This window comes from Panthera leo, chromosome B3 (genome assembly GCF_018350215.1).
Source record: "Panthera leo isolate Ple1 chromosome B3, P.leo_Ple1_pat1.1, whole genome shotgun sequence".
Classification (NCBI taxonomy): domain Eukaryota; kingdom Metazoa; phylum Chordata; class Mammalia; order Carnivora; family Felidae; genus Panthera; species Panthera leo.
Genome location: NC_056684.1, coordinates 17,343,306 through 17,920,021, shown reverse-complemented (window position 1 = coordinate 17,920,021; position 576,716 = coordinate 17,343,306). Strand labels below are relative to the sequence as shown.

The window sequence follows — 576,716 nt, the reverse complement described above, 5'->3', positions numbered from 1 at the left end:
CAGAAATATCACTGATGGGTTGACTCCAGAAGTAAAGAAAAGTGTAGGTTTCCTTTACAGCTTGCCTCTGCTCATGTTGACTCTAGAACTTGGCAGTGCAAAGGGGCAAGTGCTCTTTCCCTACCTCAGGTGTATCAGTAGGATAAATAACCCCAGGAATGTACTCTCTTATGGCCTGCATGTGCAGTTTTTATGATCCAAACCATAAATTATCTCTTGAGGTATTTTAAACACCAATTCAAGTTTAGCATATAAAATTTACGCACAAAAGTCTGTTGAGTTAGGTCTACAAGGATGTCCATTCCAGCATTATTTATAAATGGCAAGAATCTAAAAATAAGAAAAGAATCCAGGAGAAACTTTATATAAACCATATCCCAGTCATTCTACAGAATGTTCTGCTACTGTTAAGAAATGAAGTCTATCCATACATGTTGATGGGAGATGATCTGTAAGATATATCACTTGAAAAAAGCAAGTTTCAAAACAGTAGATATAACGGGCTCCTTTCTGTGTGAGTTACAAAAAAAGAATATCTTTTAAATTCTATCTTGGCATATGCACATTTCACTTTCTGGGAAGAATAGTAAGAAACTCTCAACAGTAGTTAAGTCCCTCTTTGGGGAAAGGGTTGAGAAGAGGGAGCTGGTGAAGTGTCACAGGCAACTTTCACTTGGCATTTTGTACCCCCACACACTGTTTAAATGTTCTGACTGTGTATGCATGCATGCATTCTTCTACATTTTTCAACAGAGGTTATCAGGATGGTAAGAGCATGGGCTATCTAAAATGTTTTTCTTAGTATTACTTTTTATTTATAGAAATGTACACAGCATATAAATACTATAAAAGTAAATTTAGAAAACAGCAGAATGTAAAAGAGATAAGAGACAATGGAATTAAAGAAACAATTGAATTAAAACTATTTAAAAAAAAGTATAGCCAAGTCAATTTACAGTAAAAGGGCACATATATGAGCCTTCAGAAGTGAATGATGCCATTGAACAAGTATAAATAGAACATGTCTTCTTCTTATAATAATATTTTCATTATTATTATAGTTACCATTGTCCCTTAATCTGTTAGTATTTTTAAGTGCCTACTATATGCAAAAAGCATTGTGGTTCATTCTACAAAGGAAGTAACGTTGGTATAGACATGGGCACACACCTATATGTCCCTTGAGTTACTTGTCAGCTAAGATGATAGATTTATAATGCATTATGTCTTCAAACTAGCTAACCAGGGTGAGGGACTCAGGCAGCTCCCTAGCAAAAATCAGGTGCATGAATTGAACCAGTCTGGTTTGAGGACTAATGGCCACAAAACCTCTCCCATGTATATGGACCAAGGTCTGAAATCTCCACCATTACACTGAGTCCCAGAATTGGCAAAAGAGGCTGATTTCAGATAAAATGCTCACAATTAAAACACACTCAAGCAAGTACACATTTCCTAAATCATGTAATCCAGTGTCTAAAGATATCTTTAAAAACTTCTCCTATTAGCAGATAATGTAAGTCTTAGCCAATTGGGGGCAAAGTGGATTATTTACAGTTGAATTTCATCTAATTCAAGAACCACAGGCCCCTGCCCCCACCTACTTTCTCCCTCAGATCGACCTATATTGGGATTAGGGTGGGAAAAGGGAGATGCTGGTTCCTGGCCATTCTCTGCAATCAGTTGGCATATCACAACATCCACAGTCCACTCTGGTTCTTAAATACTGTGTTGTCTGTCAAGGCTGGGATGCAGTGTCCCTCACCCTGCTGTGAGGCTCTTCCAAGTGCTCTATTGGTCATAAAATGCACGTAGGACCCTATGGGACAAAGATCCAGAAATCAGATTATCCAGGTTTTCATTCCAGTTTTGTGGTTTTCAACTCTGGCTGTACATTGGAATCAACGGGGGATCTTTTAAAAAGGTCTGAGCCCTGCCCTTCCCACAGATCTAATTCAACTGGCCTGAGGGGACAGCCTCAGCATCAGGGTTTATTTATTTATTTTTTTAAGTCTCCAGGTGATTTTATTACTTAAAAAAATTGTGTTAAGTTTATTTATTTTGAGAGAGAGAGAGAGAGAGAACCAGCAGGGGAGGGGCAGAGAGAGAGGGGGACAGAGGATCTGAAGTGGGCTCTGTGCTGACAGCAGAGAGCCCATTGCGGGGCTCAGACTCATGAACCAGGAGAGCATGACCTGAGTCAAAGTCAGATGCTTAACTGACTGACCCACCCAGGTGTCTTGATTTTATTATTTTTTAAGATTTATTTATTTTTGAGAGAGAGAGAGTGCTTGCACACACACGATCAGGGTAGGGGCAGAGAAAGAGGGAGAGAGGATCCAAATCGGGCTTTGCACTGACAACAGAGAGCCCTGTGTGGGGCTTGAGCTCAGGAACCACTCAAACTCACAACCATGAGCTCATGCCCTGAGCAGAAGTTGGACACTTACTTGACTGAGCCACCCAGGTGCCTCAAAAGTCTCCAGGTGATTTTAATATGTAGCCCTGGCTGAACGCCCTGCCCTAGCTGGGGCTGAACACCCTGCCCGGACAATCCACTTAGTTCTCTGAGGTTTCAGTTGAAGAACTGGGTCCCCATGTGGCCCCCTGATCCATCAGATTTTACCCCTTCTTCACCCTCTGACATGACCTATCACTGTGCTAGTTAGTGCAGGCACAGCTTTGGTAATAAAGATGCCCAAATGTGTGATTGCTCAACATGAACTTCCTGCTCAATCCAGGGAGTCCCAGGTGGTGGTGGTGGTGGTGGTGTGTGTGGTAGCAGACTGTTCTGCTTTAAGCAGATCTCTAGAACACAAGGTGATTGTAATTCTGCCATCCTCAATGGCAGCTTCCAAGTTTCCTCTAGAGTCACCAAAACAGTCAGCTTAATGGAGACAAGAACATGGAAACACATTTACGGAAGGTTTTGATGGCCAGGCTTGAAAGTGGCCCTTAGATCTTTTGTTCCCATTCCATTGGCTAGAACCAGGCATATGGTCACATCTAACTGCAAAAGACTCTTGGAAATACATTCTAACCATGTTCCCAAGAAGAAGAAGAAAATGGATTTTGATGAACCCTTAATAGTCTCCACTGCAATCACTATACAGTTGACTTTGAACAATATAGGGGTTGGGGCACTGATCCCATTCCCCACACAGTTGAAAATCCAAGTGTAACTTTTGACTCCCCCCAAACTTGACTATAAAAAGCCTACTGCTGACCAGGAGCCTTACTGATAACATAAACAGTTGATCAGCACATATTTAGTATGTTATATGCATTATATACTGTACTCTTACAATAAAGTAAGCAAAAAAAAATGTTATGAAGAAAATCGTAAGGAAGAGAAAATACATCTACAGTATGTACTGTATGTATTTTTAAAATTGGGTACGGTTCAAACACAGTTCAAACACATGATGTTCAAGGTTCAACTGTGGTTACTGCAATTCTCTGTTCTCTTGCCCCTCTTTGCCTTCATCATAATTAGCTGTCAACACTCTAACTTGTGATGAGCTCATCATCTGCCCTCTTATTGACTGCACATGGCTAAACACGGTTTCACATTTAGTTCATGATTTTAAACCTCAAATGGGCACCCAACACTGTGGCAGTCCTACGTTTCCTTAGTAAGCTTACCCTCCTGCTGCCCAGTATGACCATTTTATACCTCAGTCTTAGTATATTGCAAATTGAGCTTGAGAAACCCAAACTTGGTCCTCCCCCAAGCTTCCCCATCTTGGGAAACAGCACCATCAAGCAAGTTGCGCAACCCAGAGACTTGGCCATGACCCGGATTCTCCTCATCATCTCCCCCTCAACCAACTCATCCTCAAGTCTCACCAACTTTGCCCCTAAAGCATATCCTGATTCTACACTCTCCCACCTCTCGGGGACAAATCACCATTATCTCTCACTTGGCAAGTGGTCCACTGGCTCTTGCCTCACTCACTTCTTGCTCTCTATAGGTGGGCCTGGAATGGGTATTCCCGAAATAGAAGCACTAGAATGTCACTCCCCTCCTTAACCCCCTAGAGTGACTTTCACTGCACCTGTAGAGCTCAACCTGGTTACTGTGGCTTACATGGTACCCACTGCAGAATTCCTACCCCTCCTGTCCCATCCAGCACCCCTCCTTTCCTAGACCTCAAGCCCTCAAGTCTCTCCTTCTGCAGGATCTTCATACTTGCTGTTCTCTCTCACTAGAATGCTTTTTCTCTTGTCTTTTTAGGGCTAGATGCTAAACATCTTTACGTCTCTGTTTAAACCCCAGTGGATAGGACTTTCCTGACCACACTTCCAAGCAGGTCCTCATTACCTCTATCATTTTGCTCTGCTTTCCTCATGGCACTCATTACTATTTGTAATTAATTGTGTGTGTTTACCTGTTTGTTACTCCATCCTGTAAGAGTCTTTAGCTACACCACATGGTAGGGAAAGGTCAGCTTTGTTACTGGCTGTCCCTGGTTGCCTGATACATTCTATCTACATTGGTTGAATGTAATATAAATCACTGAATGCAATGCAATAGGTCAGTGGTTCTTAATGTTTATTTACATATTTTTTTTTAGGTTAAGGATGCTTTGAGAACCTGATGAAAGCACTTGGGCTTTCTCTCCTGAAAAATCATGCACATGTAACATCGCGTTCAGTTGTGAGTAATCCCTGGGCCTCCATAAACCTATCCTCTCAGAAATTAGATGGATAATTCTAGAACAAAATGGTACTTTTAGCTCTAATATTCTTATAGTAACACATTTTATTATATCAACTATTCTGTTACCAATAGAAGTGCCAACAAAGAAAACAATAGAGCCTTAATAAAAAGGCACCCAGGAAAGGTAAGCTTTTACGGGACAGTGAGAAGAAGCAGGGAATACTAGGAATATAGTCTGTTGCTTTTGAAAAACAACTGGAGAAAGACACACCCAAATGTAATCTCAGGGTAGCCAGGAACCGTGAGTACTTGAGTAGGGTCCCTTGGAGGCAGGTTCTGGGCCAGGTGACCACCCCCCAGAAAACCTGATACATGGCATAGCTTACAAGGAGCGGGGCCGGGCGGCGGGGGGCGGGGCGGGGGGAGAGTCCACGTGCAAGGTCATCATTGTGAGTTCCCCAAAAGGCCCTTCAGAGGTGTTGGAGCACCCATATTTTATCTTCTTGGCAGCTGTGACTGATAGGGGTGGGGGATGGTAGAACAAGTTCAAAGCACTCTTTCAAAGTTGAGTTGTGACAGCCCTTGTGGTACATCTTCCCTTGTCTGGATTCCTTCAGCACTTCCACATTTCTGTGTGCCGCAGGCATTGTATCTCACCTCCTGGACAGCAGGGTCCACAGTAGCTACTGAAGGGTTTGTACGTGGAGCTTCCTAGAAATTCTTGTCTGAGCAATGAATAGGTGTCATGCTGCTACCCAGGCATTCACAAGCCCCAGGGGAGTCTCGCTAGGGACTGGAGGCAGGGACCACATCCAAGGAGCCCCTCCAGAGAGGTGAGAATCCATGTTATACAGGGAACTTTAGGACCAGAACAACTCATCATCTCTAATTTCATGTGACACGTGACAGCCCAGTTCTCAACCAAACAGGTGCTGTGGCACCTGTCAGCATAGCTGTTACGAATTCTTGTGAATGTCACAAAAAGAGCCCAGGGTCATCAATCTGAAGGTAAGAAGGGGTTTGAGTAACCACAGGGGCTTCACCTACAGGTCACAGCTGTCCCTAGCCTCAGGCAAACAGGCCAGTAGCCACTAGCAGGTGTCGCCCATAACTGCTGTAGCCCAGAAGTTGATACCTTGATCATTCAGCTGTTGGGACATTCTGTGAAGCATGTGTTGTCGGTTGCTGTGGTGGATGATGCTAGCGCTTAAAATTCTGAGAGCAGCTTATAGATGGGCTATGGTCCCAGTAATTATTTATACAGAAAGGTTTCTGTGTAAGACAGAAACTATCCTGTATGTAATCAGTGCCCCTTGACCCTATTACATGTCCTATCAATGGACATTTTCTTGTTTCAAAAGGGTTTTTTTTTTCCCTTTGCTTATTAAAGACATTTTGGAAAAGGTCATCATTGGGACTGTATATTATTTCAACTTTCAATTAGTACATTAAAATTAAGTTGGGACTCTATATTGTTTGATAGACACATTTAGTATAAAAGCAGGGGTGGTATATACTAACCTCAGGAGAGTAAAACCCTCTGGCATGGGAAGGAAAAGGGAAGGAAAGAGGAATCAAGGGGAGGGACTCTTTAGTTACTTCTGTTTACTTAAATAAATAAAAAAAAACCACAAAGAGCTAAAGCAAATATAGCAAAATACCAACATCTGTTCAATATGGGAGGTTGAAGCTTTCTGGATGTGTGTAATATTATTTTTTGTACTTTTTTTTGTAACTTTGAAGCATTTATAATCAAAATAAACATTTTTTTTAATGAAGGGATGTAGAAGGAATTAGACTTTATGGAACTTATGTGTATATTGGGATATTTTAAAGTTCTCCGTGTGATTATTTTTCCTTGGAGATGGGAGAAGGGAGATAAATGTCACATTTGGATAGGTAAGGCATAATAATAATTAGAGCAAACACCTACACATGTGCTTAGCATGTGCTAGCCGCAATTCTAAGCATACTACTCATGAGTCAGATACCAATACAAACCTCCATCGGGGACAAGATAACATGACAAAAAATAGTTTCATTGCTGGGGTTTCCAGCTCAGACTCAGTGAAATGATGCAGGGAAGCATGGAGCCAGAAAAGATTATGTTCCTGTTTCTCAGTGTGTGGGTCTCAGAAGTAAGTGAGCCAGGGACAAATAGACCTCTCTACCTCTGATGTCACATCTTGGTGGGAGACGGACCTATGGAAAACACGCCCCAGTTCCAGGGACCAAATGCTGTAAAGGGTCAAGACTTGCTGGGATGACCGCCATTCCCAGTTACTCTCCCTTCCCCTGAAGGTAACCATTATCCCCCCCCCCACCCCCCACTAACCCCATCCATGACTCTTGCTTACTTGTGACTTATATAAATGGAATCATTTGAGGGATATTCTTATGTCTTGCTTTTTTACTTAACATTGTATTTGTGAGTTTTAGTTATGTGATTGCGTGTACCAATAGTTCACTCATTTTCATTGCTTTAGAGTTTTCCATCATATGAATATGTAATAATTTATCATTCCATGATGCTATTGATGGACATTTGGGGGGTTTCCAGTTGATGCTATTATGAATGGTGCTGTGCTGAATGTTCTTGTGTTCTGTCTTTTGATTCAAATATATATGTGCATTTCTGTTGCATATATCCCTAGGGTATACATATGGTCAGCTTTTGTATACACGTCAGATGATTTTCCAAAGTGGTCATACCAATTTCCACTCCCTCAAGGAATGTGTGAGAGTTCAAGTTGCCCTATAATATCATCAAAACTCAAATTTGTCTGGTTGTTGTTTTCAGTGAATACCTCATCTATGCCTCTTTGTATTCGTATTTAATATTTTTCTAGGAAAGAGATTTCTGGTGGGGTAAGAGCCTCCTCTCGCATTGTTTTTCTTTTTCAAAAAGTTTCATGGTTTTTTTTTTCTCATTTTTTTTCTTATTTTCTTTTCTAGGTGAGTCTTTGAACAAATTTATTAAGTTCTGTTAAAATGTTAGTAATTGCTAGCTTAACGTCATGCACATTTTTGATGGATCTTTTCATATTTTCTAGATCTGCGCTGCCCAATAAAATACCACTAGCCATATTTGCCTATTTAAATTGAAATTAATTTAATTAAGTAAAATTTAGAATTCAGTCCCTCAGTCATACCGGGCACATTTCAAGTGCTCAATTGCACATGCGGCTAAAGGCTATCCTGTCAGGTAGCACAGGGAGAACATTTCCATCATTGCAGAAAGTTCTATTAGACAGCATTGGTCTAAATAGTAATACTTGTCCTGTATTTATATCAAAATATTTTCTCTCAGTCCATCCTTATAGTTAAACTTTTGAGTACTTTCCTTTGAGGTACAGAAAGAATACATTTTTATGTGGCCAAATATATTCATCATTTTTTACATAGATCTTGCTTAAGAAAAATCTTCAGAGGTTATGAACACATTTCCCCGTGTTTTCTTCTAATTATTTACAAGATTTGTTTTGTTACTTCATCTAAAAATTATTTTTTATCATAGTGTGGAATGGGAGCCCTACTGAATTTTTCACAGTCTTTCTGGTACCATGTATTGTGCTTGAAAAGAAAAAAAAACAGAAAATTTAGTGAATAGTATTAATAACTACTACTACCTTTAATCAAGGTAATGAAAATTTCCTTCTGATTTAGTTTGCTAAGCAGTTTTTGGAAGAACAAATATTAAGTTTGTGTAGAACAGTGAGAGCCACTGCTCTTTCTGTGGCTCTCAAGGGGATCTTTTTTTTCCCCTCCTTGAACTGGGACAAATCCTACCCTTAGTTGGAGATAATATATTGTTTTTTAATTCACTAATGGATTTGATGTGGTAATATTGTATTTAGAAATTTAATATCTTTGTATTGGTGTTTTGCTAATTCATTTTTTAAAAAAGCTATTAATCTTTGAATGGCTTGGATTTTCCTGAACTAAGAGTTTTCTGGCAGGGGACAGTATGGGAAGGAGGAATCGGGCCAGTATTGCCTTCCAAACTCCATAACTCAAGAGAATGAGTCCTTCTCTACCACCACAGAGACAGACTGCTTCCTGTAAACATGGCTCAGCTTTGTGATCCCTTGAGTGGCTCTACTCTAAAGTATCTTCTTTGAATCAGATAAGGTTCAAGAGTGTGTCTGCGGCTGCCAGTCTTGCTTACTATACTTCTTGATATTATTACTGAACGTGGGAGATAAAAATGTAGACTTCAAGTAGAGCCTCTTATTTATTTTTATTGACACTTCCTGATCTGCCCCTGGACCTCAGGCTACCTGGCCACTTGCTGAGCCTTTTTCTGCAAGTTCTTCTTGTAGCTTTGCTTAATATCAGCTGTTTTGACATTACTTGCACATAGTTTGGAGTCTGCATATAATGTCTGACTGTCTTAGCTTCACTGAAAATGGGTTAAGTTTTTTTTTCCCTTCTCTTTTCTGCTTTTGCAGGATTTCCTGGAGGGCCAGGGGAAAGATGTTGATTTACTCAACCATGTTCTTATTTGAAGTCTGACCCTGTTCTTTGACCTTGAAGTCAAAACATCCTGTTGCTGCTGCTCTTGCAAATTCTGAAAAAATGAATTCTTACCTAAGTTTTCAATATTTCAATTACATAATTTTTATTGATTTGATTTTTATTTTATAAGATAAAAGAATGAGAAGGTACTAGCAAAGTAGTGAAATACACACCAGTTGGGGTATTTCTTCTTACGGGTGGTTCCTTCTTGTGGAATTGGCACCAATATTTAAGGAGAGGCCTTATCCATGTCCCTCTGACCACAACTCTTTGGTACAGTAATATACATAATCAGTAGGAAATATCATATCCAATAATACAAAAATATCATAATCACTAATTTGAAAATTTGTATCTCCCCACTTTCTCTGCTTTACTTTCTTCTGGATCTATATCTTAGGATATATCTTAGGGTAGATAACTGCTATCATTACCCTCATTTTACAGATGATGGTACAAAGCTCAAACAGGTTCAGATGCACAGATAGGATTTGAATCAAAGACCACCAAACTATGAAGTCCACATTCATTTTATTATACTATATACTATATACTATCTATACTATACTATACTCCCATTTGATACTACACTATACACTATATTATCTATACTATGTGCCATGCTATACTCTATACTATCTGTACTTTGTGCCATACTCTTCTATACCATACTGTGCTATGCGGTTTCCTAACTTTCTGAGGTGAGTTTGCACTTCGTGAAAATATACATACTATAAAGACCAATAAACTAAATAGCCACTATTGAGTTTAAGGACAGGTACATTAGTTAAGTCGTTAGGTTTCTAGTAATGACTATTTTTCTTTTTTAAAAAAATATTTATATCGTGTTGGGGCGCCTGGGTGGCTCAGTCGGTTAAGCGGCCGACTTCGGCTCAGGTCATGACCTCGTGGTCCGTGAGTTCGAGCCCCGTGTCGGGCTCTGTGCTGACAGCTCAGAGCCTGGAGCCTGTTTCAGATTCTGTGTCTCCGTCTCTCTGATCCTCCCCCGTTCATGCTCTGTCTCTCTCTGTCTCAAAAATAAATAAATGTTAAAAAAATAATAAAAATAAAAATAATAAAAAAATATATCGTGTTAATTTTAATTTTTTTGTTGTCTCAACCTTTATGTCCAATCTTATTTTTTTAATTTAATTCCAATATAGTAACATACAGTGCTATATTAGTATATTAGTTGTATAATATAGTGATTGAACAATTCCATACATCACAGTGCTTATCTCAACAAGTGCAGTTCTTAATCCCCATCACCTAGTTCCCTGTCCCCACACCCACCTCCCCTCAGTTCATTCTCTATAGTTAAAAGTCTGCTTCTTGATAAAAGACCTAAACATAAGATAAGAAGCTGTCAAAATCCTTGAGGAGAAAACAGGCAACCACCTCTTTGACCTTAGCCACAGCAACATCTTACTTAATACGTCTCCAGAGGCAAGGGAAACAAAAGCAAAAATGAACTATTGGGACCTCATCAAGATAAAAAGCTTCTGCACAGTGAAGGGAACAATCAGCAGAACTAAAAGGCAACCAATGGAATGGGAGAATATATTCGCAAATTACATATCAACCCTTTGAATAAAGGGTTAGTATCCAAAATCTACAGAGGACTTACCAAACTCAACACCCAAAAAACACATAATCCAGTGAAGAAATGGGCAAAAGACATAAATACACACTTTTCCAAAGAAGACATCCAGATGGCTAACAGACACGTGAAAAGATGTTCAACATCACTTATCATCATGGAAATACAAATCAAAACCATGATGAGATACCAACTCACAACTGTCAGAATGCCTAAAATTAACAACTCAGGCAACAACAGATGTTGGTGAGGATATGGAGAAAGAGGAACCCTTTCGCACCGCTGGTGGTAATGCAAACTGGTACAGCTACCCTGGAAAACAGTATGGAGATTCCTCCAAAGGTTAAAAATAGAACTACTCTACAACCCAACAATTGCACTAGTAGGTATTTATCCAAAGGATACAGGAGTGCTGATTCGAAGGGGCACATGCACCACATTGTTTATAGTGGCATCGTTGACAATAGCCAAAGTATGGAAAGAGCCCAAATGTCCATTGACTGATGAATGGATAAAGAAGATGAGGTATGTATATACAATGGAATATTACTCAGCAATCAGAAAGAATGAAATCTTGCCATTTGCAACAATGTGGATGGAACTAGGGCATATTATGCTAAGTGAAATAAGTCAGTCAGAGAAAGACAAATATATGATTTCACTCATATGTGGAATTTAAGAAACAAAACAGAAGAACATAGGGGAAAGGAAACAAAAATAAAATAAAAACAGAGAGGGAGACAAACTGTAAGAGACTCTTAAATACAGAGAACAAACCAAGGGTTGCTGGCAGGGTGTTGGGTGAGGGGATGGGCTAAATGGCTGATGGACATTGAGGAGGCACTTGCTGAGATGAACACTGGATGTTATATGTAAGTGATGAATCACTAAATTCTATTCCTGAAATCTTTATTACACTATATGTTAACTAAATAGGATTTAAATTTTAAAAAATAAGTAAAAAATGAATTTGGAAAAAAAAGAGTCTGTTTCTTGATTTAATGACTATTTTTCTTTTATTTTTTAATTTCCGAATAATAATCAAAAATAAACCTTGCATGGGAAAAAGCTTTTCCCCCTCAAATGTTAAAGTTTCTTACAGGGAATAAATTTTTTTAAATTCTTGTTTTGATGTTTTGTTTTATAGTTGAGAGAGAGAGAGCAGGGGAGGTACAGACAGAGACAAAGCTGTCAGCACAGAGCCCAACACGGGGCTCGAACTCACAAAGAGTGAGATCATGACCTAAACTGAAGTCAGATGCTTAACTGACTGAGCCACCCGGTGCCCCTTACAGGGAATGACTTTAAAGAAATTAGATAGTTTCTTAACTCAAGATCTAAAGGCAGAGGAAAATTTCCTATTTGGGAAGTCCAGGAACTCCACTACATTTCCTCCGGATCAAGAGGCAGAGAGAAGCCAGAGACCTTTCAGCTCTTGTCTGAAGGTAAGCACAGACAGAAGATGAACACAGACATGGACAAGTCAGGAGGCAGCAGGATACCAGGACAAAAATCCAGGGTTCCATTCCTGACTCTGTGGCATATGAGCCTTGGGCAAATTACTTATCCTCCTGGGATATCAGTTTTCTCATTTTTAGAAAGAGTATGTTGGACTAGATATCTTATGTAACATCTCCTTTAGGGCAAAAAGTGATATAATTTCATATTTTTAAAAATGGGGACTGTGTGAGTTATACTGGTACAGTTGGAAAAAAACCACAGCTTACCAAAGTATTCTATACATTATAATCCAAATAGCACCTTACAGGAAATGCAACACATGAAAAGAAAATCTGTATCTCTGGGTGGTAGAATTCTCTTCTGTGTGTTTTTCTGCCTTTTTCAATCTCTGTACAATGAATATGTATTATTTTTGTATTTGAAAAAAAAGTATTTTGTTTTTTTTAACACATTGGAAACTGCAAGAGAACCAAAAATAGAATAAAACAACCCAAATTTTAATGTAACCAGGATACCAGACGAAAGGCCCAACATCCCACATATTATGGAATGTTTTAAGATGTCAGGGGGTCAGGATCTCATCTGACAGATGCACTCACCAGCAACCCGGTCCCTCTCAGCAGCATCTGGGGACAGTGTTTCCACAATGACTCATAGGGACTGTGCCAGCCAGCCAGATCACAGCCTTTTCCATTTCCAGCTCCAGAGTTGTGACGGCCTGACACTGTGGTTCTCATGGAATTCTGAAACAGGCCTGGCTTCATCATAATGACTGCCTATTCAAGGCAGAAATGGGAAGGAGGATATGACTAATGACATTTGGAGGGAGTATGGGAACAAAACCAAAAATTACAGTGACTTTCTGGTTGGGACACACTGGATAGGAACAGAACTCTGTATTCACAAATCCAAGAATGTGTGGCCTGGCCAAAAGACCAGAGGCAAAAATAAACAGCAGACCTGCCCAATTTGTCAGTTATGAGTGATGGGACTTGAGATTCAGAATGGGAGTTGGACTAGAAGCCATTTGACAGGTAGACTCCTCACCACTGGGGATGAAATTCCTTGGTCTGGGAATTGTAGAAAGAAGACCCGTTTTGGCATAAAGGACTCTCTTGGTTGTTCTGTGAACATGGCTTCCACCCTTCTACCCCCGAACTATCCCCATGGTACCTCACCATGCTCATGGTAGATTCAAATGAAATCATTGCCATTTCATAAGTCTAAGCAATTGTGTAAGACCTACAACTTCCAGGCCCTCCAGTTTCCATGTATTAAAATAAGTATTCTTACTCTGGATCTATAGACCTCCAAGGGGTCTATGGAGAGAATTCAGGGGTCCTTCAACTTAATGAGAGCAAGTGCATGTTTCTTTTTGCTAGCTTTTGACTGAAGTTAGCATTTCCTTTCATAATGCATTTGGCAACAAACAACATTAATATTAACAGTATATTGACATGGCCGCCAATAGGGAGTACGGATATATTCAAACAACATTACAATTGTTTCACATATCTCAGAATATTGTTTATGCTTATTACTACTTGAAAATTATAGAAATTATTAGACACATTGATAGATCTGTCACTTAATGTATTAATTAAGAAGTACATCTGCTACTATAGGACATCACAGAAAAATATTCTAATAACTATATTCACTATAATCTTTTCTTTTTGGTACTTGTCTGTGCTTTGTGCATTTGAAAACACCATTCTGAGAAGCTGTCTATAGGTTTCGAAGATGTCCAGAGGGTCCATGGTACAAAAATAATTTTCAATGTCTGCAATGAACTATGTGCTGCTCTCTTTTTTACCCACATTCAATATGAGGCTAAATCCTTGGCATTTCATTACCTCTGAAGATTTCTGCTTCCAGATAAGATCTAATGGCAGGAGCTGGATTTACTCTCCACTAATATAGTTTAAAAATTGTGAAAAATATATGAAAAAAACACTTTCAAGACGCTGGACATCAGGCAACAAAGGATAGTGATTCTGAGAAATGGGAAATGAACAAGGTGAACCCTATAATCCCCAGGCATACTGCCAGATGAGAATTTTCAGGCATCAATGCAGGGAGGGGCAAACACAGGTGGAGTCTGACAATCTCCCTAGGTTGAGGAGCTAGAAGTCAGGCCAAAGTGGCTATAGTTTGCAGAGCAGGGTATCAGAGAAGAGAGAGTTACATGGAGAAAGGATTCTGGAGATCTTCAAGGAATGCCCTCACATCTTCATTTGAGGCTAGATCAGCACAGCTGTGAGAGAAAATGACCCACAGCTGAAGAAAGAAGCACCTTAAAGGATTAGAAGAAACAATCCCCAGAGCTCTGCTGAGCAGGAAAGAGTTTATAATTTGTTGGCATTGGTTTTGCCTCAGTAGTGGGGGGCAAAAATTAGCCCTAAACTACCACTCTGGCTCTCCTATCAAAGCTTGAAAGTAGGATCTGAAGAAATCAAACTGATCCCAAGTAACTTAACTTAATTTCAGAACAAAACTCGAGAGTATCGGGGTGCTTGGGTGGCTCAGTGGGTTCAGTGGCCTGCTCTTGATTTTGGCTAAGGTCATAATCTCACAGTTTGTGAGTTTGAGCCCCACGCTGGGCTCTGCACTCACTGTGTGGAGCCTGCTTCTGATCCTCTGTCTCCCTCTTTCTGCCCCTGCCCCCATCCTGTCTCAAAAATAAATAAACATTAAAAAATTTTTAAAAAGAAACCTCAAGAATACTAATAGGATTAGGAATACCAAAATGCTCAGTGAATGCAACAAGATAAAATTCACAATGCTGGTCTCCAATAAAAAGTACCTACCATGCAAAGAAACAGGAAAATATGAATCATAATGAGAAAAAAATCAATAGAAACTAACCCTAAAATGATATAATTAGTAGCCAATAAAGACAGTTAATTATAACTGTATTTCATGCATTAAAGAAAATAGATAAAGATTAAGCATGTGAAGTAGATACATCATAGATTATATATAGAGAGAGAAAGAGAGAGAGAATTTGGTTTGAGATAGCACTGTAGGAAGATCTGAACTCATTTTCTCCCATGGATACAAGTATACAACTACATATGGAATAATTCCCTCTGAAAAAGACCAGAAAACTACACGAATAGACTTCCACAACAAAAGACAAAAAGGACAACATCAAGATGGGTAGGAAAGGCAGAGACACTATCTCAACAGAAATAACTCACCTTGGGGCATCTGGGTGGCTCAGTCGTCTAAGTGTCCAACTTCAGCTCCAGTCATGATCTCACAGTTTGTGGGTTCAAGCCCCACATCAGGCTCTGTGCTGACAGTTCAGAGCCTGGAGCCTGCTTCAGATTCTGTGTCTCCCTCTCTCTCTGCCCCTCCCCCACTCATGTACTGTCTCTCAAAAATAAATAAACAATTAAAATATTTTTTTTTTAAAAAAAGAAAGCAATATCCCACCTCAAGCACAGTGATACATAATCAGGAGGGATCTCAAAGGCACCGAACTTTGCCCTACAGAGCAAGGGGTCTACGCTCCATATCAGGCATCCCAACTCTTAGATTCTCTATGAGAGAGATGAGCCCCCAGAATGCCCAGCTCTGAAAGCCAATGTGGATTACATCCAGGAAAACCATAGAACTATAGGGAATGGAGATTCTGCCTCTAAAAATCTTGTGCACAGATTCACTTACCCCACAGGGCCCAGTGCACAAACACCCGTTGGAAAAGCATCCGGACTATATGTGACTTACTAATTTTAAAGTTTCTTCTAGGGGCTCCTGGGTGACTCAGGTGGTTAAGCGGCCGACTTCGGCTCAGTTCATGATTTCGCGGTCCGTGAGTTCGAGTCCCGCATCGGGCTCTGTGCTGACAGCTCAGAGCCTGGAGCCTGTTTCAGATTCTGTGTCTCCTTCTCTCTGACCCTCCCCTGTTCATGCTCTGTCTCTCTCTGTCTCAAAAATGAATAAACGTTAAAAAAAATTAAATAAATAAATAAATAAATAAATAAATAAATAAAGTTTCTTCTAGCAAGTCAGAAAACCACTAGGACTTTTTCCAAAGATAAGGACATTGGCAGATGCCATATTTGCAACCTCATTCTACCTTGCTAAGGTCAAGCACCAGTGGGTGCCATTTGGAATTATCCCTCTAACCTGTTGGAGCTGGTGGGCATGTCCAGCTGAGAACCTCATCCACACCTCCAATGCAGCCACACATCCCAGCCAGGCCAGGGACAGACTTGCTTACATCTGCATCCCAGTGAGTCTGCTAGTTGCCACCAGGATGGCCATTAGCTCCATCCAACACTGCAGGGCAGCTGCGTGTCACAGCTAGGCTGGCACCAGCTACTTCCCCTCCCACTGCAGACATGACCCTACCACAGAGATGGACATGTGCAGGCCACACAGGAGATGCCCCTTAAATACTTAACTCCAGGGGTCAGAGAGGAGTACTCTTCTGGTCTCCACATGGCATCTCCTATACAAGGCCACTCCTTCAAGACTGGGGCAAGTGGTTGATTCACCTAATATCTAGAAGCAAAGACACAGAGTCAGACAAAATGAGGAGACAGAGGAATACATTCCCAAAAAATAATAAGACAAAACATTTTTAAAAATTAATGACATTAATGAAATGGATATAAGTAGTCTATCTGATAAAGGGTTCAAAATAATGATCATGAACATGCTCACTGAACCAGGGAGAAAAATGGATGAACATAATGAGATCCTCAAAAAAGAAAGAAAAAATTTAGAAGTTCCATACAGAAGTTACAGAGCTAAAGAATACAATAACTGAACTGAAAAATCCACTAGACTAGATGAAGCTGAGTATCAGATCAGTGAGCTGGAAGACAAGAGAAAAACAACTTATTATATACAAGGGGAAACCTCATAAGGCTATCAGTGGACTTTTAAGCAGAAAATTTTCAAGCCAATAGAGAATGGCATGGTATATTCAAAATGCTATGAGGAAAAGCCTTCCAACCAGGAACTCTTTACCTGGCAAGGTTATCATTCAGAATTGAAGAAGAGATTAAGAATTTTTTCATATAAGCAAAAGCTAAAGGAATGCATCACCACTAAACAAGAAATGTTAAAGAGACTTCTTTAAACTGAAAGGGAATGGCACTAGTTAATAACAAGAGAACATGCAAAAGTAAAAATCTCACTGAAAAAGCACTTATAAAGCAACTACGAAGGTTAAAAATAGTGAAACTAACTAAAACTACAATAATTAGTTAAGGAATACATAAAATAAAAAATGTAAAATATGACATCAAAAATATAAAATGTAGTGAGACAGGAGTGTAAAGTTTTGGAATGTGTTCAAATTTAAGTTGGTATGAACTCAAAACAGACTGTTATATACATAGGAAGTTACATGTGAACCCAGGGTAATCACAAATCAAAAGCTTTTACAAAGAAAGTGAGAAAGGAATCTAAATATAACACCAAAGAAAGCCATTGAACCATGAGGGAAGAGAGAAATAGAAAATGAAAGGAACAGAGAGTAACTATGAAAATAACTGGAAAATAATAAACAAAATGTCAATAAGTACATACCTACCAATAATTAATTTAAATGTAAATTGAAAGACAAATATCATATGACTTCACTCATATGAGAACTTTAAGACACAGAACAGATGAACCTAAGGGAAAGGAAGCAAAAATAACAAAAACAGGGAGAGGGACAAAACATGAGGACTCTTAAATATGGAGAACAAACAGGGTTACTGGAGGGATTGCGGGAGGGGGGATGGGCTAAATGGGTAAATGTAAATTGACTAAACTCTCCAATTAAAAGACATGGAGAGACTGAATGCATGAAAAAAAAAGCCCAATCTATATGCTGCCTATGAGATTCACTTCAGAAGTAAAGATATACATAGGGTGAAAGAGAAGAGATAGAGAAAGATATTCCATGCAAATGGAAACAAAAAGAAAGCTGGTATAGCTATACTCATAGCAGACAAAATAGACTTTAAAACAAAGCCAATAATAATAGGCACTACATAACGATGAAGGAGGAAATCCAACAAGAAAACATAACATTTATAAATATACATGCACCCAACATAGAAACACCAAAATATGTAAAACAAATATTAATGGACCTAAAAAGAGAAACTGACAACAATACAATAATAGCAAGAGACTTTAACACCTCACTTACATCAATGGATAGATCATGCAAAAGAGAACTAATAAGAAAACATTGGCCTTAAACAACACATCATACCAGATAGATTTAATAGATATATACCGTAAGTATATTTTCTCTTTCTTATGAATTTCCTAACAACATTTTCTTTTCTCTAGCTTACCTTATTATAGAATACAGTATATAATACATACAACATATAAAATATATGTTAATTAACTGTTTATGTTCTCAGTAAGGCTACTGATCAATGTAGGATATTAGCAGTTAAGTTTGGAGGGAGTAAAAAGTTATACATAGATTTTTGACTGTGTTGGGGAGTTGGCACCTCTCTTGTTTTTCAGGAGTCAATTGCAAATGAAATAGAGACTAAAAATCGATATAAAAGATCAATGAAACTAAGAGCTGGTTATTTGAAAAGATAAACAAAATTGACAAAACTTTAGCTAGACCAACCAAGAAAAATAGATAGGGTTCTAACAAACATCATCAGAAATGAAAGAAGAGAAGTTACAACTGATACCATGGAAATACAAAGAATTATGAGACTATTATGAACAATTATACACCAATAAATTGGCCAATCTAGAAGAAATTGATAGATTCCTTAAAATATGAAGTCTTCCAAGACTGATTTGTGAATAAATAGAAAAGCTAAATAGATTGAATACCACTAAGGAGATTAAGTCAATAATCAGAAACCACCAAACAAAAGTTAAGAACCAGACAGCTTCACTGATAAATTCTAACAAAAAATCAAAGAAGATTCAATGCCTTTTTAAAGCTCTTTTGAAAATTTAACAAGGAAGAAACACTTCCAAACTCATATCATGAGGCCAGCATTGCCCTGATTCCAAAGCCAGACAAGGGAACACACAAAAAAGAAAATTACAGGCCAATATCATTGATGAATGTTGATGCAAAAATCCTCAGCAAAATATTAGAAAATGGAATTCAACAATACCTTAAAAAGATCACACATGATCAAGAGGGATTTATTCCAAGGATGTAAGAATGGTTCAACATCTGCAAATCAATTATTGTGCTAAACCACATTAACAAAAAGAATAAAAATCACAATGATCATCTCAATTGATGTAGAAAAAGCATTTGACAAAATTCAATATCAATTTATGATAAAACTCAACTAAGTGGGTGAAGAGAGAACATGCTTAAACATAAGGCCATATATGACAAACCCACAGCTAACATCATATTATGTTGTTATATTATATTTCAATGGTGAAAAGCTACAAGCTTTTCTACTAAGATCTGGAACAAGACAAGGATGAGCACTCTTGCCACTTTTATACAACATAGTACTGAAAGTCCTTCCCAGAACAGTTAGACAAGAAATAAAAGTCACCCAACTTGAAAGGGAAAAAGTAAGACTGTCATTATTTGCAGATGGCATATGATATATAGAAAACCCAAAAGACTCCACCAAAAAAAAATTTTTTTTGAAACTAATAAATGCATCCAGTAAAGTAGCAAGATACAAAATCACATATAAAAAATTGTGGCATTTCTACACTAAAAATGAATTATCAGAAAGAGAAATTAAGGAAACAATTCCATTTACAATTGCATCAAAAAGAATAAAACACCTAGGAATAAATTTAACCAAAAAGGTGAAAGATTTGTACACTAAAAACTATAACAGAGGTGCCTGGGTGGCTCAGTTGGTTAACTGTCCAACTCTTGATTTCAGCTCAGGTCATGATCTCATGGTTCATGAGATTGAGCCCCACATTGAGCTCTTTGCTGACAGTGTGGAGCCTGTTTGAGATTCTCTCATTTTTCAAAATAAATAAATAAAACTTTAAAAACCCTATAAGATGCTGATGAAAGAAACTGAAAATGACACACAAAAATGAAAAGATACACCATGTTCATGGATTAGAAGAATTAATATTGTTAAAATGTCCATTCTGCCTAAAGCATTCTACAGATTCATTGCAACCCCTATCAAAATTCCAATAACATTTATCACAGAGCTAATATAAATAATTGTAAAATTTGTATAGAACCACAAAAGATCCTGAATAACAATCTTGAGGAAGAACAAAGTCAGAGGTATTATGCTCTCTGATTTCAAACTACACTACAAAGCTAAAGTAATCCAAACAGTGTGGTATTGGCATAAAAGCAGACACACAAATCAATGGAACAGAATAGAAAGCCCAGAATTACACCCATACATATATGGACAATTAATTTACAACAAAGGAGTCAATAACATACAGTGGAAAAAGCACAAACTCTTCAATAAATGGTGTTGGGAAAACTGGAAAGCCACATGCAAAAGAATGAGACTGGACCACTATCTTACACCACACATAAAATTAACTCAAAATGGATTAAAGATTTGGATGTAAGACCTGAAACCATAAAATTCCTAGAATAAAACATAGATGGTAAGCTCCTCAACATTGGTCTTAGGAATATTTTTGTGGCTCTGACTCCAGAGGCAAGGGAAACAAAAGCAAAATAAACAAATGGGATTATAGCAAACCAAACAGTTTCTACACAGCAAAAGAAACTATCATCAAAATGAAAAGACAACCTACTAAATGGAAGACTTCTGTGAATCATATATCTGACAAGGAATTAATATACAAAATATATAAAGAACTCATACAACTCAATAACAACAGCAACAATAAAACACAAACAATTCAATTAAAAATGGGCAAAGGATATGAATCAAAATTTTCCAAATCAAATCAAAATCAAAATTAAAATCAAAATTTTCAAAAGAAGACATGCAGATGATCAACAGGCATATTAAAAGATGTTCAACATCACTAATTATTAGGGAAATGTAAACCAAACTACAATGAGATTCCACCTCACACTGGTGAAATTGGCCATTGTCAGAAAGACAAGAAATAACAAGTGTTGGCAAAGATGTGGAGAAAAAGGAACCCTAGTATACTATTAATGGGAATGTAAATTGATTCAGACAATTTGGAATTTACAATATGGAAAACAGTATGGAAATTCCTCAAAAAAATAAGAATACAACTACCATATGATCTAGCTATTCCACTTCTGGGTATTTATCTGAAGAATATAAAAATACTGGTTTAAAAAATGTATGCACCCTTATTTCATTGTAACATTATTTTCAATAGACAAGAAATGGTAACAACTTCTATGTCCATAGATGGATATCCATAAATGGCTAATGAAGAATTAGTGTGTGTGTGTGTGTGTGTGTGTGTGTGTGTGTGTATAAAATCAGAATACTACTAAGCATAAAAAAATGAAATTCTGCCATTTGCAACAACACAGATAGGCCTTGAAAGTATTATGCTAAGTGAAATACGTCAGAAGGAGAAAGACAAATATTATGAGTTTACTCATTCCTGGAATCTAGACAAATAAACAAACAAACAAACAAGAAAACAAAAACAAGCTCATAGATACATAGAACGGATTGGTGGTTATGGGTTGGGGGAGTGTGGGAAAAATGGGTGAAGGGGGTCAATTTTATTGTGATAGATGGTAACTAGATTTTTAGTGATGATCACTTTGCAGTGCATACAGATGTCAAATTACAAAGTTGTAACTTGAAACTTATATGTTATATACCAATTTTGTCTCAACAAAATATATACACATATTACCTATATAGCTTTTTGTTTTGTAAGTTTATTTATTTTTGGAGAGAGAGAGAGAGAGCATGAGTGAGGGCCAGAAAGAGAGGGAGAGAGAGAGAGAACCCTAAGCAGGCTCGACACTGTCAACACAGAGCCCCATGTGGGGCTTGGACTCACAAACCATGAAATTATGACCCAAGCAGAAACCAAGAGTCAGATGCTTAACCAACTGAGCCACCCAGGCACCCCTATATATACATATTATATAATTGTTGTACATTTATATATACATATACAATATATACAGATAAATACATATATATACACACACACATAAAATATATATGCATTTCAGAATTAAAGGGATGAGAATTACCATGTCTGGGATAAAAAAATACACTGGATAGGGTTAATGTTGCAGATGATGGGATATATTAGATTCTGTAGAACAAAAGTTCAGTGAACTTGAAGACCAAGCAATAGAAACTATCCAAAATGAAACACCAAGAGAAAAAAAGATAATGAAAAACAATGAACAGAGAATCTGTACACTGTGGAACAACTTTAAGTGGCCCTAATACATGTGTAATTGGAATGTGTGTAGAAAGAAAAGGTTGAAAAAATATTTTAAGATGTAATGCCCCCAATTAAAAAAAATTTGATGAAAACCATAAACTGTGATCTAAACTCAAAAAGCTGAATGAAACCCAAGCCCAAGAAACATGGAGAAAACCAAAATACATTATACTCAAATTAATTAAAATCAGTGATAAAGAGAAACCCTTACAATATCCAGAGGGGAAAAAAAAAACACTTTATAGAGGAACAAAGATAAAGATGAGAGCATATTTGTCATCTGAAACAATGGAGATGGGAAGATGGTGGAGCAGTATCCTTAAATACACACGCACACACAGACACAAACCTCAGGCCCCAGATAGCTTCACTGATTGTTCTACAAACATTTGAGGAATAAATTCACATCAAATTTACAAACTACTCCAGAAAACTGAAGAGGAGGAATAGTTCTCAACCCGTTCTATGAGTTCTGCCTCACCCAGATACCAAAACCAAAGACATTACAATAAAAGACACTACAGACTCAAATCCTTCATGCATGTAGATGCAAAAATCTTAAGAAATATTTGCAAATCAAAGCAATTCCTCTGGATAATCTAAAGTTCCCCAAATAGCCTCATATTGTTAATTCTTTATTAAGGAATTATCAGTTTAGTCTTTGTTAATTGAATCTTCTCTGATGCCAGTCTGTCTGTGTGTGGATGGATGGGTAGATTGTTAGATAGATACTAGATAGATAGATGATAGATAGATAGATAGATAGATCGATGATAGATGATAGACAGATACTAGATAGATAGATAGATAGATAGATAATAAGATAGCCCCCAGCAATGGTTTGACTTTCAGGTTTTCAATTTTACAATGAGGTGAAAGTGATCGGCATTCAGTAGAAACCATTCTTTGAATTTGGAATTCTGATCTTTTCCTGAGCTAGTGATATGTGGTACAATACTGTCCTAGTGATGCTGGACAGTGGTAGCAGTGAGCTACAACTCCCAGTCAGCCATACAATCATAAGAATAAATAACTGATACACTTACGACCATTCTGTTTTTCACTTTCAGTACAGTATTCTGTAAGTTACATTCGGTATTAAACATTTTATTAGAAAATAGGCTTTGTGTTAGATGATTTTGCTCAACTTTAGGCTAATGAAGGTGTTCTGAGCACATTTAAGGTAGACTAGGCTACGCTATAATATCTGGTAGATTAGGTGCATTAAATGCATTTTTGATTTAAAATATTTTCACCTTAACCATGGGTTTATTGGAACATAACTCTGTCATAACTCAAAGAAGATCTGTGTGTGCATGTGTGTGTGTATGTGTATATGTATAATGAAAACTCTTGAAGGTGGATATTATTGATCACATTATATAGATGAAGAAAATGAAACTCAGAGAGGTTAAGTTCTCAAGATTCCATAACTGCTGAGTGGATTTGAATCCAGGTCTCCTATGATGCTCCTCTGCTTGCTAAGGAACATTAAACCTCTTCCTTAAGGAACAGTCCAGCTTTACCTTCAGTCTGAAATGCTATCCCCAATTTTCTTTTCTTCTTCTTTTTTTTTTTTTAGTATTTTTATTTTTTAGAGAAAGAGTGCAAGCAGGGGGAGGTGCGGGGAGAGAGGGGGACAGAGGATCCAAAATGGGCTCTGCGCCGACAGCAGAGAGCTGGATGTGGGGCTCAGACTCACAAATGGCGAGATCATGACCTAAGCCGAAGTCAGACACTCAACCAACTGACCCACCTGGGTGCCCCTATTGCCCCTAGTTTTCAGCTCCCATCAAAACACACATTGGTTTCTGTTAAAAACCACTTTTTTTTTTTTTAATGAAACTTTGCCCAACCCATTCCCTCTCCCTTAATCTTCTACCAGGATAAAAGGGCCTTTGGTGGTAGATTGTCAAAGCAGTTTTGCCCACTTGGATTTTCTCTAACACTTCTTACCACTTGCATGTTAGCTGCTTGTGTGTTATTTCTCCTTAGCAGATTAAGAGCAGGGTGCAGTCTTATTTCTAAATCTCCTAACACCTCACAGAGGGTTTTATACATAGTAGACGATCAACACGCAAATGTGGAATGAACTAGAATGAAAATAAGAACCGACACAAAGTAAATGGCAAAGCTTTTAGAAGAAGCTAGAAGGACTAATATGTCTTCTTAGCACTAAGATTTATTTCCATAGTTACAAGTAAAGTAAGGAAAACCTGAAAGAGTCCAAATTTTGGGAAGTGATGTTGATATAAAAAGATTCTTATCTGAAATTGGAAATAGGAGGGAAACAGAACTTTTCATGCCATATTCATTTATGAACATGGCTTTGCTATGGAACCTGATTTCTGAAAATGAAACTGGAGAAGGGGAAAAAGTGCTTCTCAGATAAAAATTAACATTTGCATTTTATTTCACTTTTACCGGCTAGCTTTTCCAAATAATTTCCTACCCAATTAGTTTGGGCAAGGATGTTTTAGACCTCACCACAAGAATAGAGTGTATAGTAATACACCCACCTGCCATAGTGTGGTATCAGGGTTTTATAATTTACATAAGCACAACGTTTAAATGGAACATATAAAATAAAGACTGGAGTGTAGCAGTTTCAGCGGTGGCTAAGGAACAAATGTCACTGTGGCAAAAATTTTAATTGGGTCAAAATGTAAGAAAATAGAAACTCTAGGTCTCTAAACCCCACTGCCCTTCCTATGTTTTGCTTCCCACACTATGGCAGGGAAGGACATGACTGTCTTTTACACCCACGGGAAAAATTTTAAATACATTCAAACACTTTCAGGTAGCCACAAGTCTATGGAAAGTAAGGAAGCTGTGTGCCCCAATTTTTCATGCATAGAATGATCATTATTATTAAAGTAATCTATACTAAACATGTAGTTCTGCTTTTAGACATGATAATATAACTGATAATGTGTTTATTCTTGTACCTAACCACCTAGAAAGCCAGACAAATATATATAAAACAATGGTTTGGAGAGATTGACAATAGGCAGCACGGGGCTATGATTATCAAGAGAGAGGAAACAAAGCAGATGAGCCCTGTGATTGCCTGGCTTACAGCCTGGAAGCAGGTTTCAGGCTGCAGTGTAGGGATGGGGAACCTGTATAGAGCCAGTGGTCTAAATGACCACCCAGTGGTCTTACTGACTTAAAGAGTCACAGTTTTGAGAAGTCAGCACAGCTAGAATTTCCAGAACAGAATACTAGAGAGGAGAGAGATACACACAAAAAGATACTGGTGATATACAAAGGGGTACCCTTGAATCTTTGGCTGAGTACTCATTTGCACATGCATGGGGGAAAAAAAACTATCTAAGACCGGAGAAAGAATCACTAGGAAGCAGTTGTTATGCATTGAATGTTTGTGTTCCCTCCAAATTCATATGTTGAAGCCCTAACTATCAGTGTAGTTATATTTAGAGTAAGGAAGTAATTAAGGTTAAATGAGGTCATAAGGATGCGACCCTGACTTGATGGGATTAGTGTCCTTATAAGTACAGACACCAGAGCATCCACTCTTTCTTTCTTTTCTTTCTTTCTTTCTTTCTTTCTTTCTTTCTTTCTTTCTTTCTCATTCTTTCTTCCCTGTAAAACCCTCTTTCCGCCCCTTGCATACACTGAAAAAGGCCATGTGAAAACACAAAGGTACTGATCTTCAAGCCAGGAAGAGAGCTATCACCAGAAACTAAACTCTGTCAGACTTTGATCTGGGATTTTTAGACTTCTGAACTGTGAGAAATAAATTTCTGTTATTTAAGCCACCCAGCCTGTGGCATTTTGTTATGGCAGTCTGAGCAGACTAATATACTAGTAGACTAAACAATTCTTAGAGCTAATACAGTACTGGGACTAACTCATGGTCCCATTAGCCAGCATGGAAAGACCATTTAACACACAAGGCATTGGGTAACAGTGGGGCTAAATCACCCTAAGACTAAAAAATGGTCTGCACTCACAATAACAAACCTTAAAAGCAAACCTCAAAACGATCAAACTGATCCCAAGAAACTTAAGCATGTCAGAACAATGGTTAACACTATTTCAAAAATATAGTAGGACCCAGCACCAAGCATCATAAAATTTGCAATGTCTAGCATGAAAACATTTATGGAAAGAAGTAGGAAAATATGTTCTATAACTAGAAAAAAAACCTAGTCAATAGACACAAAAAGTTGTTGTAGATGATGAAAGTATTACAAAAGTATTTGATGAAAACTATAAACCCATAATAGAAGAAACACAACAAACCCCAAGCAAAGTAATGTAAAGAAAACAACATAAAGGCACATAATAATCAAATTGCTAAAAATCAATAACAAAGAGAAAACTCTTAAAAGCAGCTAGAGGGGAAAAAAGGCAGAGAACATATCACATACAGAGGAACAGTGGTAAGAATTAATAACAGCAAATTTTTAGTCACAAACTATGCAAGCCACTAGAAAATAGGGTAACAGAATTAAACTACTAAATGAAAATAGCTGTCAACGCAGAATTATACACCCAGCAAAAAGATTTTTCAAAACATAGAAGTAAAAAATGACAAATAAAAGGTAAAAGAATTTCTTCCCGATAGACATGCATCACAAGAAAGGTTAAAAGAAGTTCTTCATGAAAAAGGAAAATGATATCAGATGAAGATATGTGTCTACACAAAGTAAGAAGTACAGGAAGTAGCAAATCTGTGCTCAAATAGAAAAATCTTTTCAATGCAGTATAGCCATGCATCTGTTCATCCCCCTGTAGCAGGTGGGAGAGATTCATGGCTACTTATGGTAGCTTGTGTGCTGGTACCAAAAGGAGATCTGCCAGGAGCCAGCTTTGGGTTTTGAGAGTTTGCTTCAAAGTCAAGTGCAGTGGCTTTAATTGTAAATACAACCGAAAAGCTACAAGCCATTCATAGTGGAAGATCTGCTGTGTGTTCCTGACTTTCCCAAGGATGCTTTAATCTACAGCACTAATGGAAAGTGATGTGAGTGTTTATTGCCACAGAATGAGAAGAGTAGGCTGTAGAGACATGTAAGGTGTGTTTCACTGTGCCTGATCCTACGGTGGGTACCTCATACACCTCCTTCTATTTAATCTTCACAATAGTATTCTCCCCATTTTACAAATGAAAAAACTCAAAGATTAAATAACTGCTGAAAAACCAATATGCAGAGCAGTTATATAGTAAACTACCTTTTCTGGAAGAAAGAAGGGGGGATAAGAAAAAATACATGTGTATATTCTCACATTCATATTTGCTGATTTTTGCAAATAGAAACACAGAAACTAATAAAAGTGGTAACAGACAGGTGGTGGGAGAGGGAGACAGGAGTGTGATAAGGAGAATGTGTACATTTTTCATAGTTTTGGGTTTTGACTGGTATAAAAGTTTTACATGTTCAAAAAATAACATTGAATTGGAAAGAATGGAAAAGAGCAAACATTAGGGCTGAACACAAAGTAATGAACACTGTCTCAAATTGATAACGTATTCAGGGAAAACAATTATTTCAAGGAACTTAAACTCACAGCACTCCGACTATATCCTTAGAGGTGAGTTTATAACGTATTATGTTGTAAAATAAAGGAAAGCAATAAGATGATACCACAATAGTAAGGAGAATGGAAAGGCTCCTGGACAGAAGTCCTGTGCCTATTCCATATTTTCCTTTGTGGGCAAAGAGCTTCCTCTACAACTTTCAATATCCTGTGTAAATAAAAAGGGTGGAACTTCATAATAAAAAGATATAAAGTATCCTTTTGACAGTCATTCCCTCAATACAGAACATATAGTAGCATGGTGCCTATGAAAATATTGAAAGGATAATTTAATTGAAGAGTTCATAGGCACAGTTTAGAGAAAGATGTGACAATATACCTGCTGCTGTAGTTAGTACATAAGAACTTGAGCTGCTTAAAAATTCTTTAATTTCTTGCCTTGAAACTAGAATTTTCAGAGAAACCAGTAAAAGATGAAGGTCCAGGGTGCAGTGTTGGATATTTGTAGTATGTGGGTCATAATTTGGAGCATCTGAGGGACATGATGGTACTGGTTTGGTAAACAAAAGTTTCGAAAGCAATTGAAAAAACTTTTCTGTAGGAAAGAAATGTTCATGTGCTACATACTTGCCACAATCTCTGTAAATATTTGGTGGATGAAAAAAAGAGGGTTGGGTGTGTATTAAATAATGTCTATCGAGTACTCACCATTTACCATGGATGTTGCTCAATTAACTGATGGAGGATTTATTTATACCTAAATCGAAATGACTACCAGTTTCTGAACTTTGGTTTTTGGTATTTTTGGCTTTGGTATTTGCTATTGTCACATATTAATATCTTATTTTCCAGAATTTTTAAGTTAATTATTATAGCAAAAAGGAACATTCTCTATTTTTCTTTCTTTCTTTCTTTTTCAAAATTATTTATTTATTTGAGAGAGAGAGAGAGAGCAAGTGGGAAAGAGGGGCAGAGGAGCACGGGGGGAGAGAGAGCATCCTAAGCAGGCTCCATGCTCAGCACAGAGCCTGACACGGGGTTCCAACCCATGACTCTGGGATCATGACCTGAGCCAAAATCAAGAGTCAGATGCCTAACCAACTGAGCCACTCAGGCACCCTGAAACGTCCCATATTTTTAATGTCCTTAAAATATAGTGGTTTTTTAGAGCAAAATAATAATCTTCTCTGAGTTTTCTTAACATATATAGAAGTCTTGAGGGTAGAAATGGAACTATACTGTTGGAAGATTACTACATCATATAGGTTATACAATATTATTTGAAATAATATTAAAATAATTTTATATATGAGTTATATGGTTGTTATAATTTATTAATTTACTATTATGTATAATTTATATATAAATTATCTTATTCTTATTTCAAATGTATATATATACTGTGTACTCTCTCTATATAACATATACACATTAGTACTAGTATATATTACTAGTATTACTATATATGTTTGTATTAGTATATATATTACTATTAGTATATTAGTATATACTAATATATAGGTATTAGTATATATATATTAGTATATATATTAGTATTGGTATATATATTAATATACATATTAGTATTAGTATATATATTAGCAACCACTAAAAAGTAAAACCAAGAGGTATAGCTGATACGCTGCTAGTGGATATACAATGGGACCATAAATAAAATTCAATTAATTCCAAAGAAAGCCGGAAAAGAGGAGAAAAAGGAAAAAACATCAAATAGAACAAATAGTAAAAATATAGCAAGATAGGTTTAAACCAGCCATATTGATAGTTACATTACATGTGAAAGATATAAACATTTCTATTAAAAGGCAAGGAATGTCATATTAGATTTAAAAAAGCAAGATCCAAATATATGGTGCTTACAAGAAAGCCATTTAAAATACAAAGTCACATAGAGTAAAAAAAATGAAACAATAGAAACAATATACCATGTGTGAAGAAAAGAGTTGATATAGAAGGCCTGAGACTGCTATCCTTAGACAGGTCTTCTTGAATGGTTGGCCTTTGGTTGGTGTTTGAGACTTCGGATTTTGGGGGGTTATTATCATTTCCAGAACTGATAATAGAGGCTTGTTGTGCCTAAACTATTTGTATAAACAATGTGGCTTATGGTGAACAACTGCTTATCTTTATTTGGCAAGGACGTATCATATAAAATTAATATAAAAATAATTAAGTATATTTACAAATAAAAACTGGCAGTTAAAATGGTAGTACCTATTATAATAACACTAGAAATATGAAATAAAGATATATTTACAAATAGTGCAAGAGCTGTAGACTAAAATCTCCAAATCATTGCTAATGGAAATTTTAAGAGACATAAATAAATGGAGAGAGATACCATATTAATGAATAAGAACATTGTTACAATATTAACAATTTCCAAATCAATACATAGATTCAATGATATTAATTAAAATCCCAGCAGGCTTTGTTTTTGGTGAATGTGATCATAGAGGTTGACAACGTGATTTTAAAACATGGAAATTCAAAGGACCCACAATAGCCAAACTTGGGAAAGCACAGAGTTTGAGCCTTCATACTATCTGCGTTTAAAGCTTAGTTAAAAAAAAACTACAATAATCAAGATAGCATGCTATTGATTTAAAGATAGAAATATATTTCAATGGAACAGCATGGAGAGTCCACAAGGTGACCTAGTAGTATATGGTCAATTAAATTTCAGCAAAGGTGCCAGGTAATCCAATAAGGAAAGGATTGATGTTTCAATAAATGCTGTGGGAACAATTGGCTATTCGTATACAAAAAACAAACCTAGATCCCTTATATCACATCATATGAAAAAATTATGTACAGATGGATCACAGACCTAAATATAAGATCTAATATGTTAGATCAAAGCTCCGCGGGTAAGAGGTGGAGATAAGAGGTGTGATTCCCAAGAGGTTCTGGATGCAGCCGGAGCAGGCTGGCAAGGGGGCTGCCCATCAGCTGTTGTGAGACTGAGAAGCCAGCCTGACCTACGAGTATAGTCAGCTGGGATGTGATGGACTTTTCAAGATGCTTCTCCCACATTAATCCTCAATTTCTACTTGTACTCTGTTGGGTTTGTTTTTTTTAAGTTTATTTATTTATTTTGAGAGAGAGAGAGAGAGAGAGATGGCATGAGTGGGGGAGGGACAGAGAGAGAGGGAGAGAGGGAGAATCCCAAGGAGGCTACACCCTGTCAGTGCAGGGAGCGATGCGGGGCTCAAACTCATGAAACTGTGAGATTATGACCTGAGCTGAAACCAAGAGTCAGACGTTTTAACCAACTGAGCTACCCAGTTGCCCCTCAACATCTCTTTTATGGGGAGAAGACACAATTCAACTCAAAATGGAGCCATAACTCTGAGAAGAGGTGAGTCAATGAATCAGTACTTGAAGATTGCCCTACCACTGGATTTCTTAGTTATCGGAGTTACTAAATATCAAATTTTACTTTAGATTGTTTGGGTCGAATTTTCTGTTTGCCTCTGAAAGACTCTTAATTATTATAGACAGGCAACTAGGGAAGCATTTCAGAAATTTTTTTTTGAACAATGGAAAGACTATATTAGACTACAACCAAGACTCTTGAAGAGCTGTCCCTAGACCAGGAACATCAGCATCAACTGGGAACTGAGCAGAAACACAAATTCTCAGGCCTCACCTCAGATCTACTGAATCCGAAAATTTGGGTGTGAAACACCCTGCGTGTTTACAAACCAGGCAGATGATTCTGATGCCCGCTGGAGTTTGTGAACCACTGGACTATAAAATGGACTGTGGTTTGATAGGCACAAGCTAGAAATACTTTGTTATTCATGGCACAACCACAAAGGACATCATTTGTGGGGCAAATGAGCTGAGGCAGGAAACTATTTCACTGCCCACTATGTTTCTTTCCTTCTCCTCTGTGAGTGTGTTTTTTGTTTTTTCTTGATTGTGATAAAATATACATAACATAAAATATACCATTTTAATCTATTTCAAGCACATTCACAATGTTGTACAATTATGACCACTGTCCATCTCCCAGAATGAAACACGGTACCCATTAAACAATTTCCCATTTCCTCCCCTTTTCCATCCCTGGTCACCTCTATTCTGCTTTCTGCCTCCGTGAATTTGTCTATTCTAAATACTTCATGTAGCTGAAATCATACAAAGTTTGCTCTTTGTGTCTGGCTTATTTCACTTAGCATAACGCTTTCAAGCCTTATCCTTGGTTTTTGTAAATGCCAAATCAAATGCCCTCCATCAGTTTTGGCTGGTAACTCTCAAGTTTAATCCTGTAGGACAATCATTACTTTCTTTGCCTAATATGCTGACTAGATTAACTTTTCCAGAGATAATGTGCCACCCACAGTTTTGAAGATATCTTATCTGATCATTTTTAAACATTTAAGAGTGAAGCACTTGGGTGACTGGGTGGCTCAGTCAGTTGAGCATCTGACTCTTGATCTCGGCTCAGGTCATGATCCCAGGGCATGGGATTGAGCCTCACATTGGGCTCCATACTGGATGTGAAGCCTGCCTAAGATTCTCTCTCTCTCTCTCTCTCTCTCTCTCTCTCGATCTTTCTCTATCTTGCCCTCTGCCCCTCTCTCCCACTTGCTCTCTCTCTCTCTCTCAAGTAGTAGTAGTAATAATAATAATAAAGCATGAAGAACCAGTTACCAGGAGACTTAGGCATCCATAACACCTCAACACAGGTTCAGGAAACTTTCTGTTCTTAGTACTCTCTAAATACTTTGGATTTCATCTAAGACTTCAACCTTCAATTGTGTTGAGCCTATGGATCATAATGAAAATCTGGAATTTACTCTCAAAGAAGGAACCATTTCAAGTTTTCATTGTGACAGCAACTCAGAAATGTTCACGGTGTGGGGTGACAAACATTGTACCCCCACAACAATTGCAGAGCTATGGAAAAGGTACCTTCCTTATAGCCCAGTTTCAAAAAACACGTGAAATAATTTTGCAGAAAATGCTGCATACAGATAATGTATGCATTACAACCAAAACAGATTCCAACCTTTAAGCTCCAAAACAAAATTCGCTTTTAGTACTACCCTATTAACACACTTATTTTTACTTTTTATTAGAGAAAATTTCCAGCACAGGCAAATGTGAATCTCATGTACGCTTCATCATTCATCCACATTTTGGCAGACATGTTTAACGTATTCACCCCCACAACCTGCATTTTATTTATTTATTTATTTGTTTGTTGGAGTGTTTCAATTAAAAACCCCAACATTATCTAATTTCACCGGTGTATTCTTAAATATGTATCTTTTATGGATAAGCACTACTCTGCACATCCATAATACCATTCTCATGCCTAGTGAAATTACTCCAATGTCATCAAATACCCAGGCCATTATCAAATGTCTCCCATTGCTTCAAATATGGCTCCTTTTAATCACTTGTTTGAATCAAAGACTGAGAAAGGACTACAGATTGAATTTAGTTATGTCTCTCCATCTCTTTTTCTTTTTTTAAAAATTTTTTAAATGTTTATTTATTTTTGAGAGAGAGACAGAGAGAGAGAGAGAGAATGCATGCATGTGTGCGTGTGTGTTTGTGTGTGTGCACAAGTTGGGGAGAGCCAGAGAGAGAAGGGGACAGAGGAACGGAAGAGCCCTGACAGTCCATGCAGGGGCTAGAGCTCACGAACCGTGAGGTCATGACCTGAGCCAAAGTTGGACACTTAACCAACTGAGCCACCCAAGCGCCCCTCTCCATCTCTTTTAATCCATAAGAATTCCCTCTTTCTTTTGTTTTATGTCATTTGTTGGAGAAAAAAAAACACTGAATTATTTATATTGAAGTATACTTTCTCAGATTCTGTGTTTATTTCCTTGTGTTATTGCTTAATTTATTCCTTTACCCCTTGTATGTCCTGTCAACTGGGGTTAGATCCTAGAAGCTTGATAGATTTCTGTTCAATTCTTTGGCTTGTTTGTTTGTTTGTTTTTACTTTCGGCAAGAATATTTCATACGAGGGGCTGTGTACTCTCTGCTGCATCAAATCAAGGGGTGAACCTAATGTTTAGCTGTCACATTTTTAGCGATTTTAGGGTTGATCAGTATATTTAGGTGTTTTCTGCCTGATTCATCTTTCATAAAGTTCTTCATCAATGCTTCATCTAGTGACTTTAGCAGCCATGGACAATCATTTCAGGAAGTATCAAAAATGGGTCCAAATACTATTTATAGAAATGTATACTAAGAGGGAATAGTATTATATGTAGCAGAACTTTAGAAATAAGATGTTTGTTGAAGCATTATTTGAGTAGCAAAAAGAAAAAAGAAAAAGAAAAGAGAAAAGGAAAAGAAAGATGAAGGAAGGAAGGAAGGAAAGGAATCTGATAATCCAAAAAAATAGAGACATGGTTTACAAATGACTATAAATCCCATAGTGGAATAAAATAGGTATAGGATTATGAGTGCTTTTTTGATTCTTTGTCCTTTCTCATAATTTCCAATTTTCAAAATAAATGTATGCATTACGTTTATCCTTTTAAAAAAGTTATAACAAAAAGTTCTTAGCCAGATGGTATGGTACAGCAAAAATCTGGCTATTTGAGAGTAAAAGAGACAAGAAAAAAATATTTCTCAGATCATTTCTGGATCTAAAATTCCACGATTTTCCGTTCCCTCTGGTTAGCTACAACTCAGAGTAAATGAAAAGCAGCTTCTGTCACTCTGTACAGGCCACCATTACTGAATCCTGATGACCTTGCCCCAAGACAAACCACTCTGACTTTCTCCAACCCAAATCTCCATCGTGGGTAATGATCCAGTCAATTACTTGGTTATTTCAGTAGTTGTCCCTTGTCCCTGACCCGACAATGTTTATGGACTCTAGACCATTATCTTTCTGGTGTCCCGGGTTGGTATTTTTTAAAAATTAGGGGGACATATTCTTAACACACTAAAACCATAAAGAATAGAATTATTATATATAACATTACATATGTAACATTATGTATATTATATATAATATTATACAGAATTATCTGGATCAGACATCTTGAGTCTTCTTTCCAGATATCTTTAAAAATAAAAAAGTAATATAACTTTTTCATATGCTGTTCCTTCTGTCAGGAATCTTATTTTCCCCTTTACCCAGCTGACTTCATTTCATCCCTCAAAATTCAGCTGGGCCATCGGTACCTCATGAGAGTCTTTCTGGACATCTCAGACTAGATCTGGTTCAGTTTTGTGTTCCTACAGCTCCTGGTTCTTTTCTGAATTGCAGGATGCAGCTGTACACATATAACTAGATAATTTCTAGCTGTGCTTCTAGAATGTATATTCTCTGGGGGCAGGGATTGTATCTGATTGCTCATGTGGCCATTCCCACTTTTTTACTCAGTGCTTGATACATACCAGGAATTCAATACATATTTGTTGAATGAATGCATGAATTTTCCATCAAAACCAATAAGTTGGGGGCATCTGGGTGGTTCAGTCCGTTAAGCGTCTGACTCTTGATTTCAGCTCAGGTCATGATCCCAGAGTTGTGAGATGGAGCCTTACATGGATTTCCACCCTGAGTGTGGAGCCTGCTTGGAATTCTGTCTCTCCCTCTGCCCCTCTCCCCTGCTCTCTTGCTCTCTTTCAAAATTAAATAAAAAACAAAACCAAAAAACCCAATGGAGTTGGCTTCAACTAATGTTTCTACTAGTAAGATTGAATTGACCACAACACAACATATGTGCTTGACTCAGTTAAGAGATCTTTGTAATATCTTTCTTTATATTCATGCTAGTCCCAGATCCATAACCACTGACAACACTGTAAGTACCCCATCTTCCCCAAGTTCATCCTTTCCATATGAATTCTTTTCTTTGTTAAACGTCTTCAATTTCTCTGGATAAATTGAACTGTATCCACTTAATACTTGTACTAAGTGTTCTGAGGCTGTCTGAAGTTTTTGTCTCCTAAACTCAGTCAATGGTTCCTTGAACCAGAGAACGTTTTTGTTTCTTCAGAAAACCCGCAAAGGATGCAACACAATAGATAGTGGTTGAATCTTGGTCGCTGATTACCACTAACTTATCTAACATACTTCTTAAGTATCTGCAAAGCAAAAACTAACTTGCTCATCTGATAATTGCATTAAAAGCAATGAAGTGATTTTGCCTAAGGTGGTTACTTCTAACTTTTGGAGATTGCAGTCCCCTTTCAGGATGATGCAAGCTAAGGAGTTGGAAAAAATGCTTGTCTACAAACTTCAGTTTCAGTAACCTTGCACTAAGGTTTATATTAAGCAGCATGCTTAGAATGTAGTGTAAAAATATATTTGTTGAATTGAAGCCAGTGATGTCTTAACGTGTTAATCATTTTATGAGTTCATGTTCATGATATGCTACATAGAACCTGTGTCTTTGGATGGCAATTATTTTAGTAATCTGGGAGATTTGAAGATGAAGAAATAAATTAACATTACCTACCCACCACGTAACTGCACTGGGCTGGGCCCCATGTATGCATGATCTCATTTCATGACACAGCAACTCTGGAGAGAATTGTCAGTGCCTCCATTCTATGGCTGAGGAAATTGAGGCTCAGAGAATTAAACATCGAGTCTGAGATAATGCCATTACTAAAGAATGGATTCAGGATTTGAACCCAGATCTGTCCAGTGTAGGGGCTCTAGAACTCTCTTGTATACTACATGCCTCTCAAACACCGGCCAGACTTGTATAATTATAACTGCACAAACCTCACTTTGGGTGAGTATATAGAAATTTTACTCACAAGTCCTGTAATGCACTTTTTTCTTTTAAGTATCAGCACTTGGAGTGCACAAAATATAAAAAGTGTCCCTGGGTATGGGTGAAGGAGCATTTTGGCAATAAGAATGAGAAAGTAAGAGTTAAAAAAATTTTTTTTTACATTTATTTATTTTTGAGAGACAGACAGAGCACAAGCGGGGGAGGGACAGAGAGAGAAGGCGACACAGAATCCAAAAAGCAGGCTCCAGGCTCTGAGCTGTCAGCACAGAGCCTGACACAGGGCTCAAACCCACAAACCGTGAGATCATGACCTGAGCCGAAGTCCAGCGCTCAATGGACTGAGCCACCCAGGCGCCCCTAGAAAGTAAGAGTTTAGAATAAAAGCAAGAAACATCTTATTTCTCCTGCCATTCACCTCAGACAAAGCTGTAAAATCCCATTATTACTATTACTACTATTATTATTAGAAAGAGAGCATTGAATACAGCAGTTCTAATCTGTGTTAGACTCACTGCTTTCCTTTAAAACAAAAATTTAGTTTCTCTTAAGATCCTGCAATAAAATTCATGGATAACCTACCTACATACACAATTTCAAAATGATTAACATGCTGTAAATATAAATATAAGAAGAAAGAAAGAAGACATTAATTTATAACAAAATACGTATTTCAATATGCAGATACTCAGGCATGTCCAGACTAGAAGGACATAATGAACTAATCAGTTTTTTGCACCAATATGAAGAATCACACTTTCAAATACAGCCTGAGCCTAACGTGTTATATTGAGGGTTCGTATAACATAAGCAGTGTTGCTAATGGAGAAATGATCTTCTGAAAAGGTGAACAATCCTCAATGGAGTATCAAACAAAATGAAACACAGTCTTTTCTAAATTTATGTGATAGTTGCATTCCTGGAAAATTCAGTGCATATTAAAATGTGCAAATGTTACTTTCTGTTTATATGCAAAAGAGAGTATTATAAATGCAGATAATTACAGGCAGATTTCCCCCCTACATCAACGTCTGGTGGGCTATTCTAAAGTTGTGTGGGATGTGAGACAGTTCTTGGCATCGGATGGTTGCCCCATAAGCATAGTCTAGTATTCTTGGCCCCTGCCCTCTAAATGCCAATAGTGTCTTCCCAATTATTGTGGTAACCACAAACATTCCCCACCACCCCTGACCACATTTCCAAAATTTCCCAGTGTGAACGACTGATCTAATATGTGCTAGGCACTCTGCTAAATTCCCTATGAATGTCATTAGTAATTTATTAATTTTTTTCTTATTCAACAAACATCACATACCCTCTTACAGGCTAGATGCTGTGCTATGCTGTGGATATACAGTTGTGAATATTTGTGAATATTTGAACCATAGTTGATGGTTCCTGACTGCAAAAAGTGAATGATCTAGTAGAAAAACTTACAAACAAATGAATATGTAATTACAGATTGTGTCAAGTGCTATGAAGGAAAGAATTGTATACTGTGAAACAGAGTGACACTTGCACCCATTTTAAAGAAGAGTATCAGGAAAACCTCTGTGAGTCAACAATTTAAGCCAAGACCCAGAGGATGCCGAAGCTCCAGAAATGAGAAGTTATTCTGTGCTCCTTGTGGAGGAAGAAAATGAAGCCTGAGAGGTACTCAAACCAAAGTTACAATGCTCCAAAATTGTTGAACATAGTTCCAAAGGCCGTTAACTTTTTAGATAAAAAATAGATGGGTAATTCCTCAAAAGAGTATACACAAATGGCCAACAAGCACATGGGAAGATGATTAACATCATTAGTCGTTGGGGAAATGCAAGTCAAAACCATAATGAAATACCACTTCATATGAGAATGGCTGTAGTAAAAAAAAAAAACTGAAAAATCAAAAGTACTGGTGAGAATGTGGAGAAATTGAAACTCTTTTGCTCTCCTGTTAGGACTGTAGAATGGTTCATCCATGGTGGAAAATAGTATGGAGGTTCCTCAAAAAGTGACGCATAGGATTACCACATGACCCAGCAATTTCACTCTTGGGTATGTGCCCCTAAACATTGAAAATGGGTTTTCAAACAAAACCTTGTACATGACTGACCATGCAGCACTCTTCCCAATGGTCAAAAGGTAGAATAAAACCCAAATGTCCATCAGTGGGTGAATGGATGAACAAATTATGGTACACACATGCAACACAATTTTATTCAGCCATAAAACGGATTGAAGTTTTGAGATATGCTACAGTGTGAAAGAATCTTGAAAACATTATCCTAAGAAGCCAGACACTAAAGATCACATGTTGTATGATTTCATTTATATGAAATATAAAGAATGGGTAGTAAATCTGTAGAAACAGAAAGAAGGTTGGTGGCTACTGAGGGCTGGGAGAGGAAAGAGTGAGGGATGACAGGGTTTTACTTCGGAATGATGGAAATGTTTTGGAATTTGTAAAGAGGTGGTTGTACAACATTGTGAGTGCACTGAGTGCCACTGAACTGTTCACTTTAAAATGGTTGATTTTGAGGTGCCTGGGTGGCTCAGTTGGTTAGGTGTCCGGCTCTTGATTTCGGCTCAGGTCATGACCTCATGGTTCAGTTTGTGGGTTCGAGCCCTGAGTCGGGCCCTGCGCTGGCTTGGCTCCCTCTCTTTCTGCCCCTTCCCCGTGCACATGTGCTTGCTCTCTCTCTCAAAATAAATCAATAAAAATTTTAAAAAGGAATATTAGTTTAATAAAATTAAATAAAATTGTTGATTTGATTTTATGCTTTGTGAATTTCACCTCAATCCAGTTTTGTTTTAAATGACTGAATACATTCTCTTGCCTTTTTAGATTATAGCTCTCTGTTTTAGGAAAGACCTGCCTTGCTTATGTATTTTCTTCCAATGTAAAGTTACATGGCCAGGTAGAGAATTTTCTGGTGAGAAAAGCAGTCAGAGTAATAGAAAAACTCTACTTCTGAAGCTCTGGGCCTTCCTGAGCTTCCTTGACCGAGAGGTAAAGCAGGGGCAGGGGATATGGTTGGTGTCAACAGGGTCCTAGCCCTCTTGGGTCTGGTGGACAGATGACAGAAGTTGTGGGGACATCCTTGGGGAGAAGAGCACTACTGAGGGGAGGAGAAATAAGAGGGGCTGTGTGGTGGGAAGAAACCACAAAACAATGAGGGCCAGCATTTGGGGGGGAGGGGAAGTGCTCTATGGTATATGCCAAGAGAGCTCAGAGAACCACCCACTAGAAACACTGAAAGCTCTACCCTGTTTGTGAAGATTTCTGGCGATGGATTAGGGTTCTTTTAGAACATGGAGGAACGTGTGAGTTCATAAAATTCATTTGGTTGCAGGTAAAAATTAAAAGTTTTCCCAATTTTCTCGGTGAAGGTAGAGACCATGACATTAGCTGACAAGGAAGAGGACCAGGCCACTGGAGGGATTTGGCAGAGGGCAACCAGTCCCAACTAGTGAGGATACAGCCAGGACTGGGATCCAAATTTTCACAGTCCCGAGCTGCTTACTTTCTAAGTCAGGAGTCACTCACTCATAGACAACCGAAACCACATTACTTATGTTGAGCAGAAAGGAATTAAACATTTTTTTTTCAATGTTTATTTTTGAGAGAGAGAGACAGAGACAGAGACAGAGTGCAAGTGGGGAAGGGGCAGAGAGGGGGAGACACAGAATTGAAGCAGGCTCTGAGCTGTCAGCCCATAGCCCAACATGGGGTTCACATTCACGAACCGACCATGAGATCATGACCTGAGCCGAAGTCGGATGCTTAACTGACTGAGCCACCCAGACGCCCAAGCAGAAAGGAATTTAATACAAGGAACTGTGTGCCTAGCAATTCATTGGAAGGGTCCAGGATGGGCCATGAGGAATAACTTCCAGCACATCAAGGCATGGTAGAGGGCTCTCACAAGCATGAGGAATGGGCCTCCAGAAGCTGTCCTAGACATGGTGCCACCAGTTGGTCACAATCCCACTTGCAGTCCCTTAGTTGCAATGCAGTGCTCAGAAAGTTACTGAAAAATACAGGCTCTCAAGTCAAGTCATGACTCATGACCTCTGCACTTGGCCTCTGGAGGTCAAGATCGAAAGTAGATGGGGCTTATGCTGAAGCCCAATCTAACACATCTTTTGTGGCATTTGTCAGCAGAAGCAACAAAGATACGGTCTCCATGTTACTTGTGCCTCCTGAACTTCATGCAAAGGTACTCAAAAGGCCAAAACAAAGTCATATCCAAAAGTTAAGCTGTAAGGGATCCTAGAAAAGGCAGTTGTTAGACCTCCAGGCTTGAGGGATAAAAAGGGCCCACGAGGGGGGCCAAATAGAACCACAGTATTTGTCACACCTTAGCCTCCCTTTAGATTACTTCTTAATCCTAATAAAGTCACAGCAGATCAAGGTTTGTATAGAAATCTAGAAGCTCTAACTGTTGTCCTCAGGCTCCTGTAGATTGCAAATCCTAAGGGAAGGGGCTTTGTGAGGTATTGGTTTCTTTACCGAACTTCATCAGACCTAAGAGAATCTGAGAATTTGGGAGTAAAAAGGGATGTAATTTTATCCTCATACTAAAGATAAAGAATGAAAAAATAGAGAAATTGAAACCCCCGATGCTCGTAGTCAAAATTGCGGCATGCAGACACGAAATACCCCCGAGGAGAAAGTAGTTGCTATTCTAGAAGGAAGCTCCTACAATCATATTTTCATAGGTTTTGAAAGAGTTCATGGACCATAATGTTAGATGGGGAACTGAGCAGTCTTTTTATGGCTGGAGCAAGTTCCAACTGCCCCTCCAATTTGCCCCCCTAATTTGCCAAACCATGGAAAAACAAACCTGCAATTAGAGTTGTATTTTTAAATCGTCTTAAGTTTTATGTGGCACTTTTTTCTCCTATACACAGTCTCACCAAAATGCTGTTATTTTCACAGAGGAAATACAAAGAGTGGGTTTAAAATTACAAGTCACATTCTAAGTCAGAAAAAGGAAGTGGGTTCTCTGGGGCAACCTCCAGGCTGGGCTCTATGCTGTTTTCCCAACCTCATGATGCCACACATCCAGCACCTGGGACAGCCGTGGCCTGTCCCTCAAATGTGAAGACTCCTGCCTCCAATTTTTCTTCACAGATTCATGGCACCTTATTGGCCACTAGATGTGTGTGCGTACATGCATGCTTTTGGTTGAGGCTGATAAGGAGGAAGTTTGGTCCCTTGGCTTCACATCACTTAAATGTCAGAAATGTTCTCATTGCCTCCGTTGGCGAAATGTCCCTGACCCATACCCCACTGAAGCTCATGACATTTTCTCTGTTCTAGAAATGACAGAAGACAGGTCCCTCTGGGATTCACGCGCCTCTGCTGGGATTTTCACACCATTTGCCATGTTAACATGAAGCAACAGCTGGGTTGAAGAGAGCTGATAAAAATAGCAACATCACCCTGCAAGCAAGCTGCATGGAAAAGAGGGGAATCAAGTATTTGATTTTTTTTTTCTGAGTCCAGAGCTGTGTTTCTTGGAACATCTACTCTTTCAGAAAGAGCAAAGCAGGTTTATTTTCCATCAAAGTGGTGTCTGGGAGGATGTGGAGAGGGGCAGACTATTCCCGCTCTTCCCCGCTCCCCATTTGTGGGCATCTGGTACCCTGGATTGTTAACTGGGAGATCACATAACCTGACAGCGGAGCCCCTGACCGGTGGAGCTCAACGTTGGGGACTTGGTTTTCAAGGTCGCTGTGTGTTGCTGCAGAAACTTCCTGCTGTTACCCTATCTTTCCATTCATTAAAGCGTAGCTTGCAATTGAACATTCTGACATAACATAGCTGAGATTTTTTGGCAGCAACGGTAACCATATTCAAGAGTTTCCTTCAGACGACATTAAATTTTCATATCCTCATGAATGCTTGCCACCTTCTTTTAATAACTTGAAAAAACAAGCTTCTCTCAGGAACTTCATTGTTCCAATATTTTCCCAGCACACATTTCCTTCTTTTAGAAGTATGTTAGGTGTGTGTGTATTTATAGAGTCAGGGTGTACCTAGGTGGGTTTGAATTCGACATTTGACTTATAAAAAGTCCACAATATGAATGGATCTCAGAGAAAAGTTATTAGAAATCTAGTATTTTCTTCACAAGGTCTTATTTTTCTCCTTCTAAGCCACTTGGTCATATCGCCACAAAATTATATTTTGTAAAAAAAAAAAAAAAAGGGTATATTCACTAACTCTAAGCCCTGGGGTTTGAAAATAGGCTTTTAGAAAAATGTACTAAAAGAAGTTACAAAGGAGAGGTGGTAAAGTGAGGCTTTCCTTCCCTTCCTCCATAGTGAAAACTTCAGTCTTACTATTTACAGTTAACTTAGGAGACGTTTTTTTCAAACATTTATTTATTATTTTTGAGAGAAAGAGAGAGATGGAGAGTGAGCAGGGGAGGGGCAGAGAGAGAGAGAGAGAGAGAGAGAGAGGGAGGGAGACAGAATCCCAAGCAGGTTCCATAATGTCAGCACAGAGCCCAATGGGGGGCTCCAACCCGTGAACCTTGAGATCATGACCTGAGCCAAAACCAAGGGTGGGATGCTTAACTGACTGAGCCACCCAGGCTCCCCAGGAGACCTTTTTGTTTTTTTTAATGGAAAGTTAGTTGGTTTAAAGTTCTAGCTACTTAGACAATTGGAAAATTTTAAAACCCATCCTTATTAAGATGCAAAGAAAGAGAGTGCCAAATGCAGTGGAAAGCCCAAATGAATTCGTAATTTGTAAGTGCCCACACAAATGGGAAGTTTGTACTCCTCTTGGAAGGCAAGCCGTTTAGAAAGTTCTCTAATTCCCTATTTCAAATGTGGTGGTTGTTTGCAGGCTGAACGATGGCAGCAGAGTTACTGTTCCCCAAAACTGTACAAAGCATTATGTAATATAACACAATGTGGTTAACTGAGATTTTCACTCAAGTTGTGACATTATTGAACCCAGCAAGCTCCATTTCAGTTTGGAAATTCAGATCTGGTTCTGCTTCTGTGTCCCTGATCTGCCCCTCAGCCCTACTACATGAGGCATAAGCAAGCCTAGGGCCATAATAACTATGGTGTCAGTGGTTTACTTCATCTTGAATTCACACAGCAAACTTTTGTAGCCATTGTTTCGCAGATGAAGAAAATGATGCTTAGAGAAGTTAAGGAACTTGTCTGAGCTAATATAACTGAATGGGATTTGAAACCCCAGGCTCACTGACAGCAAGGTTAATAATACAACCACTCACCTGCATTTGCATTGGTTACCTGTACCTTTGATATCGTGTTGGTATCTCTTATCTTTAGGTGAATCAATTTTTTTTAATTTTTAAAATATGTTTATTTATTTTTGAGAGAGAGAGAGAGACAACGTGAGCAGGGGAGGAACAGAGGGAGAGGGAGACGCAGAACCTGATACAGGCTCTGTCAGCACAGAGCCCGAGGTCGGGTTTGAACCCACAAACCCTGAGATCATGACCTGAGTGGAAGCCAGAGGCTTAACTGACTAAGCCAGCCAGGCACCCCTGAATTTAAATTAAATTAATTTATCCACTTTTATGGCTTTTATCTGCTTTTTCTCCCAAACATGTGTAACACCAAACAGAAAATAAAAGATCACAGATGGGATTCTAGAATATAATTTCTCCAACAAATGATTTTATAAATATATCAGGCCCAACTTGCTTGGTTAGCCAGATGCTAAAATTGTATCACAGAAGTTCGGGCAGCTTCTGAGGAAACGGGGCTGCTTCCTGTGTGCATTTGTCTAGCTTGCTGTGGCGGCAGCCTCCCCCACCAAGGCACATCAGGCCAGAGTGTGTTTTGGGTGGATCAGCAGGGTCCAGCCCAGCCAGCAGCCCCACAGTGCAGAGCTGGCAGGCAGGGGGGGGGGGGGGGCTCAGAGAGCACCAAGGAGCAGGGGCACATGGATGCCCTTATTTCCCAGAGGAATAAAATACTATGGGAAGTAGGAGCCAACAGCCAAAAAGTCCATAGCAGCCAAAGGCTTGGGTCAATAAAAGTCTGCAGTGAAAAGGAACAGAATTGGGGGAGATATGGGGGTGGAAAGAGAGCAACTGTGATATCTAAGGAGATGTGTGAAAAGGCCGAGGAAGAAAACCATGTATGTACAGGAAAGGGTCAGTGCAAATTAACTGGCATTCAGAGACCATTGCCTCAATGCCCAGGGATACTCTGGAACCCTGGCCAACACTTCTGGTTTTAGTCTGGCCACTCTTGCTTGGGAGTGCAGAAAGAACCTTAAGTGAACAGTTTCTAGTTACTTTAAGAGAAACGTACTGCCTCCAGCAGCCAAACTGTGGAGGCCAATGGAGCCAGGACCCAGGGGAGAGTACACTGCTCCCCAACACTCCCTCTACCTCTCACCTTGGCCTCTCTGTGTGAGTGGGCTTCCCTGACTCAGACCACCCCTCCTTGAGGCAGCAGATGTGCTGCTTGGGCTTAAGGTTCTCCTCTGCTTCAGCTTCTAGACCAGAGAGAGAAGCCTCTCCATTTCCTCACCCTTTTCCCACTCCCACCCCTTCCTACTTCTCCCCACCCCTCTACCAGCCCACCTCTAACACCTCCCTTTCACCTCTCCCCCACAGTTTCCATTTGCAAAGTCCTAGGAGGGTTATGTCATAGGCTCACCCCCTGGGCCAGTCCCTGCAGCCAGAGCAGGCGAGGCACTAATGATTGGCCCAGATTTGGTTATGTGCCCACCCCTTGGGCCAATCCCCGCAGCCAAGGGAAGGTGAGGCACTATGATTGGCCCAGATTTGGTTATATGCCCACTTCCTGGGCCAATCCCTGCAGCCAGGGGCAGGTGAGGCACTATGATTGGCCTGGCTTTGGCCATGTGTCCATCTGTGGGTGAGAAAAGGCAAAGCTTATTACGCGGGACAGGGCAGACAGGCTTGCTAGGGAGATGATAACAGCGTGGGTCTGTTGTACTGTCCACATCTTTTCATCATGTTCTGACAATGGCTTAATCTATCAAAACTCTGCCGAGAGCAGCCAACTTGTCCTTATTGAGGGTCATATCAGGATCCCCTGGGGTAGAGTCAGTTTGCACAAAGCCTATTAAATTATGTAATTCATTTGATTTGCTTTGAATCTCAGTGTTGAATATTATTGGAAATCTCCAATAATATTGAAGGGCATTCATGTTTACATTTATCAAAATGGGGCATGGATTAAAAAGTGTTTGAGAAACAGCCTTTTAAGAGGGAGAGACTCCAACAGTCTCACCAGCCATAGAAGCCATTCCCGTCTGTACGGAGGCTGGCTTGATCTCTCTAGTTCTCTGTGGGGTGAATGGAGGGTGGGACATAAAATGGTCAGCCACATTCGAGGGTGCCGGGGAGGAACCACTCAGGTACTGAGCGCCTACTGTGTGTCAGGCACACTGTGTGCACTTTCCCCAAAGCGGCCCCATTTCATCCTCCTGGCATCCCGGCAAGGTGCTGCCTTTCTGGCTATTTGTCACAGATGCACCCGCCAGAAGACTAGCATCTTGGCAACTCGCTTGGACTCTCTTTCAAGGTGCTCGCAAGTTTACCGCATGGCTAACAGTCCATCGTGCCTGCGTCAAAGCTCAGAGAGGATTGATGAGATGGTGTTGGCAAAGCTGAGCATGATAAAGACACTCCTTTCTGTTCTGAAACCTTATTAGGATAACCGAGAGTTCTTTCAATCCAGAATCCGCTAGGGAAAACTGGTTATGCCTTGAAAAAAATGACCAGCCTCTTTCCATTTCCTGCCCAGAGCTGGCTCTCAGCAGAAAGCGAAGGGGAGAGGTGGCGGGGAGGGGAGCGAAGGGCTGGGTGACCACAGGCAAAACACCTCTGGGGCCACACTGACTTCACCGTGCAATGGTCCTGACGATGCTGACCTGCAGGGGTTGCAGTGAGGGACAGAGGATGACTATAGTTTCTGGCAAGGTGCCTGGCACATAGGATGTGCTGAATGCGAGCAGCTAGTGTTGCAAAGGGAAGCGTAAACATCTGCCAACTTATTTTTGTTTTATTTATTTATTTATTTATACCCTTAGCTTGGAGGCTTAGCTTTGCTCAGCTTTTTGGATGCCAGCCAGGCTAAATTAACACTCTTATCTTCTGGCCCCTGCAGCTGGTAGCCTCTATACAGGTCCCTGAGGCATTCACTGTAGGTTCAGCCATGTCCTGGGCCATCCCAGCCTGTCTCTGCCAGGGGCCCCTTTGCTCTCTTGCAGGTGAGACCACCCTGGGCTCTGTTTCTGGGGCCAGCGGGGCTCATGATCCTGTGCAAGGAAAAGGAAAGGAAGTTAATAGGGAGGCCCCGGGCCGTGTATGCCGTGGAAACACACACACCTTGCCATGATTGTGAAGAACCAGGCACAAGTATTCAAAAGAATTCAAAAGAATTCTGCCGGGCAGAAGTTCGCCCAATTTTGCCTGAGTTAGATGTATTTGATCCATCAAGTAATAGCTACACCACGGAACGCTGCCCCGGGGTTTTCTTAGGCTCTGCTTCTCAAACTCTGATTTGCATTCTCATCCCCTAGGGACTTGGTTAAAAATGCAGGTTCTGATTGAGTAAGTCTGGGGTGGGGCCCGAAATGCTGCAGTTTTAACAAGCTTCTAGGCGATGCCTGGGATGTTGTCTGATGACCACGTTCTGAGGAGGTGGGCTCCAAGACATTACTTAGCAGACTTTCATCATGGTTTTTGCCACATGCCATCTTTATTATTAATATTAATATTAAGCTAATACTTTTCTTTAAACTGACCCCGCCTTGGGGTGCCTCGGTGGCTCGGTTGGTTAAGCGTCCAACTCTTGATTTTGGCTCAAGTCATGATCTCATGTAAGATCAGGACGCTGTGGGGCTCCATGCCGGGCATGGAGCCTGCTTAAGATTCTCTCTCTGCTCCTTCCCTGCTCACGCTTGTGCGCGCGCTCTCTCTCTCTCAAAAAAAAAACCAAAAAACAAAAAAACCAAGATTTAAACTGACCTACATTTTAACTTCAATATATGTATATTACCATGAAATCACAGCTTTAAGGAGTTAACTTTGTTTTAATATGCCTTAAAATGAATGCATAGCTGTTAAGAAATATATGTGTGCAGGGGCGCCTGGGTGGCTCAGTCAGTTGAGCGTCCGACTTCGGCTCAGGTTATGATCTCACAGTCAGTGAGTTCGAGCCCCGCGTCAGGCTCTGTGCTGACAGCTCGGAGCCTGGAGCCTGCTTCAGATTCTGTGTCTCCCTCTCTCTCTGCCCCTCCCCCACTCATCTGTCTCTCTTAGAAACAAATAAACATTAAAAAAATTCTTTTTAATTAAAAAAAAAAGAAATATATGTCTGCAATCATTTTATGTTCCACCAAGGGTATGGCATAGCACCATGTTCTAAGAAACCTGCCAACAGGAGTTCTGGAAGAAATTATAGTCTGGACTGCCTAGAACTTGTTCTTTGGACCCTTTAATTTCAGCAGGGTCAATATTTCTGCAGAAGCACGGGGGATTCTGGAAGGAAGTCGAGGTGATTTTTGAACAAGGTATTAACTTGTTCAAAGCAGAGAGCACCTTCCTGTGCCCAGCGGGCTGTGTGGGAGCAGATCCCTCCTGTCAAAAGCAGGAGCACGTAAAAGGATGGCTGGCAGCAGTGGCCTCTCATCTGAAGCCGTATCCAAATCACTTTTTCTGCTCAGCCACAATTTTGTGAAAATCTGTGGAGAGATTAGAGAATACAGGAAAAAAATTAAAAAAAACAAACAAAAAAACCCCACACACAAACTCCCTTTTGACTCAGGTGCTTGTTTACAAAGTAAAAAGTCCCTGGCGAACCATTTCATTTATAATTAAATCTAATAATAAGCCATTGTGGCTAAATTAATTTTGAGCTAATTCCACGGGAGCCCCATGTCCTCTATCACTTCTGAACAAAAGAGCTTGGTGGCATATAATCTGACTCATTCTGAGGCCAGGTCTCCAGGGACGAGCTCCAGGAGGGCAGGGCATAACTACTGCATTAAGAGGGCTAACACTCAGGACCCACGGAAGCAAGAGACACCGGCAGGATGGGTCCTGGAGGCTCCTGGAGGCTGCGTAAGGTTGCTCAACAGAGATTGGTTTTCTGCTCAGGGCATCAACCTCTGAACAGCCCTTGACTGACACAGAACTTTCCACCAGAACTTGATCCACTCGGGCCACAGCCTGGAGGAGCAGGTATCCAGGCCACAAGTGGCTCCGTACAGGTACTTCTGCCCTGGGAACACCGTGATGTGCCAAACACCCTCACAAACAGGATCCTACATCACCCCCAGCCTGAGAGGTCTGTAGGTTTCTCCCTTTTGTTGGTGCAGTAAGGAAGCTTAGAATCACCCCAAGTGATCAGCCCAAGGCCGACTACGAAGGAAGGTTCGGAAGTGGCGTTTCCAATCAGACCCAATGAGTCCGGCCGCTCCGTTGCATCATGGAAATGGTGACAATTAAGAACACTTTCTGCGTGCAGTTCCCCCCAGTCTCCCAGTAAAGATCCTTGAAGCTTGGTGGGATTCCTTTACCCTTGGAAGATATGGCCATCCTCAGTCTTTCTCATGCTGGATTGTCTTTTCTCAGATTGCTGCACTTCTGGCTTTGATTTACTTGTGTAACCAAGTTTCAACATCTTCCCAATTTGTCTGCAAATCTCTCTTGGGTTGTGTGCATGATTTCACTTACTCGGTTTGCCATCCAGTGATTGCTTCCAGTAAAAGACACGGTGTTATGATGCCCATGGAAAGACAGACCTATAAACATTCCACCATCTCTGGGATTAAGACTCCAAAGACATGTGAGTCTTAACTTTAATGAGCTATAAACACCTGCCTGTGGGTGTTTTCAGCCATATTAGATTAGCATTTTTTCCTGGTCATGCCAGTGGTTTGATTTATTAAGATGACCTTTGAAAGAATTCACAGAGCAGGTCCTTTATAGGGTTTCTGAAGTGAGGCATTTCCATTTGGATTGGTTTCACAAACAAAAAGATTAGGTCAATGATAGTGCTCCTGTGTTTCCTGTTGGCTTGGCCTTCTTAACTGAGACAGGTTGTGTCTGAAGGCAAGCACAGGGCCATTGGTCAGGAAATTTGGAGTCCTGGGGAACCGGCGCTGTGAGACGGTTTGCCTGTGTTGGGGCCTGGGGAGCGTGACATTTATGTTCCTGAGCAGGATGTAATTTCCAGCTGAATAGCCCGGGCACTTACCCAGCTTTTACTTTGGCCCCAACTGTGTATTAAGTGCAACCGACATCTCTTTTAAAAGCTCCTAACGGCAACCTGAATTGATGTGGTTGTTTTGTTTCTAACCAAAGGAAGCCAGCGGCATCAGCAAGGAAGGCCATCCCCGGCACACGGTGATTGTAAGAGCTGGACAAAGGGGCAGGAGCCACCTCCACCAGCGATCGGTATCCTCCCATGGGGGGAGGAACGGCCAGAGCAGTGCCCTGAAATGTTCCTTTCTCTTCTGGCCACGTTTCTTCTTTGCCTCCTGAGGGCTTGCCCTCTGACCTTCCCGACAGGCTGCAAAATAGCAGTGCTTGTCTCCTGGGGGAGGTGAACTTTTGGTGGAAATACCATCCTTGTGGACAAGAGGCCACAGGCAAAAGGTCACCATGTGAAATAAAAGGGAGCTGCCTTGTGTCCCCACCTGGAGCCATTACCGTCCCTCAGCCTTGGAGCTCCTGCCCCTTCCCTGTCTTCTCCTGGGTGGATGGGAGGTAGTCGCTGATGCTCACATCCAAAAGTTGAGGTCTTTGCCTCATCCTGCTAACCCTGCCCTAATTTCAGCAGAACCTGCTTTCACCTGACGAGTTGGAGGGAGGGCTGGTGAAGCCTATTATTAAATATCTTTACTCTTGGCCAGTCAAGCACTCCTGGGCACAATGGTGTTTCCTTCAGGTTAGTGGTATCCTCCAGCCTTAACCCGTCCTCAGAGGAGGGGCTCCTCAGCAGGTGAGGTCTTCCGTTGTCGTTCTCATCTCTCATACTACTCCCCGTGCCCTTGACCCTTGTCACACCTCACCACCCCCTCGCCCCCTGAGACCAAATGTCTTTGTGCCCTCAGCCTCCCACCCGCTGGCTGGTTCCCATCCTTGGATGCCACACCTGAGATTGCCGGAGAACCTTCTTGGCCCACCTCTTGTGTTGTTCTCCTGTGCAAAGAGGACCCTGGTCATTTGTTTTGCTTCCCTGTATCTTTCTTTGGAGAATTGCCAATTGTATGAACCTGTGAGGAGCAAAACCACCTCGCCCATAGGTACCGTGACAATCAGATACTTCTTTTCCCAGCCTGCCTTGCAACTGGGGCTCAAAGCAGGGGCCTCACCACTACCAGGCCAATGCACCAGCACAGCGACTCAGGAGGCAAGAGCCAGCGGTGGCCACAGTAGCCGTGGCAGCCGAGCACAGCTCCTGGGACAGACGATGGGTGATGCACAACGGCCTCCCCATCAGCCCTGCTCTGTGTGTGGCTTGACTCGTTGACTTCAAGGATCAGCACTGAACTTTTTCTCTGGCTGTCTCCATGATTCTGTGAGCTGTTGTATATTCTCTTAACAGACACTTTTCCTTATAATTTAGCCAGAATTGGTCGCTGGTGCGTGCTACTAAGAACTTTGTTGTACAGAGTATCTGTTTCCCTCCGCCTTAGAACACATCACAACCCCTGTCACTGGGATTACTTTTCTCTATCCTTTTTTCCTATTTATCCTTATTTTCCTTGTTGCCTGCATCCCCTACACAATTCGAATTTCTTAATGGGCTTTTAATTTTTAATGTTTATTTATTTAATTTACTTCCTTATTTACTGAGAGAGAGAGCGCAGGCAGGGGAGGGGCTGAGAGACAGGGGGACAGAGGATCTGAAGCGGGCTCTGCCTTGGCAGCAGAGAGCCTGATGTGGGGCTCAAACGCATGACTCGAGCCGAAGTCGGATGCTCAACCGACTGAGCCACCCAGATGCCCCTTAACGGATTAAAAAAATTTTTTTTATCACGTTTCTTTATTTTTGAGAGGCAGAGAGAGACAGAGCATGAGTGGGGGAGGGGCAGAGAGGAAGACACAGAATCCGAAGCAGGCTTCAGGCTCTGAGCTGTTAGCCCAGAGCCCAATGCGGGGCTCGAACCCATGAACCGTGAGATCATGACCTGAGCTGAAGTCAGACACTCAACCGACTGAGCCACCCAGGCGCCCTGCCCCTTAATGGGTTTTTTTAAAAAAAAAAAGCAGTGACAGTACTCTTGAAAAGCCATTGCTTTGGTTACTTCAACAAATAGATTGAAGAGTTGGTGGGGAGAGGGAGAGAGCGGAAATTTCTCTCTCTCGGAGAAACCCATGTGCTCATGACACCAGAATAGGAACAGCCACAGCATGGAGGGACCTCAGCAGACAGGCCACAGATTGGCCTCCCAGAGCCTCCAGCACCAATGGTGGGGCAGCCAATGTTTCTGTGCCACGGAGGGCATGTAGGTGTGCCCAAGAGCAAGCTGGGAAGCTTTTGTGGTGGGATAAAGAGGACATGGAGGGACCGGCTTGGATCTGGCAACTGGAGACTGGAGGGGCCACAGATGCAGGTGTAGTACAGTAGATGCCAATGTCCTGAGGCCAATGAACATCGGACATCTTGGTCACAGCTCCATGGTGCCTCCCAATTCATAATGCATCCTCCTCAATCTTAACACCTGGAGAGAAGGAAGGGAAAGAAGAATCGGAAAGAAATCCCTAACTGATTCAGTTTTTACCCCTTGTGGTAACTGAACATAAACAAGGGTGTGGGAGCTAAGTTAAGTTTGATCATAGGGGGGAAAAAAGTAAGTTATTTGCCTGTATAAGTCTGCAAAATTTGTACCCTCTTTACCTCCTGTGGATACCCTAGCCTTGGTGCATGTTAGGCTCTGGAAGAGGGTGGGGTTTGGGGATAGAGACCCATCCTTCCTCCAACTCAGCTTTGTCTTTCTCTTTAAGAATTCCAAGCTTTCTGAGTTTGATGTGGTCACATTTCTGAACTTGTTGGCAAGATACATATGATTACAAATTGGCCTTGAAAAGTAATGCCTACAGACAGATCATCTAGAAGGGCCAGGACCCTTATTCTGGGAAATTGTTGGCTTTCCTGGGAAGAAAATGCTTCAGTGAATGAAAACGAGGTGAAACAAAACCAAGGGAATCAATATGCTTCCATCCGCCTTCGCCACGTCAGCCTCTGCTTTTGGAAGCTCAGACTCAGAGGTTGTGGAGAGCCCGCTGAGGAAGTTTTTATTTTTACAAGATCAGCATCCTCGGGTTATCGGGGCTAGCCCTGGAGCCCCAGTTTCCATTGCAGGGTCCCTCCTCTGTGCCCTCCAGCCTTACGTTGCTCTAGAAACATCCCCTCTGATCAGGGCGCCTGGGTGGCTCAGTCAGTTAAGCGTCCGACTTTGGCTCAGGTCATGATCATATGGTTCGTAAGTTTGAGCCCCACATGGGGCTCTGTGTTGACAGCTCAGAGCCTGGAGCCTGGAGCCTGTTTCGGATTCTGTGTCTCCCTCTCTCTCTGTCCCTCCCCCCACCTCTCAAAAATAAACATTAAAAAAAAATTAGAAACATCTCCTCTGATCAAGTATGAGTGGACAGATTGACCTCACCAAGCCTCCTTAATAGCACCTTTCTTTAGACTCCACAACGCTTGGGCTGATGACACACATCCTCCTTTGTGTGTGTGCTGTTTTACACCCCCTACCTTCGAAGACAGACACCCTGCCTGTTGTGAACTCAAGGCAGGGGTTTCGACAGGTGTCCTGGGCAGCCTTGGCACACTCCTTCAGGAGCCTCGCTTCCTACCATATTCAAGGAACACTGTCACGTGACACCAGCCTTCCACTGCAGTGGAAAACTTGTTCATTTCCAGAAAAGCCACACATTTTTTCATCTGTGCCTTAGCCATGTTGTCTCCTCAACCTAGACGTCCATCACCCCCTGCCCACATTCCCAGCCTACTGCAAGAAGATGTCCTGTGTTCTCCTAATGACAAAAGCTCAGTAGGACAGAGAGGCCAGGGCACAGGAAACATGAAATGGTGAGGTCTGAGAAACATTGTGAGCTTAAGATCAATCAGTTTATCTAAAATGGGACTACGAGGGGCGACTGGGGGGCTTAGTCGGTTGTGTCTGACTCTTTTTTTTTAAATTTTTTTTTTTTTTCAACGTTTTTTATTTATTTTTGGGACAGAGAGAGACAGAGCATGAACGGGGGAGGGGCAGAGAGAGGGGGAGACACAGAATCGGAAACAGGCTCCAGGCTCTGAGCCATCAGCCCAGAGCCCGACGCGGGGCTCGAACTCACGGACCGCGAGATCGTGACCTGGCTGAAGTCGGACGCTTAACCGACTGCGCCACCCAGGCGCCCCGGTTGTGTCTGACTCTTGATTTGGGCTCCAGGTCATGATCTCATGGGTTGTGGGCTCGAACCCCGCATAGGGCTCTGCTCTGGTGGTGCAGAGCTGGCTTGGGATACTCTCCCTGCACCACCCCCACCCCCCAACCGTCCCCTGTTTGGGCGTTCTCTCTCTTGAAATAAATAAACATTAAAAAAATGAAAAGAAAATAAAATGGGACTATGAGTCAAGGTGTGGCTTAGGCACTGACCAGATGTGTGATGTTGATGGGTTATCCGGCCTCTCTAGGCTTCTGCTTTGTCTTCTATGAGCTGACAGGGCTGGACGGATAAGCCCTGTCCACCATATTAGCCTGCCACTGTGATTCTGGGCTTGCTTTCAAAATGCCCCACTCACGTGGCTTTTGAAAGGAGGCCCCAGTTCCTTGCCATGTAGACTTTTCCACAAGGCTACTTTAGTGTCCTCACAACGTGGCAGCTGGCTTCCTCCAGAATGAGTGACCCGAGAGAGATGAGCAGAAACCACAGTGTTTTTCTAACCTAGCCTCAGAAATGATATACCACCACGGTGTCTTATTTCATCAGTCACACAAGCCAACCTTGATCATTGTGGGAGGGGTACAAAAGCTAGACTCTTGGAGGTGTGGGCCACTGCTGGCCATGTCAGGGGTTGGCGGTCACAGTGCTCCCAGTTAAGCTCAATTGCAGTATCAAGAAATCTGTTTGGGGACTTCTCAGTGGTATGTTCCCTCAGTGTTTGTGACCTGCTGCTTTGTTGCTCAGGAATGGATGGATCCCATGGAGCAGGATACAAGAGAAAATCCTTGCATGACATGGAACAAAGCTGGGTACAGAGTTAACAGATGAACAGGAGTCAAGAGAGGGACTTAAGGGGCGCCTGCATGACTCAGTCGGTTAAGGATCTGACTCTTGATTTTGGCTAAGGTCATGATCTTATGGTTCATGAGTTCAAACCCCACGTCAGGCTCTGCACTGACAGCACAGAGCCTGCTTGGGATTCTCTGTCTCTTCCTCTCTCTCTGTCCCTCCCCCACTCACACTCACTCTCTTTCTCCCTCAAAAATATAAACTTAAAAAAAAAAAAGTAGTAGGGGTGTGCCAGGGAGGCTTAGTCAGTTAAGAGTCTGACTCTTGATTTCAGCTCAAGTTCATCTCATGGTTCATGAGTTTGAGCCCCACATCAGGCTCTGCAATGCAGGTGTGGAGCCTGCTTGGGATTCTCTCTCTCTCTCCCATTCCTTCACTCACACTGTCTTTCTCTCTCCCTCTGTCTCAAAATAAATAAATAAGCTTTAAAAAAAAAAAAAAGAAGGGGATTTGAGGACCTAAGGCCTTGGAATATCTAGAGGCACATCCCAAGTAGGAGGACCCAGTGTGGAAAGTACAGTTGGAGCTAAATACACAAATTCATGATTTTCTTTTTGAAGGAGGGAATAAGTCCTTCCTAGTTACCACTGAAATAAGTGTGTTAAAATCAATGCCTTGAATTATATTAATGTGCTTTCTTTTTTCACTTCCTCTTTGTGATTTTCCCTTATTTAGCCACAGTTTCCATTGCTTTCACGAGTAGTAGGTGGAATGAAGGAGAGAGGAGTGTCTGGAACGAAGAACAAATGTCCAGCTTTAGATATCCAAACAAACTCAGAAACAATAGGATTGAAAGCCAAGTTTTCAACTGCAAGATCAGGCCATCGAGAGAGGAAAGGTTTTCATAAATGCAAATGGATTTCTTTTATTTGTTTTACTCTTTTTCTTTCTTTTTTTTTTTTAATTTTAGAGAGAGAGTGCACAAGCAGAGGAGAGGCACAGAGGGAGAAGGAGAGAGAATCCCGAGCAAGCTCCATGTGCAGCATGGAGCCTGATGTAGGGCTTGATCACACAACCCTAGGATCATGACCTGAGCCAAAGTCAAGAGCCAGACACTCAACCAACTGAGCCACCCAGGCGCCCCTAGATTTCTTTTAAATATAGCAGTCTTGGAACATGATGAACATGAACATGGAATTTTTACCACGTATCATAGAGTAGGGAAGGACGGGCAATGTGACCTAAGAAAAGTTCACAATCTCACAGGTAAGGGAACGGCCCTTTCTGGGTGGGGATGTGGTGGGGCAGAGACTAGAGACATGTTTAGTCAATAAAATTAGATTAAGACACTATTCTTAGGGTTCAGGGTGAGACTGTGGGTATGGCAGATGGTCTGAGGAAGTCTCCAAAAGTTTGTGCTCCATTTGCATTTAGAATTCCAGGCAGAGAGCACCTTGCTGGGTGACCCACATCCACATGGGGTGATTTCAGAAGAGAAGTGCTAATGTGGCACATTTAGGCAGAGAAGGAGCCTGAGACCCCATAGACCAGGTTCCCTGGATGCAGCGTGTTGCTTGCATGGCATCCAGAAATTTCTGTGAAGATTGGGAATAGGGAGCAGTAGTTCTCCTAAGTCTGGTAGGACACAAGACTCTACAAGTGGAGGCCAAGGCAGGATGGTGGTCAATAGTAGCATCAGTCCAGTTTGGAGCTGCCTCCAGAGACACTGGCCAACCTCAAGTGCCTCCCATACAATCCAACTTGAAATTGGAGGACAGAGAACAGACCAGGTATGTCTATGTTGTGGCCATCAAGAGTGTAAGTCACTTCCTGATCATCCTTTGTGGGGACAGGAAGATTTTTGAGAGGATAGAGATCTAAAAGGGACCTTAAACTTTGTTCAGCTAAGTTAAATCCTGAATCGCCTGAGTAATTCTACAAAAAAAGATTGTCTTTAAATGGGAGGGAATTTACCTTCAAGTAGTAAGATTAGTTGTTTTATTTGCTCATTTGTTTTGTTTTCTGCTTTCAGTAGAAAGTAGAACCTCATGAGGCAGTTTGAGTTAGATTAAGTAGAATTTAGCATTTCTGCCATTGGGGTCACAAAGCGTGCATTTTAAGCTCAGTACATCGCCCAAAGTGATATGATATGAAGTAGGATGAAGGAGTGACAGGTATTCAGCTTATGGGACAGGGGTAGCATGACTAGTAGCTACTGATCTACAAATCTTCCTTTGGAGGGTCTAGAATATGTAAAGAATGCCTACAAATCAACAACACCAAAAAGATGTTGATTTTCAGCCTAATTTTCTAAGTGGACAAAGGAGTTCAACAGACATCTCATGAAGAAGATCCACGACTCATCAATAAACACATGAAAAGGTGCTCAACATCATTAGTCATTAGGGAAATGCAAATTAAAACCACATTGAGATGCCATTTCACCTTTATGAGAATGGCTAAAATAAAATACAATGAATGTTGGGGTGTGGAGCAACTGGAACTCATAACCCAGTGGATGAAGAACTGGTTAGCAGTCTCTTATAGTGGTGAACATGTATCTACACATGACCCAGAAATTCTACTCTTAGGTATTAACTCAAAAGAAATGAAAACATAGGTCGACACAGAGACTTGTACACAAATGTTTACAGTAATTGTGTTCATAAGAATCAAAAACTGGAAACCACCCAAATGCCCATCAACTGAACAGATAAAAGAATGTGATCTAGCCCTTTAATGGAATATTGCTCAGCAATAAAAAGAACCATTTAGTGTTAAACCTACAATGTGGATGAATCTCAGAAAACATTTTGCTGAGTGAAAAAATCCAGACACAAAAAAGTACATACTATACAATTCCATTTATACGAGTTTCTAGAACAGGCAGGATTGATCTATGTTGATACAAATCAAAAAGCAGTCAGGGGCATGTGGGAACATTCTAGATGATGCATATGTTCTATATGTTGGTTTTGGTGGCAGTTGTTCAAACTTCATCAGACTGAACACCTTATACTTTAATTAAAGAAAAAAAAAGAGGGGTGCCCAAGTAGCGGTTAAGTGTCCGACTCTTGATTTTGGCTCAGGTCATGATTTCACAGTTTGCAAGATGGAGCCCCATGTCAGGCTCTGCATTGACAGCATGGAGTTTGCTTGGGATTCTCTCTCACCCTCTTCCTCTCTCCACCCCTCCCTGCTCTCTCTCTCTCTCTCAAAAAATAAACTAAAAAAAATTTTTTTTAATGTTAAAAGAAAAAAAGAATATTAAAGACTCTTTTCTCAGAGTTTTGGCCCAAACTCTTACAGCAAATTAGCCAGGCAAACAGAATTAACCCAGAAGTCCCAGAAGGGGCTGAGTCTTGGGGGGGTGCAACTTCCCACCCTCTGTCCGTTGGTCCATTTCAAGGGTATGTACACACACACTCACACGCACTCACACGCACTCACACACGTACTTCTGTAGATGCCGCAAGTCCCCCCACAGCATGCCCCCCTCCTCGCAGGGAGCCTGAAGGATCCTCCCCCTCCCCCATTACCACTCTGTCCCCCTGCCAGCCCTGCCCACACCCTCGGCCCCCATCCTCGGTCTCCAACTGCACTAGAGTCATCTCCGGTTCAAAACCTCAGCACAACCTAAATCATAGTTTGCGTGTGTTTTTTTCAGCGAAATACGGATGCCTTTGAAACCACTTTCTCCTCTAAAGGCCTCCTCCTTCCTTGTCGACTCCGGGCTCAGCCGTTTCATAAATAATGCAGCTCCCTTTCTCATCTCAATTACAAATGTGGACGTCTCCTTGTTTTGAAGGATCGGACCGGCCTCTTTTGGGTTACTTTCTTGGGTCTCAAGTCCCGCCAGCAGCCACCCTCACCCGGCCCCTGGGGAGGAAGGCTGCACGGACCCTCTGTGCAGCAAGCTTGATGTTGGGGCTCCGTCACTTTGTTAAAAGTGCAGATTCCCTCCCCCTCCCCCCCCACCCCCCACCCGCCTCCCTTTGCCAGAAGCACAACTTGGCAGCTGGGCTCTCTCTGCCTCTAGCCTGTGGGTCTGTGTGGGAGGTTCCAGTGTGTAAACGGTTCCCGGGGGAGTGGACCTTTCCACAGGATCGGTGCTCGCCATGTCACCAGCCCCGAGGGACAAACATGTCTGACGTCAGTGTCCAGATCTCAATGGCTCTGAGCCCCTGTCTGCTTTACCGTAGGAATTCTGAGGCTCAGGCTCTCCCAAATATTTACCAATTCAGCATCTGAGCGTTGTTCACCATCCCAGCTAGTAAACCTGGACGTCCCTAAAGCCAAGCCCCACCCTCATTGTCCACCTCTGCTGGTGGCCTGGGTGAGTCTGGATCCGACTAGGGCTAGAAGCTGGGTGCTCCCCATCCTTGCTGTAGATGGTAGCTGGGCCCCATTTAGGAAATGAAGAGCATCCTTGGTCCATCTGCCGGGTGTTGGGCCAGGCTCTTCCTTGCTGGGATCCAGTTCACCTTAGAGTTTCTAACCTTTCTGTTGTTCACCCAGGGTTGCTAGGTCCTTGATGAGGGGCATCCCACACCTGACCTGGCCGCATCTGCTGATGGCAGCAGCGAGACCCCACTCCTGAGAAGAAGCTGGCCTTCCTGGAAGTGGTGAAGGAGGCCAGTGGGTAGAGCACCCACACTGAGATAATGGCTCAGCCGCTGACCTGAAAATGGGCTCCCCAGAAATCAGCCCGGGGACATAAGGCCTTATCAGTGCCATGAACACATGACCTTCACAGTGCTGCAGTGGTAGAGGGAGAGGCCACAGGAGAACAATGCCATAGCTCAGTGGTGGCCCCACAGGGCCAGGGGCAGCTCTGAGTGAGCCACTGTGGCCAATTCTCAGTGGCAAAGCACTCCTCAGGGAGGTGGGACATCTCTGCACCTGAGGACCTGTGGCACCTCCACCTACAGGGTGAGGCACACCTGGGTTGGTGGTGCCATCTGCTCAGGTCCAGCACAAGGTCCTGATTGCTGTTGCTCAGGAAAAGCTAACAATCTGATGTGGCAAACAACATTATCATCAAAATTCCCCCTCATTTCTATAGTTTCCATTCTCGAATTAAAAAAAAAATCGGTTTCCCAGGTTCCCCTGTACTTCAGGTGCTGGCAGGGGGAGGGGTGGGTCTGTTTCATCTTCTCTGGGGTAGTGGGGAGCACAGCCTCACCCACGGGCACCTATGAGGCCGTAACAAATGCTGCAGTGATAATGGCGAGAGCCTCCAAGGATGGAGCCTCCAAGGATGATGTTGGCTGACTTTTCTTTCTTTTTTTTTTTTTTTTAAGATTTTTTTAAATGTTTATTTATTTCTGAGACAGAGTGAGAGAGAGTGAGTGGAGGAGGGACAGAGAGAGAGGGAGACACAGAATCCAAAGCAGGCTCCAGGCTCTGAGCTGTCAACACAGATCCTGATGTGGGGCTCGAACTCATGAACTGCAAGATCATGACCTGAGCCAAAGTCAGATGTTTAGCCTACTGAGCCATCCAACCACCCCTAGGCTGACTTTTCAACAGAAATTATAAGTGGCAGTCAGATAATGGCCCTTCAAAGACATCCATTCTCTAATCATCGAACTTATAAATATGTTACCTTACATGGCAAAGGGAGATTGCAGGTATGATTAAGTTAAGCATTCTAAGATGAGGAAAGTATCCTTGATAACCCAGGTGGGCCCAATGTCATCAAAAGTGTCCTTATAAGAGGGAGGCAGGAAGTCAGAGAGGATGATATAATGATGGAAGCAGAAGTCAGAGTCATGTGCTTGCTGGAAAGGGGCCAGGAGGCAAAGAGTGTGGGCAGCCTTTAGGGGCTGGAAAAGCCAAGGAAACAGATTCTCGCCTGGACCTTCCATTAGGAACACCTTGATTTTAGCCCAGTGAGACCTCCAGAACTGTGAGATAATAAATTTGTTTCTTTTAAGCCCTGAAGTTTGTGGTAATTTTTTACAGCAGCAAAAGCAAACTAATACTGTAGGAGTTGGCTGACTTTGAAATGGTATCTTCCTGGCACTGAATGAAATGTAGGGCAAAGTGCTGTCGGTTCCTAAATACAGTGAAACCTTGGATTGTGAGTAACTTGTTCTGTGAGCATCCACAAGATGAGCAAACATTTCTAATAAATTTTAACTTGATAAACTAGAGAAGTTTGCAATATGAGTAGTACGTGAAGTTGAATGTCCCATGATCACAACTGAGCCAATGGTTCTTGAAATTTGCTTTGATATACAAGTGCTTTGGATTATAAGCATGTTTCTGGAGTGAATTATACTCGCAAACCAAGGTTTACCAGACCTCTTACTTCTCTCTTCCTTCTTAAAGCTCAGGGATCCTGTCCGCTGACCACAATAAGACCCTGTAAAACAAATTCTGATACCTCAACCGGTCTTAGAGACAGACTAAATTCAAATTTCTTGACCAACTTTAGTACCTCTAAGACTTGGTTCATGAAAATAAGAGGTAACATGTAAAACTAATTTTTGCCCACTTCTTTGTTAGTGACCTCCTTCCTGGTTTAGCAAGAGGGGATTTGGGTGATTTATAGTTGGATTAGAAAGGAAAAGAGACCCGGGCGCCTGGGTGGCTCAGTCTGTTAAGTGTCCAACTCTCGGTTTTGGTTCAGGTTGTGATCTCACAGTTTCGTGAGTTTAAGCCCCCCATCCGGCTCTGCACTATTAGCATGGAGCTTGCTTGGGATTCTCACTCTCTCTCTGTCTCTCTGCCCCTCCCCCACTCACACTGTCTCTCTCTCTCTCTCAAATTAATAAATAAACTTAAAAAAAAGTTTTTTTAAAAGGGAAAGAGACAGTGTTCATTTCTTGACATGAAAGCTAGGTTCTTGAAAGCCCATTCCAAGAAACAAGAGTAAGACTTTTCAACTCTAAGAGCCAGGTACTTAAGAGAAAAAAGTCTTCTAAATTCCACAAGACTTGGTGACATATCAAGAACCAAAGCCAGAAAGTGGCGCCTGGTGACTCAGTCAGTTAAGCATCGGACTCTTGGTTTCGGCTCAGGTCATGATCTCGCGGTTCATGAGTTCAAGCCCCACCTAGGGCTCTTTGCTGACAGCATGGATCCTGCCTGGGATCCTCTCTCTCCCTCTCTTTCTCTCTGCCCTTTCTCCACTTTCTCTGTCTCTTAAAATAATATTTTTTTTAGTTTAAATAATAAAGAAAACAAAGCCAGAAAGACTAAAAACATGGAGTTTTGTTTTATTGTGGGAACGTATACATAACAAAATGTACCGTCTTAATATGTTTCGGGACATTTCACAACGTTGGGCAACTCTCCCCACCATCCATCTTCAGAACTTTATCTTCTTCTGGAACTGAAACCTTGAGACAATTTAACAATTTCTCCTCATCCCATCCCTCTCGTTGCTGGCAACCACCATTCTACTTTCTGCCTCTCTACGGACAGTTTTGGTTTTAAGCTATAAACAGGGAAAGGAGCAGGGTATTACATACGGGCAACTTCCTGCCACACAGGAATGCAAATCCCATTTTCTTGAGCTGGAGGAAGAGTCTGGAGAGAGAGGGAAAGTAAGAGCATTGAGGCTTGGGTGTGTGGCCTCTGTACCCACTGTCCCTGGAGGGAGGAAGGACAAGGGCCCCCAGCAGACTTGGGAATCCCAGAATGGAGGGAGCTTGCCTTGCACCTCCTAACAAAAGGAGGCCTGCACGCCAACCAGAGGCCCAGCCCCTCTGACAAGACTGCACATGGAAGTCCCCATGCTCCATGTGCCTACAGGAAAGACGGATATTTTTTCTTCCCAGAGACCGAGTTCACCGTACTAACTCAGTGTCGCCGTGTTCTCCTGGAGGGATGAGGTGAACCTTCTCACTACTGAGTAGAAACGGAACTGTTAACAGAGTTCTACTGGAGAAAATAAGGAAAGTTACTTTATTTCCTGTAAGTTTCATACCTGCTACAAATACCCTGGCCCAAGAGATTCCTTCATCTCCCCTGAGGGGTTTGAGGCTAGCTTCCCTTGGCTTCCCTGGCTGTTTGGCTCTGAGCTGGGTGGGGCCGGCACGCAGGAGCAGGAGCTCCACGTAGAAAGCTGTTTCAGATTTCTCCCCTGGGCAGGATGCCACACGCACACGCTGCCTGTGCTGCTGACAGCTATGTCCAACATGCAGGCAAGCCCCTCACCTCCTCCACTGCTCAGATCACTTGCAAATGCCCTCCCCTGTCCCACCCTCTCTCTCTCTTCCCCTGTTCCCCACCCCCCACCGCCCCAACTCTCTCTCCAGCTCCAGGAAAAATATTTGGGTATTCCACGTCCCTCCTGCAACGAAATACACACAGGCAGAGGAAAGAGGATGAAGGCGGGGTCCATAGGAGCCCAAGCGACCTTAGAGCAGTTGGCTCCTGCGGCCAGTGCTTGGGGACGTGGGCCGCATGCACGCTCCCAGCCTGGGGAAACTGGCCCACGGAGCACAGTGAAGGAGGGTGGCTGGGTCCTTCCCTTCCAGGGACTGGAGGTCTTGGAGAATGTAGGATTCATGTCTGTGGCTCTCACCTCCAGCAGACAAGCTCCGTGAAGGCAGAGCCGGGCTTGGTTACTTGGTGGCCCTTCATCTCCTGTGTCCTTCCCTCCCCTCCAGCACTGGAATATCTAAACCTGCCACCTCTCCCTGCAAAACTGCAAAACTTACTGAAACACAGGCAGGCAAAGCTGGCAAAATGAGAGGCCCAGGGTGCATTCGGGGACCCACTTGGCTGAATTTCAACAAGAGCGGCTGGCCTTTTTTTCTCCAAAGGAGAAAGGAAAACAAGGTATGCAGTTTAAAAGCAGTCTGTGCTCTGTCTCCCCAGGGAGGAGAGATCTGTTCCTTTTCCTAAAACATCCCTTTCTTTGCATGACCTTTATGTCCCCGACCCCCGGCTGCCTGCTCACCGCACCACACACTGCCCGGGCCCCTACCCAAGCATGTTCAGCAACAATCTCCCCTGTGGCCTCAGAGGCCAACATGAACACTCTGAGTCCCCAGGAGCTTCAGGAAGTTCACCTAGAGGTTGTGGGACACAGTGAGGGTCAGAAGTCTCTGAGCATCAGAGAGAAGTGCATTCCCCTTTGTCACTCAGAAGGGGACAGGAAGCTGTCAAGTGACCCAAGGAGAAGAAATGGCTGTCGTCTGCTTTTCAGGTTTGCCGTGGTGCTGTGGGTTTTTGTTTGTTTGTTTGTTTTCCCTTTTTTTTTTTTGGTCTATTTTTTATCTCTGCCCACTGAAGTTGTGGCGTAAGAGAAAGCCTGGCCCCTCTTCCAGCAGCTTTGAGTGTGTGTTCTGGGCAACATTTCTCCTCCAATTAACTTCATCTTTTAACTCTTTCCAGATAGGAGCACCCTCCAGGCCAACCCTTGAACACCAAAGCCAAATAACAAGCATTTTCTTTCTTCTTCCTGAGCCTCAAACAGATACCCCCACATCGTGAGTGTGCCCGAGTGCTGTAGGTACTCACAGAAAGCTACTCCCTAGGTCTGGGTGGACCCCAGAGACCCTCACCCAGCAAGGACCCTGAGTCCTCCCATGCCTGGGGACACTGCCGGGCCCTTCTGTGCCTTGATTCCTCACCTGTGAGGCAGGTCTTACATTGCCTCCTTCAGACAGGCCCTTGGGTGTCTATAGAAACTTCAAAGGCTTAACAATGATAGCTGAACTTACTTTAGTTTTTCCTGTGTGCCAGGCACTGTTCTAATTAATTTAGCCTTTACAACCACCTCGTTAGGTCAGTACTATTGTTGTCTCCCATTTTACAGGTGGGAAAGCTAGAGCCCTAAAGATAAGGGACTTGTCCAAAGTCAGACAATGAAGAAGAAGCAGAGGCAAGGCTTGAACTCAGGCCATCTTCAGAGTCTTGCCATGCTCAGCTAGGCCAACCACAGGCAGTTGTTACCATGCATGAGAGCACCTCCGTGTTGTCAGATACTCATGTGTTTCAAGAGAAGCCAAGAATCTGGATACGTGAAATTTCATAAATGAAAAATGGCATTAAGTAATTCAAACTTTTAAAAATCTTATGTAAGACTCTCTCTCTTTCTCTCTCTCTGCCTCTCTCCCCCTCCACTTGCTCTCTTTCTCTCTCTCAAATAAAATAAAAAATAAAATAAAAGGCTGGCTCAGTTGGTTGAGCATCTGACTCTTGATTTCAGCTCAGGTCACGATCCCAGGGTCGAGAGATAAAGCACTGTGTTGGGCTCCACATGGGAGCATGGAACCTGCTTGTGATTCAATCTCTGTCTCTCTTTCTCTCTCTCTCTCCCTCCCTCACTCTCAGGTGCACACACACACACACTCTCTCTCTCTCTAATAAAATAAAAATAAAAAATAAAAATAAAAGTCTTATGTGAGAAAAAAACCACTATCATGGTTGGATGGATATCTCCATCCATATCCAGCTCATCTCCTTGCCTGCCTGTTTGTGGCCTCTGGCTCAGGCCAAGGAAGGCAGATTGATTTATTCTCCCAAGACAACAATCCATTGGTAGCAGCTACATGGAGTGCAATGTTGAGAAGGATTCTCAGTGTGAGTCTGGCCTCGAGAGAGAGTGCTGCAATCCATTAGTAATGTCTGCCGTGGGCGCAGCCTGGAAGCATGGCAGCCTCTATGCAATGAGTCTGCCATGACTGGGCTAGACACTACAGAGAATGGACTGATGTTCAGTTCCTGTTCCTCTAGAACCTGTTTAAGTCCCCCCACTTCCCACTCCACCTCACCGTGGCCCAGAGCACCTTCAGATTAAGCAAGTGTTTGGCAGTCAAATGTTGCAGGCACTAAATGCTTACATTATTAACCCTCCCACCAATCTTGTGGGGGAGGTGTAGTCATGTGCATTTGACTCTGTGTCAGCTCCACTTTCACCAGGAACTAGAAGTCCTGCATCTTTTGCCATTACCACAAGAATTCCAACCTCTCCGGACACTTTGTGACCTCCTTAAAAGGGTCTGCGTCACTCAGTACAGAGCAGTGCGTACGCACACATTGTTTTCAGTTGAAAAAGCCTCAGAAGACAAAAGTCTTCTCTAGAGTGCCTTCTCCTTCACCCCGCTGTGAGGTTTATTCTACCTCTGGCACACCCCTCCCCTCTCCTTTCAGGGTCTGACCCTAGTGGCCTTTGCCTTGTGAGGTTTTCCTCCTGGAAATTCCCAACACTTCCTCCCTTTCTGGAGCAGTCACTGCAGCTTTGAGCACACTCTTTAGAATCACTCTTTGTCCTATTTTGCTTAAAAACATACTTTTCCCAAAAAAGTGAGCCTCTCCTTAGGAGTTCTCCTAGCAGCTACTAACAGAAAATGGAACTCCCAGGCATCATGATTTCGATACAGTCACACAGAGGCCACCCTTGACACAGATGTGTGGCATTTACGATAACCAGACAGCCTGACCCGCGTACTGACTTTTTTCTCTTCACCGTATCCATGTTTGCCTACAGTTTCTTTTGTCGGGTTTAGCTCTCCTATTTTCCCTCTTCATGAAATTGGTTTTCTCAGCCAAATGATAAGGAACCTGAGAGTAGATCCTATTTCTCTTACTTCATTCGTTCATTTGACAAATATCATTTGAGCGCCAGACTCAAATTGGCCAGACTCTGTTCTAAGGCCCAGGGATACAGAACTGAGCAGAACAGAGTATCTATGCTCTTGGAGCCTCCTTTCTCTTTCTTTGACTCATGAAGCAATGGCTGCCCATAAACACATTAGCCTTGAGGATTCTTGAGGTTTCCTTGGGCACAGTACACGCTTAGATCTTGCCTCAGCTTGCACTGGCTCCATGCATTTGATTTTACTTTCTCCTTGTGGAAGCTTCTTTTTCTAGCTGTGTTGACACATATGCTGAAGAAAGACCACCCTCTCCAGGCCCAGGCATTGTCCCTTGATCCCAGACAAGGCACTTGAACTTCCTAAGCCCCTTTCCTTACTTGTTAGAGACAGCTAATTTCCACATGTCTGGCTCTGGTGAGTTGTAAGTGGAGTCAGCATGATGCAAATGTTCTTTATTGCTGCACAGTCATGTTTAGAGACAAAAAAAATCAGTGTCCTCCTTCCACCTCTCCTCACCATCACCATTTTCTTATTGCCCTGATTCTTCCACACATCTCCTTTCCCTGGGAAAGAGAAGGTACAATAGAATACAAATACCCAGGAATCGAATTCTTGGCTATGAAATTTCAAAATCAACTTTTAAACCTTATAAAATAGAAAATAATCTTGTGAATCTGGCTATGCAAGAGTGTTGATTAGTCAGCATTCTCCTGAGAAAGAAATAGAACCTGTAGGAGATATATACATACATATACATCTATCAAGATTTACAAGGAATCAACTCATGTGATTATGGAGGCTGAAAAGCCCCAAGATCTATAGTTGGCAGGATGGAGACTCAAGAGAGCCAATGATGTAATTCTAGCCTGAGTCTAAAAGCATGAGAACCAGGAAAACCAGTGCTGAAAGTTCCAGTCTAAAGAATGAACGAGACTGATGATGGTCCAGTTCAATAATCAGGCTGGAAGGGTTCCTTCTTTGTCAGTCTTTTTGTTTTATATTCAGACCTTCAACTGATTGGATGAGGCCCACCTACATTAGGGAAGGCAATCTGCTTTATTCAGTCTACTGATTCAAATGTTAATTTCATCCAGACCATCCTCATAGACACACCCAAAGCAATGTTTGACCAAGTGTCAGGACATCCCATGGCCCAGTCAAGTTAACACATAAAAGGGACCTTTACAAAGAGTGAGCCTTTTTGGAAAAAAAACAAAAAACAAAAAAGGTTTGCTGAGTTTCAAAGAGAAACTAAAGAAGTTTAAGAAACTGCGGCATAAAGTTTATTCCCCAAAGAGTAGAATGGGAAAAGGACAGAGGAAGCCAAATAAGCCCCCCTGCCATGTGGGCCAGATTCAAGTTCCCAAGGCCAAGCATGGAGGAGCTACAAGGGAGAAGCCTGCAATTCTCTCTGTCCTACCAACACGGCTCAGGCTCAGGGGAAGATAAAGAACCCCCTAGATGAATTTGGGGAAATATTGCATCAGCTTCCTAGTAGGAGAGCAGTCGAGGAGAGATGGGTGTGGGGACATTTGAGTGAGAGCCTGGGTTGGGTTTCCTGCAGCCCCACAGATACTGGGAGAGCAGCAAAACCCTGCATACCCCCAAGATGCATATGACGGTAAGCAGACAGTGGTAGTTGGTGGCCCCAAAGATGCTGGGTGTGTGACAAGAAGACTCAGTCATCAGTGGCAGATTCAGCCATGCAAACCAGAGGCAAGATGGGGATGTGTTCAATCCCATGGACATTGACATGAGGAAGTGCTGGTTAGCAGTGGAAATCAATGTTGACAGTTAACATTGAACAGTGTGTATCTCAGTGGAGGCAGGTTTAGGATACTCTTTTCTTATTCAGGCTAGACTAGACTATAGTGACAAACTATAGTTTGTTAGTACAAACAAGTACCCAGAGAAACTTGGTACATAAAAGTTTGCTTCTCTTTCATCTGAGTCTGATCCATTGAAGCTCCTCCTGAGTAGCTCCCTTCTAAGTGACAACTCAGGGGTCCAACATGCTGTATTTTAGTTATGACTTCTGGGGTGTCCTCAGCAGGGGAAGAGCAAACTGGCAAGTCACATAGGGGGTTTTGCATCCCCTTAGCAAAGAAATGACATATGCTATCTCCCTCATAGCCCCTCGGCCAACACTAATTGCATGACCCCAACCTAATTACGAGGGAGGCTGGGAAATGCAGTCTTCCTTTGTGCCAAGGAGAAGGGAAACAAAACAGGAATTAGGAAAATCTAATGTCATCTCTATCACCATCATGAACCAGGCATATCCGGGACAAGAAGATCCATAAATCCCCTGTGGAAAGGAAATGTCATCCCAGGGAGGAAACCCTAAATTGCAACGAGCTTTAACCTAAATTGAGAAATCACTGAATTCTACTGGGTTTTTATGAAAATGACTAGGTTACAATTCTTGTCATCAGGGAGAAATAGGGATTGAAGACAGGAAATAGATTCAGGTGTAGAAAAATAAATGAAGTTGAATCTTTGCCCACATGAGAACATGGATCATTATGTTATTACATGGGTTGTTACATTATTCTGGGTTATATATTATTACAGCTGGAAAAAGCTTACAGATGGTAGATCAGAAGCGGGGTAGCATAGAGGCTCAGTGCATTGGAGCATGGGTTAAAGTCTTGAGTTCTGCCCTTTGCTGGCTGGTATGAGGCTTACATGGAATCAGATGGGAAAATGCTCAGCTCTGTGCTGGATACATCATAAGCCCATAATAGAAGTTAGCAGCTGTAAACATCCACAAATGAAATGAAGATCCAGGGGTTTTGATTTCTGATCTGGTTGCTTTTCCATTACCCTATCCCCCAAAGCTTTTGTCATGATGTTTCCGCCACTAAGATCAATGAGGACGAGGACAAAGAGGAGGAGGAAGAAGAGGAGGAGGAGGGTGGGGGGAAGGAGAGAAACTACCACTGACTGAGCTCCTACAATTGTGCAGGCGTTTTATATAACTTACCTCATTCAATCCTTGAAACAACTCTATGAATTGGGTATTAATATCACCATTTTGCAGATGTGACAATCAAGGCTTACAGAGGTCGAGTAACTTGCGCAAGGACACTGGGGGAGTTTTAAAACATATCCACAGTGACCTCCAACACTGGCCCTGCATCCAGTGACTGACCTTGAGCAAGATGCCTCACGGCTGTACGATTTGTTTCCTCTGCCTATAAAAGGGGAATAGAAATAATACTTGTTGCAAAAAAAAAAAAACAAAAAACAAAAAAAAAAAAACCCGTCCACAAATTCTTTGACCTTCATCCCACCAAGAGGTGGGATCTCTATTCCCTCCCCTTAAATCTGAGCTGAACTTGCTTGTGACCAGTAGCATGAAGTTCAATTTCCAAGGCTACTCAGAAAAAACCATGTGGGTTTTTGCCTGGTTCCCTTGGGAACACTTGCCTTTGGAGCCCTGAGTTGTTGTTATGGGTTGAATTTCTCCTACCCCCCAGATTCACATGTTGGAGTGCTATCCCTCGTTACCTCTGGGTAGTTATATAGGATATTTTCAGAGGCAATCAAGTTAAAATGAAGTCAGTAGAGTGGGCCCAAATCCAATTTGACTGTTTCCCTATAAAAGGGGAGAATTTAGACCCAGAGACATACATAAAGAGAAGATGATGTGAAGACAGGAGGGGAGAGGGCCATCTACAAGCCAAGGAGAGGCCTGGAGCAGATTATTCCCCTCATGACTCTCAGAAGGATCCCTACTGACACCTTGACCTTGGACTTCTAGCCTCCAGAGTTGTGAGACAATACATTTTTGTTGTACTAAGCCACTCAGTTTGTGGCACTTTGGTATGGCAGTTTTTGCAAACGACTACAGTTTTTTTTTTTTAATTTTTAAATGTTTATTTATTTTTGAGAGAGAGACAGAGGGTAAGCGGGGGAGGGGCAGAGAGAGAGAGAGGGAGACACAGACTCTGAAGCAGGCTCCAGGCTCTGAGCTGTCAGCACAGAGCCTGACACGGGGCTCGAACTCATGGACCGTGAGATCATGACCTGAGCCGAAGTCGGATGCTTAACTGACTGAGCCACCCAGGCGCCCCACAAACGAATACAGTTTTTATTTAAGAGCTCTGACTCCCCTGAGGCCACCATGCTGTCAGGAAGCCCAGGCCATGTGAGGAGTCCACATTTCTGTGTTCTAGTGACAGTCCCAGCTGCAGTCCCAGCTAATAGCCAGTATGTGACACATGTGAGCAGACATTCAGCAAAGACGTGTGAGCAAAGACGTCTCCAGACGATCCCAGCCCCCAGCTATCTATAGCATTACTAGTTAGCTCCTGTCCACCCATGTCCTGATGAGGCCCCAGATATTACCAAGCAAATGGATCATTCTGTATTCCTAACTGAATTCTCAACCCAGAGAAACTGTGAGCATAATAAAAAAAAAGGTTTCTTCTGCCTCCAAGGTTTGAGGCTTTACACAGCAAGGGTAATGGAAATAGTCTCGCAGCTAGTGAGGGCCGGAACTGGGGCTCTGTGACTCTGGAATGCAGGCCTTTTCTCTGCTCCCCGATGTCAGCTCAGCAGCTTTGCTGTCTCAGAGGGTGTCTGGGGAGGAAGATCTTTGCTGAGTCTTGTCTCTCCCAGGAAGCAGGCGGGCCCATGTGGGCTAGACTCTGGTTAAGCTGTGAGGACTGTGTGGCCCCTGAGGGAGCCAGCTCCCCTCAGCCTCCTTCAGCTTGAGGTCAGGCTAGGCTCCCAAAGGGGGACCTCAAGTCTGGTCTTTTTGAGGTCTGATCACTTGGTTGAGGGCTCAAACTATAGGTGTTGCTTGTACCTGTTCCCATGGTCATTTTGCTCGTGGGTTTGTATGCTAGGAGAGCTGCTGAGAGGCAGGCTGTAATCTGGGCATCTGATTTAAATTCTGGCTGTGCAACTTCTTAGCTACATGGTCCTGAGTAAGTTATATCACCAACCTGAGGCTATGTCTTCATCTGCAAAATGCAAAAACAATAGCATTTACCTCGTAGGGATTCCCGTGAGGCTCTGTCAGGACATTCTCATGGGAAGCATCGAGCTGGGGCCTAGCACATAGTCAGCCCACAGTGTATGTGAGCTACCCCCACTATTCATCAACACCAACTGTTTGCGTGTCAGAATTTGTTCTCTTCCAAGCAAACTAGTGTTGTTCCTGGGAGCTTCCCTGCAAAGAGGAGAAGCTAGCTTAAAATAACCCCCAAATGGTTGAGCTCTTTCAAAAGTTAACCGAAAAGAAAAAAAGATTCCAGACAAACCTAGGGTAGCATTGTTATGACTGGTTTTATTATTCCGAACAGCCTCGAAAAACTCCTAGCTCTGAAGCTACAAAAGGTAGCAATTAGGCTTCTCATCAAAGTCAGCCCTGCGGTAAAGCGTGGCCGTGGGGCACAGGGCCTCACTTCCTTCCCCATTTGTGGCCACCATATCTGCCCGTGTCCCGGGAGTGGTGGGAGGGCCACGTAGACTCATTACCTGCCACTGTGATGACTCCTGGGGAGAGAAGGCGGATGGGGTGACTCAAAGTGTACCGTCTTCTCCCTCCTCCCACGCCCCCCCATCCCGCACACTGCCAAGCTGATGAGCCCCCTCTCCTAAGGGTGAGAGTGAATCAGGGCTCACGGCCCTGGGATGCTCATGGGCCCCTTTTTCCCGCACTGTTCCGACTGTAGGGTGCTTTTCTGGATCAGAGCACATTCTCTCCTAAGCAGCGGCCTGCCCCATGGCGGCACTTTGTCAGAAATGATCTCTGGGCAGGCCGCTGGCAGGCTGCTTGCTGGCTGCGAAGTCTCCCTCCTGCTCCACGCGGGGCAAGGCTTGTCCAAATATTTGGCTTGATCCTGCTTTCTGATTCATCATGTGCAGGAACCTCTGTAATTTCATCTACTGCGTGACTCAGACCAGAGCTGAGCGCGAGTGCCTTGCACCGGAGGCCAGGCCTGCAGCCAGCGCCCGCTGCTCCCTGCTCGGTGAGAGATGCGGGCACTCTCTAGACCGACTTGCCTCAGATTAAATCTCTTTTGTCTGCGATGATTAATGAAGCCCCAAACACGCCTCAGCACAAGGGTGTGAGGTGCGAGGTGCACTTTGTACCTTTTCCAAGTGTTTTTTTTTTTTTTAATGCTAAATCCATTTGCATCTCATAAATTATATCGGCTCCAAGATGAAATGTTCATGACAGCAGCAGGCAGGGTGTGGGCTCTACTAAAACATTTTCCCCCATGGTCCCCTCTCTCATGTTGAGACCCTAGGAGAAATCCTGCTTGTCTTCCAGAGGAGGAAAGGAGACAGCAGAATGACCTAGATTCCCAATCTGCAAGACAGGTACAGCTGTCTTGCCTGTCTTCAAAAGGCTGCCAATGCACAGGGTTCCAGGGTTTTGGAAGGAGCCGGCGGGAGAAGGCTCTCTCCTGTTCCTGCCTGGGCCCGCCCTGCTTATGGGTGACTTGGTCATTTTCTTCTTCAGCAGCTTTTGTCTGCTGGGGAAAGGCCACCAGTTGGGCTGGTGGGGCCCCTCAGCCTATAGGGGTGTCCCTGAGTGATGCTACCCGAGTAGGGAGCAGGAGAGAGGGTGTCATCAATAGCTTCCCCTGTGGAGGTGTGTGGAGCAAGGGAAGGGGGCCTCTGAATGGCAGAGAGGAGTGGGGACGACGCCTCAGACACTGGGGTCTCCAGGACTCAGAGACCATGGAGTTTAAGCTCACCTTCCACCACCTTCCAGCTCTGTCTGTGGCATTAGACAAGTTACGCACCCTCTCTGAGCCTCTGTTTCCTCATCCATTCATTCATCTAATGTCTATTTTCTGAGTATTCCCTCCCAGTCAGGCCTAGCCCGCCCCTTTGGCACTTATATTCTAGACATGTATAAATAAATGCAACCACGTGCATTTGTCGCAAGTCAGGTGGTGGAAAGTACCAAGCAGGAGAGAGAGTGGGGTGGGGGCCGGAGAGCCGCGGGACCCTCAGTGAGCCCTTGGGCGGGCTGTGCTGTGTTGGACTACAGCTATGAGGTGAGGGGGTCCAGCCGGGGAGAAGTTGCCATCAGTGAGGCAGGAGGGACCTGGGGACGGTGACCATGAGGAGGGAGAAGTCCTGTGCAGCCCACAGTGCGAGCTAAGTAAATGTCTTTGCTACTGTTATTGTTATTATTTGCCCGTGGCAATACACTTGGGGGTGGAGGGAAGGAAGAAGGAGGCCTGGGAGCCATGAGGGAGCCTGCGGCAAGCTGAGGACAAAGTGCAGGTGCTTGGGTGGGCTACCCAAAACAGGACAGGGCAAAAAACAAAGAGTCTCCACCAGTTTACAAGAAAAAGCCAATCCCATCAATGGCCTAAAGTCCAGGAACTCCTTACTGTCTTAATGTTAATGCTTTGCTGGAGGGAAAAACAACCTTAGCTTGACAATAGCTCGGCCTCTGGTCAGTCTTTAGCCTGTGAAAGTCTTTTTGGATACTCCCTCTTGACTTTGTGTCCCCCAACTCCATAAAACATCACCCCCCACACTTGCAGTGCAGCTCTTCCTGCCCATGGGTCCTGTCCCCGTGCTTTAATAAAATCACCTTTTTTGCACCAAAGACGTCTTCAAGAATTCTTTGCTGAGCGTCAGCTCTGAACCCCACGAACCCCACCAATCACCCCAAAACTTCATCAGGAGGAAGATGGCTTAAAAGGCCAAAGGTGAAGGGCACACGGCCACACAGTGTCGGGTGGGGAGGGGCGTGGTTTCCCGCCACTGCTCACTGCCTCCATCCCAGGCCTCCATGGCACAGCCAGGCTTCGCTTCACACCCTGCCCAAAAGGTCAGCTGGCTAGGGTTTCACAAGCGGGCGTTCCAGGTCTGGGGCCCACACAGGGAGCACCCTGCTCGTGGTCAGGCCTCCAAGTTCCCGTCCAGGGCCAGCTGCCGGAACTTTGGCCCATCCCAGTTGGCCTCAGCTGTTGCCAGGCAGGGGTGGGGTGGGGGAAGCGAGGAGAGAAGCAGGCCCCAGGGCAGGTGTCCTCCTGTAAGAACCTGAGTCACGCCCCAGCCGGGGAGCCAAGCTCAGGAGCACCCCAAACTCTGCAGGAGGCGGAGTGCAGTGCGTGCATGTGTGTGTGTGTGTGTGTGTGTGTGTGTGTGTGTGTATGGATATGAATGCTTATACACATATATGTGAGTTATTGTATGTATTGCTTATTTAATTTCCCATTTGTAACTTCATAATAATTTATAATTAATTTAATAAGTATATATATAATGTAATAATCTCCATTAATTTCCCAATAATAATTTTAATTATTGTATGTATTTCTTATTTGACTTAATTTTCCAAGATCTGGGCAGTGGCTATAGTTTATCCCCATCTTACAAGCAGAGAGAAATGAGACTCGAGGAGATCCAAAGGGACTAAGCCCATTAAGTAGATGGCAGAACAGAACAAAAGTTCAAACCCTGTATTGTGTCCTGTTTGCCTTCAAGCAATGGCCACGAAACAGGAGGACACGTGTAGTGTTGGTTGGGCCCCTTTTGTGATCGCAGATCTCCTGATGCTCTACTGATAGAAACAAAGGAAAGTGTTGTGTCTCCTGTCTTTAAGGTCCAAGGAGAGTCAACAGAAGGGAATGGAATCTAAACCAGGGCCCCCAAAGCGTCTCCACCCGAGTGGGTGATGCCAGCACAGTGGCCCTGTCCCCCCCCCGCTGTCCCCGCACCCTGGGCTCCTGCAGGAGCTTTGCAGGTGGTGGGTGGGCTCCATCAGAAGCCCACACTCAGCGCTTTCCACCGCCTCTCCTTTCCCCTTCCCCTTTCACTTCCGGACACTATTTGGGTCTTTGCCTGCCTCCTACGAGGGCACAGATTGCTGTGTTCATCTTGGCGTCCTTGGTGCCTAGCAAAGTGAATTGCCATGGGAGGGGGGGGCAAGGCGCTCCCTCTCATTTTTCACCTTTATTTCCACAAGGGAGATGAGAATGCCCTGCAAACCAGGCCAGGGCACAGCCCGGACGACCTGTCGGCAATGTTGGAGACTCAGCTGAGAAACACAATCCTACCCAGGCTTTCTGCGCCTGCAGCCAAGAAGACTGCCAAATGACAGGACAAAAAACCCACCTCGGCTTTGGCTGCTGCCTGCCAGCCTGCAACAGAACGATTCCTCCAAGTGGGACCAGGCCCTCAGAGAGTGGCCACGAAGGGGGGTGGCACTGCCTTTCTGTTGGGGGCGGGGGGATGGAGGAGCTTTCCAGAAATAAATGAAAGTAGCCCTTACATCTTGGGGAAGTTTAAAAGACACCCAGAGAATAAAATCTTAGATTTTTTTTTTTCCTTCCTGAAAGGCTGAAGCTGGGCATAATTCCTTGCTTTTGTTCCCCTCCTTTGTTGAGTAAATGTTCCTGGCCATACTGTACCTGTGGTTTTATTGTCATCCGTTTCGGAAATGGGCAGGGTATAAATCAGTCCGTGAAATTTAAAAATGTAAGCTCTTTGGTCTAGCATCGAAGTAGACAAAGAAGAAACAGGCACTTAATAAATGGCTTTGGAGGCTTGGGATTTGCATGGGGCTTCCAATAAAAGGCAAAGGCTTTGCTTTGAGGTTACACAAACTGGACCCAGGGTGGTCTTCAAGCCTCTGGTCACAGCATGAGCAGTGCTGGTGCCTTGATCTACAACCCTGGCAAACGCAGCTGCTGGGGACCATCTGTGCCATAGCCACCTCTGGGACCTAGCAGGAAAAGGGGAAGGCTCCTTGCTGCAGGCAGCAGTGGATATGCCCCCTTGGTCACTCCTCTGGAAAAGTGGTAGGGAGAGAGTGACACAGAACAGCCCTGTGCATCCTCTGCACTCTCCCTCTCCTACTCTATTTTGCCACCACTGGCTTCCCCAGGTCTTCCTTCAATTCTCAGCTGAGATCTGACAATACAGGGGAGTCAGAGCCCGGGGAGGGCCCCCACCCCATGAAATGAGGAGAAGGCTGGTTTGCCTGTCTATGTGTCGTTGAGCACAGAAATGGCTGGGTCTTGGGGAGTCAGTGACAGAAGAAAAGTGCAATGTGTCACTGTCACAGTGGAGGGCTCAGCAGAGCCAGCACCAGGGACCATGGATTCCCTGAATTGGGGGAAAGATCCAAGGAAGGATTGTGGGATAATGGGGAAAAGATAAAACAGAATGCTTTACAAACTTAAGTTGTAACGGGGAAAAAAAGTGTTATGACAAGCCACTCACCTGAAATCCCTGCTTTTTATTTGCAAGGGCAGCGATGAGGAAAACCTTCAAGTGAAGTCAAGGTCAACATGAAGTCCTGAGTCATTAGCCATACATAGATTAGTAGGTTAATACAGAACAGTCTCGACAGATGAATTACACCCAGAAGCTGTGTATAAGTCCTTGGAGTTGACATTGAAAGGTTCAGTTATCATAGGGAGAGTGATGCCTGCTTAATTTTGATAGGGCTTAATTATTGTGATAAATGTCCTTGGAGCTTAACTGTTTCACTTCACCTGGTGTCAGGATGAGGCGTTCAACCACAACTGGGTGTAAGAGGGCTGGTTCCCTCTCTCCCCAGCTTCTCTGGGATTCTTGGGGAGAATCCCTGAAGAGCAGAAGTCTAGTGTGTCAAAAGGATACATCCTCCTCACCTGGGACTGACAGGACACTTTGGGTCAAAAATGACAGAATCCCACTTCAAACAAACCCATGAAATGTATTAGAAGGAAATTGGGTGCTTCCTTGGAATCGAATGTGAAATCAGACAGGCTGGGCCTCGGAGAAGTAGGAACTGGCCTAGAAAAGTGCCAAGGATGCAGGAAGCTACTTCCTGTCTGTCTCAGTCACGGGCCACACCTCTTCTTGCCTCTACTTCTTCCCACCAACCCATCTTCTGCATTGCCTGCCATAGGTGGAAGATGGTCATTGCACAGCACTTGCATTTATATTCCCTCTCTTCAAAAGACCAGCCATTTTCAGCCAAGCACTAATTGGTCCAGACTGGTTTAAGTGTTCACACTTGATCCAGGCCTCTGGGGCCCTGAGGCAGGCTTGTGTGTGTAGATGTGGCTGCCAGAACCCTTACCTGGAAGGTGGGAGGATACAAAGGTTCAGCACTTGGAGAGCAGACACTGTGAGCAGGTCAGACACTCTGAAATAGGGTATAACCTGGTCCTGAGATCGAAATGCACTCCCAGGATTTCCTGATGCCGGGAAAAGCTTGATGGAACCCTGGCAGTCGGAGGCCTCTCTTAATCTCCCATGCTCAGGCTTTCTCCCCTCCTCTTTTTTTATCTTTTAATGTTTATTTATTTTTGAGAGAGAGAGAGAGAGAGACAGAGCGTAAGTGGGGGAGGGGCAGAGAGAGAGAGGGAGACACAGAATCTAGAAGCTCAAGCCAACCAGGCGTCCCTCCCCTCCTCTTCATTGCAATTGCTTTAGTAAGGCATCTGGGAGTAGCTTTCTTCAGCATGATCATTTTCTTGTACAATGCAAAGCTTGATCCTCCTAGATGTGCTTTAGACATCCACACCTGGGCTGGGCAACAGGATTTGGAACACTGAGATTGCCTTTTCTCCTCTCGAATCCTCCCTTCACTGGGGGTCTATGTGGTAGGTAGAGAGTACATCATTTGATATCAGACTCCCTGGATTCTTACCTATACCCAGCCACTTAGCTCATGTCTGACCTCTCTGAACCTTGGTTTTCTTGTCTGTAAAATAAGATAGCAAGGGACCTGTCTCCCTCGGGGTTGTTGTGAGAACTTAAGATCATGTATGTGAGACGCTTAGTTCACATAGCTTTGTTCCAGGTACAGAGAAGGTGTTCAACACACTCCAGCCCTCTTAAATTCCCTCCCTACCAGAGGTCTTCCAAGGGCAAGATTGTTGTTCTTCTTGTCTCTTCCCCACCAGGGCAACTTTTAGCCCAAGACGTAGGCATTACCACTCAGGTATGCTCAGGTACTTGGGATAATTGGCTGTCATAAATATTTAAACAGGCTTATTCATTTGTAGTCAAGTAGGCCATCTTGACCCAGTGCCTCAGAGAGTGGAATGGATACAATATTCCCTTGAAACCACCAACAGAGACATAGTCTGAGAGGTTGGGCCATGGCAACTCTTTAATTTTTGAGTTATGTGCATTGAGTGAATGAGTCATCATTAATAGATGATTCAAACCTAGAAGAAATCAGACCACATAGAAAGAATGAAGAAAGAAGCCCACAAGACCCAAGAGAATTTCTGAAGAATCTTCTTAGGGCAGTTAGAATGGAAAAAAAAAAGGGGGGGGATTCCATCTTGTCTCCCACATGGCCATAGCCCACCCACCACCACCAAAAAAAAAAAAAAAGACCCTTTGGAAGGGGCTGCATAGAAAAGGAAGGTTCTGGACTTGAAGGAAAGACTGGAGATGCAGACTCATAACTCTGCAGTAGTGGGAGGAGGGGCACAGATTTCACCATTTCCATTCACATCTGCCTCCCCCTCTCAAGAGTCAAAGTCTCATGGCCTGAGGTAAAGTTGGCGGAGCCTGGGTTGTGGCAGGGCCTCTTGACTGAGGACCTCTCCAACATGTCACCAAAGGAAATCATGGCTCTATGAGCAGAGATGGGGGCTTGACTGCTGGGTCACCAAAGATCAACACAGATTCCCCACACCAAGTCCTGTTCGTTCTGCCGACAAAGAATTTTTCAGATATATTTCAAATATATTTCTTAAAAAAAATCATTCCTGCCCTTCTGGTTCCCTGGCTTCCACGTTATCACAGGGTGCCTTCACTGCTGCAGCACAGGCCTTCCAAACTTCCTGGGCCTCTTCCCCTTTCCTTCCACCCGGCTGCCAGACTCACTTCCAGAAACACACACTGACCTTGTGACCCTCCTGAGCACAAACCTCTGATGGTTCCCAACTGCCTGCAGAAGAAGAGAATGTCAACATGGGCCCCCAAGCTTGCTGCTGGTGGCATGCCTCCACTTCTGGTTTCAGCCACAGGTTACCCTCTGCCTCCATGCCTTGGTCCATGCCCTTCCTTTCACTTGGAAAATCACTCCTTTCCCACTCAACCCAGCTCACTCTTATTCATCCTTTTTCAGGGACCCAGCCTCCTCTCTGAGGCTCCCCGGGGCCTCCAGCAGCTGTGATTTCAGGATCTCATGGCACCCTGGTGACTGGACTGCCATGGCTCTCCTGCCTGGTTGGTGAGACCCTGGAGAGCAGGGGACTCTGGCTGCCCAGCACCCTGTGCAGAGCCTAACACAGTGGCTGGCGGTTTCTGAAATCCACACTCCTGGCCCGCCTGCCCTTCTACTGGGTTCCTGGTGCTGTCTGCATCAGGAGACTGGGAAAACCCCAGCTGGCGCCATTTCCTGTCCACCACATCCGTGCCGATCTTCTTTGTCCCAGGCTCTTCCTCTCCGGAGAGCTCCTTATCTGAGGACGGTCCAGTGCACAGCAGCACGCCTGAAGGAGCCAGCCTGCCGATTTCCTGCCTTAGCCTCTCTGGATTTGAGTCAGAAGGTCTGAGTTTAGAGCCAAGCTCTGAACCTCTTTCCAGCTCGGTGACCTTGGCCACTGCTTTTACCTTTGCTAAACCTCAGTTTCTTAATCTATAAAATAAAGTGTTTTCTTTGTTGGTTTGTTTAGCACAAGTTTGTTGTTAAAAGTAAAAGTGTGATCCCCAACCAACTCGTTTCTCACTGTGAACACTTTACAGCGTACCTGCCCAGACCTTTTCTATGTATTTGCAAAATATGTAAATTTTATCATCTTTTGTCAAAAAAGAATCACACGTACATAGGCTTCTATGCCTTGCTGTTTTCACCCAACTGATTTGATGCTCCGTCACATAGATCCCTCTTTTTCTTTGTATCAGCGGCTTACCTCGCAGCATATGAATGATGCAAAGTCCATATCTCTGGGCTCTTCACAAAAGATACTTTAACTGTTTCCTTAAAAAAAATTGCTTGTTATTAAAGTTTTTATTTTGTGATAATTGTAGATTCACATGCGTGTGTAGAAATACTACAGAGAAATCCCATGGACCCTCTACCCACTCTCTCTCCAGTGGTGACATCTTTCGAAACTGAGTACATCCCCACCAGGGTATTGACACTGGCCACAACAGTCAAAATGGAGAACATTTTCATCTCCACAAGGGGCCTTCCCGTTGTCCTCTTTCAGCCACACCTACTTCCCTCCCATCCCCACCCCCGGCTCCCCGCATCCCTGGTCCTTTAGCTCTGGCAATCACTGACCTAACTTCTATTTCTACAATTTTGTCATTTCAGGAACTCTATATAAATGACAGCACACCAGCACACAGAATATAACCTTTGGGATTGGTTTTTTTTTTTTTTCCACTTAGCATAATTCCCTGAACATGCATGCAGGCTGTCGGATGTATCAGTATTTTGTTTCTTTTTATTGCTGAGTACTGTTGCATGGGACAGATCTGCCACAATTTGCTTAATCATTCACCATTGAAGGACATCCAGTTGCTTGGGGATATTACCAATAAAGCTGCTATATGGGTGCCTGGGTGGCTCAGTCAGTTGAGCGACTGATTCCTGATTTTGGCTCAGGTCATGATCCTGGGGTTGTGGGACTGATCCCCAAGTGGGGCCCTGCACTAAGTGTGGAGCCTGCTTGGGATATTCTCTCTCTCTCTCTCTCTCTCTCTCTCTCTCTCTCTCTCTTCCCATGCCCCCACCCTTCCCCTACTCGAGCATACATGCACACACACACACTCTCTGAAAGTAAAAAAAAAAAAAAAATCAAAAAGTTGCTATAAACATTTGTGTACAGGATTTTATGGAAATATAAATTTGATTTCTCTAGGATAAATGCCCAGAAGTGCAAATATGAGGTTGTATAGCAGTTACATGTTTTGTTTTATAAGGAACTGCCAAACTGATTTCCAGGGTGACTGTACCATTTCCCATTGCTGCCAGCGACGTATAGGTGATCCAGTTTCTCTATTAACATTCAGTGTTGTTCCTATTTTTTATTTCAGTCATCCTAACAGGTATGTAGTGATATCTCATTGTGGTTTTAATTTGCACTTCCCTGATGCCTAATGATGTTGAGCATCATTGGTGCAATGTCTCTTCATGCCATTTTCGAACCAGCTTTTGTTTTGCTTTGTTTTACTGTTGAGTTTTTTGAGAGTTCTTTATATATTATCCTAGATACCAATTCTCAGTCAGATATGTGGGTTGCAAATATTTTCTCCCAGTCTCTAGCTGGTCTTTTCATTTTCCTACCAGGGTCCTTTATAGAGCAAAAATTTCAATTTTGACAAAGTCCAATTTATCAGGTTTTTTTTCTTTTCTTTTCCCTTTTTGAAAGACAGAGAAAGCTTGAGCAGGGGAGGGGTAGAGGGGAAAGAGAGAATCTTAAGCAGGCTCCACGCCCAATGGGGAGTCCAATGCGGGGCTCAGTGAGATCATGACCTGAGCCGAAATCAAGAGTTGAACGCGCCTCACCAGTTTTTTTCTTTTATAGATTAGGCTTTTGGTGTCAAGTTTAGGAACGCTTTGCTTCACCCTAAATCCTGAAGATTTCTTCCTGTGTTTTTTTCCTAAAAGATTTAGGGCTTTACATTTTACATGAAGTCCATGATCTGTTTCGAATTAGGTGTGAAGTTTGGTTCCAAGTTCCGTTTTTGCCTATAGATGTTCAACTGCCCCAGCACCGTTTGTTGAAAAGGTTACCCTTCCTTCATTGAATTGCTTTCACATCTTTGTCAAAAATCAGTTGGACATTTTTGTGTGAGTCTATTTCTGGGTTCTCTGTTCTATTCTGTTGATCTATTTGTCTAATTCTCTGCCAGTACTGCACAGTTTTGGTTACTCTTCTTTTTCATAATTTGCTCTTTTCTTTTCAAAATTGTTTTAGCTATTCTAGTTCATTTGCCTTTCATATAAATTTTGGGATAACTTTGTCAATATCCACAAAAAATATTTGTAAGGGGTTTGGATAGGAACTGTATTAAATCCATGTATCAAACTGGGGAGAACTGACATCTTTACTATGTTGAGTTTTCCAACCCATAAATCTGGTCTGTGTGTCCATTTTTTTAGATCTTTGATTTCTTCAACAGAGTTTTGTAGTTTTCAGAATGTAAGTTTTTCAGTCTTGTTAAATTTGCATGTAAGGATTTCATTTTTTGAGCAATTGTAAATTGTGTTGTATTTTTAAATACTAGTGATCATTGTTAGTATGTAGAAATACAATTGATGTTTGCACAATTATCTTCGATCCTGTACCCTATCTGAACTCACTTATTAGTTCTATTTTTTTTTTTTTTTTGTAGACTCCTTGGGATTTTCTATGTCATTTGTAAATAAGTGCATTTTTTATTTTTTGTGTGCAATTAAGATGTGTCACTTTTATTTAATATTCTTCCATTTGGGACACTCTTATTTCTTCCTTTACAAATTGTATCCATTTTATTTCCTTTTCTTGCTTTACTGCTGTGGATAGAACGTCCAGTATTATGCTGCATAAGAGTGGTGAGAGTGCACATTCTTACTTTGTTTCCAGCCATTGGTAGAAAAGTATTCAGTCTCTCATGGGTAAGTATAATACTAGCTGTAGGTTTTCTGTAGGTGCTTTTTATGAAACTGAGGGAGTTAGCTCTATTCCTAGTTTGCTGAGAGGTTTTGTTTTGTTTTGCTTTTAACTGTGTATTGTATTTTGTCTAATGCTTTTTCCTCTGTCCATTGATATAATCATATGGTTTTTTGTCTTTAGCCTATGACATGGTGGATTTCATTGATTGATACTTGAATATTGAACCAGCCTTGCATATCTTGGATAAATCCCATTTGATCATGGTGTATAATTCTCTTCCTAAATTGCCAAATCCTATATGCTAAAATTTTGCAACTATATTCGGTGAGTGACATTAGTATGTAGTTTTATTTTTTTTTATACTGTTTTTGTCTGGTTTTGGTATTGGGGTAATACTAGCTTCATAAAATGAATTGAGAAGTATGTCCTCTTCTTTTATTTTCTGGAAGAGATTATGTAAAACTGGTGTCAATTCCTTAAAGCTTTGCTAGAATTCTGTGGTGAAACTATTTGGGTCTGGAGATCCCTTTTATGGATACTTTAAAATTAAGAATCCATTTTCTAAATAGCTACAGGTCTATTCAAACGACCTATTTCATATTGGATGAGTTATAATTTTTGCTTTTCAGGAAACTGGTCCATTTCATCTAAGTTGTCAAATTTACATCTTTGGAATTGTTCATGCTATCCTATTATTATCCTTTTGATGTCTGCAGTGTTTGTAATGATATTTTCTTCTCAATATTAATCATTTGTGTGTGTCTTTTCTTTTTTCTTTTTCTAGTCAGTCTTGCTAGAAAGTTGTTAATTTTATTGATCATTTCAAAGAATCAGCTTTTTGGTTTCGTTGAATTTCTCTTGTTTTTCTGTTTTCAATGCCATTGATTTATGCTCATAACCTAATAATTTCCTTCTGCTTACTTTGATTTATTTTTGCTATTCTTTGTATTTGTTTTTGAGATAGGAGCTTAGGTTATTGACTTGAGACTTATCCTTTTATTTACTATAGCATTTAATGCTATAAATTTTCCTCTCAGCACTGCCTTAGCCGTACCTCACAAATTGATATATTGTAGTTTCATTTTTATTTAGTTCAATATGTTTTAAAATTTTTCCTTGAGATTTCTTATTTGACCCAAGATTATTTAAGAGTGTGTGTTTAATTTTTGAGTATTTGGAGACTTTCATGTTATCTTTCTTTTATCAAATTGTTAATTCATAGTTTGATCCCATTGTGGTTAGAATGTAATTCTATATATCAACATGATTTATTGTTATTTTAGAAAAATGTTTATTTATTTTGGGAGAGAGAGGAGTGGAGAAGGGACAGAGAGAGAGAGGGTGAGAGAGAATCCCAAGCAGGTTCCCCGCTGTCAGCACAGAGCCAGTCACGGGGCTCGATCCCATGAATCATGAGATCATGACCTGAGCCAAAATCAACAATTGGACACTCACCTGACTGAGCCACCCAGGAGTCCTGATTTATCATTGATGTTAACCTTGACCACTTGGCTGAGATCATGTTTGTCAAGTTTCTTTATTACAAAGCTACTCTACCCCCACTTCACTCCTTTCCACACTGTCCTCTTTGAGAAGGAAATTACTATGCACAGCACATGCCTAAGAAATGGAGAGTTATGTTCCAGCTCTTTGAGGGCAGAGTGTCTACATAAATTATTTAGATTTCTTCTGCATGGAACATTTGCCTATATTCTCTGTTTGCTTATGTATTCAGTCACTTTTATATTTTATGGACTCAAGGATATTTATTTTACATTCTAGGTTATAATACAATACTAATTTATTTTCTTGCTCAAATTGTTCCAGCTTTCCATCTTGGGAGTCCTTTCAGTTGTCTCTTGTGTCCCTTAACATACTTCTATCATTGTGTACTATTTTGTGTCAGCTTGGTGTTGAGTACTTTACTTTCTAGTGTTACAAGATGCTCAAAGATCATCTAGTATGCCCGGTTGTAGAATTCGCCATTTCTCTGGGGATCTCTGCTTCCTTTTACTGGATAATGGTATTAGAAACCAAGATCTGGGCACTAGGTGTGCTCGTGGGATGTCAATACTTCTAGGTCCTCTTGACTGAGAGGGCAGGGAAATCCATGTGTGTATACTAACCTGTGTTTTTTTTTACTGAAGTATAGTTGATATACAATGTTGTATTCACTTCACGTGTACAACATAGTGAATTGACAATTCAAAACAATATGCAATACTCACCACAATAAGTGTAGTTACCATCTTTCACCATACAACTTTATGACAATATTATTGACTATAGTCCCTGTGCTCTGTGACATATTTATACTAATCTGTGTGTGTGCACATATCTATAAATATTTCTATATGTGTACATCTATATTTATATTAGGTTAAACACAAGTTCACACTGATACTTCCAACTCTAATACATGGCCCCATGGATCATTCTAGCCTCCTCCCTTCATAATGTTCCATTCCAACAGTGAGAAACTTGACTTCCAACATCCACCCAGCCATTCATTTAATTATTCAATTCCAGTATACATGCATATTTGTTTCAGAGTTTTTAACCCATACCTCCATGGGAAACAACTTGATCAATGAGAGTACAGTGCTGGTATACAGTTCTTATCGCCTTTGGTTGTATGATTTCCATTCATTCCCAAAATTTCTTAGGTCAGCACCTTTCCCCCACCCCCTTCAGGGATGTTATTTCATGCATTTGTAATACAATTATATTGTTTTGTCATAGTATGCATTCCATCCTGGGATGTCTTGACCTCCTAAATAATTTTCAATAATTTGCATACATTAAAGATCACTCTGTGCTATAAAGTTCAATGGATTTTGACACATGCACAGTGTCAGCAATCCACCATTATAGTCTCATACAGAATACTTTCTCAGCCTTAAAAATAATCCCCTGTCTTTCACCTATTCAACTCTCTTCCTTCTCAAAACCCCAGCAATCAGCGTTCTGTTTGCTGTATCTATAATTTTGCAATTTCCAGAAGTCATATAAATGGAATTATGCAGTTTTTCACATTGGCTTATTTCAATTAGCAATGTGCATTTAGGATTCATCCATTTTTGTGGCTTGACAACAAAATTTGTGTTTTGTTTTTGTTTTTTTTTTTATCACAGACTAGTACTCCATTGTCTGGATGTACCATGGTTTGTTTATTTACCTATTGAAGACTTCATGGTTGCTTCGAGTTTTTGCCAATTCTGAATAAAACTGCTGGCAACACCCACATGCATGCTTTTGTGTAGACATTAAGTTTCAAATTTGATGGGTAAATAACTAGAAGCATGATTATGGACTGTACAGTAAAACCATGTTTAGCTTTGTAAGAAACTGTGTGTCTTCCAAACTGGCTCTACCATTTTGCATCCTCGCCAACAATGAACGAGAGTTCCTGTTATTTATAATGTACCCAGCAGTTGGTATTAGTTTTTACTTCTGCTTTCTTTTAAGTGATATTTGCACAACATATGCTTTTCTGTCCTTTTACTTTCAACCTACTTACATCTTTATATTTGAAGCGAGTTTCTGGTAGACAGCATATAGTCTGGTCAAACTGTTAAATCCACTCTTCCAGTCTCTGTTTTGTAATTGGTGCATTTACAACATTTACATTTTACGTAATTATTGACCTTTGTGGGCTTGTCTGCCATTTTAATTTTGTTTTCTATTCATTCTCTCTTTTATTTCTCTATTTTTCCCCCATTTTCCTGTGGGTACTTGAACATTTTTTCGAGTCCCATTTGATTTATCTGTAGTATTTTTGTGGATCTCTTTGTGCAGTTTTTTTAGTGGTTGTTTTAGTTGTTACATTGTGTCTATCTAACTTATCATAGTCTACTGGTGACATTTTACCAGCTCAGATGAAATTTTAAAACCTTAATTACTTCTACATCCTTTACCTTTCCATGTTTATAATACAATTGTCTTAAATATTTTCTCTACATACATGTAGAACCACATCAGACAGTGCTATAATTTTTGCTTAAACTGTCAAACACAGGGGCGCCTGGGTGGCTCAGTCAGTTAAGCTTCCAACTTTGGCTCAGGTCATGATCTCACCGTTTGTGAGTTTGAGCCCCACATCAGGCTCTGTGCTGACAGCTCAGACCCTGGAGCCTGCTTCAGATTCTGTGTCTCCCTTTCTCTGCCCCTCGCCTTCTCTCTCTCTTTCTCTCTGTCTCTCTCAAAAATAAATAAAACATTAAAAATTAAAAAAAAAAACCTGTCAAACACAATTTAGAATACTCAAGAGGGAAAGAAAAATGTATTATATCTGCCCATGTTTTATATATTTCCATCGTTCTTTCTTTGTTCTTAATGTTCCAAGATTCCTTCTTTTATCATTTCCTTTCTGTTTAGGGAAATTCCTCTAGCTATTCTTTTAGGTCTCTAGTGACAAATTCTTAGTTTTCCTTCACCTAAGAATGTCTTGATTTCCGTTTAATCCCTGAAGGATACTTTTGTTGCACATAGAGTTCTGGGTTGTGACTTTTTTTCTTTTTAGCACTTGGAAAATGTTGTGACACTTCTTTTTGGTGACCTTTGTTTTGTGTGTGTGTGTTTTTATCTTAGATAAGAAATCTGCTGTCATTGAATTTTCTCCTATAAGTAGGTGTAATTTCTCTCTAGCTGCTTCCAAGATTTTTCCTTATTTTTTAGTTTTCAGAAGTATCACTGTAACATGTCTATACCAATATTTCTTTGAGTTTATCCTTTTTAGGATTTGATCAGTTTCTTGAACCTATATATTTATGTCTTTTGCCAAATTTGGGAAGTTTTCAGCTATTTTTTACTCAAGCACTTTTTAAGTGCAGCCTGCTTTCTCCTCTCCTTCTGTGACTTCAGTGACATAATGTGAAATTCTGTTGTTGTTGTTGTTGTTGTTGTTGTTGTTATGATCCCACAGATCCCAGAGGCTCTGCACAGTTTTGTTTTTTTTTTTTAATCTCAGTCCATGCTCCCTTTGTTGTTCAGACTGGGTCATTTCTCTCATTCTACCCTCGAATTCACTGGTTCTTTCTTCTGCCCCCTCCATTCTGCATTCTCCATTGAGTTTCCTATTTTAGTTATTGGATTTTTTGGTGTTAACATTTCCATGTGGCACTTCTTTATGTCTTTGCTCAGATTTTCTATTTTTCATTTGTTTCAAGTGTGCTTATAATTTGCTCACGGAAGCATTTTTAATGATTGCTGCTTTAAAATCCCTGTCAGACAATTTCAACAGATCTATCATCTCAGTATTGGCATGTGTTGAACGTCTTCTTTTCTTTGAGTTAAAAGTCTTCCTGGTTCTTGGTATAATAAGTGACTTCCAATTGAAACCTGGACATTTTAGGTATTCTGTGGTGAGATCCTGGATCCTATTTAGGCCTTTGATTTTAGCTGGCTTCTTCTGAAATTGAGCCAGCAGCAAAAGTGGGGATATTACCTCACTACTGCTTCTATCTTTATGATAGAAGTCTAGGTTCCCCCACTTGGCCTCCATTAACACTTGAGGGAAGGGGGTACCATGTGACTGCTGGTCCAGGGTGAGAATTCGAGTTTCTCATTTAGCTTCCACTGGTACTACCCCATGGGGAGGGGGAGGGATACCTCATTACTGCTGAGGAGGGGCAGAAGTCTAGTTTCTTCCTATATTTTCCACTGACAATGCAGAAGGCAGGGAGCTAAGTTGATTTCCTTTTTTAAAAAAATGCTGTCATAAACAAAGCTGTGCTACACATTTGTGCTCCAGTAGGAGGCTCTAGACTCTTGGAGGTAGGACTGAAGGTGAGAGAGAATGTTCATGGCACTTTGAGAGCAATGCTTTCAAACTGAGGAGTCCATGGGATGTTAGAGACTTCATAGGGCAACATAGGGAACTGTATGGGGTGTCAGGAGGGTGGGGCTTTGGGTTCTCCACCCCGATTCAATGGAAACTGCTCCCCACTCCCCTGTCCTATTTGCTCAGCTTCTCAGAAGGATTTTATTTGAAGAGGCAACTCCATGGCTAAAAGGGTTGGGAGGTGGCATTTGGAAACCACAGTGAGAATGTCTGTGATGGTGCGAATCATAAAATGTCCCAGCCATGTTTCCCAGGCTGCTTTCCGGAGAGGAGGCATGAACTTGAGTATAACGGGTTCTGAGAGTCTTTGAAAATAGTTTGTTGTAGAATTATCTTAAAATGTCAAACCATCTTGGTGCACTTAAAACTGCCTTTGATTTATAGCAAAGCTAATTAACACAGAATTCTTTAGACACACATTGGTTATGTGAAAAAGGTGAACCTGGACCAAAATTCCCAGGCTCATGATGTGGATAGGCCCTCAGAGAGCACTGAAGGTTCAAAAGGAGGGACAGGCCAGGAGGTTGCCAGGGGAGAAAGATAGATGCAACATGGTTCCCAACTGTAAAAGAAAGGTCCCTTCCTAACAGAAGTTTCCCACCCGCCCCCACGCGCCCCCTCCCCCCGAACATCTATCTCTCCTCCTGACCTCCCATCCACCATTCCCACCCTGCCTGGGGGTCTCACTTCTAGAGGCAGCTGCCTCACATTCGGCTCCTGACACCTTCAGAAACTCTGCTAATAAATGCATATCGGAAAAGCGTTCTGCCCATGGGACCAATTTCTTTTTCCATCACCCGTGGCTTCTCAACATGAAATTAAAGGTGGCAGCAACTAATTGCAGCTGGTGGCAGCTCCAAAACTTCAGCAGCTGCCAGGGAACCCGGTCCGTGTGCCTCCTCCCTTTCTGACACTCTCACCTCCCATTCTGGGATCGAGCAAAATGTGGGACTCGTCTTTAACGAGACCGACATCATTCTGTCAGCACCTGGCTAGGCTCAGGCTGGTCAGCCGAGGGCTCCTGGGCTGCCCCGCATCGGCTTTGCCCGGCCCAGGGCACTGTGGAGGCTGGCCTCCAAGGTCAACCACAGGTGGTCCTCTTGGCCAGACCACAGCAACTGAAGCAGTCATTCGCGCAAAGTCTCCAGAGGTGGCCCACTCAGGGGGCTTCTTTAGGCCTTGCCCCGAGTACTGGCCTTGAAGAGAGATGTTACCAGCTCTCTCTTCCCCCTCAGGACCATGAGTGTCCCCAGGGGCTGCCTCTGCCTTGTGACTGCAGGCTCTTGTCTCTGTCTTCAGGGAGAAGGTGAAAGAGAGGGAGAGCTTCTCATGGCACCTTTGCAGCCCCAGCCAGGGTCACTGGTGACATTTCACAGTCACATAGTCAGACTCAGGTGTGCAGAAAAAAGGCAGGTAGAGTTTGTGGAAGCTTTGGATATAAGCAGTAAGAGAGATAGGGGAGTCCAGAATGTCATTGTGGCTTTCGGCCTGAGCTAAGAAAGGACAGAGCCGCTGAGGAATTAGGGGGAGTAGCTTTGGGGGGTAGAGACCAGGGGTGCTGGTCTGGGGAGGAGACAGTTGGATTTATAAGCCCAGAGTTCAGGGGAGAGGGCCGGGCTGGAGATAGAAATGTGGGAGGCATCAGCTGGTTTGGACATTCTTTCCCCGACTACTTCATACCTGGCAAAGGCCCTGCTCCCCCCCCCGGTGTGTTAGATGCTCACCCCCTTGGGTGCCCTGCCCACCTGCCCTCTCTCCCTGTGGAGAAGCAAGTCGGTAGGCAGCATGTCGCCGGGGCCAGCAAGCCCTCCCTGTGTTTGGGCCCCAAACAGAACATCCTCTGATAAGATCCCCCGGCCCACTCCTGGCAACCCACCCACACCGGCCAAGTGTCATGGAAGGAATGCAGTGGCAGCTGGGCCCTAATCACAAGACAGCAACACCCAGGACACGTATATCAGGCCGGGAAGTGCCTCATGAAAGGGAGAAGCCCAAACAGGCCACAGGGTGTGGGGGTGGGATGGGGGTGAGGGTGGGGGCGGGCTCAGAGGAAACCAACACTGGTGACTCAGCCTGCCGTCTGTGGGATGCTGCGTTGTTGTCAGAGAAAACAAATTCCTCAAGCAGGTTTATCTCCTTGTGGAGGAGGGATAATCAGCAGCATGAAGTGGCAGAGGAGGGAGGTCATGTGCTCCGGCCCCAGCCGGGCAGCCTGTGCCAGGGTCAGCCAGGCGAAGCAGACAGGGTTCTGGGAGAACCTGGTTCTAGATGGAGGCATCTAATGGCCTCATGTAGGGGAGAGGCCCCCGCCCCACACGCGCCAGCTGAGTCCCAGCCCAAGTCGTCCCGGGGTTGGTACACACAGGGCGCTGAAGCTCCTGCAGAAATGGGGAGGGGCTGAGGGAAGACAAGTTAAAGCAAATGTAGGCACAAAATTTCCAAGGCACTGTGTGGAAATCTCCATGGTGACACTCTGAGCTTTCAACAGGAAGCCTGTCAGGCTTGACAATACTGGGAGGCATAGCTCACACCAACATGCATGGTGGCCCCTGGATTTGTGTAGTGTACAACCTGCCCAGCCATCTCTGGGAGTCCTGGATGTAGGTCCCAATTCTCCACGTATATGGCTGTAATTATGTTAGAAGAGACAGGTTCCCATCCTCAGCAGGTGGATTTTGGAGAACCCATCCCTGGGGAGCCACATGTAACACTTAGGAAAATAAGACAGGTGGGTCCCGCTCAGTAGAGCAAGTCATAGCTTAATGGCCAAATGGAACCTTTCTTAGCTTTACCTCTGCCCCTTTCTTCTTCTACTCTAGTGGGTCCCAGAGTGTGGTGCCCAGTCCGGTAGCAGGAGCACCTGAGAAGTTGAAAATATAAATTCTTGGGCTCTCCCAAGACCTGCTGAATTAGAAACTCTGTGGGTGGAGCCTGGCCATCTGTGTTTAGCAGCTTTCCAGGGGATACTGATGCCTCTGCTAATTTGCGAGGGACCCACACAGTGTGGGGACAGCTGGTTCTCAGCCTTGGAATCACCTGAGGAACTTTAAAAATTGCTGATGCCTGGATCCCCCCATAGAGACTTGGTTTTTGTTGGTCTGAAGTTCAGCCTGGCCATCAGAATTTTCACTCCTTCCCCAGTGGGAACCTCCATTTCTTGAAGGGCTTGGCTGAGAGTCATCAACTGGAACCAGAGGGTGGAGGCTTCAACTGATAACCTTGCAGATCTGACCTTCACACTGGGGAGGTCCTTGAACTTTGGGGTGCACCAGAAACGTGCCAGGGCTGTGGGGGATGCTTAGGGATGCAGATTCCCTGGGTACCTCCCCTCCCCCCCAGATCCTAATTCAATGGGTCTGGAGTGAAACCTGGAATTTGCTTGGTGAGGCAGTGCCCAGCAATTTGGATGTGGGCTCAGGGAACCCTCCTTTGAGAACCACAGGTCGGGAACACCTGTGGTTCTGGTTCCACCATTCACCAGTCACACGTCCCCAGCAAGTCACTTCATCAACTGTTGCCTCATCGATGCCTTGGGAGGAGCAAACAGCAGCCTCCAGTCACCTAGGGCTGTCCTGAGATCACACAGCGACGGTCGAGTCTGACCACTGAGGAGGGCAGGGCAGAGGTAAAGATTTGCTGGACTGTCCCCCTGTCTGCCTGGGATTGAGTTCTTATGGAAGACTTTCATAAAGGTGCCTGGCAGCTTTATGGGGTGGAGAGAACTGTGGCTGAACAGGCAGAACTAGAGTGGGTGGGCACGGCTCACAGCTCCTGGCAGCGAAAGGGAGGGGGTGAGGGCCAGAACCAGGCTTTGGGACGTGCGGTGGAGAAAGGGGCAGGCGCAAGGTTCTGAGAGCCAGATTCGAGACAGAGAGGCCGTGGGTAACCAGGGGACCCCTCCTTTCTGATGGGCGCCACGGCCTTTGGGACTTGGGATTCTGTTCAGCTGCCCCTGAACACAGCTGATCACAGCCACTTAGCCTGATGGGAGTTGCGTTTTCTCACAGAACCAGTCCAGAAGCAGACACGGCTGGCGGTGCTGGGAAGGTGCTGGGAGGGGCACCAGGGTCCCAGACTCCTGTGGGTTCTGGGCCTTGCCATCCCCAGTCACCGCACGGCCACCCCAGGCCGGATTTCGCTTCTGCACTCAGGCAGGAAGAGCAGGAAGCAGCTGGGAGACAGGGCGGTGACTGTCTGGAACCAGCTCTTCCCCAGCACCCCAGAACCCTATCATGGGCAACTCACTGGCAACCTCAGTCACAGTGGTGACCTCGAACACACCCAGGTCCCAGCTATTAGGGAAGCTGGAAGTGTAGTAGCTGCCTGAAGCAAAATCCAGGTAGGGAGGCAGGAGGTGGAGGTGGAGTCGGCTCTTGGCCGGTCAAGGTCAACTCTGATACCTGCTAGGTCTGCCTCTGCTTGGCTACTCCACAGTGGGGTCCCTCAGACCATCATGGGCCCAGAACAGAGCATCTAGAGAGACTGTGCCATAGGGAGAAAGACTCTGGGGAAAGCTCACTTAGGTCACCAAGGATGAGCCGAGTGTTCTGGGACACAGTCCTGTGCCCAGGAGCCTTGGTTTCCATGATATTCCCATTCTGTCCACGGTTGCTTCTAAGCATCAAATGAGGATCGTGGGAATGATGGGAGGGTTGAGGGTCTGGTGAAAGTGCCAGGCATTAAACCCTGACTCAACCACTCCCTGCCCTTCTTATTCTCAGAACCTCTCAATTCAGACCCTCCCCTCTCTGCTCGGTAGGATTTGCATTCACGTCCTACTCTCTTCTGAGCTTCCAGCGGTGCTGGTGTCTCTGGACAGCCTGCTCCCCCAGGCCGGGGTCCCAGCCCCTGCACGCCCACCCCAGCTCCCCGCTCAGTGTCCATGGCTGCGCCCAGTCTGACCTTGGCCAGCATGGGGCCTTCCACGGTCAGCACTTCTTCACCTGTCAAGGGGAGATAATAACGTTACCCCGACTCAGGCGGGGGCAGGGAGACAAAGGCAGACAAAAGACCCAGCACTTGGCAAACCTAGACAGCCCTGGAAATGCTTCATAATCAGAATGCTTTCTCCCCCTTTTGAAAACAGAAACGGAGGGAGAATATAAAGGATGGAGACAGGGGAACAAGGTCACAGGGTTGGTGGGCAGAGAGGAGAGGGAGAGAGGAGGGAAAGAGTGCATCTGCTGAAGGCACATGGTGGGGGTGCTGGGAACAGCATCTGAGGGGACAGGGTGGCCGAGGGGACTCTGCCACTCCACTCGGCAGGTGTGTTAGTGATCTGCAGTGTGTCCTTTTTGGGGCTCTGACTCACAAGGGTGCTGGAAGGGAGGGGGCTGCGGGAGTGACTCGATCCCACTTATTTAGGAGGGAGACGGGCAGCGAGCACCCACAACCTCTCTGAGCAGGGAATCTGGGTCACTGCCGCTGGCACCTCATCCTGGGGGCCACCTGGGGGCTGTCTCAGGGACCCTGGTTTCACTGTCGCAGCAGGGAGGTTCCAAACGGCATTCATCACACAGAGCAAGGCTTCTGAAGGAGGACCCCGTCTTCCTCATTAAACGTGGCTTTACTGAGGAAGCTCCTTCCCAGTGTAAGAATTCACTGTTGGTTTTACAGCCAAGAGTCTATGGGCGCACAGGCTCCTGGGAATCAGGCTGAGTTTTCCAGCTTGTCATGGTGAAGTTGTCACCTTTCCACAGGGACAGGTGTCAACCATTCCTTTTTTTTTTTTTTTTTTTGCCTTTCTCTATCTTGAGGGGGAAGGGTGGGGACACCGATCCCATGGTTTGGGATTACATGACCCCAAAGGGGCTGCTCTAACAGTGATGGGATTTGGAGCTTTGAATTTAAAAGTCTCCAGGGATGGGGTCCCCTTGCTCCTTGTCTCCAGCAGGACGGTGGGAGATTTATTTCGAATGGGGCTCGGCCCCATTGGGGGACGGAGTGTGCTGATGAAGGCAGGAGACTGAGTTTAGACGCTGGCAGTGAGCGGTTTCCTGACCAACAAGGTGAAAATCAGTCGCTGGCGTGGGTTGTAGAGGAGAGACGCAGGCCAGCACTCGTCCTGGGCCAGGGATTACTTTTATAAATTATTTATTTAAAGAATTATAAAACCAGAACCCCACATGGCACCAAAGTTCATGACAGCAGTGGTTCTCAAATGTGGTCCCTGGAAACCTGTTGGAAATGCACATCCAGACCTGCTGACTCAGACATGTTAGGGGCATTCCAACAAGACCCTCTAGGGGCTCCCCATGCACCCAAGAGCCTGAGAGCCCTACAGAACACAGAGAGGGAAGGGCATAGTGCAGGTGAGCTTCTCCCAGCGGGGCTCCTCCCCTGAGGGAGCCTTTCCCCTTCATGTTCTCACACTGATGGGAGGCGGCTTCCCCACATGGCTGCACTCCACCTTTTCACTTAATATAAATATATCCTGGATGGGGCGTCTGGGTGGCTCACTCGTTAAGTCTCTGACTCTTGATTTCAGCTCAGGTCATGATCTCACGGTTTGTGGGATCAAGCCCTGTGTGGGCTCTGTGCTGACAGTGTGGAGCCTGCTTGGGATCCTCTCTCTCTCTCTCTCTCTCTCTCTCTGCCCCTGCCCTGCTTGTGCTCTCTCTCTGTCCCAAAATAAATAAAGTGTGTATATAAAGTTTATACAGAATATATATATTTATATGATATATATATACTTTACACAGGATATATACAGGATATATATATATATATGTATATATATATATACACATATATACACATATATATCCTGGATTACCACCAACTCCCATACCTATGCCAGAATTTCTGAATTGACCTCGGTCCCTTTAAAATTTAAAAAAAAAATTTTTTTTTTTTTTTTTGAGAGAAAGAGAGACAGGGCATGAGCGAGAAGGGTCAGAGAGAGAGGGAGACTCAGAATCCAAAGCAGGCTCCAGGCTCTGAGCTGTCAGCACAGAGCCCGATATGGGGCTCAAACCCATAGACCGCGAGATCATGACCTGAGCCGAAGTCGGACAGTTAGCCGACTGAACCACCCTGGTGCCCTGACCTTGGTCCCTTTAACACCTGAGTGGAATTACATTTCAGCGAGCGAAAGATATAATTCATCCGGTCATTGCCCTATCAGTGCATTGAGGCTGTTTCTAGATTTTTTTTACTATTCCAAAGGCTAGTGCAATGAGCATTCTTAAGAATCTGTGGGCAGATACAGGTTTCCCCCACTATCCGAAATCAGAGTTTTTCCTGATTGCAGGTTCCTGTGAAACCTTCCATAAGCCAAAACAGTGTAAAGCAAAGAAGCAATGAACATTAATTTATATGGAAAATTGTTGGAGGGCTCCCAACCCCCCCCCCACCCAAACCTTTCTTTTTGGATACCTTTGGACATATCATGCTGATGGACGCACAAAATAAATTGAGATAAGAAACAGATGCTCACAGAAAAGTTCAAGGCTCTGGCGGCTTGTTGCTGAGATGCTGACTGTATGTAGTTCCCAGGGAGGGGGGATTGTGGGGCCATCCTGGCTGCTTGGCGTGAGCACTGCCTCTGTAAGGGCTTTCTGCAAAACAAACACTGAATATTGTTTGTGGTTTTTGAGTAGAAGCAAAAATCCTTTCATATTTCTTTTGGTTTTCAAAAACAGTTCCAATGCAGTTCTTTTGTAAAAGAGAAGCGGTGTGACACAAACTTTCAAAAAGCAGGGGATACCTGTACCTCGTGGCAGCATTGCTGAGGGGAATGGTATTTATAAAGCCAGTTTTGTTTGGATTCTGCCAGATCCTAGATACCTCCTAACAGGTTCCATCAACTTATAATCCCTCCCCAAATACAGAATAATTTCCCTTTCCCACCCTCTCATCAATACTGGAATCGTAAACCTTTTTATTTTGCCCCCCAACAGGTGAAAAAGGAGACTCAGTGATTTCCATTTCTTTATTTGTTTGTTTTGCTTTTGTTTTTAACCATGTTATTTATTTTTTTAAATTTGCACGCAAGGTATTTAGCATACAGTTCAACAGTGATTTTACCAGTAGATTCCTTAATGCCCCTTACCCATTTAGCCCATCCCCCTTCCCACACCCCCTCCAGTAACCCTCTGTTTGTTCTCCATATTTCAGAGTCTCTTGTTTTGTCCCCCTCCCTGTTTTTATATTATTTTTACTTCCTTCCCTTATGTTCATTTGTTTTGTATCTGAAATTCTTCATATGAGCGAAGTCATATGATATTTGTCTTTCTCTGACAAATTTCGCTTAGCATAATACCCTCCAGTTCCATCCACGTAGTTGCAAATGGCAAGAGTTCATTCTTTTTCATCACTGAGTAGTATTCCATCGTATATATACACCACGTCTTCTTTAAGTGATTTCCATTTCTTTAACTGTGAGGGCTCTTGGGTTGATCCTTCGCATGTTAGTAGCTACTTATATTTCTTCTGTGAATTTCCTGTTCGTAGATTTTCTTTCTTTCTTCCCTCCCTGGCCCCCATCTTTCTTTAGGGTTGTTGGGCTTTTTCTTATTGATTTGGAAGAGCTCATTATACATTAAGGAAAGTGGTAATTGCTACATTTTACATGTGTTTTTCCCTGGCCCTTAAAGAACTTTACTGGATAATTAAATTTATCAGTCTTTTCCTTAAATACATCTAGGTTTCTGTCATGCTTTAAAAAGCCTATCCCACCTTGAGATTTTTAAGAAATTTCCTACGTTTTCTTCAAATTCTTGGGTAGGACTCTGAGCACCAGGATGAGCCAGGCTGGGTCCAGGCCCTAGCTCTCCCACTTCCAGGATAAATCTGTGCCTCACGTTGCTACTCGGGAAAGTAGGAGTAAGGGCACCTGCTTCATAAAGTCAGGTTGTGTGTGTGCTTCTCACCTCACACTTTCGACCCAAAGAAGGTTAAAGGCTCCGGATTCACCAGAAAGATTAACTGGTGGCCCACCGGAGCAGGAGGCTAGATGAGGTGGATCCAGGATCTTTCAACTTCAAGAATGAGTGGTTTTCCTTGAGTCTGGTTCCATGCTTGTTTCCTTCATCATTGATTGTCGACCTCCCAGGAAAAGGACCAGTTGTGTTCTGAGGGCCATCAAGCCCCAGAGAAATAGCAAGTCCCTGGGAGCCTGTTAGGGGCTCAGTTGTGCCCCTCTTCAAAAGCCATATGGTAAAGTCCTAACTCCCAGGACCTCTGAACATAATGCTATTTGGAGATAGTGTCTTCAAAGTGGTAATTCAATTTAAATGAGGTCATTAGGTGGGCCCTAATCCAATATGACTGGTGTCCTTATAAGAAGAGGACATTTGGACACAGACATGGACAAAAGGAAGATCATGTGAAGACACAGCAGAAGACAGCCCTTGACAAGCCAGGGAGAGAGACCAGGAACAAATTCTTCCCTCAGGGTTCTCAGAAGAAACCAGACCTGCTGACACCTTGATCTTGAACTTCCAGCCTCCAGAATGGTGAGAAAACAGCCTTCTGCCATCTAAGCCTCCTTGTCTGTGGTTATTTTGTTGGAGCAACCCAAGCAGATGGGCACAGGTGCTCAGAAGGGATGTGCTCTGGACGGTGCAATTCTGACCTCTGACTTTCTGGGCAAGTGGGGGTGAGGGTTATCTGGGGGTACCCCTTCCCTGATGCTGAAGACTATGACCCAGATGTAGAAAACGATTTTGCCTGCTTTCTCCTTCTCCCTCACAGTTGCCCTCCCGGATAAACAGTATGTGAAGCTTTGGGTTTGGACCGAGATAAAAGCTGGAGGACAGGTGCTCAACCACAGCGTGAGGACCCTCCCTTCACCGGGTGTGGACAAGGACATCCACGTGGACCTCCTGAAAGCTGCTTCCCCCACCGCAGACCCCTGGAGGCCCACTGACAGCTGTGGCAAGAACAGGTGTGGGGACACAGGAAGCTGGCAGCCCCCACAGCCCCGGGATGGGTGGGCAGCACACAAGGGTGGACAGAGGTTAACGCGGGGGAGGGGCGATGGAGACGAGACAGTGTGGACCCTGTTGTGAGATTTCCGGTCCTCCCTCCCAGCTTGCCAGGGCCTCCTGTGGGTGCTGGTCATGTCCCCAGAGCTGCCAGAATGCTCCTGTGCCCGTCCCTCTTCCTCTGACCCCTACATGCTATCTTCCTGGATCCCAGACTGGGAGCGAACCAAACCAAGGGCAAGAAAGGGACCGTCAAGGAAATCCGGGAAAGCTGGACTGTGGTTTCAGGGATGGCGATTAGGGTCCACAGGCTGGGGCAGCAACGTGTCTGAGTGGAGGACAAGCCTCCTGGCCAAGTTCATGCTTGAGAGACTGTTGGTGCATCCCTTTACTATTCCTGCGGGCTCTGATGAGGTTCCTCGCACGGGACAGGGTAGGGGGCCTTCCGCAAGATGAAGACCCTGACCGTCCAGTACACTTGGGCCTCTGTATGGGTAGGGATTTTTCCCCAGCCTTGAGGGCCTGCAGGTCCTCTACTTGCTACCCAGAGCTTAGCCAGGTTGGGAGTGGCATGGTGGGGGGATGTGCCATTCACACTGTGATTTGGCCCCAAGGCCCAGACAGGCCTGGGCGCTATCCCCCACCCATCTCTGCCCACCACGCAGGCCATGTCTGCTAATGAGCCAGCTGCTGAGGAGTGGCTCCCAGCAGCTGCCCTGGCCCAGCCAGGTGTGTGTGGCCTGAGGCGGGCAAATAGCCGGGCAGGCCGGGCACCACTTGTAAAGCGTAATAACCCAGTACAGCAGGATAATCGCCCCTTCCCGAGAGGCAGACGTGATCTCATTAGCAATCATACCGAAGGTTGGAATAAGTCTCCATGCTCTCTGGGGTGGGGGAGGCACTCAAAGCCAGGGAAACTGCACTGTCTGCTCCAGGTGCAAATGGGACCAAGCTCCAAGTTTGGAGAAACAGTAGAGTGATAGGCAGGGAGACTGGGCGTGCTTAACCAAGATGGAGAAAAAGACTCGGGGCTCAGGCCTGGCAGGCCACGCTCCCACCTGGGAGACTGCTCTGCGTCTTCACCCAGAATGCCCTCCTTGGACCAAATAAGCCCTCCTCTGCTGGGAAGAGCTCTTATCCAGGCCATCCTGTTACCCTCTCTCCTGTGAACTCACCTGGTACTCTCACCTGCACCTGCACGGAGTTGGAAGGAAAGAATGGCCAACACCTCACTGCACAAGGGAGGCTCTATAGTTTGTCCTGGGTTATGTGGTCACCAGTGTCCCCTGCTTGGCCAACTTCTGTTCTCCTAATATCTTTCCTCTATGCAGGGGGTTATGACCCTTTTTTGGGATGCATGGCCACTTGTGAGAACCTGGTGGAAACTACCAAAGTCTTCCCAGATGAGCACATGTAAAAATAAAATGCCGTATCTTATATCTAGGAGTTAGTGGATTCTCTGAATCACTTCGTGCATGGATATTCAAGCCAGTGATTTCCATAGTGTACATCAGGATGATCTGGGGCTTGTCAAATCTAAGGATGTCCAGGCCTCACCAGCTGGACTGGGGTATGACCAGCAATCTTCACTTTGGCCAGGTCCCAGCTTGTTTGGAAACAGGGTCCAGAACTGCACTTTGAGAAACACCACTGGATGAGGCCGTGAGGAACAAGTGAAGATTCTGCTTCAAACCCATCTCCGTTTGTCATCTATTCAGATGTTCGGATCTTGACATCCCAAAGGAAGTTGCAAGCTCCCCAACAAAAGGGACGTCATCTTAAATCTTTCTGTATCCAAGACCTCAACAATTAAGGTCTCATTAAGTGTCAAAACTCCTTAAGATTCCTGGAGGAGGAGTCCCAGGAAAATCTACAACCCAACCAACACGGGGAGACTTTGTTTCTTCTATTACCAACCGTGTCAGGCAACGTTGCCTTGTGATACAATAGGATTCCTTCCCTTCTCCTCTATTCATCTACCATTGGGGGCACTTAGCAACTGGGGCCCATGTCTGGGAGAAGCATCTTTGCACAGGTAGAAATAGTCACCAGGGATCCTGGCTTTCCCACCCCCAGGCTCCAGTGGCTGTGTGCAAGCTGCCAATTGAAAGGCGATACGTGCGTCTTGGCATTGTTACACCCCTGGGTTAGCTGGTTTGAATTTGGAATTCTAATCTGATTGACTAAGTAACTTTCACTCTAATGAGAACAGTAGGGTTTGGTCTTAATCTGCAACCATTTAATCTTCCGTCTCATTAATTGTACAAAGGTCTTTATGAATATGTAGATTGGGAAGGGAATAAAAGATTATTTGACCTTGAAGAAACACGTATAAAATAGGTGAACACTCTCCCGGTCTCCCGTTTCCTTTTATTAGGCAGATGCAAAAATTGGTCCAGCTCCAAATCAGGCTATTGTGGGTTATCGGCAATCTTGCAGCCAATTACGATACAGCATTCTGATGAGCCATAGAAGTATAATAATTAGAATAGTATTCACATGCGAGCTGCTTGCTGCGAATTTGCATGTAAATAAAAATGTGGCTATCAAAACCAGGCAGAAACGGCCCACTGATGAAAAAAACTTCAAAAGGGTCAAACGTGAAAAAGAAAAAGGCCTGTGAAGGAAAAGGTTAAGTGTCATGGGCATGATGTTGAGTCCTTTATGAAGAACTCGTTTTAGGGTAGATGGCCTTCAGAATATACCTCCCTTCTTCCCTTTTAGATAATTGGTAAACTGTCCTCTTTGAACTAGTTAGCTGGCTCAACATCCTGGCCCCTCCATCAATAAGCCAGGACCTCCTTGAGTCTCAATGTCCTTGTCTATAAAATGGGGACATTCCCACCTTCCCACAAGCCTGTGAAGCTTAAGTTAAATGAGATTGAACATGGAGCTCCTGGGACACAAAGACGGCCCATAAAATGTCCATTTTTAAATTTCCTTTCTTCCTTCTGACAACATACATGGAAGGTTAGGGAGGAAATATTTTCTTAGCAGCTGAATCGATCCACAGGGAGAAAGCTGTTCTTGCCTCCAAGTAGAATGGGGGAAATAGCAAACCAATTTAGCAAACCACTGGCTTTTGTGGCACCACGTGGGGTGTATAAGTCAGAGCCCAGGAGACGGAAGTTCATGGTTTGCTGGGTTTGGACCTGGTGTGGTTGCTAAAAGCCCCCCCTTTCACTTCCAGAGCACCCTGGTTTGAATCATAAATTATAAAGCTGCTGGTGTCAGAGCAGAATTACTCAGGACCACTAGGAAGGTCTTCGGAGGCTGTGTGGGAGAAAAGGACAATGCATGAGGCCACTGAGGGTAGAGGAGCGGGCATGGTTCCTGCAGAACTATGCTTCGCTGAACACTGGGTGACAATCTCTCCCGGATCCCCTAATGTCTTCAGTATATTACCTCCTTTTTATTAACCTGCTATGGAGTTGAACCATTGAGCGAGACATAGGATTGCTGAGGATGGCCCCAGAGAAGGTGCATAGAAAGAAGGTAAGGGCCACCTATGGGAGCCCATGCTTTTGGTTACACCTGGGACTAGTGTCCAGCCACTACCCCCAGCGATGGGTATTGGGTATTGGATATTAACCCAGCCACCCTTCCAGATCATGGCCCCATAACGGCTGCTGGTACTCCCACTGTTAGTTGCCCCAGTCCTTTTCCAGGGCCCCTCCCAGGTGCCCACATCTAAAGCATTAACACCTGTTGCCCCTCCCCCCACCTCCAGGCCACGGGCTCCACGATCCAACACCAGCTCACTCACTGCTATGTCTTCTGATTGGGTGTTGCCTCTCCAGCTCCAGTGTTAAGGGCTGTGACATCCCATCTCCTGTTGCCTACGTCTGCACCAAGCTCAAGATTCTTTTTTTCATAACTTTTATTTTTTTTAATGTTTATTTATTTTTGATAGAAAGAGACAGCAACAGACAAAGCCCCAGCTGGGGAGGGGCACAGAGAGAGGGAGACACAGAATCCGAACAGGCTCCAGGCTCTGAGCTATCAGCACAGAGCCTGACTCGGGGCTCGAACCCACGAGCTATGAGATCGTGACCTGAGCTGAAGTCGGATGCTTAAACGACTGAGCCACCCAGGCGCCCCAGAGATTCATTCTTAAATAAAATGTCCAAAGGCAATCTTTCCTGAAGATTCTGCCTCATCGTCCTCTAAGGGGGAACCATATACTCTCTTTTCCAACTTGGTCCAGTAAGTATTTAAGCAAGCTTCATGAAGGGGAAGAGTTAGCTTCCAAAACACCCACTGTCCTGCTCAGTGATTTCTTATCAGGCACCGGTGGTGTTGGGTCTGGTGGGGAGAGGGCAGGGCCTGGAGAGGAGAGTGTTTTCCTGGCTAGTGTGCGGTGTGAGTTTTGGCTCCTGTCCTCTGACATAGTTTGCTAATCCTTTCCACGCCAAGGGCCTGCGAGGAAGGGCATGTGTGACGAAGATGGAATGGGCTGGGCTGTTTCTCTGCTTGCCATTTTCTGATGCAGAAGAGGGGGCTACATGACTGTTATTACGTTTAATCTTTACATGTAGAGCAAAGGAGAGCTGAGCCATTTTAATAGTTAATCAGTTTTCAGATGACATATTTCACATTCCTTTTTGTATTCAAACACCAGTGAGAAAACTCCTGGCAATAATATCCACTCCATAGATGCTTGAGTGATGGAAAAAAGTCGTGACACAGTTTTTCCATTGCAAATCAAAAAGATATGATCTTATGTTAGTACAAGGAAATGTTTATGAGGGGGGCAAAACAAAAGTTGGCGTGTATACACTAATTAAAAGTGTGTAGAAACAGCTCTAAGTACACCAACAAAGATCAGATGGAATCTTAACGCTATGCTTTGGGTTGGACTCTCTTCTGAATGCAAAGTTAAGTTTTAAATTATTGTTGTAAATATGAATTAGTGATCTGGATCAATAGTTCCAGGAAGAAGACGGCATTCCCAGGGCCCATCCGAGTGTTTCACAGACGTCTGATGCCAGGCCCTCTCCCAGGACAGACACTGAGGCCACCTTCCCTGCTGCCTTGGATGACACACATCAAGGATGACTTCAGGTGGGGGGTGGGGCACAGCGATGGAATGCTCTCCAAGATAGGAGGGTGAGGGAAGGAAGCAGAAGAGTGCCCACTGTAAGCAACAGCCTTGGGGCACCTGGGTGGCTCAGTCAGTTAAGCATCCAACTTCGGCTCAGGTCATGATCTCAGTTAGTGGGTTCGAGCCCCGTGTCAGGCTCTGTGCTGACAGCTCAGAGCCTGAAGCCTGCTTCAGATTCTGTGTCTCTCTTTCTGTCTGCCCCTCCCCTGCTCATGCTCTGTCTCTCTCTCTCAAAAGTAATAAATAAATGTTAAAAAAAAAATCATAAGCTACAGCCTGTGTACAATACACACCCAAGCACAAAGAAGCAAATGTGCCCGAGGGTGCTTGATCTGTGTCTGGCTGGACAAGAGACCCTGGCTCTTATGTTGGCCTCCAGAGAATAAACAAAGAGCTTGGAGATGGGGTAGGAGAGAGGTTTCACTAAATTCCACTTTGTACTGTTTGGAGTAAAAAAATGCCATGCAAGCATTTCCTATTCCAAAAGGAACTTATTAATTACTTTAAATGTTTAAATGGACCTCACCCATGCACACAGCCAGACTCCAAACCAGAAGTCCTTAAGACATGTAAAGCTGGTCCATCCCCTTGGGTTGCCAGTCCAACTCCCTCCCTTCCCATTCCCCCACTGCACCTGACAGTAATGGCAGCTTTGGCTGTTGGTTCGTTGGCTGGTTGTGCAGAGAGACCGTGGTTCAAAAGATTCATCCCTGAACTGCCTCTTTCCTCAAGTCCTCACATCCAACCTTTTCCCTTGTGGCCAGTCAGAGGTGGCCACACCCTGATTATTTTCAGGAGTAATAGAAATACTGTCAGTTATAGAGGGAATGAAAGCAGCAAAACACGGGCAATGTGTTTAACAGCAACATCAAAAATCCAAGACAGCTTTTTGCAAATCCAAAAGGAAGCCCAAGATAAGCATAGAGTCTGTGTCTTAGTAGTGTCAAAGCAAAAGACAGAACATCCTCTTCCTGGAACTGAGGAGGGGCACATGGGCTTGGGGAGGGGCAGGAGCAGGGTGGGGGAGGAGCACTGGGGCCAGGCTTCCTGGAGGTTGGTGGGCTGGGGGCAGAGACCCCAAGGGAGCATGGGATCTGCTGTAGGGTGTTGCCAGATAAAATACAGGATTCTGGTTAAAACAATTTCAGATAAACAATGCTTTCAAAGTGTATGTCTTAAATATTGCATGGTGTTTCTGTAGATGAGGAAGTTTCCACATGGGTTTGGGATGGGACCCTCTGAGGTAAACCCTCCTCTCCCACCAGCCACAGTGATATTACAGACCCTCGACCACAGGAGATGGGCATCTCCCTGCCATGAGAAGCCATCATCCCAATATTCTCTTTTTTTTTTTTTTTTTTTTTTTCAGTAAAAACCTGAGACTCAGAGAGTTTGAATGAATTACCCAGTCTTTGTAGTTGCCCACCTGGTGAGAAGCAGGTCTGGATTCCCACTGAAGCTGGGGGCTCCTGTCACATGCCTTGAGTGTGGGGGGAGGCAGTATGCTGAAGGCTAGGAGAGGCAGCCGTGTCTGCCTGCCCCTGACTCCAGATCAGGTCCTCAGGCTCCTCAATGCTTAGATGAAGAATCTCAGGCATCACTGGACACCTGCCCTGCCCTGCCTGGTAGATCACACGTGTTGTGTTCCTCTTCATTCTTTCACCTTTGGAACTATCACCACTGGGGACATTCAGACCTCTGCTGGAACTAAGGTTGGCATCAGTGCCTATGCCTTGTCAACCTGACCATGACTGTGAGCGTCCGTATTCACAAACCCACTCACTCAGGGGGTTGAAGCTCCAAGTCAAAATGCCACCTGCCTGGGACAGATGTCTCTATCCCTTGTGGACCTGCTTCCAAATTGGGTCTCAAAAGAAGCAGAGAAATGGAAGGCCAACCAACGCTGGGAGTTGGCGCTAGGAATAACCATTTTACCCATGAGAAAAATGAAGTGTGGAGACGTTAAGTACCCTGCCTGTGATCACTCAGATCTTCAGCAGAAGAGCCAAGAGTTCCCCAGCTGCTAGGTGGCTATGGATGACACAATTCTCTGCAGCAGCGTTATGGAGAAATCCTCCAGTCCCCAGGCCTCGCCACTCCAATTGGTGGCATTCGAGGACAAAGCTATGCACCCTTCCACCTTCTCAGATCTGGAAGGAGCCTTCTGAACCAAGCAGATGTAGTGGTATGGCAGGAAAGATGGGGAAATTCAGGGCAACAGTAAGCTACTAAGATGCATCGCTGAGACTATGTATAGTGACGGAAAAGTAGGCTTCAAGCACACTTAAGGAAAGGAAAAAAAAAAAGAAATTGATTTCCATAATACACTTCTGTGCAGTGGGGACAATTTCAACCTCTCTTTTATAGATGAGAGCACGGAGGGAGAATGTGGTGGAAACGCTTGCCCAGGCTCACACAGCAGATGACAGAGCTGGAACAGAACCCAGACAGCTCGGTGCTCTAACCATGGCCGACCACAGTGACACCGCCTAGGAGCCTGTTAGAAATGTTGAGCCTCAGGACCCTCTTCAGCTCCTGATCAGATTCTGCTCCTGCGTCTAACAAGGTCCCACGTGATATGTCTGCACGTTCCCGTTTGAGAAGTTCACCCCAGAGAACAGTCAGATGTTCTGTCTGGGTTTATTGGACCACGTAGCCAATGTCTACAAGCATGGCTGGCAGGAAATATTTTTTAATTTTTTAAATGTTTATTTATTTTTGAGAGAGAGCGAGAGACAGAGCATGAGCCGGGGTGGGGGTGGGGGGTGGGCAGTGGCAAGCAGAGAGAGAGGGAGACACAGAATCCGAAGCAGGCTCCAGGCTCTGAGCTATCAGCACAGAGCCGGATGTGGGGTTCGAACCTATGGACCTTGAGATAGTGACCTGAGCCAAAGTTAGACACTTAACCAACTGAGCCACCCAGGCAGCCCAGGATTTTTGTTTGTTTGTTTGTTTACTGCTATATGTCCAGCCCCTAGAACAATGCCTGCCATATAGCAGATATTCAATAAATGTTTACTGAGTGAAGGAATAAATGAATGAGTGAACTGAATTTGGGTATGTCTTCTTAGGCTCCAGGCTCAGAAAACTAAGACGGTCCCCTGTATCACCATGGGGTTTCTGCCAGGGTGGGGACCACTCCTCCCCAGCCATCTTGTTGGAAGGCAGGAAAGGGGCGAGCCTCCGACATGGGGATACCTCATTGTTTGGACGATGTGTTTCCCTCATTAATGGAGGTAATCAGTGGTGGCCAGCAACATTGACCCGATGTTGGATCAAATCATAAAAACCCCTGAAATCCCCCAAGAAGCAGGCTGTCTCCCAGCCATGTTCCTCATTTCTACCGTTTGTTCATCAAATCTTCTCCACCTTGGCACAGGGACTGCTGTCCTGCCGCTCACACATCTCGGCCGATTTCATATACCTGGGAGTTATTTCAGCAATATTCCTCCAGTGTCTGCAAAGGGTTTTATTTTTGTTCGGTGAAAAGCCTTCAAAGCCCTCTCTCTGAGCTTTGAGTTTGGCGTGGACGATCTGAAACATTTAATGGGAATTGTTATGTTTTTTTTTTTTTTTCAAGAAGGAATTATTCTCAGCAAAGTCTGGGACCGGCCCGAAGGAGACAGCCAGACATCTCCAGGTAGAACGAGCTTCCTGCTGTTCTTGGGGTAAATCAAAGAGAAGCTGGCAGCTCCCGCCCCCCAACATGCCTGGCCTGACCCCAGCCTTTCATGCACGGCTGCCACAGAGAAGAGAGAAAGCACAAAACCAGAACAAACCCCCAAAGTAAAGGCTTAAAATGAAACCATTTCACAAGGACAATACTCTGTTCTTTAAACTCTACCTAAGAACAAATGGAAGTCTTTTTTCAGTGGAAAGACTGGATTCAGGCTTTTATCCTCAGAGGCCTTTATTTTGGGTACCTCCCCCCCCTTACCTCCTTTCATTATTTCAAAACTTCTTAGAGACCAGGGTGGGGGCAGGGAGGACAGGAGCCTGGGTCTGAGGACGCTCGGTCTTGGGCCAGCTCAGGTTTGGGGGACAATGAAGGGTCTGCTTTTATCTGAGCAGTCTGGAATAAAGTAAGTCCAGGGGAATAAATAATGTCGCAGGTACCTCCCCCCCTCATTCCCCAAATCGGGGTGGGCGGGGGGAGCTGCCCTGCCACGTCCTTTGCAACATGCATTCACACACAGGGTCATCACGCAGTTTGGTGCAACTGGGTGGGAATCTGGATGTTAAAATAGATCGTTGTCATGCAGCCCACTTAGCAGTGTGACTCTGCCTTCCTGCACCAGGCGTGGAGCAGACAGATGCAGCAGGAAGGTGACAGGGAAGGGCTGTGTTAGCCACACCGCCATTCCAGGCAGCCCAGGATGACTCAGGAAAAGTCTCAGGGCTGCAGGGTTAGATGCTGCTAATCGCACTAGCTGGGGAAAAGCACTTAGATTTGGCTAAAGGTGCTCCAAGAGGCAACCCCGGGTTTGGAGTAGAGCAGTGCCCCTTCATCTGTGAGGGGTCCATTCCAAGACCCCCAGTGGGTCCCTGAAAGCATGGATTTCCAGTTCATACATAACTATGTACATTTTTTCCAATACATACGTACCTATGATAAAGTTCAATTTATCAATCAGGCAAAGTAGGAGATTAACAACAGTAACTAATAATAAAACAGAACAGTGATGTAGATGTGGTCTCTCTCTCTCTCGCTCTCAAGTATCTTACTGTGTTGTACTCACCCTTCTTGTGGTGATGGGAGATGATAACCTACCTACGTGACGAGGTAGAGGGAGGTGAATGCCGTAGGCACTGTGACGTTGTGTTAAGCTACTACTGTCCGATGATGTCAGAAGAAGGATCATCTGCTTCCAGACCACGGTTGACCACGGATAACTGAAACCATGGAAAGTGAATCCACAGATGAGGGGGGGGCCATTGTACAAGATCACTGTTGCCTTGGGAATGAGCCTTTACAACCAGGGATGGTTACCCAGGCTCCTGGCCTCAGTGACCCAGTGCTGAACCCACTCCACGAACCCACTCCACACCTCTGGACGCCAGACATTGGGGTACCTTCCACGTGGAAAGTCATTCCAAATGAAGGAGGCAGGGAAGCCCAGTGCATGGTGAGAGCCCAGGCCTCGGGCTCCGGGCTGGCTGCGTTCCCTGCCTCGCCAGCATGGAGCAGATGGCAGCTGTTCCCCGTGGCCAGAGGGGGCCACGGGGTAGGGGGAGCAGGAAGCAGTGAGTGGAGCGGGTACATGGGGAGGATCCCGGGAGGCAGGGGTGAGGGGGAGAGCCCCCAGAGAGCCTTGCATGCATCCCAGCCACTGGCACCGAGGACACTGGCTGCCTTGCATCTTGGGGTTTTGTGCAGCTGATCATATCTCCCTTCCTGGTCACCCGGGCTGGGGCTGAGGGGCTCCCCCGGAAATGGTGGGTCTGCTGTCTTCACCCAGCTCTGCTGTTCTCCCATGGGCAGTGGTCTCACCTTGCTGCACAAAGCCCAGGCCCCACGCCAGATGGGTTCAGATCCAAGCACTGGCATGAGGCTGGGCACACAAAGTGGGCAACATGGAAAAGCCAGTGGCTATATCTCTCCCAACCAGGCGGGCAGCCTTCTTGGGAAGATGCAGAAACAGGTATACAGAGGGGTCAGGGAGGAAGAGCCAAGCCAGGGGGCAATGAGACTTGGCTCAGGCCACACAGGTCTCCCAGAAGGACTCTCATATGTACCCATGCTGTATGGAAAAGGGGTGTGACTGGGACAGCAGACTCCTGGAACCACACTTGGGGAGCAGAAGACAGTCCCCAAAGGCAGACATGCTGAACTGGCCCACCTGCCAGCGTCCCCACATGGCCTATGACTTAACAACCTCGATGACAGTGGCCCTGGAGGGAGGCCATCAGGCCACAGAGGCCCAGATGGGGTCACTGAGAGATCTTCTGGTACTTTCTATTTTACAGCCAAGGACAGGGGGACCCAGAGGAATTACATGTCTCCCCAGGGTCACACTCAAACTAGTCTCAGAGGCTCATCCTACAGCAGCTCAACACAACAGAGGGCCTACTGGGTGCCCCCAGGCACACGACAGAGGGAGTTTGCTGAGTGTGGGGACAGGCAGAATGGGACCCTCCTCATGGGAGGGGCAGCTGTCCTGGGAGCTCAATGCAGGCGGTGGCCTGTGGCTGGGGGCACAGGGAGGCCCCTGAAAGCAGTGGGCTTTGCCTTGAAACAGGAAGGATGAAGCGGATTGTATCGACCTGGGATGGCAGAGAGGCCGCAGGTTGGGGGCAGACCACTGGGACATGTGGCAGCCTGAGCAGCAGACGATTAACCCCCCTCTGACCCCAACTGGTTCCATTTTCCTTGGATGTGCTGATCACAGGTGAAATCAAATCCACTTTTGTTTCCTGTCTGGGTCCCTTGTGGCATTCTAAGCCCCAAGAGGGGCGGCCCAGGGTGGGGGGCGGGGGGGCAGCTTGGTGTCTTCACCCAGTATGGTACTTATCCCCGACAATGATTGGCAGTGGATGGAGCAAAGCTGGGCCGAGAGAGCCAGAAGAGACTGGAAGGACCTCCAACCTCTGTGAGCCTTTGGGGGAATTAACTATCCTGATACTTAGCCTCCTCGTCTTCTTTTAGGCAACGAAAATGAAGACTTCGGTAATCTCCCCGGGGAGACAATTGTGGGGTTACCCTCTCTGCAGCTGTGAAGTGGAGGAAGGAAGACGGAACTTACCTCTTACCAAGTCACTTCGGGCATGCCACTTACCTCTGATCTGTGAAAGGAGACAGTATACGGGATTAACACATTCTCCTTCTCTCTCTTCTTTTAAAAGTAGCGAGAAAAACAGGGCACCTGAGTGGCTCAGTTGGTTGAGCATCCGACTTCAGCTCAGGTCATGATCCCTTGTTTGGTGGGTTTGAGGCCTGCATTGGGTTCTGTGCTGACAGCTCAGAACCTGGAGCCTGCTTGGATTCTGTGCCTCCCTCTCTCCTCCCATCCCCCGCTCCCTCCACCCCCTCTCTCTGTCTCTCAAAAATAAATAAACATTTAAAAAAATTTTTTTAACTAAAAAAAAAATAAAAGTAGCACCTGGGTGGCTTGGTCAGGTAAGCGTCCAACTCAATTTGGGCTCAGGTCATGATCTTCCAGTTTCTGAGTTCGAGCCCCAGTCAGGAGCTCCACATCAGGACCTGCGTTGACAGCACGGAGCCTACCTTGGATTCTCTCCCTCACTCTCTGCCCCTCCCCCACTCGCGCATATGCGCACTCTCAAAATAAATACATTTTTTAACATCTTAAGAGAAAAAGTAGTGAGAACTTATTTCTGAAGAGATGCCTCATTCAGAATTCCAATAATATAAAACAGATAAGAGCAGAGCTGCCTGATTGAAGGTGGGATGTGCCCACCAAGGTGGCCTCCTTGCCCTGGTGGTTGCCTCCACACCCCTCCATGGAACCCCCTAGGGAGCTGGAGCCCCCATGTGAATATCACTCTGAAGGCTTAGAACTCTCTGGAACCAATTCAGAGGGAGCAAACAGAGCCTCCAGCTGGAAGCCTGACCCTCCAGCTACCAAGAAGCCCAGTGCAGGTCTCTGCAGGTACCGGGGGTAGGCTCCTTGAGTGTCATTCGCTGAGGGGGAGGGCAGCAGGGGGGGGGGCAGTGGCAAGGGGGGAGGGGGGCGGTCCAGCTTCGAAGAGACAAAAGCCCAGCAGGTTGGGCGGCTCGCAGACGTGGGGGAGGGCTGGGTGCGGGCCCAGGGAGGCCCCTGAGCTGCTGGGTTCACACATTCTCCTGCATCTCTGTCACCCCGCTCCTCCCCTGCCATCCCCATGGGTGCTCACCCCGACAGACGCTCACGCAGAGGCGGCTGCCTCCTCCCCCTACACGTCCCCGCCACCGGCACACCCTGCAATTAGCCTGCTGCCCTTCCCTGGCTCTCTGGCTCCCTGCTCCCTGCCTCAGCTCCCTGCTCCCCGTGGCTAATTGCCAGGTTTGCCCTTCACCGTTTCCGCCTGCGGTAACGCTGAGGCTCATCCCTCTCGGCTGAGGGCACTGTTTTAGTAGCTGCAGAGGAAAAAAGAAATCAGGATGGTTTCAGCGAAGCATTTCCCTCAGCCGGAGAGAAGAGGGCATTTGTGGGCAGGCCACCGGGGCTTCTCAAACTGAAATGTGCACTCGTATGGACCCAGGGACTTGGTTAAAACGCAGACTCTGGTCTCATGGGTCCAGGGTGGAGCTGGAGTTTCGCCACCTGCCAGGGGATGGTCGGGGGTGGGGGGTGGGGTGAGGAAGTGCACCTGCCGGACAGCTTGGAGCAGGTCCCCCCACCCACCTGGGGGGTCGAGGCCCAGGGCCTCCCAAGTTGCAAACAGGATGGGGAAAGGGGTGCACTCGATTCTAGCCCATGACAGGAGCTGCCAAGAGGGGCCCTGTGGCAGGGACCCCAAGGTCCTTCTTCCCCAACCTGCTGAGACAGCAGCGTCACCTCTTCTGAGCAAGGGATCCTTTGATTCCCTCCAGAAATACTGATTGAGCACTTAGGGCATGCCAGGCACAGTTTAGCTTCTGAGGATACGGAGTAAACCGAGCAGACTTCGCCATGCCCCCAGGGAGCTTCTATTCTACTGGGAGCCGGGATAGGGGAAGAGATACTAATAAGATGGATAAGCAAAATGCACAGTGTGTTTTGGGGGCAATGGATGCTATGGGGGAAAATAAAGCAGCAGAGAGAGAGGTGAATCCAGGCAGATGGCAGTGGGGTGGGGGTGCTATTTGAAATAGGGTGGCCATGAGGCTCTCCAGGGATCCCAGGCTGACTTTTAGAAAGTAGATTTCTTTTTTTTTTTTTAATTTCTTTTAATGTTCATTTACTTTTGAGAGAGACAGAGACAGAATGCGAGTGGGTTAGGGGCAGAGAGAGAGGGAGACACAGAAGCAGAAGCAGGCTCCAGGCTCCGAGCTGTCAGCCCTGAGCCTGATGCGGGGCTCGAACTCACGAGCTGTGAGATCATGACCTGAGCTGAAGTCTTACGCTAAACCAACTGAGCCACCCAGGCGCCCCTAGAAAGTAGATTTCTTATCAGAGGCAAAGGTATAAGCTCTTGGGGCGCCTGGGTGGCTCAGTTGGTTGGGCGTCCGACTTTGTCTCAGGTCATGATCTCACAGCTCGTGTGTTCGAGCCCCGTGTCGGGCTCGGTGCTGACAGCCCGGAGCCTGGAGCCTGCTTCTGCTTCTGTGTCTCCCTCTCTCTCTGCCGCTCCCAAGCTCATGCTCTGTCTCTCTTTGTCTCTCAAAAATAAATAAATGTAAAAAAAAAAAAAAAAAGGTATAAGCTCTTGTGAGAAAACGAATAAAAGAAATTTCTGAATGTGTGATGAAAACATGAACCCTTCATGTCAGGTCTTGTTCTTCCCATGCTTGGCCAGCAGGGTCTGCAAGGTGGCTGCTGTGAGGTATAGTGGGAGGTAGGGGCAGGCTGTCCCAGGGATGGTCGACTGTCCATCGGGACGCGTCAGGTGGCAGGGGCTGGTTACTTTGAGTCTCTGGTGTCATTTAATGACCCCCACAGCTTGTCCCCTTGGCAATGAGGCACCTTCTGGTCCTTCACCTCACTCTAGAGGAAATAAAATGGAGGCTGTCACAGGCTTTTGTGGCCCCTCCAACCAGTTCAGTGGCTGTACATGGCCATCTGCCCCTATAGCTCTTTGGGGGCCCTGCCACGGGAGAAGTTACTAGAAACCCCCAGAGCCCAGGGAAGAGCCAAAGGGAGCTCCAGCAGGAGAGGCGGATTGAGTCACAGTTGTTCTGATTTTTCCATTTTCCCTGGAATCCCGGGAGTTAAATCTGGCCTTCACCTGGTGAAGGAGCCTCTTGATGCCCCCATGCTGTTCCACCAGGGGGCCCAGGGCCCACCCTGCACGTTCCTCTTGGGGCCTCTGTTCCCATCAGCTCAGGTCTAACCCAGGATGACAGGGGTGGGGATGGAGGGAGGGGAACCAAGCCAGGAAGCTGCAGAAATAGCTGTGAGGGGTGGAAGGGCGTGGTGCCTGCTGAAGGCCGAACACCCACGCTGGGCGTTGTTCCCAGCGGCTGGGCCGGGTGGATGCCTCAGCTCCGAGGCCGCCTTCCCCAGGAGTCAAGACCTGCATTCAGCGAGGTCCTCGCCCTGCCATTCCAGCCTCTGGTTCCTCTTACTGTTCTCCACCTAACAGCAGGGAGGGGGCAGCAGGGTCCTGCGGGCAGTGGCCCCCGAGAAGGGGAAGTGACCAGAGTGTGCCTGTACACGGCACACCTGGGTCCCTGGCCAGCACCTAGGCTCTGTCTGACCCCCTCCCCCCCACCATCACGCAGCACAGACCAGCCCCAGGCATGAGTGTGGCTGAGGTGACACCTGTCTTCCTTGTCTCGATGGCCTTTTCACATCCTCAGCTCACCCCTGGAGGCCACCCCTGCCCCACATAGGACTCCGTATGAATTGAGGCTTTGCGACATGCGGGGTGCTCATCTTGGGGCAACTGGGAGGGGATCCCCCAGCAAATGGACAGCAGCCAGCCCCTGTGAGGCACTCAGGACTTGGAGAAGCTGTGAGCTCTCAGCCAGGGCCCAGAGTGAGTGCTGAACAGGCAGAGGCAAAGCCCAGGAACGGGCCTGAGAGGCAGCCGCCTGGGTGTGCGAGGTGGTCACTGCTGCATGGATGGGTGCCCTGCCTCCCTCGGGTGGGCCAACAGGCCTCACTCATGCCCTGTTATCTGCTTGCCATTCAGTCTTCCATTGGCAGCTTCTGCCCACTCCCGAACCCCACAGGAAGTCCAGCCTAAGTCTCCACAAGGCTGTGGCCACAGCCGGCCACAGCCTTCTTGCGCTGCTCCCAATCAGGGAACGAGGTGGGGGAGGGGATAATAAAGGTCAAAGGCAAACTGGCATGGGGCATGAACACTGGGAGAAGTGGTGTCCCAGGTAAAGGGGGTGGGTCTCAGCAGCACATGTCTGAGCTGTCAGTTACTGAGCCATCCTCAGAGCTGAGCACCGTGTTAAGTGCTTTCTCTTATCCGATGCCACCAGCTGTGCGACCTCCATTCTGTTACTTTACCTCCTTGTGCCTCAGTATCCTCATCTGACAGAACAGGAGTGGATAAGAATCGCACCCAGGTGGGGGGGGGTGCTGGGTGAGGAGGTAAGATGCTCCTGTATGTCAGCCACTGAGAAAGTCCCCTGTAGGCTTTCAGTGTGTGTCACGGCCAGATGACAGGGATGTGGGACCAACTGAGAGCCAGGGTGAGGTGATTTGCCCAAGGTCACACAGCCAGCAAGGAGCTGGTCACACTGCCAAGAGCCCACAGGAAATAGATGGGGACAAAAGAACGTTGGTTTCTAGCCTCCCTCCATGGCAGAGTGAGCTGAAGTTGACCTCACCGCACAGAAATCGATAAGCAGGAGGCTGTTAAAAACCACCTCCCCATCAAGCTTGCCGGGGTTGGGAGCTGAGGGATGCTCGTTTTGTGGGCTGCCTGGCCCGAGGGCACTTAGGGCTGCTCCACACAAGGTATGCAGAGCATGCCCATGGGTTTCAGACAGACCAGGAGACGGGGCTGAACCTGCAAGGTTATTCACGCACATCTCAGCCCCTTGCTTAACCCTGAGCATTCCAGGGAGAGAGATTTCTCCCTGCTGCCTTCATATCCAGGGGAGACACCATCAGCTTTCAGCAAAAAAACAAGGCAAGTGTGAAAACAGATTTTTCTGCCAATTGGGGCCCGAACTTCCAGGAGACACCTTCCCTGGAGGTCACCCAATCACCGCAATTCCTCAGCCTGGCTTGAAATCACAGCCCCCCGGGGCAACAACTGTTACAGATGGGGCCAGACCCCAGAATGAGTGGTTGAGGGCTTTCTGAGTGAGGGGTGGTGGTGGAGGCGTTGAAACAATCCAGGGATTGGCCAGGAAAACTAGGTCAGACACACCAAGAACCTGAGATCCAGCACATTCTGGCCATGACCAGAAGGAAAGTCAGGCGATTTTTCTGGGATTATTGAGAATATTTGGACCTCAAACCTGCCAGGACAAGCTAGGTTATGCTGCCGTCACAAACAACCCCCAAATCGTGGTGACTAATAGCAACAAAGGTTTCTTTCTTGCTCGTGGCACATGCCAATAATGGTTGATAGGGAGATTACTGACCTTTGTTTTCCCTCTAAGACCAGGTTGATGGGGCGGCCACCATCTTGAACTTTGCCAGCTTCTATTTCAGAGGAAAGAGACCTCTGGAAGATCTCATACCAGCATACAGATGCATAAGGTTGAAAGTGTCACAGGTCACTTTTGATCATTGGCCAGAACTGGTCCCATGGTCCCGCCCGGACATTGGGGGGCCAGGAAGTCAGCCCCACTGGGTGTCCAATCCTGGGTGGTTGACACCACTAATGGACACCATTGGCCTGGTCCAAATTACACTCATCTACCTCAGGGGGTTTTCGGCTCAGCCCCTCCTGCCATCACAAAGCCACACAACAGCCACATCAGGATATGTTTATAGAGCTCAGAGCCAAGCTCACTCCAAGCCCCCTGGCTGGGCCACCACTGTGAGCTTCCTGTTCCAGACATTCACTTTTGAGCTTCTGAAAGTGTTCTCAGATATCCAGGGCTTAATGCACTTTGTTTCTTATTCTAACAAAAGTTATATATGTATATGTGTGTGTGTGTGTGTGTACATAGTATATACATGTATATACAAGGTCTGCAAAGACCTCAAACTTTATAGGTATGTAAAAATATCATGGCAGCTTCCCTTTGGGGCTGGCTTGCAGCTCTTGAGAAAACCTGGGGCCCAAGTACCTTCAACGCTGTGGCCCATGAAACCCAGGGGTCAGTCAGTGGGCAGCAAAGTTGCCCTGGAAACCATCTTGCTCCAGTCTAGACCTCATCAGGCAGATGATCAGAAAATAAAAGTGGAGCCAGGAGGTAAAAGTTGTCTGGTATTCCCACTCTTTCCAGGGGGATTTGGGACCCTGCAAAGTGACATCTAATGCATTGTCTGCGGTATCCATTCACACTATGGTCCCACTGGGATTGCTGTGTCCTGCCTCAGTTTGACCCAGATCCACCCTGCCCCAGACTATATATTACTACCTGGGACCGTGAGTGCCCTGGCCACTCAGTCAACTTACTTACCTGCCACTCACAATCCAGAGAACCCAGGAGGGGACAGGTGAAGCAGCCAACAGGACCATTTCCCCACCTGTCTTCAATTCAAGAGACATTTTCAGTTGATTTTCTGCCTAGCAGAGCCCTTATACATTTACACCCATTCCTCCATGCATCCATGTATCCACACATTCATCCATCCATCCATCCATCCATCTGTCCATCCACCCATCTATCCATCCATGCAGATGTCCATTCAAGAAACATTTTCCTCTTCTTCTTCTAGCTTACTGAACACCTACTATTTGCAAGCTGCTATGTTCATCAACTGAAGATACCATGATGACCAAGCTGAGACGTTGGCCCTAAAGGGGAATAAATGATTGCTCTCTGATCCTTGCAGGGAGCGGATTTTGATCAGAAGAAGGGAACCCAGTGGTAAGAGGAGCCATGGAGTGGAGTGGCCCAGAACAAGGAAGCCGAGGCTGCCGAAAGTCTTTGCTTTGTTCACAATTCACAGAGCGAAACTGACCATCAGCCAATACCCGAGCCAGAGAGGAGTCTGGGAGTCCTCAGGACAGCCTACAGGGGCAGGTGTGGGGCTGCCTCATCGCTCAGTGCAGGGTAGGGGTGAGTGGGGTCCTGCCAGTCCTTCTGACCGAGAACACGCGGTGAGGAGCTGCCACTTGAGAGGGTCAAGTTGTTCTCCACAGGAGGAGGAAGGGAAAAGAGTTGAGGCCTGCAGGGACCTTCACTGTGCAGGACGGTTATGGCGACTACAAGTAAAACATGCCACGCTTGTTACCGAATTGTCTGGTTGCCTCCACATTTTCAAATGCAATTTCTAGGCCCTTATCACCTTCCATATGGTCAAAGTGGTCCTTGTAAGTGGCATCTTTCCCCTCTGCCACACCCCTAGGCTACTCTGGCCCAGGCACATACAGGGGCCCATCTCCCAGATCAACGTTGTCTGTCGCTCAGGCCACACTCCTTGGCCTCAACCACAGTCCAGCCTGATCAGCTGCAGGGTGTGGCCCTCTGGCTCGTCTGTGCCCTGTGTGTGTGGACTGTCCTGCCCCTGCCGTCCCCTTACAGCGGCTCAGTGGGCCACTCTCCTCTAGGCTGTACGTACTGCTCCTCTCCCCACCGTCCTGTGACAGGGACCCTTCCCAACAAGGTCCTCCAGAAGGCCCATGGTTATGATTATGCTTGGATGGTTATTGGCCAGCTTCAGTGGCTCAGGAGAGGTCTCAGCTGGGACCACCTTGTCTCCCAAATCAGGAATAAGCTCCTTGAAAAAAGAAAGCCCACTCAGTGTCATGGAGAAGACAATGGCTCAAAACAGCTCGGTTCTGATTCTACAACCACGTGACCTCATGCAAGCTTCCCTTTCCTCATCTGGAAGATGGGAGATTTCATAGACTTGTGTACCCAGAGGTGGCCACAAGGATCAAAAGAATGGGTGATAAACTGCAAACATCTTTCAGCTGCCAGTGCTGTGACCAAAAGGCCTGACGCTTGCGTCTGTTCCATTTCATGGTACACAATAGGCACTTAATCAATGCAGGAGACCGTGGAGCAGGGCTGAGGCCAGTGGAGGGTAGGCAGGTCAGGGTCTGCTGAGGTGCTAAGAGGCAACCACCACGGGAAAGGCCAAGGGAGTTACAGGGACAGGATAGGTGGCCCTGCTTTGGGGGATGCTGACTCAGAGCCAGTGCCCCTCTTTGCCTGCTCCTTAGTCGGGGAGCCAGGAGCTTCAGGTGGCCTATGCACCCCACCTGCAGACATTTGGAGGACCAGGAGGCCACTGGGATCCTGGCAGGTTCTGAACTCAGTGCTCAGCCTCCCACTGGCCACAGATGTGGCTGGAGTAGTGTGCCTTAGTGTGACATACTCAGATAAGCAGCCTGGGCTGGGTCTGGGGCTGAGACCCCGGACAACACACATCTGGGGCCACAGACGTTTGCCAGGTTCCTGAAGGAATGTGGGGCAGATGAGGGACAGAGCTTTCATTTGTTGACTGCCAACACATGAGCTAACTTTCTAGAGTTCCTTCTTCCAGGGGGAGGAGGCTGGGGGCAGAGCTGAGCGCCCCCCATGGACAGCTCCTCCCCCTCCTCGAAGTACATGTGGGACACAGATGTCAAGAAAATGGTTTAGAGAGAGCCCAAGTGATGAGCTGCCCCTCTGGGGTGATGGATGGAGACCTGGGCAGTGGGCTCCAAGACAGAGCAGCAATGGGTCCTGGGGGTGTGCAGCTAACATGCCCCAGCCAGGAAGATTGCAAAGGGCTTCCTGTGGGCCTTGCTCCATTAACCCCAGGCCAGGAAACCTCTTTCCTCCCGGCTCTGTGGTGGGCCAGCTGCATTCTTCCTGCCCGAGAGGGGCCTCCACCTTCCCCTGTTGGCTAAGGAAGAGCAAGGCCCAGGCTGGGGGCCAGACTCTCGTGCCAATTTGGCATTTGGCCTGAGCTACAGAATCCCAGCTCCACTGCAAGCTGGGAGGGCACTGCTAGAGCATCCTGGACTCAGATGGGGGCAAGGGAACCACCCACTGCCCTCCCCTCTATTCCCCGCCATCCACCCAAGCCCCATTGTGGGTGTCAGTGACTCAGAGGAGGTTCTGGTTTCTGTTGGATTCTTGAGGCTCAGGCAACCTGATCTTGAAACAATGACAAGCCTTGGAACAATCCTTCCCGGCTCCCAGAGAAGTATTTCAGGCCTGGCCAAAAAACGCAGCAGAATGGAAAATGATGTTGGGAGGGAAAGGTCAGGTGCTGGGCCTCCCATGGCCGGAAGCAGGTGGCTGCTCAGGCCAGAGGGCCGAGTGACGTGGCCTGCGGGCACAGGTGGGTGGCGGTGACTCTGCAGATCAGTCTGCTGAGGTCCCGGCTGCTGACACCAAACAGACAGTGTGTCCATTGGCATTCTCCCGCCACCCCCGTTCTGGGACATCTCAGCACAGGGCCCGGCCACAGGCCGCCAGCAGGTGCAGGAGGAGGGAGTGGAGCGTGGGTGGCGAGAGAGAAACCAGAACCCAGAGTCACACACAGCGGCCATCCTGCAGCAGACGCATGCCGCCACTCACAGAGCCAGCACTCGTCGGAGCCCCTAATTTAGGCCAGGGAGTACATTTATTATTACTCTCGCCAGCCCCATTTTACAGACAAGGAAATTGAGGCTTTCCTGATTGAGCATAGAGCAGAAACTGTGATGCCTGTCCAGCTTTCCCACTGGGCAGGAGACACCTACTGGAAACTTCTCTTTTCTCCTCTGCCATCTTGGGAAGTTGCTCCCCCACTGCAGGCACCGCCCAGAAGTGCCAGGGGGAGATTCGTGCTCTCAGTGGCCTCTCCTCATCCCATGGGGATGGGGGCTTGCGGACAAAGGCACCATGGAGGCAGTTGCCATATCTCTCTAAGGGCCCAGTGGGTTGAGCCCATTGAGGGCCTTGGAAACACGTCAGGGGCCCCACACCATCCCTCCTTCATCTCCCTTCTCCAGCTCCAAAATCAATCACCCACAACCAAGTCCTTGTTGTGGGGTCTGCTTTGGGGGACCCCCAAATGAAGACAGGGAGAAGTATGGTGCCCTCTGCCAAGTGTGCCATGGGTGGGGGTGGGGAGAGCCTGAGCATCAGTGTTCAATTCAGAATCACACCAGAACAAGGGAATCTGCTATAAGGATGCACACAGTTTAAAGGTAACTTTTCATCAGGTTAAAGGGGGAACAGAAGTTGGATAGAACCATAGTAGTCAAAGTGCATTTGGCTGCAAGTAACAGGAAATTGAGGTCAAACTGGTTTCAGAAATTCTCTGGCTGGTATTACTGGGGGTCAGAGGTGAGGGGCTCCAGGGTGGGCTTCACTGTGGCTCTTGCTCTGTCCCTGTGTTTCCTCTGAGTGCCCCCCCACGCCCAGCCCAAGAGTGGCCCATTGTTCCTACCTACTCACGATGATGTCCAGGGAGCTATGCCTCCTGGGGCTCACCCTGGGCCTTCTACCAAGAGAGAGGATGGGGGTCACCCTAAGAAACAATCTGAGTTCTTGAGATAGAAGAAGGGAGTAGTGGAAGCTGAGTGAGTAACCAGTGTCTACTAGAATAATTTTTCCTGGTTTAAGTTTCTCCTGCTGGGTTATCCTTAAACCTTCAGAGACTGTGAGCAGTGACTTCCTTGCAGGCAAATGAGAGCGGATGACAAAGGCAATGAACAAGTAGGCAATTAATCCTTACAGAAAAGCTCAGAAATGGCCAATCGTTTTGCAACATCCCTGTATATGGTGAACCCATGGGCTCTGGTTTTAACTGTGTGTAAACATAATGAAGTCATATTGTGCAAGTAAATATGTTCCTGATTTGAGGGGTGGATTTAAATGTACGAGTGTTCTGAGGTCTTCTCTGATGAGCTGGGCGTCCCTCGGTGTCCCGCCATTGACCTGGCCACTTGCCTGCCTCCGTGGGCAGCCAAGCTGTGGCCAGTGCTGGGGCAGCCATTTTGGACAGCCCTGAAGTGCTGCGGTGTATAGTGGGCAGGGACTCCATTATATCCCTTCCCAAATCCCAGCCACGGATTTCAAAACCCCAGCACGTCCTTTAAATAATTCCCGGCTCCGCGTCCTCACAGACCGAACACAATGCTCCCAAATGTGGGAGCAACTTGACCCTGGAGTTCCAAGTCCCCACCGTCCCTGGAGGAATGAGAGATGGTGTCTCCTTCTGGCAGGCAGCACAGCGCAGCAGGGGAGGAGTGGGGCGGTGGGTGTGGCCTGCAACTGCAGGGGCCAGGAGCAAGGGTTCACCCTGTGAACCACCAGGCCCACTTGAGAACCAGTGAAATGCTCACACCTGCCTCGCAGGGCTCCCGGGAGCATGATGTCGGAGCTTGAGGGAGGCCCCGGGCACAGGGCAGTTCTCCAAGCATGCTGACCACTGGCCCCCTCCTCCTCCTCGCTGTGTCACTCAGGGCACAGCTCGGGGTAGAAACTCCACCAGCTCTTTGAACAGAGAAAGTTTACCACAAAGAATTGCCAAGTTGGTTGGTGAAAAGGCAAAAAGGGGAAACTGAGGCATCACAGTGAAGCAAGTGCAAGAAGAGGGCTGGGAACAAAGAGGCTAGGGAGGAGTGATTAAAACCCAGGACCAAAGGACCCCATGAGGCGAGGAACCAGATTTATGAGGAGGTGGGCATGGCTGATTGCTGCTGCCTTCCACTAGTGAGGGGGAGGGGGAAGAAATGATGGAGTGGGCTCTGCAATGTCCCCGTGCATTTATTCCCAAAGGCGCTGGGACTTTTCCAGCTCCCTGGCCTTCACTAGGCTTTGTTCCCACTTCTTAGCTGGACCCCAGTGATCCCACCTCTTGGTATTCCCATGTTTGGGCAATTCTCCCCGCTTACCTGTGGGCTAGAACTAATGAGTCACTTCTACTAAGCAGGATATAGCAAAGGTGATGGGATGTCCAAGATCATTAGACAATCAGATGACTGCCACCTCCATCAAACCTTTCTTCTCTCACTTTCAGAGCCCTTGCTCTGGAAGAGGCTAGCTGCTGAGTTGTGAGCAGCCCCATATGGAGGCCCACGTGGCAAAGAACTGATTGATATCAGTTCAACCAACAACCAGCTGGTGGCCCTATAAGACAACTTGGAAACTGATTCTCCAGCCCCAAATGGGCCTGAGAGCCTGCCCCACACTTTGCAGCTTTGTGAGGCTCTGAGTTAAGCTGCACTTAACTCACAGAAATTCTTGACACAGAAACCGAGATAAATGTTTGTTGTTTTAAGCTCCTACATTTTGGAGTGATTTGTTATGCAGCTAGAGCTAACTAATACACCCGTGCACCTCTGTCTTGTCTACTCATTCCTCCAACAACACAGATACTGAACTTCCACCTGCACTGGGTGCTGATATTGCAGAGATGACAGGAAAAAGCCATGGTGCGCTGGGTCACAGCCCTCGCAGAAACAGTGTGGCCTGTGTTGGGTTGGAGAAGGATGTGACCATGCCTGGTATTGTGCAGTTTCATCCTCAGAACTCTGTGAGCATTTTTATGGACATTTACCATCTGCTCCAGTGGGACAGTGGGACAGCATCTTGCCTTCACTTGGACACCTACAGTCTTGGTGTTTCTCCTCCACAGAGTACTGTGTAGTTGCTAAGACACCACATGCTAAGATAAGTCTTATACTGCCACGATACATACACCGTTCATGGCTACACCATGAGGTCCTGTAGCAGGCTCGGCCAGCATCCCTCTAGTGCCCAGCCTAGTACCTGGTGCTAGTAGGTATCCAGAGATGGAATTAGAGTTGGTGTGTCTAAAATTTGTCTCTTCTACTACAGAGTAGGTCTCTGAAGCTCAGCATCTGAACTTGTGGCTCCCTAGGCACAGGCAAGCCACCAAGGACCTCAGAGAACTTCCCCAGGGTCCCCTTCCTACCCTCTGTCTTAGTCTCTTTGGGAGGCTGTCACAAAATACGACAGACTGGGTGCCTTAGAAACAGCAGACACTTATTCGTCCCAGTTCTAGAGGCTGGAAGCCCAAGATCAAGGTGCCAGCTGATTTGGTTCCTGGTTCCCAGACGGCTGTCTTCTCCCTGTGACCTCACATGTTGGAAGAGAAGAGGGAGCTCTGTCTGGCCTCTTCCGTGACAGCACTAATCCCATCATGAGGGCTCTACCCTCATGAAACTAATCGCCTGCCAAAGGCCACACCTCCTAACACTGTCACGTCGGCAGTTAGGATTATATACATCTGAATTATGGGGGACGAAAACATTCAGTCTACAGCACCTTCCATTCCAGACCTACTTTCTCTGATGTGATAGCCCTTACATCAGTCCTATTATGGTATCAGGGCAGCTGACATACACTCCCCTCGGGGGGGCAAAGATTAGATAGATTATTTATTTCCTGTAACTGTTAGCAAAGACAAACGTCTCACCCCTGGGAGGGAGAGAGCTGAAGTGAGGTGGGTCTGTCCCGAAGCTGGGATTCTGCCGGCAAACCGTGCTGAGCCCTTGTGACCTCAGGCCTCTTCTCCTGTGGCCCCATCAGTGTCCATCTGCCTACACTGCAGGTTTGGTCCACCTCATTCCCTGCAGGTGCTGTCCTGAGACATTCCTGGGAAGACGTGAGATTGCAGGCTCCTCCCTAACTCTGCGGGGACTAAAAGGGTGACGAAAACAGACACTGAGTCCCTCCTGCCACCAGAAACCTCCTGCAGTTGGATTCCCAGGGAAGCTGCCTGTGAGGTGGAGCCTGGCCTACAGGAAGGTTGTCAGGGTATCCTCTGGGGGTCTTCCCGGTGGAAGGAAGGGAAGGTGACTGAGCAGGACGGGGCAGAGGGAGGAGGTGAGCTGTGACATAGTCTTCAGGTGGTCGGGTGCTGGGGTTGTCCCAAGCTGGGGTGAGGGGACCGAGGCTTATATCAGTCACTAGATATGGTCTGCCCTTGGGAAGGGCTGTGCCCTTGGGCGAGGCAGCTCCCTTCAGCCTGAAGGGCTGGCAGCTCTGAAACAAAGACCTTGAGGTTCTAGGCTATTCCTTCTCTGAGCTGTAAGCCCCGTGGCTCAGCCATGGAGGTGGAGGGCAGCAAGGGAACAGGGTCACCGTCTGTGGGGACAGAGGAGGGAAGGAAAGGGAGTGGACACTGTCTAGTGAACTCTCATGGTGAACCCAGAACCTCAGGGAGCCGAGCTCCAGCAGCAGGGCCTGGATCTGAACCATCTCTGAAGGTCCGTGGGCCCTAGACCAAGCACTGCCGTTGGTGACCAGCAAAGCTGCTGGTGTTTGTGCCTTTGCCTCCTCATTTTTTGCCACTTTCTGTGCACCTCAGGAATGACTGCTTGTGAGGATCGGCCCTGGGTGGTGCCTGGAGACCCTTATTTGAAGCGCCACCTGCTTCCTGGCCCCCCACACTGGCTGTCTCTAGCCTCTAGCTCCTCTCTGGTAAGGTTAGTCCCCCTCATGGTACTGACAGGCGCCCCACCTGGCTGGCGATATCACTTGCTATTCTGCAATTATGCTCTGCGACAGATCACCCCAAAACTCAGTGGCATAGAGCATTTATTTACCTCAAAAGTCTTCAGGCTGGTGACTTAGGCTCTGGACTGTCATGTGTCTGGAGATCCACTGGCTGTTGACTGGTCTTGGATGGAGGGCGGGGAGCTCAGCTGGAGCAACTGGGGACACTAGTTCTGTCCACGTGTCTTGGCAATAAGCAGGCCAGTTAGGCATGTTCTAATGGCCGTGGCAGAGAAGCGGAATGAGCAAGCCCCATTTGCCAGCACTTTCCAAGGCCCTACTTGCATCACACTTGCTAATAGCCCCTTGGCCAAAGCAAAGTCACGTGATTGCCTCTGGGTCAAAGAGGGAGGGCCCTACAAGGGGACTGAAGACTGACAGACTGTCTGGGAAGTGCATCAGGGAGGGCAAGGGCTGCCCGCTGACAGGAGAGGGAAGGCCAATCAAAGAGGCCCCAAGATCCAGCCAGTTCTGATATTAGAGCCAATGGCCAGGCCCCTGAGGACTTCCATGGGCTGGAGCAGAGCAGCCGTGACAGCATTGCCATGAGGCCCCTGGAGTCCAGAGCAAGCAAAATGCCAAAGGACACTCAGCCCTGAATGGCGGTAGCTTCCTGGGAGCCTGGCACTGGTGGGCTGAGGCCCACGGGTCCGCTCTGGCTGACGTGTGGCTGGCGCCTGTTTGCAATTAGAGCCGCCTGGGCTGGCCTGGCCTCGTGGCTGGGGAGGCGGGAGGGGCACAGGTGGAGTGAGGAGGAGAGGGCCAGGCAGCCTTCCTGGGCCTTCTCTGAGAGGATGCTTGGGCGCGAGGTGGTACAGTATGTGGAGACATATCAGACTGAGGCAGACAACCCAGTTCCCTCCATGGCGACTCCTTGTTACCTTTCCCTGTGCGATGTCCCCACTTGCCTTCCCCGGTGTGCCTCTGTAGGTCTCCTCTCCAGGACTAATTCTCCTCACCTTTGTGCTGGAATGAGCTGAGACTCCACACAAGGTGTATCTCCAGAGGGGATTCGGAACACAGAACAAACCCAGGCACTCAGGCCATTCAAGGCCGCCATGATTGTTGATGGTGTGATTTGTTCACAGGTGCTGGGTGGAATGGGTGGAAGGGATCTTCATTTCTTTAGTTTGTATTGATCAGTTTACCTTGGGCTCCAGGCATGCTGGGCTCCATGCATGCTGGGCTGCAGGGAATTTGATCGCAGTCATCTGGGGACCTCTGCTTCAGGAAGAGCAGAGGTCCCCAGCTCTCTGTCATTGGTGTGTCCCGGGTGTAGTGAGATATCGGCCCCCAACCTGCCCTACCCTTCATGTCTGCGCTTCGTGAGCATGAGAATCTTGACAAGTCTAGGAATTCTGGAAGCCTCATACCTCTGAGTACAGCCAGGAGACGTCAGATGTGCACTGCCTGGGTCCTTCAGACACTTCTCCCCAGGGAGGAAAGCAAACTAGTATCACAAAAAATATATATAAAATAAGAAACCCACTCAACTGAGCTTCCATTCCTACAAGTAGTAAGCACTAAATGTGATTGCCTGCTTACTATGTTTCTAGCATTGTTCTATGTTTCTTACAAAAAATTAACTCATTTGATTCTGTGGCCAGAATGACTCCCATTTTACAGGCGAGGAAACTGAGGCACAGAGACACAGTTATTTGTCCGAGGGCAAATAGCTAACAAGAGTCAGAGCTAGGATTTGAATCAAGGTAGCCTGGCACACTTGACCTGCTCTCCAGCCTCTCTAAAGAGAGACACAGCCTGCCATTGTCAAGTGGCGAATCTGGGCTCCCTCCCTAGGAGCAGAGAGCTCACTTGGATACCACCAAGACCAGCCTCCAGTCCTTCTGCTGAGGGTCTTCACAGGGACCAGAGAGGAGCATTGGGAAAGAGATCCAGGATGGGCAAAGCCAAGGCCAAAGATAACTTTGATGCAACTGTTTATTCGAGCTTATCAGTCCACGGCATCAATGTGCAACAGTGATCCCTGAGTCACCTGGACTAGTCTCAGAGAAGGTAAGTTTGCCAGAAAGTGAATTTATGTGTGTAGGTGTATCAGGGGTGGGGGTGCCCGGAGGAGGCCCCCAGACTTTGCTTACCTACATGCAAAGGAAACTACCTCCATGAAGATACCAAACCACGGGAAAGTCTGTTCTCACATAAGGAGATGCTAGTGTTAGGTGGGCTTCAGGGCTGGCTTGATCAGGGGATTCTGGCCCCATCTGTGATTCTCTCTGCTTTCCTTCCCTAACTGTATGAGCCTCATCCTCAGTCTGGCTTCCTTCACGGTGGCAAAATGGTGGTGGCAGTCCCATGCCTCATAGCCACATGCCCTGATGTCCAGAGAAAGGAAAGACATTTCTTTCCCTACTTGGTGTTAAGAGGGAGGAGCTGTTTTCACATCTCACTCTCTCCATCTGGGTCACATACCCCCACCCAACCATTTGAAAACCAGTTCTGGGGCCCAGGGTAATGCTGTGTGCTGATTGGCTTAGGCCTCAATCCCTCAATCAATCACGGTGCCCAAGATGATGAGCTGACCCTAGGGCCAATTGGTCTGAGCGCTAGGGCAGGGATGCTTGGGACAGGCCTGGGGACGGGTTAGGGGAAGGACAGAAGCAAGGGGTAAATAGACCCCCAGTCTAAAAAGAGAGGAAACTGGTCAAAAAGGAGGCAAACCCCAGAAAATCAAACTCTTCAGCTCAGACTGGTTCTTTGCTTCAGAGTCTCGGCAAGAGGCTGGCTTGTGTCCTGGCTTGCATCCTGACAGAGACAGAGAGAGAGAAACAGAGAGCCAGAGAATGGCATTGGGTGCGTCTCACAGAATCCTAGGGCAGGAACTGAGGACCCCCTGCCGATATCCCCCTGCTTGGAGGGGAGTTTACCACACATAGAGCCCTTCTAGAAGGATTCCCTGTTCAGTGGGGCCCTGGGTATCAGGGGGTTGATGGGAAGGAACCCCTGCTGTCTGCCAGACCAGTGCTCTTGGTGATGCTTTTGACAGGTACGGATTAAAGGTGTGTCTAAACAAGGCAGTGGCTGGGGAGGCGGGTGAAGCAGGTAAAGCATCAGGCCCCAGCCTGGCCTGGGCTCCGGAGCTCCCTCTGCTCCTTGCCAGGACTAGGTGCTCTTCAGGGTGCCAGGGCTGTCACCAGATCTGGAAACTGTCATTTAGGTGTCCCCTGGCCCTGAGGGTCTTTTGCAACCCTCAAGCGGCACGCAGAACCCCCTCTCAACGTAAAATTGGGCCAACACAACTTGCTTTTCATTTCTTTAAGTGACATTATCACTGCAATGATCATGTTGTGGTGTGGAAGGAGCCACAGAGCTCCTTGGCCAGACTCACAGCCTCAGAGTCAGCAAATGCAAGTCCTTTCTGGGGGTGCGGGCGGTGGCCAGGAGCTCAGGAGAACCCCATACAAAATGGATTGATGGGCTCCGTCTCAGCAGAGCAAAGCAAGTGAAGAAAAATGGTTGAAGAAGTGACATTATCCCCATAGTGCCCACAAAACTACACCATATCGCGCGCGGCACTTTTCTGTCCGTAAACACATGACAAAGAAGCAAAACTCCAGACCGCGTTCACAAGACAGGCTGCCTCTGTTGAAGGGGCCAGAGTCTTGGGAGGGCGCAGCATTAATACCGCCACTAATATTTTATTCTTTCAAAGTCGTTCCTGGGGTTGGCGGGAGTGGAGGCCTGGCTGCACGGGGAGATGTGGTTTGCTGTGTGACCTTGTTTGGGGTTTGAAGGCGTCCAAGTAATTCATGTCAGCAGGAGAAGTGTGTCAGGCCAAGTGTCTCCGAAGTATGAAGCGTGAGGAGAGGGAAGGCGGCCCTGGGTTCCGTGGGAGCGTGAACTGAGTGGAGGCAAACTTGTGCCCATATCACAGGCCACGCACATGGGCTTCAGGAGGGCTTCGCATCTACCCACAGGCCTCTCAGTCTGACCTGAGACTCTGTTGAAGGATTATTGAGAAAAACAGAATGATCAAAGAGTTGTTACTTAATAGGAGCAGGTTTCCAGGGGCACCTGGGGGGTTCGGTCGGTTAAGCATCTGACTTCGGCTTAGGTCATGATCTCACAGTTCGTGAGTTCGAGCCCCGCGTCGGTTCTGTGCTGACAGCTCACAGCCTTGAACCTGCTTCAGATTCTGTGTCTCCCTCTCTCTCTCTGCCCCTCCCCCACTCACACTCTGTCTCTCTCTCAAAAGCAAGTAAACATTAAAAAAAAATAAAAACAACAACAAAAAATAAGAGCAGGTTTCCAAGGCACTCTGGGCCCTGTGTGCCTGTAATGAATCTTTTGGGCCCATAGGGACCAGGTGGGGTCTTGGCAGACAGACGTCAAAGGGTCTCTCTGAGCCCTCCTTGGCCAGCGGCCCCACACATCCTGCTCTCTAGCTGCCTGCCATCATCCCTCATGCCGCCCGAGGTTCCAGCCAGGCAGGGTATGTGCACAGGCTGGACTTCCATACGGACCCGTTGACTGGCTAGTGCTTAAGCTGAGAGGTGTGTGAATGGGGCAGGATGGGGAGGCCCCAGATAGCATTGCTTGACTGGATGAGAAGGAAGAAGGTGCTGGGTCTGTGCCCCCCCCCCCACCCGCCCACCCAATCCCGGTGCTTCTGACTGTGTGTGTGTCCACCTGGATGGGCTGAAAGCTTCCTCAGATCAACACGCAGCACCGTGCTGGATGGAGGTGGGGACATGCCCAGTTTGAGGCTGGGGTGGGGGTGGGGGTTAAGAAGGACAACTGAGCCTCTGGAAGGAACCATCCAGTTACCTAGCTTGGGTCTGGGTAAACATCAGGACTCTTTTTCTTTTTTTTTTTTAATTTAGAGAATCTGCTCTTTTCCTCTTTCTTGTCTGCAGAAATATCACCGAGTCTGCCCTAGCTTTCATTTGGAAGGAGTCTTTATTTTTAAGACGCTAACCCTGGCACATCCAAGACAGAGCGGTAGCTGGCAGGGAGCCTGGGGAGACCTGAGAGGGCTGTTCAGCGCACCTGGAAAGTCGCCACTGCTTTCAGAGCAAGGATGAAAATTCTTGTCACAAACCTCTGGCCCTGTAAGGCCCACTAACTGCCTCAGAACAAAGCAAAAGTTTTGTGACTGAAGCATTTTTTGGTGCAAGAGTTATTTTTCTGAGACAGAAGGTGTTGATGCCACCATTTTACGTCTACGAGGATCACTTACAAGTCATTGCATCGGGAGCTGCATGTTGCTCAGTCTGACCATATCATGTCTATATTCTCTCACTTCCCAGTAATGAACACAGGTGCCCTTTGTCCCTTGACCACGCCATGACCAATTCCTCCAGCCACAGCCTGCCCAGGTGCCCAGTGTGCCTCGGCTGGAAATGGCACTGTTTGCCAAAGAACAGAGAAGAAGTTTCTTGGGGACCCTCCCCCATCTCCTGGGGCTGGCCCATCTTCTTACTTTGTGGGGGAGCAATGCTGTGGGACAATGAGAGCGTGGTGATCTAGAAGCCCAAGCCCACGCATGGGCATGGCACATACCATTTTATTTCAGGGGACTTACTTTCTCATTCATTCCTCCATTTAGAAGACACTGTTTGGCCTTTGCAACCAGCCCGGACCATAAGGGTCCCCCAGAGGAGTGGCAACTGGGCTTCCCTCTGTCATGGCCAAAAGCCGCACTCCCTACCCCCCATCTCTGTCTTAGAAAGAAGGATGCGAGGACCCCAGAGATTCTCATGGAGGACTCTCTTCCTCCCCAAGTAAACTGCTTTCTCCAATCCAACAGCACAGGGCAGTATTGAGGGGACTTCAAGAGGCCCATAGGACAGGACCTTGTCCTTGCTGAGCTTGAGGGGGACCTTCCTGGGGAGGACTGCTATGGCCAGCACCTGGACTCCCTAGCTTAGCCACCATGTCACGATGTCCTGGCCGGGAATACACAGTGGATTTGAACAGAGTGACATTTATTCTTATCTGATTGTAAATGCTGCTTCCTTCCTCTGTCTGTCTCCCTTTTCTACTGATGTCCTTTCACTGCAAGGGCTATAAGTGAGTATATTACGAACTTCTCAAAGGTATGGACCACGTCCCCTATGTACGAGTGTCTGCGGGAGCTAGAATAGTATCTTGACCATCACAAATGTTCAGTAAATATTTCGGCCACGATAGGACGCTGTGTGGGAAGCTCTGCTGTGGGAGGAATGGAAAGAAGGAAGCGATCTATAGCATTAGAGAGCTATGGATAAAATGTTATGAGTCAGGGAAAGGAGAGCTCACTGCTGACCAGCGGTGGTGAGCAGGGCCACTTGCCCTGAAGAGGGGGCATGAGGAAGTCCAAAGCCATCTGACCCAGAGAGCAAAGAATAGCAGCATGGGTCCCAGGGCTCTGGTGGGGCTTCACACGGTTACTGTCACCAGCTTGCTTAAGGAACAGGCCATACCAGCCGGGGTCAGCAAGCTAGAGGGGAAGAATGACCCTATCCTCCTGCATTCCCCAGAGAGCAGGGCGGGGCCTGGCAGGCGGGTGTTCTGGTGGAGGCTCCCTACTTCTATTACTCTCCCTTTTTATAGGGCCCACGTGGGCCTTGTTATAGGGGAATACCCAGGCCGCTTGGTGCCAGGAAGTCTGGTTTGTAAGTGCCAGCTGTTTGTAGCAGTCGGCTGGGAGCGCCAGCTGCTTAGCAACTGGAGACCCTGGGCCCAGGAAAGGTGCAGAAAACCACCTGTCCCCAGGGAGGCTGAGCCCAGGGGCAGCCCCTCTTGTTGGAAGAAGCAGGGGGGGCGAGGGGGGGCAGGTCCCTGCTGGCGCCACATCCAAGCAGGACAGCGTGAGTGTTTGCGGACTGCCCTGCTCCTTCACTGTAAAGACACGGTGAGCGAATCAGCTGCTCACATCTAGATAGAATGAGTAATTTTGCATTCGAGAAAATAGAAGAAGGCATTCTGCGTAAGAAATGCAGGAAAACAAAGAGCGGAACAAGTCGATACAAGAATGACTTAGTATCAGGATAAGTAACAGCAGACCGGATTTCCCTGTATGGAAGAGAGTGGCTAGGACGTTCTAAAGTCCTGGAGGACAGGGGGACCATTTGACGTGTGAAGCTCTCTGGCCTCTCTTCCCCACCCACAGATGCCCAGTGCCTTAGATCCATACGACAACCCAAAGCACGCTTCCAAAGGGGCAGGTGCTCCTAGGTGGCCGTGCCCATGCTACCAACCACTGACTGGAGAGCCCTAGAAGGGCACTGTGGAGTCATGGTGGGGGCTCAGCAAGGGTGGTGATGGGGGCTGACCTGGATTTGAGAAATACTGGTGGGTGAGAGTTGGCTGACTGGCAACTTGCTAGACTTGGGGAGTTACTCAGAGGGAGGAGTCAAGGGTGATTCATGTCTGAGGCCAGAGGTGGCTCCCTGGTGACAATGGCATGCATATGGAAGTTTGGAATGGGGGCCAGGGCTGGGTGCTGTTGGACTTTTCCCTTTGTTTCCTAAAGCTTCACTGAAGTATAATTTACGTACCATAAAACTCGTGCATTTTCAGTGCAGAATTCAGCGGTTATTACTGCTGCCATCACCACAACCTTGTTTTAATGAGCCCTGGAGTTTTCTTGAGGCCGAGGAGGCAGGCCCGCCCTGGAGGCCTGGTCAGGCTAGGCCTGGGGACGTGGTCTGGCCTGCCTTGGAGGCGTGGTCAGCTGGGCCTGGGGGCGTGGTCAGGTCAGGCCTCAGGGACATGATCAGGCCTGGATGAAGTTGAGAAGGCAGTTTTTTTAAGGCGAAGGTGGAAGCTCTTGGCAGTGGTGGATGCAGAGTGGTCGGGACAAGAATGCTGAGCAGACCTTAGTCCAACACCTTGGGGCCTGTGTTAACTTAGTGAGTGGAAGGAGAAGGAGGAGCCAAAGACAGAGACAGGTAGGAGGAGGAGCCTGTCGGGCCAGAGATCAAGGGTGAAGTTCCTAGTACCTTCTGTTTGCCTTCCTAACACTTGCCATTCTTTGTTACTATCCATTTGGGTATATTTTTGTTTACTGTCTATTTTCTTTTACTAGAATATCCGCTCCCTGGAGGCAGGCCCCAGCCCTGGACTGTTCACTTTTGAATCCCCAGAGCCTAGCACGCACCTGCCACTTTGAAGTGTGTCCTGTGACGGAGAAACCTTAGCTATACCTCAACGTTTTCCTTGGAGAGGCTTGGTTTTCTTCTGATCTTCGGGCTGCTCATCTTGGACACTTGGTCCCGTGCAGATCCCCACACCAGGTTGTGCCCCGCACCACTTGGCACCTGGCCTGAAACCCAGGGTGGGTTATTAGCGTCTTAGTCAAGTCCTGCGTCTGAGGGGCACGTGTTGTCCCCAGACCGTGTCTCCCAAGGGCTCAGCCTTTGAATCTACTTAAAGCCATTCCCAGCCCTGCCTATGGGTTCCTTTCCCAGACCCGCAAACAACATGTTTCTTGACTGTTTTGTGTGGCCTTTCGGCAGGTTGGATTTTCTCATTTATGATGTTTGGAGAGGGAATCAGTTTTCTCTCCTCACCCTGCTACTCTCTGCTCCCTCTGTGGGTTCTGGGACATGTTGCCAATCTGTAAATGATGTTTTAGTTCTTTCTTTGTTGTTGTTTTGGATCTGGGCACACTGCTGTTAACACCAGGTGCTGAAAAATTAAAACTTATCATCAATTGCCATCATCAAAGCAAGGTGGGGTAGGGTGGTTTCAACTAGTCCCAAATTTCTTGAAGGAATTTGGCGTCTTGTCAATTCTGCTCTCCTGAGGCTGATGTTACTAGTAGAACAAAGTTCTCTTCAGCTGCCCAGCACAGTCTGGGTTTACTCAATTAAAATCCCATGCAATGATCTCAGTGCTAAGCACAAGAAAGGAACCATTTCTGGACTGATAACACATTAGTTGTTCTTTGCAATTGGACTGGGGGACTCTAAGAATAGTATAGTTTTTTTCTGGAAGCAGAGTTTTAACAACCTAGAAAGCTTAATTAAGCTTTCCTGCTGCACTTTTTTTTAATTGAGTTAGTAGCAGGAGAGTATTTTTAGAACTGAAGTGATTATTTCGTGTAACAGATACACATCTGAATATTCTTAAGCCTCTATATAGGGCAAAACATAGCTAAAGAATTGACTTCACAAGTCTAAAAGTATGACCAGTTGTTTTTACACACGTCATCCCCGTCATATCTATTTATTCTATTCATTCATTATTTATACCCTGCATTCTTTCTTCCTAAGTACAAGACAGGGTGGGGTTGGGAGGAGAATTATTTTTAATGCTTTACAAACTTGGTGGACATTGAATTTTTTTCCTCCCCAATTCCCTCTGAGTTTGCCGGTCTGGGTGAGCTCCCTTTCTAGATTTCAGTCCCATTTGGATTTTTTTCCTTTTATCAAGAGGAACCAGGATGTCACTTAGAGGTGAATGCTTTGTATGTTACTTCAAATAGTAAAAATACCATTAAAAAGTGTTAGTATGAGGAAGATGCTGGTTAAAAAAGAAAGGAGCCACTTAACTAAAACTAAAAAGTATGCAGTGTCTCAGCAACTTGGGGTGATAAGGTGCCAGATGGCACGTTTTCAGATGAAGGCTCGAGCGAGATTGGCTCTTTTAGATGCTAGTGAAAGACATGACGTAGAAGTGGTCCAAAATAAACTTTCAGATACTTCTAGAAGGCTCCTTGAATACGAGTAGAGTAGAGGTGATTGTAAAATTGATAATGTGGACAATGCAGTTTTGCAGATTATGGCTACTACAACTCACTAAAATATTTATGTACAGATAATGTGAATCATCTCACAGAAACAGAGGAACTGATCTGAAGTAGAAATTACCCACATTTGCACACGTCACCTACAAGTTTGGCAAAGGGGCTGAGAAGAACCCTGAGAAAACCTGAGGGTGAGGTGGGGTGGGGCGTGATGAAGTCTATTTAAGGAATTTTCCACATTCTCTGAAATGAGGTTGCCAGTTCAGATCCATCGGTGAGATCCATGCAAAGATAGGGGACTGGGCAGGACTGTCCCAAAGGAAGGTGGCATGTGAAGACAGCTCCTTCAGGTAGTCACAGGCACAGGCAAAACTCAAGTCATTTCTTGTTCTTTCTGATATTTGTAGGTATCAGATAATCTTCCTCCTCAATGTCACATTTCCATGCTTGACTTTTTTTTTTTAAGGCCAATTTATTATTTTTTTTTAATTTGAGAGAGAGAGAAGGAGAAGGAGAGGGGGCAGTGGGAGGGAGGGGGAGAGAGAATCCCATGCGGGCTCCACACTCTGCGCAGAGGCCAACATGGGGCTCGATCCCAGGATCATGACCTGGGCTGAAATCAGAGTAGGTCGCCAGTCGCCCCTTGAGGGAGCCACCCGGGCATCCCTCCATGCTTGTCTTTAGAGTGAGTTTCAGAATTTCCGCACGCTTCTTCCTCTGCCAAGCCCTGCACATCCAGGGCTCTTTTGGAAAGGATCATGCACCATTTCTTCTGAAATCGTGGATCTCATTCAATTAGGGCTTGTTTAACGACCTGCAAAACTTCAGGGCTTATCTTCACCTTCGAATATCCACCCTCCCCACCCCCCAACCTTAGCCTCCTACAGGGTAAACAGAGATTGGCTCCCTCGTGTTCTGTCTAGGCTTCCTGAATGCCCTGAGCACCGAATGCAAGAGCTCCAGGGGAGCCGCCACCGCAGAGCCAGCAAGACCTCCTCCAGGCCACCCACCCCCAGCGGAGAAGCAGGCTCAGCCTCAGGGGGTGAGCACCTGGCGCCAGCAAAACCGGGGCCCTTGGAATCATAGCAGCACCACCACCGCGGTGGGCCAGAGGCAGGGGAGAATACCCAAGGCACCAAATTCGACGTCCTTCCTTAAGTTTCCATTCTGTTTCACTCAACCGGGGTACATAATGTTAAAGCAAAAGAGGATGAGAAGGAAACATGGGTACAGCTAAAATTATGCACGCTTTTGTTTTAAGTAAATGCCTTCCTCCGGAACAGTGGTATTTGCCATCATCTCTCCCCCCACCCCCACCCCCGTCCCCGCCCCCTGCCCCGCTTGCTTTTCTCCTTAGTCTAATGTCTTTGCTCTTCACACTTCCTAAGTCTCCAGAATTCCTGTTACTTGGACGTGAGCCGGGAAACTCCCCCAAAGGGTGCGGTTTGCCTCTGCAGCTGACTCACGTCCCTCCTGCTGCTACCTCGTCTTTTCGATGCCATTTTCTCCTTGCCATGAATGCGGCTCTGTCTGTGAGCTGCTTCTCTTAAGGCTGGATCCCGGATCTTATTTTTGCAGTGACCCCAGATTATTAGGCTAACTCTAAATATCTTGGTGGTGAATCGGCTGTGAATGCTATCAATTTAATATTAAACAACAAGTTAATCAAATTCCAGGTCATGTTTTTATTGCTGTTCTAAATATAAACATAAATATAAATATATAAAGCAAATGTATCTATATATGGAAATGTTTGGGGGGAAAACTCTTTCCTGGAAACTTCAACTGGTGGTGGCAGCCTAGACAGTGACACAAATAAAAGTACCTTTTGAATTACATCCTAGTTCAGGTCTCTAGTCCCAGAGAATTTGATGTTAAATAAAAGGGTGAAGTTTCCCAAGATTGCTCTGGTTGAAGAGAGTGAAGCTGGTGATGTGTGCTTAGGAAATTAGTAGTGCACTACTCTACTGGCTTCAAGAAGCATCCCTCTCCCACATGCTTTCCCAAATGAGTTGGTCCTAAAGAAATGGGGGAATTTTTTTTATTTTCAACTACATTAGAAACAAAAATATATTTTTGTCTGGCAGTATATTAAATATATATAATATGTTACATAATATTGGTAGAAATGTAATTCTATGCAGTGATTACATATATCTATACTTATTGATGTGAATTTTTATAATACATCATGTGAAGAAAGCAGGTTATAAAATAGTAGGTATACTAAGATGCCATCCAGGTAAATCCACTTGTGTGTGTAGGATTCATAGAAAATTCTGAGTGGAAAGATAGACAAACACTCATCCAAAGATTGGTGGGGGCGGGGGGGGGCAGGAGGAAGGGGGGAGGAGGGTGTTACTAGGATGGGAAGGTTTTCTTCATTGTTTTCCTCTAGCCTGCAGTGTTGCTTCTTTTTTTTCAAGTTTATTTATTTATTTTTGAGAGAGAGAGAGAGAGAGAGAGAGAGTGTGAGGGGTAGGAGGGGAAGAGAGAGGGAGAGAGAGAATCTCATGCAGGCTCTGCACCATCAGCACAGAGCCCAATGCGGGGCTTGAACTCACGAAACCGTGAGATCATGACCTGAGCCGAAATCAAGAGTTGGATGCTTAACTGAGTCACCCAGGCACCCTGCTTTTGTAATCAGAAAAAGGCTACTTTCATATGAATTATGAAACCTTGAAAAAATTACCTGGATAGAGAATACTTGCAGGAAGTCTTAGATTAAGGTATATTCCTCTGGTAAATTAAAAAGAACAGGTTTTTCCTTTTAGGATGGTCTACCAACTGCTTTTATGCATGATTTAATTATATAATCAATGTACAGAACTCAGTAGTAATAGCTCAAAAAATAATTTACCTGCATTATTTCAAATGGGAAGATAAAACTAACAATATTACAATTGGATTTTCCATTTTTTTCTCTTTAAATTCTTTACCAGTCCAGGGGCGCCTGGGTGGCGCAGTCGGTTAAGCGTCCGACTTCAGCCAGGTCACGATCTCGCGGTCCGTGAGTTTGAGCCCCGCGTCAGGCTCTGGGCTGATGGCTCGGAGCCTGGAGCCTGTTTCCGATTCTGTGTCTCCCTCTCTCTCTGCCCCTCCCCCGTTCATGCTCTGTCTCTCTCTGTCCCAAAAATAAAAAAATAAAAAAAAAAAAAAAAAAAAAAAAAATTCTTTACCAGTCCAATCAACTAAAAATAAAGAGCATATACCTGAATAGAGCCAGATATAACTACTGTTTCTTACATACAATTTAAAAATCCCTACATTTTATTTAAAATCTAGACATAGTTTTGGTTTACTAAATTAGGCTGACTATCCTCAAACAGGGTGTAGTTATTTGGCCAATATATCTAATAGTGACTTTTATCAGTTTCAGAGAATTCTGAACAGCCTTGGATTAATGTGTTTTTGGAATACCTGATAAAATAAACACAAATATTTAATAATTATGCTTAAAAGATAGGACCTGTAGTAAAGAACACCTCCCTTTACATTTTTGTTCCAGGTAAAAATGGTGCCAAGACATGGGATTGCAAACTAGAAAAAAAAGCAAATATGGCTTCCTAGTACTTTACAGAATTTTCCACTTGATTGTATTTTCAAGAATTTTTTTAAATTAATTTATTTTTAAAATCTTTTATTGCTTAATTTACATCCAAATTAGCATATGGTGCAACAATGATTTCAGGAATGGATTCCTTAATGCCCCTTACCCATTTAGCCCATCCCGCCTCCCACAACCCCTCCAGTAACTCTCAGTTTGTTCTCTATACTTGAGTCTTTTGTCCCCCTCCCTGTTTTTATATTATTTTTGTTTCCCTTCCCTTATGTTCACCTGCTTTGTATCTTAAATTCCTCATATGAGTGAAGTCATATGATATATGTCTTCTTCTGAGTAATTTCACTTAGCTTAATACCCTCCAGTTCCAACCACGTAGTGGCAAATGGCAAGATTTCATTCTTTTTGATTGACTGCTAATACTCCATCGTATATATATACCACATCTTCTTTATCTATTCATCCATCAGTGAACATTTGGGCTCTTTCCATACTTTGGCTATTGTCGATAGTGCTGCTATAAACATTGGGGTGCATGTGCCCCTTCAAAACAGCACACCTGTGTCCCTTGGATAAATACCTAGTAGTGCAATTGCTGGGACATAGGGTAGTTCTATTTTTAATTTTTTGAGGAACCTCCACACTGTTTTCCACAGTGGCTGCACCAGTTTGCATTCCCACCAGCAGTGCAAAAGAGACCTTCTTTCTCTGCATCCTTGCCAACATCTGTTGTTGCCTGAGTTGTTAATGTGAGTCATTCTGACAGGTGTGAGGTGGTATCTCATTGTGGTTTTGATTTGTATTTCCCTGATTATGAGTGATGTTGAGCATTTTTTCATGTGTTGGTTGGTCATCTGGATGTCTTCTTGGGAGAGGTGTCTATTCATATCTTTTGCCCATTTCTTCACTGGATTATTTGTTTTTTGGGTGTTGAATTTGGTAAGTTCTTTATGGATTTTGGATACTAACCCTTTATCTGATATGTCATTTACAAATATCTTCTCCCATTCTGTTAGTTGCCTTTTAGTTTTCCTGATTGTTTCCTAAGCTGTGCAAAAGCTTTTTATTTTGATGAGGTCCCAATGGTTCATTTTTGCTTTTGTTTCCCTTGCCTCCAGAGACGTGTTGAGTAAGAAGTTGCCGTGGCCGAGGTCAAAGAGGTTTTTGCCTGCTTTCTCCTCAAGGATTTTGATGGCTTCCTGTCTTAAATTTAGGTCTTTCATCCATTTTGAGTTTATTTTTGTGTATGGTGTAAGAAAGTGGTCCAGGTTCATTTTTCTGCATGTCGCTGTCCAGTTTCCCCAGCACCATTTGCTGAGGAGACTGTCTTTATTCCATTGGATATTCTTTCCTGCTTCGTCAAAGATTAGTTGGCCACATGTTTGTGGGTCCATTTCTGGGTTCTCTATTCTGTTCCATTGATCTGTTTTTGTGCCACAAAATATTTTCTTTAATGTTTATTTTTGAGAGAGACAGAGCATGAGTGGGGGAGGGGCAGAGAGAGTGGGAGACACAGAATCCGAAGCAGGCTCTAGGCTCTCAGCTGTCAGCACAGAGCCCAATGTGGGGCTCAAACTCACAAACCGTGAGATCATGACCTAAGCTGAAGTTGGACACTTAACCGACTTAAACATCCAGGCGCCCCTCTATTTTCAAACACATTAATTTCATGGTGTCTTACTTTCAGTGGGCTTTGGTTTGAGAGGCCCACACTGGGATGGTGACTGATCAATGGATTAAGTGAGTTGGAGAACTCACCAAGTGGAATTTTTAAACTACTGCAGAATTGGCTTGATGCTGGTGTTAACCAGTGAGGACAGACTCTGAAACTAGATACGTTGTTAACACTGAGTTTTCATCCATTTCACAGCCATAGAGATGGGCAGCTCCATTCGTGGCTTTTGGAAAGATTGTTGGTCTATCCAAAATTAGTTCATTAACAGATATGTAAATTTGCATCACTGTCTTTGATTTTAAGATTGAGATATAATTCACATAAAATTCATATTATTCACATAAAATTCACCCAAACTCACTGAAACTGTGAGATTCAGTTGTTTTTAGTATATTCACAAGGTTGTGCAACCGTCACCACTAACTCCAGATCATTTTCATCACCCCAAAAAGAAAGTTCACACCCATAAGCAGTCAGTCCCCATTTCCCCCTCCCCCTAGCCCCTGGCAACCCTTAATCTACTTTGTTTCTATGAATTGGCTTATTCTGAACATTTCACATAGATGGAAGCATACAATATGTGGCCTTTTGTGCCTGTTTTTTGTCATGTTTTCAAGGTTTATTCACGTTGTAGCATGTGTGAGTACTTCATTCCTTCTCATGGCTGGTAATATTTCATCATATGAATACACCATATTGTATTCATCCATTCATTCATCGATGGGCATTTGAATTCTTTCTACTTTTTGACTGTTATGAATATAAACATTTGTGTACACACTTGTGTGTGGACATAAATTTTGAATTTTCTTAGGTACTTAGGTGTCACATTCTGGCTCATAGGGTAACTCAGGTTTAACCTTTTGAGGAACTGCCAATCTGTTTTCCAAAACAGATGAGTCATCATTGTACAGTTCATAATCTCCACCAACAATTACGTTTCAGTTATTCCATGTCCTTGGCAACCCTTGTCATTGTCCATCTTTTTGTTTATAGCCACCCTAGTGGATGTGAAGTGGTATCTCATTGTGATTTTGATTTGCACTTCCCTAATGACTAATGATGTTGACTATACTTTCATGTGCTTATTGGACATTTAGATATCTTCTTTAGAGAAATGTTATTCTAATCCTTTACCTAATTAAAAAGATTTTTTTTAATATTTATTTTTGAGAGAGTGCACACAAACATGTGCACACACAGGGAGGAGTGGCAGAAAGAGGGAGACAGAGGTTCCAAAATGGGCTCCACACAGCAGAGAGCTTGATGTGGGGCTCAAACTCACGAACCAGGAGATCATGACCTGCACTGAAGTCTGACGCTCAAATGACTGAGCTACCGATGTGCCTCATCCTGTACCTAATTTTTGTCTGGAGTTCTTTTCTTTTAATTGTTGAGTTGTTAGACTTCTTTATATATACTGAATACTAGGCCCTTATCGGATATACAGTTGGAAATAATTGTTCCCATTCTGTGGGATTTTTTTTCACTTTTGTGATAGTGTCCTATGAGGAACAAAAGTTATTAATCTTGATGAAGTATAACTTGTTTATTTTTTCTTTGTTTGCTTGTGCTTTTGGTTCATATCTAAGAAATTTGATTTGTCCAACATCATGAAGATTTATACTTGTTTTTTTCTAAGAGACTTTTTAAGTTTATTTTGAGAGAAAGAGAGAGAAAGGGAGAAAGAGAGAGGGAGAGAGAGGGAGAGAGAGAGAGAGATAGCACAGGCAGGGGAAGGGCAGAGAGAGAGAGAGAGAGAGAAAGAGAATCCCAGGCAGGCTGTGGACTGTCAGCACAGAGCCCAATGTGAGGCTCAAACTCATTAACCATGAGATCATGACCTAAGCTGAAATCAAGTGTGGGACACTCAAGTGATTGAGCCACCCAGGTGCCCCTAAGAGTTTTTTATCTTAGTTATTACATTTAGGTCTTTAATCCCTTTGAGCTAATTTTTGCAGGTGGTATGAAGTAATGGTCCAGTTTAATTCTGTTGCATGTGGTTATCCAGTTGTTCTAGCACCATTTGTTAAAAAGATTATTCATTCCCTCATTACGTTGTCTTGGCACTCTTGTCAAAAATAAATTGACCATAAATGTAATAGTTTATTTGGATTCTCAATTTTATTCCATTGATGTACATGTCTATCTTTATGCCAGGATCACACAGTCTTAATTAATGTAGCTGTGTAGGAGGTTTTGAAATTGGGAAGTGTGTGTCCTACAAGTTTGTTCCTCTTTTCAATATTATTTTGGCTATTCTGGGTCTCTTGCATTTCCATATGAATTTTAGGATCAGCCTGTTCATTTCTGCAACAAATGCAGCTGGTATTTTGATAGGGATTTGCACTGAATCTGTAGATTAATTTGGGGAATATTGCAGTCTTAACAATATGGCGGTCTCCCAATCCATGAGCATAGCATTTCTTTACATTTATTCAGGTTTTTAATTTTTTCAGTGATGTTTTGCAGTTTTCAGTGGGTAAGTCTTGTGCTTCTTTTGTTAATTTGTTCTTAAGTATTTTATTCTTTTTAATGCTGTTGTAAATATAATTTAATTCCCTTTTTGGATTATTCATTGCATATGTATAAAAATTAATTAACTTTCATATATTAATTCTGTATCCTGCAACCTTGTTGAACCTTTATTAGCTCTAATTGTGTGTGTGTGTGTGTGTATTCCTTATGATTTTCTATACACAAGATCATGTTATCTGAAAATATAGTTTTAATCCTTTGTTTCCAAACTGATGTTTTATATTTCTTCTTCTTGCCTATTGCCTGGGCTACAACCTCCGATACAAATTTGAATAGAGGTGGTAAGAGGGACATCTTTGTCTTGTTCCTGATATTAGGCTGAAAACTTACATTTTGCCACCAATATGATGTTAGCTATAGGTTTTTCATAGATGTCATTGATCAGGTTGAGGAAGTTCCCTTCTAGTTTTACTTTGTTAAACATCTTAAAGCATTTGTCAAATATTAAACTTTTTCTGCATCTACTGAGATAATTATGTTGTTTTTGTCCTTCATTCTAACCATGTAGTGCATTACATTATTTTCTTACAAGAGTTTATGAATAAATTGGTGTTAATTATCCTTCAAATATTTTATAGAATTCACCAGTGAAGATATATTCATTCTTAGACTTTTCTTTGTACAATCCTTTTTGGTTCCTAATTAGATCTCTTTTTTAGATAAATTTAATCTTTTTTTATTCTTGAGTCAGTTTGGGGGTTTGTGTCTTTTTACAAATTTCTTCATTTCATCTAAGTTCTCTAACTTGTTGGCATCTAAATTCCCTTACAATTCTTTTATTTTTAAAAGATTGGCAGTAACATTTCATTCCTGATTTTAGTAATTTGAGTCTTCTTTATTTTTTTCCTGGTGTAGCTAAGGGCATTTCTGTTTTGTGGATTTTTTTCTAAGAACCAACTTTTGTTCTTTTTATTCACTCATGTATTGAAGTTTTGGTTTCAATTTTTTTTATTATTTTTCCTGTTCTTTATTTCATTTATTTTGACTAAAATCTGTATTATTCCTTTAGGTTTAATTTTTTTTTCTAGTTCCTTGAGGTTGCAAGTTAGGTAATTGATCTCAGACCTTTATTTTGTAAACACAGACATTTATACCTATATATTACCCTTTAAGTACTGCTTTAGCTGAATCCCATATGTTTTGATATGTTGTGTCTTCATTTTCATTAATCTTAAGGAATTTTCTAATTTCCTTTGTAATTCCTTCTCTGATTCATCGGCTACATTAGGAATGTATTATTTAATATTCATGTATTTGTGAATTTCCCAAATTTCCTTCTGCTATTTATTTCTAATTACATTCCACTGTGGTCAGAGAACATGCTTTGTATGATTTGAAATCCTATTAAAAATATTAAGACTTGTTTAATGACCTAACATATGATTTACCCCAGGGAATGTTCCATGTGCACTTTAAAAGAATGTGCATTTTGCTGTTATTGAGTATAATGTTCTATGGATGTCTGTGAGGTCTACCTGGCTTAAAGTATTGTTGAAGCCTTCTATTTGTTGACTTTCTGTCTAGTTATTCTATCCATTACTGCAAGTGAGGCACTAAAGTCTCCAAATGTTATTATTGAATTGTCCATTTCTCCCTTCAATTCTATCAGTTCTTTATGTATTTGAAGCCCTGTTGTTAGGTATACATATGTGCATAATTACTTCTTGATGGATTGATCCTTTATCATTATGTAATTGTATTGGTCTCTAGTAACAATTTTTGCCTCAAAGTCTATTTTTTTTAATTAGAGATTTAATTTTTTTAATGTTCTTTTTAGAGAGAGAGAGAGAGGGGAGTGACAGAGAGAGAGAGAGCATGTGCAAGAGGGGAGGGGCAGAGAGAGAGGGAGACACAGAATCTGAAGCAGGCTTCAGGCTCTGAGCTGTCAGCACAGAGCCCAACACAGGGCTTGAACTCATGAGCCATGAGATGGTGATCTGAGCCAAAATCAAGAGTCAGAAACTTAACCAACTGACCCACTCAGGCACCCCTCAAAGTGTATTTTGTCTGATATTAATATACCCACTCCAGCTTTTAGTTTGCACAGATCCTTTTCTATCCTTTTAATTTCAACCTAGTTGTGTCATTGACTGAAGTATGTCTCCTGTAGGCAGCATATAATTGGATCATGATTTTTACCCATTCTGCCATCTCTGCTTTTTAACTGGAGTGCTTGATCCATTTACATCTCATGTAATTACTGATAATAGGATTTAATATGCCACTCTATTTGTTTTCTATATGTCTTATGTCTTTTTGTTCCTCTATTCCTCCATTACTTCATTGCCTTCTATTGTGTTATTTTCTAGCGTACTATTTTAACTCTCTTGTTGTATCTTTTGCTATATATTCTTTAGTTATTTTCTTAGTGATTTCCCTGAGGATTATAACTAACATCTTAATGTATAACAATCTAGTTTGGATTAATACCAACTTAATTTCAGTAGTATATAAAAATTTTGTTCCTGTGTAGGTTTGTTCCCTCCCCCTTCCTTTGTACTTGTAGTATCATATAAATTTTGTGTTTTTTCACTTTATGCCCATCAACAGATATATCTATATATGTATATTTGCAGAGATAGACATTTTTATATATTTGCAGTTGCCTCAAATCAGGTAAGATAAGGGACACCTGGGTGGCTCGGTTAAGCATCCAACTCTTGGTTTTGGCTCAGGTCATGATCTCACAGTCATGGGACTGAGCCCCATATCTACACCCAGCATGGAGTCTGCTTGGGATTCTCTTTCTCCCTCTTTCTGCTCCTCCCCTGCTCTCACACACTTTCTCTCTCTCTCAAAAAAAAAAAAAAAAAAGAGAGAGAGAGAAAGAAAAAATCAGATAAGAGGAAAAGAGTTACAAACAAAAACTGCATTTTTGCTATATTTTATATTTACCCATGTAATTACCTTTATTCATGCTCTTTATTTCTTCATGTGGATTTGAGTTATTTTCTATTATCCTTTCATTTCAGCCAGAAGGGCCCTGTTTATTTATTTATTTCTTTTTGTAGAGCAGGCTTGCTAATGATGAATTCTTTTTGTTTATCTGGAAATGTCCTACTTTATCCTTCATTTCTTAAAGATAGTTTTGTTGGATATAGAATTGTTTAACAGTCATTTACTTTAGCACTTTATGTCATCCCACTGCCTTCTGGCCTCCGTGATTTCTGATGAGAATCCCATACACACAAGTAGCTTCTCTCTTGCTGCTTTTGAGATTCTTTCTTTGTCTTTATCTTTTGACAGTGTGATTGTATGTCCAGGCATGGACCTCTTTATGAAAAAAAAAACTTATGTTTATTTTTGAAAGAGAAAGAGACAAGAGGGTGAGCAGAGAGGAAGGCACAGAATCTAATGCACACTTCAGGTTCTGAGCTGTCAGCACAGAGCCCAACATGGGGCTCTAACTCATGAACTAGAAGTCATGACCTGAGCCAAAGTGGGACACTTAACAAACTGAGTCATCCAGGTGTCCCAGGAATGGGTGTCTTGAGTTTATCCTACTTGGCATTCACTGTTTCTTGGGTATGTAAATTAATGTTTTTCACCCAATTTTGAAGTCTTTAGTCATTATTCTTTCAAATATTCTTTATCTTTCTCTTCTCCCCTAATAGGACTCCCTAAATTATACATGTTGGCACATTTGATGGTATCCCATGGGCCTCTGAGATTCTCTCATTTTTCATTTTTTCTTCTGTTCCTCACACTGGATAATCTCAACTGACCTATATTCAAGTATGCTGATTCTTTCCTCTGCCTGCTCAAATCTGATGCTGAGCACCTTTCAGGGATTTTTCATTTCACTTATTGTATCTCAATGCCAGAATTTATACGTGGTTCTATTTTATAATTTCTTTTTATTGATAATTTGCATTTGGTGAGACATTTCCATACTTGAGCTACTTAAACATATTTAAAATAGCTGGCTTAAAGTTTTTGTTTACAAAACCCAATGTCTGGACTTCCTCAGGTATAGTTTATTCACTTTTTCTCCTGTGTATGAGACATGCTTTCTTGTTTCTTTGCATGTCTCATAGTTTTTTGAGGAAAACTCTATATTTTAAATAATAATGGGGGAACTCTGAAAATTAGATTTGCTTACCCTTTGCCAAAGGTTTGATGTAGTTGCTGGGTTTTGTTTGTATAGGGACTCATTTCTGTAAGGTCTCTACTCTTTGTAATGATGGTCACTTACGTTTCACTCAGGTGGTTTTGTGGTAAGCTAATGATTGGAACCTGAAACCAATAATTCTCCTAATGTCTGTTGAGGGCTTCCTGTGCATGTTGGGACACACTTCAACATTAAACGAGGAACTCTGACTTAGGCTTCACCTTCCACTTGTGCAGGCCCTCAGTCAACCTAAGGTGAGAATTTAGGATGTTTTTGGGGTCTTTCCTGAGGCTTAAAATCCTTGGCGTGTGTAAAGCCCCATGCGTGAGCATTACCATCCAAATTCCCAGGAATATCAGAGCTTCTCAAAAGTGCTACAAATACCTCATTCTTCAGCTTTTCCTTTTAAGTTTTTGGTGAGCCTATTGTTTGCTCCAATGGTTATCCATTGCTTCAGGCAGCCACAACTGGCTCTGATTTTTTTTTTTTTTTTTTAATAAATGTCCCTGTGGAAAAGGCTTTTCACACCCAGCAAGCTCTGATCAGGCAAAATAAAGACAATCTTGCAAATGAGATCTTCCAGGGAATCACCAGACAAGTTAAATAATGACAATTCTCTAGGAATATGGCTTTGAAGGAGTTCCAACCCCATTCTGCCCCCTCCAGTGGCTTCTACACAAGTGCTTCTACCTTGATTGTAGATTGTTGGTTTTCCAGTTGGGGTGGGGGATGGGGATAGAAATAGGGCAAACTAGAATGCTACAAAGCTTACTGTTATTTCTGATATTCAGCTTTTTCTCTTGAATAAATATGCCTTGGATGGCTGTAAACCTTTGGTTAATATCCAGAGTTCTGAAAAAAAGTTGGTTCTGATATGTTTTGACAATTTTCTTCTTGCTTTTATGGAGGGGAGAATTTTTGGAGGTCCTTACTCCATCATTTTTGCTGGCTCAAAGTATTTAATGCTCTTTTATTTTTAACAAAATGAATCTGGCTAAAACAATGAAGCTACCATCATCAACATTTCTAGGCATCTGCATGATTGAAGCTCAACTATTCTATAAACAGAAATAGCTATAAGAACAACCAAACTGGATACAATATAAGTTTTAGAAAATGTCCACTGTCCAAGTGAATGTTGCCATAGTTTTTCAGTAGACAGACTCAGAGTTTTAAAAAATCTTTTCATTATACAAAAAAAAAAAAAAAAAGGAGGGAAGGAAAATAGATCGATTGATTGATCAAGGATTTCTAGTCTCAAGAACATTTTGAGAAACAAAACCTGGTAACTCTTGAACACAGGTAGAAAGGATAATCCACTCTCTACTGTAAGGTGAATGGAAAAAAAGCTTGCCAACCCTTCCAAGTCTCTTAATCACATATAGAAATGATCTTCACACGCTCTACCTTCTGCCCAGCCACCACACTGGGCAACCAGTACTTTTCTGTCTCCAAACAACAAGGAACCATATAGTCATGCTTCAAAGAGAACATCTTAGCCTGTGAAGCAATCTCTTTTCCTGACCAAGGATAACAGTCACTGACCAATGATCAATCCCATTTTTAGAGACACTTGTGTTTCATCCAGGTCTATTAGCTGATGACACGGGGAGGTACTTTCTGGGTAGGGGCAGTGAGACTTGGATGATTTGTACACAGACACAGAGCTAATTTCCAAAAATATGCATTTATAAAAAAAAATCTCCCCTGTTTAGGAGAAGGCAAAATATTCACTGAATTCCTGGTAAAAATGTAGGAGAGCCTCATTAGGAGGAAGCAGGAGTCAGTGGAAACCACAAAAATAAAGACGTAGTAAAATGGCCAGGGTTATGTAAGGATACATTTTAAAATAAGATTCCTAAAAAGAGAGTGTTTACAAGTCTGTGAAATGAATTTACATTTCAATATTTAATTACATCAGGTTGCATTAGTGTTGGCCCAGTTAGGAATCCATGTTCATAAATCATCTGAATGAAAATGTTTTGATTTCTGAAGTAATGCATCATGTTTAAGCTTTCTGCAGTAAAGATAAAAAAAGGCCCGATTTTTCAATCCAGGAAACAGAAACCTAATTTCACTATTAATAATCTTTTAAATTGGCTTTGAAAGTTCCCAGAGATTATTCAATAGGTATATATTTCAGGGAAAGCTATGTGCAATGCCTCAGTAAGCCAAGTGATGCTGAAGGCTTTTTTCGTAACTGTAAACAATTGTAATCTGTTCTGTTAAATATGGAAGAGAAGTGAGATGTACACTGAACTAGTGAGACAAGTCAGTTGTGAAAGGTTTTAGTGATCGTGAAGTGCGTGGACCAAGATATTTAATGTATACCTCACTTTTCTGGAAGAGAAGGGCTAGGTAACAAAAGAGGTCATCTTTCTTCTCTGTTCATTGGAGTACATTCTGCAGCAGCCAGGGCTCTTTTGTGTACTGATCATTTTTGAAAGTTTTAAAATGCGCTCAAAATATAGATTTTATTCACTGAAGATGCAATATTTTGTCTGTGCAATGTTATATAAGCAAGGATTTTGGTATGGTCACAATTAGGCATTTTGAAGAACACTGATAGGATAAGCCACTTAAAATGGACTCCCTTTGCACTAGGTCATAAGAAGGCCTCTGCCCAACAGGGTACCCTAGATTTAAAAATTTACCATTAACCACATATCAGATTGCTGAGGTAAACTTCCCTGAACAGACTGCATTTTTCAAGGAAGTCACTTTTCTTTTTTGCATTATTATAATTGTATCAAGTATCTACCTAGTATAACTATTGCTTAAGAAAACACATATACTGTAGAATAACTGTAGAATTTTCTGCAAAGCTCTGGACTCAATTCAAATACATAGCATATGGGCAAATTTTCTCCAGTCTGCAACATTCCTTTATAGTATCAAAGGGTTAAGAATGACATCAGTGAATCCAGCACAAAAATTTTCATGATGAAAAGCACCATGGAGGCCAGATTGTAAATTCCATTGCTCATCAATTAAACTAGGTGCTGCACCGGGGATTAAGATTGAGACTGCCCTAGAAGGTTGTCTGCCTAGCCTACTGCTGCTATTGAAAGCACACCGTTCACAATGGCAACAGAGAGGAGGCTTAGATTGTAAGTGTCTTTGTCAAATTTCAAACAACTTAAGACAAAGGTATTACATATCCTTAACTCAACAAGAATCCTGAATATCAGGTTAGCACATTTCCCGGCTCCATTTGAAGGCACAGGATTATAGAGGGTGACACCGAAAGATGCTGCAATGTATTTACCGTCGCTTACATGATAGAGGCAGCAGCCACTTAGGCCTGAATCACATTTGTGAAGTTTCATGCCACATTTTTTAGCTGCCAACTTATGTACATGTAGGGGTTACGCTAAAGCTTCAATTATTCCAGAGGATGAAAGAAGTGTTATATTTTGATACAGATCTTCAGTTCCTATTATACTAAAAGCCTTTGAAATGTGAAGGCTGAACAGGCCAACTTATGAAAGGGACAAGAGGAAGTAGGAACAGTGGAAATGCAGTTGGAACGCACGGGAATGTTCTGTCTTCACCATTCTACGTGGATAGTCTGCTTTCCGGGCAGCAGGTGGTGTGACTGTGAAAAGATCACACATTCGTCAGGAACCGTGTAGGATTTTTAGCACTGTTAGAGCCTAGCATTACAGATTTAGGGCAGCTAATAAGATTCCAAAAACCAAGTTTTTGACAAGTCTGAAATTTTTTGAAAATAATTTTCCTACCAAGGAAATCTTGGTTGTTCCCCTTTTAGTTCTGTGTTAGAGAAGACTCTGTATAATTAAAATTAAAAAAGAATCGCTTCGCAGCAACCAGATGAACATCTGGCAGCAAAGCAACATAAAAATGCTATCCTTTCAAAGGAAGAGCAAGTATGTGGCTCCTCCATTAAGAGCATTTCTTCTGTCAGAATATAATCTCACAGACTTGCCATGTATGGTCTTTTTTTTTAAAAGTCCAAGGCTGAATTTGGACTTGCTTTTCCTGTATTTTCTCAGTGGTATCTGGACAATAGCCTGTTAAGTACAGAAGAAATCTAGGGTCAAAATGAAGATAATCTAATGCACCAGGTACTTAAACAAATGTGAACAGGTTGTGCTTAGAATCACTTTGCTAAAAACCGGGAGTAGGAATTTTCCACATGTAACGAAAGTATTTCAAAGTCAATATAAATTTAATCCTAAACCCATCTAACAAGTAACCGCGGAGGACCTATTTTGATGTGTTTTATCTCCCCGTTTCTCATTAGCCAGGAAATGTTTACGTCTAGAAAGAAGAGAACATCTTTTGAAGCCTCAATTATTCCTCAGACTCTTCTCATATTAAAAAAAAACAAAAAACCAAAAAACTTCTTAGGAAATAAAAAATTTCAAAAATCATTTTTCTCTAAATAGTCTTTCAAAATACGAGGGTATTTCATTTATGATGTACATTTTTAGGTTTAAAAACCCTCACAAAAGTCTCTTAATGTGTTGCAAGACTTATAAACAGGGTTGTAACTTTCCAGAGGGTGTATGCTGGGACCCTGGCAGGGCCTTCACTGGAGTCTAAACTTCGCTGCCAACTCAGGCACTTCCCCCTCCACCCCCAGCCTCCCCAGTCTCCCCCACCCCCCACCCCCTCCGCCGCCCGATATTCAATATTCTGGAGGCCATTGGAGTTTGCTGGACTCCGGTAAAGACCTGGGAGAATAATCTGTGGGGAAATAATCCTCTGGGTAAAGAAAGAGAGGAGATTAAAAGTATCCTTGAAGGTATATGTGTTCAAAAGTTAATTTGGCTGTATTATCAAATCAGAGAGTTCTTCAGGGAACTGAAACTTGCTTTGAGGATTTGGGGAGGCACATCACACTACATAGTTTGCTTATGAGACATACTCACATAAAAAGAAAAACACAGAAGACAAGGGGTCCTTAATTTGGGGGAGGATCTATTCCAACTTGGGGTGGGGGAAGGGTGAAGGCATTTCAGCTCTGAGCTCAATCGGGACATTTCCAGAGAGTCCTTGCAGTCCCCCGCATTTGACAGGACAGGATGTAAGGGCCTGTTCCGCCAGGCTGGACCGTCCCGTCCCTCTGCCATACAAACAGTGTGCGATACACAGGCAACTGCAGTGTCAAGCTGGCAAAACTCCTGAGGCTCTCGAGTGTTTATCAACTCAGTAGGTCAAATGTCTGCAGACACTGGGCGGAGCAGCAGTAAGCCACAAAACTAACTGTTGTCCTCCTGGAAGGGGAAAAAAGGGAGAGAACACTGTGAGTTCCAGATGAAAGTCTCAGGATTCTTTCCATGAGAGGCAGTCTTTTTCTTGGTTAAAGTAAAGGATTAGGCACGGCCCCCCAAAAGTACACAACAGAAATGTAAATTTCCTTTTAAAACTGAGCACTGGAATCAGGTGAGGTATGCGCGTGCTCATTCTTTTACCAGTTTTCGAATGACATAATATCCCCCAACTTAGCAGCTGAGGGAAAAGAAGCTTTTTCCATGTTACGGTCTGAATTCCGCTTCTGAGGGCCAACAAAACAGTAACAGAATTTGAAAGGCGTTATTAAAAATCACGTAACAGAAAACATCACCAAATTTAGCTAGAACACTTAATATTGAAGAACTTGTAAGAATGTGATTTTAAGGACTTTATCCCACAAATATTCACACAGATTGTTTGTAGAGGTAATTTCAGAATCTGAGTAAGAGAGTTTGGGGGTCTTCTTCCCACAAAGCAGAGGAATCCCATCTCAAACTCCCATCGGCACCTTTCCACACGGAGTCACGAGCCCTCTGACCCACTCTGGACCTCTCCAGCTATGAGAGGTCTGCTTTTCCCATCAGAAGTGCTATCCTCCTGTGAGGAGAGAATAATTTACTGTTGTTTCCACAGGATCCCCTGTGTTGACTGTCTTCTGGGTCTCTACCCTTTAATCCAGGCTTTGCCTTTCTCTGTAGCCCATGAAGGCCATATCTCCAGACCTTGTCACCAAAGCTGCCTGATGGCTGGTTTTTTACTAGATTAGGCCAGTGGAGGCATAGCAGGAGGATTTAGGGCAGTTGAATATTTCTTTCTTTACTTCTTTTTAAAAGCCCTGTTAATTGAGGTATATTAACAAACATATAATAAAATTTACCTGTTTTAAGTATACAGTTGAATGAGATTTGAAAACTAAACAACTAGTTAACCAACACCAAAATCAAGATATATTTATCTCCGGAAATTCCTTGTCTTCATTTGCAGCTGAGAGCCACCCCCCTCCTCAACCTGCTCCCCACCAAGTCTCTGGCAACCACCGGTCATTTTGTTTCTCTGTGGGTTTTTGATTCATTTTCCCCTGGGCTCTGACAGTCTTCCAAAAGAAGCTTTGCTACCATTTCATCTTCATTGATTAATGCCTCCAAGGCAAAGCTAGACCCACCTCTGTAGATTCTTTTGTCTTATATTTCTGGATCAATCCTGGATTCCCTTACCAACTGGCTGCCAGCTAGGTTTGGCTGATGGGAGGATAGAGCTCCCCTTCTTGTATGGCTCCGGTAACACTTCAACACTCTGCCGGGTAGCACCAACTCTGCCTCAGCTTTCACTTCCTGCTTGCAAGGAGCCTCAAAATCAGCCAGAGGGGAGAGCTCAGGGCCTTCCTGGGTCTCTCCTGAGCATGTTCACATCCCTATGCATGCATGTGGCCATACAGACTTCCAGGAATTTGTTAGTGCTTTTTAAATAAAGCCCCCACAGAAACCTTATTCCCTCGACTTCCCTTTTTCACTTTGTGGTTAGTCTATCATTGGCCCCATACTGCCTCAGGCAGCTGTGACGGTTAAGCAGTTGCCTGTAATTGGTTTGACAGCTTTTGATAAACACTCTCAGAGAAGAGGCTGTTTGCATTGGTGGGCTCTGACATCAAATAAAGATAGCCTGGCAAGTGGGGTCTATCAGTGAACCACCAAGTAGGACAGTGACAATGCTCTGGCATTGGACCTTTGAAGAAGCTCCTTGTACCCCTTTCCAGTTGCTGCTAGAATGCTGGTTTTACCTATGATTGCAGATTCTTGATTTTCAAGGTTATAAATTACAAGATAGGGTTATGATGGGTTATTATATTGCAAAGGTCTATGTTCTTACTGAGCATCAGTTGCTTTTCTTAAGTAAATAATCATCAGATGTAAGCCTTTTGTTAATTTCCAGAGTTCTGAAAATTTTGATTGTGACCATTTTTGCCAGTTACCTTTTTGCTTTTGTGGAAAGGTTGGGTATTTGTACCCCACTCCATCTACCTGACTAGAGCTTCTATTGGGCAGCCCCTCTGTTGGCTTCGGTTCTCAGCAGCCTCTAGATCCCCTAGTCCTTCAGGCCGAAGGATAAGATGGCAAAGCTTCCTGCTGTTCTAAGTTTCCAGGTGCTTTATCATCCTTCTGGGTGCTCTGAACCCTGCTTTAGCTCCTGCAAATGGGCCTTCTCCATTCACTTCTCTCCAAACTCCCAGCTAATGTGTGTGTTCTAGCCAGTTCCCCAACCGATTTAGTAAGTGTTACAAGGAGGGGTGTAAGGAAATAGTCCATCCAGGTGGAATTCTGGAATTGAGTTGGTAAGTGCATGTAGGGCGTTCTTGCTAGGGACAAATGGGGTACTGCTAAAGTGCAGTATGGTTTGACATCATGAGTACTCAAAGTATCACTTAAACAGACTGCCAAGGGAGGGTAAGGCACTGGGAAGTCAATGGCTGAGGCCCTTGATTGCTATGGCATCACAGTGAATTCAGAGATTGTGGAGCAAGATGGCTTCTTCCAACTGCTAAAGAGATTATCACTCACAGGCCCTCATCTCCATTCCTACCCCCAATTAAGCTTCGTGCCTTGAAGTCTCCACTCAAGGCATAGGGGGAGAATCTACATTTCTGCAGTGGTCCTAAAGGAGTTCTTATTCCATGAGACTATAGGAGGGGCACGTCTGAAGCCTGAATGTACAGGTTGCAAAGTCACATGCCAGGTACAAGTACATTTATGTGGAGTCTCTTAAGGTAAAGGTACTGGCTGGGAAGGGGTAGGACCCTGACACTTGAAATGGAAACCTCTGTAGAGACACAAAGCTAAGAACCTTGAACCTCTGATATCTCTAAACATTTCTTCACATCAGAAATAGCCTTTTTTACCTTCTAAGACAATGAGCATTTCCTTCCATTAAAAATATGGCACTGACTTCATCTGGGGTAGTTACCTAAAAAGGAAGCACCTATTCTCTTCAGGACCCACTACCATCAATGGTCACTGTCTTTAGGGCCATAAGGGGTGTCAAATCCCAGCACGATCCGGAAAATTAATTGCAAGGCCTGCTACTGGGAAAGAGAACATACATGAAGAAGTTGCAGGATCTTGCCAAAGTTTATGAGCAGGAACCTGGACAGCAAGCATGTAAATGGATTCTAAGTAAATCAGCCAGCAGGACTAAATCTAAGGTTGGATCAGGCCAATGAGGGTGTTCACATATGCCTCAGGATTTAACGTGTTAGCCTGAGCCCCTGTAATGGGTGACAAAAGTTCTGAGTCACTACTTGATTTCGGCTCACGTCATGGTGTCGTGGTTCATGGGTTCGAGCCCTGCATTGGCTCCACACTGACAGGGTGTCTCTCCATCTCTCTCTGCCCCTGCCCAGCTGATGCTCGCACTCTCTCTCAAAAATAAATAAACCTTAAAAAAAAAAAAAAGTTCTGAGTCAGTAATGCCTATAGTCAAGGAGACAGGGTGGAAACCCACTGCACAGTCTGGAGGGAAGAGATCATAGGTTTAGAGAAACGGGAACTCTAAAGTGGATCCCATATGGTGCCCCTTGCTCAGCCACCTCCTGAAAACCTGTGGGAGCGCCAGAAGGCATTCCTTTCACCAAGACATTACAGTTTGTATTGATGAGGGGAATACAAACTGGAAGTAGCAAGCACACGTGATACTTAATATGACACATGTACTAGAGGTGAGACAGAAATCCTCCAGGAGGTCAGGTGTCTACTGCATTGGTAGTTTCAGAAGACTTACATCTGGAACCACACTATGAAGTAATAGATACTCCCTGTGGGTCCCTTTGGATTTTAGTGACAAAATATATTTGGTTGGGGACTTTTGGTTCTGCCAAGATAGAACAGTCCAGTCCTTCTGGATCCATCCTCTTACAATTAAAGCACAACAAACTGTCCATAACACAACAAACAAGCATAGGAAGACTCTAAAAGATAGATTGAAGGTAGACAGTCTATGGACCTTGGGACTTGAGGGGCAACATGGCAGCAGTGGGTTTCCTAGGTTTTCTTACTGCTTCCCATATAGCTAGATAGGATGCTCGTAGAAACCCAGAACCACCAACAGGCATCGGTGTTAAAAAAAAAAAATTGCCAAGAAAAGCTTGTTCCCCCTAGCCAAAGAACTGGGGCAGAGAAATCTACAGAGGAAGAAAGTAAGTGGTTGCTTCATGCTGGGTATGGGGGAGTACAGAGGTGACAGCCGAAAGGTACAAGGTTTCTTGTAGGATAAGAAAAATGTTCTAAAACTGACTGTGGTGCTAGCTGCACATATCCATGAATATAGTAAAATCCACACTGAATTGTACACTTTAAACAGGCGAATTGTATGATATGTGAATCATCTCATTAGTCTTAAAAATAACAGCATTGAAAGGAGAAATAGACAAATCCACAATTAGAGGGGATACTTCACCATCTTGCTTTCAGCAAATGACAGAGCTACTAGGCAGACAATCAGCAAAAGTACAGAAAAACCAAATAACTCAATTGACCAAAGAATCTAATTGAGGTATATAGAACATTCCACCCAAAAACAGAATACTCTCCCCTTCCACCACCAAATGTCCGTGGATAGACAGTATCCTTCACTATAAAACACACCTCAACAAATTTGAAAATAACTGTAATGTACAGAGGACACATGTAGTTTCATCTCTGGTAAGTAGCCTAGAAGTCATCACTCCTAGGCATACAAGAACAAGCTGAATAAACTGAAAACCAACAACTTTTCTTCCGGCCACTAGGGGACTGAGGGTGTAGGGTAAAGAGCAACCTCAGAGTCTGGAGAGATGGATGAATCTGGAGAGTCACACCTGGGATTTGCTCGCCTGGACAGAAGACATTAGAACTTCTGGAGGCTGAGCGCAGGCTAGCCTGAGAATCATATAATGCTGGGGCCGCAGTCTTAGGATTGTCACACATATTCTTGGGTTTTACCTACAGAAATCCTATAGGCTGTCATAGTAAAAATTAAAAAAAAATCCCCTTGTAACTCAGTCAAGAGCAGGAAAGAAGTAGTTTTCATGTGTCACACCCAGAACATCGTCCAGAAGAAAGGACTGCTTTCCAGAGGAAAAGAGTTTACCAGAACCTTATCCTAGCTTGGGAAGGGCACTGTTGCCATTCCAGCCCCCTCTAGCCTGCCCATACCACCTCAGTGGAAAAAACAAGCTATGAGACATAAGAAAAACTTGTTAAAGTCATAGCCTAGAAACACAGGCCCACTATAATACTTAGATATAATCATAAAACTTCAGAACACGTTCCTCTCTCACACCATACCACCAGAGTAACTGGTTTCCAGCATAAGAATAGGGGCCCTGGGTGGCTTAGTTGGTTGAGCATCTGACTCTTGACTTCAGCTCAGGTCATGATCCCAGGGTCGTGGGATTGAGCCCTGTGTCAGAGCTGAGCTCCATGCTCAGTGTGGAGCCTGCTTGAGATTCTTGCTCTCTCCCTCTGCCCCTCTCCCTGAATCATACTTGCTCTCTCAAATAAATTAAAAAAAAAAAAAATTAAAAAGAACAGTGGATTACAGATAAAACAGCTGCAAGATGCTGACTCTCTTTAAGAGTACACAGGGAAGTCCAATGTCAACTTAGGAGACTAAAACAAGGAAACTATGAATTTGAATTTGAAGCCTCTGACGCCTACAACCATAGCAAATATTAGACACAGCCCAACTCCCAGCCAGATTAACACAAAATCTCACGCTAAATGCCTACTTACCTCAGTTCTTTTTTACCTAATACAATATGTCTGACAAAAAATTAGAAGACATAAGGCAAGAAAAAGCACATGTTGAAGAGACAAACAGAACGTCAGAACCAGAGCCAGATATGACAAAGATGTTGGAATTTTCAGACAGAGAATTTTAAAAAATAGAAAAGAAAATCTAAGATCTGTGGGACAATTTCTAAAGGTGCAACGTATGCATAATTAGAATACCAGAAGGAGAAGGAGAGAAAGGTAAAGAAATATTTGAAGTGATAATGGTTAAGAAGTTTACAAAATTAGTAACAGATCCAGTAGTGTAAGAGCACCAAGCAGGATAAATATCAAAAACAGAACAAAACAACCCCCAAAAGACACACAGGCATATCATACTCAAACTAGAAAAAAAGAATAAGAAAATTTTCAAAAGAGCCAGAGTGGGAAAACACTCTTACCTACAGAAGAACAAGCATATGAACTACAGTGGACATATTAGAAAGCATGCAAGCAAGAAAAGAGCGGAGGAAAATATTTAGTGTGCTCAAAGAAAAAAAAAATCACTGACTTAGAATTCTATACCCAGTAAAATTATCCTTCAAAAGTAAAGGAGAATAAAGATTTTTTCAGACAAACTGATAACTGAGGAAAATTCATTGCCAGGAGGAAAACAACAGAACTCAGATCTAAATAAAAACAGGAAGGCTGCTGGAGAAGGCATGAATAAAGGTAAAGTAAAATAGTTTTCTAATTTTCAATTGAACTAAAGTATAACTTGCTTAAAGTAATGAGGGTAGCAATGTAGTGTGTGACTACAACAGATGGATGTTGACACGAAGGGCAGCAATTCTGTAAGGGATGACAGGGAGGAATGTGGGATATTCAGTCACAAGACACCTTTATTACACATTGAGTAATATAGAGTCATTTAAAGATGGACTTAAATTAGTGAAAAAAATACATATTGTAAACTCTAAGGAAACCATTACACATTTTGAAAAAGGGCTATAATGGGTATGCTAATAGAGGAGATAAAATAGAATCATGTAAAATGCTCAGTTAAAACCAGAGCAGGCAGAAAAAGAGGGAGGAAAAGAAATAAGAATGTAAAAAATAGAAAATAATTATAGACACAGTAGATATTAATCTAACTAAATCAATAGTCACTTTAAATTTAAATCACCTAAATATACCAATTAAAAGAGACTCTATAAGCAGATGAAAAAACTAGGCCCAAATATATAATGTGTACAAAAAACCCACTTTAAACATACAGAGGCAGACAGGTTAAGGGTAAAGGGATGGGAAAAGACAGAACATGTTAATACCTATATCAATTTCAGATGACGTGGACTTCAATTCAGGACAAAGAAAAGTGTCAGACATAAGGAGGGGCATGACATCATGATACAGGTGTTAATTCTCCAAAAAGACATAACAATGTAAAATGTGTATGAACCTAATAACAGCATCAAAACATGTAAGGCACAAAATGATAGAAGTGTAAGAAACAGACAAATCCACTATTAGAGCTCTTTAAGTAGTTGATAGATCCAGAAAACAGAACATCAGAGAGAATACAGTTGTTAGTTATCATTAATCAACTGGACCTAATTGACACTTACAGATACTCCATCCAACAACAGAAAAATACACATTCATACACACTCATCTCAAGCTCATGTGTAATATTATTCAAGACAAACCACATTCTAGGACATAAAACTGCACCATAAAAAAATTTAAAGGAAGAGAAATCAAACAAACTTTGGTCTCAGACCACAACTGGAAATTAAACTAGAAATCAGTAACAGAAAGACAGATGGAAAATCCCCAAATATTTGAAATTTTAAAAATTAAATTCTAAATAATACATGGGTGGAAGAACAGGTCTCTAAAGAAATTAAAATATTTTGTAGTGGGGGAGCATGGGTGGCTCAGTAGGTTAAACGTGTGACTTGATTTTGGCTCAGGTTATGGCTTGTGGGTTTGAGACCCATGTCAGAATTCTCTCTCCCTCTCTCTGCCCCTCCTCTGCTTGCTCACGTGCGCTCTCTCTCAAAATAAATAAACCTAAAAAAATATTTTGAACTGAGTGAAAATGAAATACAACTTATCAAAAAATTGTGGGAAGCAGCAGAAGCAGTATTAAAGGGAAGTTCACAGCACACTAAACACATGTATTAGAAAAGAAGAAAGCTCTAAAATCAATAACCTGAGCTTCCATCAGGAAGTCATAGAATGAAGAACAATTTATTGAGGAAGATATAAAGAAATGGAAAAACATTCTGTGCTCATGGATTGGAAGAATAAATATTGTTAAAATGTCAATACTACCCAAAGCTATCTACACATTCAATGCAACCCCAATCAAAATTGCACCAGCATTCTTCTCAAAGCTAGAACAAGCAATCCTAAAATTTGTATGGAACCACAAAAGACCCTGAATAGCCAAAGTAATATTGAAGAAGAAGAAGACCAAAGCGGGAGGCATCACAATCCCAGACTTTAGCTTCTACTACAAAGCTGCAGTCATCAAGACAGCATGGTATTGGCACAAAAACAGACACATAGACCAATGGAATAGAATAGAGGCTCCAGAATTGGACCCACAAAAGTATGACCAACTAATTAATCTTTGACAAAGCAGGAAAGAGTATCCAATGGAAAAAAGACAGTCTTTTTAACAAATGGTTCAGGGAGAACTGGACAGCAACATGCAGAAGAATGAAACTAGACCTCTTTCTTACACCATTCATAAAAATAAACTCAAAATGGAAAAAGGACCTGAATGCGAGACAGGAAACCATCAAAACCCTAGAGGAGAAAGAAGGAAAAAACCTCTCTGACCTCAGCCGCAGCAATTTCTTACTTGACACATCTCCAAAGGCAAGGGAATTAAAAGCAAAAATGAACTATTGGGACCTCATGAAGATAAAAAGCTTCTGCACTGCAAAGGAAACAATCAACAAAACTAAAAGGCAACCGACGGAATGGGAAAAGATATTTGCAAATGATATATCGGACAAAGGGCTAGTATCCAAATTCTATAAAGAACTCACCAAACTCCACACCCAAAAAACAAATAATCCAGTGAAGAAATGAGCAGAAAACATGAATAGACACTTCTCTAAAGAAGACATCCAGATGGCCAACAGGCACATGAAAAGATGCTCAACGTCACTCCTCATCAGGGAAATACAAATCAAAACCACATTGAGATATCACCTCACGCCAGTCAGAGTGGCTAAAATGAACAAATCAGGAGACTATAGATGCTGGTGAGGATGTGGAGAAACGGGAACCCTCTTGCACTGTTGGTGGGAATGCAAACTGGTGCAGCCGCTCTGGAAAACAGTGTGGAGGTTCCTCAAAAAATTAAAAATAGATCTACCCTATGACCCAGTAATAGCACTGCTAGGAATTTCCCCAAGGGATACAGGAGTGCTGATGCGTAGGGGCACTTGTACCCCAATGTTTACAGCAGCACTTTCAACAATAGCCAAATTATGGAAAGAGCCTAAATGTCCATCAACTGATGAATGAAGAAATTGTGGTTTATGTACACAATTGAATATTACGTGGCAATGAGAAACAATGAAATGTGGCCTTTTGTAGCAACGTGGATGGAACTGGAGAGTGTTATACTAAGTGAAATAAGTCATACAGAGAAAGACAGATACCATATGTTTTCACTCATATGTGGATCCTGAGAAACTTAACAGAAAACCATGGGGGAGGGGAAGGGGAAAAAAAAAAGGTTAGAGAGGGAGGGAGCCAAACCATAAGAGACTCTTAAAAACTGAGAATAAACTGAGGGTTGATGGGGGGTGGGAGGGAGAGGAGGGTGGGTGATGGGTATTGAGGAGGGCACCTGTTGGGATGAGCACTGGGTGTTGTATAGAAACCAATTTGACAATAAATTTCATATTAAAAAAATAAAATAAAAATCCTAAAAAAAGAACAATTTATGAAGAACAATCTAAAGTAAGTAAAAATCACAGAGCATGTTCTCTATCCAAATGGAATCAAATTAGAAATCCATAACGGAAAGACAACAGGAAGATTTCCAAATGTGGATATAAAAGAACACAGTTCTTTGACCTTCCTTGACCTATGGGTCAAATGACTACTTTCCCATGGATTAAAGAGGCAATCTCAAATAGAAACTTACATGAACTGAATGAAAATGAAAAGACAACATATCAAAAATTTTGAGGCATGGGAAAGCAGTGCTGAGAGAGAAATGTATGGTACGTAATGCTTATGTTAAAAAGGAAAGTTCTCAAATCAATGATCTGAGATCCCATCCCCCAAAGGCAAAGTAAACCCAAAGCAAGCAGAATGAAGGAATAATAAATCAGTGAAATCAACAATTTCACTAGGATTAAGAAGGTCAATAAAATTGATACATCTATAGCAAGACTAACAAAGATAAAGAGACAGAAGGCTCTCTTAATATAAGAAATGAAACAGGTGTTATCAGTACAAATCCTGAAACCATTAAAAAGATGAGAATATTATGAACCATTTCATAGTCATAAATTTGTAAGCTGAGAGTAGATGATTCCTTGAAAACTACAAACTACCAACACTCAACCAAGATGAAATAGCCAACCTGAAAAGTACTGTAATTATTAAAAATTGACTTCGTAATTAAAAAAAGAAAAGAAATCTCCAGGTCCAGACAATTTCACTGGAGAATTCTATCAAACATTTAAAGAAGAGCTAAGAGGAATTTTTACAGTCTCTTGCAGAAAAAACAGAAAAGGAAGAACACTTCCCAACTAATTTTATAAGGCCAGTAATTACTCTGACTCTAAAGCCAGAGAGTTTAAAACCAGAAAACGATAGACCATCTCTCTCATGAATACAGATAGAAAAATCTTCAACAAAGTATTAAACTAATACAGAAAAGTATAAAAAGAGCTATACACCATTGTCAGGTGGGGGTTATTCTGGGTATGTAAGGTTGGTTTAATATTTGAAAATCAATTTCATTGATCATGTCAGCAGGTGAATGAAAAAAAAATTGTATGATATCAATGGACTCAGAAAAAAGCACTTGAAAAATCTCCACTAATGATAAAAAGCCTCAGCAAACAGGAATAGAGGGGATCTTTCTCAATCTGATAATTAGAATCTACAAAAACCTACTGCTAACTTCATACTCTATAAGGGATGTGTACTTTCAACACCTTAATCAACACAGTACTTGAAGTTTTAACCACTGCAGTAAGGCAAGAAAAAGAAATAAAAGGCATAGAGAATGGAAGGTGGAGAAATAAAACTATTTCTACTTTCAGATGACATGATTGTCTACATAGAAAACACCAAAGCATCTACAAAATGTACTCCTAGACCTTTAAGCAAGTTCAGCAATGCTGCAGGCACATAAGACTGAAATACAAAAATGAATCACATTTCCACATACTAACAATGAACACATGGAAAGTGGAATTTAAAAGTATAATATCATTTATAGTCACATAAAGAAAGTGGGACACTTGGGTATAAATTTAACAAAACATTTAAGGACTTCTATGCTGCAAGTTATTAAATATTGATGAAAGAAATAAAAGACTACTTAAAAAAATGGAAAGACACAGTATTCACACACCGGAAGACTCAACATCGCAAAGATGTTAATTCTCTCCAAGGTTGATCTATAGATTGAATGCAATTCTTTTCGAAATCCAGCACAAGGGTTTTTTTGGTTTTTTTTTTGAGACAAAGATAAGCTTCTTCTAAAATTTATATGGAAATGCAGAGGCCCTAGAAGAATTAACAGAATTCTGAAAAAGAATAAGTAGAAGTATCACTTCTACTTATAAAGAAGTATCACTTTATCTGATATTAAGGGCTAATATATAACTACAGAATCAACACAGTTTGGCATTGACTGAGAGACAGACACAGATCAATGGAAAAGAGAACATCCTTATGACCCTGGGGTAGGTAAAGATTTCTTAGGACATAAAAAGCACTAACTATAAAATTAAAATGGATAAATTTGACTCCATCAAAATCAAAACCTTCTACTTTGCAAATTACACTCATATGAAAATGAAAGGCAAGCATCACTTTCGAGATTTTCTTAATTCAGGAAACTATATAAATTTTAAGTCATTGGATACTTTGTATTACCTTAACTAAAAAAAATTAAAGTTGGTTAGAACCCTACTTCAGATAATTTGCTTCACACACACCAGCATGTATACATGTGTATAAATCACAATTGAAATGAAACTCAGACACAAAATGATCTTAAGTATGATAAGTGGATTTTTGAGGATCAGCTAACTAAACTTAACTCTCCTGGCTTTAAAAAAAAATAATTATGCTACATGAAAATCATTCATAGAAACAGTACATTTCATGCCGCTGGATTTTTAAAAATAAAGGCTCTAAGCAAAAAAATCCAACTCCATAAAAATGTGTTTTGTTGTTGTTTTTTACTTACTGAAGCATAATGCCCACTGATCATTATTAACTCCTTATGATGCTCAAAGGTGGGGTGGGTAACCTGGAGGTGCCATAGTTGTGCTACAAAAAATCCAACTGTGTGGACTTATGACTTGTGGGAGATTCTAACAACATATTGTATCTGCTTGTTGCATTAATGATCTAAGTTGTTACAAGTACACCAAATCTACTGCCTTACGAATGGATTTGTACTGGTTTGATCCTTTAAAATTCCTAAGCTGTGGCACCAGGGATGTGACAGTTTTAAGGGAGAAATTCTGAGCTAAGCAATAAACTCTATAGTTAGGAAAAGGAGGTTAGTACATTCTACAAAGAACATCAGACATGACATTTGTTGCTTTAGAATCTCTTATTTATAGGCAAGACAGGAGAAAGAGCATTTCAGCTTAGTTTTAAAATACAGAAATATACTACTCTTAAAAAAAAATCACAATGTGGTTGGCACATTCTGGAGCCCCCAAAAAAACATAAGAAATATGGTATCTTCTTTGCAAACGTGTTTCCTGACTAGAAACAAAAAGCAAAAAGCATATCCTTGACTCATACAGAAATTCAAGCCAGAAGAAAAACAATATTTATTAGACGGAGTTGATCAGATGACATCCCAAACCCGTACACAAATTAAGGGAGAATTATCTCATAACATATCGTATCTGCTTGTTCCACTTATGTTAATGGTGACGGTTTCTCATGGGAAGATCCTACGTGCAGACCTAGAGGCTTAAATATGACATACTGGTTTCTCTATTTGATCAGTCCATCCCCTAGGACGTCAGGGTGAAATATATGTATGGGAAAAGAAGTTATCAGGTGGTGTGGTCAGGGCTGAATCCCCGGTACCTAATACAGAGTTTGGCACATCGCAGAGGTCAACGCACAATAACTGAGTGATACGAGTAGGAAAAAACAGTGAAGAACAATTTACTTAATTTGTTGAAGAGTATTTTACCTGCGCAAAGAGGGTGCCGGTCAATGAATAGGCTTTGGCTAAAAGAAAAAAAAAAATCCCAAATACAAGTAAGCAAATAATGTCAGTATTACTGATGTTAACTGGTTTCATAGAAGAAAGTAATAGCCATAAAAAGCAAGGATAAGGTAATGAGAAACATTTCGTAAGTGATTTAACCATATAAGAATTAGGAGAGATTATTTAGAGATAAACTACAGTGAGTGAAATTACAGTGAGTGGAGAAGAGAGTATTAAGTTGTCCTGAAAGATGAGAGAAGCCATAAGACAATGAGTTCCGCGTGCCTCTCACAGGCCTCTATCCCAAGGCACATCCGTCACCAGGACATCTGGCCTCTCATGTAATCGCTCTGGCCTAAAAGACCAAGGAGAATTCCTGAAGAAAACCAAACTCTACATCAGAGCTTTGAAAGCAGCTGACTGAAGCCAGGGTGTCATTACCTCCCACAGTGCTCTGCTTGCGGGGAATGCTCACTGCATATCTGCTAACTGGACACATTAATTAATGAGTGGATGAGTTACTCTGAGCTATTTGGAACTAACTCCAATAGCATTTTTAACAAGAAGAGAAAAAAAATTCCTAAAACTCACCTGGAGCCAACAAAACATCCCACAGAGCCAAGAAAATCTTGAGAAAGAACAAAGCTCGAGGCGTCCCATTATCTTGACTGCAAAATGTTTTACAAAGCTACAGTAATCAGAACAGTATGGTATTGGCATAAAGACAGGTACACAGACAAATGGAACAGAACACAGGGCCTAGAAACAGACCCACACAAAACTGTTAACTGATCTTCCGCAAGGAAGCCAAGAATATACAATGGGAAAAAGAGTCTCTTCAAAAAATGGTGCTGGGATATTGGATATCCACATGCAAAAGGAATGAAACTGAGAGTAGAAAGCTTATCTTACACCATACATAAAAAGATCAACTCAAAATAGATTAAAGACTTATATGTAAGACCTGAGACTATAAAACTAGAAGAAAACATTGGGAGAAAGCTTCTTAATTAACATTGGTCTTGACAATGAATTCTTTTTTTTTTTTTTTTTTAAAGTTCATTCATTTATTTTTGAGAGACACAGAGACAGCATGAATGGGGAAGGGGGAGAGTGGGAGGGAGAGAGAAAATCCCAAGCAGGCTCTGTGCTGTCGGCACACAGCCCAATGTGAGGCTCAAACTCAGAAAATCATGAGATCATGACCTGAGCTGAAACCAAGAGTTGGCTAAACTGACTGAGCCACCCAGGCACCCCTACAATGAATTCTTGAACATGACACGAGTAGCACAGCAACAAAAGCAAAAACAGGTGAGTAGGACTACTTCAAACTAAAAAGCTTCCGCAAAGCAGAAGGAAACAAAAGGAAAAAGCAACTTATAAAATGGGAAAAAAATATTTGAGAATCCCACTACTTGATGATGGGTTAATATCCAAAATATATAAGGAATTCCTATAACTCAATAGCAATAAACAAATAATCTGATTTAGAAATGGGCAAAGGACTTACACAGACATCTCTCCAAAGACATACAAGTGGCCAACAGGCCCATGAAAAGGTTCTCAACATTATTAATCATCAAGGAAATACACATCAAACCACAGTGAGGCATCACCTCATACCTATTAGGATCGCTATTGTAAAAACAACAAATGAAACAACCAAACAAAAAATAATGTGTTGGCAAAGATACAGAGAAATGGGAATCCTTGTATACTTTTGGTGGGAATGTAAAATGCTGCAGCTGTTATGGAAAATAGTACGGCAGCTCCTCAAAAAATTTAAAATATAACTGTCATATGATCCAGAAATCCCACTCTGAGTATGTAACCAAAAGAAATCAGAGTCTCAAGGAAATACCTGCACTCCATGTTCATGACGGCATTATTCACAATATCCTAGATCTGAAAACAACCTTAATGTCTGCTGATGGGTGAACAGATAAAGACAATCTGGTAGAAATATGCGATGAATTTTTTTTAAGTAATTTATTTTTAATATTTTATTTATTTATTTTGAGAGAGAGCATTCGCAAGCGGGGAAGGGCAGAGAGAGAGAGGGAGAGAGAGAATCACAAGCAGGTTCTGCGCTGTCAGCGCAGAGCCCGACGTGGGGCTCGATCCCATGAACCATGAGATCAAGAGTCGGATGCTCAACTGACTGTGCCACCCAGGCGTCCTATAAGGATGGAATATCACTTAGACTAAAAAAAAGAAGGATGTCCTGGCATATGCAATGACACAAACAAACCTGGAAGACATTATGCTACGTGAAATAAGCCAGCCCCAGGAGGACAGGATTTCACTTACACGAGGTATCTAAAAAAGTAAACTCATAGAAGCAGAGAGTAGAATGGTGGTTGCCAGAAGCTGGAGAAGGGGAGGAAGAAACGCGAGTTGTTGTCAGCTTCAGTTATGCAAACTGAACAAATTCTAGAGTGCTGCTGCTGAATGTGGTGCCTGTAGTTAATATTATCGTACTATGCACTTGAAAATTTGTTAAGAAGGTAGATCTCATGTTTAAATGTTCTTAATACAATTTTTAAAAAAAGGATATAAAGAGCACCAATAATCTGATTCAATGGATCCTTGGTTGAGAAGTCAATTTAGAGAGGGGTGCCCGGGTGACTCAGTCAGTTAAGCATCTGACACTTGATTTTGGCTCAGGTCATGATGTCACAGTTTGTGGGATCGAACCCTGCCTCAGGCTCTGTGCTGACAACGCAGAACCTTCTTGGGATCCTCTCTTTCTTCCTTTCTCTCTGTCTCTCCCCTGCTTGTGTGAACATGTTCTCTCTGTCCCTCTCTCACAAAAGTAAATAAATAAACTTTAAAAAAAAGTCAATTTAGAGAGATTCTACTTTAACCTATTACCAATGGTCATTTCTGGTTGAAGTTCTTCTGTTTGAGATAGTCTCCTTTTGCAGAATTGTAAAAAATTTTTTTAACGTTTATTTATTTTTGAAACAGAGAGAGACAGAGCATGAACGGGGGAGGGTCAGAGAGAGAGAGGGGGACACAGAATTCGAAACAGGCTCCAGGCTCGAGCTGTCAGCACAGAGCCCGACGCAGGGCTCAAACTCATGGACCGCGAGATCATGACCTGAGCCGAAGTTGGACGCTTAACCGACTGAGCCACCCAAGTGCCCCCAGAATTGTGTTTTCTAATTTTGCTTCTATGATCATGTGTGAATTGAATAGACATACTTTGTCCCCCATCAAAATAAAAATAAATAACTGGTCTAACAATTTTTTTTTTAATTTCTTTTATGTTTTTATTTTTGAGAGAGGACACACACACGGTGAGAGTGGGGAGGGGCAGTGAAAGAGGGAGACACAGAATTCAGAGAAGGCTCCAGGCTCCAGGCTCCAAGCTGTCAGCACAGAGCCCGATGAGGGGCTCAAACTCACAGACTGTAAGTTCATGACCTGAGTTGAAGTCGGATGCCCAACCAACTGAGCCACCCAGGCGCCCCTGGTCTACTAATGTTTTAATAATTAAACATATTTTTATATGGTTTTTATATGGTATAACTGGAGAGGAGTCCTGCCCCAGGAAGAATTATACCCAAGTTTTATCCTTACCTGATTTAGATATTTAAAAGGAGATTTTGAACTGGGGCATCTGAACAATCAAGTAAGTGTCCAACTTCGGCTCAGGTCATGATCTCATGGTTTGTAGAATCGAGCCACTGACAGCTTAGAGCCTGCTTGGAATTCTCTATCTCCCTCTCTCTGCCCTTCCCCCACTTCTCTCTCTCTCTCTCTCTCTCAAAAATAAATAAAACATTTTAAAAAAAAGATGAGATTTTTTTTAACTTACAAGTTGATGTTGGAATGGGTTAGGATTTGGGGGGTGTTGGGATAGGGTGAATTTATTTTGCATGTGAGAAGAACATGAATTTTTGGAACGGACTGTTATGGGTTGAAGTATGTCCTCCCAAATTCATGTGATGAAGCCCTGACCTCTAATGTGATGGGTATTTGCAGTTAGGCCCTTCTGGAGATAGTAGGTTTAGATGAGGTCATGAGGATGGGGCACTCATAATGGGATTAGCACCCTTATAAAAAGAAGAGACACCAGTGAGCCTGTGTGCATGTGCTCACAAGCTCTCTGCCATGTGAGGCAGCAAAAAAGTGGCCATCTGCAAACCAAGAAAAAAACTCTCCCCTACAACCTGACTATGTGCACCCTGATTTCAGACTTCCAGCCTAAGAACTGTGAGGAAATAAATTTCTGTTGTTCAAGTCAGTGAGTTATGGTATTTTGTTATGGCGGCCTGAGCAGAGTAATGCAGTGACATTATTTGGAAACAGGATCACTTCAGGTATAATTAGTTAAGGGAGGATTAAAGCCCACCTGAGTGGGCCCTAATGCAATATCACTGGGGTCCTTACAAAAAGGGGAAGTTTAGACACAGAGCGAGACAGACATAGAGAGAAGATGATGTAAAGACACAGGGAGAAGACAGCCATCTATCTCCAAGCCAAGGAGAGACGCCTGGAACAGACCCTTCCCTCACAGCCGTCACAAGGAACGACTCCGCCAACATGCCGATTTCAGACTTCCAGCCTCCAGAGCTGTGAGACAACGGATATCCTATTATTTAAGTCACCCGGTTTTGTGGCATTTTAAATGTTGTGGCATTCCTAGCAAATTAATATATAGCCCTGAAAAACCTTGGGTGACCTGATTTCCTATTGGAAAATACAGAACTTGTATAAATCACGCATGCATGGGGAAAAGCCAGACACGTTGTTGTAATAATAAATAACCCTCTATGCTGATGTTCTCCATTTTAATAAGTGAACAGTAAGTTTTAGGAAAGAAAATGTGCTATAAGGATTCAAAATCATGAATATGCTAGCCATTCTTCTGTTTTATTGATATTTGAAGGTTTGGGAATCTATTGTTTATTAAAAATACTATAATTTCTTTTTGCTTCACTCTGTATTAAATTTAGGTTGAAACTAACACTTGTATGGGACTTGGTATTTTAGAAGAATATCCAATATGTTCTTTTAAAATGATGCCAGATGTCCACAATGATTTAGGTATTGGCTGATACAATGTATTATTTACAACAAGCAAAGCCAACTGAACTGAATATATTATAAAACTTAAAAATAATATTATCAAGACCTTGTAGTTAGTTTATGATATTAAAAATATTGATTTTATTTTCAGCAGTAAGCTACTGAGATTCAAGTAGTTGGTTTTCAGTTACAAAAGAAAGTACTTTAAAGACTATGATAGAAACTGAAGTCAATGCTTTTAATACAATCTCCATAGCAACATGGGAAGGAGCAAAGTCTGGTGGACCGAATGAAAGCCACAAACTCTCAATTTCAACCCTAGCATTAACTCACCACAGAAAGCCATGTTTATGTCTTGGCATTTCATCTTTGCTATAAACACAGGCACTTCTGGCTTTGCTCAACAAACGGGCACTGCTTAAGTCCTATGTACTGGATATATTCATTTTATGAAACTAATACTATTATATTTTATGTCCCGAAACAATATAAGATTATTCACACTGACATTCTAGGTTGTAGCAGACAAATAAGTAACAGTCAATAAAACATTCAAATGCTGAATAAATTCCCCAAATCTCCTATAAAGATAACACACACAAAAAATGTCTCCTTTTGAAGGATCTAATTTACTTTCACAAATTAATTGCCATGATAAAAAGAAAGTTTATCTTTTTGAAAAAGGTATTCAGAATTTTATCAGCTACTGACAGGGTATCCTGACCATACAGAATTGTTTTCATTTTCATATTTTCAATAAGAAAATGTCTTCTATAAAAAAAAAACAACAAAACACTGTACTATGCATAAGGATTTTATGATAGTTTAATGAATTCGTTAAGATTATCCTATGATGATATCTTACTAACATGAAAAGCATTTGCTAGAAACACACACATACGAGAAATTTTTACAAGTCTCTGCGCTAAAAAAAAATAGATTAAAATAGTTACCATTTACTTAGTATTTATTACATGCCTGGGCTCTTTCCATGAATGATCTCATTTATCCTCACAATGACCTTATTAAATAGATATTAATATTATGCTCATCTTATTAATGAAAAGTTGAAGCTTAGAGATTTTACGTCCTCTGCTCAAGGTCTCTGGGCGGAGGAGCTGGAGTCAGGGCCCGGGCACCTGCCCCTATGCAACTATGGCTCTCCTCCACTGTGTCTATTTCATTTGTTAATTTTATTCGTGTAGGAAGTAATACACGCAGACTCTGACTCAGTCCTTTTAACTCCAATCTAAACGGAATCCCACTAAATTTGGTGATGTGATCACTTCGGATTTTAAGTAGCAAACTTAGAAAGGTTTGGAGGAAGCCTTCTTGTGGGCAGGCACAACGAAGCAAAAAACGTTAAAAATACAGAAAGTGGAAACAGCAACCGGAAGTATAACAAAACAGGGTTATTCGGGGTAAGAGAAAGAGAAGTGCAGTTGTGCGAGGGAGTGGGTACACCGCTGGTAAAGGTAACTACCACTTGTTGAAGAGCCTTTACCTTCATCATCTGCTCATCCTCATGATAGCCCCACCCAGCACGATGTTCTCTCCCCAGTCTGAGGCTCAGAGAGTTTCAGCACCCCGCCCAGGCTCGCTCTCTTTCTACAGAAATGCTTACAAAGTAAATGCTTCTTGGCACTCAATAGGGGGTAACAAGTTCTCTGAAAAACTTACTAACCCAAAATACCACTGGATGGATAAATGAGGCGTTCTAGTACTTTCTCTTTTTTTTTAACTTTGAAAAAAGTGAATTTAGAAAATCCTAAATTTAGAATATCTATATGCTAAGGTTGTGTTAATGGGGGATTTTTCATTTGATGTCCTAATTTTAATTGTCTGGTTTTCTTTTTTTAAACCACCAGTTTAGGGGTTTTTGCTTGGTGAACATTCTTAGCAAATTCAAGGCACTGCGCCAATAAATATAGAGTGGCAAGAGAATGGCATTTGGAAGTGTTAGAAATTCAAAACAGAAACACATACACACACACACGCACACACACAATGTTCAGCCATGTACTTTCAGTTAGCAACGCCAATTAAATAGAAGGGCTGGGCTGGTCCCATTATATAACAAATATTTTGTTCTGACATTCCTTATTGCCTAAAGACTATTGTGAATAGCGGAATAGCAGGAAAACGCTCCTGGCAAAGAATGAGCTACTCTAAAGAACATATGCAACAAAACTCTTCTGTACACGGCCAAAAAAGTAATAGAGGGAAGTCCAGTTTTCTTGTGATGCTGAGAATGTGCTTTTGTTTCCTTCAGCTGTATCTCAGGAAGCACTCTGGGCACCTTGAGAGCTGCTGACTTAACAATACTTCCCTGCATGGCCTCCACCCCTCTCCCAGGTGTAAGCCCTGGTGCCCACTTAGGCATGATTACCCCTGGTGCAGGCCTGCCATCGGCGTCTCTCTCAAGGGGAAGAGCTTGGGGTAGACAATTGTAAACATGGGCTCACTACACCGGTGACAGTGTCCCAGGGGGCAGTGCAGCAGCTCCAGGAGACTTCTGGGTAACGAGATCGGAGACAGAAAGTTCAAATCTGGAACACAAGAGAAAATCAGGCATGAATACAAAAAAATCAGATTTCCTTACACGGGGCTTGAAATACGTTTCTTTGTTACTCAGTCCACTTGGTTAGTTAAAAAGTATTGCGTGTTGAAAATAACTGTTATCTGATAGGCACTGCATTATTTGGAAATGAAAGATTTTTTTAACTTTTTTTGATACTAAGAGGAAGCCTAAATTTGCTCTTTTAAGAGCAAACAAAAGCTGGCCTGAGGCAGAGGCAAGGAAAGAATAACACCAAATATTCTTTAAGAACAAAGATTAAAAAAAAGGCATTAATTTACCCAGAGAGGGTTTACAAAATGTTCTGTGAGAGACCAAGAAGAAAAAAGGGCTGGCACCAAAGACTAACACTGACTTCCATTAAGTTCTTCCCAAAATCGACTGGGCATTTAGCACTACTCAAGCTAAATTGTATTTACTGAAAGGAATGAAAGCGGGAAGCAAATCAAAGAAAGAAAAATAATGAAACCAAGCTTTTCCCTGTTTCATTAATAAAGCTGTCATTAATAAAGAGGGGGCCTCCTTCTCAGCTGAGCCTGAGTGATACAAAAGCAACGCTGAAAGCAAAACATCCCAGTGGCTCAGACAATCGTGAGCACAAGTGCACACTGATTCCCACCGATGGCAAACATCCAGAAGAAAGAGAAGTGGTCACAATGAGGCAAAACCTAAAAATTACACACTCGTCTTTGGGAAGGAAATACAAATGATCTTATCATCCTTTAGATCTATCTGGACTTACCAATAACCATTTATAAAAATGGAACTTACCCATAGGTGAATAATTATCAGTTTTCTGTCTAGTATTAAAAACCAACTCAACTTTGTATTAGACATTTCTAGAAGGCTGACTGATGTTAGATGCTTTCGTATGGATTTTTTTTTGAAGCAAAGACAAAACATTTAGCAGTTTAAAAAACTTGAAATGTAGCTTATTTAACATGGCCTACTGCTTTTTCAAAGCGTCTCTGAGACCCACATCACAACACCTCTGAAATCTATGTACCGCCAAATCCTTTCCAAACCAAGAGTTAACATGCTGTGGTGGTAGTGCCGAAGATTCCTGATATTTCTTCCCCTTCAGGTGTATAATTTCTCAGATGTAAGCAGACTGCATGGCAAAAACCCACTCTGCTGGAAGGTACCCAACTTTGCTTTGAGGATAAGACCTTTCATTTTTTTTTTTTTCCCCCACAAAAGAAAAGTGTCTCTGCCAGGCTTTTCACTTCCACCAGATACATGTTCCCAAATACCAATTTCCTTCATTTAAACCACATGGTTTACATTAAATTTTCTTTAATCTTTATTTATTTTTGAGAGAGAGAGAGAGAGACAGAGTGTGAGCTGGGGGAGGGGCAGAGAAAGAGGGAGACACAGAATCTGAAGCAGGCCCCAGGCTCCGAGCTGTCAGCACAGAGCCCGACACAGGGCTCGAACTCACAAACTGTGAGATCATGACCTGCGCCGAAGTCAGCCGCTTAACCAACTGAGCCACCCAGGTGCCCCTAAACCTCATAGTTTAACTTTTAACTTCTGTCCTTTATGACTGAAGACCATATTTTAGCAAATGCTCCTGTGTCAGTAGGGGGTACTGAAGGGATCACCATTGATAAAATTACAACTTTTTTTTAATTAAAAAAAAGTCCCATTGCACAACAATGTGAATGTATTTCATGTCACTGTACTGGGCATTTAAAACTGGTTAAAACAGTAAATTTGGATCCACCCATAAAAAAAAAATGGACACCAAAGTAGGCAGCATAAAACATAATTTCCAAGTTCACTGAGTAAGAGGCAGAAAAAGAGAAAAGCCCCGCCGTGTACCTTTAAGGAAAGTATGGTATGTGTGATGTAGACTCCTCATGGCCAGCTCTTGCAGAGGCAGGACGCGATCATTCTCTGTCCCTATGGCCTTCACCTCAGCAGGGAGGAAGACGGTTAGTTGCCCCGATGAAAAGGAAAGCAGCTTCACCTCAGAAACTTGAATAGGAGCACCACAGCTGCAGAAAGACACATTCACAGTAGTATTAGCAAAAAAGGAAAAGAATATATATGCCAATAAAAATGTGTTAATCAAAATATACATTTAAAATCTTAAGACGCTGCTGAATTGCCAGAATTCTTTTCAAAGTGAACAGATGCTATCCTGGGTTCCTTAATAAAGCCTGGCACAGAAATGTAAACTCATCAGTTGGAACTCAGCTATAGCACTGCTGAGGGCCAGTTACTTCCAGCAAGGACAAACTTTGAAGGAACTTCCCTTCCCAAGACCGCCACAATTTTCTCTGGAAGCTCCATTTATCCTCATTTGATTACCCTTTCCAAGTGCATGTTCATTGAAATTTTCAAAATTAAAAGGAAAAAAGAGTACTCTGTTGAGTTATCGTATTTTGGTTTCACAGCATTTTTGTGTGGGAGAAGAAACCCTACAAAGCAGATTGATTTCTGATGGATCCTTCCATAAACTTGTGGGGGAAAATATTCACAGCGAAGCCTCGTGAATACATGAAGTTATGCCTTATCCCCTGTAGCCACCAGAAGGCAGAGGTGGCTTTGTTCCTGTGGTTGCCAGGTTGCCAAATCTAAGGAGTCTGACCTTATCTGACCTCCAGGTTACCTAAGTCTCAAGTCTTTTCATTGTCAAGACTAATGACAAACAGGTACCAACAAATCTTGGCTCTCCAGATACAACAGGAGATAGTATCTCTGTCCTCAACTAGAAACAGGCAATGGGAAGGCACAGGCATGGGCTGCAGAAGCCCGTGGCTCATATGTTTGAAGTTCCTGCACTTGCTCATTCCTCCCACCAGAAGACGTCTCCAGAGCATCAGTTCTACACCAAAGATACTCAAAACAACAAAAACCAAACCAACCAAACCAAACCAAGATGACTCCTTCCCTTGGAAAACGTAATATAATTACAGTATAATTGTTCTAATGTTTGTTCAGAGAAGACAGAATGACCACCTGTTCAGGGAATTAGGGAAGATTTTACAGAGGAGACAATATCGGACTCAACTGATTTCACTCAACCAATTTCTCCACCTGGCTCAAGGAAAGAACCTCAGAAGGCCACTCTGGGAACCCCTGACTGGGAAAAACCCATATCCTAAATGGAACCGGTATTTCAAATTCGAACATTATTGTTTGGTTTTGCCTATTTGAACAGACACCTTCTGTGTCTGGCTCCATTTGTCAACATTCTATTTCTGGGATTCATCCATGTTGTCGCATGAACTATAGTTTATTCATTTTCACTGCTGTGTAGTAATGATAAACATTTGGACTGTTTCCAATGATGGGCTATTATGAACATTTTTGTGGATATTTGATACATATGAGCATGAAATCCAGTTAGGTACACATGTAAGATCAGAAGTGGGCCTTACTATCGTGAGCAGAGACAGACAGTGAGAAGGTAAATCTATAATAAAACAGAGCGAGAGGGGAGTGAGAGCTGTATTAATCAAAATAAGTCTTTCTGAGGAGGTGACACTTGAGCACAGACCTGACTGAAGAGAACAGTTTAATCAGGGAAGAGGAAATCAGTCACAGGATGGCAGGCACCTTAAAATTGAGGACAAGGAACTAAGAGTTCAGGGAGTCCAAAGCAGCTAGAGTTTGCAGGACAGAGAACCTCAGAGGAGAGAGATGCACAAAGAGGGAGTTCTGGAGATCTGCAGAAGGCCCCCATAAGTATTCAGATGAGTAATGATCAGCCCAGGCATGTGAGGAAACTATCCGACGCTGGAGAAAGAACCAGCTGAAGATATTAAAGGTAACAGTGCCCACCGCTCATACAGGGTTGAAAACAGTGTTTGTTCTTATCAGACTTGAACCTCATAATTCATGATGCATTAGGTAGAGTGCATGTAAGGGTCTTATCTCAGTAGTGCAGAATAACTAACACTAGACGGAACATTATTCCATTCCCATCTAACAAATCCTAAAAGCCATATCTGAAAAGATAAAACTGTTTCCAATTAACTTAGTTGTGTCATATACCAAGAATAGTTGTATGAATACAAAAATACCCAGCACTCAATGTGGTAAAATTCACACTGTCCAGCATCCAGTAAAATATTACCAGGCTTTCCAGTAAGTGAGAAAACATGACCTATAATGAGAAAAATCATGTAAGTGAAATCAACCAAGAACTGACAGATGTTAGAATTGGCAGCAAAGGTTATTATAATAACAATTATAATTACTGCCTGGAATAACATGTTACACACAGAGCTCTCACCCAAGAAACTGGAAATAAAAGAGCAAATGAAACCTTAACAGAAAAAAGAAATAATAAAGAGCATCAAGAAAATCAATGACATAGAGAATGGGATGATAATAAAGAAAAATCAATTAAAGGCTAGAACTTCGAAAAGATTAATAAAATTGAAAAATTTCTAACTAGACTAACCAGAGAGAAGACACAAATTACCAATATCAGGAATGAGAAAGGAGACATTGCCCAACTTCTACAGATAATAAAAAGGCAATAAGCAACTTTATGCTAATACAAAGTCCTTGAAGGATAAAAATTAGAAAGCTCACTCAAGAAATAGGTAAGTTGAACAGCCCTATATTTAAAGAAGTTGAATTTTAGTTAAAAGGTTGGAATACTTCTCAACTCATTCTATGAAGCCAGCATTATCCTGATACAAAAACCAGACAAACACACTTCAAGAGAAAAAAACAAAACAAAACCAAACAAAACAAAACCCAGCATCACTCTTGAACATAGTTGGAAAAAGTCTAGACAAGATTTTAGCAAAGTGAATTCAACAATGTATCAAGCTACTATGACCAAATGAGGTTTATCTTACTAATTAAGATTGCACTAATATGAGAAAATCAATGTAAATCACTATACTAAAACTTAAAAGAAAAATAACCATAAAGTCATTTCAATAGATACAGAAAAATTGTCTAACAAAATCCAACACCCATTCCAGGGAGAAAAGAAAAAAAAAAAACCCTCTTAGCAAATTAGGAATAGAAGGGAGTTTATTCATCTGATAAAAGCTATCTATGACAAAACAACAATTAATATTATACTTGGTGAAAGACTGTTTTCCCAATAAGTTCAGCAAGACAAACATATTTGTTCTCTACTTCTATTTAACATTGTACAGCGCTTACAGCCAGTGTAATAAAGCAAGAAAAAGAAATAAAGGGCAACTAGATTCTTTTTAAGGAAGAAGTAAAACTGCCTTTCCTCCCCAAAGACATTACTGTGTATGTAGAAAGTCCAAAAGAACCTACACACACCAAAACAACAACAACAACAAAAACCAAAAAAAACCACCAAAAAACAAAACAACAACAATAACAACAAAACTACTGGAACTATGAAGTGAGCTTAGCAAGTTTGGAGGATACAAGATCAATATACAAAATTATTTGTACTCTATATGGTAGCAATAATCACTGGAAATTGAAAAAGATTTAAATATCATACATGATAGAATGAAAAATATGAAATATTTAGGGATAAATTTGACAAAAGATATCCATGACCTGTACACTGAAAAGTACAAAATACTGCTGAGAAATGAAGATATTTATTGTGATCATAGTTTTAAAGGCTCAAAACTGCTAAGATATTAATTCTCCTCAAATTGATCTATAATTTAATACAATCAAAATCACAGCAGGTTTTCTTTTTAAATATATGTTGAAATTCTGGTTCTAAAATTTATGTAGAAATGCTGAACAATTAGAATAATCTAACAATTTGGAAGATAAATTTGGAGGACTAACACTACCTAATTTTAAGACTTACAGTAAAATTATGGTAATCAAGACAATATGGTGTTGTTGTCAAACAGACTAATAGATCAATGGAGCAAGGAGAGTTTCTAAAAATAGACCCATACATATAAGGACAACTAATTTTCAACAAAGGTACAGTGGAGAAAGGAAAGTACTTTTAACAGATGGTGTGGGAATAACTGTATATCCACATGCAAAAAAAAAAAAAAAAAAAAAAAGGAACTTTAGCCATACTTGTACCATATACAAAAATTAATTCAAAATGAATCACAGACCAAAATGTAAACATAAACCTTAAAAATTCCAGGAGACAATCGAGGAGAAAACCGTTGTGATCTGGGTTACACCAAAAGCAAGATCCACAAAGGGACACATTGATACAATGGACTACATCAAAATAAAAAATGTCTGCTCTTTAAAAGGCCTCGTTAAGACAATGAAGAGACAAGCCATGGACTGGGAGAAAATATTTGCAAAGTATACAGAAGATAAAAGATTTGTATCCAGAATCTATAAAGAACTTTCAAAACTCAATGAAAACACAAATATCCAAAAAAACAATGGGGAAAAGATGTACATAGACACTATGTCAAAGCAGATATAAGAATGGCAAATAACACAAGCAAAGATGTACACTCTTACTGGAAAAATGCAATTTAAAAATATAATGAAATATCACTGCAGAACAATTAGGGTGGATAAATTTAAAAGGCTGACTATTCCCAAAGTGGCAAAAATAGGGAAGAACTGAAAATCTCTTATATTGCAGGTGGGAATGTAAAATGGCGCAGTTATTTTTTGAAAGTTTGTCAGTTCCCTAAAAAATTAAGGATATATATGGTCCAGGCTCTCCTCTCCTAGATATTTATCCAAGTAAATTTAAGTCTAGGACCATTAAAAGGCAGTTAACATATGTCCATAGCAGCTTTATTTGTAAAAAAGTCAAACACTAGAACCAACACATATGCGCATTAACAAGTAAACAGAAACAATCTGTGGTATATCCATAGAATGGAATTCTATACAACAATAAAACAGAATGAACTACTGATACACACTACATCATGAATAAATCTCCAAATCCTTATGCTGAGTGAAAGGAGCCAGACCAAAACAGAGTGTACACTATTTAACTCATTCATATAAAACTCTAGAAAATACAAATTAGTGTATAATAACAGAACACAGATCAGTGGTTGTCTGGAGACAGGATGAGGGCAGGAAGGAATGACTATCAAGGGGCATGAGAAAACTTAGGGATGGATATGTTTATGATCTTAATTGTACAGATGGTTTCAGGAGATGTGTGTGTGTGTGTGTGTGTGTGTGTGTGAGATATACAGACTAGGAGAAGCAAAGCAAAATAAATACAAAGTATGGATAGGATACTGAAAAACATAAGAACTGAAATTGATCAAAAGGAAACAAAACATAGAAAGTATAAATAAAAACAAAACCTGGTTCTTTCAAATAAAAAATGTACCTGGCATGTATTGATCAAAGGAAAAAGACAGCAGAGAAATTTGCTGGCGAGTGTGGGTTTCAGCTGGACAGTGAAGGCTGCTGAGGTGTTACTGGGCATCCTTTTGCTGGTTGCTGCACAGAAAACAGCACCCTGGAAGCGGGAAGGAAACCCCTGTTCTGACCTTGCACTATCTCTCTAGGGCCCTCTATTGAGAAAGCCTCATATAAACCAACGACAAAGGAAAAAATTCTACAAGGGTCAGTCCCAAGGAAAAGGGTAGATCTGGAACTGAGAAGCAATAAACTGATAAAAAGCACACGTACTTGAGTCCTCTCCACAGGGAGATAATGCAATTTGAGGCCTAGCATAATGTCACAGTTCCTTATATACTGCATCTGGCAGGCACTCAAAACTAACTAGGTACAATATAGATAAAACTGTCTAAAATAAAATCAAGAGAAACATTTAAAAAAAGAATTTTAAAAAAGATGTAAGGTTATGGAATTATCACATACAAACTTTACAGTAACCATATTCTTAATATGTCTAAGGAGCGCCCTAAGATTGAGAATTTCAATGGGAGCTATAACACATGTGGTGTTAGACTATGAAGAAATCTGGGGCACCTGGATGGCTACATTGGTTGAGTGTCCAACTCTTGATTTTGGCTCAGGTCATGATCTCACAGTTTGTGAGATCGAGTCCCGTGTGGAGTTCTGTGCCAACAGCATGGAGCCTACTTGGGATTCTCCCTCTCTCTCTCTCTGCTCCTCCTCCGCTTGCATCCTTTCTCTCTCATAAAATAAATAAACATGAAAAAAAATCTCTCTCTCAAAATAAATAAATAAACATGAAAAAAAAAAAGAAATCTGAGAGAACAGTATTCCAGATAGAGGAAAAACAGGTGCAAAGAGGCAGGAGTCTGGTGTGCTCAAGAGAAAGGGAGGAGCAAAAATGGCTAAGTGGACGTTAGAAGGGAGAGAGTGATAGGAGAGGAATTCACAGGTGTAACCTAGAAGACAAGTCACATACATGTTCACAGGTCACTTCCAAGGCTCTGGCTTTTATGCTAAGTATAAGGAATGCCAAGAGTGATGACTGAGTACAGCCAAAACGGGATCTGTGTTTTGACTTGGCTAGGATCACCAGACACTATGTAGAGAATAGACTAATGGAGGCTGAGACAGAAGTAGGAAGGCTACTGTTATAATCCAGGTGGGAGATGATGGTAATTTAGGTCAAAGTGACAGAAAGAAGTAGTAAGAAGTGACAAGAGCCTGAATATATTTTTGAATGTACAACCAACAGGCTATGTGATGAGTTGGTTGTGGGATGTGAGAGAAAGCGAAATCAAAGACCCCAAAGCTTTTGGGCAGAGTAACTGGAGGAATGAAGTTTCTATCGACTGAGATGTAGCAGACTGTGGAAGACTGAGTTGAGAGATAAGGGAATTAGGAGTTTGATTATAGATACGTTAACATTTAATTGTACACATCTACGCGGAAATGCCAACTGGATGCTGTTGGATATAAGAGTCAGGCAAGTGGTCCAGGCTGAATGAAGCCTTCTTTATTTGGGAATCATGCATGAATAATATTTAAAGCATAATTGTGATGGCATGAAATAACTGGCAATGCTTCTTATTGGGAGTGCTTTTAGCACTTAGTGGGGGCACAAGTTCTTAACTGTTTAGAACTTTCGTGTGCATTGCAAGACATTTAGCATCCTAACACATGTCAGTAGGGACCCCAGGCTTAAAGCCGACTCCCTCCCCAACTTACACACATTTCCAAACACCCTGGAGTGGAGCATTACTGTTCCTGATTGAGAATCACTGACCTAGAGAATAGGTACAGATGGAGGAGATTTTGAGTCCTGATCTCAGTATATAGTGAACAGGGGAATACATTTTAGTCTTTACTAAAAATGCACCACGGCCACTCCTGCCTACAGGCCACACCGGGCCTGAAAATTTCCACATCCTGTCACTCCAAATACAAATCTTACTCATCATCCCAAATCCAATTCCTTTATAAACTCTTCTCTGATATCCTCTCTTGCCAATGATCTACCACAATGTTTGAAGTTTCTATTACACATTTTCTAACTGTATTATAGGTGTTCTGCTGCTGTTCATTCGTGTTCAAGGTTTCTCTTCTATCTAGCAGTTTCCATACTGATAGCTAAGCAGTTCCAAATACAGATCCGTTGTTTTGAGTCATCACACATAGATAAAGAAGTCTGAAAGAGAAAAGATAAAAAGGAAATGGGAAAAAGAACACTGAGTCATCCATATGGTGCGAGAAAAATAACTTGGGGGTGCTCACCGGGGTCCATCACAAGTCTCAGGGTCAGGAGATGTGCTAGCAACCTAATAAGCATTAGAAATATCTGTATTTGGTTACCCAGCAGGATGGCCACATTTAGGGAAATGAATATACAGGAAAATGACAGTAATCTGTCAAACGGGATTTTGGAAAAGGTCTTATTTATGGATTAAATTAAATGTATCTTGAGTCGTGTGTGTTGGGGGCAGGGGTGGGTACTATGAGGTGCTACAACATATACCAGTTAATTCTGTTAAAACAACCGACAAGCCACAGACTGGTGGGAAATATGTGCAAATCACATATTTGATGAAAGACATGTATTCAGAATATATAAAGAACTCTCAAGAAAGTCAATAATTTAAAACAATCCAATTTTTTAAAAATGACTGAAAGATTGGAACATGCTTTACCAAAGAAGATATATGGACAGAAATAAGCATATGAAAAGATGTTCAACCTCAGTAGTCACTAGGGAAATACAAATTAAAATGAGGTATCATTACTTATTAGCATGTCTGAAAGGGGAAAAACAAACCGACAAGAACTCTTATAAGTTGCTCACGGAAGTACAAAATGGCACAGCCATTTTGGAAAACAGTTCAGTTTTTTATAAAGTTAAACATACACTTAACCATATGACCCAGCAAATGCATTCTCAGGTATCCTACCCAAGTGAAATGAAAATTTACGTTCACACAAAACCCTATATATGAATGTTTATAAAAGCTTATATTATTCCATTTGCATGACATTCTGGAAAGGGTAAAGTATAGGGACGCAAAACAGACCATGGTTTCCAGGGGCTGGAGTGGGCAGGCAGAGGTTCATTTCCAAGGGACACAGGAAGACATTTTTGAGGTGAATGAACTATTCTGTATCCTGATTATAGTTGTGGCTTTATGACTGCATGTATTTGTTAAAAGTCACAGGAATGTACACTAAAAGGTGACTGTTACTGTATGCAAATTATACCTTATTAAAACAAACAAAACCCAAACGGTCTTATGCTGGTGAAGCATGGTCCTGGAGCCCTGTGCTCTGTTAGTCATTAGCCTTTTGTTGTGGATTATGAGATCTCAGGGGAGAAGCAGACCTGGCAGCTGGGGAATTCAGGGAACTTCACCCAATAGCTCTTCACCAACTTGGGTAGAAATACTGCAATACCGTCAATAATTTCACAGCTGGTATGGGTGCACTCATGCAAACCAGCTATACACTCGCCTGTCAAATAGTGTCAGAGTTTATATGAAAGTTTTCGCAAGATCTGCCTTTGCTATTTACTTTGCCTTTATCCCTCTGGCTTTCAAAAACCTCTGTTCACCCCATGTGATCACATAAGCACCAGATTCTGTAGCAACACCTGTGGGTTGGTAGGAGAATTTCGCGGGTTAGAAAGATATTACCCTGATGAAGCATTCTGTGAAGTTGAGGACATGAATCTAAAGTTTATTTTATAATCATTACTTCTTTCCTAATACAGACAAAATTAACATGAGAAGACCATATCCAAAATGCTATTATGCAGTATGGCCACTAAGTCTGGAAGCACAGGCAAACCCACAATAAATGATTCTTTTGATGATATACTACATGTAGCGTGATGATTAAATTTTTTGTATTAAGTTGGCTAGGCCATGGTAGCCAGATATTTGCTCCAACACTAGACCAGATGTTTCTGTGAAGGTATTTTTTGGATGAGATGAACATTTAAATCGGTAGACTTGGAATAAAGCTGATCACTCTCCGTGATGTGGGTGGGCCTCATCTAATCAGCTGCAGGCCTTAGGAGAGAAAGACTGAGGTCCCCTTCCAGACTGCCGTCAGACTCAAGCTGTCACATCAACTCCTCCTTGGGTGTCCAGCCAGCCCTGGAGCTTTCTGACTTGCCAGCCCCCACAATCATATGAGCCAATTCCTCAAAACAAATCAATCTCCCTCTCCCCTTCACCCCCACACACTTCCTATTGGTTCTGTTGCTGTGGAGAACCCTGGCTAATACACAAGGTAAAATAATATGATTTGCTTCCAAACTTTACAGCTACACTGTAGTATGAGAACCCTGGGCAGAACCATAAAACAATGCAAATGCAGAGTAAAAAACAAGCAAGTCATTTGTGAATTATTTACTTCACGCTCTTATTGCCTTAACAGCTGCTGCTTCTTAATACAATTGTTCATGAGCTATACATGGACACTGCCCAAAGAATTTAACGATACAGAGTAACAAATAAAGGTGTAGAAAACTGAAAGCCAGATTTTTCCTAATGCTTTCCTCATCTCCCATAATTAAAAAGACAAGTATCTGAATGAAACTGCTGAAAAGGCTCACATTAACAAGTAAGTGGATCCTCATTTTATATGGAATCTAATTTCCCTTGGACAATTCTTTTAGCAGAAGTTCCTACTCTTCACCACTGGATATAAAAAGCTAATTAAATTCATTTTATGACACGTCTATTAAATGCCTTCTCTGCTTCATGCTGGAGACAAGCTGCCGCTATGAAGAATGCAGGCAGGGGTGCCTGGGTGGCTCAGTTGGTTAAGCATCACACTCTTGATTTTGGCTCAGGTCATGATGTCACGGGTTCATGAGTTCGAACCCCGCGTCATGCTCTGTGCTGACAGCACAAAAACTGCTTGGGAATTCTCTGCCTCCCCCTCTCTCTACCTCTACCTCACTCGTGCACACATGCACTCTAAGAAAATAAATAAACATAAAACATTAAAAAAAAACAATGCAAGCTATAAGGGATGAGATTACATGAGTTAGGGGACCTTTCTGCTGGGGATGGCCAACCTCCCTTGATCTCATCAGATATGAAATATCCTACACCCCTATTACATGAAATGATGCAGGAACAAGAAAGGTATTTTCCGTCTCTGCTCTCAAGGAGCTAGCAGAGGGGCTTAAACATACAGAGGTGACTCTAGACCAAAGTTGGAGGCAGTGTGCACAGTGCAGAGGTTACGAGTATGGACAATGAAGCAGATGATAACTCTATACCACCTGGCTTTGTGACCTGGGGCAGTTTACTTAATCTCTCTGAGCTCCAGTTTCTTCATTTCTAAAATGGGGCAAACATTGCAAGGGATGCTGGGAAGATGATGTGCAAGACGCAGATAAAATCAGCGAGCACACTTCCTTGGCACACAAAACAGGTAAAGCAATGTTTATAGCTGTTCTTGTTTCCTATTCTTACAATAAGTGATTCTTTTGGTAGCATACCACAATACACAGTGCGATGGTAGAATTTCTGAATCAAAACATCAGTCTAGATGTTGCTGTGAAGGAATCTATTGTTCCAAATTAATATTAGCACCATGATATTCCAGGGAAAGGGAACAGGGATTCAGCTCTGTGAATGTGCAGGGCGCACAGGGTTAAACACACAGTTCCCTCCGGCCAGAATGTCTGGCCCATGGAAGAGAATGGCAAGTGGGAGAGCAGGCTGGAAAGCTAGTGTTGCACATCTCAATAAGAAGTGGTTACGGAGGCACCTGGGTGGCTCAGTCAGCTGAGTGTCCAACTCTTGGTTTGGGTTCAGATCACGATCTCACGATTCATGGGACTGAGCTCCATGGTGGGTTCTGCGCTGACAGCGCGGAGCCTGCTTGGGATTCTTTCTCATCCACTCTCTCTGCCCCTTCTCTGCTTTCTCTCTCGCAAAACAAATAAATACACTTAAAAAAAAAAAAGGAGGTGATTATGAAATGAATTGCCAGTAAGGAGGGACGGGAGCCCCATATATGTCTCAGTTTACAATGAAATAATTATTAGCTGGCAATTATGAAGCCTTGGCATCTTTGATTTCCAACTCAGTAGTTTTTATCACTTTAGATGAAATACCAAGGCGGTTACCAAAAAAAAAAAAAAATTATGTATCTGAATCCTTAAGTGAGTTATAAAAATGAGTTAAAATCTGTCACAAATGTTAGTACTTTTGGCTTAATTATACAGATAGTTTACAGCAATTATCACACAATTTTCTTTCAACTCAATGTTTTCGGAGCTGCCGTTCAACATTTAACCCTAAATAAGCTATGTGAATGGTGACATCTTTGTGCCACTAAGATTATGTTCCAGAACATGTATGTCATTTAGCACATTAACTTGTGTGCATTGTCACACTTATTTCACCTAACATGTTAAAATAATAAAATTCTCTTACCAAAAGCACCTAAATGATGATCTTGGAATTCCTTAGATAGTACATGATGTCATTTGCATGTTCATTATTGTGGGAACAGCTACTAGATTTACCCTCCCTTTAGCAAAAAAGTTTTTTTTCCCAGCTTAAATTACAGGGAAAGGAAAGGAGAAGTGGAAGGAGAAGGACACACACTGCAACCCAGAGAAAATGGGCCTTGGTCTGAATACAGTCTGCCATTTTGTCAGGGCCTCATTTAAGGCTTAGCTTCGTTCGGTCTGAGAATGCATTTATTATGCTTTTATTCTTGAGAAGTATTTTTGTGCTGGCTGCTAGGCTGACTGTTTTTTTGCTGTTGTCGTTTAGCACTTTTAAAATGTTGTTCTCCTGTTTCCTGGCCTTCGCGGTTTCTGATGAGAAGGTAACATTCTTCTGAATGATTCCTTTGTACGTAATTTGTCATTTTTCTCTGGTTGCTTTCAAGATCTTTTTATCTTTGATTTTTTTTTAATTTAAATTTTAGTTAGTTAACATACAGTCAAATATTGGTTTCAGGAGGAGAATTCAGTGATTCATCACTTATATACAACACCCAGTGCTCATAATAACAAGTGCCTTCCTTAGGATTCATCACCCATCTAGCCCATCTCCCACTTACCTTCCTCTAACAACCTGCAGTTTGTTCCTTATCATTAAGAGTCTCTTGTGGTTTGTTTCCCTCCCTCTTCTCTTCCCATCCCTTTCCATGTGTTCATTTGTTTCATTTCTTAAATTCCACATGTGAGTGAAATCATATGCTATTTGTCTTTCTCTGACTTACTTCACTTAGCATAATACATTCTAGCTCAATACACCTCATTGCAAACGGCAAGATTTAATTCTTTTCGATGGCTGAGTAATATTCCATTGTATATACATACCACTTCTTCTTTATACATTCATCAGTAGATGGATATTTGGGCTCTCTCCATAGTTTGGCTATTGTTGATAATGCTGCTTTGAGCAATGAGGTACATGAACCCCTTGGAATCTGTATCCTTTGGGTAAATACCTAACAGTGCAATTGCTGGATTATAGGATAGTTCTATTTTTAGTTTCTTTTTTTTTTTTTAATGTTCATTTATTTTTGAGAGAGAGAGAAAGAGAGAGAGAGACAATGTGAGCAGGGGAGGGTCAGAGAGAAAGGGAGACACAGAATTTGAAGCAGGCTCCAGGCTCCGAGCTGTCAGCACAGAGCCCTACACAGGGCTAAAACCCACAAACTGTGAGATCATGACTTGAGCCTAAGTCGGATGCCCCACTGATTGAGCCACCCAGACACCCCTTGTTTTTAGTTTCTCGGCGACCTCCACACTGTTCTCCAGAGCGGCTGCACCAGTTTACATTCCTACTGACAGCAGAAGAGAGCTCCCCCTTCTCCACATCCTTGCCAACAACACCTGTTGTTTCTTGTGTTGTTAATTTTAGCCATTCTGACAGGTGTGAGGTGTTACCTCATTGTATCTTTGGTTTGCAGTAGCTTTGCCTAGGCATTGTTTTCTTCATAATTTATACTGCTTAGGGTTCGCTGAGCCCATTGAAAATGTGAACTTAGGTCTTGCATCATATTTAGGAAATTTTCAGATGTGATTTCTTCAAACATTTTTGAGGCATTTCTCTTAGTTAAGAGAAAAATGAGGAAAAAATTGTGCCTTCTGGGACACCAATTATACCTCTATCAGGCTTTTCTACATTGTCTGGCAGATCCCTGATGCTGTGTGTTCATTTTTGTTTTCAATCTTTCTTCTCTGTTCCTCACACTGAATGATTTCTATTGTTCTACCTCCCAGCTCACTGCCTCTTCCTCTGTTACACCCATTCTACTCTTAAGCCCATCAAGTTTTTATTTCAGATATTGTATTTCAACTCTAGAATTTCCATTTGTTTCTTTTGTATAGTTTCTTTTTTTCCCTGGTCTTTTATTCACTGCAAACTTATTTTTCTTTACTTCATTGAGGATAGTTCTTTTAAAATCCTCATCGGCCAACATTTTGGGTCCTCTCAAGCAGGTTGGTCTCTGCTGATTTTCTTTTCCCTTGAGAATAGGTCACATTTTTCCTTAATTATTCAAATGTAATTTTGGGTTGTGTCCTGGACACTGTGAAAGTTATACTGTGAAGATGCTGGATTCTGTTATATTCCTCTAAAACTAGAAAGGAGTGTTAACGTTTTTGTTTTCATAAACAATTAATTACTTTGTTGGAACCAAACTGAAAAGTCTCTCTTTGGTATTTTTATCTGTAGCTACACTGTTTTGTGCTTGCCCCAAAGTGTGGTTCAGGTATCTAATATTGCTTGTTATTAGATGGGGAGCAGCCACTACATAAAAATAGACTGTAATATAAAGGCTATTTTTCTAGACTGCTGGGTTAACTCGGAACTCAGAATGCATTTCTCATATAAACAATTCTGTTACCTTAAGTGGTTCTATTAATCAAGTCATTTAACCAACCTGCACCCCAATCCAGCTGTTTTTACAAAAGGAAAAGCAAAGCAGTGGCTCAGTTTTCTTTTCCACATATGATCAGACAACTGAAAAAAATAACTGGTATAGGATAACTTTTACCATTAAGTTCTCTCAAGTAGGCAAATGTGCCAATTACCATTCTCTAAAATTCTAATGGGAGGGACTTCTCTTTGTAGGTAAAATACAGAAGAACTGAAGACATTTACTCCTATAGTAACAATCAGAAAGACCCAGACAAAATAAAAACCATACTTTTCCATGAAACTAGCAAAGAGCAGTGGATGCAAGGAAGCTGTGATGGCCAGTCTCCAAGATGGCGCCCACGACCTCCCCTCCTAGTATCCGCTCCCTTAAGAAGTCTCCTCCCCCAGTGAGTAGGAGTTACCTGTGTAATCAATAGGATAAAACAGAAATGACCATGTGTAACTTCAAGGCTAGGTCACAAGATATTCCCGTGCTCTACACTATCTATCACTCTACCTCTCTTAAGGTATTTATTTTTTGTATTACAGTCATTTTATGTATTAGGATTAACATCTAAGTTATCTTTGTTTTTTCCACAATTCTTAGCACAGGGCTGACTTGCTAGTTACTGATGAATAATTATATGACAAATAAATGAACATCTTATAAGGAGGTGCTAACTTTATTTCCACCAAAGATAACTGTGTGAGACTTCTGAGGTTTCTTGAAACTGTACGACATTTGTTATTTGCTGTATTTATATCTGTTTATAATTTTATATCTGATTCTGTATTTTCCTTCTGCGATATGAATTTTACACATACTAGATTTTTTTTATATTGTGCCACAAGTCCCCAAAGCTGTGTTCATTCTGCTCTGTTGCTCTAATTCTCTTAGACTCTCTCTCCGTCGGAAGAGGGAATGTAATTGTTTCAGAGATGGTGCGGTACAGCAGAAGCCACTGTGCCCTTCTATTTCCAGGCCTGTATCTAAGAAGCAACATGTGAGAGCAGTGGAGAACCAAGCATGTTGAACCTTAGGTTCTCTGCTTGACTATCATCTCCTTAAAGAGAATTAGCACCAAGTCTGATCAATTATTTATTGTTTATTTGGATCCCTGGTTAGATTATATGGTTTTACTCATCACTGTATGGCCATTGTCTGACATATGACCACAGCAGTTGCTCAATAAATATTCACTGAATGAACTAAGTGAACTAACATCCTTGTTCAGAATCAAGAAGCACACTTTCTAGGCCTCAAAAACCCTTTTGCTCTTTGTATTAGGTTCACCTCAGATCCTTGTTCTACTCTTTGCCCTTCCTTCTCCCAGCGCCCCCCCCGCCACTTTGACTTGGAATAGGGGAGTCCCTTTGCATATATTCAACAAGACAGAGAAAGTGAAGGGGGTCCCTTAATTCTGTTGCCAAACCTGCAGTAACCACCATCTATTAGAATTCTGAGTACAGGGTTGCCTGGGTGGTTCAGGTGACTGAGTATCTGACTTCATTCAGCTCACGTCATGATCTCATGGTTCGTGAGTCTGAGCCCCACATGGAGCTCTCTGCTGTCAGCGTGGAGCCTGCTTCAGATCCGCTGTCCCCCTCTCTCTCTGCATTTCCCCTTACACACTCTCTCTCAAAAATAAACATTAAAAAAAAAAAAAAGAATTCTGAGTACATTTTGCCATAAAATATCATGGAATTTTGGGGGGGTGTAAAATGGGGTTAAATGACTTTTTAATAAGTTGGCTAGGAATATAACCACCTGAATTGATCGTAGTGAGAAATGCATTCTGAGTAAAACCACAGACTAAATATGCCTTTTGGATCACAGTTCATCTGTAAGTGGGACTACCTATACGCCAAAAACTACTAAGATTACAAAACCGATTGTCTGATACTGTCCTCTGAATATTTTTCTTACCACTACTTCCACAGGAAGGTGTTAATAGTAATAATAAAGGTAGACTACTGGCTAATAATTTGCATATTTTGCCCTATTATTTATATTCTCAAAGATTTGGAGCTCTTATAAAATTCACTACTTCTGCTACCAGATACCAAGGTAAACATGAAAAAGTGTCTCCGTATTCAGCACAGTCAATAACATCCATATCTATACACCAAAGTAGAAGGCTCTTTATCTTAAGTAAAAGCTGTTCCTTAATTGTGGTAGAGACTTCTGTGCAGTCTCTGAAGGCTTAGGTGGGGGGAAAACTGCCTTCAGCCTTGGAGCCTGCTTGCATCATTCTGTGTATCTTGGTAAGGGAGGGCATTTTACTTACCACTTGGAAGAATTAGGCTGTATTACAGATCATTTAAGAACTCATTAGGATTAATGACTGAGTAGTATCACAGCTGTCACATAATCAGCTGTCGAAAAATCACCGAGCTAAAAACTCCACCACACATTCTATTATCTCTGCTTCACAGAAGGTTCTGAACTACATCTCTGGGCTTGTATTTCATCAGCCTACGTGCGCACTTCGAAGCATCATCAAAGGCTCTTCCAAGATACCAAGTGTATAATTTTTCCTAAGGGAAGGCTGTTATTCCTAGGAATGCCCTCTCTGGGGCCATCACTGCTCAGAGCCCATCCTCTGGAGCCAGGCCAACAGGGGAGTGGCTGTTCTCTGTGTACAAGCTTATTGTCATCGTTCTTGCCAGAACTACATATAGTATGAACCAGGTTACGCAGGGTGTCAGGATTACAAGGACAGAGTGAAATATATGGGCTAAGTAGCCTCAAAGATCTCCCAAATATTCTTTGGCTGTTTATGTGAGGAAAGTTAGGCCAGTTAAAAGCAGGTTCTGGTAGCCAAGTTGTCCTATATTAATCCCATACCACTCTAGGAAACATCTTAAGGTGGTTCTGTCTCACTCTTATAGAAGAAGAAGTTGAAGGGCGCCTGTGTGGCTCAGTTGGTTAAGCATCCAACTTTGGCTCAGGTCATGATCTCACGGCTCATGAGTTCAAGTCCCACGTTGGGACTCAGAGCCCCAACAGCTCAGAGCTTGGAGCTGCTTCAGATTCTGTGTTTCCCTCTCTCTCTCTCTCTCTGACCCTCCCTCACTCACGCTCTGTCTCTCTCTCTTTCTCTCTCTCTCAAAAATAAGTAAAACAAAATAAAGGAAAATAAAAAGCTGAAACTGCTTTTCTAAAAGCCTGACTGAGAAGGAAAGATTATTGCTGCTCTGAAAATAAAAGCCTATCACTTTCCTTGAACTGAAACATCTGTTTTGGTTGCCAGAATCATGATTCGTATTAAGGGACTATTTCAAATGTTGCATTCTAAATATTTCGAAATGGTCAAGTTCTAGATACTAGGGCTATTCCTGGAGTAAAACTGTCACTGCGGTGGAATGCAGAAGCTTTTAAGTTCATGCTGATTCCTCCAGTTTCAGTGACTGATACTACTGAGTTTTTAATAGTATACATGGATTCGTTTTTGACTGGAAAATAATAAACAACTTGCTTACTAACTGAACTTGAAGTATAATACTGCAAATTGACTGCCCGATATTCTTAGTTTCAAAAGGTGTTTGGTTTAGCATATTAAGGCCAAAGACAAAATCAAACATGATTATCCAAAGTTCACCTATTTCTAAGTTACATCAGGACCAAAAAATGAAATAGAAATGAGCGTGGAAAAGAGTTTAGCTATAGTATAAAATATGAAATCAGCCTTACCCACTGCACCCGACGACTTTATTGTACAGATAGGATGGCAAGCCTTTCAGGTGAATGTTGTTATCCACGTATACGTATTGTAGTTCTCGAGATCGACCTAAATCTGGATTAGAAAGAGAAGAACTGTAATTCCCATAACTATATACTAGCACAATGTGAAATGTAAAATGTAATCCATAATATCAGAATAATTCAAAGTTTCTATTCTGGAAGACAAACTGTTATAGATTTCATTGAACTCTGCATATGAAACCAAGCTCACATAGTAGATTATTGTACATCAGAAAACGTGACTGTATGGGGCACCTGGGTGGCTCAGTTGGTTGAGTGTCTGAATTTGGCTCCAGTCATGATCTCACGGTTCATGAGTTCAAGCCCCCATATTTGGGCTTGCTGCTGTCAGAACAGAGCCTGCTTCAGATCCTGTCTCCCTCTCTCTCTGCCTCTCCCCTGCTCATGCTCTCTCTTTATCAAAAATAAATAAACATTAAAAAAAAAAAAAAAAAAGAAAACGTGACTGTAGAAAAATTACCTAACCCACCTGGACCTTGATTTCTTGAACTGTAAGATGAGATAAATGGGAATTGAATATTATTAAATTTCCTTCCCACACAGAACTATGACTTTTTATAAACAATTTTAATTGAAGAATAATGTTTGTTGTAGATCTTCATTCAGTTTCATCTTCCTCCAATGGAAAGTTGGCAGATCAGCCTAGACCAGCTTAGTTCTACCCCTGTAATAACCAGTGTCTCACCTGCCCCGGGCAGAGAGATGGGAACAGCAGAAGTGGGGCAGGGCGAGGGATCAGGCCCTGGCTGGGCTGAAGTCTCTGGAGGTAGGCTGATGTAGGAAAGGAACAAGTGTCCAATGCTGCAGGGAGAGGAAGAAGAAAAGGGAACTCTAAATCTCAGTCCCCTAGTGCGGTATGAAAGCATGGTGGACAAGGCCAGTAAGGACGGGAATGGGCCTTGTTAAAAAGAAAACCACAGGCCCAGAATGGAGTCACTTATGCTCGGCCACGTCACCAAACAGGGGCTTGATACCTAACCTAATTGCAGTTTCAATCCCCCCACCCCCACCCCGGAATGTACCCTTTAACCAGTCAACATGGAATTTCCTGGTCAGCACCAGGAAATTTACTGATAGACCCCATCCGTTCCCCTTAGCGGGGCAATCTTGCCTGAAACAATGCTTTCCTAATAATTTCCTTTTTACTGCTCCCTCTCTGCCTTTAAAGATTTTTTCTTTTCTACAGTCTGACAGAACTCCTTTCTACTTGCTAGATGGAATACTGCCCCGTTAAGCCAATTAGATCTTCAAACTGACTCAGTTGAATTTTTGTTATTTAATAGTATGTACCGGGAATGGGGGGCCCAAAAAGAGGGGTCTGCAACAGGAACAGGTGTGCCGAAAGAGACAGAATCCAGATGTTTTCCAGAAGCAGCTGGGCAATGGGGGAGCCAAGACTGGAGGGGGGACTCGGTGAAGAGATGAGGCACAGAGTTAACGAAGGCAGTAGAGACACTTCCAAGTGCTAAGGACATCCCTTCCTGCCTACCATGTGCCCAAGAATATTCAACCACCTTCCTTTCCACTCCTAGCACTCACTGGGTGGGGCTCTTTGTCTTCACTGCCACAGAACAGAGTCCTCAGCAGCCTTGCTAACCCTCTACTCCCTGAAGCAAGAGCATCATTTTTGAAAAATTTTCTGGAGTTCTGTTTGTGCAAACAGGCAACAGGCTTCTGAAGTATATCTCTTTCCTGCAGTTCTGCAGTTTGGGAAAGACTGGGGGGGACCCATAGAGCTAAATTAGGGTGTTCTTAAGTATATTTACATCTCAAGAGAAAACCCACTTACCCATGAAGGACCTTGCAGGCACTGTGGTAGGCCTTGGGGATAGAGATGAGAGTATGTAGTAATACAGATGAAGACGGACAGGAAAAAAGAGAACTGTCAGTACAATCACTGCCCTAGAAAGTGGCTTATAGAAGCTTTATGGATTCACAGCTGGGTTCTGGACACTCTGTTACAGAAGGCGGGAGGGGTGATAGAAGACTGAGGTAAGAAGGGCTCCTTGTGGCATCGGGTGGGGAAGGGTCCATATTGCCTCCTCCTTCCCACTGCTAGTCCTATCATAATCCCGATAATCCTGTCCGGGACTAGCACTAGAGAAAGACACAAAAAGAGGAAGCAAAGATGGCAGTGCTGGGAGTCAACAAAAGAGGAAGTGGCAACTCTCAGGGAGAAAAAATAACTTCCGGGCTGCTGGCTAGAGATGCCCTTCCCCAGTGTGGTGGCTTAACGATATCTAACAAAAAGAAGAGGCAGAAATGGTATGTGACTGCAGACAGTAAGCCACAGAAGGCCTTGTGGCTTCCTCTTTGCTTTCTGCCTTGGATCACTCATTCTGGAGGAAGACGACTTCCTGGTCAGAAGAGACTTCCAGCAGATTTCTGGAGAAGAATTGAGCCCATGGCCAGCAGCCATGCGAGTGAGCCATCTTGGAAGTCACAGGTCAAGTCTTCACATTACTGCGACCCCAAGGCTATGGAAATGTCCTGTTCCTCCTCAAATCTTGGATATTGATTTCAGCATCCAACAATGGATCCTGGTTTGCAATAATGACTGCACGGTATTTATCTAATGCTATACCATCTTTCTGTCTACATTTATTAAGTGCAATTCGGTAAGGAAGAGCCTTCCCTTCCTTCCCATTTATGTATTTGACTGATTTTTTTAAGTTTATTTATTTATTTAGAGGGAGACAGAAATAGCACAAGTGGAGGAGGGGCAGAGAGAGAGGGAGAGGGGGAGAGGCAGAGAGAGAGAGAGAGAGAGAGAGACAGAAAATCCCAAGCAGGCTCCGCACTACCAGCACAGAGCCCAATATGGGGCTTGAACCCAAGAAGCTGTGAGATCATGACCTGAGCTGAAACCAAGAGTCAGATGCTTAGCCAGACTGAGCCACTCAGTTGCCCCTATCTGACTGATTTTGATATCAGTATGGATTCATGGATATTTATTTTATCATAAGGATTAAAATCCCAATACTATTATGATTTTGTATTGGTCAAAATGTTCCAGCTTTGGCAATTAGGAGCAGCTTAAAGTTGGCTCATAGGCTCTTCTAACAAGTTTTCATCCTTTTTAAAAAAATTTTTTTAATGTTTACTCATTTTTTTGAGAGACAGAGTGAGCAGGGCAGAGGCACAGAGAGAGAGAGAGAGAGAGAGAGAGAGAGAGAGAGAGAGAGAGAGAGAGAATCCGAAGCAGGCTCCAGGCTCTGAGCTGTCAGCAGTGGGGCTGACGTGGGGCTCAAACCCACAAACCCTGAGATCATGGCCTGAGCCGAAGTTGGACGTTTAACCAACTGAGCCACCCAGGCCCCCAGGTTTTCATCCTTTTTTGAGCACTTCCTTACTTTCTGGCACAAGATGTTCTAAGCTCAGCTTGTATTTTCCTTCCTCTAGCCCAGGAATCAACTACTTCTCCAAGGAGCCTCCACTCCTTTTATTGGGGTACAGTGTTTATAAACCAAGATCTGAGCCACGCATGCTCGGTCCTGTGGGGGGTGCCACTGCTTCTAGGATCTCTCAGTGGACAGAGCTATAAAACACATGGATATACGTGAATCCGTGTATACATCTCCACCTGTGTCAAAAGATGGGTAGATTCTTGGTATTTCCCTCCAGAGGGTTCTACCAATTTGCATTCCCTCCAGCAACATACGAAGGCATTGCCTTTCTCACAGTCTTGCCAACTTTTAAAACATGTTATCCTCTTTACAAATTTGTGTCGTTCTGATAGGTGAGAAATGATATCTCGGCATTGTTTTAATTTGCATTTCTTTAATTATGATTGTGAACATATTTGAAGATGTTTTCAAATATGTCTGAGGGCCATTTTTTACTTTTGTGTGTGTGTGTGTGTGTGTGAATTGTCTGCTCATATTTTACCTGTCTGTTCTTTCAGTTATTAGCCAAGCAAGATGTTCAATGGCATAATAGTGCCCAGTCCCTCAACCTTACCAGGTTGTTATGACAAATTAAAGTAGAAGTAACCTGTGAAATTTAAATCACTACACAATATTTCTTTTAAGCCTAAGAACATACACTTGCCAAAACATGTGTCCTGCTACTTTAGTAAATGTGTATACACATATATACTGGTATTAAAGGCTATACATTTAAAGAACACACATGGGAAAAATAGAGAGAGAAATACCAGAATCCACTTGCAATGAAAAAGGCCTCAGCATTATCCCAAAACTTCCTATTCTAGATTCCTTTACTACTTCTCTGACGTGCCTACAAATCTCCCGTCATCACAAATAGACATCTGTAGACTTTAAAGGCATATAGAAAACTCTGGAATTTTTTTTAAAAAGTGAAACTACATTGATAAAGTGCAAAAAGCCCAAGTTTCAGAGCCCCCGTGGGACTCAAAGAAAGATGGTTTACTTGAGCTTATGCAGCAGGAAAGAGTAGAATATACTAATTCATGGAGTGAGAACACAGTCTTGGAGTCCGACAATCTGGGTCAGAATACCGTTCTATTTACTAAGTGAGTGTCCTCAGTTTTCCCTAACCATATAAAGGAGACAATCATGCTGGCTCTTAAGTTCAGTGAGAATTACTAATGAAGTTTCTAAATTATCAAGCAGAACCCTTGTCATACACCTCCAATATATGGCAGTTATTATTATTCTAATTATTAGTAGGTGACATATTTGGAAGTGTGGCCCTACAGCAGAAGGCCAATTAAGAGAGAATTCTCCTTGGCATGCAGCAAAAGGCACTAACACTTTTCTATAGTTTAATTGTACAGAAAAGAGTTGGAGGCAACAGCCTCTAGAGACAGTGATTCATTCTGAGTCAAGGACACAAAATGGGACATGACAGAGGAAGCACCTCTCCCCTCTAATACACCCAAAAGAGCTTGTGCAAAAATTAAGTGAGCTCCATGCAAAGATCATAACACACACTTAAATAAAAGCTGATACTTGCTGCTTCTTACATGCTTTCCTCTTCTTTCCTATCCTAGTTTTATAGGGGAAAATATGAAGAGTGAATGATTTAAAAATGCTATTTGGTTCAGATTTTTTTTTTTGGTAATGTTTATTATTGATTTTATTGAGGGAGAGAGACAGAGTGAGAGTGGGGGTGGGACAGAGAGAGGAGGAGACACAATCCAAAGTAGGCTCCAGGCTCTGAGCTGTCAGCACAGAGCCCGATGCTGGGCTTGAACTCATGAACCGTGAGATCATGACCTGAGCTGAAGTCGGATGCTTAGACTGAGCTACCCAAGTGCCCCACTTTTTGGTTCTCTCATCTTAGGTTTTAAATATTCCAGAAACCTTTTTGTATCTCATGACCCTTTTGGGGAATGTAATTTTTTTATATATGCCCCATAATGGAATGAACTGATTTCCACCGAAGCTCAAAGAAAATATCAATCAGTGGTGTTCAAATCCATCCCACAGTGATAAGCAAAATACCGCACGGACAGGAATACTTGATACAGAATCTTCAACTCTGCATATAACACAACCTTGTAGACAGTAAGAGAGAGCAGCACTGAAATTATGGATGTCGTGGGCCATGGGGTTGGGATAGAGTCTGAATCCTGGCTTTCCACTTTCTAACTGCTCCCGGGCACTAGGAAATGGAACACTCCCTGTGTGTTACCCCCTCTGCAAAATGGAGACAATGATATGTATCCTATCTCACAGGCTTCTACAGCACCAAGCTTGATCCCTTGTGTAAGAACCGGTTCTTGACACGTCTTTGTCTCCTACTTCTTTCCTCTGAATATAAAGGAAAGATCACAAAACGGAGTCCGAGATTATAAAGAGAAGTGGGCAACTCTTGCTTTAGCTGACCCAGCACAGCCTACTAGTGAGGCTGAGACACCTAGACACCTGGTCTGGCAAGGTCACAGGCTGTACGGGCAGAGCTGTGACAGCCTCATGAGAGTATGCTCTTGGCCAAAAACCCTTCTGCTGGCGAAACCCCAAGCACAATGGAATGGCATTTTTAATCATAATGAGGCTGAAATGTAAGTGGTTTCTGCTGAAAAAGCTTTGAAACAGTTCTTCTGTTCTTTAAAGAGAAAAATCTTCACTCAATAACTTTGGAAGAGACCATTCACATACTAGCTAATGAGTTGGTTTGTTTTCTTCCTTCCGTTAATTTTAATATACCAAAACCTTGCAATAAATACACCAGGTAATAATATTTTTTTAAAGTTCCTGTGCAAAAACTTCCCAGTACATCAACCTTATAAAGCAAGGAAGTTGTCCATATGCATATATGCTAAAGCAACAAAGAACTTTTTCATGTGGCTTTTAAAAATGCAGTACTGTCTAAAATGTTTCCCCTTTTTTCCCAGATGCACAGATCAAAGTATTGTTACTTGGAAATTAGCAAAAGCTAGCAGTCCTGCACAAACTCCAATTCTTTCTTTCTTTCTTTCTTTTTTTTTTAACTTCAAGGCTCTGGCATATGCAGTCCACATGGCTGAAGATGGAAGAAAAACCTGCGTATCTCGGTTGCTGCTCCTTTAACTCTACTGTAAAAAGGAAGCACGGGATGACAGCATGGGCCAGAACTGAATAGGAACTGTTTACTGCACACTTACCGGTATGAAACTCATTTATTTTATCAAAAGGTGAATGATGTATCCCCTTCCACAAAAGGATGGGGTAACAGAAACTACAACATCAAAGCAACAGACCTACATAGGTTGTTTGGAATAGTCTATGTCACACCAATCATCATAGTTCCACCAGTCAGATAGATCATTAGTCATAATTACACTTTAGTGGAATTATAAAACGTGGGCTTCTTCACAAGGAATTCAGAGTAATTTACAGCACACTCCAAAATCATCTTTAAAACAAATTTAAAATTTACCTACATGATGCCTTTTATAAAGAGAACTTTTTGACTGCTTTTTCAGAAGAATGACTTTTTTTTTAAGTGTTAGTTTCTTTTTTTTATTAAAGTATAGTTGACAGTGTTAGTTTCTGTAAACATAGGCACACATATCCATTAAATCTTTTACATAATCATATTCTTTGTGATCTATTCAACTTGTACAAAGTAAGATTTCACAGTGAATTATAATAAGATGCTTTATACATAGATTATCAACAACTGTTAAATTAAAAAGATTTTAATGAATTTGAATGACTGAAGGCTTCCTTTGCTGTTGGCTTAATTATTCAGGCATCAGGATCTCTATTTCTCTTTTCCACCACCCCACCCCCAGCATCGCTATTTGTATTGCACAGTTCAGGTGACAAAGAAATTATTACAAGCAATGAGACAGACATTGTGCTAGATACTTGGGGTACAAAAGTGAAGATGCATACAGTTCCAACCCTCTTGAACAGTCTAGTGAAACAATAAAAATAGTTCACACTGACTGCATGCTTATGGTGTATTTACGAGTGACAGAGGTGTTTTAAATAGATCTTATTTAATACCCACAATAGTCCCATGAAGTTGGTATTAATTTTACCCTGTTCCTGAGAGGTAGACAAATCAAACAGTCTTTCTAAGCCCAAGATCACACAGCAATTACATGGCAGAGGTGGAATTTAAAAGCGTGCTGGCCTGGTTCACCATGGTATTAGTTAGACAGCCTCCCTAAACACATTATTTCCATATAAGCAGGGAACTCCCACATAACGTAGGAGGTGATACTACCTAGGAAGCCGCCTGGGTGCTGTGGGTGCCGGAGGATGGCACTGTGCCCAGGCATCCAGGTGTGATGTCAAGACACTGCCAGGCAGACACACGATGAACAAAATATCCCTTTGCTTCCTTTAAAAGACCTGATAACTGGTAGGGTAGTTCTGACTTACAGATTTACAGCAGTAATTTCAAGAAATGCCAAGAATTCCCTCAGAGAAGATGCCAGAGAAGGAGACTTCATGCTGACTATCCAGCAGACTCAGGAATTACAACAGCGTGTTTTTTTATTTTAATTTTTAATGTTTGTTTATTTTTGAGAGAGAGAAAGAGAGCACGCGCATGAGCGGGAGAGGGGCGGGGAGAGGGGTGGACAGAGGATCCAAAGCAGGCTCTGTGCTGGCAGGAGCAAGCCCCGTGTGGGGCTCAAACTCACAAACTGTGAGACCTTGAGCTGAGCTGAAGTCAGACACTCAACCGACTGAGCCCAACAGGGGCCCCTACAACAGTCATCGCCATGGCAGCCAGCGTGGAGAGCAGTGTCTTCACTCTGTTATCTCCTCCTGAGCTGTTGCCCAGCTGGACTTATACCTGTTTTTTTTCTGCCCCCCAAAGTTGAAGAACTTTATTGAAAACTATGACTGATAGAAGCTCCAGATTTTTGCTTTACAGTCCACTGACAACATCTTCCAGATTTCCCTAGTAATGCCCATTCTTGTCACCATTTTAAAAACTCCAAGTTCCAAAACCAAATTCACAAAAACTTTGCTGGCAAAGATTCTGCTCAAAGATCTAGTCTTCCTACTACTACTTTTTCTAAAAAATTTCACATCAGTATCTTTTTTACTATATTCCCTATACTGCACATTACATTGCTGTGTGACATTTATTTTAGGACTAGAAGACTGCACATACCTCTTAATTCCCTTCACCTGTTATGTCCAACTTTCCACCCTCTCCATTCTGGCATCCATTAGTTTCTTTATTCTCTCTAGCTATCTATGTTCCTCATATTTATGAACAAAACTCATAGTTTACACATTCATTAGATGGTTAATTTTTGTGTTTTAGATTCCACACGTAAGTGAAGTCATTCAGTATTTCACTTCCCATAACGCCTTCAGGGTCCTTTCACATTGTCGTACGTAGCAAGATTTCATTTTTTGATGACTAACGTTCCATTGTTTTTACATACTGCGTCTTCCTTATCCATTCATCTATCAATGGACATTTAGATGGCTCCCATATCATAGCTATTTACAATAGCTAGTAAATATGCTGCAGTGAACATAAGAGTATATGTCTTTTTAAAGGTACATGTGTCTTTTTGAATTACTGGTTTTGTTTTCATTGGATAAATACCTGGAAGTGGAACTGCTGGGGTGTAAAATAGTTCTATTTTTCATTTTCTGAGGAACCACCATACTGGTGAAGCCAGAGTGGCTGCACCAGTTTATATTCTCACCACAGTGCACAGGGTTCCCTTTTCTTACATCCTCACCAAATACTTACTTCTTGTCTTTTTGACATTAGCTATTCTGACAGGTGTGAGGTGACATATCAAATTGTGGCTTTGATTTGCATTTCCCTGCTGGTTAGTGATGTTGAGCATCTTTTCATGTGCCTGTTGGCCATCTGTATGTCTTCTTTGGAAAAATGTCTATTCAGGTCCTCTGTCCATTTTTTAATCAGTTTGTTTATTTTTTTGATACTGAGTTTTATGAGTTCTTTATAAATTTGGATGTTAGCCCCTTATCGGATATGTAATTTGCAACTACTTCTCTCATTCAGTAGGTTGCCTTTTCATTTTGTTGCTGGTTTCCTTCACTGTGCAAAAGCTTTTTAGTTTGAATATAATCCCATTTATTTTCACTCTTGTTGCCCTTGTCTGAGGAGACAGATCCAAAAAAATATCACTAAAACTGATGTCAAAGAGGTCACCCGCCTGTGTTTCCTTCTAGGTGTTTTATGCTTTTAGGTCTCACATCTAAGTCTTTAATCCATTCTGAGTTGATTTTCATACATGGTGTAAGAAAGTGACCCAGTTTCATTCCTTTGCATTTTGCTGTCCAGTTTTTCCAACACCATTTCTTGAAGAGACTGTCTTTTCCCCACTGGATGTTCTTGCCCACTTTGTCGGAAATTAATTAACCATGTAAGTGTGGGTTTATTTCTGGTCTCTCTATTCTGTTCCATTGATCTCTGTGTCTGTTTTTATGCCAGCGCCATACCGTTTTGATTATTATAGCTTTATAACACAGCTTGAAATGATACTTCCCACATTGTTCTTCTTTCTCAGGAATTGCTTTGGCTATTTGGGGTCTTCTGTGGTTTCATACAAATTTTAGGATTATTTTCTTCTAGTCCTGTGAAAAAATGCCATTGGTATTTTGATAGGAATTGTACTGAACCTGTAGACTGCTTTGGATCGTATGGCTATTGTAACACTGTCACATCTGTACCTTTTAAAGAATAAGCAGCTGCTCTTTTTTTTTAACTCGTATTTAAGAAAACAGGGCTAGCTTTTTCATGTTTAGTCACTTTCCTATCCCCAAGTCCTATTTCAAAACTTAGAGAAACACACACAGTTGTTCATTTAAAGCTCACCTACACTAGGTGAACTCTTCACACATTAGCACAGTACAGTCAGCGTGTGGCCCATGCTGCAGAAGCCATGTTCAACAATCATATTCACTCCTCAAGAAAACTTTAAGGCAAGAGCAAAGGCTTACTGTGATACAAGAAAAACAAAGCAGAGGTATCATTAAGACAGCGGAAAGGGATCAGATGAGTAAGCAGCACAAAGATGAATAAATATTTTTTGTTACTAATCCTTGTAAAAAAGATAGAGCTCAAAAAAGAGCACTGAATATCTACTTTCTCGAAGAAATACAAGACTTATAATAACTTTATTCCTGAAACAAAGTCTGCATGGACTTTAACTGACAGAATAATTCTCTCTCATTTTTTTCCATTACTAGTTTTTGAGCCTTGTTTTCAAACCCTTTTCTCCTGTTTCACTATGCCTTTGATTAGAGACATACCCAATAATCCCCACAGAACATGATATTAGAGGCATGCTTGGGTCTCTCCTTGGAAAGCAGTCATCATAACTTCTACTCAAACACAGGGCTAATTCCAAACTCAGGGACTGCTGCTCTGTACTAACAAACCTTCTAAGCAGTGAAACTGATTTAAGGCTAAAAACTTTGGAAATAATTCCCATTAAACAATGACCTCAAGGCAGTAGTTCTTCAAGCTGCAGATCAAATACATTCACGGTTCAGCAGAGTGCAGTTTACATTCATCTCTAAGTCTGAGATTACAGAATTATTAAGTGGTTTCCATACTGGTTTGAAGTTTGAGTAGTTTCACTGTGTGGACTTAAATATTTTCTTAAAAAACAGGAAACATTCTTTTGTGGACTTTCTAAGCTGATACAGAGCGAACAAGCACAAGAACCAATGGGAAAAAAAGCACAGTTAACAGATTTGTATCTTTTATATGCCATTTGCAATGAGAGAAGGGATTTCAGTGTAAGTTTTGAAAATGCCTAGAAGCTACTTTCTAAAATGGCACCATACCTGACATAAACGTTTTTATTTCTATACGAGGTATCCAATTCCTATAAAGGAAAAAACAACTACAACTTCTACAGAAAACTGGAGTGATCTCCTGTTATGTGATAAAAGGGCCAGTTTTACCTCCTTATCAAAGTCATGCTCGATGTCTCTGCTTACTCCATAGCAGTAATGGAGTGGTCGCCTCCCTCACAGCACGTCTGTGGCACACAGAGTAACTCTTTCTGAGAACATAAACACTGCACTACTAGAATCTCCTAGAAGGAATGGCTCTGGGACTGGTTTAGAAACCCACATAATTTCCTGTTAGTAGGAAGTTATTCTCTAAGGTTTGGGTTCACTCCATGGTAGTTTATGTACTAGAATATTCTATAAATCTCAGAGTCATCTGCCAAATATTCTTAGTTAAGAATTTGTTGGTTGTTGGAGCGCCTGGGCAGCTCAATCGGTTCAGGTCATGATCTCGTGGTTTGTGAGTTCGAGACCCACAACAGAGCTCTGTGCTGACAGAGTGGAGCCTGGAGCCTGCTTCAGATTCTGTGTCTCCCTCTCTCTCTCTCTGCCCCTCCCTCTGGTCACACTCTGTCTCTCTCTCTCTCAAAAGTAAATAAACATTAAAAAAAAAAAAGAATTCGTTGGTTGTTTTCAAATAGTCGAAAGTTCCACCTGCTAAGGTGGGTGCAACTTTTGTTCTCTTGTTTCCTTAAACTACAGAAGTGACTGACATTGAGTTTAGATGACACAGCACTTCCTAGGGGCTCGCTAAAGGATGCCCTTCCACAGCCAGTTTGTGCATGGGCAACCTCATGGTACATATATCTATTATTCATCATTAAATAAGCTGTGAACATTACTGAATAATCAGGCTTATTCATTATGCAAAAGAAACCAGGTACACCTGGTTTAAAAAAAAAAAAAAAGCCTAAGGTGGGGGAGGGGGGCAGAAACCCTTTCCTTTGTATTTTCCTACTTTCAAAAGCCCAGAGATGAGTCACAACTCTAGGAGCTAGCTAGTGTACAGAACTCTATTAAATCAACAAATACATTTCAAAATCTCTAGTGAACATCATAGCTTTCATTTCCCTGTTCTCACTGATAGTAAGCACTGTGGAAAAAGCTTCTGTTAGTAGACCAATCTGTCACTCAATTACCATTATTATGGTATAGTTAGAATAGGAGCATCCTTCTTTCTTAACGCATCTGTTCATCTTAAAAAGAATGTACTCCAAGAGTCATATGGTTTACTAGCATTACAAGTGATTTACGTCATCCAACATACACCTTCTATAGTTGCTTTCTGAAGAGGCTGAAACATGACATTCTTTTAAGAGGCCCCATAAAAAATTGCTTTTCTTCTAGGTCAACCTTCTTTGGCAAGCAACTGAATTCAGTAAGTAACTCCCCGAAATAAGATTCCTACCTCCAACCGCAGGCAGAGATATTCTAGCACCTGTTTCTTAAGCCTTCAAGTTCCTGTACTGTGCTTGCAGAATCACATTTAGACATAAGAGACGCATATTTGAAAACTCTGGTTGTGTGTGTGTGTGTGTGTGTGTGTGTGTGTGTGTGTCCCCACATAGTATCTCCTAGCTATTGTAAAGAGGCGTCCTTATTAGCTAAGTCTCCAAGAGAAGTTCCGTTCTCTGAGGAAAGGCAGTGCCAGCAGCTGCATGCTTCATCTGACTCTGTCCTTGATGGTTCTTACCATTAGACAGCTTTGGTTTAAATTTTTTTTTGTAATGTTTATTTATCTTTGAGAGAGAGAGACACACAGCATGAGTAGAGGAGGGGCAGAGAGAGAGAGAGAGAGAGGGAGACACTGGACCCAAAGCAGACTCCAGGCTCTGAGCTGTCAACACAGAGCCTGACGTGAGGCTTGAACTCACGAACTGCGAGATCATGACCTGAGCCAAAGTCGAACGCTTAACCAACTGAGCCACCCAGGCGCCCCTAGACAGCTTTGGTTTATGAGAAAGGAGTTCGAAAAAAGGTAGCAAGTACACAAACACCACGGAAGGACAGCTACGGATTTATTTTTCTCTGAAAGACTCAACTGAATTCCCTTTCCAACGCCACCTTCACCGTATTAAAAAACAAACCAGAAAAGAAAACAACTCCCCCTCCCCCACAAAACCCACAAACAAGATGGAGAAAAGGGCTGATTTTTCTCTCGGATTCAACGTCCTCACCTTCACAGATGACCCTGTCTCCAAACTTCCAAAGCCCTCTCTGGTCGTCTCACCCACTTCTTTATGAAGATTCACCCAATACAACAAGATAGAAAGGCCACCCGTGCTTCCCAACCCTTTATTTCAGCTGTTCTCAGAGACTCAGTCCGAGACCAGGGCGGAGCACTGCTTCAGGCAGCCTGTTTCTTTCTTCGGACAATTTGCAGCCTCCTCCTCTTGCTCCTACATCTTCCTATGGCAAAAGCTAACCTACCTACCACGGGCCTGTGTCCCGCCAGGGCCGTGAGCCTTGTGAGCCGGGATGGCGCCCAGGGGAGTGTGAAACTGCTTCCGTCTCCTGGGCTGTCCGTGGCTCCAGGCTTGAGAGTTGCGGTCACCTCGACTGTTGGGAGGGACCCTCCTCAGAGCCCAGGGCAGATCCGCCTGCCTCTCACACTCTCTGACACCCTATCGACCAGTGCACAGAGGAAGCCTCTCCGAACGCAGGGCCAAGGTTTTGGAGGTGATGAGAAACCCAGAGACAGAAATTAACCTGCAAGGCTCTACTCACCGCTGAACCCTGAGTGCTGACGAACAGATGCCCACTTCCTTACCCATGCCGGCGGTTACCAGGGCACACAAAGAAGATGCGCCAGTAAATAACTAACTGAGTTGCCAAAGCAGAAAAGCAGCCAGGCAGTGTTTCGTGGACTGTGTCTTCTACCCAACGACCACTTCTATCACCGTGTACCAGCCACTGCCACTCCTGCCATCCGCTGCTGTAACGTGCAGCCTGACAGACAATGCCACCCCTCGGCACCACAAGCACTCACAGTGGTCAAGTTCCCTTGGCTTCTCTTTTATCCCAACACCCAACACCACTGCCACCACCACAACACACGTTTGGCTGTGCCACTGCTAAAACGACAGGTAAGAATGAGTGGCAAATGACCAGCATAATAAGGTGCCATGGTTGGACAAGCCTCAGTGAGCAAGGTAGAACAGGCAAGACAAAGGAGACTGGCTGCACTTGAGAAGGCCCCCAAAGGCTAAAGACTGGTAAACAAGATTTCATTTAGTTTAAAAAGTCCAATTGCATACGGGCTTCTAGGCTGAATCAGGGGTCCAGAGCTGGATGGCATTCTGGTCAGCGTACCTCTGGTATCAGACATGAAAACAGGGCTGCAGATCAGAGCCAGAGGCAGGATGGGGCCAGTTGTTGGGTGAATGGTTCAGACTTGAGACAAAGCATATGTAATGGAAGAAAGAAGACGACAAGGAAATCAAGTTGTTAGCAACACAACTTCAAAATGAAGGAATCAAGAACTCCACCGAGGTGGGAGGGACCAGGCAAAGTAAGAAGAGTGGTTAACACCAACGGAGAGCTAGATAAACTCTGGTCTTTGGCCTAAGCTGAAGATTCTTCTTACTACAGGATCTGCTAAAGACAGATTAGAAACAAGTAACTGGGAGCACCCGGTTGATGTCCAGAGTGGGCAGGTGAGACAAAGCTACAACTTCTGGCAGGCAGACCCTGCTAAGCAAATAGACAGAGACTGAATAGGGCCCGCTAGCATTTCCATAGGAGTGTATGAGTCCAAAATAGCTGCCCAAATTTGGCATTGAAAGTGGCCATATTCCCAAGTGAAGTCCCCTAGCAGAGGGATCATGCCTGGAATGCGGAGATAGCTTGTCAAAGTGGAAAGAATGTGGAGATGAGAATCAGACAGAGTTTGCAACTCATTCTGTCTCTCACTAGCTCACTAGCTGATTCTGGGTGGGTTACTTAACTTCTCTGAACCTCAATTTCCTCATCTGTAAAGTTAAGTTGTCAATAGGTTTTGTATAACAGAACAATAGGTTCTGTAATAATTAAATTAGAGAGCCTCTGTACCGTGCCTAACAGAATCCCTAATTCAATACATGATTGTTCTTACAAATACTTGCAGTAGCATTACTCATGGAAACACTCCTTATATATGTGGTCAGTGGTAACAATGACAGTAATAATAATCCTACCAACAATAGTATGGGCAACTTCAGATTTAACAAGCTAATCTGTTTCTGGTTACACCGGAGAGTCAAACCATGGTTGCTTCTAATGGAATTTCCACCTTTACCCCGAGGGCTGATGTTATACCACTGAGTTCTACACCACACAAATCAAATCATCACATCCTTCACTTCCCTCCCACACTCCTTTCCTCAATTCATTTATCAGCACTGACCCTACTGTCCTAGCAATCACTTGGTAGGGAGTTAGCGTTGGTATAGGCAGCAGCTCTTAGGAAGTGGTAAATACAAGTCCGGGTGGTTACTACAAAGGGTCTTGATATGAGAAGGAGGACAAAACTTTTGTTTTTATTTTTCTTTAAAGAAGGCTTCCCGCTCAGCGTGAAGCCCAACACAGGGCTTGAATTCACGACCCTGAGATCAAGACCTGGGCTGAGATCAAGAGTCAGATGCCCAAGCAACTGAGCCACCCAGGCTCCTGAGGACAGAACTTTTAAAAAGCAGGATATGGTAATCCACAAGTTGTACCTTCTCTTTTGAGTCATCTGCATTTGTATACCACTTTATAGCTCTTATACATGAACTATCTTATTCAACTTCAAAATAACTCTAAAGTAAACAGGATAAATGCTATTATTTCTGGTTTACAGATACGGTAAATGAAGCTCAGAAAAGTTTCAGTGATTTACTCCAGGTCATGCACCATGGAGTGGTGGTACCAGGTTAGAACTCGGATTTTTGGATTTGTAGCTTGGTACTTGACCACTGTAATTGTTTTATAACCTGTGGTTCATGCAGCAGGTACATTTAGTTTTTTAATCTCTTTATATTTAGTATTTTTCTCACTTGATTTTTTTAAAAAATTATTTTAAGTTTATTTATTTATTTTGAGAGAGACAGACACAGTGTGAGCAGGGGAGGGGCAGAGAGAGAGGGAGAGAGAGAGAACCCCAAGCAGGCTCTGCACTGTCAGTGCCGATTTCATGAACCATGAGACTAAGCCACCCAGGTGCCCCCTCACTTGCTTTAAGTTTATTTATTTTGAGAAAGAGAGAAAGAGAGAGAAAGAATGAGCAGGGGAGAGGGAGAGAGAGAACCCCAAGCAGGCTCTGCACTGTCAGCATAGAGCCCAACACAGGGCTCAATCTTACAACTGTGAGATCATGACCTGAGCTGAAATCAAGAGTCAGACGTTCAACCAACTGAGCCACCCGAGAGCCCTGTGATATTTTTCTCACTTGAAAGAAAGCTCTGATTTCTTAGAAATGTAACCGGCTTCTGAAATGGCTTTATTTCATCTTGTTAATTTTCTAAGTATAGAATTTATTTATATTTATGGAAAAGTAATCTTCTTAAAGTGGATAATTATTTGTTATTATTCAAATTGATTTTCATGTTTCCCAGTTATTTTTAATTGAAAATAGTATGTGTACTGTATTTTTTATTATTATTTTTAAATGTTTATTTATTTTTGAGACAGAGAGAGACAGAGAGCAAGTGAGAAAGGGGCAGAGAGAAAGGGACACACAGAATCTGAAGCAGGCTCCAGGCTCTGAACTGTCAGCACAGAACCCAATGCAGGGCTCAAACTCATGAACACTGAGATCGTGACCTGAGCTGAAGTCGTATGCTTAACCAACTGAGCCACCCAGGTGCCCCATGTACTGTATTATAGTGGAAATATTTCCTTTCAGGGGCTAGTAAATGATATACTCCACTGCCATGAGGCATAAATTATTCATTATAAAAAATGCTTTTATGAGTAAGATCATAGGAGGCTTACTGTGGTGGCTTAGGGTTCTACGGGGGCTCATATTTTAATTTTTTTTTTAATGGCAACTTTGTTTCTTACAAGCTAACAAAATAGAATTCTCAGTGAAAATAAATGTATTGTATTATTAAAATGGGCCAGCTATGGAAATCTAGAGTGCATCATATATTATTTGTTAGCCAGTGTGACATTTCTAGCGCAGCAGGCAGTTCAGGCAATTTTAAAGTTTTAAAAATTGTGTAGTCTGGCAATTCTAATCATTCTAATCCAATACACATTGTTTTACATTGAATTCAACATCTAAACAGGTATCTTTGTACCAGTAGCTATCCTTCCAGATTGCTCAATATCCTCTGTTAATTTTAAGGTCTTAAATGTATAATACAAACACATATGTTTTAATTCCTTTTTCAGAGCAAATCCTCTCCTGTCACATACGTTTTGTGTCTAAACAACATTTCAGCACAGATTTGTTATCAAATACGAGGTCCCTACCTGAAATAAACATTTTTGGTCAACTGGGAATGAATGATGCTTTGTTCACTACAAAAATAGATTCAGAGAGGCAATATTCAAGGTGAACAGAATGAAGGAAACCACCTTATCCTTACTAGTCAAGGAAGCAAAGGCTTTCCATCCTATTCTTTGGCTTTTTTGCTTTGCCATCCAAACATGATCACTTACCAAGTGGCAAAAACGCAAGACGGTTTCCAGCCATGGAGAGCTCATTGAGGCTGGGCAGCTGGCAGAGATGACGGGGCACACACCATAGACGATTTCGGTCCACAGTGAGGTACTGCAGAGAAAGGCACAGGTGAAGCCTCTCGGGTAAAGTTAGCAAACGATTGGTAGAAATGTCTAGTGTCTGCAGCTCCTTCAAATCGCCAACCTCTACAACCAAAATCAAAATTAAGATAAATCGCATTCTGATTAAATTAAGTGAATAAAATGAATCAATACTGTAACAGTTCAAACAAATAAAATCAGTAGCTGCCATGATTTCCAGAAACATGAATGCTGAAGTATGCAAATAATCCAACAGAGGTAGGTGTCTTTAAATTAGCCTGCCAACGTTTTTTTCTTAATGGAAAAGAGGGCTAGCTTGGAAAGGGGAGAGATACAAGGTAGTGAACATGAGCCAGAAGTCTGTTACTAGGGCTTCTGCTTCTTGATGAAATCGAAAGTTGTTGCTAGTGTGGGAAAAGAACAGTTACAGTCACTTCAAGGTGAAGTGACTTTGCTACTTTTGTGACTTCTATCTAAGTAAACAGTAGGAGACTTAAAAATATATAGTATCCCAGGGAGTGCATCTTGTTCATATGAACTAAACAGAAAAACTTTTGGACAAAAAATTAGGATGTCTTTTGGAAATTTTCACCATGGTGAAGAATATAATAAGATTAAATTATCGGTAGGTAACATTTTTAGATATTGTCCAAGCATGTGGTTCTTTATTACAAACCCACTCAAAGTGTACACATCCTATGAAGATTTACTTTAACTCCACCCAAATGAAGTCCTTCCATTTACTTCAATATGCCCTCATTGGCAATACCCATAGTTGTAATCTGTTCCACGGGGAGTACAATCATGCCAAGTCTGAAGGCTGGGAGGTTGTTACAAGGTACTTTGTCCTTCTCAGTTAAAACCACCCCCAAGCCTCTCTGGGCAGGGTAAGTTCTGCTAAGCGATCTCTAAGGAAAGGACATTTATTCCGTCAGGACAGCACAATCCACTCAAGCCTCTACAGGAAGCCCTGTGTAGGGCAAGTCTACTTCTTCCTCATCATGAACTTCCAAGTTGAAGACTTCAGCGGCCATCTCTTGGCCTTCTCTAACCCTGACCCTGTTCCTCTCAGGGTAAGGTTTCCTGCTACTTTACTGCACCCCATTGGGCACATCCCAGTTTGTTCAGGGCTAGGGTTAGTATTAGCAATGTCTTCTCTACTGGACAGAAAGTCTTCTACCCTCTTGGATGCCCAGTTATACAGATTACCTTTTCTTACTGCTACAGACCAGGGGTTGGCAAACTAGGGCTCTTCGGCAAACTCTGGCCCATGGTGCACTTCTGTACTGCTTCCAAGCTAAAACTGGCTTCTACATTTTGTTTTTATTATTTTTTTAATTTTAGACACAGAGAGAGTACCAACAGGGGGAAAGGGGCAGACAGAGAGAGAGAGAGAGAGAGAGAGAGAGAGAGAGAGAATCTTAAGCAGGCTCCATGCTCAGTGCAGAGCCCAATGCGGGACTCAATCCCACAACCCTGGGATCATGATCTGAGCCAAATTCAAGAGTTGGATGCTTAATGGACTAAGCCACCCAGACACCCAAGTTTTTATATTTTTAAAAGGTGATTGGGGTGCTTGGGTGGCTTAGTCTGTTAAGTGTCTGATTCTTATATTCAGCTGCAATCATGATCCCAGGGTCATGGGATTGAGCCCCACAATCGGGCTCTGTGCTCAGCATGGAGACTACTTGGGATTCTCTCCCTCCTGCCTCTGTCCCTCCCCTACTTGCATGTGCTCACTCTCTTGCTCTCTCTCTCTCTTTCTCAATAAATAAATAGATAGATAAAGATAAATAAGTAATAAAAGGTGGCAAGAAAAACCCAACAAAGGCAAAAAAGAATACATGGCAGAGACCGTATGTGGCCTGCAAAGCTTAAAAATATTCACTATCTTGCCATTTACGGAAAAAGTTGGTCAGTCTTTGTTAGAGACGGCTACCTGGAGTATTTTTAGTAACTATTTTTAATAAAAAATAGTACTAGTACAAAATGTATTAATTTCTAGTTATTTTTATATTACAAGGGATTTATGCTAGGAAATTCATACTTTATTCCACAATTTCCCTAATACTGGACAACGTATGCATTTGCAAAAGGGCAGGGAGGATTCAGGGAACAGTCTGTGATGCTTAATTGGAGTTTTGTTCTATTTGAACCAAACTGGTGCACACAGGAGTCAATTTCATTCTTGGTTCCATTAGCACAGCATTTCATTTAGGTATATCTGCCTATCTACCTACCTAATTCACACCAAAAAATGTTTCTGATTTGGGTAGTATGGGGTGAGGAAGTTGAGGGAAGAATCATTATGTTCTAGAACTGAGTAAATAGCACCAAGAAGCTTTCCTGACATCACTTTATAAAGTGATTATAGGAGTGAAATGGGATGGAAATACAACCAATCAGCTACAAACCACGGGGCAAGGTGCCAGAGAAAAAAGAGACCAGGTCTCCACCACTGAGAATTGCATTATGTATAAAAGACAATGCATGATAGGAGGTCAGAGAAAGAGGAGGTAGATGAGGGGCTGGAGAAGCTTTTGCAAAGCCTGGAGGAGACAACAACTTGAATAGGTGAAAAGAAAAATGGATATAGCATTCCCAGCAGGGGGCGGGGGTGGGACTGAAAGATCTGGAAAGGCATGGAAGTGAAATAACAAATACAGCACACACAATGGGCTATTTGGAACCTAACAAATATCTATGGGAGAAGAGTAGGAAATAAGTTCAATGTGAAAGGCTTCATGGAGGCATGAGTAGTAATGAATAGTGGGTAGAGAAGCTTGGGTTTACTGTAGTGAGAACACGACATTTCCTGAAGATTCTTGAAGACGAATAGCACTCTTTTGAAAAAACTAGAACGATGGATATATAAAAAGCAATGGAATGGAAAGAGATTCTAGGCTGAGAAAACAAGTAGACATTTGATGAGAACAGAGGCAGCGTGACAAATTCAAAGAATTCCAGAAACATTTTAAGAAAAGCATCAAGTATGCTTGATTAGAAACAGAAAATAGTGAAATAAAAACTGGTCAAGGATAATTTTAGCGTTTCTAGATTATTACACTCTAAGTATGGTGATGCCAATGTCAAAAACTTTATTTTTTATGAAAAGACTAAAATTATACCAATACTTTTGAATTGCAGCATCTATTAAACCATGTATTTAAAGAAATTTGAAAAATCTATCAAAAATCACATGGGAGCAAGCAAAATAAATTATTTTAATCATTATTTCCAAAATAATTAAAGTTGTAAAAAAGTATTTTGATGTGGCTGCAAAAATTACGAAGGCTTGCAATTATCTACCATTTTGATTCATCATTGCCTTATTGTATCGTGAGATGGGGAAATAATACGTGATTATGATTTAAAATTTTCCATAACGTGATGATTTACTTTTTACAGTGGTAACAGATCAATATTTATACTCTGCTTTCGTAGACATGCACACATATTTCAGATACTAAAATTAATAACATTTCTGACAAAAAAAAAGGGAAACACAATACTGTCAGTACCAAAGGTCAAAGGACTAGGAACTGGAAGGATACGAAAAGCTGACATTTCTTACTTCCTATATGAGATGAATAAAAAGCATTTTATTAAATCTGAAACATGCAGGACTGCATATATTAAATGAACAAATACAACAAAAGGACGTTATTCTTAGTAGCTTATTATTTAGGCCTTTCAAACTGTTGCAAAAAACTCAAACTATTATTTCAACTGAAGTACTGAGTTGAGTACTATGTATAATGTGTTTGGAAAATTATTTTGTCATACTATGAAAGTATGTGAGGAAGAGAAACAAAATTAAATAGCTTCTAGGCAGACTCAATTAAGCCTGATTTTCATGACCATTTTATACCAGGACACAAATCTAAGACTACACATGGTTATCTTAACTTCAATAATTGATTAAAAAATATACTTGCTTAAGCTCAGCCAACGGAAAATACATTTTTGGAAAGTAATGGAGTCAATCAAAAAATCTGAGAATTTAACATTTTTTTAAGTTTATGTATTTATTTTGAGAGAGAGAGGGAGAGGGAGAGGGAGAGGGAGAGGGAGAGGGAGAGGGGGAGAGGGAGAGGGAGAGGGGGAGAGGGAGAGGGAGAGGGAGAGAGAGAGAGGGAGAGGGAGAGAGGGAGAGGGAGAGGGAGAGAGGGAGAGGGAGAGAGAGAGAATCTAAGGCAGGCTTTGCGCTGTCCGTGTAGAGCCCAATGTGGGACTCAAACTCATGAACCATGAGATCATGACCTGAGCTGAAGTGGGACACTTAACTGACTGAGCCACCCAGGTGCCCCTAAGATTCTAACTTAAACAAAAGAAACAGGAAATAAGCCTGGGGATAGCAATACTTCAGGAGAAATAAAGAAACAGAATCGTAAGTGTGGACTCAAGCTAAAAACTAGGCAACTGTCAGCCAAACATAAATCTAGCAAATGTGGTCAAGTCGTAAGATTACACTGAGGCCAGGACAATAGGATGCTCTTAAGTAACTCTGCTGCTCTTCCTTCATTCCTGAAAATCTGAGATTCCTGCTTTTATCAGTTCAGTCAGACTGAAAAACTTAGTGTTTCTTGTAGAGCAGGTATGCTGACAACAACTTCTCTTAGTTCTCCTTTATCTGGAAGTGTCATTATCACTGTAATTTCCTAAAGATTATTTTCATTAGATATAGAATTCTAGGTTGGCCCTTCTTTTCTCTCAGTACATCTTTAAAGATGTTCCACTGTCCTCCAGCTTCCATGGTGTCCAAGGAAAACCCCACAGGTACTTGAATCATTTCTTTAAGTACTTTCAAGATGTGTTCTTTGACTTTAGTCATTAACAGACTGACTATATCTGTACATGACTTTCTTTGGATTTATCCTAGTTGGGGTCACAGCTGAGTTTTTTAAGTAAACTCGACACTCAATTTGGGGCTTGAACTCACGACCCCAAGATCAAGAGTTACATGCTCTACCAATGGAGCCAGCCAGGCCCCCTTAGCTGCGCTTTTTAAACCTATAAATTTAGGTCTTTCATCAAATTTTCTAAGTTTTAGCCATTATGCCTTCAAATTTAAGAGTTATTATAACTGAGTAATCTAATAGACTACTTACTTTTCTTCTTTTAAGTTAAGATATGCATGACTGCTGAAGGCAAAAAACAAAGCATTATCTGGTATGATTTTCAATGTATGAAGATGTACTACTTCTGATAAGTATAACACAAAGGTCAGTGGAGGAAAGCAAAAGGAGTTTCCACAAAGATTTTGAAAGATACGTATAATGTGACTTCTAATGCAATAAGCCAAAAATAAAATAAATTTTAAAAGAGAGAAGCCTATAAAGCCAATAAATGAATTAAAATAGAATACTAAAACATATTTAAACAACAGGAAAGACAGGAAAGAGGGAATAAAGAAACAAAACTAGAGGTTACAAATAGGAAACTAATAATAAAATGGTAGGCCTAAATCTAAAGAGGTCAATAATAACATTAAAAGGAAATAGCCCAGGGGCGCCTGGCTGACTCAGTCAGAGAAGCACATGACTCTTGATCTTGGGGTTGTGAGTTCAAGCACCACATGGAATGTAGAGATTACTTAAATAAAAAACCAACAAACCAGATTTTAAAACAAAGACTCTAACAAGAGATAAATAAGGGCATTATATCCTAATTAAGGGGGTTATCCATCAAGAAGATCTAACAGTTGTAAATATGTATGCCCCCAACTTTGAAGTACCCAAATATATAAATAAATTAGTAATAAACATGAACTCATTGATAATAATACCATAATACTAGGAGGCCTTATCACCTCACTTACAGCAATGGACTGATCTTCTAAGCAGAAAATCAACAAGAAAACAATGGTTTTGAATGACACAGTGGACTGGATGGACTTAACAAATATATTCAGAACATTTCATCCTAAAGCAACAGAATATACATTCTTTTCAAGCGCACACAAAACATTCTCAATCACTGGGTAAGGAAAGGGGAAAAAAATAGTTTCAAACAGAGAGGGAGGCAAACCATAAGAGACTCTTAAATACAGAAAACAAACTGAGGGTTAATGGGAGGGGGAGGGGGAAAATGGGTGATGGGCACTTCTTGGGATGAGCACTGGGTGTTGTATGTAAGCAATGAATCACGGCAATCTACTCCCAAAACCAAAGAGCACACTGTATACGCTGTATGTTAGCTAACTTGACAATAAATTATATTTTAAAACAAAAACAAAAACAAAAAACAAAGAAACATTCTCCAGAATAGACCACATACTGGGTCAAAAATTAGCCCTCAACCTCAGTCGGTTAAGTGGCCGACTTTGGCTCAGGTCATGATCTGGTGGTTCGTGAGCTTGAGCCCCACATCAGGCTCTGTGCTGACAGCTCAGAGCCTGGAGCCTGCTTCGGATTCTGTGTCCTCAACTCTCTCTGCCCCTCCTCTGCTCGTGCTCTGTCTCTCTCACTCTCAAGAATAAATAAAATATTAAAAAAATTGGCCCTCAACAAGTACAAAAAGATCAAGATCATACCATGCATATTTTCAGATCACAATGCTATGAAATTTGAAATCAACCACAAGAAAAAAAATAAAATTCGTGGAGGTTAAAGAATATCTAGTAAAGAATGAATGGGTTGACCAGGAAATTAAAGAAGAAATAAATGAAAAACTAAAAAAAAAAAAAAAAAAAGCAAATATCGTGAGGACACCAATTCAAAGAGACTACTGGATTGGATTGAAGTACAAGATCTTAGTATAGAAGGAATCCATTTTTTAAATTTATTTTTTTATTTGAGAGAGAGAGAGTGTGTGTGAGGGGTAGAGGAAGAGGGAGGCAGAGAGAGAGAGAGAAGAGAATCTAAAGCAGGCTCCATGCTCAGTGCAGAGCCTAACATGGGGCTTGATCCCACGATCTTGGGATCATGACCTGAGCCAAAATCAAGAGTTGGATGCTCAACTGACTGAGTTATCCAGGAGCCCCTAAAAGGAATCCATTTTAAATATAAATACAAAGATTAAATATAAAGTGATAAAAACATGTATCATGCAAACAACAACCAAAAAGAAAAAAAAAAAGCTGGGCCTTCCAGTAGGATGAAGTGAGAAGATTGCCAAATCTTCTCCTAAAAAAGTAACTATAAACTATCAAAAGCGACCATTTCAGTACTCTGGAAACTGACCAAAAGTTTTCAACCAATGGTGAAGCACTTATTCATAAAAAACGACAGCACTTCCAATAAAAAGAGTGGAAATATGTGGGATGCTTGCTTGGGGTGGCTCCTATCGCTCCACCCAGCTTGGTTGGTACAATAGTTCTAAGATGGCAGGGCAGAGTACAAACAACCAGCAGTTTCACTGCTGGAGGGGGCTGACATGATTTGAAATGAAAAGTGAATAACCTACTGTCCTTAATAATTTGTCATAATCTTGGTCACAAGTGAACATGGGAGGCCAATGATTTTATGAGGCTGAGGGATGTTCTTGGTTGAGGCAAGCACTAAATTGGGCAGATAGGCCATTTAACAAGGAGGTATGGGATATGAAACAGGAAGAAATTTGACAGACTCTCCACATATACCACGCCGAGAGGAAGTCATGAGCAAACACAGGGAAGACCAGACAGGGTTCAAGTGATTTACAAAGTCTAGGTCTACAGAGAATTTGCAAGCATGCACATGGGAGAAAAGAGAGAGCCCAACAGAAAATAATAGGGTAAATCTGGAAACTGCCTAAATGTTAAATGGGTTTCTGAATCCACACACAGATCCACTGACAGAGAATAGAAGTCTTACTAGCTCAAGGTGTCCAACCACCAAGCTACATAGATCAAATCCTAATAAGTTAGTCTTAAAACTAAAACAAGAAGGAAAAAAAAAAAAACACAGAGAAGTAAGTGGTCACACACTGTAGGGGAAATGGATTTCATATTTTTAGTCCAGGCAAATTACTATGAATATCAAATTGGTACACAGAAATAGCAATAATCCTCATGTAGGAAAAAAAAATCAGAATCCAGAGTTACTACATTATTTAAAGTGTCCATTAAAAATTACAAAATATGTGGGGCGCCTGGGTGGCTCAGTCGGTTAAGCGTCCGACTTCGGCTCAGGTCATGATCTCACGGTCTGTGAGTTCGAGCCCCGCGTCGGGCTCTGTGCTGACCACTCAGAGCCTGGAGCCTGTTTCGGATTCTGTGTCTCCCTCTCTCTCTGACCCTCCCCCGTTCATGCTCTGTCTCTCTCTGTCTCAAAAATAAATAAATGTTAAAAAAAATTACAAAATATGCAATAAGACAAGAAAATATAACCATACACAGGAAAACATTAATAAACAGAAAATGATTCTAAGTGGATCCAGATGTTGAATGTAGCAGACAATGACTTCAAACCAGCTATAATAAATATATTGAAAGAACTAAAAAGAATGGCACCTGGCTGGCTTAGTTGGTAGAGCAGGCGACTCTTGATCTTGGGGTTATGAGTTCAAGTCCCACACTGGGCTAGAACTAACTTTAAAAAATAAAAAAAGAACTAAAAATAACAAGTTCAAAGAAGGAAAGTATGATGACAGTGACACACACACACACACACACACACACACACACACACACACACACACACACAAAACACCTAAAAATCAATTATAAGAAAACTAGAAAATTCACAAATATGTGGAAATTAAACAACATGCTACTGAAAAACCAATGAGCCAAAGAAGAAATCAAGAGAAAAATTTTTAAAAAGCCTTGAGACAAATGAAAATGGAAATAAAATATACTGAAACTTATATGAGGTACAGCAAAATCAGTTCTAAGAGGGATATTCATAGCAAAAAAATTCCAACATCAAGAAACCAGAAAAACTCCAGCAATTTAATTTTATATCTTAAGGAACTAGAAAAAGAAAAACAAATAAAGCCCAAAGTTAATAGAAACAAGGAAATAATAAAGATCAGAGCACAAATAAAAGAAATAGAAAAGATTAATGAAACTAAGAGCTGGTTCTTTGAAACAATAAACAAAATGGTCAAACCTTTAGGTAGACTCACCAAGAAAAAACATGAGGACTCAAATAAGATCAGAAATAAAAGAGGAGACTTACAACTGATACCACAAAAATACAAAGGATCACATGAGACTACTAAGAACAATAATATACCAACAAATGTAACAATTTAGAAGAAACGGATAAATTCCTAGAAAAATACAACCTACCAAGAATGAATCATGAAGAAACAAAAGATCTGAACAGACCATTTACTAGTAAGGAGATTGAATCAATAATCAAAAACATCCCAACAAAGGTTCAGGACCAGATGGCTTTCCTGATGAATTCTACCAAATATTCCAAGAAAAATTAACAGCAATCCTTCTCAAACTCTTCCAAAGAATAGAAGAGGAGAGAGCACTTCAAAACTCATTTTATGGGGCCAGCATTACCTTGATACCAAAACCAGAAATGCTCCAAGAAAAGAAAATTACTAGCCAATATTCCTGAAAAACAACACAAAAATCCTCAACAAAATATTAGCAAACTGAGTTCAACAATACATAAAAGGATCATATACCATGATCAAATGGGCACTAATCCCAGGGATGTAAGGATGGTTCAATATCCTCAAATCAATGTAATAACACCACATTAACAAAATAAAGGGTAAAAATCATATGATCATCTCAATAGATGCAGAAAAAGCATTTGACAAAATTTAACACTGTTTCATAATAAAAACTTTCAAAAAACAGGGCACAGAGGAAATTTACTTCAACATATTAAAGGTCATATATGATGCCCACAGCTAACATCATACTCAATGGTGAAAAGCTGAAAGCTTTTCCTCTAAGATGAGGAAAAGAAAAGAATGCCCACTCTTAACACTTTTATCAACACAGTATTGGAAATCCTAGTAAGATCAATTAAGCAAGAAAAAGAAACAAAAAAGCATCCCAACTGGAAAGAAAGAAGTACAACTGTCACTACTTCAGATGACATTATATAGAGAACATTTTAATGACTCTACCAAAAAACTGTTAAACTAATAAACAAATTCAATAAAGTTATAGCTTACAAAATCAATATATAAAAATCTGTTGCATTTTAATACACTAATAATGAACTATCAGAAAGAGAAATTTAAAAAACAGTTCCATTTCCAATTGCATCAAAAAAAAAAAAAAAACAACTAGAAATAAATTTAACAAAGGAGGTGAAAGACCTGTACATTGAAAACTATAAGACACTGATGAAAGAAACTGAGGAAGATACAAATAAATAGAAAGATATACTGTGCTCATGAATTTAAAGACTACTGTTAAAATGTCCATACTACCCAAAGCAATCTACAGATTCAATGGAAACCCTATCAATGCCATATCAATGGCATCCTTCACAGAAATAGAACATATAATCCTGAAACTTGTATGGAACTACAAAACCCCAAATAGCCAGAGCATTCTTGAAAAAGAACAAAGTTGGAGGTATCACACCCCCTGGTTTCAAACTATATTACAAATGATAGTAATCAAAAAGCATGATATTGGCATAAAATAGACATAAAAATCCATGGAACAGAACAGAGAGCCCAGAAGTAAACCCATGCACATGTGGTCAATTAATTTACAACAAAGGAGTCAAGAACAGACAATGGGGACAGAAGTGTCTTCAATAAATGGTGTTGAGAAAACTGGACAGCCACATTTAAAAGAACGAAAGTGGGCAACTATCTTACACCATACAGAAAAATAAACTCAAAATGGATTAAAGAATGTAAGACCTGAAACCGTACTCCTAGAAGAAAACAGGCAGTAAACTCCTTCGTATCAGTCCTGGTGATGATTTTTTTTGAATCTGACACCAAAAGCGAAGGCAACCAAAGCAAAAATAGCCAAGTGGGACTACATCAAACTAAAAAACTTCTGCATAGCAAAGGAAACCATCAACAGAATGAATAAGCAACCTAATGAATGGGAAAAAATATTTCTAAATTATATATCTGATAAGGGGTTAATGTCCCAAATAAGTAACTCCTACAACTCAACAGCAAAAAAAGACCCAATGTAATTTAAAAATGGGCAGATTTGAACAAACATTTTTCCAAAGAAGACATACAGATAAGACAGCAGACACATGAAAACATGCACTAATCATCAGGGAAATGCAAATCAAAACCACAAATGTGGTATCATCTGATATCTGTTAGATTGGCTATTATAAAAAAAGACAAGAAATAACAAGTGTTGGAGAGGATGTGGAGTAAAAGGGACTCTCTCATGCATTGTTGCTGAGAATATGAATTGGTGCAGCTACTATGGAAAATAGCATGGAGGTTCCTCAAAAAATTAAAAATAGAACTACCATATGATCTAGCAATTCCACTTCTGAGTATTTATCCAAAGAAAAATGTCCTCAAAATGATATATGCACCTCCTTGTTCACTTCAGTGATAGCCAAGATATAGAAACAACCTAAGTACCCATTGATGGATGAATGGATAAAGAAAATGTGTAATGGAATATTATTCAGCCATAAAAAAGAATGAAATCTTGCCATTTGTGACAACATGATAGACTTTGAGGGCATTATGCTAAGTGAAATAAGTAAGGGAGAGACAAATACCATATGATACCACTTATATGTGGAAACAAAAAAAAAGCTCATAGGGGCGCCTGGGTGACTCAGTCGGTTAAGTGTCCAACTTCAGTTCAGGTCACGATCTCGCAGTCCGTGAGTTCGAGCCCCGTGTCGGGCTCTGGGCTGATGGCTCAAAGCCTGGAGCCTGCTTCAGATTCTGTGTCTCCCTCTCTCTCTGCCCCTTCCCCGTTCATGCTCTGTCTCTCTCTGTCTCAAAAATAAATAAACGTTACAAAAAAAAATTAAAAAAAAAAAGCTCATAGATACAGAAAACAGAACAGTGGTTGCTGGGGGTGGGGATTAGACAGGCAAAATAGGAGAAGGGGGTCAAAAGGTATAAATTTCCAGTTATAAAATAAAGTCATACAGATTTAATGTACCGTATTCATGACTATCGTTAGTAATACTATATTGCATATTTGAAAGTTGGTAAGAGAGATGGGGTGCCTGGAAGGCTCAGTTGATTAAGCATCTGACTTCAGCTCAGGTCATGATCTCGCGGTTCATGAGTTCCAGCGCCACACGCAGAGTGTCAGCTGTGCTGACAGCTCAGAGCCTGGAGCCTGCTTTGGATTCTGGGTCTCCCTCTCTCTCAGTCCCTCCCCTGCTCACACTCTGTCTCTTTCTCTCTCTCAAAAATAAACATTTAAAAAAAAAAGGAAGTTGGTAAGAGAATAAATCTTAAAAGTCCTCAACACAAGAAAAAAAATTTTTATAACTATAGTGATGGATGTTACCTAGGCTTATTGCAGTGATCATTTTGCAGTATACACAAATATCAAATAATTATGTTGTACACTTGAAACTAATGTAATGTTATATGGCAATTATACCTCAATTATATCTCAAATAAAAATGAAAAAATGTCAATAGAAGGCAATATAGGAGATACAGAGGAACATAATAGATATGACTTGTGTAGAATACGAATAGCAAAATGTATGATGTAAACACATCCTTATCAACAATTACAGTGAATGTCAACAAACAAAACCCAATCCAACAAGAATGTCAGATGGTCTAAGAAACGCCATGTTGTCTTTAAGAAGCACACTTTAGATTTAACTTTACAAATAGGCTGAAAGTAAAACGGATGCAAAAAAACATAAACCATGCAAAAAACAACAAGAAGAGAAATAGACTAGCTATATTCATATCAGAAAAAATAGACATTAAAGCAAAAATATTATTAAGAGACAAATAGGAACATTTCATGACAATAAAACGATTAGTCCTTCTGGAATGTATAACAATTTATAAGTACATAGACTCTAAAGACCCAAACATACATAAAGCAAAAACTGACAGAACAGAAAGGAAAAGTAGAGCTTCTAATACATTATTCTCAATAACTGATAGAATATCTAGACAGAATGTAAACAAGGATGCATAAAACTTATACTACACTATCAACCCCATAGACCTAATTTGACATTTACACAACACTACAGCAGAGTATACCTTTTCAGGTATACATGGTACATTCTCCAGTAAAGACCATTCACTCGACCAAAAAACAAGTCTCATATTTAAAGGTATTGAAATGAGGAGCACCTGGCTGGCTCAGTAGGTTAAGCGTCCGACTTCAGCTCAGGTCATGATCTCATAGTTTGTGGGTTCAACCTCCACATCAGGCTGTATGCAGACAGCTCAGAGACTGGAGCCTGCTTTGGATTCTGTGTCTCCCTCTCTCTCTGCCCCTCCCCTGCTCATGCTCTCTCTCTCTCAAAAATAAACATCAAAAAAAATTTTTTTTTAAATTTAAAGGTGTTGAAATCATACAAAGTATGTTCTGTAAACAAAATGAAATTAAGTTAGAAATCAGTACCAGGAAGAAGTCTGAGAAATTCCCATTATTTGGAAATTTAAACAACACTCTTCTAAACAACCCACAAATAAAAGAAATTATAAGGAAAATTACAAAATATTTTGATGAAATGAAAAGGGTGCAACATATCAGAATTTATGGGATACAGTTAAGGAAGTGCTGAGTGTAAAATTTAATGCCTTAAATGACTATATTAGAAAAGAAAGTTTCAAACTCCTTACCTAAACTTCCACCTTAAGAAATGAGAAAAAGAAGTGAAAACTAAACCCCAAGCAAACAGAAGAAAATAAAAAATGAAACTTATAAAAGTACACAGGTCCTATGGGATGGATGAAGGCTGGTATACAAGGGGCACAGGAGAATCTCAGGGGATAACTGGAATTTGTCTGTGTTTGATGATGGTGGTGGTGACACAACCAAAGGGTAAATTTCTGTGTATGTTAAAATAAAAAATAAAAACAGTGACACATTATTTTCAAAAACAAAATTCTTTCTAAAAGTTAAAAATAAAATGTATATTAAGGCAAAATTTTAAAAATCCTATATATTGATTCTCTGGACATTAGAAAGAAGCAGAATAATTATTCTGGGTATAAAATTTACAGAATTCAATTAGTTCCTTAGCCATTTTTCTCTTTCTTTCTCTTTCTTTCTTTCTTTCTTTCTTTCTTTCTTTCTTTCTTTCTTTCTTTCTTTCTTTTTGGTGCAAAACAGTGATTTTATTAAAGCATGGGGACAAGGGGCACCTGGGTGGCTCAGCTGGTTAAGCATCTGACTTTGGCTCAGGTCACGATCTCATGGCTGGTGGGTTCGAGCCCTGTGTCAGGCTCTGTGCTGACAGCTCAAAGCCTGGAGTCTACTCTGGATTCTGTCTCTCTCTCTCTGCCCCTCCCCTGCTTGCACACATACACACTCTCTCTCTCTCTCTCTTTCTCTCTCCCCTAAATAAATAACATTTAAAAAAGGTTTTTTAAATAAAGTTTAATAAAGCACGGGGACAGGACCCTTGGGCAGAAAGAGCTGCCCAGTTCTTTAGCAGTTTTTACATCTAATGATGTGTTCCTTGAATTTTTCTGAAGTCTTTTTAAAAATATGGCATTACTACATTTCTTTTTAATAACAGTTCTATAATTAATTTATCATTAATAGATTTAATGTTGGCACCTTCAGAAATATTTACTGCTATGCTATCTTGAAATTAATGTGGTATGACTGATGTAGAGTTACAATGCATTCTTTCTAGAATACTAGTGGAATCCTGCTCTTTTCATCTGGTCTCTCTGTTGCCATACCATTCCCCAGGGTGTACACATCTGTGTCTATACTTTATTTCTTTAATGTACCCAGAATAATCCTACCTTCACAGTCATATTGTTTACTTTTATACTAAATATACAATACCTTCAAACTTTTCAGCTACTTATAGAGTATCCTGAAAACGATTTCGTTATCGCCACATAGTAATTACTTACACTAAGCATAAAAAAATAAAAAATAAACATTAGAGTGCCAATTTCAAAAGAAAAAAACAGCTAAGTCTCCTTTAAATCATCACTCTTCTGCTGATACACACTGACCTAACCTAAAATTTAAGAGGCAATGGGAAGGAAGCCACCCACTCCATGCCAAGCCAGTGACCACAGACAGAGTCAATAACAAGGCTTGGTATTTTCAAGCACTGGCTTTTTCCGGTACCACTAGAAACAGCTCTAATTTGAGCTCCAAAGCACACTGGGTTAGGAAGAGCAAGAAATAAAAGACAATACCGCAATGCCAAATTCCATTCTATATACAGTAAGTATCTCTCTTTATATTCATTCTCTTTCTCTTGATTCGGCTGTGGAAGATACATACTCTGATATGCCGATATAGGTTCAAAACATAATCCTATTACTTATCAGCTGCAACTTTGGGTTATTTACTCAAATATTTAGATCATTGGTTTGATATTTCAAAAAATCATCTGTAAAAAAAAAAAGATAGAACATGTACCTCAGGTAATTAAGTGCAATGTCCTATATAATTTAATAATGTATGGCAGAAAACAATATTTATAATTTTCAGCTCATTATGCCACATAATAATCTAAGTGTAAATCCTGAATATAAATATTTTTAAATTGATGTAGTTTTTGGCACAGAAACAACTACGAACACAGTCTGTGTGTTTCTTATGTCTAACACAGACCCAAAGGGGCTCTTAAGAGGGAGAGGTCTTTAAGAAAATAGGCAGGACTACGTCCTTTGGTCAAATAAAAAAAACGAAAGCCAACTCAGATTCAAATGACCTATCAGTCTGTTCTGAAGGAGGGCTAACAACAGCATACAGATGCCAGGTTTCTTGGGTTAACAGCAATTACCAAACAATACAACCTCTTAGATATTACTTGTGACAACTGGGATCAAATCCTACATTTATTCTAAAGTCATAACAAACATCTGAATTAATATTTCCTTAAGAAGAAGTTTAACCCACTTATCTGACGTGAGAATTAGAATTCTACAAGGTTGAATATTGTTGTCTTTTTAAATCCAGACCGATCACTCTGCAAATAAGCAGCCTGTCTAGAAACGGCCTACTTTCCACATGTAGGCCAAAACATGTTCACAGTCCAGGTAGAGAAAGTTTACCCTTAAACCCTTTAAAATTATTTTTTTACTAAAACAAAAAAAGTGTATAATGAAGCCTTTTACTTTGTGGATATTTTATGAACTAGGTAATGGCCAAATCTGGGAATACCATTGGAAGTTGTCATTTCCTCCACAGAGACCGACAACAAAGGCTGCTGAGTAACAGTGATAGGCCACACTGCAAAATACCCACCACATGTCTTCTTTCTACCTCCACTGTTAAACACTGAGCCCAGCACTGTTATCATTTCCTGCCTGAACTCACCCCAAAGCCTCCTTCTTGCTTCCATTCTGCCCTCTTCCCACCCATTTTCTACAGGGAAGCCAAAGTGATATTAAAATGTAAGTCCAATCATGTTCCTTCCCTGTCCAAAACTCTGCCCTGGCTTCCCAATGTACATGCATAAAGTCTCACACACCATGTTACTAGCGATGAGGCCCCCTGATCAGTACTGGCCTGACTTTCTCATCCACCTCCGACAATCCAATTACCCTGCCCTTCTTTCTGGCCAAAGAAAGTGTCAAAATTACTTCTTCCCTCAGAGACTTTGAATTGGCTATTACCTCTGCCAGGAATGCTCTTTGCCCAGCTCCTCAAACTGTGGGCGCATTCTTGTCTTTTGGAACTTCACTATCGTATTTTCACAATGGCCTTCCTGGACACCCTAATTAAATAAGACTGCTTTTTCTAAATTATAGGATACCATTTATTTCCTTCCCTGAATTTACCACAATCTTTACTTATTTTATTTATTCATTTATTTACCTATTAAACCACAGTCAGTGCCTCCCATAAGAAAATAAACTTCACCAGAGCAGGAGCACTGACTGCCTTTATTTACTGCCATAACCCTAGCATCTACCAGATTCTAATTCATGGTAGGTGTTAAGTAAATATTCCTTGAATTAATTAATTAATCCCTTAAACTGTCTCACTTGTTATGCAACCCCAGACTAGACTTAGAGCCTTAAAAAACCTCACAATTTATGATTCAAATTTATCAAAATTACAACTACTGTAGAACTTCAAGACAACTTACAAATCCTTGAAAAGAAACTGTGAAATCCAAGACTGCCGGAGTTTTATCGCATGATGAACACAATTTAAGTTTTCCCCAATGCCTTATAATTGTCTCTGTGGACATAAGGAATGGGAATATTCTAGAACAGAGATTAACAGAAGACTAGCTGCCCACATATTATATAGGCCCAGACGGCTGAGCATTTTCAAATTTTTGTATATTATTTCCTTTATACAACCGCAAAGAAATATAAGATATATAATTTATCAAGAATGATTATGAAATAATATCACCAAAATTTTCAGAAGTTATATAAGCAAATATTGTCCTTCAAGGTCATCAGCCAGCAAAGCAAACCCAACTCTATGTCTTCATTCATATCTTTTGAAATTCCTGTCTTAGAATTGTCTTAAGATCTTGATACAGGATCGCTTCATGGAATTTAGGGATCAAATCCACCCTAAAAAGGACAGGATTGACACTACCAATTTTATTAAGAAGAACATGTCTCAAACTCTGAATGTAAACCCAAAAGAAAAAAAAAATTAATGTTTAAACAAGATTGGAATCCTCAGAATCACACACGCTGAGTATGTTCAACAATAGCTCAGGGACATTCTTAAAATGATGATGCTTTCTTGGTTTTGGAAATTATTTAAAAGCTTTATTTGAAGATCTTATTTAAACTTAACAACCACAGACTCTTGTTGGAATGAGTGTGTCTTTAAGATAATCAATTCGAAGGAATTAACAATAACTTGGCTTTGTGAATTCAGAATCTGGGTACATTTGTTCAACCACTACATCCTTTTCATACTTGGGAAAGTGTAATTACATCTATCCAGTTTGGAAAAGCTAAATCCATTCCTTAATTGGACCAGTTGATGGACCAGAAATAGCCTGAATTTGGTTCACATCCTGATACAACGGGACCGAGGGGGTGATTATTTGTGGGGTCCAAACGGTACCAGTGTGTTTCTCCATCTTCACGCTTCTACCCCACCACAGGTGCTCACTTGCACGTGCTCCCTCCTATGACAGCAGGTGCATAATGTGTATCAAAGGCACCATGAGTTAAATAAGTGTTAGGAGACTTGCTTCAGAACCTACTCACCAATTATATTATTTCCAAGGGGAAACAGTTTATGGATTAAACAGGAACTTAAAAATAACATTTTTAAAACCCTTTGTAATACACTACTTAGGGTCTTCCAGTATAGGACAAAACTGTCCACAATCACAAGGGGCTTGCTATGTATAACTGTGAATGTGTGGCAGGTTATGTTTAATAACAAATATTCACAGTGGAGAATAAAATGGAAAATACCAGAAAGCTCACTGAAAACAATCTATTAACCATGGATTTGTCTGATATAAGCAATATACAAGAACTTTTTAAAGTGAGAAACATCAAACTAGCATGTTAAGACATCCTCTTAATTATGAAAGACAATTAAATATTATTTGGGAGCTTTAAAATAAAATGCTCTGAACATATGACATGTGAGAAACACAAAAGAAACTGATTTGACTTAAATATTTGTGTCTGGGTATCAAGCCTGCCAATTAACTCCCAATAGAAATTTTTAAATGTTAAAGACAGTATAAAATAACATTGTTTTGACATTTTATGCATGATTAAATTATACACTAGACTCTCACTGAGTGTTCTTCAAAGTAAGTAATTTACCAGGTGTTTATCAGTTATCTAACCAAATAGTCAATTTGGCATTTGAAGTACCTAGCAAAATGTCAATGAGAATTTTGCAGAAGACAAAAAGTATCTAGAAAGTACTCTTGCTAAGTGGCAATTATAACTAACTGCTAGAAAGAAATGGCATACATCTCTTCTTCAGACATACTATCTTTAAAACTTAAAAGCATTTATTCTAAAATTTAGCATCTTTATTACTGTTTAAGTTTACTTATTTATTTTGAGAGAGACAGACCACGAGCGTGGGACAGGGGCAGAGAGAGACAGAATCCCAAGCAGGCTCGTGCTGTCAGCATGGAACCCAATGGAGGGCTCGATCTTCCGAACCCTGAGATCATGACCTAAGCCAAAATCAAGAATCAGAGGCTTAACCAACTGAGCCACCCAGGTGCCCCTCTTTATTACTGTTTTATGTCAGTACATGGATTACTACTTGGAAAAATTCCTCATCCTGCAGAGTCTTGGAGACAACATATGCAGATTTTCATTGTATGTTATGTTTTAGTGATTGTCTATTTCACAGGTTTCTTCTAGGTAGGCTTTTTACCTCTTTACTGAGGTAGCACAATGGGAGTTTTTTGGCTTTGACCTGAATGAGACCCGGCAACCACTGTTGTCATATCATAGAATCATGGTCCAAAATAATTTTTTTTTAATTTTACTACTTTGCAGAGGATAGCTAAAGGCAATCATGTTTCACTATCAGAAAGGAATGTTACTATAATAATGATGGCTTTCACCTCACTTTCTAAACTCAAAACAGGGGAAAATTTTTTTTAATTAATTTTTTTTTTTTAAGAGAGAGAGTGTGTGTGAGCAGGGGAGAGGGGCAGAGGGAGAAAGACAATTTTAAGCAGGCTCAATGCTCAGCATGGAGCCCAACATGGGGCTCGATCCCACGACCCAAGCCAAAATTAAGAGTTGGACGCTCAACATACTGAGCCACCCATGTGCCCCAAAACAGGAAAAAACTTTAAAGAAAAAAAGTTTAGTCTGTATACATTTCAAATGATCCATTCTAGTTTATTTGAAATTCCCATATGTAATCACCTTGAAAAACAGAAAGTGGTGGATAAAGAGAATGATCTCCACTGATACTGACAGAACACTTAGAAACCCCGGGGGAAACATATGAACCTTAGTTTTAAAAAACTCCATTAATTAAAAGAGTTCCACATTAAATACAAAATATAACTCTGATTTCTGAATGTGTATCCTTTATAAGAAATTCACCTTATCACTATCAACATAAGAAATTCGACCTTAGGGGCGCCTGGGTGGGTCAGCAGGTTAAGCGGCCGACTTCGGCTCAGGTCATGATCTCACAGTCCGTGAGTTTGAGCCCCGCGTCGGGCTCTGTGCTGACAGCTCAGAGCCTGGAGCCTGTTTCAGATTCTGTGTCTCCCTCTCTCTGACCCTCCCCCGTTCATGCTCTGTCTCTCTCTGTCTCAAAAATAAATAAACGTTAAAAAAAAATTAAAAAAAAAGAAATTTGACCTTAGAAAGTTCTGAATTTGTGCATACTGCCCGTCAATCTTAACAGCAAAGCAACAGGTTTCCAGATTTACAACTTGCGGTAACTTGGAGTTATAGTGGAAATAACCAGCAGAATGAAAACAAAAGTACACCACAGTGACTAACATCGAGGATACAAATGAAATGAGGGCACAGAATAATGTTAACTTTTTAATTCTAAACTCTCCTATAATGTTTATTTCTATATAATGTTTACTCTATATAATGTTTATTCTTATGCTCATGTGTCATTTCTATAATAATATAAAATTAAATGCTTCATCACACACTTTGGGATTCCTTAGAAAAAGAGATTCAACAATTTTAAAAACGTGTAATATAGAGATACATATATTTTTAGCTGTATTCACTCTGCCTGGAAATGATCACATATAAATCTGTGAGTAAAATTCTAAGAACCTGGACTTCCTAACAACATTTCAGCTCACTGAAATACAACCGAAAGAAAAAATTTAATAAATGTGTACAAACAGTGCTGCTATGCAAATTTATGTTGCTGAGGGTCCTACAAATTCTGTCATTATAAAATGAAAAAAGCCACAGTCTAAAGAGTTTCTGTTAAATGCAAGGATCACAGAAAATTGTATGGTGCTTGGAAAGAGAACACACAGAAATAGATTTCTTCAGATTTCCATTTATTCCTAACCCCTTGGAAAAATACTGCGAAGTAGTACTGTTGCTTTGCTGTGAGCCAGTCAACATACACAGGAGTTCAAAACCTTTTATTATACTCCAGAAATCTTTTGTTGTGAGTTACATTAAGAAACCTTTCAAATGCCCCTCAATAACAGGAAGTAAAAGACAATAAAAACTTGTAAGCACATAAAGAATACCAAATAGTTCAATGTGAACAGATGATTTATGCCTAGAAGTCGCATTTCTTTCAGAAATGAGTTAGTTGCCATAAAATTTCCAAGGATATTAACATTTTCCAAATTAATTCATATTTTTTTCATTTAATTATTTGAACTGGCAGTTTAGTAAAAACTAGGTTATGTCAAAATGACACCCAGAAAGCAACTTCAAAAAAAAAGAGCTAAAAAAAAGCGCTCATATTTACTTTGTACATTCATTTTATCTAAAACAAATGTTTGTGATAATAGTTGTGACAGAGTTCCTGGAACATCACTCATCTCGACAAGTGTTTGTTTACTCCAGCTATGTTCACAGAACACTAGTCTAGAGCAATGCTCCCATGGTTAGGTTAAGTTTAGGAAACACAATATGCTATACTGCTTATCAAATACACTTTAGCATATTAAAGATCGGTTTATCAAGTCAGGAAACTGTTGGACGTACCAACAGTTTCCCATTCATTTGGCCACGGTACACTTTTTTCACACAGCATGTATGAAAAGGTTAGAAAACTGCTGATAACCAACTTTGAAGGTGTACACCCCTCCATTAAGAAAAGTCTAACACTCTAAACATTAGTATTAATCTTTTTCTTTACTTTTGTATAGGAAAAGCAGAAAGGAATTATTTCAAACTCAGCTGAAGGGAAAGAACATCAAAATGTATTACGAAATTCTGGCTTTATTTTAATACGAGCGGTCAATGTAACCTTACGTACTAATGACATTTGTGACTCTAATTATTGTAACTGTTGGCTGTCTGCTTAAAAACACACTGCCCTGGGGCACCTGGGTGGCTCAGTCGGTTAAGCATCTGACTTCGGCACAGGTCATGATCTTCCAGTTCATGGGTTCGAGCCCCGCACTAGGCTCTGTGCTGACAGTGCAGAGCCTGGAGCCTGCTTTGGATTCTGTGTCTCCCTCTCTCTCTGCCCCTTCCCTGCTCATGTTCTGTCTCTCTCTCTCTCAAAAATAAGTAAACATTTAAAAAAAAGATCTAAATATATTAAAAAAAAAAACAAAAACACACTGCCCTAAGGTCCAAGCTGGTATCAGCCCTGATCTTTACAGCCCAATTTTACAGATACTTTTATTTTATTCTTGCAGACCTTTTGAAGAATGTTCAGAGAATTTTAAAATTATATCTTACCTCAAATCTGTCTTTAAAACTCTGTTCCGTTACACATCAACTTTCCACTTTCTTCCTTCTAGCAAACAGGCATTCAGCCCCTTATGGCCCATGCTGCCATTACAGTAGCAATAATTTAAAAGTTACCTATAACAACATATGGAACAAGCCATATCCATAATCTCTTCAATTCTTTCACAAAGACATGATTTTCATGATTACAAGATAAATGGCTTCTACCACAGAAATTCTTCAGAAAAAAAGTTCCATGTGGAATACTAATAAATGAAATTAAAGGAGAAAAAGAGGCCATCCTGGTTTAAAATGACCCAACAAAAATATGGGTATAACTACTGATCAAATAATTTCGTATTCCCTTTGTATTTGCTTGCATTAACAGACAAAAACAGTATATATTCCATGTCACAATTTATGAATGACTAAAAGTAGAAGTGAAATAATTTTTAAACAACTTTGAAGTTTAGCAAAACTGTTGGCATAGTCTCTACAAACTTTACAAAAGGCTTACTAGTTGAGCCAACATGGCATTAGAATTTAATTACACCTATAACGGTATTAAAATTTGCAAAAAGTATGAGCTCATTCCATTAATGGCACACAAAAGTTGCTTAATTTGATGCTTTATTCAATTTTTCAAAGTGTAATACTTTTTGTTACAAATTAATATTTTAAAATAAAAGTTTTGGGGTGCCTGGGTGGCTCAGTCAGTTAAGTGTCTGACTTCGGCTCAGGTCGTGATCTCACGGTTCGTGAGTTTGAGGCCCACATCGGGCTCTGTGCTGACAGCTCAGAGCCTGGAAGCTGCTTTAGATTCTGTCTCTCCCTCTCTCTTGCCCCTCCCCTGCTTGTGCTCTGTCTTTCTCTCACAAAAATAAACATTAAAAAAATTTTTTTAATACTAAAAGTTTCAGAGGTGGGAAACAGACTACTAGTAGGCAAAGATAGTGTTTCTAATTCCTTATCTTAATCGTGACCATTGTCATGGTCAGTGCCTAACAAAATGAGTGTCACAGAGTTTCAGATGTTAAACCTTTCTACATGGCCCCTTCTCATTATGCACAAGCAGCAATAGCTAATTTTTGCAAACTTAGTTAATAGTTGGAAAAAATTAAAAAGAAAAATATGACTGGGTCAAAGCATATGGACAAACAACTACACAGGAATCTATACTTATCTTAAAATTAAAACTTTAATTAAAAAGCAAGCAAAGCTATGGACTGCCAATAGCATTGCTATAATGCAATCCTGGGACTGTTTCCTACCACAAACATTTTAGGATAGGAGCGACTTTCCACTGGAAGTTCAGCCCATAATTAGACTATAGAAAGTTAGGGAAGCCTGGGTGGCTCAGTTGGTTAAGCGTCCGACTTGAGCTCAGGTCATGATCTCATGGCTTGTGAGTTTAAACCCTGCATCAGGCTCTGTGCTGACAGCTCAAGCCTGGAGCCTGCTTTGAATTCTGTGTCTCCATCTGTCTCTGCCCCTCCCCTGCTCGTGCTCTGTCTCTGTCTCTCTCTCTCAAAAGTAAACAAACATTAAAAAATTAAAAAAAAAAAAAAAAAGAAAAGAAAATTAATTAGGTTAGTGATTCAAAACACCAAGGCACTCTTGGCATCACAGAAACAATTAATATAGGAACAGTAGCACCTAAAACAATAAAATGAATGAATTTACTTTTCTGTTGCCTAGATACTATAGTCTGTTGATCTGCTGTTGTCCTCAATAATTCAATTATGTTTCACATGTTAAATCAATAGTCAACATGGAAATTATACTGTGCTCTTCTGAGAATTATTACATGAATTGCATGCTTACTTGTTTAAATCTGTAAGAAAAATCTCATCTTTTTATTCTTTGAAACATCAAAAATCTACAAAAGCCATTTTCTATCTTTGATTATTTTATTCGTTTGGAGTAAAAAGAATAAAAACGGATGTTAAATAATGCCCTAAGTAAAATAAAATCCGAAGTCTGAAGCTATATATTCATCTCTTCCTTTTATTTATTTTGAGAGAGAGAAAGAGAGAGAGCGTGTGTGAGCAAGTGCACAAGCAGGGAAAGGGCAGAGAGAGGGAGAGAGAAACCCAAGCAGGCTTCATGCTATCAGCATGGAGCCTAAAGTGGGGCTTAAACCCACCAACTGCAATATCATGACCTGAGCAGAAACCAAGTGTCGAACACTAAACCAACTGAGTCACCCAGGTGCCCCAAAGTTATATATATATATATCTTATTGCTCAGAAAACTATAATCAAAGATTTATATTTGTCTTTGATAATAGTCTTAGACATGAATCTGCAAGAATGGAGGAAACTCCATTGTGCCAGATGAGCTACATTTCAGAAAAATACTAAGGATACCAAAAAGACTTCTCAAGCTATGCTTGAATCAGTCTGCAATCCTTAGACAACTGGGAAGCTGTATGTATGTGCAGGGGAATCCAAAAGAGTCCACCAAAAGTAAAAACCAAGGTAGATGTGATAACTGACTGCCTTTGAGGGTACTCTCCAATCTAAACAATTTCAATCAGCAAAAGACAGAAGTCTTACAGGCTTGAAGTGTTGAGCTACTCCTAAACTACAATGGCTACTTCTAAACTACAAAGACACAGTGGCAACAGCTACAAATTCATGTTTAAAAAAAAAAAAAAGAAAAAGACTAAAATCTGAGTAGAGTCATCAGAGGCTATATAACAAAAAATAAATAAAAACTCTCAGAAAAATGAATCAAAATCCAAAGCCGCGACACCATATTACCTAAATTTTGCAGTTTTCAACAATAGCAACAACAAAATGCAAGACATGGAAAAAAACAGCAAAATGTGACCCATAGCCAGGAGGAAAAAAACATGTTTAAGAAGTCAACAGAAACTAATTCTGAATGGGTCTGGATGTTGAACTTGGCAAAGATTTCAAAGCAGTTATTAAAAATATGTTTGAATAATCTAAGGAAACTATGCCCAAAAAAACTAAAGAAAAATATGATGATAATGACTCAATTGATAGAGAACCTAAATATAAAAATACAAACCATAAAAAGAACCAAAGAAAAACTGTAAAAGTGAAAATAGTAACTGAAATGAAAAATTTCCTAGATGGTCTCAGGAGCAGATGTGAGGTTGCAGAGGAAAGAATCAATAAACTCAAAAACATATCAACAGAAATTATCAAATCAGCAGTACAGAGACTCAGAGATCTGTGGGATACTATCATATGCATAATGGGAGTCCCAAGAGAAGAGAAATGTGAGAAAGTGGCAAAAAGAATGTCAAAGGACAAGGGCGCCTGGGTGGTTCAGTCAGTTAAGCCTCTGAGTCTTGATTTCAGCTCAGGTCATGATCTCATGGTTTCTGAGATCAAGCCCCACATTGGGCTCTGCACGGAGCATGGAGTCTGCTTGGATTTTCTCTCTCCTTCTCTCTCTGCTTCTCCCCTGCTCACATGCTCTTTCTTTCAAAATAAACACTTAAAAAAAAAAAAAAGAATGTCAAAGGACAATAACTGAAAATGTCCCATGTTTGATGAAAAATATTAATCTACATATCCAAGAAGTTCAATTTATCAAGTAGGGCAAACATAAAAAGATCCATACCTAGACATACAGTAGTCAAGTTGCAGAAAGATAAATACCAATAGGAAATCTTGAAAGCCAAAAGAGAAAAATGACTCACACATAAAGGAGAACAATACAAGTAAAAACTAACTTATCAGAAACTACAGAAGTCTGAAGATGCTAAAATGGCATATTTAAAATGATGAAAAAAAGTTAATCAAGAATTATATATTCAGCAAAACTATCCTTTGAAAATAAAGTCAAAATAAAACATTCCCAGATGAACAAGAAGTGAAAAAAACCATTTGCTGGTAGACTTGCCCTATAAGAAATATTAAAGTCTTTATAGCTGAAAAAAAAAATGATACCAGATGGTAACTAAAACCAACACGAAGGAAATGAGTTCTTTTAAATTTACTGACACTCATTTCATGGTTAGCACTTGTTCTATCTCAGAGAATATTCTAGATGTTCTATAAAACACTACGTATTCTGCTCTTGCTGAGTGGAGGGATAATTACATGTTAAGTTAGTTCAAGTTGGTCGACAGTGTTATACAAGTTTTCTATATTCTCAGGTTGTTCTAGTTGATGGAAAGACAGGTGTATTAAAATCCTCAACTGTAATTGTTTAATTGTCTATTTCCCCTTTTAATTCTGTCATTTTCTGGTTCTGTATTTTGGGTTTCTGTAGCAAAGTGCATATACGTTTGTAATGTTACATTTTCCCTAAGTACTGACTGTTTTATCTTTATGAATTTTCTCTCTTTGGCTCCAGTAATATTTTTTGTCTTACAGTCTATTTTATCTGTTCTTAAAATAGGTCCTTCAGCTAATACATACTGTGTGCCAGGTGTATCTTTTTCCTTTTTATTTTCAACCTATTTGAACCTATTCACTTATTTCAATTTTTGACTTCAAAATTTATCCTTTTTATATATAAATCCTTTTTATTAAGTTGGAAATTTTCTGCCTTTTGATGACAGTATTTCAAATATTCCCATTTAATGCAATTATTGATAAGGCTATATTTATATGTAACTTCACTATTTTTTATGTTTTATGTCTTTGTTTCTCTCTTCTTTCATTACTATCTTCTGTATAAACACTTTTTAATTTTTTTTAATGTTTCTTTATTTTGAGAGAGCGAGAAATAGCGCATGCACACAAGAGGGGAAGAGGTGGTAAGAGAGAATCCCAAGCAGGCTCCAGGAGGGAGCCCGATAAAGGGCTTGAGATCATGAACCATGAGATCATGGCTGGAGCCAAAATCAAGAGTCAGACACTTAACGACTGAGCAACCCAGGTGCCCAGGTTTGTCCATTTTGTTTACGTTTTCAAATAATTAATTCTTAGTTTCATTAATCTTTCCAATTGTTTTTCTGTTCTCTGTTTCATTTATTCCTGCTCTAAAATTTATTATTTGCTTTCTTCTGCTAAATTTGGGTTCCATTTGTTCTTCTTTTTCTAGTTCCTCAAGGTGTAGAGTTAGGTGGTTTATTTGAGATCTGTGCTCTTAAGGTAGACATTTATTGCTACAAACTTTGCTCTTAAAACTGCTTTTGCTGCATCCCATATGCTCTGGTACATTACATTTTCATTTTTGCTTGTCTCAAGAAATTTTTTAATTTCCTCTTTAATCTCTTCCTTATTCTACTGGTTGTTCAAGACAGTCTTGCTTAATTTCCATGTGCTTGTGAATTTTCCAATTCTCTTCCTGTTGGTGATTTTCTGGTTTCATGCCCTTGTGGTCGAGAAAATACTGGATACGATTTCAATCTTCTTGAATTTTCTAAGACTTGCCTAACATATCGTATCCTAAAAATGATCTCTGTGCACTTGAGAAGAAAATGTATTCTGCTGTTGTTGGATACAATTTTCTGTATATGCCTGTTAGGCTCATTTGGTCTATGGTGTTGTTCAAATCCAAAGCTTCCTTATTGATTTCCTATCTGGATGATGCATCCATTGTTGAGGATGGAGTATTAATGTCTCCAACTATTACTTTATTACTGTTTCTTTCTTTTAGCTCTGTTGGTTTTGCTTTGTATATTTAGGTGCTCCACTGTTGGACACATTAAACATTTACAATTGTTGTAACTTCTTGAAGGACTGACACCTTTAACATCATATAATAACCTTCTTTGTCGTTTTAAAAAGTACGTACCTTTAAAATGTAAAAACCATTCTTATCTTGTAAGCCATTTAACAAAAGGCCTATGGGTCATAGCTTGCCAAGCCCTGTGTTAGACTATAAAATAAGTCTTATTAAATTAAAAATGGAAAATATGCCAGTATATTCTGACAGCAACAGAATTATATTAGAAATCAACAGAGAAATTTGAGAAATCCTCAAACATTTGGAAATTGAATAATAAACTTCTCAACAGCTCCTGAATCAAAGAAGAAATCATGAATTAGAAAATATTTTAAATTGGGGGTGTCTGAATGGCTCTATTGGTTAAGCGGCTCACTTTGGCTCAGGTCATGATCTCAAAGTTTGTGGGTTCAAGCCCTGCACTGGGCTCTGTGCTGACAGCCTAGAGCCTAAAGCTGCTTCGGATTCTGTGTCTCCCTCTCTCTGTGCCCCTCCTCCACTTATGCTCTGTCTCTCTCCATCTCTCAAAAAATGAATAAATGTTAAAAAAAATTTTAAATAAACTATCTTAAATTGAATGGAAACAAAAACACAACAATAGAAATTCATGAGAAGCTGCAAAAGTCGTGCTTTAATAAGCATATTTATACTTTTAAAATGCTTTCTAGCACTAGCTAGAAAGATCTAAAAATATTTAATATAAACTTCCACCTCAAGAAGCTAGAATAAGAAAAGTAAATCAAACTCAAAGTTGAAGGAAGGAAATAAAATCAGAGTAACAATCCATAAATTATAAAACAGAAAAATAACAGAGAAAGCCAATGGAACCAAAAGTTCGTTCTTTTAAAGAACAAAATTGGCAAACATTTAGCTAGACTAACCAAAGAGAAAGAGAGCAAGAGAGGGGGAGAGAGACAAAGAACACACATTACCAAAATTAGGAATAAACTTACAGAAATTTAAATAATTGTACAGAAACATTATGAATAACTTTATGCCAAAAACCAGACAGTATAAATGAAATGGACAAATTCCTTAAAAGATTAAAGGAGATGGGGCACCTGGCTGGCTCAGTCAGTAGAATATGCAAATCTTGATCTCTGAGTTGTGACTTCGAGCCCCACACTGGGTATAGAGGTTACTTAAAAATAAAATCTTTTAAAAAAGAGAGAGATTAAAGGAGAAATACAAATCAATAGAACTAGAACAAGAAACTGAATTAGTAATATAAAATACTCACATAATGAAAAAATGAGGCACATATTGCTTCATAGGCAAATTTTATCACTTTTTTATAAATGGTACCAATCCTAAAAAAATTAACAAACTAATCCTAATATTTATATGGAAATTAAATAGGCAAAGCAAAATAGGCAAAATAGTCAAAGCAATTTAGAGAAGAAGAAAAAAGTTGGAGAACCAATTCTACCTGATTTTAAGACGTACTACAAAACCACAGTAAACAACACAGCATGATAGTGACATAAGGCCAGAACAGAACACAGAGTCTAGAAATAAACTCACATAATTATAGTCCATTGATTTTTCAAACAGGTACCAAGGCAACGAGGTAAATATAGTTTTTTTTTTTTAACAAATGGTGCTAGAATAGTTGGATATCTACATGCAAAAACAAATGAATTTAGATATAATCTCTATCACACAAAAAAGTCAACTGAAAATTGACCAGACTAAATATAAAAGGTAAAACTATGAATCCAACAAGAGAATTTAGGAGAAAATTTATAAACAGGACTTCATAAAAACTGAAAACTTTTGCTCTTCAAAAGACATCATTAAGGGGGGAAAAAGGGAAGCTAGAGACTGGGAGAAAATATTTGCAAATCATATATTTGATAAAAGACTTGTATCTGAAATATATAAAGAACTTGTAAAACTCAGTAAGAAAATGAACAACAGGATGAAGAAATGGATACTTCACCAAAGAACACAAAGAAATGGAAAATTATCATATGAAAAGATGCTCAAACATCCTTAGTGACTAGGGAAATATAGCTTACAACCACAATGAGAGGTGCCTGGGTGGCTCAGTCAGTTAAGCATCCTGCTCTTGATTTTGGCTCAGGTCATGATCTCATGGGATAGAGCCCCACATTGGGCTCTGTGCTGGCAGTGTAGAGCCTGCTTGGGATTCTCTCTCCTTCTCTCTGCCCCTCCCATGTGTGAACATCTCTCTTTCAAAATGAACATTAAAACACACACACACACACACACACACACACACACACACAAAAGACATCATTATATAATCCACTAGAAAAAAATCATGTCTTTTATAATAATAATAAAAAAAAAAAACACCTGACAATACCAAGTGATGGTGAGGATGTGGTAAAAACAGAACCCTCACACATATCTAGTGGGAATGTGAAATGATACAACTACTTTGGAAAAGAGTTTGTTTCTTCAAAAGATAATACATACTTATGATATACTCAGAAATTCAATTTCTAGGTATTAATCCAAGAAAAATGAGGACATATGTCCACACAAACATGTGTATGCAAATGTCCCTAACAACACTATTCATGACTGCCAAAAACTGGAAACAATCAATGAACTGGTAAATGGATAAAGCAAACACGGTATATCCATACAATGAAATATAAATCAGATATACACAAAGGAATGAACTACCAAGGCACACAACTACATAAATTAACAACAAAAACATTAAGCTAAGTAAAAGCACCCAAATACAACATACCACATATTGTATGATCCCATTTATATGAAATCTCCATAAAAAACAAAACCATAGAGACAGAAGATCAGAAGATCTGTCTTAGAATGGGAGTAGAAATTGATCACAATTGGGCATGAGGAAATTTTTCATGATGATTAAAGTGTTCTCAAACTGGATCATAGTGGTGGTAGTACAACTATAAAATTTACCAATAATTTAGAATTTACAATAGCCATTTGAAACACATTGAATCTTTATATCATGAATTTTATGGTATGTAATAAAACATACCTCAGTAAATCTGTTAAGAAATGTTTACAAAAAGGAATGTGGTATTGATTTGGAACCAGTATAGACTGAGCTATTAAGAAAAAATAATATAGGGGTGCCTGGGTGGCTCAGTCGGTTAAGTATCCGACTGCAGCTCAGGTCTTGATCTTAGTTTGTGAGCTTGAACTCTATGCCGGGCTCTGTGCTGACAGTTCAAAGCCCAAAGCCTCCTTCGGATTCTGTGCTCCTCCCTCTCTCTCTCTTTGCCCCTTCCCCACTCATGCATGCGTGTTCTCTAAAAAATAAATATTAAAAAAATTTTTTAATAAAAGAAATAAAGAATAAACTAAAACAACGTAACTTCATTTGCTTTTTGACAAAGTTACTAGATTAAGATAAGCCCATAATCACAGTACATCAAGATTCCAGCATTAAAACTCTTCATGTAAAGGTCAAGTAAGTACTACCAGTTTCTTCTGCATGGCTCTATCCTACTAAACATCTTTATAAGTTACTTTCATAAAGGACTTGCTTTTCCAATGCGTAAGTGACTTAAGAATGGGAAGGATAGCTAATCTGACAACTGATAAAATCATGACTAAAAATGATTTCATATCCATTTATTAGCAAAAAATTCAGTTTCACAATGCCAAGCATTGGAAAAAAATATTACTGGCAAAAACAACCCAGATCTGGGTTTCTTTTTTTTTTTTTCCTAATGTTTATTTATTTTTGAGAGAGAGAGAGAGCATGAGCTGGGGAGGGACAGAGAGATAGGGGGAACAGAGAATCTAAAGTGGGCTCTGTGCCGACAGTAGAGAGCCTGACATGGGGCTCAAATTCACGAACCGTGAGATAATGACCCAAGCTGAAGTCAGATGCTTAACTGACTGAGCCATCCAGGCGCTCTAGATCTGGGTTTCTAAATATCACTCTCCAATAAAAGGAACCAGGGCTGAGACACAGAAAATACAAAATAAGCTAGAAACATGATGGGAGAAAAATAAGAAAGTGCTTGAATAAGTATGGGGAAATGTCAAAAAGACCAACAGGAGCCAACCAGAAGGAACTCCCAATGGCTAACATTGGAACAATTTGAACAACAAAATAATGGCACTGAATTAGAATCCATAGAAACAAATATCTATGAGTTCTTACTAGTATAAATAGATAAAAGATAATTCCATACAGAATTCCAATTAATAAATGTAGAAGGAATGAGGGAAATACAAATGTCACATTAGGCAAACACCACAGTAATCACTGTTGTAGTCAAATCCACTAATGAATGCTAAAATCAGAAAGTGAAGGTCTGAAGAGAAACAGCTTAATGACAGTTTCAAAGTATTTTTAAGATACTTATCAGTTACAAAGGGAAAATTCAAAGTGGAGAAACCCAATAGCCATCAGCTTAACCAAGGGATCAAGGTTAATCACTAGCAATCATAAGACACAATAATATCATGTACCCCCCAATAGGACGCACTGAGAAGAACACAAGATCATTTCCATGGTATTCTTGCCAAAAATACATAAACTCAATCTAATCGTGAGGAAATAGCATGTTCCATATAAGGTCTATTCCTGTGCTAAGATTCAAGGATTCCAAAGGTAATGAGCCATCATTGTGGCTTCCCCAAAATTTCACTACAAAAAAAGTACAAAAGATAACAAGGAGGTAAGACTGTAAGGCAGAAACATTTAATTTCCCAAAACATAAATAATGGGTGTGTTTTTAAATGTGTATCATATGTCATACACATATGTATTTAACAGAAGACTGAAAGAGGACAAATTTTTATAGCATAGTATCTTAGGGTCCCATGTAGGATCCAGTGTGACAAGTCTCTCTCCCTTGGGTACCCAGATAATATAGTCCTTTCTCCCTAAACTTTGACTATGGGAAGCAGCAAACATTTTTCTCCATCTTCCATTCTAGATATGTGCTTTGCCTCTCACTTAATTTTCATTCATTCAATATTAATTGACTACCCATGTGAAGGGTAGGGAACGGAAAGCTCTGGGAGATACAAAGACAAAGAAATTAATCACCTGTCTCAAAATTGCTTCCACAGTTTCTGATGCTTTTAAAAATAAGACTTTTGAAACTTATCCAGTTTGAACTTTTTGTTTTAACAGTGGAAGCATTCGCCTGACTCAACAAACTACATCCTCCCTGGAAGTTGAAGTCCCTATAACAGACTTTTCAATCCTGACACTTATGAAAATCACCTCTTTGACTTTTCACTTTTACCACCCAATTGAGCATCCCTGAAGACTGATTTAGTTTTGCTTATTTTATAATTTTATATAATTGGAATCATAGAACATGCATTCTTTATGACTGGCCTCTGTCGCTCAATGTTGTATTCGTGAGATGTAAACATATTGTGAGATGCAGCTGCCTGCCTCTTTTCACCGTTCTATAATATTCCATTGTGTAAATTAACTACTTTCATCCATTCTATTGTTAGAAGACACTTGTGTCTTTCTGGTTTGAGGCAATTATGAATATTGTGAACTTAATGAACATTACTGTACATCTCTTTTGCTTCATAAATAAACATAAGTCTAGGAGAAGTGTTTGGTCAGAGTATGCACATCATTAACACTATAAGGTATGACAACCCCTGCTGTCCCACGTGTTCATAAATGCTGTTTTGTCATTCTTCTTCTTTAATGTTTATTTTGAGAGAGACAGAGAGAGTGTGAGCAGGGGAGGGGCAGAGAGAGAAGGAAAGAGAGAATCTCAAGCAGGCTCTGCACACACAGTGTGGAGCCTTATGCAGGGCTCGAACCCACAAACCATGAGATCATGACCTGACCTGAAACCAAGAGTTGAACACTTAACCGACTGAGCCACCAGGTTCCCCTTGTCATTCTTCTTAATGTTTTTATTTTATTTTGAGAGAGAGAGAAAGCGAGTGAGCATGAGTGGGGAAGGACAGAGAGAGAGGGAGACACAGAATCTGAAGGAGGCTCCAGGCTCTGAGATGTCTGCCCAGAGCCCTACACAGAACTTGAATTCATGAACTGTGAGATAACGACCTGAGCCACAGTGGGACGCTTAAGGGACTGAACCGCCCAGGTGCCCCTTTGTCATTCTTTTTGAGTGTAGTTGGTATCTAGTGGAATCTTATTGTGATTTCAAATTTGCTCATATCTGATCATTAATGAAGCTCAACATTTTAACATACATTTATTAGGCATTTAGATTTCCTCTTTAGGGAAGTACCTATTCAAGACTCCTGCTGATGCTTAAAACATTTTTTTTTAATTTTTTTAATATTTATTTTTATTTTGAGAGAGAGAGAGAGAGAGAGAGAGAGAGACAGACAGACAGAGTGCAAGTGGGAAAGGGGCCAGAGAGAGACGGAGACACAGAATCTGAAACAGACTCCAGACTTTGATCTGTCAGTACAGAGCCCGATGCGGGGCTCGAACTCACAGACTGCGAGATCATGACCTGAGCCAAAGTTAGACACTTAACCAACTGAACCACCCAGGTGCCCCTTTAAAATTTTTTTAATTTCAATTTTTTTTTTTTTTTTAAAGACAGAGACAGAGCATGAGTGGAAGAGGGGCAGAGAGAGAGGGAGACATAGAATCCAAAGCGGGCTCCAGGCTCCAAGCTGTCAGCACAGAGCCCAACGCAGGGCTCAAACTCATGAACCACAAGATCATGACATGAGCCTAAGTCAGATGCTTAATGGACTGAGACACCCAGGTGACGCCCCCTCTCGGCCCCCCCCCCCCACCCCGAACCTGCCAATGATTTTTTAAGCTAGACTGCTGGTCTTTTTCATATTGATTTGTAGGAGTTCACTACAGATAGAAAGCCCTTTGTCAGTTACATGTATTGCAAATATCTTCCCTCATGGTGAGACTTACCTTTTCATTATTTGACAATCTATGTCAAGTAGCAGGAAACAATGCCCCTCCATGCCAACTCTGGCCAACTGTCTGTTTCTATATAAAGTTTCACTTATTATTTATATGCATCATTAACATATTGTCCTTGATCACTTTCAGGCTACAATGGCAGAGATGAGCTGGGACAAAGACAGTGTTCTACTTCTTGTTCATTTTTTGTAAATGTGCCTGAAAAGAATGTGCATTCTTGAGTTGGCAGAGTATGTTATTCTACACATTCCATTAGGTTAACTTTATATTTGAAAAACAGGTTATAGAAATCATTTGAGACCTAGGATAATGTTATCTTCTGCCTGAGAAAATTTCTACTTGCTTCTGTCAGGCACTTGGGGACATAAGCAATCTGAATGCAGTGTCAAAAATTTTCATGGTTTTGACAGCCCAGATGACTGGAAGCTGGGCTGCGATCCATACAGAAGCTGCTTTATTTCAAATTCACCTTATGAAGTATTTCACCTGCAAATACCTCAGTATATACTGTAACAGATAAGAACTTTTAAAAAATAAACCTACAATACTATCATTATATCTAATAAAATCAAGAATCTTAATATTGTCTAATATATTATCCATGATCAATTTTCCCTGATATTTACAAAAAAAAAAAAATGTGTTTTTACTACAGATTTATTTAAATCAAAATCTAAACAGAGCCCAAAAACTGCATTTGGCTGATATGATCCTTAAGTCTTTTAATTTATAACTGTCCCTCCCTTTTGTTTCATGTTTTCATTTAAAGAAACTGTTATCTGTTGTAGAATTTCCAACATTCCAAATATGATTTATTGTATCTTCGTGGTATCGTTTAAGATAATTACCTATCCCTTGTATTCCCTGCAAACTGGTAGTTTGAAAGCTTAAACAGATTCAGGTTCAATTTTCGTTGGTAAGACTGTATCTTATGGGTAGGGCTATATACTTCCAATTACATCTCACTGGGAAGAAAATAATGTCTGCTTGACCCACTTTTCAATGATGTCAAGATTAATTAGTGAATTCAGGTGTCATCAGTCTGATCCATCCAGTACAAAGTTCTCTATAGACTTTTTATCTACTGGTTCAGGAAGCTATTAACGATCTTTGCTGCAATGTATTATTTCATTAGATATTACAAAGTATTGATTTTTCTAATTTCAACAGTCTATATGTATTAGTTATAATTGTTCATATAGAAAAACTCTCCCTAATTCAACTGGTTGCCCTGAAATATAATTGGTTTAGAAAAGTCAGAATGTTTAATTCTTTCCCTTTAAATTTTTCAGAAAGCTGGTCCCCTTATCAACCTCCAAGTTTACTAATAAGTTTTTTTTAAAGAGGGTCATTATGAATACATAAAAGTTAATATATCTGATGTATCTCAGTCCATTTCAACTATTAATTCTCTTTGATGGTCAAACTGTCCACCTCTGACTTCTGTATTATTTTCACATGACCACGGTAGTCTTTGGTTCCCCGTTTTCTGGAACAACACATCCCACATGCATCTTCCACGTGCTGTGCCTCGACTAAGCAACTCAGGTTTGCTTCAGTGGGAAATAGCTTGTAAAGACTGCAATCTCTTTGGCTTGGGAATTCTTTACCAACTTCTTAGCTCACCAGAGCCTTCAAAAGAGATTTTCTCCCCCTCCAGTTTGTTTGTTTGTTTGTTTATTTATTTATTTATTTTATTTTATTTTTTCCCCCTCCAGTTTTTCTAATTGTCCTTAAATGAGGGTTGGGCTGAATTATCCAGCCTACCAATTTTGGTTTTTTTTTTTTTTAATTTTTTTTAACGTTTTTTTTATTTTTGAGACAGAGAGAGACAGAGCATGAACGGGGGAGGGTCAGAGAGAGAGGGAGACACAGAATCCGAAACAGGCCCCAGGCTCCGAGCGGTCAGCACAGAGCCTGACGCGGGGCTCGAACTCACGGACCGTGAGATCATGACCTGAGCCGAAGTCGGACGCTTAACCGACCAAGCCACCCAGGCGCCCCACCAGCCTACCAATTTTGTAAGCAGAAATCTTCAAGTAAGTAAAGCAGAAAGCATAAGAAAACAGACTAATAGAAGAATTTGTGAATGAGAGTACCAAAAAGCCTTTTACAGACAGCTTCCCTCAGTTGAATGTCTAAAAAAGGAAGACTGGTCAGAATAATCAACTAAGCTGCGGTTGAATTCAGAAAAGCTGCAGAACTAGAGATTCAAGTGATAATTCAGAGTGGCTTCTGAACCCAGAGGTTGGTTCCAAAAGTAGTTTCCTTAATTCACCAGCCAAAGAACCAGCAAAATATCACCCTTGCATTGGACTAAGAGCAACAGTAAAAGTCAATTAGGAAGCAAAATGGAAAATACCCATTAACGGGCCTAATGAGGGTGTGTACCCCTGGCAGCAAAATAAGGGGCCACATAACACCCAACACACACCCTGGACACTAAGATTCTTACAGATTATAGTGAACAAATTTTTAATACTCCAAATGCTAAGTGTATGTATCGAAAGCTGATGTAAGAAGGGAGGGATCCTACAGGAAAAAACGGGCACCATTCTTTAATAGAATTCTTTCCCTTGAGAAGCGAAAACAGTCAAGAATACCTTCGTCAGATGGCTAACATGCTAAAAGATACTAAGAGTCACTATATGACTCTAACCTTTTTTGTCCCAGTCACACACACAACAAACAGTATTAATGGATCTTCAGTAAAAAGCACATCCTTCTGCTTTTGAGTCTCCGATGAGCCCACAGTCATGGCCAAGCCAACCTTCACTGCAGCCTTGTGAGACCCTAAGCAGAAGGTCCAGGTAAGCTGTGCCTAGACCCCCGATCCACAGACACTGAAAGAAGAAATGTATGAGCTTCCTTAAGCTGCTAAATTTGTGGTAATTTGTTACGCAGCAATAGATAACAAATACAGTGCCACAGGCTAGTACAATACTTTTATTTTAATATGTACTTCTGGTAACAGCTTGGAAAAAACACTGGCCTGAGTATCAGAAGACCTGGTGTAAGTTTCAATTCTACCTTATTAAGTAAACTTGTATAAGGCTCATAACCTTTCTGTGCATCCAGATTTCCTATTTATAATCAAGGATAAAACCTGCCCTGAGAATAAGAGAAAGTGCATGAAACACTGAAAAGTTATAAAGCACTAAATAAGCCCAAATCCAACTGCTTCTCATCAACAGTTCTGCTACCATCACCTCCTGCCTGGGTTATTTCAGCGAACTCCAAACTTGTCTCCCAGTGTTTGTCCTTGACTCCTTATGTACACAGTTGCCCAAATGATCCCTTTAAACTTAAGTCATATCATCTCACTCCCCTGCTCACGATCCTCCAGAGGCTTTCCATCACATCTGGAAGAAAGTCCATAATGACCAGGGTCAGGCACAGTCTTTGCTGTTAATGAGCATAGTATACTGCACCTTAGCAAGATTCTCAATTTAGTCTCTTTTTTTATTATTTTATTTTAGAGGTTGAGAGAGAGCATGAGGAGTGGAGAAGGGCAGAGGGGGAGAGGATCTTAAGCAGGCTCCACGCTCAACATGGAACTCTAGGTGGGGCTCAATCCCACAACCCTGGGATCATATCTTGAGCCCAAATCAACAGTTGGACACTCAACCAACTGAGCCACCCAGGAGCCCCTGTAGTTAAGCACTTAATAGCATGCCCAGCCAAGTTTAAATACCTAGTAAAAGCACTACCAATAATAATCATAATCTCTTGATTACCTGGAGAAGGAGTAAAATTTACCGCTTTTAGAGTAACTATTAAGGTATTATTATCATTGTTAGAAAATTACTAATACTACTGGGCCTGGGTGGCTCAGTCGGTTAAGCGTCTGACTTCGGCTCAGGTCATGATCTCCTGGTTCATGGGTTCGAGCCCCGCGTCAGGCTCTGTGCTGACAGCTCAGAGCCTGGAGCCTGCTTTGGATGCGGTGTCTCCCTCTCTCTCTCTGCCCTCCTCCGCTCATGCTCTGTCTCTCTCTCAAAAATAAATACATTAAAAAAAATTTTTTAAGAAGTACAACTAGTACTACTAGCAATAACAATATGAACCCAATGCCTTTAAAAGATTAAATTTACTAAGCAAAAATATCTCCATACTAGATATCACTCATGTTCAGAATTACACAATAACCAATAGACACCACTTTCTGTCTCTGAAAACAGAGACCTCTCCTCTGCCCATCTCTAAGTCAGCCAAAACCTTGTTGGAACAGTGCCCTCTGTCTCACGAAAGCAAAGGTAAGGCCAAAGGCCAAGGAACTCTAAGTCAGTCCTCATGGGATATGAATTTTAAGAGCACAGGAATAAATCAAGAGGTAGAAGGAGGAGATATGGGAGGAACAAAGAAGAAATCCTGATGCTAGGGCTGGGCATTTGCCCTATTCAGATATTTAAAGAGAGGAGGAATAGGGAGGGTGCCTGGGCAGCTCAGTTGATGAAGCATCTAACTTCAGCTCTGGTCATGATCAGTTCCTGAGTTCAAGCCCCACATTGGGGCAGAGCCTGCTTTGGATCCTCTGTCCCCCACCCCTTTCCTTCCCCCACTTGCTCTCTTTCTCTCAAAAATAAACTTTTTTTTTTTTTTAAGTGGAGGAATAGATCATTTTAAAAACTATTTTTATAGATTAGTAATCGTCTAACCACTTTTGGTCAAGAAGTTTGTGATGTTTTTAGTTTTCTTTCCTACACTTGTAGAGGGCAATTTTACAATGAGAAATCTTACTGATTCTAAAGCTGATGTGATATAATTTGACACTTAAACTTACAGTAAGTCCATTTTTGTTTCATATTACAGAGAATGATGATATACTATGATCTGGAGCATGCACATTGTATCCTCCTCCATACCTGACCCACATCCTCCCAAATATGAGAAAAGAATTAATTGTTCATTCCTATTTGTCAAAAGTCTCACAAGGGATAAGATATTCTCTCCCTCTAAGAAAGTATGCTTCAGAATGGTCTGCCTCCAGTGCTTAGTCTAAAGCCAAATTAAAAAAAGATCACCAGGGTGGACAACTGGCCCTCGTCTGACAATGAAAGACAGAGTCTAAAAGAAACACATACAAGTTTCAAGGAGAAAAAAAAGTGGGAAGAAAAAGTCCTTGGGCATCAAGGCTCTTCTCTAAATTCAGAGGCAATGGACCTCAAGAAGACTGAGGATATGCCAGACAAGAAGCACCAACAAGGAGGAAAAGCAGCCAGTGCTCAAATATTCAAGAAAACAACTACTGCAAACCCTCCCAGAGTGCAGTGCGCATCGCACAATGCTGAACATTAATGAGACCCACACAGCGTAGCAGAGACAACAGGAACCAAGGCTGTCCGGCAAGCAGGGGCCATGGGTGGTATGTAAAATCAAGTTGTTGTTGTTTTAAATTTATCTCTTTCGGAGTTTTCATTTCCTCACACAGAAGCACATTACATATGTGTATTACCAACTCTTTTATATGTTATTTTGAAAGGTATTACAAATGTATAAAATAAATGGATAGAGTTAACTAAATTTGCTGTACTCTTTACCGAAAGACAAAGTGTGTTTTTTTTTTTTTAAGTTTACAAAAGTAAGAAATTAAAAACGCAAAGATGAAGGGTAATTTTGGGAAAGGAAACGATACATCATTTAGATACATGTGTGTTTAAACAAAACTGCCTTTTATTTTAGTGGCAGTGGGTTAGCTGAGTTCCTTTAAATAGTCAGGGATTTGCAAAGTGCAAAGCTCACGTAACGTAATCTGTGTTTTCCGCAAATCCCCATCGGTCTACTTACTTAAGAAATCCAGGCTTCCTGGCTGGATGCCGGCATGCCAAACCTGCCCAGTCGTGCATAGTTTTATTTCTGTTACTAAATTAGGAAACCAAAGCGGGCAATGTCTGGGCCAACAGCAAAAAGGCTCAGCATCATTAGTCTGCTTGTCTTCTTAAAAGCCGGATCATTTTAAGATTATTTAATTTTTAATTAGAGACACCAAAGTAATTTAGCCTAATACAGAGCAATACTAAGAAATAATTAAATGAAGACAAAGGGAGAAATACAAACGTTTAACAAAAGTATTCTTTTGAAATAGCCTTAATCATGGTGTTGAAAATAAACTACTACCATTCAAGGCTTAATGTGTCAATGACTGATATGGAAATACTGCCTTCTTTTTCTAAGCAGTGAGGAAGAAATGGGAAGTTATTCAGCACAAGTTTTATAAAGATCTACTAACATACTTTATGCAGAGCACTGTTTAGAGAAACTAAGTAGAGCATTCAGGGACCTGCCTAAAGGAACACAAAGAAGGATTTCAAAAGAACAAAGTCATTTTATTTTCAGATTTGAGAATGACATAAAAATATAGTAGGAAAATACAATTTTCCAAATTCCAAATTTTACTTTCCCCTAACTAGCATAGCAAAGGGGTTTAAATTGTTAGGTAACATACCTTAAAATATTTTAAACACACCTGATACTTTTAGTAAAAGCTAAACCTTGACTCCTAAGGGTATTGAGAGAATTTTAGTGCTACAACATCCGAGTGATATTTCTCTTATAAACATTTTGTTAAATACAGATAAATTTCAAAGTAATATTTATTTTACTTTAGTTCTCTCTATGAAAGAATTAAAAAATCAAGCATATGCTATAAAATCTGTGTTTTATATGGATGAAATGTATATAAATACCAGAATTTAGACATTGTAGAAAAATTAAAATTTGAGTGTTATAATAGGTCCTTTCAGGACCTATTAAGAACAAATATGACTTAAAGAAAAACAAAGATGTTCACAATATTTACTTCTTTAGCAATACAGACATTCATATTTATTTATAAAGAAGCCACAAAGAAAAGAACCCTTCCAGGAATCATTCAAATTGTTTGGTATCCTTTCATCCAATCTTTTTATACATATTTCCATGATTTCTACACAACACTGAAATGCATTTAAGTAATCTGATGTGAGACAAAACCCAGAGCTTTCATCTTCTTTTTGCTCAACTCCCACCACCAAGATCTGGCCAAAAGTGAGGAGCAGAAGCAGGTCACAGGGGCTGGATAAGCAGAAGCGATCTCTCTCGCTCTCAAGGCTATTCGTCAACTGTCCATCTTACTGAAGTCACAACGCACACCATTTCCATCTGGCCCCCTTGTCTGGCCCTTCACTGTCTCTATATTATTGATAAGAGGCACACTGCTGTGGAAGGCACAATAAAATTAGAGACATAAGCTTAAAGTCAATAATTACATAAAAAAAAATAAAAGTAATCGATTGATTAGAAATTATACTCAATAATGTAATAATCCCCATCGATCACTTTGATAAAAGGTCTTCCAGACTCTCTTTTTATTTTTTTTAAATGTTTATCTATTTTTGAGAGAAAGACAGAGTGTGAGCAGGGGAGGGGCAGAGAGAGAGAAGGACAAAGAATCCAAAGCAGGCTCTAGGCTTTGAGCTGCCAGTACAGAGCCCGAAGAGGGACTCAAACCATGAACTGCGAGAGCAAGACCTGGGCTGAAGTCGACACTTAACTGATCAAGCCACCCAGGCACCCCCAGACTCTCATCTTTATCTTCTTATTCCTACAAAAAGAAACACGTATACAGATGAAATACCCAAAAAGAAGGAAAAAATAATTTTCTGATTGTAAAAATATCAATGAAATTTAATTTTTCAAAAGAAACTTGAAAAGGAAAAGAACAAAACGGGAAGACATACATGGCCTCCTTTCAAACCTCCTATAAAGCTACACTAATCAAACCAATGTGGTACTGCCATAAGGAGAGACATAAAGACTAATGGAAGGAACGTTAGAAATAAACCCATGTTTACAGACAACTGATTTTCAACAAAGGTACCAAGAAAATTCAACAAAGGAAGGATAGTCTTTTCAACAAATTATGTTGGAACAACTGAATATCCCATATATAAAATGAGAGAATATGAAGAGACAAGCCACAGACTAGGAGAAAATATTTACACATAATACATCTGATAAAGGACTTGCATCCAGACAAGAGCAGGACAAACTTGCTGTAAACGGTCATTTAAGTAAACATTTTAGGCTTTGTGAACCAGAGAGTCACTGTCACAACTACTCCCTTCTGCCACTGTACATTCAATATGTGTATGAATAGGCATGGCTGTCTTCCAATAAAACTTTATTTACAAAATCAGGTGGAGGCCCATCAGATCTGGGGGACATCAGATTTGGCCCATAGGTCAGAGTTTGCTAACCCCTGGTCTCCAACACATCCTTCCAAGTTATCTGATTCCCATTCTATGAGAGCTATTTCACAACTCTGTAAGTTGTAGATTACTGATAGCAATGTAAAATAATCCTTATTTATAAACACTAAAATAAATTATGTTCAATGGAGGGACAACCCTCTGTGGAAAAAAAGTTTTGTTTCCATTCGAAGTTCATTTCAATATTCTTAATCTATAAATGCTCTGTTCTTTGCATCCTCCTTTGAATTGGTTGTAATACCTCGTTTAACAGGTTGAATAAAAGGTTTAACACATCTAAAAATTTTTATATCTGTATGGAAATCATTACCTTCTCATATTTTGTGAAAATTATCCTTTAACATCAGAACATATAAAGAACTCTTACAACTAATAATACAAACAACTGAATTTGAAATTGAGCAAAAGATTTCTAAACAGATACACTTCTCCAAAGAAATGGCAAATAAGTACAACAAAAAGATAATGACTTAGTCTGTTCAGGCTGCTATAATAAAAATACCATAAATTGGGTGGCTTAAAAACAGAAATTCGGGGCATCTGGGTGGCTCAGTCGGTTAAGTGTCCAACTCTTGATATTGGCTCAGGTCATGCTCCCAAGGTTGTGGGATTGAGCCCTGAGTCCCGGGCTCCACGCTGCACATGGAGACTGCTTGATATTCTCCCTCTTTCTCTCTCTCTCTCTGACCATCACCTCCATTTGTGTGCTCTTTCTCAAAGAAACAAAACAAAAACAACAGAAATTTATTTCTCAGTGTTTTGGAGGCCGGGGAGTCCAAGATCAAGATGCTGGCAGATCCAGTGTCTAGTGAGGGCCTGCCTTCTTATTACCTACCTTTTCACTGTGACCTGACATGACAGAAGGGGTGAGGGAGCTTTCTTGGGCTTCCTTTATTAAGGGCACTAATCTCACTCTTGAGGGCTCTGCCCTCAATTACCTAGTTACCTCCCAAAGGCACCAATTCCTAATACCATCATCTTGGGGGTTAGGATCTCAACATATGAATTTTGGGAGGACACAGATGCTTAATCTTTAGTTATTAGGGAGATGCAAAATAAAATCCTAATGAGTTGCTACTATACAGCCACTAGCACAGCCACAATAAAAAGACTGGAAATACCAAATGTTGGCAAGGATAAGGAGGAACTAGAACCCTCATACACTGCTAGCAGGAATGTAAATGGTACAGCCACTTTGGAAAGTAGTTTAGCAGTTTCTTTCAAAATGAAAAATATAGCTAACCACACTTACTCCCCTAGGCATTTACCCAAGAGTCAGGAAAACATGTGCCCACAAAAAGCTTGCACACAAATGTTCACAGCAACATGATTCGTAACAGCCCCAGTTAAAAAAAAAATGTAATCGTCAAATCACCTAGTGAATAAACAAAATGTGGCACATCCATACAATATTACTTAGCAATTAAAAAAACCAAACTACTAAAACCTGCAACATACATGCAAGAATTTGATGCTAAGTAAAATAAGCCGGACACAAAAGGCTACATATGACATGATTTGCATTATACGTGATCTCTAGAAAAGGCAAAACTATAGAAATAGATTAGGGGTTGGCTGCGGGTAGGAACAGTGGCTAGGGACAGAAAGGAACTTGGGGGCTTCTGGGGATGATGGACATTTCTAAAACTAGATTGTGATAAGGGTTCTTCAACTGGGTACATTTAATAAGATTCCCCAAATTGAACATGTAAAGTGGTAAATTTTATGCTGTATAAATTGTACCTTTGTAAAGACGTTTAAAAAAAATTCAGTGGGCAGTAGTTTAAATGAATTATTAACTCATGCCAGGAACATAATTACTGACCTTGTTATAAAAATTAACAAGATATTATTTAGAGGACTTTAAAATGTGATGTGAGGGAAAACAAGTTGTGTGCAGGTCACACGTTGTCAATCGGTTGCAGACAGTGCCCCGGAGGTAAGTAAATTGAAATGCTATTTCTAGCTTTTCTGTTTATATATCATAACTTTACATAGTTTCTGATTCAGAAGTGGTTAGAATTGAAACTATCAATAGGAGATAAACACTTATATCTTCTATTAGGTCATGTCTTTTAGTAGCGGAAACACTTTCATCGCTCATTCCATGCCCTTCATAAAATGAAACCTGTTAGAGTTCGAAGAAATTTAAGGATGCTGGATTTTAGTGATAGAAGGTATATCAGAACCCATCAAGTTAAAACCTATGTAGCACACTGAGCAAGAAAATGGAGACAGAGGGAGTAAGTGACATTAAGTTTATAGGCTTTGGTTTACTGCAAGTTCACAGTTCTCAAGGCTCCATGGACTTTTAAGTGTAGGAAGCTTAAATAGCTTCAGCCATAAAGTCGAAAAGCAATTTCACAGGGTATCATAGGCACCACCAAGAGCATTCAAAAAAAATATATAAATGATGATCGACACTTTAGAGAAAAATTCTTAAGAAGTACAGAATAGGTAAAATTAATATTTAGTGTTGATTTAAAAAGCTGACTGGATCTACTACATTTAGAACCTCAAAAGACAAAGAGAAGAAAACTCATTTTTCTCTTTCATTTAAAATTAACAGTATTCTATAGTCCATAATATATCATTCATTAAATATATTTGGTTCTTATATTGCTAAATAATGCAGGGATATGATATGTATAAAATATATATATTCAATTATGCCACTGGATCATTTCACTTCAAGTGAACAAAGCATGGAAATTTATGTCTGAACACGGCAGTCCCTCTCGTGTGTATACAGACTGCAGGGCAACAAGTATGAAAGACAGTGGGAGCAAATCCTCCTTCACTGGTTATGCAGAAAAATTAGTAAAGAAAAACTGTCTCATGTGCTCAAATAGGTAAAATATTCAGCCACCCAGTGATAGCACAACAGAAATCATGATTTGGGTTTGGGATACATACAACAATATGCATAATTGTGCATAGTTTTAGAACATGTTTTCCAGGCTGTATTTGCTCTGCTTTAGATTAAACATCTTTTTCAAGTCATGCAAAGATAAAATTACATGAATATTTCTTTGGTTACTCAACTGAAGATTTAAATGATAAGATTTTTTAATCTTATTTATAAAAAACTTACACCCTCATTCATAAAAAATACATACTTAAATTTAAAATTTATTTTTCTTTAATGTTTATTCATTTTTGAAAGACAGAGACTGAGACAGAGAACATGCAGGGGTGGGGCAGAGAGAGAGGGAGCACAGAATCTGAAGCAGGCTCCAGGCTCTGAGCTGTCAGCACAGAGTCTGATGTGGGGCTCGAACCCACGAACCGTGAGATCATGACCTGAGCCAAAGTTGGGATGCCTGACCAACTGAGCCACCCGCCCGCCCCTACATACTTAAACTTTATAAGAAGGTACAAATGGAAAAAGGAAAGAAAGATTCTGAATTATTCTAAACATCCATATGTATCTTTCAGGATTATTTCAACATTTTACAATAATGACTATAAAATTATACTAAAAATTATCTCATTTAAGGAAGATGGGATTCATATTAAAAACCTAAATGTATAAGTAAATAATATGACTTCTACAAAGCCTGCTGTTACTCCTGAAAAAATAAATACTAAGATACTGATACTGTAAGTGCACACTAAAGTAATAAATAGCATTTTTTTAAATTTTTGGGAGAGAGACAGAGAGCGAGTTAACGGGAGAGGGACAGAGAAAGAGGCAGAGAATCCCAAGAAAGCTCCATGCTGTCAGCAGGGCTCGATGTGGGGCTCAATCTCACAAACCATGAGATCATGACCTGAGCTGATATCAAGAGTTGGATGCTTAACCGACTGAGCCAACCAGGTGCCCCAATACCAAACTTTTGAAATTAAAAAGAAAATCATCATCAAAACACACCTGCCAGACTTTAATTCTCTTTTAGAAGAAGTCAGGAGCAGGAATGTCGGCAGATCTATCCAAGAAACAGAGAAGACATGCAACCAGCTAATGACATTTATTGCAAGCATAAAGGGACATTAATTTTTTAAAGCCTTTGACACTTTGACAGCCACAGTTTTGACTTACAAGTAAATACACAATGAAAACTAACACAACTTGTTTGGAAACAACATATCTGTGTAAAATTTTGATTTTTTAAAAAGGAATAGTAAAAAGGATTAAACAAAGAACTGTGATGTCAGCCGTCGGCAGCGAGGGGAGAGGTTGGCAACAAGTCGTATCAAACTAAATTTTAATTACTTCTCATTACATCAACCTTTGGCAAATCATAAATCTTTTCATTCACTAAAACAATCATTACCTTTAAAATTACTTGCAAGAAGACAGTATGATTTAAAACTTTTAACAGGTTAAAACGATTTAAAGATGAAGCAAAGAACAAGTTCAAATAAAATATGAAACAAAATAAATGTTTTATGCATTGAAGACAATACTTATTAGGAAATAACCCATATGCTGCCAGTTAGTTTTTCTTCACAATTATACAGTTTGACCTAAAACTATAATTTTCTGATCACATCACAAAAACAATATACTGAAATCAAGGTAAAAAAATACTAACAGCTATAAAATAACCATGAAAATACAACCTTTTTAAATGTATCTATTTAAAACTTGCTTTTTCCAAAGACTGGTTCATAAATACAAATCAAATCACTACGAATATATGAAAAACCTATTTAATACTCAAAAGCTCTTCAGTAAAAATGAACTACGTACCCCAAGTTTTGCCAAGATACCAAAACTACAACAGAAATTACTCCACACCACCTTGAAAATACTGTGCTGCAGGCTGATTTAGATCCAAAAATAACAATTAAATCTCTGAATTTGCATTAAGAAGTGGTGCCTAAAAATATATATTTTCTAAGTTCTCAAGAACATTCACTCCAAAAAATTAAGATCGTTGATATGCATCAGCTTTTTTTTTTAATACCCTTAATTCCTGGTATTCGTGATAACATATGGTTATGAACCCATCATGGGCCTTCTATCACTGCAACCACAACACTTGGCAAATTATTTAAGCAAAAGATTTTAACTTGTAGGAGTAGTTTTTCAAATCTGTAATTCAGAATGACAATCCTGTCAGGATTGTGTGTGACAGACTAGGAGGTGGATACACTGGAGAGAGAAAATAATGAGAAATACTCGAATCCACATCATCTGCTCCTTAACACCACTGCACGTCAGCTCAGGCCCTCAACCTCATGCATGACTTCTTAAATCCTCTCCAACTGACCTCAGTACTGTCTTCACGGTTCCCAATCAGCACCAAGCTCGTAAGATACCATGGTAAGAAAAATTAATTGTACAGAGAAAGGGAAGAGTAACAGCACTGCCTGCAAAGTGAATTTGGAAATACCCCCCTTAGGATTTCAAACTGGGTCGCTGCTATTATGATGTTAGCTGCTTTTAAATCTTTTCACAAAGGAATGGACCATGGAAAGGAATCAACATGCCTTAGCCAGTAGTGTGATTGATGGGAGAGGCTTTCCAAGTTTCAAAGGACTAACTTTTCTCCTTTTGCCTTTAAAAAGTATCATCACAATGAACTTTTGTTTTTCAGACACTTGGCACGTGTTCTGCCATTTCCCTTCACATCTTTCCTAAAAAGGAGTATTTTCTCTATTTATTTGACACTGAGAAGGATGCATGGTCCAGAACACAAAACTTTTTTTCTTTTAGAAGAATTTTAATGGCCATTTTTATTCCAAAGTTTTTCCCCAATTTTCAAAGCTTGGAAAAGTTTGTAAATAAAATCTTAAAGTTTTAGCTCCATTTGTAACTATTGTACAATATGTAATAATATCAATAGTAAAAACACTTTTTCTGAGAAATCCATGTTTTTAAGGTTCATTTACTTTGAGAGAGAGTGTGCACAGCTGGGGGAGGGGCAGAGACAGAGTATCCCAAGCAGGCTCCAGGCTATCAGTGCAGAGCCTGACACGGGACTCGATCTCACATAGTGTGAGATCATGACCTGAGACGAAATCAAGAGTCAGATGCTTAACCGACTGAGCTACCCAGGCGCCCCAGAAAAATCCATATGCTTTATCTAATGTAGTCTACCAAGATAATTTTATGTAAAAACCTGAATAAAAAAAACTATCACTATAACATTACTAATATATATTTAGCTATGGTATAAAATTACCTTACTAATAGAGTATTATGTATAACAAAGACACTAGTAAGGTAATGTTATATCTGTGAGAGACACTGAAAGAACAGATTCTGAATATGAGTTTAGGACTCTAACACAATTTATTCATTTACTCAGTGGTCATCTAGAAAGCTCAGGATGGGCAAGTTGTTAGATTTCATCCCTCTATCCTTTAGTTGTCAAATGGGTATCTTAACCGCCCTGCACTGCACCAAGATAACTAAGTACTAACACACTCAGTACTTCTCTATCCTCTCCGTCTAGTCTCTTCTTTGGAAGTACAAATATTAGTTTAGGATATTAGACAATAAAGTAACATGAGCTCCTTTGAAATCTGGGTCTAGATTTTGTTCATGTTCACTGTCCCCCCCACCCCCTTCCTCTAATACACGGCACGGTACTTTGAACCAAGAGATAGTTCTTTGTTAGGTGGATGAAACAGTTAAGTACCCCAGGTAATGTAGATAATCCCACAAAATAGAGAAAAGTCTATTTAAATGCTGACCATACATATACAGCCTGGTGACATCAGAGGGGTGCTCTGCCAGAGATTAATTATTTAGATTCTTTATTAGTGAGAAAAAAAGTGCTAGCTAGTTATTTTACCAGCACTGATGTGGAATGAGTGAAAAGCTGATTCTCCCTAGGAGGATAAAGTACCCTGAATTTCTAGAGTAGCCACCAAGGAAGGTAATATGAGTGAAGAGCCAGGATCATCTGGGGGGAGAGGTACCATAAGATCCTTTGTGTTTGAGGGTTCAAAAACAGAGCTGCTCTATTTTCCCTGAGTTGATCTCTGAGCTACAATGGAAGAGACAGCAATGAAACCAGGGCTGAGCCAGTGTTCCTGGAGTCACCAGCGTTCCTAGAAACTGTAACTCAGGGACCGCCAATGTGGATCACCAGTGACCAGTCTGTACCCACAGGAGTAGGCTCAGCACTTCTGAAGAAGCACTACAGGCTGTGCTATCGTCTGTCGATTATGCCAATAACGTCTCACCAAGTAGGGCAGTGAGCCATGGTGGAAGCTCTGGAATGACCAGGCTCCATTCCTACTCTGTGCTGCAGCAGGAAGGCTGGTATGTTCCCCTTCCCACCTCCACATCAGACCAGTGAGCACAGAGATTCCAGAACTATTTAGGTGGCAACAGGACAGGTCTAAGAAGAGACACTAGATTTCATTTCAATAAAGCAGTAAGAGGCTCAACTGGAAGAAAAACACATTTTAAGAAAAAAATAGGGGGACCTGGATGGCTTTGTCGGTAGAATGCCCCACTCTTGATTTCAACTCAGGTCATGATCCCTAGGTTGTGGGATCGAGCTCTGCATCAGCCTCTACACTGAGCATGGAGCCTGCTTGAGACTCTGACTGACTCTCTCTCTCTCTCTCTCTCTCTCTCTCCCTCTCTCCTTCTACCCCTCTCCCTGACACACACATTCTTTCTCCCTTTCCTCTCTAAAAAAAAAAGAAAAGAAAAAAGTAATAAACTTGACCATACTTGAAGGCTGAGGTTTTAGAAAAATTCATACTAGTTATATGTAGTACATATTTCTGTGTTTGTGTATTTTTGCATACATATGTCCTTTTGTTATTTTTTAGAATTTTTATTATTAAAGTACAACATAGGCTGCTTTAATGTTTTTAATTTGGACTAAAAATCTTTCCTTTTTTGGTATGCAAAACAACTTTTCAAGGATAAAAACATTTCAAAAAAATAGGCTGATTTATATGCCAGATGTAAGCAACATCTTTTCTGACTCCTGGTTACATTTTGTTGTTTGTTTCTTACCACAACCTTCTCTCATGGGAGTTTATAGCAAATTGCAAAAGCATCAGGCTTCTGTTGACTATCAAGAATGAGTGGATGCTTCTAATATCCACTAGCCCTTGTGGTCTTTACCAAAGGGTGAATCTAAAAAATGTTTGCCAAGTGGCTCTGCACCGATGGAAAACCTGCCTTAATATTCCTTTATTTGTAAGTGCATGGTATTTGTCTTCCTAATAAATCACATAATTTTACTTAATCAAGTCAGAAAAGACCTTTGGAATAAAATGAGTTTAAATTTGCTCTGTAACAATTAATGTTCCAGTTCTGATGCTGGAAGTAGGAGAAGGCAATATACAAACGTTTAAGTGCTACATAGTTTATACATATGAAAACATGCAGGTTAGCAATCAGATGAGAAATCAAAGAACATCTAATAGGACTCCCACTCCCAGACATGACAGGGTCACTGACACCTGACTTGTTCCCCACTAAAATACAATAAAACTATTCAAAAATATATGAGGCAACAGTTCTCAAGCAATAGACAGGAAACAGAGAACTCTGATGTTTGAAATCCGGGAACACAAGAGGTGAGGGATGTGTTGGATGTGGCTTTCTGCTAAGGGGCTCACGCTGGGCCACAGCACAGGGAAGTGGAGCCCAAGGCAGAGCGCAAGAGCCAGAGGTCCGGCCTGGGAGCTGAGGCAGCTGGAAAATGTAGGACAGGATACGAAAGGGCAGCAAGCTGTGAGAGGGTGAATGGGTGTTTAATGAAGAGCATACAGGAGAGCACAAAAGAAGGTAGTGAGCAGAAGACGATGAGCAGGTTATCATCCAACCTTAGATCGGGAGAAAAAAAATATTTTTTAAATAAGAACAAAGCTTCGGGGACCTGTGAAACGACTGTCAAATGATTTAACGTGGATAACTGAGGTTCCCAAAAGAGAGGAAACAGGGCAGAAAAATATCTGAAGAAATAATGACCGAAAACTTCCCAATTTGGGAATCAAGAAAACCCCAACTGGGATATTTTAAAAATCCTACATTGTGTCACATCGTAAACAAACTGCTAGGGAAAGATAAAGAGAAAAATTTTAACATAGCCATGGACAAAAAGATATTATATACAGTGTAACAATGATACAAATTGCAACTGATTTCTCATCAGAAACAATGGGGTCAGGAGACAATGGAAGGTCACCTTCATAAAGTGCCAGAAAGAAATCCTGTGAACTGAGAATTCTATATCCAGAGAGAAGAGTCTTCAAAAATAAGGACATATTTGCATAAAGAAAATTGAGACGGTGCATGGCCGGCGGATCTGCACCACAAGAAATCCTACAGGAAGTACTGTGAAGAGAAACAATAGCAGATAGAAACTACAACTACAGGAAAGAATGAAAAGCACAAGTAATAGAACATAACGTGGGTAAATACAAAGAATATCTTCTTTTAATGATCTTGATTTCCTTTAAAGACAACTGACTGTTGCAATATAGACACTACATTGTAGAGTTCATAACATATATAGAAAAAATATGATAAAGTAACATAAGGAGGGTACATGGAAGTATACTACTGGGAAGATTCTTACAATTTATATTAAGTGGTAACATATAAGTGAACTGTAATAAGGATACATATATATGAAAATATACATCCATAAAAAGCCTTACACAAGAATGTTGGATATTAGCTGTATTCATCATAGTCCAAAGCTAAAAGAAACCTGTATGTCCATCAAGAGGAAAATAAATATATAAACCGTATATTCAAACATTAGAATACCGCTCTGCAAATTAAAGAAGATTGGGCTACCAATATATGCAACAGCATGGACACATTGTGAGTGAAAGAAGCCAGCCACAGCGAGCGTTCTGTATGGCTGTGCACGTATTACGTGCAACCACAGGTTACATTAGTCTGTGGTCACAGAAGTCAGAAGAGTGTTCGCCTGTGGCACACAGACTGGAGAACACATGAGAGTACTTTCTGGGGTAGTGGAAATGTTCTATATCTTGACTACGATATTGATTACGTGGGTACGTACATTGTCAAATCTCCGAAGTGTACATTTGTGCATTCCACTCTATGTAAATTTTACCTCAATAAAACAACTGTAAGGCAAAAATGGGAAGAAAAAAAATTAAAAGAAAAATACAAGAGAGGAGATGGCTATGATAACTGTTCAAGTTAGGTGTTGGGAGTATGGGGGCTCATCATTCTATTCTGTGTCCTTTTGTATTTCAAATTTTCCATAATAAAAAGTTTTTCTAAAAAGAAAGGCAATAATAATGGATCACTAATACATTTGTATAATGTATTAATACACAATTAATAATGTATATTTCAAATTTGCTAAGAGTAGATCTCAAGTGTTCTCACCGCGCACACGCACACAGTAACTATGGGAGGTGATGGATATGTTCATTACTTTCATTGTGGTAATCATTTCACAATGTATATGTATATCAAAAAATCATGTTGCATACCTTAAAAATATATAATTTTTATGTGTGAAAAATAAACAAAGGTCAAAAATAAAATTATAAGATAACACAGTAAAAAAAAATTAGCCAAAACATTTATTTAACTTTCTCCTTACGGTATCTGGATATAAACCTATAGAACTCATTGCCAAATAAAATACAAAGTTATTAAAATAATAATTTTTCTTAAAGGGAACTAATTCTGCTCAGGCAAATAGTGCTTCAAGGTTCCAAAGTTTTTATACCATAGACCATGACATCAATAATCCAGAACAGTTTTTTGGGTTTTTTTTGAGTGATGATTATTTATTCATCTTGGAGACAAGTTAAGTCCATACTATTAAATTGGCCTTATTCTTTCAGGCGGGGTTTTGGACTAGGGAAGATGTTTCAAGCAGGTGTATCAAGCACCTTTCTTCAGTCCACAGTGCATGATGTCTGTTGGAGCCCCATGCGTGTATCTCTCAGACCTACCACTTCCATTTCTTTGGTCAGGGCTCCACTGCAGTATCCATATCCCTGTGGCTGAGGCCTTTTCCACAGAAGGCTGCTGCTTCTTCTGTGTACCTGTTGTAGGTACAACAGGCCCCAAGGACCCTCTCATCCAAGCAACTCTGAACCAATAATTTGGGGGAGTTGATGTTTTCACGCTTAGGCCTCTCAACACTTGAGCAGGATGATTCCCAGGGATGTGTTTTACGTGGGATTAAGCTGTCGTGGCCCACTGTGGTGGCTGGTGGAGGAGTTCAGGGCATGCCACCCCAAAATATGCGAGTCTGGCATATGAGTTATTTTGAGTTAAAGACACTGGAAAGTGGCAGAAGCAAGGAGGCACGTTTCTCCCTAGAAGCACGAGAGAAACTCCCATGTAAAAGGCGTCCTCCCTGTACCAGGAGGGAGACATTCTTATCGCCAGAAATGGAGAGTCGAGGCCCAGGGAAATCTTAACGAACCAAACTTGTTAAGCCAACCTTTACATTCCTAGTCACTGTTTCACAACTAACTGCCCTAGCCCAAATCCCTTTGTCTGGTCACATTTTCATAACTACTACCCTTTGTCCAATCTAGTGTAGAGGTGTTTGGCTTTAACCACTTCTTCGGGTCTTCATTTTTCTCGTGAGGTTTCCTTTGCATGTGTAAAAATTACTAAGTAAAATCTGTATACTTTTCTCCTGTGGATCTGTCTTATGTCAGTTAATTCTTGGGCCGAGCTGGAGACCCTAAGAGGGCAGAGGAAAGGTGGCACCTCCCCTACGCTGACTTAGTAACACATTCTTTCTAAGCTGCCTCTACATTCCTGTATCCTGTCACTACTTCCCACCAGCGTTCTCTGTTCTTCCTAAAAAATGACCTGTGCTCAGGGGGAAAGAAAAAGAGAGAGACGTCTAATATGGTGCAAAGAGGAAAAAAAAACAGATGACAGGATGAACCACTTTATACACATACTATTGCTAACATACAGATCACGCCGTTGCTAACCCTCAACTTCCTACTACTAGCAAGAGCCTTTGCAACTTCCAAGCATTAAGAGTTAAGCAAAGAGGAGAGTTCAAGATACAATTAATCCTATTCCCCAGAATGGCCATGTGAAGCCTTTGGCCATGTTAAGTGGAGCTCTTTGGGCTATTTGGCTTCACAGAAGCCAACAAGAGAGCGATCTTACGCACAAAGCCTATGAGTCGTAAGAATACAACTAGTAACTGGGATACTAAAGAAAACATAGAATGTCTCTGCCTCCATCTTCTGTGTATCTCCTTCATCTTTCTTTCTTTTTCTGTTTCCCAGTCCGTGTGCCTACTTCCCAGTGCCTCACAAGATTACACAGCATTGTGCAACAGCCCAGAGAGAAAGAGAGGTTGATTTTCTTTTTCCAATTTCCCTGCTCTCTCTTATTCTCTTTCCTTGCCCCTCACCAGCGTCTTCTAAAATTCCCAGGATGAGAACTGTCCTGCTTGGGTCAGGTACCAACACCAGGACCAATCAATTGTAGAGATAAGGCCACGTCACAAGGTAGGAAAATGGCCGGACACGCAATCTAACGGAATGGGGGAAAGAGACATCCCAGAAGATGAGTTCCAGTCCACAAGGCCACCACTACCATGTGGTTATTGGCAGACAGCTCAACAGAATCAGCCACTATGAGTCATGGATGTGTCTGAGAAACTGGTAGAAACACTGGACCTTTTTCATAACATGTACATAATCGCAGATACCAAACTGTGTGCAAACTACATGGCGTTCATGAAACCCCTATAATCCATTCTTAGATCCTAAGTTTAAAACTCTATATGCATCTAGGTGTTTCAAATGGTTCAGATTTTTCAAATATCGGTCTAAAACTTTTCAAATTTTAAATACTGAATACAAAATTATATTCAAAGATTTTCAACCACAACAAATCCACATAATGAAATGTTAAGTCTTTGAGGAAATATGACACATAGAAGTTTATATCATACATGATAGACAGGACTGGGTGGAGGTAACAATCAAATATCAAATGATCTCTACTGTCATCAAATGCAGACAACATGGGAGCCCTCACATTTTTTTTTTTAACTACACTTAGAATATTTCCCACTGTATATGACCAACACGATCAAACACTGGGGGACATGTACCTAGCTCCACTGCCATTCAAATCATAACACTCGCAATTACCTCATAAAAAGATAAAGTGAACCAAATAATTAGTAAGATTTAGTCCACTGCTACTCATGATGGCCTAGAATGAAAAAAATCTACATATGGCTCAGTCAAAAGTTTCTATTCAAAATACAGCTATTACTGTATGTAATTTTACTTAAAACAGGCAAAACCAAACATATACAACAGAAGAGAGCTACGGAAACAAAACCAGAAATAAATGCTTACAATCACGCAACAGGTGAAATATAAACTAAAAATGATATGAAAGCAGTCCAAAAACCTATACCCTTCACTGGTTATTAGGAAGCAGTCAATGATATCAGTAGCACATCCTTAATCTCCAAGAGTATATAATGGAAGGAAATGACCACATTCTACCGCAAAATGTTCTTATATTACAGGAAAAAACAGAATAATAGAATATAAGGAACAATGGTTTAACAGAGAACTGCATTGGTCATATGCTCCTTAAATTTATATAAAAAAGGACTTATAAGTACAGTATTATATTCATGTATTTTGATCCTACAATAGATCTTGTAGAAGTTTCATATATGAGAGTATGAAAACCCGAAGTATTATCTTTACTGATACATTTCCCAGGCAATCTCCAAAAGAGAATCTAATTTCCTGAGTATCTGAATATATAAACTCCTTGAAAGCTAGAATGATAAAACACCACTGAGTCCGATTACATACAATAAACTCTAAAGGAAAAGATCAGATTCCTACACCACATTAAAATTTTTTGTATTAACTGTAACTGGAAAATGTAAGACAGTAATTATATGGGGTTAAAGAATTTCTTAAGCAGAGTCAACTGCTGTACTCTTTTTGTAAATATTGAGCCTACATATTAAGGCCAGCATGTAAAGTCTAAAAATTAATCAGTTATAATGCTTCACTCAGAAATTTTTATATTTGAAAACCTTTAGAGAAGGTGTCTTTTATATCACAAAGAAATATTACAGATTTTTTCATTCATGGATTAAACATGAATAGTTTAGAGTAGTTTTTAACATTCTCACATGACCCTGAAGTCCTACAACAGGTAGTAATTTGTAATTCTGGTTGAGTCACACATTTCACCTGGATACACTAAGAGACTGGTTGGTGTTCCTGAGTTACTAAGTAGAAATAAGCCTCAACAATGTGACATCTGCCTTTTTCTCTGCTCATTCTTGAATGCAAAGTAACTTCCATATAATACCTAAAGCACAAGTTAAAAAAAAATTTTTTTTACATACTTCATCTTTTTTTTTTTTTTTAAATATGGAAGATGACATATGGCAAAACTTGCAAATGTATGGATTCACAAAGGAAGGTCCCTGGATGCTCCCTATAAGAAAGTCACGGGGTTTAATGGTAGCTCAGGAGAATGCAGAATTTTGGTACCATACTCGGGCACATCACAATCTAAGAGGATATTCAGTAGGCAGAAATGACAGTTAGTCCCAGGATTCAAACTTAAATTCTGCTGTGAAATTCTAGTAAGATTTATTAAATCAAAGTTAATGTACAACAATTACCTCACTAGAGAATGAGAGAAAACACTGTACGTATTTCCTTTTTGGATACTAAAATGATTACATCATGCAAAGTTCATCTGAATTCTCTATGTAAAATATTCTGAACTGAATTACCTTTTTGTACAAATATTTTGCCAGGGCAGTGACTTGACGGGGCACTGACTGCAATGCATAATTGTAGTAATTGTAGGTAAAAGCATAAATGCCACCTTCTCATGTCTGCATCAGGGAAAACTCCCTTAAACACATTTCACCCTTAGTTTCACCTTCAAACAAACGGACCACCTCAAATCCTAAATATACCCAAAGCCCACTGCCTAGACACACAGTGAGAAACAGGCATAACAGATTTGTAAATAGGCAAGAAACTACTTTGTGCTATAGACTATGATTACCTGGAGGTAGGAATTGCAGTTGGTTATTAGCTAATCGAAGATGACGTAAAGCTCTCAGACGACCAATTTCTGGGCAAACAATTTCTAAGGCATTGTCACTAAGATCCAAACATTGGAGTTTTACGAGAGATCCAATGGCTTCAAAAAGAAAAGAAAGGTGAAGGGAAAATTAATTTGACCCAAGTGTTATGACAAATCTTTAATGCAAGTACTACCAAATTAAATATTTTAATAGTTAATATCCCTGCCTCTGTTGCTTGCAAAATAGTAAAAACATAGATCTTTTAATTCAATCAAAACTGCTAACTGAATTTACTAATTAGGGGAGACAATCTTTGAAACTAACAAGTTAAAGATGCTTTATAAGTAAAATTCCCTAATACACCAACCAAAATTTGCTTTACTATTATAAAGCAAAGCTTAAACTATGGTTATGTCGTAACTAAAATTGGAGTGCCCTTACCTTCTGGCACCACAACTATGTTATTTGAGTGAAGGTATCTGTGGGGAAAGAAGAAAAAAAAAAACGGAGCTGTTATCATTCAGTCCTTTTGCTAGATAACCAATTTGTAAAATGCTCACTTAGAAATTTATCAAACATAAAGGGACCAAAATGTTCTATCATACCCCAATCTAAGTGCATGCCATAAAGCACATGGTCATCACAGATAATTAATAATATTTTCAGAATGGTATTTTATGCTGGAATGGCAAATATTAAACCTATTTACTGATCTAAGTTGTTATTTTAAAATAAAAGCATACACAATAGATGTATTTCGAGTTATTTTTTTAAACTGACAAATTACTAGTTTTACAAAACAAATTACAAATTACAAAACAAATTACTAGTTTTTCTAGTTCATTTTAAAGTATTCGGGTTTTCAGAAAAACACCTATTGTGTAAAGAAAAATCAACACTTATTATGTAAATGAAAATGCAACTTTTAATTTCAAATGGAAGACTTACAAAATAAGCAAACCAAGGCTATTTCAAGCTAATATGCTGACAGAGAACCAAGAATGGAGAGACTAAATGCTGATCATTTACAGTATCTGTCAAAATACTCAACTGTCAAGGTACATAATTTATTTCACAGCAAAAGGAAGTCTCATAAACAAGAATCAAATTCTTTTCTTAAAAAAGAAAAAAAAAAAAAAGTTATCTGGCTGACAAGTCCAGGCAAGCCTAAGTAAATAACACTTTTCCCACTGAAGTATCTTTAGCACCCTCTGGTGGAGACTTTATGCAATCAGCAGCAGCCTGATTCAGAACAAAACAACAGTGACAACTGGAGATCACATAGTAATAATTTTAAAAAATAAATGTATGGGGCGCCTGGCTGGCTCAGTTGGCACAGCATGCACCTCTTAATCTCAGGGTTGTGAGTTCAAGCCCCATATTGGGCATGGAACTTAGCTACATAACGTAATATAAAACGTTAATATAAATAAATTCGTATCACTGATTTTCAGAGAACTAAATTTTTTTGATCTTTTCAAAACTATCATTTTATTTACTATGCCTCATCAATCAGTCTTCATAAAGTATTTTTAAATTTAATTTTGAAATTTTCTTCTACATTATTAAACCTAACATCAAAGGTTAAAATGTCACTGACACAAAATAAGACACAAAATTAATACATTTAAGATTATTCCATGCTGCATTTAATAAATTCTGTGTAGGTACTAACCTGCTGGGCCTAAAACGTGTTAAACAATTATACCATTCTATGATATTTTTATTCCTTGCTTTGTATGTATAAACTGATTTCACATTTTAAAATCCATATTCTTTAAACATTAATTTTAGGAAGGAATTCCTAACCGCACTCTCAGGTGACTCTAAAAATTCTTTGAACTAAAAGACTGTATGTAAATAAGTATGCGCACACACATACGTACATATACACACATTTACATTTGTTATACAAAAGCCAGAGTGCCTAGACACCAAAATAAAGAGACAGTTGATTTTCAGTTACCCACAATACATTTGCCTCAATTTCTACATATGCAAAAGGATCCTAAAATGTCAAAATCAAAAGATGAACCAAAGCACTCAACATCATGAATGAAATCAAAAGGTGTATTTTAACACATTAAATTTATCTACATTAAAGTAAAGAGTGGTCTACAGTAAGAAGAGAATGTTCCCAATCCTAACTACAAAATGTAGGTGCCCAGGACCATCCCCCACCAAGTGAAACACCATCTCAACTCCTCAAGTTATTGTGATGTGCAACTGATAAAGAATCATCACTGGTGGAATGGATCAGAGAGCGAGCTCTGGAGCCAGAATGACTGCATTTCAGTAGCCATGTGGCCAAACTCAACTTCTCACTTTCATAATCTGTAGGAGCAGAGAATAGTAACACCAACAACATAGGGATGTTGTAAGGATTAAATAAATCAATAAATGTAAGGCTTTTAGAATAATCAGAGTGCCATGAATGCCACTGTTATTGTTGTTATACAGTTATCATGAGTCACCTGTAATCAAAGGTTCAACAATTTTGAGTCACTTCTCTTTACTTGCTTTTTGTAATTTCAAAGTAATTGAAATGTTGGAGTTTCAATGTAACTAGTTTTCATCATGTTCTCCTATAATGCAAGAACTTTCTTTCATTGCTGTGGGAATGCAAAACAGTACAGCCACTTTGGAAGGTGGTCTGGCAGTTTTTTAAATAAAATTAAATACAGAAGTTTACTCAATAGTATTATGCCAATGTCACTTTCTTAGTTTTGACAAAATTTTAAGATGCTAAAAACAGGAGAAAATGGATGAGAAGTATACTGGAACTCTGCACTATCTTTACAACTTTTCTGTAAATATAAAATTGTTCCAAAATAAAAAGGTTGCTGATTAACAGATCAGGACTTTTATTTCCAGCCATAATGGAGTAACAGGGACCAGATTTACCTGACTGCTGTAAGCAAAAAGAAAATTGGAAGGAATATATGACACAATTATTTTGATATTAAAAACAGGAAATTAGGATTATGTTATCTGAGAGAGAAGAAACAAGGCAAGCCACACAAGATCCCTAGGTTTCTGCCTGGATGTAAAACTGATGGTATAGGACTGCGTCCCAAACAAAGTATGTACGTCTCACTAAGTTATGGAGACACAAGTCAGAATTCAGAGAAACCGAGGCAACTGGAAGTTGTGGGGTGGTGGGGTAGAGTTTGGGGGAGAGGATACTACAGGGAAAAAAATCCTTTAAAAACTGAAGGATTCTCTGACTGATAGCTGAATAGTAAAATGTAGCCTAGGCAAAGTAACTGAAAATCTATCTGCTGAATGGTCCACAGAGCTCACACCAGACTAGAAGGCATTTAAGTTCTGAGCAGCAAGTCTTATTGATTATTTGGCACATTCAAATCAGATCCTATAAAGGCCATGCCTTAGTAATAGAGTTAAACTACCACTAAAGTAGAGATTACTCTAGACCTGTCCTCAACAAAGTGTGGAGACAAACCATGAAAAGATCAAACTAAACTGCAAATAACCTCATGCCAGAATAAGGCAGCACAAGAAAAAGGCAGACAACAAAGTCTACAGACTCACCAATGTAAAACTTATAAGATCCAGCATCCAATCGAAAAGTAGTAGATATACCAAGAATCAAGAAAGTGTGACCAATACCCAGGATTAAAAACAGTCAATACAAGTAGATCCAGTATAATAGAAACAATAAAATTAGCAAACAAAGACATTAGAACAACTACAAAAAATACAGCAAGCTATTTAAAGGATAATATGAACACTGCAAGAGAGACGTTAAGGTATGAAGAAGAACCAAACAGAACTTCTAGAGATCAAAAACATAATGAACAAAGTAAAACAACTTCACTAGGTGGGATGAACAGCAAATTAGATACTGAAGAAGAAAATATTACTGACACTGAAGACAGAGAAATACAATTTGTCCATATTGAAGCACACAGAGACAAAAAAAGATGGAAAAAAACTGAAAAGAGTGTCAGTGATTAAAGGAAAATACTAAACAGTGTAACAAACATGCAAGAGTCCCAGAAACAGAGACAGGAGTATAGAAATAAATATCTAAAGAAATAACGTCAAGAAATTGCCAAATTTGATGAAAATCATAGAAACACGAACCCAAGAAGCTAAACGAATGTCAAATATAAAGAAAAAGAAGGGGCGCCTGGGTGGCTTAGTCAGTTGAGCGGCCGACTTCAGCTCAGGTCATGATCTCACTGTTCGTGAGTTCGAGCCCCGTGTCAGGTTCTGTGCTGACAACTCAGAGCCTGGAGCTTCGGATTCTGTGTCTCCCTCTCTCTCTGCCCCTCCCCCTCTCGCACTCTGTGTCTGTCTCTCAAAACTAAAATAAATGAAGGTTAAAAAATTTAAAAAAAAGAAAACCACAAGATACATCAAAATCAAATCCCTGAAAATGAGCATAAAATCAAAAATCTTCAATGTAGATAAAGAAAAAATAAACATATTACATACAGAGGAACAAATATAAGAATAACAGGAGATGTCTCTTCAGAAACTGTGCAAGCCAGATGATAAGGAACATCATAAAAGTGCTGAAAGAAAAGAAAAAAAAACGTCATCAAGAATTCTAATTCCAGGGGTGCCTGGGTGGCTCAGTTGGCTGAACATCCATCTGACTCTTGATTTTGGCTCAGGTCATGATCTCATGGTTCATGGGCTCAAGCCCCATGTCAGGCTCGGCGCTGACAGCGTGAAGCCTGCTTGGGATTCTTGCTTTCCTTCTCTCTCCACCTCTCCCCTGCTTATGCACTTTCTCTCTCTCTCAAAGTAAACTTTAAAAATAAAATAATATGCGCTGTTTGCCATCTATATAAAAAAAAAGCATTTTAATTCCAGAAGATCAAAACAAATAAACAAAAACTTCAAGACTATGAAGATGTTTGTAAAACAAAAACTGTAACATTTTCAGAGAAAAAACTAATGTGAGATTTTTTCTCACAGAAAATCTTCAGGGCCTAAGGCTAGACAAGGAATTCTTAGACTTGACACTAAAAACATCCATAAAAGCAGAACTGATAAAATGTAAAACTTTTGCTCTACAAAAGAACAGAAAGAGAATGAAAAGATAGGGGCATCTGGGTGGCTCAGTTGTGGGAGCGTCTGACTTTGGCTCAGGTCACATTCTCACAGTTCATGAGTTCGGGTCCCGTGTTGGGCTCTACACTGACAGTGCACAGCCTGCTTGGGACTCTCTCTCTCTCTCTCTTCCTCTTGAAATAAATAAATTTCTAAAAAAAAACTTAAAAAAAAAAGACAAACTACAAATTGGGAGAAAATATTTGTAAACAACATATACAACAAAGAACTGGTTTCTATAATTTGTAAAAAAAAAAAAAAATAAAAACCTCTTAAAACTGAAGAATAAAAATAAATCCAACTAGAAAAAGAGCAACAAATGCGTTTCACTGAAGAAAAGACACAGGTAACCAACACATACTTGAAAAGAGGTTCAGTATCATTAACCATTAGAAAAATATACATTAAAATCACAATGACATAAAACCACACATCTATCAAAATGACAAAAATAAAAACTAATGGTAACACCAAATACTGGTGAGATGTGGAGAAACTGAAACAATACCTTGCTCGGGGAGAATATAAAAAGGTGGAGCCAACCTGGAAAATTATTTGGCAATTTCTTAGGAAACTACAAATCCAGAACAAAAGTGAAAGAGTAAGGGCCTCCAAAAATTATTTTACATAAAATCAACAAGAATATTGGCAAAAGTAGTAGTAAGAAGCTTATGTACAAAACTCTGGAAACTAACCAAAGTGATACAAGGAGGGTTATATCTTAAGAAAAATGGCAAAAATCTCAGTAAGCACAGTGAGCTGTGTGAACTTTGGGGCATTTTCAATTCTTCTAATTGTATCCCTCACTCTCCACTCTGCAGAAGCATGGAAAAACAAAACAAAAACCCGGTCCACAATCGAAGTGAAAAAGCGGCAGCGTGCCTAGCGCCTGAAGGGACAAAACCAGGTCAGCACTCACTCCCAGGGAACTGGCGTCATTTGACTTTGTCTCAAGGTTCCCTGAAAGGCCCCACCTGCAAAGCTCTTTTTAATTTGATCTGCCTAGAAACTTGCCCCCTACAAAAACTCTTTTCCCAGTTGAAACACATTATGGGCAATTGTTTGACTTCACAACCACCTGAGTCAATAAATAACAGCTGGTGCAAACAATAGACAACCAAAAACCTTAAATGGAAAAGCTGGGCAAGATGTCCAGAGGAGCTGTGAAAAGCTCTGGTGTATTTCTGGAATTCTAGAAGGTCTAAGGCAGGTCAGAAACGTGCAAATGCTCAGGAAAGAGGTGAAAGACTCTAAGCAATCAGCTCTGCCGAACTTGAGGCTCCTGCATAAGCAGGAAGCACAGGATAAGGCAAAGTTGTCAAATGCCTGGCTGGGAGCTGAAGGCATGCCACCATACAATAACAGAAGTCCTCAGCAAAAACTGGGAGACTACTGGATTCAGGTAGCGAAGGAAATCTCTAATCTAACCATCAGGTGACCACTAAGGTAACTGAGCAGATAACTTTAAAAAAAAAAAAAAAAAAGAAAAGGAAAGGAAAAGGAGAGGAGGGAACTCTTTCAACTCATTCTATGAGGCCAATATTACCTTGATACCTAAACCAAGGAAATCGCAACAAAGGAAGACCAAGGACCAGTTTCCCTTATGAATACAGACACAAAATTCATCAACAAAATACTAGTAAGCCAAACCCAGCAAGTTATAAAAAGGATTATACTCCACGACCAAATGGGATTTTCCTTCATTGATGCAGGGTTGGTTCAACATACAAGCAAATATCAACATCTATATTAACAGGATAAAGAAAAAAAAAAAAAAAACACATTCATCTCAGTAGATGAAAAAAAGACCATATGACAAAATCAAACACCCTTTTATGCTAAAAATACTCAACAAACAAGCAATAAAAGGGAATTTCCTCAATTACATACAGGGTACCTATGAAAAATCTATAGCCATCATCACACTGAATGGCAATAGACTGAAAGCTTTCCCCCTAACATCAGGCAGAAACAACACAAAGATGTCTGGTCTCACCACTTTTATTCAATATTCCATGTTACAGCCAAAAATAAAGCAAGAAAAAGAAATAAAAGGCATACATATTGGAAAGGAAGGAATGAAACTATCTTCACTGGCAGATGACATGATCTTGTATATAGAAAATCCTATGGAATCTACCAAAAAAAAAAAAAAAAATTAGAGCTAATAAATGAGTTCAGCAAGGCTGAGGATAAAAGATCAATATACAAAAATCAGGTGTATTCTTACATACCAGACAGTGAGCAATTCTAATGTGAAATTAAGAAAAACCATTCCACATATAACAGCATCAAAAGAATAAATACTGGGGCGCCTGGATAGCTCAGTTCGTTAAGTGTCCGACTCTTAATTTCAGCTCAGGTCATGAGTTCAAGCCCCATATTGAGCTCTGCACTGAGTGTGAAGCCTACTCAAAAAATTTTTTTTTTAATTTTAAAAAAGAATAAGTTAAACTTAGGAATAAGTTTAACAAATTCAAGATTTTTACACTGAAAAGTGTTCGGTGTTCAAACACAAAAATGTTGAAAGAAATTGAAGACCTAATCAAATGGAAAGACATCTCACATTCATAGATTAGAAGACATAAGACAGCAATATTCCACATATTGATCTAAAGATTCAATACCATTGCCACCACTGATCACAGATACCTTTTTTTCTTCATAATTTGACAAGCAGATGTTAAAACTCACATGGAAATGCAAGGGATTTAGAAGAGCTAAAACAATTTTGAGAAATGGGAATAATGTTGAAGGAATCATACCTCTCAATTTCAAAACTTAACTATAAAGCTACAGTAATTAAGTTGTGTGCTACTGGCAAGAAGATAAACAAATAGATCAATGGAAAAAAATTGAGCATCCAGAAATATGCCGACATGTTCATGGTCAGATGATTTTTGACAAAGGTGCCAATTCAATAGGGAAAGGGTATCCTTTTCAATAAATGGTGCTGAGATAGCTGGAGTTGCATATGCAAAAACAGAAGTTAGGCCTTTACATTGCATCGTATGCAAAAACTCACTCAAAATGGATCAAAGACCTAAATGTAAGAGCTAAAATGATACAACTTAAGTAAGAAAAACAGAGGTAAATCTTCATAATGTTAGATTAAAACAATTTTGTAGATATGATACCAAAACACAAAATGCCAGATAAAAAATTATCAAGAAAGTGAAAAGATAAACCATGAATGGAAGAAAATATTTTAAAAGTATGTATCTGATATGGTATCAAATATATAAAGCATTCAAATATATAAATATATATATCTCAAAAATATAAAGCACTTAAATATACAGAGCTATCTCAAATATATAAGGCATACAAATACATAAAAAACTCTTACAACTCTACAATAAAAATATCATAATTTTAAAATAGACAACAGATTTGAATAGACATTTCTCCAAAGAAATATATAAACAGACAATAAGCAAATGAAAAAAGATCAATAGAAAAATACAAATCAAAACTATGATATACCAATTCACACCTACTAGGATGACAATAATCAAAAGGACAGAAAGCAACAAGTGTTAATGAGGATGTGGAGAAGAAGTTAGGATCCTCACATACTGTTGGTGGAATTGTAAAATGATGCAGCTTTGGAAAACAGTTTGGCAGTTCCTCAAAAGGTTAAACAAAGCTAATAATGCAATTCCACTAGTAGGATAAACCCTAAAGAACTGAAAATACACATTCATATATAAACTTCTACACGAAATGTTCATAACTGCATTGTTCACCATAGCCTAGATGTGTGAACAACCCAAATATCAACTAAAGAATGGATAAACAAAACATGGTATGTCCACAAAAAAGAATGCATTCTGAAACATACTACAACATAAATGAACCCTGAAAACATGCTATGTTGAAGCAGCAAGACCCAAAAGGCCACATACTGTATGATTCCATTTACATGAAATGTCCAGGACAGGCATAGCCATAGAAATGGAAAGCAGATTATTGGTCACCAAGGAGTTATTAGGGGGTTGGGGGAGGGGGGTATGACTGCTAAATGGGTTTCTTTTGAGGTGATGAAAATGTTTTGGAATTAGACAGCGGTAATGGTTGCTCAACCTTGTGAATATACTAAAACCACTGAATTATATACTTAAAAGGGTGAATTTTATGGTATGTGAATTATATCTCAACCAAAAAAAAAAGTGACACGTGTAATTACCACAGGACTCAGCAATTGCAGTCTTAGTCATCTATCTCAGAGAAATGGAAACTTATTCACCAAAAAGATAAATAAAAGTACAGAAATGCTACAAGCAGTATCAATTATTACACATAAAAACAAAACAACCAATATGTCCTTCAATGGGTAAATGGTCTAAGAAACTGCATTACATCCATACCATGAAATATAATTCAGCAACAAAGAGGAACAAACTATTGATACATGCAACAATTTGAATGGATCTCAAGGGATTGTGCTGGATGAAAAAAAGGTCACAAAAGGTTACATACTATATGCTTTCATTTACATAATATTGCTAAAGTGATAAAATGATAGAGATGGAGAACAGAGTAGCAGTTACCAGGGTTTGGGGACCGTGTGTAACATGATTATAAAAGGGCAGTTCAAGGAGGGGAGGGTGGGTGATGGGCATTGAGGAGGGCACCTGTTGGGATGAGCACTGGGTGTTGTATGAAAACCAATTTGACAATAAATTTCGTATTTAAAAATAAATAAAAATAAAAATAAAAAAGTTAAAGGGCAGTTCAAGCAATGCTTGCAGTGATGAAAGTACTCTCTCTACCCGACTATGGTAGGGATTGTACAAATGTACACATGTGATAAAATTGCACAGAACACACGCACACACACACAAATGAGTGCACAGAAAATGATGAACGCTGGAGGAAGATAACACTAGTGCCGATTTTCTGGTGCTCATCTTGCACTATAGTTATGCAAGATGTGAATGCTGCTGGAAACTACAAGGGTATACGGGATCTTTCTGTATTATTTCTTACAATTCCATGAGAATCCACCATTATCTCAAAGGAAAAAGTTTAATTTGTTTTAAAAAAGGAGAGATAAAGACTTTACTCAGGTAAACCAAATCTGAGAGAATATAGGAATGAATATAAAAGACAATTTTCCTCATTTTAAATTTCTTGAGAATTAACAATGTATCAGTTTGGTCTGTCAGCTCCAGATCTACCTTCTATACCCGATTGACCTGGACGCTGTCAACTCTCCCTTGTCAACTGGCCTAACATTAGGGCTGGAAGAGGGCACTGGAGTGACTCTATCAGATGACAGCAGCAGCAAGGACCTCCCTTCTGGGTCCAGTCCCCCAGCAACTGTTTATTTAGCACAGGAGCCAAGGCCCAGAAGCACTCACCTTGGCAGCCCTGTTGGGAAACCTCAAGCTGCATCCTCCAACCGTGACTCCCCACCCAGCTCTGAAGCAGCTCTGGCCGCACCCCCAGGCCCACTCTCCCCATCCATCAATGCACTTCTACATACCAGCTTCAACGGGCCTCAGGCAACTGTCCTACCACCCCGTGGCCACTTCTGTGGTAGCTAGGCCACACTGTCAAGCTGCTTCTACACAACAGCTCCAGACTACCAACACCTTCCTCCAACAGTGAGCTGATATTACAGATCGGCTCCAGCCTAAACCAGCTGGCAAGCTTCTCGGCCACCAGCAGGCTGTATGCTCCCACTCAGGCCCTTCACGGAAGAGCTCTCAATCTCAGCCTAGGGGCTGGAGCTCTCCTAAGTCTTTTCAGTCCCTTCCTTGTCTACTTTCTCTCAGCCCAGAAGTCATAGCTGTTTTTTGTACTTGCTACTTCTGAATACCACAGAGTTCTCTTAATCTCTTTTAGCGGTTAATAACACCTCACTAGTCAGCAATTCTTTATATTAATTTTCCCTGTTTCAACTAGGGGTACGGTTTCTATCTCCCAACTGGCCCCTGACTGACATACACGATACGTACGTATATTCGTATGCTGACAGATACACAAACACACATACACAACAACAGCACAAAGAATGAAGTACTGATGTACAGTTCCCACATTACAAGTGAAGTAAGTGGTCTGTTATGTAAAGGGAGACTGTAAAAAATTAAGGAAGCACAACGTAAGCCTTAAAACACTGAGAGTTAATAAGTCAGTAGTGGTTAGTAAAATGGGGTCCTACATAACACTGAAATAATTTTAAAGAAGGAGAGAAGAGGGAAAAAAATAAATAACAGTTGAGACGCATAGAACCAAACTGTAAGATGGTTCACTTAAAATGAATCATATCAGTAATCCCATTAAACGTAATATGATCTAAACACTCCAGTTAAATGGCCTAGATTGTCAGATTGGTCAAAAATCAAACAATCAAAATGTTGACTTCAAGAAAATCACTTGAGTTATAAAGACACAGAGAGGTTAAAATAAAAGAATGCAAGTTCCAATTCAGTACAGCAGAATAAACTCCCACTGGACTGATCCTCTGGCAGATAACACACACACACACACACACACACACACACACACACACACACACACACACACACACGACTCTAAGGCACTACAGAGTAAACAAAAACAAGCCATCCTGGAGAAGAGTCAAACTTAGAAGAAGGAATGGCACTGGGTGAGTTTGAGTTTTGTTTTTTAAACAGCATTTAGTGTAAGGCAGGGTACAGACAGTTACCATGCAAAGTGGCTAAAATTCTAACAGGAAACTTCATTCTTACTAACCTAAAGAACAGGAGGAGAGTTCAGGGAAACCATGACCACTGGCAAGTAAAGGGAAAATACCCGAAAAAAAGAGCCAGGGAAGCATAACCCCAAATTCTATTTATAAACTTTGCCTAAATCAATGGCAATCCCAGAACCATGCAAATATGGAAGAAATTACAGTCCAGGTGAAAGAACTGGACTGAGCTTTCAGCTGCCCTCCAAAAACCAGTTTACTTGTCTGAGTCAAACCAGGTAAATTACCTCCTAAAGCAAAAATATCAACACTCTCTGAATGAATACAACAGATTCCAGTCTCCAAGACATAAAATCCCCAATTATCATGATATAATCTAAAATTATTCAACATATGAAAACCCAAGAAAATGTGATCCATTAAAAACAATAAACAATGGAGATCAAGCTCAAGATAACCAAGATGTTGGAATTAGCAGACAAGAAATTTTTATATAGATCTACATAGTGATCTAAAGTAAAATATGCCTATAATATAAAGACAAGAAATAGAGAGAATAAAAGAAAGAAAATCCTAAAACTGAAAAAATTACAAGATGAAGCTAAACAACAGAATTAATGTTACAAAGGAAAGAGTTTATGAACTTGAAAAAGATCAATATAAATGACCTAATCTAAAATGCAGAGAGAAAAAAGCTTGAAGGAAACATGAACAGTGCCTCAGAGGAATGTAGGACAACATTAACAAATGTAATGTGTAAACAGTGCCCAAGAAGGAGAAAGGGAACAGTGCATAAAAATTACCCAAAGAAATAATAATTGAAAATGTATTAAATTTGGGAAAAGACATAAATTCACAGATTCAAGTAGCTCAGCAAACTCCAACATAAATACAAAGATAATTATACCAAGGCACATCATAGTTAAATTTCTGAAAACCAAAAAACAAAATCTTGAAAGTAGCCAGACAAAAATGATATATTAATACATGTGGAAAATGATTAAAATCCCACTAATTATATATAGTATATTTACATAATATATAATACATATTAATAATATATTTAATATATATTGTTAGTTCATAGATCATTGTTTTAATATTTAATAATAAATAATTATTAATTTAATATATACTTAATAATTATGTTATATAATATACAGTATATTTAATATATATTTAATGTACAATAATATAATTATATATAATATACACATATAACAGTTATATTATTTATGTTATAGTATATAACTTATATATAAACATTTATACATTATATTATACATATTATATAAAAATACTTTTAAAGGGCTCAAAGAAAAACACTGTCAAGCCTGAAAGCAACCACCACTGGATATATAATACAGTTGGGGGTATTATATTGCAATTATCTTCATCTTCACGACTGTTTCATTTTTCTGCCTGAAGTCCTCAAGAATTTTTTCTTTAAAGTCTGAAAAAGGCTTTGAATAAATTCCACACCCATTACTAATACAAATTCTTGAGGAAGTCAGAATTAATGATGTGGTAGGTAGCCCCCAAGATGGTCTCCACTGATCTCTACTACCTGGCATTTAGGCCCTTGTGTTATAGCCTCCCCTTAAGTGCGGGCTGGACCTACTGACTCGTTTCTAATGAACAGAAAATAGCAAAAGTGATGGGATGTCACATCCATGATTAGATGACAAAAAGGCTGTGGCTCCTGTCTTGCATACCCTCTCTTGCTTTTTCCCTTGTGCTGAAGGAAGCCAGCCGCCATGTTGGGAGCAACACTATAGAGAAGCCAAGTGGCAAGAACTAAGGGAGTTTAGTCCTGCCAACAACCACATGAGTGAACACAGAAGAGGATACTTCTTTAGTTGAATGTTCAGGTAAAAACAGCAGCCCTGGGCAACAACCTTGATTGCAGCCTTGAAAGAGACACTGAGGCCAAGATACCCAGCTAAGCCAAGCCCAGATTCTAGACCTTCAGAAAATATGAGATAATAAGTATTTACTCTGTTAAGCACCCCTACTACAGTTTAAGCCACTACATTCTGGGGTAATTTGTTAAGCAGCAATAGATTATTAATACAAATGGGTATTTATTTAACACAATAGAACATACACACATTAATTGTAAAGTCAGCATCTTTCTTATGGGGCAACCCTGGAGGCATTCCCACTAAGGTCAGAAACAAAACAAGGATGCCCATTATCTCAAGTACAATTTCACACTGTTCTGGAGGGACTAGCCAATGCAGTTAGACTAGAGAAAATAAATAAAAGGCATTAAGGTTTAGAAAAAAAGAAACAACACTATCTGTATTTTCAGACATGAGAGTATTCCTGAAAAACCTTGAGGGATCAATGATAAAACTAATTCAACAAGATTTTAGCAAGGTAGCAGGATATAAAGTTAACATACTAAAACCAACAGTGCTCATATATTGAAAAAGTAACTACTTAGAAGAGCTAACAGAAAATTCATTTACACTAGCAAAAAATTATATATTAAATGTTTAGAAATATATTTTAGAAATGTTCAAAACCTATATGAAGGAAACTATCAAGAACCTATAAAAACAAAAAATAGACCTAAAACAATGTTAAGACATCTTTCTTCGAAATATATACTAAACTATTTAGAGGTAAAAAAAAAAAAAAAAAAATGATGTATGCAACACTCTCAAAGGCTTTCAAAAAATATGCATATATATACATATATAAAGAGAATGAAATTAAAAACTTGATAAAGCAAATGGGGTAGAACATTACCAAAGATGATTAAACTGAATCTAATCAAGAGGAAAAAAATCAGACAAATCTGCACAATACTTTAAAGACACTGCGGATGGGAGGGATTAGGGTAATTAAAATATGAAATGCATATTAAATGATATTACTGAGTTAATATTACTTTTAAAGTGTGATAATAGTATAATTATGTGCAATACTGCCCTTATTATTAGGAGATACATACTGATATATTTAGTAGTAAAGTATCATAATGTCTGTAATTTGTGTGTGTGCATGTGAGAGCTGGAAAGGGAAGGAGGGAGGAAGACTGTAGGAAACAGAAAGAGAAAGCCAATGTGGCAAAATGTTAACTGGTTAAATTTAAGTGAAGTGTATATGGGTGTTCACTGTATTATGCTTTCAACTTTTCTGTTAGTTTGAAATTTTTCAAAATAAAAGGATGGGGCGGTGGGGAAACAGGAAATGACAGACTCCCAGATTAAAGATGGAGGTATAAAGTTAGTTTTCCTTACTTTACCTCCTGAAAATTTTGCCAAATAATTAAGAGAACAAAAAACAGCAGTGCAAACTCCTCCTTCAACAAAATTAGCAGGGAGCTGGAAAGCAGGGGAATTATAAGATTCTAAGTATATTCCTTACAGGTAAGTCAATAGAGACTTAAAGTTGATGCACCAGAAAACAAAGGTGTAAACATATTATTTAGCATTATGGAGGTAATTGTCAAAAGAATTAAAAAAAAAAAATGCAGTGTGGAGGACACAGAGAAATAGGCTTTTCCTCTGTGTGTTAAACCTTTTATACCATTGGACTATTTATATCAAGTATCACATGTAGTAACAATAATAAATCTTCCCAATTATACTGACTATCCAGAAGGATTCTGTGACAAAGAGGCTGTACCCAGGGGTGGGGGGTGGGGGGGGTGGAAGTATCTTTCATTATCTTTACTACCTTGAGGTGAAATATTTAAAACACAAATTTAAATGGTAAAATACTTTAAAATACTATTGGGGTTAGCAGAACTTCAGGTCTACCTCTATGACCATGACACCAAAATATAATAAATGAATACATTAAAATTATATGTCCTATTATTTCAAATAACTTAAAAGTATTTTCATTCTTGTTGTGTATAAAAATTTGAATAAACAGACTCACAGTTCCACAAGGTTTGGAAGCTTCTGAGCAAGGTTTTCTGGCTGAAAATTAAAAACTCAGAATTAAATTTTATCTTTGAGAAATGTACAAACAGTTCTAATGAGCTTAAACACAGAGTATTATCTTTGGTGGGAGGGGCAGTGTAAATCTGAAGGAAATAATGCAAAAATAATAAATCAGCAGGTCTGGGTTTTATGCTTACATGGCCCATACTACAGTTTAAATCTATAAATCTGAACGCTTAAAATCAGTGTCTTGGGGCACCTGGGTGGCTCAAGTGGGTTAATGCCCAACTCTTGATTTCGGCTCAGGTCATTATCTAGCAGTTTCGTGGGTGTGAGCAGTGCGTTGGGCTCTGCACTGACTTCTGTTTGCATCTCTCTCTGCCCCTCCCTTGCTTGCTCTCTCTCTCTCTCTCAAAAATAAATAAATACATTTGCAACTACGTGGATGGAACTGGAGGGTATTATGCTAAGTGAAATTAGTCAGAGAAAGACAAAAATCCTATGACTTCACTCATATGAGGACTTTAAGAGACAAAACAGATGAACATGAGGGAAGGAAAACAAAAATAATATAAAAACAGGGAAGGGGCCAGAATAGAAGAGACTCATAAATATGGAGAACAAACTGAGGGCTGCAGGAGGGGTTGTGGGAGGGGGGATGGGCTAAATGGGTCAGGGGCATTAAGGAATCTACTCCTGAAATCATTGTTTCACTATATGCTAATTTGGATGGAAATTTTAAAAAATAAAAAATTAAATTAAAAAATAAAAAATAAACTTTAAGTAAATAAATACATAAATAAATACATAAATAAATAAAATCAGTGTCTTTCTGAGAAACAGCCACAGAAGAAGTTACACTGTTCTTAATAGACATACACAGAGGGGAGTATGCCATCTGACAACAGAGCCAGATACTGGAGTGACACAGCCAAGGACCATCAAGGATCACTGGCAACCACCAGAACCAAGGAAACAGTAACAGATTCTCCCTCAGAGTCCTGAGAAGGAGCCAACCCTGCCCACATCTTAATTTCGGACTTCCGGCCTTCAGAACAGTGAGAATACATTTCTGTTCTTTTAAGCCCCCTATCCTGTGTAATCTGTTACAACAGCCCTAGAAAACTAATACTCACCCCCAAACTCCCAATTTGTGTGCCTCGGAAAAACTAAATAAATAAGGGAAATCCCCAGGTGCCAGAAAGCCAGACCTAACTAAGCTCAGGACAGAGTGGTCCTGGGGCTCAGGTGGTCCGGGGGGGTGGGGTGTGGCAGGGGTAGGAAACAGGCCACTGGAAAGACAGGCTGGGGATGATCTAGGTGCCTTACCCAGTCCTGATTTTGGAAGGATTGGCCCTTCCACAAAAAGAATCCCAGAAATTCCACTCCCAGATTGCAAGTGGGCTTCTCTCTGCCAGAGGCGCTGGGTAAAAGGAAAAGCCTCCTCTAAGCAACTGAAAGCCAGCCTGCATCTCTCTCTCTCTCTCTCTCCCTCCCTCTCCCCCCTCCCCGCCACCCAGGTCAAATTCACACAAACACAAAGACAGGAGTTGTTAAGACTGAAGGAGCACACTGAGTCAGGAGTAACAGATATATGTTTATTCTACACTCAAACATACTGTAGGTAAGCTAGGTATCAATAACAAAGAATCAGGAATCGTTTTTTTAGAAGTAATTAGGTGTAGCTTGAGTCCTGAAAGACAAATATAAATTATCAGAGGTTGCTATGGGGCAGAGAGGAAGGGTTCTGGTCAGCTTTCTAGGCACAAGAAGCAACACAGGAAAATGTGAGGCAGGGAGGTGTGTCTGGGAAATTGCAAATACAATCTATTTTGCTGTAATTCCCGAACACTACTCCTGAACAGATTTTACACTTTCGAAAATCCTGTTATAAAAACAATTGTGTTAATAGGTGTTGAGGACTAGAAGGTTTTATATTTGCAACAAACTAATTTTTCAGACAGAAACCAAGTAACAATGATCATCATTAGGAACAGGATCAGGGGTGCTCTCTATTCTCCACTCTATGTTAGTATCATTTGAATTTTTAACAGTGAACATGTTAGGTCTCATATAATTGAAAACCATTACATTCGATAATGTGGTATGCACATAAACTGCTACATAATTGAGTAATCAATCATATTACATCCAATTTGGGTTCTAAACAGTAAGAGAAACACCATTAGTGTGGTATGCCTGGGCCATAGGGTATGAAGGTTTATAATGACTTCGCAGAGTAGCCTGGAACAGACCACTAGAACTTATATTTTATAAAATGGGAAAACTTTTTAAAAATTCTGAACACAATAGAAATCCACTGGTTTAAACAAGGAAATGATATTACCACTTTAAGTTGGCATACTGATGAATTTAAATACTTAGCCACAGCATCCAAAGCTGCTTATATACACATATATCCTTGTCCTTTTATGATAACCAAATATTAAATACGAATATTGTTATGAGGACAATGAAGCATTTACTGAGTACCCATTTTTGATAAAGTCACTTATATTTAGTTTTCAAATGCTGAATGCTGTGATTTTTTTTTTCCCACATGTTTTAATATCAATATATGCAATGAAGTCCTTCATGACAAGTCTTTCCTCAGATGTTACTCTTGGATCTGCAGAAATCCTCAAAATGTTTCTTTTAGTATGGGTATCTTCTCTTTTAAGGAGAATATGCACTTCCATTTATGGGCATACATACAAAGCTTCCTAGGCAAACTAGGCAACCAGGGATGGAAGGATGAGGGAAGGGGGCAGTAAGAGGCTTAATAATAGCTGGTCCTCTAAAAAGGAAAAACTTATCCAGAAAAAAGACTCATCTATTTTATCTGCTACAATCAATGTCATATCTTGACCTGCGATCATTTTTTCCAGATGACGATTTCGTGCCATCCAACAGCATTCTAATTATCCCGTGAGAAACTGGTTAGCTCTTTTGAGATACACAGCTTCACACACAATTAAGCACTGAATAATGTTTCTACTGCTAATGGTGCATTACCATATCTTTATTAACGGTTAGATACACTGTGTTTTTATTTAAAAATAAGCAAGGTGACCTTAAGAAAATTGCAGTTCATTACAACACGGGTGGGGAAAAACCCGAACCCTTATTAAGTAGTACAGGCCCAACCAGCCTGACAAATGAGCAGCCCACTGCACGGGCTGTGGCTGACACCTACTGGTAAGCATCACTGAATTACTTTCTGCTAAACTAGTTACAAATGTTTTCTAAATTAAGCCAAAATTCTCTGCATTAAATCCCACATTGCACTTAGCTGAACAACTTTTCTTTACGGGGAATGTAAAAGTAACCTTCAGCAAGCACATTTAAGTATAAAATTTACCTCTGATTTTGAATCAATGATGTTTTACTACACCCTTTTAAGGAAAACTGCCTACCTCCTTACATGCGAACGTTTTTAAATCGTGTATCTTGGAACAAATAGTTCAAATATGTTGCAAACACTATGCTGAGTGATGTGCTCTGGTAGGCACTGTGAGCTACCTGCTTCTTCCTCTTCTCTGGCTGGGCACCTGGTAGGACTGCATTTGTCCCTTCGAGCTGGATGTGGCTAAGTGACTTACTCTGCTCAGTGGAATTATGTTGAAGTGGTAGCCTTCAAGAGCCTGAGCTGTGAGAACTAAAACGCATCTAATTCACGACTTTGAAATGTGTCTTTACAAACACTGCGAAGCTTGTTGTGTGTATTGTGACAGTTTGTGAATGAAATGTTTTTTTTTTCTTTCCCTTTAGTCCCACAACTGAACTTTAAAAAAATATATATTTATTTTGGAAGGCGGGGGGGGGGGGGGGGGGTGGGCAGAGAGAGAAGGTGAGAATCCCAAGCAGCCCCCACACCCAGGGCAGAGCCCAATGATGGGCTCCATCAAGGACTGTGAGGTGATGACCTGAGCTGAGCCACCCAGGCGCCCCTAATTAACTTTTTTTTTTAATGAAAAAAATAAAAATAAAATTTTGAAGTGAAATACAAGAAGTTACATAAAAGCTCAGCAAGTTCATAGTGACCTCCACGTGATGCAAGCTTTGTCAGTCTCCATCCCTGACTTTGGACACCATTAACCAGAGTCCCCAAGCAATAAGAGAGTCATGACAGTGTGAGTAAAAGAAGTAATTGTGCTGTTGCAAACCGCTATGATTCAGGGTTCGGCAAAACCTGCTCCATTTCTGACTTCTAAAAACACATTTCAGAGAAGTCATGAATTAAATATATTTAAGTTCTTATAGCAGTTATGAAAGATGGAATGAAGTGGGACCTCTACCTGACACTATATACAAAAATTAACTAAAAATGGACCAACGACTTAAATAGAACAGCTGAAACTGTAAAACTCATGGAAGGATAGACAGAAGTAAATCTTTATCATTGTGGATTTGGCAATGGATTCACATAAGATATGACACCAAAAGCATGAGGAGCAACAGAAAAAACAGATACACTGGGCTTCACCAAAATTAAAAACTTTTGTGCATCAAAGGATATTACAAGAAAATGAATTACAAGACAGTGAAGACAACATGTAAAATGGGAGAAAATATTTGTAAACCATGTATCTGCTCAGGGTCTAGCATCCAGAGTATATAAAGAACTCTTAACCAAAAAACCCCCCAAAGAACCCAATTTAAAAATGGGGCACCTGGGTGGCTCAGTCGGTTAAGCGGCCGACTTCGGCTCAGGTCATGAGCTCGCGGTCCGTGAGTTCGAGCCCCGCGTCGGGCTCTGGGCTGACAGCTCAGAGCCTGGAGCCTGTTTCGGATTCTGTGTCTCCCTCTCTCTCTGACCCTCCCCCGTTCATGCTCTGTCTCTCTCTGTCTCAAAAATAAATAAACGTTAAAAAAAAAAATTTTTTTTAAATGGGCAAAGAATTTGAATACTCTGTAAATATATGCAAATGGCCAACAAGCACATGAAAACATGCTCAACATCATTAGCATTAGGGAAATGCAAATCAAAACCATAACGAGGTGTCACTTCACACCTATTATAATAACAATATTTTAAAAAAACAACTGGAAAATAACAAGTGTTGGGGAGATGTGGAGAAATTTGGAACCCTTGTACCTTGCTGGTGAAGTGGTTCAGCCATTCTGGGAATGCCTCAAAAAGGCAGAGCTACCCTATAACCCCACAATTCCACACCTAGGTAGGTATATACCCAAAATAATTAAAAATAGGTACTCAAACATTTAAATGTAAACCGTATTCATAGCTGCACTGTTCACAAGAGCAAAAAGGTGAAAGAGCCCAAATGTCAATCAATGGATGAATGGGTGAACAAACTGTGGCATGCACACACAACGGAATCATATTGAGCCATAAAAGTTATGGACTGATACACACTACAACTTGGAGGAAGCTTGAGAACACTCCAAGTGAAAAGAAGCCGGACGCAAAAGGAAAAGGACACATAGTGAATAATCCCATTTATATGAACTATCCATGAGAGATAAATCCATAAAGAAAGAACACAGATTGGCGGTCGCCAGGGCTGAAGTGTGGAGGGGAATGGGGAGAAGTTGCTTAATGGGTGAGGGGTTTTACTCCAGAGTGATGGAAATGTCTGGAACGAGACAAAGGCACTGGTTGTGCAACACTGTGAATGTACCAAACACTACTGAATTGTTCACTCTAAAATGGTTGATTTTACATCACGTGAACTTCACCTCAAAAATTATTTTTATTATTATTTTTTAATTTAAAAAAGTTAATGAAGTTTTGGTATCGAAGGAAAAAAGGCACTTCAGTTACAAACCATCACAACATACTCAAGTGCGCGTCTGCTCGCGCGCTCTCTCTCTCTCTCTCTCTCAAAATAAATAAGCATTTAAAAAAAAGACGATGGGGCACTTGGGTGGCTCAGTCGGTTAAGTGTCGACTTTGGCTCAGGTCGATCTCGTGGTTCATGAGTTCAAGCCCCACGTCGGGCTCTGTGCTGACAGCTCAGAGTCTGGAGCCTGCTTCAGATTCTATGTCCCCCTCTCTCTATGCCCCACCCCTATTTGTGCTCTCTGTCTTTCAAAAATGAATAAACATTAAAAAAAAAAAAAGACGATGTATGACATAATTGTTCATTGTGAGCGGGGAGCATATTCCAAAGCTCAATGTATTATACTTCAGGTACCTCACTCACATACGTATTTGTTGACTGATCTGATGGGGCTAACGTTTAGAAACTGGCATCTCATTTTTAAGGTACAGGTGGCTCATTTTAGTATAGTGCATGCTTGAAAATGAATTTCAACTTGTGGAAACACATACGTAACAATGGCTTTTGAGCCTTCTGCTGGCAAACAGAGCCCTTCCAGTGTCCAAGGATATGGTCTGGTGTAAGGGAAAAATGTCTCTCCCTGCCACCTCTTTCTAAACCCTCCCTTCCTAACTCCCAAGGCAGAAACTACAAATCACAAAGGGTAGGCTAAATCATGTTCCCTATATTTTAAGAAAGTATAGAGAGATACAAGTTTTAAAAACATTTCTATCAGGAAAAGTTACACAATAGATCTCAGAGGTAAACGTCACAGAGGTAACTAGGAGAACTCACTTAACGCGGAACACCTCATTGCTCTGAAGCGGATAAATGTGGTTACATTTTAACTATATGGTGCGAGGCCAGAAAAAGGTCATCAGTAAATACTTGCAGAATTAAAACAAAAGACCGACTAGGTGACAAATGAGAAGACCCGGTACATGCTCTAACTGGCCACAAAAGTGACTTTGGACCCGTCCATTAACTTCTTCTAAGCTTACTTTCCCCAAAAAGAAAAATCGCCTAAACTGCCTATAAAGCTCCATCTAGCTTTGAAATTCTGTGATTCAAGAAACAGAATGAAATTAGGGGTCAGACATTCATTTTCTAAACTATTTAAAATACTTTTGTTACCTATTTGACAGGGAACTACTGTCAATCAACCAGTAACGATCAGGGGGCAAACTGTGAAATCTGAAAATTCAGTAGGAAAAGCAGCTCTGGTTTATAACAAAACTCCTACTCTTCAGGCATGTGTGTATTACTGAGACAGGATACATTTATAATCAGTGTTTTTGCAGAACTGCATCACATACTACACATCAGCATTAAAACACAAACAGAGCATCTGAACACTTTACTACTTGATGTATCATTTCCACACATTCCATTTAAGAAATAACAAGAAGCCCCTTATGTTGGAATCCAAAGTGAATCAAACAAACAAAAACAAAACTTAATTCCCTCTCCCAAATTTTTCCGCCACACTTGATGGCACGGCGCTCTTTTACTATTTCTTTGTTTTCCCTTCAAGGTTCTGTGATGTTCATTTAATCCAGATCCTACTCTTAACCAAATTCAAAGGGGGTGGAGGGCATAGCTATGTTAGTTTCCCAGACATCAGCCCCTTTCACCCTCAACCCTGCCACCAGCTGCAGAAGCTGTCGATGCAGCATAAACGCAGGCATCATCATCACTGTAAATCAAAATATCTAGACTCACTGATTAACACAACTTGAGAGCTAGCTAAGATCTTAGCAGTACTCTATGCCAACAATCTTATTTTAATTTTTAATTGTAAAACTAGTAAGTATTTAGTGAAAAAAACATAAACTTCACAGAACCTTTCCCTTGTACTCTGCATCCTTAGGTAAGGTTCTTTCTCTTCCAGCTCCCACCCCCACTCTCTTGCCTTCCCTCAACCTACAGCTCTAATCACTGTTAAGTTTGATTGATGCGCTTTTTAATGTCAGTTTATTTACCTATAAAGTAGGGATAATAATAATGCCTACTTCACAGGATTGTCTTAGATTAATTAGTTAATTAATTTAATACATGTAAATTGCTTAAGACAGTGCCTGTAACTTACTGCTATGATGTTACAAATGATGTTACAAAAGATGTTAGCTGCTATCAGATTTTAACCAATCCCAGACTGATGAACATTTAGGTTTTCATAATGTTTCATTGCATCCAACGTTTTGATGACCATCCTGTTCACTTGACATGTTCATTTGACATATTCACAAATGCTCACTTTTTTTTTTTCTGCTGTGTAAATTCTTACAGGTGAAAAATACCGATTCAGACGCATACTCTTTCAAAATGCCGACTGATGTGCTCAAACCAGCCAGCAAAAGTACTCAGCCCAGTCTACTCCATCTGATAGTGTGTGAGAGCATCTTCTTATTGTCTTCCACATCAAGCATTAATAATCTTCAACACTAGGTATTTATTAGTCTTTGCCAATCTAGTAGGAAAGGATGATCGATGTTTTACCTTCCATTGGAAGTTAAACATCTTTTGGTGTTTGGACTATCTGTATTCTTTTATTATTTATTTGCCTGTTTATATTTTATGGGGAAGGTCAAGAACGTTTTCTCCTGGGTCCACAGGAAAGGAAACACTTCCGTGCCTTATGCCCCATCCCAATTTGGGAATGTGATGAACAGACCTCTGCTTCCCGTCAATCCCAGCAGGATATCACTTTTAAGTGAGGTTCTCTCTTGTAGCACAGATTAATTGCTTCATCAAGATCCAGCTGCTCTTACTATTCAGACATAAGCCAAACTCTCCTCTTTCATTAAAACTTAGATGTCTTTTCTTGTCCATTCATATTCACAAACAAAACTGGTAACTGGTGAGAGCTCCGTTAGTATTTGGGTAGGTCACTATTCCATGTCCCCAGGAAAACCTCCTGCCTGCTATTCTCATTAAGAGAAGTTGGCAGATCCGTTAAGGGATTTCGCTTCCTGGTTGGGATTTCTTCCCCACCCCCGTCCAAGTCTCTTGTGGCCTTTTATTTTGTAAATGAAGAAACTGAGGTCCAAAGAGGTGTAGCACATAGAACCTGGGTCTGTTATCTCCTAATATTATGTTTTGCTACTAAACACTGAAACAGCCCCTTCCTGTGATTGCAGTCCTTAAATGCTTCCCCTGCTAATTCCCTCCCTCCATGAACTTCCGGGTTAGGGGTGAGAGCTGGTGATTGCTGCTTCCGAGCTATATTCCTTCTCCAACTCTTAGAAATCTGATTCCAGCTACTGGTGCAGAACTGAGGGGGAACGGGGGTAGGATTCACCTTAGCCCCCTTCATCCTGCACACTCCTATCCAGCCTTCACCTGAAACTTCTCTACACCTGCAGTCTCTCTCCAGAACCACATGTCCCATCCCCCTAGATGGCTTACTCAATCGTGCCTAACACAATTCTTCAATGTCAGTGGATCCTTTGGCCCCTCTCCATTCTCCCTATTCATGCACTCCTCCTTTCTTTCTTTGCCTCCAATCCAGCTCACGTTCCATATTCCATCATCCATGTCCCAATCCCTCCTGCCAAATTACTAAATCCCCTTAGTCCTCCTGTACTGTATTGTATCCACCTGGAAAACACCTAAGCCTTCAAGAATACAACAGCACACCTTCTTCATACCTCAGCTGAGTGTTGTAGGAGAAACTCCCCTAAACAAGGCACACAGTTCCACCATTAAGCCTGGCGACCAACAGCTTGCTGAACAATGCCAACAATCCTGTTACCTTTCTCTGGCCAAAGTGCCATGTGATTCTTCACAACTTCAAGCCTGCGTTCTCTGCAAATCTCCACTCCCCAAGCAGATGGCCTTGCCTGGTAGAATGCAGAATTCTCATGTCAGCTGTGCTAAGTTAGTGGCTTTCTATTCCATTGTGTGGTTTCCTAGACACACAGTTCCTTAGAAGGGAAGGAGGTGTGGACTGAGCAAGAATCTTGCCTATCCCCTCCCCTAAATAAGAATAATTCCCAGTTACATCTATGTTACTCATCAAACTTTCTGAATAAATGGTTCTGCTAAAAGGAATTTGCAAACATTTATTAGATCTACGCATCCCACCCACGTGGGGTTTTGTGTAAAGAGCACCAAAATATGAGCAAACAAAAGGACAGCTGCTCTGACTGCAGAGGAGACACACTACTGCTCAGTTTTCCCATAATTCTCCATCTCAGCCCTTTTTAGGAACCCCCAGGCTCTGAAGAACACAATAAAAACATAAAAAAATAAAAACAAAACACAACATTGCTCTAGGCAAAAATAGGCGCCTACACTTGTCCCCTGAACTTCCTGCCACTGAGTCCTAGTTCATACTTTCTCTTCAGCTTGGGATGTCAACAAATGAAAATTCCATGAGAATAAGAATTTGTTCCAAGTCAGTGACTTGAAGAGTACTGGGCACATAGTAAGTGCTCAGTAAAGACATGTTGAATGAATTCTTTTCCTCCTAACCTCCTGTCAAAGTCACTCTTCAGTGTCAATGCAAATAGCATCTTCTTTAAAAAGCCTTCTACAGTCCTGCAACATAGAATTAGATCATGTGTCCTACAAATGTTGGGCAGTAGGCCAGGCATGAGGATACAGAATTTAAGACAGAGTCCCTGCTTTCAGAGGCACTCAGTCTGGAACTCTTATACCTACATGAGAGTCCTTATATTAATCTACTTTATATTCATGTATTTATTTATTTACTTATTCAATAACTATGTGAATACCCATCACGTGACAAACACAGAACTTGTATCTCCTATTCTCTTGTCTTCTAACTACCACAAAGGTGAGATTTAACAATTCTTGAACTGCATTTAAAATAATTATAGGGGCGCCTGGGTGGCTCAGTCGGTTAAGCATCTGACTTCGGCTCAGGTCATGATCTCACACTCCGTGAGTTCGAGCCCCGCATCAGGTTCTGTGCTGACAGCTCAGAGCCTGGAGCCTGCTTCAAATTCTGTGTCTCCCTCTCTGTCTGACCGTCCCTCACTTGTACTCTCTTTCTCTCAAAAATGAATAAATGTCAAAAAAAATTTTTTTTCAAAAACTGGATGGAGACAACTACTTTCCATATGTTCCTATATGGTCACTAATATTAGAGCATGTATCATTTTTGGATTTAAAATATGAAAACTTTATTCTATTAAATATATAAAAAAGGCTTTTTTGTGTGTTTTAGTTTTAATATGGCATTCCTCAAATTCTGAGCATTTAACATACAATCATCCTACAAAATATAAACCACTCTGCTATACCAAGCCCCTTGATGAGGAAAGGAAGAAGGGCAGAGACGGTACATTAATGACTTGACTTCTCACAGAAAGGCTCATATGGTGAGAGGAGAGAAGGGAAAGGGATAATGTTGAGAAGAAAAGATTTAAACACAATAAAAGTGTTAATTAAAAAAAAATAAAACAATGTGAAAATGCAAATTATTGGCAGATTCCCAAGCTTCCTTAAAAAAAAAAAAAGGCCAATTAACCCATTTGTGTTAAATCATGTTTCCAATGTTTTCTTTTCCCTTTTGGTCAGTATCGCAGTTGTGAGTCAAATTCCACATACTAGGGGCACCTGGGTGGCTCAGTTGCTGAAGTGTCTGACTCTTGATTTTGGCTCAAGTCACGAGCTCACAGTTGCGAGATGGAACCCCATGTCGAGCTCTGCACAGAGTGTGGAGCCTGCTTAAGATCTGTCTCTTTTCCACCCACCCTTGGCACCCCTCCCCCATGCTCTCTCTCAAAAAAAAAAAAAAAAAAAAAAATCCACATGCTAAATCCCCTTTAGGAAATACACTGTATCAAGAACACCAGCAAACATTCTAAAAGCCTGAAGTCACTAGTTTAGAGCACTCTAGGATAAGCACTATCTTATCTGCTTTCAAAACCTATGCAGTAAGTCATTCCTAGACTATACTGGATATGTTAGGTGTCTTATATCCAGTACCGTAAAGGAATGGGATGGCTGCTATGATTCCTATACCCTGATATAGGACTGCATAGCACTTCAGTTCGGGGTCTGCTTGGGATTCTCTCTCTCCCTCTCTCTGCCCCTCTCCCCCCAAAATAAACAGACATGAAAGAAATTTTTTTAAAAATAACAAACACGGGAAAATCTGGGCTTTAATCCTTGACAAATTATTTCTCACAACACTGGTTCCCCAAAGGGAGGGAAATACTTGGTAAATCATGCAATGATGATTTTGCAAAAGGATTAATATAACTGTACTATTAAAGTTTGATTAAGATAATTAAAGTTTTTTTAAGTTTATTTATTTTGAGAAAGAGATTGAGAGAGAGCGAGAGAACACGAGCAGGGGAGGGGCAGAGAAAGAGGGAGAGAGGCTTCCAAGCAGGCTCCATGCTCCACGCAGAGCCCAAAGCGGGGCTCAATCTCAGGATAATGAGATCATGACCTGAGATGAAATCAAGAGTTGAACACTTAATTGACCGAGCCACCCAGGCTCCCCAAAATAATTACAGTTTTAAAACTGAAAAACCTATGGAGTGCCTGGGTGGTTCAGTTGGTTAAGCGTCCAACTTCGGCTCAGGTCATGATCTCGTGGTTCATGGGTTTGAGCCCCGCGTTGGGCTCTGTGCTGACAGCTCAGAGCTTGGAGCCTGCTTCAGATGTGGTGTCTCCCTCTCTCTCTGCCCCTCACCCACTCACACTCTATCTCTGTCTCTCAAAAATGAATAAATGTTAAAAAAATAAAAAACTGAAAAATCTAATTTAAAAAAATCTAACTAGGCACTCAAAATAACACATATGCCAAAATGCCAAACACTAAAAATGAAAGACATATTTCTATTTACTTTTAGATATGGCAAAAATGAACAAATCATATGCTTTCCACTCACTGGAGGTATTTTACACAGATTATATAAGACTTTTTCAGGAAAACACTCTATATAAATGAAGCCAGTAAGACATACTTTCAGATATTTAGGATAGTCCAAATAGACTCTTCTCTTAGAGAAGAGAATGAAAAACAGGTCTGTTCACAGAGAAACAAGACATCATAAAATGAGTAAGAATAAGAATTCAAGTGTAAGACTCAAATGAGGTTAAGTAATAGCCAGAAAAGGCCACGTAAAGCACATCCGTTTAAAACAGAGATCAATTTTGACAATAAGAGTGGGAATGAGAAGTCACATTAGGACACTCTTGAAAAAAAATGTTTAAATAGTGTTTTTAAATCTTATATGTAATAAAATATATAATAAAGTTCTATATGTAATAAAAAAAAAGGTTATAATAACTATGTGCTTATTCTTAGGATGTAAAAATAGTGAATCAAATGTTGCATCTGTGGCAAAAATTTTTCCAACAAACTGGATGAGAGCCGATTCAACATCATTTGATTTCCACAGTGCAATCATAAAGAAGGGTTTTTGGTTCGGGAGGGTTTTTTGTTATGTTTTTCCCCCAAAACAAAGGCTACGTGAAGCTTCCCAAATGCCTGTCTTCATATATTTTAATATTCAGATCATCTCTTTTTAAATGCCTCTAACTCAAGGTCATCTTTCTTGGCCTTCTTCTTCTTTACTTTTTAACTTTTTCGGTATGGTAACATCCAAAAACCAGCTAAGGAGCCTATCCCACAAAGAAAGCAAAGACAGATGCACAGGGTAAGTGAAGTGGGGTTCTGGAATGGAAACTAATTCTATGACTGGCACATTAGTGAATATTTTGCTTTCCTATACAACTCTTCCTGTAACCTCATATTGGAGGGACTTGGATAATGAATTCTCCACTAACGTGAAACCCCTGTATTTGTATCCTTACTACCTGCTGAGATAACAAGAGGGGATGTACATCCTGGTCTGAATGTCTTAGGATATGTAAAATAGATCTCGGTCAGGACCACATTACAAATGATTTTTTTTTTAAATGCAATATAATACTGTACCAAGGTTGTCAGGGAGTTCCTTTTCATATAGAGCCTCTCCAAGTACTGTAGTCCCTCATCTTTCAGTAACTCCAATGGAAAATGGTGCAGATTCCTGTAATTTAAGAACAAATTCTTGTGCTTTTCCAGCCTTGCCACAGAGATCGTCTTACAAAGTTCAGATGCCATGACTGAATATATCCCATCAGGCACACTGCAGCACTACATCTTGTCAAAATTGGTCCATTTCTAAAGAGAACAAGAAAATTGAATCATTATGATAGTGCTCATAAGCATTGCCAAATAAACCAGTTAGCACACACAGCTATCAGCAGACACTAAAGAGAGTTACACATTGGATCCCTATATTTTTCCTTCATAACAACTGAACATATTTAGGAGATGAGAGCAACTATTTAAATACTCTCACTACTTAAGCAATATGTACCACTTAGCAGCAACAGTCCTAACTGAAAAACTAGCTCTTGAACTTGAGATAGGAATGCCTAAGAGAGACTAGTTTCATAACATGCACCCAAAGAAAGCTTAAAAATCAGATAGAGCAAACCCATTTCCTTCTTGACCTACCTCATTTTATGTGTAGCTTAAGGTGTTTCAAAAATATTGCTAAATACATACAAAACATCTAGACCACTTACAGCTTCACTTTCCTCATTTCTTACTATGTACAGAATATTGCCCTATATCCTAATTTTTTCCTTCTTTTACCTCTATTTTTTCCCTTCTTCGCTTTGTAGATTATCAGAAGCAATAAAGAAACAGGTCCAGGAATATACAGTTTTATTATTTCAATGAAAGAAGAAATACTGCACTAGGAAATAAGAACCTTGTATTATTTTCTTACAATCTTTTCAGGCCTCAGTTGCCTAACATATACAAGGGAGACAGCAATTTATTGGTAAAGGCCAGAACCCAGAACAGATTAAATTCCCTTCTAGCTCTGAAAGTGACCGGGTAGGAAGAGAAATAACATTTGCCATCTTATCAACTAGGCACAGAGCAGAAACAAACTTCACAATCACTTAACTAACACAAGAGGAAAAAAACTCAGAGCTTCAACAATGTTGTCCGAGGTCAAATGGCTCATAAGGGATAAAAGCAAGGACTCCCCCCTCCCCACTTTGGGGTACAGATGAGGGTGTCCAGTGGATTTCAAAGACTGGGTTCTTCACAGGATTCCAAAGGATATTAAGGAAATGCAAAAACATTAAAAGGCTGAGTGAGCTCTGTGCAAAGGATCTACCCTCATTTTCCTGGGCATCCTTTCTGGAACTCCCTAACTGAAAGTGCCTTTCAAAGAAAAAAAATTTTTTCTTAAGAAAAACTATTTTCACTGGGTCTTAACACAAAGTTAGTGCAAAATGCAGTAACATAAGCCTTCCATTAGCAGAGTTTTGTAACTTTTTTGGTAATTTTCTATTATTTCCAAACTCCCAATTCCTATCTAGTATGAAAGCACTTGCCATTTCATCTAAAAGGGCAGACAATATGGAATATTCAATAATATCCCTGGTGCAACATAAGAATTCAAAACCTTCCCATACTGATTCTACCTACACACTTAACCTGTTTTTATGAGACATACGTCACTTTGAACAACATATTCCATCTTTCTACATCTTAATTCTCTGACCTGCAAAGCAGAAGGGAACTAAACCAGAATCCATGATTCTGTGTCGAAAGAGAAGTCTGCCGGGTTATTACTCACTGAAGTAGTAAACTGGAAGGAGGTTAGATGGCTCACAAGGGCTGCAAACTTAACACATTTTGCTTTTCATCAGCAATCCGAATTCTCCCCAGTGTTTTTCATCCCTTAAATGGAAAGCTTTAAGTCATGAGTGGGTCCATCCTGCCATTCACCTGGTACCTCCAATTTATCTTAAGGCCAGTGGTTTCCATCTCCGAAATACATCTCAAGTCCATCCACATCTCTCCACCAGCCAAAACCAAAAACCACTCTCATCTCCGGCCAGAGCCGTGAGTATTACTGGTGTCCACTCTACATACTTTCTAACACATTAATCACTTAGCAGTGGACCTTTAAAAATGTAAATCCCATGGTCTCTTCTCAGGGAAACTCACTCCCTAGTGCACACATATCAACTAAACACAGCCTTCAAAAGTTTATAAGAAAATCAAGCTCTTACCAAGCATTGAGGGCTCCTCACAATCTGGCCCCCCCTCCCACCTCGCTTCTCCAGCCTTATTTGGAGATAAGGTGTATCTATTGTCAATCTAGCCAACCGACTGGAAGCTTCTGAGGGCAGACATCTTGCTCTTTCTTCACTCTCGTATACCCGCCTGGACACAATATCTAGCACAAAGCAGGTGCCCTCAAACGGCTGATCAGTGGATGAAAAGTAGAACATGTAATACTGCAAGGTAGATTTTTTTTCACTTTCTAATCTTTGGTCATCTTGTAGATACTACATCCTAAATGCTTGCTAAGTACCATAAAAATCCCTAATCCATACAACTACGCATTGCAATAGACATTATTTAGCCTGTTTTATACATAAAGAAACTGAGTTTCTCAGAGGGTAATAACTTGCCAGAATTCCAACCCAGGTGGACCGACTCCAAAGTCTGTGCCTTGCCTTACAATATAGCCTTTCAGGCACTTCAGTGTTCAATGGAGCCTGTTTCTTCCATATTATTAAATTTAAGTAGTAGCCAACGCTTATACAAACGTGAGACTACAAAGCAAAACTACACCCAAAATCCACACTCACTGATGAAGAGCCAATAAGAGAATTCAGTGTAACCTAATTGCTTTCCTTCTGAATCCTGAAGGCTGGGATTGGGCTGCCTTTAAAACATCATTTCACCTTGCTAAAATACATCTGGCTACAAAGGCAGTGTGGGAGATAAAATCTACATAAATGAAATCTGAAAGGTGCCAATAAAAATGCTAATGGTTTTCCAAAACGCATTCATTGGCAAGATAAAGCCTTTACCAAGATGGTTAATTTCTTCCACAAATTCCCTTCACTACCTCTTAATCTACTAACGATAAATGGGACACTTAATAATATTAACGGTATGCCAAGTGTACCTCCACAAATTTTCTGACCTGTAAACACCAACCCACTTTATTATTGTTTAAAACAAGTAAACAAATCCTTCCACCTTAAGAAAATCCACACATGTTAAGCAGGTGTGTGTAAAAGGAGACCCTCAGACTGACTTCCGTATTTAATTCAGTAGAATACCCACTCCAATTTTCTAATACTGGAAATTAGAGAATTAAAAATTGTATATTAAAAGCATTTGTAAAAGACTGTTTTCCCAGTAAGTCTTGGGCAAAACACCTGCCGCTTTGCCCGAGTTAACCAAACACTAAGGTCGTTACAGTTTGGAAGCAGCGAGCTCAGTGGCAGGGATTTCACAGACCCGATATCGGAATTCTGCAGCCACAGAGGGCGGGGAGGGCCCGGCAGCTATGGCGACCCGAGGCCGGACGGGCCCGCTCGGGCCAGGGACCACTCGCCGCTGCCCAGACGCTTCTGCCAGACCCAGCGTGCTGGCCGGGGAGCCGGGCCAGGCGGCCCTTGGCACGCGAGCCACCCGAAGCAACATACGGCCGCACTCACCTCGGCGCCGGCGGAGCCAGCGCTCCGGGCGCAGGCGGCGCTGGACTGCCAACCGAGGGTCGGAGAGAGGGGCGGGGCGCCGACGGCAGTGGGCGGGGCGAGGCGAGGACGGCGGGGGGGCGGGGCGGGGCGGAACCCGAGCTCCTGAGAGTTGGGAGGGAAGACGGAACATCGCGATAATTCTCCCCTGTTCTCGCGGTTTCAAAACATCTTGGACGAGATGTTCGTTTTTCAAGCGCTGTGCCTATTGGCCAAAAGCTCGGCTTCCTCCAGCCTGGCCTCGCCCGTAGCTTAACTTAGACTTCCGGCTCCGGCTGGGGTTTTGCTGTGCTGAGAGCACCTTTTCCCTTTATTCGTTGAGGGGGGCAACTTAGCCCCTTCCAGCCTAGGGACTTGCCAATAACTGATTTGTTCTTTCATTCATACATTCATTCACGGACTCGTGCACTTATTCACTGTATACATTGAGGAATTACAACAACAGTAGTAAACCGAGCTCTTATTGTGTACCAGGCAGCGTTCTTAGAGCTGTGCACAATCCCTTAAACCCTCACAGCAGTCTCATGACACAGGTACTAGTATCATACTCGTTTAACGAATGAAAATCTGATGTCTGGAAGGTTTATGTAATATGGCCAAGGTTAGTTATCAAGAGGTGAGCCTAAGCATGGGATTTAAGGGCTCACTGTGCGCGCTGACAGGTTCCTTCCAAAGATGAGGTGGGTAACCTAGTCTCTGCTGTTGAAATACCTAAAGTCTATTGTGTGAAACGGTTGCTAAAAGGGACACTAACAGCTTAGTAAATTAAATATTATGGCAGTTCCTAGAATGACTGAGTAGGCCGTCAATAAATAGTTCTTCAAAATGAGGATTCCTATGTCCGCGGAAAGATAACATCAAAGGAAGAAAGCATTATGCTAGTAAAAATAAAAATAATAGTAACAATAATAATTCTAAACATTGCTAAGGAACATTTTAAAAACATTTATTTTTTAAATATGATGTTTGTTAACATGGCAACTTTCTGAAATGAAGGGTTTTTTAAACTTCCTCTCATGAATCTGCTGTCATTCATTGTTCTTTGAAAAGCTTGATGTTGATTAATTTATTAGCGATTCATTGCCAAGCAACCTTGAGTTTATAACTAGTTTCCTGTTGGTTTATTTAATTACTGTTAGAGATGAATAATCTCTAAAGCAAAGTTATGCTAAATGAAAGTAACATTTATTCCAAGATGAGGTATGAGTTATAATGAAATACTTACCAATTACCTATTTATTAAACCTGGCCGTCAGAAGTTCCGGAACTATGTGGCATGGTGAATGTCATGTACTTCTAAGAACTTTGATATAAATACTTAGTTACCTAAGAATTCTTAGATACCTAAGAATTTGTAGTACTTAGGAACTTTTTGCTAGACTTAAAACAAGGAAACCTAGTTTATGTAAAAACAAAAATACTTAGGTTATTAAGGATCAACCTAAATAAAAAGACTTGTTCCTAATACTGGAAAGTGACCCCAAAAATGATTAACAATAGGTCTTTTTTAAAGTAATCAATGTTAGCCACTTAGTTTTCATTTCTTAAAAACAAAAGAAATATTTTAATGCATTAATTTAACATCCAATTTTTTTAAATAAAATTTTTAACTTTATTTTGAGAGAGAATGAGCTGGGGAGGGGCAGAGAGGAGGTGGGGGACAGAGGATCTGAAGCAGTTTCTGTGCTGACAGCAGAGAGCCACAGCATGGCTGGAACTCAGGAACTGAGCCCCAGTCAGATGCTTAACAGACTGAGCAACCTGGGCATCCCTAACATCTGATTTTTGTTTTTGTTTTTTTCCATATATATAAGTATAATTTATTGTCAAGTTAGCTAATGTACAGTGTATACAGTGTGCTCTTGGTTTTGGGGGTAAATTCCCATGAATCATCACATAAACAGCCAGTACTCATTCCAGCAAGTGCCCTCCTCAATGCCCATCACCCATTTCTCCCCTCCCCTGCCCTCTCCCATTAACCCTCATTTTGTTCTCTGTGTTTAAGAGGCTCTTATGGTTTGCCTCCCTCTGTTTGAAACTATTTTTTCCCCTTCCCTTCCTCCATGGTCTTCTGTTAAGTTTCTGTGAAAACATATGATACCTGTCTTTCTCTGTCTTATTTCACTTAGCATAATACCCTCCCATCCCATCCACGTTGTAACATCCTATTTTTGATCATAAATAATGAATTCTCTTTAAGTAACTTCTACTCCCCTGAAATTGCTATAAAAACAGCCAAGGGATTCTGTGCCAGAATGTCAATTTGAATGTGTATCGATTTTCACAAAACACTCAAAATTCCTTAATCTGGCAATTTGGCAATCTTTGACAAACTTTAACATCAAAAGGCAGCAATACCACTTTAAGAAAATTCCAAGAAAAAGAAAACCCCATTTTAAAATTCCCACCTCTGGCCCTCCGGGATTGGGTTGCAAACTTCCACAAAATACTCTCCTCCACTTCCTATTGGTGCATGCTCTATCATTCATTGTTCGCCTGGAGTTTTGTGAGGTACCAGGTTGCTTTACGGGAAAAGACTGCTATAATTTAGTCTGCAACTGCCCTGCTTTAGACTTTTTCATGGTGATTAATTTGTACAAAGAATCACCAAACTCATACAGCGGGAACCAAACCGGCAAATCAGGCTGCGGAGACAACTGTGTAATTCGCTCGAAAAAGGAACAGAGATCCTCTCCTGCGTACTGGGTAAATTGACAAAGGATTTTACGACACAGAGATTTGAGAGTTAAAGAAACTTTTCCGGTTTTTCGATAGTTTTAAAGGAGTAAGCGTCAAAGGAGAACTAGATAAAATACAGGCACAATCGTGGCAGGAAAAGGAGTTTTTAGAAGCTGTTTTTAGGGTGAGATTGGAAGAATGTTATTTCCAAATAATCATTGAATTTTTGAATGGTAAAGGGAATAAGGGAAAAGAAAACGATTAATTATAGATTATTGTATTTCCTAAACTGCTGTGATTTATTGTTGTTTAATATGGATTTAGAGGGATACTTAGTAATATTATTGTAATTGTTAAGTGAAATACATATTTCTGTATACTATAATACCTATCATAATAGATAATCAAAATATAAGAGAAAATTAGAATCCGCTTTGGATCCAAAATTTGTGTATATTTGTAGATTGGGTAATTCAGAGACAAATCTGCTAATGACCTAGGATAACAGTGTTGTTATATGTACCAGAATCAATGGGTAATTAATATAAGGATAAATTCTCAAAAAAGAAACCCAACATTTGTATTTTCAAAATGATATTTTCATTAAAATTATGAGGGACACCTGGGTGGCTCAGTCGGTTGAGCCACCGACTTAGGCTCAGGTCTATGATCTCACGATTCGTGGGTTCGAGCCCTCCATCGGGCTGTATGCTAACAGCTCAGAGCCTGGAGCCTGCTTCAGATTCTGTGTCTCCCTCTCTCTCTGCCCCTCCCATGCTCACACTCTCTCTCTCTCTCTCAAAATAAATAAACATTAAAAAAAAATTAAAACATGAAAGTTCAGGAAAATATTGATAAGCAAGAATAATTTTTATTTGAAATAGCAATATAATGTATTTTTTAGGATTCAGCCAAATATATAATGCCAAAGTATAGCACCTTAAAGATTCTTCGTGTATTAATTCAACTAATAAATATACTTCGTGGCACATCTATATCTACAGAGCATAAATTAGAGTAGGAATGCAATAAATATTTTTTGAATGGCTTCTGTTATAGGGGGATATAAAATAATACAATAAAGTCTCTCAAAAAACTCATACTCTAGCTGGGAAATGAGGCTTAAAACATCTAAACCAGAACTTCTGGATAGCTCTTGATGCATAGATACCTATTGTAAACCACAGGCACTTCAAGAGTATATATATCAGTGTGACCTGAAACATTCAGAGGGAGCTTCACAACACGCTTAAGACCCAGTTTGGTCCTGAGCAGTGGGCAAAATTTCAGTAGATAAAAAAGGAGGGAATTGGCATCCCGGGTACTGGTTGAGTTGTTAGCAAATATGTGCAAGCCTGAAAAATGATGGACTCTGACTGCAGCAGAAGGTTCATTTGGGGACCTGTTTTTTGTGTGTGTGTTTTTTAAGCAAAAAAGACCCCCAAAAAGTTGCATAAAGAGTCAAAATTGCAGGAATTAAGGGGTTTGGTCCTAGGTTTTCAGAAGGAGTGAGACCTAATGAGAGTAGTAACTGAAGAAGATAAAACTGATAGCCTAATTTTAGATCCTTCCAAGAACAGAGACTAGGAATTAAAAGGACTTACTACTGTAAGTAATGGAGTACAGATTGGTTAGCAGCCTTGTAAGAGACTTTATCCAAATTACTTTACTTTCCTATGGTTGACTAACAAATCTTAATGCATTTCTTTGCATTTTTCTAAAGCATTTAGCTTATTTTTGGTCTAGTGGTACAAATATGAATTTTACTAGGTGTGGTGGTAGTTGTGCAATTAACACAATTAAAAGGGATCATTGTTCACATTAGATAAGTTCTTATTCCTTTTCCCTAGGATTTAGAACTATTTCTTGGTTCTGTTCAGCTGAATTAAAGGAATTTCAACCAAAGCAAAAACAAAACAACAAAAAAAAAAAACCCTTATGATCGAAGAACACCATGAGAATATGGGAGATATTCTTACTCAGACCGTAGGCTTTCACTTGACGTGTTTCTCTGAGACAAAACTAAATTCCATACACTCAGCTGCCACCAGGTACCAGATACTTTCCACAGTATTGGGCAAACAGGTGAATCAAGGATTAGCTCCCCCGATAAAAAGTAAAGTCCTTCAGAAACACCAAGCTGGATGTTTGTCTCCTGCCTCAACACTTGCTTCAAAGAATCCAAAGCTCATCCATCCTAGTTTTTTTTTTTTTTCTTTTTTTCTTTTTTGAGAGAGAAATAGCATGAGGAGGGGAGAGGGGCAGAGGAAGAGAGAGAGAGAGAATGCCAAGCAGGCTCCACACTCAGCACGCAGCCCGACGTGGGGCTCTATCCTACAACCGTGGGATCATGACCTGAGCCAAAATCAAGAGCAGCGCTCAACTGACTGAGCCTCCCAGGCATCCCCATCCTAAGTTTTTGATCAGTGGTTCTTAGTTAAATAGACAGAGAAGGAGGAATCTCTGGCTGTGGAAAATAATCTTTGAGACAAGGCCCCCTGCTGCAGATGACCGATGTGGTGGACCAAATTGTGCTCACCAAATTTACGCCAATATCTCATTACTCCCCTGTATATCCTAGCCCTCTTTGCAGTTCAGGGAAGAATGAAATGTTAGCACTCGTGACCTGTGTCACTTCTGGCCAATAGCGGTGAGAAGCTCATCCACAGTTTTCCAATCTCCCGGTGTGCCGTGACGCCTGTTAGTTAAAGCTTGGTCAGCTTGGATCTCTAAGTGACTTTGTGGATCATACATTCCACTCCCCACCCCCTACTCTGAAACCAAATGAGTCGATAGCATGAAGGAGCTAATGTTACCTCGTTTTAGCCTATCCAGTCGTGTCCGCCTAACTGTTAGCAGGTTTTCCCCTTGGGACATTGGCATTTCATTTAAGTTTTTTTTTGTTTGTTTCTTTGTTTGTTTTTTAATTTGAGAGGGAGAGAACATGTGAGCGGGGTAGAGGAGCAGAGGGAAAGAGAGAGAATCTTAAACAGGCTCCACACTCAGCACGGAGCCTTACCCAGGACTCCATCCCACAACCCTGGGATCATCAGCTGAGCCGATATCAAGAGTCAGAAGCTCAACTGACTGAGCCACCCAGCTGCCCCTAAGTTTTCTTAAGTGAAAAAAGAATTTCCATACGGGCACCTGGGTGGCTTAGTTGGTTAAGCATCCGACCTCGGCTCAGGTCATGATCTCGGGGGGTCTGTGAGTTCCAGCCCCGAGTCAGGCTCCATGCTGACAGAGCCTGCTTCAGATTCTGTCTCCCTCTCTCTCTCTGCCCCTCCCCCACTCACGCCCTGTCTTTTTCTCAAAAATAAATAAACATTAAAAAAAAATTTTTTTTTGAAGAATTTCCATAATTAACTGAGTTTCAGGTATCAGGTGTTTGGAGAGAGAAATCACATCATGAAGATGGTTTTTCTATTTTTTATTTTTTGCTTCTAAAAATTATTTTATCAGATTGGACAGTTTCAGATAACAATATCTTGCCATAAGACAGTAAACTGATTTGCAATTTCTAATAAATGATCTAACATTAATTTCTGCACTAACACATTCAAATCACAAAAAGAAAATCCTGCCAAACATATTTCAAAGATAAATGTAAAATGTGCATCTGTGTGCATATTATAAAAAGAAAAATATAGGTTTAAGATATCTGCCTTTCATGACTAACATTTAAAAAAAGGATTTTAAGAAAAGCATCAGACTTGCATGTTTTCTCTTTCTTCAATAAAGTTTTCTTTTTTTCCTTTTTTTTTTATTTATAATTTATTGTCAAATTGGTTTCTATACAACACCTAGTGCTCATCCCAACAGGTGCCCTCCTCAATGCCCATCACCCACTTTCCCCTCTCCCCCACCCCCTCAGTTTGTTCTCAGTATTTAAGAGTCTCTTATGGTTTGCCTCCTTCCCTCTCTGTAACTCTTTTTTCCCCTCCTTCCCCTCCCCCCTGGTCTTCTGTTAAGTTTCTCAAGATCCACATATGAGTGAAAACATATGGTATCTGTCTTTCTCTGCCTATCTTATTTCACTTAGCATAACACTCTCCAGTTCCATCCACGTTGCTACAAATGGCCAGATTTCATTCTTTCTCATTGCCAAGTAGTATTCCATTGTATATATAAACGACACCTTCTTTATCCATTCATCAGTTGATGGACATTTAGGCTCTTTCCATAATTTGGCTATTGTTGAAAGTGCTGCTATAAACATTGGGGTACAAGTGCCCCTATGCATCAGCACTCCTGTATCCCTTGGGGAAATTCCTAGCAGTGCTATTGGTGGTCATAGGGTAGATCTATTTTTAATTTTTTGAGGGACCTCCACACTGTCTTCCAGAGTGGCTGCACCAGTTTGCATTCCCACCAACAGTGCAAGAGGATTCCTGTTTCTCCACATCCTCACCAGCATCTATAGTCTCCTGATTTGTTCATTTTAGCTGCTCTGACCGTCATAAGGTGGTATCTCAGTGTGGTTTTGATTTGTATTTCCCTGATGAGGAGTGACGTTGAGCATCTTTTCATGTGCCTGTTGGCCATCTGGATGTCTTCTTTAGAAATCTCTGTTCATGTCTTCTGCCCATTTCTTCCCTGGATTATTTGTTTTTCAGGTGTGGAGTTTGTTGAGTTCTTTATAGATTTTGAATACTAGCCCTTTGTCCGATATATCATTTGCAAATATCTTTTCCCATTCCGTTGGTTGCCTTTTAGTTTTGTTGATTGTTTCCTCTGCAGTGCAGAAGCTTTTTATCTTCATGAGGTCCCAATAGTTTATTTTTTCTTTTAATCCACTTGCCTTTGGAGATGTGTCAAGTAAGAAGTTGCCACAGCTGAGGTCAGACAGGTTTTTTCCTGCTTTCTCCTCTAGGGTTTTGATGGTTTCCTGTCTCACATCTAGGTCCTTCATCCATTTTGAATTTATTTTTGTGTATGGTGTAAGAAAGTGGTCTAGTTTCATTCTTCTGCATGTTGCTGTCCAGTTCTCCCAGCACTATTTGTTAAAGAGACTGTCTTTTTTCCATTGGATATTCTTCCCTGCTTTGTCAAAGATTAGTTGGCCATACTTTTGTGGGTCCAATTCTGGAGTCTCTATTCTATTCCATTGGTCTGTGTATCTGTTTTTGTGCCAATACCATACTGTCTTGATGATTACAGCTTTGTGGTAGAGGCTAAAGTCTGGGATTGTGATGCCTCCCGCTTTGGTTTTCTTCTTCAATATTACTTTGGCTATTCGCGGTCTTTTGTGATTCCATACAAATTTTAGGATTACTTGTTCTAGCTTCGAGAAGAATGCTGGTACAATTTTGATTGGGATTGCATTGAATGTGTAGATAGCTTTGGGTAGTATTGACGTTTTAACAATATTTATTCTTCCAATCCATGAGTATGGAATGTTTTTCCATTTCTTTGTATTTTTCATGAAAATGGTTTAATTGTTCATCCAGTAAACTTATTTCTTGAGGCCTACTAGGTGCCAGGAACTAATGCATATGATCTATGTATTCATAGAACCATAACATTAATTTAGGGTTGGTTTTCAACATTTGGGAGTCTTTGCCACATTGTTTTGAGAATTAGAGCTGTCCTATCTTAGGAAAGTCCTGTAGTCATAGATATTTAAAAGCCAGAATTACACATAAAAGTGCATTGTTTATTCAGGCTTATAGCTACATATAAACCTGTTTATTCAGGTTTATAGCTATTTTTAATGGCTTTAGTGAAGTGTTATTTACATGTCATAAAATTCACTTATCTTAAGGATACAACTCAATTATTTTTTAGAAAATTTAGAGTTGTGCAAGTATTAATCACATTGGAATTCTAGAAAATTCCATCACTTTAAAAAGAACCTTGTGCCCATTTGCAGGCACTTCCCACTCCTACCCCAGGCTAGGCAATCACTAATAAACTTTGTTTCTGTAGGTTTGCCTTGTCTGGTATCATACTGTATGTGGTCTTTTGCATCAGCATAACGTTTTTGAAGTTTATCTATGTTATAGCATGTATCAGTATTCCATTCCTTTTTTATTGCCAAATAATATTCCATCATATGGACAATACCACATTTTGTTTATCCATTCACCAGTTGATGAACATTTGGATTGCTTTCAGTTTTTAGCTATTGTAAATAATGCTGCTATGAAGGTGTGTACAGGTTTTTGTGTGAACAGGTGTTTTTGGCCTCTTGAATATATACCTATGCATGGAATTGCTGGTTTATGTGGTAATTCTATGTTTAACTTTATGAGGAATTACTCAACTGCTTTGTAAAGTGAATGCACAATTTTACTTTCTGCCAGTGATTTACGATTTTCTACACCCTCTCCAAAGCTTCTTATTGTCTCTCTCTTTGATTATAGTAATTCTGGTGGGTGTGAAGTGATTCTCATTGTAGTTTGGATTTTCATTTTCCAATGAGTAGTGATTTTGATTTTTTGCTTATTGGTCATTCATATATCTTCTTTGGTAAATTGTCTTTTCAAATATATTTTAAATGTTTTTATTTATTTTTGAGAGAGAGAGAGAGAGAAAGAGAGAGGGAGAGAGCATGCATGTGGAGGAGGGGCAGAAAGAGAGGGGGACAGAGGATCCAAAACAGGCTCTGCACTGACAGCAAAGAGCCCAATGCAGGGCTTGAACTCACAAATTGCAAGCTCATGACCAGAGCAGAAGTCAGATGCTTGACCAACTGTGCCACCCAGGCACCCCAGGTCTTTTCATACATTTAGCCTATTTTTTCTTGGGTTATTTGTCTTATTACTGAGTTGTGTTTATTATTTTTGGGGGGTTGAAGTTCATTATCAAATATGTGATATATCTACAAGTGTTTGGAAACATATTTGCAAATATATTTTCCTATTTTGTGAGTTGTCTTTTAACTTTCATTATGGTGTCTTTTGAAGCAACAAAAATTTTTAATTTTCATGAAGTCCAATTTATCTATTTTTTTTTCTTTTATCTATTGTGCCTTTGGCATTGTACATAAGAAATCTTTGTCTAACCCAAGCTTATACATAGCCCTATGTTTCCTAAGAGTTTTCCAGTTTTAGCTCTTACTTTTATGCCTTTGACCCAGTTGGAGTTAATTTTTGTATATGGTGTGAGGTAGAGCTCCAGTTTCTTTCTTTTACATGTCCCTATCCAGTTGTTCTAGCATCATTTGTGAAAAGGACTATTATTTGCCCCTTGAATTACCTTGGTACTCTTGTCAAAAAATAATTGACCAGGGTGCCTGGGTGCCTCAGTTGGCTAAGCATCCAACTTTTGATTTTGGCTCAGGTCATGATCTCACAGTTTGTGAGATCAAGCCCCACATTAGGCTTTGTGCTTACAGTGTGGAGCCTGCTTGCGATTCTCTCTCCCTCTCTCTCTGCCCTTCCCTCACTTGCATGAGTGCTTTCTCTTTCTCTCTCTCAAAATAAATAAATAAACTTTAAAATAATAGTAATAATAATAATGATGATAATAATTGACCTTAAGTGTAAGGGTTTATTTCTGGACTCTCAATTCTATTCCATTAATCTACATGTCAGTCCTTATGCCAGTACCACTTGCTTTGATTACTGTAGCTTTGTAGTAAGTTCTTAAAATGGAAGTGTGAATCCTCCAACTTTGTTCTATTTTGGATTGTTTTAACTACTCTAGGTCTCTTGCATTTCCATGTGAATTTAAGGTCAAATTATACTCTCACAAAAAAAGGCAGTTGAGATTTTGATAGGGGTTACATAAAATTTATGGATCAAGTTGGAGGGTATTGCTATCTTAATAATATGAAGGCTTCTAATCCATGAACATGGAATATATCTCATTTATTTAGGTCTCCTTTGACTTCTTTCAGCAATGTTGCATAATTTTCAGTGTACAAGTTTTGTACTTCTTTTGTTAAATATATTCCTAAGTACTTTATTCTTTTTGATGCTATTGTGAGTGGAAATGTTACCTTAATTTTATTTTCAGATTGATAGATATGTAATTTTTGTTTATTTTGTATCCTCTGATATTGCTGAAATTGTTTAATAGTTCTAGTAGGATTTTGTTATTGTTTTTGTTTTGTTTGGGTGTGTGTGTGTATCTCCCTTAGAATTGTCTCCATATAGGATCATGTCACCTGATAATAAAATTTTATTTCTTCCTTTCTAATCTTCATGCCTTTTATTTCTTTTTCTCGCTTTATTGCACTGGTTAGAATATCCACTACAGTCTTGAATACAAGTGGTGACAGCAAACATCCTTGCCTTGTTTCCAATCTTACAAGAGAACTATTCAAACATTCACCATTAAGTGTGATGTTAGCATTAGGGTTATTTTTAGTTTTTATTAGCCCTTTATCAGGTTAAGGAAGTTTTATCGTAAGTAGATGTTGGATTTTACCAAGTGTGTTTTTTTTTCTGCATTTATTAAAATGATCATGCAGATTTTGTCTTCTATTCTATTAATGTGGTGTATTACATTAATGATTTCAGGTGTTAAACCAAATTTACATTCCGGGAATGAAACCCCCTTGGTCATAATGTATAATCTTTTTTATATGTTGCTGGATTTGGTTTTCTTTTTTTTTTTTTTTAAGTTTATTTATTTATTTTGAGAATGACAGAGAGCACAAACAGGCAGGCACAGAGAGAGAGGGAGAGAGAAAGAATCCCAAGCAGGCTCCACACTTTCAGCGTGGAGCCCAACTCAGGGCTCAAACCTGAGCAAAACCAAGAATCGATGCTCAACCAACTGAGCCACACCCAGGCCCCCTATATTTGTTTTTCTCATATTTTGTTGAAGACTTTTTGTGTTCACAATCATCAAGGGTATTGGTTTATTGTTTTCTTATTATGTCTTCATCTGGCTTTGGTATCAGGATAATATTGACCTCATAGAATGAGTTGTAAGGGATTTCCTCCTCTATTTTCTGATAGAATTTTCAAAAGATTCGTATTACTTCTTTAAAGGTTTATTAAGATTTGCCACTGGAGCCATCTAGGCCTGGGCTTAGCTTTGTGTAAATGTGTTTGGGTTTTTTGTTTGTTTGCTTTTGTTTTGTTTTGTTTTGTTTTAGAGAAAGGGAGAGAGAGAATCTCAAGCGGGCTCCACACTCAACATGGAAACCAATAAGGGGCTGCATCCCACGACTCTGGGATCATGACCTAAGCTGAAATGAAGATTCAGACACTCAATCGACTAAGCCACCCAAGTGCCCTGCTTTGTGTAAATATTTTAAATTACTAATATAATTTATTTACTTGTTATAGTTCTATTCAGATTTTTTATTTCCTTTTTATATGGTTTGGGTATTTTATTATCCTTCTAGGATATTTTCCCATCTCAGCTTTTTGATGCCTCAGCTTACATAGGGGCAAGGTTGCTTTTTAACTAGTAGACTCTCATACAGTCATAATGGTTGTTATTTTCCAGGAGCCATGCCCTGGGGGCTCCTGCCCCTCCCTCAAGTTTCCCTACATCTCCCCACAAGTCAGCACCCAAAGGTTAACACCTGTAACAGCAGGGGACCTTCTGAACCTAGCTCCAGCATAGTTTCCATCTATACAGATTGGTTGGTCCTCCTGCTATACCAGTTATTAAGTTTTTGAACATCACCTCTTGGAAATGGAAGACTGAGACCCCACTTCAGACCTCTTCTTCCTCCTATTTGGATGTGGGGCTGATCATATACTTCAGCATTCTACTGGGCATGTCTGGCAAAAAGAATAGCATCAATTGATTGGGTATGTCTGACCGGCAGTTGTAGGTACTGATTGAGAGGCCTGGGAAGCTTCACCCAAGGCTGAAAGGGAGAGAGTGGTGGGTGGGGCCTGGGCTGATATCTAATGAAAATTTAAACCCCAGCTATGGCTATTACAAAGAAAAGAAAAGTGGCTGATGATAAGCATGAAGCTCCAAGTAAGTGAACTGAAGAGTCTGTCTTTGTGCTAAAAATGTTCCTACATGATGCAAGGCACATTGAAATGGACACGTATTTAAAGTGGGGTCATGGATTCAAATGTTTCCAGAAGCCAGGCTGGCTAATTGCTTCAGAGGTGCACATTTTGGTATTTAAACATCTCTGAAATTGGAATGCGTGTTACAATTGATAGCAAGTCTTAGTTTAACAGCAGTGTTGTTCTTAGTGATTATAAAATAGTAGTATATCTTATAATCTTGTATAAGTGATGGTTTAGATTAGATTCAATGTAGGAAATGAGTGGCAAGTGACATGGGCCAGGAAAACCACACCGCTTAATGTCAGCCTTTCACTTTGAAAGAAAGGTATGGTGGAGAGCCTGGGTGGCTCAGTCAGGTAAGTGTCCAGCTTTGGCTCAGGTCATGATCTCAGAGTTCATGAGTTTGGGCCCCACATCAGGCTCTGTGCTGACATCTCGGAGCCTGGAGCCTGTTTCAGATTCTGTCTCCCGCTCTCTCTCTGCCCCTCCCCCATTCCCACTCTGTCTCTCTCTGTCTCTGTCTCTCTCTCTCTCAGAAATAAAAATAAACATTGAAAACAACAAAAAAAGAAAGGTATGGTTACAGAGACTTATTCTTTTACAATAAGAAGCAACATAGGAGTGATGACTGTTGATGAATGGAAACTGCTTTGCTGCCTCCATGTCCAGGAGCAATAGGGAGTGATGGCACCTGGCACCTTACCTCCAGGACTTCTGCTGTTCATTCCTTGCTGATTGTTGCCTGTGATGACGTCAGCCCAGTGGTGATAGGTGTTCTGAGTTTTCATAGGAAGCCAGAAATCCAGAAAACTAGATCTTTACATCTATGTGAAACTTCTAATTTTAAAATACTGGCTTAATTGTTTTTTAACTGTCTGGCCAAAAAGAAGAAAAGTATGTGCAAGTTAGCTCCAGCCTGGGAGTGCCCGGATAATCTCTGTTTTAAGGATTTAATATTAAGAGGCAGCATTAGACAAACCATGTTTTACAGTCAAGCCAAAAAAGAAAAAAAGAAAAATCAACCCAATGTCAAAGTTTAACATTAGGTTCGAGGCCTGGAATAGCAAATATTACAGAGCATATTACTTACATAGTTTCTAAAATTTCATCTTTGCCTCTTCTAAATAAAAGATAAGAAAATGTGGTTAAATCTGTTGAAGATGTTACATTTCCTGGTTATAAAAACATATTACTTTTTAATTTTTTTTAATGTTTATTCATTTTTGAGAGACAGTGAAAGCAGGGGAGGGGCAGAGAGAGAGGGAGACACAGAATCCGAAACAGGCCCCAGGCTCTGAGCTGTCAGCGCAGAGCCTGATACAGGGCTAGAACTCATGAACTGTGAAATCATGACCTGAGCCGAAGTTAGACACTTAACTGAGCCACCCAGACGCTCCTTTTACCTTTTAAAATGCAGTCTTAGGTTTCCAAAGCAAGAGCATTTGCTTCCCACTGCTAAAGACTGACTGGTCAATGAAAGTCAGACCAAATTATCAGAAGACCAGGGTCCTGATTCTGCCTGTGTGACATTAGGCGAGTATTTAGCTTCTTTCAGCTTCACTGTCCTCGTTTATAAAATAGGGCTAGTCATATCTGCCTCCATACCTTACATCAAAGTGTTATGTGAATATCACATAAAGTGTTATGTGAATATCAATTATTGGTAGTGCCCAAATCACATGAGTAGTTGGGCCAGCACAGATTCTTGAGTCTCAGATTCCCGATCCCAATCTCCTGCTCTTTTTGTAAACTATAACACTTATTGAAGTGATTGGATCATCAGCCAATGGGGTGAACAGATGAGAAAGCTTAAGTCAAGAGGTTATCAGAAAAAAAGTCAGCTACCATCTTGCAATCAGGGATAGCACGGAGTTTCTGTACAGCCGTCTCTGTACAGTCTCTTTTAGGCAATGCGTAGATGTTGAACCGAAGGATTAGCCTTTCACATTTTGAAGGTCTGCCCAGGAGTGACTTTTGCTGGGATTGACGGGCCTCTGTAGCATTCTCACATAGCTTTCTCACAGACTGGCCTTCAGCTAGTTTCTTCCCTCATATTTTCATTCTATATTGCTTCATGAAGGAAAGAAAAGTTCCTACTTTTTTTTTTTTTTTTTTCTCTTGGTGAGAATGTAAAGCTCTAGTTTGGATTATCAAGAAGTGGCCACACTTTACCCTGGTAGCTATGTCCAGTCTTAACTCCTTCAACACTTATCTCTAGCCATCTCAAATCCTATTTGGATGTAGGCATGGAATAAGTTACCAACTTTTTTAAAAAGGAAAAAATATCATCTTTAAAAAGATGTCACTCAAGAACTAGTGATATATTTCTAACTTCTTTTTTATTTACTTTTTATTTTTTTAATTTTTTTAAAGTAAGCTCCCAACATGGAGCTTGAACTCAAGACCCTGAGATCAAAAGTCACAATGCTCTACTGACTGAGTCACCTAGGTGGTCCAATATATTTCTATTCTAAGTTGGGCATTCTTTGTTTAAATTTTTATTTGAATTTAGTTAACATACAGTGCAGTATTGGTTTCAGGAGGAGAATTCAGTGATTCATCACTTACATACAACACCCAGTGCTCATCATAACCAATGCCCCCCTTAGTACCCATCACCCATCTAACCCATCTCCCACCCACCATCATATGTTTATGTTTTGTTTCTTAAATTCCACATATGAATGAAATCATATGTTATTTGTCTTTCTCTAATTGACTTATTTCTCTTAGCATAATACATTCTAGCTCCATCCACATTCCTGGAGATGGCAAGATTTCATTCTTGTTGATGGCTGAGTAATATTCCATTGTATGTATATACCACATCTTCTTTATCCATCAGTCAATGGAATTTGGGCTCTCTCCATAGTTTGATTATTGTTGATAATGCTGATATAAACATTGTGGTGTATACACCCCTTTAAATCTTTATTTTGTATCCTTTGGGTAAATACCTAATAATACAATTGCTGGATCATAGGGTAGTTCTATTTTTAGTTTTTTGAGGAACCTCCATCCTGTTCTTGAGAGTGGCTGTACCAGTTTTCATTCCCACCAACAGTGCAAGAGTGTTCCCCTTTCTCCGCATCCTTGCCATAAGTTGGACATTCTTATATAAATTTTCTCCCATGGTCTCAAATTCAATCTGTCTGAGACCAAACTGATTGTCTTATCAAAATGACCATTCCCCTTTATCTCATTACTTCTGTCCATGGCATCACTACTTTTAGGTGTCAATAAATTTTCTCTGTAAAGGACCAGATAGTAAATACTTTATTTAGGCTTTGAGAGCAATAAGGTTTCTGTCACAACTACTCATCTCTGCTTTTGTACTACAAAGACCATATGTAAATGAATTAACAATGCTGTGTTCCAATAAAGCTTTACTTACAAAAGCAGTGGATAGTATGTGAACCATGCCATAGTATGCCATTGCCTATCTCGAGTTCCTGGATGAAAATGTCAGAGTCAGTCTTGACTGTCCCCCTTCTTTAATTTTTACATCCAAGCACTTCTCAAGTTGCAATAATTATTTCTTTCAGTAATTCTTCTTATCCTTCCCTTCACTTCCCTTCTCACTGCTACTGTGCACCTGAATTCATTCTGTACTGTACTCTGACTCATTCAACCAGCGATAAAGGGCCACACCCACTTATTGAAGAGGTACCAGAATTTCTAGAGGGAAGTTTTAAGAAGCATAGAGAATATTCTAACTTTATTTTTAGGGAAAGTGCCTATTTTATCAGAATATAAATTATAGTAAGTAAAACCTGATGAAATCTTAGATGGTGGGTCACGGCTAAAAATGGTGGTAAAACATTGCTCAAATCTAGAATTTCCCAGGGTATGCAGTGTTTGCAATTGGTGATGCCTAATGTGATGTTTGGTGGAACACAGACCAACTTTTAAAATAGTAATACTTATGTTTTTATTTTAATGTATAGTTTATGGGAAAATATGACATCAAACCCATAATGTCACTGATTATTTATTGGAGTGAAGCTGAAGTATTTAGGTTTTAAAAAGTTGTAGTCCTAAAGAAAAAGTTAATATTGTAGGCAGAATGCAGACATGCTAACAGTCGTCAAGATAGTAGCAGACTGGGGCACCTGGGTGGTTCAGTTAGTTGAGCATCCAACTCTCAATTTCATCTCATGGTTCATGAGATTGAGCCCTGTGTCAGGCTCCAAGATGACAGCACTGAGCCTGCTTGGGATTCTCTCTCTCTCTCTCTCTCTCTCTCTCTGCCCCTCCCCTGTGCTCTCTCTCTTTCTCTCTAAACAAACAAACAAACATTTATAAAAGATGGTAGAAGATTAAAGTTTGAAAATCAGTGGCCACTCTGCCTGCTGTGGTTTCCATTATATTTGCCCACTAATTAACAGATCAGCCTTAGCACTTTGATTTTTCTTTCTTTATAAAACCTTCAGGGGCTCATCACTATTTGTCGAATAAGGTCAATCAAACTCTTGGTGTGCAATCGATGTCTTCTAAACCTGGGTCCAGCCTTTCAGTTTTCCTTTGCCTCCTGGCTTCCCAAACAGTGCTCAAAAAGTACCAGTTGCATAAGATTTAATGAGTGTTCCAGAAAAGAGGATTTCATGGTCCAAAAAGTTAGGGGAAGTGTTGTGTACTATATCCCTCTGTGGTATATTCTCAAGGAATTATACTACATTAAAGCCTTTGAGAAGACTTGAGGTAATGAAACTTGTTCATGTTTATTGGAGAACCCTTCTTTTGTGCAATCAATATTTGTGTTTACCAATTTACTTGATCATCTTTGTCAATAACCCTGTCTTCTAGATTGTGCATTAATGTCCTGTGCTTCTAGTGTACAAGGGAGATTGGTTTGGAAAATGCTGTCCTATATCGATATCCCCCACCCCCAATGCATACCCGTTAGCTATACTGGTTAGCTGTATACCCATTTTACTTTGCACTTCTGAGCCTTTGCTAATTATTCACTCTACTTGGGGTTGTTCTCTTCTTGTTCTTGAAATCTTCTCAACCAAGCAAGCTGATTTACCACAACAGTAATGGTTCCCATTCTGAAGTCTTACCACTTCCCCCTCTTCCAGCATTTGTACCACCCAGAATCATGGTAGTTGTGTACCTGATCTTTTTTCCTTCTAGATTTTATGTTTCTCAGAGTTCTTCTTTACCATGTAATGCATTGCTTATAGTAGGAATTCAATAAATATTTGATGAATGATTACAATAGGGTGAAACCTGAAATAACTTATCTGTAGTAAATAATAGAATTGGAATGTGAAGGATCTACATGGGGAGAGTGGTGTATGGGGAAGGATCTCTGGAAGGCTGGTATCTAGATATCTATATATCTGATATGTAGATATATATTAAACAGCTTTATTAATTGACATATAAAAGTACATAATCTCATATGTGGAATTTAAGAAACATAACAGATGAACATAGGGGAAGGGAAGGAAAAATAAGATAAAAACAGAGAGGGAGGCAAACCATAAGAGACTCTTAAATACAGAGAACACCTGAGGGTTGTGGAGGGCGGGAGATGGGCTAAATGGGTAATGGGCATTAAGGAGGGCACTTGTTGGGATGAGCACTGGATGTTGTATGAATCACTGGGTTCCACTCCTGAAACCAATACTGCATTGTTATGTTAACTAACTTGAATTTAAATAAATAAATTTAAAATAAAATAAGTGTAAAATCTGATAAATTCTGGGTTATGTATATACCCATGAAACTACCACCACAATCAAAGCAATAACATAATTATCACCCCCAAAAGTTTCTTCGTGTCTCTTTGTAATCTGTACATCCCCCTCTTCCCTGCATCTCCAATTCAAGACAACTGCTGATCTGCTTTTGATCATTCTACATTGGTTTGCATTTCCTAGAATTTTATATAAAGGGAGGCATATTGTTTGTACTCTCTTCTTCCTGGCTTCTTTCACTCAACATAACTGAACCAATTCATGTGGTAGCATATCTGTTCCTTTTTATTGCTGAGTATTATTTCATTATATAGCTATACCACAGTTTGTTTATCCATTTACCAATTGAAGGGCATTTGAGTTGTTTCTTGGTTTTGGCTATTAAAAATAAAACTCTTGGGGAACCTGGGTGGCTTAGTCAGGTAAGCCTCCGACTCTTGATTTCAGCTCAGGTTATGATCCCAGGGTTTGTGAGTTTGAGCCCCACCTCCAGCTCTGTGCTGACAGCACAGTCTGTTTGGAATTCTGTATCCCTCTCTCTCTGCTCTTTCCCCACTCACACTTTCTATCTCTCTCTCAAAAATAAATAAATAGGGGTGCCTGGGTGGCTCAGTCAGTTAAGCGTCCAACTTCGGCTCAGGTCATGATCTCATAGTTTGTGGGTTCAAGCCCCATATCAGGCTCTGTGTTGACAACTCTGTGCCTGGAGCCTGCTTCAGATTCTATATCTCCCTCTCTCTCTGCTCCTCCCCTGCTTGCATGCATGCACACACGTGCTTTCTCTCCCTCTCAAAAATAAACATTAAAAAATTTGTTTTAAATAAATAAACATTTAAAAAATAAAGAATAAAACTTCTATGAACATTTGTGCATAAGTCCTTATGTGAATGTATGGTTTCTTTTCTCTTATGTTAATATTTAGGACTTAAATGAATCATGTGCTAGGTGTATATTTAGCTTATTAAGAAACTGCCAGATTGCTTTCCAAAGTGATTGCAGCATTTTACATTCCTACCAACAGTGTGTGAGAGTTCCTGTTTCACCTCCTCAACAATGCTTAGTAATCTTTTTAATTTTAGTCGTTCTGATTGTTGCAAATGACATCTCATTGTGAATTTAACTGTATCTCCCTAATGACTAATGATGTTGAGCATCTTTTCATGTGCCTATTTGTCATTGATAGAGCTTCTTTGATGATGTGTCTATTAAAATATTTTGCCCATTTTCATAATAAGCTATTTGTTTTCTTATAGTTAAGTTTTGAGAGTCCTTTACACATTCCAGGTACAAGTCTTTTATTAGATACATATTTTGTAAATACTTTCTCCCAGCCTGTGGCTTGTCTTTTCATTCTCTTCACAGTTTCATTTGAAGAACAGAAAATTTTTAATTTTGATCAAGTCTTTTTTACGATTCTTTCGTGTCATATTTAGGAAATTTGCCTAATCCAAGGTCACAAAGGTTCTTATATAGAGATCTGTGTTCCATTTTGAGTTCATTCTTGTGTATGGTGTAAGGCATGCATCAAAGATTTTTGTTTCATTTTTGTTTTCACATGTGAATATCCAGTTATTCTAGCACCATCTGTTGAGCAGATGAATTGCCTGTGCAATTTTGTCAATGGTAAATTGTTTATATAAGTGGGGTTCATTTCTGGACTCTCCATTCTGTTCCATTGACCTATTTGTCTATCTTGACAACAATACCAAACTGCCTTGCTAAATACCTAGCTTTACAACAGATCTTGATGAAAAGTCACATTTGGCCTCTAACTTTGTTCTTCTTTTACAAAGTCATTTTGGGTACTCCAGGTCCTTTACATTTTCATATGAATTTTAGAAACAGATTGTCAATTTCTACAAAAACAAAAAAACAACAAACAACAACAAACAACAAAAACCATGATTGGGAAGGCTTTAAATATATACACCAATGTGGGAGAAATGACATTTTAACAGTATTGAGTCTTACAACCCATGCACCTGGTACATGTTTATGTCTCCTTTCTCTCAGCTCCTTTGTAGTTTTAATTATGTAAGTCACATTCATTTTTTGGCAGATATATTCCTATTTCATATTTTTGATGCTGTTGTACATAGTATTATTTTAACTTCAATTTGATTATCCATTGTTAATATATAGAAATGTAATTTTGGTATAGTGTTCTTGTGTCCTACAACCTTGTTAAATTTATTTATTCTAGGAGATTTTTCCTGCATGTTCCATCAGATCTACATAGATGATAATAGAGATATACCATCTGTGGGTAAAGGCAGTTTTACTTCTTCCTTTCTGATTTGGTTGGCATTTATTTCTTTTTCTTAATTGATTGCACTGACTGAAACCTCCAGTACAATGTTAAATAGAAATGTTGAGAGTGAATCCCCTTGTTTTGTGTCTGATCTTAGGGACAGAGCATTCAGTCTTTCACCAATAACTCCAAGTTAACTGTAGGTTTCTCATAGATGCCCTATATCAGATTGAGAAATTACAATTCTATTCCTACTCTGCTAAGATTTTTTTTTATTAGAAAATTATATATTAGATTTTTGTCAAGTTCTTTTTGGGTGTTGATCAAGATGGTCATGCAGTTTTTCTTCTTTTAGGTTATTAGTATTATGAATTACATTGGCTGCTTTGTGAGTGTTAAACCAATTTTGTATTCCTGAGATATACTGTACTTGGTCATGATGTATTTTCTCTTTTACATATTACTAGGTTTAATTTGCTAAAATTTGAATTTTTGCATCTATGTTCCTGAGGGATGGATATTGATCTGCAGTTTTCTTGTCTTGTATTTGTCTTGTTTTGGCATCAGGGTCTCCTAGAATGAGTTAGGAAATATTCTCTTTTTTCAATTTTCTTGAAGAAGTTGCATGAAATTGCTATTATATCTTCCTTAAATATTTGATATAATTCACTAATGAAGTCATTTGGGTCTGGAGTTGTTTGGGTTTTTTTTTTGGTTTTTGTCTTTGGAAGGTTTTTAAAAAACAAATTCAGTTTCATTAATAGATATAGGGCTATTCAAACTATATCTTCCTGCGTGAGCTTTAGTATTTTGTGTGTTTAGAGGAATTTGTCCGTTCATCTAAGTTGTCAAATGTATTGGCATAAGATGTTCATAATATTCCCATAGTAAATTTATATTTGTTGGGACCTCTGGGTGGCTCAGTCGGTTAAGCATCTAACTTCAGCTCGAGTCATGATCTCACAGTCTATGAGTTTGAGCCCCAGGCCAGGCTCTCTGCTAACAACTCAGAGCCTGGAACCTGCTTCGGATTCTGTGTCTCCCTCTGTCTCTGCCCCTCCCTCACTCATGCTCTGTCTCTCTCTCTCTCAAAAATAAACAAATATTTTTTTAAAGTTTTTTTTTTTTAATGTTTATTTTTGAGACAGAGAGAGAGAGAGAGGGAGCGCAAGGGGGAGGGGGGACAGAGAAAGGGAGACATAGAATCTGAAGCAGGGTCCAGGCTTATTAGCACAGAGCCCCATGTGGGGCTCGAACTCACAAACTGCGAGATCATGACCTGAGCTGAAGTCGGACGCTTAACCGACTGAGCCACCCAGGCACCCCTAATAAACAACTATTTTTTAAAAAACTAATACTTGTAGAATCTGTAGTGATGTCATCTCTCTCATTCCTGATACTGGTGATTTGTGTCTTCTTTCCTTTTTTCATAATTAGTCAGGATAGAGATTTATCAATGTGATTGGTCTCAAAGAACCAAATTTTGTTTTCATAGATTTTTTTCCTATTGTTTTTCTATGTTTATTTCATTGATGTGAGGTTAGCTTTATTATTTATTTTATTAATTCTTTTCTTCTGTTTACCTTGAGTTTAATTTGCTCTTTTTTTCAAGTCACTGAAGGTGAAAGCTAAGATTATGACCTTGAGAACATTCTACTTTTCTTATATAGGCATTTAATATTATAAATTCTCCATAAGGACTGCTTTAGTGGCATTCTCAAATTCTTATATGTTGTGTTTATATTCTTTGAGTTAAAGCTACTTTCAGATTTCTTCTTTGATTCCTTCTTTGAACCATGGTTGGGGTTTTTTTAGAAGTGTGTTATTTAGTTTCCAAATATTTGAACATTTTCCAGATATCTTTGTATTGTTGATTTAAGATTTAATCCTGTTGTAGTCATAGAATATATTTTCTATGTCTTGAATCCTTATAAATATATTGAAACTTGTTTTACGACCCAGAATAGAATCTTAGTGTCCATGTGCACTTGAAAAGAATGTGTATTCTGCTCTTCTTAAGTATAGTGTTCTAGTAAATGTCAAACCAAGTTAGTTGATGATGTAGTTCAAGTCTTATGTATCCTTAACTGATTTTCTGCCTCGTGGTATATCAACTATTAAGAGCAAGGTACTGAAATCTCAGACTATAATTGAGAATTTGTCTATTTCTCCTTGCATTTCCATCAGTTTGGGGTCCCATATTTTGAAACTGTTATTAAGTGTATAAACTCTTGGAATAATTATATCCTCTTGACTAATTGGCCTTCTATAATTATGAAATGACCTTCTTTATGGTAATATTCTTTGCTGTACAATTTACTTTGATATTAATGTAGACAATCCAAGTTTGTTTTTGTCTAATTTTAGTATATTATGTTCCATAATTTTATCTTTTTTTTAATGTTTATTTATTTTTGAGAGAGAGAAGGACAAAGCATGATGGGGGAGGGGCAGAGAGAGAGGGAGACACAGAACCCAAAGCAGGCTCCAGTCTCTGAGCTGTCAGAGCCTGACACAGGGTTCAGACCCACGAACCGTGAGATCATGACCCGAGTCAAAGACGGACTCTTAGCCAGCTGAGCCACTCAGGCGCCCCCATAATTTTATCTTCAGTCTAATTGTCTTTCTCTAGTTGAGGTGAATTTCTTGTTGGCAACATACAGTTGGGTTAGATTTAAGTCTGTCATCTTGCTATTTTCTGTTTGTCCCATTTTTTCTTTGTTCCCTTTTCCCTCCTTTTTATCATTTCTACTGGATTGTTTTTGTGTGTCTTTTTATCTCCTTTGTTGGCTTATTACCTATAATTCTCTATTTTGTTATTTTAATGGTGTCTTAGGGTTTATACTATACACCTTTGACTTAGTCTACCTTCAGTTAATATTATACCACTCCACATATAGTATAAGAACTTCACAATGTCATTCCTTCCTTCCTAGCCTTTATGCTTCTGTTGTCATACATTTCACTTATACATATGTTATAAGCCCCACAGAACATTATTATTTTTTTGTTTAAAAAGTTGGTTTAAATATTTTCTTTATTTAAAAGAGATTTAAATAACATGAAAATAGTCTTATCATATTTGCCCCTGTAAACATCATTCCCATTGTCCTTTATTCCTTTGTGTAGATCTAGATTTCCATTTGCTATCATTTTCCTTCCCTCTGAAAGACTTCCTTTAATAATTCGTGGAGAACATTGGAGTGCAAATCTGCTGATGATTAATTCTTTCAGTTTTTGGTTTTGAAAGATATTTTCACTGTTGCAGAATTCTACCTTGACAACTTTTTTCTTTACATACTTTAAGTATGTTGTTTCACTTTCTTCTCATGTGTCTTTTTTTCCTCCAAGAAATCTGTCATTCGTATCTTTATTTTTTCATACTAATATGGTTTTTTCCTACATCTAAGATTTTTCACTTTACCTTGGTTTTGGTGTGTGTTGGTGTAGTTTTCTCTGTTTCTTGTGTTTAGTGTTTGTTGAATTCTTAGATCTCTAGCTTTTTAGTTTTTCAAAAATTTGGGAAATTTAGGGCTGTTATTTCTTCAAATATTCTTTCTGTCCCTGCTACAATCTGCTTTCCTATAAGGAGTCAATTTTTTTAGATGGTTTCTATTCCTATGTGTACAAGTTCAGTCATCTTTTCATCTGTAATATCTAATCTGTCATTAATCCCATGTAGTGTATTTTTCATTTCACATATAATTTTCACATCTAGAAGTTCAATTTGTTTTTTTTATATATATCTTCCCTGTCTCTACTTAACTGTTTAAACATGTAAAATACAATTATAAAAACTGTTCTTCTCTACTAACTTAACATCTGTGTCAGTTCTGGGTTTTGATTGATTATTCTTCTCATTATGGCCCATGTTTTCCTGACCCTTCACATACCTAGTAATCTTTAATTGGGTGTCAGACTTTGTGAATTTTACCTTGTTGCATGCTACCTGTTTTTGTATTCCTATACATCCTTTAGTTTTGTCTTCTGGTACAATTAAGTTACTCAGAAACAGATTGATCCTTTTAGATCTTATTTTTATGCTTTATTAGGTGGGTCTAAGCAGTGCTCAGTCTAGGGGTTTTATTGAAGCAAAACTCTTCTGGGTGCTTTACCCAATGCATCATGAATTATGAGTTTTCCAGGTTGGTTGGTGGGAGCAGGCACTGCCAGCCCCGTGTGAATGCCAGACCCTGTTCCTTTCAATATTTCTAGAGGATTCTTTCTCCAGATTCAAGTATTTTTCTTATACACATGCTGATCATTATTCTCTCCCCATATTTGTAAGGATGCCTCTGTTAATCTCCAGGATCCTCTCTCTGTGCATCTCTATCCTCTCCGGTAATCTCTCCTTTGAACTCTAGCTCCCTTGTTCTCCCCAGATCCTCAGCTCTATTTCCTCAACTGAGAGTCCACCAGGGTACTTCTGGGTTTCCGCTCCCTGCATGTCCTGGAAACTTTCTCAAAGCAATAAGCTGGGGCAATCATGGGCCTCACTTTGTTTCTTTTTCCCATTGATCAGATCTGATATCCTGTCTCTTGGAAATGATTATTCCATAGCTTTTTTTTGGTCTGTGTGGGGTTTTTTTTGTTTGTTTTTTGTTTTTGTGTGTTTGTTGGTTGGCTGGTTATTTCAGGCAAGAGAATGAATCTGATCCCTATTACTCCATTTTGGCCAGAAGTGAAAGTTTAATAAATCATTTTTTTCCTCCTTCAAGGTCAGCTGGTGTTCAGGTGATCTAATCTGGGTTCTGAGTTGTTTGGGCTTGGCTGATTTCCTTTGTCTATACTTATATATATAATATATACGTTGTGTTTATATTCATTCAGTTAAAGCTACTTTCAAATTTCTTTTTTGATTTCTTCTTTGAACCACAGTTGGGTTCAATATATATACATACATGTATGTATATATATACATGCACATATGTATATATATGTGCACGTATGTATATATACATGTGTGTATGTATATATACATGCACGTATGTATATATACATACATCTATGTATATGTGTATGTATATATACATACGTGCATGTATATATACATATGTATGTATATATACATATATGTATGTATCTATATCATTTATGTACATATATATAAATGAATGAGGAATGTTTGGTTTAGCTTAAAGTGTGGAAATCAGCCTGAAAGTTTTACAGAGAAGTTAGTAGTAGCTATTGAGATCGTTTTGGATGAAATGCTACTAATTTCAAAGAAGTCATGGGTAAAGTGTTGAAATTTTCTTAGACCTAGCATCAATTTGTAGGGAAAATGTGTATTTATAAAAGTAACTATGGAAATTATCATTTAACACCTTTGTTTTCTTATTTAAAAATTAGAGGACAATGTATATAAAAATATGCAAGAATCAAAGGAAACCCACATATCCAATCATCTGGATGAAATTGTTGCTGCTGTCAGCATTACACCTAGAAAGAAGATCCAAAACAAGCTGCCTCAGACAGCACTATTCCAGCCTCCTCGAGAGAAACTCCACTTCTGTGAAGAGAAAGCGAAGTCTTATTCTAGCAGTCACGAAGTAAGGATCCTTCATTTTCTACACCTGTGCTCTGATAATGAATGAGCGTCTAGGCTATATTTCTACCCTCTGGTACAAGAGAGTATATAGAGGATGAGTGGGTGTAGCCCCTCGGGGCTCCAAGCACATCACTTGGTACAGTCAACATTGTATTTGCTGAATGAATGCACAAATGAACAAACAAGTCTATCCTGACCTCTGACAAGTGTGTACTAGACCACTGGGTTGTAGGTTTGATCTACTGCCATCTTTTTCCATCAGTGAATAAACATTTATTGAGCTCCCCCTAGTGCCAGGTCTAGGCACGGGAATATAACAAAGCAGACAAAGCTTCTCCTCTTGATCTTGTTTTCTGAAAGTTTTACTCATTCATTTGCTTATTCCATACGCGTTTTTCTGCCACCACTTAGGTGTTGGGCCCTGTTTGTCCATCCATTTATTTTACAGATATCTACTGTATACCTAATATATGCCAGGTGCTGTGCAGGTGCTGGGGGCACGGATGGGAAAGCCAGCCTTTGCCTTGGAGGGACTCATGGTTTGACTGGGATGATAGGCAGGGGGACAGACAATGGTAGTCAGTGTGATAAGTTCTGTGATGGACTCAAGTTTGGGTGAAATAGATGCAAAACGGAGAGGAAGGGGGAGGCAGTGGGCACAGAGGTGGTGAAAGGAGATCAGTTAAGGCATGCTTCTTGGGATGGGAGTGACTTGGCCTGCACTGATAACAGTGCTTAAGAGTTGGCCAGGTAAGAGAGAAGACGATAGTGTTCTGGGCAGGGGTAGCAGATATAGAATAGTATTCTGTATAGTATAGTATTATTAGCTATAGTCATAATGTTGTATGTTATATCCCCAGGACTTATTTATTTTATAACTAAAAGTTTGTACTTTTTGACTGCCTTCACCCTTTTTACACACCCCCCAACCCCGTAGCAACCACCTGTCTGTTCTCTATATCTATGAAGCTTTTCATTGTTGTTTTTTAAGATTCCACATATAAATAAGATCATACAGTGTTTTTCTCTGATTTATTTCCTTAGCATAATGCCTCGAGTCTATCCATGTTGTCACAAATGGCAGAATTCCCTTACTTTTTACAGTTGAATAATATTCCATTATATATATGTATCATATTTTCTTTATTTACTCACCCATCCATGGACACTTAAGTTGCTTCCATAGGATTCAGGCTTTAGTGACATAGCGCAGGAAATGAGGTTGGATTATGGAAGGAGCTGGGGCCCAGAGGGTGTTCAATGCCCAGAGAAGGAGTTTAGATTTCCTCCTAAAAGTATTAGAAACTCTCCTAGGATGATAAGTAGGAGTGTCACAAGCAGATTTGAGCGTCTGGAATGATCACTCACATAGCTGAGTGGAGGAAGGGTGAGAAGGGAGCAAAATTGGAGGAGGAAGTCCAGTTCAGAAGATATTTGTAATAATACCAGCAAGGAATTAGAAGAGCCTGAACTACATGTAGCAGGGACAGTAAAGATGCTAAGATCTTCTGGCAGGAATTTGGAAATGTGAATCAGGAAGACCTGGTGACTGAGGGCATGTAGGGGTTGTAGAGGCAAGAGTGAATCAGAGTGGATGTATACAATTCATGACAGGTCTCAGCCAACTTGGGTGACTAGAGGCTTGCCAGACCCTTTGCCATTAAATGAATACAGGCGGAAGAGCAGGATTATGGAGAGGAGGCATGAATTTGGTCTTGAATGTGTACTTATTCATTATGCAACAGATCAGTATGCACTATGTACCAGGCTGTGTGCTAGGTAGGCACTGGGCTGGCAGCCTTTCTCAACCAGAGTCCTGCAAGAGAATTAAGCCTTAATGCCCTAAGGCATTCAATGTGTGTAAAGAATTAGCTTCTCTTCTATGGGTCTAGGATGGCACTAAATTATTTTCTGTGTTCTGCAGTTCAGTTGAGGCACCCCTGGATACCGTGGTGAACAACGCAGGCAGGTTGCATGGCCTCATGGAGCTGAGGGGCAGTCTGCATTGCAAATACACTAGCAAGCCACAGACTATGTCAAGTGCTATTGAGGAAAGAGTGGGACTGTTTATGAACAGGTGACGTAAGAGCTGAAACCTTAGGAAGTGAAGGAGCCAGCTTGGAGGAGTTAAGGGAAAAGAGTTCTAAGGAGAGGAAACAGCACATGTAAAATCTATGAGGTGGGCACAAGCGAGACATGTTTGAAGCGAAAAAGGAAGCTACAGACTGACGTGAAATGCAGTTGCAGAGGCAGGCAGTTCACTTAGGACCTTGCAGGTCTCCAGCTAAGTGCCATGCGAGCCCTTAAAAGTGTTTTCTGGAAAGTATTAACATGAAGTAATTTGCTTTTTAAAATAACCTTTTGTTGGCATTTTTTTACTTTAAAATACTTTCAGACTTACAGAAAAGTTACAAGACTCACCAGTTGCTAACATTTGCTTTATTTCTGTGTGTGTGTGTCATTATTTTTCTCAATTATCTCAGAGTAAATTACAGATATTATAGAATTACCCCTAACTATCTTAGAGGATACTCCTACATACCCACAGGATCATGATTAAAATCAAGAAACTGGAGGAGCACTGGGTGTTGAATAGAAACCAATTTGACAATAAATTTCATATTAAAAAAATAAAATAAAATTAAGAAACTAATATTGGTATAACATTATTACCTAATCTGCTAACCTTATCCATATTTCTTGAATTATCTCAATAGCGTCTTTGGCAGAAAAAAAATCAGACAGATCCATGCTCTGCTCTATTAATTCACATAGAATATAGTTGTGAAGTGTCTTTAGCCTTCTTTAATCTACTAGAACTATTCCTTGGCCTGCCTTTGTCTTTCATGATCTTGATATTTTTGAAAAACTTACTGTGTTAGTCTGCTCTGGCTGCCACAATACAACACCACAGACTGGGTGACTGAAGGAAGTTTAAGAGCAAGGTTCCAGCAGGGTCTGTGTCTGGTGAGAGCTCTCCCCTTGGGCTGTAGATGGCTGCCTTCTTGCTGTGTGCTCACATGGCCTCTTTGTGTTGGAGGGCAGTGGTAAAGAAGGGGGAGAGAAAGGTGACGCTTCTTATAAGGACAGTAATCCTGTTGGATCAGGGCCCCACCTTTATGACCTCATTTAACTTCAATTACTTCCTTAGAGGCCTGTCTCTAAATGCCACATTGGGGGTTAGAGCCTCAACATATGAATTTGGAGGGACACAAATATTCAGTCCTTCACAAGTACACTCCAATTATTTTGTACAGTATCTCTCAATTTGCTTTTTTCATGTGTGTCCTCATGATTAGATACAGGTTGTCCATTCTGGGCCAGAATTCCACAGACAAGACCTAGGGGTCTTTTTTAGTGATTCACAGCAGGACGCATATGGTGTCCTTTTGTCTCCTTACCATGATGCTAACTTTGATCACTTGGTCCAGGTGCTGTCTGGCAGGCTTCTTCTCTATGGAATTACTTACTATTCTTCCCTTTGTAATTAATAAGTATCTTGTGGGAAGATTCAGCAAAACTGTGTGTGTGTCCTTTTCCTCATTAAAATGTCACCCCCTAGTTTTAGCGTCCATTAATGATTCTCACTTGAATCAGTTATTACTACGATGTTTGCCAAATGGCAAATTCTCTGACCTCAGCATTCTTTCAATATTTATTTGACATTTCTATAAGGAAGAGTGTTCCTTCTTTACGCTCTATTATTCACTCATTTATATAAGTTATGGGCTCAGGAAATTGCTTTTGAAATGTATTACCATCTATTATAATCGTCAAAACATGAATTGTTTCATATTTGCCGGTATTTGCCCCTTCACACTGGCTCCCACCTCCTCGATACATCCCCATTGATCTTTACTCATTTCAGGCACAGCAAGATTTTTCAGATTCATCTTATACTTTCCCTGCTCCAGCTGTGGATTCTTAGCAAGGAATAGTGTTTAGACACCAAGATTTGGGTATTAAAAACTCATTTTTATTTTTTTATTTAAAAAAATTCTTTTTTGAACATTTATTTATTTTTGAGAGAAAGAGACAAAGTGTGAGCAGAAGAGGGACAGAGAGAAAGGGAGACACAGAATGAGAAGCAGTCTCCAGGCTCTGAGCTGTCAGCACAGAGCCTGACGCGGGGCTCGAACTCACAAGCAGTGAGACCATGACCTGAGCTGAAGTCGGACGCTTAACTGAGCCACTCAGGCACCCCAAAAAACTCATTATTAAATATATATATGGCCAGACCTACTGATCATCAGAGCTGCATATTTTAATGTTAAGGAGTTAAAGAAATTTCAGGTGGCCCAAGAATGGTTTTGTGAAAAGAACTCTGGACTTGGCCTCAGGGAGCTGAATTTTAAGTCTCGACTCTACCATTTGGTGATAAATCCTTTCATCTCTCCAGATTTACATTTCTTCTTTAAATTAAAGGGATCAAATTATATTATTTCCAAGGCACATCCCAGTTATGAAATTGTCTGCCTACTTATACTTCTCTTCTGTCTGCCTCCTCCCCATGCCTGTTGGATGAAGCCACTGGAACTGGCAGAATAAAGATCAGAAAGCCAAAGGGATATTTGGAATGTGCATTCTAGCAAGTAAAAAGGTTGAGGGAGGGAAGGCTGCTCTTCTGTACCCCAGTTGCAGGTAGTGAGGACCCAGGCTACGATTGAGGGGCCTGACTTTCAGTCTACATAGCCCTCTTCTTAGAAATCTGTGGTTGGGATAGATTCATTGTCAGATCATGTCCTCTCTCTTTTTGCTAGACTGTCCGTCTAGACTCCCAAGTGTTTTCATCATTTCTTTCTTTTTTCTTCACTGTATTCACTTGCTATGTCTCCAAGGAAGCCATTCCCTAAACTCCCAGCTTTAGCTGGACTCTATCTACAAAGAGACAATCCACTGCCAAGATGGCTCCCTCCTCTGATTGACTAATTGGGGTCAGCTATTGGTACCTTTCTACAAGGGCCTCTCTTTAGGCTTCCTCATAGCATGGTGGTTAGGTTATCAGTTTCCTAGGGCTGCCGTAGCAGAATACCTCAGATGAGGTGGCTTAAACATCAGAAGTTTATTTTCTCCAAGTTCTGGAGGCTACAAGTCCAAGATCAAAATGTTGGCAGGGTTGATGTCATTTGGAGGCTTAGCTTGAATACGGTGCCCTCTCCCCATGTCCTCACAATTTTTTTCTTTCTGCATGCCCATCCCTGGTATTTCTTCCTCTTCTTATAAGGACATCAGTCATGTTGGCTTAGGGCTCTACCCTAACGGCCTCATTTTAACTTACCTCTTTAAAGACCTTCTCTCCATATACTGTCACATTTTAAAGTACTTGGGCCTCCAAAATTTGAGTTTAAGGGGCAGTGGGGACACAACTCATCCCACAATTGTGTTCTGTTTCTAAGAAGAAACAGAAAACGGAAGCAGCCAGTTCCTTAAGACCTGGGCCCCCAAACTGGCACTGCATCATCCCATCCATATTCTATCAGCCAGTTATAAAGCCCAGATTCAAAGGCAAGGAGACAGAGATCCCCTATCTCTGGATGGAAAGAGTCAAAGGATTTTGGAGCTATATTTTAAAACTACCAGCCTTGCTTTGAGTGTATTGCTGCTCCGAGCTGACCTGAGCTGGACATACCAGCTCCCTGTTCTCTTGGTCCAGACACTGAACATAAGTGGACTTCTCACTGCTTTAATGAAATCTGTTTGTCAGTTGCCAACCTCATTTGCTATGCTGATACCCTAGGCTGCTAAGAAAGGTATTTGAATGGAGAACCAGAGAGCCTTATTTGAAAACTGGTACCACTTGCCCCCTGGTGCTTGAATGTGTAGTAGCTGTTCATAGATGGGCAGCGAAAGCCTAGGGAATGGTTAGATGTCTGCTCTACTTTTTCTATTTCTTCTTTATTTCTTATCTTTCTCATAAGGTACTAGAAGTTTAAATGTTTTATCCATTTAAATATACTATAAAGTTTACTCATTTCTGTCAGGTATTGTCTATTTCACCCTAATAGATGAACTGCCCACGGCCCAAAACAGATCTTTGTCTATTTTCTTCTCTGATGTATCCCTGGCACCTAGTAGGTACTCAGGAAATATACACTGAATGGACAAAAAATGCTAGTTGACTTTGTGCTTTGTGACTCTGTGTTTTCAAGTCATCTAGCTCGTAAGCCCATTTTCTGTCCGTCACAGTATGAACAGGCTGTCCGCGAGCTTGTACGCTGCATGGCGCTGACGAGAATTTGCTATGGTGACTCACACTGGAAACTAGCAGAGGCACATGTTAATCTGGCCCAAGGCTACCTCCAGCTGAAAGGTGAGTTCATCTCCAATGGTGGCGGGAGGGGGAGAGGTAACAATCCATGGGTTTCTACTCTTTCGTGCAAATGTGACTCACACATAACTAGAAGGATTCAGTTTTCTTGAATATTCTCCTCTCCACCCATTGAGTAGCCATCTCATTTCAGAAAGAGTGAATGAGATTTTTTAATATAATATATAAAAAAGAGAAGGAAGATTTTAGCCCTTTGGAGGGCTTTGGAGAGCCCTTTATTTATGATCTTAAAAGTAGGGTTCTTGGGAGAGAATTGTTAGCTTTGAAGGTATTGCAGAAGGGGCCCAAGGCATGGAGCGTGGGCCTACAATGGGATCCATTCACATTTGTTTTGATGGAGAATTTCTTGCCTGTAAGCAACACCCCTCCCCCCAAAAAAAACATAAATAAGAGATGAAATCAAGCCAGCAGTAAACAAAAGTTCATGTATTGGCTCATACAACTTGAAAACGCAAGGGTAAAACTTGCTGTAGACAACCAGGTGTCTACACAGGTTAAACCAGGTGTTCAACCAATGTCATCAGATTTGTGTTTCTCTCTTAATCTACCCCTTGGCTCTGTTTTTCTCTGCATGGACTTTGTTCTTACCCAGGCTTTGCCCATCTGGCAGCAGCAAGGCTTGCAGAAGTTTTATTTAGACTTCCTTCATCAGCATTCCCAGGGGAAAAAAAAAGAATGTCTTTTCACCAAAATCTCAGGAGTTGGGGGTTCTATTGGGGCTGACTTGGATGGTAGGTCAAAGGCAAGGAATAGTCAGATGATAGATCTGCCTTTTGGCTCCACTAGATCCTGGAGGACAGGCTGACCTTGGCTAAATCACATGGATTGGGTATACAGGGGCTGGGCATTCTCAGAAGGAAACGAAGGAAGGAGGAATGGATGCAGGGAAGGCAAAAAACAACAGGATATCATGTCTTCTCCTCCTCCTTCACCCAGGACGAGGTGTACAAGAGTACATCTCTGTACTCCCTTTCTTCAAAGTGATGATAATGATGGTGGTACTAACTTCCCAGGATGGATCCAGTGAATAAATAAAATAACGAAGTGGAAAACACCACAGTGCTAAGCACAGAATTGCCACCCAATGAATTTGGTCAAATCTGATTATTAACTGGTCCCACTTGTTAGATCAAAGATTTTTAGAGCCAGAGGGGACCCTGGAGATCACCTAGTTCAAACCCCAGAACCCCCTCCTATATTTTTAGATCCAGAGGAAACAAATGAGTTGAAACAACTTATCCAACTTATAATGTTAGTAGGGTTTTGGATGCCAGCACCAGTGGCCTGGCATCTGGGATTTCAAATAATGTTTTTCTTCCATAGGCTGCTCCCTTTTTGCATGATAGTCTTTCTTTCTCAAGTTAAAGTGAGAGCGGGTACCTGGGTGACTCAATTAAGTGTCTGACTCTTGATTTTGGCTCAGGTCGTGATCTCAAGGTCATGAGAGCCAGCTCCTCATAGGACTCTGTGCTGAGCATGGAGAGTACTTAGGATTCTCTCTCTCCCTCTGTCTCTGCCTTTCTCCTGCTCATGTACTCTCTCTCAAAATAAATAAATAAAATGTTTAAGAAATACAATGCACCACTAACTTTTGTAATATTGCATGTGTAATTGGCACTAAAAAATCACTGTTAGGTGGATTAAATATGTACTTTAAAAAAATTAGACAATCTATAAGAGTTCCCACATGAAGGACATACCTTGGAATTTCTCCATCAGAAAGTATGTTCTTCCATTTTATAGACATCAGAACAGCATTAATTTTGTATTTTGGCAGCTTCTTAGAGATTCTGAGATACACTTTCATATAAAAAAAAAGATCAGGGGTGTATAGATGTGGATAGAATGAAGGACGTCAGTGTGGGGGGAAATGGTTGGGAGTATGGAGAAGTGAAAAGCCCTGAAACCTAACTGGCAACCCCCCTTGCCACCCTTACTACATATTAATAAGCCCATGGAAGAACACTGGAACACAGTGGGGAATTCGTTCTTGGTAGAGATTATTTTCCTTGATGTTGTCCCATGTTGTCATATTAGCCAACAAACTTATAGGAATAAGATTGTAGCACATTAGCCCATTCTGTCATTGGAATTGTATTTGTAAAGTGTTTTTAGATATCACTGTATTTTTATTATGTTAAAATAACCCTCTAAAGTTATGATTATAGATGGATAAGCAGAAGATTCAGAATTTTTAGTATTAAGATTGCTGTCACACAGCCAGAATGAAAATTCATGACTATCTTATTTCCTGCCCAGAATGCTATAGTCCTTGCATTCCGTTTGTTTTCTTATAATTATTTAGAATATATTTCATATCTGATATTGGTGAGGTTTCAAAATTGTTCAATTCCCGCTTATGCTGTTTAATTTCTAGAAAGACCATTTGGGGGAGATTTATCTTGAGTACTAGGTGTAAGCCACTGCTTTGTTTTTACAGTCAGGACAATATTTCATGCTGCCCTGATATATCTCTATGTGTCACTTGACAGTCTGTGGAGGAGACCTAATTTTATTTCCTGGCCATAGATCATTATGGTCATGTGCCCTGCTGACATGAAAGAGAAACTGAGACCTCTTTTCCTTTGTCCACAGGACTGTCCCTGCAAGCAAAACAACATGCAGAAAAAGCCAAAGAAATCCTCACCAACTCCATCGTGCCTCCCTATAACGACAATACAGATGTTTTCAAGTGTTCAATTGAGCTATTCCATACCATGGGGAGAGCCTTACTCTCCCTTCAAAAGTATCCTTTTGCTTCTAATATTTACACGTAGAAATGCCATTCATAATGCCTACGTTTAATTTTTCAAGGCCAAATCAAAAGCTGACAGATGACTCAGAAAGGGTGATGGGAAGTTTAAGAGCCAAGGATGTCCCAAGAACTGGGGTCCCAGAATCTAGAACTATTTGTGACGTTTCCTGAACACAACTCAGGTTTAAAGAAGCTTCCGAGAATTTGACAAAGGCAGAGACACTTGCAAAGGAGCTGCTGCAGTGTGGAAGGATTGTAAAGGAGGAATGGATAGAAATTCAAGCACGGATCAAATTGTCATTTGCACAGTAAGTTTCCGGTTTAGGATGTTTTGAATACATGATGGCAGGAGGTTCTGGCAGAGAACCCGCCTGCTTTCAGGCAGAAGGAGCTTCTCCCATGATGCTGTGTCCATGGCTTCTCCATGGCCACTGTCCAGAAGCAAAAGAGGACCATGGTCATATCAGAGCATCCACAACCAAGGCACATACATCGTTGATGCAATTATATATACATATACATTTACACACATGTAGATAGATAGATAGATAGATAGATAGATAGATAGATGGTGCAATTACATACATGTGATGAAATTATACATTCACTCCTGGGTCCTAGAGTTCTGATGTCACTCCTTTGACTTTCTATTTCTTGCCTGCTCTCCTGAACCCCCTCCTCTGTATTTAAATCACCATATATTTCATACCACAGAGAGGAAGAAGATATTTGTCATACACATAACTGGCAAAGGACTTAGAATCTGTAAAAAAAAACTCCTATATATCAATAAAACAAAGACAGACAACGGAATAGAAAAGCAGGCAAGAGACTTCACACACACACACACACACACACACACACACACACACATGCCCGCATAGCTAATAAACATCCTAAATGTTCCATTTCATCAGTCATCAGGGAAATTAAAATTAAAATCAGAAGATACTACTACATCTCCACTAGAATGGCTAATTTTTTAAAAGGACTGATAATATCAAGTGTTGGTAAGGATGTCATGCTCTTATATGGTTTCTCATATGTTGTAGTTTAGAATGTATTTGGTATGACTACTTTACAAAATGGTTTGGCTTCATCTTCTAAATTTGAATATTTGCCTACTCTGTGACACAGCAGTATCACTCCTAAATATAACACAAATGCACACATATGTTCATCAAAAGAAATGGCCAAGAATGTCCAAAGCTACGTTATTTATAATAGCCAAGAATTGGAAACAACCCAACTGCTCATCAAAACTACTATAGATAAATGGGTGATGGGCATTGAGGAAGGCACTTGTTGGGATGAGCACTGGGTGTTGTATGTAAGCCAATTTGACAATAAATTATATATTTTTTAGAAAAGTACAATAGGTAGGGGCGCCTGGGTGGCTCAGTTGGTTAAGTGTCCAACGTCAGCTCAGGTCATGATTTCACAGTTTGTGAGTTCGAGCGCCATGTCAGGCTCTATGCTGACAGCTCAAGCCTGGAGCCTGCTTCAGATTCTGGGTCTCCGAGACTCTCTCTCCCCCTCTCCTACTCACACTCTGTCTCTCCTTCTCTTTCTCAAAAATAAATAAACATTAAAACAAAATTTTTAAAAAGTACAATAGATAAAATTGTGATCTGTTCATTCATACAGAGAAAATGATCAAACTGCTCCTTTGCCTAACATCACGGATGACTCTCACAAACATAATGCTTAATGAAAGAAACCAGACCCAAAAGAATTCATACTGTATGATTCCATTTATGTAATGAGAAGAGGAAGGAGGTAATGACTGGGAGTGCCTGGTAGTCCAGAATTTCTTCCTGTCTAGAAGTAGATATTCTGTATTGTATTGTAAGACAGGAAATAAGCAAGTCAAGGGTCCAATATCGGACATTTATTGCATCTAATGTTACTAGAACTTAATGTCGAGTGGTGTTGCTACAAAAGAGGGTAAATTATCCTCCGCTAGAATCCGGCACCTCCTCTAAAAATTCTTTCCAAATCAGCAGTACTAAATCTTGCCGGCAGATGGCGCGCCTTGTACACATCTGTGCTGAATATCCAACAAGAATCAGAGTCCATGTTCCCAGCTGGCCTACAAAGTTACTTTGTGTTTAGCTGAGTTGTCTTAAACTTTGCCACTTCTTTACGTCCAGGTTCTCCACAGTGACATAGTCGCTGGAACTTGCATGTTTGAACTGTGTGGTTTTCATTGGATCACTGTGCTTTGTTTCCTCACTGGATTATGAATGCTTTGCCCAAACGGGTCTGCCTCAGAAATTTGCGGGGCTTTGCTTTCGTACATTTCCGTAGTTACATTCACAACCACAGAGGCCTTTTCTTTTACAAGGTCTTGGTGGTCGAAGGCCAGGATAATTTCTCAGACAGCTCTCATGGGATTTATGTGCCTCTTAAAAGGGCATCTTTCATGTATCCTCTTCCTCCTTCTGCCTCGCCTTTTATGGTGCCCATCAGGCCAAGCCAGTTCTTTTCTCCTCGGGCTGACAGATAAATGCTGCCTGGTGACTCATGCTCTCTGCCTTCTCTCCCTCACTGTGGGCTGAAGCTTTCCCTTCTACCTGCCCTCCTCTGTGCCAGAACTACTCCATTCACTAACTTTTCATTAACTTTGGAGAGTGAATCCAAATCATGCTCCTCTGTGCAGATTTGTTTTTCTAAACATGATACAGAAACTCAGTGGTGAACATGGGCGAACTCTTCCCCTGTGTTAAGAATTATTTTCTATTGCCGGTTACTGCTGCTGCAGAACGTGTGACCTGTCCAGGCTTTCCCTTGGACTGTGCGACAGGCCATCTTTGGAGTCTTCTTTGGAGCACTTGGCCTGGCATTGCTGTGTTGAACTGGCTCTCAGGTGCACTGTGAAAACTAGAGTATCGACAGGACATTTCCTCTATCTCTAAGGAAGGTGATGTGGTGTAGTCAACAGTGTGGGCTTTATTTTTTTAATTTTTTTACGTTTTTATCTATTTATTTTGAGAGACACAGACAGCATGAGTTGGGGGGGGGGGGGTGGTCAGAGAGAGAGAGAGGGAAAGAGAGAATCCCAAACAGGCTCCACTTTGTACTTTGGTGATAGCCCTTCCTTTCTTGCTTTTAGATCCTCCAGTGCTCAGCTCAGTAATCTACAAATCTGTTGCTTTCAGAACTTAGCTTTTTTTTTTTTTTTTTCTTCATTAATACATGACCTGGAGGTCCTTGGTGTCTAAGCTGTATGTCTGTAGATGTGTTTCTTTAAAGAAGTCCCTTCTCGGGGCACCTGGGTGACTCAGTGGGTTAAGCGTCCAACTTCAGCTCAGGTCATGATCTTAAGGCTCATAATTTTGAGCCCCGCATTGGGCTCTGTGCTGACAGCTCAGAGCCTGGAGCCTGCTTCAGATTCTGTCTCCCTCTCTCTCTCTGCCCCTCCCCACTCTTACTCTGTGTCTCTCTCTCTCTAGAAAATAAATGTTAAAAAAATTTTAAAAAAAGAATCACCTTTTCTACATTTATTTTCTGGATATAAAAGCTCTAACAAATGCTTGTGTATTCGGAGCCCTGCCTCTTCCTTTCCTCCTCCGGGAAATGCCCTGCTCTTCTCCAGAGGAGAGGTTTCTCCTGGCAGCTCCTTCCATGGGACACTATTTGCCTGGCATGCCTTATGCTTGTTTAACAAGAAGGAAATCATTTACTTTTTTTCTGATTCTCTTCTCTTCTCCATCCTATGTTCCTTTGATTAAAGAAATGCTCTGAACTTACACAACATCTGATTTTTGAAAAGTCAGGGTTTCTTTTAATGCGGAGGAGCAGAAAACCACACAGAACACATTACTACCTTCATATACTTGATCTGCTTTCTGTTTCTTGAATCCCCTACAGCTTTACATTTCAGAATATCATTTTTTTTTAATTTTTTTTTTAACGTTTATTTATTTTTGAGACAGAGAGAGACAGAGCATGAATGGGGGAGGGTCAGAGAGAGAGGGAGACACAGAATCCGAAACAGGCTCCAGGCTCTGAGCTGTCAGCACAGAGCCTGACGCGGGGCTCGAGCTCACGGACTGCGAGATCGTGACCTGAGCCAAAGTCGGACGCCCAACCGACCAAGCCACCCAGGCGCTGCAGAGTACCATATTTTTGTCTTTCCATTTCTAACACTATATGCCTGTAATACACATTTCCTTAAACAACTACAAATAATACTGAGGATTTTAAACAACCACACCAGCTACTAACGCTTGACCACCTTCCGTGCCAGGCTCTGTCAAAGTGCCGAAGTCCTGTGTGCTGGGTATGCTCAGTAGTCCCATTCTCAAATGAACCACATGGGGCTGAGAGAGGGGAGGTCATTTCCCAGGGTCACACAGCTGGGACTGGCAGAGGAGAGCCAGGTCTACCAAACTCTGGCGTCTGAGCTCCTCCCGTGGCACAGATCATGTTCCCTAGTGCAAAACGGAGACCTGAGAGTACACTCTGCAGAGCAAAACCTTTGTTGTGTGTGCCAGAGGGTAGAGAGGGAGAGTCTCATGAAAGCCTTTTCTCCCTGTGACTCTAGAAAATCCCACTTGGCCTCTTGCAAGATTGATTTGTCCTCAGATTTCGCTTATCAGCAATATTCCCACCGAGACTTGCTGTTCACTGTTGCTCTGTATTCTTGCTAAATTTCAGAGATTTTTTTAAAAAATGTTTATTTTGAGAGAGAGAGAGAGAGAGAATGCACTCGAGCAGGGGTGAGGCAGAGAGAGAATCCCAAGGAGGCTCTGTGCAATCACCGCAGAACCCCATGCAGGGCTTGATCTCATAAACAGTGAATTATGACCACAGCCAAAATCAAGAGTCGGACTCTTAACCAACTGAGCCACCCAGGCGCCCCAAATTCCAGAGCTTTTAAAAGGAAACTCTCCATTGTCTTAGTAATACCAAAGAGATTGCATTTGTTTATTGCCTGCTACAACAAGTCTCCAACCCTAGGAGATCTTCTGAGGCTCATCTGAAACTCCTTACGTGCTCTGTAGAATTCCTGTGGATGTATTTTCATTCAATAAAATATGTTGTGGTTGGAGTTGTGGCCCTGCCAGATTAACATACTGCCACATTCTGTTGTTCAAAACTCTCTATCTTTTCATCTGTCTGGTGTTTCCTAAAGCTGCCTAAACATATTATGGGCACGCTAGACAATAAATCCTCAAAGCATTCCCTGCAGGCAGATAGAAACGGAAAAGAGAAAATGTTGCCATCCCAAACATTACACTTGAGCAAATGCAGACAGACAAGATTACTTGAAATTGATGCTTTCAGTGATTTGGCGATGGAGGTAAGGCTATCGCTTAGGTATTTCCTGGTATAGTACCCCTCCCTCCGCCCCTTTTTTGTTAAATATATTGTGAAGCCAAAGTAATCGTATTTTCTGGAGCTAAGTGAGCTCCAGAAGGCTCATCATCGTAGGGACATTAGCTTGATAAGCCTCCATTTGTGGTGGTTGTACGAACTCCAGGACCCCGAGTGCTGGCAGCAAAACTCCAAGGGGCGAGGCCTGGACCCTGCTCCATTCTTTACAAGCACTAAACAAAAGCGGGTTGCATCTGTTCATCTTTTTAACAGGATAAAAGTATAGATATTGCTATGCAAATGCTTACCTTACACACTAACCAAGCTTAAAATAGGATGTTTCAGATACATGGAGTTCTTCTGTGTTCTTCCTAATCCTGTTTTCTTCCCCCCACACTACAGGCAATTGTTGTGCTTGATTTAGTGTTTTTCATTCTGAAAGCATGTATAACCAGGAAAATATACAGTATTATTTCTCATTTTTATTTTTTATTTTATTTTTTAAAATGTTTACTTATTTTGAGAGAGAGAGACAGACAGAGAGAGAATGAGCAGGGAAAGGGGCAGAGAGAGGGAAAGAGAGACAATCCTAAGTAGTCTCTGCATTGTCATCGTGGAGCCTGATGGGGGGGCGGATGGGAGGGGGGCTCAAATTCACAAACCGTGAGATCATGACCTGAGCTGAAACCAAGAGTCAGACACTTAACCAACTGAGCCACCCAGAGGCCCCTCATTTTTAAAATTTTATATGTATATTTCCTTCTGTAGCTTGCTTTTCCCCCATTACGTTTGTACTTTTGTATTTTTGAGATGTACCCATGTCAGCTGATAGGTGTTTCTCTAGTCTCTTCATTTTAAACCCACGTATTGTGTTTTATCCGTCTGACTTTCCCCTAACTCAATCATCAGTGCTCATGAGGGTGACCATGTAAATCGGTGGGATGAAATTCCAATTTTTCCACTGTGTAAATATGATTTGCCTCATCACTCTTATACATGTCTCTCTGGGCACACGTTCAAGATTATCTCTGAGGTCTATGCCCAGGAGTGGAATTGCTTACTTGACAAATACCCATGTCCTCAACTTTACCAGGTTTGCCAAATGCCAACTTATTTTTTTTTTAAGTTTATTTATTTATTTTGAGAGAGAGAGAGCTAATGCACAAAGAGGAGGAGCAGAGAGAGAAAGAGAGAGGGGGAATCTCAAACAGGCTCTGAGCTGTCAGCCCCAACATGGGGCTTGACCTCATGAACCATGAAATCATGACCTGAGCCGAAATCAAGAGTCAGAGTCAGACGCTTAATCAACTGAGCCACACAGGCACACACACCCGCCCCCCCGCCCCCCGCAAATGCCAACCTATATTCTCACCAGTAGGACATGGAAATTCCCATTACTCAACATCCTTGCCAACACTTGATACAGTCAAACTTTTTATATGTGCCAATCATATGGTTTCTTTAATTGCATTTCCTTAATAGTGAGGTTGACCATCTTTTCACATGTATACTAGACATTTGGAATTCCTATTCTGTGAATTGTCTATTCATGTCTTTTGCTCATTTTTAAATTGGGCTTTTTTTTTTTTTATTAATTTTTAGACATTCTTCATATTTCTGACAACCAATTATTTGCTACTTACGTATATTGTGTGTGTTCTCCCAGTGTGTACTTCAGGCTTTTCACTTTCTGTAATGTTGACTTTTGATACACAGGAGTTTTTATTTGTAAGATGACTAAATTTACCCATGTTTTCTGTTCTAATTTATATTTTTTGTCTTGTTTAAAAAAAATCCCTCCTTACAGGGGCACCTGGATGGCTCAGTCACTTGAGTGTCCAGCTCTTGGTTTCAGCTCAGGTCTTGATCTATGGGTCATGAGTTCAAGCCCCGCATTGGAATCCACTCTGGGTGTGAAGCTTAGTTTAAAAAAAAAATCCTTCCCTACCCAAAATCGTGGAATTACTTTTTGTTACATATTTTTTAAACATATCAAAGTTTTGCTTTTTGAATTTAGGCCTCTAATCCACCTAGAACTTTTGTGTACATTGTATGAGGGATCTAATTTTTCCCCCTGTGGATGACCTAAGTGAGGAGGTAAGTCATTTTAGCTACAAGAGAAAGAAGGACTCAGGATCTAAAGAATTCAGTAGTTTGAAATTTGAGGCCAATAGTAGGCTGACAAAAATCTTTTCAATTTAGAGCGTTCAGAAATGGCAACAGGTCGCCTTCAAGAATGGATCCTCATGTGTGACTATAGCCCTTCAGGGCGGGCACCCTGCTAAGCGCAGCTTGCTGGTTGTCATGGGATTCGTGGGCTGTGCTTTCATTTGGACGTTCTTGTATCAAAGGCAAAACCATGGCCAGTGAAAGTCATGTGTTTGTTCCTGCTGAATTTGCCTGCTTCCGGGTCTCCTTCTCAGCAGATACTCAAATTTCCAGGCAGGGAGGTAATAGAAAGTCAGATGTGAGCACAGTGTGATTAAAAAAAAAAAAAAAAAAAATGGTGCTCCCATATCTAAGTAGCCACTCTGGGTAAGTATACGTATACCCAGTGTTCTTGTATTAGGGGTCTAAGGGAAGGAAAACCTCCAGGCCTGGAGTTGGCCAGTAGGGGTTCCATATTGGTTTGCAAGGGCTACCATAACAAAGGACCACCCACTAGGTGACGTGAACCACAGTAAGTTCTTCTCTCACAGTGCTGGAGGCTGGAAGTCTGAGATAAAAGTATTGGCCGTGCAGGTTCCTTCTGGGGGCTGTGAGGAAGAATCTGGTCTGGGCCTCTTTCCCAGCTTCTGGTGGGTTCCTGGCAATCTGGTGTTCCTTGGCTTATAGATGCATCACCCCAATCTTGCCTTCATCTTCACATGGACTGCCCCCTCTATGTGTCTTTGTGTTCAAATTCCTCCTTTTGGTAAGGATACGAGTCACATTGGATTAGGGGGTCTACCTACTCTAGTATGACATCATTTTTAAAAAAATTTTTTAATGTTCATTTTTGAGGAAAAGAGAGAGAGAGTGTGAGTCGGGGAGGGGCAGAGAGAGAGGGAGACACAGAATCCAAAGCAGGCTCCAGGCTCCCAGCTGTCAGCACAGAGCCTGATGGGGGGCTTGAACTCACTCACGAGCCGTGAGATCATGACTCGAGCTGAAATTGGACGCTTAACTGACTGAGCCACCCAGGCGCCCCTAGTATGACATCTTAATTTAACTAATTACATCTGCAACAACCTTAGTCCCAAGTGAAGTCACTGGAGGTGAGGACTCGAATGTAGGAATCTGGGTGGGAGGAAACAGTTCAGGCCCTAATAGGTTTTTACAAAGTTCCTTTTATTCCACCTTTTATAAAATTTCAACAACTTGCTCCACCCTTAATTAGCTCAATAGTCTACAATATTTTGGCTACCAAGTCAATATGAAAACATGTTCTCTTTTTGAAGGTTTTTTTCACTAAAATTTATTCTGGAAGCCATGAAAATGAAGGTATGAACTATCGCCTCAGAGTCTTCTAAGCTAATGGATTTGTATTTGTAGGTTGTTCTTCCCTCCCTCCCTCCCTCTGCAGCTTCTCCTCCCTCCTTCTATCAGGCAGCACTTCATGTTTGCTCTCCCATGGAAGCCCCGCCCAGCCTGCCGCCATCTTGGTCACCTCACACTACTAAGGCAAACCTTCCCCTCAGAATGACCTTGGACTTCCTGGGGATCATATGGCTACTGTCAGACACTGTGCAAGGTGCTGGGATGCCAAGATGAATGAGGCGGGCTTGGACCTTGCCTTCACAGATCCCAGCAGCTGAGTTGCCAGGCAGTTATAATAGAACCTGAAAGATGTTTCCCCAGCAGGGAAGGTTCACAGTTCCGTGGGAGCACAGTCAGGTGTTCACTGAGGCACCCAACCCAGCCTGGGGTGTCAGGGAACAGAGCAGGGCTTAAGATGAGAAAGCCAGGTGCCCAAGCCACACCATTTAAGGAGGCACTCACTCTTGGATGCCCACCCTGCACTTGCCTGCCCCATGAGAGTGTCACCTTAAATGGTGTGTCAGGGAAGGCTTCCTAAAGGAGGAGACTGTTAAGCTAAAACTAAAAAGAGGAATAGTAGTTAGAAAGATGAATGGAAGTTTGCCAGGCAGAGATGGAAGAAAGAAGAGAACATTCCAGATAGAATGGCCCAGCGAACACCCAGAGTTGAAAGGTACACTTCACGCAAAGGAGGACGGCATCAGGGAAGCTAGATGGGAAGGTTTAGATGATGCTCGAGGGTAATCTGAACTCATCAAGTCCTGAGAAACTCAGGTCCCAGGAGAACCACCGTCACCTCTGTGCCACCTTTGTGCAGTTAGGTGAGTGGACAGAGCCTTTGTGAGAATTGGGAAAGGTGCCCTTTCTTCCAGGCAAACACAGCTTTGTGTCCAAGCACAACAGCTCATCCAGCAGAGCGTGGGCTGGACTGAACTCCCAATGGCCACCTCGGGCAGGTGTCTATCAGAACCTGGGCACAGAGAGAAGGAGCAGGAGTCTATGGGTGCAGAGCCAGGCCCTGCTGGCAGCAGTTTGGGCTCCTGTGTGTGGGACCAGGGCCCCAAACCCATGCCCCGGATGGCTGGGCGGGGGGGCAGCACTCAGCTAGGGGATTGGCCTTTCTATTCTCACCCATCTTTGACACACTCTGAATTCTGCACATCCGGGTAACTTAGGGAGCTGTATAGAACTTATCCTGCTTCTATAACTCACCAGCACTCAAGCTAATTTCCTCGACCACAGCTTATTGGCTTGAAACAATCAGCCAAAGGAAAAAGATTTTGGGTTTATCACCAATTTCTTGATTCTTCCATGTCTGCATACTTGCAGACATCATAACAGGAAATACATTAACATATTTAAACTTACAAAGTGAGGTGCCTGGGTGGCTGAGTCGGTTAACCGTCCAACTTTGGCCCAGGTGTCATGATCTCGCGGTTCGTGAGTTTGAGCCCCACATTAGGCTCTCTGCTGTCAGCACAGAGCCTACTTCGGATCCTCTGTGTCCTTTCTCTCTCTCTCTCTCTCTCTCTCTCTCAAAATAAATAAACTTTAAAAAAAATAAACTTACAGAGTAATTGATTTACCAGAATATTCCATTAAGAATAATTTTATGTGGCTTTTCCCTCCATGAATTTCCTGCTTTCTCGTTAGGATTATAATTTTCGTAGACCGAGTCATTCCCCCAGAAGACCCAGGCATTGGAGCTCATCAGAAAACAAGCTTACAGCTCTGAAAGAATAGTGAGGCCAGTAGCTCAGTGTCCCAAGTCCAATTTATGGCCTCCCCTGGGGGATGCCCATTGCTGAGGGGTCAGGTGCAGGAGGACCCACAACATTCTCTGCTCTCCTAATCCTTCAGCCCTAAAAACAGTTGGGTAGGATCGCCTAATCACGCGGGACCAATTTAAAGCCAAAGCACACATCCTTCTCTGACCTGGTTTGTGCTGGTTCAAAATGGCTCAAAGACAATATTAAGAGAAAAATATTTTGGTTTTTATTCAACATTATTACAATTATTTTAAACGAAAACTAACTAATTTTATGGGTACCACTAAACCTTATCTGTATTTAGTTTTGCTTTGAAATGTTCACAAACTTTTAAATTTATTTTTAAGTTCATTTATTTATTTTGAGAGAGACAGAGATGGTGTGAGCAGGGGAGGGGCAGAGAGAGAGGAAGAGAGAATCCCATGGAGGCTCTGTGTTGCCTGCACAGAGCCAGACTCGGGGCTCCACTCATGAAACTGTGAGATTATGACCTGAGCCGAAACCTAGGGTCAGACGCTTAACCAACTGAGCCACTCAGGTGCCCCACACAAACTTTTTTAAATAACAGATTTAGTGAGCCATAACTAACATACCATACAACTCACCCAACTGAAATACACAGTTCAGTGGTTTTCAGTATATTAACAAACCACAATCGTTTTGACTTTTTCATCCCATTAGCAGTCTCTATTACCATGTTCCCCCAGCCCCTGAAAACTACTAATCTACTTTCTCTCTGTGGATTTGCCTGTTTGGGACATTTCATATACATGGGATCATACAATGTGTGGCCTTTTGTGACATGCTTTTTTTTTCCCTTTTTTTTCTTTGCCTTTTTAAAAAGTGTTTTATTAGTTTCAGGTGTACAATATAGTGATTCAATACTTCCATATGTCACCTGGTGCTCATCATAACAAGTGCACTCCTAAATCCCCATCACCTATTTCACCCACCACCCACCTCCTCCCCTCTGGTAAGCATTGGTTTGTTCTAATTAAAAGTCTTTTTTTTTTAATTGAAAAAATGTTTTTAAGGCTTTTTAAAGTAATCTCTACACCCACCTTGGGGTTCAAACTTACAACCTCGAAACCAAGAATCACGTGTTCTACTTACTGAACCAGACAGGCACCCCAAGAGTCTGTTTCCTGATTTTTCTCTCCCTCTCTCTCTTTTTCCCCTTTGCTCATTTGTTTTGTTTCTTAAATTTTACATATGAGTTAAGTCCTATTTTGATATTTGTCTTTGACTGACTTAGTTTGCTTAGCATTTTCATTATATTCTCTAGCTCCATCCATGTCATTGCAAATGGCCAGATTTCATTCTTTTTTATAGTTGAATAATATTCCATTGTACATATATACCACATTCATCAATCAGTGGACACGGGTTGCTTCCATAATTTGGCTATTGTAATTAATGCTACCATAAACATAGGGGTGCATGTATCTCTTTGAATTAGTGTTTTGTATTCTTTGGGTAAATACCCAGTAGTGTGATTGCTGGATAGTAGGGTACTTCTATTTTTAACTTTTTGAGGAACCTCCATACTATTTTCCAGAGTGGCTGCACCAGTTTGCATTCCCACCAACAGTGCACGAGGGTTTCTTTTTCTTCACATTCTCACCAAACACCTGTTGTTCCTTGTGTTGTTGAGTTTAGCCATTCTGACAGGTGTGAAGTCATAGCTCATTGTAGTTTTGATGTGTATTTCCCTGATGGTGAGTGATGATGAACATCTTTTTACATGTCTGTTGTCTATCTGTGTGTTTTCTTTGGAGAAATGTCTGTTTATATCTTCTGCCCATTTTGTAACTGGTGGGGTGTTGACTTTTATAAGTTCTTTATATATTTTGGATACTAACCCTTTATTGGATATGTCATTTGCAAATATCTTCTCCCATTCCGTAAGTTGCCCTTTAGTTTTGTTGATTATTTTCTTCACTATGTAGAAGCTTTTTATTTTAATGCAGTCCCAATAGTTTATTTTTGCTTTTGTTTCCCTTGCCTCAGGAGACATCTCTAGAAAGAAGTTGCTTTGACTAATATCAAAGTAGTTACTGCCTATGTTATCCTCTAGGATTTTTATGGTTTCAGATCTCACATACAGATCTTTAAACCATTTTTGAATTTATTTTTATGTATGGTGTAAGAAAGTGGTCCAGTTTCATTCTTTTGCATGTTGTGGTCCAGTTTCCCAACAACATTGGCTGAAGGGATGATCTTGTTTTCCATTGGATATTCTTTCTCATTTTGTTGAAGATTATTTGACCGTATAGTTGTGGGTTTATTTCTGGGTTTTCTATTCTGCTCCACTGATCTATGGTGTCTATTTTTGTGCCATTACCATACTGTTTTGGTTACTACAGCTTTGTAATGTACATTTAAGTCTGGAATTGTGATGCCTCCAGCTTTGCTTTGCTTTTTCAAGATTGCTTTGGCTATTTGGGGTCTTTTGTGGTTTCAAACAAATTTTAGGATAGTTTGTTCTAGTTCTGTGAAACATGCTGTTGGTATTTTGATGGGGACTGCATTAAATACATAGATTGCTTTGGGTAGTATAGACATTATAGCAATATTTGTTCTTCCAATCCATGAACATGGGATGTCTTTCCATTTCTTTGTGTTGTCTTCAATTTCTTTCATCAGTATTTTATAGTTTTCAGAGCACAAGTCTTTCACCTCTTTGGTGAGGTTTATTCCTAGTATCTTATTCTCTTTGGTGCAGTCATGAATGGGACTGTTTTCTTAATTTCTCTTTCTGCTACTTCATTATTGGTGTATAGAAATACAACAGATTTGTGGACATTGATTTTGTATCCTGTGACTTTACTGAATTCACTTGTCAGTTCTAACGGGGTTTTTTGGTGGACTCTTTTGGTTTTCTGTATATTGTATCATGTCACCTGCAGATAGTGAAAGTGTTACTTCTTCCTTACTGATTTGGATCCCTTTTATTTCTTTTTGTTGTCTGATTACTGTGGCTAAGACTTCCAGTGCTGTGTTGAGTAAAAAAGTGGTGATAGTGGACATCCTTGTCTTTTTCCTGACCTTAGCAAGAAAACCCTCAGTTTTTCTCCATTAAGGATAATGTTAGCTGTGGGGTTTTCATATATGGCCTTTATTATGTTGAGATATGCTCCCTCTAAACCTACTTTGTTGAGGGTTTTTATTAGAAGATGTTGTACTTGTCAAATGCATTTTTGGCGTCTATTGAAATGTTCATATGGTTCTTATCCTTCCTCTTATTGATAGGTTGTATGATGTTGATTGATTTGCAAATATTGAACCACCCTTGCAGCCCAGGAATAAATCCCACTTCATCATGGTAAATGATTTTTTAAATGTATTGTTGGATTTAGTTTGCTAGTATTTTGTTGAGGATTTTTGCATCTATGTTAGTCAGGAATATTGGTGTGATTCTCTTTTTTTAGTAGTGTCTTTATCTGGTTTTGGTATTGGGGTAATACTAGCCTCATAGAATAAATTTGGAAGTTTTCCTTCCTTTTCTGTTTTTGGGAATAGTTTGAGAAGAATACGTATTAACTCTTTTTTATTTTTTTTATTTTTTATTTTTTTTAATTAAAAAAATCTTTATTTATTTTTGAGAGAGAGAGAGACAGAGTGCGAGTGGAGGAGGAACAGAGAGAGGGAGACAAAGAATCCGTAGCAGGCTGCACAGAGCCTGACGTGGGGCTTGAACTCACAAACTGTGAGATCATGACCTGAGCCAAAGTCAGATGCTTAAACTACTGAGACACCCAGGCGCCCCTTAACTCTTTTTTCAACGTTTGGTAGACTGGGGCGCCTAGGTAGCTCAGTCAATTAAACATCTGACTCTTGGTTTCAGCTTAGCTCACAATCTCACGCACAATTCCTGAGTTCCAGTCCCACATCCAGCTCTGTGCTGACAGCACAGATCCTGCTTGGGATTCTGTCTCTCCCTCTTTTTCTGCCTCTACCCTGCTCATACACATTCATTCTCTCTCTCTCTCTCTCTCTCAACAAATAAAACTTTAAAAAAATGAATAAGTGTTGGGTAGAATTCACCTGTGAAGCCATCTGATCCTTGGACTTTTGTTTTTGGGAGTTTTTTGATTACTAATTCAACTTATTTGCTGGTTATTGGTCTGTTCAAATGTTCTATTTCTTCCTGTTTCAGTTTTGGTAGTTTATATGTATCTAGGAATTTATCCATTTCTTCCAGGTTGTCCAGTTTGTGGGCATATAGTTTTGCATAATATTCTCTTAGAATTGTTAGTATTTCTGTGGCATTGGTGATTATTTCTCCTTTCTCAATTGTGATTTTATTTATTTGAGTCCTTTCTCTTTTTTTCTTGGTAAGTCTGACTAGAGGTTTATCAATTTTATTGATTTTTCTCAAAGAACAAGTTCTTAGTTTCATCGATTAGTTCTGTTGTGTTTTTTTAGTTTCTATATCATTTATTTCTGTTCTAATCTTTATTATGTCCTTCCTTCTGCTGGTTTTAAGTTTTGCTTGTGGTTCTTTTTCTAGCTCCTTTAGGCATAAGGTTAGGTTATTTGTGGCTGCCCTTTTTCACTTGATGATTGGAACCCTTACATACTGCTGGTGGGAATATAAAATGGTTTCTGGAAAATAAAAAATGGTTTCTGGAATATAAAAATGGTTTCTGGAAAATTTTTACAAATCATATTTCTGGTGAGGGACCTGCATCCAGAATAAATAAACAACTCCTACAACAATAATAACAAGACAACCCAATTTAAAGACAAGCAAAGTTTCCAAATAGCCATTTCTCCAAGGAAGATATACAAATGGTCAATAAGCACATAAAAAGATGTTCAGTGTCATTAATCATCAAGGAAATGCATATCAAAACTACAGTGAGATACCCCTTTACACTCACTAGGATAGTGGCTATAATAATAATAAAGATAGTAACAAGTGCTAGCAAGGATGTGGAAAAATTGGAACCCCTACATACTGCTGGTGGAAATATAAAATGGTGCAGCTACTTTGGAAAATAGCGTCAGTTTCTCAAAAGTTTCCATATAGAATTACAATATGATGCAATAATTTCAATCCTAGGTAAATACCCAAAGGAAATGAAAATACGCATCCACATAAAAACTTGTACACAATGTTCATAACAGTCAAAAGGCATAAACCACCCAAATGTCCTCCAAGGAATGTCTGTGCTGAGCAATGAGTAAATAAAGTGGTCAGTGAAGTGTATGACACCACTCGACCACTAGAATGAGGCTAGAACATTCATTGCCACATTTTGATATGTGATTAAGTGAAAGAAACAGGTTATAAAACATTACTATTCTTTTAAAAAATATGTGTGGAAAATCATCCGGAAAGGTGTGTATCAAGGTGTACAGTACTCATCTTTGGATGTCGTGATTGTGTAGTTTTTATTTTTATTTTTCTATCTCTTTTTTTTAAATGACGGATACGTATTATTCTTATAATAAAATATCCTCAACATTTTTAAAAGCTTAGCTGGATAAGAAAATGCCTTCCATACTGGCACATGAGTTTGACTGATTATCCTTATTATTTGGACTTTCCAAAATCTTCTGCGGGTGGGTGTGAGACCACAGTTGAGCCTGTTTCAACAGGAGAACAACCCGAGGCCGTGGCACTCAGTTCTGTATAGACTACCGGTTGGGAGGGGAAGGAGTGAAAGGTATGACGATGTATAGGCATTTAATGCCAATCTTTACAACTTGCTTCAGTTTGCAGAGCATTTTAGACATCTTCTTGGGTTCTCACAACAACCCTATTGGACACCAGTGTTGAGATGAGGAAACCAAGGTTCAGAGATGTTTTGTTCTTGCCCAGGGTTGTGTGGCCTCATCACTAAGAATGCTCAAACTATGGTTGGGGTTTTCTACTCCTGCTGCAGCACTTGTAACTGACTGTCCTGCCTCTCATCCTGAGTCCCTCTTTTTTTTTTTAAATATTTTTAATGTTTATTTATTTTTGAGAGAGAGAGAGGGTGTGTGTATGTGTGTGTGTGTGTGTGTGTGAGCAGGAGAGGGGCAGAGAGAGAGGGAGACACAGAATCTGAAGCAAGCTCCAGGCTCCATGCTGTCAGCACAGAGCCCAATGTGGGGCTTGAACCCCCAAACTGTGAGATCATGACCTGAGCCAAAGTGAGACACTTAACTGACTGAGCCACCTAGGCAGTCCCTGTGTCCCTCTTTTTATAAAATTTTCTCCAAGAGTCTGGTATTTGAAAGATCACTTTCTGATACCTGAAAAAGTGATGTGGTGTTAACCTGGGGTGATAGGCTGTGCTTTTGGCTAAGAGAGTAGTAGGTTAATGGTAAAAAGGAAGAGCAAGTTGTCCCTGTTCTCCACCATTACAAACTCTCAAATACTTTTCTTTAGTGTTCTATCTTGGGAAAGGAAAAATTGTTATTGTATGAATTCACTTATGCCTTGTTATTGTTTACTTTTCTATATATTTTTTTGCATTTGTAAGCTTGATTACTAAGCTTCGAATTTTGCTTTCCTTTAAAACTTTTGCTCAAACGAAATCATCTTGTATTACAAATACTTTGTATTTGCTTTATTACCCTTCCATGATTTTTACAGCAGCCTTAGAAACAAAAAATCCATTCTTTATTTCCTTGGCACATGTTTCATCACCTATGAACATGAGAAAGGAAGGAGGTGATTTTTTTCCCCCTTTGCTCAAATATCTGTGGCATTGTTGGAGTTCTCAAGGTTAAATTAGATGGAAAAAATCTGAAGTCATTTTGGAAGTATGTAGCTTTCTCTGGATTCTAGACCTGACTTTGGCAAACTTCTTCTGTAAAGGCCCACACAGTAAATATTTCAGGCTTTTTGGTACCCACTGCATTGCAGCTACTCAGCTCCACCATTATAGTGCTACAGCAGCCGTGGGCAATGTGTAAACAAGTGGGTGTGGCTGTGTGCCAATAAAACTTTATTTACAAAAAAAGACAGTGAGCAGATTTGGTGCACAGGCCACAGTTTGCTGCCTCCTGTTTTCAGTAGTCTACCAGGAATCTCATTTTTGGGCTAAGTGATTTGTTATCAGCCATATGTTTCAAAGCCTCGTTCTGTCACCAAAGATGCAAGTGGGTTTTCTCTTCAAAAACAAAATATGATACTTACAATGCTAATTATTGCTCACTACATCCAAAGTTCAGTAAGAGTCAGAAGACAAGCCCAGTATTACTAGGTCGCCTACTAATCTCTTCCTTTCTAAGATTAAGAGTTGCTGCAAGCTGGAACCTGGACCCGACTTAGTCCAGGAACATATCCCTGACCGTCTCCTGTGTTTCAACTTCTTCCCATTTGTAGAACACATCCAAGTTCATAAGCTATTCCATCAGCATTTTTTTTCACTGTTGCCATCGGAAGCGTAGATCTGAGCAGCATCTTCTATCAATCAATTTCTTTGAAATTTATTACAGAGCAAAAATAGTTGTGCAAAATGTCCAGTAACTGAGTTAAAAACAAGACCTATATATTTGTGTGTGTGTGTGTGTGTGCATGTGTGCGTGCGCGTGTGTGTGTGTGTGGTTTCCTAGTCACGTGCTCATATTATGTCTCAGTTTACCCATGGGCAGCTGGGAATTATAAGGCCTTTTTGTAGTAAAGATGCTAGGGTAAAGGGTAATGTAGAGAGGGTTGGTGCCTTTCATAATGAATCTTATATGTAAAATTTTTCCATGCATGAAGAAAGTGTCTATTTCTTAGCAAATATTTTAGAGAAGGTTGTTTTTAAATGTCTACTATTGTGTTTGCTAAACAAAATAGACAGATATATATTTTTTACGTGACAGAGTTTTATCCCAAGAAGCTAAAGAATCTTTTCCCAACACCACCTTTACTTACAATTTTTTGATTAACATTTTTCTGATGTAAGTACAATATAATTCTGATGTAAATACAATAAATGTAAATACAATAAAATTCTGATGTAATACAATTTAAATTTTTTTAATGTTTCATTTGCTTTTAAGACAGACAGAGACAGAGCATGAGTGGGGATGGGGCAGAGAGAGAGGGGGACACAGAACCCGAAGTAGGCTCCAGGCTCTGAGCTGTGAGCACAGAGCCCGATGCAGGGCTCGAACTCAGGAACCGTGAGATCATGACCTGAGCTGAAGTTGAGATCATGACCTGAGCCAAAGTTGGATGCTTAACCAACTGAGCCACCCAGGCGCCCCACAATTTAAAATTTTTTTAATGTTTATTTATTCTTGAGAGAGAGAGAGAAAGAGAGACAGACAGACAGACAGATCATGAGCAGGGGAGGGGCAGAGAGAGAGACACACACATAGAATCTGAAGCAAGCTCCAGGCTCTGAGCTATTAGCCCAGAGCCCAACGCAGGGCTCAAACTCATGAACCTCAAGATCATGACCTGAGCCTAAGTCAGACACTGAACTAAGTCATCCAGGCACCCCAGTAATACAATTTTATAGAAGATAATTTGGGAAATTTAGAAAGCATAAACAAGACAGGTAAAATCACTCACAACCAACTCCTTCCAGATAACTATTGAGTGGTAAGATTTTAGTGTCCATTTAGATATCTCTTTATGCATATATGTACATATAGATTAGATATAACATTTTCACCTGCATAGGATATTATAGAAAGCATTTTTTGTATTCTGCCTTTTATACTTATACTTTTATACTTCTATGTTGGTAAATATGGATCAACGTTAACTTTAATGGCTATGTGGCATTCTACAGTATAGATACGCTTACTGTAATCTGCTTGAATGATCTCCTATTGGTATATTTTAAGTGCTTTGTACTTTTCCACTATTACAAAGAGTGCTTAGGTAAACCTTCTTATACATATCTTCTTGCCCTGCCAGAATATCTCTTCAAGATAAACTACTAAAAGTGAAATTAGCAGAAATATGTGTGTGCTTTTATATATATATATATATATATATATATATATATATATATGTGTGTGTGTGTGTGTGTGTGTATAATTTTGATATAGAGATGTTTATGCTCAAATTATATTCTTTCTAACAGTTAAAGAGAGTGCTTTATACCCTCACCAATACTGGAAAATTTCTGTAATTTCTCAACAGATCAGTTATCAGCATCTTGGCATCCTTTATGGTTGTTATTGTTTTGTTAAGTATTTTATGATTTTATAGCCAAGTCATGGGAAGAGCCCAAATGTCCGTCAACTGATGAATGGATAAAGAAAGTGTGATTTGTATATACAATGGAATACTGCTTGGCAATGAGAAAGAATGAAATCCTGTCATTGCAGTGATGTAGATGGAACTGGAGGATATTATGCCAAGTGAAATAAGTCACTCAGAGAAAGACAGATATCAAATGTTTTCACTTATATGTGGAATTTGAGAAACTTAACAGAAGACCATTAGGGGAGGAGAAGGGGAAAAAATAGTTTCAAACAGAGAAGGAGTCAAACCATAAGAGACTCTTGAATGCAGAGAACAAACTGAGGGTTGATGGTGAGGTACAGGAGAGAGGGAAAAATGGGAGATGGGCATTGAGGAGGGCACTTGTTGGGATGAGCCCTGAGTGTTGTATGTAAGCGATGAATCATGGAATCTACTCCTAAAGCCAAGAGCACACTGTATACGCTGTATGTTAGCTAACTTGACAACAAATTTTTTTCTTAAGTATTTTATGTTTTTTAAACCAACACCTGCATGGCACCTACTATATGTCAGAGACCATTCTGGGCATTTTTATGAGTGTTGACTAATTTAATCTTCATTATAGCCCAGTAAAGGAAGCATTGTTATTATTCTTAACTTAGAGATGAGGAAGAGGTAAAGCAACTGGAAATTCACACATCTAATAGGTAGTAGAGCCAGGATCTGAAACTTCCTGGTTATTCTGAAGTCCATCCTCCTGGCCACTATGCCCTGCGGGCTCCTGGGAAAAACAGAAACTTAGCTGGCTAGGAAATGAACCTGACAACAGGGGTCAGAGAGCCAAATCCTAACCACCAGATCGCCTATTTTTCCCACCTATGTGTCTTCTATTTCATTATTTAAAAAATAATGTCTCTGATGATTTTTTAGGATGTATCAAAGTCAGAAGAAATCAAAAGAAGCCCTGCCCCACTATCAAGAGGCTTTAGAATACACTGATATCAGTCGAGGTGAAAAAAGTCTTGAATGTGTACCAATATTGAAGGAATTGGCAGGTGTAGAGCGAGCCCTGGGAGTTCACGACGCATCCATCAACCATTTTCTACAGGTAAGCCGGGACATACTGGCCACCAAAGCTCTTCTGGACTCAGTACTTCTCATAGACACAAGTGGAACAGCAGCTCTGAGAATGCCTGGTTTTGTTATTTGCTCTGGATATGTAGAACACTTGTCCTGGAGTAAATGTTCAACAAACATCTTCATATAGATGACCAAGTGGATGAGTGTGGGACAGTGGTCCACTGTTACCAGGTGCATGGTCCTCAAACAGCCTGAGACTCCCTGAAGATGGCTTTTCTCGTATTAGGGGCATAAGTCAAGTCTTATTTCCTGAAGTTCTTTATCCTTTCATGTTTATCTATTTAGAGCTTATGTTATCAAGCTGATGAGGGTTTTTTTCTACGGTACTCTAAAATATTCACCTGAAGCTGCTTGGAGTTGTCATTTATTAGCTGCTGATATACTTTGTCATCATAGGATTCCTGTGTGAGTGTGTCAATCGGGGTTCTATAGAGAAACAGAACCAATAGGATACATACATAGAAAGAAATAAAGAAATTGATTTTAGAGAATTGGCTGACACAATTGTGGGGGCTGACAAGTCCAAAATCCATAAGGTAGGCAGGCTGACTGAAAACTCAGGCAGGATCTCTATGTTATAGTCTTGAGGCAGAATTCCTTCTTCTCTATCACTTATATGTGGAATTTAAGAAACAAAACAGATGAACATATTGGGGGGGGGTGGAAAGAAAAGAGAGGGAAATAAACCATAAAAGACTTTTTTAATTTTTATTTTTTGAGAGAAAGAGAGAAAGCACACATGCACCCATGTGAGCAAGCGGGGGGAGGGCAGAGAGACAGAGAGACAGAGAGAGACAGAGACAGAGAGAGAGACTGAATCTTAAACAGACTCCATGCCCAGCACAGAGCCCAGAGTGGGGCTCAATCTCACGACCATGAGATCATGACCTAAGCCGAAATCAAGAGTTGGACGCTAAACTTATTGAGTCACCCAGACAACTGAAAGAGACTCTTAAAGAGATTTCAGAACAAACTGAAGGTTGATGGAGGGAGGTGGATGGGAGATGGGCTTGATGGGTGATGGGCATTAAAGAGGGCACTAGTTATGATGAGCACTGGGTGTTATATGTAAGTGATGAATCACTGAATTGTACTCCTGAAACCAATATTGCAGTGTATGTTAATTAAGTAGAATTTAAATAAAAATTTGAAAAGAAAAATAGAAGAATTCCTTCATCTCCAGGAAACCCCAGCATTTTGCTCTTTAGGCATTCTACTGATTGTATAAGGCCCATTCACATCGTTGAGGGCAATCTCCTTTACTCCAAGTCCAATGTAAATGTTAAAAATACATTCACAGCAACATCTAGACTGGTGTTTGACTTAAAAACTGGGCACCATGGCCTAGCCAAGTTGACACATAAAATTAACCATCACAATGAGTTTGATGTTTTTATATTCATCATCTGCTAAAAGCCCATGTTAAATTGTTTTCCCAGAATTTTTCCCTATTAAAGTTTTAAAATATAGACCGAACTCATTCTTGTTATTTCAAATGAGATGCAACAATCTGGGACTAAGAGTTCCATATTGTTATTTCCTTTTTAAGTTTGACCATTTATAGCCCATCCACAGTTTATTAGAATGTCCCATTCTGTCACTCTATCTGGATTTTCTCTCTTAATTACTGTCACCCTGTGACATATTTTTATTTCCCATTTATAGATAAGGAAGTCAAGAATTAGAAAGGTCGAGGGATATGCCCAGGCATACCCTCCGTGCCTATAAATGACATAACCCAGATTCAAACCCAGTATTTTTTAGAAAGATTGTTCTGGCTGGTATGTAGGAGAATGGATCAAGGAAGATGTGCCAAGAACATAGGTAGACCAGTTAGGAGACTATCAAAGTAGCAAAGGCGGAAGTTGATGGCACCTTGGACACGGACGATGATAGCAAGGATGCAGAGAAGCAGATGGTTTGACAAAGATGTAGGAGACCTAATTGATGAGATATGGAGATTGATTGGATGTGGAGAAAAGAAGGAATAGGGAAGAATCAATGATGACTCCTGAGTTTCCAGTCTGAACAACTGTGTGGATGTTTGTGCCAGTTACAGTGGGGGAGCAGGAGTGACAGGTGATGGAGAGATGGTGAGCTCAGGTTTCAATGGCGAGTCTGAGGTGCCCGCGAGGCATATAGGCGGAAATGCCATCTAGTCAATTAGATAATCAGGACTAGAGCTCAGAAAATGGATCAGGAAGTCATCTACTTGTATGCAGTAATTGCCTTGGGAAAGGATGAGATCACCCTGGGAGTGAGGGGGTTATTGAGTGAGAAGAGACAAGGACATGACAGAGCCTTGAGTAACTTCAGTGTTCATTGGTCAAGTCAAGAAAGATAACCTGCCAAAGAAAGCAAAGACGAATTTGGCAGAAAAAAACATGAGGAAAAGCGAAAGCTGTATTTTCTGTGTCCTTTAATACCATGTGCTATTGTGAAGGACACAGAGCTGTTGGGCGAATAAATGAGTTAATATTCATAAAGTGCTTAGCACAGTGCCTGATATATAGTGCTACACAGGATTTTTAACGTTTCTCTCTTTGCTTTCCTTTCCTTTGTTATCTTTTTCTTTCTCTGATGACTTTGTCGAGGGAAACGGGGCAATGATGAGGCAGAAATCAGATTGTATGGTGAGTGAGATGTGAGGCAACAAAGGTAATAAACATAGGTACCTGTTTCCCAAAGTACTGAGAGGTGAGGAAGGCCGGCCCAGGCAGAGGGAAGAGTGTGTGCAAAGGTCTGAAGGTGAGACGTAGCTCGACGTTCAGGGAACTACAAGAAATCCCCTCTGCCTGGGCAGTGGGAATGGTGAAGGTGGTCAATGGGTATCTTCAAGCAGGATGTTGAAAGTCATGCTGAGGAATTTGAGCTTCACTGTTTCAGTGTTCAGTTCAGTGTTTCCAAGCAGATAGATTGACATCATGAGATTATTATTCTAGAAGGGTCACTATGTGGTATGCAGAGTGGACTGGATGGGAGAGAGAGAAGCAGGGAGGTCACTCAGGAGATGGCAGCAGCAGGCTAGGTAGGGGATGATGACACCTCGACTCAGGTAGTGACATGGAAATAAAGAACGTGGACAGATTTGAGAGATGCTTGGAGAGTAGAAACAACGGGCATAGGAGTGGGGGAGTGAAGGAGGTGGAGCAGTCTGGTGTTATGCCGTGTTTCTAGCTAAGGTCACTGTACTGCTGGTGGGCCCATTTACTGAGTGCAGGAATACTCAATGGGCATGCCATTTTTTGTTGGTAACAATAATCCTGAATATTCTTTTTTGTTGTTGTTGTTGTTAAAGTTAATTTATTTTGAGAGGGAGAGCTTGAGCAGGGGAGGGGCAGAGAGAAAGGGAGAGAGAGAGAATCCCAAGCAGGCTCTGCACTGTCAACGCAGAGTCAACTCAGGGCTTGAACCCATGAACCTTGAGATCATGACCTAAGCCCAAACCAAGAGTTGGATGCTTGACTGACTGAGCCACCCAAGTGCCCCTATTCTGAATATTCTTAGACAAATGTTTTTTTCTTTGATTTTTTGCTGGTATAAAGTTCCAGAAATTAAACCACTAGGAGAAAAGATGTGAATATTTTCTAGTTCTTTCTTCAGATTGACATTCTGAGGTTATGTCGATTTACCTTGCCACCAAAAGTGGGTTTTGCTTTGTTCTTTGTTGAACCAGTTTCACAGCAACCTTGCCAACTCTTTTACACTATTCTACTCCCACGTTGTAGAATAGAGGCTCAAATTTAATTTAAAATGTTTTTCTTAATTCAGTTTTCCTAAATGTTTCCTGATTATATCCAGATATGCCCTTAAAATCTCAGTGCAATCTTTGCTATACCAGCTTCTAAAGTTCAAAGACATCAAGTAATAAGAGGCTCAGAGTCCCCCAGCAAGGGTCATTACCAGTAACAAAATTCACTGGAATGAAAGATAGGTGGCTTCTAAGACCTAACAGTATTCAATGCCAAAAACTTGAGTTTGGTTTAGAAAAGCATTTTCCAAACTGTGTTCCATAGGATACTAGTACCTCACAAGAATTCATAGAGATTCATAGGTCTTCCTAGAAAAGATGTCTGTGGTTAAATAAATTTGAGAACTATTAAGTTAAAATTAAACAGATGTCTCTAAGACATGGTTTTACATACAGTGCATTAAAAATCTTAATGTGGATTGTGAATGCAAATGAAGATCAAATACATCTGTGACACACTAGTGTTGCCTGGGCCATAGTTTAGGAAACACTGGCTGAAATAAATTGTAATTTCTAAAGGCAGGGATCATCAAAGGGATTCAAATGTAAATACTACTTTCCAGTGTATTAGGTCTTCCCACTCTTAGGAACCCTTAGTACTATGTGAAGGGAAAATGGGTTAGGTAATGCCTCTTGTCTGTAGGGCCCAGATTCACCATTTTAAAGTACTTTGTCATATTCATTCTATCTATTTATATAGACATACTCACACACAGACACGTACATATATGCACAGAGTGGTAAATATTTACATTTTGTAATCATCTGAAAGTATTTGAATATGCCATGTCCTTTTGTCCCTGAGTACTTAACAAGGGTATTCTTTTATGTAATCGCAGTACAGTTATCAAATTCAGGAATGTTCATGTTGGTACAGGCCATATTCTATTTTGTCAGTTGTCCCAATACGCCCCTTATGTTTTTGTATTCATTTAGTTGTTATGCGTCTGGTCTTTAATCTAGAATGGCTTCTCAGCTTGTCTTTGTCTCCTTTGACATTGAAATTTTTGAAGACTATAGGCCAGTCATTTGTACCTTAGTTTGGGTTCATCTGATATTTTCTTGTGACTAAATTTGACAATGCATGCCCTGCTAGGATACTACAAAAGGATATTGTATTTCTTAGGGTATTGCCTCAGGAGGCACATGATATCTACCTGTCCTTCATTAGTGACATTAAATTCATCACCTAATCACAGTGATTCTTCCCTGTATAATAACTATTTTTCTCCTTGCAGCCAATAAGCATTCTGCAGAGAGACATTTTTAAGACCATGTAAATATCCCACTCCTTTGCAAATTTTCTCTACACTTAGCATTGATGAATCTTTCCCAAACCAGTCTTTACTGTGGTGGTTGCAGATTCATGACTTTCCATTCTACCATTCCATCCACGTTTATCAGTTGACATTCTCCTGTTACGAATGTCCCTTCCTCCTCCCACCAAGTTATTTACTTGTTGCGTGTGTGTTCGCTTTTTTCACTTAACACCGTATCTTGGAAATCACTTTATAGCAGTTCATTCATTTGTACAAAAATATAATATCCCGTTTTAGGCACCTAGTGTGTTTTGCTCAAATAGTTTTCTGTTTGGGCATTTAGATAGGTTCCTATATTTTGTAATTATAAGTAATGTTGTAATGAATAATCTTACACACACATATTTTTATATTGTTGCAGTCGTATCTTCAGGGTAAATTCCTAGAAGTGGGACTGCTCAGTCAGAGGGAGCAAACATGTGTTGATAGTTTTACGGGATATTGCCTTTCATTGGGCTTCTACTATTTCTGCTCCTGCCAGCAATGTCTGAGTGCGTTTGTTTCCTGACAGCCTCTTCCAAAGGAGAGTATTGTCAAGACTTTGAATTACTTCCTATCCATCTCAGTATAGGTTTAATCTGCAAAATGGAATTAAATATCATTTCATAGGTTCAATGGATCTTCTTAATACATTTTTTGTGAATTTTCTTTTCATACCATTTGTCTACTTTTTAATAGAATTTTTATTCTAGTTTATTTTATTCAGTTTCCCTTAACTGTTAAAAGTCTTTACATACCCCACGTATCGCCCTTTAACCTGTGACATATATTAGAAGTCTTTTCACCCAATTTGTCACTCGTGTTTTATTTTGTTCATAGTGTTTCTATTGAGATGTCATATACCATGAAGGTCACCCTTTTAAGGTGCACAATTTAGTGGTTTTATTATATTCATAGAGTTGTGCAAGCATTACTGCTAATTGCAGAACATTTCTTTTTTTTTTTAAGTTTATTTATTTTGAGAGAGAGAAAGAGAGAGAGCACAAGTGGGGAAAAGGCAGAGAGAAGGAGAGACAGAATCCCAAGCTGGCTCCGCATCATCAGCACAGAGCCCGAGGCAGGGCTTGAACTCAGGAACCACGAGATCATGACCTGAGCTGAGATCAAGAATCAGACACTTAACCGACTGCACCACCCAGACACCGCAGCAGAATATTTTGATCACCTCAAAAGAAACCTGCATTCATTGGGAGTTACTCTCCTTATTTCTTCTGTCCCTCATCCCCTGGCAACCACCAATCTCCATTGCATCTCTATGGATTAGGCTATTATAGACATTTCCTATAATATGTGGCTTTTTGTGTCTGACTTCTTTAATCTGATATGTCGCTTTCAAAGTTCATCCGTGCTTAGCAGATATGAGTACTTCATTCCCTTTTAATGGCTGAATAGTATTTTGTTATACAGGTAGACCACATTTGTTTATCTCTTCATCAGCTGATGGATGTTTGGGTTGTTTCCACTCTAAGGAGGTAATGAACAATGCTTCTATGAACATTCATGTGCAAGTTTTTATATGGATATATGTTTTCAGTTCTCTTGGCTATAAGACTAGGAGTGGGATTTCTGGGTTCTACGGTACCCAATATTTAACTTTCCAAGGAACCACCAAGCTGTTTTCCAAAGCAGCCTCAGCCTCTTGCTATTCCCACTAGCAATGCATGAGGATTCTATTTTCTTCACATCCTCACCAACACTCGTTATTATGTCTTTTTTATTTCAACCATCTTGGTAACTGTGGAGTAATATCTCACCATGCTTTTGATTTGAATTTCTCTGATGACTCATGATATTCTGCATCTGTTTATAGGTATGTGGCTATTTGTACTTCTTCTTTGGAGAAATGTCTATTCAAATCCTTTGCCCATTTTTTATAGGGTTATTTGTCTTTTTATTGTTGACTTACAAGAGTCCTTCATACTGGATACTAGATATCAGATGCATGATGTGTAAATATTTTCTCCTGTTCTGTGTGTTGTTTTGTCACTTTCTTGATTGCATCCTCTGAAGCACAAAGATTTTTAGTTTCAGTGAAGTCCGATTTATCCTTTTTTTCTTTTGGTCTCACGTCTAAGAAACCATTGCCTAGTCCAAGTTCATGAAGGCTTGTATCTGTTTCCTTTTAAGAGTTTTATAGTTTTAGTTTTTACATTTAGGTCTTTGATCCATTTTGAGTTAATTTTTTTTGGATATAAAATAGGACTCTGTCTTCATTCTTTTGCATGTGAATATCTAGTTGTCCTAGTACCATTTATTAAAAGGGTCATCTTGTCACCATTCAATTATCTTGGTACCCATGTCAAACTCAATTGATCATAAATGTAAAGGTTTATTTCTGGATTTTTTTTTCTATTCCATTGACCTCTATGTCTATCCTTATGATAGCACCACACTCCCAATTACTGTTGTTTTGTAGTAAGCTTGTGGATACCATGAATAATGCAACTATGCACATTCATCTACAAGTTTTATGGTAAGTTTTGAAATCCATAAGTATGACATCTCCAACTCTTACATTTTTCCAAGATTGTTTTGACTATTCTGGCTTCCTTACATTTGTATATGAATTTTAGGATAAGTTTATCAATTTCTGGGAAAAAAAAAACAGATGGTATTTTGATAGAGAGAGCACTGAATCTGTATTTCAAGTGGGAAGTGTTGACATCTTCACAATATTAAGGCTTTCAATACATGAACATAGGATATCTCTATTTACTTAGTTCTTTCCTAGTTTCTTTCAACCATATTTTGCAGTATAAGTTTTATAATTCTTTTGGGAGCTTTATTCCCAAGTATTTTGTTCATTTTGATGCTCTTAGAAACAGAAGTGTTTTCTAAATTTCCTTTCCCTACTGTTCATTGCTAGCGTGTAGAAATACAAATAGGATGTTGACTTTGCATGGTGCGGCCGTGCTGATCTCATTTATTAGCTGTAATATATTTTTGTGGATTCATAATGCTTTTTTTGCCATGCAAAAGCTTTCTTAATGCTTTAACATTTTCAACCTTTCCTTTCATTACATTTGGATTTTGAATCTAAATTAGAAGGAGTGCTCTGTATTGGAGTTATAGAGTACTTCACTCATTTTTATAATACTCGTAAAGTTTAATAGGTGACTTTTATTGTTGTTTATTCTTGAGGTTAATAAAGATTAGAGAGTGTTTAAATAAAGACTTACCAATCATTATTAAAGAGATAGCTTTGTGAAGTTGAAACAGCACTGGATGTGAAGTCAGAAAATCTGAGTGGGAGTCCCAATTCTTCTGTTTGCCAGCTGTTTGATTATACAAGTCATTTAACCTCTCAAAAAAAGAAAGAAAAAACCCAATCCTACAAAAGATCCTATCCACTTCACAGAACTGCTCAAAGGTTCAAAATAGAAAGTGCTTTGTGAACCATTAGGCATGATGCCAGTGTAAGCTACTTTTATTTATTAATGGTAATTATCAAACATTTATCAAGGCTCCTCATTTCTTTAAGAGCTTTACCTAGACACAGAAAGGTACAGTGTGGCTGCAGCTCTCCAGGGGAGCCCTGGCCTAAAAGCCATTTATTATGTACACAAAGAAAAGGGGTTTTGTTATTTTCCCTCTAGTTTTTCACTGTTCATTCCTTTGGAGTGAGAGAAACGCCCAGAAAGAAAAGACCTTTTATTTTCTGTAGAGTGTCGACAAGTTCCAAAGTATTTTAGGAACTAACCCATTAGAGTGGAGAAAATTAGCAAGCCTCACAGAGCCACCACACTGGGAAGGCAGTGGTCCCGGGGACTGGCGAACTAGCCGTTCTAGGCACCCTGCCTCAGGGGTCTGTGAGAAACCATGCTGGCGTGATTGTTTCTGAAACTATTCATGGCAGATTTTGGCAATAGACCCTTGTTTTCTTACCCAAAAGAAAAATGGCAGGATTTCATTTCAGTGAGAATGTTTGTGGGTGTGTGTTTTCAAGGGGCATAAATTAACACCACTAGCTTCAGTTTTGTTTTCCATCTCTGACAGTTGAATTGCCTTTCTTTTCAAATTTCAGGGCAGCTCTGCCACTCAGTCAGTAGCCCCCAAATTTGGGGGGAAGCTCGATTTACAAAGTATAATGAACTAATTTATCAGTCCCTCTCCCAAAAACTTTGAGGTCAGAAAATCTGGCTTCAGGTTCCTCTGGGCAAGTTATCAGCCTTGGCCAGGCTGACGTGATGGCTCGTAGGTGCTCGCACAGGTCTCCGACCGGGTTCAGACAACACAGCAAATGGCAACGCTTCCGATCGGTTCTGGTTAACTGCTGTGTATTTGCTATAATGCACTATTTGCAATTTTCAAAATCTCTGAAAATACTAGCCTTTCATGTTTAAAATTAGAAAAGATGCAGAATGCGATTATGATTCTATGCATCATAAAAGTTTTCTAAGAGTGACATAAATCCAGGAGTTGTACTCTTTCTAAGTCACTATTTTTTATAAAAATGATAATGAAGGGGGCACCTGGGTGGCTCAGTCGGTCGAGCGTGTATGACACTCTTGAATCGGCTCATGTCATGATCCCAGGGTCGTGAGATTGAGCCCTGAGTTGGGCTCTGCACTGAGCATGGAGCCTGCTTAAGATTCTCTCTCTCCCCCTCTGCCCCTCTCCCCCACTTGTGCTCTCTCTCTCATAAATAAAATAAAATAAAATACTCTTTATATTCTAAAAAATCAAGCCATGTAGACAAATACGAAGAAACGAGTTACAAGTTATCCAGGCCTCCCCTCCCAGAAGGAGTTGCTGTTGACATTTGTGGCATCTTCCCTCTGCATATGTACATGTGGGTATAGACAGAGAGACAGGAAGACAAGAAAGAAAAAAGAAACAAAAATTGATGAATTTGACAGCAAAAAAAAAAACTTCTCTGTGACAAAATATCACAGTCAAAAAATAAATAGCAAAGAGAGGAGATATAGAAAGAATTCTTATAAAATGTAGATGAAAAAGTCAACTCAGTAGAAATAAGGGCAAAAGACAGGAATGGTCAGCTTACAGAAGAGAAAATACAAATGGCCAATAACAATACAAAAATGATCTTCAGCATCCTTTGTTATTAAAGAAATGCACTTTCACTCAGGAGATGCCATTTTTCACCTAGCTGTGAGCAAAATAAAAAAAGTTTGATGATACCCCATGATGGCAAAGGTACTGGAAAGCAGTCATCCTCATACACCACTAGAAGGAGTGGGGATTGGCACCACTTTGGGGGAAACCATTTGATATTCCCTCTCCAATTTTATAGGGTAATAGCGAGCCCTTAGAAATTAGAAATGCTCTTAACATCCATCAATAGGAGACCAGTTAGGAGGTTGTGGTGTATCCACGTGATGGAACACCATAGAACCACAGAAAGAATGAGATCAATGTGTATATTCTGACATTAAAGACGCCAAAAGTGCATTATTATTTGTGAAATGGCAGATGTGGATCAGAATGTTTCTTCAGTTGACAACCAGCTAGACCCTACAATGTGCCAGGCACAGTGGTTGGCCCTGGGACGGTGATGGAGGAGGAGCCTAGAGAGTGACAGAGACCTTAGCTGAATAGTCCCACAGATGAATGTAAAATGGCGACCGTGATGTGCACACAGGGAGCAGGACTGGGTGCTGTGAGAGCTCCCAACAGAGCAGACCGAGGACTGATAGTGAGACACCCCGAAGATTGAGGAGAGAGCAGAGGAGCCATCATGGCAGAGCCCAGAAGGGTGGTGGCAGATGAAGCTGGGCTGGGGGAGGGAAGCAGGGCAGCGTCAGGTTACAATTGCACGTGCGTGTCTATGCATGGGTGTGTTTAAGAACATGCCCCTATAGGGGCACCTGGGTGGTTCAGTAGGTTAAGACTCTTGATCTCAACTCAAGTCTTGGTCTCAGGGTTGTGAGTTCAAGCCCCACATGAGGTTCCACACTAGGCATGGAGCCTACTTAAAAAACAAAAACAAAAACATGGGCCTATATGTGTGTATGTTTGTATAAGCATATCAATATCTCTGGGATACACAGGGAACTTGATAGTGATAACTCCAAGGAGTCAGACGGGATCGGGAGAAGAGGGTGAGGCTTATAGACAGAAGGGAGAGAGGCATTTTAACTTACCACTTAGGATTTTTCAAAATTATATACCGATATTACTCTCACAATCTAAAAATCTAGTTACATTTTAAGAAAACACATACTTCCAACCAAGAGAGGATGAAAATCGAAGTTCCCAACATATCTATTTTGGTGCTGACCCTTACAGAGAGTAGGGCCTTTTCTCCCCAGCCCTTCGGAGGAGCTAAAATTGACGACTGGAGAGCTGCCACTGAGGACTCTCTCTGACTATTAAAAGAAACTAGCTTAGTCTGGGGCCCTCAGAACTCGGTTTTGGAATGCCCTCGGCACCCAGGGACTTCCCTTTCATCTACGCCCCCCCAGAGAGTCCCAGCAACATCTTTCTCTTAGCCAAGGCCCTCCAGCTGCCCCAGGCCCCTGTGGTGTGGGTGGCCTTGAGAGGCTTCCTTCCTGGCCAGAGACTGGAGAGGAAAGGAAGTGGCAACCCTGGGCTGCAATATGACCCTGTCTTGTACAAGGGCATCAGCCCAAAGCTGAAGATTGCATGGTCTGCTCTGGCAAGGCCAAGAGGGAGAGCTACGTAGCCGCACAGCTGGTCAGTTATAAGAGAAACATAGCAAACTCACACCTCACAGTGACAAGAGGACTTGAGCTTCTGTTGAATTAAAGCACTAATTTGAAGCAAAGCAGAAAAACACAGACCCTCGGTAGAAGGCACCTTAACATCTTGCTCCATCCATCAGCCGCTGCCCGACTCCCCACTCTGGTGTCCCCATACAGTTCGTTTTCAGAAGCTGCTTCGAGACCCACATATCAGTGGCTCACCCTCCACCTAGCCAGCCCATTCAACCTCTGGGCCGAATCTACTACTTAGCAACTATTTCTCTGACTCTTAAATAATACTTCATTATGCTGATTAGAAGATCCTCTTTCTGTAACTTCTTCTTTCTTAAAAAACCAGATGTTAGACTAGAGCAGGATGCAATTTGGAATCACAGGCCTTAGTCTGAATCCCTGTCCTGCCATTGAGCCGTCTATATGACCTTCGGTTAGTTGCTTTATCTCCCGAGGGCTTCATTTCCCCATCTATAAATTGGGGTGTTAACATCACCCTCACCAGTGATTCTGAGATTAAGCGAGCTGGTGTATGTAATCTGCATAGCACCACGTCTGGCCAGAGTAGGTGCTTACTCAAGGTTAGTTCCCACCCTCCCAGTGTCCCTCTCTAGTGCTAGCCCTCAAGTACAAAGATCCTGGCGGCTTCTGAGCCGCAGGTTTCCATTGCCTTCCCCACGAATGTTTTTGTCTCCAGGGTAAATAGACTCAGTTTAGGTCCACGAATGCACCTTTAGCTCTTCGTGGACTCTCCACTTTGCTGCAGGAGAAGAGATTTCCCTCTGAGTCAGTGATCCTCCTAGTTGTTTACCAAATGGGGGAAAAAAAATCTATCCCTCTCTCCTGTGAAGAGCTTGGGGCCTGCAGTCAGAGCATTGCATGTCTTAAGTTGAGTATTCACATGATGGGGTCTGCCTGCATAAATAGAAACATCCTTCTTACTAGTCATCAAGTTTTCTGTTCAAGAACTATTACACATTTCACAAATCCAAGGGGACAGCCTCAGTCAGATAAGAGTCTGCCAGCTGTAGCTCTGGCTGTGTCTATTGACAGCTGGATTGGCGCTGTGGACTCAGTGGTTTCCCCCGGAAATGCTCAGGAGGGCCCAAGTGCAGCCTTCTGCTCTGGACCTTGGCAGGGCTTGAGGGTGGTTGATCTGATGACTGAGGTTTTTCAATTAATGACCTTGCTCAGTATGAGATATTAAAGGTTGCGTTTTTGTTTTTGTTTTTAACCCAGTACCACATGTTAACGGCTCAAGAGATTTAGGAATATTAAACACTCCCTCTCAGCTCCAAGATGACAACTGATAAATATATAACCGTAAGATACTGAAAACAACAAAGAACGGGAGGAGAAATCTGAGCCCTGGGAGATTAATAAATAATAAGGAGTGAATGCAGTCAAGCACAGATCCCCAGCGGGGCCCATTACTTGGGCTCCTGCATAAAGCCAGGAGAGGCAAGCATGGCTCCTATAATTCTGTTAACACTAACAACTAGTCCTTAAATGCTCTCAGATGCATATAACAGGGGTATTTATATTCTCTTAGCAAGCAGAGTGTTGTTCCAGAATTGTGAACAGTGGTTTAATTTGGAAAATTGGGTAATCTAATCACTAGCTTTTCAACTGCCTTTGTATCTACTTCCTAAGGCAGCCTCCTATACCGTGTGGATCTGTGGTTCTCGATCTGCATCACCCTGAGCCCTCATGTTCCATGGAAGGTCTTTTGGAGGAAGCTGGGTGGGCACAGCTGAGTGAGCTTCTAGACCCTCTCCACCTGCTTCAGTAAGACAGTATGCGAAACAATCTGGAACAAAAGGATTTTTTTGTTGTTGTTTTTTGTGTTGTTTTTGTTTTTGTTTTTTTTTTGCTTCAAAAGAGAAACTTGAAACTCACTGGTCCCATGATGTTTACATCCTCTTGTAAATTACTTTTCCACTCACTGGTATGTTTCTGAAATGTTACTTTGTTAATGTACTAGGTAGAGTTCAGTCATTGTATGAATAAACCACAATATATTCATTCTGCTTCTGGTGGTTATTTAGATGATTCCCCCTTTTTCACCATTTCAAATAATGCTTCAGTGAAGTTGAGGGCATTTTTGGTATCAACAGTGATAGATGGTGAACTCCAAGTTGGTCAAGAAGGGAAGGGACAGCAGGAGGGGCCAACTGGATAGTGAGAATGGGGAGAGTGGATAGAGGGCTAGAAATTGCTTGGACGTGACGAAGGCAGGACCAAATAAGCTATGATAAGGCCCCGAGTCTGATGAGGGACACAATGTGGCATGTAAAAAGCATTTAAAAATTAAGGTAAATTGAATAGGACTGAATTAAATTAAACTAAATTTAATTTTACTGAATCAATGAGATGCTAATCTTGCACATTTTTAACATCATGTTTCCCTTTTCCTTCCCTCACCCCAATGTTAAACCAGCATATGGTTTTTAGAAGTTTCATGAACATCAAATATAAATTAGACCAAGGACTGAGTTTCTGAAGTGAATAATGAATAATAAATGGTTGCTTATATTAGTATCTCACACAGAAAAATGTTGAGGTTACGAAGATTTTTGTGAAATTCGGATCCCCTTAAGCTCTCAGGATCCACTTTCTTGATATTGTGAGCATTTTTGCTCTCAGAAAATTTTGCTTCCTGTCTCCAAAGGCAAAAGGCAACATACAGAACTTTCAGAACATGTAATTATTCATATGAATTGAAAATAATTTTGATAGGGGTGTCTGGGTGGTTCAGTCCATTGAGCGTCTGGTTCTTGATTTTGGCTCAGGTCATGATCTCCTGGTTCGTGGAATCGAGCCCCTTGTTAGGCTCTGTGCTGACAGCATGGAGCCTGCTTAGGATTCTCTCTCAAGCTCTCTATCTGCCCCTCCCCAACTCGTGTTCCATCTCTCTCTCTCTCTCTCTCTCAAAATAAATAAATAAACATTAAAAAAAAGAAAAAGAAAAATGGGTGCCAGGTGGCTCAGTTGGTTGAGCATCTGACTTTGACTCGGGTCTTGATCTCACAGTTGGTGAGTTTGAGCCCTGCATCAGTCTGCGCTGGCAGCTCGGAGCCTGTTTGGGATTCTCTCTCTTCCTCTCTCTCTCTTTCTGCCTCTCTCTCTCTCTCCGCCCCCCCCCCCAAATAAATAATTAAATAAGTAAAAAGAAAAAGAATCATTTTGATAGATGTATATCTTTTACATTGCCTTATAATATTGAGTGGAAACAAAATATGAAATCTTTTTGAATTTGAATTTGAGTAAATCTAAAGTACTGTGAGTTAAAAGTCTTTGTAACAATATGAGTTAAATCTTTTCTAGCATTACAGGGTGCTCTCCTCGATGGTGGATCCTAAAGATCGTTAAGCAGGAGAAAACACAAAGTAAACATGATTCAGTTTGCAATTGGGATGGGCAGCTTTTCCTCTCTCTTCCTCTCTTCAAATTCCTGAACATGTGATGCTTTGACTTTCCCTGTGGCTCCAATGGCTCCAATTGTCTTTACTTTTTGGAGTGTGCATTATTGGAAAGCATTTCAAGCCAGATCTTCAGGCCAAATTGAGGATAATGACTAATTGGGGTGTTGCCAAAACTACTTGTTCCATTTATTTACATCCTGTAATAAGGAAAGTAGTTTTAAAACAAAGGATATTGTTCGCATTTACAAATATGAAATGCTGATTGTTTTAACACAACAATAAAAGTTATTGCTAACAATCTTGGTTTGGAATAGCCCCTATCATAAAAAGTCTAGAGCTAATAACTCAGCTGATTTTAACATATGATGAATGAGATGAGAGTCTAGAATCCACCCTGATTACCAACTGACAAATGCATTCAGCTGGTCATCAGAGGACCAAGTCCCTATGGCTTTGCTGCCTCACCTCTTGGTCTGGACTAGGAAGTTCTGATGGTGTGGCTTTATCTCCTAGCCAGCTCCCACAGATTAGTCATAGCTCCTGGAGGCTGAATGAATCGGCGCCTCTGGGGAGTGTGCAGGCATCAGTTAGTGATGTCTGCCAACAAGCACCAGGGCAGGGAGGAAAGGCAGCGTTCTCACCCTGGGAGGGAGTCCGAGTATCAAAGTCAGAATCTTATCTCCATTTTCTCTCAGCCATGAGGTATCTTGGGCAAGATATCACCTGCTCCTCAACCTCAGCTCTCTCGTCTACAAAACGCGGGCAACAAAAATTGTTAAGAAAATTAAAATTGATACTACACCTGAGAAAGAAATCTTAATTGCTGTTAATATGTCTTGGCCTATCCCAGTCTGGTGTTTCTCCCTTTAACTCATGGTATTTTAGTATTTCTGTCACTCTTTTGGCAATTAATTGCAAACCACCTGCCACCTGGTGTTAGTGCACTGTAGGACATCAGGTTCAGTTCCTGTCCCTTTCAGTACTGCCCACCCTTTCTGGTCCTGGCCTCTCCTGTCATAGGTGATCAGTAAGGGTCTGTTTACTGAATGAATGTGAACCTGTTACTAATAGCATTTTTAAAAAGTTTAAATGTTGACAGATGAGTAGTAACTTTATTTTCTCTTTTATTCTTTATGTTATATCTTTTTTATTTGGAGAGATGTGTTTTGTATTTTATTTTGGGAGGACTGTTACTGTTTATATTCATGGGATCATAGGGTTTTTTTTTCTCTCTCTCAAAGAATTTTCAATTGGGCTTTATTTTTAAGGAACTGAGCTCTTTTCTGTGTTCAGGCAGCCCCATGGGCCAGTTGAAGAAGGCGCAGGGAGGTGGGCTTGGTAGATCAGGCACTGGGGAGGCTACTGACATCTCGGCAAGGGCCCCCTTTGGGCTGAGCTGGGGCAGGGGGCTGGGCTCGCCCACTTCCTGTGCAGAGCACTGGCACTTTTTAACCCATCTCCTTCCTTCTTGAAACCCTCCTCCGCTCGCCAACCCCCCCACCCTCTCCACCCCCCCGCCCATCCTCAGCTGATACTGCACTCACAGCAGCATAGACTTAAATGATTTACTTAGTGATCCGCCCTGGCCACAGCTTCGAGCCATCCGGACTCAGCCTTCAGGGCTTTCTCTGTCCACAACCCAGTGCTTTTAAAATCTAGGTCTCCTGAGAATTGACTGTGCTTCCACACAAATCATATTGTCTAGCTTGCTAGAAAGTTCCTTGGCTTTCTGCTTATCGCTCCAAGAACAGTTAGTTCCCTATTGCTGCCGCCAAGCGTGTAAACAATCCTGTTTCTTCTTTCCCGGGTGACAGGCACATCACATCGTGCTGAGCAGAAACCCCTCTCAAGAAGAGGCAGCAGTCTCTGCACATTTGGTCGCCCGCGCTGCCGTCGCTTCTGGGGGGATCGAACACCACGGTGAGCGCAAACCTTCTGTGGGTGGCACACCTTGCCTGCTCCCTGCCCGTCCCGCACACGGGTCTGTGAACCAGCTGCCTTTAGGATGGGTGAACAGGTGGACGGACCTGTGACACAGGCCCCCCTGGAGAGCTTTGGCGGCTTTCTGTGGTGGTCCTGAGCTGTGCCCCTGTGTTACTTCCACCAGAGTTCTCTGCTTTCTGTCCTGTTTAGCTTTTCTCTAACCTTTTACTTTCAAATACGGCGAATCTTCATCCAAGCAGAGCTGTGAAGAGCCCCCAGAGAATCCACGCTGGGCTTACAGGGAAATCTGCTCTACTTTCAGAGGTGATCGATTTTTAAAGATTGTTGTGGAGCTACTGTGGCAACAGATAGATCAGGCTTGTTGGAACCCCAGCCTACAGACTTTCACAGGACAGAGCTTTCAGTCAGGATGAACTTTACATGGTTTCAGGAGTCCAAGAGGAAGTTGCCATTTATGAGTCATATGGTTTTTCTTAGCCCCATGTGATAAGTAGAGCGGTGAGCTTGGGGAGTTCTTTAATCCGCCATCCCAGGCTCAGAGCATACAGTATGCCTCTAGTGACGGGGAACACGCATTCTGGTGGCTTATTTTTGGTCAGAATATTCAGAAACAGAGTATAACTCATAAAGGAGACCTAGGGGTATATTGCAAAATATCAGATAAAAAATAATGATGTACTATAGTAAAATAAGGTCCAACGTGCCAGCAAGCCTAAAATGGAGATCTGGAATAGTTGGGATTCAGGGGGCAGAGTTGGGCTAGAAGGCAGAGGCTTCTAGCTGGAGGGTAGGCGGAGATGAAGGGAATACCAAAATGAGCAGCCTGGTGTGTAGAGATTTCTGGGCCAGGCAGGGGCTCCAGTCAGGGAGGAACTGGTGAAGGGGATATCAGGGTTTACCCATCTGTCCATCCCACCTTACAGGCCCCTCATTCTGGCTTCCTGGAGCTTTGAGCACCTTTTTGGAGCTGGAGCAGCGTATCTATGGATAGAGAAGGCAGGCAGACTTTCTGATCCTCTCTTTTTGGAACACGCCATATATAACAATCGGCTTCAAAACCTTCAAAGGGTCAACAGTTTTTTGACCAGCTTTCTGGTGCTTAACATTATTTTTTTTTTCAAATTTTTTATGTTTTTTTTTTTTTTTTCCTTTGAGAGACAGAGGGAGAGCAAGCACAAGTATGGGAGGGGCAGAGAGAGAGGGAAACATGGAATCATAGCAGGCTCCAGGCTCTGAGCTGTCAGCACAGAGTCCAACACGGGGCTCAAACTCACAACCGTGAGATCATGACCTGAGCCAAAGTCCAGCGCTCAACCAACTGAGCCATCCAGGCACCCCAACATTCCTTTAATAGGGGAAGAGAATCTTCCATTCCCAACTATTAAGACAGTTAAGATGCAAACACACATTTGATGGAAATTCCTATGCTAGCAGGAGCCACAAATCTAAGTGTCTATAGGAACAACACAAGCAGTGTGAGCGAAATAGATAGCTATTAAGATACAGTAGGAGCAGCAAGCCTAATCAGAAATGGCAGCTACTGTGGGTTGTAATACGAGAAAGACAACACAAAATGTGAGGACTGTGGCAAACTGGAGAATCCCATGCCCTGTTGAAAGTGAGCAGCTGTTACAGCCCCAGCCCATTACTGTCATGTAAAAGGCAGGCTTAGAGGGCAGATCTGTTTTTCAAGAGAAGGCAGAAATCTAGGTTTTTCTGTGTAATTGTTGGTAACCAACTCAAACATGTTTCAGGCTCTGATCAGGCAAAGCAAGTGTGAGGGCAAAACACATGTAACTTCTGACCTGGAGAGCGTGCATATAATGAATGGTTGTCAGAACCTTCCTGTTTTCCTCAGGCTCATGGGTTAAGACAACTGGAAGGTTCTGAGCATTTAAACTGATGAGGTGGGGGTGGCGGGAGTCTATTCCCTAGAGAATACCAAACAGCTAGAGGAAACTAAGGCCCAGAGAAAAGAGGAAGAGTTTCCAGCCCAGGAAACTAAGGCCTCTTTGCCTAGAGGGATTCTGGTTCACCAGCATCTCAGCTAGTTAATAAATGTATGGATTGGGTGAGGACCATAGAAATTGTGTCCTGAAATGTTTTTTTTCCTCTAACTGCAAAGTTAGGCCACTCTGTTTTGCATGGTTTACAGAATCAGAGAATCCAAATATATATATACATACACACACAAATATATATATACACACACACACACACACATATATTTGTGTATATATATATATATATTACATTTTTTAGTCTAAATATAGCATGGGTACTATAAATTGAGAATGATAATAATACCTACTTGATACATATAATAAGATCTGTGAGACTTAGATGACCTCACACAGTAATAATAGTAATAATAGCTAATGCTTACACAGTGCATACTGGCATGGTTCTAATCAGTTACACTTCTTAAAAAAAATTTATTTATTTATTTTGCAAGGCAGGGAGAGAGCATGAGTCAGGGAAGGGCAGAGAGAGAGAGGGAGAGAGAATCCCAAGCAGGCTCCATGCAGCCAGCACAGAGCTGGACTTGGGGCTAGATCCCATAAACCATGAGATCATGACCCAAGCCGAAACCAAGAGTCAGATGCTTAACCGACTGAGCCACCCAGGCACCCCTAACCAGTTACATTTATTAACTCAATTAATCCTCACAACATTGTGAGGTTGATGTAAGTATTTCCAGTTTCTGATGGAGAAACGGAGAGATTAAGTAATTGCCCCAAGAGCACATATCCAGGGAGTAGCAGATTTGAACCTAGGCTCTTGACCTCCATGTTACATTGTAAGGACTGACACTGCACATGCTCCCTTTTCTTCCTTGCCCCTCCCCACTTAGGCCTACGGAAGAGCCTATGGCGTTTGGGACAGAGGACATGGGAAGAGCGGAGGCACCCAGAAAGATGGATTTGGAGAGCCAGTGGGAAGGGGCCAGTCCAGGAGTACGCACAGGCTTTTAGCACCTCCCCTCTGCTTCTGGTGGCCTGAACCCCACAAACTGACTTGCCGGTCAGAATTTGAAATATAGGAAGAGTGTAAAGATGGAAGAAAAGCTCCCCCCAGGAGCAGGGAGATACAATTGAAGATGCAATACAGATTAGGGAAGGGGATTACTTCTGCTTGAGCTTTAGGGGATTGGTTGCTAGAAACATAGGGCGTAGAGCCTCAGGAGCTCAGAGGCGGCAGGAATCATGGTAAGAGTAATGTTAGTGACAACAGTAGTGGGAATTGAGCTTGCGTTGTGTGCAGGTGCTGGAACTCTCATACATGTGCTCATTTAATCCTTTTAATAAGACTGAAGGCGGGATGTGACCTCCCATTCTGCAAATGAGCTAACACAGCCAGCTCTCCATACCTGCAAATTCCATCAGTCTCTATTCTCTGAACTCATTGCTCTACCCAGAAAGACCACAGCCCCTATCACTCTGTGGGGTGCTCCTAGACACGCCCTTCTCTAATCAGAGGAGACTTGAAATGGCCATCACCTTGGTTTACTGCAGCCTTAAAGGGGAGTCAGCACTAAGTGGGGTTGGCAGTGGAACTGCAGGATCAGAACAGCTGCTTGTCAGGCAACACCATGAAGCCCTAGGACAGGTGCAGAGATGAGCACCAACCCTGGTCTCTAAGGCCTCAAAAGACCATCTAAATGGGCACATCAGAAATGAATACAAGCACGGAGAAACCCCAAGCTATTCCTAATGTGTTAACCTGTTTGAAAACTGCTGTCAGAATCCTTGTTCTCTCGGTGGCAAAACATGCAAAAGGCCGTGGAGAGTGAACTGACCATTCGGCATTTTGAGATACAGAGTTTGTTCTGGCTTTTACCCACGGTGCCTAAGTGCAGTATGGGCCGAGGGGGCCCATGTTACATGAATGGAACCAGCTTCCCTTTGGAAGCAGGAGTGAACTGGTCCCCACCCAGTCAGGAGCCATAGTCCCACTGTCTTTCAGGGTGCCTGGTTCTCATGTCATCTCTGTTACCCCCTCTCAGTCCAGTCCCCCCACAGTGGGAAAGAAGGGAACCCACCCAGGGCTGGGGGTTCTCCAGGCCTCTGCTGCCTCTAGCAAGAAGAAAGGAAAGGGGAGCATTTGGTACCCATCTTGTCTGACAAGTAAGGGGATACCAATCCCCCCCAAACACACACACACACACACACACACACACACACACACACACACACACTGGCTGGCTTTCACCCAGGGTGGCAGGACTGTGACCTGGACATTAGTCACTTTTAGTTCAGAAATCCCAGCCAGATCCCCTGGGAGCAAACCAACATGGTCTACCAAATGCTAAAGAAATCCACATGCATGGGGACCACAGCTCTGCTTTCCTGTGCTTAAACCTGTCTGTGCAGACCACACTTTTTTTTTTTTTTAAAGAATCATTAATGAGAAACATTTCTCATCTGGGGATTCTCTGTAGCCTGCTTGCTAAATGCCCATGGAAGGCATTGCCCTCTGACAAACGAAACGCCACTGGCCAAGAAGCTAGCGTGTTTCAGGCTCCATGCTCCAGCTAATCCCTTTGCTCTGTGCCTTTCCTGCATTCCTTATGCAGACAAAACTGCCCTAGAAGTCACGAAGGATTGCGATTGCATAAGGACTTCCAATTCAGGCTCCTGGAATGTCACTAACCTGAGCCTGGCCTGCTTCCCGGAGCAGCCATAGACAAACTTGGTATTAACAGCTCTCCCAACCCTGCGAAGTGTTCAGGGCATTGGCCTTGTGTTTATAACTCCTCTCCTAAAGGATATTAAAATGAAATGGGTGGAAGCCAAGTACATTTCGGTGTAAACCTTTGAGAGGCAGAGCCTGCTGAGCACAGGCGGCCTTGTTTGGAAGTGGCTCCGTCTGCAGCCTGGGCTCTGTAGGATCCGGACACAGCACAGTGGAAGGGGTTCTGTCCCACTACAGTCTCAGGGGCAGGGGGTGGGATTCCTGGCCATATGAATCAGACTCATGAGCATGGGGTGCATTCCCAAGATATAATTCCCCATGCGCAAATATGTCCATCTTCCTGCTGTCCCCTTGTGCTAGGCTCTCCCCACATTTCCACAGTAGACATAAAATATACAAGTGTCTGAAGCTGGGCACTGTATCTTGATGCAGTCTCCTGTTTTATCCACCTACCTGATCCTCCCTTTTCTCGACTCTTCCTCCTGTGGCCCACCTTGTCAGCCTGCCCCTCTGCTGGGTCCTACCCCACCTGCAGCCCACTCCCTGCCCCGCATTCCTGGGTTATGGATGCCCCTTGGGCCCTGTGTGTCCCGCAGAGACAAGAAGTCAGACAAGCTCTGGAATACACATATGCCCTGTGCCAGTGGACTCCTGATAGGTAACATGGCCGCCCGAGAGTAGCCACAGTCAGGTGTCCTTCACCTTCCCATGGCCCCCCTTGGCAGCCCCTGCTGTTGCCCTTGCCCCACCTCCAACCAGAGGCCTCCAAAGTGGGGTTTGGGGTGCAGTCCTGCTGATGGAAATGGGTGTAAACCACAGCTGGCCACACCCACCCACTCTCTCCCATCCTCCTCAGCCTCCCTAGTCGCCCTCAAGCCCTGTGTGCTCCGACAGACCCTTCGTCAGTCCTATGCAGAGTCCATTTCTTGTTACAAAATGTGCAGCCAGCCTGATCCTGGCCTGCCTTGAGCTCCATAAGCAGGTATCAGCATCCACGCCTGCTGTGTGCTCTAAAGGAAGGGGAAGCTGCAGAAAGCAAGTGGTGGGTAAAGACAGAGAAGAACCCTTACCCTGTTTCCCACCATCATTAGTAGGGCCCTTTCTCAGAAACCTCTGGAAGGCACCTCAGAGCACATGCCATCCAAAGGACTGAGGTCCAGGACATGTCCAGACTCATTCTGCAAGCTAGAGACAAAGCAAGTCTTAGACAGAGGCCAGACACTGCCTACTTAACCACGGCCCCAGAACTGGAGAGTGAGTGGCATTGTCCCCAGAGGTCCAGGGAGCCCAGAGGACAGACAGGTGGGGGCTGCAGGGTTGGCAGAGGATCAGAAGAGATGGCCTCTTCCTCTCTCCAAGTCCGGGCTGTTGGTCTCTCTTCCCAAAGAGACAACCTTGTGCACACTGAAACCTCATCAAGCTTTGCTTACAAACTGCCTTCCATCTTTGTGTCTGAGAACAAAGTCTATGGCATCATTCCTCTGCTAGGAAAGATGAAGTACGTGCCTCTGTGATATACAGTTTTTCACTCCTATACTGGCTAATAATTTGTGTGCAGAACTTCTCAGAAATGCCTATGTTTTTAATACCCTGACTTGGCTTCAAAAAGGGATTTTAGGGCAGCTTATGGAAAATATATACTTCAACCAAGACAAGTAACTGGGGCTAGAAGCTGCTGGATACCTGACCACTACTGGGTGGGACAGTGAGTGGTGGGGAGGTAGAGATGGGGTCAGCTTCCTGGTGGTAAGGATATTGGAGGCAGGCAGATCCCCATGGTGACGGAGCCCTTTACTGGGCCCATAGGTGCCTGGCACTGTGCAGGCACTTCATGTTTGCTCTCCCACGGAAGCCCCGCCCAGCCTGCCGCCATCTTGGTCACCTCACACTACTAAGGCAAACCTTCTCCTCAGAATGACCTTGGACTTCCTGGGGATCATATGGCTACTGAGCAGCAGGTCTGCTGCTCCAAGAAGCCATGTCCAGGGCCTGTGGAAGTGTTCTTCCAAGAGAGGGTCTTTAGTGTGGACCACAGAAGGCCTTGAGGTGAGGAGAGAGCCTGACTTGGGCTTCATGTGTCCTCAGGCCACCCTTCCCACCTCCCACCCCTCAGGGCTGGGAGGTAGCCTCAGGGCAGCTACCTGTGCAGAGTCCAAGGCAGCCCCAACAGCCCCAACGGGACCCCAAATGGGTCCAGTCTGTTTGTTTGCTGGGTGATGGAGCTCCTCTGGGTTAACACCAGGCTACATTCCCTGCGGTCCTTAATACTTTTGCAGTTAGTACAGAGTACAGACTATTTTCCAAGACTGTTACAAAAGATAATTGTCACATTGTACATGCAGGCCTCCCTCTTAATGAAAGCTGTCCTCACTGTTCAGCTCTTGCCTTAGGACAGCCTCAAGAAAATGAGCCCAGGGTGACTGGAATTTGTTTTAATTAAAAGCCTCCTAACCTTCAGCGTGTCAAACTGTAACCCCGCATTCCTCTTGCTCTTTGAATGAAGCCTGGTTTTCTTTTGCCTGTATAAGAACACAGAGACAGAACAGAGTCTGACAGGGCCTCTGGGAGACATTGAGTCCCCCTGCCCAGCAGGCAGGCCACACTTCCTCCCTCGTTCTAACCCACAGACAGCCTGAACATTGTGTTGGGGTGGAAACGGGAGAAGACTCGTGGCCTTGGAACACCTGTGCCACCAGGGCTCAGATTTACAAGTTAAGTCATGCTTCTGTGCTTTAGAAAATGACCTCATCTTCTGCCAAGGCCACCGGCATCAGGTTGCAGATGATTCTAGAAGAGGTTTTTAAAATTGAGGGCGGCCACTGTAAGAGAGCTGCAAATCGCTGGCTTTCTGAAAATCCGGCTTCAGGGCATGAGGCCCACGCTGGGACATGGCATCTCCCCACCCTGCTCGATCTTCGATCTCTCTGGAAATCCTGCTGTCACTCGTCCCCCAGGAGAAGAAACTCTGCTCATCAGGGAGTCACTCCTTAGCTGTAGTGACAGGATGGATTTGCTCTCCTCTCAAAGACAGATCACGCGGTTCACAGTTCAGAAAGCTAACGTGGGGGTCGGAGGGGTGAGAGAAATACATCAGGATCTTGTAGTAAAGGGAGTTTTCCTATATCCCAGGTAAATATAAAAGTAGTTTCAGATTTATAGACTGGGAAGGCACCCACAGTGGATGCCCTACCCCTTCCTCTGTTCCTGAGTTGCAAGGCTGTTGTGATCTACAAGGCCACTGACATGATGCCTGATGTGTGACAACTTCTCTGTGACAATGGCAGTTGGGGAACCCTTCCCCCCCTCCTCCTCCCCTTGGACTAGAGGTCTTGCAGGAACAGAAATGGGAAAAGCCTGGACCTTTAGAGAAGCTGAGGACTCCGAAATACAGGAAGGGCAGCAGCAACCTCAGAGGGCAGATTTCCAGGCAGAGTCCGCCTCTGACATCCCCAGCAGAACACCTCGCTTTCGTTCACTAGTAACCACACTGCCTTCGTTTCAGTAATACGTTCCTTCTCCCTCCACCCCTCCCTTCCTTCTTCTCTCACTTTCACCCCCTCTTCCAGAGACCTATATGTGCTAACAAGCATCCTCTTTGGGGAAATATGAATACATCTCCCTGAGGTAGAGGTTGAGCCATTTACGCACTAGTTTGCATTAGACCAGGCAGCTCCCTCTCTCCCAGCATCCGTGAGATCAACTACACTAAGGGAAAGGAGCATGTGGCACTCAGGTCTAGGAAGCCAGTTGAAAACGGGGTATTTTAGGGGAGGCAGTTGGTCAGCGTGTGACTGCTGGGGGAAGGGATACTGAGAGGTGGGAGGACATTACAGGAAAGAGGCCAGAAAGGAATCAAGCACAGCTGTGTCCTCCTATGTCCAGTTCCTTACCAGGATGGGGAGGGAAATGTTTCCCATCCCTTTTGCCTCCTCCTGTATCTGAGCATGGTACCACTTCTGCCAAAGCCCAGGCTCTGAAACTCAGTCCCTCCTTGTTCAGCCCCAATGCCTTCCTACGCTCTTTATATCTGCCAGTCTTCATAGTAAGAGCTCATCTCAGGAGAACAAGGCTGAGACTCAGAAAGATCTTTACCTTTTTTTTTTTTTTTTTTTTTTTTTACTTTTTTTTAGTTTATTATTTTGAGAGGAGCGCATGTGAGCAGGGGAGGGGCAGAGAGAGAGGGAGAAAGAGAATCCCAAGCGGGCTCAATGCAGAGCCAGACATGGGTCTCAATCTCATGAACCACGAGATCATGACCCGAGCTCAAATCAAGAGTCGATGCTTAACCAACTAAGCCACCCAGGCGCCCCAAAAAAGAACTCTTAAAGGCTCAGTTACATTCTTTGGTTAATTCCCAATTAGACAGAAAATTAAAATATCAGGAGTACTCCACTCCAGAATATCGTTGTTAATTTTTAGACGTGGAATGTTCATCTCTGTTATGCTTTTAAAATCAACAAAATAAATGCCACATCATCCCCACTAATTTGCTGTCATCAGATTATCAAAGTAGCCAAAATTAATGCTTAGTTTGAGCATTAAATCTGTAATGCTTTCTCCCATGACTCAGCTACTAGTAAAGAGATTTTCTGCTTGGTAGAATTTTCTCCTACCAAAAGAAAATTCTGAGTAAATACTCTAGAAATTATCCACCTGCTGGTCTAGCAGACCCTCACTGAAAGAAAGGAACAGGGGGCTCCAGTTCAATTAACTCCTGTCTATAGCTACAAACTCTGGGGGCAGCTAGGACCGAAATCAGAGGCATCACCTCACAGCAGAATTCCTGCTTCGGTCTGGCAACCGCCTAGGCTCCAAGCAAAGTAAATCTTGCAGATAAATGAAACTTACTTGTTCTCAGACCTATCTTTTCCTTACGTTGACAGGGTTCGGTAGACTACATTTCGCAAGGGTTGGCTTCTCTCCTTTCTAAAACATATCACATGGAGTGTACTTGAATCATTTCTTGAGACCCCCAACATTCTCAGCATGAACTTTGGGTGTTCCCAGAGCTCTCGTGGTGTGCAGGGCCACATATCCGGTGCACATGAGATGAGCCCAGTATTCTACACCTGTGACCACTTTCATAGTGTTTTCATAGTGCTCCCATCCTTTTAATAAGTCCACCTGTGCTTCCGGTGTGCCTGCTGGTCACCCTAGCATGGACAGCAGAGGTCCATAACCACGACCCTCAAAGCTGTCCCTAAGTTAAAATGATTACCATTTATTGAGCACTGACTAGGTGTTAGGCGTGTCTTCAGTTGTTTGTATGCATCAACTCATTTACTCCTGACAATAACCCTATAAAGGAGGCACTAGCTTTGTGTTCCCCTTTTTCAGATGAGGAGACTGAGGTCAACCATGTGAGGCACCCAGCTAGAAGGGAGCAGAGCCAGGCAACCTCTGACCTCTGGAGCCTGCCCTCTTTGCCACTTGCTGTGCTGACTCAGGAACAACCACCCTCTCTGCACAGGCGACCCAGTTATCGCTCCTCTGTGAGTTCTGGAGTGCTGTCCTCATAGAGGCCTCTTTGGAAGCACCTGGCACTCACAACACAGTATGAGAAAAGTGAATTCAAGGGCTGATTCTTTGGAAAAGGTATTAAAATAGATAAAATGCTAGCTGGTCTAATCAAGAAAATAGGGAGGTAGCACAAATACAAAATTAGAGGTGATAACCAAATATGGAGGAAAAGTAAAGAAGTAAAGGGTTATGTTTTATCTTTTCACTCGTAGGTCTTTGCACCACACAATACACATGAGATTTCCAAGTGGAAATGTCAAGTAGACCACTGTATACATGGGTCATAGTCTATTCTGGCAAAAATGTGCTTGTCATGTGTCACCATGAGGTCATCTCCAGCAGGCACTTCACTGGGAGTCCCATGTTCCTGGAAGAGGAAGATATCACTTCTCCCTCTGCTAGAGCAGGGGTCAGTGGTCCAAATCCAGCTTGCCCCCTTGTATTTGTAAATAAAGTTTTCTTGGCACACAGCCATGCTCATTCATTTATGTATTGTCTGTGGAAGCTTTTGTGCCTCAACAGCAGAGTTGAATAGCAGAGATAGCAACCATATGGCTCCGAAAGCCTAAAATATTTATCATCTTGTCCTTTACAGAATGAGTTTGCTGACCCCTATGCTGGAACCCTATGATTTCTCCAGTTACAGACTAGTTCCTAGTTAATTTCTTGGTTCAGAATTTCCAGACCAAGTAGGTGATGCAGATTCAGGCCTCACCCATGTGGATGCCCCCTGTACGGTGTCTCAGTTTCAGATGCCATTTCTGCAGCCACGGATGGCCTCTGGACCATTGCGATTGCTCTTCACTCCATTGTAGGGATTCCTGACCGTATTAGTTTTCTTTTGCCGCATAACAAATTTTGATTGCTTAAACCCATTTATCAATTCGGTTCTGTCGGTCAGAAGTCTAGCACAGTAAGGCTGGCTTCTCTGCTCAAGCTAAAATCAAGCTGTCGGCCTGCTGCATTCTCATCTGGGGCATGGGGATACTTTTCCAAACTCATTTCTGTCATTAGCAGAATTCAGTTCCTTGCGGTTTTAGGACTGAAGTCCCCATTTTCTTGCTGGCTATTGGCCAGGGGCCTCTCTTGGCTCCCACAGGCCACTCTTGGGTCCTTACACCATAGTTCCTTCCATCTCACCAATGGAGGACCTCCATGTCAAATCCCCCTTATGTTGTGAATGTCTCTGGCTGCCTTTTCTGCTACCAACTAAAGAAAACTCTGCTTTTCAAGGCCTTGGGTGATTAGGTTAAACCCAAGGGATAATCTCACTTTCTTAAAGTCAACTGTGGTATATCACATAACCTCATCAAAGGAATAATATCTCCTCATATCTGCAAGTTCCACCCATGTCACAGGGGAGGGATTAGACAGAGTTTTCCTCCTAGATTCTGCCTATCACAGAAGAATTTGGCTTGTGGTAGCAAGCTTCATTCCATCTTCCTACCATACACAGTCCTCAGGCCTCATCACCAGTGCTCAGGCTTATAAAACTTTAGCCCTTACAGACTATACCTTTTTTTTTCTAATACCCTCACAGCCCACTCAGATTCAATGCCCACTCACCGTTTTGGCTTCTGGTTCCTTCTTCATTTATCATACCTGAGGTTTTCCCTTTCTTGCTTTCAAGATTGGCAAATATTTAAAAATATTTTCCTTGTATTATAACCAGTATGTTTATGTGTTTGGAATGGTTGAGTTTCTTTCTTTAGCAGCGTGTCAGCCATATTTTGCAGAATTTTAATGCTGTAAAATTATGTTCTAAGATAACAGAGTCCATTAAAATAAGTGGACCCTCGGAGCCCTAACCTCAGTGAGCAGCAACCAGAGTTAGAGGAAGAATTAATGGTTAACCTGAAAACTCACCAGTGTGTTCAAGTCTGGGGAATATTTTCCCCATCTGTACTGTATGGTTGGGAGAGCTAAAATGTATGAAAACCAAGGAAAATAAATTGCTGTATCCTGCTGAGACCTAAATCTTTTCTGAAAAACAGTCCAATTAACTAGGTCCTCTTGTCTAAATACTTATTTTTTTCAAATAGCTCACCACCACTAAAAGGGTACTTATTCTGTTTCCATTTCAAATATGCAAGCAGTCTTCAAATGTTGTTACGATGCTTTTCTTCAGATGTGGCCAAGCAGTATTTTCAAGAGAGCATGGCTAATCTTAAGGATGCTGAAGGGATGGGAAAAGCCAAATTTCTTTCAATTCAAGATGATTATTGCCATTTTCTACAAGTCACCGGACAAAAAGAGGTAAATGCATTTGGACCCAAGTTTGACTAGTTATTTGCATGAGTTGATATCCAGAGGGCTACTCCTTCACTCTACGAGCATCCATCAAGCATCTACTATGGGCAAGGTATGTACCCGGCTCCCATAGGGACAGGGATATATAATGCCAGGTGGCCACTCTTGGGCAGCTCCCAGATACTCATTCTTGGAAAATGAAAACTATTTATGAGAATGTGGATGCCATGTTCCCCCAACTCCCCACAAAGGATCCTAAAGGACAAGACACCTAAAACCCAGTGGGCAGACCCTGCTTATCACAGCCTGCAGTTCTGGCTGGGATAGAGGGTGCCGGTGAGTGTGCCTAATTCCTCTCTCCTAATTTTGGGTTATGGATGGAATTTACATATCTAACGAGAGCTACACAGCGCAGAAGTTACAGCCCACGGCCCATTGAACCATACAGGCATGCTTTTTTATGGCTTGTAAAAATAGAACAAGCCCCAGAGTTTATATTCACTGGTAATTAAACCCTTGGGAACTTATTCCATGCAAAGCCTAACAGCTACCAGAAAGCTACTTGCTGTTGCCTTTATGTATATAGATGTATATATTTTTTTCAATCTCAACCTATCAAGGCAAATCCTTGGGATGAAAAGCTTTTATTTTCTCTGCTGTTCTGTACACCTCCCCCCACAGCTCTGTCCTAAATCCCCCTCTCAATTGATGTGAGCTTAAGGAACACGGGTTTTTAATCTAGATGCTCCCATGTTCCTCAGACCAAAGTAGGACTACAGTAACCATAACATGTGGAGTTTCCATATTTTTCTGGATCCCCCAACTAACTAGAAAAGGGCCTTCCAGAGGCCCCAGATTCTAGAATATCTGTAGAAGTTCTAGGGAGGGTGCTCAGGTCAGAAGTCTAGAGGCAGGATGTAGTCTACCCCCATCATGACTTACCCCTTCCAGGTCATCAGTCATTGTTACCTCTAACATGTATTGGTTGCTATGTCCACCTCTGCCAATCATCACCTCCTGTCTGGGCCACTCTGACAGACTCTGGTCCCCCAGCTGCTTTCTCCACTCTTGACTTTTTCTCATCCATTCTGAGTAAGGAAGCTATGGTGATCTTTTCAAACAGCAGATCTGATCAGTGAAACCCCCATTTGTAAAATACTCCAGCGGCTTCTCAATGCCCTTAAAATAAATCAGAATCCTGTGTGTCTCACAATACCTTCAAGGATCTGGATTCTGCTGACATTTCCAGTCTTATTTTTGCCCCCTCCCCCGATCTGTGTTCTGGCCACATTGGCCTTTTCTAATCCCTACTTCCAGAAAGTGCCAGCTTTCGGTTCCTGCTCTTGGGGGTCTCTTCCTCATTGATCTCCTAAATAATGCAGGGTCTATCTTTCAGGACTCATCAGTTTGCCTGATTCCTTTCCCCAGTCCTCATTAGATTCTTCCCATTATTGTTCATCATAGAATCCTGTTTGATATAATAATATGATGAACACAGCACAGGAGTAATAGAACAAGATCATAAGAATAGTAAGTATATGTGTGGATGTGTACTGTCTCTCCCCTGCCTGGACTGATTTCCATGTAGCCAGAGACCCTCTTGCTCATGGTGGTGGAGGCTTGGCTATGGGTCGCCTGACTGCTCTAGCCACCACAGGGCACCCATCATCTCCCCTGTTCCTGTCTGGCTTCCTGCCCTGGTGTCTGTCACTGATGCCATACCTCACTGCCCTTGCCCCAGTCACCCAAATTGGTGGTATTGATCCAAAGATGCACCTCGCTCCCCTCAGCCGCCCTCGGAGATTTTGGCAAACTGGCTCTTTTCATTCTACCCCCGGCTAGCCCTCCGGTGCCCTTGTAAGAATAGAAAAAGCTGCCTCTTCCTCGGGGGGATGCAGCCCATGCCAGCACACATTGCTTGGAGAGCAGAACACAGGCTAGATTTCAGCTGCCCTCGTTCTCCTGCCCTTGTGCGTGACGCAACCCGTCCGCCCAAGCGTGGCAACCTTGCATGGGTCACAGCCCTCTCCCTGTGGGCTCTAGCTGGAGCTAGCTGACAAGGCTCAGCCCGAGGACAGTCCCAGGCATGAGCATGGGGCTGTGCTCAGACCACCCCAGATGTGTTCACAGCCAATACATTGGACTAGAACCCTGCACCAACATGAAGGTGGTCTTTGGGAAGGAAAATGTCTTTTAAGGTAAAATGTAGGTGAAGGTCACTCTGCCACAGATTAAAATACTCTGTGTGGGTTTATCTTCTGGTTGTGCTACTTTTCTGCTCAAGAACCTTCTCCGGCTTCTTTTTTTTTTTTTTTTTAATTTTTTTTTTTTTTAACGTTTTTATTTATTTTGAGACAGAGAGAGACAGAGCATGAATGGGGGAGGGGCAGAGAGAGAGGGAGACACAGAATCGGAAGCAGGCTCCAGGCTCTGAGCCATCAGCCCAGAGCCCGACGCGGGGCTCGAACTCACAGACTGTGAGATCGTGACCTGAGCCGAAGTCGGACGCTTAACCGACTGAGCCACCCAGGCGCCCCCGGCTTCTTATTCCCCATAAGAAAATCCAGACTCCCAAACCTGGTGCAAAGGCCCCCCACCAACCCTCAGCCCGGCCTGTCTCCCCACTCTCCCCTTCCCACTCTCTGTGCTGCAGTCAGATTAGCCCACTGCCTGGCTCTGCCCTTTGCCCTCCTCACACCTGGGCTCCCAGTTTCCCACACCCTCTCCTCCTCCCACCCAGGTCCTGTTTTTTCTTCACTCCTCTCCCTTAAGTTTTTCTACCTCTCACAGACTGACACAGTCTCTGTTTCCTCCAATAGAGGCCATCACCATCGTGATGGTCCATCACGATGGACCATCTCGTCCATCACCATCGTGACCTGCCGTTCAAGTTCATGCAGATCTCTCTCTAGTTTCCCCAGTCAGGCTATAAATGGCATTGAAAGCTTCATTTAGGAAGCACCAAGTAGGTGATGCAGATTCAGGCCTCGCCCATGTGGATGCCCCCTGTACGGTGTCTCAGTTTCAGATGCCATTCCTGCAGCCACGGATGGCCTCTGGATTCTCCAGAGAAGGTCATCTCCAATAGATTCGAGATGGACCATTTCATTTAGGAAAAAGAGTCCGGCTCTTCTTTCCATCATGGGCTCCTCCAAACCTGACAACCAATTGACAAGAATAAGTTGCCGAGCCTAACACCTGCCCCACGCTAAATCCTTGCTCACAGGGGTTGGGAGGGGATGTGATACAAAAGGACGTGATGCACTTTAGCATCAAGCAAGTTCCCCACGTACCAGGGTAGGCCACACGCTTCACAGTTTCCAGTTTCTCTGGTGATTTCGTCTTTCCACCTAAGAAATTGTTTCTGCCTCATCACTGCCTTCTCTGTGGTTGGTTCCACACCCCAACCCTAGCACCTAACCCATATTACTGCCAATAAAACGAGTAAAACTTTGCCAGCTCCTTCCGTCTGTGGAGTGCTATCAGGACACCTCCAGGGCCAGTTGGTGGGGACACCCTTTAATCGGTTCCGGCCTTATTTGAGTCTCAAATTCAGCATTTGTATCCTGCAGCCATAATCCTGCTTTTGTGTCCAAGACCATGGAAGAATTTCAGGAGAAATGTGGGGGGTGGAGACAGGGCTTTCCCTCTGTATGTCTTAGTGTCTGACTCAAGAGATTAATGTCAGAAGATACTGGGTTCTGACCAAGCCATGTTTTTTATTCCACGTTGGTATAAATAAACCCAAGAAACCAAACAAAATGTCAAATATATTTAATTTTTCACCATGTTGGAATGTTTGCTTTTGGTTTCCTAAGCTATTTCTTATGAGAAATAGAAAACCCTGGAATATGTTCTGGATGTTTTGTAAGTACATACATTGCCAGGAAACTCTAATTTTCACTTAATGTAAGAACGTCCCTGGGCACATAGGCAGAAGGGCCTGCAACTGAAAAGGATTCAAATTACTGGCTGGATTCAGATCCTAGGTCTGCCACTGGGGAGCTGTCTGTCTGATCCTGAGCTAGTTTCTTTTTCTTTTTCTTTCTTTTTTTTTTTTTTTAAATGTTTGTTGCTTTAGAGAGCCTGAGCAGGGGAGGAGCAGAGAGAAAGAAAGAGGGAGAGAGAGGGGGATGGTGGCTAGAGAATGCCAATTGGGACCTGACTCCCCAACCACAAGATTACAACCTGAGCCGACATCAAGAGTCAGACCTGAGCAAGTTTCTTGACTGCTCTGTACCTCAGTTTCCTCCTCTGTTCAGTGAGGATTAAAACTGTACTTATCTAAAGGAGACAGAATTACATGAGCTCACACATGCAAACTGTTCAGTACAGGTCTTGGCACATAAAGGACACAAAACATGTTAGCTTTTGCTCTTACTGCTTGACTGAAATGAATTCCTGCACTGTCTGAAGTGGCTTTGCTCTCCAGGTGTCCTTTATGCATTGTGTCTCCATGGTGAGCACCTCTCCGCTCACATGTATGCTACTTCCTGTCCCCTGTTTAAAGGGGAGAGTAGGCTTAGCTCAGGAGACACCACCCAAACCCATTCCCCTGAAAAGTGGAAATACACATCAGTCGCACCATTTTCTTAAGAGGCATGGATTTTATCAGCCTTTGAGCTTTTAACCAGACTTTAACTTTTGTTCCTTTCACAGAGAGCAATCTCCATCCTGAGAGAGTCCCTGGAAGCCAAAGTGGCAGTGTTTGGTGACCTCAGCCCGGAGGTGGCAGAGACATACCGGCTGTTAGGTGGGGCCGACCTGGCACAGGGGAACCAGAGTGGGGCCCACAAGAAACTAAAGAAGGTAAAGCTGGAGCCAGTACTAATGCAGAGAAAACTCTCCCCACGGGTTACTTTCTCTCCCTCCACCATGCTGTTTGTAAATGAAAGTTTATCAGTGGCTTATTTAGGTAAGGTGACATCACTTTCGCAGTTGATCCAAGCCAACACTTTTTGGGTAAGCAATATAGTAATCCTTTTATACACATATGTTTTTAAATGAATTATCAATTATTTTTTTACCATGCAAATGTTTTAAATTTTTTACATAGTGTGATTTATCAATTTTCTTGTACTCTTTCGGTACACTCAGTTTATGGAGGAATTCTTGAATTCTTGTATGTGTTCTTCTAGTACTTGTATGTCTGTTTCTTTTTAAATTTGGGGTTTGTTTGTGTGGAAGGTGTGAGGTAAGGAGCCAATGTTATCTTTTTTCAAACGGCTTCCCAGTTGTCCAGTGCCATTTTATTAAAGAGCCCATCTATGCTCCAGTGATTTGAGGTGACGCCTTCATCATGTACTACACTTGTGTGTATATTTAAGTCTATTTCTAGATTCCTATTCTCTTCTGTTTGTGTTTTTGTTTACTCAAATTCCAGTGCCTAATTGTCTTAATTATGGAGATTTCATAGCATGATTTAATAGCAGGTAGGACTAGACTCCCCTCATGGTTTTTTATCTCCGTAGACTATTGTGTTTTGTAGACATTTTTCCATATTTATTTTTCCACCTGAATTTTAGTATCAACTTGTCTAGCTCCATAAGAAGTTTGATGGTATTTTTTTTGAGGAGCATGTTATTTATAAATGAACTTCAGGAGGACTGACATCGTCATGATGTAGAGTCATTCTACCCAAGAACAAGGGATATCTTTATATTTGTTCACATCCACTTACGTATCATTCAGGCACATTTTAAAGTGTTCCTTATACAAGTTTTGCACATTTCTTATTAAGTCGATTGCTAAGCATTTCCTCTCCCTTAATGCTATTATAAATGGAGTTTTATCCAGTATTATATTTTTTAACTGTTTGTGTATGTGCATGCAAACTATTGGTTTCTCTACATTATTTTATATTCTGCTAGCTTACTTAATTCTTTTCTTGCTTGAGTTAATTTGAACATTGGTTCTTTCAGGTTTTTCAGGTGTACCATTACATCATCTGCAAATAGTTTTACTTTCTGTTTTCCAATTCTTATGCCTCTTATTGATTTCTCTTATCTGATTGCATTGGCTTGTACCTACAATACAATAATAAGTAAGAGTAGAGATAATAAGCATCCTTGTCTTGTTCCTGATGTTAGTGCAAATGCCTCTAGTGATTCTTGATATGGTACATGCTGGCTTTGGACTGTTTTATATATTTTACCATGGTAAAGAAGTGTATCCATCAATTTCTATTTTCATGAGTATTTTTTTATTAGAATTAAGTGCTGCATTTTGTCAAAGCATCAGTGGAATTAAATAATCATATGATTCTTGTTAGATCACTTAATATGGTATATTTTATTATCATATCAAACCAACCTTGCATTCCTGGAATAAATCCTCTTAGTCATATTATTTTCTCAGTGCAATGTTGATTCTGTTTGCTAACATTTTTTTTAGGATGTTTTGCCCTTATTGGTCAGTGATACTTGTTTAAGTAACAATGTAACAATGTCATATTTGCTTCATAAAAATAATTTGGAAGTTTACTTTTATTTTCTAAGCCTACAGGAATTTATGCAGCACTAAAACAAGTCTTTGAAGGTTTGTACCTCTTGTGAAATTCTTTAGGCCTGGTGCTTTTTGGGGGTAGCAGGGAATTCTTTGACAGTCTTCTCTATTTCTCTATAAAGTTTGCTCTGTTGAAGCTTTCTGGCTCCAGTGAAGTCATTTTAGTAAACCATATTTATCTATTTCACTGTCATTTTCAGATAGATTTGCATAGAGATTTGCAAAGTAATCTCATGAATTTTTTAAATTTCCACTTTTTTAGTAGTTATCTTCTTATTGTCATTTCTTAGTTTTATATTTGGATCTCCTCCCTTGTTTGTTGGCTGAGTTAGTTAGTGGTTTGTCTATTTTGTTAGTTTTTCAAACTCCATAGGTCAGTGGCCTTCCTATTCTGTTTCACTGATTTCTGATTTTATCTTTATTGTTTATTTTCTTGTAACTTATTTTGTTTTACTTTGTGGAGTTTTTCCTGTCTTCTTGAACAGGGAATTGAATTTATTTGTTTCCATTTTTTGTATAGTATTTTACGCTATGAATTTTCCTTATTACTTTAAGTGTACCTCCAAAGTCTTGTCATGTTGTGTTTTCATTACATTAATTAGTTTTAAAATGGTGAAACCTGGGAACCTCCAAGTAATGTAACTGACCAAACCAAAAGAATTAACTCTAGTTTTGAGTAGGCTACCCTGTACATTGAGCCTTTATCTCTTCTTACGGCTTTTCTGAATCCGTTGCAGAAGGCAACATGTATGGTGTATATTTTTTAACAAGATGATACATATATCTATTATCATTTAGTCAACAGTAGTTACTGGTCACCTTCTAGAGGCCAGTAGCTGTGCTAGGCAGACCTGGGATAAAACAGTGACCAAGACAGATATGCTTCTTGTCTTTGTGAGACTTTCCAATCTAACCAGGAAGATATATTAATCATTTCAGATAATTTAAACATTATACATATGCCAAAGACATTATTGAGGGAAGAGTTATAAGGGTGCTAAGAGTGGCAGTTGCCCTGGGTTTCTCCATCCCCTACTTCTAATTTAATGCTTATTGACTGATTGTTCTATCCCTGACACTGTGTTAAACGATTTACATATATTAACTTACTTAAGCCCTATAGCAGCCTGAAGAGTTGGATTACCTCTGCTCTGTTTTTTGTTTTTTGTTTGTTTTTTGTTTTGTTTTGTTTTGTTTTTAAAAAGCAGGAAACTGAGGCTAAACGAGTATCTCAGCATTGATTTCAAAGTCAGGAGTTGTCAGAGTGGGGCTTTATTAGACTGGACCGTGTGGTCTATCCTATATTACAGCCATTTCACATGCCGGGCTTCTCAGTAAGATTCTGTTTGAACTAGAGCTTCCTATGCTTAAAAACGTTTGGGAACCAGTGGCTAGTGGGGAGAATGCCAAGATCAGGAATCTTTGGATTGCCAAGATCAAGGAGTCTTTGGATTGCCACCGACAGAAAATGGTCAAACTAGCTCAGGTGTCTTATGGTTTCCAAGGAAGGGCCACTAGGCAGATGATTAGCACAGCAGGATGCAGCTGAGGCTCAGGAGAATGTTCCAAGGTTCTCTCTGCCCAGGACTCCTGTCTGCTTCTCTCTGCACATCCTCTTCCTCCACCTCTGTCATAGTAGTGTCTCCCCTCAAGATGGAGATCATAGCTGCCGGCCCTCCAGGGTTTTACTCCCTACACTGTGCCATTTCTCAGTCACAGCTCGAAAGATCTCAAGAAAGGGCTGTAGGCCTGACTTGAATCCAGTGTTCACCCTGGATCAGTCAGTTGAGGCCAGGGGCGTGCTAGGGTATAAGAACATGGTGCTCTCAAGGCAGCTGGGTGGCCCCCACTGGAGATGGTGCAGGAAACAGAAGACCTGGGATGCAGTCCCTATTTTTGAAGCATGTGCAATGAGTACAGTAGGTAGGCAGTAGCTTCCTCCCTCGAAAGCATCCCAGGCCAGTGAGGGAGTTACAGATTGTAAAGGCCCAACTGTGGTATTATGTGCTAAGTTCTCCAAGTCCACACTGGGATCTATGGGAGGGAAGGGCTTAGGGAAGGTGTCCAGGTAAGTAGTCCTGAAAGAGAGTATAGCCGAGCAGAGACAGGAAGTCCCAGGTTGGAAATGGGCTGGAAGAAAAAGCTCAGGGATGAGAGAGCGAAGCCTGTTTAAGAAGCAAAAAGTTGGGGCCAACTGTGTTGGGAGAGTGGCTGGGATAGACGTGAGGGCAGGTCCCTGCAGCTGTGTTTGTACGTTAAGGAGCTGAGACTTGATCTTTTAAGCAGGGGTCTAGGGGCGGCTCAGTCTGTTAAGCGTCCGACTTCGGCTTGGGTCATGATCTCACAGTTTGTGAATTTGAGCCCCACATTGGGCTCTGTGTTGACAGCTCAGAACATGCTTCAGATTCTGTGTCCCCGTCTCTCGGCCCTCCTCTCTCTCTCTCTATCTCCCTCTCCCTCTCTCTCTCTCTCTCTCTCTCAAAAGTAAATAAAAATTTTTTTAAAAAGCAGGGGTCCCAAACAATGACCAGTTCACTGCCTGTGTTTTATTTCATTATAGTTAAGGACATAGACCAAGTTAAAAATGGTTTTTGCAGTTAGTCGTTAAACCTGTAATCATTTTACAGGTGATCATAAATTGATCAGATGGTAGGGGAACACTACCGAACCCCAACTAAGTGAAATTTTATCGGCACCAAAAAGGAAATCTGTTCTTCTCATTAGCAAAACTAGATTACAAAGAAACCTCCTCATAATTTCATTGATAAAACAAATTTGAGGAAGTTTGCACTCCCTCCTGTTACCTAAGTGCCTACATAGTAGCCTCAATTTTTGTCTCTTGGCCTGCAAAGCCTACAATATTTACCATCTGGCCCTTTGCAGAAAGTTTTCTGAACCTTGCTCTAAGCAGCTGGGAGCCATTAAGGGAATTTTAAGCAGGGCACCATAGGTCTCTATTTGTACTTCGGATTTTGGGGCACCTGGGTGGCTCAGTTGGTTAAGTGTCTGACTTCGGCTCAGGTCACGGTCTCATGGTTCGTGGGTTCGAGCCCAGTGTTGGGCTCTGTGCTGACAGCTCAGAGCCAGGAGCCTACTTCAGATTCTGTGTCGCCCTCTCTCACTGCCCCTCCCCTGCTCATGCTCTGTGTCTCTCTCAAAAATATATAAACATAAAAAAAAAAAAAATCAGGGGCACCTGGCTGGCTCAGTTGGTGGAGTATGCAACTCTTGATCTCAGGGTTGTAAGTTCAAGCCCCACACTGGGTGTGGAGATTGCTTAAAAAATAAAATCTTTAGGGGCGCCTGGGTGGCGCAGTCGGTTAAGCGTCCGACTTCAGCCAGGTCACGATCTCGCGGTCCGTGAGTTCGAGCCCCGCGTCAGGCTCTGGGCTGATGGCTCGGAGCCTGGAGCCTGTTTCCGATTCTGTGTCTCCCTCTCTCTCTGCCCCTCCCCCGTTCATGCTCTGTCTCTCTCTGTCCCAAAAATAAATAAAAAACGTTGAAAAAAAAATTTAAAAAAAAAAATAAATAAAATCTTTAAAAGCAATTTTAAAAAAATAAAAAGAGGGGGGCACCTGGGTGACTCAGTCGGTTTAGCTTCCGACTTCGGCTTATGTCATGATCTCACCTCCCGTGAGTTCCAGGAGCCTGCTTCGGATTCTATGTCTCCCTCTCTCTCTGACCCTCCCCCGTTCATGCTCTCTCTCTGTCTCAAACGTTTTTTAAATTAAAAAAAATGTTTTTAAATAAAAAGAAATGGAAAGAAAAAAATCATGTGAGGATAGTGTTGAGAATGGAATGGACCAAGAATCGAGGCAAGAGGCTGAAGTTTTCTCATCTGTAAAGTGGAGGTGTAAAGCAATGCCGAGGCTTCCTTTGTTCCATGTTGTTCCGGGGATTGAGTGAGGGGAGGAAAGGCAGGCTGCTTTGCGAGCAGCAGGGTCTGGTGGAGTTCCGGGTCCTGAAGAGTACCAGAAGGAGGAGAGGGCAGGGCTTTCCTGGCTGAGGCACTGCCTGCCCCTGGGAATCGCCACTGTGATTCCCCTTCCTTGTTTCTCCTCTGAGGAGTGTCCATGAAATAGGGAAAGCCTAGCCACTCAACTCCAGGCTGGGGAGGGACCCCAGGAGTGGGGGGAAGCCGGCAAATGGTAGCAGATGCTCAAGAAACTTGAGCAGGGGCCACACGAACCTGTATGAAGCCCCGCTGTCCCCGTCGGGGCTGGGCGGGTACCACCGCTGACCGCAGGCTGGGGGCCAGGCTTCCTGCTGCCCAGCGCTCAGACGTCATTCCTGATCCTCACAGCCCAGACTTCAGTAGCCCTGTTTTACAGGCCAAGAGGACGGAGGCTCCTGGAAGTAAATAAATTGCCTCTGGGCAGGCTACTCTATAGTAAAGCCCACATGCTTTCCTTATTGCCAGTGGTTCACCAAGCATGGGGGCTTAAAGCCCTGCATCGGGGTGACCTTCTGAATCTGAGTCTGGGGCAAGGGTCCAGGGGCCCAGGGATCTGCATTCTAGCTTCTGGGGGAAGGTCGAGATCACTGCTCTGGGCCTCGTGCCCACCCACAGGGCTTAAAAGCAGCTCAGCTTCAACAAACTGTCAGGTTTCATCACTCCCCAAGCCTGCAGTGGAAGTTAGTGAAACGTTTTCACTTTAGTTTGGCCTCATTAACCATCAGTCCTGAACACAATGGCTTTGGCATTTTGAAGCTCTCTGGCCATTTGCCAGAACGCAGGGAGACAGGGTTGAAACCTGCATGTCTATTGGGTGTGCGTGCTGCAGGACGTGCAGTCCTCGTTGTCCCTCCTCCACATGTGCCCATCTGAGGACAGGACCGGCCACACTGTGGGCATAGGACACACGCAGGACTTGCGTGTCGGCTGTTGAGCCACACTTTCTTAGTCAGCCCTTAGGTAGCTCCCTAAAGCTACCAGCCGAGCGTTTCTCACATATTTATCACAACAGCTGTGTCCCCCAAGTTTTCAACCCTGGAACAGGAATCCAAGGAACACCAGCTTTTCCAGATGTGCCCTCCTGTGCTGCATGGCCCGGCCATGGTCCCATGGGCATGAAAAACAGGAAGTCACGAGAGACAAAGCAGACAGCCGGATTAAATTACTGCAAGGAAAACCATATTATTGATCTATCTTTCAAAGGCGTCTGCCTGCAGGAGTAAATTGGAGAAATCTGTTGGCTCCAGATGGAAATTTCCACAGCACAACCTCTGCTATGTTTTTGCGACATAGAGACCTGGTTTGATTCTAGGATGGACATCACTGCCAACATTTCCATCCAGGTGAAAGGCGGCAAAAAAGAATTCCTAAAGACTGTTTCCTGGGGCGCCTGGGTGGCTCAGTCAGTTAAGCATCTGTCTTCAGCTCATGTCATGATCTCACGGTTCATGGGTTCAAGCCCCGCATGGGGCTCTGCACTGACAATGCAGAGCCTGCCTGGGATTCTCTCTCTCTCCCTCCCCCACTTCTGAACATACATACATTTGGGGGGGGAGGGGGCAGGGAATAGACTGTTTCCCAGGTCAGTAGCCTCTCTGGATTAGTTCTGGGCCCAGTGACAGGGTGAAGCTGGGTTTGGGCCCATCCTTCATCCAACCTTCATATTAAGGGTTCAGTCCACTACTTGAGTGCTTTACAATGGCAGACATTAAACATCTCCATAAAAGAATAATTTTATGTGACCTCTCTCCAAGAAATCCAAAGCCCACTGTAATGAATCAGTTGAAGAAGGGCAAAGGAAAATGGTTTTTACTCATAGATTGTAGATGAGAAAGCCACCCCTGGAAGGATCTCATGTGGCCATGGGTTGAGACCCTAGAACAGCTATTCCTGCGACTGGCCAAGCACACAGAGCCTCCTGGTTGACAGCTGTATTTTATGCATAATTCACACACTGCCATTCTATCATCGGACCACTTCGTTTTACTTTCCCTTTAGCCTGTGTGGTGTTTTCCTCGTTGCCCTGGATACCAGGAGATCCAGATCGAGCTTGGAGTCCCCACAGAGCCCCATGTTAGCCCACACTGTTTTCATGTGTAGTCCCATTTGTCCTTGATCCTGATTTTCCTAATCATCACTGACTAACCCATTGTTGGGCTGCCACAGCCCACCTCAGATCCTTTTAGAAAGAGAGTAAGGTCATGACGACATTAATTTCATATTAAAAAAAAAAAAAATCCTGTTCTTGAGTTGAGAAGCAGGCTTAAAGGCGTTGCAAGCACTCCTCACTTAAAGCTGTTTGTAAATCGGTTGATAAGAGTATCACAATAGGAGCTGATGGTTAGAGGGATCAAGGTCATCCTTTTTTGACCTTCCGTGGAGAAAATGTGGAGCCTCCTTTGTGCCTACTCTAGGCTAGGTGGGAATGAGAATTCCAGCTCTGCTGGCCATAGGCTGCCCAGAAGAGTCCCTATCCTCGGGGTCAGGCCCCCCAACCACAGCAGCCCACACAAAGCACCCCTCTGCCTTTGCTGTCCCTTAGAAAACACAGATGGGCAACGTGCCCAGACTGCCCCCGACACAAGGCTACATTGGAAAGTTCCTCAATCATCGGAGCTCTCGCTGCTGCTTGTTGAGTCCTCAGTGCCTTAGACGCTCCTAAATTGGCATTGGAGTCTGGAGGGTGCAGAACCGTGGTCTGAGCAGACTGTCCTGGCCTGACACTGGCGTTTTGCCAGAGCCTCACTAGAGGCGGGACAACCATGAGTTTATGGGTGGAGGGCTGGCAAAGGAGGGGAAGGCCAAACCTACCACATAAATGCAGCGTGACCATGAACAGGTGGAAAGAGCGATGGTCAGGAATGGTTGGCGAGACTGCACTGGCTCAGGAAGGACCCGACGAGGTGGCTGTGTTCCACAGCCACGGAAAGGGCCATGAAAAGGCAGCTCAAAAGGCTTAGCTTTTCAAAGGGTCTGGATCTCTTGCTCTGTCCAACTCTGAAATAGGCGAGTCCAGCTTTTATACAAAGAGCTGGCTGTCCGCTTTAGAGAAGGAAGCCGTGACCCATACGTGGGTGCGCAGCAGGATTCCCCACACCAGCACGTCCTGCTGATGTGTTTGTTCTCTAAATATTTGTGTTGCAGTTGTCCTGGAGAAAGATGGTGGTAGCTTGCTCCAAGACAGTGGCCAGGGGCTGGAGCAAGGTCGTGGGGGAGTCGAGGGATGCTGATAAGGATGTAGAACCCACGGCACGTGGCAACTCAGAGGTGAGGAGTGAGGGAGACGAGGATGACGCCCACACTTTCAAGGCTGGCCCTCCGCAGACCCTCGGGGAGAGCTTTGCAAACGGGGTCTCTCTCCAGAGTCCCCGGGCCCCCTTTCTTCCTCATCTCGCACGTCCCTCGTCCTGGGGCCCCTGATCCCACCTTATCTGTCCCTTTGTCGTGGGAGGCATCCCTCCCACCCATGCAGCAATCCTGGGGATTCAGTATTAGTGGTCCTCCAGGTAAGGGAGTTGCAGGGGTGCAAGTGTGCAAGCGTGCACGTGAGAGGGAGGGAGAGAGAGCAAGAGTGAGAGAGAAGGGGGATCATAGTGTGCTCCCTCAAACACCTCCCAGTCCTGCCTGGGACCCCAGCACCAGCACCCCCTTCCCCGGACCTGTGCCCACATGGCCGACTCCCCATCCTGCCATTCTCAACTCACATGTCACCTCACAGGGGCCTTCACTGACCAAGTGCCCTCTCCCACCACTGACACCCCCCCACTTTTCTTCCTCCGTCGCCCCATCTTCTTTTCTCTTCCACAGCTCTTGTCATCAGTTGTTATCACACGTTCATTTACAAAATCTCTCAATGTCTGGCTCCCCCACTACACTGGAGGCCCCTGAGGGCAAGGCCCAGGCCTGGCCACTCTGCTCTGTCCCTGAGGTGGACACAGGTCGGCATATCGCCAGGGCTCTGCAAACAGCTGCTGCGGGAATGAGTAGATATGGAGGACTCGGGCCTAGTGAGGACAAGGCTGGTGCCCGAGTGGCTTGGGGAACGCCCACCCACACGTGCCCCTGTTTCCATAGGAAAATGCTCCCTGGTGAACTGTGTTTCGATTTGTCCTTTCAGTTCCGCCAAGGTCATCATTTAAGTGAATCACTTCTGCCTGCCTTGTAAAGATGCGTCCGTGAAGGCGCATTTGTGTTTTTTCTAAACGTTGAAGGCATCTTTCCTGACATCTTTTTTTTCTTGGCACCAGCCTTGAGAATTGACGTGTAAACAGAGCCACAGTTCATGAGCATCAGGGTAGCTTCTCCGCCACGGACATGCTGTCGCATCAGATAATGTGTAAAAGAAGAGTAGTGGTTTTAGGTTGTGAGAATTAGAGTCGTTGTTAAAAATCTTACCTTTCTGTGGCTTTGTTTTTCATTCCCCATAAAGACAAAATACTTGGACTAGCACGACGAGCTTGGCATGACCCTTACCAGGCATGAAAGCCTGTCTTTGTCAGTTTTCCATCATCGAGCCTGTGGCCTTGCCACTGAGGTGGCTCTTTGCCACATGGCCTCTGTGAATAAGTAGGATTTATCCCGTCAGCACATCCATTGTCTGAAATTCCCTGATAGGAATTATGGTCCAATTCCAGGACTGAAGGCTGGGGGGCTGGGGGTTGATGGGTGAAGGGAGGGCTAAGTCACCCAATCCAGTTCTGCAGGGGTACCGGCCATGCAAATAAATGGCCTTGAGTAATGACTACAGGTTTTCAGAGATTCCTGCCCAAACCGGAAAATATGCTTCTTTTGGGGGATATAGCTGTCATGGTTTTCTTTCTTTCTTTCTTTTTTTAATGTTTTATTTACTTATTTTTTGAGAGAGAGGGGGAGAGAGAGAGAATCCCAAGCTACTAGCACAGAGCCTGACACGAGGCTCAAGCTCACAAACTGTGAGATCATGACCTGAGCTAAAATCCAGAGTCAGAAACTTAGCTGACCGAGCCACCCAGGTACCCCTGTCGTGGTTTTCTAAAGCCAGAGTACACGGAGTCAGCGAACCTCTACCCCGCAGCTGTCCCCGGGCCACCCCTGCAGCCACACTGGGAAGGGTGTGAGTTCTTGGGCACATGGGTAGGCCAGAGCTAGGAAGACACCAACTGGTGGCTCCTGTCCCAGCTGCCTTGCCTCCCAGGCCCCTCAGAAACCTAGCTTGCAAAACTCAGTCATGTCAAAAATAAGTTTTCAGTTTCACATCAGGTGCTTACAGTCGTGTCGTAACTTGCCCTGGCTTTAGGAATGACTGCTAAGGGAAGCAGTGCACAGCGAGCAGCACTGTTGCAGCTACCGAACCTGCCTGGATTTTGAGGGCGAGGCTTCGTGACACGGCACCCCCCACGAAGCATCCTTACCAGAGGTGTCAGCTGCTGACGGGTCCCTGGAGCCCTGTGGTCCAACCGTGTCTTCAGGCTCCGTATAAGAACTTCCTCAGTTGAACTGTTTGTCCTCTTGTTTGATCGTTCATTCATCTAGCAAATATCGCCCCTACTCACGTGCCGGGGAATGTTCCGGAACCTGGGGCACGAAGGCGAGCAACACAAATGTAGCCCCTCTGGGGACAGCTTGCAGGCCAGTGTGGAAGCGGGTGCTACCTCTTGTCTTTCTGCAGGGGGTGGAAAGCTTCTTGTTTGGTATTTAAGGAATAATAGAAACACAAATGACTTCTCCCAACCCCTGCAGATAAAATCAAAGAGCCTAACAGCAATATAACAGTTCCCCAAAATTCATCTGGATCCTGGAAATTCCAGGGTTTTTGTCCACTTAGAGAAAAATGAGAAGCACTCTGTACAGGCTGATTTCAAATAGGAGTGCACTGGCCTTGGAAGAAGAATCTGGAGAGCACAAAATGCCTTTTATTTATGCTATAGAATATTCCACCACCGGGATTTGGGATTCTTCACTTAGTTCAGAGAATTGTTTAAAATGCCAGTCTCCCAGTAGGTTCAAATAACATTTATTGACTTTGTCTCTGACAGTGTCCATATTTTTAACAAAAGAATCGAAATAACCTGTTTCACACAAAAATGCTTAAGCAAATTTAGCTAAGAGCAGCAGAGCACTGAAAAATTCAATTTATGTTTCTTAGGTAAATACACAGCTATGTAAAACATTTCCTAGTAAGGTCAGTAAGGGGGTTATTTCACTATTTAAAATTTTCTGAATCAGGCTCCTGGCTCTGAGCTGTCAGCACAGAGCTGACGCCAGGCTCGAACCCACAAACTGCGAGATCATGACCTGAGCTGAAGTCGAACGCTTAACTGACTGAGGCACCCGGGCGCCCCTCACTATTTTAAAAAGGTAGCTCTATTCCAGCTAGTAGGTGAACCATTCTTTCCTGATGTGGTGCCTGGTATGGTGTCCCTGGGCACTGTCATCTAAAGGAGATTAGGTAGGGGCTGAGGACCCATTTCCCTCTCCTAGTTGGCATCCCTTTACATCTCTTCTCGCTTCAGCTAGAACTGGGGGCAAATCTCCTTAAGGAGGGTAAGTTGCCTTAAAAAAAAACCAAAATCTATTAATGCCAGGAAGAGAAGAATCTTGACTGCCAGGGTCTAGGGAGTAGGGACGGGGATGGGCTGACCTCTCTCTGGGCTTGATTATTGATTATGACCTTGTCTCCTACCTCCAGTCTCCCTACACACAATTTCCCCAGGGACAATGACCAGCACACAAGGTCTGGAATGGAGGTGGTTAGTAGAACCAGTGAGAATTGGTATAAGCACCGTCAATTGCCCTGTCCTTGTACCTAGGAATCTGAAAAAGTTAGCTAATAGTATGTTTTTCCCTGGAGAATGAGGGGCCAGAGAGAAGCTTCAGTAACCCAAAGGGTAGGATGGATATCCCTCCTGAGTTCTGGATTTCGGAGGCCCTCTGTTAAGGCAGGGTAAACCGAAACCTCAGACCATCTCAAATAATGATTATAATGTCAGTAAAATGCTAATGTCTCGGTGAATGAACTAACACGGAGACATCAGCTCATCTCAAAATGAGCTGCAAGGGAGGTACTCGTAGATATGTAAACAGAGAAGGCAGATGAGTTTAAAATGAGACCTGATCTTTCACACGGAGTTAAGGTATTTCTGGCCATGTAGGGGAAAATGAAGTCTGTCTTGGCAAGAACGTTAGCCCTGGACAGTGGCCTCTCGCTGCCAAGCATGAATGAGGGGAAAGCCTGCTTGCTTCCTGTTTTCTGTCCCTGCGTGAGCACCTCCCTTGCTGGACCCTGCTTGGAGACGCCCCCAGGCTTCCAGCAGCTGGGAGCCACGTGGGAGAGGAGGGCGGGAAGAGTTTACATCAAGTGTCCTGGGTGTTGGAAACCTGTCCCCAAAAGCAACACAGAACTTTCTCAGAGTTCCTTAAGTTTCCCAAGTTCACAGCAGTTTATCCGTGGATTAAAGCAGAGCTGGCCCAAACCCATGGAAAGAGCAGCAGGCCAGGCCAGGGCCCCCAGTGCGGATTCCGAAAGCCTGTGGCTTATTTGGGTGGAGGGGGTGGGATTTTGGAGCATTTGGATTATATGCTGAATGGAATGACAGAACAAGTTTGCTACTTCCTTGGTGTTACATAATTCAACAAAGAGTGAAGATCTGTTGTTTCAAAACAAAACCAAAAAACAACAAAAAAACCCCAAAACCCCGTCCTATCTTCGTCTAATAATACCTCTTTCCTCCAGAAGACAACCACATTCTCAGATTCCAGAACCACATTTTCAATTCCTCAGATTGAACCAAACATTCATTTGGTTTTGATATTTTCCACATCTTTTAAAGACAAAGCATGTTGGCTGCTTGCATTTTAATTTTCCTGAAGACCTAAAAATGGTTGGCAGATCAGAATGAATAAACAGTCTTCAGTACAAAGTCCCCAAAGCCTCAGACTTTTTTTTGACTCAAGCTGTTACCGTGTAGAAAAACCAATTCAATATTGTAAAAATGTAAAGTATTTCAGATATGCAGAAAAGCATGAAGAATGTAACCAACACCTTTGAGTTCACTGTTCAATATAAGCAATAAAACATGTATGGGTCTATACAGTTGAAGTCCCCACTACTAGCCTTCCCCACCCCGCCTCCAGATAACTGCTATCCTGAATTTGGTATCATTCCCACGTTGTCGTAATTATTTTACTATGTCTTTACTATTTTACTATTTACTAAATTAATTTACTAAAATTATTTTGCGATCTTGTTATACATGCTTCTTAAGCTTCATATAAATTATATGTAATATGTATTTTAATAATATGTAATATATAATAATATATATAATGCATTCAACTGCAATTTGTTTTTTCCTCTCTATAATCATGAGATTCATCTATGTGGCTATATGCACATCAAAAATTTGTATATCGTACATGTACCTATCCATTACTAAATATTGCCAAATTGTTCTAAAAGTGGTACCAATTTCAACATCCACTATCAATATATAAAAGAGTACTTGTTGCTTAATACCTGTGATAAAGCTTGGTATTATCATTATCAGACTATAATTTTTGCAATTTAAGAGCAAAGGAACAATGCCCTTGAAGTTTTAGTTTGCATTTCTGATTACTAGTGAACTTAGGTGTGTTTATCAGCCTCTTAGTTTTCAACTTCTTTGAATAATATCTTTTGATAATTTTCTATTGGTAGTTTGTTCTTTATGCGTCCTTAGTCCTAATCCCCTCTCGGTATTGTGCAAATATTTTCCTTCATTGTACTTTATACTTTCCCTCCTTGTACTTTACTTAAGGTGAATTTTGGTGCATAGATGTTTTGAATTTTAATACAGTTAAATCATATCAGTCTTTTACTTTTGATTTGCCTGGATCTTGTCTAAGAAATACTTCCCTATTGCAAGCTGATAAAGATAAACCTCTGATATTTTCATCTAAAAGTTCCAAGTTTTCGTTTCACATTTAGTTCCTCCGTCTGTCTAGGATTGATTTTTGTGTTTGGTATGGGATAGGGACCCATTTTCTTCCATTTGGAAAGCCCATGACCCCAGTTCCATTTACCGACTAGTTCAGCTCTTTCCCCTAGACCCTTCAGGGCCACTTCTGTCATCTATCAAGTAGTGGACTCTCTGCCATGTTCTACTGACCTCTTTGTCTATCCCTGGATGAAAACCCCACTGTCCTAATTACTACAGTTTTATAAAAGGTACTGATATACAGTAAAGCAAGTTCCTCCACCTCATTCTATTTTAAGAATCATTTTGGCCATTTGGGGGCACAACTTGCATCTTTATTCTTTCCTTGAGTTTACCCTGGTCTGGTACAAGTAACCAAATGGTAGCTCAGTAAGCAGAAGGGAGAAATCAAGCCAAAGCTAGCCCTGGATAATACATAAGCTCAATATTTAAGTCCTAGGTAAATTAATTCCTAAGAAATTACTGTGTAGTAATGAATATAGAAAGCCCATATAAGATAGAGCATGTTTTTACCAAAAAACAAAATAAAACAAAAAGCAAACAAAAAAATTTAAAAACCTTCCTGAGCAAGGCTCATTTAAAAACCGAAACTAGAGGGGCGCCTGGGTGGCTCAGTCGGTTGGGTGTCCGACTTCGGCTCAGGTCACGATCTCACTGTTCGTGAGTTCAGGCCCCGCATCAGGCTCTGTGCTTACTGCTCAGAGCCTGGAGCCTGTTTCGGATTCTGTGTCTCCCTCTCTCTCTGATACTCCCCGTTCATGCTCTGTCTCTCCCTGTCTCATAAATAAAACGTTAAAAAAAATTAAAAAAAAAAAAAAAAAAACGAAACTAGAGACCATCCCTGGTCAATACCAATGTTCTTGCCTTTATTTTCTAAAAATGCTACTTTTTAAGAAATTTTTAAACCTGCCTACCCAAAGGGGGAGAGTCAGGGATTTTTTTTTTAATTTTTTAAATGTTTACTGATATTTAAGAGAGAGAGAGAGAGAGTGTGAGCAGGGTGGGGGGGGGGGGGGGAGGTGGGGGCAGAGAGAGACAGAGACAGAATCCGAAACAGGCTCCAGGCTCTGAGCTGTGAGCACAGAGCCTGACACATGGCTGTAACTCTAGAGCCATGAGATCATGACCTGAGCCGAAGTAGGACGCTTGATAGACTGAGCCACCTAGGTGCCCCTTAATGTTTATTTATTTTGAGAGAGAAAGAGAGGAGTCAGGGGAGAGGAGCAGAGAGAGGAAGAGTGAGAATCCCAGGCAGCCTCCAAGCAGTCAGCGAAGAGCCTGATGCAGGGCTCGAGCTCATGAACCGGGAGATCATGACCTGAGCTGGGATCATGACCTGAGCTGGGATGCTCCACCGACTGAGCCACCCAGCGCCCTTATGCTTATAGTTTGCATATAGCTCATCATAAGGAGTTGTGTAAAATAGTGTTAAAACTTTGCATTTATTTTCTGGATCCCTCAGAGCATCCAAATTGAAGGCCAGTCTGTCCCTGAGAAACCCTGAGAAACCCTGAGAATGCACCAGTTCTGTCAAGCATGGGCCTGTGGATGAAGTATGCTTTATTTCATTCAAGGGAGCCTTCATTTTCCTGCGAAATGCTCTCAGTGACATTTTTATAACCTCATGATTACTACTTGGTGTTCTGCAGTGTCTTCAGATTCAGACCCTCTTATATGGAGCACAGGACAAGAGGACTCTGGCCACCCAGCAGACAGTGGACGTCCTGTCCAAGTGAGTTGGCTTCCCCTTGCACTGTTTCCTTTGCCATTCAGATCTCAGAGGAAGCTGGTTCTGTAAGGTTCTGTGGAACTTTCCATGGAAAGTTTTACTAACTGACTTCCCATAACTCATAAACTATGCAACACCAGTGATTCCTTTGAAAGCCCAGCTGTCAAATATCCCTCTTGCCCAGATACTAAGAAAAGATTGGCTCTTGAATAATGGCAGAAACACACTGGGACTCTCCCTCCTGCAGACCAGGGCCTGCGGGTCACCTCCCTTGCTGGCAGGCGAGGGCACAGTGCCCTGGCGTGGCCTGCTGGAGGCCTGCCTTTGGCTTCCCTTTGCTTTCAGCGTGCCTGTCAGGACGGCGGCCTGAGAGCCCTCTGACTTCACCTTGAAGGCTGGCCCCAGGTCTTTCCACTCCCTGCTGTGGAGAAGCCGCCCCTCACAGAGCCAGTGTGGCCCAGAGCCTGTGGGCTGACCGCCAAGGAAGGATCATGGAAGCACCGAAGGCGAGGAGACAGCCGGCAGGGGGCGCTCTCTCAGAGCCGTCGGCCCGAGCCGGAGGCAACGTTGAACCCTGAGCCCGCCGGGGCCTCCAGCCCAACCTTTGTGCTTGTGCTCTGCTCTCTGAGCCAGCTAAGGGTTGACCCTCTCAGCTCAGGGAGAAAATGGTCTCAAGGAATTAGAACACGGGAGAAAAAAACCTTGGGATTTAGGTTGCTGTGCCAGGATTCTCTTCTCCTTGGCCTTCCCTCCCCAGACTCCTTCGCCAGCTGTTAGCTCAGCAGCAGCTGGGCTTCTCTTCAGAGCAACAGTGGTCCAGGGGGCAGCACGCTCACCCCACTTTCTGCTTGTTTGCAGGGCCCCTGAGGTGGCCGCGAAGACCCGGCAGGCCCCGAAAGCCAAACCGGCCTTCTGCACCGGCATGCCAGGGAAGGTGCAGCCCAGCGCAGCGGACTGAGAGCCCCACCCCTCCCCCAAAGAAAGCTTGGGTCGGGCCGGGTGCTGACATTTGGGGTGCAGTATAAACCTCTCCGACTAGAAGGTGGGATTCGACAGATTTTTCCGGGCTGTTTGCTCCAGCATGCAACAGAGATGTCGCGTTTTGACAGAGGATGCCCTCCAGGGTGCTCTGGTGCTTCTGTAAAGCAGATTTCTTTTTCACAGTCCAAGTGGTTTCTCTTGCAACAAAACTTTCTACCCAGCAGCACGACTGTGGCTGAAAGGCTTCTCTTCAAAAGTTTCAAACTTCCTGTGTATGGAAGTGGACCCAACATCTGGCCGTACCTATGTATGCCCCTCGCATAGATCTGGAGTCTGAGAGCAAATGCTGGCCAAAGCCCTTTCTTTCTTGTAGGAAGATAATAGGGATGCAGAATAAAATGCTAAGAAGAATCTCAGAGGTGCTGGGTTGGTATGTTTTTCAAATGCAGGCTGCCTCAGAGTTCTTGGAGCCTAGAGGGACGCGAGGAAGCTTCTCTTTACTCCTACAGCCACTGAACGTGGCTAAGCACCCTGCGTGCACCAGGCCAGTGCTATGAACTGGGGACCTGACAGTAAACAGGACACACTGTCCCCATCCTCTCAGACCTCGCCAGCCAACATGGATGCTAATTACTAAACATGAAGTGGCAGAACGAGTTGGTAACAGAGGGAAAGAGCCCAGTACAGCAGGGCAGGGAGTAATGGGAGTAAACGGGCTGGAGGTCAGGGGAGGCGGGTGTAAGGGAATGAAGACAGAGGAGTAGGGGTGAGGCCAGCGGGGAAGGGCTGCAGGAGAGGGCGGCTGACTCCTGGGGCCTCTACTCCAGGCAGGAGAAACATGGCTGCCCTCTGGAGGTTCTTTTTGGAGTCGGCACAGCCCTTGGCCCCGTGCTCTCCCAGCTATTTCCCCAGGTTCAGCATGTGAGGTAGGGAGGGTGGAGTGGACGAGCACTCACATCCACAATGGTCTTCAGTCTCCCGCAGGGGAGGCCATTGCCCCTCAAGAAGGGAAGAGCAGAGTGGGAAGTTTTGAGCACCTTTCTCCATGGTGTCCACAGGAGACTGGGTGCTGGAAGGAGGTAGAGTACACAGTGGGCGGGATGGGCTGTGGGCAGCATTGTTCCTTCTCCTTCCCACACTCATCCCACGACCGAGGCCCAGAAAGGCTGTAGGCTGGTGCTAAGATGCCAGCACGGGCCCCTTCTACTCTAGTGCCCAGTAGGTGCTCTGGTTCCATTTGTGCAGGGTGGAGAGAGAGAGGCAAGGTCCCTTGTCCCTCTTGGAAGCTATGGCAGCTGACCACACAGGCCACCCCCACTCGTACCCACTCATCCCAGGTGGGATGAAGGCCATGTGCAAGCTGGAGGCATGAGACACAGTCACTACTCACCAGGTATCCCATCTAGTCGGAAGACACAGGTTCCGACATGGATGGTAGAATAAGTATTTTAAATATTTACCACGTTGGGAGTCTGCCAGGGACTGAATGTGTGTGTACCTCCAAAATTCATGAAGCCCTAATCCCCAGTGTGAATGTATTAGGAGGTGGGGCCTCTGGGAGACGAGAGTCCCGTGAATGGGATTAGTGCCCTGATGAGAAGAGACACGAGACAGAAGATCGCTCTCTCCACCACGTTAGGTCTCAGCAGGAAGACCGTCTGCAAACCAGGCAGAGAGCCAAACCGGGCATCGAATCTACCAGCATCTTGATCCTTCACTTCCAGCCTCCAGAACTGGGAGAGAGAAATGTCCATTGTTAAAGCCTCCCAGTCTGCAGTACGCTGTCATAGCAGCCTGAGCAGACAGCCCATGCTAGGCTTTGGGGGAAAAAAGTGAATTCTGATGTTACTTCTTCCTGTCTTTCTTGGAGGATAATATCTTGCAATCACAGAAACTAAAATATATTTTAAAAAATTTAGTCCCCACCCCAAGGAAAGAATGAATATAGGAATGTCCCACCCAAATGTCTCCCATCTATTAAATGTGTGAACTTCAACACGAGAGAAAGACTATAGATAGTCATGGGGAGGGGGTGGTAAAAAGTTAGACAGGTAAGGGTACCTAATAACTATTCCTTTGTCTCAATCTACTGCAAGTTTTTCAAGCACCTAAGAAACAGCCAGGATTAACTAACCACTCCGATTTGCACTCAAAGTAACCATTTTGGTGTGCCGAGGACGGTCCTGGTTTTAGCACTGAAACCATGTCCCGGGGGACCCCTCCATCCCAGGCAAAACAGGATGGCTGGTCACCCTACTGACACTAGCCTTCCAGGCTGTGATGACCACGTTCTTACCACAAACTGCCCAGTCTATATTTGAATATGAGCCAGCTGGTTTTTGCTCTGTCTGCTACGCTTTGTAGTTTTGTGTTAACAGTATCAAGTTCTGATTTGGGTAAAGGGCCAGAACTTTCCATACATATTCTCCCCAGTGATTCCGTGCAACATTTAAAAAAAAAAAATCATGCATGTAAAACACATAGATGCTTTAATTAGAGCTTAAATAGAAACCACAAAAACACCTACTGGAAAACATTCATTCTCTTTAGGAACAATGTGGAGGGTTTTTTTTTTTTTTTTTTCCTTAGATTTTTATTTTTATACATTCTTGTGACATTTCCCTTTGTAGGGAACAGGAGCTTAGAAAGATGAGCTTTGTAAGTGATTCCATTCTAAATATACATTTGAAACAAATGATATCAAAACAACCAGTGGGAAGGTGAAAAACATTCCATTAATACTGTTTTGTCTATACAACAGCAAAAATTGGTTCTGTCCCAACCCACAAAGTTGATTTCTATGGTCTCCAGAGCGACTGGTTTTAAAGGACACAGAACCTTCAGGCGACCTTCACAGTGTGGAGGGCATGCCTGCTCCTGGGTGATCCAGAGACTGAGTAACCAAAGACAGCTCAGGAGTCCACATTGGTAAGTACTCTTGGCAGGATGCTTCTTGAAGACATGTGTTCTAACATGGAAATATAAATTAAGACCTAAGATATTTTCCAAAGAGAGGTGGGTCATGATATTAATAATCTGTCCCTGTTAGCACTCATTCACAAGATCACAAGGCAAGAGAGGGACATTAAAGTAAGCCCACTCAGACTCACATAACAGACTCCCCATCCTCAGTCTGTGTCGCCATCAAAACAGTAGGCTGTCACCTTGACCAATAAATCACTTCTACAAATACCATTACCAATTACAGCTAACATAAAATCGCCCATCTTTGACTATATGAGAAACAAGAAGGCTTTGTTTGCCAAGCCATCACCTCTGTACCAGTCTGTGACAATTACTAGTTCATTTGGAAGATAGCAAAGGTTTAAACTTGCAGTTCAACTTTTTCTATACCCCGATTCACAGTGTTTGTAAAATGGATCATCCTGAAAACTTGGCTGCATTTCTCCTCCACTTATTAAGAAAATGCACTCTCCCTAAACTACCTGCTGTAGCCATTTCTAGGAGCTGAGGGCCACTGTGTGACATCCCCCCTCCCCCCACCGAGGGAAGACCCTCATGCCGTAACCACCACCCCCAACATCATAACCCACTAGAGGATGGCATTACCTCCAATCACTATTCCTCAGTGTCCTACTGGCAGTTCTAGGATTGTTACCGGAAGTACAGTTTAAACAATGTTATGTGCAAGCAACTAGTTTGGATTAAAATAATACTGTGCTGCTGGAGAGGTAATTTCTGTGTGCCGCTACCTTTAAAGACGAAGCCTTAAAAGCAATACCCTTATGTAAAATAAAACAAACCCAGTAAAGCACACTCACTCTTTCTAGTACCTTCAACTTCACGGTGTGTACCTGCACGTCAGCATCCCGTGGCCCGCGAGGGTAGGGCCTTTGCCTTCCTCCAGGGCCCCTCCTGGGTGCTGGGCAGCAGGAGAGGCACCCAGTCCCTCCCACAAAACATCTTATCCTATGTAACATTAGTATTCTCTTCCCTGGGCAAAACACCCCAGCTGTAATGATATCTGTTGAAAATGCAAAAACGGGGGCGCCTGGGTGGCTTGGTCGGTTAAGTGTCCGACTTCGGCTCAGGTCATGATCTCACGGTCTGTGAGTTTGAGCCCCACGTCGGGCTCTGTGCTGACCGCTCAGAGCCTGGAGCCTGTTTCAGATTCTGTGTCTCCCTCTCTCTCTGCCCCTCCCCTGTTCATGCTCTGTCTCTCTCTGTCTCAAAAATAAATAAACGTTAAAAAAAAAAAAAAAGAAAATGCAAAAACGTCCTCGAGGTTGGTTGTCATTTTGCATCACCCAGACTTCGGTCCCTTTAGCGGTGCGTTGCAAGGCCTTCTCTGGGAGGCACAGCCCACCCTGTGCTTCCAATGTCACGGCACAGGATCATCTGGCAAGCCAGGCTCTAGCTTGAGCATCATCAGCATTCTCTTTACTGTCTTCAGGGTTTGCCTCCCGCCAGTAAAATTAAATGTGTAGACAGGGCTAAGGGTTAAGGTATGGAGAAGCTTAACACTCTGGCGGGAGCTGGCTACTCCAGAACTTAGGTTGTAACAAACAAGAATACTTAGACTGTATGCTACTTAACAACCCAGTGCTGTGAGAAAGGAAATACAATAACCCATTCCCAACAGTCACTTTCCCTACACATAAGCCCAGGGTGGGCTTCTAAGAACTTACACGAACATAGCAAGCGTGTGGACTTAGAATATCAAATGGGCTGAAGCTATCCTCTCCATAAACAAAAATACTATATATTTTTTGGAGTTCTGCACATAGAAAGCAATTCATTCAAGTCTCAAAGTGAACTTAACTTTTTCCTAAATTTAGAACCATTTAGGTTTTTTTTTTTTCCACTTTTATCTTTTATGGAAGCAATCTGCTTCTTTCCTAGGATTTCTTTTTGAAAAGACTTGGAAAAGTGACAAATGTACGCATTTTTCCTTTTAAATGTTAGTTGATTATTTCATATTAGCACATGCAAATAAAATTTACTCTTAAATATATTACTTTAATCTTGTTATCATATAGGCATCTTACTATATTGTTACCGTTTAGGCATTTTCCCTATAGAGAGTTGATTATAACTTCAAACAGATGTGAGGCATTTCCGTGACCAGGAGCAAAATTGGTCGAAACTGTCTCAAGCAGTGGAGAGAAAACTCCAGAAAAAGGAACTTTTAAGACTAAAAAGATAAAAAATATTTGTGTCAAAGTTCCAACTCAAAAATAAAATTCAAATGCCTTCGAAGGCATGAATTCATTTGACACCTTTACAGATTATAAAGTAAAGTGACATCGCCTGGAGCGCTCTTTGGAGAAAGTAAGAAAAGTGGGGAGGTCTTCGTAAAGACTGAGCCTCCCTCCTTCAAAGAAGTAAAGGCCTCTGTGTGTTACTGTGTTACCAGATAAGACACCACTGAAAACAAAATATTTGCTTATCAAAACCAGCGGCCCTCACTCTCCTCCTCCTGACTGTCTAGATAGAGGAGGGCAACTTTCTTTTCATCCGAAATCACCGACCTTTGGTCTACCATCCTCTGTAGCTGCACCGTCTTGTCAAACTCAGCCTGCGCCTTGCCCTTTTCCCCGGGGACCTGGTGTGCGTCCCCGGAAGAGCCCTGAAAGCTCACGCTGGCCACCCAGGCATTCCCACTGCCCCCGTCTCTCCAGGCCCCACGGTCAGGGGCACCACGAGCCGCCGCTTCCGTCCCTGCGGGGAAGAAGACCGTGGTGTCTTGCGTCCAGCGGGGGCTCGCCTCCACGTGACTCATGTCCATCTGAAAGGTAAAGGGAGAGTCTCTGGGGCCCCGTGCCACGTGCCTGAGCACCCCGCTGCCGTCTGCCAACTCGCCTAGCTCAGGGGAGCCCGCTGAACCGGCAGGTGCAAGCGATTTGGAAACGGGCTCGTGGAAGACAACCCGTTCAGAGGCTGTGGTCTCTGCGGGACCCAGACAAATGTGCCTAAAAGGCTCTGCTCATGCCCGGTGTCTCCTCTGCCCCTCGTGCATCTCCCACACTGGCCTCCTGAGGCCACTGGGAACTGGCACTTTGGAAGGTGCTCTTTCCGGTCATCAGGATCTTCCCACCCACAGCGGAACTACGTGCAGCCTGGCTCATGTCTGCCGAGCCCTCTCCATGGGCACTGCTTTCTGAGTGGCTGAATTCCCGGGGCAGGGGAACTATGTGCCCAGTGGTCTGATGCTGCTGAGCCCAGACCGTGACCTGCCTGACAGATGTGCCGTCCCCTGACCACTCTTCAGTGCTCACGGAAGCTTCCCTGATACTCAACGCCCTTCTGTCTGGAAGGGGGGCTCTGAACTGGATCTGCTCCCCAAACCCCTCTCTGGGGCCCACCTGAAGGTCCTTTACAGAAGTCTGGGTACTGACTCTTCTGTTTGAAAATAATCGCCAACCTTCCCCGACCCAGAAATGGGGCCCTGAAAAGTAATTTCCCTTTTAGCATGAAACTGTTCGGAGCCAAACACACTGCGCCTCCCCGCTGTGTCCATATCTGTGGACAGTTCTATCGGGCCAGGCTCTTCTGTGCCCCCTGCCTCCCGAAAGGCAGGGACAGACCTTTGGAAGAAGACTTCCTGGAACACTTGACTTTGATCAGGACTCAGGGTGAAGTGCCTCACAGACCAGGTGGCTCCTGGTGAGCTCAGGGCCGGACTTAGGTCCCCTTCCCCACTTACCTCCACCACTTGTGCAGTGGGTCCTTCTCGTGAGACTTGCTCAGTCCTCCAAATCCCAGTGGGGTCTACTTTAACACGCCTGACAGACCGGCTTACGTCCTCTACCACGTGTGACTGGGCAAAGCCCCTCGGGCTGGTGACTTCTACCGTGGCTGACACCGGACCCGGGGAAGCGACCTGCTCCGTGCCCTGAGAGGCCCGGCTGGCATCGCCCTCCTCACCGCCGGGGCGGTACAGTTCCTGGGTGGCCCAGCGCTTGAAGCGAAAGCCGGCAGCCGGGGGCTCCTCTGCGGTCTCCCCGTCTGGGCTTCCAGGCGCCGGGCTGTGCCGCCTGGCCAAACTGTCTCGTACCACTGACTCCACGGTTTTCTCGATTTCACTGGCTTCGTCTTTGCTCAGCTCCTCCAGGTCTAACTGATCGGCATCCACGGTTCTCGAGAGGTTGACTTCGGCAACCAAGGTCACAGACCTACCCCCGGAGGTGTGGACTTTCTTTACGTCGACCGAAACGTTCTCGGGCCCGCCCTGACCCTCTCTGGTGAGAGCAGACAGCTCTTCCTTCATGCGCTCCGGAAGGCTCTCTTCTAGCTGCCCAATAACCTCCACCAGCTGGTGTCTGGGCTCCTTGAAGGATCCCTTAATGGACGTGTGGAACTCAGGTGGTATTTTAATCTCCTTCTCAATGACTGTGGGCTCAGCATGAAATTCACCACTTCTAGCTTGTTCCTTCCAGTGAGTATAACCCACCTCCTCCTCCACAGAAGGTTCTGAGATGTCCAACGGCTTCACCACCTTCTCCCCCAGCCCATCATCCGTCTTTATTCTTCTCCGAGTCCCTGGCACGATTTCATCTTGCCAAGAGTACCTGATGGTGGACTCTTCTTCAATGTGGATCTGCCCATACACCGAGCCCTCGTCTCTGTCCTGCCCCGCAGGGTGCTCATCTGGGGTCGACACAAAATAACTCTGCTCTCCCTCTGAGTCACCCGCCTCCGTTACTTCTTCGACGTGAGTTACATTCTCTTGGGGCTGCTTGGTCTTTTTATGCTGATTACCTGAGAACATGATGTCTGTTTCTCCATAACCTTCTTGCTCCTCAGCCAGCCCCTTGGAGCCCGGAGACACATCATCAACCTCCTCCACTTCGAAGGGGGTAGAAAACTCCTCCGCCTTCTCACCAGCAACATAGCTCACGGGCTCCTCAATGATCTCCACGTTGACCACCCTTGCCCTCCCCTCTCTTCCTTTCAGACCAAGGTTGATTATGTCTCCTATCATCCGCTCAGCCGATTTTCCTTTCAGGTCCACCTCCTTAACATCCTTGCTCAGAAGATAGTCCAGGCCAGCCTCGTCTGAAATATCCACCTCTTCGGTCAGTTTCGACTCCACGACTATCTCAGTCTTTGTTTTCCTGTCGCCGGGAAGCTCCTTCCTGTCCATGTAAGTGACCTTCGTGTCCGGAAAAGAATTAGCAGATGTCTCTGTATCAGGAGACTGGGTAAACTGCTTCAGGATACTGGAGACGATGTTTTCGGCTATGGTTTCGGTCGTGGAGTCGCCCTTCGGGGAGCTGGTGGTGTCGCCGCGGTCCAGCCTGAACCTGGCCTCCTTCTTTTCCATGCCTCTGCCTGCACCGTCACGAGCATCCCCCTGGAGGGGAGTCTGCAAACCTTTCGGGGCCACCCCTGGTGTGCTATCCTGGGAGACTTCTAGACTGATCGGTACCTCTCTTTCTCGAACACTCTTCTCCTTCGCCGACTCCTTCCCTCTCTCCTTTTCCCTCATTTGCTGGCTTTCTCTTTTTCTTGCTTCTTTATCTAACTTTGTCAGCTCTTCCCACCTTAGATTCCTCTCCTCTGAAGCCTTCTCTTTGGAATCAAACACCTTCTCTTCCCACTTTGTTTGGATGGCACCTGGCCTGTTTCTCTCCTGCTCTCTCGTGACATTAGCCCCCGTCTTCTTTTCCACAAGGACGGTTCTCTCACTTGACCACGTGCTTTTGGAAGCACCTGTCGACACATTGTCCTGATAGGGCTTTTGGGCAAGGGTGGGCTCTTTGGCTACATTAGCAGAGGCGGCCTTTGTACCCGCGGTTCTCGGTCTTTCGGGGAATGTTTTCGCTGGAGCCTCAGTATCCCTTAAAAGACCGGGCACTGGAGAGAAAGTTCTGACGCTGGCTTGGCTGTTGGCAGGTTTTTCCTGAGAGTCGGCAGTTTTGCCGTCAGTTTTCTCCCACCGGGTAGTGGTTAGGGAAGAATATCCCGAGCCTAGGAAGCCACTGCCCGCAGCACCTGGGACGGCGGGCCGAGCTCCGGGCTTTGCCGACAGGTGAGAGCGCTGCGCCAGGCTGTGGCTGAAGCTGGCCAGAGGTGCTTTCCGCCTGGGAAACAGATTTCGTTCATTTTCCCTCTGCAGCACCGTGCTGGCATACTGATAGGATGTTTTTCTGAACTCTGCAGAAAACGACAGTCATCATTACCTCTCTCATCTTAAAGGCATCACTACAGGTCAAATCCCATCCCATCATCATAAATACAAACTATTATGGCAGAAAGGGCATTTACAAATGAGCTATTTTCCACCCCCAAATCATTGATTTTGGTAGTTTAAAAAAAACCCGTTACAATAAAATGTAGCGCTATGCACCACAGCACAACACTTTGCTCTCGTTGCTGATCTTCAAATATCATCCACCTTCACAAACATCAGCAAACGTGAGCTCGCGCAGCTCGGCACGTGCATTCGAGAAGCTGGGTGCTAGTCTCTGTGGATTAAATTTCACAGTACCGTGATAGTTTGGAAACATGCATTGCTGCTTTGTTGACAGCCTGAGTTTATTTTACTTATTTCCGTGGAGAAGAGAGCTTCATTATTACAAAGTACGAGATCACTCCACGCTAACTGGCAGTCTCTCTCCCCCATTTAATATGCTCTGATTTGTCACTGGTTTCCATGTTGGGCCAACAAGTATTGACGAGGTTAACTTTTTCTAAAGCTCCCTGGCTTCTTCTATTTTTATACTTCTATTTTTTTTCTTTACAAACTGTCCATTTGAAAGGGAGCCAGAGCAGGAAGCTGACCAGTCACCAACACTACAGTCTGTTTTAATGTCCTGATCCTGGGCTCCTTGCTTTGCTCCGGATGGTCCACAGAGGGTGCTTACCCTCGGGGATGTCCAAACTCCAGGTGGGTACCTGCTCTCAGGCATAGCAGCTGGTGGGTTAGAATGTGGTCAAGAGCACCGTCCACCCTGAGAGCGCCCCCTTGTGCCCACCGCACCCCATCCGGCTGAGCCTAGCAAAGCCCACTCTCCACCCTTGATCTCCCTGTCACATCAGCCAAAGCCAAGGGCCTCTTTAGGACAGAGCTCAGGGTACAAGAGAAAGACCAGGCCAGGACATTTTCTCCAAGATTCCTCCTTTCAGGTCAATATACTGATCTTAAACAGAGAAGCCCCAGGGGCGCCTGGGTGGCTCAGTCGGTTAAGCGGCCGACTTCGGCTCAGGTCACAATCTCGCGGTCCGTGAGTTCGAGCCCCGCGTCGGGCTCTGTGCTGACAGCTCAGAGCCTGGAGCCTGTTTCGGATTCTGTGTCTCCCTCTCTCTCTGCCCCTCCCCTGTTCATGCTCTGTCTCTCTGTCTCAAGGATAAATAAACGTTAAAAAAAATAAATAAATAAAAAATAAAAAAAAAAACAGAGAAGCCCCAGAAGATGAATCCCTGGGAAACTGCAAGAACCATCTGATCTTTAATTAAGGTTCACCAAGAAATATGGAAGATGACAGACTGGTTTTAGGCTGTCAACCGAGTGTGGGCAAGTGGCCAGAATTATTCTATACAATATTACGAAAGAAACATAAATGTATTCATAAGTATTGATAAATTCACTATCTAAGAACACATCCGTACATTTATTCAGTGAACAGTTAACTGCGTGTATATCACACAGGACACACAACTATCTGGAAACTCAAAGCCTATTAAAAGAGTTCACAACTGGTCCTCTTTATTCTAATGCTACTTTCTTTTAGCCTAATCCATAACTGCTAAAATAGATTTAGTTTGCAAATACTGTCTCTGTATCCTTTAACAAGCCAGATGAAACAATCAGTGAATGAAACAAGTTAACAGAGGCCCCCAGTAACCCTCCTGCTGAGTTCTCGCTAGGCTCCAAGAACTCAGCTAGTCAAAGATTAGCAAGCCCTGGCCCTCAACTGGTGGTTCTCAAAGTGTGGCCCCAGCCCTTTTCTCCTCTCTCCTTTCTAAGTGATGTGATGGACTTTCAGACTTAAATAGCCTCAAGTAAAAAATCTAAGTGACTGAAGTAAACCTTGAAATCTGGTGAATAACATCTTTGCTTTTTTTCAACCTTACTCTCAAAATCAGTAAGTAAACTTACTGGATATTGTCTAAGACCCAATTCCTACCAGTCACAGACACCTGAAACCAAAATTATTGTTCTGAATCAGTGACCTTTCAAATCTGTGAATTGCCTGCTGTTTTTGAACAATAAAGATGGAAACTATTGTTTTTTTTTTTAATATGCCATCTATCCAGACTGGCAGTTAACTAAATATTCTCCTGACAGATGCACCAAATATATGCATTCCCAATTTGCCATGATTTTGAATACGGTAATACTCATGCAGACCGAAACTCTGCTGAATAAGGTATATACTAACATACTATAAGTAATTTAATCTGCCTTGCTTAGCCAGAAAGCCCTTTAAGATTCTATATGGCTTTTAAGCTTTTCTTTTTTCCTTTTTAAAGTTATCCTACAGGTTTCTTAGGGCCTTTCTAGTGAACACTAACCTGTTCATTGGTTCCGTAGCTACAGGAAATATGACCTTTATTCTGTAGCTTTTGGCCTCAATCAAGACAGACCTTAGGGCACCCAGTGACACCTGCTACCCATGTCAATCTGAGCTGCCCGGGCCAATGCAGCTCAGTAATACAAATGGTATAACCGTTCCCACCTCTGCCCCCATGGGCTAGCGAGTTCCAGAGAGCAGACTACTTGCCGTATAAAGTAATACCTCCTGACACTTGTGTTAAAACTGTAAGATCTACCCTATGACTCAGCAGTAGCACTGCTAGGAATTTCCCCAAGGGATACAGGAGTGCTGATGCATAGGGGCACTTGTACCCCAGTGTTTATAGCAGCACTTTCAACAATAGCCAAATTATGGAAAGAGCCTAAATGTCCATCAACTGATGAATGGATAAAGAAATTGTGGTTTATATACACAATGGAATACTACGTGGCAATGAGAAAGAATGAAGTATGGATTTTTGTAGCAACATGGATGGAACTGGAAAGTGTTATGCTAAGTGAAATAAGACAGGCAAAGAAAGACAGATATCCTATGTTTTCACTCCTATGTGGATCCTAAGAAACTTAACAGAAGACCGGGGGGAGGGGAAGGGGGAAAAAAAAGTTACAGAGAGGGAAGCAGGCAAACCATAAGAGACTCTTAAATACTGAGAACAAACTGAGGGTTGATGGGGGGGAGGGAGGGGGAGGGGGAGGGGTGGTGACGCGTATTGAGGAGGGCACGTGTTGGGATGAGCACTGGGTGTTGTATGGAAATCAATTTGATAATAAATTTCATATTGAAAAAAAATCAAAAAATAAAAGGGAAAAAAATAAATAAAAAATAAAAAAAGATATATATCCAGAAGTGGCGGGGAGGGGGGGGGGGGGGGGAACAACCTGTAAGTCTTTGGTCCGTAAAGGGTGTTCCTTCTGAAGGGTATGACAAACAAGTCCACGTCCACTGTCTCCTCGCCCTTCACCCCTCCCACCTCTCCATCAGCACCCCCCTCCTCCCCACTCACCACACTGGGTAGGAAACGCCCCAAAGTATTGGCTAGATGAATAAATAAGCTTACTAAACACTGTCCCATGCATTCACACTTACATTGCTATTTAAACCACAGCCTATCAAATAAAATCTGGCTGGTACTTAAGAGAGGCATGAATGACACTTATCTGAAAAAAAAAAAAAAAAATCATACCTAATCCCAAATTCTTCCTGACAAATGATGCCTTACTATTTAACCATGGAATCAATCTGTTCATATAGAAAACACCCTAAAATTAAATATTTAGCTTTTCTTATATTTACCTTGTGGCACGTTTTCGATGCGCTCAGTCAAGATCAGTATCTCTGGATTACTTTCTCCTTCTAGTAAGGCTCTGTAAAAATTTAAAAAAAATTCATCAGGAAGTAAAAGAGTGAGAAGTGCTGCTGTAAGCCATAGTATGTAGTATCTGGTCCATGACCACAGTGTCCCAGTGTCACAGGACTTGTGTCTGAAGATACTGCACCACAGGGATCGAAGCCCACCTCAGTGGGCCTGGCTGGATAGAGCAATGAACATAATGTGGGGTGAGGGCTACAGACATTCTAGAAAGCCCTTCCAAGCCCAGGACAAGGAAAAGGAGGAGAAGAGACATGTGGGCCTAGGAGTGGGGATCAGGGGTCTGGCTTGTCTGGGAAGCGGGGACAGGCCCATGCACGGCAGATCTCCCCAGGGCTAAAGGGCCCCAGAATAATCATAACTCCCACAGGGGTCTTTCTGGAGTCACACGTTGGGGGTCGACTAAGAGCAGAGCAAGGACTGACACTGGTTTGTAAATAAGGCAGCCAGAATGCATTTATGGTTTTTACACTGGGTGTCCTGGGGACATCCTGGAGAGAAAAGGGAAAACAAGAGATGGGAAGCGGGCAGGTAGAGGAGGAAAAGGACAGGCTGCAGACCACCTCTCCACCGTGTCATCCAGAGAAGCATCCTGGTCTCTCCTTTAATGAAACAGCAAAAGGCACTTGATTGGGTGATTCCTTTGGCCACATCCAGAAGTCTAAAACTGCAGTGTCTTCAGTAAGCTGTAACTCAGAGCCCTGGGGGAGAACGGGGTGTCAGGCTCTGGGCCCGACACACCCGGCATGCTGGGACAGGTCAGCACCGGGACGACAGTCACTCAGAGAGACCCCGAGGACGCTGGCCGCTGCGGCCACAACAGTTGTCTTGGTTGCTAGGGCAATGTGTGAAGTCACTAATGTCAGTTCCAAGAAACACACTGTATATGGCAAAGGGCAACCAGAAGCTGGTCCCACTTGGAAATACTGATATTACCACTGAGAGCTGGGCACAAAAACGGAGGAGAGATGCCAGATCCGAGCAGGGACTCAGTGGTTCAGGCAAACCAGCGCCAAGTTCTATTTCCACTGATTCAAATGTGGTGATCCCCGTAAGTGCGAGAACCCCGTGGGCAGGTGGGGGATGGCCAAGGAAGAGCCCCCCTCCCCCTTCAGAGGAAAAAAGCAAAGACAAGGGCGAATGGGATCCCACTCAAGGTGTACGCGGCAGGGGAGGGGGTCTGCCACCGAAGCAGGGACTGAGGTACACACTCAGGAAGATGAGGGGCCCAGTCCAGAGCCCCAGCCCGTCCACTCGGGGCAGAAGCCAGGAAAAGGGACACCAACCCGTTAATCCCACATCCTCATGACCAAGCGTTTTAGGTTCCAGGAGGAGTCCGGGTCAGCAGAGAACTCAGTGACAAGGCAGGGCAGGGGGCTGGGTGTGTTCGGGATAAAGAAAATCCCCTGGGGGATAGAAATAGCTTCCCCCATCCCTCAAAGAGAATGCTTTTGTTCCTCTCTCAGGAAATCCAAGCGGTCACCAAACTCTGACTGAGTTCAGGACCCTGAGGGGGAGGCTATGATTACCGAGGAGCAGGCACCAGTCACCTGAGGGGGTCTGTGTGGTCACGTGCTGGTCACCGGCCCTGGCTAAGTCTGGGCACCGAGCGTGGCTCTGACCCTCATGAAGCCCTCCTAGCACCCCCCATCCCGCTCCACACAGGGCCAACAATAAGCATCCGGCTCAGAGGTAAGAGCACTGGAGTGCGGGCAGAGTGTCTTGTCCAAAGGCACACAGCTCACCAGTGGGGAGGGTCGATGCAGCCCAGGCGCCCATCATCCCTGCAAGCTGCTTAGACCTTCCTGCCACGCCTAAGACATCAGTATTTCACACACATTTTCAAAAGAACAAATCCTGCAGACAGACCCTCCAGAACGTATCAATGAAAGCATATTCAACATCTTCTGGTGACTTCCATCAAAACGCCCCTCCAGGGCTCTCCCACAATGAAGCTTCTTCTGGGGAAGAACTCAGTCGTCCTCTCAATGGCTGGCTCCCGGAAGGCAAAGCGATGTGTCACCTTCTCCGCCTGAGTGTCCAGTGCTGAGTCTTACAGGCACAGTTAAGGGACTGTCATTTAATTCACACCTTAATTAACAGACACCTCTCCTGACACACACAGAGTCCTGCCCTGTGCCAACGCAGCTCACAGGACTCAAAGGACAGAGGCACAAACAAACTCTGCCGAGGAGACGCCAGAAATTTCCTCAAAAGCTCTAAAAAGAACATTTTTAGGGAACAGACTCCTACAACTTTAAGAAAAGGGTAGAGCGTTCTCTGGTTATTTCGAGAGCATTGGAGGAAAACGGCCGCCAAGCCGTGGTGACTGTGAGAAATGCCAACCCCCTGAATCACGAGCTATTAGTGAACATTTTATACAGCCCCGCAGGCTGGCAGCCTGTTAGAGCAGGAAAATAAGCAAACATGTGCAGGAAAACCAAGTCCCTGGCCTCATTAAGGAGTCTGAGACAAATCCATAGTGCGTAAGTGAGCTATAATGTGGCCTCTGGCCAGGCTCCAGGCCCTAATAGACCCCACTGGTCATCAGAGCCAGGCCCACGGTGGGGGCTCTCTGGCCGGGATAGATTATCCTAATGCAATTACAGGGCACGTCCGCTATGATTCCTCACTGGGGGCACAAGGCACGCCTCTGTCCGCAATAAGTGCGGACAAGAGTGAGGGAAGAGGGACAGCTGGAAGATGTTTCCAGAAGTGATGCCAGTGGAGCCTAGTGGGATGGTTCACAAAGTGCTTCCTGGCTAAGTGTGGGGGGGGGGGGCGGTGAGGGGAGGCAAAGGGGACAGAGCCGGGGAAGGAGCCTCAGAACTGCCTCCCTGGCCTCTAAGATCCAGAGAGGGTAGGGGGCTGCCTGCCACGCTGACTGGACTCAGGGCTGGGTGCAGGAGAGGGAGGCGGAGACAGAGGACAACATGACCATCCGCACTGGCAAGGCTCTGCCCCACACTACAGGTGTTTTGTGGAAGGTCACACTAGGGCCATGCTGCTTCTGGTCATTCCCTCTGTGCTCAGTGCTAAATCACGTATCAAAGGTCCATCCATCTGTTCTCGAGACTAGAAAAAAAAAAATCAAATGATCGACAGAGGGGCCAAGATTACTAATAAAACAGAGAAAGGAAGGAAGCATAGGGAGTGGTTGATGGAGAAACTTCCAGAGTCGGGCTGTGTGGATTCAAATCCTGGGCCTGCCACTTCCTCATTCTGTGACCTTGGGCAAGCTACTCAAACCCTCTGTGACTCACTTTCCCCATTTCAGAAACAGGCAGCATTCACCAGTGTGTGGTGCCGGTAAACTGGAAAATTCTCACAACAACGGCGGTCACAGAACAGGTGCTCAGTAAATGTTCACAATCGTCATCATCTTCTACTGACCTGAGAAGACAGCTAATTTTCAGTTAACTGAAGCAGCCCAAGAGGGGAAGAGTTTCTGGATAACCTACGATCCTGGTTAATGAAGGGTAACCCGTTTCTTCAGTGACATGGGGAAGGCTAGCAACCAAACATAAGGGTCCATCCTTTCTGTCTCCTCTCCCCGAAACTACAAGACATCATGAACTTCAAAGATCTCACCTAATAACTGGCTAAGTCTCAGCCACGTGGTTGAGTTTTATGACACGTGGTTATAAGTTTTCAAAAGAGTAGGATTTAATTTAGAAAAACTAAATGTATTCCTCCAAGAGCTTGAGAAATTCCAAAGGACTGTTTTTCCTTTGAACTGGAGCACGCAAAGGGATAGGTAATCCTAAAAAAATAATACAGCAACCAAAAATATCATTACGACGATGAACTTGCCAATGGCAGGAATTCTGTATTGCTTTATTAGCGGTCCAAACCCAGAGACTGAATATTTATTTCCCCCATTTGAAACACGCTGTCTCTGCTGCCATTACAAAGAGGAAACAGGAAGCTCGCACGTCCCCGCTGTGCAGACATACAAAGAACATGTTTTGACTTTGACGTTGTTGTTTCCAACCTAACCTTTTAAAAAGGACTTTGCCTGACAGATCGCAGGCAGCAAATCTTTGCATTACATGTTCATATGTAAAGCAAGACTCCCTTCAGTATTTTTCTTTTGAAAAATCGTCTGGCCGTGCTTTCCATTTCTCCAAGCGACATTTAGAACAAGTGTTATACATTTCACCCCCAAAACCTAAAACACAAAGCATCGTTTTATATTTTGAGGGAGAAAGCATCACCTGACCCCGCAGATTAGAAAGCCAGGACGGGACTCTTACGTACACGATTTTCATAGCCTGCAGTTTTGTGGTTTCTGGACTCCGTTTATTCCTGGGTGTTTTTGCATTTTTTTTTTTGTTTCACCCCTAAGTGTTTTTTTTTTGTTTTTTTTTTTTCATTCTATTTTCTAATCGCTTATTCCTGATGACTGGGTTCTGTTCTCTTTTTGTGTGTCGGGGGGAGGGGGGGCAGGGCAAGGAGACTATTTTCTAGCTGCATTTATGCAAGCTCTCAATCTGAAGTTTTGGGACCAGGTCTTCGTGTCAGCAGTGTGGGGGGGTGTGGGGTGCTGTGGGCTCTGGACAGCATCACTGGCCCCTGGTTTTCACGGAGCCTGAACAAGCAGCTGCTTCACAGACAAGGCTCGCTGCCAAGGTCTCATCTGCAAGAGCACGTAATGAGCGGCGCCCTTCTCCCACGCTCCTGGGCTCCCCCCAGCCAGGCTCCGGCGCCTTGGTCATCCTACACAGAGGCTTCCCGCCCACCCATGTCAGGTCCTCTCTACCTGAATCGCCAGTGACCGGAGACCTCCTGAGGCCTCCCAGCACCCACATCACCACACATCCCCCCACCCCCCGCAACCTCGGCACGCAGCCGTCCTGCCCTTTAGCTGCCAGCGGCCACCTCCCTGCCCCCTGCTTGTGCAGATTCCACCTCAGTGGCCTCCAGTCGGGGCCCCTCCATCTGCCCTCTTCCCAGGCCTCTGCTCACTCACCTTGCATTCTCCTTCCTCCACCTGTTTTCTGATCAGACTCTTCCACCTGGAGCTCCTTCGGAGTCCTTCCTGTCAGCCCACTTCCTACTGCCGACTTTCCCAGCCCTTCAAGGCCAGCTCAAATCTCACATCTCTTGAAAATCTCTCCTGCCAACCTCGGCTGGCAGCTCTCTGTCCCTCCTCTGAACCATCTTTATCTGACCCTGTTAGCTGGCAGTAAACGGTCTACAGTGTTTTCTTGGCACGCGTGCTCTTTTATCACCTTGTTTGGCTTTTTCACCTAAGGGGACTGGTCCCTCCCCACATGCCACCCCCCACTTCCTGCCTCCCCTCTCTCCTTACATGTCTGATCGAATCTCCACCATCCTTCAAGATCCAGATCAGTCTCACCTCCCTCCTGAAGCCCTCCCTGATTCTCAGAACTCCCTTCTGATGCCTCGCAGTTGTGCGTCTTGTAGGGCGTTTCTTGTTTCCTACACAGTGCAGGCAGCGACCTACATCCATGCAGCCTCATCCACCGCACGTGACCCTCAGCACCAAGCCACTGGCTATATGTCTGTGGCCCGTCTGAGCAGGCACAGCGCCCTGCCTGCCAGCATCTCTGGAGCAGCCAGAAGGCAGACCCCACCCACAAAACATGGCCTCACAGGGGTGGCTCTTGCCCATCCATCACACACACAGCCCTCCATGCCAGGCCCCCAAAACCAAGCTGCCCAAATTCCCAGCACTGCCACAGATGCCACGCTAGCTCCGTCCTCAGATCCTCGCCCAGGCTGGCCCTTCTGCCCGGAAGCCCTTCCCACACGATCTTCCTGGAACCCCGTGGCTGCGTGCCTCATCCATGATGCCCCCATAGCACCTGGCAACCAGTAAGCCTGCCCTTCATTTGCCTCATCTCTAGGCTACTGTGAGACAGGCTTAATGCTTTCAGGATGTCCCCAGGCTGCTCTGCAAGCAGTGATGTGCACACGAATCACCTGGGATCTCGTCATGACGCTGACCTGGACCAGGAGGTCTGGAATGGGCTGGAGATTCTGCATTTCCCACAGGCTTGAGATGATGCCAACCCTGTTGGTCTGCACCCATGCTTCTCTACCCCAGCTGCACCTGACGGTCCTCCTCGGAGCTGTAAAACCACCAGACCTGGGCCCATCCTGGGCCAGGTTAACTGGAATATCTAGGACTGGGCCCAGGGGCCGAAGCTTCATCAGGGTCTCCAGATGACCCCCAAGTACAGATGGAGCTGAGAACCACACCCTGTCCCGTTTGAGCATCTCCCCTCCAGCCGCTCAGCTGCCAGTGTAACAAACACACTCACAATCACGGATCTGGCAGACAAGCACCTCCAGCCCCAGACAACTTCACTGGTGACAGGTAGAGGAGAGTGAGCACGGGTCCCCGTGCCAGCCCACCTTCTCCGGTGCTTGCCCTGGTCTTAGCATTGGCCAGCCCCACAGGAGGAGAGGGCTCATTCTCACACTCACCCACCAGGTGAGACACCACTACCTTCCCTGGCCACCAACTGGCCCACTAGACTTGCTGAAATCCTCCAGCCTTAGACTCCTGGGTTTGCTTTGTTCTAATTTTATTACCTTATTAAATCTGTATCTTTGTTTATAAACTCTAAGTCTACATTTAATTATAAATTACGCAATTTTGTTATTAGTATTTCTTTTTCGCAGTGAAGGGCCAGATATCTGGGTTCAGAAGTGTTGGTGACACTTGAGAGCCGGCCTCCGCACAGCTGACAAATTCTAGCTGTACTGGGATGTGCTGCTGACTTTAAGGAGCCACAACCCCTTCTCTTCCATATGAGATGCTTAGTCAGAATGGTGGCTATCAACTCTGGGCACTGCACGGAACACCTGGGGCAAATGTATATGATCTCAGTCATGAGAGGAAAGCAATGCCAGCCACACTGTCAGCCACCCTCGGCCCCTCCAGACAGGGCTGGTAAGAAGTCACACTGCAGGGGGCCCTAGGCCCTGGTCCCCAAGAGGCTGACAGTCTCTGCTGCACTCAGTGGGGCAGGGTGTGGAAGGAGGGTCAACTTCCTCAAAGACAGTGGGTCAAGACTTACAAAGATCAAACGGGCACTTGTGAAAGGGTCAGAAGAACAAAAGGGCACTAACGCAAATGTGAAGTCTGATACCTGGCCTAGAATTTGGGCAGCGAGGTAAAATCCTACAAGAGTCACATATGACAAGGGTTTTTCTGCAGGACACCCAACAGCTATAATAATGCTAGAATTTTGGCTCATACAAAGAAAGGGATTATTATATTCAACTGCCTGTATGTCTTTTAGATCTGTGGGCGCCTCCCAGACTAAATCCTGAGCCCTGGGAAGCAGGGAGGCCTGCAAGCAGTTCTCACCAGTGGTGTATCTGCAACCAGGCAAGGCCAGGCCCAGGCTCATCATTTTCCCCACGCAAACTTGGACTTCAAAGAGACACACAGTGAAATCAACCACCTGCTTTCCGTATGTCCTGTTGCCACCTCAATTCCTACGGGGTAGCCAAGTCAACCCTTAAATGGGTTAGAGAAATGCCAGCAACAGACAGAAACGGTACACTGGGCCCCTGCCGACCGTCACACTGCTGGGACCACCCACATCTGCTCCAGGTCAGTGCAAGTTCAGGGTACCTCCTCGCTATCTCAATCCGTGGGACTCAAGGGAGGGTGACCCCTTGTTCCAAGCCCCGGAGCACTTTGTCCCCCTGACCAGGGACAAACACGTGGCCCAAGAGAGCCAGAGAGCTGGGCCCAGGAGTTCTGGTGGGATGGATGTGAAAGAGCCCCTTCCTCCGACCTCCAGGTCAAAGCCTGGCACTGCCTGGGGCCCATCCTGCCGCAGCGTGGGCAGAGCCAAGAAGGAAGAGACTGCTGGCCCACAGGCAGTTCCAGGGGCCCCAGGCTATGTTCTCTGCCCACCCAGCATCCAGCCCCTTTGAGGGCGTTGACACCTTTTAATCTGGGTTGCTCACCCCCCGATTCAAGTCAACATCTCCATAAACAAAGCCAAGTGCCTAAAGTAGCATGCTCATCTGCTGGCAAGTGGCAGGGACAGTCACCATCAAACCTCACCAGGGCACTCGGACCTACTGTGCCTGAAACTAGGCACTTCTTCAGTTAAGCGAGTAATAAACACTGCTCTTGGCTTGAGCCAGTCTGAGAAGGCCTTCTGTCACTTGTAAGTGAAGAAAATCCTGATTAATGCTTCCTTCCCCCTGAATAAAGCCCGTTTTGAAGTTTTCCTTATTAGTAAACCCAGATTCTCTCACGCAGCGTTTGTTTGAACACCCTACCAATTTAATTTTGCAATCGTTCATCCCAGGGGGTCTCCAAGGACAATGTGGGAGATGGAGTTTGAGAAGGGACAGGCTGGCAGTCGCCTCCTCCACCCTCTGTCCGCATCTGGACTACCACGGCCTCTGCAGCGCTCAGCCACAGCACGGCTTTCAGAGGGAGGGGCGCAGCAAAGCCCCCACTGGCTTGCCCCCCCTTCCATTCAGCTGCTGGGCCCTAGGCAGACCTCACCCCCTAGTGGCTGCCTTGGGCCCAGGCCAGGGGCTGCCCCGCTGCCTGCTCCCTCTTCACTGATGGTACCAAGGGCCTCGATGAGAGGGTGGCTGAGGCGAGTCCTTCCAGACAATACAGACAGTGAGGCTGGCCCGAGGCTGCATTAGGCTACTAATGTATATCAAAGCTACCCAGGCCATTTGGATATTCTGAGAGCAAAATCATGATGAGAAGACTGTGGACTGTGCAGCCCACAAGGAGTGCTGAACTAGGCCTGCCTCTGCCCTGGCTCTGTCTCTAATCAAGGGAGTGGACCCTGGTCCCCTCCTTTTCCTCTCCAGGTTGAACTCTCCCAATCTGTTAGCAGTGATGTTGTCAGAAGATGGCACTTATGACCGTGTCTTCTACTCACTTGCCAAGGCAGATTTTCCAGAGCTCGTTCACACCCGCAATCAATTTATGCTCCGACATATCCTGGAAGTGAAGCGGTGGAGGTGGGGGGTTGGCTACCAGGCCCCTCTCTCCCGCACCTGGGAAAGAGGTGAGGAATATCTACCCACCCAGAGAGGGAGACTGTGGAACAGTGAACAGCCACAAAGGGCTTGCTCGATAATGTTGGTTGCCATTATCATCCGCACAAGCGGGGATCCAGGGTCTCCTAAAGTGCTTCCACTCTAAGTGTCTGAGATCTGGGCCCCTCTGTACCCAGTCCTCATTGAGCATGAAAGCTGCAGGAAATATGGGGCACCACCCCAACCAAAGACTGCTTACCATGGGGAGCGGGAGGGGAAAGGAACGCCAAGGGAAGCATTGCTCTGCTGGCCCACAGGCAGTTCCAGGGGCCCCAGGCTATGTTCTCTGCCCACCCAGCATCCAGCCCCTTTGAGGGCTTTGACACCTTTTAATCTGGGTTGCTCACCCCCCGATTCAAGTCAACATCTCCAGAAACAAAGCCAAGTGCCTAAAGTAGCATGCTCATCTGCTGGCAGAAATGCAGTTCCTCAAGGCCAAAGCTGTGGGGAGCAGAATCAGAGCCCTGAGATTTGAACAGTGCAACAGGCACGTGGACTTGGGAGTTTCTGGGTCTGAGTCCTGACCCCCTACATTCTAGCTCCATAAGTTCCCCGAGTGAAGTTTGTCCCTCTGTAAATGCAGGAGCTAATTCCTAGGATCTAAGGAACTGACACACGTAAAACTCTTCCCTGGGGCCCAGGACACGCAGACGCCGGGCAAGGGTATGAATTCTGCCATTCCCATCACTGCGGGGGGAGGGGGGGGGATTGGCTTGGTGATCTAAGTGAGGCCCCGCTCTTCCTCCTCTCTAGCCCTGGACTCCAGGGCTGGCCACGCCAGGGTTTGCCCTCTGGTTATCACGGAGCCTCATGGACTCTGGAGGCTACGGGGGATCTCTAGCTTCGCCAAGGCAACCTCTTTGCACAACATCCTTACCGATATGTTGCCACCTCCCGGCTGAGGCCAGTCTTCACCTGCACAAGCTCCTGATAGTCCCGCAACCTGTCCGCCATGGCCAAGGTGAGGGCCGCCTTCTCATCCTCCAGGCAGGTAATCACTCTCTAAAGAGAACAAAGGGCTTTTAGATCACAGGACTAGAGCTTTGCTTGGTCAAACTGAAGGTACCAACAGTTCAAGACACACACACACACACACACTTTTAGGCTTCTTAAAGATGCAGTCATTGTCAGGGCATTTTTATATTTTGACTTTTAAATACAGTATTTCTTCCACATTAAAGTTTTTTTTAATTTTTTTTTAATGTTTATTTTTGAGAGAGAGAGGGAGAGTATGCGCAAGTGAGCAGGGGAGGGGCAGAGAGAGGGGGAGACACAGAATCTGAAGAGGCTCCAGGTTCTGAGCAGTCAGCACAGAGCCCGACGCAGGACTCGAACTCACGAGGTGTGAGATCATGACCTGAGCTGAAGTCAGATGCTTTACCGACGGAGCCGCCCAGGCATCCCCACATGAAAGTTGTTTTGTATTGCACATGGACGATTTTGATAGGACACTGGCTCCTCTGCTCCTACTTTCTAATAATAATGAATGCTTAGGAGTCTCTTAAAGAATCTCTGCTTAGGAAACTCAGCACATCAAACCAGTCTACGATGATGCTATTGAAAGTAAGCCCAGACCAGAGAGCAGGGGGTTTACAACATCAAAAACAGAAGTCACTCAGATGTGAAACAGAATTTTCTCCGTACTCATGATTTCCCCAACGATAAGCAGGTACACTGACAGAGCTCTGTGTTTCACCTAGAAAAGCTACTTTACAATCATCTGGGGAGAAAGCTACATTGATGAGACAGAAATATCTTCTAGGCATAAATGTCAATTCAGAACGGGATATAAATCTTCTGACTGTACTTGTAGCACAGAGTTATAAGCACTCTCTCTGCACATGCTCACATCATCCTCGCAGCCCTTATGCTGGTTCCACTCACACCTGGTGATTACATCTATCCTTCTCTCCCCCTGGCTGGGAGACACTGACGGGCTTGGTCTGCCACGTTGGGCATCCCCCTCCTCTAGAAAAATGCCCACTCCCTCTATGTCGCACAGTACACAACTGGTGAGTTGGACTGGAAATGATCAAGATAATAGTACCTCCTCAAGATGTGGTTTTAGTTGTTTTTTTTTTTTTTTTAATGTTTATTTTTGAGAGACAGAGCACAAGAAGGGAGGGGCAGAGAGAAAGAGGGAGACACAGAATCCGAAGCAGGCTCCAGGCTCTGAGCTGTCAGCACAGAGCCCGATGCGGGGCTTGAACTCACAAACCGTGAGATCACGACCTGAGCTGAAGTCAGATGCTTAACCAACTGAGCTCCCCCCCCTCCGCACCGGGCACCCCAAGTTGTGCTATTTTAAATCGACAATACCTTTTAGTTAATAAATACAATGGCTCCATCAGTGCCATTTTATAGCTTTGCATTACTCTGAATTGTAGTTTTTGCATAATATTTTATAGTTGTTCTGAGGAATAATTGAGCACATATTTAAACACTGGAACGAGTCCATATACTTTAACTTCCAGTTTGTAATGGAAAACAGCATTATTTCTGAATACAGCTCACTAAACTGGCTACATTTTTAGATATTTATCTTTGTGGAATTCAAAAACTGTAACACCAGAAGGAGAGGGGATCTATTTCCATTCCCCATGTAATCCCTCCAGCAAAGGCACCTGGTGATATGCTAAAGGTCCACAATTAATATGTAAATAAAACCAAAGAATGAACTAAGATCTCACACTGGATCTAACATTTTAAACAATGCACAATCTTCAGGAAAATAATTCTGCCTCCCAAAGAGTTCTAGCTCAGCGAATGATTGTTAGATTCTCCTGGTATATAAAGGGTGATTAAAAACAAAAAAACTGAAACTATTTAGCTTTTAAAGCAAAGAAGTAAATTTAAGAACTAGCAAGTATCCCAGAGTAGATCTCTGTGAATCTCCTGGAAAAGTGGCATGTAAGTAGATAAAGACCTTCACCTAAGCACACCATTGGCCAGTCTGGATTTAAGTGACAAGGTTGCCAGAATTTAGCCAGGATATTCCTTCATCTAGAGTTAAGTCTTGGTGTTAAAATCCTCTGTTCTCCCATGTTAGAGGGAGTATAATCCCAGGTATAAGTTAGAATTAAAATATGCTATAAACATACAGCCATTACTCCTTCCTACTACATGAAATTCAACCTAAATCTCAAAATTTGAGAATCTGTAGTAATGTATTCTTTATAGAGAACTTCAATTATTGTGAACTTGCTTAGAAAAAAAATATCACGTGCACTCGATTCTCCAACCACAAACGTCCTGAGGAGGTCAGGACCCCCCCAGCCAGGCCAAAGAGGTATGCCCAAAGATTCTCTCTCTCTCCCCAGAGGGCACTCTAGAATGGTTCTGCACCCCCACAAAATACGAGGAAGAAAATCAAACTGGGTGTAAGTTAAAAAATATAGTTCCCACTGTATTTCCATGTGATTCAACCCTTCCTAAACTGTCAAAGGAAAATTACTTGACTTTTGGAAGCAGGAACGTTAAGACTTATTATTGGCTCCTAACAGTCTCCACAGAAATTGTAACCGATCCTACTGGTTGAAGAAAGCTTCAGACCTGGTTTCTACCTTGCCAGAGGTTTTCAAACCGTGGGCCAGGCCAGGCCAGGCCAGACGCACTGGAGTATGAGATACATACAGCACGCTGATCCTAAGTAACCAAGCGAAAGCATATCCGCCTAATGTTATAAAAGCTGGGGAGAGAGGTCACCTTTTTAGTTACTATTTAGGGAACTTTTGGATGGCATCACAACAGATGATGAAATGTAGCTCTGCATCAGGGAAAGCGTGCTGCTGACAGTGTCCAGAGAAATCGTTCTCTTACCCACAGCAAAGCCGCTCTTTGCTGAGCAAGTCACACAAACAAAATAGGAAGAGCTTGCAAATGTCACAGTCACTCAGGATCTTGAGTGTTAGAGCTGGAGGGATTTAAATACCACGATAACCTGTTTTAGACCCCAAACCTGCATGTATTCATAATAACAAGCGTTAATTGAATCCTAAGTGTTTATAGCTCTAGTCCAGACAATACCCTCAACTCCAGGCGCATAATTTTATGCTACAATACCAGGTGGGTATCTAAGAGGCATCCAGAGTGAACTCTGATCTCCCACCCAGATCCGCCAAATCACCTGCCCCAACCCCCTCTAGCAAAGAGGGCTCCCTTTTTCCAGTTACTCAGTCCACGAGCACTGGCATCAACTGGGATTTCTGTCCCTCTCTTCCACTGTCATCCAATCCATCCGCAAACCCTGTCTGCTTCAACTCTGGAGGGCAGCTGCCTCTCAGCACCCCACCCCTGCCTCTGGTCCAAGCATCCAGTGCCTCCGGCCTTGATTATTATTGCAGTCTCCTAAAAAGTTTGCTCTGCTCCCACTCTTGCCCCACACGGTCTACGTTCTATACAGCAGCCAGAGCAGTTCCACTCAGACAAAGTCAGACCACCACTCCCCTCTGCTCAGAGCCATCCAGGGGCTCCTCATGCAGCTCAGGGCAAAAGCCCAAGTCCTAACAGGCCACGTTCCCCTTGCTTCCTCTGCCCCAGCCAGGCCCGCCTCCTGAACACTGAGCAGCTTCCACCTCAAGACCTGTGAAGTCAAGGGACTTTCTCTGTTTTGTTCACTGCTATATCCCTGGTACTTAAGAACCAAGCTTGCTTGGCACATTATGTGCTCAATAGCCCTCGGATGAATGAGTGAATTGGATTTTATGATCCCTTTTTTACAAATGGGGAAACAGAGACACAGTTAGTGGTAGAGCCAGAATTCAGGCCCAGGCAGGGTGGCTAACCCATTCCTATTCTAATCAAAAGAAAGGTCTCATTCAGTCACGTTTTGGGGACTTGGAAGCCTTTTATAGTTAGCCCCAAAGGCGAAGAGCTCAGTTTTGCAAGCAAAAAATCTCAGTCTTTATAGGGTAAGGCTGGCATAAACCACAAATGTCTTAAGTTTTTGTCCAAAGCTCCTTCCTGCAAACTGGGAGACAGGGTGTATTACTCAGGCTTTAAGTGAGTATAAAATGCTGGGGACTTGGATGTCTAGTTCAGCAAACTTCTCTCTGGCAACTCTGACGGAGAGGCCTAACAGAGAGAAGGCCTAATATGTAGGCCTTAGGGGAAAAACCACTTTTCCCAGAAAGAGAGTCCTGGCTAGCATCTCGTTCTCCTGGGCTGCACAGGAGGCCCAGAGCCAGGAAGACTCTCTGGGCACTGAGCAGGAGCTCCTGCCTCCAGGAGGGGTAGGGGAGGGGCCCCATTAAACCACATGGAACACAAAAGCCAAATGAAACATATTTGACAGGAAAAGTATCCTAACAACAGCCAGCTGGAAGGGTCAGAAAGGATTTTAGGAGTTTCAGATTAACTGGGCACCACTGGGCTAGCCCTGAGTTAGAGAATACAGGTTAAATGTTTATCTTGGATGGGAACAAAGATGTGGCTTAGTGGTTAGTTGCTCAGATACTGGCACCTGAATAGAACCCTGGCTTAGCCACTTACAAACTAGGTGGACCTAATTCATCATCTGTGCCTCAGTTCATCATCTGTAAAATGGGGCTGATTTTAGTATCCACCTCATAAGATCGGGGTGAGGACTAAGAGTGAATCTGTGGGAAAAGCCCGGTCCCTGTGGTACCTGACGCAAAAGAAGCACTTGATAAAGGCTAACTCTTAGTGATGAAACATGTACTACACTATATTAGCTAAATCGGGTTTTAATTGCATTTTCAGGGTCCCCAGAGCATCTATAGAATCTGAAGATATCAAGGGCTTGGGCTTAAATCACTGATACTTACTCTTTAACAGATGCCTGGTATCTTTACACTTTAAAAAAAAAAATACTCTAATGGTTGGTGTTGAATCTTTGGAAATGCAGTTTGAAATCTGGCTGCTTTAAGCTAACAGGGGAAAGATTCGGAATAGGGATAGGGAAGGAATGAAATCTACACACATTGGAAGTGAAAACAATCCAAGCCCCATTGACATTCCTTGCTCTCTACTTTTAGGGCAAAGAAGTAAATTCCAGCGAGAGAGGTATCACCCGGACAGATTGAGGGTGGGGTCCTAGCCCCCGCCAAGTGTGACCCCAGGGAAGGCACATCCTCGCTGGGCCCCGGTCTCTGCATGGAAGAGCGGACAGTGATTCCAACTGTGCATCCCAAGTCCCCACTTCTGCACAGTCAGAAGAGCTCTGTTTTTATCTGCTCCTATCTGAGGCTGCACTAAGATTTATTTACGGGGAAAAGGGTCCTGGGCTAAAAAAGAACCCTGTAACCAGAGCTTCAATGTTCCAGAATGGGCCAAGTGAGCTACGACTACAGTAAATGGTGAGGATTTGGCCCACACGACACACCTCAAAGAAGCAGTTTCTAAAAGTGCCAGTGCAGCCCGGGCCCTTGAGGTGGGAGCAGAGATTCCCTGAAAAGGGGCTCAGTGGACAGGAAGTTTGGCTGGCACTTCCTTTTGGTTAAAAGTTCCATGAAAGCCTACTAAGATACTTTTAACTTACACGCAACACAGTGCATGGGGCCCCGTGGAACTAGCATCTCTGGCTGTCATCACTGGAGAGGGAAGCACTCTGGAGTCTAGAGAAAGCTCTGGAAATCAGCACAGACTTCAGCCAGTCCCTATCTTTGCTCCACCTACAACCCCAGGAGAATGCTTTTGACAATTATGAGGCGGAGGCTCAACCAGACCCACATCCTAAAAGATTAAGTTCCGGGCAATTTAGGGGCGTCTGGGTGGCTCAGTCAGTTAAGCGGCTGACTTCGGCTCAGGATCAGGTCATGATCTCATGGTTTGTGAGTTCAAGCCTCAGCTCAGACTCTCTACTGTCAACGTGGAGCCTGTTTTGGATCCTCTGTCTCCCTCTCCCTCTGACCCTCCCCAGCCAGCTCTCTCTCTCTCTCTCAAAAATAAACAAACATTTTTTAAAATACTATAAATTCCAAACAATGTAGTACTGTATTGCTTTACAGGATTTCCCATCTAGGCTCCAGCTCTTTGAATACTGAAACCCCACCGCAGTGCTGAGGACCTAGGAGCGAGCAGCCAATAGATATTTGCTGACTGTGGACACCTGTCACATCACCATGGTCCGCTATGCCACAACCATCATGTTTCATTTACTTTTAACTTTAAAAAAAAAGGGGGGGCACAAAATCACTCTACCCAAATCTTCAACCCCAAATTATCCCCTTAAAATAGTTCTGAATTTCTGTGGATGTTATTGTCAACTGCCCTCCTGAGAACTAAGGATAATACGATTTGGGAGTATTTTCAATTCTGGCCTAGACGAGGCAGGACCAGGGCCAACCCCGGTGCTGGACTGGATGGACACACAATAATCAGTCACAGGTGTCACCCGATCAGTGTCAGAGGTTTGGGCTTTGCCTCTCCGAAATAGTAACTGTTTATATTACCCTGCACTTGTAATAACATCCTGCCACAGGGACCAGCACGTTTCCACAACCCTTACACTACCCAGCGATCTGATGGCCCGCTTGTGTTGTGGGAAAAACATCTCTGATTTAAGCTCCTTTCTGCATGAAGGTTCCTGCCCCTCCCAAGAACAAACAGGGCGAGTGGCCCAGAGAGCCAAACCAGCTGCCTCCTCCAGGGAAATCACTCTGGCAAAATAGAAGCCGTTTTAGGAACAATTTAAGTTTTCCCCCAAGGGTGCCCTACCCCTAAGGGGCTGTCACTTTGAATGGCGCCCGGTAAGGGCTTGACTGTGCCTAAGAAACCTCCCGGCGCTGAGACCTATCCGAGAAGGAATGAGCTGTCACCTCTGCGGCCACTTGTGGAAGTCAGAGGGAGGGGTTTCTTGGCTCACTTTTGTGTAAATCAGGTGCTCGAAGCACAGGAAATCGAAAGAGAACCTGGAGCTGACTGGGTCTTTTGTCGGGATGCCCCCTCTCATCTCAAGAGCTAAAGAAACTGACAACCTATCTAGACGGCACGGACGGCCCCGCCACATTAGCACTAGCCGGCTGTCCCACACACCGCGCTCCTCTCCTGCGGCTGGTGAGACGCCGGGACCCCCGAGGTCCCCCTTCCGCGCCCAGCTCCCGGGGCCGTTCGGGCACCTCCGGACCGGCCCCACCCGTCGGCGACGCCACGCCCAGGGCGCACGCAGCGGGTCCGGGGAGCCCCGCCGCTCCCCTTCCCTCACCACCCACAGAGTCCGGGGTGGGGCGGTCCCGGCGCACGGACCTGCCGCTCCTCCGCCTGCAGCTCGTACGCCTCCCGCAGCCGCAGCAGCTCTTCCTCCAGCAGCGCGCGCAACTGCTCCAACTCGAGCGCCTCGCGCCGCAGCGCCTCCGCCTCCTGCGCGCACTGCCGCGTCTCCTCCTCGGCCTCGCGCCGGCTCTCCTGGCCGCGCCGCAGCGCCTCTTCCAGCTCGCGCACCTCGTCCTCGTACAGTTGCACGGTCTCCCGCCACGACTCGGCCACCAGCAGCGCGTAGCTGTCGTGCACCTCCCGCAGGCGCGGCGGGGACGCGGCGGGGCCGGCGGCGCGGGCGCGGTAGCTCATGGTCAGGCGGGCGGCGCGCTCGCGCAGCTCCCGCACGTCGCGCTCGTGGGCCGCTTCCAGGCCCCGGCGCTCGGCCTGCAGCCGGCCCAGCAGCGCCTCGAGGGCGGCGCGCGCGCCCAGAGCCTCCTGCAGCTCGCGCCGCTGCGCGCCCAGCTCGGCGTCCAGGCGGCCGCGGGCGGCGCGCTCCTCCTCGCCCAGCCGCTGCAGCTCCCACAGCTCGCGCCGCAGCGCGTCGCGCTCGCCCTCGGCCAGAGTCGTGGCCCAGCTCAGCTCGTCCAGCTGCTGCCGCAAGCCGCGCGCCTCCTCGGCGAAGCGGGCCTGCCCCTCGGCCCACAGGCCCTCCTGCCCGAGCCGGCCGCGCAGCTCCTCCTCCAGGAGCAGGTTTTCGCGCTCCAGCTCCCGCACGCGGCACACATAGTCGTAGAGCCGGGCGTTGAGCTCTTGCAGCTCGGCCTTCTCGGGGCCCGTGTGAAGCCGCCAAGACAGCATCTTGCTGGGCGTACGGGGCTCTGCCGGCCGGTTCCCTCCTGCCCTGGTCTTGTCCCCTCCTCCGCGCCGCTCCGGCCCCGCCGCTGCCCGGGAGGCCCGCAGACTGGGGCCAGAGCCGGCGCGCCCGGGCACTTAGCGGACGGGGCGGGCGGGAGCGGGCGCGGACCACGGCCACCAGCCAATCAGAGCGCGGCCCGGCGAGACCACTGCGGCCGGATGGCGCCCCCTGCCGGAATAACAGCGGCGCCACGCGGCCGCCCGGCCCAGGGACCGGGCGACCAGGAGTCCTCGTCGTCCACAGTCACTTAAAAGCGGGCGGTGGCTCGCTCGCCGGGCAGGGATCGGAGAAGGGATGCCGGAGAGAGGTCCCTGTCGCTGCCCCGACACGCGCACCTAGAGCACCCGAGTGTCCTGGAGTCCATGGAAGGATATAGAAGTCTCCACTGAGAGAACTGGTCACTTATAGGAGACTTCTCATCCCCAGTACTGGAAATCGGAGCCTTTCTATTTTTCTATGTAAAAAAAAAAACACATTATTTTAAAACATTTAATAAAATTTAAATATAATAAAATAAATTTAATAAAAATTAAATATACCAAAATTTAAAACATATACCTCTATAAATCTAATATATGCACATTTACTTACACATACATAGATGTGCATTAAATATTCTATTTTAACTTAAACATAAATGCATATTCATTTGCCAGTGTTTCGATGTACATACAGCCAAAACTTTTCTTTTGATATGGGCTGACTAGAGTTTCACATTCTCCTTATACAAATTACCCATAAAGGACATAGTCTCCGCTTTCCGATATCATTTCCATTCTTTTGGAGTGAGAACTTAAAGAGATTTTGAAGTTCTTCGAGCGCAGAATTTTCCTAGACACTTCCTATCTTCCCAAACTTTATACAGTTGTCACCACTACACCTAATGTGACAGCTGCCTTTTTTCTAACATCGCACCTCAACTTAATTGTCACCGAAACCACAGCTCTCTTTTGCACACTTGTGTGTCATTAGCTTTCATGACACTTATTCAAGTTACAAATGACAATAGCCAGTACAAGTGGTTTTGAGGGGCACGGGAACAAACACAGCTGGCCTTTGGTTGGAGTAGCCCTCGACTGGTGGGGACAGAAGTGCTTAGGGGAGGCCTGGAGAGTCATCCACTGGCTGGATATATTTTGCAGATGACATGGAAAGGTGAGTTAGTCAGCACATTGGTCCAGGGACAGTCCCTTGAGACACCTTACAGGGCTCTCCTTGTGACAGGCATGAGTCTCCACAAATGGGGGTGAAGTGGCTCTTTGCTTTTCTAGAGCACCCATATCACAGACCCCCTTCCCCAGGTAGAAGTGAATATCTTTCAATTTAGAATCCCCCCGCTTTCTGCCAAGGCTAAGTTGAGGGAGAAGGGAGGGCCAAGACATGGGGCAGTGACTCTGGACCCATGCTATCATTGTTCATCCTTCTCTCTTTCACCCAGGTGCACATCACACTTCTCCTTTGCTTGTCAGGCCACACAGCTGCTATGATGTCATTGCCCAGACCTGTCTGGGGATCTCATCAGTATGAGCATCTTTCCTGGACCACACCGGGACACCAGGGCACTTCGGGGTGGCTCGCACAGTTGCCTGAACTCAGCACACAGCCATATATTTTCAATTCTTCAACTTGCCAGGATACCCGGGGTTCTGCTGGCCCACCTCTCCTGGCCAGGCAAGGTAGGAGACCTTCTCAGGGACTGGTGGGCCTTGATGTTTTGCTCTTTACCCATTAGGTTTTCCTTGCCCCGATGCCCTTCAGGGTCTTACATTTTGAAAGTCAAAACTTTCTCCCTACTTCTGCTCTAAATCCTGTCCTTGAGAAATGGCTGCTATTGGGTACAGGAGCCCAGTTTGGGAAGGAGTCATAGGGCACCAGGAAATAGCAAGAGAAAAGAAAAAGTACCACTGGTTAATCTCTCAAAATAATGTCCTGATGCATCACACTTAATTCTCACAAAACTGTAGCTCAGAGAAGTTGAGAGACTTGCCTGAGAACACACAGTTCCTAAATTTGGGAACAGAAGTATCAGAAGTTGTGACCACAGGAGCAGACCTGAGCGGGCAAGGTCCGGCCAGGAAACAGAGGAGCATATTCAAAGGGAAGGGAATGGCTAATGGGATGTAATGAGACTACAAAGGGGTGGATGGGATGCAGAAGTATCAGAATTAGCAAGAGCTAGAAGCCAAGAAGCCCTTAGCGCCCAAGGGACAGAAGGAGGGGAAAGTGTTGGCTGAGCCTGGAGGAGCCTGGAGCTCCGGAAGGGGGCCCCCTAGAGGAGCAGGAGCTGAATGCATCCCAGGAGGGAGCAGGTGAAGAAAAACCCAAACCTCTCTTCCCGCGTTCCCATCTCCTGCTGGTGCCTCCCATTGCGGAACCTGGAGTCACTGGGGCTTGGCAGTGGTGTGCTGGGGACAGCTCCTACCGGCTTGTGAGAGCCAATTGTTAAATTTTCAGGAATTTTGTGAGCCAGTTGTTAAACACAGCCATTGTGAAAAGTAAAATGCTGGGGCGCCTGAGTGGCCCAGTCGGTTGAGCGCCGGACTCCTGATCCCGGCTCAGGTCATGATCTCGGCAGTTTGTGAGTTTGAGCCACGCATGGAGCTGTGCACTGATGGCATGGAGCCTGCTTAGGATTCTGTCTCTCCTTCTCTCTGCCCTCCCTCGCTTGCTCTCTCTCTCTCTCTCTCTCTCTCTCTCTCTCTCTCTCTGTCTCTCTCTGTCTCTCAATAAACAAGCAAACAAACTTTAAAAAAGAAAAAAACAAAATTCTAGTTCGCAGAGCGCCTTCAAGGAGAGCGGGAATTTCCCCAGTCTCCCGATAGGGGGCGCTGCGTGAGGATGGAGAACTCAGAAAGCGGCTCCAGGGCCCCTTCAGGCAAAGGTCCCCTCCTCCCGTCTCCGTGAGACGTGCTGTGGACGGGAAGCAGAGTGCAGAGTTTCATGGAGAGCCTTAGAAACAGGGGGGCTTGCATAGGGCTTGGGGAATGGGAATAGCAGGTCTTTTCTCTACTTGGAAGACATGGAACAGCATGCCCCAGGACACATGGGCCTCCTAAGCTTGGGGGGACAATTGGGGAAGGACATTAATGAATTTCCCTCAAATGGTTCGTCCCACCCCCACTCCATTGCTTGAGGGGAGGCAAAAAGCCAAAACAGAAATGTTTTCATGGCACGTTTTATTTTTTTAAGTTTTTTTTTTTTAAGTTTATTTATTTTATTTTGAGAGAGAGAAAGTGACCTTGCAAGAGTAGGGGAGGGGCAGAGAGACAGACGGAGAGAGAGAATCCCAAGCAGGCTCTACGCTGGCAAGGATTGAACCCATGAATGTGAGATCGTGACCTGAGCCGAAACCAAGAGTGGGACCCTTAACCAACTGAGCCACCGAGGTGCCCTTTCCTGGCAAGTTTTAAAGGCTTGAAGAAGACACCTGACTAGGTAAAAACCAGGGAGGAAATCCTGAGATGGAGGAGGAGGACGCTGAGGAAAGTTGGGGTTCCCAGGGGACAAGAAAAGATCCCTTAAGGCGAGGATGGGGAGGAGAGATGGAGGGGAGTCAGGAAAGCACAGTAATTTCTAGAGAGCTTCTACAGAGGGGAGCCTTGTACCCCTTCTGGGCAGCATCCCAGGGAGACAGCAAAACCCCAGCTATATTGTGAGCTCCAAGAGCAGGGGCCTTGTGCCCAACTCCCCAGGTGCTCCCTTGTTGGGGATGGCAGGTCTGAGGGGACAGGCTGCAGCCATGACCCGGAAAGCCTTTCACAGGAGCCCACCCCCCACGTGAGTGAGGCCAGGAGCCAGAGCACCACCCGGAAGTAGCAGAGGACCTGAGGGAGCCATTGAGACAGAGAAGGGATGACTCCAGCAGAGCCCCCACCAGCTTGAAGACGCCTTTTGTAAACATTAGAAGAAAGCAGATGAGGGGCGCCTGGGCGGCTAAGTTGGTTAAGCATCTGACCTCAGCTCAGTTCGTGATCTCATGGTTCATGAGTTCGAGCCCCACGTTGGGCTCTGTGCTGACAGCTCAGATCCTGGATCCTGCTTTGGATTCTGTGTTTCCCTCTCTCTCTACCCCTTCGCCACTCACACTCTGTGTCTCTGTCTCTCAAAAATGAATAAATGTTTTTAAATTTTTTTAATAAAAAAGAAAAAAGATGAAAAAGCCAGAGGTACATGGCCTGGCCAGTTGGTAGTTCCTCGGTGCAAAGAAAAAGGTATCCCTTTCTCAGGATGGAAGTGGTCCTGCACCTACACCCACAGCCCAGCAAGCACACCACAGGCTGGATTTCAATCCTACTTATCCCATCATCCAGGTATGTTTATGCAGTGGACAACCTGCTCAACTGTCCATGGTGGTCCACTGTCCCAGCCTCTGCCTACGTGGATGAAGACCAAAGGCTCTATGGGATGGAGTGGAAAGCTGGTGGCTGCCAGCACAGACAGGTGACACAAGGTCAGACAGCCCCCACCTCAGTGCCTTGGCATTCTATAAGTCCTCGACAATTCTAGTGTGGCCCCAAGGAAGGATAGAACCTTGAACTGATAGAGATTGAGTTTTCATCACCCTGATGGAAATTGGAGCCCTAAATAGAAATCAGGTTGTGATCTTTAAAAAAAAGCAAATCTGTTGTTATTTCCTACACACCCAAGTCTGGTCTGGGAGGCATACCAGCCCCCTGCAGGTTTGGCTAGGTAGCAAATGAACCACATGGGGCAAGGGAAATGCAGTGGATCTGAGCTGGGCACAGTGGTATAGACTAGACGGAGCTGCTTCGCATCCTGGCCCTTACTATCAGCACGACCTTGGGCACAACCACCTCTCTAAGCCCATTTGCTTATCCATGTAACAATGCAGACAAAATAACACATGGAGAGCCTCCGGGTTGGACAAGCACAGCCCTTACCATATACCAGGTATGGTTCTGAGGGCTTTATGCAGATTAACTCACATCATCAGCACAGCAGCCTATGAAGTAGGTACGAGCAACTCTATTCTAATGATGAAGACACTGAGCCACAGAGCATTCAACTTCCCCAAAGCCACGCAAGTAAAAAGTAGCAGGATTAGAGCCCTCCCTACTCCTCCTACCCAACCCCCTAGACTGCCTCTTATACTGTGTGAAGCTTGTCTCACTCTGCCTGGTGCACACCCAGAAAATATGGGTCATCCTCCTGGGTCATCCTCATTGGTCATCCCCATTCCAGGAATCACACAGAAGTTTCTGTGTCAGGAAGGCCAGGGAGACATGCCCAGGACCCAGAGGGTCAAGGCAGATGACAGCTCAGCAGAGTCCACAGCTGAATGGGGCTAAGGGGGAGGTGAGCAGGCATGGACTATCCTTGAACCTTCCAGACTCTGTCTCTTCATTTGGAAGGAGGATAACTCCTCTCTCACAGGACTGCTACAAGGACTAAATAAGAGCATATAAAGTCATTCAGGACACAGCGTCTTTATGCCCTGCTTCACTTAAAAAAAACTATTTTACAGGGAGCCTGGGTGGCTCAGTTGGTTGAGTGTCTGACTTCAGCTCAGGTCATGATCTCGGGGTCTGTGAGTTCGAGCCCTGCATCAGGCTCTGTGCTGACAGCTCAGAGCCTGGAGCCTGCTTGGATTCTGTGTCTCCTTCTCTCTCTGCCCCTCCCTGCTCATGCTCTGTCTCTCTCTCTGTCAAAAATAAATAAACATTTTAAAAAATTAAAAAAATAAAGCTATTTGAATCCAGCCGCTCCTCTTGGAGCCCAGTGTTCCCCACTCTGTCGCGGCTCTCTGGCTATTTCAAGAAGGCTGATTATTTGTTTCTCACTGTTTCATAGGAGCACAGCAGGTGTTTATTGGGGGTATAGGCTGCCTTTTTAAAAGATGCAAAAATAGCATTTGGCATATGAAAAAAATGTGCAGTAACTTAACCTGCATCACCTCCCTCTCTTAATTTGGAAAGTCATGTCATTTACACTACAAATGAACTTGGGAAGGGCCCCACATGGCAGTAAGACCTCCCCTGGTTAATCTTCCCAAGAGAAACAAGACTCACATTTCATCCTAAGAACTAAAAAAAGAAGTATCTCCCATCAAAGAGGAACAGGACGTTTGCTATTACTGCCCTTAAAAACACATTTTCCACGGAGTTCGTTAGATTATTCAGATTATTCAGAAGCTAGTTATGGAGCCCCTTTTCTGTGTTGGAGGCTGGGCCCAGGGGACACTTTGCAGAGGGAGACACAGCCCGTTTCCTCATGGACTCGGGGTCTGGGGAGTGCAGAGGCTTTGGGAAGGCTGCTGTCTTTCCTCAATTCCCCTGCGTATGCCTCCTGTCCTTGTTGGCAACCACCAATCACTCAGCAAGACTTCTCTTTGTCTCCAATCCAGTCTTGTGGCTTTAAATACCAACAACATGTCAATGACCCTCAAATGTATGACTCCATCCCAGATTGTTCTCCTGAGCCTGTTGTGTCTTGATTCAGGCCTCTGTTTATGACATGACCACCGTATGTCCCTACTCTAACAGGAGAGCCATGAGGGTGCTTTGGGTCCCTGAATATCAATGGTAGTTTGGAGTTGGGTACTCAACCACTTTGGAAAGAAGTGGTGTTCCCCTTTCTCCAGTACGAACGGCTGTCATCCCTTGGGGGGAGACCCAATGGAACACAACTGTATTTGGTTGCCATGGAGTTTGCTAGGTACATTCTTCACTGGATGGGTTCTGGGTCTGAGAACTGACTCAGGCCTGGAAATTAGGCTATGACTTATCATAAGAAGATTGGGTGATGACTTAGTGTAGGGGTGGTTTTGATTAAGTATTTATTAGTGATGTTTTTGTCAGCAGCCCCATTTATCTTTCCCCTAGGAACACTGTGTTCTATGAATCATCTCTGTAGATCCCTTAGGTCATCTCCCCTACCCCAGCTTGCCATTCCAACGTTGCGGCTCACTATATAATTGTACTCAACATGCTTCTGAAACTTACAAGGCTGCCACCTGCCCTCCGCTCGGCCTGTATCCACAGTATGTCAGTGGTGCCTGGATTAGCACTAGCAGCATCACCTAGGAACTTTCTAGAAATGTACATTCTCTAGCCCCAAACCCAGACATCCTGACTCAAATTCTCTGTATTCTGACAAGCCCTCCGGTTGATTTTAATGCATGGTAAAGGTTGAACATTACTGCTCATCCCCACCAGAGAAGCCAGTTCTAAATCCTCTCCTAATGTTTGTCCATCTTTCTACAGAAGACAGCCAACGATGCCTTGTCCCTCACCCATGTGTGCTTTGTCACTTTGGTAGATGGAATGTGTGGGGATATAAATTCAAGAATTCTTTTACTTACATAAATCGGTTAGAAAAAAGCTTAGGACTGAAAGCCACCACCACGGGGCAAAAACGCCCAAGGTTAGTTAGCAAGATATTGTAACGGGATCATGAGAAACTTGTTATATCACCTGCAGGAAATTACTTTTCATCTGGCACCAATGTACCATGATCACAAACACCACTTGCCCCCCAGAGCCTTTGCTTCTTACACAAGTTAATGATTACTATCTGATTGTCTTCTTCACATTCACCACATGTATAAGATCTTGCTTTCTTCATGTTCACCACGTGTGTAAGATCTTGAGTGCTTAATAAATACAGAGACGAAACCCGTGCTCGGGACTCTTGTCTCCTCCCAGACATTAGCCTCTCTCATATTCAATTCTGCATCCACTTTCTTGCTGGACAAGAGAGAACTCCAGATTCATAGTCTGGGACAGGAATGTCCACATGGCCTCCAAGTAACGTGGCCAGTCTGGTGGGTTTCTAGTGTCAGCCTACTTTTGCTATTTTGTTCCCTTCCCCCAAGCTGCCCCCATCCTCCTGACATCTCTACTTTATTTAATGTGGGCCAGCCCAGCAGCATACTGGCACAGTCACCCAGAGCTCTTGCCACAGGAGAGTGCCCCTACACCAATAGACTTCCCCTGACCCAGCTTTCCAGCTGCTCGTGACCCAGCACCCGGCTTGCCCCTGCTGGCAGCCAGGACCTGTAACACGTTTGGGGTAAAACTCCTCACCTTCCTACACAGACCCATCAGGTTTGCTCAGATTTCTCCCTAGTATAGACCTGGGGGCCAAGAAGAAGGTGGCGGTCAACCCTAAAGAGCAAGCATTGTTCTGGCAGGCACCTGCCTCATATGTGCCTTCTGCATCGTCTTCTTACAGGAGGCAAGAGGGGGCTCTATATTCCAGCAGTGGGAATGGGTCACTTCTGCAGGTGTGGGGTAAGGTGGAGGCCCAAGCTTCTTACCTGCAGTACCCAGGTCCCCCCATCCCAAAGCTCTGAGTCCCACTCCTTCCCCATCAGGGCCCTTACTTCAACATAGGAGACGTGCCTGGAATGAGAACCCAGGGTTCCCAGAAGTAGTGCCTCCTTTAAGCTCATGTACTCTGCCTCATCTTCCTTTCTATCTGCCTTCTGCCTGCAGGAGAACAACGAACTAGGTGCTCTAACCCTCACACTTTATTTATTTATTTATTTATTTATTTAAATATGGAACGCTTCACGAATTTGCATGTCATCCTTGTGCAGGGGCCATACTAATCTTCTCTGTATCCTTCCAATTTTAGTATATGTGCTGCCGAAGAGAGCACACACTTTACTTTAAATCATTGAGCAGTAGTGATTGCTCAGTGGCCATCACTGAAATGGCAATACTCAGATGGACTTTTTCTCTCTTATTCACTCAGTGGCACTTAGCAAATCACTGGTTTCCAGTCTTTCTAGTTACCATTTTCTCCAGACCTCTCCCAAAAGCCTCCCTTCTGCCTGTACCCTGTCCCAGTTCATTAAGGACTTAGGAATCATACCCTGACAGCATGCCAGGAACTATCAGTACTTCTACCTACTAGCAGAGAACAATCCAAAAATGATGTTAAGAAAACAATTCCAGGGGTGACAGGGCGGCTCAGTTGGTTAAGTGTTTGACTCTTGGTTTCAGCACAAATTATGATCTCAGGGTTTATAAGATTGAGCACTGCATCAAGCCCTGTGCTGACATTGTGGCACCTGCTTGGGATTCTCTCTCTCCCTCTCTCTCTGCCCCTGCTCTGCTCACATACTCTAAATAAATAAATAAATGAATAAATAACACTTCCATTTCCAACGACACACACAAATAAACTTAGGGATAAAGTTAACTAAAAAATGTAAAGCTTGAACCCTGGAAATTGCAAAACGTTATTGAAGTAAGTTAAAGAAGACTTAAGTAAATGGAAAGACATCCCATGTTCATGGATTGGAAGATTTCATATTGTTAAAATGCCAAAACACACACACACACACACACACACACACACACACAACCCATGTGTACATACATACCTATATTATTTTTCTATCATCTAGCTAGCTAGCTATCCAGAAACATGAGTGCATACTGATGCTTCCAATTCCAACCCACATGGCTCATTATAGCCTTCCTGCCCTCTTTGCTTATTTGTAACTTCCTCCTCTGACAGTGAGAAGCCTAGCTCTCTCTCATTATCTACAATATATTAACCTATTTGTTCAACCCTGGTGTACATGTAGTTTCTATGCAGTCTCTTTAAAACCTAAGTCAGATTACTCCTCTGCTCAAAATCCTCCCATACCTCCTCATTTCACTCAGACTAAATCCAAATTTCTTGACCTTCTATGGCCCAAGGCCTTACAAGACATAGATCGCTAATACATATTGATCTGCTCTCCCTTGTGCTTTTGCTCTAGATATTTCGGCTTCCTTACTGCATCCCAGAAGCTGAGGTACTAGAAGGGGGTTTGACTGAAAAGAGGGAAATAAGAGAACTTCTCAGGGGTAGCAGAACTATTTCCTGCTTTGACTTTGGTGGTGGTAACACCACTGCATACGTTTGTCAAAATTCCTTGAACTACATACTTAAAATGAAAACCTCTTATTGTATATCAAGTACACCTCAATAAAGTTGACTTTTTAAAAAAAAATTTAGTGTTTATTTTTTGAGAGAGAGAGAGAGAGAGAGAGAGTGAAGGAAGGGGCAGAGAGAGTGGGAGACACAGAATTGGAAGCAGGCTCCAGGCTCCGAGCTGTCAGCACAGAGCCTGACACAGGACTCGAACTCATGAACTGTGAAATCATGATCTGGGCCGAAGTCAGAAGCTTAACTGGCTGAGCCACCCAGGTGCTCCAATAAAGTTGATTTTTTAAAAAGGACATTTATATGGAGCATTATCATTCATTTGAAATGTCAGTTATATGTTTCTAAAATATTTTTAAATAAACATAGAACAGGTAAGATTTTCCATGTTTGCATCCACTTCTGCCTTTTCACCATGATATGTTTTCTGTAGTGAACTCTGTTGGGTTTTAGCAGAGAATCCAACATGATTGGTTGGAGCTGGACTTCTTTCTCTTCTCACAGTGAGCAAGGAATGTTTATTCCTTTTCCCTATGATATTTAAACTTTTTTCAATGTTGGTTTGGGTCTACAAATTTAATATTATGACTCATTAATGAGGTCTTAACAATAACTTCAAACTCCTCATCTAAATGATGCCATCTACAATTTTAATCAACATTGACCTGGCAGCTGTCAACATCTGTGGGTTTTCTAAATGCGATGGCTAATGGGTCAGGTATGAAACATTCTGTAACTGACCTCTTCTACTCATCCCTTTGCCCCCACTTTTCTGAAGGTTCCTAGCCTGTCCCAGGAAAATGCAGCCCCAAACCTTAGCCCATACTTCTAAACTCTTAGCATCTGCTCAGGAGTAAATCTCAAAGACCAACTCACGGGCAGGTAAATCAGTGGGCAAAGGTGATTCTCCAAAACGAACAGACATTGACTCACCAACTGGACTTAAAATTTTCTCCGCTGATTTTAGGGACTGTTTGATGACACAGACAGCCATGGTCAGGCAGCTGCTTTAATTTCTTGATCGGAGTATGAGCTCCACCAGTAATACAAACAGCAATGGCAGCTAAAAACAGCAATGGCAGCTAAGGCAAGTGGCACTCTCGGAAAAGCCACCAGAGTCCTCCTTCCAGACAGCTCCAAATTCTAGTCATCAGTAGCCAAGAAAGTGATTCAGAGCTTGGGCCTGTGACTAATAGCCTCATAAAGGTAGGTTTGGAGACATCAGAGTCAAATCATGGACTCTCCGTCCAGCCCCATCCCATTTGTCCCTGTTGGTCTAAATCCATCCATACTTCCAGGCCTAACTCAATGTCACCATTTCCACAAATCCTTCACCAATGGTGCCTGTGACTACAGGTCTTCCTTTGAACTCTAGGGTCTTCAGTTGTAACCCCGGGGAAATGTTCTCCATTCTCCTGGGTAATCTTATTCAGTGTATTCTGTTCCTTACCACTCCTCTGACCTCATGGGCAGGGATTGTGATTATATTCTTCACCCTAACTCTCCACACCTTGTTTCTGATAATCTCTGAATAATTAAGATGAGTAGTTGCTAAATTGAAATGTCCTAAAATATGGGAAGTTCAGGTTCAAGTCCTGGTTTGGGTATTCAACAATGGTATGGTCTTGGCCAACTCACTCCATGTCTCTGGGTTGCAGCTTCCTTGGCTGTAACTGACAGAACTAGACTATGTTATCTCAAAGGTTCTGTGGTATCCAGCCCCCACAATGGCTCCCAGTGATCCTACTTTCTGTTATTCAGTCCTTCATTGTTCTAAGGAGAGTGGGCATCACACTTGAGTTTGGGTTATAAAAGGTACTGGCTTTATTCTTTGTCACTCTTTCTCTCCTTTGGATTACCTACTCTGGGAAGGGTCAAATGCCATGTCATGAGGCCTAGGAAACAGCGTTCAAGAAATGAAGGACTGCCAACAGAATAAGAGTGAGCTTGGAAATGGATTCGCCAGTCCCAGTCAATCCTTAAGATGACAGTAGCCTGTTCCACAGCTTGACTGCAGCCCCATGAAAGAACCCAACCCAGAACAACCCCACTAAGCCACTCTCCTGGACTCCTGAGCCTCAAAAACTGGGAGATAAGAAATATTTGTTGATTTGAGATCATCTGTTACACAGCAAGAGACAACAAATATGAACTGTTTCAGGCTCTAAAACCCCATAAGCCTAAAGTCGGTGTTTTGAAGTATAGCTATTACATTCAGGAAAAAGCCTGATTTATAATAATTGTCAATCTTTCCCCTCCCACCCCAGCCAGAATCCATAAAGAGAGAATACAAAACATGTCAAAATATATTTTCAAGGCACAATATTTATTTTATCTATGTCTGTAAGAGTTCCCAAAGCTATGTTGATTTTGCTTCACCGACTCCTTTATTTCACAGATGAGGGTGAAAATACAGATAAATTAGGTGATGGCAATAATGCAAATGTTCTTCATTTTTGCAATATTTGCATTTCTTCTGTGGTGAATAAAAACAAGGTACAGGCTTTGCCTTGTTTCTCTCCAGGTTAATCTTGAGAAATCTGTCTTGAGCAGTGATATTGCTTATGCACGTCTAGCTGGGTGGCCATGAGCCCGGGAAAATTCCAGGGCAGCCCAGGAAAAAGCACAGTGTATGAAGTCACCTCCAGAAAAATAGCTGAAGGCTGGAGAGGGACAGCTTGGCGAAGGGGTTACCATGTCAGTCTGGATTAAGAAAAGACTTTTGAGGGGCGCCTGGCTGGCTCAGTCTGTTGGGCGTCGGACTTCGGCTCAGGTCATGATCTCACAGCTTGTGGGTTTGAGCCCCACATCAAGCTCTGTGCTGACAGCTCAGAGCCTGGAGCCTGCTTTGGATTCTGTGTGTGTCTCTCTCTCTGCCCCTCCCCCGCTCACTCTCTCTCTCTCAAAAAAAATAAACATTAAAAAATTAAAAAAAAAAAGAGAAAAGAAAAGACTTTTTAGGGGCGCCTGGCTGGGTCAGTCAGTAGAGCGTACAACTCTTGATCTTGGGGTTATAAGTTTGAGAGATCTACATTGGGTATAGAGATTACTTAAAAAATAAAATAAAAACCTTAAAAAAATAGAAAAGAAAAACGTTTTGACATTACAAAAAGTGATAAGTAAGACTGAAAAAAAACCCCAAATATCATATGATTTCACGTATGTGTGAAATCTAAAAGACAAACAAACAAATAGAAACAGACTCATGAATACAAAGAACAAACTGGTAGTTGCCAGAGGAGAGGGGGGTGGAAGGATGAGCAAAATGGGTAAAGGAGATTAAGAGGTACAAACTTCCAGTTATGAAATAAATAATTCAGGGCACCTGGGTGACTCAGTCAATTGAGATTCTGTCTCTTGATCTCAGATCAGGTCTTGATCTCAGGGTCGTGAGTTCAAGTTCCACGTTGGCTCTGTGCTGGGCATGAAGCCTACTTAAAAAATAATATAAGATAAAATATGTAAGTCATAGAGATGGAAAGTACAGCATGAGGAATACAGTCTATAATAGTGTAATAATGTTGTGTGGTGACAGATGGTAACTACACTTACCTTGGTGAGCATTGTGTTACACAATAAAATTGTCAAATCACTGGGGCGCCTGGATGGCTCAGTCAGTTGAGTGTCCGACTTCCAATCAGGTCATGATGTCACGGTTTGCGAGCTCAAGCCCCGCATCAGGCTCTGTGCTGACAGCTCAGAGCCTGGAGCCTGCTTTGGATTCTGTGTCTCCCTCTCTCCCTGCCCTTCCCCCACTCATGCTCTATCTCTCTCTGTCTCAAAAATAAATACACATTTTAAAAAATTAAAAAAAAAAAGAATTGCCAAATCACTGTGTCATATACCCAGAACTAATACATCGTATTGTAGAGCAACTATACTTCAATTTTTAAAAATCAATGAGAAAAAAATACAATAAATGGCAAGAAGTGATTTTCTGTTTAAAATGAGCCCACAGTCCCATGAGAAACAGCGGGGCGGGGTGGGCAGGAAACTAACAGCATGGTCAGTAAAGGAGGTGCGTGTCTCCACTGGCTGTGGGCATGAGCAGGAGTAGTTCCCCAAGTGAAAGCAAACAGCTGATGGCTTTAGGAATCTGAGTGGGAAAGAAGTGAAGTAATGTTTAGAGGAGTGGGAAAAGGGGCTAGGAGACAAAGGAGAACGTCTGAAACTAGTAAATCACATCAGAAGGTCTATTTGACTCATTCACATATGCCTGGATTGGACGCCTCCTGAAGGACAGTCAGCAGTCTATTGAAAGGACGGAAGTGAATGTGAAAAGGAAATTAGGAAATGAGGCATGGAGGGGTGGGGGATGAGTCTGGGGGATTAAAAGTGTATTCCTCTGAAAGCATCTGCTTCATCAAACAGGGTGCTATTGCAATATTTTCTTATATAAGTAATACTGATAATTAGAGAAGCCTCATCAGGTTTTGATATTTCTAGTGAATAAAGGAGGAGGCTGGGCAAAAAAATAAAAGGTGCGAGGGCAGAGGGCTGAGGGAGGAGCTGACGGGATGCCCAGCCTGTTGGTCAAGACTTACAGGAGACTCAAGACCAGAGGGTGATTTGGTTTGGCTGCAAACCTATGGATTCCAGCAAATCTGGCTACTTTACCAAGAGGGCTGAGGCAGAGCCCTTGCTCTTCCTAAGAGATCCCTTTCCAAATCAGTCCACACACAGCTGAACACACTCTTGCTCCTCTTTACGGGTGTTTCCTTTGTTAATGGAATAAAGATACGTTTGAGGAATGAATAGCAGAAAAATCCAGTCAAAATGGAAATACAGTAAAACCTTGGATTGCGAGCAACTTGTTCTGCAAGTGTTCCACAAGACAAGCAAACATTTCTAATAAATTTTGACTTCATAAACGAGCTATGTCTTGCAATAAGAGTAGTATGGGATGCCGAACATCACATGATCGCAAGTGAGCCGATGGCTCTTGAAATTCGCCTTGATATACAAGTGCTTTGGATGACAAGCATGTTTCTGGAATGAATTATGCTAGCAAACCAAGCTTTTACTGTACTAGGGGATGGAGTTTTGGAATATAGGCAAAGGTGGGCATTTTTTAGCACCTTAAAGAGCAGTTTCTCCCCCTTATATTTGTACAGCACATGAGGATTATTTTTTCTGAAGCTGAGTCTTGGGATCGTTGTGATAATAATTGTGAAGGTATCTTAACTATTCTTTTACTGGGGACGGAAACACATATCTCACTTATTCTACCAAAGTAACTGTCGAGAAGAAAGGAAGCAAATGTCACTGACATTTTGCAGCAACAAAACCAAGCCCCAGAGTTTTTTTAACACCTTGTTCAGTGTGACAGGATGGGTCAGAGTGACTCATGGGGTAACAAGTTCCAAGAGATGTCTTGGGTCCTAGGTATGCTTTTTCACTGGGACCATGTTTGGGGTCCCCACAGAGATCTCAGTGATAAGCAGCAGATCCAAAACAGTTAGGTCTTCGCCCGCCTGCTGAGTTAGTGAAAGGACCTGGTGCAAAGATAACCTAAGGTAACACATAAACCCCAAGACAAGTTTTGTTGAACTTTGTAAAGCAAGACACCATGTTAGGATGCCTGAGAAGACGTGATTATAGAGTCAGGTGGAGATTAGGTCATTATCTGGGGTTAGATTGCATATGAGGCATGACAGACACAGGGCTGATCCTGGGGGTGAGAGAGGATAACGGTGGAAGTAACAGCTGAACCCCTTCCCCATTCCATCAGCAAAGTTTTCCCTCATGCTCAGGGAAGGGATGACTCAGCAGAAAGAAAGAAAAAGGAAAGATTCAAGCACTGGCCTTGGCTTTTCGGTTGGTTGTGGGAGTTACAGAAGGAGCCGTGACATATGCAACAGATCCAGGAAAACTCTACTTGAGGAAAAATGTATGTTTTGCTCTCTACCCTTGGTCCCTAGACTAGAAAAGATTCCCCACACTTGAAGAGTTGCTGAGGACACCAGGAGTAGAGTGGTGGTTTCCAAGGAAGGGCTTCTGTGCCCTGATCCTTTGGGCCCCGCCCCAGGCAGAGGAACCCCAGGAAGGTTGGGGCATCCCAAAGGACAGGGGATTGGTTGGGGAAAGTGACAAGATTCCAGAGGAAATTTCTGACTGTCACAGTGAATCTAAACAGAAAGGCTTTGGACGAGAGGAGCTAATATTGTTAAGCTGTGGGTCTGTCCATCCCAGATATTTAGCTATTGGACACAAAGCAGTCCAAAATGGCTTCTGATTCCTGAGGTAGACACTGCCAGCATGACAGGATGTACTGGGTGTCATCTTCTTGGTGCCCCGATGGGAGTGGGGTGGAAGGGAGTAAGTCCACAAGTGGTCAGGGATCATTATGGACAGAACTGGGGAAGATGAACAGGTAGGGAGAGATGTAGGGTGCCTTCAAGGAACTGGGAGCCATTTGGGGATTTAAAATATTGTGGGGTAATAAAAACTATGTACACCCCCACTAGAGATGTGTGAGACTTGGTTGTGTTATGAAATATCAATTTAATTGATATTATTAAATATCAATTTGCAAGCAATTATCTCCTCTTCCAAAAGGCACTGAGTTTAGAAAGACTCATATAGGACAATGTGATAAAAATCTGTGCATGTGTCAGGTTTCCAGCCCACTGCTTAAAAAATATTCTAATAAATGAAAATACATAATGTGTAACTAACACCCTCGTTATCAGAGAACCAAGTGGAGATGTGGACAGAGAAAAGTCCACGTGTAAAGCCATTAGCTTTTCTGATATGTTCCACCAATGTCATTGTTCAGGCCCTGTTGAAATAATACTGGCATGTGGCTTTTCTTTCTGATTTACTTAGCAATTTATAATGGGAACAAATATCTTTGTATGTCACATGAAAGAATTGGGGGCAATTGATGAATGCTTTTCTTATCATTTCACTCCATTGTCCATCATAGCTAATAATTTATTTACTTACAGTAAAGGAAGTCCATCCAAGAATGAGTGACTTCTACTGTCATTCATACTATCAACTCCTAGTACTTCTGGTCAAGGATGGAAAAGCCACCGCCAACAACTTTGAGGGTATGGTGAAGATCCAAGGGAGTGCTATATATAGCTGGTGAATCAAGGAAACATAGGATACCCAGGAACTAAAACCAAAAGGCATGGTAGCCTAGCAGGAAAACTCAAGCCTATAAATACCCAAGACAAATACCCCTGGGGCTGGCCTCTGTCTGGAGGAACTCCAGCTCTCCTGTCTTTATAAAGTGGCTTTAGTAGCTTGTGGGTAGCAAAAGAAATATATTGCTCTGTTCGGTCCCAAAGGTGTTTTGAGTTTTTGAAGTATGTTTTTTTTAGTTTTTTAATTTTTTAATTTTTAATATGAAATTTATTGTCAAATTGGTTTCCATATGACACCCAGTGCTCATCCCAAAAGGTGCCCTCCTCGGTACCCATTACCCACCCTCCCCTCCCTCCCACCCCCCATCAACCCTCAGTTTATTCTCCCTCCCTCTCTAACCTTTTTTTTTTTCTTCCCCTCCCCCATGGTCTTCTGTTAAGTTTCTCAGGATCTACATAATATGGTATCTGTCTTTCTCTGTATGACTTATTTCACTTAGCATCACACTCTCCAGTTCCATCCACTTTGCTACAAAAGGCCAGATTTCATTCTTTCTCATTGCCACGTAGTATTCCATTGTGTATATAAACCACAATTTCTTTATCCATTCATCAGTTGATGGACATTTAGGCTCTTTCCATACTTTGGCTATTGTTGAGAGTGCTGCTATAAACATTGGGGTACAAGTGCCCCTATGCATCAGCACTCCTGGATCCCTTGGGTCAATTCCTAGCAGTGCTATTGCTAGGTCATAGGGTAGTTCTATTTTTAATTTTTTTGAGGAACCTCCACACTGTTTTCCAGAGCGGCTGCACCAGTTTGCATTCCCACCAACAGTGCAAGAGGGTTCCCGTTTCTCCACATCCTCGCCAGCATCTATAGTCTCCTGATTTGTTCATTTTAGCCACTCTAACTGGCCTGAGGTGATATCTCAGTGTGGTTTTGATTTGTATTTCCGTGATGTGGAGTGACGTTGAGCATCTTTTCATGTGCCTGTTGGCCATCTGGATGTCTTCTTTAGACAAGTGTCTATTCATGTTTTCTGCCCATTTCTTCACTGGGTTATTTGTTTTTTGGGGTGTGGAGTTTGGTGAGTTCTTTATAGATTTTGGATACTAGCCCTTTGTCCGATATGTCATTTGCAAATATCTTTTCCCATTCTGTTGGTTGCCTTTTAGTTTTGTTGGTTGTTTCCTTTGCTGTGCAGAAGCTTTTTATCTTCATAAGGTCCCAGTAATTCATTTTTGCTTTTAATTCCCTTGCCTTTGGGGATGTGTCGAGTAAGAGATTGCTATGGCTGAGGTCAGAGAGGTCTTTTCCTGCTTTCTCTTCTAGGGTTTTGATGGTTTCCTGTCTCGCATTCAGGTCCTTTATCCATTTTGAGTTTATTTTTGTGAATGGTGTTTTAAATGAAACGTGAAAGAGCACAAATCCTAACTGCACGCTACTCACATGAGCACACTGGGGACACACCCAGTTGCGGTATCAAGATCAGGAAACAGAAGATAGCCAGCATCCGGAAGCCTCCCTCATCTCCCCTCCCAGGCACCACCCCCAGCCCCCGCTCCCCCCTCTAAAACCATAGACTAGTGTAGTCAGTATAATAGAACCACAGAGTATGCATTCTTACATATCTGACTTCTTTCATTCAACATAGCAGTGTTTGTATGTCACAGCCAAGAACTGGAAACAACCCAAATGCTCAGCAACAGAAATAATAAGTGAGTAAATCGCAATCTATTCATATGAAGTAATACAACACAGCAACCAAAATGAACAACCTGTTGCTACATGCAGCAGCATGGATTAGTTTCACAGACATAATGTTGAGCCAAAGAAGCCATATTCAAACAAATATGCAATTCAAAAACAAATAAAAGTAAGCTATGCGGTTAGAAGTCAGAGCTGTGGTTCCCCTTAGAGGTGATGAAAAGAGTAACGTCCCAGGAGTTTTTCCATATTTTCAATTGCAGTCATTAGAATGGGTGTATGAGAGTAAAGCTTTAAGTGTTGGATTGGCGGTTGTTTTAGACTTATGGTTTTACAAGGTCGTGATTGCTAGTGAGGTCGAATACTCTTTGGTTTATTGGCTACTCTTTCGTGACATGTTTGTTCACATCTTTTGCCCATTTTTCTGTAGGGTTTTGAGTCTTTTGCTCATTGATTTCTTTTTTTCTTTTTTACATTTTCTGGACGTAAGTCTTCTCATATCTATGGTTATACCTCCCTGGTTACATGTATAACAAATATCTTCTCCTGCTCTGGGACTTGCCTTTTCTCCTTCTTGATGGTGTCTCTTTAAAATTGAGATAAAATTCCCATCACCCATGTAACCCATCCCCCCACCTACCTCACCTCCAGCAAGCCTCAGTTTGTTCTCTATATTTAAGAGTCTCTTATGGTTTTCCTCCCTCTCTGCTTTTATCTTCTTTTTCCTTCCCTTCTCCCATGTTCATCTGTTGAGTTTCTCAAATTCCACATATGAGTGAAATCGTATGATATCTGTCTTTCTCTGACTGACTTATTCCATCCACGTTGTTGCAAATGGCAAGATTTTGTTATTTTTCATCACCGAGTAGTATTCTATTGTATGTATATACTACAACTTCTTTGTCCATTCATCAGTTGATGGACATTTGGACTCCTTCCATACTTTGGCTATTGTTGATAGTGCAGCTATAAACATTGGGGTGCATGTGCCCCCTTCGAATCAGCACTTTTGTTTGGATAAATTCCTTGTAATGCAATTGCTGGGTCATAGGGTGGTTCTATTTTTAATTTGTTGAGGAACCTCCATACTGTTTTCCAGAGTGGCTGCACCAGTTTGCAATGCCACCAACAGTACCAAAGTGTTCCCCTTTTTCTGCAGCCTTGCCAATCTGAGTTGTTAATTTTAGTCATCCTGACCATTGAGAGGTGGTAGCTCAATATGGTTTTGATTTGTATTTCCCTGATGATGGGCATTAAGGAAGGCAGTTTTCGGGATGAGCCATGGGTGTCATAGGTAAGAGATGCATCACTGGGTTCTACTCCCGAAGCCAAGACTACATTGTATGTTAACTAACTTGAATTTAAATAAATAGAAAATGAATTAAAAATAAATAAAGAGATAAGCAGAAAATTAAAAACAAGTTGAAATGATATTTTAGACATACTGGATCAAATAAAATATATTATTAAAGTAAAAAAATTGAGATAAAATTCACATACCATAAAATACACCTATTTGAAGTATACATTTCAGGCTCCTCCCTCTGACCACTGCTCCTCGAACCGGTGTGGCCTGCATCCTCCTTCTCTATTACTTCCTACAGCTCTCGCCAGTTATCCTCCGGTTGGCCCTCCGGAACTGGGGCGGTGGCTCCCTGTGCTTTGGGCCTGGAGGTGCCTTCTGCATGCCCAGCACCTACTGGGGCTCAGGTGGCCGTGCTGTGTCCAGGTCCTCTCCCCAATTTGCATCCTTATCTTCCTGGAGGGGCTACAGCAGCAGCTTGGCAGACGGCCTGGCCGGGTCCGACAGGCTGTGGGCGGGCAATGAGAAACTCGCCATACGGAACTTCATTGGGCTTCTGGTTTCTACCTGGAGAAGGTTCACGCCCTAGAGGAGGTCGAGGGAGATCTGGAGGTGGCATCTGAGACTGGTACCAGAAGCCAGTTGCAGGCCTGCCCACAACTACAGCCCCTACTTCAAGACCATCAAGGAGCTGCAGGACAAGAATCTTGTGGCCACCATTAAGCACTCCAAGATTGTCCTGCAGATTGACAATGCCTGTCTGGCTGCAGATGACTTTCCAACAAGGTCTGGGCTAGGAGGCGACATAATGGCCTGCGCGGGGTGCTGGATGAGCTGACCCCAGCCAGGACCAACCTGGAGATGCAGATCGAAGGCCTGAGGGAGGAGCTGGCCGACCTGCAGGAGAACCAGCAGAGGAAATCAGTGCCCTGGGGGGCCAGGTGGGTGGCCAGGTCAGTGTGGAGGTGGATTCTGCTCTGGAGATCGACCTTGCCAGAATCCTGGGCGACACGAGAAGCCAATATGCAGAGAAGCAAGACAGAGGTCACTGACCGGTGGCACGGCAGGCTCAACTAAGCAGGAAAGTCCCCCCTGGAAGGCACGCTGGTGGAAACAGAGGCCCGCGTTGGAGCTCCACTGGCCCAGATCCAGGCACTGGTCGGTGGTATTAAAGCCCAGCTGAGCGATGTGCCTGAGGACACCCAGCGGTAGAACCAGGAGCACCAGCAGTTCATGGGCATCAAGTCGTGGCTGGAGCGGGAGATTGCCACCTACCCCCTCCCGAAAGGCCAGACGTCCACTGCAACAATCTGCCCACTCCCAAGGCTCTCTGAGTCTGGCAGCCTCCTGGGCTTCCTGCTGTCCTGCAGAGGGGTTCCCCTGAGCAGGGGCATGGGTGGTGGGGGACCCCACCTTTAGATTTTCCCCTGACCTGGCAATAAAGCTTTATGGCTCAAGGGAAAAAATAACAAAGTGTACATTTCAGTCCACGCTCGTACATTCATCTCCATATCTAATTCCAGAACGTTTCATCAGCCCAAAAGATACCCCATTCCCATTAGATATCCCTTCTTATTCCATCTTCTTCCCATCCTCGGCAACCACTAATTCATTTCTTGTCCCTGTGGATTTGCCTATTCTAAACACTTCCTAGAAAGAGAATCGTACAATATGTCTTATTATCTGTCTGGCTCCTATCACTTGACAAAATGGTTTCAAGGTTCATCCACATTACTGCATCTACCAGAACTTCATCCCTTTCTATGGCTGAATACCATTCCACTGTATGGATATAACAGCTTATGTTCATCAGTTCATCGGTTGATGGAAATTTGGGTTGATCTCATTTTTTGGCTGTTATGAATAATTCATGTACAAGTTTCTGCATGAACATACGTTTTTAATTCTCTTGGATTTAAAACTAGGAGTGGAATTTCTGGGTTATATGGGAACTTTATGTTTAACTTTTTAAGGAATGGCCAAACTGCTCAAAAATAGCCTCACCCTTTACATTCTCGCTAGTAAGATACGAGGATTCCTGGGGTGCCCAGGTGGCTCAGTCAGTGAGGTGTAGACTCTTGATTTTGGCTCAGACTCATGACCCCAGGGTCATGGGATCGAGCTGGACATGGGCTCCATTATGGGTGGGGACCCTGCTTGAGGTTCTCTCTCCCAGGGCACCTGGGTGGCTCAGTCTGTTAAGTGTTCGACTTCTTGGTTTCAGCTCAGGTCATGATCTCACGGTTCATGAGATTAAGCCACATCGGGCTCTGCACTGACAGCATGGAGCCTGCTTAGGATTCTCTCTCCCTCTCTCTCTACCCCTCCCCTGCTGGCGCTTGCTCTCTCTCCCTCTCAAAAGTAAACAAACAAACAAACATTTTTTTAATATGAACTTTATTGTCAAATTGGTTTCCATACAACACCCAGTGCTCATCCCAACAGGTGCCCTCCTCAATGCCCATCACCCACCCTCCCCTCCCTCCCACCCCCCATCAACCCTCAGTTTGTTTTCAGTTTTTAAGAGTCTCTTATGGTTTGGCTCCTCCCACTCTAACCTTTTTTTTTTCCTTCCCCTCCCCCATGGTCTTCTGTTAAGTTTCTCAGGATCCACGTTAAGAGTGAAAACATATGGTATCTGTCTTTCTCTGTATGACTTATTTCACTTAGCATCACACTCTCCAGTTCCATCCACTTTGCTACAAAAGGCCAGATTTCATTCTTTCTCATTGACACGTAGTATTCCATTGTGTATATAAACCACAATTTCTTTATCCATTCATCAGTTGATGGACATTTAGGCTCTTTCCATACTTTGGCTATTGTTGAGAGTGCTGCTATAAACATTGGGGTACAAGTGCCCCTATGCATCAGCACTCCTGGATCCCTTGGGTCAATTCCTAGCAGTGCTATTGCTAGGTCATAGGGTAGTTCTATTTTTAATTTTTTTGAGGAACCTCCACACTGTTTTCCAGAGCGGCTGCACCAGTTTGCATTCCCACCAACAGTGCAAGAGGGTTCCCGTTTCTCCACAACCTCGCCAGCATCTATGGTTTCCTGATTTGTTCATTTTAGCCACCCTGACTGGCCTGAGGTGATATCTCAGTGTGGTTTTGATTTGTATTTCCGTGATGAGGAGTGACGTTGAGCATCTTTTCATGTGTCTGTTTGTCAGCTGGATGTCTTCTTTAGAGAAGTGTCTATTCATGTTTTCTGCCCATTTCTTCACTGGATTATTTGTTTTTCGGGTATGGAGTTTGGTGAGTTCTTTGTAGATTTTGGATACTAGCCCTTTGTCTGATATGTCATTTGCAAGTATCTTTTCCCATTCCATTGGTTGCCTTTTAGTTTTGTTGACTGTTTCCTTTGCAGTGCAGAAGATTTTATCTTCATGAGATCCCAATAGTTCATTTTTGCTTCTAATTCCCTTGCCTTTGGGGATGTGTCAAGTAAGAAATTGCTGCAGCTGAGGTCAGAGACGTTTTTTCCTGCTTTCTCCTCTAGGGTTTTGATGGTTTCTTGTCTCACATTCAGGTTCTTCATCCATTTTGAGTTTATTTTTGTGAATGGTGTAAGAAAGTGGTCTAGTTTCAATCTTCTGCATGTTGCTGTCCAGTTCTCCCAGCACCATTTGTTAAAGAGACTGTCTTTTTTCCATTGGATATTCTTTCCTGCTTTGTCAAAGACAGTTGGCCATACATTTGTGGGTCCAATTCTGGAGTCTCTATTCTATTCCATTTGTCTATGTGTCTGTTTTTATGCCAATACCATACTGTCTTGATGATTACAGCCTTGTAGTAGAGACTAAAGTCTGGGATTTTTAAAAAAGGATTTTCTTTCTCTTTCTCTCCCTCTTAGCCCCTCCCTTGTTTGTGTGTGTTCTCTCTCTCAAAAAATAAATAAAGAAAATAAAATAAATTTTAAAAAAGATATGAGGATTTCCATTTCCCCACATTCTTGCTAACACTTGTTTATTGTCTGTCTCTTTGGTTATGCCATCTTGAAGGATGGGAAGTGGTATTTCATTGTGGTTTTGATTTGCATTCTCCTAATGACCAACGATGTTTAGCATCTTTTCATGTACCTTCTGGCCTTTTGTACATCTTCTTTGGAGAAAAGTCTATTCAATTCCTTTGCCTATCTTTAAATTGGGTTGTTTTTTCATTATTGAGTAATAAGAGTTATTTATATTCTGGACACAAGTCCGTGTCACATATATAATTTGCAAATATTTTCTTCCATTCTGTGGGCTGTCTTCTCACTTTCTTGAGAGTGTCCTTTGAAGTACAAGATTGTTAATTTTGATGAAGTCTAATTTATCTATTGTTTGCTTTGGTTGCTTTTGATTTTGGTGTTATATCTAAGAAACCATTGCCAATCCAAGTTCATTCAGGTTTATACCTATGTTTTTCTTCTAAGGTTTTGTAGTTTTGAGTTTTAGCTTTGGTCTATGATCCATTTGGAGTGAATTTTGGGTATGGTGTGAGGTAGAGGTCTGATTTCATTTCTTTGCATGTGGATATTCAGTTGTCCCAGCATTATTTGTTGAAAAGATTATTTTTTCTCTTATTGAATTACCTTGGCATCCTTGTCAAAATCAAATTACCATAAATATAAGGGTTTATTTCTCAATTCTATTCCATTGATCTATATGACTATACTTATGCCGGTACCACACTGTCTTGATTGCTATACCTTTGTAGTAAGTTTTAAAATTAGAAAGTATACGTCTTCTTTTTTTTTTTCTAAAATTGTTCAGGCTATTCTGAGTCTCTTGAATTTCTGTATCAGCTTGTCAATTGCTGCAGAAAAGGCAGCTGGGATTTTGATATGAATTATGTTGAATCTGTTGATCAAATTGAGGAGTGTTCCCATCTTTACAACATTAAATGTCCCAATCCATAAACATGGGATGTCTTTCCATTTATTTAGGTCTTCTTTAATTTCTTTCAACAGCGTTTTGTAGTTTTTAGTATGTAAATTTTGCATCTCTTTTGTTAATTTTATGCCTAAGTATGTTATTTCCTGTGATGCAATTGTAAATGGAATATTTTAAATTTTATTTCCAGATTAGTCATTGCTAGTATATAGAAATACAACTGTTTTTTTTTTATCTTTTGATCTTCTATCCTGCAACCTTGCTGAACTCATTATTATCTCCAGTGGATTTCTTAATATGTATTACTTAAAATTTTCTATATGTAAGATCATGCCATCTGCAAAAAGAGAGAGTTTTAATTCTTCCTTTTCAATCTGGATGCCTTTTATTTTACTTTCTTGCCTAATTGCCCTGACTAGAACCTCTAGAACAATGTTGAATAGAAGTGGTGGGAGTAGAAAACTCTACTTTGTTCCTGATTTTAGGAGAATGTTACGTCTTTCACCATTTCACCATTAGGTATTTCTACCTTAAGTATAGTATTAGTTGTGGGGTTTTCACAGATGCCCTTTATCAAACTGAAGAAACTCCCTTCTATTTCTAGTTTGTTGAGTGTTTTTTTCAGGAAAGGGTATTGGATTTTGTCAAATGCTTTTTCTGTAGCTATTGAGATGATCATATTGTTTTTATTTTTTATTCTATTCTATTTTATTCTAATATGATATAATACATTATTTGATTTTCTTATTTTGAACCAACTAATGGTATCCTTTCATGAACAGAAGTGCTTAATTTTAATGTAGGTCAATTTATCTATCTTTTACTTCAGGTTTTATGTTTTTGTGTCTCATACAAGAAATCTTTGCCTATCCCAAGTACTTGAAGGTATTCTCCTATATTATCTTTTATATGCTTTCCTATTTTTACCTTTCACATTTAGATCTACAATCCATCTGGAATTGATTTTTGTGTAGAGTATTTATAGAGATCAACATAAATTTTGTCCATATTGATTTCCAGTTGACTCAGCACTATTTACTGAAAAGATCATCCTTTTCCATTGCTCTGATGGCAAAAATGTCACCTTTGTCATAAACTGAGCATGTATGTGTGCTTCTAGACTTTCTATTCTGGTCCACTGGGTATTTGCTAATCTTGTTCCAGTGACACATTGTCTTAATGATTGAACTTCATAATAAGTCTTGACATCCTGTAGTGTAAGTCCTCTTATTTTGTTCTTTTTATTCAAGATCACTTGCTTATTTTTGGAAAATTCTATTACTGTATAACTTTTACAATCTCTTGTGAATTGACCACACAAATTCTGGAATTTTTATTGAGGTTACATTGAGTCTATAGATCAATTTTGAAGAGAATTGACATTTTTACAATATTGAGGATCCATGTGAGTTCATCAGTAGGGAGTTTTATAAGCTTTATCTTTTCTATAATTTTATTTAATGAGAATAAGTAAAGATAATAAAAATAAAACAACAGGGACGCCTGGGTGGCTCAGTTGGTTGAGTGTCCAGCTTTTGATTTTGGCTCAGGTCATGATCCCAGCATTGTGGGATTGAGCCCCACATCAGGCTCCACACTAAGATTCTCTCTCTCTCTGCTCCTCTCCCCAACTTGCACTCTCTCTCTCTCTCTCTCTCTCTCTCAAATTAAAAAAAAAGTAACAGCAACAATAATAGCTAACCTTAAAAAATAGTTACTATATGCTTTCTGGGCATTACCTTATTTCATTATAAAAATTTGCCAAAAATTATGAGACCCCCCACCTTAAATAAAGCTATAACATTTTGTTAAAGGCATAAAAACAATATTTGAACAAATGATGAGGCCAGCATACCCTTGGATGAGAAGAATTGATAATCATAAGAGTGATAATGATTACCAAATAAATATTTACCTTAAATTACTTCCAATCAGAATACCAATGTGTTTTCTTAGAGCTTTACAAAAAGCATTTGAACATTTCTATTGAAGAAATTCTAAATGTTTTAGAATTGACAACAAAAACCTTTAATTTCAAAAAAGAATATCAAGGTTGAATTGCTTTACCAGGTATTAAAATGTTCTACAGTGCTAATATAATCATTTTTAAAAACTGTATGATTTGGCTTATAAATAAGCTTACAGATCAGAAGACCAGAAAGTCTAAAAGATATGAGGATATATTTAATTTAACACATGATAACAATAGCATTTTTGTTCAGTGGGGAGAAGATAGCTTTTGTAATTGGTGCTATTGGCATAATTGCTTATTGATCTGCCAAAAAACGCCACCTCCAGCCACAAATAAAATCATAATGAAGGGATTAAAACTTGAAACAAAAAACATAAACCAAAAAGTAATGAAAACATCTTAGGAGAAAATTTGCATAGCCTCAAGATTGGGAAGGCAAGAGAGACTTCTACAATGCAGAAAATCTAGAATCCACCAGGAGAAAGACTAGCAAGTTCGACAATAAAAAGTTAAAATGCAAAAAAAAAAAAAAATAATGGGAAAAATATTTGCAACTTTTTTGACTGGTGAGTTAATATCCCTATTATACAAGGAGCTCTTGCAACTGATTTAAAGAAAAAAAAAAAAAAACTCAACTCAATGAAACATGAACAAAGAGTATGACCAGGCAATACATGAAAGTAGAAATGAAAATAACTAATAAACATTTGAAAGGATCTCTTCACTCTCTTCTGGACAGGGAACTACAACTTACATCAGTATGATAGCATTTTTTTTTTTACCAATCATATTGTCAAGAATTAAAAGGCTGGTAGAGGAAACAGACTGTCTTATACAATGCTCGTGGGAGGGTGGATTCCTTCCTTTTTGGTAAAGGAAACTGGTTGGTAGCATCAATTAAAATGTCAAACCTTTATACCATTTACTCCAACATTTCCATTTGGTGGATGATATACTTCAAAGGACATATGTTCACAGATGGTTTTTTGCAGCTACTGAAGAATGAGTTAGATCTATTGTGGATATTATGAGATATCTGTAATAGATTTAAGTTGAAAAAGTAAGTTGCAAAGTAATGTTAATGACTGTTAATAGTATACATTTAAATAACATTTATTATGCAGTAGGGTCAGTTCTAAGGGATTCACAGGTAGTTACTTACTCATGGAAACATGAAGACTGACTAATGAAGTTGGGCTCCCATTGGTCCTGGTTTGTTGATGGGAGGCTGTCACAGAGCAGATAAATGTTGAGATTGGAACCCAAGCGCTTGGATTCAAGTCTGTGTTCATAACCTCTCTGGTGTGCTACATATTGACCCCGCTTTTTAAAATGATCCCATTTTAAAGCAGAAGAAAAGGAGAAAGAAAAAGAAGGAGAAGGAGGAGGAGAAAAAGAAGAAACCACTATTCGTGAAATATTTTTATGAAATGTTTAGCATGAAATACGCATAGGAAGTTTTTCTACATTTTAATGCATTATTTTGTTTGCAAAGATCGCTGGTTCTTTCACTAGAATCATCTGAGGAGTTTTTAACATGTTGATGCCTGGGCTGCACTCCGGGAGATTATGATTTAATTGGTGTGGTTGCGGAGACTGGGCATCAGATTTTTACAAGCTCCCCTAGTGACTTTTATTGTGTAGCAAAGTCTGAGAACCACTGGCACGGATAACTTAGGTCTGAAATCCAGTTTTGGAATAGTTTGGCACGTGATCTGTGAAGGTATTTTTGCAATTCTCCTGTTCACCACTAGATGGAGTGTTGTCCACATGCCAGCAATTCAGCCACCCGTTTTTGCAGAACTGTTTTTGGTAGAAGTAGGAAGCAAGGAAGGGAGGTTAATAGACAGGCTCCCTGATCAGGTATTCCACCAGGCTCTAGCCTTATACTGTATTATGTTGTTAGCATACATCTTTTTAAAGTTCTTGGAAGAATTTCTTATCATCTTTTATGTGGGACTTCCCCTCAAGTCAGAGGCATGGCTTTTTAGTTTCTTCCTGCCTGTGTCTTTTCTTGGATAAGAAGTACAGAAAATCATTCTTTGTGGAAAGGCCACACCCTCTGTTGTTTGGCTGCAAGAGTAAAATGGTATGAAGCTCTTTGAAAATCTCTAATTAAAAGTACAAAATTGACTGTGTAGTAAATAGCCAGGAAGGCATTATTTAAACCCTATTTATAGTTTTAGATTTGTGGTGGGAATAAATAGGACAGTCAGGAGAAAACCATTAAATTAAGAAGATTCCTGTCCCTCTAACACACAAGAGTGCAAGTTTTCCAGAAAACAAATATCTCTGGGCTTAATTTTTCTCCCTATGATCTCAAAATAAATACCAACCTCCACACTTCTTGGTCATGCACTGTTGATTCATTAATGAGCCATATGCTGATGTCCTGTAGGTGCTTAACTCATAATGATTATGGACAAAGTCAAGAAACATAACTTAAGGAGAATATTGCAATAAAATTAGCCTCAAAATTAAGTGTAATGACTGTAACAGTGTTTCCACTATTTGGACTTTCCCCCCATCAGACTTTATAGTGCTCTTAGTGAATGTACAATTTACATGTTTCCTAGAACAAAGAACTCCCAACTCACCAAGGAATGAGATGGTGACTCTATCTCGGAGCAGGGGATTAATGTGAAGGACTCGAGGTTTCTATTACAATTATTCATCCGCAAAGCACTCTGTGAATTATGAGGCTCCATGGGCCATTTTGCCAAAAATCTGTACCAAATCTATACTAGTCAGGGTTCTCCAGGGAAAAAGAACAAACAGGATATATACATATATAATACATATGTAAATATAAATATGTATACATATATGAATAAACAAATGTGTATACATATATGCATAAATATAAATATAAATAAATATACATGTTTATTTTATAGAATTAGCAATTCCTTATAATAAACTCCACAATTATGGAGGCTGAGAAGTCCCAAGATGTGCAGTCAGTAGGCTGGAGACCCGGGGGAGTCAATGGTGTAAGATCTATCCCAAGTTGAAGTCCAAAGTCAGGAGAAGACCATAGGACAGAGAGAGTGAATTCTCCCTTATTCAGCCTTTTTATTCTATTCAAGTTTTCAAAGGATTGGATGGAAATCCAATAGCTTTGTTTGAGTGTGTTCCACAGAATTCTAGTTCCTTGGGATATTAATATAGTCATTTTGGTATAAAAAAGTTCCAATGTCAAATAAGTTTGGAAAATCCTGGGTAAAATTGTTACACAGATTTCTTTTTTTCAGTCCTTCTTAAAGCCTTTGATATGTCAGTGTGCCTTGTGATTATCCAAGAGAGGTGATACTTTGCAAAGCTTTCCAAACTTATTTAACACAATATCTTGTTTGGCATTTAACACCTCTCCAAAAACTGGAGCACTGCTTTACAAAATACTTCAGAGCAGAGAGTGTGTTTTATCTGATTTTGTACCCCAGCCCCTGGCTCAATGCCTGCTAAACAGAAGAGACCCAATAAATGATTGAGGGTCTATTAAATGAAATGATGAATGAAAGAGTAGTAAAGATATAGGCAAGCCATAAACATATTCTACACGAGACTAGTCTGAGACCATGGCAAGGACTTTCCAGCCCACTCCCAGAGAGCCAGGAAGTGTGAAATCAATTTTGAGGATCTTGGGGTAGAGCCTCAGGAAGACGCCACAGGAAGAACAAAGGTGACTTCACTCTTTCTTAGTGAAATGGATACCACCTGTGCCCTGCCCGTATCCCCTGTACCTTCTGACACCTTCATTTCTATCTGAACTTTTCTTTTGCTGCGAAAGCCAGCTTTGCTGCCCACTCACTGGGCCCCTGGGAGCCATCCTCACCAATGATTGGCTGGGGTTGGTGTATAAATACTCCAGCTCCCCTGCCCTCAGATGGGATAACCCTTAGTGTTTTCTGTTACACAACTCCTGCAGCGCTCCAGGGGACTGCACTTAAACTGCCTATACAGGCAGCTCGATAAGGCACTGGGTCCTCCCATCCCTGACTCACTTGCCCATGCCCAGGCTAGCATCCCGTAGGATCACCTCTCACATGGACTACTTGCTCCCGATCCTTGGCTCACATTCTGATTTTTGGGGACCGCTAATAAGACAGGGTTCACCTGAAAGTGACACTGAAAAGTCAGGGGACTTTTTCTTGTCCTGACTCCACCTCCACTAGAAGACCTCAGGACCCTTGGAAATGCCCCCTAAATTATTTCTTAGAGTCCCCATAGGGAGCCTCCTGCTGGCTTGCAGTCCTGTTTATCAGCTGCGGTCATCCTGCTGTGTGCCCCAGTCATTCATTCAACTGATATTACAGAGAGACTCTGTGATGCGCCCGGTGCCGTGCCAGGCACCAGGGATGCAAAGGTGACCCAAGCAGGTTTGGAACCAGCCCTTGGGAAGCTTCCAGTCTTTTAGAGAAGACAAGCACAGACCACATTATTCCACAAATCAACACACAATGATAATCTTTAATAAGTGCTGAAAAGCAAAACCACGGGGTACTATGAAGGAGAATACCAGCAGGGCCCAATACTACGAAAGGGGTAAGGGAGGCTTCCCAGAGGAATTGAACTTCTTCCTGAAACATGAAGGATGAATATGAACTAGTAGATGTGGGGGTGGGGAAGAGAGATCACGGCAGAGGGAACAGCATAGGCCAAGGCCCCGAGGTAGAGGAATGTGCTTCTTTCCACGAGACTACTCCTGGTAGGCGGGCCTCCCAAGGTTCTGATCAAGCCATCAGATGAAGCCATCAGTCCCATCTAGGGAGCGGGACCAGGGTCAGAGATGGGGGGAAAGACCTTCCTAACTCTGCCAAACTTTGTCCCCTGGGGCCCCACGCACCTCTGCTCCTTCTTAGGCTCATGGATGTCTCTCCAGCAGATTAGCTCCACCTCCTGTTGTGTAGACTGTTCGGCAGTCCCTCTCTCTGCATGAGGATTGCACTCCCTGCGTCTTTGGAGTTGGGCTTGCTTCGGCCAATGAAATGTACGCAGAGGTGATAAACGCCACTTTCTATAGGAGGCCTCCAAGAGCGGATGCACAGTGGCTGTGCTCTTTCCCCTCTTCCATGGCAACTGGCAACGTTCCAGGTAGGCCAGCTCTGTCTAGGATGACAGTGACGCATCAGCCGACCGTCAGTAATCATGTAGCATAAGCAAGAAGTAAACCTTCGTTGTTTCAAGCTACTGAGAGTTGGGGGTCACTCCTGTAGCACACGCTGGCCGGTCCTGACTGATAAACTTGTGAAAACAGCCTCAGGAAAGACACATGCAGGCAGAATAGCACAGTGGTTAGCGGCAGGATCTCTGGGGCCCCCCGGCTTCGCGTTCGAATCTTGGCTCGGCCACTTCCTCACTGAGAACCACCGGCCAAGCTGCTCCAGCCCTTCATGCCTGTTTCTTCATCAATAAAATAGTAATCATCGCATTTAGCGCGTGTTCTTGTGAGAATCGCCTAAGTTAATTCACGTCAAGAGTTTGGAAAACTGCCAGGCAGAGTAAGTGCTCGGTAAGTACTAGCTTTATTATTAATATTTGTTCAAAAACAAACAACAGTTGGATGCCACAGGTGGCCCAGATCCCTCCTTAGGAAAAATATTGTCCAAAGGACACCCCACTGGCATCTGGCCTCCAGGAGAGGCCATCTTCTGTATCAAGGGATGAAAATTCAAAGGTGCCCAAGGAGCCAGCAAGAAGCATCAACTGGTGCAGCTTTCTTTCTTTCTTTCTTTCTTTCTTTTTTTTTTTTCTCCCACATTGGAAAGAGGCTCAGGTACAAAGAAAAACTTGAGTCTTCTATAATAAAGTCAGGGGTGCAGATGAAATGCTAAAGGACAGCTGGTGTTCAGCTTCCAAGCGGGGGGGCTCTGGGTAAGGTGGGTGCTGTGAGGGACGGGTAGACGAGCACTGGAGAGTAGGGGCCCCACCCAAAGGGGCAGCTGTGGGCCATCTGCAAATGCAGGTGCAGTAATCTTTCAGTTGGTTTTTTGTTTGTTTGTTTGTTTGTTTGTTTAAAGCAGGAGGAGATTCAGGGACCACCTGGGTGGCTCAGTCGGTGGAGCATCGATTTCGACTCAGGTCATGATCTCGCGGTCTGTGAGTTTGAGCCCAGCGTCGGGCTCTGTGCTGATGGCTCAGAGCCTGAAACCTGCTTCGGATTCTGTCTCTCTCTCTCTCTCTCTCTCTCTCTGCCTCTCCCCTGCTCACGCTCTGTCTCTCTGTGTCTTTCCCAAAAATAAACATTGAGCTGCCTGGGTGGCTTAGTCGGTTAAGCCTCCGACTTCAGCTCAGGTCATGATGTCGCAGTCCATGAGTTTGAGCCCCATGTGGGGCTCTGTGCTGGTGGCTCAGAGCCTGGAGCTGCTTCGGATTCTGTCTCCCCCCCCCCCGCCCCTCCCTGCTCATGCTCATGCTCTCTCTTTTCCTCAAAAATAAATAAACATTATAAAAAAATTTAAAGCAGTAGGAGATTCAGATTTTTTAAAGGTGAACTCAGGCGCACCCGCATGGCTTAGTCGGTTCAGTGTCCAACTCTTGTTTTTGGCTCAGGTTGTGATCTTATGGCTTGTGGGTTCGACCCTGCATTGGGCTCTACGCTGGCAGCACAGAGCCTGCTTGGAATTCTCTCTCTTCCTCTCTCTCTCTCTCTGACCCTCCGCTGCTCACACACCAAACTCTCTCAAGATAAATAAACTTTAAAATAGAAAAATAAAATAAAATGTGAACTTGTTTCTTTCTTAAAAAAATTTTTTTAACATTTGTTTATTTTTGAGAGAGAGAGCAGAGCACAAAGGGGGAAGGGGGCAGAGAGAGAGGGAGACACAGAATCCAAAGCAGACTCCAGGTTCTGAGTTGTCAGCACAGAGCCTGACGTGGGGTTCAAATTCACGGACTGCGAGATCATGACCTGAGCCGAAGTCAGAAGCTTAACTGACTGAACACTGAAACAGTGTTTTTTTTAAAAAAAAAAAAAAAAAAAAAAGAAATACGTTGGGGCACCTGGGTGGCTCAGTTGGTTAAGCGTCTGACTGCAGATCATGATTTCACGTTCCATGAGTTCGAGCCCCGCGTCGGGCTCTGTGCTGACAGCTCAGAGCCTGGAGCCTGCTTCAGATCCTGTCTCTCTGCCTTTCTCCCACTCGTGCTCTGTCTCTCTCTCTGTCTCAAAAATAAATTAAAAAAACACTAAAACAGAACAAAACACTGCTTCGGCCACACAGATCATATGAGAAACCTGGATGGAGTCTGAGGTTTGCGTCTTCTGTTTTGAAGACCCATGCACTCACATGGGCCAGATGTTCAAACGTTTTCACGGCTAACTGTTTGGGTGTTTCTCTGAACGGCTTTTCCAGAACCTAGGTAACACCTTCCCAAAGATGCACTTAGGCACCCCCATCTCCTGCAAACATAAAACCCCTCCCAGTTTTGAAATGGCAAAGTTTTCTGGATCCTACCACCTTCTCAAAGTTGCCCGGCCATTGGTCCCTGTCTCAGTCTGAGCTCAAACCAATGCGAGTGCTGTCTGCCCGGCAGTCTTTGGGAGGAGCAAACCGGTGCCAGGCTCCTGGCCTCAACGTGGGAGCTGCGTGGAGGGGGACCAACTGCAAAAGCCTGCCCTGGGTGTCCACCGGCTCCCCACTCCTCTCAGGGTCACCGTTTGGAAGGTGTAGGTTTTGGGGGCAGCTCTGAAGGGATGTCCTCTGCCATAGCTCGGGAGCCACACTGGCATCCATTTATCCATTTGGAATCTGTCCGTCCATTCCCTTGTCTCCCACACAATGAAAGCTCAGAGAGTTTAGGAAGGAATCCTGCCCCACTTCTGTCTGTTAACCTTGACCTGGAGTAACAGTGATTTCACATCAGCCAGAGTAAAGCAGCGGGATCTTTCAAAACCATTACCAGGCAGATCACTGAAAAGAATTTTTTTTTTTTTTTTTTTTGATGATTCAGTCTCTTATCTGTAACGTAGGTGTAATAATAGCATCTTCAGAGAGTCACGTTCATTCGCATTTCCAAATCCCGGGGAGCTTCTCAGTGGGAGAGACGGTTTACCCCAGCCACACGGCTCTATATGGTCCCATACGTGAATATCTCCATTTTCAGGTAGCAGCTGAATGGGGAGAAGAGTTTCGAGCAATGCGATTTAAGATACTTCACAATGACGCAGTAATACTTCACGCGACTGTCAGAACTGCTCACCGCAATTTATCTTTCCAGGTGGGTTTCTCCAAACAGAGCTGGCAGATTTTTTTTTTTTTTCTCCCCAATCCGACCCCGATTCCAATTCCAATTCCAATTCCAAACTTTCTCTAATTTCTTGCATGTGGACTAAACGCACAGCCACACATGAACACGGGGACAAGTTGGTTTTTAATCACGTGGAGGAGGGAGAACAGGGGGAGCCCTTGCTTGGTGATGAAATGTAGGGAGCCTAATGTTCTGGGAGAACAAAAAAACCTTTCTAGAGACTTCTTTTTTTTTTTTTTTTTTTTTTTTTTTTTTTTCAGAATCCTCCTCATTAATATTAGAAGACATTTGCTGCCACTTTAAAAGATGAAGCTTTGTAACATGTCTGTAACTAGTGCAGAACAAATTAATTTATTTCAGGTGGGTTCAGAGTAGCAGTGGGGAAAGTTCTTGCTTACATCTCGGGCCTTCTCGCAGGTACATGGGGAGTACTTTCTTCTGTGGGAACTTTGGGCGTGGCAAGTCCTTAAGGATGGGCTTATTACCCTTGGGAGAGAGGAGCAAGATACTCTTGCATCTCGACCAGGCACCCACTGGCACAAAACACATTGGCTTTAAGCACAAAATGAATATCTGCTTATTTCTATACTCTTTTGTTACTTTCCAAATATTCTTTCTTTTTTTAAGTGTTTTATTTGTTTTTGAGAGAGAGCAGGGGAGGGGGAGGCACAGAGGCTCTAAAGCAGGCTCTGCACTGACAGCAGTGAGCCCAATGCGGGGTTCGAACTCACAAACCGTGAGGTCATGACCTGAGCTGAAGTTGGACGTTCGACCAACTGAGCCACCGGGCGCCCTAACTCTGCAAATATTCTTGGCTCTGCATTTCTAAGAGTGATGTCATGGGGGGTGAGGGGCATTAGAGGTGGGGTCCACCCACACATGCTTGCCAGCCCCTGGTGACCAGGAGCACGTAGATGGGCCTCAGCCAGCAGGGGTCAAGAGGTCAGCTGACTCTGGACAAATTTCCTTCATTAGATCATGGTGCACCCGCCACCAGAGCTCTCCAAACACCTATTTATGAAAACACAGCAATACTAAAGCCAATATTCAGCACATTGGCCAACCCAGTTCTGATCAGTCAGATGTCCCTTCTGACTACACGGTGCCTATGCCTTCTGGCTTATTCAATATTTTGAATGTTACCACTGCCCATTGGCACGGAAGACGCGAACGGTCCCAGTTTTATCTATGTGTAGGAGCTCACTGAATCTTTATACAGTTTTGCTATGTAGAAACTGGTAGTATGCCCATTTGCACAGGTGAGGAAACTGAGGCTCCAAGCAAGGCATTTGAGAACATCTAGTCAACCAGCTGGAAAAGCAGGATTCTCCTCTGTGGAGCAAAGGTCTAGGCTGGCTAGCTCATCTTTGTATCCCCAGGTCTGGCCCAGAGTAGGTACTCAGTAAATACTGAATGAGTAAATCTAGCTAAATGAACATCCATGGGCTCACACTATACCAGTTCATGGCTATGCCTCTTTGGGGGAACAGAACCCTTCTTCTATTTGCTTCCTCCTCCAGCCCCTGATGATTAAGCCCCCAGCTCAGAGCAAAGCAGGCAGGCAGGGGAGCCAAGTTCACACAGCAGCTAGCCCTTTGGTAAGAAACCTGTGCCCCCCCTTCCCTCCATTTAAGCTCTATTCACCCCCGAGGCTGAAGCAGCCTTCTGTAGCCCTGACAGAGGTGAGTGTGCCATAAACTCTGTCTTCACTGGCCGTGTGTCCTTGGCCAAGTCATTTAACTCCTCTGAGTCTCAATTTCCTCACCTGCAAAATGGAACAAGTAATAAAGCTTACTATGCAGACTGGATGAGACCAGGTTCCTGCAGGGTTTAGCATGGTGATCCTGTTATGATAACAGTAGCTATGTGACTTGCTTTGGCCAATAAAATGTAAGTGAAAGCAATGTCTGTCACTTCCAGGCAGAAGCTCTGAGTCACAGCACCATTTGCCAAGCTCTCTTGCCCTCTGCCATGCATCTGGCAACGTTCTGGCTAATGGTTCCTCTGTCACCCTACGCCCCGGGGTGAGGAAGATGCAGGACAGAGTCTCCAGTCTCCCAACAATGGGTACTTAGCATGATCAAGCAATAAAGCTTTGCTGTTCCAAGCCACTGAGATTTGAGGGCTGTTTGTTACCACAGCAGAACCTATCCCAAACTGACTGATGCAGACAAGATTCAGGGAAAGGACAAGTTATCAGCAGAAGTGCACTGGCCATGGCTAATGGTTGATGACTGACCTTTCCCTCCAGGATGCCATGAAACAGAAGCAGAGGTAGAGGGCCAGGAGAAGCAGAGCCTCTGTAACGGGGACTTTTCAATAGTTCTTCCTATTTTGATAAAAACAGAGGATAGAAGGAAGTCGAAGTATGGCTTCATTTTATCTTCCTTCCCCACCAACCAATGTTATAGTTCTCCTGCCCTTGGGGTACACTCCCAGACTCACATCAGCACTGTCCCCCCACCCCTACACACACAATACAAGTACTTGGCTAATTTCTTAAGATTCCAGATCATGATTAAATCTAGCATTGAGGGGCACCTGGGTGGCTCAGTCGGCTGAACGTCCAATTTCAGCTCAGGTCATGATCTCACAGTTTGTGAATTCGAACCCCATATTGGGCTTTGTGCTGATAGCAAGGAGCCTGCTTCAGATTCCCTGTCTCCCTCTCTCTCTCTGCTTCTCTCTCTCTCTCTCTGTCTTTCTCTCTCAAAAATAAATAAACATTAAAAAATTTTAAACAAATAAAAAATAATTTTAAAAAATAGCATTGGCATTTCTTGCAATATCTGTCCAAGAATCAACCCATTTCCCTTCCTACCAGTGCTTCCACCTCTGGTAGTGAATGCATAAGTTTTTTAAATTATTTTGGTCTATATTTTTATAAACTCATGTAAAGAAACATTCCCAAATCCTAAGTGCACAATTTAGCAAATTATCATCAGGCCGAGACCCCTATAATTATCACTCAGTTGGTAAATTCTTGCAGGATGCTAAATTGGGACTTCCAACTGAGGCACTGAGGCCCATAGAGGCTGCATTCCAAAACTGTGAGACCAAAACTGGTTGCATGACTCTTGAAACCAGGATCCGCTGGAGGGTATAGAAGGATTTAGTTGTTGGGTAGAGACCCATTTGTAAGAGGCCCATTTGTAGAGACCCTCAGTGAGGAGCATCTCTTTGGAGAAGACTGAACTAAGAGTACAGACACTCCCACCTCTGAGAAGATGCATGGAACTCCCCCACTCAATCAAGAGAAGGGGGCTTCAAAGGAATGCTTAACATATGTCCCATGCCGTGAAGGCTACCCAGTGGATGGGTGTCTGACGGCTGCTCAGAAAATCTTGAAGACAAGGGATCAAATTCCAGTGGAATTGTTTATTAGTGATCTATCTTTAGAAAAACAACCTAGACAAGGGGCACCTGGGTGGCTCAGTCAGTTAAGTGTCCAACTCTTGATTTTGGCTCACATCATGATCTCACCGTTGTGAGATTGAGCCCCAAGTCAGCTCTGCACTGGGCATGGAGCCTGCTTAAGATTCTCTCTCCCTTTCCTTTGCCCCTCCCCTGTGTGTTCCTTCTCTCTCTCTCCCTCTCTCTCTCTCTCTCTCTCTCTCTCTCAAAAAAAACAAAACAAAACAAAACAAAAAAACAAAAAAAACTAGATAAAGGACTAGCACACATAGGAAGCTCTCTGTCCACCACAGTAGCCATTATTGTCATTGTTCTGGCCCAGGGACTTGAGATCTGGTGAAAAGGTGTAAATATCTCCTGGACAAGGCTTCACCGCTTCATGACTACTCACTGGACAATTCAGGGTTGGGTCTTTGCTCTTGGAGGGCTGTCCATACAAGCATAAGCAGAGGCACTGTCGGAGATCTGAAGGAAACAGATTTGAACATCTCTCCTACCACCCATCTTTGCCTGAGAACATCTCTACATTCTTAAATTCCAACCTTCCTTTGGGTATCACTCTAAAACCTCCTGCTACCCATAGACGGGATAGCCATTAACCTATGGATAGTTGGGTAGTGCCCCCGACGTAGTGCCCTGGATTGCTCTGGGATGTTGATATGCACTGTTTGCTTTTGGGCTGCCTATCATCCCACCCCCTTGCTGTCCAGGGGGTTTCCCCACAGCTGGAACTCCAGTCAGCAGCCACACACAATCCTGCTAGAGCAAGATTCACCAGCCTACCAAAATCAATACTTAAATTCCCAGGAATCTTGTGAGCTGGGTATTAAATGGTTGGCAGATAAAAATTGGTCACTGTGGGAATGTTTACACCATAGAAATTACAAACTACCACAGATCAGAGTTTTTCCCAAGGGAGAGCAGGTTCCTAAACATTTACCATCGCACCACCAGGCACATCACTTGGGTTGAGCCAACTGATCCTATCTGAGCCTCTTGGGCAAGTAATGCAAGACAAAGGGACAAAACAGAGTCCATTGGGGGTAATGGCAGTACCCAGGGGGACCCTGTCATGATCTTGGCTAGGTCTTCCTTCTGCCTGATTCTTTTGTTCCTGCCTAACCTCGATGCCTTCTTCTCCGGCTTTCCCATCAATTTCAAGAATTACCCTTTTCTAAGTTAACTAGAGCAGGTTCCTCCCGAGGGGTTGCCTGATATAGATGATTAGTAACCTGGTAGACAGAAGTCTCCAAGGAAAGAGAAGAAGCTTATTTTAATTTCTCAAGGGAAAGGGCCACTTAGGGCACAGCAGCCCAGGGCTCATTCACTTAACAAATAGGAGAACCTACTGTGTGCAAAGCAGCAGATATCAAACAACCGTGCCATTAATTCTTCTATGGACTGTACCATCATCATGAGTTCATGCCAATCTATAGATAAATATTTCAACCCTGCAATGGCTAAAGTGCTGTACAAGGTACTAAGGGACATACCGAAAAGGTTAAACCATCTGTGGCTCCCTTCCTGAATTTATGGCTCAACTGGTGACATAAGTATGTGCTCATATGGCTCAATATCTGTCTGGACACAAGCTCTGATTCATAAGGAGCATGGGACCTGTAACTTCCAACTTTAGGGACCAGGAAAGTCTTTCTGGAGAAAGTAGGATTTGAGTACAGCCTTGCCAGTGGTTTCACATGTGTGTCAGAGAAATGCCATTTCTTTTTTTTTTTTTTTTTAATGTTTATTTATTTTTGAGAGAGAGAGAGAGACGGACAGAGTGCGAGCAGAGGAGGGGCAGAGACAGAGGGAGACACAGAATCCAAAGGGGCTCCAGGCTCTGAGCTCTCAGCACAGAACCCAACGCAGAGCTCGAACTCACCAACTTCAAGATCATGACCTGAGCCAAAATCACTCAACCGAATGAGCCACCCAGGCACCCCCCCCCCTTTGTTGTTTTTTTTTTTTTTTTTTTTTGAAAATACCTCTTTTTACCAGAAAATAATATACACTCGTTTCAAGAAAGGGTTCAACAATACCGAAAACCTACCTGCGAAATTAGCCACCTGAAGTCCTACCACCCACAGGTGGCCACAGTTAGCACTGCCACCTGCTGTGCCATTGTGCACAGCTGCAGGATCCTGTTCTGCTGCTCTTGTGTAACCAGCTGTTTTTACTCAACAGTATGTCATGGACATTTTGCCATGCCAATTATTCCCAATCTACATCACCAGTTAAGTGGCTGGAGAATATTCCATTATACGGATGCACTCTAAATTAATCAAATCCCCATTGATAAACATTTAGTGTTGCGGTCAAGGGCAGAGACTCTGTAGCCCCACGGTCCAAGCATAAATCCTGGCTCTACTCCTCCCTGGCTGGCTGATCTCCAGTGGAAACCCAACCTCTGAGTGCAGGTTCCTCCTCTATAAAATGGGGTTGTTCATAATACCCACTGCAGAGGGACGTTGTGAGGAGATGTCTGCAGAACATCCGTAGCGGTTTCTAGCAGCACATAGTAAGTGCTCAATTAAGGCCAACTGTTGTTGTCACAAGCAGGACTGTGACCGTCATCGGAACACATACTCCCCATTACCTACTTAGGATAAAACTTAGAAGTATCATGAAATAGCCAAATGGTAAACGCATTTTAAAAACTGACCAATATGGCCCACGTCGGTCGGGAGCAGGACCTGTAGCTGAGAGGCGGCAGTGAGAGGGGACAGTCACGGCCTCCTGGCCCAGAGCACCCGAGACCCCCACAGGTCGTCCACACGCCAGCCGCCAACCGGCAAGATCTCCTGACCTGCCCGAACTTCTGGGTGGCATTCTGGAACACCAAGCCGGATGAAAATTAATAGCAAGTCAGGTCAGACTCACTCACTTTGATTTCTAGAAGGAAAACTAGAGTTGGGGCCATATTTGAAAATATAGGTCAGATCTCGGTTTCTGTGGTTACCAAACACTGTCAACCAGCAGCGACTCCCTCCTTCGGGGGTGACGCCAGGGTTCCGAGGCCCTGCCCGCGGGGCCTGGCTGCCCTCGGGCTGCGCCCCCCGCCCGGCTCCTCTGCCCCGCGGGCCGCGGCGGGACTGTAGGGACCCTGCCCTCCACTCCTGGGGGGTGGGGAAGCTTGGCGGTGCTGCCTATGGGGCTCGGGGGACCCCGGGCGGCGGCCCTGCGCCCTCGCCTGCCCGGCTCCCCGCGTCCGCGGGTACGGGGAGCGCCCCGCCTGGGCACGGGCCGTGCCCGCCGGAGGAGGGAGGAGGCCGGCCGCCGCGGGAACAATGTGGTCGGTTGTTTTGCCGACTGTCAGCCTCGTTCCCGGATCCTCCTTTCCACGCCCCTTGGCCTAACCGCCACAGGCCCGGCACGCAGAGGGAAGAGCCCCCTTATTTGGTCTTGGAAAGAAAGGGGAAAGGTTATCCTCAGATGCCTGCGGCGTTGGGTCATCGGCCCGCAGTTGTTGGCCCGCACCCGGCTGCAGTGCCGACTCCCGCCGGTAGGTGGCGGCGCCGGGCAGCGCCTCGCGGAGGCGCCCAAAGTGGTAAACAAGCCCCGCAGGTTCCGGTACCTCCGTCTGGGGGTCTTCTTTTGTGTGCGCTCTTGGGGGGGAGGGGGTGACCAGGGGCCGAGGCGGGAGGGGGGCGGCGGAGGCGGGGGGCGGAGGCGGGAGGAGCGCGCAAAGAAGAAAACAAAGCCTTTTTAATGCGCCAGTCAAACCTTCAAAATCAGAAAATGGGCTTCAGCGGAGGGTGTGACTTTGCCGTGTCGATTTCATGTGACCCATTTGCTCGCGCACAGGCGGACGCGGGCGTCAGTTTCAGGGTCACCCGGGCAGCCGGGGTGCAAATTCCTTGAGGAACATCGATAAGGTACTAGGTGAAGTTTCGTACCAGCTTGGGGGCTTCCTTTCTTTCCTCCCCCACCCCCTTCTTCCTCTTCGCTCCCTTTGCCAGCTGCTCAGGTGAGTCAGTGAGGTGGAGGGAGCCACCTGCCTTCTTCGGCCTGGGCAGGAGGGCACAGTGGGGGTTCCTAAACACCAACCACGTGCAGGCTGGCCCTTGCTCGCCCTTCGTGCTGATCCCCACAGCCTATCAGCAAGACAGAAATTGCCCTCGCCATTTTCACCCAGGCAAAGCTGGGATTTGAACCGTGCTCCTTCACGCTTCAAAACCGAGGCTTGTCCCATAATTAGGAGCACAGTTACCTCGCCAAAAGACTCTTCCGAATAAAGAATAAAGCTCCTGTACTGTATAATAGCCTCTCCGAAGATCTTTAAAAAGAACCAAAACATGAGCGTGCTTTGCATTTCTTCAGCAGAACAGAGCAAAAGCTACCCCCCCAGGGAGGTGGGTCTTGTGGCCGAACTTGCTCCCCAGAGGTGGGAAGGAGACAGGAGATTGGGCGGGGAGCCAGGGGGCATTAGCTTCTGCGTTAACTGCCCTAGGCTGGGGAGGGGGGGGGGATGTATCTCTCCGGAGAGGCTCTGGGCAGCAAGCATGCTCTGTGGTGCTCGGAAGAGGGAAGGGGGGCCTGCCTGGCGGGAAGCTGTTGCTAACTTTTATTTTCTATTTTAGTCAAGTCTTAGGGGCCCTTTTGTTTGGCTGAGTCTCCCACCTGCAACTCTGCCCCTGCCCCATTGTTCTGTCTGCCTCCTGGGGACAAGGGGGCAATAATTTTCACCCAGAAGACCAGTTTCAGGTTTCCTCATCTGGAGATAAATTAATTTTCCAAGCCACCCAATTACAGACAACATTTTCAAGACTTAACTGGAGCGCCAGTTTCATGCTTGGATTAAATGGTGCCAGTTTTTTTTTCTTTTCTTTCCTTTTTTTTTTTTTTTTTTTTTAAAGAAAGTTTGTGTGAATAAAGTTCAATCCAAGAAATGTGTTTTTTCTCTATCTCCTTTTTCATGAAATCATAAAAAAAAAAAAAAGAGAAAAAAGAAAACGCTGCTTCTTCCAGTTTTGGGGGGTTTCCAGGTTTCCAAGAATTTACTTAGTAGCTTGCTACATAGTCTATTTCTGTGGAAAAAAATACAGCAGGAATATCTCGTAGATCATGACTTTCCAGTCATTGTTTTATTGGTCCCCAGCTTCAATGAGAACCAGCACTGTCTGGGTTTGCCCTGACATCCAGAGCCCAAGTCCCCATTTCGGGAGCCAGACAGAGTCCTCAGCAGGATCGGGAATGCAGCAGCCATGAGGGCTGCTTGTTCCTTCCCAGATGTGCTGGCAGACCAGCATGGCGTCTCTAAGCCCTCTCTCTGGGCTTCCTCCTGCAGTTCTTCCCACCATAAAACTCCCCAAATCTTGATTTGGTTCCACTCAGTTGCTTGGACTCTGCTCTCTGACTATGCCTTGAGGCAGGTGGAGTCCAAGGAACTTGGACACACAGTGGTCTTCATGGGAAGGGAAGTTATACCCGAGTCCTCAGTATCTTACCATCTCAGGGGCTGCCCCGGGGCGTCTCAGTGGCACCCAGGCATCCAGCACACCCTGGGGGAGCAGAGTTACCCAGCCCGGGCCACTCTCTTCAACCTCTGTGCTCTCCTGCTGTTGTGAGGATTGAATGATTTCTTCATATGTGATTGAATCCTTATGGAAAACCTAGGATGTAGGTAAAATTAGTGCATATACAGGGAATTCAGAATCGGCTAGAAAGCAAATTACCCAAAGTCGCACACGGCTGGTACGTGGCGGGGCCAGAATCCGATTCCAAAGTGTGTGTCTTTGTTGATTATAGGCAGCCTGGAAGGGAAGAAGAAATCATAAATAGTCCTATGTGGTGAGCTGGAGGGTTTTTATAGGAGGGGAAGTTATAACTGACTCTTCAATATGAATAATTACTGTTATCCTTATGTCTTTGGGGTGGCTGTGGAAGACAATCAGGTAGGGCTGATTATACCTATAGAGGTAAGAACCAATCACCTTTGGGTCTCCTGATTGTCATCTGCCTAAATTTCCAAAGCCTCATGGAACCCTTTTAAAGCCAGGCCAGAGATGGCTTTATGTACTGGTCAGGCCTCTTTGTTTTTGCAAAAGACAAAAACCCAACCCAAACTGATTTAAGCAAGAAGAGATATAGTTGGCTCATGAAAGTGATAATGAATGATGAAGGCTTCAGGCCTGGCTTGATCCCAGGGTTCGACAATATTATTCGGACTTGGCCTTATTTATATCTCAGCTCTAATTTCCTCCACCTTGGCTTTATTCTCAGATTGTTTCTCTCACTGACCCCTTTTGGCCCTCATTGACCAGGCTTAGGAAAACTTGGGTCCCTAAAACAAAAATCATGGTTTCTTTTATTAAAAGAGGCTAGAGATGCCACGTCGGCAAGAATAACAGATGTTCACTCTTCCCTGCCTATGTAGCACCATCAATCAGAAAGACGGTGGAGAAGTTTTAATGGTGAACATTTTTGCCACAAAAGTTATTCACAAGTCAAGCAGGCAGGGGAGAGGTAAGTACAACTGTTTCTGGTTGCACACGGTTACTGAGTATTCCCCAGGTGCCAAGCAGAGGGCTAGGGCCTGTGAATTCTGTGAGGAGCAAGACAGATCGGACTTTGCCCTCAGTGAGTTTAGTCCATTGGAAAGACAGACATCAACAGAGCAACCATGAAGCAGATTTCTTCACATTGCACATGGCGCCGTAGAGAAGTGTGGTGCCTAGTGCTGAAATGCATATAAGGGGGAGATCTGTCTTTGCCTGGGTTCCCCTACAAGTGGCCCCCCGAGACTGGGTTTTTGGATGTGAGTAGTTCATCTGGAAGGTGAATGCAGAGAGGGAGTGAGACAGGGAAGAGAGACACTGAAGGACATATCAGTTGAACGCTGACTACGGTGGGCCACTGGGACTTAGTGTTGCTGAGGACACGCTCCTTAGACCATATAGACTACAAGTTTCCCGCCACCAAGTGGTACTAGAAGCTGGGTGTTTATCACCAACTTCTGTCTGTCACTGGGGAGAAGGTGCTCCTAGGGGGCGTTGATCCCCCCGCCCCAGCACTTCCAGCTTGCACTGACAGCCGGCCAAATGCTGGGCTACAGCCAGAGAGGACCCACAGACAGACAGAAGCTGGTGCTTGGGGGAGGGACCCCTCCATCAAAGCCCCAGGACTCTGTGGGCACTGACAATCGTGCGCTCTACAAACCCGATATCTGACTTAAAGATGAGGAGAGTGGGTCAGAGGGAACAGGATGTGCAAAGGTGCAGAGGCTGGAGGGAGCACAGGAATCTGAGAATTAGGCGATGGGATGGGGCTGAAAGCTGTGTGGACCAGACAGAACTTTTTACCACGCAGAGAGCTCTGTGAAGCCTAGGTAGGTAGGCAGCACGTTGGGCTCACATTTTAAGAAGGCCTATCTGGCTGCAGTGCAGAGAATGATTCAGAGAGGGCCAGAGTTGCAAGCAGACATTGGCCCCCAGCAGGGGCTGGAGGCTCTTGTGGTTATTGATGGAGCAGGCGTGGGTAGGCCTGAGGCTTTTGAGTGACAGAGTGAGCTTCTGGAAGGATTTGAACAGGGGGCTGATGCAATCTGGTTAGCATGTTGAGGGGATCATCTGACCTCTGTGTGGAGGATGCATTGTATTCCTCAGGAGGAAGCCCAGCGATGATGGGGGTGAGGGAGCTGTTACAGCAGGAAGTAAAACGTGGCCAGAGTCAAGACATTCTTTGGAGGTGGAGCTGACATTATGAATGGATTAGATGAAGTGTGAAGGGAAAGAGAAGACTCAAGACTAACTCCTATGTTTTTGATGTGTGATGCTTTATAGTGTGATGCTTTATAGTGAGATTGGGACAAGGAATAAAGAGATGTGTCTGTATGTGTTGGTGTCATGCTAAAACACATGAGATCTTTAGAAGGATCCCTGGAAGATACAAGCTTCAGCTTTGTCTCCCTTGCTCAAGATCCAAAGTTCTGGAACATGGTATGCATTCTCCCTAGCTGCTCTGACGCTGGGCAGAGAGGCCCAGACTCTGGGTGATGGCCATCCCCTCCCAAAAAGAAGTCACTCAGGGAATACCCTGGAAGAGACTCAGTGCTTCTAGGACTGAGGTAGAATGTTGGACAGCCAAAAATGAGCTAGAATCCACTCTAAGAAGACCAGTCTGAGGGTAAGGGCATGGTCTGTTGAAGGGCACTCCAGCCAAGCAAGAGCCAGCATGTGCTGTGGGCTCTAAGGTCAGGGACTAGAACCAATTAGCAGAAGCTCCAGAACGCAGGTTTTGGTTTGGTAAAAGACAGAGACTTCCAGCGTTTTCTAAGATCCCCCGGACCACTCGGATACAGCCATTCTTTGTCACTTGGCTCATTTAAACGTCAACTGGCCAAGCGCCTGGAGGATGTGAAGGAAGAAAGCTAAGCATAGTAAGTGAGGGGCTCAGAGTGTTTTGACTCAGCACTCCCATCAGGAAAATATCTCCTACCTCTATATGCATGTGTTTGTTTATTCAAATGTATATCATGTTCTGTAAAAATGATAACTGTACCTATGATAAACCATCAAAAAATAAACTTGAAAGGATGAACAATAGATAAAATAAACTTGTTTTAAATTAATTTTTATTTTATTAACACTAAAAATCTCTTATCACTAATATATTACATATAAATTAGCAATCTTTGAGAGTGATATGAATTAAAAATATTTCGTTATTGTGGTGCCTGGGTGGCTCAGTCAGTTAAGTGTCTGACTTTGGCTCAGGTCATGATCTCTCAATTCGTGAGTTCGAGCCCCACATGGGGCTCTGCAGAACCTGGAACCTGCTTCGGATTCTGTGTCTCCCTCTCTCTCTACCCCTCCCCATACTGTGCTCTATCTCTCTCTCTCCCTCTCCCTCAAAAATAAACGTTTAAAAAATATATTTCGTTATTTTTTTATTGATTTACCATTCTGTAACAGTGTAACGGCAATGTTTGGTTTTAAATTCAGTTTACCTGAAGACCTGATTTTAATAACTGTTGAGCTGTGGAAGATAATTCTAAAACATGCCAGGTTCCAAACAGCAGAGAGGCAGGCATCATTGGTCATGGTGAAACATGACTTCTATTTTTCAGTGCCACTTAGCACTTGATCAAAAAAATTGTATGAAATGTGGTTAGTACTTCTCTATCTCCTTTGATGTTAATCAGTTATTCTTGAAACTGAATTGGGAAGTATCCCAACTTTATATTGTTTGAATTGGGATAAACTACACACAACATAAAATTCACCATCTTAACCACTTAAAAAAATGTTTTAATGTTTATTTCTGAGAGAGAGAGAGAGAGAGAGAGAGAGCACGTGAGCAGGGGAGGCGCAGAAAAAGAGGGAGACACAGAATTGGAAACAGGCTCCAGGCTCCGAGCCATCAGCCCAGAGCCTGACGCGGGGCTTGAAATCACGGACCGTGAGATCCTGACCTGAGCTGAAGTCGGACGCTCAACCGACTGAGCCACCCAGGCGCCCCACATATTTATATTTTTAATAATTGGACACAAAACCCAATTAAATATTTCACTTGGAAAATAAACATAAAATATACACCTAGAGGAGTTTATTGTGACCACAATGTATCTGTTTTTGTAACAAAATTAAAATCATATCATGTTGGAAACATTTTAAAACATCTAGTTCAAAATGACCTCCTGTTACTTTCAAATTATATGCTAATTCATTGTTCCAAGCAGCACCTTTGCTTGAAGGTATGCGTGTAATCTGTTTCTTCAGTTTTACTTCCTGTATATGCTCATATTATTGACAACCGCTTGTCATCCCAGAAAAGGTCAGAAAATTTGGAGCATTTTCCTTTTTGTCAAAAAAGACACCTGTTTCTTAAGGTCACCACCTGGCATTATAACATCGTATAAGTTTGACTGCATTTTAAACTTCTTGTTTTCACAAAATTAGTTAATTTTGTGTAGTTACACTGATGACACCTTGTATCATCTTGTGCACTCTGCCTTTCAGTTCTTCCGCGCAGTGCTTTGCCTGTGAAGGATGCAGTGATCGGTCTGCACTTGCGGCACTTGCTCTGAAACCCAGCCCTGGAACTTTTATTAAAAACTGCAGTCAAAGGGGGCGGCTGGGTGGCTCAGTCGGTTGAGTGTCCGACTTCGGCTCAGGTCACGATCTCGTGGTCCGTGAGTGCGAGCCGCGCGTCGGGCTCTGGGCTGATGGCTCAGAGCCTGGAGCCTGCTTCGGATTCTGTGTCTCCCTCTCTCTCTGCCCCTCCCCCGTTCATGCTCTGTCTCTCTGTCTCAAAAATAAATAAACGTTAAAAAAAAAAATTAAAAAAAAAAACAAAAAAACAAAAATAAATAAACGTTAAAAAAAAAAAAAAACCTGCAGTCAATGCAGCCATCCATGCTTGCTGTGGTCACATCTACTGTTTTCCCACAAAACATCATCTTTAACAAATTCACATGCTACTGAGAAAATGTCTGCTACATCTTTCCTTTAATAGCTTCTAAACAACAAATTTTTTAGTTCTCATCACTAAACAAACTTTAGTAAATATCATGAACTGATATGGGTAAAATAACACTGTACTCTCATATAACTGCACAGCAAATGTCCCATATTGCATATTTTCAAATACTTTTATTTTCAAATCTTCAGCAATATGTTCTATGTCTTTCAGCAGTATTTGCTGACGAATGAGTGCATTTTCGTTTGTCTTTACTTTTTCTATGTATTATCTCTGCTATTTTTATGTGAGAAGAAGAACAAAAATTCAGAAATGATATGTTGAGTCTTGGTCTTTGGCACCAAAAACCTTAGAAGAGGCTTCTAAACATTTATCATTACAACTAATGAAATCTTTTAAGGTTTGGACTCTCTGATTCAAGATTGCTAAGAAAATTACAGAAGTTCGTCTTTATGTTTTAGATGCGGGTTTACATTCACTAAAACACAAAAGTCTTAGGTGTATAGCAAGATGAATTTTTCCTTATGTATCCACCCATATAACCGTGACCCAGATCAAGATACAACACCTATCCTGAGCCTCAGAAAGCTCTCTTCTTCCCTTTTCCAGTCAAAACCCTGCAGAAGTAGTAACCCCTAGCCTGACCTTTTACCACCATAGATTAGTTTCGCCTGTTCTTGAACTTTATATAAATTGAATCATACGTCTTCTGTGTCTACCTTCTTTTGCTCAATGTTTTTGAGATTAATCTAAGTTGTTGCAGGCATCAATACTTGAGTCTTTGTCATTGCTATGTAGCATTATTCCAATGTACAAATATATGAGGAAACCACAAATTATGTATCCATTCTCTTGCTGGCAGACATTTGGATTGGTTCCAGGTTGGAGAAATTCTAAACAAAGTTGTTGTAAATGCTGTTGTGCAAGTTTCATAGAGTAGCTGTATGTTTAGTTTTTGTGAGAAATCACCAGCTTTCCTGTTTACACTTCCACCAGAAATGGATGAGAGTTCAGTTGTTTTAATCCCTGCTAACACTTGACCTTGGGCTTTTAAATTTTAACCACCCTTGTTGCTGTCTATTGATAATCACATTGTGGTTTTAACTTGCATTTCCTTGATGAGTAATAATGCATATTTATTGATCATTTGGATATCTTCTTTTGTGAAGTGATTATTCACATATTTTGCCCATTTAAAAAAATTGGTTGTCTTTTTCTTATTGATTTGTAGAAGTACTTTGTATATTATGGGTATGATTTATTTTTAGAATTTACTACAAATATTCTCTCCCACTTTGTGCTTCACCTCTTCTCTTCCTTAATGGTGTCTTTTGGTGGGAAGTTTTTAAATTTTGATGAAATTTTGATGAAATCCAATTCATTATCAATTCATCTATTTCATGGATACTATTGTATCGTATTGTATCTTATTTTAAAAGTCTGTCCATTTCCAGGTCAGGAGGATATTTTCCTATGTATATAGTTTTACACTTTCCGGGTTTTGCATTTACATGTAGGTCTAGGATCCTTCTGGCCTGAGTTTTCTGAGGTAGGGCACAGAGTTTTCCCCTCCCCCTAATGTGAATATCCAGTTACTCCAGCACCATTTCCTGGAAAGTGGGTGTAAGTTTCAAGTGTCAAACAAATCACAATGACTTCACATTACCATTAGCAGGTGTCTCCGGGTGCAATGCACACTTACGGTGATGTTCATCACTAAGGACAGTGGATATAAATGCTTATTTAAAAGACTACTCTTAGGGGCGCCTGGGTGGCTTGGTCACTTAAACATCCAACTTTGGCTCAGGTCATGATCTCACAGTTCATGAGTTCAAGCCCCATGTGGGGCTCTGTGCTGACAGCTCAGACCCTGGAGCCTGCTTCAGATTCTGTATCTGTCTCTGTTCTTCCCCAGCTCACACTCTGTCTCTCAAAAAATGAATAAATATTCAAAAAAACAAAAGACTATTCTTAGAAATTATGACATGATTTGGATGCTCTTTTCTGATCTTATTAACTCATCATTGTTTTTATTCTGCAATGTGGCTAAGAGCTCATAGTAGGGGTAGGAGAAAAATCAATTCTATAAATTTCTTTAATTTACTTATGCTTGCATTATTATAGTATATACTATCTTTTAATATATTCCAGAAGTATTTTTAAGATGCTTACCCCCCTTCTTAAAAATTTGACATTGATGGAAAGTTTGTCTTTTTCTCTGTAAAATTTGCCCACTTTTATATTTTGAGGCTATAATACTAAGTACAAATACATTTTTTAAAATTATATCTTTCTGGTGAATTCAATTTTTTATCACAGTAAAGTGATCATCTTATTTCTGGGAAGACGGTAGAACTTAAAGAATATATTATCTGCTATTAATATGGTCACATGACCTTCCTTTTGTCATTTCTCCAACCTTTTGATTTTTGATGGCCCTTTGGTTTAGATGTTTCTCTTGAAAATAGCATATAGTTGAAATAAAAGAAAAATGACTCTGACTATCTTCGTTGGTTCACTGAAGCTTTTAACCCTTAATATTTGATGAGATATTTATGTTAAGTTTGGAATCTTATTTTGTGCTTTCCAGTGGTTCTACCTTATGTTAGTTTCCTAGGGCTGCTTATATTAGTCTGGATTATATATTTTTTTTAAAAGAACCAGAAGGATACATTTATATTTATATTTACTATAAGGAATTGGCTTATGCAATTATGGAGACTGAGAAGCCCAAGATGTGCAGTCAGCAGGCTGGAGACCCAAGGGAATTGATAGTATTAAGTTCCTTTTTTTTTTTTTAATGTTTATTTATTTATTTTTGAAAGAGAGAGAGTGGGGGAGGGGCAGAGAGAGAGGGAGAGAGAGAATCCCAAGCAGGCTCTGCACTGTCAGTGCAGAGCCCAACGTGGGGCTCGAACCCACGAACCTAGATCGTGACCTGAGCTGAGATGCTTAACTGACTGAGCCACCCTGGAGTCCCAGAAGTGTGAAGTGCTAGTCTGATTCCAAGTGTGAAGGCCAGGGAAAGCGGATGCTCCGGCTTCAAAGACAGGCAGAGAGAAAGAATTCTTTCTTACCCAATGTCTTATTCCATGCACCCCTTCAATAGATGGGATGAGGCCACTCATGTTGGGGAGAGCAATCTGCTCCATCAATGTACCCATTCACATGTGAATCTCACCCAGAAATACCTGCATGCAAACAGTCAGAATAACGTTTGACCAAACATCTGGGCACCCGCTGCCCCCGTCCAACTGACACATACAAGGAACCACCATGCTGCCATAATGAAGTACCACAAACTGGGTGGCTTAAAACAACAGAAACCTATTCTCTCACAGTCGTGGAGGCCAGAAGTCTAAGATCAAGGTGTCAGCAGAGCCGTATTCCCTCTGAGACTGGGCAGAATCCTTCCTTGTGTCTTCCCAACTTCTGGGGGCAGGGACGGATCCTCAGCAGGTTTGGATATGGCTCCAACCTGCCTCTGCTGTCCTGTGACTGTTCCCTCTGGGTCTGGGTCTCTTCTCCTTTTATAAGGACACAGCTGGGATGCCTGGGTGGCTCAGTCGGTTACACGTCCGAATTCAGCTCAGGTCATCATCTCACAGTTCGTGGGTTCGAGCCCCATGTCAGGCTCTGTGGGCTCTGTGCTGACAGCTCGGAGCCTGGAGTCTGCTTCAGATCCTCTGTCCCCCTCTCTCTCAGCGCCTGCCCTGCTCATGCTCTGTCTCTCTTTGTCTCTCAGAAATAAACAAATTTAATTTTTTTTTTAAATATAAGGACACAGCCATATTGAATTAGGGCCCATCCTACTTCAGCATAACATCATCCTAACTTCATTACATCTGCAAAGAACTTATTCCCAAATAAGGCCACATTCGTGGGTACTGGGGTTTAGGAATTCAACATATCTTTCTGGGGGACACAGTTCAGCCCATAACACACCTGTTCCATGACTCTTTTTCTCCTTTCCTGCCTACTTTCAGATTATTTCTATCAATGCAATTTTTCCTTCTACTACATTGAAATTTCCATACTCTTTCTATTCTTTTCATTCTTATTCTAGAAACTACGCCATAAGTATTAAAGTCTAAAGTTAATCAGTACATTTACCCCCTTCCCAGACAACATAAAGACTTTAGACCATTTTAACTCCACTTGCCCCTCTATATAACATTGTTATCATATACTCGATCTGTTTTAACACACTCTTTTTATTGTAAAATAAAGCGGAAAGCCACATGAATGAAATATATCGCTTCATGAAATATTTTAACGTAAACACCATTCAGGTCAGGAATACAGTTTTGCTATCTGCCTCCCCAGAAACATGTTTATGTCCTTCCCAATTACAACCCCCTCCTCGTCCCTTAAAGAACCAGTACATTGGTTTCTATACTTAAAACTTTCCTTGCGTTTCTTTAAAAACACATTTGATCAAACAAACGTGCATCCCCTAGATACTACACCACTGCATTGCCCATTGAGACTGGTATTTCTTTTAAGTCTTTTCATTTATAAGCTCTCTTTCCAGTCTTTTCTTTTCCTTACAGTTTATGTCTCAAAGTACCTGGCTAGTATGATGAGTGGTTTAGTTTCCCCACAGCCTGGAGTTTTCAAATCACATCCTCAGTCCCCTGTATTTCTCAGCCCTGTCTATTTCCAGAAGTTTGGGCAGCTGGGTCCAGAAGCTGAATCAGATGGGGATTTGACCCCTTTGGCAAGACCATAGGAGGTACATAATATCCAGTTGTCACTTTTTTTTTTTTTTTAAACGTCAACAGCCATGGTGCTTAATGCCTAAATCTATTAATTCCTTGGGGACTGCAAAGTGGTGATATTCTATCTTTGTTGTTGTAATTTAGTAGTTGTGATAAGACAGGTCTCCATCTAACATCTGGTTATCCTACAGTACAGGTTATACAGAAAGACAGAATAAATGCTGGAGTCACTTCCTTTATTCAGTAGTTTTTAAGATAATAATTTAGTTCCTTATCCTCCTCTGAGGGTGACCAATTGTTTTTCACAGTATTACTATAAACTCGTGAATTTAAACATTATTTTTACTGCAGCTCAAATTGGCTCAATGGGAGCCTGAGTTCAGATTGGTTCCCGAGGCCTTTGGCCACGACCTTGGGAGTGTTTAACAGCGTCCTTGAGATCTGGCATGACAAGATGTTCCAGGCTCACCTTGTACATTTCCGGCACCAGATCTGGATTCGGTCAGTTCTTCAGGAAGTCCTGGTTCCTTGTAGGGGGAAATTGTACTTCAGGACCACCATCTAAGATTGGAGGTTGGTGGTCACTGTTTTCTTTTCAGGGGGTCTAAATGCACAGGTGCGCACACTCACGCACACATACACACACAACCGAGTTTGTGAAATTTGGATGTGTGTTGCTCATTTCATGACTTTCATGTCTTGTACCCCATATATCCAAATATATACTTAAAGACAAAATACCTCACGAGTCAATATTGGTTCTTCTGACTTAAATTAAAAACTACCTAGATTTCATTTAACTTCTTCCATATTACACCTGTAACTCCTTTCTTCTATACCGTGAATGCTCGTTCTCAAGAATACCAGGGATCTAATACCAATATCATTAGAATTGTCCATAATTAGTCATTTGTCTTATCCCATATTACACACACAAAAGACTTGGAATAAGAAAACTGATAAAACAAAAACAAAAACAAAAATACTAATGGACGACCAATATGATTATTTCAAACATTAAAATAAATCTTTTTGCATATTGCTTTTCCCATCTTCTCTCTGCTCTTTTCAGTAGGTGTACTATAAATTGTCAAAGCATATGGCCATTATGGTCTATGCTCACCCACTTTAAGCCATCATTCAGACTTAGTTGTACAGGTTACTATAAACTTAATCCCTACCATCTGCCCTCACATCAAGGAGGGTCATTTGGTTGTCTGAAGCTTACTCTCTAGTAAGTTTCTCACACGGGGCTCATGGGAACAATATTCCCTGAGATCTTGCATATCAACTGTGTGTTTTATATCTGAAATTCAATTTTGCTGGATATCAAATGCTGGGGGCACATTTTCTTAAACACGTGGCTACATTTTTTTTTTTCCTGACATAATTACTACTGTCTGAAAGTCAGATCTAGGATTCTTTTCTCACAAGTTCCATTTTCAGGGTGCCTGGGTGGTTCAGTCAGTTAAATATCTGACTCTTGATTTTGGCTCAGGTCATGATCTCACAGTTTGTGAGCTCAGCTCCGCGTTGGGCTCCACGCCATCAGCACAGAGCCTGCTTGGGATTCTCTCTCTCTTCCTCTCTCACTTTGCTTCTCTATGATACTCTCAAAATAAATAAATAAACTTGAAAAAAAAAAGTTCATGGGGCACCTAGGTAGCTCAGTCAGTTGAGTGGCCGACTTCAGCTTAGGTCATGCTTTCATGGCTCGTGAGTTCAGGCCCAGCATTGGACTCTGTGCTGACAGCTCAGAGCCTGGAGCCTGCTTTGGCTTCTGTGTCTCTCTCCCTGCCCCTCTGCTACCTGCTCTCTGTCTCTCTCTCAAAAAATAAACAAACATTAAAAAAAACAACAACCAAGTTCATTCTCTTTTGGATGTTCAAATAATTTACATTTTTTTCTTTAAAGTCCAGTATTTACAGTAGGATATCTCTAGGTGTTAGGAATGTCCAGGTGATAATCATAGGTACTTGATGTCCTCTTTTGATGTGTAATTTTAAATCCTTTTCTCCCTCTAATTTTAGGCACGTTTTCTTGGGTTATAGTCATTAGTATTTGTTTCCTGCCTTGCTTGGTTTGCTTCTAAAGGTCTCCTATTATCCACATATTTCGTCTTCTTTGCTGTCTTTAACTTTTTTATTTTCTCCCAGATACTTTTTATTCCTTTCTTCTTTTCTTTTGTATTTGAAAAGTTTTTCTTTTTTTAGCCTTCTATTTCTCCTAAGGCATTATTCATTGTTAATCTCCCTCATATTCCTTCTAGTTAACTCTTCATTTCTGAAATGATGTTTTTCTTTTATTATTTCTTAAAAATGTTTGTTTATCGCGAGAGCGAGTGAGGGAGGGGCAGAGAGAGAGAGATAGAGAGAATGAGAGAGAGAGAGACAGAGAGAGAGAATCACAATCAGGCTCCATGCTACCAGTCCAGAGCCCGATGCCAGGGCTCGAACCCACGAACCATGAGATTATGACCTGAACCGAAATCAAGAGCTGGATGCTTAGCTGACTGAGCTACCCATGTGCCCCAATTTTTAATTATCTCTTAATTATTTCTGTCACTTCGTTTCTAAGTTCTTATAATTCTGATGTATTATCATTTTCTTAAAACTTTTAGCTCGTTTTGAGATAGGAGATGACACTTTTATCTCGTTGGCATGACTTTTTTTGTGTTTCTGTTCCTTATTTTTCTTCTTTAAATCCTAGCTTTGTACAGAATTTGACTTCAATGGCTTTTCTATTTCTAAGTTTTAGGTGAAATTCGTTTTACTGACTTTTAAAAATGAAGCAGGGTGCTGTAGACTGAATGTTTGCATCCCCTCAAAATTTATGGCTTGAAACCCTAACCTCTGATGTGGTTGGGATTTTGATAGATGAGGTCATGAGGGCTCTGCCCCCACAAATGGGATTAGTGCTTTTGTAAGAGACATCCCAGATAGCTCCCTTATTCCTTCCGTCGTGTGAGGACATGGGGAGAAGTCAGCAGTCTGCAGGCATCCTGATGTCCAGAACTGTGAGAAATAAAGTTCTCTTGTTTATAAGCCACCCAGTTTATGGAATTTTGTTACAGTAGCCCAAGCTAGGGCATGGGGTTCAGGAATTTTTTTTTACATCATAAAGTCCCCTCCTCTGTTATTTGTATGTGATGTCAAATATCAGATAACTTACGTTCTGAGATGCCCTGTCTTGGGTCCCCTCCCTTATCTCTGGTCTAGACTTTTTGTTTTCTTCATTTATGATGTTATCCTTATCTGGCTCAGTTTAAATTCCACTCCCAGCACTTTCCCTTAGGTAAGGGGTCATGTCTTAGGAGAAAGCTCCAGAAGGCCAGTTTGAGAGTTCATGACTCTTGTACTCGCCCAGCAATGTAGTCCTCAATTGACTTTCTAGCCTTCCAGTACATTCTGGTTGGGGTTTTGCTATTCTCAAGTATATAAAATGCCATCCTGTTACCTTTCCTTTTCTTCTTCTCACACAGACTCCGGCACAAAGATCCGTGGTCACTGGTAGTCTGTCTACACTCACTTGTATTTTAGGAGTTTGGGGCGATAGCTTGTCACCAGTTTTGCCATAAATGTGTCTGTTACCATGTAGAGATTCAGAGCAAGAAAAAAGCTGGTGTGACTACAGTTTTCTCCTAATCTCTCTTCCATTTTTTTAACCTCACAAGACACTATTATTATTTTAGGCAGTCAATGTTTGCTTAGAATTAGCCTCATATTTTCTCCTTTCTTGGCTCTTTGTTCCTTCTTTATCTTCTTTTGGGGATCAGTTTCTTTCTGCCTTTAAAATTTCTTTTAATGAGAGTCTACTGGTGGTAAAGTCAACAGCATTTGTTTGTTTCTGAAAGTATATTTATTTTGCCCTCGAAAGGTATTATCTCTGCGTATAGAAGACTGGGGTGGCAGTCATTTTTGTATATCCAATTGAAGGTGTCATTCAACTATCTTATGACTTCCACTGTCACAGGTGATAGGCCAGCTGTGAGTCTGTGACTCAGGCAGATCTTTTTACTATGGTTCCTTTGATACTTTTTGTTTTTCCCGTGTTGCTGTTTCACTATGATGTGTTTAGTCTTACATTTCTTTTTATTTATACTGCTTGAAATTCATTCTTGAATTCATTAGGGAATGATTCATTATTGAAATCTCAGCCATTATATTGTCAAATACTCTGCATCTTTTTTTTCTCTTTTCTCCTTCAGGTACTCTGCTCAAATGGATATTAGACCTTCTCAGTTTATCTTCCATATCTTATAACCTCTATTCTCCATTTTCCATCTCTTTATCTTTTTGTGCTTTATTGTGCCGTATTCTGGAAAATGTCCTCAAATATATCTTCCATTTAATTAAATTCTTTCTTTGGCTATGTCTACTCTGTTGTTTTATTTTATTTTATTTTTTTAATGTTTATTTTTGAGGGAGAGAGAGACAGAGCGTGAGCAGGGGAGGAGCAGAGAGAGAGGGAGACACAGAATCCAAAGCAGGCTCTGAGCTGTCAGCACAGAGCCCAACTCGGGGCCCAGGGCCCAAACTCACCAGCTGTGAGATCATGACCTGAGCCAAAGTCGGATGCTTAACTAACTGAGCCACCCAGGCGCCCCAGTGTCTACTCTGTTTTCATATGTACCCACTGAGTTCTTCATTTTAATTCTTGTACTTTTCATTTGTAGAAACCTTATGCACACTGGTGCATAGCCTAACTCAGGGCTTGAACCCATGAGCCATGAGATCATGACCTGAGCTGAATTCAAGAGCCGGATGCTTAACCGACTGAGCCACCCAGGCGTCCTGTTAATCGTTAAGTGCGGTAAGCATACCTGCTTTGTGATCTGTGTTTGACAATGCCAATAGATGAAGTCTTTGGATGTTTCTACTTTATATTGTTTCTGATTGTTCTCATTTGCAGTGCCAATTTCCCTGTGTGCTTGATTATTTTTAGGTGGGTGCTGCTTTCTGTCATTAAAAATTATTTGTAGGGGCCCCTGGGTGGCTCAGTCGGTTGAGCGTCCGACTTTGGCTCAGGTCATGATCTCACGGTTTGTGAGTTCGAGCCCCGCGTCAGGCTTGTGCTGACAGCTTGGAGCTCGGAGCCTGGAGCCTGCTTCCGATTCTGTGTCTCCCTCACTCTCTGCCCTTCCCCCATTCATGCTCTGTCTCTCTCTGTCTCAAAAATAAATAAACGTTAAAAAAAATTTTTTAATTAAAAAAATTATTTGTAGGAATAATTTGAAATCTGGAAGAAAGGGGCATTCCTTAGAAGATTCACATTTGTTCTCTGCTAAATACTTCAAAGCAGGACATCATGAGCTTCTTTCAAACGAGATTCACAGCTGTCATGATTTTTGTCTTCCCAACTGATGTTACTTTGGGCTGCAAACCCATGCAAGGGTAGTTCTCTCTGGATCACCCATAATTTGAGAGAGGAACCCTCCAGTTTACTTGGGGCAGGGTTCACTATGGCTCGACTTCTGTTCCTCATGCCCCAAGAGACTGGAAAATCTAATGCCTCTATGTGCCTACATCAGCACACACCCTAGGAATAAGAGTTTTCAGGGTTCCCACTTTAACATCAATTTTCGATTACCTTATAATTCCTAATTTTGCTGCCAATTCCTTGATATTTTAAGAGAGTTTTTAATTTTATTTTAAGGTTTTTAAAAATCTATTTTTATGTAGCATTTTTAGATGTGAAAATGAAAGTAGGAACGTTTGTCCAAACAGCTTATCATTCACCCATCCAGAAGCTCCACTTGTCTTTTTTGTCAGTCTACTTACAACTAGGTACCATCATGCCTAACGCCATTTAGCATGGGAGTCGGGGTGCAATCTATCAGGATGGGGCTTCCGTGTCCGTCCCCCAGGACTCCTGGTGCCTTACACACTGAAACTGCATGGCCAAGAGAGAGCATAAGTGCTGTATACATTTTAGATACTCAGAAAAATTAATTTACTCCTTGTTGTTGACATAAACATAAAAGCAAAAAGGTCAACTCTTTCTTTTCTATATCCCCAAACATCATCTGATGCACCTCTTTTTGAATTTGGTTTCTACCTAGCCAGGGGTCCTATGATTCTGTCCAAACCCACTCTTGTCAACAGATCTGTGTCCAGGATGTTCCGTCTTCCCAAAACTTGGCTCTCCCCTTGGCTATAGGAGATCTTGGCCGGCATACGTAGCCTTGCTTTCCACCACGTCTGCAGTGTTGTCGTTGGACTTTACTGGGGACAACCATATCACACTTTCACAGAAAGCCCCTTTTTCATTGTGACACGAAGCAAAACATTTACTCCTGATCTTCAGGCATCTGCAAACAGGTACGTGGGATTTGAGTGTGTTCTTTCGAGGACTTTGGCATGGAGATTTCCTAATACCATGACTCCACTGGACAGCTCTTTAGGAGGCAAATGTAAAGCTATTCCTGTATGCTGCCATTTTTAGTCCATTTCCCCTTCTCACGGTGTGAACAAATTTCCTATCTTAAACTTTCTAAAATGCCAGTCTATGGTCCTAGGTCCCAGGTAGTGGGCTTTTCAAGTGAACCTGTGGGTAGTTTTCTCATTTTGTGTTAGGAGGGGTAAGCAAGCCTGCCCTAAGGTAGGAAAAGTCTGTTGCCAACCAGCTGCTAACCTTCAGTGAATTGTTCAACCTCTCTGGATGCAGCTTTCCACTTCGAGAAAGTGAAGGGATTGATTTGCCTTAACACTCTTCTAGATTCTAACCCTAAAATAATGATATGTTCTGTATCCTAGGATTCTCCCCTATATTTGATTTTCTATAATGATTTGTATAATGACTTAAATTTGTAGGAACTAAAAAAATCAGAGCAATGCTACTAGAGTGGTTTCATTGCTACTAAGTTTTATGTGGTCAGCCACAAAATTGTCACTGAGGCTGAATGATGAGTTTCTATCAGGACAAAGATAATACAGATATTAGGTCTCAAGTTTAATAAAAGGGCAAAGAATTTGATGTAGTGTCTTGGGTCGTGTCCAACAATCACTGCCCCATTTTTTGAAACAAATCTGAAATCATTTGGTAGAAAAGCAAATGTATACACCTGCCCAAGGTGACTGACTTAAAGCTGTTGTTTTCCTCTCAGCACCCCCCACCCCACCAAAAGACGTTCTTTGCTTAGATTTCTTTTTCTTATCCTCTCAAGGAAACAGCAGAAAAAACTTCTTTGCTTGCTCTTCAGTGCCAAAGTGCAGATACAGGTTTATAGTATGCTGTGGTCTCTCGTGGGAAAACCAGGTGCACCATATTGCATGGCTTTTCCTTTGTCTGGTTTCAGCCTCCTGGCTGCAGCCATACGTCCCACCAAGGAGAAAGCTGGTGCCCTCCTGGCTCCTAAACTCCCGGCTTATGGCGGACAGCGCCCCTCCGACACGCCGAGCAGCACGGCGTTCTCTTGGGTTCCTCTGCTCCAGTCATTTCTCTCTCCACACCACATTTTTTGGTCCCTTTTTCTCTTTTTCATACCTCAGTGGATAGACTGGTGGGTTTCCAGGATTCCTGAGAAAGGTGTCAGCCACCATCTGTTCAACTGCTTTTCAACTTAGGAACATGAGAAGTTAGCTTCTCATTGAGATTGAGGTGGGGCTCAGGCCTGGAGAGGGATGTTCACATCCTCTCTAAAAGCTGATTTCAACAGCAGCGAAATACCAAGGCAGGGCCTAATTATTTTGTGCCGGGGCTCCTTTTGGGGAAATCGAAACTACATAGAGATCCCGGGAAATAATGAAAACCAGAGCTTTGTTTCTGCTGTGGTGGATTCTCAAAGTTAATCATTTGCTTCAAATCTGTCCTACCCTCTTCTCCTCCATTGCTTTCAGTCTTCCCCCAGGACCCCTTAGCCTAGAAAAATGAAATGAAATGCCCCTCTCTCCGTTCCTGTGGATTCACCACCTCAGCACCACTGGCCAGCCGCCCCAATGAGCAGGGACGGAGAGACAAGAGCTGGATGGTGTGGGTGGGACGTATATACATACCAGATGCTGTCTGAAGTCACTTGGACCATGCGTCCTCAGGGGCAAGGTCTCCCCCAACTGTGTTATAGTTGGAATGGGGGTTGGGGTGTGATGGTTCATTTCATGTTTCAACTTGACTGGGCCATAGGGTGCCCAGACATTGGGTCAAGCATTATTCTGGGTCTTCGAGAGGGTGTTTCTTGGTAAGATTAACATTTGAATTGGCAAAGCAGTAAAGCAGACTGCCCTCCCTAAAGTGGATGAGTCCCACCCAGTCAACTGAAGGCCTGAATAGAACAAAAAGGCTCACCCTTCTTGAGCGAAAGGGAATGACTCCTGCCTGACTACCCGGACGTGGGACAGTGGTTCTTTCCTTGTTCAGACTCACACTGAAACATCAGCTGACACTGCATCTTCAGCCTGGTGGCCTTTGCATTGGAACATACACCATTGGCCCTCCTGGGTCTCCAGCTCACCAACTGCAGGTCTTGAGGCTGGTCAGTCTTCATAATCGTGTGAGCCACTTCCTTATTGTTTATGTTTTAAAAATATGAACACACTGAAACATATTCATATGCTTATATATATATATATGTACATTGATATGTATAAGAATCAAGTTATGCACACATACATCCTATTGGTTCTGGAGAATGCTAATATAAGGGGCAAAAATTCTTGCATATTTTAATGGCTTGTAGGGGCGCCTGGGTGGCTCACTTGGTTGGGCGTCTGACTTTCGTTCAGGTCAGGTCATGATCTTAGGGTTTGTGGGTTTGAGCCCCACGTCGGGTTCTGTGCTGACAGCTTGGAGCCTGGAGCCCGCTTCGGATTCTGTGTCTCCCTCTCTCTTTCTGCTCTCCCCTGCTCACACACTCTCTCTTTCAAAAATAAAACAAATGAAATAAACATTTAAATATTTTAAAATAAAAACTGAGAATAAACTGAGGGTTGATGGGGGTGGGGGGGAGGGGTAGTGATGGGTATTGAGGAGGGCACCTGTTGGGATCAGCACTGGGTGTTGTACAGAAACCTATTTGACAATAAATTTCATATTAAAAAAATAATAAAAAATAAAAATAAAAAAAGAATTGCAAGAAAAATAAACTAAACTAAACATTTTTTTAATTAAAAAAAAGTAATGGGTTGTAACCCTCCTCCCCCCACAAAGGGCCACAGTGCATCAACGTATTTGCAATACATCTGTGGGATTAAGACTTCATGGAGGTGAAGGCAGTTAGGAAAAAATGCTCTTCCAGGCACCTGGGTGGCTCAGTCAGTTAAGCGTTCTACTTTGGCTCAGGTCACGATCTCATGGTTTGTGAGATCACGGTTCGAACCCCATGTTGTGCTCTGTGCTGACAGCTCAGAGCCTGGAGCCTGTTTCAGATTCTATGTCTCCCTTTCTCTTTGCCCTTCCCCCGCTTGTACTGTGTGTGTGCGTGTGTGTGTGTGTGAGTGTGTGTCACGCTCTTTCTCTCTCAAAAATAAACATTAAAAAAATAATAATAAAGGAAAAAATGCTTTAAAATCTCTTTATGGGTAACAATGATTCTTTTTTTTTTTTTTTTTTTTTTTTTTTTTTAGTATTGAGAAACACTGCTATGTATCCTAATTTTTCATGTTCCCGGATGAATTGCAACTACCAAGATGTGAATTTCTATCCCCCAAGGCTTTTTCCCCTTTTGCCAAGGCTTGTCAACCACTGGCTGACCGCAGTTGGTGTATCAATGCCCCAACTCCCTCATTCCTGGGCGCACTGGGTGATTCCGAGCTATGTGTTTTTCAGTTTGCCCACAGGAATGAGCTCCAGTTGCCCTTTGTGGCTAAGGCTTAAGAACATAGCGCTTAGAACTCTCAGCACCTGGGTGGCTCAGCCGGTTAAGCATCAGACCTCAGCCCAGGTCATGATCTCGCAGTTGGTGAGTTCAAGCCCCGAGTCAGGCTCTGTGCTGACAGCTCGGAGCCTGGAGACTGCTTTGGACTCTGTGTCTCCCTCTCCTTGCTCAGTGGCACTGAGACTCTGGAGATGGACTGCCTGGCTCCTCCACTTTCTAGCTGTGTGGCCACGGACAAGTTACTTAGCCTCTCTGTGCCTCCGTGTCCTCATCTATAAAGTAGGGATGATACTGGTGCTTCCTCACAGTGCTGTGTGCTCTAAAGGATGTAGTCTGTGAAAGCTCTCTGGGCTGTGCCTAGACAAGGGTTAGCCACTGTCTCTGTTATTGTGTTGTTGCTGAGCACGTGGTTCTGTGAGTGCTAGACTGTGAGCACAGGCCCCCCCCTCTCATTAAGAGAGCAGGAAAGGAAAGTAGCAGTAAAAGTTTTACTAGGACTTTTTGAACCAGGAGTCACCTTTTGTCTAAGAAGACCCAGACATTAGGCCATCCGGGCTAACATGTTCTTACTCTCTTAATTGTCACATTATTGAGTGTCTACCCAGAGAGATCCCACACCTCCAGTTTTGGGATTCAAAGATCCCCATCACCCATAAAATCCATGGCCGGCACCTGCTTTATGACCCACTGGGCTACTGCATCCAAACACAGAATTGTTAAACAGGTAGGTACTGGCCTGGTATAATGAACCCTATTGGGCAATAGATGCCTTCAGCATGAGAAAAATGTCCCATGTTTCTTTTCTCTCTGCAGCAACAGGACAAGCAGAGCTGATAGCCTTTATACAAAGGTGAAGAGAGAACCCAACTGCTTTAACCATCCCCCACCAGTTGGCAAGGGGAGGTTAGGCTCCTTCCCTCCGTGTTTGGGTTTCCAAAGAGATGTCTCCCTCCACTGAAGTTGATTTTGAGGTGATTTATTTGTGAGTCAGAGATCCCATAAGTTGATAAAATGTTTAATATCTATATAAAAACCTACATGGTAATTTGTCTTTGTACCCAAGCAGTTCCATTTAGATTTATACTCTGCTTATTAAAGAATGGAATCAGGACCCACAGAACCCTCTCTTCCCCTGTTCACGTTGGAACCCACCTCCTCATCGAAGGCTCCAATTTCCCCTGCATGTACTCTGTTTCTGTTTCTTCCTTCCCATTATCTGAAAATACGTGATTATTTCTTTCCCCACCCCATCTGGCCATCACCTCACCAACAGCCTGTGGATCTTCTCTGAGACAATTGTTTCCAACAGAACAGGGATCCGGTGGCATTTTTTTTTTCTATAAAGGGCCAAACTGCAAATATTTTAGCCTTCATGTGCTGTACGATCTCTGTTGTAACTACTCAACCCTGCAAGTATATCATGAAAGCAGCCACAGACAGTATGTAAGCAAATGAACGTAGCTTTTTCCCAATAAAACTTTATTTACAAAAGCAGGCAGTGGGCCAGATTTGGCCCACGGGCTGTAGTTTGTAGATCCCTGCTCCAGAGCGACAAAATTAGTCATCCATCATATCTACTCAATAAAGTATTAAAACCTGCCTTGCTTTTTACAATAATTTTTAAATGTAATGCCATGTGCACAAGAATTTCCATATTTACATCTAAAGCTGCTTTGAGACACAGCCAGAGTTGTACTGCAACATTCTCTATATTCACCATACTTTGTCAATTGAAAGCAAGAATTAGGGCCCTCGTATTCATGCATCCATTTCATAAAAACCACATACTGGCCACCAAGGTTACACCCGTTGGTACATTCATCAATGCTTCTTATTTCACTTTTCTTCCCATTACATACAGTATAATTTTGTTGACCACATTAGGCACAGCAACAGGGTTTTTTTTCTCTACTACGGACACACAATCAAAAGCAAAGGAGAATACTGACCGTACTAACTTTGGCTCAGGACATCTGTATGGAAACTTCAGAACAAGAAATGCAATTTCTCTTGGTTATTTCCTCCACTCTCCTGAGTTCAACTGTGCACAAAATTACTTGTCATTGTGGTGGCACAAATAAGACTTCATTAACATCACCATTCTGATCTTGGTAAACAAGTTTATTTACACTTGAGCACTGCTGAAGAATGAAGTCATAGAGAAAAGTTCATGGTAGGTGGTCCTGCCTTTTTCATTAAGGCGGGCTTTGACAAAATCACCAGCACCTCACTTGGACAAGCTGCTATTCAGTACCCTGGGGTTAATGCAAGTGCGGGTGTGTGCCTGTTGAAAGGCATCCGGCGACAACACTTGTAATCGAGGCGGGGCACATTTTTTATTTAATGATACGTGTTGTTGCTGTTTCTTGTCGTGCTTTTTCCTAACCCCTGGCTCCCCTGCTCTCCTAGTGCCTATGACAAGGATGATGGAATCTATAGGTTAAATTGGATTTCTGACATAATTAGAAATCAAGTAGGGGTGCCTGGGTGGCTCAGTCGGTTGAGCGTCTGACTTTGGCTCAGGTCATGATCTCACCGCTCGTGGGTTCGAGCCCCCCCATCAGGCTCTGTGCTGATAGCTCGGAGCCTGGTTCAGATTCTGTGTCTCCCTCTCTCTCTGCCCCTCCCCCACTCATGCTCTGTCTCTGTCTCTCTCTCAAAAATAAATAAACATTAAAAAAAATTTTAAAAAAAGAAAAGAAATCAAGTAGTTCTCCAAGATGGCGAATCCTGAGAAGGTGGGGCTCCAGGTGCTCCTCGGATATTGTGGGAATGAATGTGTTTAATTGTCACACTGAAAAAAACAACATGGGGCTCTGGGCGAGTCTCCTTCTTTGAGAGCAGAATGCATGTGATGGGGAAGCGCCATCTAAATGTTCAGGCTCCTAAATGCAGGACTAGGTGGTGTCAGCCTTCACACAGCAAAAGCGGAAGGAAATCGCAGCTCTTGATGTTGTATATGCTCGGAAAATACACGATGATGGATATGAATGTGAATACTATTCGCTGTGATGGCCTTGCCCGTGCAGAGGAAACCACTGCAGGGCAAAAGGAGCCCCCCATCTCCCTGCCCCAGAACCTCCTGGTTCAGGGCTGGGCCTTTCCACCAGGAAGGCCAGGTCTGGTCCTGCTCACACACTCCTTGGCCAGTGATTAGCATCCCACCACTCTGCTGGACCAAGAGGAATACCTGCCTGTGACAGCTCGGAGCCAGATACCAGAGTGGTCTTTCCCAAGAGTCAGCGGAGTGAGGGCAAGCTCCAGGCAGGGGTAGGGGACTGGGGCAAGAATGAGACCTACCATCATGGAACATCAACCACGCTTGGGGCATGGAGATCAGTGACGTATGCCATCTGGTCATATGTCACGGAGATTACACGAGACTCAGTGGTATTCTCTGAACCCCAAACAGGATGGTTTCCTCCCTCCGTCCTTTTCCTGGGAGGCTGGTTTGGAACAGAAGACCTAGCGACTTGTATTACACACTCGCGCTGAAGCCTGAAACAAGAATAGTCCATAGGAAACATTTAAGGACGGACCCTGAACCATCCCCTAGACTCACAGTAAGATTTCTTTCTGATAACAGAATGCACTAGTGTTACAGGCCCAGCTACAGGGCTCCATCCACTTCAGAGATGGGACCTAATTCTCGGAGGCTGGGTGTGTGGCCAACGGTTTGCTGGCCCGGAGACTGGTCACACTCTGCCCTTTTCCAGCCAGCACGAGCAGACAGCCAGTGAGTCCACGGGAAGGCACTGAGCATCCCCAGGACTAGATGTAACAGTAAATGGGAGTGTGTGGCTGGTAAAGAGACAAGGTTTCAAGCCCCAAAGAGTTTTCTGTCCAAAAGGGAAGACAGCATGAGCCAGTAAGTAATCCCTTCATGCGATAACAATAATTTAACAGATATTTCCATGTGCTCAACTCTGTTCTATGTGCTTCGCATACTTTAACTCACTTAATTCTCAAAACAGTGCGAGGGGGCTGGTACTGTTACTATCCCTATGTTAAAGATGAGGAAAGAGTTCAAAGAAATTAATCAGACAAGTCACACGCCTCGTAAAGTGGCAGGGCTGGTACTCTGAGACCCATATCTCCAGAGGGGGAAGGAGAATGAAAACTGACCCACATCAAAACAGCTAGAACTCTGCGGCAAGAGAACTTGGCAACTAGGTTCTTGGAAATGATGGTTTTCCAAAAATAACTACACTTACAGAGGGTTTATATTTGATATGTCCAGTCCTCGTAAGATAGAAATACGCCCCATTTTGCAAATGAGGAAGCTGAGTATCAGGGGAATGATACAACTTGGGAGAACTCACATAATCTACTAGCTTGGCAAAGTTGAGATTCAATCTTAGGTCTGTCTGAAAGCTCTTCTCCAAGTTGGCTGACTTGGAGGATAAAGGGACACCTTGAACCCTGCAGGGTTCTATGATGTCTGGTTCCCGGTTCCACTCTAGAGTTACGAGCATTTATTCCACTTATGGGCCAGGCAAGATTTCTCAAGAGTGGAGGTCTCAACATGGTGGCAGTCTAAGACAGGAGATGGTTAACAGTTGTCTCCATAGCATTAGGTGCTAAATGGGGGGTTGTAACACCACTGGAATGCTCAGTCCAAGCTGCTAGCACCAAGGTCCTTTCGACAGTCACAGAAGCTGAGATTTTTAAGACCTGAGTGTAATCAATACCCTGGTTCATACCAAGTGTCCTAGTTACAATACCATTGACAAGGCCACCTTTGAACTACATGGAACGTTGAAGCCTTGGTGAAAGAGATTAGTTTATTTTTCAATCCAAATGTGCCAAGTGAGCTCTAAAAAGTTGTGGAGATCAAGTTTTTGAGATATCTTCTGGGAAGATCATAAGCTGAAAGGCTGCTGTCATAGATACTGAAGTCAGTCATCACCCACTTGCTAACTGAGTCACCTGTCAGGTTAGTGTGGATTTTTTCATGCCCAGGTGCCCAACCCTTCTAGGTAGAGGGCCGGTTACCCAAAGTAACCTTGGCTGGAGTAACGAAAGGGCATCCCTTGAGTAAGTGGCATTTTGGAGGCTCTGAGGGTCAAAGCTGGCAAAACTAAAATTGTTGGAAACCCCAAGGGTCACAGTCGGATACACGCTGAAACAAAGCAGGGGCACAAAGCAAAGGTAGGGAACATCTAGAGGGACCAAGGTAATTGTCACACTGTCTTGTAAGATTAGATTCACCTGTGTTTAGCAGACCATTCCCAACTCACACAAAGGAATCAGGAGAGTTACAGAATTCACAGAGAGTGCAAGAAGTGTGGTTTGTGTCTTTCACATACAGACGTTCCAAGATGGGCTGTTCTGGGGTAGTATGGCCAATCTGTTCCCCGATGGTCTTAAGGACTCTCTTAGGGTCAGTGCTGGCTGCAGTGACAAGCAAGCCCCCAGATGTGAATGTCTTAACACAGTAAAAGCTGTTTCCCTAATGATTTAACAATCCAATGTGAGTGTTTCTGACCAGCAGGCATCTTTCCTCCCTGTGGGTCTAACCTATTGTTGGCTCTTATAACCACTTGTTAAATAAACCTATTTCGGGAATGTATTCAGAGAAGCGTGCACATGGATTCCTTCCATCTTGGGATTCTGCCATTCCCTAAAGCCTAGGAATCTTCTGCATGTGGCTAGATGATGGAGAAAGAGTACAGAGGAGGGAACATGGACTCTAGTGGGCCACATCTAGAATTCCATTCCATTCAAATTCCATTGGCTGCAAGGGAGGTTTGGGAATCTAGTCCAGCTGTGTGCTGCAGAAGAAGAGCAAATCACTCTGGTAAGCAGTCTTTGCTACAAGGACCCAGGATCCTGGTGGCTCCTTGCAGCTCAGTGGTACCTCGCCCTCAGGGTCTGGCCCTTGATCAAAAGTGGCAGCCAGCAATGCCTCATTCTAGCTAGCAACCTAGCTAGAAGGGCCAGTGAGCTAAATCCTTAGTATAAGTCATTGCTCCCTAAGTAACTAATCTCTTGGGTCAGTTTGGATTTTTTTTTTTTCATCTATAAGAGAAAGAAAGGAACAAAGCAAAATAGAAATGAGGGCGTGTATCAGGTGTGCCTTAGTTTCCTCATCTGTAAAACCAAGACGATAAGAATACTTACTCCATAGGATTGTGAGAAATAAAGGAGCCGATACATGCAAAACGCTTGAAGGCTCATAGTGTTTGATAATAGAGAACTACGGGAAGGGGAGAGGGGAGAGGAGAGAGAAGAAAAAGAGGAGAAAGGAAGGTTCCCTGAAGCAGAAGGGTCCCCAAAACATAAATTTTCCGGGCGTTTCTGCTGATTTGCCATTGGTCAGAACTTAGTCACATGGGCACAGAGCTACCAGGGAGGCTGGAAATGTAGTTTTTACTCCAGAGACTCATACACTTGACTAAAACTCAGGGACTTTATTACTATGGAAGAAAAGGAGAATGGACACTGGGGGACAACAGTTTCTGTCACGATCACTAAGAGCCTAGACAAAGGTTCAATGTTCACAGCCACTGAGTTCCCAGGGAGTGAACAGAACCCCCTGGTTTAAACGACAGAATGGGGGCCTGAGACAAAGTCCATAGGCATGACTCTGGAGTGACAGGCAGTTGGGTGCCCAACCAGGGGCAGCCCTGAAAAAGGTTGATGCTGGTACTACTCTGCAGCTGGGAGAGTAGAACACCCAAATGTGCACCATCGGTCAGGGAGTATGCGTGAGCCGAGGCACCTCCGGGACTGATGAGAGACCCTGGCTTCAGCCACGCCTCAATCACTTCCTCTTGCTTCCTTGATTCTTCAGCCCCCAAGGACCCTCCAGGTTCCTAATTCCATCCTAGGCCCCATTCATGCCTGGCCAAGGCCCCATCTAGGCTCCTTTCACCCTCTGCACCTGGTATTACAGGTTGAACTATGTTGCCCCCGCCCACCCACATTCACATGTTGAAGTCCTACTTACCCCCAGTAACTGTGAATGTGACTATTTGGAAACAGGGTCTTTGCAGACGTAATTAGTTAAGAGGCAGTCACCTTGGACCCTAGCAGGTGGGACCCTACTTGCATGTGACTTGTGTCCTTATAAGATTGGGATACCAGGAGAGTGCCACGTGGACATAAAGACAGAGATCGGGCTGATGCGTCTACAAGGCAAGGAATGCCAAGGACGGCCAGTAAGCCAGCAGAAGCTGGGGGCATGGCCTGGAACAGATTCCTTTCACAGCCCTCAGGAGGAACCAAACCAGCCAGCACCTTGATCTTGGACTTCTAGCCTCCAGAACTGGGACACAATAACTGTCTGTTGTTGAAGCCCCCCAGTCTGTGTGACTTTGTTATGGAGGCCCAAGTAACCAAATGCACCTGTTCTGGCTCCAGCTTACTGTCAGTTTTCAAGTCCAGCTTTGCTCCAAGCCTCCAGACCCCGCCTCCTCGGCGGCAACTCGACCTCTGCTTTCCCTATTCCATGCCCACCTCACTTGCCCCTTCCCCCTCCACCCATCTGCTTCCCTGATGCCCCAGCTCTCTCCCCCTGAAACCCTGGTCACCTCTGCCAATACCCCTGGTGTGGATCACACCTTCACTTTGAGAACCCTCCACCCACAAAACTGTTTACAGCCAGTGAGGGAGCATTTTAGGGGAAGCCAGAAAGCCTCACCTCCCCTTCGGCTTTATTTGTACCATAAAACGAAATCCAGTCGAGTACCTTCCGGATAATCTGATTAACATTGACAGCCAAACTGAATAATTAGACTGTGTTTCTTTGGGCGGGGAGGGGTGGTATTTTTGCCAGAAACCAAGCACCCTTTCTCTCTAGAATGTTTGGGCACAGTTCTCTGCGTCTGTGCCGTCTGGTTAACTCGGAACTTCTGATGTATCTGGACCATCGATGGAAGAAGCCTCAACCGTTATTTACAAAATATTTCCCAGAAACTGAAATTAGAGAAGCTCGTGAGACAAAGACTTAAGAAAATAAGGGACGTGAAAAGATGTGCAACTAGTCTGACCATATCCAAAAAGGAAGTCCGTTGCTGGAAAGTTCCCAGGCCACCCAAGCAGAGAGGCAGACGCCAGCTTCCCAGCACAGCCCCAATTTCAAAAATTCACTTCCCTGAACACCTCGAGTCCCCATATGTATGTGTTTGGGTTTGGGGTTCAGCAAATACGGCCGCCATTGAACAAGAGCTCATGAAGAAAGCCCCCCTGCTTGCATCAGGGCACAGTGGAAGGTGGGGTTTTAAGGGGTGCTGATGGAGATCTGAGGAAGGATCACGGCATCATGGAGCATCCAGGCTGCAGGGGACAGTGATGCCCCCTGGGGGGAATGCAGTCAAAGGTCTCCTCCCCCAAACTGGTTGGTAAATGCCGTCTGGTTAAAATGAATCAGGAAGGCAGTCTTGAGATGGAAGAGAAGTCCCAAATGGATAACGCAGGAGCAGGCATGCAGAGGACAGTCGTGGGTCCTTTACTGCCCCACTCCCTGCACCGTAGGAGTGAGCATCCTGGGGGCTGAGTGCTGTCAACACTGGCCTTCAGGGAGAACTGAGATCAAAGGTGGTACAAAAGGACTGCCCGGGAGCGGTCAGCTGGTGCTGGAACTGTAGGTGTGGCCCAGGCTTTCCTCCTGGTCTCCTTCAGGGAGAGACAAGAGGCATTCTCCCTGAGCTAGGGCCTGCACCGCCCTGATGTGTCCCAGTGTGGGCTCCCCATGTCCCCCGAGCCCTGCAGATCCAGGGTTCAGGGCAACACAGAGTCCCTGGTGTCTGGGAGCCACGGTTGGTGCTCAGGCATTGCTCCCATGAGAGGACAAGAGAGAATATGACCCCCACCCCCCCAACCTGGCACTGGCCACAGTGGGAGGCCAGGACCCCAGCCTCATTTCAGAGGAAGGGGAATTTAAGGAGCAAAGGGCAGAGCGGGGTGGGGGGGCGGGGGGAGGAGATTCCGTCTGCGTTGCATCAAAATTTTGTTTTGTTTTGGCTTTTTTTTGTTTTTAATTTTCAGATGAATAATTCAGTGGCTATGCCAAGGTTGAAATATTTTTCTGTTTTCAGTAAGATGTGAGAAAAGGAAATGAATTTTAATGAAATGTTTTGGTTTACTTTATCAGAGGCTTCCAGTATAGTGGGATTCCCACGCCCTAAACAGATGTCAGCTGTTTTATCCTCTCGCCTGCAAAAGGCAAAAGAGCCGTGCGGCTGTCTTCATTACCTGCTTACCTTGCCCTGCCCACCCTCCCGCATCTGCCATGTCCTGGATGGAAAGAGCTACCTGTGTGCACCAGGCTGCTAGAAATTTGAAGCCACGCACATTTCAGAAAACGAAAATTACAAGGGATGCTTATGATGTCTTCACTGACACAGGCCAACAGGTCTCCCCAGGTGAGGGAGGGACCTTCGCATCCCTGCCCCGCCGGGTGGTGTGGGCTCTGGCAGGTGGCCCAAATTCTCCAAGCCGACCACTCCCAGGAAGGACTCGAGCGCCACACAATTCTGAAAAGAGGATTTAAGGGGGAGGCGGAGAGATGTGGCAATATCTCTAACGACAAGGCATTGCCGTCAGGTGGAGGTGATGTCACAGACATCCGAGAATATGCCAGAACATGAGCTCATTTATAGCTGCAGGCTCAGGACATGTTTTTAGCAGAAGCATCTGAACTAAGTCAGCAAAGAATAGACCACATGGACTCTCATAAACGGGATTACTGATGGGATTCTTCCTAATTCAAGAAAATGCCTGCCTAAAACGAGGTGACGTCTATAGATCAATCAAAAGCATGACTGGTTAGCCCTGGAGCACTGCACTAGTTTGGGGGACGGAGAGGTAAGGGGAATCGGCTCCTGCCTGCAAGGGCTTATGAGAATATGCTTGTCGGGGCAGTGACTGCACAGCCAACCAAAGAAAACCCAAACAAAGTCTGCAATCAGGTGCTCCTTACCTGGATTTCCAGCTGCCACCATCCCTGTGGCGTCACCCTGTCTGAGATCCAAGCAGGTATTTAAAAAAAGAAGAGCAGTTGTTGAAAGAACAGAGCTGTCAAAGATTCCTGCTGTCACAGGGGCCCCCTAATAACTCTGGTTTGATACGTCTCCATGTAAGTTTTTCCAATCATCTTCCAATCTTATCACATCATTGCCCTTGTAAGAAAAGAGTGGGGGACAGCTTTGTCCTGGTCTTACCGGTGATTTTGAGGAGAACTCGGCCTTCCTAGCTTCCTAGGAGCATCTTCACTCTGTTCCCCTGATTCATGCGGAGGGTGGGTGCAGCGGGCAGAAATCCCGTGAGGTAGAAACTTCTAGGGGAAGCCAATGAGGAGGCTCCCCTTTCCCCTTTCCTTTCCCCAGTCCGACTCCCCAGCAGTGGAAGGGCCCAAAGTGGCCAGTGATGGAGGGGGTGCCAGGAATGCAGCAGGAACAATTTCTATGTCCACAGGCTTTGCAGACATCCTCGAATATAGTATGGAGAAGGCGGGTGGGTACCTCATATAGACCTGGCTCAAGGAATGGATTTGCTGAGGAAAAAAAGGATCAACAGAGCAAACACAGAGCCCCAGTGTGTAGACAGCTGCAGCCAAGGGGTGAATGGATCAATAAGAAACAGTAGAAATTTAATATAAGCCTGAAAAAGATACCCACTCCTTTATCCTGCCATTAGACAAGCTGACTCTAACATTTATATGGGAAAAACAAACTAGACTGTGCAGGAAAACTATAAAAAGGAAGTGCAATGAGAAGGGAACCCTCCAGATCAAACATACGGCTGAGGCTCAATAGTGAAAATAGTGTGGGAATGGCCACAATAGCCAGACATACCAAGGGAAGCATAGAAACTCCAGAAACAGACCCAGAGACACACAGGAATTTGATTTCTGGTAACAGTGGTGTCTCATTTCAGTGGAGGTAATGTTAACATTTTTAATAAATATATTAGGACAAATGGATAAACATCCAAAAAAGATATAGCTGAATCCAGGGGCGCCTGGGTGGCTCACTCTGTTAGGCACCCGACTTTGGCTCAGGTCATGATCTCATGGTTCATGGATTCGAGCCCTGCGCTGGGCTCTGTGCTGACAGCTCAGAGCCTGGAACCTGCTTCAGATTCTGTGTCTCCCATTCGCTCTGCCCCTCCCCTGCTTGCACCCTGTCTCTGTCTCTCTCTGTCTCTCTGTCTCAAAAATAAATAAACATTAAAAAAAATTTTTTTAAAGATATAGCTGGGTCTATACTTTCCATTGTACAGGATAAGCTCCAAATGGATCAAAATTTAAAAGTGAAAAATGAAATCATAAAAGCCTAAGAAGAAAACATTAAAAAATTTCTTTGAAACCTTAGTGTAGAAAAGGTCTGCCTATGATTTGAAAAACGAAAGCCATTACAAGAAAATTATTATATAAATATAAAAAGCTTCTAGAGGGCAAAAAATAGCACAGCAAAGAGATAAATAACAAATGAGGGAAAATATCTGCAACTCATACCTCCCTCCCATATACGGAGCTCCTAGTCATGGAGAATATGGAAAACCAAGAATCTAATACAAAACAGGCAAAAAGATTTAAACAGAGAGTCCACACACATGGACACACACACAACGGCTCTTACATTTATGAAAGATGCTTAACAGAAAAATGCAAATTAAAACAACACTGATGTAGCATTTTTCTCCCATCAGTTTGGAAAAACCCGAAAGTTTGGGAACATACTCTACTGGTGAGGCTATGTGCAAACTGAGCTGGTAAAAATGCAGAATCGTTCATTTCTTAAGGGGAGGGCGTCTGGTACTCAAAAGTTTATCAAAACGACTAATGCCTTACCTCTGCCCAGCAATCCCACCTCTGGGAACTTACCCACAGCTGCACATCACATAAGTATGCTAACACAAGATTCATCATTGTAACAACATTTGTAAGTGGGGGAAAAAAGTATAAACATCTCAGGTGCCCATCAATAGGGCAGGGATTAAATAAACCATGGATTATCATGTAGCTATTTTAAAAAATGGGGGCACCTGGCTGGCTCATTCCATGCTGCATGCGAGTCTCTTGATCTTGGGGTCGTAGCTTTGAATTTCACACTGGGCGTAGCGATTGCTTAAAAATAAAATCTTTAAGAAGAAAAAGAACGAGGGGCTTTTTTATATTTTAATATGGGACATTTCCCATGGTATAGTAAGCCGAGCAAGGAAGTTTTGGAACAGTATGCTACCTTTCCCGAAAGAAATGGGAGAGATGAGGTTGTGAGCATTTGCATAAACGACACTGGCAGACTACACGGGGAAACTCATAAAAGTGGTCACGGGGCACATGTAATTGAATAGTCAGAAACAGGAGGAAGACTGAGACCCTCTGTCTGGGTCTGACCCCCTAAATGAGGGCTATCCAAACCTTCCCAGGGGAACCAAGTGGATTCAGTACATTTCAATTAAAAAAAAAATTCTTTTTAGTCAATAGGAAGAAATTCAAATGACAAGGAGCTTGTTCTGAATCTCTACCAACCCCAAATCCTTAGTCTGACTTCCAGCCTCCACTCTGGCAAACCTCAACAAGAAATTCCAACAAGTTTGGGGTTAGTGTTTCCTGAGAAGATAAATTATAGCTGATTTCCAAGTTTAGTTCAGCTATTTGCTTAGTATAAAAGATTTCTTGGGGGTGTGAGATTGCAACCCCAAACAGTAAGATTGCACCATGACTTTGGGAGGACACATATATGTCTCTTGTATGTTTGACTTCATGTTGTAAATATTTAAAATAAAGCAATCCTTTACGATGCTTTAAAAGGGTAGGAGAGATGTATTTACTCATTCTTTGACTCAGTGTTTTCTGAGTGTGAACCGGGTGGAAATTTCTGTGTCAGACCCTTGCCACCAGCAGAAGAAACCAACTCGCTCTGCTAAGCAGCATGACTTTCATGGCGAAGTCTGGCTTACCCACTCTCATATTCTGTGTTGTGGCCACACAGGTCCCTCCGCTATATGCTATCCCTAACCGTTATCTACCGGAAATGTTCCGCTCCCCACTGCTTGACAAACTGACCTCTACTCATCCATCAAGGCTCAGCTCGAGAGCCCATCACGCAAAGCTGATCAGGAAGTAGCTGCCAGGGGCTGGGAAAGTGGGGAACCCAGAGGGATTGCTCATGACCACGGGGTTTTAGGGTTGATGAAAATGTTCTGCAATTAGAGATGATGGTTCTAAAACTCTGTGCACACACTGAAACCACTGTACCCGTTCAAGGGTGAATTTTGTGGTATGTGAATTATATTCAATACGTATATATTTAAAGATAGTTCTTCAGAGAAATCTTTCTGGATCAGACACCCAGTACTTCTGAGGGCTCTGTGGTACCTGTTATGGCAGGGATCACAATTATAAAGAGTAATTATGTCACTGGTTATTAAATACAGTGGTGTAGTGAGGGCAAGGTGGTGGGAAGGGTCCATTGCAGAGAATTTAAAAGCAATAATAAAACCAACTAAAAGCTGATCTTCTCTTTACTATGCCGTGTCCTGGCAGTTCTAAGCAATGTCGGTGATAAAATACATCCTCCTTCCAACAAAAAAAAAAAAAAAAAAAAAAAGGCTTTTTGCTCTACTTTCTAAAGAATCCCAGGGATTACCATTGAGTTTAAGTGATATGTGTGTAAGCTTCAAATGAACACATTCTTATTCTTTTAATAAACATTGTATTCTACATGGAAGTTAATTCAGAGAATTCCCAATTATAGCCAGTCCCCTGCAGATGAACTCAGCTAGAGGGGTTTCTTGTGAGATAAATTTGTCATTGTAACGAAACAGTTAGAAATGTTCAGCTGGTGTTTCCAGCCTTGCTACTACAAATACGTGCCTTTCAAATGTGGATTCAAAGTAAACACTGATAGCACACTGATTATGAAGACGAAAGGGGAACATGAGGTAATCACTTCTGCGGGTTCATGTAACTACTTGAGTTTTTGTGTTTTAAAATTTTAAACAGCAAAATAGCGAGAAGAGAAATTTTCATTGGTGAGTGCAATAGTTCGTGCATGGAATATTTTACTGAATTGCATTCTTTTCTAATTGTTGTTTGCTTTAAACTACAGAACAAATTCAGAAAATAAATTTTTACAACAGTGGTACCATATGGTGGTTGCCTAAGTCATACCTTTCCCAGTTTGGTTTTATTAAAATTCACTTATTAGTTACCGAACAATTATTTACACCAAATAATATTATAGGAGACTGTAACCAAAGGATCAAAGTTTAATTTTAAATAGATCTAAAAATGAATAATAATCAGATTAGGTTTTTCCCCTTTTAAGCACAATAATATTTTTATTTTCCTTTTTTACTGCCAGATTATGCAAACAAATATTTACTATCAGGAAACTTTCCTTTAAAAAAATTTTTTTTAATGTTTATTAATTTTTGAGAGAGAGAGAGAGCAGTGGAGGGCAGAGAGAGAGGAAGACAGAGAATCCAAAGCAGGCTCCGTGCTGACTGCAGAGAGCCCAGTGCAGGGCTCAAACTCCCAAAGGGCAAGATTATGACCTGAGCCAAAGTCAGACACTTAACTGACTGAGCCACCCAGGCATCCCTAAGAATACTTTCAACATGGGGAGAGTATCTGTATTTCCTTTCTGGCCATTTTTGTTATTCATTTCATTTTGTGATCATTGCTGGAAATAATTTAGTCACATAGTGGAAGGGATTCGTTTCTAATACTCCTTTCTGTTCAATCAAATAGTAATATTCATGAAGGATATGTTGATGAGCTACATATGTTCTTGAACATATTCCCAAATATTTGGAATGTATAATAAGGTTATGTATTTTTGAATAATGCTCATATTCATTTAAAATATTCAGGAAAGATACTCATCAAGGCAAGGTGTTGGTAAATGGCTAAACTGGGTGAATTAACTGTTTGGTGTCTTAGCCAAAACTCTGATGTAGAAAATGTGAAATAATTTTTCTGTGGTCAGAGCATCCGTAGGAAGAGCTGGGATCTGAACCAGAATCTTGTAACCGGAGAGCCTGCTCTCGTAACCATCACACAGTATTTCTTCCTCACACACGTACTATTAAAACTCAAGTCACCCATGAAATGCCAATTGTAACTACACCAGAGAGGTTGCCCAGGTAAAGATGGAGATACAGAACCCCAGTCTACACACTGGGTCAAACTCACATGTCAGCCCAATCGCAAGAATCAGAGATCACAAACAAGCAATTCTTCAAATGCCAAGGATCCACTTGCAGGGTGGTTCACTGGGTTCCTCTCCTGGGCTAGGTCCTGAGCCATATTACATCACTCCTGCCTCAGGGCCTTTGCACTCACTGTTCTTTTGTCTAGCTTTCCTTCCTGGCTCTTGAAATAACTAACTCTCAGGTTACCTCCTCAAAGAAGCCCTTCCTGACTATCATATATAAAGTTACCCCTCCTAATCACTAACCAATCGCTAACAGTTGCCCTGTTTCATTTATTTTTTATAGCAGGTCGCACTGCTTTTATTCTCCATCCCTTTCTTTTTTAAATCAACTCAGTGGCTGGTATATAATGGGTTCCTAATAAGTATTTATGAAGTTATTGAAAGAACGGCCATGTGAAAGGATTAGTAATGCCGTGCGAAGGAGGATTCTGAGGTTGCATCTAGGCTCAGTGGCACAGAGGACTGTGAGAAATTAGCCACATGTCATGCACAGGATGTTGGGGGGGGGGGGGTGGGCAGCATGTACATGTGGGTCCCGGACTGCCATATTATCCAAAATAGAGGGATGGGCTAGGGCTCGCCCCTCATCAGCACCCATCAACCAACTCACCGGTGTAGGCTCACTCACTGATGGGATTCCTTAGCTCTCCCTCCCTGGTTCTTGCGGAGGGAAAGTGGGCACAGCACAACTAAGGCATTACTGACAGCTGACAAGCCAGATCTCAGAGTTAAGAGGCTAAAGGCTTTTTTTTTTTTTTTAAAGACTTTTATTATGATTCTCACCTTCACGTGGAAACGACAGATTTGACTGGTGAGCAAAGCTTCCTCCATAGGGTTCACAGTTCATAAACCAAAAACTCTACCAGTGACCCACAGCCTGAGTCTGGAAGGAAGGAGTTCATGGAAAGGAAGCAGGCACGTAAAACCAACCCCAGCTGTGGAAGATTCTCTCCTTCCCCTCCCAAGTCATTAACAAAGACTGACACTGTAGTCTTTATCAAAAAATCTTGTTCCCTAAGTGGTGATACAGAATAATTATCTCAGCATGCAATCAGCACAGCGATCTTCTTCAAAGCAATTTGTAAAATTTGTGGCAAGGATATGCATTTTTAAAATAGATTAAATTTTCAAGAGCTCGCCTCTTAAACCTGGTCAGAATGTATTTACAACTCACCTGGTGAGATGATGCATATCTCCAAGCTGGAATTCTCTTTCATTAGGCCTTACTTAATTGAATCAGGCAGAGTCATTTTGGGATGGTCCCAAAAGAAAACCTTTTATCTCAAGGCAAATGTGTCTTAACAAGGCCCTACAGGTAAATAAAGCCAGGTTTCCACAAACCCAAGTCTCTGCTCTTCCTTTCAAAAGCTTACCAGCGGACTTCATTTGTTTTTCTCTTAAGTGAGGAAATTGCTTTATGGAGCTCACTGTTGCCAGTGAAAGCAACAAGTTGCCCCACCCCCTCCCTTTGTAACTATTAAGAAACACCTTGTCTCCTTTCTTTTTTTCCTTCCTTCCTCAACAATTAAATTGTGGATATGCTGGAATGCCCTTGCAAAGCAAGGGCTTGTGCAAGGTATAACCTGGAGTGTCAGATTCAGCCTCTGGTTGATTCCCACTGGGTGGACTCTAGAATTTAGGCTTTGGGCCAGTCTTTACTGGATTCACTAAAGGTCAAAGACCATGACTCTGCATTCCCCCAAATAAGGTATAGTAGGAGCCCACCGTGTTTTCCATGGGCTTCTTGGCGCGGCAGCCAGAACACCGGGGCTCTCCAACATTCATGTGCCCAACCAGGATCCTGGGAGCCTGGGTGGAGGCGGGGCTGGCCCCTGGGCCACACTCTAGACTTGAGAAACTGTGAAGGGTAATTGTCGTGATAACTACATACTTTCAACAGGAAGGGGTCCACTCTATTTCTTGGTTTTTTTTTAATTTTCTAAAATGTTTTTACTCATTTTTTAAGGAGAGAGACACAGAGCATGAGCGGGGGAGGAGCAGAGAGAGAGAGAGAGAGAGAGAGAGAGAGAGAGAGACAGACAGACAGACAGACATAGAATTTGAAGCAGGCTCCGGGCTCTGAGCTGTCAGCACAGAGCCCGATGCGGGGCTCGAACTCATGAACCGCGAGATCATGACCTGAGCCGAAGTCGGACGCTTAACCGACTGAGCCACCCAGGCGCCCCTATTTCTAAAACCAATTCCCAAATCTGCAGCGTGGCTTGAATGGTCTGTCGCCCGCCAGTCCCCCTACAAACACTCCCCCACCCCCCCACCCCGGGTCTCCCTGCTCCTGGCCCAGGAGAATCTAAGATTGGTCTAGAAACGGGACTTGTCTTTCCTGGCACTTTTTCTCAGTAGGTTTCCTTGACGCAGTACAAAGTCGGGTTCCAGCAAAAATCAGAGGCGGCTGAAGCGGCCGTGACTCCCCTCCATCACCAGCCACGCTGCCCGGTCCTGGTACCCGGCCGCCTGCCGCACAGATCAAATGTCACTCGGGGAGGACTAATCGCGGACGCCGACGAGAAGCCTTGAGTCTGACGGTAAATGAGCCCGTGCAAACTTAGCTCGAGTCATCTGACGGGTCACGTGGGCGGGGCGCGGCGGGCCGTCCCCCCTCGCCCGCGTCCTGCGTGACTCAGTGCGGCACACGGTCCTCGGAGAAGGGCAGCAGTTACATAAACGCCAGTGAGTTCGCACAGTGCGGCAGGGAGGCCGCGACCCACACACCTCCTCTTTTAGCTCCAGGGGTTGGGGGGCGGGGCGCCCCGATGGGGGCGGGCCCCTACTCCCCGCCCTCCTCGGATTCCCGGGAAGGTCTGCGAGGCCGCGGGGAGGTTTCCAGAACGCAGGAGCGCCCCCCCTCGCCCCCCCTCCCCCAGGAAGATTTTCTCACGCGGGGACCCGGCCCGGAGTTGGTAAACCCGGAAAAGACATCCTCCATGCTGGATCCCTCCAGAATTGCCCAGAAAGCGATTCCTCCCCATCCCAAAGCCCGCAGGGGCGGGGCGGAGGACGCGAGGCCGGAGAGACTCGTTCTATTATATAAACTTGTAATTGGCTTTGGCTTCTGCGGCTCAGGGCACTGCACGATGTTTCCAACCAGATGGATTGTGAGGTCGGTCAGCTTCCATTGCCCCTCCTTCCCACTCCTCCCACGTCCCCTCGCTGCTCAGGCCCCACCCTTCTGCCTCCCCAAGACTACCAGAATTTCCCTTTCTTTCCAGGCCTCCCCTGTCTAAGGGATGGCACCCAAAAAGGCACTATTATTTGAAAACGGTGCTTAATTATTAAACTAACGTGTACCCAGCCTGCAAATCCGCATGTAGGAGTATCTCACTAACTCAACTGGAAAATGAGTGATCTAACACCAGCGACCAGGCCTCAGACTTTTTTGCATCAGAAGGCCCTGAGGGGCCTTGTTAGAACTCAGGGTGCTGCGCCCTACTCCCGGAGTTCTGCTCACTAGGTCTGGAGCGGGTGGAGGAAATTTGCATGTCCACGAATTACCAAGAGATGCCGCAGCTCGTTGACCCACTAGTATAGATGGGGGGGGGGGGGGGTGAGGGCAGGGCTACAATTTCTGTTTTTTCTACCACTGAAGAAGGTTAGTCATCAAATCAATGGTGTGAACAGGATGTCGGGAAGACCAACCACCTCTTGAGGACTCTCTCGCATTTTAGAAGTGTGCGTTTACAAATCACACGTTTGTTTTAAATCGTAGCATCCATCCCCGCGCGTAATGAAACAGCTTTGCGCGAGCCCCACGAATTAGCAACCAAAGCTGGCTCATTCCAAGAGTTTGGAAATTCAGCATTTTATAGTAGGAGGTGACCTCAGAGACTGGCCAAGCCAAAACCTCACCTAACAGGTGAAAACCGAAGGACAGCAAAGCTGGTAGATTGGTGTAGAGAACTGGGAAAGCCAGCGTTCCGGTAAACAGGTATAACCAACTGCGTTTATTCAAACCCCTGCTCCACCACTGGTTAGACATGCAGTCTCCATTTCCTTCTGTTTCCTAATCTGTACAAAAAGACCGAGGTCTATTGTGCTGCAGTATTGTGAAAATGCTGTATAATATTTAAAACTTGCATAAATCAGATCAGATTTGCACCTGTGTCATATTGTGGTGTTAGTAGTGATCAAGGCCACGGTGCTAATTAACAGGTGAGCTAGGATTCAAACTCAAGACCCCTGGCTTCCAAAATGATTTTTTTTCACCGTCCTAGTGTGTGGGGAATGTTTCTTAAAAATATGTGCCTGAGGTACTTAACCTCAATGATGCCTCTGATGCTGAAGCATTTTCTCCTGATTTGTACAAATAGTTGATATGTGTTGGACATTCTGGTTGTATATGAGCCTGACTGAAGTAACAATACCAACCCAAGAGCCCGAAGGATTCAAGATGCTATTTTGGAGCTTTTTGTGAAATACGTACCCTGAATTGGCTCACTCAATCTCGCCTGCTTTTTAAAACTGATGTTTTCCATTATTGGGGGACCGGGGTTACCTGTTAGCTAAATGACTCCCACCATCGCCCCACCCTAGGGCAGATATCCTTAGGACTAAAGAATCTTTGAAATTTCAGGCTGGAGCTTGGTATTGCCTAGTCTGAATCCCTGAACAAGCCACTGCTAGTGCCTAAACCACTCCCTCTGTGTTATTAGCAAACAGGGCTACCTCTGCACCTGCTTTTACCAAGCCCCCTGAGAGACCCCCTGCGGCTCAGAGAGTCACAGATCAGAAAGGGTTAGGGGAGGGAGGAAAAGCAGTCAAATCATCAGGGTGACTAATTGGAAATACAGAACCCAACGCGGCACAGAGCGCCATCGTGGGTACACGAGTACGTGGCATTCACATCCCCTCAAGAAATGAGATGCTAAATTGCTAATAGCCTCCCTGGGGTTCGGTTCCCTGCTGCGACGCCTTCTAGATTTTGTAGGAGTTTAGGCGCATTAAAATATCACAGCGTATGCTCACATGTGAGGCATCCACTCATGCCCTTGATATTGATGCTGAAATTCCGTAAGGAAGAAAAGCCTCTTTCCCACGTAATCCAACTGTAAATTGGTATGAACAGGCACTTCCAAATGAGATCACTGTTGCTGTAAGCACCGCTGTGACGTCTGAGGCTTCTGAAGTTGTGATAGTGATACACAGAACAAGTTTTGAGCTGGTCATTTTAATTCTTAGAATTTGTGTCTCTGCCACATTGTTTCTTTCTTCCGCCTCTCCACACTGACTCTGACTTGGCCTTCAGTTTTATTTCATCATTGCTCTTATTTTTAACTTTTCTCTCTCCCCCACCCTCATTTTAGATTTACTTGGCCTTTAAGATGGTGATTTTCCACTTCGGTTCCCATCGTTGGTTGGATTGTGAAATCAACAAGTCCTTTTATTTTTATTTATTTATTTTTAGAGAGAGAGAGTGTACACGTGTGCGTGCAAGCAGGGGACAGGGGCAGAAGAAGAGGGAGGGAGAGAATCCCAAGCAGGCTCCACCCTCAGCACCAGCACAAGCCTGACATGGGGTTTGACACGGGGCTCAATCCCAAGACCCTGGGATCATGACCTGAGACGAAATCGAGAGGCAGATACTCAACCAACTGAGTCACCCAGGCGCCCCAACAAGACCTTTTAAAAATTGGTCATACCGAGATTTGTGTGCCTAAAGTGTATCTTCAGGTAGGTGACATCCGTGACTAGAATCTATTTTAAATCCGTATGCTAGTCTGAACACTTATTCTGAATTTTCTCAAGTCATTGTCATGGAGTGATCACTTATTTTCCCTTTTCATCTTGATATTTTCCTCCGCGGTCAGTAACTCTTTTAGCCTGTCCTCAGGCACTGTGATAGATTGTGATTTATCTAACCTCTTACGGATTCAAGAGTATGGTTCCTATTTCTGAATATTTGCAAGCTAAGTTTTGATTGTTTTTGTGACAATTATTGATATATGTAATATATCCGGACCTGTCATCATTTACAGATACATCCAAAGAGGTGGACTTCATATAAAACTGAAATAATCACTCACTTGGCTCCCTTTCAAGGTTGCAGAATGGTTGTTCCCCTTGGGTTAGTCACTTCCGTATTAAAAACATTTTGTCTTTTTTTAATTGTGTCAGTCCCAATGTTCCTTCAGGGAATCTGGCGATGGTGGCAAAAGGTGAACAGATTTTATCTCTAACAGTGTCACTGTTAGACCAGGGACTCTGGAAGCCCGAGGAGGAGCATCTGATCTGCTTTTGGGAGGCCAGGATGGCTTCCTAGAGAAGATGGCACCTTTTCTGAGTGTTATAGGAAAAAGAAGAGGTTGATGGACAGAAAAGTCATCAATCAGTCAGTTAAGATGATGCTTTAAAGCATCTTGTATATAGGCTAAGATCTTCTTGTTTGTCTACAGATAACAAAGATTGGTTGTTAGTTGGCAGTTGGAACAGGTAGAAGTTCATCTCTCACACATAAACAAAAGCCAGCAGTGGTATGGAGGCTCTATAGTGTCCTCAACCCAAGGTCCTTCTATCTTGTTGCGCGGCTATGCATGATCTCTTGGTCCAGGATGGCTGCAGGAGCTCCAGCCGTGACATCTTCATTCCAGGCAGCAGCATAAGGGTGAAAGGGAAGGAAGGAAGGAAGGAAGGAAGGAAGGAAGGAAGGAAGGCCTTTTCCTTTTAAGAGGATCAAACTTTATTACCTTCTTCCACATAGCTGCAAGAGAGGCTGGGGAATAAGGTCTTTAATTCCATGGCAATATGCCCAAGTGAAGTCAGGGTTGTTAGAAAGGGAGAAGGGGAGGTATTGGGAAGCAGTGAGCTGTCTCTGCCAGAGTGGTAATTGTGGGTGGGGAGAAGACAGTGTGAGCAAAGGAGGGAAAGAAAGCTTATCTTGTTTCAGGGAATAAAGATAAGTAGGTCAATTTGGCTTAGAGTTTAGTTTGCCAAGAGATAAGGCTGGAAAAATAAACAGATGCTAGGTTGTGGGAGGTCTTATAAGCTGTGCCCTGCTGAGAAGCTGGAGTGTTATCCTGAGGACCACAGGGAGCCATTGATGGAATTCGTCCTTGAGGTAGAGGGGAAAGTGCACTGGGAGGTGAGGGCAGAGGCCTCATTGAGAGGTGACAGCCTTTCAGGAGGAGCTATGACAGCCTGAACTAGGCAGTGGCATCAGGGATCTGGAGACGTGAACAGATTTAAAAGATATTAGAGAGGTAGAACAGGTCGGGTGTAGGTGGTGAGGGAGAAGTGACCAAAGATGGCAGAAACCCAGCAACCTGGGTGGATACACCATTCCCTGACATCACAGGGAATGCTGGAGAGGTTGGATGGGGAAGATGAGCTTGGTTTCGGGTGCTCTGTCCCAAGCATTGTATCTGCACGGTCAGTTTGGGTTAATCCCGTTTTCTAGCAGTTTTGTCGAGGTTTCATTCGTGTATCATAAAATCCACCCATTTTAAGTGTACAGCTGGATGCGTTTTTAGTAAATTTAGATAATTGTGCAACTATTATTTAGTTTTGGAAGACTTCCACTGTAGCAGAAAGTTCCCCCGTGCCCATTTATAGTCCACTCCCTCCCACCCCTAGCTCTGAGGAATCACTGATTTGCTTTTGGTCAGATCCACTTTTTCAAGCGTAAGTTCAATAAAACAATGAGTGTAGCGGATTTCCTGGTGGCGAATCAAGGGGCGACGAGGTTGGGGTGGGGGGGTCATGATTCCCCAGGTGAGTATACAAAAATCGTCCAGGGGGCTTTTGCAGACTGCACACCAGTCCCACACCCCCTCAAGGACTGTGTTCCCTTTGCACCTCCAACCTTCCCCCGTCATGAGCCACTATGTTCCAAATACCAGATGAGATAGTGCTGGAAAGCACACTTTGTATTATGTAACATATCACTTTTCAATACCATCCCCTGGTTTTCCCACAGTCGGTGTCTCAACACTATTGATGTACTAATCCCACCCGCCACTCCTTGAATAGACTTTTTCAAGTGCAGATCAGCAATTTACAAACCCAAGAGGTGTCCCAGCCTCCCTTGATACAGTAACTGTGTTGTTTTTTGTTTTTTGTTTTTTTGACTGTGAGTAATTCCAAATGTAAAAACGGACCGACGATTCTTTTTAATGGCAACACAACCCTATTGAATGCTTTGAGGATACGTTGGTTTGAACATCTACGTTTGGTTTTCCCCAGCACAACTGTTCGATCAGGAACACCTTTTCCTAGTACTTGATTTGAAGCTTATTATAGATATCTAAAGTCTCCGAGATCCATTTCCATTATATCTATCTTGAGCAAAGTCAAGATTTCTTAATTAGTTGCGAACACCATCAAAGCTAGGAATCCTAAGACTGCTGTTTTAAAAATGAAAATTATGTAGGCACTTTTTGCTCCCTTAATTGTCTCAAAGCATTAGAGATTCAAAGCGGGTTTTGGATGGGACTATGGCTCTAACACATTTCCATCTCTCAAAAAGGCTTTTCCACTGTTCAAACCTCCCCCAATCTTTCTGTCACTTTCATAGATAGAAACCACAAGCTTTAAAAACCCATCATATCAAATATTCTTCAAATTCAACTTTCCTTCTAGCAAAGAGCTCTGGTGTAAGCAGCTCGTTGAAATCAATACCTCTCTGAGAAAAGTGGCCCAAAGGGGTTACCGTGTGTTCCTTCACCCCACAAATATTTTTGAGCACCTTCTGTCTGCCAGGCCCTGCCAGGTGGGGCACAGGGGATTCAGCAATGAGCAAGGCAGGAGACTCTCTGCCTTCCAGGGCTGACATTTTGGTTGGGAAAGTAAAAGACCATCACCAGGATAATTTCGAACTAGTAAGTGGAATAAATACAACAGGATGATGTGCTAGTGAGTGACTTGGGGAGGGTCTTCTTAGAAGGGTCATCAGGGAGGGCTTTTTGGAGGAGGTGGAATTTTTGCTGAGCCCCAAATGAAGAGACCAGGCAGTTGTGGTCAGAAGGAGGACAGTTCCAGAGAGAGGACCCAAGAGAGGACAGAGACTGACACACTCAAGGCACTGCCAGGAGGCCAAGGGTCTGCAGAAGTATGATCCAGGGGAAGGGGTGTGTGATGGGGTGGTTGCCGTGCAGGCCAGTAGCCCATGGGAACGTTTTCTGTCTATTGTAAGAGCCACGGAAGGTCACTGGAGGGCTTGAGGCTGGCAAGTACCAAGATGCCCTTTGCTAGGAAAATCACCCTGGCTGCTGAGTGAAGCCTGGACTGGGGCAGGGTGAAGGAGGAGATGGGGAGACAGGTTGGGAAGCTGTTGCCTGATACAGGTGGGAGATGACCATGGCTCTGAACTGGATGGGGATGAGGGCAGGTGGCAGCAAGGAGGAGGATTGGGGGCACGTTTTGGAGTTGGAGCATTGGGATGCAATGATGGGTGGGGTGGGGTGGGGTGGGGTGGGGTGAGGAAAAAGAGGAAGCAAACATGATGCCAAGGTCCTTGACTTGGACAGCTGGATGGATTGGGGGTGGGTGGGGCTGCTTACTGGGGTGGGGAGGAGGGCAGGAGGAGCAGGTATGGAGAGTGTGGGGAATGAAGAGTTCTTTTTGGACATGTTCCATCTGAGATATCTGTTCACCCACTCCTTCATTCATTCACTCACTCACTCAGTCAACTCTTCTTCAAATGTGTCCTCTGTTCCAGAGACCAAGCATTCTCCCTGGGGTGATAATGATAAGCCAGAGTCCCTGCTTCCCGGGTGTGCTTAGTATCACAGAGGAGGCAGACATGTAAGAAAAGGTCATGATATGGGTGATCAGCGACATAATAGAGGTGAGCCGGTGGACCAGCCGTACCTGACTGAGGGTATGACCAAACTGAGGTTAGAGATGCTCAGGAGAGCTGGCCTCTTCAGGAATGACAGAAGCTCCTGAGTTTACCAATAAGGGGCATTTTCCTTGGGCACTGGAGATGGTAGCCATGGGAGTCCATAATCCAGGGAAGGAGGACCCGGAAAGTATGTGGCCCTCAAGAGGAGCCATGGATCCACAGTGACTGGCAACTCTTTTGAACCTGGGCCAAATTGAGAGAGTTACATGTACTGGATAACATAGATTTAAAAATAGATATATGAATAAACATGCTATACTGTATTGGCCCCAAATAAGAATTCTGTAAAGGAAGATGTATTTTCAGTAGTATTTTTGGAGGTGTCTCTCCATTTATAGAGGAACATAAGAAAGTTAAGGAGCTTACCCAGGGTCACTCAAGGGGTAAGTGCCCAGCAGGGATTTCAGCTCAGGAGGCCTGGCTCCAGAGCCCAGTCTGGCCCCTGCCCCCAAATGTGCCATCATGGAAGGATTGGCAAAGGCAAGATGAGCACATTGCAGAACAGTGTGTTCAGCATGATCTTGACTCCATTTATATTTGCAGGGGGGAAAGGCACTTAACCATAAACACGCATTCTGTGGATAGAACTTTTCTAGGAGGATTGAAAAAAGACTTAGAGGTCACTTTTGGGGAGTTGGAATAAAGCTAGACAAAAAAGAAACTTTTACTTTAAATTTTATATCCTTCTGCTGCCTAGATTTTTAAGAAGTGAGAAAGCATTAATTTAAAATTAAAATGTTGGGGGGGGGGGGGAGGCGCCTGGGTGGCTCAGCCAGTTAAACATCCGACTCTTGGTTTCAGCTCAGGTCATGATCTCACAGTTCTGAATTTGAGCCCCCCATCAGGCTCTGAGCTGATGGTGCGGAGCCTGCTTGGAATTCTCTCTCTCCCTCTCTCTGCCCCTCCCCCCGCTCGTATGTGCTTTCTCTCTCTCTCTCTCTCTCTCTCTCTCTCAAAATAAATAAACTTAACAAAAAATTACTTTAAAAATAAACAAATAGGGGTACCTGGGTGGCTCAGTGGGTTGGGTGTTCGACTTCGGCTCAGGTCATGACACCGGAGCTCATGAGTTCAAGCCCCACATTGGGCTCTGTGCTGACAGCTCAGAGCCTGAAGCCTGCTTTGGATTCTGTGGCTCCCTCTCTCTCTGCCCGAACTCTGTCTCTCCTCTCTCTCTCTCTCAAATAAATAAACATTAAGAATTTTTTTTTAAATAAATAAAATTAAAATATTAAAGATCGGTAGTCCAGGCAGGACCATGCCAGCATCCACAGTCCACCTTGCCTACCTCCCTTTCCTCCGTGGGATTTTTCGGATGCTGGGTTATTTTCCTTCTGGCGGCTGTCCAAGCCTACTTTGCCATTGCCCCAGGGCCTACGTGGGTAGAAAAAGCAGTTTCACTTTTGGACGCTCATCTTCTGAAAACGTACTCCCTGAACCTTCTTCCTGATGCCTTGCACCAATCTTGGTTGCCCTCAACTCGAGAGAGAGTTCATCGAATTCTTTCATTATTGCCCCAGGAGGACCATTCTCTATGGTCTCACCCTGAGAGGTTACAAAACAGGCTGGAGATAGTTTAGGGGTAGAAACCCTAACTACAAGAAAATCCTGGATGACTAAGGATGACAAGAGAGTACAGAAAACCCAAGTGGGACAGTTCATGAGTTCAAGTCCCACGTCAGGCTCTGTGCTGACAGCTCAGAGCCTGGAGCCTACTTCAGATTCTGTGTCTCTGTCCCTCCCCTGCTTGCACTCTCTCTGTCTCTCTCTCTTGCACAAAAATAAATAAATATTTTTAAAAATGTAAAAGTGGAAGAGACCGTCAGAAGAAGAGAATCATAAGGAGATCTGAAGATGTTATGGGCCTAAAGAAGGAAGAGGTCCACAAGCCAACGGATGCAGGTGGCCTCTAGAAGATGGGAGAAGAGAAAGATAGGAATCCAATCCTAGTGTCTCCAGAAAAAACACAGCCCTGCCAACACCTTGATCTTGGCCCAGTGAGATCCAGGTTGCATTTATAACTTCTAGCATTATAAGATCATGAACCTGTGGTTTTAAGCCAGTAAGTTTGTAGGGACTTGTTGCCACAGCCATAGAAAAGCAAATACAAAGGACAACAAATGGAACGGGCATTTCTTACACTTCTCTCCCTTGCTATGATTCCTCAGGACTCTCCAGTTTGCTCTGGTCTCTTTAAGGGGCCCCATCAAAATTCCATCCCATGTATCCCAATTCCACAAACATTCTCTGTGCGTTATGTGACAGTGCACTGGGATAGGAAGCGAGGACATGACCACTGCCCTCAAGAACAGTGAGTTAGGGGCGAGCTAGACACACACGTGACTGATCCAGGCACGAGGCAGGCTGTGGCAAGTGTAGTTCCAGAGGTATGAACCAAGTGCTATGCGTGTAGTGGAAAGAATGAGATAAGTATCAGCTGGGAGAACCTGAGTTACTCATCTCATTTGAAGAAAAAGCCAAAGGCAGGATTGAAGGCAAGTAGGGATGACAACCACCTGGCATCCACACCTTATTAACCATACCTGGCCTGTGGCAGACATCACTAATCAATCACTAATTTACTAATTCCTTTTCTGCAGAGTTTAGCCTTTGCCTCAGAATTTCTCTGTTTCGTGCACCTGGCAGGAAATAGCAATTGAGTGCATTTGGCACTTGTGGTAAAACCTATTTGCCACATCTTGTGGGTAGGGTATTTATCACACTGAGATGGCGTCAGGCAAGGGATGTAGTAATGTTCGAACTTCAGTTGGTCCTTCCCTCCTTATTGCTACCTGAAGTTGCCCCATCATGACCTGAGCTGAAGTCGGACACTTAACCGACTGAGCTACTGGCCTCTTCCACTTTTAAAGGCACTTATGATTACATTGAGCCCACCACTGGGAGATTCCAGGACCATGTCACTATTTCAAGGTCAGCTGATTAGCAAAGAAAATGTATCCTTCATTTTCTTTTTCCAGGTAAGGTAGCTACACGTTCTGAGGATTGGGGTGGGGACATTTTTGGAGGGACCGTAATTCTGTCTACTGCATCTTTAAACTTACAGACAACTCTGAACGCCCAGCAGGTGGATTTGAGGGGACATTTCATCTGACTCAGAGTGGGGGCTCCCTCCCGTCGCCTCACAGAGACCATAGAGGCCTACAGGGCCCCAGGGGCATGGCGGGAGGACCGCTATACTCCTGTCCCTCATGCTAACATCATGTCGGCATCACTCAAGAGGTGAGTTCCCCTCAGGGTGCCTTTCAGTTTGGTAGTATTCTCAGGTCTGGGAACCTCAGTGGAGAAGACCCAGCATCCCTGGGACCCCCAAGGACCTTTCCCGGTCTTCACAGACACTCTCCCCTCTCCCCTTCCTACTTTGGGACCTCCAGCAAAAGCTGTCCAGTGAGCTGGGAGTGTTTCAAGACAGGATCCCCTTTCCCCAGACACACACGCTTTATGCTTTTAATGGAGCAAAAACCCCTGAGGCGAGACTTCCAAAGGCCCTGACTACTTGCTTGGAAATGGGGTGGAGGGGAGGAAAACACAGAGAAGGAAGCATACATTAATACCTCAGAAATGTCTCAGGCCACACCTTTCACCCACTTTTGCCTGGGGCCCGGCTCTGCACCGTAAATGCTTCATCACAGCCCTCCTGCCTGGGGCACTCTTCCCATTTGGACGGCACTGATCTGCTCCTCTCTCAGCCCTGGGCAGGAGGCAGTCCCCCTGTCGCTGGCTGCAGTGCTCATAAATGCCCAGGCCAGGCCGGGCACGTCAGAGCCTCCCCGGGGAGCCGAAGGGTGTTTACACGGCTGGCAAGGAGGCTGGCCTCAGCGTGAGAAGAGGCCTGTTTGGAATAGAACGCCCGGAAGGATTTATGGAGGGCAGGCTGCTGAAATAGAGCAGTCATTAAGGAGAGGTGGGCAGCCGTTGGAAGCGGGAATATTTAGTAATGGCATGGGCACAAACATCGGTTAGGGAGGGCCTTCCTAGAATGTGCTGTTTTCTATTTGCTTTGTGGGGGAGGAGAGTCTGCTGCCTTTTTTGGAAAATGGGGATAAAAATGATGTGACTTTAGTGCTCGTGAGAGGCAGAGGAAAGCCCTGGGAGCAGAAGTCCTTAACGCAGCCCCAGGGGCGCAGGTGGGCCTGGCTGTGACCCGGCGCCCTGCGGTGGGGCCAAGGCCGGGGGGAGGAGCCTGCAGGGTGGACAGAGCCTAGAGATACACCTGCGCAAATCATGCCACCCAGAGCCCGTGAGCCAGACTTCGGGTTTTTCCAACTGCTTTGTCCTTCGTTTCACCTGCAAAGACAAGGCAAGCTTTTATTCTTTCCCTTTTTGGATTTATTTTAAAATTCTGAACACTCTTGGGGCACCTGGGTGGCTCGGTCAGTTAGGCGTCTGACTTCAGCTCAGGTCATGATCTCATGGTCTGTGAGTTCGAGCCCAGCATCCGGGTCTGGGCTGACAGCTCCGAGCCTGGAGCCTGCTTTGGACTCTCTCTCTCTCTCTCTCGCTCTCAAAAATAAATAAACATTAAAGACTAATTATAAAATTCCAAACAGTCTTGAAAGGTCTTTACCTTAGAGTCTAAGGCTTAGACAGAATTTCATATGTGCTCCTTGAGGGTATTTACAAACTCTTTCTGAAGTTTTTGTTACTTTTATGCATTGACTTGGCTTCACCTGAGGCATGGGTAGCTGAATCAGAAAGAGTTTCCTGAAATTGGAAGAAGCCCTAAGTGTTGCAGTCCTGTTGTTTGTGTCTGCCCAGCATCCCTTTCTTTGGGAGAAGATTCCCTCCCTCATCTATATGGTCCTGCTGGTCCATCAATCATGGGACTCACATTTCCCCTTCAAAGAGATGGGTGTATGAGCGGAGCAGACATGGTGATTGGTCAGGAGTAGACACACGACCCAGTCTTGGCCAGTCACAGGACCCTCTGGATACAGTGATTGATCTAGGATGAATACGTGGCCCAAACAAGGGCAAAGAGTGTTCCTTTAGGGAATAGCTGCACATTAATGATCCACAGCATCATTAATTTGAAAAGAAAGAGGTGGGCTTTCAGGGTGCCTGGGGGGCTCAGTCAGTTGAATGTCCAACTCTTGATACTGGCTCAGGTCATGGTCTTACGGTCATGGGATGGAGCCCCAAGGCGGGCTCCTCACTGACAGGGGAGCCTGGAGCCTGCTTGGGATTCTCTCTGTCCTCTCTCTCTCTCTCTGCCCCTCCCCACACTCTAAATAAATAAGTAAATAAATAAATAAGAGGTGGGCTTTCTACTGGAACTGTTAAGGGGCCATCTGGGCCATCTTATGTGGCCACAGGAGGGAGCCTATCTGGAGCAGGAGACGAGGGAGCCATGGCACAGGAAAGGAGAATGGGGACAGGGAGGCAGGAGGATCCAGAGTCATCATTTGTGCCCTGGGAGGAAACTGAGCGTGGAGTCGGTACTCTTGGACTTTTTAGTTGCGTGAAATTCCCTTTGGATGTTTCACCTATTTTGAGTTGGGTCTCTGTCACCGACAGCCCAAAGTTGCCAACACATTTAACAAATACATTTTGTAAGACAGAAAGTTATTTTGTATCTCCAGATGAGCCTTGAGAATATTGTTTTCCTCATTCTGTTCCTTCACTCATAAAGTCTCTGTTTGCCAGGTGTGTGTTTCTAACTCAGGAGCTACTAACCCCTCCTATGTCCTGTAGCATCAAGAGACCAGACTGTCGTTGTTCCACCAGCATCCACAGACCCTTGCCCTGGCTCTTTTGGCCAGCATATGCAGCTGAGGAATAGCTTGGGGCTGGGGGCCACCCAAAGTTTGACGGTGAAGTGCTCAGTATGAGAATAGAAGTCTGTGCCGACCTCGTGTGCCCTGATGCTCCCAAGGCTGGCCCAGATGGGTGGAAAACAAGGGAAGTTTGTCACCAGGAGGCAGCATGGTGTAGTGGTTGAGGAAGAACGTGGTTTGGGGGGCCAGAGACATGGTGGTCCGATCCCAGATTTACCAGCTGTGCAAGGTTGGCCCTGTTCCTTAGGTTTCTTGTGCCTCAACAGCCTTATCTGTTCAGTGGAGCTGATAAGAACGTCTAACCCACAAGGCTGGGCTGGGGGCCCAGTTGTTCATGTTACTAATTCAACCCCAGAGCCCAGAAGCAAGACACTTGGTGCAGAATCTCACACAATGATGACAGTCCAGTTCAGCCCTTTCCTATCTGTGTAACTTTGTCAAATGACTTAAGGCCTCTCGGCCCAGTTTTCTTGCCTGAGACAGGAGGATGGTAACACCTTCCTCATACGAATGGGTGAGCACTGGACGAAACGGTGCTGGCAAAATGGACATGATTGTAAAATGTGCATGGCGACTACTCAAGACACATCAGCTATCAGCTCTCAATGTGGCTCTTTCCCGACAGATTAAAATCGAGCCACCCCAGCTGTCTTTGCCAAGAGCAAGCTTCGCCCAAGCATGAGGTGTGGCAAGGGGAACCCTGCCTGAAATAGGGGGTCAGACCTTCTGCCGCTGGCACAGTCCCCAACCCTTGTGGGCACTCACACCTGCGCGGGGATACCTGTGTCAGGGGCCTCTGCGTTTTCTGGGACAGGAGGCAACTGCTGGGACAGCTGGTTCCGACATTTCCTGCTTGCTAATTACATATTTTAATTCAAATGGAATATCCTGATGCCTTGCTCAGAGAGTTTCTTTCACGTATCAAATAACACTCTCTACTTTTGCAGGCTAAGAAATACATTTCCTCGAAACTTTACTGTTTTTAAACAGTATCTGTTTTGAAGTGTTTAGTTAACTTCCAGTGTAGAAATACATCAATATAATTAATTTCTATGTAACTGGCTTAAAAGCAATCAAATTTTACCTTTAACCAACTGCGTTTTGATCTGATACGTATTTGATAATTTAGGCGTTGAGTAGTTTCAAGTGTGCTATCATTATTGTGAGATGATTCATCACAGTGTATTTTATTCTTTTCAGAGAAAAGCTGATCCCCTGAAAAAAAATGATTAAATTTGTATTTTTAAAAGAAAACCAATAGGCTTTTTAGTAGGTGTAAAGCTAAATTAAAAAATAAATAAATAAATATTGAGATCTTTAGACAGGCCTGTTCACCATTTTTTTTTCTCAAGGATGAAAATATGACGATGGATAGAAGCAATGGTATTTCTAAACAATGTTAGTTGAGAGGGGAGGAAATCGTAGTCTAAACATAGAATTGCAAAAGGAGGAAGAGAGAAATCAGAGGAGAAGGAAAGTGTTCTGCGTGCATGGCACCGGTGCTGGCTGTGGCTCACCTTGGCACAGAGGAACCCTTTGCAGACCTGCCCTCAGACTTGATGGGCAGGCGGACCCGGGAGTGAATGAAAGTTCCATTCAAATGGCTCTTTTCAGCCTGGAATCAAAACGGACTGCTCAGAGCCCAGGTCAATGAGCCGTGGTGTAACCGCAGACAGGCAGCCACCTCTGAGACGAAACACAAACCCAGGTTCTTGCCAGAATATTCCACGAAGGGGATGGGCAGGCACCACACACGTTTCCAAGTAGCTGTGTGCTGACTTCTAATGTTTCTTTATCCGTGCCAAATGTTTTGCCCTCTTTGTGTCCGATTTAGCACTTTTTCCTAATCTGCCTTGTGTTTGTCACTGTTTTGCATCCCTGTATTTTCTCCCCAGGGTTGGTCGGGAGGCAGAATGGGACACTGTAACCGACTGAGGTTTTACAACCAAACAGACTAGGCTCTGATGCCCAGCTGAGTGCCTTAGCCACCGATGAGAATTTAACACATCCTATGTGTTTGAAAATTTGACCTTGAAAATCCTTTCTGGGCCTCAGTTGCCTCATCTATATGTGATACTAACACCTGCCCTACACATTTTTTTGTGAGAATTGAAATAACCCGCACACAGGTTCGCACCTAGTAAGTTCTTAATACATATCAACTATTATTATTTGCATTTTTATCGTCATAGCTGGAATACATGCGTAGCCTTCTAACGTTTTAAAGGCCCTACTTTCAAGAACAATGGTTGCCCAATGACAAGCTTCTTGCATGATGTTAAAAAATGAGCCTCATTAAATAATAATTCCCAGACTTCCTGGGAAGATGACAAAGGAGGAAGATCTTAAGCTCATCTCATTCCACGGATACAACTGGATAAAACCCACATCAGTATAAATAACCCAGAAAATTTCCCAGAGACTGGCAGAGCAAACACTCCACAGCTAAATGTAGAGAAGAGACCACATTGCAGAGGGTAGGAAGGGTGGAGACCCAGTTGGGAGCTACATGGACCCATGGGACGGTCTGCGGGAGGGAGGGATGCATTGGGTGTGGAGAGGGGAGAGAAATAGACCCTCACACCGGGGACCCCATAAGATTTGGCTCTGAAAACCAGAGGGGCTAAATTTCATGAGATAGCACAGCAAATATCCCCACAAAGATACAGCATACGAGCACCAGTTTGAAAAACATCTGGGGCATACGCGAGAGAGATGTTTACTAATCTCAGAGCATGTCCTGGAGGGGCAGGGATCCTCGGGAGACTTCTCCAAGAGCAAAAGACCTGGCAGGTGCCATTTCCTTTCCCCCGCCCTCTACCCACCTAGACACGCAGACACCTGCAGGAGCCAGCATGGCACCACCATTCCCTACCTAACTTGCTAACAGCACACCCCACCTTGTGATCTCCCGCAAATATACCCCCTCCAGCCAGGCCTCCACTACAGGTTTCCTCCCAGAGCAGACCTGCACAGATAGTGCTAACACTGGGCACCTCAGCTCCATGTTCCCCTGCACACCTGCCCCCTCCAACATGCCCTTGGCTGGAGCCCATCCAGAGCAACAAGCCTGGAAGTGTGCAAGCAGCCCCAATAGGGGCCAGGACTACCCCAAAGTGACTCCTGCCCTGGGGACAGAGGAAGCTAACTACACACAGACCCCGGCTGTGGGCTGGGGACAGCATCTGGTCTGACTGCAAACGCTGCCCACCAACAAAAGCTTCTCAGGAGACAAAGCAGAGAAAGCGCCCTGCAGTTCAATGCTGTTGCATCTCTGGCAAATGCCTGGTCTGACTCAGTGCAAACCCAAGGTGGCCCAGACTGGCCCACTAGCAACACAGGGACCAAACCCTTCCCACAATCGGCAAAGAGACTCATTGCAGATGGCTGGACTGAAAGCAAAAGCAAAGCAGCTCACCCATGATAGCAGGGTGCACACGACACACATAGGAGACACCCCTGGAGCACCAGATTCCCATGAACAGAGGACACTGCCATGCAGGACACTCCAGGACCTCTTCTCCATAAGCCCACTACTTTGAGGGCAAGAGACGTAGCTGACTTTCCTAACATATAGAAAAAGGCACAGACTTAGACAAAATTAAGAGACAGAGGATTATGTCCCAAATGAAAGAATAGGACAAAATCACTAAACAAGAGCCGAGTAATATGTCTGATAGAGAATATAAAATAATGGTCATAAAAATACCCCCTGAACTTGAGAAAAGAGAGGAGGACCTCAGTGAGACCCTTAACAAGGAGATATAAAGCATTAAAAAAAAACACACACACACACAACAGAGGGGCACCTGGGTAGCTCAGTCGGTTAAGTGTCCAACTTCAGCTCAGGTCATGATCTCATGGCTGGTGAATTTGAGCACTGCATCAGGCTGTATGCTGACAGCTCAAAGCCTGGAGTCTGCTTCAGATTCTGTGTCTCTGTCTCTCTCTCTCTGCCCCTCCCCCCTCGCATCTGTGTCTCTCTCTCAAAAATAAATAAACATTAAAAAAAATTTTTTTTAAAGAAACAGAGATGAAGTACTCAACTAAAATCAAAAATACACTAGATGGAATAAATAGTAGATTAGAGGAAGCAGAAGAATAGATCAGCAACCTGGAGGACAGAGTAATGGAAAGCAATCAAGCTGAACAAGAGAGAGAGAAAAAAAAATAAGAAAAAATAAAAATAGACTTAGGGAACTCAGCAACTCCATCAAACATAATAATATTTGCATTATAGAATCCCAGAAGGAGAAGAGAGTGAAAAGGAGGCAGAAAATTTATTTGAAGAAATAATTGCTGGAAACTTCCCAAATCTGGGAAAGGAACAGAAATCCAGAATTAGGAAGCACAGAGAATCCCCAACAAAATCAACCTAAGGAGGTCCACATCAAGACACATAGTAATTAAAATGACAAAAATATGTGATAAAGAGAACTTCAAAAGCAGCAAGAGAGGGGCACCTGGCTGGCTCAATTGGTGGAGCATGCAACTCTTGATCTTGGGGTTGTGAGTTCGAGCCCCACATTGGGTGTAGAGATTACTTAAAAATAAAAAAAAAATAAAAATCTAAAAAAAAAAAAAGCAACAAAAGAAAACAGTTACATATAAGGGAAACTCCAGAAGACTGTCTGATTTTTCAACAGAAACTTTGCAGGCCAGAAGGGAGTAAGGTGATATATTCAAAGTGCTGAAAGAAAAACAACAATAACAACAAAAACTGCAGCCAAGAATACTCTATCCAGCAAGGTTATCACTCAGAATAGACAAAGAGAGAACGAGTTTCCCAGACAAAGAAAAGTTAAGGGAATTCGTGATCACTAACCCAGCCCTACAAGAAATAGTAAAGGGGACTCTGAGTGGAAAGGAAAGACGATAAATAAGATTAGGAAAAGTAGGAAGCACAAAGCAATAAAATAAGTATACTTATAAAAATCAGTCAAGGGTTTCACAAAAGAAAAGGATATAAATTATGACACTATAATTGCCTATAAAAACATAGGCAGAAGAGGAGTAAAAAATGGGTTCAAACTTAAGCAACCAGCAACTTAATATGGACTGCTATATGCAGAGGATGGTATATACAAACCTAATAGTAACCACAAATCTAAAACCAGTAATAGATATGCAAAAATAAAAAGAGAAAGGAATCCAAATATATCACGAAAGAAAGCTCACAAACCATGAGAGAAGAGAACAAGAGAATAAAGGAACAGAGAACTACAAAAACAACTATAAAACAAGCAACAAAATGACAAGAAGTACATACCTATCAATAATCACCTTGAATGTAAATGGACTGAATACTCCAATCAAAAAACATAGGGTGACAGAATGGACAAAAAAGGAAGACTCATCTATATGCTGCCTACCAGAGACTCATGTCAGACCTAAGGACACATGCAAGTTGAAAGTGAAGGAATGGGAAAGCAATTATCATGCAAATGGAAGTGCAAAGAAAGCCAGAGTAACCATACTTATATAGGACAAAATAGACTTTAAAACAAAGACTGTAACAAAAGACAAAGAAGAGCATATATAATCATAAAGAAGATATAGCAAGAAGATATAGCAATTGTAAATATTTATGCACCACACATGAAAGCCCCCAAATAAATAAAACAGCTAATAACAAACATAAAGGAAGTAATGAATGGTAATACAATAATAGTAGAGGACTTTAACACCCCACTTCCATCAACAGATAGATCATCTAAACAGAAAATCAACAAGGCAAGAGTACCTTTGAATGACACATTGGACCAAATGGATCTAAGAGATATATTCAGAATATTCCATCCTAAAACAGCAGAATACACATTCTTGTCAAATGCACATGGAACATTCTCCAGAATAGATAACATAGTAGGCCACAAAACAAGTCCCCACAAATTCAAAAAGAAAAAGTCATCTTTTCCAACCACAACACTTTGAAACTAGCAGTCAACCACAAGAAAAAATCTGAAAAGAACATAAGTACATGGAAGTTAAATAACATGCTACTAAACAATGAATGGGTCAACCAAAAAATCAAAGAGGAAATCAAAAAAGATTGGAGACAAATGAAAATGAAAACACAATGGTCCAAAATCTTTGGGATGCAGCAAAAGCAGTTCTAAGAAGTAAGCTTATAGTAATATAGGCCTACCTCAAGATACAAGAAGAATTTCAGATAAACAATCTAACCTTACACTTAAAGGAGCTAGAAAAAGATCAGTAACAATAGCCAAATAATCCAAAACCAGAGAAGGAAGGGAAAAAAATAAAGATTAGAGCAGAAATAAAGAAAATAGAAACTAAAAAAACCAATAGAACAGATTATTGAAACCAGGAGATGATTCTTTGAAAAGATCACAAAAATTGATAAACTTTTGCCAAACCCATCAAACAAAAAAGAAAGAGGACTCAAATGAACAAAATCAGCAACGTAAAAGAAATAACTGACACCACAGAAATACAAAAGAGTATAAGAGAATATCATGAAAAATTATATGTCAATAAATTGGACAACCTAGAAGAAATGGATTAATTCCTAGAAACATGTAACTTTTTAAAACTGGATCAGGAAGAAATAAAAAAGTTGAGCAGACAGAAAGAAACACACACAGAGACACACAGATACACACACACACACAAATGCTAGCATAATTTTAGGTCTCCTTAGTAAAGAATGATGTCCATTTTGTTGTAAAACAAAACAAAAAACCAACCTAAATGGGCAGTAGAAACAAATTGTCATAGAAGGGTATTTAATGGCATGGAAAGATATTCACCACATACTGTTAAAAATATAAGTTGCCAAATAAATGTCCTGTGTGATCCCTTGTGGTGAATTATCTACTTTTGTATGTTGCTAGAAACCTGTATGTAAATGCATAGAAACAAGACTGAAAAGAATATACTCTCAAATAATGAGATTCCCCCCTCCTTTTTGCTTATGAAATGTTCTACTGCGAGAATACATTTTGTTTACTAATAAAAAAAGATACACTAACAAATGGAAAGATATTCCATACTCATGGATTGGAAGAACAAAAATTGTTAAAATGTGCATACTACCCAAAGCAATCTACAGACTTAATGCAATCCCTATCAAAATACCAACAGCATTTTTAACAGAGGTAGAACAAACATTCCTAAAGTTTGAATGGAACCACAAAAGACCCTGAAAAGTCAAAGCAATCTTGAAAAAGAACAAAACTGTAGATATTATAATCCTAGATTTCACAATATACTACAAAGTTGTAGTAATCAAAACAGTATGGTACTGGCACAAAACAGACTCATAGATCAAATATAGAACAGAATATAGAGCTCAGAAATAAACTCAGGATTATATGGTCAATTAATCTTCAATAAAGAAGGCAAGAATATTCAATGGGAAAAAGAGTCTTTGAACAAATGGTGCTGGGAAAATTGGACAGCTACATGCAAAAGAATGAAATTGTACCACTTCCTTATACCACACACAAAAGTAAACTAAAAGTGGATTTAGGACTTAAATTTGAGACCTGAAACCATAAAAATCCTAGAAGAGAGTACAGGCAGTAATTTCTCTGACATTGGCTGTAGCAACAATTTACTAGATATATCTCCTGAGGCAAGAGGAACACAAGCAAAAATAAACTATTGGGACTACATTGAAATGAAAAGCTTCTGAGCAGAGAAGGAAACAACCAAGAAAACCCAAGACAACCCACAGAATGGGAGAAGATATTTGCAAATCACATATCCGATTAAGGGTTAGTATCCAAAATATATAAAGAACTTATACAACTCAACTCCAAAAAAACAAATAATCCAGTTAAAAAATGGGCAGAGGACATGAACAGACATTTCTCAAAAGACATCCAGATGGCCAACAGACTTATGAAAAGATGCTCAACATTATTCATCATCAGGGAAATACAAATCAAAACCACAATGAGATATCATATCACACCTGTCAGAATGGCTAAAATCAACAACACAAGAAACAACAAGTGTTGACGTGGAAAAAGGAACTCTCATGCACTTTTGGTGGGAATGCAAACTGGTGCAGCCACTGTGGAAAACAGTAGGGACATTCCTCCAAAAAATTGAAAATAGAACAGCCGTATGATCCAGTAATTCCACTAGTGGATATTTACCCAAAGAATATGAAAACACTAATTCGAAAGGATATATGCATCCCTACGCTTATTGCAGTATTATTTATAATAGCAAAATTATGGAAGCAGCTGAAGTGTCCATCAGTAGGTGAATGGGTAAAGAAGATGTGAAAATAATATAAATATAAATATAAATATAAATATAAATATAAATATAAATATAAAATACACATACACACAAAATAGAATATTGCTCAGTGATAAAGAATGAAATCTTGCTATTTGCAACAACGTAGATAGATCTAGAGAGAATAATGCTAAATGAAATATGTCAGAGAGAGACAACATGGTTTCACTCATATGTGAAATTTAGGAAACAAAATTTTAAGTGAACAAAGGAAAAGGAGAGAGAGACAAACCAAAAACAGACTTTAACTATAGACAACAAACTGATGGTTACGAGGGGGGGGGGGCGGGGTAAAATAGTTGATGGGGATTAAGAGTACAGTTATCATGGTGAGCACCGTGTAATGTATAGAAAGGAATGTTGAATCACACTATTGTACACCTAAAACCGATATAACACTGTGTGCAAACTACACTGGAATTAAAAAATAAGTCCTATATCATTACAGTCCCACACCAAGAGGAGATGAGTATTTCTTTAAGTTTGAACACAATAGGAGTAAAACAAATGAAGATAGAATAAAATAAACATCAGTCCACTGCTCCTACATAGCAAAATGAAAAAGTGGAGGGGGGGAGCATATGTGTGAGAGATTTTATTTAAAATAAATTACAATCATTCTGATCCCGTGCTCTCCCCTGTGTCATATGGGTGGTGGTCAGTTTCTTAAATCTATCCTTAAGGAAGTTCCTTTTGATTTCTTGGTCACTCACTGGAATTCCAGCACAGGTGGCTAGGTTTTGGTGCCCTGCTCGGTTTTCTCTCAGGAACCCTTTGAATTTTCCAGTGGCTGGCTGCATAACGTTCTGCGTACTCTTAGGCAGTAGACAAACCTAGAGCCACCTTAAATTACAACTTGGATGAAGCATCCAGTACAGGACATTAGCCACCATTTTAAATGCTTATTCAAAGCTGAGACTTCCCCCCTTTAGGCAGCTAAAAACAGAGTGACACACACCAGGGGTTGTCTAGAACAGTCTCAGTTTACCCCTATTGTCCTGGCATCCTGTTTTCTTTAATATCTGTCTTGCATTTCCCATTTTTAATCAAGTATTGCCTGTAATAGTGCCATTTAACGAAGCTGGTATCGCTTTGGTAGGTCTCCATTTGGTACCTTTCAGTTCTTCCAGGGTCTCTCTACTAGAGTCATGCAAGACTCACGCACAATGAATAGAGTTCTCGCTTCGACACAATATGAAAACCAGAAGTTGAGTGAAACTCTTTTTCCCAACCCTTTCCAAACTCAGGGTTAATGAATGACTTTTTTTACTCTCTCTCTAGGGACAGCGTGCAGGGTGGTGGCTAATAAAACAGTGTGCCCGCACATAAGCATTTGGGGGCAGGTGGCTCCTTTCATTCTCAAACAGGGATGGGAAAAGAAGCAATGCTGTTGGGCCAACCAACCACTTGATATACCAGCCAGCTAGCTATACCATGGTGGGTGCTAAGTCACAAAGCTTCCAGGTGTCCCTGGGCAGAGTCAGCATAATGTGGAAAATACTAGGTTATGTGTGAGAGAAGAAATATGTGCAGAAAATGGAAGCTGTGATCCTGTTGTAGAGCATTTAGACAATAACCTGAAATTTTCTGCTATGGTGGTATTGTTCCTTGTTGTATTGTATACAACTACTATTAATTGGTAATGCTTTTTATGTGCGATAAATCTTTTCAGCAGCAGTGATCTCAAAACCAATGTAAGTGCATGTTTAATGAAATGTTAAATATTGAATTTTCATCCTTTAAGAAATCGGATGATGAATATACAACTTGCACAAAATATCTCTTGGCATCTGTCATCCGTCAGAGGAGCTGCAACAATATTATTGGCCACATGAAAACTCAAAGACACCAATCTGATGAAAAAGCACTAACATCTTCAATGCATGCAACTGCAAACAGGGTTTTATATATCATTCTGTGAAGCATGACTTTTCATTTAGATCAAACATCTTCCTTGTAAATTAATTTTTCTTACCTTTGATTCTCCATTTTCTTGTGCATGCGTGAAAAGTGAACCCATGGCTGTTAATGCGTTGGCTCCTTTAGCAGCAGAAGAATTTTTGCAAACAGTCAAGTGTACCTGATTTATATCAGCGACATCAGATGCTTCAAACAGAAAGCCAGTTAACTCTAGTAATAATTTAATATTTTTGTCCAATCTATGGAATCGAAGTCTGGTTTTTGGAGGTTCATTCCATCAACAGTGAAATATCTGACATTATATGGATACTTTCAAAAATCTTAATAAGAAGTTCAACATTGAAGATAAAATTCTTTGTTTTTACAGTGATAATGGATTTATAAATTTTGGTAGAATATAAAATTGTGGTTAAAACATTAGCTCTAACTTAACAACTTTATGGAGTAGAAGTATATTTGGAATTGATTGTGGTGCACAGGTAATTTAGAATCTCATCTAAACAGGCTGAAACATTTTACTTTCAAAATAGAAGTGTTGGTTATCTCTTCATCTACCTATCTAGTAATATCTACTAGAAATTGAACTACAAAATTTTTGCAACTGAGATGATGTTGAATACAAAAAGCCTTCAGCATGGCAGTATGTGTTTAGGGTTTGTTTGTTTCATTTTTGGAGTTAGTCATGAGTAAAATTTTAAACATGTTAGAGCTTTTAAAGAAATATTTCATAATCACCCAAAATATCCTGTAATGGAATTACACTCTCCCAAAGATGAGTCATCCGAATATTGGTTGCATTTTGGTTGCACTCTGTTTCAAACAAATGATTCCAACAAATCAGTTGGAAATATTCAATCAAGTACTCCAGGAATGGAGCAAAAAAAAAAAAAAAAAAAAAAAATCAGCTTTTGAAAGCTTTTTAGTCAGCTGTGATGGTTAAAAACAATGTTTGAGGCAGGAAGATACTACCTTTGTTTTCTCCACAAAAGCAAGGGAGGCACAATGAGATGCCACTTCACACTCACTAAGATGGCTATAATGTAATAAATAAATGGAAAATAACAAATGTCAGGGAGGATGTGGAGAAATAGGTACCCTTGTACATGGCTGGTGGCTATGTAAAATGGTGGAGCCGCTGGGGAAAACAGTTTAGCAGATGTTCAAAAAATTAAATACAGAATTATCAGATGACCCAGAAATTCTACTCTTCAGATAAATACATAAAAGAATTGAACACAGGTGCTCCAACAAATACTTGTACAGAAATGTTCATGGCAGCATTATTTACAATGGCCAAATAGTATAAACAACCAAAATGTCCATCAAAAGATGAATGGATACACAAGATATCCTTTCTACTATATCCATATAGTAGAATATTATTCAGCTATAAGAAAGGAAGGAAGTACTGGAAATGCTATAAGGTGGATGGACCCTGAAAACATTATGCTTAGTGAAAGAAGCCAGAAACAATAAGCCTATATATATATATATATATATATATATATATATATATATATATATATAAACAATAATATATATAAGCTTATTGTTTATGTATATATAAGCCTATGTATATATATAAACAATATATATATATAAGCTTGTTTATATATGTGTATATATATATATATATATATATATATATATATATATAAAAGCTTATTATTATGATTCCATTCATATGAAATATCCAGGACAGGTAAATCCATAGAGACAGGAAGTAGATCAATGGCTGCCAGGGCCTAGGGGAAGGGGGGACTGGGGAACAACTACTTAATGAGAATGAGGTTTCCTTTTGAGGTGATGAAAACATTCTAGAACTCGATAGAGGTGATGGTTGGACAACACTGTAAATGGACTAAGCACTACTGAATTGTGCATTTTAAAATAGTGAATTCTATTTCAATTTTTAAAAAGCGAGGAACTAAACATTAAACATAAATGGTGGGGCGCCTGCATAGCTCAGTCGGTTAAGCATCCGACTCTTGGTTTTGGGCTCAGGTCACGATCTCATGGTTGGTGGGGTCTAGCTCCACATGGGCTGTGCTCTGACAGCATGGAGCCTGCTTGGGATTCTGTTTCCTCTCTCTGCCCCTCCCCTGCTTGCTCTCTATCTTTTTCTCTCAAAAATAAATAAACATTAAAAAAAAACATATAAATGCATGATTTGGGGAGGAGTTCCTATTTTCTAGTAGATGTTTAGTGTTATGTTTGGTAACAGAATGGAATATAATTGAAAAGACCTAAAATCTGCAGTGCTTAAAGTTGATGAAACATTAAAATTCAATCATAAATAAAAACAATTTGATTATTTTTGTCTCGCGCAAATAATTGCCGAAGAAAGTTTCTCTGGATGAATGCAAAATGACAATAGCTGTGAAAATATTTTAGCTAAAATATTCACACATTTTGAATCCTGAAAAAAATAGAATACTTCGCTTAACAGAAGTTGCTATGAGGTTACCAGTTACCTGTAGAGAGAGCATTTTGTCATTAAAATTATTGTAGTCTTTAGAGAAAGCTCATTTAAATATGGCACCAATTTCAGACTTATTATTTATAATAAATGCATACTACAGTGCATCTTTGAGGATGGCTTCAGTCAGTTTTATGAAAAAAAAGACTATATTAAAAAATATATGCTATTAGAGCAAGGCTGATAAAGCTGATAAAAGTATGTGAATATGCACCCAAATTATTTACTCTATTTTAAATGTTCAAATAATCAGCATAGAGGAGTTTTATATTTTTCTTAATGTACATTGTATATATATGTTTTCCTTTCTTGTACATTATACTTATGTATAATTTTATTTTAAAATAATAATTGTATTTAAAATAGTTTTAAGAGGACTATTTTTTTATAAAAAGTAAAACCAATTAGGTATTCCAGTTTGGATGATCAATCATAGAGGCACACTAGGGAAGGCCTGGAAGACAGAAGAAGGGGACCTGGTTCACTTCTACTGCCTCTCTTCCCATCTTCCCTCCCACACTGGCTAAACAAGGTAGAGGGAGGAGAAGTAAGGGGGTAAGAGTCTTTGACCGGATGTCCTGAGCTCTCTGGATCTAGAAGATACTTGATATTGACTTTCTCATGGACACTTTCATGGGCTTAATCTAGATTCCCCACATTTGGGAACCTCCACAGAAGATCCCAATAAGTAGCTAATGCATATTCTTATTCTTTGGCAAACACTTCCAACCTGGCTTTCCACCACTGCCATTTTCTCCCTCTCACTCTGGCTAGCGGCATGATGCTATTCTCCCAGGTTGCCATGTTGGATTTTTTTTATTTTATTTTTTTTTATTTTTGAGACAGAGAGAGACAGAGCATGAACAGGGGAGGAGCAGAGAGAGAGAGGGAGACACAGAATCGGAAGCAGGCTCCAGGCTCTGAGCCATCAGCCCATAGCCCAACGCGGGGCTCGAACTCACGGACCGTGAGATCGTGACCTGAGCTGAAGTCGGACGCTCAACCGACTGAGCCACCCAGGCGCCCCTGCCATGTTGGATTTATAGCAGGATTTAAAATGGTTTCAGAAGCAACACAAATGGCCATCAATGGGAACTAGTTGAATGAGCTATGGTACACAATGGGTTCCAAACACTATGCAGTAGTAAAGAGGAATGAGGGAGATCTCTGTATAGACATACAAGGAACCTTTAGGATATATTGTTAAGTGAAAAAAGCAAGGTGGAAAATAGTGTTTAAAGAACATTACTTGGGTGCCTGGGTGGCTCAGTAGGTTGAGAGTACAACTCTTGATTTTGGCTCAAGTCATGATCCCAGGGTCATGCGATCGAGCCCCGTGCCAGGCTCTGTGCTGAGTGTGGAGCCTGCTTAAGATTCTCTCTCTCTCTCTCTCTCTCTTTCTTCTTCTTCTGCTTCTCTCCCCTGCTCATGCACTCTCTCTCTGTCTCTCTCTCTCTCTCTCTCTCTCTCTCAAATTAAAAAAAAAAAGAATGTCACCTTTTGTGTAATAAAAGGGTAAGCGGATAAAAATATGTGTGTCATTACATTAAACTTCAAGAAGAAACAATAGATGGTAAAAAGGGAAACCATAGGAAACCTATGGAAAAAGGGAATAAAGAGGGTCGAAGTGCGACTATGAATGTACCTTGGCATAGAGTAATGACTTTGGAGTCTTGTACTTACTTTACATAATTCAAAAACAAAGTTAAATCAAGATAGTGAAAATCAGCCCCACAAAATTGAAAACAAGTGGAAATGACTTGTATAAGTTAATTTGTGCCGGTGGCATAACCATCTAAAGACAAAAACTATTTCAGGAGATTTTAAGCACATCAGATTGACGGTACAGGGTGATGGTTGACAACAGTGTGAAAGTACTAAATGCCACCGACCTGTACGTATAAAAATAAAATGTTAAAATGGTAAGTTTTATGCTATGCATATTTTACCAGCATAAAAAACAAATACATAATTCTTTTTAGAATTTAAGAAATACAGAAAGCTAAAAAAGGAGAAAATACATCATCAATATTCCTATTATTTAGAGGGAAAAAATGTGTTTGCTAGCTGGAAAAGCCGAGAAGTAATGGCCAGCCAATAGCAAGAGCACCACTACTGCCCAGACAGTGGTCTCTAAATATCACTTCTCACTAGAGGGAAACTGGGCTCCTAGGAGAAATAACTGATTCTAGGTCTACTGCAATACTCAACGATTGATACGGTCATGTCAAAAGGACGCACGAGAAATATGGATGAGTTTCTGCTGGCCAAATCTAGGACAATTTTTACATCAAAATAATAATGACTGTGGTTGTTTCTAACATCTTGAATGAATACATAATCATTAATGAATAATAGAAGTCACACACAAAAAAAGGAGGCTCCTCTTTCAAAATGTTTTTTAATGTTTATTTTTGAGAGAGAGAGAGAGCACAAGCAGGGGAAGGGGAGAGAGAGAGGGAGACACAGAATCTGAAGCAGGCTCCAGGCTCTGAGCTGTCAGCACAGAGCCCAATGCTGGGCTCCAACCCATGAACTGTGAGATCATGACCCAAGTCGAAGTCGGACACTTAACTGACTGAGTCACCCAGATGCCCCGAGGAAGTTCTTCTTTAAATAAAAGTGTCAACTAATATAGGGGTGTAAAATTAGAAAATCAGCATTATACAAACCCCAGTGTAAAACTGATTCAGGCAAGGGTCTTCAACAGCTGGCAAAACCGTAGAGGAAATGTTTTAGGGGACCGGATATTTATGTGATGTCAAAGCATCACTGTATGGGCTATTTGCTAATTTCAAAAGAAAAAAGATATCTTCATAGTGAGAGTTCCGAAGGTGACCATCTTAAATGAATAATCAAGCTTAACGTCACTAACAGTGGAACAACATGATATCACCTGCTTTCTGGTATGATGCAATTTGAAGAAAGCAAATGGTTAAGAATTTCCTGCCAAAAAATAAATAAATAAATAAATACCCAAAACACATAACCTAAATATGATCAAGCCTCTAGACATAATTTCCAGATGACAAAAAGCACAGGAAGTAGAGAAACAAATTCCAGTTCAGTGACAGCATGAAGAAACAATCAGACAAATCTAGAATCTAAGATGTTCTAAAAAATTTAAAAAAAGAAAGAAAGAAAGAAGCCTGAATACTTGAGAAAAATCAGTGTCACCCAGGACTCATATTTTGGTCTCTAAATACCACTGTCCACTAAAAGAAAACACAAATCTTGGAGAACTGGGCAGGTCGAGGATAGGATAGGAGAGTCATTGGAAGAACATGGAATTTGTCCCAGAGGGTAAAGGAACTATCAAAGTCTATTAGGGTTATGGTAAAATAGCTCAGGACCATCTTGAAGAGTCTCACAATGGCCCATGTTGGTAAAATTTGAGCAATCATAAGAAGAAAGCTGCAATGAATGGGAAAACACTAAAGAAGCTTAAAAAATCAGTAAGTTCATGATAATATTTAAAAATCATTGACCGCCACTGGATTTTGCTAGAACCCAACTCGTGACTCTAGAACATGATGAAGGTAGGGAATAACACATTTTCTGCATTTTATACTATCTTTCTTTTATAAAATTTATTTCAAAGCTACTAAATAGTTTGTTATGGTAATTTCTTTGCAGATATATTCCAGCTAAAATGCAGGAAGAACGATGGAACTATAACCATTTTGAATCCCCTAATGAAATAGTAGATGGAGGAAATGAATCAATGGCTTCTAAAACTACAAAGAGAAGTGCTTATGGGGAGCTTTGTAATGATGGATTGGGATGGCAGCACCTGGTCCCACTGATTGATCTTAATATCAAAAAGAGGTAACAAGACGTAAGATACACAACAGGAAGTGCACAACACGTCCTCTTAAGCATTCTTAAAAAATATTGGGCCGCAATCGAATTAAACCTTCAGATACAACGATTCACAGAAAACACAGGGAACAGAAGAACATGCTAAAACAGCATGGATGGAATCAGCAAAAACCAGAATATGAGAAATTCTACAGACAAATCCCAGTTTTTCCAATAAATAAGTAGCAATTAAAAACAAGAGAGAAGAGGAACTTGTAGATTAAAAGCATCTAAGGAGACATACGAACCTAATGCAACATGTGGACATTGTTTCGGTCCTGATTCACACCAGCTCATTGGGGAAAAAAGAGAAAATCAGGAAATTTGAATACTGGCCAATATTAAAGATGGAGGGAGGGAGGAAGGGAGAAAGGGAAGGAGGAAAAGGGAGGTTAAGAACACTTTCTTCAAGTACATTCTTCTGCAGAGATGGGATATATCAAACAGATCTCCTTGAGCTACTCAAGACATAGTTTGAAACCCTGAGGGGTCTCTGGGAAGAACATGGCTAAATGGGCTTGAAGAACACCAGGATCTACCTTAAGCACCTAAGGGCCTGCCTCCCCCAACACTCCCTCAACCAGGCAACGAGATTCATTCCAGTGTCAAACCCTACGCATCATATCTCAGTTCCCAAACTGTTTCCTCAGAGAATCCAAAGGACGTACCCTGAAGTTTTAGTTTCAAGAGCCATCACCCGTAGGAGCCCCTTTCAAGGCTCTACTGTGGTCACGTGGTCACATATTTCTGTAAACTTTACAAGAGTTAGATCACAATTGGTTAAGACCCCTGCCTCTCTCCATTCTGACTCTGCCTCCCTCCCGCTTTTCCTCCGGCTAGGTTTGGAATGGGTGTGGGGAAGCTGAGCAGGGAAGCCATTTAGTTTGGTTTTGGTGGGACATACATGTATATTTGGTCTTTAGTTACATCTATACATAGGGGAGTTACTGCCGGGTGTTCTGATCCAGGAAAGGCTTCCAGGAATACTTTCACTTCCCACTCTGCTGATTTACCTGGCAGAAAGAGACTAGAAGGAATGAAGCCAGGTCACATACAATGTAAGGGTGTCCTACAGCACCTGGCACCAAAGTCTGGGCAGAGTCCAAGAGAAGTAAGGTCTGAAATGCACAGAAATTCTGAAATGCACTGGAAGCCAGGCTGTGGAAAATTCTCCCAAATATTACAGATCATACATAAAACTTAATGGAGCTTTCCCCAAAACTACCACAATCCTTACGCTGCACACGACTTCAACAAAAATGAGTCGTAAAGCTGAAGGAAACATTTGCACAGCTATCAATAATAAAAAATACATTTTCATCAACCAATGCTGGAGTAATGGCTAAGTTATCTTTCTGTAGTCTCTGTGGAACAGACACCACAAACTGCTACCCTATGAAAGTGTGATTGAAGAGTAGGCAGACAAAAGATGTTACCTAGGTATGTCAGAAAGTTAATTAATAAAAATATTATGGGCTGGTGGGGGGAGAGGAGATTTTGTGTTGTGGTACTTGCAGCTTTAAACTTTTGTGACTTGTCATCATTTATTTTTCATTCTAAATACATAATCCCTTTTAAGCCTGATTTTATTTTATTTTTTAATTTTTTGTTAATTTTTAAATTACTTTTTAATATAATGTATGGTCAAACTGGCTTCCATACAACACCCAGTGCTCATCCCAACAAGTGCCCTCCTCAATGCCGTCACCCAATTTCCCCCTCCCCCACACCCCATCCACCTTCAGTTTGTTCTCTGTATTTAAGAGTCTCTTATGGTTTGCCTCCTTCCCTCTCTGTTTGTATCTATTTTTTTCCCTCCCTTCCCCCACGGTCTTCTGTTAAGTTTCTCAAGATCCACATATGAGTGAAAACATATGATATCTGTCTTTCTCTGACTGACTTATTTCACTCAGCATAATACCTTCCAGTTCCATCCACGTTGCTACAAATGGCATGATTTCATTCTTTCTCATTGCCAAGTAGTATTCCATTGGGTGTATAGACCACATCTTTTTCCATTCATCAGCCGATTTAAGCCTGATTTTATGGTTGTCATTTTGTACTTTTTATTCATAAAGATGACCCTTCCTTATATAACCTCAAGCCCTACAAAATCTGAATCATTCCAAAGATGCCTTTCCTGAACCCCAAAACATGGGTTATCCTACTAATGTCATCAAGGAACCTCATACTTTCTCTTGACAGCTCTAACTATGGTTTGTAGTAATACATTCATCAGGGTGAAAATTTGATTAACACCTATCTCCGCCCCCAGCCCCCGCCGCCCAAGACCTTAAGTTCTGTGAGGATAGGACCACTTCTGGTATTGTTCCCAATTATATTCTCTGCTTTCCTGTGCTCTGTACAGCAACTGGCACGTAATAAATGTTCAGTATATATCTGTAGAATTAATTAATAAATGAATGTATAAATATGCCTCCTCTCCTTATCAACATTAAGTACTCTGTTGCTTTATTAGTCAGAGTCTCTATTTATGCCAATTTCTCAGTTTCCACAGGTGGCTTAAATTGGGAAGCTGCGGAAGTATTGTTTTGATGTGTTTTCTAGGTATTGGATGTTTTTATGTATTTATTTTTTAAAAGACAGTTTATCAAAAAAGTTTATTTCACATCTTAATATGTGACACTGCAAGAAGTTTTTTTCTACTTTGTTACTTTAAAAGAAATAATGCCTTGGGGCATCTGGGTGGTTCAGTCGGTTAAGCATCTGACTTCAGCTCAGGTCATGATCTCGTGATTCATGAGTTCAAGCCCCGTGTCAGGCTCTGTGCTGACAGCACAGAATGTGGAGCCTATTTCAGATTCCCTCCCTCTCTGTGTCTCCACTACTCGCTCTGTCTCTCTCTCTCTCAAAAAAAAAAACAAAAAAACAAAACACCCTAAATAAACATTTAAAATTTAAAAAAATAAAGGAAATAATGCTTCTTTGGGGCTTTATCAGAAAATATATACTTTCTCTCCCATGTACTAAGCTCTCCAGGCTTTCATAAATTTTGCTATAAGTGTTCCTGAAATGCTATCTTCATGGGTGAAAATTAGCTACATCAGAGGCATTTATTTAGGAACCTGAAGGTCTCTCAGGAGCCAAGGGTAGTCCCAGCAATGTGTTAACGATGGGACCACCACTAAAATGGGGAGAATAACACTTCTCAGGGTGGTTCTGAGGATCAGTGCAGAAAGGGAAGAGATGCTATTCCTGAAAGTGCTTTCAAAACTGTAACATTTGTTACAAATACTAAGCATTCGTCACCACCATCATCATCATCACAGTGTTTTGCCAAGGCTTTGACATTATTAAATATATAACTTACACCAACTCAAGGTAGGGACAGGAAAAATCTTGGGAAAACATAATTCTGTGTATTTATTACTTCTATTATAGCATTTTAATGAAAATCATATTTTTGTTTAAATGAAATACTTTCTTCTCTAGAACAAAGGTATGGTAATTCTGTCTGTTAATAGCTCAATTTTTAAAAATTTAAAATCAAGAGTTCTGAGGAATAATCTTCCAGGAGCAATAATCCTTTTTCTCAATTCATAGAATCTGCTGTCGGTTTATTCATTAGTAATTTTACATGAAGGGGAGGCTTGATTTCTTCGAATTCTATTCCACCTTTCCATGTCTATTGCCAACTTGTGAGCTAGAATATAGAATTATTTTCTGTATGAAAAAGCCTCATCTTGTTGCAGATGCTAACAACTATAAATTTCAGTGTTGTGCCAGTGTAAATAATGGTAGGGGCACAATGTATGCACGAATGCGTGAATGAAAGCAAGGATGTCCCTTATTAACCTCTTCACACAATGTCCACCAGAAAGGGTTTTGAAAATGTTCCTTTTTCAAATTAAAAATAAATACAATAACACAAATTTGACCCCCAAATATTTCTGCTCAGCTCTGAGTTTGCTTACCCATCATTTTGCATAAAACCCGACCAGGATTTTGTGGGGTCATGCAACCACCTGTAAGTTTCTCGTCTCCCTTACTGAGAGCTATTACAGAAATACAAGTATCTCATAGTTACTGTATTTTTGTCTGAAATAAGACAAATAGAGGATGAGCTGTGGGTCTTCCTATTATCACCAGTCATCTGTGTAATATGGTTTGTAGGTTTATCACAATCAACCCAACATCCACAAAGGTAAACTATATCATTGAAGAATGTTTAGAAAAAGACAGAACAAAAAAACCAGAAAAATACAAATTAGAAAATAAAACTTACCGTCACCCCACCTCCCAGAAAGAGCCTGCTAGGAACATTTGAGTGGTGGTCTTTTCAGTCTGTTTTCTAAGCATATATGATGATTTTCACTTTCATGGTGTCTTCAATCTGATTTGTAACCTGCTTTTCTCATGTCTTACCATTGTGAATTGTATTATGTAATATTAGTATCTACACAGTAGACAACTAATGACTGTACCATAACTTACTTCATTCAATATTTGGTTACATTTGTATACAGCTTTGAGCAAATCTTTTCATACACTCAGGATATATCCTAAAAGTGGAATTTCTAGAATAGAAGATACTCATGTTTTTGAAAGCTTTTGATAAATTGTTTTAAAATGCTTTCTAGAAGGCTTCAAATAATTTATTTTTTAAATTTAAAGCCAGTATATTTCTTTTCTTTCTTTCTTTCTTTTTGTTTTTTTTTTTTTGTTTGTTTGTTTGTTTTGTTTTTTTTTTTTTGTTTTTTTTTTTAGAGACAGAGCATGCACAGCAGGGGAGAGGAATAGAGGGAGGGAGAGAGAATCTTAAGTAGGCTCCACGCTCAGCACAGAGCTTGAACTCATGACCCTGGGATCAGGACCTGTGCCGAAATTGAAGAGTCAGACACCCAACTGACCAAACTACCTCAGGTGTCTCAAGGCTTCAAATAATTTAAAACCACAAAGTCCTCACCAGCATTTGGTATTATTATTAAAGCAACACACTTAAAGACAAAAAAAAAATTACCCCACTATTTTAATTTGCCTATTTGATTTCTAGTGAGTTTGAATTTTTAAAATACATTTCACTGTGGTACCTGGGTGGTTGAGTATGAAGCCTCCTTAAGATTCTCTCTCTCTCTTTTCCTCTGCCCCTCTCCCTTGCTCACTCTCTCTCTCTCTCTCTCTGAAAAATAAAAAAAGAAAAGAAAATATGTGTGTGTGTGTGTGTGTGTGTGTGTGTGTGGTATTTTGGGAAGAGGGGATCACCTCTTCATGTCTGCTACGGCAAAAAGTTGTCCTTATTTGGGGGCGCCTGGGTGGCTCAGTTGATTAAACGTGGACTTTGGCTCAGGTCATGATCTCGCGGTCTGTAAGTTCGAGCCCCGCATTGGGCTCTGAGCTGTCAGCTCAGAGCCTGGAGCTTAGAGTTGCTTCGGATTCTGTGTCTCCCTTGCTCTCTGCAACCCCCCTCCCCCCACCCACCAGTACTTTCTCTCTCTCTCTCTATCTCAAAAATAGATTAACATTAAAAAAAAATTTTAAGTTGTCTTTTTTTTATTGATTTATACGAATCAGCTTAGTTGTTTACAAATGGCAGCAAAAGACAAATTTCCAGGACAAGAGAACTAGCTGGTTGGTGATAGATAATTTGTTTTACTGTATGAATACCACACTGGTCGTTTGGATAGAATACTAACTGAATGCTTGCATGCACGCACACACACACACACACACACACACACAATCTTTGCAATGGCAACCTGTAGCTAAGACATTGTGACTCCACTCCTGTGTTTCAGTATGAAGTACGGTCCAAGGAGTAGAGGCCAGCCTTCACCTCCTAGACAAACCCTGTGAGGACCCAGAGTACGCCTCCAGCCGTTACCACACTTCTGTCAGGAACATTTCTGGCTGTGACCAGGTCTCGGGAGGAGTGGAAATGTCCTTTCCTGCTCAATTTGCCAAAGAGCTCAAGGCGTCAGGCACACCTTACTACCATTTACTAGTAAGAAGACTCCGGACAAGCTTCGTCTCAGGCCAACCTCAGTGTTCTCACTTGTGAAATGGGAATAATAAGACCACTGCTCCCATGGATTAATATGAGTAACAAGTGATCTAAGAACCCTAAAGGACTTCGTGTAACACACAACACATATTAAATGTTTAATCAACATTCCAAATGCACAAGGTGATTGACTTTTTCTTATCAATTTATAAGAAAACCTTTAAATTTCAGGGGGCACCTGGGTGGCTCAGGCGGTTAAGCCTCTGACTTTTTTTTTTTTAATATATGAAATTTATTGTCAAATTGGTTTCCATACAACACCCAGTGCTCATCCCAAAAGATGCCCTCTTCAATGCCCATCACCTACCCTCCCCTCCCTCCTACCCCCCATCAACCCTCAGTTTGTTCTCAATTTTTAAGAGTCTCTTATGCTTTAAGCCTCTGACTATTGATCTCAGTTCAGATCTTGATCTCAGCTCAGGTCTTGATCTCAGGGTCACTAGTTCAAGCTCTGTGCTGGGCTCCACGTCGGGCATAAAGACTACTAAGAAAAGAAGAACAGGAAAGGAAAGGAAAGCAAAGGAAAGGAAAGGAAAGGAAAGGAAAGGAAAGGAAAGGAAAAAAGAAAAGAGAAAAGAAAAGAGAAAGAAAAGAAAAGAGAAAGGGAGAGGAGGGGAGGGGAGGGGGAGAGGGGAGGAGAGGAGAGGAGGGGAGGGGAGGAGAGGAAAGGAAAAAAAGAAAAGAGAAAAAAAAAGAGAAAAAAAGAAAAGAGAAAGAGGAAAAGAAAAGAAAAGAAATAAAAGAAAAGAAAACCTTTATTTTTATATTTAACTTTCTAGGATGACTTAACTAGCTGGTCGGTTGCTGATGATCCGATTATGGGACCAATACAAATAATACCATACTCTTTTCCTGGATAAAACTCACTGGAGGGGGCACCTGAGTGGCTCAGTCGGTTAAGCTTTTGGATTCAGCTCAGGTCATGATCTCATGGTTAGTGGGTTCGAGCCCCGCATCGGGCTCTGTGCTGACAGCTCAGAGCCTGGAGCCTGCTTTGGATTCTGTGTCTCCCTCTCTCTCTGCCCCTCCCCCGCTCACACTCTGTCTCTGTCTCTCTCAAAACTAAATAAACATTAAAAAAATTTTTTTAAACCCCCTGGGCACCAAAAGGAGTATTATTTGTATTATTTATTTATTTGTGTATTTATTTATTATAAGATTGGCAGGTGGTGGGAAGGACAGCAAGATAGAAGAGAGGAAGAAGGAAAGTGGACTTAGGAACTGGGCACCACTGAACACCATCTGGGATGGTTAGGATCGGGTAACACCACACTCAGCAACTCACAAACAACCCCAGCCACCTTCTCAGAGCACAAAGATCCTCATAAGCCTGGTCACTAAGCACATACAGCTCTCCTCCTGCAAAGGTACAAAAGAATTCCTTATTCACACAAGGCTTTCTGCACTTCTACTCCTATCTGATGTTGACCCAACGTGGCAGAGCGGAAGCCACATGGAAATCATAAACGGAGCCCACATCCCTGCCAGAATGCTCCCTGCAGCCAGACAGCTGGCCAAGATGCTGTTGTTAGTGGAGGATATGCGTGTCACTGAGGATTCCAAGGAATTTGGCTTGTTCTGGGCTCTGCCTCTCCAGCAAAATGATTTCCACTTGTTCCCTGCATTACCGGCTCTCTCGATTATGTGCAGTGGTGGTATCCCTTCCCGGCACAATTGACAACACTAATAAAAATAGATAACGTATTTTTAAAACCTACAGCAGATTGTCATGGCAATAAATAATTGTATCTCGTTGCTGTCATAGCAACGAAGTCTGTGTAACAGAGACAAATCAAGCCTGTATGGAATTTTTCTAAATTTAGGTGTTTTAAAAGAGTTAAAATAGCCTATAGTCATGGAGAGGTGCGTTAAAAAAAACGCTTAACCTTCATTGGAAGAAACATTTTTAGCGATATTTTAAAAACAGAATTGCTTATTGTTATATTTCCTCATTCCCTTCAAATTATAAATAAACTTCCCATTTTGTCCATTGTGTGTATATATACATATAATATATATATAATATATATTATATATATTCTTAAGGGCTTTAATAAGCAGTGCAAGATTAAAGAGGGTATTCTCTGTCTCACGCTTTCCCTCTCTCTTCTTCAAAAGTAATTTACAAGGAAGCACATCATAATTCTTGTACTTTTCCCTGGCAGCTAATGACACAATATTAATGGAATAACAAGTTACATTAGCTAAACCACGCCATAGCAAATTAATAGCTAGTTTCCATACACTTGGCTCCATTTTTTTTAAAGCATTTATTACTGCGTGATATCTAGAGTGCCATTAAGAAGTACAGACTACCAGAGCTAACCGTGATTATTCTCTGACACAGTAAACTTGCCCTCCCGACTTCAACTAAACGCCACTGAAGTGACAAATAAATGGCATCACCCAAAAAGGGGAAAGTGATTTTTTTCACAGATACGTCATTATTGTGCCGTTAAGAGAAATCTCGAGGTCCAAAGTAATTACAGGAAAAAATGCCGCAGTTTCCCACATGACAAAACAAGGCCTCTTTCATTTGATTTGTTTTCTTCTTTCATTTGGCTTTGAGGAAATGAAAATATTCCTTTTTTTCTTCTGTGAAGATTTCTTGTATCCATGTCCCCACGGGGGAGGAGCTGTCTCGTCATAGATACGGTTCAATTCCGAGCTCAGCTACTTACACGCTGTGTGCCACCTGCAACACCACGATACGGTATGAAACTTCTTAAAACTGTTATTATTTTGAAAAACGAAAAATTAGGTCACCAATTTTAAGGATAAAATAATTAAATGAGATAGTACATGCAGAGTATCTATACATAGTAAGTGCTCAGAAATATGCAAGCTGCTATTTTTAATTCAAATCAGAGATTGAATTCCGTATTTAACTTTTGAGAGGAGTCTAAAATGAGATCCTTAAACATCCGTGATGTAGGGAAACATCCAATATAAGCATCATAAGCAATGTGTTATAAATCGGTGCCTCTAATGACACTCTTTTTCTTTACTATGTCCCTTTATAATAATTTTCATGATATGTTTTTCTCAGATGAACTTTATGAAAAAGTGGTTGTCAGAAAGTGAGCAGGGTCTTTGGGGCGCCTGGGTGGCTCAGTCGGTTAAGCATCCGACTTCGGCTCAGGTAATGATCTCGAAGTTTGTAGATTCAAGCCCCACCTTCGGGCTCTGTGCTGCCGGCTCAGAGCCTGGAAACTGCTTTGGCTTCTGTGTCTCCCTCTCTCCCCCTGCCCCACTCGCATTCTGTCTCTCTCTCTCTCTCAAAAATAAATAAACATTAGACAATTTTTTTAAAAAATGAGGAGACTCTTAGGAAAAGGGGAGATCGTGTTACCACATTCTGGCACTCACTCCACCAACGGCCACTGGTTTGCTTGCTTGACTCCCTGTAGCGAGTGGGGCTTCCCGGAAATTGGGAGACAACCCGAACCTTCTGCAGCCCCAGCTGTACCCTGAAACCCTGAAACCCCGAAACCCTGATGGCGAATAATAAATGTCTGTGGAAAAAGCCTGTGAAGGAATGAGACAGATTATGGCTTGCCCCTGAAATCAGAAGTGTACATATTTCGACGGATGAAGTTTGCAGCGTGCCTGGGAAGGAAGGCCCTGCCTTCTCGAGGACTCTTCACCAAGAGCTCAGTCTTGGTCTTGCCCGAGGTCTGCTCTCTCCCGGGCCGCTCTACCAGCCAGAAGCAACAGCGCCTCGTGCTTGCAGAGACAAAACCGGTTTGTAGGGTCGCCTCTCTTCTACTTCTCGGAGGATTCCTTTTCGCCTTTACTCTCTGAGGTTCTGTTCTCTTCGTTTCGTTTTGGTTTGTCTTTCAGAGGTATTTAAATGCCAGCAGAGGACAGACCAACTTTTCGATGCTATTTTACGGGCCAATCATGCCTTTTAAAGTTATACACCAGCAGGAAGCTCTCACAAGCGAGAAAAAGCCTTCACCAGACACAAAGATGCTCAAGTTTGTCCTGCTGCGGCAAAACCTAACTTCGTAGATTCACTGCCCCATGCGTTTTACAGCATAAATTTCAACATGTAATTCTAAAGAAGGAAGGAAAAAGAAGAAAATAGATATTATATTTAAGTGATAATACTACAGATGATTCTTATTTTTCTTACCTACATTTTACCCCATTCCCACGACGAATATCTTTAATCTGAAAAAAAAATGGACATTCTGTAGGGGAAATCAAATTCTTCTTCATGTGTATCTGGTGCCCTGGCTGTAATTAAAATTAAATCAGGGGCACCTGGGTGGCTCAGTCAGTTGAGCATCTGACTCGTGATTTCTGCTCAAAGTCATGATCTCACCGTTCATGGGATCAAGTCCGGGGTCCAGCTCTGTGCTGACAGTGCTATACCTGCTTGGGATTCTCTCTCTCCCTCTGTCTCCGCCCTGCTCACTCTCCCTGCTCACTCCCCTGCTCGCTCGCTCTCTCTCAAAATAAATAAACTTAAAAAAAATTAAATCAGAATGATGACACTGGGCCAGATGGCGTGTGTGACCCCTTCAGCTTCTAGATGCCATGGATTCGATTTGCACGGGCATGCACTGCCAACTGAGACCATGTGGCAGCGATAAAGTCATCCGATCTTATTACCTTAATGACCTTAATTGTCGGATTTATTGTTTTGGTATCACTCCTGTCGCTGCCTTGCATGTGACATTTTTAAACAATTTCAAACCGTTTTCCAGTTGGTTATCTTCTCCTGAGACTGCAATATAACTTTACCCATTTTACAGAAAAGAAGACTCATCACCTCGTACTCAGGCTTCAGATCCTCTTCTCATCCTGTCTCTCTCTAGGAACTCCAAACGCCATTCAGTGTTGACATTAATTCATAAGTGGCGTGTGATTCTTGTGCGCATGTGAGAGGTGGCAGCAAATTTATCTTCCTAATTATGTTTTGCTTAGGCTAACATAAAAATCGGCTTGCGTTTTCGGAGCATTCCCCAGCTGGGAAGTACAGAATGTTTTGTGATGGGGGGAAGCCGCCTTGAGAGTCAAACTTGGCCATGTTTTAAAACAAACAAATAAGCACGGGGAGACGTTTGGAGCATGTGGCCAAGCAGTATGGCAAGAGTTAATATCTCTATTATATACTGAGCTTACACAAATTGTTAACAGCAGCATGAAACCCCACCAGGCACAATGAACACTACCTTATATTTACATATTTTCTGGGACTAAGAAAAGATACATTTCTAGTTGAAAATATAGAAATGTTTGCTTAAACATTGCATTGTGGCTTATCCCTCTAATAATCAAAGAAATTTAGTTTAAACCAAATTGGAGTGAGGCACTTTCCAGAACAAGGATTTAAAAATAGGAAATCAGTATACTTAACCTTGAAAATTATCCATTTTGAAAATCAATCTGCCAATATGTATGAAGAGCCATCAGAATGGTCCATCATTCTACAGGGTTTTTTTAAGGTTTATTCATTTTTCAGAGACGAAGACAGAGCGTGGTAGGGGAGGGGCAGAGAGAGAGGGAGACACAGAATCTGAAGGAGGCTCCAGGCTCCGAGCTATCAGCACAGAGCCCAACACGGGGCTAGAACTCACGGATGGTGAGATCATGACCTGAACTGAAGTCAGAAGCTTAACCGACTGAGCTACCCAGGCGCCCCTATCATTTGACAGTTTTAAGGCAACAATGTCATATATGGAAAACACAAGAAGACATTTGTGAAATGTAAAAAGCAACATGGAAAAATATTCTGGATAAAATCAGTGGGAGAAAGAAAATAAAATTGCATGTACCCTAGGATGATAATGACTTAAAAATAAATATGTGACGGGCACCTGGGTGGCTCAGTCAGTTAAGTGTCTGACTCTTGAGAGTTTGTGAGATCAAGTCCCACATAAGGCTCTGAGCTAACAGTATGGAGTCTGCTTGGGATTCTTTCCCTCCCTCTGTCTCTGTCCCCGCCCCCCCCCCGACTGAAAATGAATAAATAAAAATAAAAAATAAATAAATATGTGAAAACAGTGGCGGGGGGGGGAACACCCTGAAAACAGTGATTGTGGGCTTTTTATTCTTTCTACTCTCTTTTTGAAAATAGTAATTGTGGAGATTATTTTCCCCCTTTCAATTTTTATTATTTCCATCCCTTTCCTTCATGCTTTCATGAAAAAATGGAGCCGTGGACCATCCATGTCCGGAACACAGAGTGTGGGTAGGCTACCCTAGAAAGATAGTGGAAGGAAACCCAGTATCTCTCTCTAGATTTCAAAATGTATCAAGTCCAGTGGAACAAGGACTTGCAATGCCTTTTTTCTGTGTTCTCACCATCATGACCACACCATCGCAGAAATACTGTCAATCAATTTAAAGACATCTATAGAGGGAGTTTCTGAGAATAAGCTACTGGTACAGAATTTCTCTCATAAAATGATACTTGAAAATGTTTTCTGGGCCACCTACTCGCCCTTTCGCAAATACCCAAGTGATCAATTCCTGTTTGCATTCAGTTGTAGGAAAATTTTTTATGGAAGGGCATTAATTTGTAAACTCTCTTCTTGAAACAAAACAAAACAAAACAAAACAAAACAAAACAAAACAAAAAAAGCACCACTCTGTAGCCCCACAGCATGGACATGAACGCCTTTTTCTGTTGTCCTGGAGTTACCGGGATGCTTCCAGCCAGACATTACCTATTTGACTGTAATCAACATTGAACATCTCTACCTTCTGTTTCCTTCAGGTTATCTGTGTCCTGTGGTTTTAACGCTTTGATGTTTCATCTTGGAGTTTCTCAGAAGTAGGTTGGTACAGAAATTGAAAATAAACAAACGAAGAAAAAAATTTTGTTGTAAAAACAGAACATAAGAATGTTTTTTTAATATAGGTGAAAATGATCTAAATGAGCAGAAAATGAGAAAATCAAAGTGTCTCTCCACCCAGTTCTGTTCCCCAGAGGTGACCTACTTTGCAGTACATTTTCTCATATCTCTAGACAAACTTGTTTTTCCCCTAAAAAATAAAAAAAAAAAATAAAACCAGCGAAACACTTGTTTTTAACAGAGTTCAATGTAGTCTTGAAATGTTATTTTTTTTAAGTTTATGCTTTTTTAAAAATGACTGTGGGGTACCCGGCTGGTTCAGTTAAGCATCTGACTCTTGATTTTGGCTCAGGTCATGATCTCACAGTTCCTGAGTTCTAGGCCTGCATGGATTTCTGCACTGACATCATGGAACCTGCTTGGGATTTGTCTCCCTCTCTCTCTCTCTGCCCCTCCCCCACTTGTTCTTTCTCTCTCTCTCTCTCTGTCAAAATAAATAAAAATAAGCTTTAAAAAATGATAAAAACAGACTGTAACACTGAGGTATGTGTGATTGCTCACAACTCCATGTAGGTGAGGCATGCTAAGACTCAGGTGGGTTTTCTGAAAATAGAAGAATTACATTCTGTGTGGCAGATGAAATATTTTACATATAGATTAAGAAATTACCCATATCCAAATACCTAATCAAACTCTTCTTGAGGTATCCGAGCAGCTTAGGTTTGCAAATTCAGATGAAACCCTGGCAGAAACATAAGGGGGGAGCATTCGACTGTTTCTGTGTTTGTTGTGTATTTATGTTTTGTATTGATTTTGGTCTTTTTGTCTGGGAGGATGGATTTTCTGTCCTGATAGTTCAGACGTGTGATGAAAAACAGTGCTTTCCAAAGGCTGCTTTGGATGTTTTACCACTAACCCTCTTTTCTCAATAGGAAGCTCTAATTGACTCCTGGAAGACAGTGGACACTGCCCCTAAAAACTTAACTCCTGAGGGGTGCCTGGGTGGCTCAGTAGGTTGAGTGTCTGACTTCGGCTCAGGTCATGATCTCATGGTTCATGGGTTCGAGCCCCACATCGGGCTCTGTGCTGACAGCTCAGCCTGGAGCCTGCTTCAGATTCTGTGTCTCCCGCTCTCTCTGCCCCTAACCCACTCACATTCTGTCTCTGTCTCTCTCAAAAATAACACATATTAAAAAAATTTTTTTAAGTTAACTCCTGAGCTTTCTGCTTAAAAAAATAGTCAACTTTCTTTTCTTAATAACACAGAAGGGATAGAATTCTTAGTGATTTTAACTATAGAAGATATTAAGACAGCTAGAATGTATATAACGCTTCACGTCATGAAAATTTTCAGTCAAGGGGCGCCTGGGTGGCGCAGTCGGTTAAGCGTCCGACTTCAGCCAGGTCACGATCTCGCGGTCCGTGAGTTCGAGCCCCGCGTCAGGCTCTGGGCTGATGGCTCAGAGCCTGGAGCCTGTTTCCGATTCTGTGTCTCCCTCTCTCTCTGCCCCTCCCCCGTTCATGCTCTGTCTCTCTCTGTCCCAAAAATAAATAAAAAACGTTGAAAATTTTCAGTCAAGTTTGAAAGCTTAAAGAAAAAATTTTAAATTAGTCACATAAGCATATTAAAGTTACCAAAGAGCTATATAAAATGAACTGAATTTTAAAAATTCTTTCCAGAAGTATTAAGGGAAATTTAAAATCAGAATTATTAGCTATTTCCATGGCTTTCTTTTAGATCTAGTACTAAAGAATATGTTTGCAATTTGCCAAAAATGGATAATTATGTTATTTCAAATGAGTGAAAATAGGAAAACTCGAGGTAGGATTATACTATTTAAATGATTCTTGATGATTTAAAATTAGTTTTGATGAAAAGAAGGGATATTATTCCCATGAAAACAAGAAATTATTTAGTTCATTTATTCCATCAGCCAGCAAGCTGAAAAAGCCTATATCACTTACAAAGGAGGTGTTTCCTTTATTTAAAAGGCTATATTCTTTTAGGATAGTTATTGATCATAATCATTTAAAATTCTGTTGGAAGTCCGGCTGGACACATTGCACAGGATGATGAACAAATTAGGATTAGGATATTCTATTTGCTGACAGCAAATAAACATCCAAAATCAAAAGTACTTACAAAATATAAAATATTTTCAAAGGAAAAACAATGCTCATGTTAAGTGCCCATGTAAATACTGCATGTGGCACAAAGACAGTCTCTTTTTCTCATGATATTTGATACTAGCTTTAGTTTGTGATCGGGAAGAGAACCCACCCTGCCATGATTCAGAAAAACTTCCTCCAAACCATAAATGTGAAAACACACACACACACCTTAAAAGCAAAATTCTCTTTGACATTCAATTATTAAACTTTTGTATAAATGGAATTTCAAACTGGAGTATACCTAAAGCATGGAATGGTACTCAGAAATAAAAAGGAAGGAAATACTGATACATATTCATATATACAATCACTTGGATGGAGCACAAGAAAATTATGCTGAGTGGGAAAGCCAATCCCAAAGTTTATATAGTCTAGGAAATGACAAAATTATGGACATGGAGAGTAGATTGGTAGTTCCCAGGGGTTAAGCAGAAGAGAAAGAGCAGGACAGAAGTGAATAGATCTATAACAAGGCAACTGAGGGATCCTTATAGAGATGGAAATGTTCTGTATCTTCATGGAGGTGATGGACAGTTGAACCTACACATGTGATAAAATTGTATAGAATTAAATACATATGCATACAAGTGAGTTCAAGTGCAACTGGGGAAATCTAAACAAAATCTGAGATTGTATCAGTGCCAATATCCTGGCTGTGATATTGTACTATAATTTTGCAAGGTGTTACCATGGGAGGAGATGCGAAAAGGGTACCTGAAAATGCCTCAGTACTATTTCTTATAGCTGCATAGGAACTTACAGGTATTTCAAAAGAAAACCTTTAATTTAAAAGTTTTACTGTTTTAGGACAGTGCCTTCGAACCTGATTGAAAACAATGTGCTGTCTCTTGGAATAAAAATATTAGCAAGACATATGTGCTGAGAAAATACACAATATTCCCATATATCCTGCACCTTTCATGCATCCTGACAATGAAGTTGAATAGGCCTTTAAGTTGGAGAACAAAACAAATCCAACCAACCTGAACTTTGAAAAGCTTCCAAACACTCAGAAGCCCCAGGTGATGCTACACTTCTCCTGGTCCCAACAGATGTTCAGAGAAACCCTTTCAGATGCTCCAGAACAGAGTCCTAGCTGTCTTGTTACCATGTATAAAAATATCAAGCTTCAAAAAATACACATTATCTAAAACATTTTTCTCCCTCTGTGGACTTTCCTCTCCCCACAACAGGTGTTTTGTGTTTAGATGGGACCCGAAGAAAACTCCCCCCTCGCATGGCATGCCCTCTCCATTCTCTGGGTGTTGTGAGTGCAGCTCTGTGTCCTTGTCCACTACCGTCCACGAATGGCCGGGCACCTCTGCCCCCACCTTAAGTAGCTCTTGCCTCTTCGTTTTGTCCAAGCTGCGGGATGGGTCCAAGAAAACAATCATTTGGAAGGGCTCTGAGCAGCCCTAACTGTGAAGCCCTTAGTTCCTTCTTGCTACACTTTACAACTATGTTGGGATTCTCCAAACCAGCTGTTCTCACAGGGGAAGCTGTTAACAACTGCTCTAGAAAGAAATAACTCTTGCTGTTTCTAAAGTCAAATACTTTGGCTATTAACACACGGAACTGTTCTTCTAATTCATCTCTTGTTATGCCAGAACCTGTCCAACTCTTGGCTCTGGATTGTTTTTCAGTGTCATTTACTCATGTTTTTTCCTACTTTTTTTCTGCTTGGATCTCACAGAAGGCATGCCGGCTTCCTTTTATCTTTTCGCCTTCAAATCTGTTTAGCCCACGCATCTCCATAGCCACTAATGCAACAGGTCTCTCCAGGGAGGATGCCACCTCCTCTACTTTGTCATATATGAAGCCTAGGAAACAGGACTGTCTTTTGTTGTTGTAGGGGATGAGCTACTGAGGGAGAGAGTTGCCAAGATCCTGTGGACGAGTTGATACAAGAAATAATAACACTCGTATCTGTTTGGAGAAGGCACAGTCTACTCTTGATAGGGAAACTTAGCAGAGTGTCCCCCAGTAAAGTCCCCAGGATCCTCAAGCAACTTATTAATTCCAGGGGGGATTTGGTAGACAGTATATAAAATAACTTTGAAGCTTTCCTTTATTTCACTTGCCTGCAATAATAGTTTTAGGTGGGGGAGGGGGGAGAACTATTTAAAAGAAATTCTTCTTTAAAAAATTTTTTCACTTTTTTTTCCTTTAAATTTTTTTTACATCTTTATTTACTTTTGAGAAAGAGAGAGACACAGAGTGCAAGTAGGGGAGGAACAGAGAGAGAGGGAGACACAGAATCCAAAGCAGGCTCCAGGCTCTGAGCTGTCAGCACAGCGCCTGATGCGGGACTCGAACCCACGAACTGTGAGATCGTGACCTGAGCCAAAGTCGGATGCTTAACCGACTGACCCACCCAGACGCTCCCCCCGCCCCAGGTTTTATTTATTTTAGAGAAAAAAAGCCAGCAGGAGACAGGGGCAGAGGGAGAGAAAGAGAATCTCAAGCAGGCTCCACACCCAGCACTGGGCCCACTAGGGGTTCAATCCCATGACCCTGGGATCATGGCCTGAGCTGAAAGCAAGAGTCAGATGCTCAACCGACTGAGACACCCAGATGCCCCTGAAACAAACTTTTCTTGATGCCATTTAAAAATGAGGTGGGGGGAGGTTCACGCTCTACCCCGTTGGTGATTCGGACTTGGCACGGCCTGGAAATGCCTGGAAATGTTTACTGTTCTCCAGGCTCTCTCATCTCCTGGCCCATTTGTGGGTCCTGAGGCTCCGTCAGAAATGTGGTGGTCAATGTGGGCCAGCCGTGGTAACAGGCACACCTCACCATGAGGCAGGGCCTGCCACTGGCACCCCCATTTCATTAAAGAAGCTCTTCCCCTGTGTCTTGCTTCCCCACCCCTCCTGTGGGTGGCAGATGTGGAGAGACACAGGTCCGGTGAGCTAGACAGCCGAAGAACTTTCCATGGGAACCAGCTGCATCCAGCATGGACATTCCAATCCAGCACCAGATCCAGGCTCTGTCTTCTCCAACCTTGGATTCCACCCCGGCCTTCTTGTTGTCAGTTCCTCCTTAAAGTCACTCTGACTCAGTTATCCCCCTCCTCCCCAACCCCACTTACCCTGCCAGCCCCCTTGAGTTTCACAAGAAAGGGGCCAGACCATTGAAAGTTATGCTCTACTGCCCAGCCCTGTTTTCAGCTCTTCATATTCACAAAATGGTACAAGAAAATGAAACAAAACAAAAAAGAGAAGTTAATTCTAATAAGATGTTGGGCATCTGGGGCTAGGCATTTTGGTGACACAGAAAACACAAACATCAATCATCTCGGGCTGCAGAGACTAATTAAAGCCATCCATCCGCGTGGAACCAAACATTGGCTTCTGGTCATGTCAATCCAGTGGTCTTGGGAAAGTGTCCCCCTCTTCAGGTCTCAGTTTCTCCTTTTGGAAAGTCAGGAAAGTGAAACACATGATTTTCAGGGTGACTTTCAGAGCTAACATTCTTAGAAAATACAAACGAATTCTTTTGAAGAAGGAAGTGAAGATGAACTTCTTGAGAAGTGCGATGTCATTTTAAAAGATTTAGCAAGGGGCACTGGGGTGGCTCCGTCGACTGAACACCTGACTCGATTTTGGCTCAGGTTATGATCCCGGGGTCATGGGATTGAGCCCCGCCTGGGGCTCCATGCTGAGTATGGAGCTTGCTTGGGATTCTCTTTCTCCCTCTGCCCCTCTCCCCTGCTCTGTCTCTCTCTCAAATAAAAATTAATTAATCAGTTAAATTTCTAAAAAAATTTAGCAAATTTGTATATGTTTTTTAAAATTTATTTATTTATTTTGTTTTTTTTTTCTAACATTTATTTATTTATGAGACAGAGCATGAATGGGGGAAGATCAGAGAGAGAGGGAGACACAGAATCCGAAGCAGGCTCCAGGCTCTGAGATGTCAGCACAGAGCCCGATGCGGGGCTCGAACTCACAAACCATGAAATCGTGACCTGAGCCAAAGTCAGACGCTTAACCGACTGAGCCACCCAGGCACCTCTATTATTTATTTTGAAAGAGACAGAGAGAGTACTAGCAGGGGAGGGGCAGAGAGAAAGGGAGAGAGAGAATCCCAAGCAGGCTCTATCAGTGCGAAGCCTGGTGTAGTGCTCGAACTCATGAACCGTGAGATCGTGACCTGAGCTGAAACCAAGAGTCGATGCTTAACTGACTGAGCCACCCAGGAACCCCAGCAAATTTGTATATTAAAAAAACTCAGATGCAGATACGAAGGGTCCTTCTGTCTGAATATTTATACCCAAGGACTAACAGTTACAAGGTTGCACAGAGAAGTAAAAGTCATCCTCATGGAAGACTGACTCATGAATCGATCCCTTACAATATTTTTTTCTCAACTGAACATCCTTCCAGGTTCAAGAGGAACACTGACCCATACCTGTCACATCAGTTTTGTTTTAGGTCAGTCTCTCTACAATGGTGACGATGCTGCAAATATCTAACAATACGAGGTACACAAAACCAAATTGGCTGCAAAGTGGAAGTATAAATTGTAAAACAAAACAAAACAAAACAAAAACAAAAATCCCATTAGCTTCTCACTTTGGAACAGTGTTGCCAAACCCTTACCACCAAAAATGATACAGGCTTGATTCTGAAAATCTGCACACGTTTGTCATCATTACCCAGGTGATTAATTTTGGCCACATTTCAGTTCATGTCTTTGATACTAAGTTCCAATTAAATGTGTTTCTCCCATTATTTGCTATAAAATTTGGCTCCTTTTCAAGTGGACTTATTTTAAGTAGTGTGCCCCTGGCAGTGATCATCAGGCAGTTAGAATTCACTGCGCTTACCAGTGAAGCCCCACAGAATGTGCCCACTGAGAAACAGTGGCGGGTATGCTCAAAGAAATCTCCAGATCCAGTGTGGATCACCTGCAACTTCAGTAGCATCAACACGGAAGGGGCTGAGGCCATCTCTCTGATAGGAAGAGGGTTCCAGGGAGCCTGACTTAAACCCTGTTTGGATCACAATAGGTGTCGTTTATTGAGGACCCACACTGTAATTCGGTCTACAGACACCATCTCTTATAAACATCACAATAACCTCATGAGATAGCTACAATTATAATTACTCCAATTTCACAGGCCACGAAGCAGCACAGAGCTGTCGCCCATTCACACAGCCACTAAGAGGCTACGGGAAGTATAACCCAGGCAATCTGGCTCAAGAGCCCGTGCCGGTCCGAATTAATTTGTAAACGACACAGAGCTGTTAGAGCTGGGCCAGGGGCTTGGGACTTTCCGGAAAGCTCCCAGATGACGCTGACAAGCAGCCGAGGGGCAAAACCCGGTGCGGGGCAGCACCTCTCCGATTTTAACGTGCACACGCGTTCCTGGGGATCTTGTTAGAATGCCAACTCTGGTCCGGAGGCAAAGCATATTCCGTGGTTCTATAGCTCTAAGAAACTCCTGTGAGAAGCTGATGCTGGTGGTCAGGGACCACACGTTGAGGGGAAATGTAGGTCTCTCTATTTGGAGCTGGTTTTGAAGGGGCTGATAAAAGGTCCTGGAGGCCTAGCTCCTACCTCGTCTGTAAGCCAGACCTTGGTGGCATCGTACAGGGAATCCTTGAAAATACACCCTCAGCCGGTGTGCCCCTCAGCAGGTACCTCCCTCCCTTGGTGGAGCAGGGAGATAAAGGTTAATCTTTCATAATCTTGAGCCGTGGAGATGCCAAGTTGACATAGGTAGGAATGGAAAGGAAAATCGCCTCCAGACACCCTCCCTTGTCCCTTCTCTAGGCTGGTAGGGGGATTTTATCGCCAACCAGTACCCAGGACTGAAGAAACTCCTCCTTTTCTGGCACTTCAGTGACACATCTCTCCTTTCCAAAAGGGGGCCTGAGGTCATTTTGTTTTCTTCTGGAACTCCAGGACCAATACCACTGGGAAAGGAATAGATATCCTCTGCACTGGTGCCTGGAAGAAACCCAAAGCCCTTTGAGAAGCGTTCCAACCCTTCTCCTTCCAGCTCCCGCTGCCCTCAAATTAGTCCTGCCTCCCCGAGGCACACACATTGCTGTTATTAAATAACTATTATTGTTTAACAGTAACCGAATACATTGTGTACAGAAAAGATACAGTCATTACCAGATGGACCTAAAATCTAAATGATACAAACAGGCACCAAACAGACACATTGAGAAAGCCTGTGTGCCAGTGGATTACATAAGGCTGGGGTAGAGAAGGAGTGGCGGGGACTGCAAGATGTTTATCGTCATGAGGATATCTGGGTAAAGAAGGAGCCATGCAGTTTAACTTCAAAGGGGACGTGAAGAGCTGCGTATGTATTTGAGGGCTAGTGAGACACAGCTCAAAAGCTGGAGCCTTCGGAGCATTTTGGCTTCTGCCACTTCCAGAGGGCTGCGTGCGTGTGTGCGTGTGCGCGCGCACGTGTGCGCGAGTATGCATGTGTGCATATCTAAAAGGGAGCTTTGGATAGAGAGAGGGAGCTATTTAAAGGTAATAAGGACAATGCACTATTTCTCTTCACTCTGTTGAACTCTGGCCAGAACTGGATTACACACCTTCAGCATCCTGGCCATGACGCTCGGGCTGTTAAACTCACCAAGAGCAAGCGCTGAAGTCCCCTGGGAATGCGTCACAGAGGGACCCCAGGGCGGCATGCCCTGCACACCACTTCCACTCCGAAACCTTCTCCAGGTCTTAAGAAAGGCCAGACCTGGGTACGAAGGAGCCTTCTCTCTCCAGAGGCCAAACTGTAAGTGGTTTGTTTGTTTTTCCTTTCTGCTATTTTGCTCTATGTTAGTTGGAAGGTTCCTGAAGCCTTAGTTGCTAGCAAGACATTAGGGATGGACGATGCCTCTGACTGCGGTCACCTGGCTTGTGGTCCTCTGTCCCACACCTTCCACCTCACCAGACCATCACCCATCTTCTATACATGGGATGCTTCCTTTCAGGAGATGTCCGCCCATGCCCTGAGCTGCCCTGCTTTGCTGAGGGGCCCCTCAGCCACAACCAGTTTGATCAATTTCACTTTCTTAGCACCCCTCACCCCCACAGAGTGTCCTGGAGCCTAGAATCTCTGACTCACACGTACCAAGAACCCACTGTCCTAAGCCCTCTAAGGTCAAATCATGGCAGTCAGAGTGAGCATAAGCACCTAGAGAAATGTTCCAGGACACCTTCTAGAATCTAATGGCATCCCCCAAGGAAAAGTTAGGGCCCTCTGCATTCCCTAAGAGCCCTCTAAAAACCAAAAAAACATTTTTTAAAAATCTTAACATCTTCCACCCCCTGCTATATTCTAAATTCTCATTAAGATGACATTTTGCTCCCAAAGGATTCCAGTTGTCATTTTCAGATATTCTTTTTAAAACCCCTTAAACACCTGATGTGTGAAAAACATTTGAATTGAATTTCCCATTTGTAATTCGAACCAACATTAAGAAGGATTTGTCGACAAGGTTTTTGTAGAAATGTCTGTAAACATACAGGCTTTTAGCATACATGTAATAGCATGAGTTGGCTGAAGAGAGGTATAAAAATATGCAACATATCATTCCATAAAGCAAGAATGTCTCAGGTAATGGAAGAGAAAACATACTTCAGGGTAAGTTTGAGACTTAAAAAAAGACTTCAGATAAGACTGGTTTTAGATAAAGCGTTTGCCTCTGTTGTGTGGTCCAGAGTCGCTCCCCCTCCCCAGCATGGTTCTGACTGCATAATTGGTCTTTTCCACCAGATTATGAGCTCAATGGTGTGAAGAGTAGAGGATTCTGTCTGTTCGGTTCACTATTCTATCACTATCCCCAGAACCCAGTTCAGAATTTGGCAACGCTGTAGGATCCTGCAAGCATTTGTTGAATGAACTACTTCTATACCTGAATGCTGGGAAAGCCCACCCATTGTATTAAAAGGGGGGGGGGGGAGTCATTGCTTTTAGATTGATTTATTTAATTATACTCCTAGAAAAGTAGTATTTCTTTAACTCAACTTCCCAGCTATGGTTGAATATGCAAATCTTAGTGGCTAACATTAATTAAGGGTGTACCATGCTTCATAGCTTATTTGATTGGATCCTGACAACACCCTTTGAGTTCTCCTCATCATCATGCCCATTTTACAGATGAGGACAGTGAGGTTAAATGGTTGCCCAGGCTCCCGGAGCCAGCAGGAAGCAGAGCCAGAATTGAAGCCCAGGCTATCTGTTTCCACATCACTGCAAACTCATTCCTGGGAAAGAATACACTGGGTTTCGGTGATAAAGACAAATCATCTGCTCCCCCCCCCCCAATTGTATAGTATATTTTTTTCATGTTTATTTATTTTTGTCAGAGAGAGACAGAGCATGAGCGGGGGAGGGACAGTGAGGGAGGCACAGAATCCCAAGCAGGCTCCAGACTCTCAGCTGTCAGCACAGAACCCAATGCGAGGCTCGAACTCACAGATGGTGAGATCATGACCTGACCCAAAGTCGGGCGCTCAACTGACTGAGCCACCCAGGCGCCCCATGGTGTGTTTTTAATTTAAAACCCAAAGCTACTAGGCTTCTGAGTCAGGATCCACTGGATTTGAATCCTAGCTCTGAACATGTGACTTCAGGCAAATGACTTATCTCTTGGAAGGCTGAAAAAACACCTGTCTCCTAAAGATGATGTGTGGAAACTCTTGGGCCCATAGTAGCACCGGGCAAAGCTGGTGGCTTCTAGGAAGGTTTCTTCTCTCTTCATACACACTGGGGGGGGGGGGGGGGGGGGAAGGGGGGGGAGGAGAGTAGGGATTTTATGTCTGTGTCATTGAGATAAAAGACATGTATAGACAAATAATTGCATTTATCAGCGGGATACAAAGGGAAGAGTGTGGGGTGGTGAGTGGCAGAAATGCAGATTTTGTATACATGCTGGCAAATATCTGGTGCCTAGAAGCCTGAGCGCTGCGAAACAAACCATTTCTATTTACAGCTGAGGATGGAGAGCCTGTGGGCTTTGCAATTGTGTTTTCCTCTTGCCGCTAGGAAGGAATGGGGATTTCAGACCAAGTCCCAAGTTTTTCATGACAATCCACACCAAGTTTTAGAGTTAACATTTTGAGGGCCCCTATGTCATGAACTGAATATGTGAGGTTCAAAAAAACTGGAATGGAATTTAATTTCCAGAGGGATCAGGACCTTTTGCAAGTAACTGAGGACCTAGGGTGCGTAAAATGCACACACGTGTGCAGGAGAGAGCTTTAAGTAGGAGGGCAGAGCTGAGGCCTCCTGTAAAAAAAAAAAATGCTACACACAATTCCAAGAACAAGCAGGCCCCTATTTTCCTTGAGCTGGAAAGAATTGGGCATACAGGTATGTTTACAAAGATTGGGCTCACTGAAGAGGTTTTAAAAGACTAAAAAAAAAGTTCAATGGGAAATAATACTTCCTCTTTCTTCTCCTTCCCTTCCTCCCCATCTTCCTCCTCCTCTTCCTCTGTCCCTCTCCTCTCTCTCTCTTTCTCTGTTCATGTGTGTGCATGCACGTGTACACACACACACACACACACACACACACACACACACTGTATCATCAAGGATTCCATCCTGAAGGCTGCTGACTGACTCCTGCGGTGGTCACTCCCCAAAGAATGTGTTTTTTTGGATTTCCCTGTAAGAGGCCTCCAGTCCTCTCTCCTGGCCTCCAGCCTGCTTTCTGTTGGTCGTTTTCACTCTTGCTTTCTCTCCATTGAAGCCCTCTCCTGATTTATGCCCACAGCCCGAAATCCTACAGATGGGAAGATTCCACACTGTGTTCATAGTAAACATATTATGCATTATTTAATTTCTTCTCAGGCTGCAAAAAGATTTCCTTGAAAACAATTGTCACTGGAACGTGGCTACATTTTGCAGTGGGAAATAACAAAGTGGCCAAGGAAAAGCTCTGTAAAACCTCAGGGAGAGCATACAAATTAGCCCTTTTGTATACATTTTTGTTTCCTTACAAAAATCTTAGCCTTCCTAACTTTCATAGTAGCACACTGAAAGCAGCAGACAAAAATCATTCTGAAATAGCAAGTGAGCCGTATGGAAATTATAGGCAGGTCTAGAACATTTGAATTGTTCAAGTCTTGTTTTTCCCTTTATTTAAAAAATTGTGTCGTTAAGAAAGTTAAAACACAGCTAACAACACGGGAGAAAATATTTGCAAATCC

General features: G+C 42.4%; 3 protein-coding genes, 1 long non-coding RNA gene and 1 other non-coding gene across 25 annotated transcripts; 1 reads left to right on the top strand and 4 right to left on the bottom strand.

Annotated features, from left to right (window-relative positions):
- Positions 1–151,712: 151,712 nt before the first annotated feature.
- On the bottom strand, positions 151,713–331,055 carry LRRC28 (leucine rich repeat containing 28). Of its 5 annotated transcripts, none has more exons than XM_042941130.1 (10): positions 330,896–331,055; positions 298,272–298,499; positions 284,560–284,600; positions 269,337–269,374; positions 268,874–269,011; positions 210,653–210,859; positions 192,735–192,837; positions 174,681–174,856; positions 172,668–172,827; positions 151,713–152,025 (listed from the first exon to the last, which is right to left on the bottom strand). In XM_042941130.1, the coding sequence occupies exons 2-10, from the start codon at positions 298,437–298,439 to the stop codon at positions 151,953–151,955; spliced, it is 1,104 nt and encodes a 367-aa protein (XP_042797064.1). In that variant the 5' UTR covers positions 298,440–298,499; positions 330,896–331,055; the 3' UTR covers positions 151,713–151,952. The 5 variants fall into 5 exon arrangements, with proteins under 5 accessions (XP_042797064.1, XP_042797065.1, XP_042797063.1 ...); XM_042941131.1 differs by lacking the exon at positions 330,896–331,055 and adding an exon at positions 303,129–303,187; XM_042941129.1 differs by lacking the exon at positions 330,896–331,055 and adding an exon at positions 301,865–301,971.
- Positions 302,565–412,519, top strand: TTC23 (tetratricopeptide repeat domain 23). Of its 15 annotated transcripts, none has more exons than XM_042941117.1 (13): positions 314,341–314,476; positions 322,426–322,488; positions 327,823–328,022; positions 334,208–334,331; positions 336,945–337,095; positions 337,287–337,412; positions 357,775–357,952; positions 374,971–375,076; positions 387,444–387,571; positions 392,225–392,374; positions 401,169–401,291; positions 408,628–408,710; positions 412,450–412,519. In XM_042941117.1, the coding sequence occupies exons 1-13, from the start codon at positions 314,425–314,427 to the stop codon at positions 412,481–412,483; spliced, it is 1,518 nt and encodes a 505-aa protein (XP_042797051.1). In that variant the 5' UTR covers positions 314,341–314,424; the 3' UTR covers positions 412,484–412,519. The 15 variants fall into 15 exon arrangements, 13 of the variants coding, with proteins under 13 accessions (XP_042797057.1, XP_042797055.1, XP_042797058.1 ...); XM_042941114.1 differs by lacking the exon at positions 412,450–412,519 and adding an exon at positions 409,566–410,100; XM_042941118.1 differs by lacking the exon at positions 412,450–412,519 and adding an exon at positions 409,053–409,458.
- Positions 382,238–388,782, bottom strand: LOC122221677. 3 transcript variants are annotated; one of them, XR_006203396.1, is made up of 3 exons: positions 388,508–388,782; positions 382,540–382,851; positions 382,238–382,314 (listed from the first exon to the last, which is right to left on the bottom strand). It is a non-coding gene; the product is annotated as an uncharacterized LOC122221677 (long non-coding RNA). The 3 variants fall into 3 exon arrangements; XR_006203394.1 differs by lacking the exon at positions 382,238–382,314 and having other exon boundaries at positions 382,539–382,851; XR_006203395.1 differs by lacking the exon at positions 382,238–382,314 and having other exon boundaries at positions 382,539–382,851; positions 388,535–388,782.
- A 1,337-nt stretch (positions 412,520–413,856) lies between the features above and the next one.
- Positions 413,857–440,710, bottom strand: SYNM (synemin). The gene is made up of 5 exons (XM_042941113.1): positions 439,830–440,710; positions 432,502–432,626; positions 422,486–422,556; positions 416,356–418,808; positions 413,857–415,437 (listed from the first exon to the last, which is right to left on the bottom strand). Exons 1-5 carry the CDS (start codon positions 440,637–440,639, stop codon positions 415,099–415,101), a joined length of 3,798 nt encoding a protein of 1,265 aa, XP_042797047.1. The 5' UTR covers positions 440,640–440,710; the 3' UTR covers positions 413,857–415,098.
- Positions 440,711–449,212: 8,502 nt separating this feature from the next.
- On the bottom strand, positions 449,213–449,319 carry LOC122223270. The gene has a single exon (XR_006204156.1). It is a non-coding gene; the product is annotated as a U6 spliceosomal RNA (small nuclear RNA).
- Between the last annotated feature and the right edge of the window lie 127,397 nt (positions 449,320–576,716).

Bases quoted from the DNA above. Each gene is read 5' to 3' on its own strand.
- TTC23 (XM_042941114.1), top strand. From the start codon at position 314,425: ATGGCTATTACAAAGAAAAGAAAAGTGGCTGATGATAAGCATGAAGCT. The intron at 337,413-357,774 runs GTAAGTTTCCGG...ATGATTTTTTAG, and splicing joins ATCAAATTGTCATTTGCACA to GATGTATCAAAGTCAGAAGA. The intron at 401,292-408,627 runs GTGAGGAGTGAG...GGTGTTCTGCAG, and splicing joins CGGCACGTGGCAACTCAGAG to TGTCTTCAGATTCAGACCCT.
- SYNM (XM_042941113.1), bottom strand. From the start codon at position 440,639: ATGCTGTCTTGGCGGCTTCACACGGGCCCCGAGAAGGCCGAGCTGCAA. The intron at 422,557-432,501 runs GTAAGGATGTTG...AAATTTTTACAG, and splicing joins CGGGAGGTGGCAACATATCG to AGCCTTACTAGAAGGAGAAA. The intron at 418,809-422,485 runs GTAAATATAAGA...CGTTTTCTGCAG, and splicing joins CATCGAAAACGTGCCACAAG to AGTTCAGAAAAACATCCTAT.
- LRRC28 (XM_042941130.1), bottom strand. From the start codon at position 298,439: ATGGCATCTGAACTTTGTAAGACGATCTCTGTGGCAAGGCTGGAAAAG. The intron at 269,012-269,336 runs GTAAGGGCACTC...TTCTTTTTGAAG, and splicing joins CATAGTTGTGGTGCCAGAAG to CCATTGGATCTCTCGTAAAA. The intron at 192,838-210,652 runs GTAAGTGATCAT...TTTCTAATCCAG, and splicing joins TCTTGCGTTTTTGCCACTTG to ATTTAGGTCGATCTCGAGAA.